This window comes from Ciona robusta, chromosome 1 (assembly GCF_009617815.1).
Source record: "Ciona robusta chromosome 1, ASM961781v2".
Classification (NCBI taxonomy): domain Eukaryota; kingdom Metazoa; phylum Chordata; class Ascidiacea; order Phlebobranchia; family Cionidae; genus Ciona; species Ciona robusta.
The window spans coordinates 2,408,351-2,870,806 of NC_143235.1; the positions used below are offsets into that span (position 1 = coordinate 2,408,351).

Consider the following 462,456-nt stretch of genomic DNA (forward strand, 5'->3'; position numbering starts at 1 on the left):
AACCAATAGTATTTACCTTTTTGCAAGGTAACTAAGGAAAAACTAAATACTACTTTATATTTGCGATAAAACACAAAGCGTTCCTTGTCCGCCATGCAACTATTTTGCTTTGTCAATCAAACGGCGCGGGGAAAATATCCTTGGCGGGAAAAGTTTCATAGAAATAAAAAATCACGACTCACCCAGGCCGATAAGAAATCTCACATTTTAGGTTGTAAAAAACTACAAACGCACCAACACGTTTGCATGAAGACGTGTTTTATTCAAGTAATTATTAAGTCCCGTGCAATAAATAAATGCAAAATTAACGTACACTGTCCAACCCAAATTTACCGGTTTGTAAAGACCGTGCACCTACATTTGTTACTGCCGCATTACATTACAAACTAAAGGCGTGTCAGTCGAACTCTTGCTTGAATTTGACAATTCAAAAACTGCAGGAAAATGAAACACAATAACTTAAGAAGCGAAAAAATACAGCATATACGAAAAGAAAGTGTTTTGAATTGCTCTGAAATCAAAAGTTCAAAAAAAGAAGCTTTGTCGTTCCGTAACGACCAAGTTGATGTCGCTGGAATTGTCCGACCTAAACCAAGGATATTCCTCGTACTTAAAAACCAGGTGATTTCACCACCTTCTGAAAAAGACATGATGAAACTGGTCGGTAGAAATGCTACAAGCTGTGTGTAGCCTATCAACCTAATAACGAAAACTATGGCAGATTTAAGAATGAAAAAAGATTAGAGTCAATAAAAGTGCACAGAGTGTATAATTCGACGCTTCGACCGTTCTTCGAAGTCCTGTAGTAACTCGTCTATGTCGTTGTCCAGGTCGTCGGATCCTTCCAGCTAGAAAGTAAAAAATAAAATATTGAAACATTAAACTTCTGTCAGGGGGAATAATCGTTAATAGCTGATTATTTTAAATGTTTTACGCCATGCAAAGTTTCCACTTCCAATTTTGCATATTAAGGCTTAACAGGTAGTGAACACAGGTGTATAGCATCGAAACCAGCATTCGTCACTCAGTGCCATCCACACCGGTGCAATAACGTTGTCACAAAAGTGTGTATTCAGAAGAACCATTTGTATCATGTGTAAAAGAAGTTTGTAATTCGATACCCGTGCCAATACCTGACGTACACCCACCCAAATGCTCGACAGTATACAACTCGTGTATTTTAACATTTGCGTTTTCCATTGTATTTAAATACGCCCGTTTCAAAATAGACGACGATGTGTATTTCCACGCTACCTTTTTCGAAAGTTCGCAAACAACAAATGCGCCAATTGTTGCTTCTTCATGATTATCTTGTATATCAAGGTTTATAACGTGTACTGCTTCCATGGTTTCGGATTCTCGAGTGTTAAAATCTACAAAGACAGAATTTATATCAATGTTAGAAGTACGTTGCTCAAAATTCTAATAACCTTTTGTTACCTTCCATTATTTGGTCATAAACTCTTTCCTCCAACGTAATAATTACATCAAACTGGCCAACGTAGTCTTGAAACCGTTGTGGACGATCTTTGATTCGTCGATTTCGGTCCAACATGTTTAGCACGCCATTCTGTGTATATCTATGTACGTTCGGAGTCAAGGAATACGGATTTCGTATGGTTTATTGTCATTAGTGTGACAGTGTTATGCGCTATATGTGTTATTCTATTTATAATAATGAAAGTAATATAATATACAAACGCTTAATTGGTGAGAAGATTTGTACGTCTTTCTTTTATTTAAAAACCTGTAAAATATGAAGTTAGTTATTATAGTCATTTATTTGTTTTAATTCACATAATGTAATTTATGACGTTAATTGCTGATTGACAAAAAACTCATAGTCCTTCTTCACTTTTTTCCAAGTCGATGAACGTAATCTAAACTGACAGTTTAGACGCGTATAAAGACTGGCATTTGCTTTTTCAGTTCAGAGCGATATAGTACTCTACTGCCATCTGGCGGATAGAAAATTAATCTTTTGTAATGTCGAATAATACCACATTGGCTGCATCCAGGCTGACAGGCAAAACACTTTACTACGTGTTCATGTATATCACTTTATTGAATATATATATACTGTCCTCCGGTGCATAATTTGTATCAAAACTTTGACTTACTTTGAAAATACATTTTCTTGAAATTCGAAGCACTTTGTTCAGAAAGTCTGAAAAACAGTTACATTACAAATTACTTACATTAAAAGCGTGAAATCAGCCGATGATTTTCCAACCAACTACAACGCATACACAAATTTTTATTTATCAACCGACTAATATAGCAAGGAATGTCTGAACAACAATTTTTTTTCGTTATGTGGGAGGGGAAGATGGGACACCGTTTCATTATATTGTCTCGTCGCAATTGGAAGCAAACAAAGAACATTTAAAGAAATACAAAACTGTACCCTCACGACTTCCATATACCGTTGCTTATGGTTTAAAAACGGCCTGGATATTTAAATATTATGTGCTACAGGTGTCCCATCTTCCCCCACACTATACTATATTTGTTCGCCAACAACAGTTGCTATTAATAGTCCAAATTGTCGGGTTTAGAAAGTAGATTACTTTCTGATTTTAATACTTTCAAGTTTTTAAAAAGCATTATAAGAACAGCGTGATATACTTACCCAAATTCAGGATTACCAGTTTGTGACAACGCTACCAAACAAGTTGATACAAATAACTTCATTTTTCCAGAGCTAAGAAAAGGATAGTAGACGAGTGAGCGAATGACAATTCCTACACTTCTTTAAAATATAGCTAATAGCTTATATATGTATAATAAAATAAAAATTGAAAACACAGTAACGACTGCTCTTTGAGACTTCGCATTGAGCTGTTGGGGAAATTTTCTTTTAGTTTCAGTATTACCACAATCGTATTTTTCATTTACTCTTCGGTTCTGGTGCTGGGGCATTCTGTAAAGTAAATTTGAATAACTTGTAATGCAATGATAACTTAATTTATTAGTTATCTCTTCGAATACATTAACGAAGATTAAGATGCATTGTACAAAAGAAATTGCAAGCGTTTATACTTGGCTTATAGGACGTCTCAACTGTGGGATAAAATGGGACAACTTTTTCACATAGGATCCAAATATATCCTGTGTTTTAAGCAAATAGCACCGCTTTATGGGAAACGTGTGGATACGGTTTTTTAAATTTTTGAAATGTCTTTTTTACTATCAACACTCGTGAGAATACGGTTTTAACATTCTTTGAGTGTTTTTGAGTGTTTTTTTTTTGTTTACTAACAAATAGGACGAGATATAGAATGAAGCCAATCTTACCCCAACCTACAACATAAAATATTTATCTGTGCAAGAACACCCGATTACAACATATAACAGTTTTCTAAAGCTATAAACTGGTCAAAGGACTAAGTTAGACACGAATTCATAACTTTTAAAACGACCAATCAGATAGCACCATTATTTTCGCGTCCGATTACGATGTGCGCCAGTCATTAGTGCAAAGAGGCGGACGCGTGCCAACTGTATCACCACACCCGGTTACTTAGTTAACAAGTTACCATAGAGGTAACTTTGCGGGTGATTTTTATATGTGGCGTACACGTTATACAAACCCCAAGAGAACATTGGTTTAGAGAAAATTCCGTTGGGAGCAAACCATTTTGTCCAAGAACAAACAGGCCTCGCAACGGTGGCACCGTCGAGCTCCAAACCCAATTGGCGAGAGGCGAGCGCCTTAACAGGTGTGCCATGGCGACGAAAAAACTGTGTTTATTGAAATAACATCTAAAGTATAGTACTCTGGGGTAAGAGTAAGATGGGTTACAGTTTGCACCGAAATTTCATATTCCCTGATCGTGTTTTAAACAATTAACAACTCGATTTTAGAGTCGCAGGCTATGGTTATATAATTCTGTAAACATTCTTTGTTTACTACCAAATGGATTACGAAAAGAAAAGGAAAAAATGTTCCATCTTACCCCTACTGTAAATACATAAGCTACTAATGTTGCAGAGCAGTTGATGCTTTTTTTCATTTTAAACAACCAGTATATGTGGTGTAAATGTGTTGCACCTCTTGTTGAAGACCTGATTAAGCTGCCTTGACTGAGCATATTGTGGACAATAACAGGACTGACATAGCCCTAATGGCACAAGACTATATCCCAAAAAATTACCATGTGTGTAATTTGTGGATGCGTATTTTTTCTGCCTGGCTGACAAATTAGATAACCCATAGGTTGGAGCAATTGCTGACAAATGTCCAGATCACACATTCGCCAACAAAGGTACTCGCAACCAGCCTTGGCAAGCGTGCTTACAACTGTGTCGCTTACAATGGAATTACTTTCTTTGTTCTTAATTATTTTTTTGGTTCTTAGAAGTCCAGCTCTGGACAATGTTAATGGTAATAGATGCAAACATGTATCTTGTATTGACTTAGTTGATAATTTTTTCAAAAATTCCTTAGAAAAACGGCTATATACTGTGTAGTTGCAACACAGTGACACTACCATATCTATACATACTTGAATAGTTAAACATACATGTTTACATTAGCATACCATTTGCACATGATAAAATATGGTTACGTCATCAATAACATGCATTAACAGTTAAGTCAATTTAAAACATAAAACAAATTTGAAATACTTACCAACAAATTTTGTAGTTAAGCAGAATAATATACAGGGAGTAATGACAGTGCCGGTTCTGTTTGATACCTTTAAAAAAATATAAAATCAGATTATATGCATATATATATATATAAATTAAAATATCTAAAGAAATCCTAAAAATTTTAGTGTTTGATGAAATTTGTTCTTTCAGAGTAAAAAACTTTTTTTAACATTACATGGAGAGAAAATCATATGTAATTTTTGTCTTTTGACCCAACTTGACTAGGCCTATATATACATGTTTTGAAAACAAAATCTACATACTGTTTCCGTGTATGAAGTTCTTTTCAATCATATGTCAATCATATAGCTGGAAGAAGCAAGATTCTCTTCAAAATTATCATCATCCAGTTTCTGTGCTTATATGGAAACATATATTAAAAAACTACAATTTATCTTTTTCGTGACTTAAAAAACTAAAAGGATGCGCCTAAATAAGTAGAATATAAATAAATATAATAGTTATTTTGGTACTGGTACCAATAGTTTACACAGATTTCCTATAAAGGATACAGATTTCTGTCTTTTTGTTTCAAGTCAGTTAAAATATCATCATATTTTGTACTAAAACTGTAGACGTTTGGTCTATCGGCAGAAGAGCCGGGCAGTTTCACTTGATTTCCCGACCCAAAAGATTCAACCTGATATCCTCGCTTACTGAAAAAAACAAATTATTGCTTTAGGAATTTGAAATTTCATAATGCAGCCCTTGAGATACCTTAGTTTAGAAAAAAAATCTTTGCCACAACATGTCAAAAATCTGTGCCTGTCATTGCTGTTCAGTTGTATACCCAATTTGTCACATATCTTTACTTCTAGTAAATGCGTAACATTTAAAATAATTAAGAAACATCACTTAGTTATAATGTTAAGTTGTTACAACACAGGTGTTCCGTTCCATACACTCCATATTTAACTTTGTGAGTGATATTTATATTTTCATTAACCTTTTTCCACCTACGAGTTATCAGCAAATTAGGTATCTAACTTCGTAACTTAGTAAGCGATTGTTTTTTTCCGGATGGCTAACAATTTAGTAAACCTACAGGACCATCGGGTTGAAACAATAGCTGTTAAGTGTCTTGTCCAAAGACACATATACCTACAGTAAACATTTTACTACCAAACAAAAGGTACAATTAATTGCACAGCAAGCATCTTTGCCACAAATTTATACCAACTAATTAGTAATTACACTGAACAGGTTAAACACAAACCTATAACTTACCTCATACACCTATGTGCTTCCATGCTTCTGTTCATGTTACTCGAGCAAACAACAGCAAAACTTAACTTGGGCATTTTTATAAGTCAGAATGTGGTTTTGATTGAATTACTTAAAGCTACAAAAAAGTTTTAATTAGATACACCATGCAATGTTGGGATTTTTTGGATTAATAAATAAAAAAGTCAATTTTTACTCTCGTTTAAGGACCCATTGACGATCGTTATAAAATGGGTGTGCCATAGTAGTGTCATTGTAAGTTGTAAAATTTAGTTAACAATAGTAAATAGTAATGGTGATTTAATCTATGAAAATTTGTATTTATTTATGAAAAACGTTAAAACAAACTTTTGTATGTGTTTCCAACAAATTTTAAGCACCAAACTACGATAGCACCCCAAAGATGATTAATTGAATACGATTTAGATTTCTGAAACTATTGTAAAGGTAAATCTCGAAACAAGAGAGACGCGATAAAAGTAAACGGAAAAGGCAAATAACATTAAACTCTGCGACAAATTTGAATAATTTGAACCCGATTTTTATCGAGTTTTTACGCTACTTTTACAATTACACAGGTTTGGAAAAGAAAAGGCGTAATAACGTGACGTAAGAGTGAAATGTCAACCAATGTGTCTTGAGTGTAAAGTAAAAGAACGGAAATTTTGCGAACGACCATTTTCGGTCTGTTTTTATTGGAACCACCATTATAATATTACACAAATTCTTTCAAGACTACACGTTTATACAATATTAAGATATCATAGTTTAAAAGTTTTATTTTAAATTTCTAAAAATCATGTAATTAATTTGAAGTAAGATAGTGTTGGCGTTGCGTGACTGGACATTTTACTTCACCGTACAAAACGATAGAGATGTCCACGAGCCGGAGTCGGACTCCTACAGGAGCCGAACTCCAGCTACTTTTGGCCAAACCGGAGCGGAGCCGGAGTCTGGTTTAAACATGCTTTCCTGAAAGAATTTTATACATATGCATAAATACGCAGTAAAAGCAAAGGTAGTCGTAACTTTGTTGGTTTGAATTAGATTCCTTAGACACAAATAAGGACTCGCACCCAGCCTAACATTTTTAAAACGAGTCATGAATTGGATAAAAAAGACAAATACGATCATGCATTCACATAAAGAAGACACTCTTTTTCCTGGTCATTGCTTAACAGAATATTTTTGTCTAGTGTTAAACACAGAAATAAAAAAGAATAGACCGCGCATCTCCAATGTTGGTAAAGGAGAGAGCATGATACACTCTCTTTTTTCACGACTCGTTCCCTTAGTCAATGGAAGCCAGAGCGTTAAATGTAGTTTTTTTCGTTTTTTGACTTAATTTAAGTTTATAGAAAAAAAAAAACTATTTCCAAACATGGTATGCAGAAAAGTATACTTACCTTCTAAAATCACTGTGCACCTATCTTTTATAATGGAGACCAAGCGAAATGGGGACGGAGTTGGCGGTCACGTGAATAGAAAAAAAAATATATAACGGTTTTAGGCACAGAAATAAAAAAGAGTAGAACGCGCAACTGCCCAAAACCGTGATATATTCTTTTTTCTATTCACGTGACCGCCAACTCCGTCCCCATTTTCCTTCGTCTCCATTGTAAAAGATAGGCGCATAGTATTTTTGGAAGGTTTTACCTGTTTATTTTAAAAATTATACCAACTATTCAAGTTTATTAGGCCAGTTTAGTTATTTAGTAGGGTAACGCTTACAGTTTACCACTTGTTTAGGAAATTTAATTATTTAAAAAAATTAGTTAAAAATTTTAAACAAACGATTTGTAAGAAATATATATATATTAGAAAATAGTTGTTTTACACTATAACTTTAAATTAAGTCAAAAATCGAAGAAAAACTACATAAAACGTCATCGACTCCATTGACTACAATAGTAAACGGGAACGACCCGCGAAAGAGAGAGAGAGTGTATCACCTCTCTCCTTTGCCGGCATTGGAGATGCGCGTTCTATTCTTTTTTATTTCTGTGGTTTTAGGCAGTTGCGCGTTCTACTCTTTTTTTATTTCTGTGGGTGTTAAATCATCTATGGTTAAACACAGAAATAATAAAAAAGAGTAGAACGCGCAACTACCCTAAACCAGAGCCATAGAAATACCGAGTAGTCCAACCCAGAGCCATAGAAATACCGAGTAGTCCAACCCATTGTTACGTAAAAGACAAATTGAACGCCATCTTGTTTCCAAAATAACACAGTAGGTATGGGGAAAATGCATGTTTTTCGGTCAATTAGAGAAAAACTTGAGTCTAAAAACAAATTTAAAGGTTGAAAAGTGTAAAAAACATGTGTTATTTGTTTTCTGTGTCAAAAAAGTCAAGAATTAGAATTAGAAGCGGTTGATTTGCGACATTTTAGTCATTTAATGCGTCTAAATTTATACATTTTTTTCTAAAAAATGTTTGGTAAGGTAAATAGAAGCTGTTTTACACCTTCCCACAATAGGAAAACACAAACAAAACTTAACAAGTTCGTTTAAACCCATTGTCAAAGTCACCACTTTTGCTCTATTTTGGACACACATAGACGGCAGTTGGACTACTCGGTGTTTATACGACTCTGCCCTAAACCGCGATATATTCTTTTTTCTATTCACGTGACCGCCAACTCGGTCCCAATTTTGCTTGGTCTCCATTGTAAAAGATAGACGCACAGTGGTTTTAGGAGGTTTTAGCTGTTTATTTTAAAAACTACACTAACTCTTCCAGTTTATTGGGCCAGTCTATGAACAAACTCTGCTCGACGCTCGCCATAAGAACTTTGTAACTATTTGAAACAGTTCTGACGTCACATCGAAAAGCTGTGAACTAGAACTTGCGGCGTCGAGCAAAATATTGAAATTCAGCAAAGCGAACAAATACACGTTGCGGTTGTGATACACAGGTACGCTGCAAAAGAGCGAGGCATAGTCACACTCACATTCATAGGTCTACAGTGAAGTATAGTTAATGTCACTGTGCAGTGTTATACGTGCGTGTATTGTACAAGTTAATAAGTTATTAATCTTGGTTTGAAGTCCTATACAGCCACGTTCTTTTGAGCAAATATACAAGTTTAAAATATACGAGTAAACTTGCCCTTTAGCTAGTTTTAGATGCGCAACAAAAAGGAGTCAATTGACAATAAACGTACATTTTTTATATACGTGACTTTACAGATTATCAATTAATGTTCTATGATTTAGTTGGTGTAGTCTTAATATGGATAAAAAATTCTTTGAAGGCATCCGATGTCTTCTTCCAGAAGGAAATAACGTTGATATGCAGCAGTTCGCGGATTTTTTCAACAATGCGCATATTCACCACCCACAAATAAAACAGTATAACGGTTACAACCTATTTCCGGGATTCGAACCCAATACTGCGGATTACGTTTACAACAAATGGGAACCTAAGAGTGGTGACGTCGTGGTGTGTTCGTACCCCAAAACAGGTATACATATAATAGTAATTTTTATTAACTGTGAGAAAAACCTGTTAAAAATATCAGTTACTGTGTGTATACCTTTTTTTTAATGGAAGAATGTAACTTTATTCTTGCGTGGCCGAAAAAAGATATTCGTTTTAACACAGGTGTTCCGTTTCATTCACTGCGTGGCAGCTTACGAGTTACAACTTATGTAATTTTGTGGGTATTTTTCTGTTTTATGTTGTATGACTGACAATTTAGACAACCCGTTAGTGACCCATGGCTATTAAGATATCTTGCCCAAAAACACATACGCCACCAATGGTAGCAGCGACGATTCTTTAACCCATTACCTCTGGATTACAGACGGTCGTGCTGACCTACTGTGCCACGGCGGCGGACCCTTTCCACCCCTGCCCGTCGAACAGTTTAATGAATTTAACTTTTATGTACCCTTGCGTGTTGAGGCAACAACACGGGTGTTCTGTTTCATTCACCTCGTGCCAACTTAGAAGTGGTGTCTTAAATTACACATATGCAATGGTAATCGAACCTCTGTACTAAAGTAACTGTATTAGTTATTTCTATTTATGGTTTTATTACAAAAAAGTTATTTTAAACTTAAATGATGTATAACCAACTGCAACGCTAAGTATTTTGCGGATGAAAGTAAAATGCGATAGTGTTGTTAGGTTTAAACACTATTCATAGAATGTTAGTTGTGTAGGCTACATACCATTTCCCCTACGAATACGATTACCAAAAAATAAGTGGGTTTATAGACTTTACTAATGGTCGTAACTCATTAAAATGTTTTACCTGCGGAACAGGCACAACTTGGCTCCGTGAAATCATCCATCAAATACTGTACAGCAATGAACCTGATCTTCTTGCAAAGATAAAACACTTTTCGCCAGTTTTTTCATGCTTGGAAATCGGGCCAGGTACTTGTGCATTAACGCTAAAACATGTAAGAAATGAAATATCCTTAGCCAGTTTAACAGGAAGGGGCATATTTCATACTTCTCCATGATTACATTATTAATCGTGTGTCAAATGGGACGAGAAAATGGAATAAAAAGGTGCCCTCCCACCCTACTATAATTATTTTTATATTAGTCAGCAAATTCGAAGTGGTGGATAATCTTATTATGCCAAGAAGAGTTTTCATGACCCACTTGTCACCAGCATGCTTAAACTTTGACAAGTTTCAACGTAAAGGTATAAAGGTTAGAAAATGCATAAACATTTGATGAAGTTTTGTTTCTGCACTGAACCTAACTGAAAACCATATAGGTATGTAGTTTTTGTACGCGTGTTTTGTGCTTTCAGAAACAATTTTATGAAACAAAGCTAACAAAACGGCATCTTAAAAGTTATTGCGAGACGTTTAAAAGTCTGTAACGGTAAAGAGTGATATGCACTTTAACACATAATATCCAAATATCTTGTTTTAAACAATTAACAACGGCCTATGAGAGTCGTGGGGATACGGTTTTATAATTCTTTGAATGTTTCGTTTTCTACAAAATGGGACGAGAAAATAGAATAAAAAGTTGTCCCGTCCCGTCTCACCCCACCCGACCCCAGTATATGTATTAAAATTATTAGCTTTGAAATGCCTCAATTCGTCTATGTATAGGACATCGGTCCTATTTAAACTATTACAAATACTCACAATTTATTTTATCAGCTTATCTACATCATGAGAAATCCCAAAGACCAAGTTATTTCCTGGTATCACTTTGCTCATCAACACCATTTCATTCAAAACAAAGTCGAACCTTGGGACAAACTTTGTCCTGAAGATTTCGGGAAGTTCATTGATATCTGTATAGAAGGTGGGTTGTGTTTATTACTTGTCGTTGCTACCATTATGGGTGTCTTTGGGTAAAACACTAAACGGCGTGTTTAAACAATTACCGACGGTCTATGGAAGTTGTGAGGATACAGTTGTAAAATTCTTTGGCTGTTCTTTGTTCACTTACAATGAGAGAAAATAAAATGAAAGACTATCCCATCTTCCCCCACCCCTGTTATACGTGTCTCACATTAACCATTTTGGTTCAGGCAAAAATGTTATTTCTTTCTAGCATTCTCACTTGCAGAATGACAGTTAAAGTTATATCTGCAGAAATTACAGTCGCGTTATCCCATTATTATTAACAGGAAATCAAGGATACTTTGGAAAGCAAGGAGAAGGCTACTTGGAACACGTAAGATATTGGTACGAACATAAAGATGACCCAAATATTCTATTTGTGATGTATGAAGATTTAAAGCGGGTAAGAAGGAATTGAGGAGGCATATTTATTAGTTACTTTCAATGCAACCACAATGGTAGCTGCATCGAGCAACGAACCCGGTACCTTCTATCGTTACTAGCCGAGTTCTCTAGCAAGTATAGCATGACGCATACTACTATACAGTTACGTGACTGCCCCAGAATTAAGCTTTTAGTAATCTCCTAGTACTTCAAAACAGGATTTTTGCAAAGAAGTTCGGAAAATATCCGATTTTCTTGAAGTACCGCTTTCAAATGCACAAGTGGATCAAATAATGAAAAACACGTCAATACAGAGCATGAAAAAAAATGTGCCAGACAAAGCAACAGACCTTGCAAAATCTATGGTCAGAAAAGGTAGTCAAATTTAAAAAAAATGTTGATTGAGAAAGAATGAATTATACACTTACACTTACTTATCCTTGTGTAGTGGGGTAACTTCAGAATTTATAGCATGTGTTCCAGAATTTATATCACGTTTTTCCTAATGTCCTTGGATGTCAAACACCTCTTGCCTGCAAAATATGTTTACATTAGTTTTTTTTTTAGAGTACATTGCATTATAAATGTATCTTGTCTAAACTCTCAGCTATATATTAAAAATAAAGAAAAAATACGAGGTGTCTGAAACAGACATACATGTTATAAGGACTGTCTTTGTCCCGGAAAGCGAGGATAAATAAGTTACATTTATTCGGATTGCTATCCATATAACTAAACTACTTTTACAGGTAATGTAGGGAATTGGAAAGATCATTTCACAACCGAACAATCACAATATTGTGACGACAAAGTGAAGAGAATATTAGGAAACACCGACATACAGTTCACTTACGAACTTTAATTGTAACATCTCCAAATATTCTTTATTATCTGTATGTTTTCACTAGGCGAATAACTTATTTGTTAATACATCTGTTCTGCTGCGCAATCTTTATGCACCGCTTGCCCAAATACTAATTATGCAATTTTTTTACGATTATTTTATTTTTTATACGACTATTAGTTTGGGAAAACATTGACTGACTACTAGTTTGAAGCAATGATCGTTAAGTGCCTCACCCAAGAACACATACGTCTACAATGGAAACAGCATTAAGCTCCGGCGCCGTGGCGTAGTGGTTAGCGCGCCTGCCTGTAACCATTAGTTAATGGGTTCAAGGCTCGTCGCCGCTACCATTGTGGGCGTATGTGTCCTTGGGCAAGACACTTAACGGCAATTGCTCCAACCCAGTGGTCACTAATGGGTTGTCCAGATTATCAGCCATACATAAAAAAAAAATGAAAAAAATCACAAAAAAAATAATCACCCACAAAGTAACATGCATGGTAACTCGTAAGCTGGCACGAGGTGTTAAACCCGTGTTATAACGACTGTCGTTTTCCGGCCACGCGAGGATAAAGTAAGTTACATTCACATTACATTCAAGCTTACACAATGGCAAAGAAGTTTCTTGTAAATACGCTTTTTACCACAAGTGTGTTTGCGACTGTTTTGTTTGTATGAATGTAACTTAATTTATCCCCGCGTGGCTGGAAAAAGACAGTCGTTATATACGGGTGTATACATCACCTCTTGCCAGCTTACAAGTTACCATGTATATTACATTTTTATGTTTCTCTATCCTGTATTATTTAGCTCATCATTAAAATATTCAAGTTTCAGTTCCATCTTAACATTTTCCCATAAACAAATGAATCACTATTTAAACATGTCAGTTTTGTGCAGTCTAACGAATTGTTTCCTTCATGGCGTTTAATCAGCTTGTGTACATTTATTAGATTTGAACGTGCCCATTTATTATGTGTACACATACGTTTATAATACAGCCTACTTTACTTTCGTTAATTTTGTGAAATTCACTGGTAAGCGGAGAAGGTGCCAAGCGAGGAACGAAAACACTGTGCTTTTACTGGTTACTGACAAAAATGTATATGTAGTAGGGTGGGGGAAGATGGGACACCTTTTCGTTTAGCTTTCTCTTTTCATTTGGTAGTAAACAAAGAACATTCAATGAATTATAAAACCGTATCTTCACGACTTCCACAGACCGTTGTTAATTATTTAAAACATGGTCAGCCTATTTGGATATTATATGTTAAAGGTGCCCCATCTCCCTCCACTCTACTGTATACTAAAACTAAGAGATAAAGAAACTACTTTAGCAATTCTACAAACAACAGGTAAACCATTGATACACATACATGTATTATCTATGGGTAAACAATTAGTTTGATAGATTTACCTTGGGTGGTTGAAGTTGATTGTCCTTACTAGGTGTCGCTCAGAAGTTGTTCTTTTTCGATTTGTTACGACGTGGGAGTCTCCCGACGTAGTAGGTATAATACTACCTTCATTCTCGAAAGGTTCATTTCCAACTGCCCTTTTGGAATATCTAGCTTCGATTAGAAGGACGACTTGGTCAGTGCTTAGACATGAGTCGAAAGTATCTGAGTATATATCTTTATTGTTGATTCGTATTTGTAGGCATACCTACTTATGTTACTTCTTTATTTGCTTCGTATAAAAACGGGTACACAAATCATCGTTTACACACAATCTCAATCACATTCGCCCAGTATCCAGTCAACAGAATGCCAATGTCCTAGTTAGCCGGCCAGACGACACGTGGCTATTGTGTGCCAAGAATGCAGCAAGGGACGCTGTAGTTGATTAGGCGCGGACAATCAACCAGAGGCACAACAATGATTACTACAATGTGGCACTCACTCCGTATACATGACATTTGACAAACTGGAACGATTATATGCTTCCGGTTACGCACAACAAATGGCCAAATGGGTCAGTCTGTACTTCAACCAGAACAAAGCATAGACAACACTGCATCACATCAACTCCATGGCATATCGGAAATATGAGACACGAAATGCCGCCACTAAAGGAGTGGTTAGGTGTTGTTATGCACCCATGTCCTACCTGCTACGTTGTTCTCTATACTCAACACTTCCTATAAATTTCCGGCGTCTTCATTTGCTCGTCCCTATATAATTTAGCCAAGAATGGGTGAGCATGCGAGTTAGTGCTGTATATCACACACTACAAGTCATTCCTTTGTTTTATTTTTTTGGTTCGAAAACAGATGAAAGAAAATACTGATAAACGAAATTGGAACAAAAGAAATGAAACATGATAAAATGGCATACAAAAAATGAGGTAAAAATTAAAAGATCACTATATAAACAAAAGCATGATTAAGAACTAAAAAAGAAAGAAAAAAAGCAAACTAAATTCACTAATTGGAAATTTTGAACAACAGTGTAAGTGGAACCGGAGAATCCACAACTGGCAAACTTTCCCAAACTCGAACTGCATAAGTCTCCATGTTGGCCACTGCACAAATAATAATACCTAATGTTGTTGGAAAATAACATATAATACTATGGGGTAAGTTGGGATATCGTTAGTAGGTATAGTAGGGTGGGAAAAGATGGGACACACAATCATTTTATTTTATTGTCTCATTTAGTAGTAAACAAAGAAAATTATAAGAATTACAAAATCGCATCTTTACAACTCCCATAGACGTTGTTAATTGTTTAAAACACAATAAGGATATTTTGATATTACGTGCTAAAAGTGTCCCATCTCCCCCCATCCTACTATATATATATTATATATCATATATTTCCTGAGCAAATTTTAAACAATTAACAACCATCTTTGAGAATGTTTACTACCAAATGAGACAAGAAAAGAAAAAGAAAACACGTCCCGTCTTACCCAACCCTACTACACTATTAATTACTGTAGAAACTTGATACCTTTTTTAATAATTGAATGTTCAAATATATTTGTGCAATGAACAGCTTGTGCTGGCAGATGAATAAAAGCTTCAACCATTGGAAGCAACTTGTCTGTGTTAAGCCAGAGTGTTGTCCCATAATCTACCAAGTAAACCTGTGTAATAAACATTTAAAGATTTGGTTACCAGCGCTGTGGCACAGTGGTAGCAAGCCTGCATATAACTTAAGAGGTAATAGGTTCAAGGCTTGTGGTGCCACCATTGTGGCCGTATGTGACCTTGGACAAGACACTTAAAGACAATTGCCATCCACAGAGTGACATGGCGGAAACTCATAAGCGAATATAAGGTGTGTAAAACAGACAACGGTGTTATGGCGGATAATAACTTATATTAATTCATATAAGGAAGAAATAAGCGAATGTGTCACTAGTTACTATTACCTTTACTCTGATGCTGGTAAAAGAACTCAGTTGTAACACGGCAATCCGACAAAATGTTAATTCATGAATGACGACAAACATTTCACCACATGTGGGAACTACAGGGCCAAACCTGATTCAAAATAGAAATCATATAAAGCTGTTCAGTGCCGTGGAACAGTGGTTATAGTGCATATATATCGTAACTGGAGGTTGTGGGTTCAATTGCTCTACTATTGTGGACTTGTGGAGATATTTAAGTGTATGCTACAAGCCAATGATGTCTTATAGGTTGTGCAAAGAAACATAATCACCAACAAAGTTACATAAGTGGTAACTCATAAAGTGCACGAAATAACAACTGTCTTTGCTTCGTCACGTACGGATAATTAAAACAAAACCTTGAACATACATTCTTCTATTTTTTGAATAATAGGTCTTCATATCTTTTGTCAACTCCAACAACTTTTCAGGCACCGAAGAGAAATCTGTTTTGTTAAAATAGTTTTAAATTAATAATGTTGGTTAAGGTAGATTGTTAAGTTAGTTTAACCAAATTGAATAATCTTTACAAAAAAAAAAGTTTTTTGCCCAACAGGTGAACAATCTTTATTAGCATTAAATAGAAACAAATTCAATACATTTTTCGACAATTGCTCCAACCCAGTGGTCACTAATGGGTTGTCTAAACTGTTAGCAATTTTAAAAAACCATTACGATAAAGTTACATGCATGGTAACTTGTAAGAGGCATAGGTTGTACAAACACGAAGTGTATGAACACCTGTATTATAACGAGTGTTATTGTCCCACCACGAGAAAATAAAGCAAGTTACATTCATTATCCATTCAAGTTATCTTTTTACCTTGTGTAAAGTTTGTCGTTGATTTTTTTATCACATGAGCATAAAAGTCTCTGTCCTTAAGCAGCATTATGACACGTACAATGGCACAAGTATCTGCTTCTAACGTCTCATGGGACATACTATGGTATGATAACACCTGAGGAGTGGGGGCTTACTGGAAGAGTTAAAACTACGTGCACATTGATTAGACCTGTTTTAATATATATTAGGGTGGGGTGAGACGGGACAAGATTTTATTGTATTTTCCTGTCCAAGAAAAATTTTTAAAAATGTTTGAATTTTAAAAAATGTGGTTATAAGACCATGCAAGCCTATATTAAGAATTTAGCAGAAGTTGCAGCAACCCGTGGATTTTCCAAGTAAAAAAGTAATTTCCCTTTAAAAGTCCTTACAAAAATAAAAACCAAAGTTGAAACATTATACAGTATTGTTCCATTGCAACCCCTGGAATTTTATAAAAATCAAAGCTATTTGTAAAGAAAATGTTAGCCTTACCTTGGTGGATTCGTTAGCAAGTAGCTGTGTATCACACGGTATATGTTCCCATGCGCATTTATCTCCCCTCCAGCAATCTCCTTTCTGATAATACTTGCAGATTTTTGCGCAAGTGTCCACGTTTTCCACTGCCACACATGCATCGTCGGTGTTTGTAGCATAGCTAGTAAATAAACTATTTAAGTAAATGTGATTTTTTTTATCCTTGCTGGCCAACACAGGTGTTTTTGATTCACACACCTCGCGCCTGCTTAAGATATCTTATGGCATGTTTAACTTTGAGGGTGATTGTTTTTAGCGTAAGGTTAAAATTTAAACAACCCATAAGGAACCACTAGGTTGGAAAAACTGCTGTTAAATGTCTTGCACAAGAACACATGCACCCACCAAAGATAGCAGTCAAGCCTTGTACCCATTACCTCCGGGTCAGAAGTAGGAATAGGCAAGATACTTAACGAGTTATGTTTAAACCCAGTGGTCAATAATAAGTTTTAGCACCCTGGGTGTCAGGGTAATGAGCCAACCTGGCCTAAATCTCATGCCCTATAGCGCGATGTAGGACCTAAACCATGTGTACGTAGAGAGAAAAACTCATTCTTACTTATTTCGATTCGAATTAAAATCTTCCGCCATTGGGTTCCAATATTGTGGCAGTGAATCCTATAATTAAGTTCAAAATATTTGTATGCAGTTGTTTCTAATGATATTTTATTGTGTTTAACATAATATGGTAGGGTGGGGGAAGTTGGGACATCTTTTCGCTCTATTTTCTCGTCTCATTTCAGTAAACAAAGAACATTCAAAGAATTAATAAACCGTATTCCCACAACTTCCATAGACTGTTAATAATCGTTTAAACCACGATCAGGGTATTTGGATATTATATGCTAAAGGTGTCCCATCTTTCCCCAGAGTACTATATATATTTTTTGTTTTACGGTTGCGATAAAATCTGAAAATATAGAAAAGCAAAAACATGGAAATTAACTGTAAAACGAAAGTTTAATTAACTGTAAAACGAAAGTTTAATCAACTGTAAAACGAAAGTTTTATTAACTGGTTTTATTAGGTGTAAAACGAAAGAAAAAAATTATTAAAAAATATTGTGACACTTACACCTGACAAAAAGTTTTTAAAGGTTTAAGAGCCACACTTTTTAACAAATGCTTTTAAAAATTCAATCAGTACTAACTTACTGCCAGAGATTTCTGAACATTTGAAAACGAATTTTCATTTTCACCAGAATCTTTCAAAACATCCACAGAATATTCACTTTTGTAAAACAAGAAAGTTATGAAATATTTTTTGTAACGTTAATGGTAAATTGAACATTTTTATCCTTGCATGGACGGGAAACGACAGTTGTTATAACACCGGTGTACTGTTTCATACACCTCGTGCCAGCTTACGAGTTACCATGTATGCAACTTTAAGGGTGATTGCTTTTTCTGTATGGCTGATAACTTAGATTTTAGAAAACCCAGTAGTGACCATTGGGTTGGAGCAATTGCCGATAAGTTTCTTGCCCAAAGACTTGTACACCAAACAATGGTAGCAGTGACTTGCTTTGAAACCATTAACTTATGGGTTGGAGACAAGCGCACTAACCACTTTACCATAACACCAAATAGTATCAAATATTGAATCCAGTATCTTTCGGTTACAATGCAAGCACACGAGCAGCAGAGCAATAAATACAACTTACTCTTTAGAGAAGCATGAAGTTGGTGAGAGAGAACTTGAACCAATATTTTCATCAAGTAACTGCAAACATGATATACAGTTATGTGAGAAATAAAATATTAATTTAGAAATTAAGAATTCATGTAAAATCTTCTAACACATTGGTGTTAAATGCCAAGAAAAAGTCACAAAAAAAGTTAGTTGAAAATGGGGACATGTATTATTAATACAAGTTATGTAAAGAAATACTATACTGTTACCCAGACTCTATAAAAAACATATGGCTAAAAGAAACTTTTTACGCTCTCATCTTTTCCAAATTACTGTATTTTACATACCACAAATGTTTTTGTTTTATTTTGTTAAATCAAAATCGTAAACAAAATGTTTTCTGAAAAATATTATTTTTCTTTTTATATAGACTTACACAAGCAAGGATCTGATGCTACCAAAAGAAAACGGTCAAAAATTAAATCCAACCAATTTTATGGTCTATATAAATAAGAGACTGACAATGCATTTAGCAGAATATATATTTTTTATTATACAATACTGTATTTCTTATCACAAGAACTATTTAGTACTCAGATCAGAGTTAGATTCGCGAAATTTATTACAGTTAGAATTCTACAAGCATTTACCTTTATTGCTGGAGTTATATCTTGATCAACACAAGCCAAACCAAGCAACATCATTATGTGGGATATGTTCCATAGTAATTTGTTTCCATTCTGGGAAAAATCAAACACGTTATAACAACTCCAAAACTATTTAAATATTAAATACATTTGGCAACTCAACTGTAGTTATTATGAGTTAAGAAGACAAAGAAGACTGTTAGTAAATTTCAATATATAAAAATGAGATGTTATGGTAAAAACCCTGTGACACATAAAGTTTGACAAACCAAATCTATTTACATAAATAATCTTATATATCCCAATGTATATATACTCAATATTCGCACAGAGCTGACAGCTGTTATAACAATGGCCAAGCTTACACAGGAATTTTTGAAAGTTTTCTTCATTTTTAGTGTATGACTGATAATTTAGACAACCCATAAGGGAACCAGTCGGACCAGTGGTTAGAGAAAATTTTTATGACAAGTGTCTTTTCCAAGGACACATACCCTGACAATTGACGCAGCATCGAGCCTTGAACCCGTATCCTCTGGGGTAGAAGTAGGTGCGCTACTGTGCTAGTGCAACAGATAGGTAATATTCTACATACCTGGTCAAATGTAGAGAAATAGAGCTGAGTACAAACAGGGTTGTCTTCATCAGGTAATGGAATAAACTGTGCCATGATCTATATGAATGAATGAGTGTAACTTACTTTACTATTGCATGGCCATAAATCGACAGTCGTTATAACACGGGTGTTAATACACCTTGTGCGAGCTCACCAGTTACCATGTATGTTACCTGTTACTTTGTGGGTAAATATTTTTTTGGATTTTTTTTTCATATATTTTTAATGTATGGCTGATAATTTGGACAACTAATTAGTGACCACTAGGTTAGAGCAATTGCTGTGGGTATCTTGCCCAAGGACACACACACAAAACACTTTGAAATAAATACCTCATGTTTATCCGTGTGATATTGAAACCATGATATGCATGATATACCCAGTATGTTGTTTGTGTTGCCCCAATCATTCATATATGGTTGAATCTGTGAAGAAAAATATTATATATATATGATATATATATAGGAATATTATGATAATAACTTTTATTTGTCTCTTCGATATAGTCGAAAAGATTGAAAGATATTTTAAACGAAAATACAGGATATAGCAACAAAACATCAGTTGTTAACACAAGCCTACAGGTAAAAACATATTAAATGAATGAATAAAACGAATGGTTTTACATTTAGTTGAAAGATAGTAGGGTGGTCGCTGGTCGCTACACTTAAAATTATGAAATCATAAAAGTAAGGATTTAAACTGCAGGGGTTTTTAAACTTTTTGGCTCCGGACTGCTTTTAGTTCAATTTTTCACAACCCTTTATAATTAATAGTATATTATAATATATGCAGTAACTTGTAAAATTGATAAATTCTCGCGACCCCTTCGCTTTCATTATATAGGTGACTATCAAAACACATATATAGTCCAAACACATACAGCATGTTAAATGTCTAAAAAACTAAAAAACAAATTGTGCTTACCCCATATAAGCAGCAATGAATGGAAAAAGGTGGTTCTGATGTGAATTGACTTGAAATTGGACAAATATCATCTTTGTTGACAGTTTCACTGCGTCCATGATCCAATAAGTGCACCTGGGAAATTCAAAATATTATCAAAACTTTTGTTTATATATTTGCTAATAAAGTCTCGCCAGATGGCAGACAAAACGCCAGAAATACACTATGTTTCTTTTACCAGATAAGCCGTAAAAACATTATTGACATTATGCCTGATAGCAGACATTTCAATCATAAAAGAAAGTTTTTGAAAGAAAAGATGACAAATATATATACTAAAAATTATAATCGCGCCCCCATTACTGCACTACTGCCAGTGCCACCACTGGTTACACCCCTGTTCAAACCCTTACCTTCACACTGGTGGGACTTTGAAAACCAAGAATAAATGCTCTGTACCAAACCTCAGAGCACAAAGCCACACAACGAGTCCCATAACTTGGGAAATCTTTAAACTGCAACCTACTGGTCCAGGGTTGGGAGTAAAACAAGTTTAATTCCTGTTGTAACCGGTCAAGACTGCTTTGATCCTCTTCAATTTGAATTTGAAAAGAGAAAGGATTTTCCACCATGGATAGTTTTACTTTCACCATATCATTGGTTGGTGTTGATGGTGGTTTAGTTGGAGTGGTTTGTGTGCTTGTCTGTAGAGCAGAATGAATGAAACTCGTGTCGGTTACCCCAGGTTGCTATAACTTTACTAATATGTGAAAAGTATGTTTCATGTTTTTAATATGACTGTCATAAGAAAATAAATTGCTTTATCCTTGCATGGCGACAAACTAACAGTTGTTATAACACAGGTGTTCTGTTTCATACACCTCGGGCCAGCTTAGAAAGTACCACCTATGTAACATTGTGGGTTTTGATTTCTGTATGGCTGACAATTAAACAACCCATTAGTGCCTATCTAGGAAACAGTAATATTCCATATTGAAAACACGAATTAATAAATTACGGACCTGCTTTGAGTTTGTGTCTGAAACCTCAGTTTTAAATTCGTCTAAACATTCTGTAATAAATGAATAATATAACCATCTATCAAGAATTTAAATGATAATGATTACTGTTGAAACAAATTCTTTATATATGAGGTCCAACTAATGTTATGTTCATACATACACCCTTTTTTTCTTTTTTTAAATCTTATGATTTTAGGTGGTAAAAGGCATTCATTTTAAAATATTGCTTTTGTCATATTTTGAAGCAATAAAAGACATACCATTAGTTGGAGAACTAGTTTCGCTTGGTAACTCAACCTTGGTAGTGGAAATAAGTGATCTGTCCACCTCTTCTAGTGAAATAAAGCACATACATAAAAATGTACTGCAGCAACATTTACCACAAAGTTATGTTTTTATTTCTTTACCGACGACTTTAGCTTTCTATGACAATTAGCCAATTAGCCATGGACATTTCAGAAGAACTATATATTAATACAATGTTTTTAATGTAAAACTAGTTTAAAACTACTAATTATTTCAAACCTCTTTCAGAAAATATAAAACTGTTAAAATCATCATTGCTTTCAACTTCCATTTGTTTTGTAGGCGTGTCTTTTTTTATTGGTGGCACAACCTATGTTGAAATGATATTTTTAATTACAAATATGAAGTGAGTAACAATTAAGAACATTATAACAAAATAAATCCTTTCCGTTTACATCAGTTTATATTGATACGGATTCCACTGCCAATATGCTACCATTGTGGGCTTATGTGTCCTTCGGCAAAACACTTTATAGCAATTGCTTCAACCCAGCAGCCATTAATGGGATGATTAAATTGTCAGCCATACCGAAAACACAATCACCCACAAAGTTTCATACTTGGTAACTTTAAAGCGGGCACGCGATGTATGAAAAGAACAAACAACTGATGTTTAAACAACTGTTGTTTTCTGGCTATGGGAGGATAAAGCAAGTAACATTTATATGTTTTATCCATACTATACTAGTCTACAACAGTAAATCTATGATAGGGACATAGGGTCATAGACCAACTCTGGCTCAATCCTGAACACAAGGCCTCATGGCATGCTTTGCCAAAGGACCTTACCAATATATAACAGAATACTCAACATATTGTGCACATTGAACAAGAGCATAAACAGTATAACTTACCAAAGGTGAACAAATCAATTCATTTTCATCATGTATACTTTCACAAGGTGATTTATTTAATGAAACGTGTGACTTTGTATTTGAATAGGTTTCATTTTCTTCACACTGTACCTTAATTGAAGTATTTTTTACAGTTTTTTTAGGGTACGTTAACATAAGAATTTATAAGTTAACATTTTGTGCTGTATATTATATAACTTAACAATGAAAAAAATCTATTTTGGCCTATGGTAAAATCATTAAAAACATCCACAGTTTGGTATTATAAATACTTGTGATAATCTACAGAGTGGCACACCTTATAGTTTAAAAGCTAGTAACAATGATGAATGAAGGAAAGTAACTTCAAGCCTTGACAAAATAAAGACTGCAGTAACAAGAAAGAAGATACTGCAGTGGGCAAAACACACAAGACCAGTCATTTTAAGTTAACTATATCAGTTTTTTTTATAGAAAACATCAAAACTACCTTGGCTTTGGTAATGGCTTGGCATTGATCTAAACAGGATTCATTGGTATTAACTTTACCTAAAGTTTCGTTGTCAAAATTTGCATGGCCAAGTACCACCATTGTGTCAGCTACACTTTTTAGCTTTACGTCACTCTGTAGTGGGAAAGAAAAAACAGGTTTTATTTCGTTTAAATGGATGTATGCAAAGTTTGTACTTAAGTGTATCCATGTCATTGTGTATATGTGATTTTGTTAAACTGAATGGGTATAAAAGCAAAGTATGCACCTAAATGTATGTAACTTTGCTTAAATAAATGTATGTTATCAGAAAAATGAAAGTTGTTATAACACTGGTGTGTGTTCTGCTTGACTGTTTCATACACAGGGCCGGTTACAGGTTACCACAAATGTAACTTTGTGGGTGATTGTTTTTCTGCATGGCAGACAATATAAACAACCCATTACAACCAATAACATTATACCTGAGGTAAGTCAGTGTAGTAGAGTGTCACTTCAGTTGTATTAAGATCACTTGTGTCGTGAAATTTAGCCGAAAATTCTTTTCCAAGAGTATGTTGGTCAAACCATGAAACGGTGAATTCTGACCAACCAGTTTCATTTACTACACCAGACCTGTGTGTTGCTGGTGCGACCTACAGATAGAATGAATGAAAGTAATTTGCTTTAAACCTGCATGGTTGGAATACGACAGTCGTTACAACAAAAGTGTGTTTTGCTTAATACACCTTGTGCCAGCTTTTGAGTTACCAATATAACTTTGTCGGCTTTCTGTATGGCTGACAAAATAACACATAAATAGTTATAATCCTATACTTACACCATGTAAAGAACAAGGTATTGCTTGACAAGGCACATCAAAAAACTTGCAATGAATGTGCCGCAAATCCTCCATCTTCACATAACAGATATTTCCATAATCAATATAACTGACCTGCGAAAATGAGAATATTATTCGTTGAAAATTTTTCTGGCACCGTGGCTCAGTGGATAGGCACTTTAATCGTAATTCATAACCAAGAGATACTGGGTTCAAATCTCGATACTGATAAGTGTTTGTATCCTTACATAAAAGACAATTAAACTTGTTCTTTGCCTTATTAATTACAAAACATTGCACTGAATGATCATTTTTTTAGTAAAATAGGTAATGTCCTCCCTGATTTTCTAGCTTGCTGTGGTGGCAGATAAACATACAATAAAGAATAGTTGATTTAGTAGCTGCAGTGTACCCACCAAAATTGTTTCATCTTTTTTATTAAATTTTATAATCTTAGCTCTGTACCATTCACCATCAACATACAATGAAGCACACACAGTATTTTTCAATGGCATTGTGGAAAAACTGAGAGATTTTGACCAGGTCTCTGAGTAGAAATCACTAAAACACAAAAGGAATTTAATAGGTACACTCCACTGAGCTTGACACAAAAGTGACAAAACTTATGATATTTTAAACTGGAACCGACATAAACCAGCACAGACCCAAATAAAAGTTCACTGAACTCATAATGCGGCTACCAGTGTGAGCGTTTGTATTTTTGGAAATCAGCACAGACCCAAAGTGAATACAAATCTGTGGTCACCAATGGGTTGTCAAACTATGAGAAAACAAAGATAAAAAAACAAAAAAATACAATAAATTACAAAGTTACATTATATATGGTAACAGTCACAAATCACGATATGTATAAAACAAAACAACCGAATTAGCATACAGATGACAAAGTTTAACAGATACATAAAATTGACACCAATGTTATTCTTACTTTAATTCTCTTTGAAGGTTTTCCAATGTTTCATTCGCATTGGAAAGTTGAACATGGAAAAAACTTGGGTTGTTTACATCGCAAACAACAACATTAACTAGATCTTCGTTCACTAAATCTTCATTTTTTATAGATTTACTTTTCTTCTCTGAATTAGTGTCGGGAAGATCCATGATAGGACATTCATCTTCATTTAACTGGAAAATCAGATGGTTAATTAACATATAGTGATTAAGAATGCATGCCTCTGGACTGGAAAATACCGGATTCGGTTGGAGACTTAATGCAACCAGGATTATGGGTGTGTAGACACTTAACAGACATTTGCACAACATAGTGGTCACCATAGACTATCCAAATCCCAGTTACAGTCAATCATCAACAAATTATCCACTACAACTATGCGTGCAATGTTACTCTACTTTAACTTTGTGTTGCCGTACCATGCATATAAATAATAATAACTTAATAACTTTGAATACAAATATTTTTAACAAAGTAATGCAATCCAAAAAACTGTAAATTCCTTAAAACAAGCAAAAAATTATCCTTACTTTAATAATAGATGCATCAACCTCATCAAGTTTCTTGTGAGACTGATTGTCGCCAGAAATTTTATTTTGCTCTAAAAATAATTTCTCTTTTTTTCCAGTTGTCCCTCTACTTGGTTCAACAGTTAGAGTACATTGACCTGCAGGAGTCCCAACTGTTTGTGCTACTTTGGCAATTGTATCATTTTTTGCTGGTGTTGGCTCTCCAGATTTACTGATTGCATTTGGTGTTGGATATTTTTCTTGTGGACTTTTATCCCTGTCGAATTTACCTTTTATGTCCATGTAGTCAGCATGGGGTATCTCACTCAGCATTACATTCATATTTTCTTCTTCTTTTGTGTTATTACCAGAGTTTTGTGTCTTCTCTGTTAGCTTCATAACTGAATTCTTTTCTTGGTTTGTGGTTTTAACAACACTTTTTTGATTTTCTTCTTGTTTTGAATTTTTAATAGAATTTAATATCGTTTCTGTGGGCCTCACAACTGAAGTTTCTTCTTGCTTAGAATTTTTTACAATATTTTTTTGTTCTTCATCTTGCTTTGAATTTTTAACAAACCCTTTTTGAATTTCTTGCTTTGTGTTTTTCACAGCACTTTTTTGGTTTTCTTTTTGACTTGTATTTTTAACCCGATGTTTTGGATTTTCTTCCTTCTTTGTGTTTCCAAAAACACTTTTCTGATTTGCAAATCTTTTTTCAAATCTTCTTGGTACACTGTCAAAGTTCCGTTTTGTAATTTTGTTGTTGTTTTGCACAGAATTTCTGACCTTTTTCCCGTTGTTTTTATTCAGTAGTTCTGCGGAAAAAATGCTTACTGTTGTTGGACTGAGTTTTGCATATTTAGTTTGTTGTGAACTTGGTAAAACATCTGCTTTCTTTTGGTTATCAACTACAGGCACTGTTTCTGATACTTGTGCTTGTTTTTTGGCCATGAGTTTATTAATTTCTTCAGTAGTTGTCTCTTTCCAATATTTTAAAATGATCGGAATTTCCGTTCTATTTCTGTGCTCAAAATTTTGTTCAGACTTCCCTGTAGCTTTTTTGCTCTTTGAGTTGCTTTGTAAAGGTTTATAACATTGATCAGTTCTGAAATACAAACACAAAAAGTTGGCTCTGGCTAATGTCGTGGATTTTAGTGGCTTTGAAGTGCCATGTCATATATTTGGTGGCTATATTTTGAAGATGACTATTATATATTTTACCTGCATTTTCTTGGTTTATAAAATTTAGCAGACTCTAAGTCCCAGTAATCCTCTTTCATGCAACTCTTTTCATGCTGCAACAAACAATATTTGGCAATTTTTTTAAAACAATTTTTGACTTATGAATTTTTGTTTTTTCATGGGCTAATGCTTTACACTTGGAAAAGTACCTCCCCTATATTTTGGAAGTTGAAACCACAAAATTTTCTGGCTGTGCCCCTGTGTTCATACCTCAGTACTAACTTCCAGGGCATACGCAGTTCTTTCTTGTTTACTTTTTGTCATTACTTCAAACACTTCACATCCTGAATTACTTCTTTGTACCAAGGAACCAATATGGGTGGATGGGTAAACAACAGGCAAGCTCCGTGTCTATTATAACATAAAAATTAAAAGAAACATTTCAAAAAATAATCACTAACAAAGTTACATATGCAGACAATGCAGTAACTCGTAAGCGGGCACGAATAATAAGTGTCTTAAATAAGATAAGACACCTGTATTATAACGTTTAAAAAAACTTTAAAAATGCACAACAATTATTCATGAAAATTCCCAAAGTTGGATTAAACAAGCTTACCAGCTATTTAAACAATAACCCTATCTATTGGTTTTTGGTTTATATCCACCTTTAATAATCTTACGTATGAACTTATTTTTGGTTCTTTTAGCTAAAAAGTTTTTTTCTCAACTTGAGTCTGCCATTTGGCAAAAGTAAGACCAGGTTACTTTATAATTCAATGTGAATACCTCAAACTGGCTTTGGAAATCATCACATGTGATATCATTTGGAAGAGAACCAGCAGTCAAAATATTTTCGCTTGATTTGCAAAAGGACCTGTTGCAGAATTTAATAGTTTTGGTTATCAAGGAAAATTGCTCAAACTCAGTGGTCACTAATGGGTTGTCCAAACTGTGAGTCATACAAATAATAAAAACTAATCACTCACAACCTTATATACGTGGTAACCCATACGCGGGCTCGAAGTGTAAAAAATATGTTATAGAAACTGTTCTGCCGCCAAAATCATTACATTTATTGATCAACTTTTTAACCAACCTGTATTCAGTAGATGATAGATCTGAGAGTTTTAATGACGAGGAACTGCTGCCAATCTGTGCAAAATAATACCAATAAAAGTTTTTTTTTCAACTTTTTCCATAACAAGTGCATTAATTACCATAAGCACTAAATATTTGTTCTACACCATCAATGTAACACAACACTACCTCTAAATCTAAAGGTTCTTTGCAACTGTCTTCTGTTTTAAAACCAAAACCAAGTGAAACTATGACGTCTTGCACCGTCTGAAAAAGATGATTTAAGTTATTTGGCCTATTTTATTTCTTTGAAATTTTTCAAATTTAAAAAGACTACATTGATATGTTGGTGGGAATTAATTATTTTTATGTATGCAAATTTAAGATTTGCTTAGCAACTAATCTGTTGTAATATATTTAGCTTTGAAGCACCAACTTTAGACAAGTCAGGGTAGAATAGAACAATCTTAGAAACTCCCGTAGAACTTCTGATTTTTCGAAAAGGGAAATAAGCAGAAAATGTTTTGTTCAATAAAGATTCCTCAAACCAACACTTGGCAGCAGAAGACCAAGTATCAACATTGGTGACACCATCACTAACACATGGTGATATCTGGAAAAGTTATAACTTAATGTAACCCACTATATTCTTGCATTGGACAGTCGTTATAACACAAGTGTTGATAGACCTCCTGCCAGCTTACAAGTTACCACATATGTAACTTTGTGGGTAACTGATTTTTTCTGTATGGCTAACAATTTAGTGATTCATTTAGAAACCAACCCATTAGTGACTACTGGGTTGGAGCGATTAAATAAATTTCAGTTTTATTCTATGCTATTACGGGTGAGATGCTTTAAAATTTAGGATTTAGGTCAAATTTAGCCCAATCCCCAAGAAATGCCTGTAAAGGGACTTATCCCCAAGAACCCATACGCCCGGTATCAATGCCTAACATCAAACCCTACATTCTTATGACAAAATCAATGCCAGTACGGACAAAGGCCAATATGAGTTAACTAATTATTAGTTCCTACCCCGTATAATGAACATTTCACAGCATAAAACGGCAACTGATCAAAAGGAGAAATAAGTTTGCGTAAATCTTCAACATCAACTTCACCCAGGTTCCCATAATCCAAGTAAACAACCTGAAAAATAGTTTGTATTTGGTTTGTATTTGGACCAGCTGTATATCGTATAGATTTATAAATTTCTTGATGGCAACTTAGGATTAGAACCTGTGCAGTGTTTTTGTCAACATTTATGATCTCAGCTCTGTACCACAAGTGATCTGGTAGATAATAAGCAACACATGTGTCTCCAGGTTTTATCTTATTCTCGAAACGAAACTTCCTTTTCCAGCTTTGACAATAAACTTGACTGTAAACATAGATATGTATTATTATGTATTACTGTGGTTGATTGATTTTTTTAAATTTTTACTTTAAATCATGTTGAAGCTTCGTCAAAAGTTGACGTTCTTTCACCAAATGTACGTAAAACACGCTTGGGTTTACATTTGCAACATCACTAACGATAACTTTCAATGTATCCGTTTTCTTATTCATGCCTGGTTTCCTACTCATATGCAACCAAAGAAATAATACCAACTTTTAGACGCAAAACATAACTTGCATACTAGCTTGCACAATTCAAAAGAGAGAGAACAACGTTTACAACGAAAGCGCGCCCAAAATCACGTGACAAGACGAATCGAATTTGCTATCAGCATTATTAGGGTTGCCCAACATCTTTACCAACTTTGTGGTTGCCGGTTACGAAGCCCATGTCCTGTGCTAGTTTAATACAATATTACAAAACCCAGAAGGTGTCTTATTTTAACCTCAAGGCTTACACAAACTCAACGCATCCTTTAGAAATAGAGTGTTGAAAAATACATGTTGTTGTTACAACTTACTTTCCACCTGTAAAGGCCTCTTTTGAAAGCGCTTTTCCCTAAACTGGTTACTTCTTGCATTTTCCCTGAAGATACCAATTTCGTTTGTACGAGTCCTGTATTTGCAACATGAAAAATTAGTGAACGTTGTATAACATATTTTATTTGTCTTCTGGATTATGAAAAAAATGTAGAATTAATTTCTAAAATAAATCAAAGCGCAATTACAATTCAAACTATGTTCCGCAACACATATATACAATTAGCCACAACACAGAAAGCACGCGCAATGTTTTATAACTGTGGCTTTCGAGCAATCATGGCATGAAAGTCGTACACAGCTTTCACGCGAACATCTGCATCATTCTTATCTATGCAACCCCACGCACTTCTCAGTGTTTTTGTTATCTGTTCAGAAACGCGCCAGCTTCTAATATCTTCTTGTTCCTCACTTCTTCCGGAAGATAAGTAAATTCTCTCCTTTTATCCTTCATATAACAGTCGTGAGTGTCTTCGGATCTTCTAAGGAACAGAAATAGTCCGAAGAAATCGTGTCAAATCTACGTTTATCTTCGTATGAAATTTTGTGAAAAATCTTAGAGTAACCATTCAAGTTTGCAAGGATTATTTTTCTCAGAAAAGCCGTGGTGGTAATCGCCAGAAGTTCGTTAGAAACTATATTGGGATTATAGTTTAATTGCCCAGGAATGTCAATAGGGTAGGCTATACGCGCGGTGTCCACTGTCCAGTATACGAACAATACCAAACGACCACCAGGTTTCAAAACTCGGTCTACTTCTTTAAAAAACGTTTCTCTGTCAAACCAGTGTACAGAAGTTCCAGCTGTGATGACGTCAACACTTGCGTCATCAACCGGAAGTTCTTCCGCGATTCAAGTTTTGTAGGTCACGTGGGAAAACTTGTTTTAACATTGGCTGACTGGCCGGGGCCGCAGCCTACATCGAGCAGGTGGTCAAATTAATGTTCCTTTAAATCATGGTTGCCCTCTGATGTGATTTGAGCCAACTGTGGCCGATACTTCCTATGATCTTCAGCATTTTTTTTGGATTCATAATGTCTTACTTTGTAAATAGTTTTTGAGGATTTTTTCATTTTTTAATGTGTAGCTGATAATTCGCGCAACCTATTAATAAACACTGGGTTGGAGCAAATGCCGTTAAGTGTCTTGCCCGAGGAAACACTTATACGTCCACAAAATAAATAAATTACAACTTTTCAAATTCCAACACTTTTATTGAAAACCGTTGTGTAAAATACGAGTTTACCGGTTGTATATCAAATCTTACTCGGATTTGTGCAATGATCGAATGAGTGTCCAATAAAATGCAGGCAGTAATTGCACATCCAAAGATTAACATATTGACATTTTAGAGTAAAGGCAGTTGTGTAATAGCAACAAATTTCACCCACACCCAAATGCGCCTCCATAAAAATCCAATAAACGGTTCAAAATTAAAAAAAAAAAACGAAATAGTTTTAAGGCAAGCTAGATATGTAACTACTAATTATTACAGAATGTTGTTTTGATCATGTGTATTATGGCACTGAACTTAAGTTTTTAATATGAAAGTCACTGCAGGAAAACTATTTGTTTTAGTCAAAAAACAACATATTATATATGTTTTGTAATACTAAAGGCCACCAGAAAATCTCAGAATGTTATGCAGCTTATAATGCTAGCTGGAATATAACTTGCTTCACTTTGTATTGTAGTTCAACATGTATCTAAAAAAGTAAAAATAACACTTATATAAATGACCATACTATTTAAGTTGGGAGTTGGGACTTATTCAAACAAGGCAGTTACATAAACTCTGTGACTAAAACGAAAAATCTAGCTATGGTTGTTGTGAGTTTCAAGGCAAAACTGATAGAAATGAAAAAGTTCTAGAGAGTCAAACAGGGTCATGGTTTAGAACTCGTCATGGCGTTTTAAAGCTTCACCCCAGTCTGTGGCTTGGGAACCAACAAACTTATCGTGATGAGCAAGAATTTCTTCTTTGCTGAGAGAACCGTCTTTGTCATCATCTGACTCATGGACAAGATGCTTTGCTTCTGCAACTGCGTGATCGTAATCTGATGGCATGATCCAATCACGGACCTCCTCCAAGTTCAGTTTCCCGTCTTTATCTTTGTCCCTGTGCTCATGGAACTGCTGCTCCTCCACCACAACCCAATCCGGCTTCTCTCCTTCACTCTCATCTTCACTGATCATGTCACCGATGTACTCTTTGAGATCCACAAAACCATCACTGTTCTTGTCAATATCATCCATGGTTTCCTTGGTAACGATCTCCTTCATATGATCATACTCCTCTGGATGCAGGAATGCTCGGAACTCCTCTTCATTGCAATTTCCGTTCTTGTCTCCATCAGCAGCTTGAAACCTCTTATGATCACGATCAATCATCTTTTTATAACTGAAGCCATCCTCTTCATCCTGATTTGCTTGCTCCTCCATAAACCCATAGGTTGCCTCCTTGTACTCGTCCCATTCAATCTTTCCATCTTTGTTTGTGTCATGCTGAAGGAACTGCTTATTTGAATCCTCCCGGATGTATCTCTTTTGTGTGAACTTGATCCAATCCACAAGTTCTTGTTCCGTGATGTTTTGATTACCATCCTTGTCTACTTGATCAACAATGATCCCGAGTCGTCTTTTGCTCTCTTCTTCCGGCAGTTCATCATGCTCTTGTGCTTGATCTTTACCAAGAAACGCCTCATGATCATAATCTGGAGAACCCGGCTCTTTGTCGCTAAGTTTTTGATCCAGAACTCTTTCTTTTTTTGCAACTGCAGCAAAAGCTACAGTGCACATAAGTAACACCACTAAACCCTTCATTGTTTAAGGATGAAATTATACTAAATTGAAACCTGTTTAAAATATAACAAATTAGATATGATAGGCTACTGCAGATGTCAAATTGCATGGAAACAATGACTACATAAATGTAAACGATAGCACTTTATCTAAATTGCAATGTGAAATTTTGAAAAGGGGCATACAGTGGCAGTTGGATGGCATTTACATAAAAGAAATTAAAATGAGGCTAAATTTAGTTTGCTAAGCAAGGTTGAACAGCGGCAAGACCAATTTCCAGCTACTTTGACATGCTGACTCAATTGACATGGACTCTATTCTTCCGGGCAAAAATATAAAGTTGTACTTTTGATATAAATAATGTGGTTACTAGAATGTGAATGTGGTGCACAAATAGATAAGAAATATTAAAAAATTAGAACTTAGAAATAGCTCCAAAAATATTACTAACAAACACTTTAATACTGTGAAATTTGTTTACTCAAATCTATATTTCGTTTTTGTTGTAGGCTAAAAAAAATGTGCAAAACCTAAATTATATAATATTGTTTTTTTTAAAAATAACAATCACATTGTAATGTTGTCTTATTTCTAAAATTTTGAGTTTAAAAATGTAACCCATTTAAGTAATGTTATTTTAAAATGGCAATATAACAGATATGCAGCCATAACAATGCAAATAATAAATCACTTGTTCACTTGTTTGTTGTCATAGTTGGCAAAATCTTAGAACTCATCATGTTTTAAAGCTTCACCATAGTTGGTGACTTGGGAACCGACAAACGTCGCATGATGCAACAAAATTTCTTCCGTAGATAATTCACCATCTTTATCGTCATCTGCCTCATGCACGAGGTGCCGAGCTTCAGATTTGGCATGATCATAATCGGTAGGGAGAATCCACTCTTTTACTTCGTCAGCATCCATTTTTCCGTTCTTGTTTACGTCTCTTGCTTCAAACTGTTCACGCTCATTTTGTACCCAATCTGGTTCAGGTTCTTCATTGTTAGGATGGTAGACGTCACTCACATATTCTTTAAGGTCAATCCCGCCGTCATTATCTTTATCTAACTCCTCCATCGTTTCCGACACAACAATATCATGAAGATGTGGGTACTCCTCCGGATGCGAGAAGCCTCGAAATTCCTCCAGAGTGAGAACACCATCTTCATCACTGTCCGCTCTTTTCCACCTCTTTTCCTCTCGCTCATACATCTTCCTGTAGTCTTCTGTCTCATCCACCTCATGAACAAGCTGTCCATTTTCACCATACCCATACACCATCTTCTTATAGTTGTTCCAATGCAGCGGCTCACCCTGGTTTTCCTCCACAAGTTGCCTGAACCTTTTATCAGAGTCCTCACTAATGTAGTTGTTGTGCGTCAAACGTACCCAGTCCTCAAGCTCCTGCTCTGTGACTGATCCATCCTCATTTTTATCCACTTTCTTCACGATGATCGCTAGTCTCCTCTTGCTCTCCTCCGGAGCAAGATCATCCAATTCCTGAGCCGTTTCCTTTCCCAGAAAAGCCTCATGATCATAATCAGCCGTACCAAACTCTTTGTCGCTTAGTTTTGAGTCAATAACTCTCTCTTTTACGGCTGCTAACCCAACACCAAGAAACAGGAGAAGCACCAGCTTTCTCCACATACTACCTTTTTATACTACTAACCCAACCACCTTTACACACTACCTATAAATCAAAATACAAGATAAAAACGATAAACATGCCAAACAGCATAACACACAAACGTGAACTTTAAAACATACTAACACATAAATTTTAGATCAGTGTTAACTGTTAACCCGTAATAGCCCGCTTCTACCGCAAGCCAACATTTCATGCTAGAAATATGTTTAGCCTTAAAAAGTGCGAAATACGTAATGATCCGAAACGTCTGGTATAGATTATACCTGTTTGTAATTTTACTTATGCACGCAGCATAATACACGTTGCATATAATTAGGTATTCTAAAAACTACTAACAGGGCAAGGTCTATTGCAAAACAATATTTAGGTATTCTAAAAATTACTAACAGGACAAGGTCTATTGCAAAACAATAGCCAACAGAAACGTTATCGCAAAAAAATTAACTGTCTAAACGTCCAAACAGGTGCACAACCAAACGATGCCACTGCCACGACTACACTGACTGAATGCCGTTAAAAGTAGAAACGAAGGCAGATTCACCTAATGCTGTCGTGGCCCAAACTTTCCTAGGAAACCGAATATGCCCGAAACTTTTTTAACGAACTTTAAATGATGACTGCGCTTTGTATCGCGGAAGTTCGAAGGCCACGTCATCAAATATTACCGGCGTTTCCCACGGTTAGTGATACGCCTCTAGCGGTGAACTTATAAAACTATGTTACCTACATTTAAAATAAAAAATTAAAACTGTAGTAAAATCTTTTATTAAAACTGCTGTGTTCTACTTTTTAAAATATGTCCTAAAGCTTTCTATTCGACAATGAAGGTAGCTATTATGGATAACTTTGTAACAGGTGCTTAACTTATCGCAGAGGGTAGTCCAAAATGCGTAAGTTACTACTATAACTGCACATAAAAGGCCTAGAGTTTGCTAAAAACCGCTTTCTAATGAAAGTTAAGCACCGGTTGATTAATATGACCTCTACACAAGCACCGTAAAACAACCAGAACTCTGTCTCTATAGACTATATGCAGGCCACCTAATACTGCGCAACTGTATTTCTAAAACGGTTTAAGTGCATAATTAAAACGCAAGCTCGTACATATGATACAGTTTTATGGTTTAGTATATAGTATTTGGTCAGTATGTTAGGTCAAACCGGCGTTGTGTTAGATAACATGAAATACCAATTGATATCAAAATCTGGAAAGTAAACATATACAGAAAACAAAAATGTAATGCTGGCATTGTAATTGACTTTTCCGGCGCCGTGGCAAGGCTCGTCGCTGCTACCATTGCGAACGTATGTGTCCTTGGGCAAGACACCTAACGGCAATTGTTCCAACCCAGTTGTTACTAATGGGTTTTCCAAATTATCAGCCATACATAAAAAATGCCCCTCCCCCCCAAAAAAATAATAATCCGTCTTATGACGACTATCGTTTTCCGGCCACGCGAGGATAAAAAGTGAGTTAATTTCTACATAGGTTTTAATTTCTATGGACTCTAAACAAACAGCTTGAACTCACAACAATCGGCCATATAAAAAAATCTCCCGCCATAGTACAGCCTTTAGCACAGTAAATTGGACAATTCCAACAAAGCTTTATGGAAGTACCACCAGTATTGAAAACAAAAGAAGACTTTACCTACACAGTTGGCTTTGAGCCGAATTTAGCCACATAAGCCTGCTTGAGAGAAGTGGCGCAGCTATTGGAAGTTAAGCAGTGGTTCTGTAATAGCTCACGTGCCCCAGAAGTGGCAGCGAAGGACATTTGAAGTGATCCTCTTCTAAGTTTGAGTTGGACTTGAATCGGTCTACCCGGAGAGTTTTAGGCCCTCGAAACAGTTCTGTTTTTTCTTTCAGTTATCCGCAAAGGTTTTGAATGTTAACTTTTAAGTCAAGTTAGACGCTGGTTAGATGGTAATGTATTTAAAATTTAGGAACTGTATATATAAAAATGTTTCGTAATATAAGTATTTAAAAAAAACCTTTTGCAAATGTAGCTTTAGATCTTTTTTATTCAAGCTTATACTATACGCAGTATGTAACTGATTCATTGAAACGTGTAAAGCTATATACGTCTGCACAAAAACCTTTGGTAATCTTGCTGGACCAAATTAGTTACCTTAAAACAGTTATATGGCGGCCGCTGTTTTGCAAGAAAATGTCAGCATTGATCAAGGGAGTGACCACGGGTTTTTTGAAATACAAGACCAGGACCAAGCGTTTGAACTGGACGATGACGTATTTTGTGAGGAAGTAGTTCAAGAAAACCGGAAAGATGACGTATCAGAACAAGACGGAATTTCTGAGGTATTGCAATGATTAAATTGAAACTTTGTTTTATAGCACTGTGGGGTAAGATGGGATATCGTAACAAATAAACCCCATATTTCCTGAAGATCTTTTTAAAAATTGAAAACGCTGTTTTAGTCGTAGGGGTATACAGTTATTTATCTATTTACAAAAAATATTTTGTTTACTACCAAATGGGACGGGAAAAGAGAGTGAAAACATGTCCCAACTTACCTTACCGTACTATAATGTGTAGATGATACGTTTTTGTAAATGTTCCTGGAAAAACAAAAAAGGGTATTTCATGGTTTCATACAATCGACACATTTTCAGCTACAACAGCGTGGTGCATTTGAGGTCCGAGATCGAGCAGGGACGTCTCTCTCTTCCGGATTTGTGAGTAATGGCGGTGGAGGCAATTCCGCTATTCTTGATCCCGCTTTTAAAACTGCAAACGTGGATGGCGAAAAGGCCTTAAAAAATGTTAGGAAAATTAAAGACGTGTCCTCCCAAACTGACTTTCCGATTTGTGACTCTATGAACAAAGACGAAAACAAGACGCCCAAAGTTAACTTCAGGTCGAAAAGCAATCTGGAGATTTCAAGAAATTTCTGCTGGCGACATGACGCATATGGATCTGTTGTGCTTCCCAGTGCGAGACCGACAACGCCGATTTCCCCGAGAGAGCACTCGATATCTGCAAGCTTAAATACCTTAGGTATATATATGCATGCTAAAAAAACACATTTCTAAAACTTTAATGTACTACTGTCGGTTAAAATAGGGTGTTGTTATTTTAGTACTTAAATCCCAAATTTCCTGTTCGTTTTACCAATCATTTTTTAGAGTCGCGAGGCTACAGTTACATAATTCTCTAAATATTCTTCGTTAACTAGCAAATTGGTCAAGAAAAGATAATGAAAATGTTCCATCGTACCCAACCATACTATATATCCTACTTTATGGTGTGACATAGCATGCATAACGTAGCCCTACTATTTGATTTAACACATCATAAATTTAAGATTCCTCATCCGTACGAGTCAATTTTCGACACAAATCTTGCGATATTTGCAAAGACGAAGAAAACAAACGTATTGACTTGAAGAGCCGAAAAGAATCTGTTATCCTGAAAAAGGTAAACAAACCAAATATTCAAAAATTAAACTAAAGCTACACAGATTACACCGGAAATGTTTGTCATATATTAAAGTACCGTTAGGTAAGATGGATACCGTTAACACATAATACCCTATATTTCCTAGATGTGTTTTGTACAAGTAACAACAGTCTATGGGAATCATGACGATACGGTTTTAAAATTCTTTGATCGTTCTTTGTTTACTATATCAAATAGGACGTAACAATATAATGAAAAGGTATCCCATCTTCCCCCGCCCCACTATATATAATTTTTCTAAGATACCTGCTGGGCCGTCCGTTGCAATGGTTAAAAACTGTTCCCCAAACTTGCTTGCGAATGAATTGCCAAGATGTTCTTCGCTGTGGACCGAAAGTCGAACGTTCTATCTCGGAGCAGACGTCAATACGATTCCTAGGCCCAGGCAGAACTCAAGTCTGTCAAGACGAACAGATATTGGAATTTTGAAATCTAAGGTACGCACATTGGGGATCCAGGATGCATCAAATTTTATTAGAAAGAAATTTTTATAAATATGCTAGAACGACCTCTGTCGATTACAAGTGGTTCAATTCCACCAAATTATACTGGTCGCTGCTATGACTCAATTGATATGTCTGATGTATGGTGTGATGTATAGAAGAAACCTATAACTTAACAGTTAGCATGATGTGTACACCACGTGTGTCTGTATAGAAAACACCCAAATCCAAACTTTACAAAAAATATGCGGGCTACTGACTCAATTGATCGGTTTACAAATGTTGTCCAGGCCAACAACGATATGTTTACTTACGGTTGCGACACAGAAGCATCTTGTAAGGCTACAGCAAATTCCAATTCACCCCATTCTTTCTGGATCCGATCTGTTTCCGTTTCATCTGGTATGTGTTTCTGTAAATTTTTTAGTATTTATTAATTTCATTTGGAAGTAAAACAAGCAGTATGGCTTTGTCCGTGTTTATACCAGACAGGAATCTGTTCTGATTATATTTTCCTATAATTTTCGATTTATTTTTTTATAAAACCATGTAGTCTGAAACACTATCCATAAAGTCGTTAAAATGAAGCTTTAGCCGTTTTTTAACAACAGGGTTTCCAACACCGCGCTTTTCAAAGCATAATGAAGTTCCGCGAAGAAAACGAGACGTAAGAAATCATTTACAACTCTTATACAACTCTATTAAGTCCTAATTACTATATTTGTTACACTCGACAGTGGATTCTCGTGCAATGCGTTACGAAATACACATCGAGAATAATTTGTTCTGCCGAGCCAATGCCTAAATTAAGCTATCACGAAATTGGTTGCCAGGAGATGGTTTTATGTCCTGCTATGCTAAGATCTGTTGAATATATTGAAGATGTGTGCTGCCAGGTATTACACCAGTTCAAACGTGGTACAGAGCTAGTTAAAATTTAATGTTTTTCTTAAGCATTTTAACAAATCTTCAAAAGAAGAAACTCTTCAAAGCGGTCGCACGGTGGAGCTGTTGTTCTCCGCAAAAGGGCCGGTGGTTCGCGACGACAAGCACTTAACCGGTTAGAAATTGAATGTTAAAAACATAAGAACTATCCTAACATGTTATGCATTTTTATAGGTCGGAGCATCTTTTACTTTTGCTTCGACGAGCCGCTGGAAAACAGGCGCCGATTATGCGCCGACTGCGTGGCGGCAAGGGCGGCGGTTCCGACCCCCACAAACGACAACGTTTTCACGGTAGCTCAACCAATCAACAGCCGCAGCAGCTCAGCTAAAACTGCCACGCTTCGCAAGGCGCAGCTCAGTACACCGGCACGTCCAAAAACTGCACGCAGCATCCAGCAGCCAAATAATCAGCGCCAGAGCTTACGCCCTGCTTCTGCCAGTAAAGCTTTGGTACGCTTACCACAAAACAAAGGCCCAGCTTGCAAAACGCTAAGCAATACAACGCTTGCTAACAACCTTCAGCGCTTTACAACCAAATCTTACTTAATAAACGCATGCACCCAAAGGGGCTTGAACCGCCCCTTATTGGTATGTCACTCCACAAAATGCACGCATTCATTATCATTGTTTCGCATGCACGCCTTCATATCTAATCATTCATTATTTATCATGTGTAGCTTCTTAACTGCATGCTTGCAAGTTCTGCTAGTTTTATTCAACTTTTCATGTCAATTATATCGTACACAACAAATCAAGTTAAAGATTCGGTATATATAGGCGACCTTAGGTATTTCACTATGGTAAGGTCATCACATAACACGCACATGGCAATCGTATGTATATAGTGGGGTGGGGTAAAATGGGACATGTTATAAAACCGTATACCCATATACGATTTTCAGACCGTTGTTAGTTGTTAAAAACACAATCAGGATATTTGTGTAATATGTGCTAAATGTGTCTCATCTTACCCCACAATACCATATATTTATTTAACAACCCTATAGTTGACTATTGATGCGTATTCGATTAAGTAATGGCCTGTATAAATTTGGCTCAATAGGCCTAACAGTATGTGGTAATCCAAATCTATTCAGTTTTTGCTGGTTCGATAATTTTACCAAGGTCTTCGCCTTAAACAATCCCTGAAAAATACGTTTTAATACGCATGAGATGGTAATAATGTTAAGCGGACAATGGATAAGTCGCCTATTCAAGGGGATTTTGTATTAATTTAATTTGAACTGGGTTTTGTACGTGTTTTATTTACTTTAATTACACGGCCAATTCATGTCCGCTAAACACTGCTTGAATGGTAACCTGACTCACCGCACCCAAATGCTCTGGTGTGACGGGCATTCTTCTCACAGTTTCATATCATACACTCATGTCTACTTAATTTGATGCCGGGCTGCCGTGTATGAATGGTTAGCGGATATAGGATACTGGATAATACTGGTTTGGGCCGAATACGACGGTATACAAACAGACGGCATTGTGTCCGCGGTCGAACATTGTTATTATTGTGGAGAGATTTAACTCTTATGAAGTCTAAAGATTAGAACCGTAAAGGGCTAGGTCTGTTTTTAAGTGTTCAAGTCCCGGTAACGATATAAAGTAATATCTGCTTTGTGAATAAAATCGATCAGAACACAATGTACACGGAACGTGGTAGCGATGTAACGACCTCACAATAACTTATTTGGAGAAAAGATCGCAACGCAGTTTACTGAGCGTGAGAAAAGATAAAGAAAATATCAGCGCCTTGATTTTAGCTTGAGCGAACGAGGTAGTTTGGTAGATCTGAAATACCAACGCGAGCTCACGCTGGTTATAATGGGGACGCCTTGCCGAACAGAGGTCTGTGCTTTATCAGCAGTTATGACAGAAACTTGCGCTAAAGGTTAGTTTTTATAACTGACCATATTTATAGGCGAAAGAGCCAAAAGATAAAAAGAAAGAAAAAAGTTCGAGACAACCAAAAACGTACAAGACACCGAAAGAAGACGACATGAAAAAATCTGTGACTTTTGCGGATCAACAATCAGCTGAAGTTAAACCACCGACAGACGATAAAACGGTATGTTTGAAGTAGAAGTTTTATTTTGTGAAGGAATGTGTTCTAATAAAAAAAAAATAAATAAATAGGTTTAAATTAATCTTCGTCCGAATGTAATAAATTTTGCGAATGTGACCCTGATCTGGAGCTCATAAAGTTGAACGGTTCTTGTGTAAATAAAAACAGTAAGGTTCTGGTGCTACGAAAACGTAACAGACAAAAGTCAAGTCTAACCAATCGTAATAAAATATATATATTTCGCCTAAATGATATTGTAAGCCTTTTGTTTAAATAGAACTTTAAATCGTCCGGACGGTTTATGTATTTCACATATACTCTGTATACGTACTTAATCTCGTAATCGGAGATTTTAAACCACCAGTTAAAACATGCGTTCATTCCATAAGTGTATGTTCTCATTAAAAAAGTCACGTAAAGTTTTTTTTGTACAAACAACGTATTCAAACACTCGCGTTGTCACCACATGTGGTCTGTAATTAATTACATTTCAAACAACCTGCTACAGTTTGAAAAATGTTAATACAGTTATTTGTCGGCGACGCCAAAGAATATTTTTCGTTCTAAAATACAGTTATTCTAAAAGTCTCTAAGTTATAATAGAATGATGGGGTAAGACGGGGCACCTTTAGCACATAATACCCAAATATCTCGATCGTGTTTTAAACAGTTAACAACGGTCTATATATAGGAGTCCCGAGGATACGGTTTTATAATGTTTTGTTTGTGGTTTACTTACTACCTAAATGGGACTAGAAAATAAAATGAAATGGTGTTCATAGATCGTTGGTAATTATTTAAAACATGATTGGGATATAATGTATATTATGTGCTAATGGTGTCAACTCTTATCCCACAGTACTGAACGTTAAAATTTAAAAATGTACTTTATTAGACGGACAACGACTTACGGAAACGACGAGCATCATTACCTCCACCACCACCTAGACTTCTACACACGGAGGAAGAAGATGAGATTGTTGGACGAAGAAGAACTAGAAGGTAAGTCAACACATGGTACATTGCTGCAATACACGAACCAGCATGTAAAATCACCTGCAAAATTTCATAGGTGGTAACTCGTAAGCTTGTACGAGATTTATGAAATTATTTCAATGTGCATAAATATCACTGTTGTTGTATTGCAGGGAAAGCGTCGCGATTTCGTTTGGAAATGATGTTTCAAAACCAGCAGAGGTACAATGGTTTGTTTGGTATACTTTTACAAAACTGATTTATTAGTTATTGCCACAAAAATAAAATCACTTCTGGTTCTTGCTTTGATTGGAATTTATAATGATAATATTACAATATTGATTGTTTTAAATGTTGAAAGTACTTTTGCAGGAGAAGCCAGCAGCTCCTAAACCTACGGCCAAAGTAAAGGCCTATATTCAACCAGAATGGGAGACAATCAAAGTAACAGTTGTATTTAAAGAAGAAAAATACGCAGAGAATTTTCTAGAATACAAAACTCTTCAGGTGACTCATTTATATGTCCCATGTTTCCGGATTGTGTTTTAATAATTAACAACTCATTTTAGAGTCATGAGGTTACGGTTATATAATTCTTTAAAAGTTTCTTGTTTCCTACCAAATGACAACAGATCTCATCTTACCCCACCCTACAACATGTTAACCATTATAGCACAAAATATTATTAAGCAATAATAGTAGGGTTAGGAAAGATGGGACACCTTTTAATTCTATGTTATCGTCCCATATGGTAAAATAAATCCGTAACCTCATCACTCCCATAGAACGTTGTTAGTTGTATAAAACACGATCAGGATATTTGAATCTTATGTGCTAAAGGTGTCTTTTCTCCTCCTGTCCTACTATATTTTGTTTTGAACAGGACATTTACGTTTGGTTGCGCCAAGCACTGTTGAAAAGCGATGCCTTGACACCTGGAGCCGAACTTATTCTGGCTGCTGACAATCTTAAGTTTCCGCTAAAAGCAAACACCGCCAACCATACAGTTGCTAGCTTATCGACACATACGTTTCAATGCGAGGAATTATTACAGGTAAAAGGACATGCCCTGCTATTGTTTTACGGGATATTTTGAATTTAATGAATGGACGTAACTTGCTAAATGTTTGCTTGGCAGGAAAACGGCAGTCGTTATAGCACGTTTGTTACGTTTCATACACCTCGTGCCAGCTTTAAGTTACCACGTATGTAACTTAGTGGGTGTGTTTTTATGTGTGGCTGACAATTTAAACAACCCACATGTAACCACTGGGTTGAAGCAATTGCCGTTAAAGTGTCTTGGCTAAGGAGATATACGCCCACATTGTTTCTTTAACACAAACATATTCGTTTACTATTTACCTTGTCGCCCAAGAAGTGCGGCAAAACAAACAACGTCTTTTCAAAAAAACGGTACTGAAGGTAGCCATTTTTAAAGATTATTTGTTACTAGAAGTCCAAAGGCGGCGGATTTGGCGAAACTAGCAGTCGATTCGACACAAGATTTTCGTTCCCAATCGACGCTAGAATGTTAGAAGGTCTTACACCAGTCCAGTATTTATCCAATTACTGTATTGTAAGCGGCACTTGGCGAGCTTTCTACCGAAATGTCTTCATGCAAAACGACAGAGATAGAGACGGGTAAATAAAGTTTTAACGTGAATATTTTAGCCGGTATAGAACCTGTACATAAAACTTTAACATAAAGTATTATAAAAATATAAATGAAGGAACGTCTTTATTCTCGCGTGATACTCTATAAAGAACATTGGTGTTTATTTTTATATATACCCTCGTTTACGAATTAACGCGTATATGTAATCTTGGTTATTTTTTGGACATTTTTAAAGTATGGTTGACAATTTAGCCATAACGGACCATTAAGTAAGAGCAAAATGACACACACGACCACATTACACAGAAAAATCACTTACAAAGAACTCACCAATGCTATGGAAAGATTGTTCGTCGAGCTGGCTCATCCAATAATGCAAAGAGTTTTGTTTCTTATGGGTGCAGACCCGTTGTCATCTAAGCCAGAATACTGGGATCGAAATTCTTTCGTTCTTCCGCAAAGAGCCGAACCGGGACAGGAAAAGTTAAAAACTTGGCAAAAAGCGTTGTCCATCGATTCGGAGACCTTCGTTTGTTTGTGTGCGCTTGCTAACAGGATAATCTGCAGAGAAAAACAAATGTGAGTAATATATTAGGTTCAAATAATACCTGCACAGATGGCCTATACTTGAGATACCTTAAGCAGGCTATGTTGCACACTGTGTACCGTAAAAATGTCTGGCGATTATACTGGATTTCGCGCCTACCTCTAGCCTGCTGGAGGGTATTGGTTCGAGACCTGACGCTGCTATACCAGTGTGTGCTTAAGGGTTCTTGGATAGGACACTAAACGGAATTTGTTTTAACCCATTATAGTCACTATGTTTAAATTGTGAGCCATACACAATAAAAAAACAATCACGCACAAAGTTACATATGTGGTAAGCCGTATACTGGCATCAGACCGGAAAGAAAGCACTTTAGGGAATTTCTTAATCGTTTCTTGCAAAATTACAGAGAAGGAATCCCAGTTGACGAAATCATACAAACCAACAACCATCTAGAAGATGCAGACTTTTACAACATCGAACAAAAACTAAAGGAATGTAAACTTGAAGCACTTACAAAACGCCTGCTGCTTTATATTCGAAAATAGCGAGTAACTGTATCGTTTAAATTTGTAAACCTAAAGATTTTTTTACTTTCTTCAGAGATGGCGCTAAAGATTTAAAAATGGACGTTCTATAGAACACGTTCAAAGATATTCAACTTATATACCATTTTATACAATTTTTTTAATTGTTGTTTTTTTTTCAGGCAATATCGGTCATGTAAGATTGTGCACAGTTTGTAGTGTTTTATTTCGTTTTTTTTGTGGTCTTTAAATGTTTTCCTATTTTTGTACCTGTCCGCCTATTAACATACATGCAGTATTAAACATCATACAAAATAAGTAAATGCAATTGCACTCTGAAAGGCTCTTTGTACCTTTATATGGTAACAGCTGATCATTAAGCAGGTCTTATAGTCTTAAATAACAACATGTAGTAAATATGTCGAATGCAAAATACGAAGGTTCAAGGTCTGTTAACTCCAGCGAGTGTTTCTCGTCAATAATTAGCTGTAAGTAAGCGGTTTTACAAATTCCGACGCAATTTCTCAACACTATATTGTTGACTACAGTGCACCGTAAGTACCAAATAAGTCTCTGCTTGTTTTTCGGTTTTAGGTCCAACCTTTTGACTTCATTGACTAGACCTCGGCAACCGTTAAGTGCAGCATGCTATTGTATACAGTGGGGTAGGGGACGAGACGGGACTCCTTTTCATTCTATTTTCTCGTCCCATTTGGTAGTAAACAGGGAACACTCAAAGAATTCTAAAACCGTATCCTTACACGAATTTAGACCGTTGTTAATTGTTTAAAACACAGAATATTTGGATATTATTTGCTAACGATGTCCCGTCTTACCCAGCAGAACTATGCCACCAAATACAGGTGTTACAACATTCACAACACCTTAATAACAAATAACTTGGTGAGTATTCGAGACACTTTCGTGCACAACAAGCCTCTGCTATATTCTTATCTTACTTGTTTATCGTATACCGAGTTATCAAGGCAGTTATTGACCACACTGACAAGCAATTAGTCTACCACTGGCATGTTGTGTTTACTTTATACGTCCTTAACTCGTTATAAACCTAATGAGAATTACGTTGCGAAGATTATTTTGTCCAAAAAACCTTAAATACAGGAATACATTTGCAGTAGAAATCCAACGTCTGTAGAAATCAGTTAGTCGACAGTAAATGCTGGAATAAAAAAAAAAAACAGTTGCCAGTTCTGTATAAATCATTTAGTATGGATATACCTAACAATGAAACACCTAACTGGACGTATGTACAAAGGATTTAACTATAATATCTGAAGGATCTGCAGTAGATTGAACTACAGGTAAATATGCTTTTGTTTTAAACATTGTTAAATATAACTGTATCAGACGTTTGTTAGTTGCGTATAAATGGTATTATAGAAAATTTATAAAAACGTCTTTGTTTTTTGCACTTTCTAAAAGCTGTTTTTTGCTATTTGTTTTGTTCCATGGCTTAGAACGCACTGAACGACGCCTGTGTTTTCCATTTTTACGAGTGTTTTCTGCGGGTTGGTCTAATTGAATTTACGTTGTAGGTGATTGGTACTTATCACCATGCTATGACGTAGATAAGGTCAGGGGTGTCTTAGCATGTTTACTATCTAAACATACTGTGTGGAGATTTCTAAGCGATTTTAATCATAGCGAAAAATAAGTTGCTCTTTTGGTTACTTTTCTAAGTATACGTGAAGAAAGTCACTTATTTTTTCATCGAATGCGTCAATGGAGTACCTGGAAAAGATACTGTATTGGCGAACAGCTATTAGATGCCGCAGTTTTGAGATAGTAAGTTTTGGAACTAGTTGTCGTTCAACTGCCCGTGAAGACGCGGTAAAACGGTCGTTAGGTGACGCTGTGGAGTTAGAAATTCGCGCCACTTATAGATACGTGGGTTCAATAGAGAGATATAATGTGTTGAAATATCAATTTTGATGTTCGGTTTTGTAATATGTTTGGTTACCGTGGTACCTTAACCTTTTTTCAACCATATGTGCCGTGTTCGGTAAAATAATATAGTAACAATAGAAGAGAAACAGAATAGTAAAACGCACTGGAAAAATCTAACATAAACTGATCAAAAAAGCACTCACAAAGTTGCATATAGTATGGTGGCATAAGATGGATCATTTCATTTTCTTTTCTCGTCCCATTTGCTAATAAACAGAGAAGATTTACAAAATTATTTAGCCCGCGATTCTAAAAGAGCGTTGTTAATTGTTCAAAACACCACAAGAACATTTGGACATTTTGTGCTAAAGGTGTTCCATCTTCTCCCACCCTACTATATTTAATGTTCTTTAAAATCCCGTGCTAAAGGAACTTTATTAAGAAGATTCTGTTTTAGTTGAAACACGGTACAATATAAATGAGTTCAAGGAGATATGGAATAATATTTTTTAACACTTAAAAACATGTTTGTGAAGAATGGTGATTAATTCAGTTTTGACACCGTCGGTTACCGCAATCTAAACACACAACACAAGGCAGTCTTCACAACAGTCGTTCTTATACGTTAGTATACACGAGGTTAATTAACTAGTTTCCTATTTAAATCTATTTTTCGCATTTTGAGGTGAAAATTTCCGTGACAAATAAAAGCCAATGACGTAAATGCGTTCCACGAACGTTAATGTGGTATTAAGTATGTATGAAATGCAGTAAACAAGACTGAAAGTAGAAAGACAACGCTTCAACCACCACCACCCACAGCGCTTGACCGACGCTGACCGATGTAATGTTTAGATCTTTCTCACTTCGATCGGCTTACAGCTGCTTGAAGACAGCTAATCATGCTACAGCTTACAACATAGGTCAACAAATAATGAACAAATTTGCCAATTAGTTGACGGGTATGGGACGTAAAATTAAATATGAATAAACCACCGGTATTGAAACGCCTTTCTCAAAGCTTTTTTATACACCACATCTTTATTATCACTAAAACATAAAGCTTTGACAAAAACTGGTAACAATACATAGTTTTAGCCTGAAATTGTAACCCATAAAACATATTATATTTGCGTCGGCTAATTTTATATTCGTTACGCATTGATTTTAAATATGGCAAATGTAAAGAAATTTACGGTGGTTTGTACCGTTAGCACATAATACCATATTTCCTAAACTTGTTTTAAAATGCTTTTTTAGAGTAACGTAGTTGCGGTTTTAGTAGAATGGGGGAAAGACGGACACTTATATATGAGCACACAATACCAAAATATCCGGATCTGGTTTTAAACAATTAACAATCTATGGAAGTTGTGAGGATACGGTTTTATAATTTTTTGAATGTTTTTTGTTTACTAACAAAAGGGACGGGAGAAAGAATGAAAACATGTCCCATCATTCCCCAGCATCATCTTGAACTGTAAATAACTCAAAATCCTTAGCAGTCAGCATGACAGGGCGGGCAAAACTTTAAAACAGTTCAAACGCATGACCTATGAAGGCGGAGCTATTGGTCGTAAATACCTGGATTCAAATTTAGAACTTCAAAGCATTGAATGTGCAATACAAATAAACAGTGTGACCCATCCTATAAGCAAGGTGACGGTGTCTACAGTGTTACGGTACTAAGCCGAGACCGAATATTTTCTGGATCATTTAGGAAAATGTCAGTTTTAAGCTGGTCATATCAAACAAATTTTCGGAATAATCAACGTCAAAAGCGATTTCAAGACCTATAGCGTCACGCAACCTGAGCGTGCCGGGCCGAGCCGGGATATTTCTCGGCCAGGCGTTTCAAAATACAAACGTTTTCCGTGCGTTTAATAAGAAGCCATCTCGTGACAAGGGAACCGGCCACCTAGCAGTGGCACGGGCGAAAGCGTGTCCGAGAAAGGGTAATCCTTAAATTAACCCCCGTGCCTTATCGGCCTTTGCTACTCAACCCAAAAGAAAATACGAACCTTACGTTATCCCTGCCCGCCGATGGTTACTTTTTCAGTTCGTTTCGAAGTCCACGCATACCGGACCGTATTAACCTAACGCCTGTCACTGTAGATTTGGAGGTGACATCCTGCCTGAACTGTTAAGATACACGGAAAGTTGTTTTAAACCGTCCTAATGCCATTCCAGCAATACCACTACGGGGTAATTAGTAACTCATAACATTGTTTTGGTCAAGCATCTGCAAACCAAGACAATCCTTACCAAAGTAGCGAAACGAAACACAATTGCTGTCACGTCGTCACGGAAACACAAGTTAAGTTTGTATTGTCGCATCAGCTTCTGCTGTCTAGCAGCGAGTCGTAACAGTTATAATGCTCGACACTCAATTCGTTTGCCGCAAAAGGTCGCCAATGCCTTGACACGGGACAGTACGTAAACTGTGTTGAATTATCCACACAAACGATCAATTGTGTTGGTGCATCATGAAACGCCAAAGTGTAATTCCAGGGGTTCGCTGTGGTTGGTGTAAGATGGGGCAAGAAATGCTGCAAAGCGCCCCCGACTAAAAGCCCTTCAAAAGCTGCGCCGTCAACAGCTTATGAAATTATTTGCAGAATTCTGACACTGCAGCTCCAAACAAGCAGCGTTGGACTTCTCTACTAGCGATATATGCACTCTTAGTAAACATGTATTAAACGGGGTGTTTATTGCAAAACAGAAAATTCCCTAAGGTGATCACCTTCTAACCGCGGTAACTCTTTATGGTTGTGATTGAACAGCTGAGGGAGAGTTTAATTTCCCTGGTATGGGGACGTTACCATAATAGGTTGATGCTGTAATACGGACAACAGGATATTCTTCGAAATATATGCTCATGGTCGGTAGAACTCGGCTATAAAGAGATCGCCTTGGTCGTTACGGAAGAGTCAAGTTTCATTTTGATTGATTAGTAACGCCAGTTGTATTGCTTACTCTTCTATTCGCTGCGTTTGGGGGTTAACTCATAAAACTGCACGGTCTACATAATGACAAAAGCAAGTAATGAGGTCTTAAGCCTTGATTGCATAATATACGTGTTGCTCAACAAAGTAAAATGTGTTGTGGTTACCGCATATATACAGCAGACACAGAGAAGCAATATCCGCGTGCAATGGATAGAATTTTGCGGAACGGAAATATTTGCCGAGAAACTCTATCATGCAAGGGGCATCCAAAGAGGTCTCCGTTATAATTCTTTTGTTCTCTTTCGCCACTGCAAACGCGGTACCGTGTCACGGGCAGGGTTAATTGCTTATCGGGTTTGTTTGCTTATTCCTGCTTTTGGTCTTTGGTGAAGCTCTCGTGTATCTATATATATCGGGTATAGTAGTTACTGATAGACAGCGCATTAACTGGTAATTTTTTTCGTGGCAAGTTGAACTTAAACTTGGTGATGTCATCCATCCAAATTTAAAAGGCTCTCTTAACCCGTCACGGTGTTTTGTGTTCAAAACGGGAAATCATTTGATTATTTGCGTTCGCATACCGATCCTACAGAACCGTCCGCCAGTTTTCGACTTCTTTCGAGCGAGGTGTGACCGCGAAATGAATTTACCATTTACTGTCTCGCACTTTCTTATATAACATAACATTCGAGTCACCCATTCGGTGTTGTTGTTGTGTTATACATTCACGCAGTTTCCGTTGCAAGCAATTGCAACACACATACTAGGTGTGTGTTAAAAGATGTAATGACAGATGGTGGCAACTCTGGTTTGCCTAACGGTTTCCTGCTTTAACTTCGCAATACATTTCTTTTGAACCATATCCTCCAAAGCGTAGAACAAACTTACGAACACCGTGCAGAATAATCATTACAGCCGAGCGCTTTTTTGGTTTACACTCGGGTTTCCGGGCTTTCTTGCAACCGTCGGTACTCTGCTGCTGTTTTCACCGCGGATACGCAATACGAACTTTTGCACTTTTCCTATTGGAAATTCAAACTGGGGTCTTCTATATGAGCGATAGGTACCACAAAGGTCGATCGGGTGGGTAGGCAGAGCTCCGAGCAAGGAGAAAACAAATCCAGCTTTTGCTGCGATATCGCATGGCAAGTTAATTTCAAGTGGACATGCGATACGAAGCTGGCTAAACAGGATACCTCGTACGAAGTGCGATATTTTACCACGAAACGCTGGTTCAAGCTACCCCTCTGCTACAGAACGGTGGCGGTAAAGTGGTAGATTCAACAAGAAAAATGTAAACAATAATATCATGACTGCACAGCATATACCAATAGTAAAAACTACCGAAAGGTTACAAACAACAAAAGTACAATTCATATTTAAAAAAAATTGAAGTTTCAAAACGACCGTAACTGAAAACCTTAGACAACTCGCATAACATTAACCACAAAATGACATCATTTCCAATTCGCCTTTTCGGTACCAAATTCTATAGGTCACGTTATTACGAATACATCTAAAGTGTAACTACACCTCGTTCGCAAAGGAAGCTGGGTGTTAAATAACAACGGCAGATAGCGCTGTGGTTAAAACGTTTCAGACTTGGACAGCCTTCACACGTGATTCATTTTGGCCTTGTCTACCCGTTTGAAGTAGACCAGTTTTAATAAAGCACCTGGCTGTAAATCTATCTACGATTTATTGCGAATTCCTACAGTGAGTGTTCTCTGGCAAAGACCAAACGCTGTAAGCATATTAATATGACGTCATTTTGTCAACTAATTCAGTTACGAGCGTTAAATATTAGGAAAACATGTGATGTTACAAACCACAATGTGCGTACACGGTAATGTTCCCTTTTAAATAGCTGTAAAATGCCTACAGTTGTAAATTACGAGACGACGTGCTTACGAGATTAAAACACATTACAGTTTTAAATAATATACATAAACAAAAAACGTTTTTTTAAAAAGAATTTTTGAAATTTGCAGTTTGTTAATAAACTGTTCATATATCATGGCCTACTTTATATATGTATGGACATTTTAGGTCATGTTTATAAACAGATATTCATGATGGTTAATAGTATTTAGCGCTATTTTTTGCATTGAGAAGATTTGCGAAAGTGTTCTGGTTAAAAAAGGAGATAAAAATCTTGCAAAAATTGTTCTGGCTTAAGAAAAATCACATGCGAAACCGCTGGCGCATAACTGTCAAAAGAGACCCATTCGTTTTTGAGCCCAGTATTGTGTATTGACACGCACCGAATGAAAAATGAGAAATACTGGCAAAAAACTTAAGTCCTTATACCACAACTAATCCAGGCGAAATTCCTTGAGTAATTTGCTGGAAAAACAACAAATTTAAACCCAGTCGTCAATTATAAACCGGCAGTTATTGAATTCAATTAATCGAGGCGCTGGTTTTAGCGCAGCAGTAGCCAATCAGAACGGATTGGTTAATTAGTAGAACTGCTTTGGTTTACGTTACATTTTTGGCAAGAAGTCAATACGTGTAGGTCGGGTGACGGCTTCGGAATCCGAAATATTCCGAACATGTGACCCTTGTTCTTGGCTATAGAATTTGATGTTACAGAGCTTTGTGCCAGAGAATTTAAACTTTAAAATCGGATAGGATTTGAGTTTATTTAGTTATTTAGCGCAGTGTTTGTTGAGCTATATGTAGTTTGAGCGGTAGCAATTTTGCGTATGATAATTCCCAGCAACGCTTTACGGCGGTTAAACGTTTAATTTAGTTTTGTTTTGTTAGGTGCAGTACAGGCTCGTTACTCGTCGCGCAGGTCTCATTAGGCGTGACCTTACGCTGCGAATTATCCCCCGGCGCTTTAGGAATACCCGGAAAAGGGGGCCCCACTTACTGGGTCTGGGCCAGGGGTGTTTTATTACAAAGCCGGTTAAATTTTTTGCGCGGTGCTTTCGAATGAACAAAGCCGTGAACAAGCTGGACATTTGGAGCGTTTTAACGTGTCAATCATGCGCGAAAGTTTTTCTGTGTCTCTAAGAAAGCGTATTACTCTAACCGATGCGACTAACAAGTAAAACTTAGGTCAGCAAATACCGGAACGGCAAAGGATCGCATGAAAAGATGAACTATGCGTTTGATTTGGCTATAAAATACCGAGCCACCGCAGTCGCTTGTTTTATATCTTGCCCAATAGTGCGGTAGGCGGATAGTTTGTATTCGAGCCCAATATGTTTGCTTTTACAGCTACAATACGCACGTAAGTCGTTTTAATACATATGCACAGCTGAATTTATGTTTGCGTTGCTTTTGTATAATGTGCATACCAGCAGACACTATGCAAATGCTACATTCGACCATAGTAACGGTACGTCGCAACTATATATACAAAATACAATATATTCCTATGCAGCAAATATTACATTCTTCTTTGGCTAAAATCAATACCGTCGACGTGATTTACAAGCTCTAACGCGCCTTAATTTTATTACATGGCCTTCCGTGGCAGGGGCAATGACTTAAATTTATGACCGTTACGTGTCGGAATTGCCAGGCACAGTCGCTATAAATCTATACCGTGGTCTAGACCTTTGCTATTGCCTTACAAATTAGGTTTATGTACATACGCATCGACCTACTTAGACAGCTAATTGTAGCGTATTTCGAAATCGTAAAACGGACATAAAACGCATCCTAATCGCGCTAATTACACGAAGTAGTAAAACTGAGATAAAATGACACTTGGATTTAATCTTTTTTGGTAATTAAATCCGAAATAGTTTAAGACAAGCATCTGTTCGAAATTAAAATTTATGACGATTTACCATTCATATTCTTGCGCAACACACGACCTAATAGAGATATCTCCGTGTGCAACATTGAATTACAAGTTTTTTAACTTTAAATTTGTTAATCCATGGCTTATAGATAGGTAGACATTTTAAACGGCCACCATTTTTTACTACTAAGTCAAACGAAAGGTCCAGCTACGTCACAAAAGAATAATCTGTAAAAAATACAGTCTGTCATTGCAGACGGTAATGTATCTGATTAGTTAACTTGCTGATTGACACCCGTGTAAAATCGCCATTCTTTTTACGTGCAAGGGCAGGCTGGTATATGAACTTCCAGTGACCCATTTTCCCTCCTTTGCAATAATCGGCTTACATTTTAAGCGCAGATTAAACCGGTCTGAGATTCAAAAATTAAAGGCTGAATACGCCACAATACGTATTTAAGGATATGGTGTAGAAATACCGACATGTTCGGCTGTGTGTATAACTCTCTATCTACCGCATCCTTTTAATTGAAATCTTAAATTATTAGTTACCATAATTTAAATGTCAAGTTATTGGTGTATACGTAGCCCAACCAAGAAAATTTTCTATTGTCTGTATATTAGTGCATAGCCTTTGCGGAAAAAACACTTTTCTGAAAAGGGGTTTCTAGAAAAGTTGTCGCATTACACAGAACAATCGCCATCACCCTATTAATGTAGTCCTGTAAGTGTGTTTTACACTAACGTAATGCTCATAATTGTCAAATCATTACAGAAATCTTTTTGTTTGTTAATACGAGAAATCGATTGTTCGTCGTTCGTTTGCAAACACGAGATAACGTTTTCAGGATAATGCCTATTACGTAACAGATTTATTTGCCTTCGTCACAATTCAAAGACGCAACGTCAACGACAGTGTTTGCAAATCCTTGTGCAATCAGACACACCGTCCGCCATTATTATCCAGTTTATACCGGTATAAACTGGCTGCTCGGACTCCGAACGCGTCAGTATTGCGTTTTAACTGAGCAGTAATAGTAGCGTGAGGAAAGATGGGTCGCCTTTTCATTCTATTTTCTCGCGTCCTATTTGGTAGCAAACAAAAAACATTCAAAGAATTAAATAACTACATCCTCACGACTCTCAAAGACCGTTGTTGATTGTTTAAAACTCGGTCAGGATATTTGGATATTATGTGCTAAAGGTGTACCACCTTACCCCATAGTACAATATTTTTGGTTTAAATCTTCTTTAGGAAAGTTGATGCTTTTAACCCATCTGTTTACATTTTACCACTTTGCCCGAATATTATAATGACTGTGCATTAAAATGGCGATTGAAATTTAGCTATCTGACGATAATATACATATAGTTTCGTCTGTACAAAAACGTCTTACTGATAGAATACTAAAGAATATTTATATAATTATATAATAATGTTTTTACGACTCTAACAGGGCGTTGTTAATTAATAAAAATAGATTGGGAAATATGGGAAATTATCTGCTACCGGTATCCATCATGCACCACGGTATACTATAGTATATAGAGTGATGAAGACAGGGCACCTTTAGCATGTAATATCAAATATCGTGATCGTTTTTTTTAAAAACGATCAACAGCTATCTATGGGAGTCGTGAGAATAAGGATTTTTAATTTGTTGAATGTTATTTGTTTACTACCAGATAGAAGGGAAAAATAAAAAAAAATGTGTCCTATCTCCCGCCATCCTACTTTGTAATATATAAGGGGAAATTTCGTTATTCATACAATATTTACGACGTGCTCGTTTGTAATGACGTACGTGGGATACGATCTTTGCTATCAATTCATACCTTAATATAACCTTATGAATGAAGAATAGGCAGGGGGTAGAACATACTTAAACCTCGTTGGGTAAATGCCACATTTTAAGAGCGCATGACAATGCAAACAGCGGGAATTTCTCCGAACCAAACTGTTATAATGTAGAATATATAGAGTTGTAAATCTCAGTATTACTCGCTAAACAAGCAATATTAAAAGTTAACATCCATTAAATTCCACCGCGAAGCTTTAACCGTACAATTACTTTTATAAAGTAGAAGGGGAGATGGGACACCTTTTCATTCTATTTTCTCGTTCCATTTAGTAAAAAAACAAAGAACATTCAAAGAATTATGAAACTTCGTATTCTGACGACCCCGATATATATAGAAATGTTTGAAGCACGATCAGCATATTTATTAGATATTATGTGATAAAGTTCCTGTGTGTATACCATATAAATAGCATATCATATATATAAAACCGCAGTTTAGCAGCAAAACAGCGCTATTTATTATCAAAGCCGCAACGAAACGAGCATAACGTGAATCATTCATTTACCCTCTTTAGCAGATTTTTAACCCACGCCCACCGCTTTTCGCATTAAAGGGTGTTTTGACCCCTATAATGGCCCTAGCACTCCTTGTTTCGTACAAAGCGACCCAATTTTTGATGTCGTTTGGCATTACACGAATTTTGAGCACTTATTTGCTGGTATTCCGGTCGAATGCAGAGCTAATGATTACGCCCGGCAGAGCATAATAATAATCGATTACTGCGAATCAGAACATCTATACCCGGGTATAGGGTTCTCGTCGCGGGGAAACAGGACGACAACTTGCTAGTCGTAGTAAACTGCCCGTTGTTGTTATTTAAGACGATAATCACGACTCGGACGCTTTGATAACATTTTCGGGCGCTATGGGAAAAGTAAAGGTGTTTGCATAAGCGCTGGTAGTGCTAAGACAAAGTAAACTGCGCTGGTTTGGCCATCAATCTTGTGTCGTTGGATCTGTAATGGTTTGTTTGGATCGCAGCATCGCTGTTTAGACGACATTCCACTGTGAAAGCTAATTTATGGTGGCCCGTAGTTGATGCAACCTATATATAGCTTAGCTATGGTAAACTGTGCGTGTATCGGGGTGGCGGGGTGGGTGTAAACATTGGCCCGTGAGCCCAGAGCCCACGCCCACCACACGCCCCTAGGCAAGCATTTAACCCATTTATGGCGTTTAGGGGCCGGAGCGAAAGTTGGCAAGCAGTCCCGCTTAAAATAGCGTATGCCCCCTGAACTTTGCGCTCGAAAATTAGACTGCAGTTAGGTCGAAGGGGTCGCTTAAACAGTTACTAGGGTATATGTAGGGGAACCTCAGCGTTGAAGAAGGTATACAGCCTCTGATCCGGCACAATAACCTATGGGCGCTAGATTACTCTGCGGTTGAAGCAATTACTAGTCGCCAAAACGCTAAAACGGGCACACTGGGATCATATTTCTACGTAAACTAAGTTTAGTGAAAGTATATAGACAAACGCGTAGGCGTCTTCAGGGGTTCAGCAATCGCGTGTTACCGGCGCATAAAAATGACGTAACTGCAATAGCGCTGGTAAGACGACAATTCGGCGAGCTGTTCGCGTGCGATCGTAAAATCATTTTGGAAGCATTCCGGGGATTAGACCTGCACGTCACGTGAGCGGATAAAGCTTGAAAATTACACGCGCGCTCGGTAATGACTCTTAATATTGCGGGAGGCGTGCGTGTAATTAATACGCCCTCTTGCAACGTTTTAGTTTGATGTGGTGGCGGAAAAGTCGTCTTCCTTTGAACTAACGAAGTGCGAACCATTAATTCACAGTTTCGAAGGTCATATTTGCTCGGTAAACTGCGCATGTCTTGCCATGTCTTTGTAGTAACTCTCAGTGAATGTAGACTTCGTGAAATAACGGAATTTATCGGGTTTTTGCTTTGTCCAATTGAAAGCGGAAAAAGTTATAGAGTAAATTTTAACGAGGCGTTGTCGCAGACTCTTCTTTATATATTGGCAAACATGGTCAAATGCAAACAGATTGCGGGGCAGCAAATAGCACCATAACCCGTTCAAGTATAAGAGGCTGGGATACGCTTACATCACCTATAACACAGGCTTACACCTGAACACATATAATCTGTGTAGTTACTGGGGTGTTATTTTACAAAAGGTTAAAAATTCAATTGCAGTTGCTGCAATTTAAGCTCGGCCAAAACTCGCAAGAATATCCTTATAAGTTTACATATAGGCTGCTGAGCGAACTGTCTTTATTGCGTAGCCTAATCCCTAAACAAATGAACGCATAGCAGCGTGAACGGGTATCTTACAAGACTTTATAGGATTCCCTAACACGAACTTTTCTATACCGCAAAATCCTTGCGTTTGTTTATGTGATTGGGGTTTCACATAGAATGTTAAGGCCACCGCAGCAGAAGAGCGAAGTTTACTCTTGAATATTGAACGGACGACTGACGTGTCCGATCACGAGTTGAGTCATTCACGCCCAATATTTGAATATTACATAAGCAGTCGTCCATCGCTGCATTACAAGATCAAAAGATAATATTTGGGTCGAATTATTTCGCACTTTCCACGCTGTGGGTTTTACGCACATTAGTCATTGCAGTGGTTCGAACGGTAGTGACGCGCATCAGATTAGCGTACATCCTCTGCAAGGCCAAAAGAAAATGTTAATCACAAATTGATGAGGCTGAATCTTCCTGTCGTGTGTAATAAACTTCGTTTCTTTGCTTGTTTAAAAGCATGGCGCTGGCCCGCAGGCTAACACCATAGTCCTGATCGACAGCTGGAAGCACAAAGCGTCCTTTTGTCCGTGTTGGCGCTGTCCGCTGCTGCCCTGTGCCAAGCTTATTGTCATACGAATACCGAATAACGCGTACCGAGAACAGATCGGTATCGGCCGGGAGGCTTTGCAAAGAATTTCCGCGCATCCAATTCGTTTCGCTTCCTGCACGCCATGCAGAGATACAAATGCTTCCGATCGCTTCATAATGCCCCAACGTTTATGCAGTCAGCTCCAGAACTTGACACAATCTTAACAATCTGCGGTGTCAGGCCGCTGTAGGCTGCGATATGACTAATCCAGGACTTAAATTTATCTCCCAAGAAATGCCTCATTCGGTGCCGGCATCAAAATCGAACTTTTATATTTGTTTGCTTTATGTGTGCGGCAGTCATAGGGTCACTGAAACACGAGGATGGTTATAACCTCCTCGAGGCCTTTCAAAGGGACATGTTTTACAAGGCTGTCAAATTTTAACAATATATGCCAAGTGTCGAAGTCAAAGCCCAAACTCGCCGGGTAAGTTAACAAGGTTTGTCACAAAGAAACCAAAAGCTCAAGCAATCTGCTTTGGCATCGCTGTCAAATTTTCGTAACACCCAATCGAATCCAAGTACACTCGACATAAGCACACTGCAAACGTAAAGACGGAACAATCGTGACTTATTCAAATGCTAACTTAAGACTTAATGAGCAAATGAAGCCACAACTCATGCCTTTAAACACTTCGAATTACAGAGCAAAATAAACTTAATTGTCACACTGCAATTGAATATACGTTACCGGTGTGATTTTCGCCATGTTTTCTCTTGTGAACTTCGTGGGCCAGCGATTAATAGGCGCTCTTAATACACTTGCGTGTCACGCTTTGAAGCGTCGGCAATTTGAGGCTACGTTGACATTATCGTATATAGAACAAAGTGGTAGTGTCCATTTTGCGAACGAAATGCAGACCAGTTAATTGTGCTGTAATGTTTGATACGCTTTAAAAAACTGTGTTTGCATACGAAAAAATATACCCGGGAATATACGTCGGCCAAAACTAGTAGTAATTGATCAAATTGCCGCTTACAACATGTACTGCCGTGCACAGGCTAATATCTTGTGTCTGGGCTTTACATGTTTGGTTTAAGTCGTTTATTCAAGATAAATCGTTCGGTTTTTCTCGCCTTGCAAAAACAACGAGCAAAACGCGGCCGAGAGTAAATTGATTCTAATACAACGTGTGCATCGGAATTATGGGCAATTTAACATCCAGCGTGGCGCCAGCACTCATGCCGAGGCATGAGATGCCAATTAGATCGTTTTAAGTGCTGCTTACGACAGCCACCAAACACGAAGTGTGGGTATAAGTGCGTTCGATTACTAGTCAAAATACGACAGCCCAGTCTCGGCCCAAACGTGACGTGTTGGCATCTCGTAATATATGTTGACGTTCACTTGTGTACAAAGAGCATACGATAAGAAAACTGCATCGTTTCCCAACTTATCAAATCGTTCTTTGTTTAGGGACACGACACGAGCAAATTCCAAGTTAAATTTGGACTGTTTGCCCTTCCAACTCTACTCTATAAATAGCATATGAAGTATTGACTTTGCAAAAGAAACCGCCGAAGGTACGTACGCCCTAAGAGCTATACACAATAAAGAGCAGCCTGCTTTCCCTTCAAGAATGTAAAACCTTTCTTTCTAAAGTCGGTTACCGCCGCGACATTCGCCGATCACTAACGATATCCCCGCTGTCAGTTTTTTCAAGATTATCTGGCACGGATCGAGCGTTACACGTTTTCGTCATTAGCGACGGACCAATAAACAAATATCGTCGAAGAAGGTTGTATATACGTACTGTTGTATTCTAAGCATATAACTCCCGGTTAGAAACCTGTACCGTTATGTTATTGTTAGTCACGTGAGGCTAGAACTGGATCCCCACAAAATCAGCAGCATTTAACAAGTTTATCGGCCGTCGGCATTACTACTGCGCCCAGTTCGGTGTAATGCTAAACGTTTAGTAACGTAATGCGTAGTAATGTTTCAGTCGGTATATAATACATGACATGTTTAGTAGGGTGGGGGTAAGACGGGACATGTTATTATTCTCCTTTATCGTCCCATTTGGTAATAAAAATATTGAAGAATTATAAAACCATATGCTCACGACTCTATAATGCGGTAATTGTTAAAAGCACGATTATAAAATATGGCATACTATGCGTTAACGGTATACACAATCTAACTCCACATTACTATATACTATGTACAAGCGGTAATTTATGTGTTATAAAACTAATAACTTCCTTTGGTAACGATTTACCGTAACTGACACCAGCAATGTAAGAAATTTTTGTGTCACTCAAATTTGCAGCGCATAAATATCTTGTATAAACCCGCGCGTATATAGGTAACTACACTTGCGTGGAGCCGGGAAAAGATAATGCGCTTTAGCTTCGATATCTCGGTATGCGATATAGGTCAAGATTTTGCTCGGCTCTATGGTTTATTATTCAAGGGTGGTAACAAGGGATTACGAATTTGCTTTATCGGTTTTGCATCAGAAGAGCTCAAACCAAGAACGGTTTACTCTCACGCACTTTTTCTATATCTTTGTAAATGGTTTTATTTATACTGTACAGTAGGGTGGGGGAAGATGGGACAACTTTTTTATTTTATTCTCTCGTCCTATTTATTAGTAAAAGAACATTCAGAGAATTCTAAAACCTTATTTTACGACTTCCGTAGACTGTTGTTAATTGTTTAAAACACGATCACGATAATTGGGTATTATGTGCCAAAAGTGTCTCATCTTACCCCACAGTACTATACATTTTAAATTAATTCTCAAAATTTAAGAAAAAATAGTCAGTAGAGATACCGTCATTGCCATTGGGATTTGTGTAATACGCAACGTCTATTGGGAGCGTTTTATATTTGTAATCGGCTTTGCTCTATTTGTTTGCGGTCAAATGACTAAAACCTGTCGCGACCCCAATTAGAGAGAAGTATTTGCGGTTTATATAAGCGCCCTTAATGTCGCGTATATCGCTTATTTGAGTGAAATCTATAAACTTTTTTAACAGCAGAATATGACAAGGCCTGTAGTGCATAGTATGTTGGAGTAAAATGAGATATTTTGTCTATTTTCTCCTATCCTCGAGACTAAGAATGCCGTTGTTGATTGTCAAAAATACGACTGGGAATATTGAACACTATGTGTTAACGGTACCCCCGTCCTCCCCCATAGTAACATATGTAACAATTTCGAAATTTTGATATACTTAAATATAGATGGATGAGAACACACTTTTATTGGCAGGATGCCCATATATTTTGCTAACGGAAAACTATGTGAAAGTAAGCGAAAGCGATATTTCTAAGAACTAGGGATTTAAAACCTATATATGGCCATTAAAATCGGATACTTTGTGACATCGTTACATTGCTATTTTTGTCGCGGTGTCGTGACAGACGCCTATCTACCGTCGTCGCGGGTGTTTTGGACCTGAAACAGATCTGCAAAATTTTGCCAAACTTTGCTCATATTAATATCTGCTTGCAGTGTCAAGTTGCAGGCAGCGAATATGAGCTTATCGTAGGGTTGCTTTGTGGCCATTTTAGTTCTGTCAGATACAGCATGAATTTTTGAAAAGTAAGCCTAAAATAAGCCTAACTCAAGGTAATTCGTTTCCGAAATAAAAACGAAGAGCTTTGGGTTTATTTTGAGTGCGGATTTCCGCGTTTTTTGTTACGCGATATTCCCTTTGTACACGAATTTGAAATAGAATATTCTATTGTAAAAAAAACACAAAAAATCTCATGGCGGAAACGTTTTTAGTTCCAAAAATCGTTTATCCTTCAACGGAGTCGCTATCGGTTTAAATCAAAGTTAAGTACATAATGTGTATGATGCTGTAGTCAGTTATATTCAAATTTCTACAATGTTGCTTTGTTGATATATGGACTAAGCCGATGTCATCACATACGGGAATTTTATTTTAGTTTCGCATATAGATAAGACCATATAGCTGACTTGGCGAAACGTATATAGAGAAGGCGGTAGACATTTTCATTCTTTTTTTCCTTTCACTTGGTACTAAACAAAGAACTTTTAAAGAAATATTAAACGGTATTCCCAAGACTCCCATAGACCCATGTTTATTGTTTTAAAACAAACGATCAGTATATTTGGATATTATGTGCTATAAAGGTGTCCCATCTTATCCCACAGTACTATATATTTTTAAAGATCCTAAAATCATTAACACTTACAAATTATTAAAAGTGTAAAAGCTAAGCTTCCGAATTTACATATTCTGAAATTAAATATTACTTGAAATTAAAGTTCCGCACGTCTCTGATGCACTATCGCAGTGACCTTATGCGCGGCGAGCTATTTTCGTCATTTTTGTTGAGGTATAAACCTAAACAGCGGTTGCAACCTTCCAGATAGTGACTGAAAGCTCTTCTAATCTGCTGTCGTGAAATTAATTTAGCTTGATCGTCAAGACCGTACAGTCAGGTACCAGAACACGTCGATACAGTACACGGCAGAAGCGTGCATTGCTAATCAGATTTCCAGGTGCTGCATACAACGCAGGCTGACAATGTTACCCACTGTGAGTACGCCTTTATATCTGGCTATCTTACCTTGTAGTCCATTTACCGGGATTCGTTTAAGTTGCTTGCAGAAACAGAAACGTGATAGACAACGCCAAGAGATTGTATATGTTGTATGGCATTTATTGGATCCTGGCACGCCCGCGTAAATGTGCTGCCATTATTGCGGCTTGCGTTTTGTTGGGACAGGATTTCCCAACATTAAGAACTTTAAATGACCTCATCAGCGCATAAGTTGCACTTTGCCTTAGGATAGAAAACTACACGTACCTATAGATATACTTTCCACCATAAACTGTTACGCCTGTTTAATTTATGTTTTGTTGTGTGTGTGATAAAAGTTGACTGACAGCACGCGTGTGATAGGGTCTCACCTGACAGAACCTCATGCTCGCGGTCGAGACCACGCCTCCTGTGACATTTGCGATCGGTGCATGCGCCGCAATACTGGTTTAACTTCAATTAAGAAATAAGATATAAGTTGTATATATACACGTGGGTGTTCGCAGTGAAAGTAGCTTGTAATTTGGACTTCGTCGTGACTTGATCATGTAATATCGCAAAATTCAGTCAAATGTTTTTAAAATTGGCGATTACAGAACTAGCAATAAATAGTCATGGTTCAATCTAAGTGACAATATTAAAAACGCAAAGTCCAATTAGCCTCCGTATAGCGTAAATTGCTGTCGATATTACATGACTCGTCCCACGGCGGAATGTATAAAAGAATTTTCGGTTTTTGATCTGAACTAACTGACCAATAAATTAATTCGGGTAAGAATTTAGTTTTTCTTCAAAAAAATAAACACCTCGAGTATTGCGTTGACACTAATAGACGTACAGGGAGCGGATACCGTTTTTAAACTGTGACAAGATCAGGTTATCGTGCTAACAGATCGGACTTTAATGTCGTTTCGTTCTTTAAGTTGTGACTCATTTCCGAGCCCTCATGTCAACTATTGGATTTGAACGATTGCCTATCTAGTTTATAGTGTGTGACAGGCACCACTACTCGAAACACCAATTGCCTTTAAGCTCTTACAATGCTGTAACTAATGCACAAAACTCGAAGAAGATTTTATGCAAAAAAGATTTTTCGCGCGATAAGAAATTTTGCTCTTGCCACAGTTTGCTACATCATCACAACTGACAAGGCGTTGCGTTTTGGCACGACATGGTATTAGTTTACCCTATAGCGAGGGATTCAAATTTGATCGAAAGGTCTGATATACACGACGATACTGTCCTACCAGCTAGGTGATGCTTCTATCATGGTATTATACCTTGACGTATGTGGCTACGGATCTTAGATAGGCTAAGCTACTGAGATACCACACGATAACATTTTCTATTGTTTCAGTGGCATTCAGTATCACATATATATGGATACGCACATAACCTTGAACCTATAACACCGCAATATTGTTGCAAAAGCAAACAAGCTTTAACTTTTTTAAAAGAAAATCTTAATTAAACAGTAATGTAAATTACTTTCCTTAGATGAAATAAAGTAAACACCAGTTTATGTAATATGACAGCGTATTATATCTTACTGTGAGCTAATTTTGTAAACCATTAAAAAAATAAGTTTTTTTTTCGATTTAGCAATTAAATTCATTGAAACAAATGTAATATTTTTAAACTGGTTATAGCTGGACCAAACAGGCATACGAACTTTCTATATTCAGCCGTAAATCTCCGTTTGGGCTAATGTATTTTGGTGACACTTAAAACGATCTAGAGTGGTTTTTGAAAAAGTTTCTAAAGGTGCGCTTAAACCACAGATCCCATTTGATCGCTGTAATGTTAAAACAAAACCATCAGATTCCGTTTGCATTGAACTTATGGTCTCTTTGCACTAACATGGGGTTTTGTTCTTTTCCATGAAATAAAGGTCGTGCAAAATTATCTGGCCTTAAAACGCAGTCATCATAATTTGATCAGCGACCCGGTTTTTGGTTACGTAAGTTTCAAGCCGCAAATTTACGTTTCGTGGTTGCAGGTCTGCTTATCCGGACTTACAACTATATCTGTACTGTTACCACAAAAAGCATCTGCCAAGATTCGCATCGGACTATTGTTTATTGTCGGTTATGTTCGTTTCCTATTGCCACCCCGAGAAACGAAGGGACAAAGAGATAGTCATTCAGCTGACGCGGTCTACAAATGGTCAACAAACAACTACGTTAACGTTAGTGGATTCACACGGGTGTCCACTTATCAATGAGACGCTGGCTGTCCATTGATTGTAACTTTAACTCGATCACTACGAACGCTTTTGTTCAACAGTTTCTGGTTAAACAACACACGTACCGGACGCGGGATTTTGGAAATCCAGTACAGAATAAACCAGTCGGCTACATTTATAAATGCCGTGTCTACTTTACAGAAGTATATGATGGAACATTTGTGTTTAGTAAATGACTCATTCATTGTCGATTTAGTGATTTATACCCTTGTGATACCAGTCTAAAGCGAGAGTAAGGACGTTACGAGTAGGGGGTTACTACAGTACCTTATACACGGCATTATGTAATACTTCCTTTAGACTTTAGAGAAAGAGGTCAGCAGTGTCAAACCCGGAACTTAAAAAAACATCCGAAAGTATTATGGTTATACGGTCGCACCGGGGAACGGAAAATCCGCTACTCGTTTTAGAACGATCAATGGTTCGCTGTGCAAACACTGTGGTGCAATTTCGGCTTGTCTCGGCCAAGTCGTCGAGGTCGGTGTTGTGTTAGCGTCGGAGCTTCGGGAACGAGAGTTTTGTCCACAGACGACGTGGGATGTTTTTGTTTATACGGTGCCTTTGATAGTAATTCGCAAAGCGGGCGTTGCGACCCTAACACAACAGCAGGCAGTGATGAACACTTCAAGACCCTACCTTAACTTTTTCCGCGGCGGTAGCTTTGTTCAAGCCGCAGTATTTTTCTTGGTTTCCAAGGCAGCACACTTTCGCTTTGACTGCAACCTTCTTTTGAACCTAACACTCCACACTGCTCCATTGACTGGAGCACCCACCACATATAGAAGTCGATATGTCTGTGGACATACACAACTTGGTTAGTGAAATTATAATATAAGGTTTCGCATTTCTTACACCAAACATATATAACTTTAGTACTACAATAATAGTTTCGATCAACATAAGATTTGGCCCGCTGTCGACTACGTTTTATTCTGCTTTGTTTAAAGGCTCGTCTTGTGTGAAGTACAAATATGAATTGAGGTGTATGTTTTGGCTAACACAAAAGTAATTAATGCATGAACCTCTAAACCGTGTTATGGTATTTCAAGGTAATATATCTACAACACCTTAAAGTGTTGTAATTTAAAAGTATGTTTTTCCCAAAACTTTGCCACGCTGAACAGGCTATTAGTTGTGAAAAACCGTTTACAAAATTCGTCAACACTTCGACAAAGTTAAACAAAAACCCTTCCACAAAGTGCAAGCGTGTGTTAACACTTTAAATTGGCCTCGTAATTAGAAACCGCCATTGACGTTGCTGCGGTTGGGGAAAGAAAACAACGAGTTTAATTATTCCGTCAACCATTCAGCTATCTTGCAAATCGCGGCCTCGGGCGCAAAAAGCTATAGGGCGGATACTGTGCAATATCAGATACTGCTGATGCATGTTTCATACTACACGTATATATATCCATAGCATCGAATCATCTCACGTTTACGTATCAATTGTGTTATATATTTCCGCCGCCAGACCATTGTGTTTGAGTTGAGATTTCGAATCAAACTTTCTTGCTTAGATCGGACAAGTTGGGAGAAAAAAACGGAAACAGATCTGGATCGACTACGCGGAAGATCTTTTCCACCGCACATACCGACATACAACATTCGTGTATATACAGTCGACGTAAAAGCCTTTGTTAAACCTTAGTGAAAGATGTGCGATCCGGGTAAATTTGACATGTTCAGCCTTTCTCTAATTCTTCAAGCGTTCTTCCAACTTTAACAGTGAATTGGTTCACTCGCGCATCTGGCAATAGCGGTATAGAGGCTGTTCTATCCATGCAATGATATAGTATGGTGGGGGAAGATGGGTCACATTTTCATTCTATTTTTTCGTTCCATTCGGTAGGAAGCAGTGAACATTCAAAGAATTATAAAACCGTATCCTCACGACTCCCATACACCGTTGTTAATTGTTTAAAACACAATCAGGATATTCAGATATTATGTGCTAAAAGTGTCCCTTCTTCCCCCACTCTACTATATACGCCATCTCGCAAACCTATTGTTTTGTGGGTCTTACTATAGATGTGGCATAAGGTACATAATAAATATTTGAAAGGTAACAACTTTATGCATAAATAACTCTTACTAACCGAGATATAACTTTTTGTGTTTTTTTTTTCAATTAACATAATTGTACTGTTACAGAGCACAGACAGAGACATTGAGTGTACCATAGGTTATATAAGATTAAAATCTAACAGTAGCATATAAGCCTAAAACTCACTGAATCGTTAGAAATACAAACAAACTCGTTCGAAAAGTGATTCGATTTGTAATGGAAAATTGCCAATAATATAAGGCATGTAAAACAAATGGTTTTCACTCCTTTTCCGTTGTAAGTATATCAATCACCATTTATTGGCCTTGACGTTATAAAAATAACGTTTTGTTCGATTTTCGCGGAAACAATTTGAAAAAATCTGATCACGACGCTTCGCATTGTTCCTCAATGTTCCGATTTCACGCTTGGTGATCGGTCGTCGGTTATTTGTTTTCCTTCGCGAGTACGACCGTTGCCTGGCTGTATATTTTGGTAATTATCATAATTGATCGCACGTAATGAGTCCGCGAGTCCGTCTGCTTTGAACCCCTGCGGTTGTGAGCATATTTGAAACGGTCCTTCTGTTGTGACGTAATGGTTATTCAATCCAGTGACGTCAAACGTGACGTATATTAATCTTACGATAACATTTTTCTGAATTCGGCTTGGTCTAGTTTTGGTAATGCAGTCGTATTCCATAACGTAACGTCACGATATGACGTAAGTTTGTCTCATGACAACACAGTAAGGTTGGGAAGACAGCCGTGGCATTTTCTCATCACTCTATTTGAGTTTGCGCTCTCGTTGTCGTTGGTGATCGGGAGTGAAAATGGCCCGCTGAAAGTTTTATTCCGTAACCATAAAACACGCGTTGTTTGGTTACGGTCTCAGACTCCATAATTTTCAGCTTCTAGCCACCGCCGGCCGAGATAAAAGCACGGAGAATGGTCCCATATCGAAACAGGAAATACATTATACGAATTTACTGTGGCCAACATCAACGCTTTTGGATTCCGATCGCCCATTAACGATCACTGCTGTAAATTGAGCGTTATACCACGGCCAAGTACCATCGCCACTTTCAACAAATCGAACGACTTAGTTCAAATAAAGGCATATCAAGTTTGACTTATTTCCCGACGGGCTAGGACTTCGATTAATCGAGGCGGTATATACGCTTTAATATGTACAATACTGATGCGCAGCAAATTGCGCGCGTTTAAGATGCCGAGACAATACGTTATGTATCTCGTTTAGAAATTCAACTAATTTGATCTGTTTGCTGTAAAACTGCTCGCCAAGTTTGACGTCTCATGGTCTTACCAGCGACGCCGATGCTGTTGGCAAAATATACGCGAAGGTCGACTCTCGAAGACGTACCTAGGTGAACTATATCTGCACACATTGCCCTGTGTCCATCACGCGACTGTACACAAGGCACAAGTGCGAATGAGGTTACTACTGCACGTTGGTGGTTAGCACCACCCGTGCGGTATTTTCTCAGTTTTTAACAGTGATAAAAATCGTTGGCAATGGGGGGGGGGGGGGTGGGAGGGGGGCCTGTATACCATGTGCGTGGGTAGAGGTTTCCTGAAGTAATTTCAGACAGGGAAATAGCGAATAAAGCTGTTGAAATAATTGCCACGCATGGCCGGCCCGGGTTTGGGTACATCTTGCCAGAAGACTGTACCACGCCGCTAATTATGTTTACTGTAACCTATTTGTTGTAGCATTATGTGGTTCGGGCCGGTTCACTTTTCATCGGATGTAGTCTGTTCACTACGCAAGTGCTTTTGTGTTTTTGTCCAACAAATGCTCCTAACAAACAAAGCGCACAACGTGTCTTGTTAGGATTAAGCAATTTGTCCTAACGCGAAAACTAATTCCGCTTAAACCCGCGTATCTTGGCGCCGTAAACAAACCAGTAAATTCGCTGCCTAAACACAAGGTTGGCGTCGAACTTTTGCTCTTGCTATGGCGTGTGTGACGACAAACTCGTACCCAACCGCGCAGGACAACCGCGCTTCGAGTGCGAAGTTTCGAAGTGCGAATTTCGGGAGCTTCGGCGCTTTAATAACATGCAATTTTCGTGAGAACCGTCGCGCAATTGGTGACAGATGCGACTTGGAGAGTGAACGAGGCAGTTTTTAATTAATGCTGACTCGGTTGAGCGCTGGTTTATTGCGTTCAGAGCTGTTTATGGGCCGTAAACCGTTCGCCAATTTCTTGGCAACGAGGGCACGACCTACGCAATGCAAAGACACCAAGTTGGAGTGATTTCGACTACTTTAAAATAGTGAAGCAAACATAGCGTGAAAGTGGCAATAAACTGGTTGGCGTATTCTATTTCCAGCTATAACGAACAGACAGTCAGCAGGCAAAACGAATGATTCAGCAGAGAAATTAGACCCCGGTAAGAGACAACACGTTACGAGTTCAAAATAAGCGAGAAGTGTCGCCCTGCTTAATTGAGTGTAACGAGAGCCGTATTTGGTCCCTACAGTTTGTCCACAGACATCAACAAAGGTTTGTTTAGAGCAGGAAAGAAGAATTACTTATATAATAATAATTCTACATTTCTACAAGGTTGCCTACGTATATAAAGGTTTATATGCAAGGGGTAATTCTCCTTTGCCACCCACGAAATTTGCAGTTGGTGTTTTTGTTTAAATATTAGTTATAGGTTGTAGGTGTTAGCGGGTCATAGGACTATGCGTAGCTTGCGTGCCCGTTACTGTCACCTACGTTGTAAAAACACCAGTTGCTTTTTTGCGTGTAGGTGCACATTACATTACGCTAAAACGGTACAGGGTATTTCTCCAGACCTGTTTAACCCCAAACAATCTCTTTTCTTATTTGTATGGCTGCTTTTTTGCGCATTTTCGAGGTATTAGACTGCATATACCCTTAATTAACCGCGCGAGCACGTACAGATTTTCAGGCCAAAATTTTCAACCGGCGTCTGCGATTTTTACTTATTTAGAAACAATCTTGTTTCACAGCCGTAATAACACAGGGTCTTCGTGGAAATACAGGCAGTAAAGATAGCCTGAAATAACAAAAGCTCAAAGCGTATGCTTTCAAGATGTTTTTACAACTAGTGTATTCCTATTAACTGGTTGAGTTCATTAATCCCAGCTGCGTGTGTCGATATAACGTCGTCAAATCGAAATTACCACAGCGGGACAACTTTCTTTTGCAGCTGTGACTACTACAGACCCAGTCGCGGTAAATACGCGGTAGTTTACGACCGAAATTCGCATCTGTTTTGCCGGTACACCAAAAACATGCTTTGTAACAGAACGGGCAGCCCCACCTGCCTAGATCCCTGACGTCACAAAACAATACGGATTTAGTTTCAACGTTCGATTCAGAGGATTCGGTCACTGACAACACGGTTGTTTTCGAATGTCCTACAAGAGTGTACGTGTATCGAGGTGCGTACAGCATAGATCTAGGTATACAGTCACATATATATGCGAAAACAACGCAAAGGTCTGCATGCTCCATGCTTTGAATAGGGTTTCGCTTTTTAGTCAGAACTATTTTGGTTCATATTTGTTTACGGTTTGGGTCTTTTGCGTTATAGGAGTTCATGCAACAGCGTATTTTGTACTGGGCGTTGTATATAAATGCCCGTGTGCATAAAGTACATATAGGTAGCCTCAGTGTTTGCATTTTCCGTCGTCGCTAAATGCAACGACGTCTTCGTGTGTGGGATCGCATAGCCGTGACTGCTCGTAGCTAAAATTATGCATTTGTAGCGTTGTAGGGGAGTTGGGGGACCAGCAACAGTTATTAGTCAGCGTGTCGTGTCCTGTCATGGTTCAACATCAGCCACAGGTTGTTCTGTATATTCGAAACAACCTCTGAGCATACCGAAGACATTTCGGGATAGAGTTCAATTGTGCAGGTTACGATGTAGCAATACATCACTGTTCAGCACGGCAGTAACGGTCTGATGTTCGAACGTTATGTTGTGCAACTATAAAGGGTGGGTGGAGGTTTCTCCTGGGTGTAGAATATAGTTATACGAGGCAACTATGTTAAGTATTCCGTTTGCGTGTGGCGTTGCGGAAGAGGATTTTCTCAAATTGGGAAGTTTTAGCTAAATTATGGCAGCAAGGTATGTTTCATTTGTGGATTCCGGAGCGCTAAAAGAACCGGCGAAAAGAATTACCGCATTAGATAGGGTAAATTCATTGCGGCGGGCGGCTCATATTGAGATCATCTGTCAACGTCGTATAGGTACAACCGTACCGCTCGCGCCGGGCCGTCAACACTTTTGCTCCCCCACCCCTACACCGTGGGTTCAAAAGAAATATTCTGGCTCGGGGTACCCGATGAGATAACCGCTGACCTAGTTGGGGTGGCCTTTCCTAAATCGAATCCTCTGATATACGAAAAACGTGACCGCTCCCGAGCTACGGGCGGTCCTCTATAGAAATTTCTAGAGTTTCAAACACCGTATCCGTTGTCCTTCGAAATTACGGGCTTGGTTTCAGCAGCCGTATACTGCTCCAGTGTCTGCATAACCCAGACCAGTCAATGTTTGTTTAGGACGTCGCCGTAAACGGGAAAATGAGGATGCCCCGCGCTTGCAGCGTGCCCTGCATCCCGATTGTTGTTGTTTTAATGAATCTCCACTCTGCAGGCAGCATATCTTCTGTCCAAATAATTTGCAGCAGTTAATTTCCGCAATCCGCGTATCCCGCAAATTGCCCGATGATGAATCATCTTCCCATTGTATCCATAAGAGGAGCCCGTGTATTGATGAGCGGGCAGTGTTGATTTATAAGGATGCGGTCGGACCTAATCGCAGTTTTATTTAAACGGAACGTTATGCGGTATTTGGCCTATTGATTTTCGGGGCCAGAGAGCGATCTGTCATTCATGTCAAAAGCAATCGACTCGTTCCCCAGCTCTGGGTTGTTGAATCTGGGGCAGTATTGGCCCAACTCGATGACAAATAGTTATGCAGGAGCGTGGCAGGGATCAGGTTGCGGCTGGGACCGGTTTCGTCTTGCCCCATGACAACTCGGGACTGTTTTCCTGCCCCAAAAGCGCCGTTTTTAGACGCGCCAGTGCTTTCCAGCAGACAAGCGAAAGATTTTGTTGAATTGTTGTTCCCTGACTCACCGTGGGCGATTTTTTACCTAACGACGTGTGAAGTTTATCTGTTTACGCGTTAAAAGGGGGCAACAAATATACGAAATACCTATAGTCCGTGGAAAAGACAGCCACCAGATACGCCGGGGTGATTTGAACTGATACTTGCATAAACCTTCGACCCATCTTTATTAAAGTGACGTAATCGGATAGATTAACCCTCCCCCGCTTTAAGACACTTGTCATTCATCCGTTGAGCCGCTTCTAGAAATGTCGAAATACCTTCCGTAACGGGTGTTTTAGCGCGGATTTGCCGCCAAGTAGCGCCGGGCGTTTGAAGACTTTAAATCGGCCGAGAATTGACGTCATACGCTTTGGTAATTGAAGGTTGTGCGTGCCGCTGAGAGACGCGTTATTGCTGCTTTAACTCTGAGTGGGTGACATGCTATGCCAGAACTGCCTCCGAGGCTTAGCGTCCGCGTGAGAGGCTGCCGCAAAGGCCTTGCCTATAGTTGCACATTGCACCGTGTGTGTTTTTTCATGCAGTTCAAACCCCTTCTATATCTCATAGCACGAGCCATATTCACGCCACCCCGGCGGAATAAGTCGTTGGTTTAAGGCACGCTGCAATGCAGAAAGGGTTTGACATTACTTCACACGTTGACGTTAGCTGTCAGCTACTACTAGTTAACACATGTCTTAGCTTTACTGTGGCCATACACGATGGTTGCCGTAACCACTTTTTTCGAACGACCGCTTCGTTTAACCCAGTAATGACCTTCCATCGTTTCCAAAAACTTTCCCATCGTTTTTCGTCGAAATGCAAATCAAATACAGACTGTTATCAGATTCTCGAACCTGCAAACAATATGCCTTCCGTGGGTCTAGTCGTACAGCTTTGTCTGTGTGACAGACGAACGTGCGGGCAACAGTTTCTAAAGGCTGAAAAGCAAAAGCTTGTTTTTCACCGACTCACAGTAATCGAATCTTTAAAAGTCGGTCATGCACTTCTGTCGTTCGGATTAATTATGTTGCGCAATCGCTTTTAGCAAGGTGTTATTTAACTCAATGATTGACGTGTTTTTCTGTTGGGCTTTCCATAATAGGCAGCTGGGCGTGATTTCACTTCACGAATTCGGATTCATAAGTTGTTGAAACGTTTTCCGTTCTTTTTCAGATAAGACGAAAAGCAACGAAACTGTAGGCGGTGCGGAGTTTTGTAAACAATTAAAGAGCGAGTAATAAGCGGCGCATTCGGGCCGTCGTCGCCGTTGTAGAAGTAAACTTTCGTTCTAATTCGAAGTCATAATATTTGCACGACATTAAGTTTGTTTAATGCGGAAAGACCCCGTGCCGCGCTTTCCGTCCTAAAACTTGCAAAGCGATCATTAACGAGCGGGTATTTGCGGGACAATACAAACAGATTGCTAGACGACTCGACCACTACTGCGCTGCAGCAAAAATATCCAACCAAGACTAATTATTAAACTCGTTATCGTGCTCATGTTGTCCCACACGATACTACCGTCCGGCTTCGCAACGGATTTTACTCCCAATACCATATGCTGTGCTGGACCAATTAAAATAAACGGCGTTATCAATTGATGGACCTTTTGCGGTCCCATGTGGTTTACCGCTAGGTCGGCAGGTCCTCAGATGGATCAAAGGTTTAACGCTTTTCCTTGATTGGCTTTTTACGTATTCGATCCATGTGCTGTTGTACCTCTGTAGGTTCCCTACAACTTCAAACCAGGGCAAGATTAAGCTATTGCAGCTGCACTAGCAAAGTGCTTTGTAACCTCTACCCCAGCGTAAATTAGGCGAGCGGTATTTTGAGGCTTTTTGGGTTCGGAACCGAAAACTGTGACTTTTAGCAAACCGCCCGTATTAAAGGGGACTAATTGTGACATTTCGTTTAAAACGAGACTAATTGCTAAGTTTATTTACTTTGATGAAAAGATTGTAAATTACGTGGTAAAAATCACACCGCAGGACGAGAAAAATGCCACCAGTTTAATGTAGATTTAATTGCGGCGAATATCTGTCGACACTAAAACGTTCTGCTGCCAATGTAGTGCTAATGCGTTAACAAGGTTTATCGTACAAGTTTTGTATTATGGTCCAGTACGACCTAAAGCTGCCGCGGTGAGAAGGAGAAAAAGGCAATCGTTATCGCTCGTCGCTCGTAGAAAAAATGCGTTCGCCAACTCTGACGATTGAAGTAAGCTGTTCGAATCATTCCTGGCGGCCCATTGTCAGATCACGGCCTCTTTACGTCGCTCCGTTCGAAGAGACTCAGGTCGTCCGAGATTTGACCTAAATCCGCCGGGTTGGAAAGTCGATAAGTCGTTAGATATGAAATTTCAGGTCGAGCAATGGCGCCGTGAGATTTAATTGAAAATAGGTTGACGCAGTGTCGCGGATGAGGTTTTAAGAAAAGCTCAGGCCGATCAAAGCCCATAGAAGCGGATTATGTGATCTGTATGGGGCCGACGTGAAGGGGCTTTCGCAGTCGGCGATTTGACCTGTATTAAATTACTTCATGAGCGGCCTGTAATCCATGCATTTGCCGAGGCAAATCCTAGTCAGCTGCAGCGCATGTGTGCTTGTTCTGTAAGATTTTCAATGTTTCAGCGCCGTTCGAGTGGCTCGGTTGTAGGCAGAGGGAAACCGCACGACTCTTTCACGAAGCGCTCCCGGCTTTTCGGGTCGAGGATCGGCGCAAATTGAAATAAATCGCTTCGGTTGAGAACTAACCGCTTTGCCCTTTCAGGTACATCAAAAACCAACCAATGCATAGTAACTTGTGAACTGAACGCTTTATTGGAGTAAGAGTTGTACACAACTCGGTAAGGACTATTTCCAGACATAAAGTGCAAACAAACATGTCGACCATAACTGTTCGTGTCGGCCGAGAGGAAAAGGAAATATCAGGACTTACAAGGAAAACAACTTGCTCAGAAGTTCTACAAGCTTTGCTCAAAGACAAGCAGACAGAGTGGAATGCAGCCAGGCAAAACGCAGAAGCAAGCACAACGGACGAGCTTGAATTTAACTTTTCAGCGAATAAATCGCTCAAGGAAATAGCTCAGGGCTTCGTTATCGTAGAAAACTGGCGCGGTTGTGAAAAGCCTTTACCGCCACGGACACGGATTTTCGCTGTGTGGCAGGCATGGGGTAAGGAACAGTGCCATGTCAAATTTTCGCTCAAGAAGAGCAAGTGTACCCGATACCGCGATGCTCATCACCACCATCATAGTACTAGGGCAGAGGGCTCGCCTAGTAGATGTAATAACTTGATTAACAACTTGCCCCAGCGCCACACCGGGGCTGAATCAGCGCATTTTCTCGATAATCTGTCGCAAGGGCGAAAGAGGCGGATTCGCAGAAGTATGATGCAATTCCAACGCGCTGTTATGACGCAGCAGACAAAAGATGGCGGCGAGGACAAAAACAACAACAAAAGCATAAGCGCCCACGCTCCAACGATCGGCAGCAAAGTCGCCACCTCAGCGGGCGACCGGTGCGTCGCGGTCCGGCAGAAGACGACCGAAACCACCGAGGTCACAATTACCCTTAGTGAGGAGCAATTTGTGGACGGAGTGATTACCGGACCGGATTGCCTCCTGCGGCACACCGACAAAAGCAAGTTTATCCAAAGTGCGCTGGATAATCGAGATTTTAACCGAGAACACTGTACCTACCGACGCCGTAACCACAGACGAAGGTCCCTCATGCAAGACGATGATGACGACGACGATTCGGACGCATTGTCCGACCAGAACGTCCAGTTATCAGGAAGCCGCAGAGACCGCAATGTTGGACATTACCCCTATTGCCAAAATTCCCGACGAAGATCAAGATCCTCAAGCCGAAGGAAGCGTCGACATAGAAGAGACAGTCGGCACCGGCACGGGAGAGTAGGAAAGTCTCGTAGATCTAGAAGACACGCATACAGGTACAGCACTGATGATACTACGACCACCACGTCCACGGGTACGACGAGTACGGGATCGGACGCCGAGATTGACTCTCACAGCGCAGGCGAAGATGCCGACGACGAAAAGTCTATCATGGCGGAGTTCGGGAGTGCTGTTTCCCGCCAGAAGGCGGTTTCGTTCGCTACCGCTATGTTGCAATGCACAGATAGCTACAGCAGTGGTACGACTACTACCACTACCGCTACGGACTCGAGCAGCGGTACGACGACATGTAGCGAGACTTCGAACACGAGCGGTAGTAGCATAAGCGGGACGAGCAGCAGCGAAACATCTAGTGGTACCGACTACTTAGAGAGCTACCTCAGGGCTAAACGTGCCTCTCCAGCAGTTGCGGTCGCACCAGCAACATCAAGCAAGCCGGAAAAGCAGAAGAATAGCGGAGCGGCGAAGTTATTTAGGAAAGTAACTGGACCAGGGTTAACCAAGCCAGCTCAGAGCTTAATTGGTACTTTCCGCAAGAAGAGGCGAGCACCGCAACCCCCCGTAGCAAAAGCTTCGTCATCCGCTGGCAAGAGTCCAGCACCGAGCCAACCGTCATCGGGTAAAGGTTCCAAGCGAAGTGTAACATTTGCTGCTGTACCAAACAGCCGCAAGGAGCAATCCGCAAAACCAGCACGATCCGAAGAAAGTCTGAAGACCACCCTGCCTGCAGACACGGATACTGGAGTAACGAAGCCGGAGAACAAGGCCCTGTCTGCTGCCGAAAAGAACAAGTCTACAGATAGCGGTAAGATTGTGTTTATTATCAAATCACACATAACCGGTCGCCGTGCGTGCTAGGCTTGATCAAGTCAATATAGTGGTTTGTGGAATTTTAAACAGCACAGTATTGTAGCCTGTAATGAATTTGAACTACGGGGTTAACAAGGTCTCTCGTGTCGCCTTTCTGATGCGGCAATAAACACCGTTTAGATTATATCTGGCACCCTTAAAAGGTCGGGTCGCTTGTGCATGGTTCTCTACCGCTCTCACGCACAGGTTTAACGCATTGCCTGTGGCAAAACCTTTGTGTAATAACGACTCCATCTCGCGTAATTTGTTACGAGCGTCGCCCGCATGCATTTGCATGGCAATTAACGAAGTCAGCGCGTCTTTAAACGAGAGTGGGTATTTAGTGACGCGTATAATAACGCAATTATTTCTGACGCCAGCAGTTGCTCTACGATTCACTCAATCCGTAATAACAATGCATGCAGTCTGGAGCCTTTGCGGACAAAATAATTAAATCGTTTTCCCCAAAATTGCATTGACTTTCTGTGACGAGGTCTATCGAAACAGACGCGAAACGAATTCGGCCGCAAAAATGAATCATATTTCATAACTGACAGTTGTTTCCTTGGGTAAAATTTGGCCACGACATTGTTTTGGAAACAGCAAGAGTACTATGCGTCTAACCGTTGTTTGTGTATTCCTTCAACCCGTTGAGTTTAGAAAACACCTCACCGCGACGCCGATGCGCTTGTTTAAACAGGCAACATGGCCCCATCGGTTAAGTCTATTGTTTCGTTCGCGTTACCGTGACACCAATATAGCCGCTACCACATAGACGAGCCAGAGTATGCAGTTGCACGCTGCTGCTGAATAGGAACCGACCTGTCATATCTACCCAGGTCAAGTAACGAAATTCGCCTGCAGGGAAGTAAGCCAGCCCGAGCGACGGCTTATTCCCAGCAGCCCCTAACGGCCTCTGAGTTTCAGTTACAGAGGGTCCAATGGGCGCAAGCGTGTGGGACGCTCTCTTTCGTGCACCGTCGAGCGAGCAAGGGGAAGTATTGCTTCGACTTAGCTAACCGCAGTTCATATAAGATCGCCTTGCATAGTTGCACCGCTTTGTCTTGCTTTAGCGCACAAAGTTGCAGCAGCGGATAAGCTGTGTTGGGCAAATGCTTAGGGGTGCTCTGTGTCTCCACCTAGCGAGGCGCATTATCTAAACAAGCGAGACTGAAGGACAAATGACGTAACAAAACGTGCTTTTGTGTTTCTTACCTCTGCGGAAAAGAAACGATCAAAATCAAATTCCGCAGCGGAAGCTTGACATGACCTTAACATGGAAAGCGACATTTAAGCTGTCAGAAGTGTCGCGGTGTGAAGACAACGGCCTAACGAGCGATCAGCCTCCGGAACCAATCTGAATCGGCATAATGAAGCGATATTGTTCCTTGTTCGCCACAGGAATTTCTCGCTTCTATTTGTTTGGACAAGGCCGTTCGTATCCGTTGATTTCACCAAACTTTTCAACCTGAATTCGTTCTGCCTTCACTATCAGATCGCGACCGACGCATTTACTGCATTGCCGATCCTAATCGTTTGCGGTGTGTTAATGAAGATTTCGCCGTCGATTGTCTATTAGATTGATGGAGAGCCTGGGCCCTGTTCGCGCCTCTGCCCGTTGGCGCAATAGGTCCCCTGCTTTATCGCATAATTTACTAGTGAATTTCATTCGATCAAACGGCAGGTCAATGTACGAACGCCTCGTCGTTCTGGTCGTAACACATGGGCGATCTCATTTAAGATACAATGCCAGTAGTACGTACAACGGGACGCGAAAATTGGTCTTGCTCTATTCGAAATGCGATTAGGGAGTCGTAGTCACAGCGGCGCGACATGAGAGACCGATTATCGAATCGACAACTAATCTCCGTATGGTAAGCGCCGCCGGTCTTGTGTATTGCGAGCCCACGCATCTCGTTCCACGTCGGAAATATATCGGCATGTCTAATTAGGCGATTATTTGATATGTGTGGCACATGGGAAACGGTTGTCACTGTAAACCGACGGCCCAAGACCCCGCGGGGATCTGTCTGTACTCTGCCGTTCAAAGCAACTGTCGCCACGTCCGACGGCTGAAAATAAATAGAAATCGTTTCCAGCGCACAACAAACAGAACCAATACTCGCGTATCGTCTCTTTATCGACTGTTTATTGTGTAAGCCATGTTGCGATTGGCAAGCCTCATGTTTTGGACTGTACGGCGTCACAATGGCAGAGTTTTTCGATTACGTCATTGTGGTAACGTTTTGGAAAGCTGCGTTAACTTGTGTCTATGTAGCGTAGCAACTGGTTAACGTTAGCGCGATAACATAAGGGAAGTTGCGGAAGCGTAACGATGGAAACACCGACACACGAATCAACGCTTTAAACCCGTAGCTGGCTTATGTGATTCATCACACACTATACCGGAAATTATAGACAGGTTGGAAGGGGTTTTATAAGCACCCTTATGTCCGTTCACTGAACGCATTCCAATCACAGTATGAGTGAGTTTCTTTTTCCGCTGGAGTGGCCAATAGAAAGGGATTGGCCGGTCCAGAACGCCCACGCTTCGCTCGAGGGTTTAGAAAGTAGAATAAGAACCACAGCGGGCGGCTTAAATCGCTTTCATGTTCGGAATTTGATGTACGTAACTCTTGCAGTGCTATAGGCCACCGGTACTTTTATGAGAACAAACACGCACAGTAAGCATTGCAATATGTTTGTAAAGTCGCACTAGGTTTTGGTACTTTTTGGACAACACCAGTAAATTTTGGTACAACACTAGTAAAATTTGAACAACACTAAGAAAAACATTATCAGCGCACTTTTGCAGCATTCCTAATGAGGAGGTTAGTGTGACACATAATCCTTATCACACACCTGTCATGCACTTACACAATACACTGTGAATTAATGCTTGTTCAAAATCAATTTATTCGCTCGTTAGCCGGGGGAGCCGACATGCAAATATTTGGAAAAGCTAACCAAACTGCCGTCCGGAATTTCTTGCACGTTATCACCTTGGTAAATACCTGAGTGGCGCCGACTTTCGTCTCATGCCCGGTCGTAACTAAATTCTAAGTCACGTTCGTAATCGCGGATAAAGTGTCGCAATTTTCTGCTGTAAACGATTTACCAAACCGGAAAATCACTCTCGAATTTCGTAAGTCGGGTATCCTGTCCGGTTTAGCTCGCCTGAAAGGATAAATTTTGCCTAATTAAACTTATGGATTTCGACTATATCAGCGCGTGAGAATGTCGTAACTATTACCGTCGGTCCAAAAATCTGAAGCACTTTACAGTATCTTCGACACCAAGCCAGCACTTATAACGCCGCACCTAAATCTAAAATTCACGTTGCAAAATCCAAACTATAACGTTACGCATATCTATGCAGTTAAACGCGAGGCAAAGTGGAATAGTAATACCTCGCGATATGAATTGGATATTCAGCAATGAACCGAATCTTGTTATCATTTCCCTTATTATGCCTATTGCTATACCATGCGGCGTGGGCGCTACAGGTCGTCGCTAGGACCGCGGCAGTTCACGCTTTGTGGGTCTTTTGAAGGGTCTTATTTCCTGACGCAAGGACTCATCCGTCAGCATTAATATTGTCACAGCAAGTGCGGGGGTGGCGCCGCAACGACCTGCTTATCCCAGCCCTTTGTATACTACACAGAGACCTGTCCTACCGTGCAATGATCTGTCGCAGCGGCCTATTTTAACCGACACAATAGCAAGGCGCATTGAATCACGAAAGAATGCGATAGAAAGAAAAACACCAAGCCTACTCCATGCATAGCGATGTTCGTCGCCACCTGCTTATTTAAAACGACGAAGTTTCGCGGCTTTCCAGCCGCCACAGTGGAGTTACCATTGCGGTCGACTGGCATGTACAACAACACCGCGCCCCCCTCCACAAACATAGCTACAGAAATAGTTTCCAGAAGTGCGGTCTTATCTTGGTGGGAAAACATAAACCGCCCAGCGAAACTTAATAAGGCGCATTGCTCACCCGCCAAATGATGTTTGACATAACCTGCCATACAAGTAGCAAAGGTTCGTAGTCCAACATATACACTTACACCAAAAGCACGCACAAAATCCAAGCTCGAGTCCTCAAATAGGATGCTCATGTGTGCGTTTGTGACGTCACCATGGCCTCATTCCAGTACGGTCTGCTGTTAACTGGTAGGTCTCGTGTATGGAAACCAAGCTTCGTGTTATGACTTTTACATTCGCCATAGCTGATAAGCAAATCGTGTTTTCGAAACTCCCACATACAAATTGAATGCCTCGTGCGAGTTGTGTAACATTTTGCGGCTTGCCTAATTAACTAATCGATGACTGCAGCTGCACGCGGGAATAAAGGGGGTTGGCAAACAAGAAACTTTTCCAGACTTTTGACGTTAAATTTTGGCATCTATCGTCGCAATTCAATTTTGGTGCAATTTCCCGAGCGCCTTGTCACCAGTTCCTAGTCCCGGAATGCTAAAACGATTTCACGTGCACGTTGCGTGCTGCATTCAGGCAATTACGTTTAAGCTACGGATAATCAAGCAGTGCTTTGAATCGGAACGGATCTAAACATAGAATCGCGTCTATCCTGAGCCGACTTATCAAAATAGCCTTGGCGCCCCATTTCAAAACACGGTTCCACTACGTTTGGCATCCAATTAAATCACGGTCGCAGAATTAAACCCCTTCCCTTGCACGCCCGGCCGTTTCCCAAACCTTGAGCGTGCGGAGAAAAAAGCAACTGGTTTGATGCGAAAGGAAGCATGACGGCAAATATGGCATCAGTCGCGTGGACCCAGTAGCAATATAGAATGAGTTATATGAAAAAAGTAGCTATTCATAGTCATAAGCTACACCCACACTGCTACCTATACGAGGCGACCCCAGGGCGGGGCAAATTATCGAATTATCTCTGCTAAACGTGGCTTGTGGGGTGATAAATAATTGAATGATTGGCCGTTACGCTTGGGCCTAGGATTGGGCCTAATCCCTTGAATTGAAAGCCCGGCGTAGAACCTGAGTATTGAGTTAAGCGTGTGATCTGTTTTGGGCCCCACTTTGGCCCATTGTTTATTGTTGAAGCGCCGGCTCCCACACCAAAACGAGTTTACTGCGTGGGGCCTGCATTTTCCGCATTCTTTTCATCTAAGTCGTTTAATTCATTTCGTAAAATGCTGGATTTGAATAAACTTTCCCAGGAACTCACCTTCGCTTGTTGTGCGCCGTCTGATTTGACTCGTAAGGCGGGCGTGGTATTCGTTGGTCCTGAAAAACATTTAGTTTAGAATTGGATAACTATAAACAACTCCTAAAGTAATGCTTCCTGTTTGGAATTTTTGTGACGATGCTTCGCTCCCAAATTTATCTTGGCCGGATACCGTTTAGATGAATCGCGGGCACTTAAAACTTTCAAACGACGCTTTTATATTCTGTTATTCTTTGCTACCACGCTATTGGAAATAGTGACGTACAAGCGTACGGTGTCATAGTCGTTTACAAACTGGACTCATCCGGCGTGTAGACCCGCCCTTTACTACATCGCGATGGGATCCGGGATTTTTCGGCGTGTAGGAAGCAGTGCTTCCGTTATTGTTACTCGCGGTTAAAAAATAGACCACGGTGACCGCTACCGCTAAGTACAGCTGGTTCAGTGGGCTGCCGTGCCTTGAAAAGAAGGTGTAATTCATGGAAATTACATGGAGTATTGACCGTGGCGAGGCTGTGCCTTTCAGCGAGCGAACAGACCTGCGTTTACACGACAACGCCTCGGTTCGTTATGCACGTAATTCTTGTGGAATCCGCCAACCTTGACTGTTTTGCGATTGCTGATACCACCTGCGGCACTTAAACGGCAAAGCGCAATTTGTTTTGATCTGGATGGTGTGTCATCGCGTGCCGGCGTTTTCACCATGTAGCTATTCACGGCTCTCGCAAATCGTTCGGCTTGTATTATTCGGTGTCTGCTTTGAGGAACGCAGTTAATGGTATGGCTGCCTGACCGCCAGCGACGCTGACAACACGCAAACGTGCTTAATACGGCTTTGTATGGTAACATATGTCGTACAGGTAGCTTTAAACGTCATGGGAAAGCAGCGTTACATTGTCAAACCTTTCAGTTCGCATTGTCCTGGTAATTGCAAGGTTAACGATTCAAACAGACGCATGACATATATGGTGCTGGAAATTTTCAGAATGACTGTCGGTACTTTTACACAGTTAAAAAAAAATTTAAGGAATTTCAAAACGTATAGAAAATCGAAAATATATACGAAAAAAGTCACACTGTAAAACCGTTTTTGCATCCAATTTTATTTGTTGTTTGATTTACCAACACGGGCTATCTTTAGAATACCGTTATGTACGCTTCAAAATAATGCTTATTTACAATAAAACTTTTTTTCTTTGGCAATGGGCGAGCCAAGATAAACTTAATCGATTTTTCGGTAATTTTCTGGATCAGGTAAATGCAGTGGAATTTAAATTATATTTAGCTCCTTTGCGGAAGTGGTGAAAATCAGCATGCGACCACAATATCGATTAGGCCTCATCAAATAGAGATCTTGTTCTTATCGTAACATCCGCTCGTTTGGCCTTAATATTAACCATACACGCCTAGAAATGGATACACCTATTGTACAGCAGGGTGATGTTTCTACGAGTACATGTGGCGAGTCAGATTGCATTGATAAATCGCTATTTCTGCATTAACCACAGTCGGATAACGGACCAGTCATTCTCTACTCGCCATTAGCAACTAGCTGCGCCCTAATTCGAGGCAAAATACTTGGATTTCTGCGAAGTCGACCAATTTGACATATCGCGCGGAAGTGGGCATAGAAATAACGAGACCCGGACGCCATGACAGCGAAACCCTTGATATGAGTCATTGCTTTTAGAATATAAATAGAAACATTCGACCAAAAGACGATTCGTTTCAATGTAACGTTAGAAGTTGCGTGCGCGAGTAATCTTTTACAAACACATGGGCGGACGCCGGCAAGCATGGAAGCGGCGAATAAAGTGTCACTTATCATGGCATCTATCATCGTACTCTCTAAGTGAACGTGAAGCCGCAGGACGCGAAACCAATCTCATGCCGCTGTTATTATGGGAAAGTACGCGTAGCTTGTGGCTCGCTAAGTATCGGTCACGCAGCAGGCTGGAATGTGATATACCGATGATAGTAGTCTGTAAATGACTGACCAGAGCATGTTATCGCGCACAACAAGTGCCTCTGCTGTCCCGATAAGTCACAAATTAACTAGCGAAGGTCGGGGGTCGGGCGTGGCTATATTATTAACTCCAAACAACGACACGCAACTATTACTCTTCTAATCGAAGCTACTTTTTAACGAAATACCAACACGGAAATAGCGTGCACTCACGCCGGTTTAACTGACTCTAAATTAATTAACCATATCAAATTAATATCGACGAATAAGTGTAATCAATTTCCACATATTTCTGCAGAAGAAACAGTCGCAAAGGAATTGGAAGAATTAAAACAGCTAATCATCACACAAGAACGAGTTCTTCTTGACCAAAAGAAAAAGGTAACAACAGCCGATGCGGATATTGAGAGAATTGAGGCGGACGTACACCGGTATAGGATACGAGCACATGGGAAAAACTATGTTCAGGTACATGTTACGCCAATAGCAATGATATTTCGCCAATTGCTTGTTAATATGAAATTTTTCAGACCAAATAATAATTCGGGATGTTTTTATAGGACACGTATCTATCCGGTATGGGCGACACCACCGACCCGAATAGCCGGGAAGGCGGCGAACTTGGAGTTCCTTCGAACCGAGTTTCATCTCTCAGGCCCCCACAGTGGGTCAGTGACACTAGAGACACGAAAGCACTCGCCATGTACGTGGCAGCGTGTGAAAAAGTCGTCGAGATGCAACTCAAGATTGAGGAGTACAAGCGGAAGTCCGAGATCGTCCTCCAAGAGATGCAGGACGAGGTGTGGAGAGCGTCCAGCAATCCTACCGGAGAGCAAAAGAATCCTCTCACGGCTGCTGCATCCGCTCTTGGACTTGTTTCTACCAAAAACGCCGGCGATTCAAGCGACGAAGAGTCGGATACACGTCTTGCATCTCTTTCTGTGTCATCCGGAAAGGGAAAGAGCCTTCCTCAAAAAGAGGTACCGGTGGTATCACAGCCAACGCAAAAGGACGGCCTCTCTACCGCAGAGTCAACTCTAGAACTTGAGAAGTCAAGAACCGAATTGGAAGCTAATCTTTACTTAAGTTTGAGGCTTTCATCTGAACTGGAAGAGATGGAACATCGGGCTTTAATCTCTCAAAGACATATTCAGGTAATTGGTGTGCATCAATATAGAAGTAGGGTCTAGGTGGTCATTTACAAGGTTTAACCCTTTACTTTTTCTTTAGGCGAAGGGTGAAGCACTTTTAAACCTAGTACGAGAACTGGCGGCCTCTCCCGAAGGAATCTCACCAGAGCTATGGGAAGAATACGGAGAACTCCTTACTGCGTATGACAACGAAATCTCGCTGCAAAGATACCTTGCTGCGTGTGCGCAGGCAGACCCCAATAGCCCAGCCTTCGCTCCAGAAAATGGGGTACACACACCGCAAGAAAATGACCCTCTTTCGCCGGCAACGTCGGCACTTCATCACGCACTTTCACCCTGGCTATGGTGCGAGCACTGCAAGATGGAGTTGCAGCAACAACAAAACGGACTTCAAACTCCACCTATATCCCCGCACTGGTTCAGCCACGGCGACGTCCCTGCAAATTTCTCAGAGCTGCCTTTACCATCCCCAGCGCCAGTTCCAGCAGCCGCTGCACCTTTACCGTCGCCCAGTCGGTCAACGGCGTCAGTAACCGCCCTGCTTCCCATGCCCCCAATCCCGGATTACCGCAGCGATTGCGAGTACGAGGAGTTGTCAGACGCTGCTGATAACAACAATGCTACCTCGACCATAATTTCAACAGAAGATGCCATTCCACGAGGCATCATACTACGCCACCCAGCAACCCGACGACCGTCACCCCAGACACGGGTAATCGAAGCGCCGTTCACAGCTGAACTAAAGGATTATCTCTCCGTCACCCGAAACAACAATGCAAACAACACTGACGATTCCGGCAATGCGTCAGCGGGAAGCACGAGTAGCTTTGCCAGCAGCGACAGCACAGATATGGGTAGTCGAAATAGCAGTTGCGACGGCGGAAGTCCCAGACCCCTTCCTTCCGTCGGGACCGAAAGCCAAGACTCGGCCACGTCCTCGCCTGCGTTTTTCTCACGCGGAAATGTAAAGCGTGGAAGTTGTCGCAACAGATTCGTTTTCCCTCCACAGTTAAAAGTGACGCAAGACGACCACTTAAAAGCATCTTCCCGTATGTCACCACGATCGCCATCGAGAGCGAACGTACCGAAAAATCGCCCCAGCTTTGCTTCAAAACCTGCGCTTGCCCTTATTCCAGGCACAATTGCTTCTGCGCCGGTCTCACCGGCAGACTTGCGCATTATTAGCATGAACAAGGACGAACAGGATCGTCTTGCCCAGCAGCAGAAACTCATTCGACGAAACAGCGGCCAACGCAGGAAACCAAACCCGGTGCTTTTGGAAAAGCAACAAAACGAACAGTTCGGCAAACGGGGTGGTAGTTTCGGCAAGGGAGCTCTTCCCAGCCATCTTAGCGGAATCCTTAAAAAGCCGATCGTATACAACTCCCACTGCGATGTACGACAGAGCGAACCATTGAAGCGTGTAGCCCTTCACAACGGTGGAGAAATAAAGGGAAAGGGCGGGAAGCATTGCCCTTCTCCGCTCAACCTTCTCTCGGCAGCGGGGGTTGGTCCTGCCCACCATAGATCCCCGGCATCGGCGCCCTGCTCTCCCTTTGTCACTGGTAACCCTCGTAATTTAACGCGTGGGCAAAGGCGACCTAACATTCAATCCGTGACCGGTGGCGTACGAAAAGTTGAAGCGCCGTGCGATAACGATTCGGATACAGGCCTAAGTTCACTACATAGTACTGATTCGGACTTAATTATGTATTCCGAGACACTAGTGTAGCGATCAGCACTTCACAACTACTTCCATCTATTCTCTTTCATATTGTTTATTTTTCCAACCCAAATCTTAATTTAAGCTTTTGCATTTTGCGCCCATGCTTGCATTTCTTGCCCTTTATCGTTTGTCACACCACATGAGCGTATTCTTTTTGCTTTCCCAGCACAGTATTCAGTTTTAGCGGAGTTCTAAAGCTGGCAGTGCTACATACATTAGTTAACACGATTACCTCGTCCATGTAACTTCTCGCGTATTTTTCTACTCTTGGCAATCATGGCCCATTCATTTCGCGTTGTTTTAAGATGAATTAACATTCGTTTTATTTTCCTTCAGCGACAAGAGTGTTACTGTCTTTGCGCCAATTCGTTTACATTCACCTTTTCCTGTTGTATATCTAGTTTAGGGCGGTACCGTCCAGTTCCATCGCGGTTTTATTTTCGCCCCCATGATTTTCCCAGAAATTAAATCGTCCATGTTTGCATTACACGACCGTCCCGTGATAATAAATGAACAAAACGAAATCTTAAAGCTGTGCTTCATGCTACTGAAAAAGCCAAATCAAATAGAGAAGGTAGTAAGACAAGCCATCACGCGAAACAGAACTGAGACGTTATTATGCCAAAATCCAAATCACATGCAAAATTCAATTACATTTAAGGAGGTTTAGTTTTAGATTAACGACGTCTTCGTCGATAAAACGGAAGATATAAGGTTTAACGATTCCAGACAATCGTCCACAAGCTGTTATATAGTACTGAGGTTTTGGGGTAAGATGAATATCGTTATTAAAATATTTATATTTCCTGATCGTCTTTTTAACGATTAACATCCGTTTTGGGGGTCGTGGTGATACAGTTACAGAACCATACTTTGTTTACTACCAAATTAAAAGACAAACGAGATGAAAACATAAATCATTTTATCCCAACCTACTGCAGAACATTAATAGAAGCGTGCGAAGCCTGTCAGATTATAGTTGCGAGATGACAGCAGCAAAATAAGTCCCAAGTGTTCTAAGTGACTTTAGGACGTCTCTGTTTATTTGCTTTTATGGGTATATTACTCAGCTGGTGCTATAAAATGTCCGGTCTTATTTTCCCAAAACTGTTTGCGCTTTATTACAGCCGCTGTCTTAAACGGAACACTATACATCATAAAATGTAGTGACTTGAAAACCCAGCAGAGTAAGGGACTTAAAGTAAATCAAAGGTTTACACCAGTTAAACTTATAATGTGTTCAAAAACGGTTATGGTTTAAATTACGATATCAATTTACTAATATTTTAATGTACGGAAATTACAAGACACCACAATATAAACTTAATGGGCTGTAATTTCAAGATTGCTCTATTACCGTCACGGATCGCCAAGTGTCATAAACAAAAACACCTTTGGCTTAATGCTCTTATACTTTAATGCGGCCAGTAGACCTCTACGTCACATTTATATCTTACAATGTTAAGCCTAAAATCTCGCATTCAATGCCGCTTATGATGAGTGGCTGGTGACGTAAAGAGTTGTAGCGGCTAAAACCGATTTCGGAAATCTCTTACGAGCAAAACTTGGCAGGGCAAAGACAATGCTATATTAGCCGTTACCGAGACCACACATGATTTGATTACTGACCACAAGCCCGTACAGATAAACTGCATTCTGCTGACAAACAAACATATGGTGAAGTGTACAAGTTAGACAAATTACTGGAAGTAGCTCCAAACATACGTCGAAAACTGTGCCAGCAGATAAAGTTTGATGCAGGTATATTTACAAATGGTCCAAATAAATCAAGGCAGCGGTTGTCATTACAATGTAAGCGGTATCATACACATAAGCGAAGTCTTAACCAGAATAAGCTCAAGAACAAATTAAATCCCAATGAAAACACAGAAGGTTTGTACAGCGTTGTCAATGATATATCACATTGGATCTACAACGGAAAGACCTACTTAAGATATAAGCCGTCCGATGTGTGACCTAACAAATTGAAAAGACGTTTCAATTCTAAGTTAAGATGTGCATAAACACTTATTCTAAAACCAGGCATTCGAAAGTGAAAATCTTCAAAAACGAAAACGGGCATTCGAAAAAAAAAAACGAAAAACAAATTTTCGCGAAAATTTAAGATCGATCAAAAACACGCGCGTGTATGACGCATGACCCGGCCAGGCTCTTAAAAGTAACAAGTACTCTGAGGAAATTACGCGTTTTCATTGACGCAAATGCAAGGTGGCGTCGCTTTAATCGTCTCCGATGGACGTTAACTTAATCGGCCGGATCAGTAGCAAGCGGTGAAGCCACGAAAATCACTGTCTCGTGTTGCGGCACCGTACCCAATTCCCATGACTCCGACAGCCGTTCTCAGATAGATTAGGTTTCGGAACACTTCTCAAACTTTGTGCATAGAAGTTGAAACCCCGCGAACATGCAGGCGCGGATGATACCGGACCAAAAATACCCGCATCCAGCACACGGGCCAAAATGCGAGAGATCATTATATGTATATAGTAGGTTGGGGAAAGATGGTACATGTTTTTATTCTCTGTAATCGTCCTATTTGGTTGTAAACAAAGAACGTTTATAAAAATGTAACTGTACGACTTTAAAAACACGGTTTTAAGGGGCTAAATTATTAGTTAAACATTCAGTTATGAAATATGAGATGTTATGTGCTAAAGTATTGATCTTATACATTACTAAAAAGTTACAAATGTACATGTTAAAGAATGCGAAAGTCGAGTAACAATTCTATAAGTTTTAAACGTGAGAATAACAGACCAAAACCACTTGTTTCTATTTTGCACCCAAAAAATGGTTACTTTATTTTTTTGGTATTTTACTTAAATATATAGTAGGGTGGGGGAGACGAGACATCTTTATCACGTAATATCCAAATTTCGTAATCGTGTTTTAAACAATTACCAACTTTCTATGGAGTCATGAGGATATGGTTTTATAATTCTTTGGATGTTCTTTGCTGACTACCAAACGGGACAAGAAAATAGAATAAAAGGGTGTCCCATACTCCGCCACCCTACTATGACAAAAGTGGCGACATAATTACATTCTTTGTCCAGTGGCAACTGTCGAGCGAGAGTGCGGCGTAATAGGATTAGATTTCGTTTTAAGAGTTACGACTTCTAACTGGATTGAACTGGATCGGTGATCGGTCATCTTAACTAGCAGCGTAAACAAGTAACTTCAATTTTCTCCTAAATTTGTTCGGGACGCTTGGAAAGAAAACACCTCAGGACAGCTGGCCCATTTATAACGTCACTAATGTGTAAGAAGATAAGCTAGAAGCCTAAAATCTCTGCTCCATTATTGAAAACAGCGTTAAGTAAGCGGTATAAGTTTCGCAATAAAGGATACTTTTGGGTTTATAACGAAAACAACTTAGCATATATATATAGGTTTATGTTGATGGCGTACAATTTCATTGGCGTTAATCGGCGTTTATAATAAAGTAAGGTAGTGAAAAATGAGACACATTTTCATTTTATTTTCTGGTTCCATTTGGTAGTAAACAATGAACGTTCAAAGAATTAAAAAATCGCATCCTCACGACTCCTATAGACCGTTGTTAATTGTTTAAAACATGATCAGAATATTTGGATATCAAGTGCTAAATGTGTCCCGTTTTTTCCTCACCCTACTATATATGTTTGCCATTATTTTATATGAAATCAACAAACATACGCTTTGATATTGAACCGTTTCACCTTGTATGTGTAACAGTTATTTATTATGGGCCTGAAAATGGAACAATTCTTCAGGAAAATGTCGCAAAATAAGCCGATATTCTTAAACATCGTGGGAATGTGCACGTAAGCAGTGCTTTGCAAGTTGGAAATATCTGCCACCCAAGCTAGATTAAGGATGTACGTGATTACACTTTACATTTGATCCTTGCCTTCACCCCTGACGATATGTAGGTTACGTAACAGCCTCGTGACGTATGTAAGACCGGTGTTCGTCCATATTGAATTACAACACGGAAAAACCTGATGGCGTCTGCCAAATAACACTTCCTCGTAAGAATGCATTTTAGTTTATTTCAAGGTTATATCCGCAACCGAAGCAATTAACAAAAATTCAAACTCGCCATGTACATTGCACTCGATTTCGACCGATTTCTTCAGAAGTTAAATATTCAAAACCTAATTATTTTATACATGTGACCGGTTCATATAGAAGTAATATTTGTACAAAACAACTGGACAACAAACAACTCACTACAAACACAACTAATCACACAACAGAATCGTATTTCGTATTTTGATAACCGTCTTGAAATTTCAACATTTTTTTTACATTTTTTTTTAAAAATTACCAGTATTATTTAAACCAGATTTTAAGTTGGAACTAAACGGAACGGGCACTGAAAGCGACGGAAATACGGAACACGTACGATGACTATGTACATGTCGCATGCATATGTACAAGTAGCGAACTTAAAGGCCTGCACTGGTGAACGCCAAATACACTTTAGAAAATGCACTGTACAGTTTTAGGCTTTCAAACAATTTTTAACTTGGGTTTTAGGAAAATTTTAATCTGGCACTGAATTGTGTATGCCGTGGGGTTAGTTTATTTGTTTTGTGTATTCTTAGCAGTTGGTAACAGTTTCAGAAAGTTTATATGCGATTATAAGCCAAATGTTTATTGTGAGTTATATTATGTGATATAGGGGAATAATATTTATGCGATATAGGCTTTATTTGTATATAGCCATAAGCGGATAAACGAAAGCTGTAAAAGTAAAGCAGTTTATTTACAAGCTGGAAAGATTAAACAAGTTCATAGTTTTTCCAAGAAGAAAGGGAGAGAATATTCTGGAAGGAAGAAGAGTTCAAAGGGAAGAAGGCTCAACCTTGGGCTGAAGGAAAAAAAATAAGTTTAAACTGCTTTGAAGTTAGAAGTCGAAACCTAACAAATATCGCGCAATTAAAATATTTTAAAAACCAGCTCTCGGTCTGCGTGTCTGTTATTTCCCAATTACCAATAAACTCACTTCAACCTACGGTTACGTGTTCACAAGTCACTTACATTTCAGCTCCTTGACGGTGACTTCAGCAGAACACGAGGCCTCGCCCAGTTCATTGATTGCTGTCACCGTGTAATTGCCAGCGTCTCCTGCTCGTGCCCGCCGAATTTCCAGTTGCACAATGCCTGCATTAAGTGCAAGATTAAGCGGTCAGCGGATGCTTTTACATCGAGGTCATGCGGGTCGTGGATAAGCGGCAGGTGACCGGCATTCTCGGTCATAGGAATTTTTAGCCTAATATACACCGCAACCAAATGGGTTGTTTTTTACTAGAAGTGGTAACGTTAAAGTCAAGGTGAATATTCATATAACCGGGAACAGCGACATCTTTTGCCATTAGGTAAATGCCAATACATTTGGAACATTAAAAAATAGCCATTAAAATAGTGTATCAACAAAATATGGGAGTGGAAAATGATTACCAGACCAGATATTTCAATTTGTTTCTAACGTTTAAATTCTTCACCTGTGAATAATCAAACGTCGAAATTACCTCGAATTATACTCAGAGCAGCGTAATCACAGCTGTTATTTTCCCAATAAACACTTCAGTACACGATTCGCGTCATTTATATTAAATATCAATGACATAATGAAAACACCTACCCATGGATTGCGTCATCTTGTACTTCGGGTTGTCAATGATTTCAATTTTGTTCTTAAACCACTTGATTTTAGGGCGGGGGTTGCATTTAAGGGCGCAGCTGAGTGTACCGTTGTAGTTTTCCACGATGCGACGGCCGTTTAGAAGTTGGGTAAATTCAGGTTTCATACGGAAGTCCATGGGAGCATAGTCGGGTTTCTTGTACACGGTTTCTATTAGAAAAAAAAACGTTTTTAGGCTCTAGAGGTCAATGGTTTAGGTTTACACATGTGTATGGTAACAGAATGTACATATCATGTAATATTTGTATTTGTACCATTGGTAATGGGACAACTTTGGCCTAAATCCCATTCGTAGAATGACGTGTCACACTACAGGACCTTACCCACGCAAAAAATATATAATAGAATACTCGTAACACTAATTTCATCGTTACATTAAGTTGTCAATTTCAAAATACCAGATGTTGCAAAATTAAAAAAACGTGTGCATGTGTGTTTTTAGATGTAAATTTTTAGATTTAGATGTAAATTCATATAAATTTTATATACACCGTCACCCACTTTCTTTAGGTATGTTAGCGCTGTCTTTGGTTCCATTTGACTCTCCGGTTCCCACTTCATTAAAAGCTCTCACCCGGAAGAAATAGTTGTTCCCAAGTACAAGGTCGCTTACTTGGCACTGCTTGTGCCGGAGTTTGTCATACACGACGTACCTTTAAAAACAGGAACACACAGTTATTTGTTTTGGCAATACAAACGAAAAGGCAAACAGCTTAATCTGGGAGTTCGGCTGAGTTATATTTAACCACACGATCCTAGCTTAAAATATATACACAATACACAAAACTTGTCGGTTGCAGCGTCTCATCCGCTGTCAAGCGGTAAGCGCAAATTTGCATCCGGAATTTTGTGAAAAGTTCTCCATCATACAAAAGGACTTTGAGTTAAACGAGTTTTAAGCACTCAAAATCTTATCGGAATTTGAAGCATTTGGCCTGTTTAGATAAAATCCCTAAATTTTGGATGTTTTTTCTTATCTCGGCTCCCTTCCAATTTAAGGTGACGTTAAGGTTTACGATTCAGTTATCTTGATAACCGGGGACAAAGAGCTTTGTGGGTGCTCAGGTCGTGTTACTCATTTGTCAAACTTTGCAAAAAGTCGCACTGCATCTTAAGCACTATACAAGGGTCGTAAGCACCTTGCCACTTTGTCATAATAAGTGCTAACCGCAAGGTTTATACCGATTTAAAAAGCGGAACTAAATTTTGACTGATAGTAATTTAGATGTACAAATTTACATCGACCCTGTCCACGCTTCAGGTTTACATAAAAGGAGTTTACACAATAAAGAAAATGAGAGTCAAAATGTTATTCCCTATCACACACTAAGTAACTGCAATATACAAATAGTTTTTGATGCAATCAACTTTACGCTGGTTGTTTCCAAAATGAGTTGGCATAGGGGCGGAGACAGAGTAATTACATAACGTGAAGGAAACAGCAATAACCACGGGTTGTAAACCGTACCAAGATGAGAAGCAAACTCGTGCACGAATGGCGTATGAGCTACAACAAACAATATCACCATCCTCATCAATCAAGTGGTATACGAACTTTACTTGAAGGGACTTACTGGCTCACTATACAGCATAGATGTTAGTTATAACGTTACTGGATCTAGTATCGCCTAACACGTGTAGTAAATACATATGGCAGGGGTAAGTTTGTAAATGTCTTAATTTTCTTTTCTGCTGCCATTTGGTAGCGAGCGTATATTTACAGATTTGTAAAACCGTAGCCCCGCGACTCTAAAAATATTTGTTAGTTGTTCCAAACATATGATCAGGAAATATGCTATTTAGGTGCTAACGGCATCCTATCTCATCTTATCAGTACAAAAAGCAAAATAATGTTTAAACATGTTTTAATTCACGTGCTGTTTGTGTTAATGAATGAATGCATGTAGCTTACTTCATCCACCCTTGAACCCATTACCTTTGGGTTTGGAAAGCAGGCGCACTAACCAACCGTGCTACGACATGTACATATTGTAATACTGGTCAACGTTTGACCTTAAGATGTTAAAGAGTTCATATAACACGTGTCATCGTTGTTTAAAACGTGCCATTATCTTGGAGAAACGAACTACTCGTGTTGGAATTAACGTCACACCGAAGTATAATCCCCATTTGCCTCGTACAGAACTACAGTGTTTATGAACGAACGGATCAAGGGCTATGAGGATTAAGTGATTTAAACGGCGGAGTATATTGTGGTCTAATTACCTTTGTAGATCGTGGAAGATACCGTGTAATTTTCCACTGTGTAGTATAGGAAGGGTGGTGTAAACTGGTTTGCTCTCTTTATGGCAAAGGCGTTGAGTGTTTAGTAATTACTAAACCGCTAATTGAAACACTGGATTACGTAGAAACAGCACGATAAACCAATGTTTCCCGGGCGTGAGGGTTCTAAGCTCTTCCGGCCACGTCAATATGAATACACTTATAGGAGGTTGCGGGTGCCAAGTAGTATCGGAAGAAGAGTGTACCGCAGCGGATCTTATGTGTGGAAACAAATAGACCTTTCCGAATGTGGGCACATCCATCAGCTGCAGTCAATGAGTCTGTCTGGCCGGGTGGCTTGCGCTTTGTGTACAACGCACACAGATTATAGCGTTGGCACCCGTGTACAAGCATCCTTTGTAGGCGACGACGGTTCAGATCACGACTTACAAAGGTTACAAGTGTGAAAACTAATATTGTCTTTCGCTCGGACTTCCTAAACTTGTAAACCAAAATAAACTTCGGTTTCGTGAAACTGTTAATTATTGGTAATTACACAGAGAACCTGGACTCGCGGGATCTTTATATTAAAATCGAAGAACAATGATCCTTTTTGCACACGGGACCGTATACGCGAAAGCGGATTAATGACGTAAAAGAAACAAACTCTAATTCAGTCATTCTCATCATGCAAAAGGTTGGGCTTAACTTGGAGTAAGAAACGAGATTAAAATTTCAGGTAATATCGAGTTTTTATTGCCAAGTTTTTATATCAAAATCTGCATTGACGTAAAAGAACGTTGTCTATTATTCTTTCACAGCAAAGATGATTTAGCTCGGACCAAATGATGTAAAGATTCAGATTAAAATATACATAAATAAGTTGGAAAACAAGGATCGAAATGAAAAATCACAATTTTACAAGAACAACATAAAAGACGCCAAGTTTGATCGAGTAACTGACAACACTCTTGCATATTTATGTCTAGCATTTAAAATGTTCAACCTGTTCTAGCATTTAAAAATCAACTTGTTACAAAAAAGATTAGTCCCATACAGCTTCCAGGGAATAAAGACATTATTTATTCCGTGAAGAAATTCCTCTTATGTTTAGTTGCAAACAACGAAAACATGCGATAACCTACCGACTTCAAGACCAATCGGAAAAAGACATGTAAAATAGCAACGAAGCGACCGCAATCAGATTCTACTGTTATTACTGCACACTAGGCAGGCGGTCACGTTTTGTGCGTCGTTCGAAACATGTAACGGTTTGATTTGATCACTCTCATTAAGGTTAAGTAAATTGCTGCGTGTTTGTGGGCAGTTTTGTGACGTCACCCGTTTAATCTTCAAAATATTTATAAAAAATCGGTTGGCAAAACCGTTTAAGCTTTAACGAAAAATTGGCTTTTTAATCTTTGTCGGTTGAGAGAGTTTTGACGTGGAGATGGTCATATATACTGCACCGGGTATTTCATATTTTTCATGGCCGATTACAGCGTGACGTTATATACTAGGGTGGGAGGAAATGAGACACATTTTCATTCAATTTTCTCGTCCCTATTAAGTAGTAAACAAAGACCAATCAAAGAAATATAAAATTGTATCCTCAGGACTCCTATATAGACCGTTGTTAAGTGTTTAAAACACAATCAGGATATATTTAGATATTATGTGCTAAAGGTGCCCCATCCTCCCCTACAATACTATACAACGCATATTTCATGTAATATAATGTACGCCCATCAAATGCACATTTATACAACTAATAAATGCTTACCAGTCGTCGCTTCGTGCGTCTCGTTTCTCCACAATGTATCCAAGTATTTCAGTGTTGCCCGAATCGTTCGGTTCTTCCCACTTTAAAGAAGCAGAATTCCCGACAACTTCGACAAGTTTAACTTGGCGAGGTTTGGAAGGAATGTCTGGAATAAAGTAAGTATTTGTTTAAGGCAAATCCCCCCATTTAGGAAATTTACAACACGTATTTTCTGTAATCGGCGTAATAAATTAATGAATGATACTTATTTATTCTCGCCCGACAACGAGTCTTATTAACACGGGTGGTCTGTTTTGTACAACTCGTACCCGCTTACAAAGTACCACACATATAACTTTGTAGGTGAAAGTTTTTTTAGTCATTTCTTTTTCTGAGTGTGGCTAGCAACTCATCAGAAACTCTATATTCGTGACCACTGGGTTAGAGCAATGGTCTATAAGTGTTTTTTCCCAAAGCCACACACACCCACAATGATAGCAGCATCGGGAATCGAGTCCAGTACCCTTTGGTTTCGAAGCAAACGCTCCAACCACTAATGTACTCAGTAGGTACAGTGTATCAGATTCAGCGACCCAACAGCGTGGGATGTTACATTGATAAGTTTTTATCTCGGTTAAGTAAAGTCAGAGGATTATCCGCAAAATGCATTAACAAAAATGAATCATGCATCGCTTATGGTCAGTAAGAAGGGGATTTTCAAAGATAGAGCTATTATTAACCGCTTACTAAACCGCGTATCAAGATGAATCATGGTTAATGGAAATTGTGGATCAAATCCTGCGTCATAAGAATAAGCGATTCCAGGGCCCATGACGCAGAGTTGAGATGTGTGGTGTTATTTTAGACAGTCAGCATCGTTAGATTGCATCATTGGTAACCATATCGGATTCAGTCATTAGGAAAAAGATCGTACGATTATAAGGAAAAGGTTTTGGTCAGAGATGTTGCTCAGTTTGTTACAATTTATAATTGATTATTACCACGAAAGTTTGTACAACAGTTTCAAATTATCTGTGGTATTTCAATTTACACGGGTCGACGTAAAAAAACGTTTTGGGGACACGGAACGCTAAATTAGATTAAATGATCTACTGTGAAACACGACGACGTGTATATTTTATTGACTTATAAAGCGTTTTGCATTTTTCCCTATATACTTCTTGATTTAAACATTCCCTGTATGGGTCAATATATTTCACTTATTATAGAGCTTAAAGCTACTTTTGATAAAAAATTGTAATATTGGTTTTAGATTATATATATATATATATATATATATTGGGTATTATTTTCCTATTGAAACTTTACCAAAAATCCCGTGTTTTATGCGCTAAGCTATCATACAGGGTGTTCGGAAAGTTATTATGCACCGTTCTAATAATTGAGTTGTTTAGAAATGAAGCATCTGATTGGGGTGTTTAAAAACAAAATATGAAAGTTCCAAGTCTGTATTCTTGTTAAAAGGGGTCACATTCAACATCATTTATAATTTTCATTTACATTTACCTCCTGGATTCCATACTGAAACATGTCTGTTAGTAATACTTACCAATCACTGCCACTTCCACTTTGGCTCCAACAACATCATCTCCGACTTTAAGTTGTAGATCATATTTGCCAGAATCCCATCTCTCAGCTGTTCTGATGAAGAGGACGGAGGAATCGAGAGAGTTTCGAACAGCAACGTGATCTTCGAGAGCCTTTCCTTCTTTAGACCATGTGAGTTGAGGCTTTGGTCGTCCCTGATTAAGATATTAAACACGTTAAATATTAGGTGATATAGTGGGTTAGGGCAGTATGGTACAGATTGGGGTAAGATGGTCCATTTTTTTTAATAATGTAGTAGGTTAGGGTAAGATGGCCCATTTTTTAGTTCAAGTTTCATCATACAATATGATAGTAAATGAAAAATATTTACAAATTCATTTAACTGCGTCCTCACGACTCTAAAAGAGCGTTGTTACTGTTAACATTAGGGTTATATAGGGAACATAGTATATATTTGTTGTTTAAAGGTATAACGTTACACCACAGTACTATAGGTAAAAAACTATATCAGGTATATTAAGAGGGGTTATATGTTTTGTAAACTAATACGCTGGTACATTACAGAACTGCCAATCAATTTAGTTTCGTTTATGTACGCCACTTAGTTTAATAACCATGCTAATATGCCGCTTTACTTTGACCAAAGCACGTTGAAACAATACATTGACATGATACACAGCCATATAGAATATCGTGGTTTTGTTTTACACAGCAGTGAAAAAAGCGTGACCCAGAAACTGATCGATTTACACGACATTTCAGGTCGTTTGGCCGCGACCTACTAAAATCACAACTCGCTGGCATCAAGTATAACGTTGCACATTGTTTTACCTGGTATGGCACGTTAACGTGAAGCTTTCCGCCAACTTTGACCTTTACTGGCTTGAGTAAATGACGAGGAAGAACGATCTTTGCCTCCTCTGTAAAAAGAGCAAAGTTTAATCCTCCGTATCACGTGTTTGTTTTGTACAATGTCTTTTAATAATGGAAGATACCGGACTTAAGGTTACCAAGGGTTTAGTTGAGTTTTATTACATGAGAAATATTGCTCAATTAATGTTTTTCATTTTTTTGCGTTTTTGTGCCGGTTATACTAAACAAAGTTGACTTTTTCGCTCAGAAGGAGCCTTTTGGTGAAAATGTGTTTGGTTTTGCACTGCTTTTTTTTAATAGGTTGTGATTGTTGCGGCCATATACACTTTTCCGTTAAAAGACACCCGTGTTTATAATCACGCCATCTCTTTAAATAATGTAAAGTTATTGTGTTTCGAAGCCCATATAAAGTAATCCGCAAAGTTGGCATTTGGTTTTGTTTTAAACTACCAATAAGGTTGTATACGTCATCACAGCCATGAAGCTCGCGTGCTTCTGCCCACTGCTGTATACGCATGAGAAGCTGGAATCAAGTAGGATTACTTTAATCCAGGCTTACGGCACGCAGTGGTCTCTTTGTTTGTTTTATTAACAGGTGCCTCGACCGGGTGTACGTAGAGTTTTTCGTCAAAACAGCCGCCGATTAAGTAAATCGAAAATTGGGGGTTGTACAGGGACACACCGTGCCCATTATCACGAAGGTGGATTTTGGGTGGAAATACCGGGTTTTTCTTGGTGAAGTGACTTCTTTTAAAATAATAATAGGTTGGCGCCTTGGTGGTCGTATCATTGCGCGCTGTTGCGACGTCTTGCGGAACGGGATTAGTGTCACAAAACCTACTAACATCAATCATAATTAAGTTCTTTATTAATATTCCTATTTAATTGTTTTTGAGTCTTAGCAAAAACCGGCTGGCGCCGGAACGGTAAGCAGCATGAAATTTCACTGAAGTGAGACGTCGGCTTCATATTAAAGAGCGGTCGGGGTGTTAATAAAGTTATCCGTGACGGCTCACTGCGGCCTTTTTCTCACAGAGCAAGCAAATAAACAGAGGCGTCGAAAGCGGGCAGTTTTGAGGTTTGAGGCGGTGTCCGATAATGGGTTTTCGCGAACACGCCGTAAACAGTGTGTCACTTGAAGATCTGACGTCATACTTTCACTGCGTCACCAGGACACGCGAGCATTTTAATAACAGGGCTTCTGCTCCAGAATGGCCGATCGTGCTGATCGAACGGCCGTGCTTTTCCAGATTATGATCGGCGCTTACGGTGTCCAAGTTACGTCACTGAAGACGTGTTTGAGGTCGTTTCGTCTTTTCTTCCTAACATAATTGATCTCGACGCATATGCTAGCACGTAGTAACCGGACACGGCTCCGGAGCGAGAACGATGCTGTTTGCGACATTATTATGATACGCGAAGAAGGTCAGATCTTTACACGTTGAACGCACACGCCCCAGATAATTGGTAGCGAGAAAGTCTCGCCTAATGACCGAAAACATCCGTTACCTGTTGCCCGTGCATTATTTACGCTCGTGTTCGTGAGTGCGGGTTAAATTCAATACTAGACACACGATAGGGAGAGTTAAGCAATTTCCTTCACGTTACACGCGATGGAAAAACGCGACACCTTTGGTCACTGACTCATATACAAACTTTCTCATATAGAGCATACACGCAAGTGAATAGCAAGCACTTTGCGACGAGTGTTTTCCGGTCCTGTACGGAGCTGGAAACCCGTCGGATAGTGGCGGATGTGAAGTCCGCTAATCACGTTAACACTGCGGCGTTGACCAAAGATTAAATCAAAAGATTTTGGGCAAAACAGAGCGAGGAAGTGGCGGTCGGCACACGCGAATTATTTAACCGACCTAAAAAGTTGATTTTAAAAATGTTTCGACTTGAACTTTTTCACGCAACGAAGCAAGTCCCATAACTACATATACTAGGGTGGGGTAAGATGGCCCATGTTTTTTTGTCGTCCAATTTGGTACAGTATAGCAAAGCATATTTACAGAATTGTATAACCTTTTCCAAACGACTCGAAAAGAGCGTTGTTAAATGTTTAAAACAAGATTAGGAGATATGGGATACTACATGTGCTGAGGGTATCCATCTTAATCAGACCCACTATATTTAAACACTGTAAATGGCACAAGTTAAAGCAAAGAATGCACCGATTCAGTGGATGCACTCTAAAAGCGTAGATTTAGATTAAAAACATGCCGGTATCAATTAAACCTTATACAAACGATTTATTAACTTAAGGTGTAGGTGTCAGCTACTTAACTAAGTATGCTCTATTTCTATGAAAAAAATGTGGTTGCTTTTCCAGCGGAAAACCAAAATTTACGCTGAAATAAACATCGGTAATACCGTTCCAGACGTTTGTTAATGTTTTTGAAACCAAATGTTTATTGCTTGTGCCAGGGCAGGGCACTAATCCTTACCTAATGACATAGAAAGCGGTCCATTAACCCAATGCCCTTGTATAACATAGGCCTGAATCTTACACCCTGCGTTGGTGGAACACAATTAAAGGAAAATACTGTTTGTTGTGTAATCACAGCCAAGACAGTGCGTCTACCGCATATTGCGTTCGAAGCGGAGGGCTTTCGTATATATGGCTACACGGTTTCGGGATACCGGTGTACGTCATACCATTCAGAAGCGCTGACTAAATTTGGCGATTGTGGGTCGCATGTTTAACACCACTGCTATACGACAACCTGCAATTTTTGCAGATGCGGTGCCAGATAAGGCACTTACGCTAATCGTTCGCTGACACCTTGCCTGGGAACAATAAGCATCTTGTGTGAACTATAATTGGCAGGTGTATGTTGACATTGCATCTTACTTATGTACGTCAACGGGATGCAAACCAGTTCCATATAAGGCACCTAACGACCCCAAAACCTTTATGACCCAAAACTGTTAATGAAGAAGGTTTGGCATTAAACCTAGAACGCAAAAGCGCATGTGCTGAAGAAGCGAAACCCCTAGTCGAACCCAGCGCTTAAAGTAATAGGATTATAGCTGCAAAAAAAACTGAATTTCGCCCGAACGTTTGCAACACGAATCTAGTATGTTAACGTTGATGTACAAGTTAAAATACGCTGAACATAATTAACTATGTTTATGCCACAACATAACCCAACAAAAAAAAAAAGAAATAACAAACAAATTCCTCAAACATTTAAATCCTCATCAGTATACATGATATATTACCAAAGCTGCAACAATGTATTGTACAGCACTATTTGGGTTAATAAGTGGTTTTTGACAGGGCCATTTTTTACAGGTTTTATCTATACCAGTTTATTTATAGGATATTAAAATAAAGGCAATTTACCCAAAGGTTTTGGTTTATTTGCACTAAATACCCCTCTTTACCGTTTTATCAATTTCATATGCAAAATCGCACAACATGTTTTTTCAGTCGAGGTAAAAACAGGATACGATAATTCAGCCGTTTCTCAAAACGGTACCGTATTACGTAAATCTCACAAATTCTTCATCCCCAATTCGTCTCGGTACAAATTTAATGGCACAAGACGATACCGTTCCCCCTAAGGGATTTAGTATTTGGCAAACAAATCTAAGGACAAACAAGGTAGCCATATATTTTGTAACAATTCGAAAACTGATACATCAGTATTGTAGGACAAGGTCATAGGGGATCCGATTTTTCTCATTTCAATTGACAAGTGAGAAGGAGAAATGACTGATTTAGCGACCGAGATTTCCGCCTGAAATCCAGCGTTATCACGTCGGCGTGATTGAAGCCTTAACCTCGGCCGTGCAACTGACCGTTGGTGGAGTTTACAGCGAAAACAAATTGGCAGAAAACGAGCAAAAACGGACCGACATCGGTTATCGATTAAGCTGCATGATTAATGACACACCTGTCACTTATAGCTAGCTTCCTCGATGTACGATAAGCTGCATATGCTAACATCCGGTTAAAATATTTTCAAAGGCGACAAAATCGCTCTGGTCCGACCAATAGCATGTTCGCATGTCTCAAACGAGAGAGTAAATACCGCTGCCTTGTAGCAGACAGTGTACGGACCAAATGTCGGAATTTTTAACAGCTATCTAACGCATTGTCAATTTACAATAACAAGATCGGGAAATGAATTATTTGCTCGTCAGGGAAGCGAATACTGCGCGTAGCAGCATATCTACATAAAGGTAATCTTTCAATGTGTTTATATGCATTTATACAATGCCTATGTATCTCCACTTTATCAATGGTTCGAATACGGTTTGTTTGTTTGCTCTAATACAACAACGGTACCACGTATTATACTTCAGGTTAGAAATACTTTGCTAGTTATGTGTAAACTAAAAATAAACGTGAGATAGGCAGGGTACAACATTCTTTTAGTCATATTGGTAAAGATATTACGTAAGCATTGCAGGCATTTGCTTTTTTATCGAATGTTCAAATTATAATTTTTTGCAGATTTTGGTATTTATATTTAGTGCTTGGCACAAGTGTCCCTGGGCAAGACACTAATTATTGCAAGAGTGGCGAAATTGTTGGCTATACATTAAATAAATGCTTTAGGACCCATAACCCCTGCAAGTGGAAAGCAGAAGCGTTAACCATTGTTCCACAGCGCCGGTTACGGGATGTAATGTTTGTATTTAAACCGAAAACTTTTCGACTTACTAAATAATAAACCAAACTCACCGACTACTGCAGCGCACACAACAGGACCAATCTCAGTGAAACCGCTGGATCCAGCTTTGTTGATTGCTGCCAACCGAAAACGGTATTTCTTTCCAGTGACCAGTTTATCCATGAGGATTTTAGAGGTGTTGTTGGGTAATAGACCTCCGTTTGATTGGACGGTTGTCCATTTTTCGTCTTCTTCGCCGACAAGTTGTTGTTCAAGCTGAAAAAGGATGTGTCAATAACTTGGAAGTGAATTTAAATGCGTATTTTTAGGTCATGTGGAAGTACTTGTGAGATATCGTTTTATTGGGCACAAGTTACACCTTACAGTATGCATGTAGTACTGTAGGGTTGGATGGGTACCGCTAGCTCCTGGTATCTCAGGTTTCCAGCTGCGATTTTAGCAAACAAACAACGTTTTTTTAGAGTCGTGAGAATACGATTTTGTTATCCTACAACTTTTTCTTTTTACCGAATTAGCGAACTAAAACAAGAAAATAAAATAAAAACGTGTACCATCTTTCTCTCCAAACTATATTATAAGGTGATGAAATTACCAGATATCCGTCGAGACCGGCCGCTCCTATGTCCGCTGGTGGAAGCCATGATAGCTCCAAGCTGTCGTCAGTGGCGGCAGATACTTTAAAACCGCTGGGCTCGCTACAAGGTGCTGAAAAGTAAGAAAATATGAGTCATTAGAAATAAAGTGGCAACAAATGGAGAAACCGAAACAACCTATACAGTCAATCTAGGAAGAGGCATTTTCTATTTTTATATAAAAAGAGGTCAAATACACTAAAACATAAAGAGAATACAAGAACACTCATGAAATAAGGTTATTACTAGCACTTGCTACACCAGCGTGCAAACTTTTACAGAAACACGACATAAATAACAAACGTTGCGCTAGTAGGCAGTTTTAATAAAAAGAGCATTTCGCGATGTTCAAAAATTGTTTTTAGATTTGGCAATATAAAACACCAGCGTGCAAACGCACCTACATGAAACGCACTGACCATCCACAGCGGCCCCATGCGGACGCAATGAAATGAGCGAACAAACCGGCGGGGGGCGGCAGCGCGCGTGAAATCTTTGCTCTCCCCTTTAGCGTGCAAGCGAAAACAAACTGTGACAATAAAACATGAAAATACTTTAGCAAACGGACAAGGAAATTAACGCTGACATGTCTATTTTACATTCTGGGAAAACAACTGGGAAAACAACTGTTTTGAACCTAAGTCATTTAAACGCGAGACAAAGAGAAAAAGAAATCCCACGCTAATAAAATTATTTCAGAAAAACACATGCTTATACTTACCCCATTTACCGAAAAACTTTTAGGAATCACTATTTTACCGTTACCAACTGCTGCCTTACAATTAAACACGATTTTCGAACCACCAACCACATTATTATCAATCGCGTTTACCGGAATCAAACGTACTTTACTTTAATACAATACGGATACCACGCCAACATAAACCGTATACGAACCTATGAGATATTTACAGTACGGCAGTAGTGTCATAAAATGCAGAAGAACGAAAAACATGAAACACGTTGTTGTGTTTCTTGACAATTCCTGATACTGAGAAATTAGCGACTGTTGTACATTTTTCAACGTAAAGCTAAACCTCAATGCTAGTTTAACACAACGCCCAACACAACATAAAATACACAAAAGTTAAAATAATCAACTCACCGAGAGGAGTGAACGGTATAGAAGCTGGACTTGGTTCTCCAACCCCAACCTCATTCACAGCTCGTACTCTCAACTGGTATTCCGTCCCTTCAATCATTCTTCTTGCTTCGTATTCTACTCCTTGCAGAGGGTCGAAGTTAAGACGAATCCATCTCTCGGATTTCGTCTTCTTTCTCTCAATTACGTAACCTATAGAATGAGTTGAACAATTTTTGGTTGGAATTAGATAAAGTCCGACGCCGTAGCAGTTGTTTAGCGCTCAAGCCGCTAACCCAGAGGCAATGGGTTTAAGGCTCATTGCTGCTACCATGTGTCCTTGGGCAAGGCATTTAGCGGTAATTGCTCAAGCCATTTTTTTAGTTGGAAGTTACAATACTCTAAAAATCTCTTCCAAGCTGCATGTGATGCTAGCTTAACACCAAGCAATTAGTAGGTAAAATTTATCACGTTGATTTAAATTAGTTATGTACTTTGCTAAATGCTTATATAAAGTGCCCAAGTCCTGTACTTACCCTTAATTTCACAACCGCCGTTGCATGAAGGTCCAGTCCAAACAGCATAACATGTTTCTGCTGTCACGTTTGATACCTTTGGGACAGTTGGTGCACTTGGTACGTCTAAAAAACATATTACACGTTACGGTATGTTCTTACAAAGAATACATTTGTCGTGTCAATGTTTGTGAAACTTTTTCTTTGTGAACTTTTTTGTGAAAGCTTTTACATCAAGCAGTAGCAGATTTGTGAAAAGGTGAATTTCAAAACTCTTTGTACATTTAAGTCCTACCAACAAATTGAAGTTTAAACTGAATTTCTTGTCGTTTAATATATTCAGAGTCTCCGCCTTCAAGCTTTTCTTTGTCCCAAACCAAGTCACAATAATATTCGTCACTATCCTCGAGGTGAGAATCGACGATGACAAGCGAAGTGATGCCATGCTCAGTGCTTGTGTTGGTCCAAACCCGTTTTCCGGTTTGAACTAGTTGAATCTGCTTCCCGTCCTGCAGTGACGTGGGTTAAAAATGACTTAGCGCAGGCTTGGTGCAAAACATGCAGTGGATTTAGTTTTGAAAGTGGTATAATCATGCTGATGGTGTTTCCTAAGTGTGGCAATGCATTGATATGGTTTTGTGTTGTGTGCTATAGTGATTTAATTACCAATCACTTTGACTGTAAACGTAGCTGATTCAAAACCTTCTTCGCTAGTCAGAATAAGCGTGTATTCGCCCGAGTCGGTGCGTTTGGATTTGTCGATTATTAAAGAAGTTCTTTTTCCATTAGGAGCAGTGTCACTGCGAACACGCAGCTTGCTACTGCCCTCTTCCAGCAGCTGAAAGTTATTGGCTACATCACTCGGTAGCGTTATAGACGAGGCTTTATCGCGAGCCCGGAAAACGACACTTGTTATTACACGGTTGTTCTGTTTCATACACCTCGTGCCAGCTTATGAGCTACCACTTATGTAACTTTGTGGATGAATGTTTTTATGGGTGACATTTTAGACAATCCAATATAACACACGCTGGGTGGCAGCGAATTGTCTTATTTAAAGACACATACAACCACAACGGCAACATGACAAGCCTTGAACCCATCACCTCTTGTTTGGAGGCTATTAACCACTGTGCTACGCCGTCGGACTGTGCAGTATAAACACCTGTCCGTTGAAGTGGTTCAAATTCTAGTTAAAGTTAATACGTTTTCTATGTAGTTAATTCATAACAAAATGTCTCCAGTGTAAGAGATACAAATATACCTTAGGTCCTTTTTTCCATTCGGGTACTGGTGCGGGTTCCCCAGAGATGGGAATGTCTAACTTGATCTTGTTACCAGCTCTAACTTGAATGGATCTATCTTTTAAAGAGTGATCCAAGAAGATTTTGGGAGGAGCTGGAAGGAAACAGGCGATTAAAAACTTTACCAAGTAAATTAAAGTGTCGGTAAAGTATAATGCCTTTCGTTATAACTTGGGCCGAGAAGGGCAAACTTTAAAATAAAAAATGACCGAAAAAGCCTAGCAGTATTTTGAAATATATACAGTATTACAATTTATAGTAGGTCGCGGTAAGATGAGACACCTTTAGTACATAATATACAAATATCCTGATCATGTTTTAAACAAACAGTAACAGTCTATAAGAGTCGTGAGAATACGGTATTATAATTCTTTAAATGTTCTTTATTTATTACCAAATTGAACGAGAAAATAGAATGAAAGGATGTCCCATCTTTCCCACCATATACTTATATACAAATTGTAATTGTAAAATGGGGAGTTCTTACCCTTCTTTCGTTCAACGGTGATATGTCCACCAGTCATTTCAAGCGCAGCAGTAATGGAGCATGTTGGGTTATCTTCTGCAGCAAAAGTGTATTCACCTTGGTCGGAATCTTTCACGCCGGATATGACAAGCTTACGAGCTTTACCGGTCTAAAAGTTCAAAAGTAACAGTTTCAATCATGCTTTTTTGTAAATTATTAATTTAGTCTATTTATGTTTTTATTTAGTTAACTTAAGTGTCAAAAAGTGTTTTGTTTAAAAATAATCAAACATATCGCTATACTAATTGTAGTAAAATACTTGACAAATATTAACATATTGATCAAGCATTTATGATATAATAGGTTGGGTTAAGATGGGGTATGTTTTATTTTCTGTCCCCTCCAAATCGATAACAGGCAAAGAACATTTACAGCGTTATAAGACGTAACACCACACCTATATATAAAAATTGGTTTGTAAATTGTTTAAAACAGTCGCAAAATATAGGATTTAGGTTCTAATGCTATTCATCTTACTTCAAGGTACTATATTTTGGTTTGTTAAATTTACAGACATTGGAAGAATATAAATTTTGATACCTCAGTAATCTTAACTCGGTCATCAGCTTTCATTGGCTTGCCGTCCTTCAACCAATTTCCCTTCGTGGTTTCATTTGAGACTTCGCAGAAAAACTCCGCAGTTTCTTTGAAGTTTACCTATGAAGACACAAAGGTATTACATTGTGTTTCGTTGGGACACTTTTCTTGATGCAATACAGCTTAACGACATTCATTTGACAGAGTGGTTTTGTTACAGAGTATAAACGGTGTAAATATCTCGTGAATGATTTTCGTCCTGCTCGCAAATACCAAAAAATCATGTTATAGTATAGTCTACAAAAGACACATACGCCCGATAACGATAGCAGCGACTACGAAGAGCCTTAAATCATAACCTCTGGGTTACGATACCGGGTTAGAGGCAGATGCACTAGCCAAATACACTGCTGCGCAGAAAAATACTACTAACTTTAAGGTCAGAGAAAGCCCGAGTGAACACAGCAGCTGGTTCCTGCACCAACAACTCGGAACAACTTGAGCTTCCGTTAGTCATGAACTGGTAGAATCCTTCGTCTTCTATCACGGCCTGTTGTACAAGTTGTTGAATATTAAAAAGCACTTTTGAAACAGAAAGCGCGAAAATAAAGTCGAAATGATAGTGTAATATTTTTATTTTTTGTTGCAAAGTAAAGTTATAATATTTGTTGTTTTAATGCTGTATCTTAGCCGGTTATGTAAATTGTCAAAAGTGATAACGTGTCCAAAACATAATGCTCAAATATAAAGGCGAACTGGTGTTATTTTTATAACTTGTGTAAGAACGTTAAACTATGGTTTATCTGGTACAGCAGCACTGCGAGGCATTGGCGAAAACGGAAAACAACAGGAATGAATTAATGGTGAAGATATGGTATGTACCTCAGTAATAGTTAAAGTCACTTTCACGCCTTCTTTCTTTACTTTGAACCGATCGTTGGACGGAATATCAACACCGTCTTTGAGGAAGCGAAATTTGCCGTTCTCGTTAGAGATCTGTAAAAGCACATGAATAAAAAAATGTCAAGAAAAAAATGACAAGAAAATTTAACAAAACAAAGAAAATTGACAAGAGAAACAAGTTGGCAAGATAAAAAAATTAAAAGAAAAATATGTTATATGTTTGAGTGATGCAGCAAGCCCTAACCTCGCAGCAAAACTCGGTAGTTTCTCCACATGCGATTTGAGCGTCCTCCAATCCCTTTACAATGGTGACTGGTGGTTCTGAGCAAAACATTTGAAATTGAAACAAAAAATATACCAGTCGATGCCAAGACATATTTTTCGTTAACATGTGATGAAAAATATGAAAATCAATTCAAAATTAGTTATCGATAGGCAGCCAATGGCTTTCAGCGATATATACTACTGTTTGATTATAGATTGCATACTGTAAGCACCTAAATTCCTTATTTCTTAATCGTGGTTTAATCATTTAACAACGCTCTTATAGAGTCGCGGACCACGGTTATATAATTCTGTAAAAGTTCTTGGTGTTCTACCCAAATAAGAAGAAAAGAGAATGAAAACCTATAGACCATCATCACCCACCCAACTATATGTAATAGAAAAATAAATTATATTTGACGTTTAATGTTTAGAAACAAATTTACATGTGGTCATACCTTGAACGAACACCTCACACGCAGTTACATCTTTACCAACCACACAAGTATAAGTGGCATCGTCATCCTTGGAGGTTTGATCAATCATCAAGTATCTCTTGTTCGCTGGTAATCAAATCGAATTTTACAAAGACGCCAGTATATTCGAGACCCCATGTTTTATGTGCAACAATATAGTATGTTGCCCATGCACAATTAAGTATACAACTTCTTATAAAAAGATACGAATGCTACTTGCGTTTATCCTCGCGTGGACGGAAAACGACAGTCGTTATAATTTTTTGCCTGACTGGTAATTTGGACAACCCAGTAGTGACCACTGGGTTGAAGCAATTACTGTTTAGTGTCTTGTCAAAGAACACATATGCTCACAATAGTAGCAGCGACGAGCGTTGAACCAATTACCCCTGAGTTAGAGGTAGGCACTGTATAATTCCCCCCAAAAAGTTATTTTACCTTTAGTTACAATCTGGTAACCCTTCCCTGGGGTAATTTCGTTGCCATTTTTGAGCCACTTTACTGTCATTTGCTCGTTAGCCACCTCTGCTTCAAGTACCAACTTTTCACCAAGATTAAGAGAATGACTTTCGGGAAGCTTTTTGGTAAATGCTGTATTGAAAAAATATATTGTCTTGATAAAAATTTAGATACAACATGTTTTAGTATGAATACAGTTAGTTACGTTTGCATTACCGGTTATAGGTATTCGGTATACTTAGAAGTTCTTTTTTCAAATTTGTTTTTTAAGGTGATGCCGAAATTTTTAGAACATATTGAAACATTACTGAAATACTTTTACTTACACGGGCACTTCTTGTTGGCCAGTTTACTCATTTGCGAAAGTCTTCGTAGCATAATACGCATGTCTGGGATTCCAAACTTGAACGCAATCGACTCATAGTCGCGAGTAGATGCAGTCTTCAGCAAAGACCAAATGTCGAATTTGCCGGAACTTTCTTCCTTACGTAAGCGCTCACTGCAACGTATTGATTTTAAAGTATATGCAGTAGGGTGGGGTAAGATGGGACATTTCATATATTTTTCTCGTCCGACTCGGTATTAAACAAAAAACGTTCAAAAAATTACAAAACCGTATCCTAACAACTGCATAGACCGTTGCTAATTGTTTAAACACGATGAGGATATAAAACGGCATCCCATATTAGAAAACAGTATTATATTGTGCGGCAAAATTGCGTCGCTCTATGTACAAAACAATAGTTCTTAATTTTAAAACAATTCCGACCATTTGTTTAATCTTGAAGTTAAAACATTTTTAAAAATCTTAACATAAAAATTGGTCCAAGTCTTTCTGTTATTGCTGTGCTGTATTAAGCACAGTTGAAATCATGTGGAATTAGTATGAAACATGTCATTGTTAAACGAATGTGCGAACTGACAGGTGTGCTAAGTTAATACACATGTGTGCATGCAAAATGTACAGCCAGTTACCTTAAGCCACCCGCAGCAATGCTCTTTTGCCTGGAAGTGAAATTAGTAAAGTGTCATTTCAACAAAGTGAAATTAGTAAACTAAGTAAAATTATTTTTGCAAAAAAGTTAAATTGGTAAAGTGTAATTTTAAAAGCGTGATATATAGGATTGGAAATTAACGGCAAAACAACAGTTCTTAAAACTCGCTATGGGTAAAACCTACTTCAGTAAAAAGTGTCAAATAAAAGCGTGGTTGCATGCTAAATTGTATGCTGCAATGTATCTATAATTTGTGCTAATAGACTACGTTTGGCGATGTTTTTATTTATAAAGCAAAGCATTCTTACACTTTCTTGAGTCGGTTTCGGAAGTCTACATCCTTTAAGACATCTTTTTCATCACTGCATATAAAAAATGTTACGGTCGAACTAATGTAACTTAGGGGGTCAATTTTTGTGGGATCGTGTTTTTGCAATGTATGGCTGACAATTTAGACAACCCATAAGAGACCACTGGGTTAGAGCAATAGCCTTCAAGTGGCTCGCCCAAGAACATACACGCACATAATGGCAGCACCTAGCCTCGATCCGTATACCCTAGGCTAAATGTAACGTGATTTCCATTTTGCCATGGCGCCGGACTATACATGGTCAGTGATACAGCATATACCGATACGATATTAGATACGCCATTACCAGGCAAGACAAATCAGAGAACTTACGGGACATATCCTTTCTTGATTTCAATTTTGTGTTCTTCAACCACTGGAGCTGTGGAAATATTAAAAATTAAAAAACATTTTAAACATAATTCACTCCACACAGCAAACAAAAGCATGCAGTAAAATTTCATAGGAAAAACAAGTTTATGCAACAACGAAGCAGAACCGTTGAGCTAATATACAGTTTCGTCAGTCTTTTGAACTTTTGAATAAATAAATGCTTAGAGTTGTTTGCCCAGCACATCCTACATGCGAATAGGAGTTATATTTTGGAAGACACATGCAACCTTACGAAAAACAAATTCTGGCAGGTATACTACTACCCATATGAATTGGTATTGGTCCTTAGCTATAATATAGTATATGGTAGGAGAAGATGGGACACCATTTTATTGTATTTTCTTGTCCCATTCGGTAGTTAACAAAGAAAATATAAAAGTGTATCCTCACGACTCCCATAGACCGTTGTTAATTGATCAAAACACAATCAGGATAATTGGAGATTACGTGCTAAAGGTTTTCACCTGACCCCAAAGTACAACTATGTTACCATTAACGTTGCCTGTCGTTAATCTGCAACTATAAGCATACGTACGTCCAACGGCCACGTTAAAAGACGCCTCATTTTCCCCAATAGGCGACACGGCTTTCACTTTGTAACTGCCACCATCAGAAACTTTGGGCTGACGAAACTTTAAAAAATGTTCCCCAGTGCGTTCGTTGCACCACATGTCATATCTGTCGCCCTTTGTCAACTCTTTCCATTTCCCTTTGATCCAAATAACTTTCATAGCATGCAGCACGTCAATGTGCATCACTTTTACTCGGACCGTAACCTCCACGCCTGCAAATGCTCAAATTCTGCATGCATGTTTTGCAAAGTCACTCAAACAAACGGAAAATCATGGGAAATCAAAACCACACAAACAATGGCCAACTCCTAAACACAGGAAAAGCAAGGAAAACATCAACACCAATCTACTAACCTTCAGTTGTAGTTGCATTTTCAGGAGCTTCGACGATCCCGTCTGCGAAAGATAGACAGTTAAAAACTGCGTAATGTTGCGGTGCAGACAAGACGATAAATACGGACATGTCGTAACGACACTAGTACAACAGCAGACTCCAGAACCATCATTATCGGTTTTGGAAATCTGCCTAGCTTAAGCACTACATAAGAGTGTCTGCTGTTCTATGACTTTACACAACCTCCCCTTTAAACTTTAAATGAATGAATGAATGAATGAATGAATGAATGAAATATACTTTAAACTCCCAATTTAAATCTACCTAAAGTGGAACTAAAAGTATTTTTTATAACTGGTGTATAGAATAGAGACGCGACCGTTGCAAATATAAGTGACTAAAACTCGAAAATGATATCGTTTTAAATCAAACAATTGTAAATATGAATTCAGTTTAGATAAAAAAAAAACAATTTGCAGATCAATTATAACAATTTAGTTCAGTTCGCGTTTAATGATCTGGTATTTAGGTATTACAGTATTATGGGCGAATGTTTAAATATAGCGTGCCCATTTCAATATTTTAAAACGTGTTGCAATCTAAAAAACTTCGCTTACTTGTCACTGGCGTCTCCTCCGTTGGTTTTTCAGGAGTTTTGACTTCAGAAGTTTCAACGACAACTGGGGCTTCTTTTGGTTTATCAACTTTTACAGGTTCTGGGGCTAGTACAAGTTTGATTGAATTAGTGTCAACAAAACGATATGGGTTTGTGTGATATAGACCTCATTCGAAAAATTTTGGTAAGGTGGGGAAAGATGGGACGCCTTTTCATTATCTTTTCTCGTCCCATTATGAAGTAAACAAATAACATTCCATAGGCCGAACAGGATATTGGGATCCTCTGTGTTATATCCTTGCTTCATTTTTTCACACAAGAATCTTCCAACTTTATGAGCACCAGATCAGGGCCATAGATTCGCGGAAATTATTACCACTCCATACTTTATCCACAAGCTAACTAACAAGATCATAGCAATGGAAAACTTTAATGTACCTGGAACAGGTTTTTCTTCAGCTTTTGGGGCTACGTCCTTTGCGGGTGCTTTTTCTGCCACGCTTTCCTTGCGTTTTTTAACCACTTTCTTCACTACTTTCTTTTTCAGGATTTTCTTTGCGGGGTCTAAATACATTAAGGCGTGTTATTAGCTGTTACATAACAGAACAACTTATCTTTTTGAAAACGATAGTAAAGATCATTTTAAGCAAACGTTATGTATTAAGAAACAAAGAGAATGGAATCAACAGAAAAAAAACGACAGTCGTTAAAACACGCTATATGGATAAAAAGTGTGGGAAATGGCGTTAATTAAAAACACCCGATTTGTAAGCAAATCGGTTTAATGTATGCTATGCCAACTATATATTATCTAAGTAGTAAGTACGTAAAAATGATCACAAATATGTGTCATCGTACAACAGCGTAACGAATGCTAAAGCATTTATACGATGTGGTAGGCTGGGGTAAAATGATAACCTGTTTACATTCTTTTTTTTTGTCTTACCATTTGGTGGTAAACAAAATACACACAATTATATAACCGTATCCTATCCTCACGATTGTACAAGAGCATTTAAAACACGTTTTAAAGTATGGGATATTAAGTGCTAACGGTATCCATCTCACCCAACAGTTTTATATTATCAAGGCATGTGCTTGGAGAACCAAAGTTCGCCAACGAGGCTTCAAATTAACTTACCTGCTCCTGGCACTGGCATCTTGATATTTGAAACAAATTCCGCTGATGTTTAGAAACACAGATCAGTTGTACGACTCAAAACTTAATGGTTTATGATTCTAGGGGAATCTGTAAAAAAAAATAACAAAACCTGCTGCTTACTGCTTCTACAGTCGTTTTAAATGCACATCAAGTACATTCAACATAATATAAACAACTTAACAGATGCTTGCACACCCTTGAGTCACTTGGTCTGTGCTTCGTCTGTGCAAAACTTGACTGGCAGAAAAGAATGCGGCTTCTTACTGATAAGAGCAAGGCGCCCTGTGCTGATTGCTACGCAAGAGAAAAAGGCTGAGTGCTGCGAGTGTTGCAATTAACGAAACGTCATCGAATCTAGGTGCTATGCGACCAGCTGTACTGATGTGTGGGAATTGAATCAGTGACCGTTGGTGGTATACATTTGCATGGCTGAACATTCGGTAGCAAAGTTTGATATTTTTAAATTATTGACCTCAAGTCGATTTATTAAACACGATGTAACGTATTCCTTAGGTTAAATATTTGCATACTGATGTATATCTCTACCGGGTTGAAATGTATTTTAACAGATTTTTTTGTTTATACACACACACAACTTTTTTTTATTTTTTATATGAAACTGTACATTACATTTCTCAATCTTTAAATCTGCAACTCGTTAAACCATAACTGTATACTAGAAACCTGGAAAAAACATTTAAGTTTTACAGCAAAGTCTGCACGCGTCTATATTTATCCCTTCAGTACTTTAGCTGTCAACAGTTTTCTGATGACGTAGCAACCCGATGACGTGTTATATATAGAAATGAATGTTTAATAGCCAACTGTTAGTTTTAATTTATAGACATTAAATACATCAACAAAACACTTCAAAAATAGTTACATTTTGTTGTTGTATTCGCAGAATCACTCTTGCATGGTAATAGGTTGACTAGACTAACAACCAAAAAAATATAAAGTATATATACAGTGTTGTGGGGAGAGATGGAACACCTTAATAATATCCAAAAAAATCGTGTTTTAAACAATTAACAACGGTCCATTTCGAAATCGAGAGTATGCGGTTTTAAATTCTTTGTTTTGTTCTTTGTTTACTACCAATTGGGACAAGGAAAATAGAATAATTACAAGTGTCCTATCTCCCCCACATTACTGTATATTTGATTTGGCAGAAGCAAGCTATATACGTATGGTGATTTTCGGTAAACTACGCATAATAACTAACAATCTGGCTTTAAGCGGTATAAATGTACACGAGAAAAATGTCGGCGGGCATATATACGCGATATATAGATTTCCTTTATAACGGAGTGTTTATGTAACCAGCGTCATCGGCAACGTTAATTTTTGGATCGATTACTTTTACAGTTGGAAGAGAGTTTACAGCTTGTGAATTGGAAGTTAAATTGTCATTCTCGTCTTCTTCAGCTATCCCGGGTGGCTCGCTAAATTGGAACGAAACTTTGCTTGCTTTACGGTCGTTGTGTCCGTTAGATTGGAGCTTATGACTGTTGTTGGTCCCAGAAAATCCTCCCATATTAAAAGCAGGGTTTTCTTTGCCCGACATCTTTGGTTCATGATATTTCGTGAGCGGACTTTCGTGAACGTCAGAATCGACATCTAAATTGTTAACAGTACGGATTACTTGCTGTGATAAGATGAAGGAACGAAAATTATCGTGTTTTAAACATTTAAGTATACGTTAAAATGTACATAGCAGGGTGATCGAGGGAAGACAGTTAGCACATATTATCCAAATATCCCGATTGTGTTTGGGCTTTGGGCTATACAGGGGTATATGGGAGTCGTGAAGACACGGTTTTATAATTCTTTAAATAATTTATGCTTACTACCGATTTGAATGGGTAAGAGAATGTGTCCCATCTTCCCCACCCTTCTATATGTTATACATCACCTTGTAGCATCGAATCATCTCTTTCGTAATTGAAAAACAGACGAAGTGCTTTGGGTTTCCACTTATGTACTATCATCACAGATATTCCACATATAACGCATAAAAGACCTATACAAGTATACATATTTATAAATACAATTTTTAAATAATACATTTTCGCTATCGTTTTCAAAGAGATAAATAAAAACTAGGCTATGTTATGTTACACCAACCTGTGGCAAAACAAAGCCAATAGCACCATCCGTAAGAGGGCGTAAGAACGGCATTAGGGGCGTCGTATCCGAGGTGTATTTGGAGTTCCCGCCCGTGGCTACTAATGGTAAAATACGAAAGATTAGCGCTAAGCATTAGTAGCCCAGTGAACGTCAGCACCATGCCGCCGTACAAGAGAACGCTATGGAACAGTACATTCGTTACAAACCACATCCCGAAGGCTGACCTGGAAAGTACAATAAGCTGGTATCAACGACAAATACATATAAAATAAACTGTAAATATACTGATATAATAATACTGTGACTAAACGTTATGTATTCGAATGAACCGAACATTTTATAACTAATCATAATTCATGCGTATGTGAAGTAAATATTATTCTATATTCATTTTAGTCGGTATTTTATAATATTTCTTTAACATTGCACTAATACCAAAATAAGGTACACAAATAAATCACAATGAAAGCCATACCATAGCATGTAGAAGCTGTAATGACCCGCAATCCAATACCGTCGACCCCACATCCAAATTGTGCTTATTCTGTTCACACTGAAGTGTTCAACTACGTTAAGGATCGGGAAAGGTAACCCTCGCTTCAGAGAATCTGTCAGGGCCTCGTCTGCGGACAAGAAGTAATATCTTTCGCTAAAGGAAATGTCTTCGCCACCTTGAACGCCATCTCCTGATGTGAAAACATGGGCGGTAAATTTATGGTTAGGAATACCGAAGATGCCTTTACAAAATATGTTTACAAATAAAAAAATTTTAGTAAAAAGGGTTTTCTGTATGGCTGATATTTTAGAGTGACTACTGGGTTGGATCATTTACCGTTATAAGTGTTTTAATCCAGAACACATATGACCACAACGGTAGCAGCGACGAGCTTAGGTTAGAGGCAGGCGCGCTAACCATACTGTGCTACAGCGCCGAACTTGTTCAAGTTTCGCTCACCTCTTAGAGTTACATTAAACTCGCTCAGACCGATCATTAATCCAACTTTGAAACGAACCATTTCCTCGGAGTTTGCTTTGAAAGGCATAACAGTTTCCACGGAATCGACGTGCCATGACACACCTTGTGCGCAAGCTGAAAGACATGAAATTTAATAAATGAAAGATTGTAACTCGCGTCAACAGAAAAACTATTAGTGACTATACTGGGTTGCCGTTTCAGAAAAAAAGAAACTTATATTGTGGCTTTTTCCGAATAAAACATATAAAGCATTTATGTTTCAATTTTTTAGTTAAACATTTCGAAACCTTTATGTTCAAGTTGTCGAAGAAAGTATTTCTGCCAATTTAGAAGCATGAAATTGTTCGCAAATAAAAACGCACTGTCGGACAAGAACCGATTGTATTTGATTATGAATTCGCTATATACCCAAATCAGAAAGGAGTGCTATAGTCAATATACATTATCAACTCTTCAGTCATAATAATCCAAAATGCGAAAGCTGCCAGTTGCAAATATAAACATACAACACAAATTAGCATATACTAAATGCCGGCAAAAAAGTACACCCGATACGAGATTCGTTTTCGCTAAAAATATCTCTATTCATAAAACGACCGATAAAAGCTCGGCTAATGAGTTGCGTCAGACGGTTTCGTTCATGCTTATTAAATATCAACACATATTATTTACATACTAGTTGCAAAGAAGTAATTTCCGTTACATAATAGCCACGCGTTTTCAGCGAAACTATTACACGATTTAAACGAAGCAAGTTTATGCAAGTCAACATCGGCACTTAAAACTTACCAATAATTGTGGCGCCAATGAAAAGGCTTGTGCACCATCGTAGTAAAAAGAACAATCTCTGGAAAAGTAAAGAAAATAATAATAGTCGCAAATATTATTTTGCAAAAAATAAAAGAGCATGCCAACATAAGCATATGCGGTGTATGCTTATAAGGTCCCTTAAGTTTGTATATAATCCGTTATATTCAAGGTTGCAATAGTCGTTGAAGTTAAACACGATTTTAAAAATACGTGGCTATGAACCGCAAGGCATGTGTATTTAGATGATCATTTAGGTTTGTATATATTAAATTATTTTCTAACGTCATCAAAATGGCAATTGCAGCTTCGTACTTCATACGCGGTGGGGGGGAGATGGGACACCCGACGTGATAAGTAAAAAATGTTGCAATAGTTTGGAGTGAGATGGGTCAAGTTTACATTATATAACCGTAGCTCGCGACTTTAAAACAGAGTTGATAACTGTTTAAAACACGATCGAGAAATAGGGGTTTTAGTGACAACGGTATCTCATCTTACCCCACAATAGTATAATTATTTTTACGTTTTGCATACCTCTTTGCCTCGTACACCGGGTAGAATAAGAAAAAGCCCAATAAGCACAGCAATAGCGGCATAACCGAGATACAACTGGCTTGGATTCACAACTGCTGCTGAAGGTCGTTCGGAGTAAAATGGCGGCCATCCATCACCCAATGTCATCTTAAAAAGCTTTGTGGATTACTTAACAAAGCACCAGGTCCAAGCGTCGTGGATTGGGGGATTGCTCAGTTTTTACCAGCTAAGCTACCGCTTTGAAATCTAATACAACAAATACTTGATGTTATTTTTGGTAACTTTGTAAGAATACAGTGTAAAGTTACGATATTTAAATTCGGCATTGGGGAAACCCGTAACACCACAATGCTATATGACGCTGAAAGGAATATTGTTAAGGTTATACCCATGCGAAGTGAATGTCAATGTTATCGGGAAATCTAGTCATTGTGGAATGTGAAAGTTATCGAGGCAAATGTCATCGTGATTTGCAAGTTCGAAGACTATAACTGTATCACATTTCGTCATTTAGTTAAAATAAAACAGAATAAATAATAAACAAGATAAAATGCAAAACAAGATTAAATCTCAAAATGTATAGTCCAGACGGAAGCGTTTTAACTATTAATGATGAAATGTGATACAGTTACGGCGTAAACTAAACGTAACGATACATAAACAAATAAGCCTCTTACAACAAGAGTTATATTTGAAACGCAGTTTAAATATTTAAAAAAATGCTCGCGGAAAAAATCCCTACCCCAAAAGATCTCATTTATATTGTTTAAATACTTGCATTATCAGATTAGGACTACTTAACGCATTGCAACAGTAGGTTTCTAGCAAACAAATCCATTGCAGCCAAACAATATATTTTATTGAAATATTGTTAGGTTTAGTGAAATAATGATTAGAAGGGCACGCGTGTTCAAAGGTTCCACTTTATTAGAACTGTACTCTCTCAACACGACCAAGTATAAATTTATACCATGAATAATAAATATTTGCAATTTATTTCTTTTTCTGTATTTGTGAGCACGTAACTTCAAATTTAGCCATGTTTATAATTTTGTCCAACTTCCAAGTTTTAATATGGAAATGATGTATAATTTAACGAATGTAACATTTTATCCTCACGTGGACAGAAAACGACAGTCGTTATAATACGGGCGTTCTGCTTTATACACCTCATGCCAGCTTACGATATACCACATATGTAACTTTGTTGGTGGTTGTTTTTTTTTTTGTTTTTTTTTTCTTTTATTCTTTGTGGTATGGCTGATAACTTGGACAACCCATTAGTGATTACTCCAATCCTAGTAATTGGCGTTGAGAGTTTTGCCTATTGATACATAAGCTCACAGTGGTAGCAGCGCCAAGCTTGGAACCCATGACCGATTGGTTAAATGCATGCGCACTAACCAACCGTGCCACGACGCCGAACGATTAAATATATTCATTGGTTATAGACGTTCTGTAGCTTAGCTTTATATACATTATAATAGGCCATACTACAGCAATGCTCGGGTTTAAGTGTATTATTCAAGTCACAGAAAAAAGGGCGAGATTGAAAACAAAACACGCCCTACGGTTGAAGCTCGACCGAGCGTCACAGACCCGTGGCGTTCTCCCCCAAAACAGGACTCATTAGATCAACAAGTATATTTTACACCTAAACACACTTCTGCTAGACTTGTGCTTTGTATTTCTAGTTCAGAACAATTTCCCAAACATCAGGACACCTTATACACACCTGAAGGTTAAAATAATTTCCCCGGAAATTTAAACGACAATTCCAAATCCGGTGTTTCTTCAGACAAATTAAGATGCATTGTAAGTTGGCATGTTTAATTACCGAGTGATTTTAGTTTCCCAAATAAAGCACGACTAGTATGCTATGAATGTTTCCCGTGCGTCGCCACAAGGACATGATAAATGAAACCGCAAAAGGCGAAAATTGTTATTGCGTGTTCACATTTTGGTACAGATATTGCAAAGGTATTAGCAGACATAATTTTGCGCTGTTAAATTTCTTTGTTTAATTTTAACATAGCTATTTCAACATAAAGCAGTGAACAACGCGAATAAAGGTCATATTTTACAATAATAGTTTTGTAGGGTGAAATTGGATAATGTTTTTTTGTTTACCACCAAATAGGACGGAATAATAGAATGAAAATGTGTCTTATCTCCCCCCATCCTACTATATATAAACCAGAACTATACAAAAAGAAACTCCATGAAGATGTGTATAACTTCTACTACTAGATATGAACAATCCATAAGTATGAGTTGAGTCGCGTCAATGCAATGAGATTGCAAGTAGTGAAAAGAATTTACGCGCAATCATTGGACCTGGAACGCCTGGAATTATTCAGGAATTTGCGGGTAAGTTCTAGCATGCCTATCTCCGATAGAGCGGTATTCCGATACTCAATATTCGGACCGAGCATATGGATTCGGGAAGTTTTAGTATAAGAGGATTGTTTTTAATTTGATGTATTAAAAGATTGTAATTATATGTTTTACTAATTGCCGTTAAAATTAATATGTCATTATGTGTGTCACGTAAACACACGCGGTTTGACAGCCTGTCATTGGATATTAAAGTATGCGCTGTTTTGTTTTTACCAACACCAAATAAAACTGTTAAAATATAGCTCTGGGGTAAGATGGGGACTACCAGCACATACTAACCCATATATTTTAATCATACCAATTAACTACGCCCTTTGATAGAGTGGAAATATCTTTAAATAATTTTCAATATTCTTTGTTTAATACTGAATGGGAAATTAAATAGGAATAAACACAGGCATTAGCCAAACTACTGTACTTTTGCAAGTTTCGTGTTCTGTAGATTTTTAAATAAAATAAGTAACATGGTTTTATTGCTACGCGTATGAGAAAACATATACCAACAACCTATATAGGCGTATAACTATAAGAACGGATATTGGTATACACATACAAGATAAAAAACATATGCTTCTTGTATACACAATCAAAATAGCGGAAACAAGTTATATAGTAGGTTGGGACACTTTTTCATTTTATTTTCTCTTCCCATTTGGTGGTAAACAAAGAACATTCACAGAATTATAAACCGTATTCTCACGACTCCCATAGACCGTGGTTAGTTGATTAAAACACGATCAAGATACTTTGATATTGTGTGCTAAAGGTGTCTCGACTCCTCTCATCTTATTATACATAACAAAACTCGTAATAACTTCTCCATATCTTGTTTCAGTCGTAATAAAGTTCATCTATACAGCTATATACATGAGCACGAGGTTTTAATTGTTAAATTACCTCAAGTAATGATTATATGACATGAGAACACATACACCTACTCGTCGGCAATTTACGCTAATTTTTCTCAGGCTATTGTTCTACGAAAAGCAAATGATTTTCACTCAGCAAACTACAACTAAAAGTCAGGTTATATACCTATAACTGAATTTTGCGACGCGACTAAAGTAAGTTTATGTGTATGTTAACTGCCTTTTAAAATTATGCTTAAATAAAAAAAAACTGTTTTTAATCTACATGATTTTTTATTAGTTGCTTGTTTTGCTTATAGCGTTCTAAAAATGCCTAACCTCGTTATAGAAATTTTTGGCAGAATTTATAAAGTACTAAAAATATATTCCTTTTAAAATATTATAAGACTACTTTCCTTCACAAACAGAATACATGGCTCATAAACTTCGCACAATGACAGGTATTATAACGTAACTGCCCTAAAGCCTATTGTCAATGTCAATCCAAATCTTATGGGTTTTTTTAGCTAACTGAACCGTGCTCCGCTACGCAAAAACAAAATTTCCGTAATATTTAACAGAAAAATCTATAATAATGTGATCATATTTTTTTACCACAACAAATACATGTAGTTAAACCGATTATATGCTGTTATACTAACCAAACCTAGTCTGTCCTGTATGCCGATAGTCTCGTCCGTATAAACACAAGGAAACACTTCATTAAAATGTAGAATATTAATGCCAGGGGTACCGAACTTACATTAGCTTCTCATTGATTAACGGTTAAGCACTGACCATCGGTAGACTTAACTCGGTCGGCCAATTAACCTCACATAATCACTGTAATCGGCTAATGACTAAGATGTCTCAAATACGACAAAGGGCTGCGAGCACAGACCTTATAATATTGCACTAATCTTTTACAGACACTGGTCATAGAACCGCTGCGCCTATGCTGGGGTATTCTGCGTACTGCGGCCGTCTTCTGTGTTATTCTGTGGGAAACAGATCGCGTTTTTTTACCGTGCGAATGATGCTGCGGCGCCCGGCGTCGTTCTGCTTGCGGCGCGTACAGTCTGTCGCCGTTAAGGCAGTAAGAGCTCCGGGTTTTATCAACCCAAGAGCCCGTTATCGAATAGTTTGGTTTAGCAATGACAAAGGGGATTTATATAAAGGCTGTCATAGGTCGGTTAGTCGAAAATCCAGTACTTGAGCGAAAGCTAGAATGAGGTTGATATTTGCGTGTCTCATTTAGATGCAGATTGTAACCTTTACCAAAAACTTTTATACAGAATATAAGAATGTCTTAAGACGTAGAACAGTTATTTTTATTTTTTCGATCTAATTTTACGCAAAAACGCAATACCGAGAGCGTAATACGCAACAACAAATGGCGTAAGAGTTGTTTAATTGGCTACTGACTCAAACCATGGGTTGACTCTTTGTTGGTATATGACGTAAGACGTGTTTCGAAACATGATTGCGGCACGTATGTAAGATAAATTGCGTAACGTAACGCAGCGCACGTATCGGGCTATACGTTTGCAGGAATGTGTATATTTAATACAGAAAGTTTAGATCAACGATTAAAGTACAATACTTAAGCAACGGACAGATAGTGTATAATAGTTAAGAATTAGTCAAACGTGTAGTTTTTTTTTAAATAATGCAGAAGACAGTAGTGTAGGTAACAGTGTTAGTATTACAGCGTGACGCACTGCACCAATATGCTTTAAATGTTCTGAGAATATTCATCACTACAAACACGGATGCCCGCCCACGCTGCACTACAGTATATGCGTTTTCCAAAAATTAGGCAAAAGCTGTATGCTGTCTTGCTACAGAATCACGTACTAGCTTTCATCGCCATTCAAAATGTGCCAAACAGCAACGTAAAATATAAGTTCGGAACGCTGTAGTTTTTCTGCAGGGCGATAGTTTAGTTTAGAACTAGCCCATTATGTCTACAGATTTGTGTCTTAAAAGATACATAGGAATATATTGTTAAATAATGTGACGGTGAAATTAGAACGACATTAAGATTGATATGTGGTACCTTCAGCATTTAGAGCTCGTTTGTTCTGTGTCTGTGTATATAAAACAAAACCTCTAACTTATAGTGGGCGGGGGAAGACGGGACACCTTCAGCACATAATATCCAAATATCGTGATCGTGTTTTAAACGATCGTTCTATGGGAGTTGTGAGGACACGGTTTTTATTTGTTTGAATGTTATTTGTTTCTTACCTATTGGGACAAGAAAATAGAATGAAAAGGTGTCCCATCTTTCCCAATTCTCTTATATAAACGTTTAAAAAATGTTATATAATTTTGTGAGTTGTATAAATCAAAACCCCGTAGTTTGAACTCCAGAAATTCTCGAAGACCGAAATGTGAGTGAGGTCAGCAGATGTTCGTCTGCTCAGTTACGTTTAACCAAGCGTGTACTTCGCTTAGGTCTTTGTAAAGGGGTTTAAATGATATACGTGATTTAATAGCAACGTGCCGGTCATTGACTTTGTAAATGTTTTTGAATCGTATTTACTGTTGTATACTTTCAGTTTAGTATTGACAAAGTGAAGTTTAAAAACTGTAATTCAAGTTAAGGTTAATTGTGATTCAAATTTTTACAGCAAAGCGATGTTGGAAATTTAATGTGGAGGGATATTCGTGGTTTAAACCTTTACCGCAGTTTCAATAATAAAGTGAGTAAGTTGATTAAAATGTAATCATCCACAGGTTAAATTCGTGGTAACTCGTAAGCGGGCACGAGGTGTATGAAACATAACATCCATGTTATACCGAATGTCGATGGCCTCCACGCATTTAAGTATTAATAAGTTTCACTCATTTTTTTATTCCAAAGGCCCCGCAAGCCCCCGGATTTTGTAAGTTTAATGTAGTGTTGAACGATGTGGCGAGCGTGGGCGTTTTGTAGATTAGAAATGAATGTTTTTGTCTTCGGGACATGGACAACTAACTCCCTACAATGTTGTTTTAGTTAAACGAAATGATCGAGAGTGTATAGGGTTTATTTTGTAAGTGGAATTCGTGTTTATGCGATGACTTAGTCGAAAGCAATGCGTTTACTTTACAGATTTAGAACAGATCTGAATTCATGTTGTCTCTGTCGAGTGAAATTAATTTTTATTGTTTTAAACGTTTCCTCATTGCCCGCGAAAACCAAATATTGGTGAGACTCCTGAACGTCGTTTCCTGCCTTTAGGTTGTTTTATTAAATACCTGTTTACAGCCTATAAGCTAGCACACGATTTGCAAAGATAACACCGGATCTAGGCAGGTCAAATCCGAGCCTTAAACGTTCAATGTCAATTTTAGGGTTAGGTGTGTAGATAGACAAGTGTATGTAGTTGAGAAAACTTTTCTTTGCGTAGTACCATTTTCTAAGCACCCCAAATAGTTTTCTCACCAATTTTCTGTTTATATTGGTTATGTAGGAGGGTGGGGGAAGACAGGACACATTTAGCACATACTGTATCCAAATATCCTGATCGTGGTTTATACAACTAACAACGGTCAATTGGAGTCTTGAGGATACGGTTTTATAATTCTTTGGATGTTTTTTGTTTACTACCAAATGTAACGAGAAAATAGATTGAGAAGTGTCCCATCTTTCCCCACCCACTATATCATATTGTTATTAGTATACTCCAGCGTACGAAAGACGCGTTGCTTTTTCAATTACTTCCTCTATATTAAAATGCTCTTTCAGAAATGCACGTATTTGGATAATCATATATAAACATTGCGTGTTTGTATAGTTTATCACTGCTGGGTATAAGTATTGCAATTTTTCCAAAAAGTGAAAATTATACACACACAATGACTTATAGCAATAACATATATCTAATGTAACTTTTGTGCCGTAAATAAACAGCTAAAAGTTCAATAATTTAAAGTAAACAACAACAACAAAACGTATTTTAGCCAGCTGTGTTTTAAAGAGATAGCAAACAATCACGTTTTGGAAATAAGCAACACGCGTCATCCTGCAAGCGACGTCACGAATTTGTCCAGGATGCAACTGCATAAAGTTGCGCAGTAACTAGAATAGGAAGTCTCAAAGCGTTGTGTAAACATCACAGAAAAGGTGGATAATGCCGCATTGACTTATGTAAATATATTCGCTATGATGGCCGGTAAGAACAAGATTGAACTAGAAGTATTTAAACTTGCAAAGACATTTATTTCAAAAACTCAAGGTGTAAGTTTTAAACGAAATGGAGGTTTTTTCAAAAACTTAAGATGTAAGTTTTTAACGTACAACAAGTCGCAGTGAAGCACCGAAGCTATAAACATAGGCATATAATAGATTTAGTTTACTATTAATGCTTCTTTAATGTCAATACAAACATGGCCGCTCATAAATATGAAAGATTTTTATTTCAAACGTTTCGTTTCAAAACTAAAACCACCATGTTTTGTATAAATTTTAACTAACAAACCACATTTTCAGGTTGAATAACTAATTAATGTAGGATATACAATACTGACTAAGCGTACAAACCACCAAGCAGACGTGATGCGTCAATTATGGTGTGTGGCTTTCATTGTTTTAGCGTTACCGTCATCACAAGGTAAAATTTTACAGGATTTTCATTTATATGATTTGTGTTTACTTATCGATGAGGGAATTATACTGTGTACCATGCGAGCTACTCGCTGCACTAGTTACTGCGAGTGGTAGTATAAGTATATAAAGTACTGTGGAGTAAGATGGAATACCGTTAGCTCATAAATCCCACACACCCTGAACGTGTTTTAAAATTTACCAAAGCTATTTTATGCTTTATATAATTATGGAAATATAGTTTGTTTACCACCAAATGGGCCAAAAAAGAGAAAAAAAACATGGTCCATCTTACCCCACCTTATACTGCACACAAATCAACATATATCTTACCCGATTCTCTTAATTCATTACTATTAAAATACACCCACGTTATAACTAGCATGATACGGGTAATACACCAGTTGTACATAGGGTTTGCATTGCATGTTATTTAACACTTATACCATACAGGATTCAACGATATACTAAACCGCAATCGCAGAATGGATGGCTGGTACAATAATCTTGACCACCCACAATGGGGTTCACCAGGTACGTGAACAGATATATACTCGCTTTCTTTAGAAATACACTACATATACGGCGTGCTTAACTTTCCTTTTTAATGACCCACGACTTTTCCAATGGCTAAATTTAAAAAAATAGAGCTTTGAACTGTATACAAGTTACTTCGGAAAAAAGAACAATTAATCCAATTTCAATCTGTTTAAAAACTTTTGGTAAGTATCGTAACATTATCCTGTTGGACTTATATTTATCCATATTGCGAAATGCGTTTCGGTGAGACCCGGCCGAAAGCCCTACTATCCCTGTCGTACTCACAATACTATTTCTGTACATATATGGTGGGGTGGGGAAGATGGGACACCTTTTCGTCCTATTTTCTCGTCCCATTTGGTGGTAAATAAAGAACTTTTAAAAGTTTAAAAGTTCATAAACCTTTATTAATTGTTTTAACCACCATCACGATATTTAGACAATATTAGACTAAATGTCTTTCTTCACCCTACTGTATACATTTTGACGTATTTATTTGATCGTGTTTACAGGCGAACGTATGATCCGTCGTTCAACCAACGGGTATTCCAACGGCATCAACAAACCAATAGAAGATGGCTTACCAAACCCACACACCCTAAGTCGTTTGCTGATGCGTGGCGAATCTGGGATTCCGTCCGTGACCGGAAAATCAGTTTTTCTAGCATTTTTCGGTGGGTGAATGGTTTGAGACAAATTACCTTACGCGCACGTGAAGCATATAATGCCCCATTAATCGGTCTAGTTGATATATAAGTCAGCACCGCGTGTGTGGGTAGACGCGTGCGTTTATTCAGAGTAACCCATGCTCACCGTTAACTTATGACGTCTTTTAAGATCACTTCATATTTATGCAAGGCGTGTTTATATCATATCAGTGAGCCCTGTGTAAAAAAGGGTGCGCGTATTCAAAGTTATTCGTGCTTGCTATATGTTAATTTTTGACGAAAACAGTTTTGACCATCGTGGTTATTAATGGGTTGTCTAAATTGTCAGCCATATACAGAGAAACAATCATCCACATTGTTACACATACGTGGTAACCCCTAAGCTGGTGTGTAAAACGAAATACACGTGTTATAACGACTGTCGTTTCCGGCCGCGCAAGGGTAAAGCAAGTTATCTAAATGTGAGTTAAAACAAATTACGGAGCAGGTCAACATGTGGGCGATGACATGATTGACAGCAGAAGAAACGCTTGTCCGAGTGAATACATCAACATTGAGATAGAGGAAAACAAAGGAAGCAACAACCACATACTACCCATGTATAGATCGAAGTTTATTACGGGTAGCGGGTCGTCTGTTAATTCACCGAGGATGCTGGTTAGTTTATGTTAATAACAATTTTAACTTTTTGCTAATTTGTAGATAAAGTTATTCTGCTGTTATAGTAGGATGGGGTAAGAAGATTCCGTTATAGAACATACTATTCCATATTTCCTAATAATTTTCAGCAATGTGTTGTATAGTTCTGTGAATATTACTTTTTACTGGCGAACGGGGTGATAAAAGGCAATGAAAACATGGACCATCTTACTTCAACCTATTTTAAATTTATTGCGATTTTATTTTTTTGGCTGATTTGTAATTAAAGCGCGGGTGTTAATTATTGGCACAAAACGGGCTTCAATCAAAAAACGCAAACTGGAAAACGTAAATAAATGTTCAATTAGCTGCAAAAGTTAAATTTACCGATCAATCAGAAACTGACTAATATCACCATTTATACGTGGCTTTTTAATTATGGGTTCTGCGGGGCTGTCATGCATATTCAGAAAATAAATAATGCCAAATATGGCACAGTGCTACTGAGAAAAATGCTTAGTCAATCCGTTTTTTTTTCGAACCCGGGCCAAAATCGAACCTACAGAAAAATTCCGCGCACCGAAGAACAACTAATGCACTTTAAACCTAATTTATTGCGGCTGAAAATAATGCAGTAACTACCTAATTCGTCAGCTATTAAGAAAATCGTTAATAAATAATATTAAATTGGCAACGACTGTTACCCCAATGAGTTCAAATTTGTTAAAGCATAAAACATTTACAGGTTAACGAGGCGACGTCGTGGCTTGACGGTAGCGTGATATATGGCAACAGCCACTCGTGGTCGGAGCATTTGAGGTCATTTGAGGGGGGTCGTTTAAAAGAAGAAGACGGTCACCCGGGATACCCATCGTTTAATAGAAACGAGATTCCATTATACAACCCGACTATTGACCTTAAACGGCCACCGAAGACACGAAACCCTGAAGAACTCCTTAGTAAGTGATGATATAGAGGAATTTAGCAGACGGGATTTCCAGATCCAATTTGGTATTCACATTTTATGCAAACAAGCAACTGGTATATCTTAATCAGCGATAGGCCGACGCCAGGCAGTTTAAAGTATGCAGGTTTCATAATCTTTCAACACTTGACAAGGACGCCCTTGTCATAAGTGTATACTCATCGACGTTGAGTTGCTTAAAATTATCTACATACAGGTTTCGGTAACCCCCGAGGTAATGAAAACCCATTTCTGATGACGATTGAAATTATTTGGTTTCGATGGCACAACCATTTAGCGGAAAAGATTGCAGTCCAGAACCCGGACTGGTCTGACCAGCAGGTAATATTATCACCACGGCCGTGTTGGTACAGAGTAATTTTTACTTTTACATGGTCAGCTACTGTATATAGTTCTAAGTAGCAATGTGCTTTAAAGGCGTGTTTTAACGACTGTCGTTTTGTCGCTGTTTTCAATCTTTTAGTTTTAGATTTGGATGAGAAATTTTAAATATCCTTTCTCAAGGATCTGACAGTAAAAAAACAATATTAACAGAATTAACTAACATATTTAAATAAGCCTGCCATTCTAACACGACGTTTTTAATTATTCAAAACATAACCACGCAATATGGGACTCAGTAGCTCATTTCCAATCAAGTTATATTTCAGATTTTCGACAAAGCAAGAAAATGGACGATTGCCACTTATCAGAACATCGCTTTCTACGAATGGTTGCCGGAAATCATAGGGACTTCTCCACCGCCATATCGGGGTAAACAACTAAGATATATTATTATTAAAAAATATCTAAAACATGTAGTAAGTTGGGGTAAAATGGGACATATTTTTATTCCATTTTACTCGTCCCATTTAATAGTAAACAAAGAACATTCAAACAATTTTAAGACATCGTTATGAATTGCTTAAAACACGATCAAGATATTTAAATATTATGTGCTAAAGGTGTCCCTTACTCTATAAGTATTCTATCATTGCAGAGCTTTATAGTTTGTTCATTAACGCGAAACCGACCTATTGACGTATAGCTCAAAGTATTATGCAGTTCAAACAAAACGATGCCAGCAAGCCGCGACTACCTATTTTATTCTACGAAAATACACCGCATTATTGGCGAAAAAATAACTAAACTTTTATGCGCATCAAATTGATAGGCTGGTTGCAATACAGTTTACCTTTTTTATTCTAAGAAAACATTAAGCGCTGCATTTTAACAGTATACCCTAAACAGCTTACAAGGAATTGAGATATAGTAGGTTGGGGGAGACATTAAGACACCTTTAGCACAAAATAACCAATAGTCCTGATCGTGTTTTAAACAACTAACAATGGTCTATGTGAGAATACGGTTTTATAATTATTTGGGAGTTCTTTGTTAACTACCAAACGCGACGAGAAAATAAAATGAAAAATTTCCAACTTTTTCTCACCCTACTCTACTGTACTAAGACATTCTTTGAAAAACAGAATACAACAAATTCATGCTGCCTAGCGTGTCTGTCGAATTCTCAATCGCCGCGATGCGACTTGGTCACAGTTTGGTGCCAAGCGGGGTGGTGCTGCGACAACCTGACTGCAGCCCTATCGACCCATTATCAGAGGATTATTTGGCTTCTGCCGGGGAGCCTGCATTGCGACTTTGCAACACTTATTGGCAGTTACAGGTAAATATATTCGACTTGTGATCTTGTGATATGGCATTCAAATGTCTTCTTTAAGAGGTAAATCCATTCGAATTAAACCTTTTACTACATATAGTAGGGTGAGGAAGACGGGACACCTTTAGCACCCAATATCCAAATAACTAGATAGTGTTTTAAACAAATAGCAAGGGTCTATGGGAGCCGTGAGCGTACGGGTTTATAATTCTTTGAATTTTCTTTGTTTATTACCAAGTGGGACGAGAAAATAAAATAAAAAGATAACCCATCTTCCCAAACCTTACTATAAAACACGTTATTTCAAAAACGTCTTGTTTAAAGCGTTTATTTCTTTGCAGATGCTAAAACATAACTATAGAATAACGTAACATTTTGTTAACTTTCTTGCTCTTTCCGATACTACAGCACGGAGTAATTTCTAGTAGGCTGTGCGTACAGCTTATAATATAAAACATCAAGAACATATAACGAAAAAAACAACATTTCTTCAGGACGCATTGCTGGATCAGGGAATCGAGGGAATAGTTCTTGGTATGACATCACAGAACGCCGAAGAAGAAGACGCAGTGGTGGTGGACGACCTGGCAGGTTCTGTTACAAATGTTACATAGTTTAGTGAACAATAAGATGAATTATATGCAATGCATAGCAAGTGCATGCATGGGAAATAAGTCTAATTTAACTGATTAATATATTCAATGTCATTTCCAAACGTGTTCTTGGGTAAAGAAAGGTTTTTCTCCAACCGAGCAGTTTTCTCCAACCGAGTGGTTATTAATGTTGTCTGTACTGTCCGCCATATACAGTAAAACAATTACCCACAAAGTGACATACGTGGTAATTCGCAAGCTGGCACGAGGTGCATGAAACAAAATCTTCGTGTTATAACGAATTTCATTTTCTGGTCACGCAAGGATAAAACAAGTTACAAAACACCATTTAAATTCAAGTCGTATTATATCTAAGGTTTCTTGTACGGTCCACTTAAACGCACACGAATGGATTTGGAAGCAATGACAATACAAAGGGGCAGAGACGCCGGTTTACAAAGATACAATGAAGTTCGAAAAACCTACGACCTTCCCCCAATAACAGACTTCTCACAATTAAACCCAAGTTTACCCAACGAGGTAAACTGTACTCTTATTTTTAAATTGGAATTTCTAAAGCTTGCAAAACATTTTTTTAATATCTTTATGCTATTGAGCGTATACTAAGATAGTATTTGTTTAGTAAAGGTAAAAAACACGAAAAAACGTCAAGAAAATCAATGCTATAACAATGGAAACAATACTGTTATATCTTTCTAACAAAATAAACCATAACCTTTGAGAGAAACTATCAAACTAAAAAACTCTTAACATTTAAGCGTATCCTACTCCATAGGTGATCGCGAGACTAAGAAATGCTTATAACAACGATACCAACAAGCTGGAGTTGTATGTGGCTGGAATGATGGAAGATCGAAGTAACGCAAGCAACGTTTTGTTTTATAAGATTATTTTGGAGCAGTTTCAACGCACGAGAGACGGGGATAGACTATGGTTTGAAAACGCTCAAAATGGGTAAGGATATATTTAATTTAACGTTTAGTAGGGTGGGGGGAGATGGGACGCCTTTTCATCCTATTTTCTCGTCTTATTTGGTAGTAAACAAAGAACATTCAAAGAAATATTAAACCGTATGGTCACGGCTTCCATAGACCGTTGCTTTCTTAATTGTTTAAAACACGATCAGGATATTTAAAAATTATGTGCTAAAGGTGTCCCATCTTCTCCCACCCCACTATAAAATAAATCTAAAGTAAAATAAAGTTTGTACAAGTATATGTACGGCTGTCGACTTTGACAACCCATAGTCACTGCGCCAACAGTGATAACAGCAATGAGCCTTGAGCCCGTAAACTCTATAAGTTGCATTTTAAAACGTAACCTATGATTCAGACTTTTCAACGCAAGCGAATTGCAAGAAATAAGACAAACGACAATGAGGGATATTATAGTTGCCACTACAACTTTTAACAGAAGCTTGTTTCAGCCGAACGTTTTTAACACTGCAGGTAAGTAACATCACATGAAAATTCTTTATACTAACACTTAACCATAAAATTCGCTAACATTTTACAACTTTTTACATAACTCTTTCCATTCCAAACTTGTATTTATACGTTATTAACCGTTTCTCAGGGTCTCGATGCGCGTCTATAACTGTTAGAAAAGATATGTTCAGCAAATCCTGTACACCCAACACGGGAATTGATTTCTTTTATGGATACTGGGGGAAATATGCAGGAATAGTCGTTCTTTTGCTTCTATTTCCATTTGGTAAGTGTAAATTAACATTGTTTAACAAGGCACCAGCAAACTTTAACTGCATTTTTTGTTTAAATCTGTTAACGTGCTAAATTCCGTATGCAGTATCCTACTTCGTTATGTGTATGATTGCATGGAAGAGACAATACGATCTGGCAAAAGCTAAGAAGATAGCCACACAGAAGGTCACACGACGAAAGTCCTCTTCTCAGAATGAGGCGGAGATAGAGAGTGAAGACGGAGCTGTGTTTTCAGGTGTTGTTACTTAACTAGCGAATATAATGCATATTTATTTATGATGGTGCTGTATAGAGGGGACGTAAAGAAGTCGACAGTGGGAACGGGATTTAATAATCGTTTGTATACACATAAAATATCAAAGTGGGTATTGGTATGTAGTATATACGTGCCATCTACGAATGAAACGATTTGTAACCTGATCGTGTTTTCTGATCCTGAACAATTAACCACAGTCTACGAAAGTCGTGGGAATACGGTTTTATAATTTCTGGAAGGATCTTCGAAAATAGAATAAAAAGCTGTCCTCTCTTTTCCCACTCTACTGAACAACATAACTAATATTCAAGATTTGTTTTTTAGCATTTGAGGTTGAGGGTCAGGATAAATCAAGAAGAGTAGTTGTTATGTTGGAAGGTACATGCATCAAGCTATTCAGCAGTGCAGGGAGAGAGCTACGGAAAATCTGCTTTTCTCATTTTAAGGTGAATGAATGTAGCTTGCTTTATCCTTGCACAGCAACATTTCAAATATTTATTGTGATTTAAAACAGCTGCTAAAAATAAATCCATTTATTCTTGTTACAGAAATCATTTCTGTTTATGTCTCGGAACAAAAGGAAAGATTTAATTGTAATAAGAGTGCCAAAAGAATACGATGTGGTGTTAAGGTTTAATGACTCTCTAGAGAGGTGAGTAAATGGGAATAAAGTACAACTTTGTATAGGCACGGACTTAAACTCTCATACCTCCAAATAATTGCAGAAATTTGATTTTAAACACTGATTAAGAAACCCAAGAATGCCTTATAAAGTTCAGTTACCCACGATGGTTTAAACTACTAAACTTTTTCAATGAATCATGTTTGCTTCAGGGTGGAAGCAATAAAGAATGTACAGGAGTTCATGCAACATAATGGTGTGAATGTTGATGTGTTCGAGATGGACGAATCCGCATTAAAGGAAGAAGCAGTCACAAAAGAAGCAAGACAAGCTCTTCTGGAGACATTTTTGAGACAAACTTTTGCCGAGGTATGTAGGCAACTTGTTAAAATTAAAAACTGTGATGGAACAACATGGTGATTTGGAAGGTCAGGTTGTAGATACTATGGGTTCATGAGCCATGTTATGGTGTCTGCAAAATGTTGCATTTTTAATCCATAGTGCAAAATTAATGCATTAAAAAAGGAACCGTTTTAATTGGTATAAAACACACATATAATATGAACCAGGTTACTTTTATTTCAAAACTTACTGAGTTGTTAAAGATTTTAAAACTTTACATATATACTTTTTTTATTACAGGCATTAAACATCGATGATGCTGTTGAACAAAATTCGAAAGCCAAGTACAGACATAAAACAATGGAGGTTGCCGATTGTGAACTAACCCAGGTACAAAACATCTTGTATTTATAAGAACACTTCAAAAACTTGATAATCGTACAGCATGAAATAATGTTTTATGTAATGTTATCAAACTATTGTACAAATTGTTTAACATGTGAAGTTAAGAGTGAAGTGTTTGACTGGTAATTAGGGAATACCAGGTTCACTGGTCGAAATCCTACAATTGTAGGTTGTTGAATTCTTGGGCAAAACACATAAAGTTATTGCTCCAACCCAGTAAATACTAATGGACTGTAAACTAAAGCGTCAAGTTCTTGGTATTCTATTCCATGTGCGTCAGCTGGCAAGCCATGGGTCCTGGGATGAAGGCTAGAATTGCCTTATTACCTCTGATTCTTGGTATATGCAAGAAATTGACCACTTATACCATGAAGTTGCTTTACAAATTGAAAATAAATATGTGACATTAATTTATATCAACACAGATGGAGCTGGCTGAAACGATGGGAATGAAACCAGACTCTCTCTTTGTGACTCAAATGTTTCAACTTGCAGATACAGACCACAGTGGATACCTCTCTTTTAGAGAATTCGCTGATCTCATCATATTACTTATGAATGGTACGGAGAGGGTAACAAGTATTTAGAAACAACTGGTGACGCATTTACTTGATCATTTCGTATTTTGTGATTTTCTAAAATAGCTGGTATATCGTGGATTTTCAATGGGGTTTCTTGGATTTGCAATTCATCTGTTTGTACATGTTTAATGTGTGAAATTTGGCCTAACTTTAAAGACACTGTTATATTGTCTAAATTGGCAGCAACATACCAAATATTTCATTCGTTTTAAACCAGTTCATTGTTTCAAAACATTAACATGTAACAAATACTGTTTGTGAAACTTTAAAGATAAACTTAATGTAACTTATAAATTCAGGGTCACCAGAGCAGAAGGCGAAGATGTTGTTTGATATGTATGATGTTGACCATAGTGGAGAGATCAACAGAGAGGAAGGAAGAAACATGATCAAGTGAGTGAACATATAAACCTAAACCAAATAAAACCATGCATTAAACAGATTTAGTACATATGCACTTGTTCGTATTTGACAACAATTGGGTAGTTGAATAAAGTGAGAACTGATTGTTAACTTAACAAGAAGCAAGAGATAAATAGGAAATCAATGTGTCTCTGTATGTAAACATTTCACTCTGTTATAACTTAATAGTAAATATGAGATGCCAAGTTTTACGATATTTTTGGCAAACATAAAAAGCCCTGAAACACAACTGTAGCAAAAAGGACACAAGATATATAGACACTGGTATCACCTTACAAATTTCATAAACTGAACACTAGGCATAAGTATTCTTGAAGTCTAAAAGCTCATGTTATATCAATAACACATTCATGTTATATGAATCTTATTCCAGATCCTTCTTGGAGATGGCTGGTGCTAATCTTGGTCCTGATGAAGTTTCAGCAGCAGTATCTACCATATTTAAAGAGGCGGGAATTGGGGAGAACAAGGACTCACTTACACTTGAGGATTTCACTTATGTCCTCTTAAAAGATCATAGAGAAGCTTTTGAAAGTTCAGAACTTTCAATGCCAGGTAGGTCCAACTTATACAAGGATCAAGGAGAGTTGAGTGAACAGAACAAAATGAGTGATCAGAGAAGAGTTGATAAAGCTAAGATAATATTTTATCAGAAAATGGTACAGTTTTAACTGGATAATCGTTTAAAAGGCTACAATTGTTACCAGCAAACATAATGAGCATTTTCGTAATATTGATAAGTTTATAAATTAGTATAAACTGTAACACATTTACAGGAATTACAAAATCACTGAAAAAGAAAATGAATCACCAAGCACACCATGCATCACCAATGATAAGAAGACAGGATACATATGGAACTTCTTCAGAGTATGAAATTTCATATTGAACTTTTACAGTAGTTTTAAAGAGTGTTTGAATATTCCAAACTTGGATTTTAAGTTAATGCAACTCTTTAATGCAGAGAGGTCAATGGAACTGAGATTAGACAGCGAGTAACAAGCAACTCTGATACAAAGGAAGGAAAGTAAGTTAAGCTTCTATGAAATAAAGTGAAATCTAATGCCGTATTATGCACCTTGTACTTAACCTAACCACGAATAATGTATTGCAACCACGAATAATGTATTGCCTGATCAAATCATATTTTCTTTTCATTATTTTATAACCTTATATTATAAAAGACAACAACCAACTTTTTTCAACTTATTAAGAGGTTCACCTTTCGGATGACGTTATTTGTATACCGAACAACAATATTAGGAAAAATATTACGGTCTAAAATTTTGTAATTTTGTTTTACAATTTTGTTCTTTTGGTTAAACAACAATATAAAGAAAATAATACCGAAAATAATAACATTTTGTACTCCCTAATTTTTGTTTTTCAGGTCCAATGGCAAAGTGTTTTCTGATGCAACAGTCTCGCATGAGGAGAAAACATGGTTTGCACGAACATGGAAATATTTGAAAAGAAATGTAGAAAATTATCGACGCCATATATTCTGTATGGTGATATTTTATGGTATCACTATTGCACTAGTAGTGGAACGGGCAACCTGTAAGTAATGGTGTGTGTGTTAATTTCTACAACCAAGTAGTTCAATGCAGCATATGTCTATTCAAGTGTTTAAACAAGTAGTATTGATCATCCACAGAATTGTAAAACAATAAAAAATATTCTATTTGGATTCCAATGCAAATATGACAAAAAAGATATATCCCAAGTACTAAAATCCACATATATATATTTATGTACCCTTTATTTTCAGTTTACGCTTTTGGAGCAGAACACATTGGCATCCGAAGAGTAACAGAATGGGGCATTATCATCAGTAGAGCATCAGCAGCAGCTATTAGCTTCCACTTCAGTTTTATTCTGCTTACAATGTCAAGAAATCTGATCACAACTTGTCGTGAAACTTTTCTAAAGAACTTTATTCCATTTGACTCAGCAGTTGCCTTCCATAAGCAGATTGCATATGTGGCACTTGTGGAGACAAGTAAGATAGAAAGTTGCCTTGTAAATGTAATTTAGAATTACCGTTTTGGTAATCAAATATAAAATATTAAGAAAAAAATCCAAAACAGTTCTTATTTCATATTGCGCAAAGTTTTAGACAATAATATTTTAACAAAAAAAAGTTTGTTCGGATAACTCTAGTTTGCCTGCTGATACAAAAAAATATGACTTTTCTTTTTTTCCATAGTTTTTCATGTTCTTGGTCATGCATCCAACTTTTACCACTTCTGTGTTCACCCACTGCCAGTGCTTGCGTGCCTCTTTCCAAAGATATTTGTAGATGATGGGTAAGAGAAATCAAAAACTTTAAATATTAAACCACATACACAAGTCCCTTCTGCATTAGCAGATGAACCAACTTTTTTTGCTTAATTTATGGATCTGTTCATTCATTAAAAAAATCAAAAATCCCTCGGAAAGTTTCAAAAAACTAATGCTAATTTCTTTAGCAAGAAAGCATTACCATGAAAACAGCATTAGCTGTACCAATATTCTCATATTCTCACAAACACAACTTTCATTTCCACAGATCTGATTTACCAAAATCTTTAACATGGTGGTTCTTTGAAACAATCACTGGTTTAACAGGAGTTCTTTTGCTTCTAACCATCTCTATTATTTACGTATTTGCGATGCAGTATTCAAGGAGATTTTGCTTTCGTGCATTCTGGATAACCCACCATTTATACAGTAAGTTTCAAATGCTAAAAATCGACATAGAATTGATGATAATATAAACCATTTGATTTTTCTGTCAATTCAGATCTGACTTTTTTAGGAATTGGTTGGTTGTATTTTCATCTAGGAAAGAATTACCACAAATATCTGTTGTAATAGTTTGATGTCATTACAATTAATCCATACAACCATTACATGCTTTTTGTGTATAAATGAACAGACCACAGCTCTTGTTTGTGTAAAACTATTGAAAAAAATATATATTAAAACAAATCTAGACCATTTCATTAATGAAAAAAGGTGATGTGCCAAGTCACAAAGTGTCTCTAAAAGGATGAGCCACAAGTAATGGGTTAAAAAAACTCCCAAAAAGGATAAGAAACCCATAAAAGTTTGAGAAACACTAAACCTCATCCACAACTATTCCTTCCACAGCGGTGCTCTACATCCTTACCATACTTCATGGAAGTCTCGGGATTGTCCAAGCTCCAGTCTTCCATTTCTACCTCGTTGTTCCTGTTGTGATTTTCCTTATTGACAAGATGATCACCATCAGCAGATCAAAGGTTCAAATCACAGTCATCAAAGCTGAGGCTTTACCATCAGGTAAAACTTGCAAACTATCCATTGAAACATTTGTTCTGCTTTTGCATTTTTGGTGACAAAAAACGGCAAACAAATGTGGAAAAAGTAGGTTAAATGAGCCATGTCACATACTGTTTTATTATTCAAAATCTAAAAGTACCCTGACTTTTTAAGTCAGGCAGAAAAAGCTCCTTCACTTCTTAAGATATTTCAGATTTAGCCAAAAAGCTATAATACATTTATTTTTAGGTGTTCTGAACTTGGTATTCAAGCGTCCAGTGGCATTTGATTACCAATCAGGTCAATGGGTTCGGATTGCATCTTTGTCTTTAGGAACAAATGAATATCATCCATTTACACTTACTTCTGCTCCACATGAGGTAAGATTAAAAACTGCATTTCAGCTCTGGATAAAATTGCACTGGTGGAACAGCTAGTTTTATATAAGTCGCAGCATTACTCTGTACCAGTTTTAAAAGTCCTTTCAGTAATGCTAGATCAATTGTTTTTCAGTTCAAAAAACCCCTGTAATACTAGAGGAACATTGCTGACATAAGGCACTGAACAAAGATTTTTCAGCATGTTTGTTTCTCGAAATGCATTAAATTTTTTGTAATTATACTGTTTAAATAGTTTACCATCAAATTATCAACTTTAGAGATACCTGTCTCTTCATATACGATCTGTGGGACCATGGACAAGTAACTTGAGAAATCTGTATCAAACTGCCGTTGAACACCAAGGAAAACTTCCAAATGTGAGTGTTTACTTCCTAAGAAGTGGCTTGCTTTAATATCTAGTGAAGTCTATGCCGTAGCACCGCAAGTGTTGGGCTAGCTCTGGTTAGAATCTCAGGCATCATTGTGTGCTACACTGCAGGACCTCGCCCATGTAGAATAGAATAATTTCAATTATTGTCCAATAATTTAAAATGTTTTTTAGTTATATCTTGATGGACCATTTGGAGAGGGCCACCAGGATTGGTATAAATATGAAGTATCTGTACTGGTTGGAGCTGGTATCGGTGTAACTCCTTTTGCTTCCATATTGAAAGATATTGTCAATCGGACTTCAACAAAGAAAGGAAGTCACATTCCATGCAAAAAGGTGTTTTTTTAGGAATACATTGTATTTTGCTGCATTCATTAGTGGTATGGTGTTATAGTCCACAAAATCCAGTGTAGTGTTTGGGACTTATATATTATCCACAAAAACTCTGTTACAAAGTCTGTTAAATTAATGTTAGTTGCTGAAAATGAATTTGTCTAAAAAATTGAACAACAAAATTGTTGGAGTTGCCATTGATTCATAAAGTTTAGGCGTGCCATTCTTGTAGTTCTGTGTTGCAGAATATGCAAGGCTTAATGTGTTTTTTTTATACAAATTGTGCAGACTTGTTTTTTTGTGAGAAAACCAACTAATTACCGTATAGCATTTCATAATGTTGTTTTCAAAATCAGATTTATTTTGTAAAATCCTCAACAGAAAACCCATAACCCTCCAACTTTATTATTTTAAATTCTGATTCAAAAACTTTTAGATTTACTTCATCTGGGTAACACGCACACAAAGACATTTTGAATGGCTTACTGATATCATTCGCGAGTTAGAAGAGACAGCAGGAGGGGACCTCGTATCAACGCACATCTACATTACACAATTTGCCAATAAATACGACCTTAGAACAACCATGTTGGTAAGTTTAAAACAATATAAAAGACTGTGCAGATGCTGAATGATCATTTTGGCACTTTTATATATATATTGCTTTTGTTGATTATGCAATAAAGTCCTGTGCTGAAGCGTTTGGGCAGCAAGCATGAATGGTTTAAAAGTCATGGAATTTTTAATAAATTATGAAAAGCTAAATGAATGTGCAATTGTAAAACATTTTTATTTCAGTACATCTGTGAGAGATACTTCCAGAAAGTTGCCAACAAAAGTATGTTTACTGGACTGAAAGCAATCACACACTTCGGAAGACCACAATTTGAAGCTTTCTTGGATTCATTACAAACAAAGCATAAAGAGGTGGGTAGCAGTGTTTACACTGTTTTAAAGTACTGTGTTCGCATCTGACCACAAAATCAAAACAAAAAGCATTGGGTAATTAAACAACTTAGCGAAAGAGGTTCTATCGTTAAGCCGGTCTGGGAAACCGTAATTTAGGTATGATATTGCCCAATACCATTATCCCTAATGGTTTATTATACACTGATGCATGGTGCCTAAAGGAATCCATGTTATAATCTGCAGAGTTGCCCTGCCACAGTGAGATAATACAATTATACATTTTAGGTGCGAACATTAGGTGTTTTTAGTTGCGGACCACCTGGGTTAACCAATGGTGTAGAAGACGCATGTAGAAACCTAAACAAACTAAACAAAGCAAGATTTAACCATTTTTATGAAAACTTCTGAACACTTTTAAAGTCACAGAATTCCAGACGAAGGTAGGTACCATCAACAACATGAAAAAGCAAGTGGATATATAGTAGGGAGGGGGGGATGGAACCCTTTTTTATTCTATACTCTCGTCCCATTTATCTCATTAAGAATTATACACATTACCTCACGACTCCCATAGATCGTTGTTAATTGTTTAAAACACGATCAGGATATTTTGCTGTTATATGTCCTAAAGTTGTCCCATCTTACCCAACAGTATGTTTGCTATACACTGTATAAGATGATTTAAACGTGCACTGTTTTACAGATTCGAAATCTTTATGAAGATATCTCTTCAAATATTTGCAGCTATTGTTGCAGTATCAATAAGCATTGAGATTTGATAGATTGTGCATTAAGTGCTATGTAGTTCTGTAGTATCTGTATCTTGTACAATATTGCAGTTTGCTTTGCTTTACTAAATATACACAATATTAGTTTAACTGAGCTGAGTTCTTTAACAAGTGTATTGGATATGTCTTTCTACAAGTTAAGATGCGATGTGGCAAAATTAAAATAATCTCGATATCTCGATTCAGCGAATGTGAATGTGAGTAACACAGAAAGTTATCCAGGTTGAGTCTAAGTACAATGGTATAACAGACAACACTACAGTATAGTGGGGAAAGATGGGATACCCTTTCATTCCATTTTCTCTTTCCATTTGATAGTAAACAAAACACATGAGTCAAAATGCGAGTGAAAGCATGGGTAACTAACTACTCGACAGGGTTCGAATAGAATGACGTAAATACGTTTATACTCTACCAAGTAACAGATTTGGGTTTCATTTGGGTGCATCCCTATACGCGATACAAAAAAAGCTATAATAAGAAAGTTTTGTTGGAATTATACGCATAGCATCAGCAGCAGGTTGTTGGAACATTACTCAATGTGAATGTAATGTAACTTTTTCTACCGTTTACATGGGTTTTGATACACCATGTGCCAGCTTACGAGTTACTTATGTTACTTAGTGGGTTAATATTTGTTGGAGAATTTTTGTGCTACTGTCTACTGATTCCAACACTACTCCATATTGTATTGATGTATAAGAGGCTAAAGATAAAGACTAATTGATTTTATTGGCTATTGCACCATGCTTTACATTTTTGTTGAAACACCACCCCAAAAGTGCTGATTTCATACGCTTAGATTTATCATTTTAATGCGGATATAGACATTATTTTTTCTTTCACACGTAAAGTTTTTGTTTAAAATTATTTTGGGTCAGACCCACTTAGTTCAAGGCATATTAGCTGCATAAAAATCCTAACACAACAGAAGAATAACTTTTTACGGACGGTAAAAGAAATATTCTATGATCAAAATTCTGCACAAAGATTATAGAAACACCCAAGCTTATAGATTATTTACACATTATATGATATTAGTACCTTGGAATTCACTTTTATATCCAGTTTCCATTTTTGATCTTGGAAGGTATAAATACTTGTGCAAGGTAGTTAGGAGAAAATCTCATCAAAGCCTGGATCTCTGCTTTGCGATCGCAACGCAGCATATTGTGTAGCTGAAAATGTTTATAAATGAATGTAACTTGCTTTAACCTTGTGTGGCCAAAAAGGACAGTCGTTATAACCTGGGTGTTCCTTGTGTCAGCTTAAGAGTTACCATTTATGTTACTTTCTAACTAATTAGTTTTTTTTTGGTTTTTTAGGAGTATGAGTGATAATTTGGGGCAATTGCCATGAAGTGTCTTACCCAAGGACACATAAGCCTAAAATGGTAGCAGTGACGAGCCTTGAACCCAAAGTTGCAACATTAATAATAAATTACCTCCTCGGCTAATCTAGCATGGTATTCAATGTATGGTCTTGCAAGAATGTCCCGGCATTTAGATTTATCTTTATCAGATAAAGGTAAAGTCACATCATCAGGTAGTCTTAACCTGCATAAGCAGAAACATGTTAATCTATGTGACTGTATTTGACAATTTTATTTATTGTGCGGTAGAACTTTGTCAAGGACCTGGGATTTAGACCAGATTTGACCCATTGCATTTTACGATATTAAAATGTTTAATTTTAGAACAGACAAATTTCTAAACTGGTACATACTATTGCTTAAGCCCCAATTCATCATAAGAGCGAATGTTAATAAAATAATTTCTTTAAGGGAATGCATAATGTAGCTACCACGCTTATTTTCTTCTAATTAAATGTAATTATGTTTATAACTGTAGTCTGTAAGTATGTTTTAACAACTGCTGTTTTGTCGCTATATCCTGCGTTTTTGTTTAAAATATTTCTATATCTTTGCTACCGTAATGGCAGAGATAAATAAGGTTATTATAATCAGCTTAAAACAGATAAAAAATTATACCTGTACAAGCCTGATCTGTTCTAAACACCTTACCTTGTAATATCTGAAGGAAATACACCAATCCACTTCATAAAAGGCAATGCTAAGCTATGTACATCATGACTTTGTGACTAGCAATGTAAAACTGTATCCGTTTACAAAGTAAAGAAAAAATTAAAACATTTTTTACTTTTTTTTACTTTTTTACACTACAATATACTCATTGAATGATCTGACTTCTTTTGAAACTTGTAAAGGGTATAATATGGTTTCAAACATCTAACTACCACACTTCAGAAGCATGAGTGTACTACCTACTATAGGAGCATGATAGCTTGACAGGTACGAAAATGAGAAAAAAACAATACATTTGGTGCGTAAGAAAACATGTGTTATAATTATAACATGGGTTATAAAATACTTTCCTGGGGCTATATATTATCATTTTAAGGCTACCACTGTACAAATAACTAATATTTAAACTATCCCACCAAACTTGTGCTATAACTTACTAAGCTTAAATTAATTCTAGCTTACCAGGGATCCAAATCTATAAACGCACATAATCTCAATACCTGGGGAGGAAAAAACTCATCGTTGAACAGCTATGGAATGCAATCTCTCAATACATTTGTACAGTACTAGTGAATGGCTATGAGTATTTTATGCGATACCAACCAAAAATTGGTTGACTTTAAAACTCACTGTGATATTTTGTTAAAGTCTTAGTAAAGACTCATGAATTTATTGCAATAAAATATAGTTTTTCAGTGGCTTAAACAACCAAAAGTGAATTTTGACGCTACCCATATTTTTGTTTTTTTTACAGTAAAAAAGATAATTTACGAAATCCGGTTATTTATCAGATTATTTTCATTAAAAATAAAATACGAAAAATTACCATGTGGGTCTGCATCCATAAGACCAAACACAGGAATTTCGAGTTCGTTCCATATTTTTCGTATGAGAATCCGGGTGTTCACATCGGGCACACCTTTACCCTAGGAATATCAAGTTATTTCAAAACTGCTAAAATAAAACGTTTATAAGCAAACAACTTTTATCTCAGACATTTTTATATCAAGATCCAAGGCTTACTGCACAGGGCACTCAAATTCATTAGAAAAATGCAAATTTTCAGACAAATAAAAATTGTTTCTACTGCTTAGGCATTGGTTGTGCTTTAGGACAAAAAAATATTGCCCTAGTTTAGTAGTTTTCTAATACTTACTGTTACAAGTATGCAAGGCATGTTGGTCGTAAAACCTTGGTCAAGCAATCTTTGGAATGTTGCATCTTTTTCAATGACCAACACAAACTTGGCATGTTGTGTTTTTATGTTTGAAACATTGTCCACTAACACAGGAACTACTAAACCCTGTAAAAAAAACGAAATTAAATAAAAAGATCTGTTAAAGACTAAATTTGTAAGATATGTATTATTGAACAAATGTACCTAATAATTTAACTGGCTTGGTATTAGGGCGTTTGGTTTCAAAAGTGGATTTTCTATTATTTTGTGTATGGCTGACAGTTTGGACAACCCATGGGCCATGAGTAACCTCTTGATTAAATTAAGTCTCTTGCTCAAAGACACATGCGCAATGGTAGCAGTATGAAGCTCTGGTTATAAATAAATGGATTTAACTACTGTGCTAAGTATACACATCATAGGTGGCTAGGTGCAAAACCTAGGGTGGCAGGGTAGGCAGCTCCTAGAATTTTCTACAATGCATTAATCAGTGAACATTACAACCAATAAATTTGATTTGTTTCATGAAATAGTATGTCTAGGAGACATATGCGCACAATGATAGCAGCAACAAGCCTTGAATCCATTACCTCTGGGTTGGAGGAATTCCTGCTTCCCCGCATTTTAATAAGTTTGACGCATTTGATGCTCGTAAATCTTATATATATTTATATTATCTTATATACATTACGTACAGACTGGTTTAGTGAACAGTCAACAGTTTGACCATCAGGGTCCACAAACTGAAGGTCACCAGCGACTAATCCTTTAGATGTAGCAACCACGTTTAACCACCTACGTGGAACACATATCATGCAGGATATATCATCTACTATGTGGTCTACAATGGACTGACTGCTGAATAACTGTGAAAAAAAATAATTTCAATTGATAATTAGTTGAAAGAAAGAAAAAGGAAAGAAAAAAAAAGAAAGAAAAAAATTAGCAGAAAATTTGGGAGAAAGAGAAACTTTTTGGTGGAAAATGTCATTTTCTTATCTGATAATGTAAAGAATAGTATAAAATAAACATATGATTAACATCTAAAAGAAAAAATTACATTCGGCTCTTCATAATATAAATCTCTCTTTGTAGCTACTTGTCCTGATTGAATAAGCTTATATATCATTGATAGAAGCTTGACAGTCAAACCTAAATGAATAAAAAGATTGTATTTTATGCGTTTAAAATTGTTGGTTTTAATATTTTATTTAATGCAAAAATTGAAATCATGCATTATATTTACCACATTTCTAACTTTGTGGAGGTTTATGGTTGACAATTTAGACTACCAATAAGAGATGCACTTTAAAGAACTGGGTTGAAGAAATTGGAGTAATACATATGTTTTGACGCTTGCCAAAGAACATGGGGGCACTCATTCAAGGCGGCCTCTTGTCTTGTGCGTCAGTAAAAAAGAGTATAAAACATACTGCATGTCTCAAATTACCAAATTTGTTGACAGATCCCTCGTTTCCAAATGAAATGGTTGTAAGGTTTGGATCTTCTATCAATTTCAATCCCACGTTTGGAAGATACATCGCATTTTTCCAACTGCTACGATTTCTGAAAAGATACAATTATCGGTTTAAAATAGTGGCGAATATCCTCTTCTATCTTTGTTATGTTCTAATCTACATAGTTGAAGTTTTGCCTCTTCACACAACATTTGATCTTAGAATTAGCCCATTACCCCAGCATCCACTAACTTTACCATGTTAGCTTGAATAAAATTACCCACAAAGTTACATATCTGGTGAGTTTTAAGCTGACACAGGGTGTATAAAACAAAACAACCATGTTATAACATTGCGGGGCCAATCTGGTTCAAATACAACAAAGATTGGAGCTCACACCGGCGCCGTGGTATAGTGGTTAGCGCGCCTGCCTGTAGCCCAGAGGTAATGGGTTCAAGGCTCGTGGCTGCTACCATTGTGGGCGTATGTGTCCTAGGGCAAGACACTTAACGGCGATTGCTCCAACCCAGTGGTCACTAATGGGTTGTCTAAATTATCAGCCATACATAAAAAAAAATTAAAAAAATCCCCAAAAAATAATCACCCACAAAGTAACATACATGGTAACTCGTAAGCTGGCACGAGGTGTTAAACCAGTGTGATCACGACTGTCGTTTTCCGGCCACGCGAGGATAAAGTAAGTTACATTCATACATTCATTCATATTTTCTGGCCACAAGAGAATAAAGCAGGTTTCATTTAATGATTTAATCAATTACCTGAACTGCAACCATGGTGAATCTCCATTGGAAATCTGATGAACCAAGTCCACAACTTCATCTTCAATACGACTTAAAATTTCATCTCTGTAATATTAGAAATTCTCAGCATTTAACTTAGCCTAGAAGCCCTCCGCAGCAAAGTGATATGCCCACCTACTTTAAATCTAGAGGTAAAGGGTTCAAGACTCGTCGCTGCTACTATTGTGACGAAATGGGGACGTCTGATTTATCAGTTTTCTAGTTAACTTATAGGCTGTATGTACTTTGGCACAGCCTGTCAGCTTGTTTGGGGTGACATGTCACCGTCATAGCTTTAATTTAAACAGGACCCAGGGGTGACCTCAAAAGTTTAGGAACCACAGTTTAGACTAAACCCAGCTTTCACCGTGCTGTTGGGTGTCTTTATAATCAAACAAAACATACCTTTTATTCAGTCACCAAATTAATTAATAAGGTTCCCTATATATGGCGCCTGCCGGTATAACTGTATTATATTTAAAGTATTTTATAACATAATTACCACGGATTTCATTAAAAAAATAACAACAAGAATTGACAGCTATGTACCTTGGTATATCTGGTTGCTCAAACTTGCTGTAAGTTTCAACATCATTTTGTGCTAAATCGTCAAGTTTGTCCCAAAATGTTTTAGGAAATGTATTCATTATAAAAATTCAGCAACAAATTTTAACTCTTTACATGTATTCATGTAATCAACAAAACAGATTGGTCAACTCAAAATATCAAATACTTAAGTTGTAGGTGATGCATATGACGACACAAGGGCTGTATTAAATTGATAACATAGTTAGCCTATCTATACTGGCAATGTACATATTTACTGTGTTACGCAAAATAAGTTAGGCTATTGAACAGAATTTTGCATCAAACAGTCTATATTGTAAAGTATAATTAAATGACTCAAGTGTAGGTCTTTTCATCATTTGTTTTAAATCGACACCAGTTTTTATGGCTAGTTTTAGCATTATGTTCAGTCTGTTGGAAATCTGAAACTTTCTTTCCACCACTTAAAAATTTAACACACCAATAGGTACAGCTGTAAAGTACCTACTCATACAACATTGTTGGTATGAGATTTACTGTTCAGGGTAAGGGTACTGGCCTTGTGGATATGATTGTTGCTGAGGTTGTTGCTGGTATGTAGTGTGCTGCTGGGTGTGTTGACCATAACCAGGCTGGGTTTGGTAGTTGCTGTACATGGGTTGGGGTTGGGAAGGGTAGGATACTGCTGGCTGTTTGGTGCCTGGGTAGTGGACCTGTGGAACCTGTACTCTTGGGTGGGTCACTACAGGTGCAGGCTGTTGGTTGATGTTTTGGTTTATGGTTGATTGCTGCTGTTGCTGCTGAAACTGCTGGTTTTCCATGTGCTGTGCTTGAACTGGTACTTGCTGAGAAGCATTTACAGAAGTTTGGACGTTTTCACTTGATGTGTGAGTTGGATTTGTATGCGAGGCTGTGTTCTGTACATACGGTGCTTGCTGTGAGGAAACAGCCGCAGTGCTGGTTTGCTGCATGTTTATTTGGTTCATGTCTTTGTTAACCATATGGGGAGAAGGCGATGTACCAGCCATCATGTTTTGACCGTTAGATTGGTTTGAATCTGCCACAGTAGCAAGCCACACAAGATTTCGATGCAGAATTTGTTGGTAGCGAGAACAGTCTTGCATTCTTCCATTTTGTTGTTCATCAACTATGCATTGAATTAATCTGCTGTTTTCATCAAGCATCTTCTGGATAGTTTCTTGAGTGACAGCTGATTTTGGATTTCGAACGGCCTGAGGGACAAAAGCACTCGACATATTATTAAATTAAAAGGCAGGAATTTCCTTGCAGTGGCTAAATTGAATTCTTGCTGCTTGATAATCTGGAAAAGTTTTGTATACACACTGACACAATATCGTTAGAGTATGATATAAAAATTAAATATTCAAATACAGTATGCTATCCGCTATATTACGTATCAATTTACACTAGCGCATAACTCATAAAAAAAAGATTTAGGACTAACAGCTCTGACGATTTCTTATTTTAATTGCCTGTAATGAAATACAACTGCTACACCTTACATGCTGGTATACTTTTGTTTGCATACGAACTCTGTATAACCACTAACCACAATACATGCGAAAAGCTGCACTAAAAAAAACGGTAAAACCCCCTCTTTCGAGAACTGAATCTATTTGAAACTCATACAGGTTTTGGCCACAAACCGATAGGCATTAACCACACATTCAAAAGTTGCGACCAACTCTGCATATTATATTAGGAAGGCATATCGTTGGTATGCTTGCACACATTCGCCTGCAAGTAGGATTAAGAGCAATCGTTTAATCCAAACAAGAGAGCTAGCTATAATGAATAAGCACAAATTAAACAGTTGGCATATTATTTATTACTCCTTTTAATACAACGGTCGACTAAGCTCGATAAAAATATAAGTAACCAACAAAGCGGTTTCAGGTAGAATGCATTTATACATGTATTATAACTCAGGAAGACCTATCATGTTTTATGGCAGGTACAATAACAACTAAATTCACCATTCCTTGGAATTTAAGACACGAATTCATTAAGTTTGTTTAAAGGTACTGATTAAAAGTAGAGTATACGTGCCTAACAATGCGGTTTCTTTACAGAGTGCACTTGTGCGTTAAGCTACTAAAAAAGACCATTCTCAGTCCTACAGTGTTACTCATTTGAAAGTATACTGAACTATTGCTACACGATTTTATTAGCGTATTGTAAAATTTATATAAAAGTCGTTTTTACAATATTGTTTAACGCCACACAAAATGCAAGCTGAAACTGTTCGTGTAAGAGAAAGTGAATAGAATTCAGAAAAATACATCACTCGTGTAAAGTGATAATTACCAGAACTTGAACCTTGTCATTGCTGCGTTGATCCAACCTCTTATACTTGCTGGGTTTTGGTAAACCTTGTACCCACCATACGCCCCAATGAGAGTAATAATTCCAAGAGTAAACATCGCTTCTCTAAGCATCCCTTTCATTATTGGATGGTTTTCCATTGAATCTCTCATTATGGATGCAGCTATATTGGCGTGTGGGAAAGGTTTGTCTGGAACTTTCTCTCCCAGGAATTCACAGATTGGTCCCCAGCCGTCTTTAAAGTTGAACACCAACAACTGATCCTTTGGCGCTTTCTATTATCGTAAAGCAAAATATAACTGTATTAGTAGGCCTACTGTGTTATAACGATAAGATATTTCGTGAGGTTACGGTAATACAATTCAGTAAAGATTATATTTTACCATAAAGAAATTGGAACATGGAGTATTTTACCCCGACCAACTAAACTTCAGTTTTACAACTAAACTAAATCTTACGTGTAATACGTAGCTGTTGTGGTTCCTGTATTTTCTTTTCCAAACTGTTGGGTTGTATTTGAAAGTAGACCAAGGCCACTTCAGTGTAGAACCGAGTATTGCGTGTCCTGAAAAAAATCAATTCAACTTTTTATATAGACTTATTAAATCTAAAGTCAATAATGCACGCTACGGATGCTATAGTAATTGAATCTTGATAGACGAACTCAACTAAAATGCCTGGCTTTTAAACCGAACTGTAAACTTAGTGAATTTGGACTGTATAATTTGTTTCATTTTATATAGGGCATACAGGCATAACTAAGCCACGCGAGGATAAAGTAAGTTACATTCATTCATTCATTCATTCATTCATAACTAATTCATATACATCGCGTTACATGATACACCTACCAGCAATTGACATTCCGTGAAAATACTTCCATCCCGAGAAAGATAAGACTTGCATTAAGACATACAATGGATCAGTAGCGAGCGAATCTATTTGCTTCTTTAAAGCTGGCAACCATGTAGCTTCATCTCGAATGGATATGATTATCTGTAGATTTGACAACATGGCACAACATGGTTTACAGTTTAATGATAATAAATGAGTGTATCTTCTTTATCCTCGTATAGCTTGTCAGTGACAGTTGATATAACACGGGTATTATGTTTCATACACCTCATGTTCGCTTATAATGTAACTTTGTGTGTACGCGTGTGTGTGGAACTAAGTACTTGAACCTGAAGTATATAACTATTTTGCGCCTGTTTGGCGATACACCAGTACACGCAGTTACATATTTAAAGAAAGGTAAAAAAGTATATTACCTTAACATCCGGGTAAGCATCCATGATTTCCTCCCAGTATATAAAGCAAGGTCCATCAACTACAGCGTCCACACCTTCGTACATTCTTCTAAAATCTTGCACTGTCCCTCCCTGTTTAAGTATGCGTTCCCAATCTTTTCCAAGGTAGCGATTTTTTTCGAGAAAGTCATAAGTGTTGTAACCAAACTCACGGAATACTGCAGCCATAGATTTGGTCCCAGTTTTACTGTAACCAGCGTATATTACCTTCATTTTGACAAAACTATGTCGCGTATATGCCACTAAACATATACAACTTGGCCCAGCCTACTTAGCAGCGCATTCACAGTCGCTCTTAGCGTTCCTCAGTTAATCAGTAACTACCAGATAAAGTTTTGTAGTTATAAGCTATAACGGAACTATATACTAATCGTATATCCAAACTTTAAACAGACCCCAGCACATCTCGTATGCCATATTCTATTACCTTTAGTTTTGGCCCTTTTTGGATGTATACATCTACAATACCCAACAATTGCTAACGTACACTGCTGTTAATACCAAAACTTTACCCTATATAAAGGTTATATTGCTTTTATGTTTATATGCTCGACGCAAACAACACGGTTTCAGTTAATCGCGTGGAACTCACAACACACAGATGTACTTGACTAGCTTCATTATAGGTTTTCTGCATAACACATGCATGTTCAATAGCATATGGCAAAAATAAGCATAGTATAATACTATAAAACTGAAGCTTACAACAGACAACTGACCACAAACACAACAACACATTAACAAAGCAAGCTAAGAACTAACGGTAAGCGCTTAAAACAAGCGTAGAAAAAGCGCCATACACCATTAAGCAAATCACGCGACTTCATCATAATTGACACATACGCTGAAATCACCGTCCTGGAACGGGTGCAACTAAAACACACACGGTGCAATACAGCAAATTATAATTTTCTGCGTAATAATAAGAAAGAACGCGTGTATCTATTTTACCTATTATGTTATGTGTGAATGGTTGTGCAGTATGTGCCAATAAAACAGCATGCAATTTGTAGGTGAGTTGATGTGATCAACAAGTCACCAGAACTTGAATCTTGTCATTGCTGCGTTGATCCAACCTCTTATACTTGCTGGGTTTTGGTAAACCTTGTACCCACCATACGCCCCAATGAGAGTAAGAACACCGAAAGTAAACATCGCTTCTCGCATCATTCTCTTCATAATTGGATGATTTTCCATGTATTCCTGTATAATGGACGCCCCTATATTGGCGTGTGGGAAGGGCTTGTCTGGTACTTTCTCTCCCAGGAATTCACAGATTGGTCCCCAGCCGTCTTTAAAATTCAACACCAACAACTTATCTTTCGGCGCGTTCTGGTTACAATAAAAGGTTTATTGTTTTTATAATAAACATTTGCGCTAACACAGCAGTATATTATATGCTTTGTCTAAATTCTCAGCCGTAAAAAAAACAAAAAAATCAAAGTTACATTTCCATTACTCTAATAATTAGCAGGCACAGTATGTATGAAACAGAATGCCAATGTTATAACGAGTGCCGTTGCCCAGCTACGCGAGGATAAGTAATTAACATACGTTCATAATAACTGTGACTACAACAGCCAGCCAGAGCGTCGCTTTTTACCTGCAGTACGTAGCAGTTATGGGTCCTGTAGAGCCTTTTACAAGTCATTTCATTGAACTTAAGATTCCAAGGCCAGTTGACTGGGACTGATCCGAAAGCAGCTAAACCTAAAACAATATTTGTAGATAAGAATTTAATTAGGTATGGTACTTTGAGATAAGAAGGGTCATCTTTAGCACATAATATCAAAATATCCTAATCGTATTTTGAGCTATTAACAACGGCCTATTGAAGTCGTAAGGATACGGTTTTATAAATCTTTGAATGTTTTCCGTTTACTACCACATGGAACGAGAAAATAAAATGAAATCGTGTCCCATCATCCCCCAACCTACTGGTAGTCCAAGAAAAAAGTCATTACATTAGTAGATGCAAACTCTTGCATAGTAGTGTGGGAGAAGATGGGACACCTTTTTATTCTATTTTCTGGTCCAATTTGGTTGTAAACAATGTACATTCAAAGAATTATTAAATCGTATCTTCACGACTTCCATGGACCGTTGTTAGTTGTTTTAAAACACAATCAGGATATTTGGATATTATGTGCTTAACGTATCGCATTCCTACCCTCACCTTAATATCAGGTCAGGCTTTGGATTACTTACCGCATACTCGGTAAAACTTGAAATGCTGCCATCCAGAATAGGAAAGTAACTGCATTGATATGTAGACGTAATCCGTTACCATCGAATAAAGTTGTTTTCTCAAGGCGCGTATCCACGATTCGTCATCTCGTATAGTAATGATAATCTGAAAAAATAATTTGGTTAAAAATTTAAACACTTGCGTAGTTGTTTATTTGATTTTCCGCTCGAGTTATTTATACTATAAAGTATACCTTGCTCGCAATATTTAATAACGCGGTTTTTAGAGATTTTTTGAAATATTATTCATTTGTGATATTAAAACAGCATCGAGCAGTGTGAGCGTATGTGCTCGGCCAAACCACAAGCTTGAACCCTGGTAATGTTTCGCGGTATAGCGAAACGACAGTGAAATTAAGATAAGGAATAAAAAAGAAAGATTATAATGTGCCTTACAGCAACAGCATACATAGTTGTCGTTATGACTTTTTGTGTGTAGCATATATGATATACATGGTCATACGTAATACAGACCTTAGCTTCAGGAAAAGCTTCCGAAATTTGCTCCCAGTAAATATAGCACGGTACATCAACCACAGCGTCCACACCTTTGTACATTCTCCTAAAATCTTCCACCGTTCCTCCTTCTTTGATTATTCTCTCCCAATCTTTACCAAGATACCACGAGTTCTCAAGCCAGTCATATGTTTTGTATCCAAACTCATGAAACACGGCCGTCATGGATTTGGTACCGGTTTTGGTGTAACCAGCGTATATTACCTTCATTTTAATACAATTCAAAGCTAGAACTCCCTGCTTTTTTAATGAGTAGAGCAAGCTTGATTAGGTTATACAGCTACTTTTAAAGATTCATTCTAATTTTCACGTATGCCAAAAGCAACAACGGTGTACACTGCCTAATCAAAGGTTCTAGCGTTATCTGTTGCACAAATACGCTGCTCTGTATGGCAATTGTCTAGCAATATACATTTTACTTTGCCTTAGGCATGTCTCGTTACCTATACATAATATTGACATGTTAAGACTAATACAAACCACTTAACTTTACATAATATGACACTTGTTTAATTTGAGTCTTTTTATATTACAAGGATAGATAAATTTTGTTGATAATATAAGAACAAGGTATATATAGGCTGCAGCGATATTTACAAATTATCATAAGACTTCCACTAATACAAAATATGTATCCGTTATGAGTGTCCTATGCATTCATGGATGCTTCTGGTAATATTTTCCAAGAAATAAATAATCAACACCACAGCGACCCGTATCTTTACCACTGCAACATACTGCAACATTACATCTATACCAAGCCAGTATATTTTCTTCATTTTAAACGATTTATATATGTAATCAATGTATACCTTAATCAACGCATAAAACTACCATAGCTACTACCAGCATTTAGTTGCGTCTAAAACAAGCGTGGAAAAGCAGCGTGTACCCTAAGCACTGCACGCGACTTTAGCACAGTCTAATTAACACATACCCAAAATCACTGTCTCGGAACGGGTGCAACTAAAACACACACGGTGCAATACAGCAAATTATAACTTTTTGCGTTGTACAATAAATGAATGTATGTACATTATTTATCTATTACGTTATTAAATACGTGTGAATATTGTGCAGTGCAGGCCAATAAAAAGCATGCAATTTGTGAGTGAGTTGTGATCAACAAGTCACCAGAACTTGAATCTTGTCATTGCTGCGTTGATACAACCTCTTATACTTGCTGGGTTTTGGTAAACCTTGTACCCACCATACGCCCCAATGAGAGTAAGAACACCGAGAGTAAACATCGCTTCTCGCATCATTCGCTTCATAATTGGATGATTTTCCATGTATTCCTGTATAATTGATGCCCCTACGTTGGCATGTGGGAAGGGCTTGTCTGGTACTTTCTCTCCCAGGAATTCACAGATTGGTCCCCAACCGTCTTTAAAATTCAACACCAACAACTTATCTTTCGGCGCGTTCTGGTTACAATAAAAGGTTTATTGTTTTTATAATAAACACTTTTACGCTAACATAGCAGTATATTATATGCTTTGTCTAAATTCTCAGCCTTAAAAAATATAAAAAAACACATAGTAAAATTTGTGGCAACTCTAATAACCGGCACGAGGCGTATGAAACAGAATCCCCTATGTTATAACGACTACCATATCTCAGCTACGTGAGGATAAGCAAGATACATTCATGCATAATAACTATCACAGCCAAGGTTATTTCTTACCTGCAGTACGTAGCAGTTATGAGTCCTGTAGAGCCTTTTAAAAGTCATCTCATTGAAGTTAAGACTCCAAGGCCAGCTAACTGGGACTGCACCGAAAGCTGCTAAACCTGGAACAATATGTGTACGTTATTTAACAAGCCTGATGAGAATATATTTAAACATACTACTGGAGAATATATAAGGTGGGGCACATTAGGCACATAATATCAAAATATCCTGATCATGACATCAAAATATCCATTAGATCAGGCTATGGATCACTTACCGCATGCTCGGGAAAATTTGAATGCTGCCATCCAGAATAGGAAAGTAACTGCATTGATATGTACATGTAATCCGTTAACATCGAAAAAAGTTGTTTCTTCAAGGCGCGTATCCACGATTCGTCATCTCGTACAGAAATGATAATCTGAAAAAATATTTTAAGTTATAGTACTGTGGGGTGAGATGGGACATCTTTCGAACATAGTATCAAGATATCCTGATCGCGGTTTGTACAATTGATAACGGTCTATGGAAGTCGAGAATATGGTTTTATAATTCTTTTTTCCATGTTTACTACCAAATGGGACGATAAAATAGTACGACAAGTTGTCCCATTTCCCCCCATCCTTCTATATATTAATTTAAAAATCAAGTTTTGCTTTTTTAATTTACTTTAATAGTTGTTAATTTGATTTTTCTCTCAAGTTATAAGTCTAAACTAAAGTATATCGTCAGCTAGTTTTATTACGGAGTCTTCTAAGAACTCTTTTAGCATGTTTTAAAGCAGCATCGAGCATTGTGGGCGCATGTGTCCTTGGATAAAGGGCAGAGGCATTCTTTAATACTGTTTCGTGGTATGGCGAAACGACAGTAACAAAGATAAAATAGATTATATGCCTTGCAGCAACAGCATACATAAATGTTATTAACAGTTTTTGTGTGCATATGATATATTATACATGGTCAAATATAATACAAACCTTAGCTTCTGGAAAAGCTTCCGAAATTTGCTCCCAGTAAGTATAGCAAGGTACATCAACCACAGCGTCTACACCTTTGTACATTCTCCTAAAATCTCCCACTGTTCCACCATCTTTGATTATTCTTCTCCAATCTTTACCAAGGTAGTACGAGTTCTCCATGAAATCATAAGTGTTGTAGCCAAACTCATGGAACACGGCCGTCATGGATTTGGTGCCGGTTTTGCTGAAGCCAGCGTATATTACCTTCATTTTGATGCAATCCAAAGCAAGAATGCCTTGCTTTTAAATTAATAGACCAAGCTTTAAAAAGTTCCAGCTATTTTAAAAGATTCGTTCTTATTTTTACATACAAGCATTAACGGTGTACGGTGCTAGCAACACCTTATCAAAGATTCTAGCGCGTTATCGTTTGCACATTTGCACTACTCTCTTTGGCAGTTATACATTTCACTTTGCCCTGGGCACTGCTCGGTTACTTATACACAATAACCACGTAACCTTACACAATATACTCAGCACTTATGTAACTGGAGCCTGTTTATGTTAGAAGGATAGACGAATTATTTTAGAAGTAAAAGAACGCGGTAGATATATAGGCTGCAGCAGTGGTATTTACAAATCATTGCAAGATTATTCACAACTACAAAGTAGGATCCATTATAAGCGTCCAATGTATTTGTTGATAATGTTTTCCAGTAAATAAATAATCAACACCACATCGCTGAAAGATAGTAACACTGTTCTTTACCTATGGTCTCACTATTAAATGTGTTGTTCAAAACCTGCATTCTGTCGTTTGGTCTATCCCAAACTATACAGTAGGCTGCTATATCTAACAAGTCATATGTTTTCCAGTTTAAACCATGCTTTATCTGTACGCAACTATTATATTTTTTGATCAACTCATAAAACTACCATGGCTACTACCAGCATCTTGTTGCGTTAAAACTTATTTTCCGTATTTCAGTTTTCCCACAACACTTTGCTGCTAGTGCCAAACGGAAACTGTTATGTGTTTGTGAACAACCTTTTACCACGCGCGGTTAATCAGTAACAGAACAAGTTTAACAGCAGCAGTGTGCTCACACATAATGTACCAAAGTTCATGGCAGACTTGGTATATATAAGTAGGCTACGTTGGCAACCACTCAGCCAAAATTAATTCGTATTAGGTCTAACAGAAGAGTTTAAAATGAGTTAACAGATGTTACTTATGAATAAATCTAACTTCGTGAGGATGAAAATAGAATCAAGAGGCGTCCCATCTTTCCCACCATATATTATAGATAAGGACTATTTTAATAAATATGTTCATTAACAACTACTTGTCATCCCCCCCCCCAAGCTACTTCACATATAAAAACAAAATATAGTTTTCTTACACAATAGTACGCCTTGCCGCCGCATTTTATTGGGCTACCGTAATCATATTACACAGATATACAACAGGGCATTATTTAATATAAATTATTTTAAATTTATTCTTGAATGATTACAGTGATGCAACTGCATAAAAACCAAACATAGTCACCAGAACTTGAATCTTGTCATTGCTGCGTTGATCCAACCTCTTATACTTGCTGGGTTTTGGTAAATCCTGTACCCACCATACGCCCCAATGAGAGTAAGAACACCGAGAGTAAACTTTACTTCTCGCATCATCTTTTCAATAATAGGATGGCTCTCCATGGATTCTTTTACGATAGATGCGCCAATGTTTCTGTGTGGAAAGGGTTTGTCTGGGACTTCTTCTCCCAGGAATTCACAGATTGGTCCCCAACCATCTTTAAAGTCAAACATTAACAACTTATCTTTGGCGCGTTCTGGATAAAGTAGGTGGGTAATATGGACTCGTGTACAGTCCTTATGTTCATCGCGATTAGAAAAATTCTTGCAATATCTTACTATATATATTGTTACAGCCAGGTACTCACATGCAGTACGTAGTTGTTATGGTTTCTGTATATTCTCCTCCAGACTGTTGGGCTGTAAGGATATTCACACCAAGGCCAGTTTATAGTTGAACCAAGCTGGACTAGGGCTATAAAAAACTCAAGTAAGTTCATAGAAAGCCATATATGTGGGAGTTTTCACATAAGAAAACTAGTTAGGAAAATGGCAAGCGAATCTGGAGTTGGCCCATAGAGGCTCGATTACAACCCTCGATTAAGAACCCACCACAAAAGAGGCTAATTAATCGCTAATTATGCACGGTTTTAAATATGGAAATTTAGTCTATAATTTCTAAATATATGTATTATAATTTGATTTGTTCGTTTTCGTTCCCAAAAAATAATAATAACAAGAACAACTGTTCAACGAAAAAGAATCTATATATGACCACTTACGTGCTTAGCAATGGTGTGATAAATAGATGCGCGTGAAGAATTGCGCAAAAAAGTCAATACGCTGAACTGTTCCACGAAAAAGCCACTAACACGTCCAATAATGCAGTTACAACACACATATGGCGAAAACATGACATAAAAATAAGTCTTACCACAAGCATTACTAAACTGAAAGTGTCTCCACCCCGAGTAAGATAAGACTTGCATTAACACATACATATGATTCGTGGCAAGAGAACGAATTTGTTTCTTGAAGCTTGGTAGCCATGACTCTTCGTCTCTCACAGAAAAGATTATCTGAAGATATAAAATGTTGAAACCAACCCATCAAAACGCTTGGTGTGCTTGGGCGTATACGTATTTATAAATTCGTTTACCGCAGAGCAATTCGACTGATTATTAACAAGGTTTGCCGATAACATGGCCTATACTCAATACATTGAATAGGCCATGTCGATAATAACAGTCAAGATAATTTGAACACAAAAATTAATTGCATCTAAAACATATGAATACATTACCTTAGCTTCTGGGAAAGCTTTCAAAATTTCTTCCCAAAACATAAAGCAAGGTCCATCAACCACAGCGTCCACATCTTTGTACATTCTTCTAAAATCTTCCACTGTTCCACCATCTTTGATTATCCTTCTCCAATCTTTACCAAGATAGTACGAGTTTTCCAGAAAATCATAAGTGTTGTAGCCAAACTCACGGAAAACAGCTTCAATGGTTTTGGTCCCGGTTTTGGGAAACCCGGCGTATATTGCCTTCATTATAACACAAGTCGGTAACCTAATTTATAAGAAGTACATAAATTTATGCCTGCTCTGCATATAAAACAAAGAGACTATAGTCGGTATAACCTAATTTATAAGAAGTACATAAATTTATGCCTGCTCTGCATATAAAACAAAGAGACTATAGTCGGTAACCTAATTTATAAGAAGTACATAAATTTATCTCTGTTCTGCATATAAAACAAAGAGGTATGCTAGAGGCTTGGAATTTAGGCCAAAGCTATAGCTCATTACACAATTAACAGACTTCATTCTATTTCTACATCTTATTTCCAATAAACATTATAGTATGGTTGGGGAAGATGGGACACTTTTTCATACTGTTTTCTCGTCCCATTTGGTAGTAAACAAGAGAAAAAAATAAGTATATAAACGTATCCTCACGACTCCACAGACCTTTGCTTTTTAGGTATTGCCACGACTTCCATAAACACGATCAGGTTTTTAAATATAATATTCTTACGGTATATGTCATTTCTATGCTGCTTGTTGAACAATAACATCTTCCTTTACAACCGCTGTATTTAAGCTCTTCTTCCGCATTATTAGTATTTTACCATGTACACTGCCTGACAGTCTGAAGTTTTTGAATTGCAAAACATCCGGCTACATGGTGGTTATACATTAACAGCTGTGTTGTGTCTAGAGCTGTTTCGTAACTTAGCGAGCATACAATGGCAATGACGGCACTCGCTCCTTAACGCGACCGCCTATGCTAATATAGTATTTTATAGCATGAGACTAAACACTTGTTAGCACCGAAATCATATATTTCCTGATCGTGTTTTGAACAATCACCAATTAAAACGCTATTTTAGAGTCGCGGCGTTAGGGTTATATATTTATGTGAACATTTCCCGTTTACTACCACGTGGAACGATGGTTTTATAAAAGAATAAAAGCATGTCCCATGTTACACCACCTACTATATCTAAATTACAGACTAATAGAGGTTTTTTTTGCGATTTATTGTGTATAATAATTGGGCGTGCGTCCTTTAGAAATACGTTGAAACAGAACAAACGTGTTTTAAAATTGGCCACGAAGCAGTAATCATCATTAAATAACCAATCAAACAACACCACTATACAGAAATATTTACACCCAAACTATATCAATAACTTACATATGAACAGGTTCCTTTCCATTATTCTAGTTTCGCAGTGTCAAGTCTCATATTCATCATTTTTGCATGAAAACGTTCATGTATAAGTAGCTTTACTGGTGCTATCATATTGGTGCAAGGGTTTAAAGTACTTTAATAGCAATTTAACTTAATTGAAACATAACTTTTACTACTTATATAGCAACACACATAGTCGAAATGTAAGTCTGTCTATATTAGGTAGTTTCACTGAAAATGAAAACTTGTTAAAACTGTGTATGGCTTTGAACTATAAGTCTACATGCTGCCTATATCTTCATGCCAGTTTGAATGTAATTCTCGTCCTATTCAACTTCCTATCCTGGAAGTCAGGCAACAGTCCGCGTGCACACACATACATACAGGCCCATAAAGTGCTGTTACACGGCGTCGTTGTTTCCAATCATGATGAACGCTTTGTTTCAATCTAGCTGTTCGAACGCGTCTGCGCCGATGGTCATAAAGACGCTTCCTGTTTTTTACGCGTTTTCTTTTTGAATTAAATAGTTTGTAGTAAAGACTTGCAAGTGCGTTTTATAGGCATGCATGTTGTGTTCAAAATCCAAGGTTTGTTTTAAACTACGGGTGTAAATATAGCGGAATATGACACAAGCACAAGTTTAACAATATACCCAATCAACGCTCATAAGAAGCAGGAAAAAACACTTTTTATATACATTTATTGATTTACTTTTGGTAAAAGTTATTGTTATTTTAATCACAGTTGCGTTTACTTTTACAACAGGTGTTAAAACAGTTTATGCATTTTAAGAATATACATCACTCGTGTAAAAGTCATAATCACCAGAACTTGAACCTTGTCATTGCTGCGTTGATCCAACCTCTTATACTTGCTGGGTTTTGGTAAACCTTGTACCCACCATACGCCCCAATGAAAGTAAGAACTCCGAGAGTAAACATCGCTTCTCGCATCATTCGCTTCATAATTGGATGGTTTTGCATGTAATCTTTAAGAATCGACGCCCCTATATTGGCATGTGGGAAAGGCTTGTCTGGAACTTTCTCTCCCAGGAATTCACAGATTGGTCCCCAACCGTCTTTGAAATCGTAAACCAACAACTTATCTTTCGGTGCGTTCTGTAACGACAAAACACGTTCTCAAAACCAAACCTAACATTTATCTAGGCAGCTATATAGCTAAAGTTTGTCCGACACCGTGATACAGTTGATTGACGCGTCTGCCTCTAACCCAGCGGTTATGGGTTCAGGGCTCTTTGCTGCTACCTTTGTGAGCGTTTGTGTCCTTGATCAGGAAGCTTAACAGTATCTCTAAATTATCAGACATACAATCACCCACAAAGTTACATACGTGGTAACTCATAAGCTGGCACGAGGTGTATGAAACAGAACACCGGTGATGGTCGTATTCCGACCACGCGAGAATTAAAAAAGTTACATTTATTCAACGTATACCTGTAAAACGTAGTTGTTGTGGACTCTGTAGTTATGCAGCCACACCGTTGGGTTGTATCTAAAAATGGACCAAGGCCACTTGATTGTTGATCCAAGGACAGCATGACCTAAAATGAACATATTAAAAGTAAATTCTTATAAACACAGTTTTGTCAATTACGCAGGTATGTCTATGTATTTTTTTTTCTGTTAGAGCCCACTTTGTGTGTTGATTACAAAGTGATATATAAATGACTAAAACCATAAACATTAATAAAATCAAACAACTTAAAAATAGTAATGAGTCTTAACAATACCTAACGATGGATTTAAACCCTGTTGACCCGACGTGCCTTGCTGAAAGGACTTCATCCATACGGAAAGTGATTACGTAAAACAAGTGTTTAACTTAACTTACCACAAGCTTAACTTAACTTACCACAAGCTGAAGTATATTGAAAGTGTTTCCAACCAGAATAAGAAAACGTTTGCATAAGTACATACAGGGGTTCGTATGCAAGAGAATCAACTTGTTTCCTCATGCTTCGTATCCAAGTCTCTTCATTCCGGACAGACATGATTATCTGCAAATACATTAAGCAATAGGTTATTACAAGCAGTGTACAACATTAATCCAGATAGATAACCAATACCAAGAGGTATATAAATTAGAGTGGGGAAAATGAGACACCTTTTCATTCTATTTTCTCGTCCAATTTGGTAGTAAACAAAGAACATTCCGCATGCTCACGACTCTCATAGACCGTTGTTAAATGTTTAAAACACGATCATAATATTTAGATATCATGTGCTAAGATGTCCCATCTTCCCCCACTCTACTATAAATAAAAAGACTAAACAATTATTTAAGAGAAAGCATTATAACCTTAGCGTCCGGGTAAGCTTCCAATATTTCTTCCCAGAAAACATAGCAAGGCGAATCAACCACAGCGTCCACACCTTTGTACATTCTTCTAAAGTCTTCTACTGTCCCACCATTCTCTTCGACTATTTTGACCCAATCTTTACCATTGTACCATGAGTTTTCTAACCAGTCATAAGTGTTGTAGCCAAACTCATGAAACACGGCCGTCATTGTCTTGGTGCCGGTTTTACTGAAGCCAGCATATATTACCTTCATTTTGCTACTACTTTATATCTCCTATGCCATATAAAAGCTAAGTATTCAACTAAAGCTAAGTATTCAACTTGGTGAATTGCAACGCGTTTGGCAACAGTTTCAAAGTAGGCCTACTCAGTTAATCAGTAACTTTGACGTTTCATATCTTTGTAAATACAAACCGGTTGTTAAGCATTGCAGACAGCAAGTGATAAACCTATGCAGGCATATACACCCGCACCACGTTTAGGCAATAAAATGTCAGGACTGGTGACACATGTAATCTATAAGTGCAAATCAACTCTAAATTTATCTCTTTTAAAAATATGTTGGCAATATTACTAAACTGATCTCCAGAAAATTAACCTACCCGTGAATAAGTCAAATATGCAACGAGGTTTCTTCCCTAATACCTGAATGTATTGCTACTTATAGTATCTACGAGACCAGCCTAATATTTCACACATTGCTGCACTGGTTGACTTAGTAGGGTTTTCTCGAAGTAAACTTGTAGTTACTCGACACTAGAGGCGTCTACGCGTTCTGCCTATGTTTAATCAAGCTTATCCCAGTAATCAAGGCGAGAGAATCTCTCTATTTTAAGTTCAGGATGGCATGGAGAAAGTAAAATCAACGCTGGTAATTAATCAATTAACCAGGGTGGGATTCCAGCTCCAAGTCACCGGAACGGCGATTTAAAAGCTCGATAATTTTTTATAGTAGTGCGGGGTAAGACACCGTTAGCGCATAACATCCCATGTTTCCTAATCGTGTTTAAACAATTAACAGTAGCCCTTTAAGAGAAGTGAGAACATAGTAATATGTATAGATACGACTGTTTTGTTTTCTACAAAAAGGAAATGATATACCAGAATAATACATGTACAATTTCACTTTAGACCCATGTTTGATTCACATAACAGTAACAGAATATTGGGGCAAGCTCATTATACATCCTAATTAATGCTGAACAAATGTAACCGCGTTAGATTCTGCCTATAGTGAATTTTGTGTCTTATGTAACCTAAAGGCCTAAATAGACAAAAGAATTTGTTAAAGTGTATATTAGGATTTTTTATATTACGAATATGAAAAGATCAAAATGTATATATTCGTAAAAAATACAAAACGGTGTAAACGACAGACACATATTTTGCCACGTGCTTGGGTAATGTAATGTCTCATTACAGTCGCTCTATATAGGACAAACACAGCAGTTGTAAGATAGGGTATACTAGTCCAGTCATGGCCTACTAAAGATATATCTTTACTAAAGATATCTTTAGTAGACCATGGTCCAATTATTCCAAATATTATGTGACTGTCGATTTTATGACGTTCAAAATCATGGCAAAGGAATTATTGATATAAAAAGCTATTTGAATAAAACAGTGCATAAACTAAGATTTGACCTATAAGAAATACAACCTGTATAACTACGCGTCTTCTTCGCGAACAAAGTAAAGTTCATTAGTTCTTAAAACGGGTTCTTCCCCATTTATGACCGCTGGTTCCGCTGGTTCTGCTGGAAGAGCATTCACCGTTTCGTAAACATTGTTCAAATTGTTCCGCCGATTTTCTGAAGCCGTGGGATTGTTTTCTATAGGCGTCAAATAAACGTTTTCCGGAACTTGTTCGTTTTGTACGACCGGCGTTTTTTTCCTGTGCAATATTAAAATGTAATTCTTCCGGCTGCAGCGTGTTGTTACGTAACACTTTGTTGACAGATATACATGTACGTGCATGACGTCATTGTGAAAAGTGCATGAGAAGTTTACACTGGAAAACGAATGATGCAATACATCGTGTGAACATAAACTGAAGTTTGAGAGTAAGCGGATTCAAAATATACTTCGCAAACTCTTTCTGTGCAAATACACATAAAGCAGTATTTGGGACCAATAATTTGAAATAACATATATGTTATATATAGTTGGATGGGGAAGACGGGACACCTTTAGCACATAATATTCAAATATCCTGATACAGTTTTAAACAATTAACAACGGTCTATATGGTAGTCATAATAAAGATACGGTTTTATAGTTTGAATGTTTTTTGTTTACTGCCAAATGGGATGAGAAAATAGAATAAAAAGATGTCCCATCTTCCCAACCCTACTATACGAAGCGTAAAAACCATTTACCAAACGATGTATTACTATCTACATCTACTATTCCTGTACAGTTTAAGGTTTTACCAAAATATCTAAATAAAAAATTGCATTGAAAACAATACGAAACAACGGTAAGATAAAAACATTTACTAAACTGATACATACCTGAAATTTAAAAAGTAAAATCCAAGTAAAAGGCAGATTAATAGTATTGCCAGTACCACCGCTACTGCCAAAGCAATCGTGTATTTTGTTGAGGTTTCTGTGAGCTGTTTCCTTAACCCTAATAAGTCAAAATATATCGATTATAGTAAACATATAGAGTATATGGTTAGTGAAGATGGGACACTTTTTCATTCTATTTTCTCGTCCCATTTGATAGTAAACAATAAACATTCAAAGAATTATAAAATTGTATCCTCACGACTTCCATAGACCGTTGTCAATTACTTAAAACACGATCAGGATATTTGGATGTTATGTGCTAAAGGTGTCTCATAGTTACAGTTAGCACATAATTTTTCGATCGTGTTTTAACATCCCATATTTTACCACTCTACAGTAATGTTTTATTACAGCAACTTACGTCTTTCTGTGAAGGGCATTGTGAAATTAGGATATGTGAACGGTCCTGCAGTCTTATTAGTGTCAATGGCTGGCGAAGTATCTGTAAAAAAAGTCACGTCTTTAAAGCCATATATTTCTAAAAGGTTAAAACAATATATTGAAAAAACAGTCAGGTCACTAAAGCCGTATGTTATAAATGTCACGTTTGTGAAACTTACCGAAAGAAACATTAAAATAAAATAACGTCTTCAAAGCCATATATTACCGAAATCGTTAAAAATATCACCCTCGGGAAACAAAACGAAGAAATATTTACCTAAAATAGACGGTGATGATGTCACGATGGTACTCGGTACAATTGTAGCCGTGTTCTTTATCGGGCACTCAACGAACAGATACGTCATGCTCATTTGGACGAAAAACGATGACGTCAGATCCATACGTGGTGGCCATACCAAACTGTGTTGTATGTTTGGACCACACTCGAAATTCGTAACCGCCGAGGAATTACATGGGGAATTATTTCGAGCAAATAAATAACATTCCTTCTTGGGAATCTGGTTTTGATGAATGCTGACACTTGTTAGCATTGTAATGCCTGTAAAAGTTGAATAAATAGGCAGATTTGTTATGGCGATAAAAATGACTTTTAGTTAATAATGGTATGTTTGTCTGTCTAGCTGACAATTTAGACAACCCATTACTACTGGGTTGAATAATTTATTCATTCATATTTTACTCACCGTCTGGTAACATCACAGTCGCTGGCGTTAGTGTATAGCTTCTAAGAAAGTTAAAATTGATAAGCAGTATGTAATCTTTAGTTAAAGTTGGTGGGGTAAACTGCCACGAACACGTTCCACTGCGTCTTACAGCTGAGCTGTAGTAAAAATAAAAGTTCCCGAATGTATTGGTCTGCACTTCGTTGCAATGCACTGATTTTCCATGGCAGTAATCTGCGAAAAATAAATATTAGATTCACTCAAAAGTGAACTTGTTCCTCAGCGTACAGGAAACTATATATAATAATAAAACATAATCACGCCGACACGCCGACAGTCAAGCTAAAATATTCGGTACAGTAAAGGTGGCTGTACACAGTATCCGGAATTCGTCCGTTTTGTCCGGATTTCGCTGCCGCATGCGGATTTCGGTAATGGGTTTGGATACGACTTTGCAAGCGAATTCGCATGCCGGATGCTACATACAGCCACCTTTATAGACCACATATAACGCTGGTTGCTGATTTGGCTAAATTAAAGAAAAGGCTTCATTTATTAAATATGTTCAAACTTACAAAGGCAATTTAAAATACAGAGAAAGTGTAGAAACATTAGTATTCCAACAGGTAACGTATTCATATTTACATCAAAAACCAAGCTAAACTCAACGAAATGCCATCGTCTGTAAAACTGACTAGCTATCTTCGTGTTTATAGTAGACTGTTCAAATTTGACAAAAGTAGTATATAGTAGACTGATCAAAGTTGAGTATCGTTTCTATAAGTATAAATAGTATCCAAAAATACCAAAATCGTGCATTGAGTAGGCTAAACGTACGTGCGCGTGCGTTTTCTTATCCACAAACTACGCATACATATATATATAAGTCGGCAAATGTACGTCGATTTCGTTGCAAGCAGTTTAATTAAACGATGATTAGCTTGTATGGGATATTTTACTAAGTAGCCTATTGGTAATACTTCAGTACAGGCCAAAACATTGAAAAGATTTAAAACCAAAATGGGCATTTTTAGTTAGCACGCGTAACCGTCTGAACATTAATCATCTTATACAATTTGATTAAAGCTCTTAAATGGAACAACAAAATGACGTCATAAAACGATTTATCAAACCAAGATGGCGGATGTCGCAACCAAAACGTGACATATACAATTTAGCAATTCGTAATAAGCAAACAGAGTTTAGTAACTCGTAACGAAAAAATCTGACTTGCTAAATTGGTTTCTCGTTACAAATTACGTATGTTCTGCGAAATGAATGCTTGTATACATGCGCGTAGGAAACATAATTACATTAGCTCTTATAGGAGCAAATTGTTATGTTCCAGACAAAAACGTCAGCAAGCTATTTTAACTTAAATCTGATGTGGCTGCCTGTTCGGTTTCATTGTAAACGTGTAATGAACTTTAATAGCACAGTTTTACACATATAGTAGGATAGGGGAAGATGGGACAAATTTGGCAAATAATTTTTAAATATCCTGATCGAGTTTTAAACAATGAACAACGGTAAATGGAAGTCGTGCGATACAGTTTTATAATTCTAGGAATGTTCTTTGTTTACTACCAAATGCGACGAGAAAATAGAATGAAAAGGTGTCCCATCTTTCCCCACCCTACTATATATAGTTAAAACAGCAGCTTATTGTTACGTATCAAACACACCTGAATGAAAACAATATCGCCCCACAACTTACCCAAGTACAAGAGTAAAGCAGCCAACACAAATGGTAGGCGGAACGCTAGGTAACTCAACATTTCTTATCGTACAAGTATCTATTTATATAGATACGCTTCAATGTTTATATTATCCTGTTACTATGCTTAAAGTTACATACGATATTACCTTTTTATTATCTGGGCTTATTCTCATACAAATTATGACTGATTTTTATATATTTTAATTTATAATATTAAGGTGCACGAACTGTCAATTTCCTTGAGTAAGTTTAATTAAACGCGAAAGTTTTCACATACAAGTTTACAGGGAAAGCAGAACACTTATAGAACAATGATCAACATTTTCCATTTATTAAACCCTACACAGTTAGTGTTCTTAAAATAGAACACAGTTACAGTTCTACTATTTAAAGACGTTGCAAAATAAGTGTGGGTCACGTGAAAATGTAAAGTTAGTTCCTTTTAGACTTTTATGGACAATAAAATGGGTTTAAATTGAATAAATGCGATCATGAACTTTAGTATAAATTGTATATACTTTATATGCGAAGCTACCGTAATAAAAAGTATTTGTTTGAATATAGAGTTACTTAAATGATACATCAGTACAAAAACATCAATATAATGTTTGTAATTAGACATTTGATATATACATAGTCGATTTAAAAATTTAAATGTACAAGTCAATAAAAGCCAAACAAAAATCATCCATAAAACAGGAAATTATCAAAGACCGCCACCATGCGACTGATACAGTTCATTGTCCACCATCTCAGCATACCCGCTTGGTGGCGCATTAGCAAACTCGTATACAGCATTTCCGTCATCGTTAACAGCGTTGTTTTGAAGTGGTTTGCTGTCAAATGTATTCTTCAATCTATAAACGTACTTTGTAACAGCTTAGTAACAACTGGAGTGAGTTAATATTCGCCGCCGGGGACAGTGGTTATAACGCGCCAGCCTTTAATACAACCCTTCAGGGTTACCTGTTCCAGGATCGCCGCTATTATTTTTATGGGCGTCTGGGTCTTTGAAAAAAGGCAAATGCCCCAAGGTTCTTTGTGTGCTGTATGATTTATCAGACATACAATAAAACACAGTCACCAAAATCTTACCCACATAAGTATCCAGAAAGTCATTTCCTAAGCGGACACTAAGCATAAGGAATGGTGCCGTTGCCCCGCCACGCAAAGATAAATAAGTTTCATTCATTTATTCATTCACGTGCGATAACCCGTTTTTAAACCATATTTTTTATTGTCTTACCGTTTAAGCTTTATGTTATATGCAACTAGTAGCAGTAGAAGAACGCCAAAGCCAATGACAAATCCAAGTAATATATTGTTGGTATTTTTAAGCTTACGTATGCTTGATAGTTGATCTATGAATAACATCGTGAGTCAGGAATCCACTGACGTATATATGCATTATAACAGGGAAGTCGTTTACCTGATTGTACGATGCTCGGTGTGGTTTCGGTCACGTCGCTGGCTATATCAGTGGTCGTAACTACAAGGTACAATACGGATTTAATAGAGGTAAATATACAATACACTTTAAATATAAACATCGTATACTTGAAGCTGGTGTACTTGTGCTGACGAATGTCGTAGTTAAAGCATGTGTTGTTGTAACATCTGATGGACAATCAATGATAAGATATGTCAACCGGATCCAGACTTTACGAGAAGTAACATTTATTCTTGGTGGCCAATCTTTACTCTTCTCTGTTTCGCAATCGTGTTTTCCAAAGTGACTGCAGTTCGAATATGGAGATGTGTACAAAACACATCTTGGTGCAGTCCATTTCGTAACTTTTATAGTCGACGTCAAATCGTCACCTTTAATGACAAAAAATGCACTTAATAATAAAGATGGTATATTTTTAACTGTTTCTAAAATCAAACATACCATCTGGTAAGTTCATTGTTGTTGGATCACTCGATTTGTCCTTCACGAAGAACAGAAGGGTAATTAAAACTGCATAATCCGTCGAGTTGTTGGGAGATTCAAATTTCCAAGAACAACTCTGTAATGCGGATTTCCAATAATAATAATACAATCTTTGAAACGTGTTGTTCTGGGTTTCGTTGCACGGAACCTGCTGTTGGCATTCACCACACCCTATAAGATAAAAAATCTCCTTAATGACAAGCAACATTTAAATATTTGTAAATCCAACAACTTACCTAAAATTAGCAGCAGAACATGAATTAATAATTGGAAACAGCCAGTAAAAAAACTCGACATTCTGTATGTCTTATAAAGCAAGTTGTTTATAAATATGGTAATTGAACGATAATTTGTATATATATACAAGTTCTTTCTCGTTTAAATTGCCAACATTTGTTTAAAGATTCTCAGTCGATCGTTACCAAACTCTGCTATATATAATAACACAACACAGGTAAGCAAATTACTATTTCTTCCGTTTGTTTGTGCTTCTACGAGGAAGTAGTATGCCCACTGTTTATAGTGAACTGAATTACACCTGTAGTAGCCTACGTAGTTACCTTACTCATTGCAACCATGCTTAATTGAATAACAAGCTGAAATCACGCAACGCATAACAGTAAATTTTTGGTTTCTTTTATGTAAATGTAAAAACAGAAACCGTTCAAATTTTTATATACACATTTGAATTGAAAATTTTGTGTCACTTAATAATAGAGGTACACACAAAAGCAAGCACATAATAATCAACATTAAACTAAAATAGTATCGTTCATATCAAATGGTAAACGCTCAATATAAGAAATAAAAGGCGTAGGCCTACGTAAAGTAGCAAAACAGACACTGTACACAAGACATGAAGTGATCAAAGACCGCCACCATGCGACTGATACAGTTCATTGTCGACCATCTCAGCATGGCTGCTTGGTGGCGCATTAGCAAACTCGTATACAGCATTTCCGTCATCGTTAACAGCGTGAACAACAACAATATCATTTTTGTTTTCAAGTGGTTTGCTGTCAAATGCATTCTTCATTCTATAAAAGTATTGTGTAACAGCTTTAGTAACAACTGAAATAAGTATATGCAATAAACAGTTTTCATATTATGTGATTATCTTACCGTTTAAGCTTTACGAAATACACAACTGATACCAGCAGTAGAAGAACGCCAAAGCCAATGACAAATCCAAGCAATATATTGTTGGTATTTTCAAGCTTACGTATGCTTGATAGTTGATCTATAAATAACACCATGAGTCAGGAATCCACTAACGTATATATGCATTATAACAGGGAAGTCGTTTACCTGATTGTACGATGCTCGGTGTGGTTTCGGTTAAGTCGCTTGTTATTTCAGTGGTGGTAACTGCAAAGTAAAAAACGTTTATAGTATGACGTACATATAAAATACACTTAAAATAAATATAAACATCGTACTTAAAGTTGAAGTACTTGTGCTGACGAATGTCGTAGTTAAAGCATGTGTTGTTGTAACATCTGATGGACAATCAATGATAAGATATGTCAACCGGATCCATATGTTATTCGAAGTAACATTTATTCTTGGTGGCCAATCTTTACTTTTCTTTATGCCACAATTGTGCTTTCCAAAGTGACTGCAGTTCGAATATGGAGATGTGTACAGAATACATATTGCTGATTCGTCATAATCAACATTTATATTGGTCATAATAGAACCTTCATCAAAAGAATCCTATGTTAAAAAAACTTGTACATAGTTTTAACCAGAGTCGTAGAAACACCGAGTAGTCCAAGCCGCCGTCTTGTTTCCAAAATCGAGCAAAAGCGGTGACTTTCGCAATGAATTCAAACGAACTTGTTAGGTTTTGTTTGCAATTACCTTTAGTGGGAAGGCGTAAAATAGCTTATATTTAGCTTATCAAACATTCTTTGCGAAAAAATTATAAAATTACCCAAATTAAATGACTAAAATGTCCCGCTTCTAAATCTCGTTTTTGACTTTTTACGACGCAGAAAACAAATTACGCATATTTTTTAGACTTTCCAACCTTAAGTTTATTTTTAAGTCTAAGCTTTTCTTCAAATGACCGAAAACATACATTTTCCCTATACCTACTGTGTTATTTTGGGCACAAATTGGGTTTCAATTTGCCTTTACGTAACAATGGGTTGGACTACTCGGTGTTTCTATGGCTCTGGCTTTGACCAGGTTAGATTGGATATCGCTTACCATCTGGTAGCACCATTTTGGATGAAGAACCTGACTTCCAGAGGTATAATAAAGTGACCAAAACTGCATAATCGGTAGAGTTTTGGGGAGATTCAAATTTCCAAGAACAGATTTTTGGTGGCCAACTAGTATAATAATAATAGAAGTTCCGAAACGTGTTGTTCTGGGTTTGGTTGCACGGAACCTGTTTTTGGGATTTACTACCCTCTGTAACGTAAACATTCATGTAGCTTATTTAACCCCACGTGGCGGATTATTTTTAAACCTAAACTTATTTAAACCGAAGACGTTATATAACGGGTGTTCTGTTTTATATACACCTCGTGCACGCTTATACAAGGTACCACATATGTAACTTTATTTGTGAAGCACACATACGCACAGAATAGTAGCAGCTTCGAGCCCATACCGTATGCTAGAAGCAAGCATCACCTAAACCACTTTGGCCCAGTTGCCGCACAAATGCTATACAACATTCAAACATTATTTTGTAAATACAACAACTTACCTAAATATAACAGCAACACAAATATTCCAAATTGAAGACAGTTTGCAAGGGAGCTTGACATTTTGTATCTCTAGTACATCGCCTTGTTTATATTGAAAATAGAAAAAAAAAATACGATACAGATGTACTTTTAACTGCCTTATCTCTCTTGAGCGCCTGTCCTAAAATATATACTAAAATATAACACGAGTCAACAAACGAGCATATTCGTTTTACTTTCGTTTTATATCTCTAAACGCGGAAGCAGGTCGACCAATTGTTAAAATCAACGCGACCTAAGCTGTGATGAATATAGATTACGTAATGGTTAAGTAGTAAAAGAAAATCTGACGTCACAACTTTGCATCATAGCACGTAAACTGAATTTTTAACCTATGTCTAAAACGCCTCCATTAAAATACTGTGGTGTTTTACATATATAGCTGCACACGAACAGGATATATAGCTGTTATAGTAGATTGAAGAAAGACAACACACCTTTAGAACATAATATACAAAATCCTGATCGTATTTTAAACAATTAAAAACGGTCTATGCGGGAGTCGGGAGGAAATGGTTTTAGAATACTTTGAATGTTCTTTCTTTACTATCGAAAAAAAGGAATAAAAAGGTGTCCCATTTTCCCCCACTCTCATACTATACATTACTATCAATATTAATAAATTATATAGGCACTAGACTAAAGTCTTTAGGAAAACCAGCTTCGGCAAAACGGTACATTATTCATAGAACAACTGATGATAACAGCACAAGTTATTTCAATATTCAGTTAACTCAAAATATTCTACCGTGGGCATATATGAGTAATCATCAAAAAGGATTCGCCGAACGACGTTTTAAATGTGAGGGCGACCAAAATAAACAAAATGTAAAATGAGTCAGCAAAAAAACCAATAAACATTATCTCATTACAGTACAGCATATTTCTAAATGCAAATGTATGGAAAACCAATATATGAGTGAAATTAAGCCTTCGTCCATCTGACGCTGGTGTAAAAACTTCTGTAAACGTATTCGTATATAACTAATTTTCGTTACCCAGATGATTTTAAATTAAAAATATGTTTGTGTCGGAATAAGGTTTAGGCTGTATAGCTTTTATGTCAGGAACAAAATAGAAATGATATAGCACGCGATACCTTTTAATTTTCACTATCTACTTAATTAACCACTTCAGAGTTTTTCACACACTCTGCATCGTCTTCTTTCCCAAGGAAATTGGAATGGTATAGAATGTTATCTACCATTACAGGTTGTGATTTTTCGCCCTGCATATCTGCCATTTCATACACGTTGCTCGGTCCGATAGAACCATGTGTTGCATTGCCACTGTCGTTTTGAATATTCCTATCATTCGGGTCGACGCGCTTTACATTACTCCTACACGTGAAATACAATTTAAATTTGTGCATGAAACAAGTACTATAGTAGGGTGGGGGAGAATGGGGCGTCTTTTTATTCTATTTTCTCGACCCATTTGGCAGTAAACAAAAAAGAATTCGAAGAATCTTCATGACTCTCAGCATAGGCCGTTATAAGGCAGCAGCTAAAGGTGTCCCATCTTCTCCCACCCTACCATTCATAAAGTGTAATACGAACTTTTTATATATGAGAAAGGCTAGAACCATAACCAGAAGTAGCAAAACACCCAAAGAAACTGCCACCGCCACTGCAATATTGTAATTGCTTTCGCTTTTTCGCAAGCTCATATATAAATCTGTTGATGGTATAATGTTAACTGCATTGCATAGGTATAAACATGGCAATTTGTTGCATACCTGTGTTATTATCCTGATCCGATTGATTCTCGGTCACAGTTTCTGACAAACAAATCAACGTAAAGAAATCATATTTTGTTCATATTATATAAGGTGGGGAACGATGGAACATCTTTTCACCCTATTTTCTCGTCCCATTTGGTAGTAAACAAATAACATTCAAAAAGGTATAAAACTGTATCCTCACGATTCCCATGGACCGTTGTAAATCAAATAGTTGATTAAAATACGATCAGAATATTTGGATAATATGTGCTAAAAGTGTTCCCTCTTCCCTACCTTACTTTACAACTGTTGTAAATGTCAAAATAAAGTTAGCTTATGCAAATACTTTCGCTGCTTACGAAATACATAGATTTATACACGGGTTGTTTTATACATGCTGAAAACAGCTGTTTTTCTATACTTGCTTATCAAGCGATTCATAAAAAAGTTACCAGTGGTTATATTTTGGTTAAAGACAATACTTACGTGCCCAACTACTAAATATAGGCGTATCAACTGTATCCTTTTGAGGCGTAGACTCAATACAAGGAATAAATAAGTAACCCAGCTCTAACGTGATGCTGCCAAAAGTTGCGTTAATTTGTGGCGGCCATTGGTTACTGATAGATACCAAAGTGTTGTTGTTGCAATCGTATTTCTTCAGCTGCTCTTCACTACAAGAAGTCTGGTGAGTTTTTTTTAAGAGAAAACACGGAGGCGAATTTTCATGCTCAAGGTCCGATGTGAATTTGGTACCTTTAAAAAATATAATTTATGCTATTGGATCAGTTTTTACTTCACACAATTTTTAACTAAGCAAAAACGCTGTACTAAAACCATTGCAACTTTTATGTGGTATATATTATAAGTATAAAAGAGACCCTTTGGCATTTTTTGTTTATAATCTTCAAAGAATAACGTTTCGTCTGCCATGCGACAAAATATCATCAGGATTTGCCATTTAATGTGTTTTCACAGCCATTTGATGACAATGTTTACAGATTAATGCAGTGCAGAAAATTTCAGAATAGACATATCTACCCCGCACCCCATGTTTGGCGCCTCTTGTACAAGGAAACATATAGCCTACGTTTCTAATGAAAGATTAAATGTACTATATAGTTCATGCATAGGAATTTTATAAGTCTTAACTTACCATTTGGTAAGTACACAGTGGGTGGTGATCTAGTTACACCGTGATGTAATCCGTACAGGTTTATAAGCAAGACGTGTTCTACATTAGGACTTTCAATTGGTGGAATAAACGACCAAGAGCAAGATTTTGTTAAGTACAAAGAGTAATAGTAATAGTAGAAGTTGCCGTATGTCTGTGTTTGGTCTTCATTGCACTTTACACCATTATAGGAATATCCTACGAAGAAAAAGGCAGAATTAAAAAATGGCATCTATATAAGCTTGACAAAACGCGTTTTGACTTATTTGTGAAACACGGTACACAAAGGAACTTATGTGCCGTTGGTTCGTGGCATAATGTTAGATCTTGAAAGCTTATTATACTTTAGGTTGAAATTTACATCATCTAATTTCTAATACGACTAATAAACTTCGTACTAGAAATTTTTGAATGCACATTTTAAAACATAATTGTTAGAAACCTACCTTTTAGGGCAAATAACAAAACAGTGAAGCTTTGAAGCAAAAAGTGTACACTAAGCATGTCGCTAATTCTAACAAAAAACATTCAAAAGAGTTGATTCTATAATAATCAATTACGCTTCATTGCTGCTAGCATAACGTATAGGTCTATATACTCTTGCTTAAATATGAGAACCCAAAGCGTGCGATACATTATAGAATCTCACTCATATATATCCTCACGTTTTTTCAATTTGGCTTTTTGCTCACAAAAATCTGCCTATGTGCTGTTTAGACACTATATGTTTGCCAGACCTGGTATATATAGTAGGGTGGGAAAAGATCCGACACAAATGAAACACACGATCATATACTTCTGTAAATACTCCTTGTTTACTACCGAATGGGACGATAAAAGAGAATAAAAACACGGACCATCTTACCCTAACCTACAATATAATGCTCGTACAGAATGCGAAAACTATAACTATATACTGCCCTGTACACACGCCACTCAAGAGTTACCTAATGTTAAAACGGAAGGCGTCAGAGCACGAACACATTTTCATTTACGCATATCGCAACCGTTTAACAATATGATGACGACATGTATTTTTTACAATTGTTGACTTATATATATATATAATAGGGTGGGGGAAGACGTTAGAACATAATATTAGCACATAATATATAAATATCCTGATTGTGTTTTGAACAATTACTAACGGTCAATGGGAATCATGGGCATATATAGTTTTATAATTTCTTGAATGTTCTTTGTTTACTACTAAACGGGGCGTGAAAATAGAGGTAAAAGGTGTCCTGTCTTCCCCCACCCTACTATATATACATATTAAAACTGCTATTATATATATTCTTATATACATTATAGCCGAAAACCACCTTAAAATCTGCCAGTGGGGTCATTTACCCTAATTGGCCCCATATAGAGAAGTTTTAGAAAAAACAACACAGCGTGGGATACCAAATCAAAACTAAAGGGAAACTGTTTTAATATATAAAACATACTTTTTGTGTCAACAACAAAATAAGGTAGTAGGCTACATATTTACACACGTATGTTACCTTTTTTTTTTTTTTTTAAATTAACATATAATTATTACAATTCTTTATCTCTTTCAAACCGCGCAGCTCAAATTAGTAGAAGATGGTAAAAGAAGAGAGCATCTGGCGGTCGGCACAATACGAACGAAGTATATAGTACTGTGGGGTAAGATGAGACATCTATAGCACATGATACCCAAATACCCTGATCGTGTTTTAAACAATAAACAATGGTCCATCGGAGTCGTTAAAATACGGTTTTATAATTCTTTAAGTTTTCCTTGTTTACCACCAAATGCGGACGAGAAATTAGAATATAAAATGATGTCCCGTATTACCCCACCCTACTATATATGAATACGTTCATCACTGTGGGTTTTACAATAATCTAAAGCTTGCAGAATGTTGGCAAACTTTTTGACCGCATCGTTGTGTGCTGTGTTACTGATCTATACTTCATGTCCATTATATTGGTTGTATATCTCATTATACACCATTTCCGCGGTACTACATACTTCAGCAACAGCGTCTGTCGTGCTCGGCAGACGATTCCTAAGAATAAACATAGTATTTCTAGCAAATAAAGTGTTTCACAATAAGTTTGGACATACCTCACAAATAGAACACACTCAACGGTCAATATAAAGACAAGTAAAGCACCGAATGCAATTGCACAAGAAAAAGCGACAGTGAATTCCTCTGACAGGTTTGCTGTAATAAAAGGTACACCTTAATACCAAGCAGTTTAGCATTTCATTGATAAAACATGCACTGATTTATATTTAAAAATTATGTATAATCCTCTGGTCTAGTAGAGGCGAGCGCTGTAACCACCATGGCTGGCCGCAATATAGACTGTAGCTTTCAGCAGAAACAGCAATATGGGATAAATATATACCTGTAGTATTGTTTGTCGTCTTTTGGCAGTCTAGAAATGCGTAATTTAAAAGCATTCGCGTATCATAAATTTTCATTTTAATTCGAGGTGGCCACTCTTCAATTACAGTTGTGGTGTTGCATTCACTTGGCGCCCATGACTTGGGAGAGTAAACATACTCTACAGATTTGCTGTAGATACGACACGAATGTTCTGGAATTGTAACATTGCTCTTGATTTTTTCCAGGTCTGTTTAAAAAGCTCTACATAAGGAAATTTTAGGTATACGTTTGTACCATATTAATTACTCACTGTCCGGTAGCTGCACATATAGTAGATTTTTATCCTTTGATTGGTTACGGAAGTTCACCCTATTTATGCTGAGCATAAAACAGGTAGCTCCTGGGGTAGGTGGGTCAAAGGTCCAGATACAGTTTTTATTTCCAAAAGTTGTGTACCAGTAGAAATACACGGTCTCAAACTGACGGGTAAAGGTTTGGTTGCACCAATCTTTTTGGGAACTAGAATCTGATGAAATTATCGTTTTTAATTAATAATGCAAAACTACGCTTAGAATAAGCGGATACTTACATTGGATTATATACAGTATCGTCACGAATACTACAGCGACCCAGCGCATGGTTTAGTTTAAATTATACGTGCAGCACAAGGAATTAACAGTTTTTTCTAAACACTGCATATAAAAGAAAATACTGAGACATGCTGTAACAGTAAGTATCACTGAGTTTCAAACCTTACATTATAGCTGCGTTAAAAATTCTGAAGAAAACGTTAATAAGAAATTCACTGTGAATAAGCTGTCTCTCTGGTTCCAATTCACGAGTGCCAGTATTATAATGCAGTCACTGCGTAAATACCTTGTTCCGGGTATGCATGTGTTACGTGTTTGAGGTGTTTGGTCCGGGACGTTGCCCTAACGGCCAATCGCGGGGCCTGCCTGTCGTAGTCTGCTCTAAACTGAAACAACTATATAAAATCGTATATCGTTTTAATAAAAGCAAATATAAAAACAGACGTTCTAAAATATAAAAGTGGCAATGACCGATAAACAAGTTAGCATACACAGATACAATGAAACTACTGAGAACAACCGTATTTTGTAAAACGACTCAAAATGACACTTCGCACAATCTCTAATACAATTACACAACCTTTCGATAACACGATACAACGAGAACTAACCCAACAAGCGAATCGAAACGAGAAATGGAAAACGCGCAAATCACTTCAATCAGCCCGACGGCACAGAAACGCCGAGACTTAAACGTGTGAAAAATCAAAGAAACCAAGCGTGACAACAGTGAACAAAAGTGAAACAGTGATAAGGAAAACCAATAACAACAGACAATGAAATCGACAAATTAAACATCGCACACAACAAAGACTAAAATAATGCAAACCTAAAAGCACACACAACATAAAAGTAAATAAGCGTATGTGGGCTCAAAGCCCTCATACCCACAACGTAACACCCCCCTTACTACATTCGTCCTTCTCCTGGAGGACACAAATTTCAACATAATACTGAGGCCTTCGTCGATTGCGTTTTGGCCTTTCTTGCTGTAACTCGTGCAGTGTCAAATCGTTCTGTGAAACATCATTTCGTGTGTGTGTCGTTTCTTCTGGTTCTTTTCTCGCCGACTCCCCGCTCGCTTCGTCCTCGGTGTTCGTACTTTCATCCGCTTCTTTGCTCGCAGGGGAGCATTCTGCGTTCTCGTTATTGGTTGTATTATCGTTGTCGCGTCGTGGTGTTGCTGTTAAGTCGGGAGTATAAACAAACCCGCATACGGGTTGTTGCGACACCTGTTGTTCGTTGGGGTTATTCAGCGCTTCGATTGTATCTTCTGGCCACGTTGACCCCTCTGCGGCCGGCTTCAAGCGGTTGTAGTGGACCGTTTGTTTATTGCCGGCTTTGTCCTGAATAATATAATTAACCGGGCCTTTCTTTTCTAATACGCGATACGGTCCTTTGTAAGGAAATTGGAGTTTTTTACATTTACCTGTCGGTATTGCTGGGTTGGTCAGCAATACGATATCTCCGTTCTCAATGCATTTACCATGTGTCTTTTTATTGTACTGCTGTTCCATCCGGGTTCTTTGAACCTTCAATCTGTCTTGTGCGATTTCCTGTGCAAGTAGGAGTTGGTCTTGTAACCCACCAAGATGATTCAGTTGATTTGGTACATTTGACTTGATCAGTTCGGGACATATCAAATCAGTTGGTAATCGCAACGTTCTGCCTGTAAGAAGAAAATGTGGGGTAAAGCCTGTACTTTCGTGCTTACTACCATTGTATGATGCAACGACGGCAGATAGTGCTTCATCCCAATGCCTCTCATCTTTTTGGATATAATTTCTTAGCATCTTAATGATCGTTTGATTGTTGCGTTCCACTCCGCCGTTAGTTGCTGGGTGATATGCTGTACTTCTGGTTTTCTTGCTTCCCATCAGTTCTATCAGTTCATGAAAGAGCTTACTTTCAAAGTTAGTGCCTCTATCTGAATGGACGATTTCAGGCACACCATGCACCGTGAACCAACGGTGATACAACAAACTCGCGGTCTCTTTAGCAGTTTGTTGCCGCATGGGCCATGCTCGAACGTACTTTGTGAAAACATCGCAAGCAACCAATATAAACTGATAGCCTGCTCTTGTGACCGGCAAGGGACCAAGTACATCAATTTCAATCCTTTGCATCGCTTTTAGTTCAGTGGATGGGACAAGCGGTGCTTGTATCGTTTTGTTAGGCTTTTTGTTCAATACGCACAATTGACATTGTCTACAATACTTTTCAACATCTTCCTTCTGTCGTGGCCAATAAAACCTTTCCACAACTTTTCCAAGGGTTTTAGTGACGCCTAGATGACCACCCCCGTGAGCTGGGTCGTGAAGAGATTCAATGATCTCGTGCCTCAAGTTTTGAGGAACCGCTAATTTATATGTTAACGCACCTGGTATGCTATTGTTGTCAGCCTTGACGTACAGCAGTCCATTTTCGCTTGTGAGTTTCGAGAATATCGCCCAGTAGTGTAGCGCCTCTTTTCCCAGTTTCTTCACTTTTCTATAGGTGGGTCGTACACCACGGTCCAACCAGGGGAGAACGTGAGTAAGCTGATCGTCCAAACGTTGTGCGTTTTCTATCTCTGTAGTGGTTTTACCTAATGCAGAGGTTAAATGCAACTGACACACCTGTTCCATCTGTACGCCATCGTTGTCATTATTGCCACTGTCATTTTTTAACGGGTAAGGGAAGTCCTCGCCAACCTCCAGCCGACTTAAAGCATCCGCGTTGTTGTGCTTGCTTCCTGGTCTGTGTATTAAATCGAAATTAAACTGGGCGAGGTGTTCAACCCAGCGAGCACATTGTCCGTATAGATCACGCGATTGCCACAGCCAACGTAATGAAGCATGGTCTGTTCTCAGGGTAAAATGAGCGCCTGCAAGGTAACATTTAAACAGTTTGGTTGAAAATATAACTGCCAATAGTTCTTTGCGTGTTGTAGAATAATGTTTTTCGGCCTTCGTCAGGGTGCGGCTCCCATAGGCGACGACATGTTCTTTCCCGTCTACAACTTGACCAAGAACGCAACCGATCGCAGTGTCCGAGGCGTCTGTATCTAAAAAAAAATGTTTGGTAAAGTCGGGGTACTGCAGTACCGGTGCACAAGTCAACGCGTCTTTCAAGGAGGCGAATGCTTTTTGACAATCATCGGACCATTGGAATCTGCAACCTTTTTCGGTTAGTTTGTGCAGGGGTGATGCTTTTGCTGCGTAATCTTTAACGAATTTACGGTAATATGACGTAAGCCCTACAAATTGTCGTACTTGTTTGGTGTTCCTCGGAACAGGCCACGCCTTGACCGCCGCAACCTTTGCAGGATCACAAAAAATCCCATCTTTTGAAACGATATGACCTAAGAACCCAACGCTTTCTCCAAACAGGTCACACTTCGTTGGTTTCAGTGTAAGGCCGGCCTTTTCGATCCGGCCAAGCACTTCATCTAAACGCTGAATATGTTCGTCAAATGTTCGTCCGTACACGATTATGTCGTCTAAGTAGGCCAAGGCACCATTCCATTCTATACCGTTCAAAACGATTCTCATCAAGTTTTGGAACGTTGCAGCTGAGTTGGACAGGCCCATCGGCATGACATTAAATTCGTATAATCCAACATGACTTGAAAATGCCGTCTTCTCTCGTGATTCGTGGTCCATTGGGATTTGCCAGTATCCTGATTTCAGATCTAGGGTTGAAAAATACACGGAACCAGACATTTCATCGAGACTGTCATCTACTCGTGGTATTGGATAGCTATTCTTTTTGGATACATCGTTTAATCGTCTGTAATCAACACAAAACGCATCTCACCAGATTTCTTTTTCACCAGCACAATTGGACTGGACCATGGTGACGTAGAATGGCGAATCAAGTTCTGTTCTTTCATTTCGGTGATTATGTTTTCGATTTGTTGCCTTGCATGGTAGGAGGTACGTCGAGGAGGGAGACGTATCGGGTTGGCATCACCTGTGTCGATGTCGTGTTTCATTAGACTTGTCTGACCCAAATCGTTTGATGATGTAGAAAAGGCTCGTTCGTGACTTCGCAATAGGTTCCACACCTGATCTTTCTGATGTTGCTTCAGTTTATCACCTAGTTTTACACCATCTCTTATAGCCTCAAATTTAGCATTACTGGCGGATGATTTGCTAAGGGTGCATATACTGTGCTTTAACTTGCGGGTTGAATTAGATGCGGGGCCTGGAACGTTTAAGGCAACGCATGTTTCAGGCAGGTAACAATCACTTTTACCAAAGGCCGATAATGGTAAAGCAGCGGCAATTCGAACACCACTGGGTATGTTAATGTGGTCATCGGTAAAGTTAGCTATCCGTACGGGAACAATTCCGGATTTGGCAGTGACTATACAATTAGCAGTGAGCAAACTATACCTTGTACCAAAGTCATCGTTACGTTCAACCAAAACAGGAAAATCTGGCCAACCGTCATTGTTGTGATGATGTTCCAGTGTACCATTAATGATGATTTCAGTCATGGATGGGAGATCTATTGATTCGGTAACGTAAACTTCTTGTCGTTCAGGGATAAAAGGTTTGCTCAAAAGAGGCACGGTGGATTCACCAACTGACATCAAGTTCGAGCTGTAACACAATTTACAGTGATTATTTTCTAAAAAATCAAGGCCCAGTATCATCTTATGAGCAATTTCTGACGACACAAAAACTTCGACATTCGTTTTGAGTCCGCCCACTGAAAGTGGGATTCTGGTAACACCCAACATTGTCACTGATTCGTCGCTTGGACCTACAAAGCGCATATGACGCGGAACTGCGTCTAACTTTTTGTTTACAAATAAAGTATGCAGCACATCTGCTCGTAAAAGAGTAATTGTGGACCCAGAATCCACGAGAGCAGAAACTACAGTCCCGTTAACAACGACGTTAGCAAAGCGGTGAAGTTTTGCAGCTTTTAGGCAACCTACTTTTTCTATGCGTTCATTAGATACAGTTTCAGTGTTGCTCCGCGGGATATACGGAGGTCGCGAATGGATTTCTTTCCTAAAAAAGGCATTTTTACTTTGTACATTTGTATTTCTTATGTATGCATCGTTAATTTTAATATCAGGTCTGCTTACTTGCCGAACATTATTGCAGAATCGACGTATATGTCCTAACTTTCCACATCCGTAACACTCACGGTTCCGATGTACCAAGTTCGCAGCATTAGGAGTTCGGTATGGCTCGCGGGTTTGTGAATCCGGCCATTGTCGCTGTTGAATCTCAGGTTTATGTGACATCATACGTTGCAGACCTTCGATGCTTTGTTGTACCGCTTTTAAGCTTTCGGCGATTTGATTGGTGCTACCGACGTTCACCACGTCTGAGCCTCGAGCACGTAACGAGTCAACCGGCGCTACCTCTAGACTGCCTGTAGTATTCGTGTTAATTGCCAATTGAACAGCGGCCCAAAAATCTCGCGAGTAATCCAATTTACTTGGAATGGTTTTTGCAAAGTCACGATCCACCAAGCCACAAGTGAATACCAAGTATGTGACTTCGTTGCGTATTGCTGCTTCGTTATCAACGTCTGGATAAGCACGATCACCAAGACTTTTAACAGCAAAAGCAAACTCACGGGTGGTTTCTCTTGGTAACTGTCGCCGTTTCAACAGTTCTTCCCTTAGCTGTTCCCGATGAACTTTGTTGTTGTTCAAACCAAGTGCACGTTCTGTCAAAGTCTTATACGATAGATTGAATATGCAAGGATCTTTTCCTTGAAGTTGCCATCGTAAATCTTGACTGATAGCGGTGATAAACATGTGCCGTTTTACATCATCTGAAGCTTTGACACTTTCGCAATAGGAATCGAACAGTTTTATAAAATCTCCCAAATCACAATCAGCGGAAAACGTAGGTGGTGAAATAAAAACATTAAAAGCCATACTATTTTAACAATAGACGGTTACAAATTGATCGAGTTCTCGTTGTAAGCAGACTACGGACGGCGGATCTAACGATTGCAACGTCCTGGCAGGATCGCCAAGTTTTTGTTACGTGTTTGAGGTGTTTGGTCCGGGACGTTGCCCTAACGGCCAATCGCGGGGCCTGCCTGTCGTAGTCTGCTCTAAACTGAAACAACTATATAAAATCGTATATCGTTTTAATAAAAGCAAATATAAAAACAGACGTTCTAAAATATAAAAGTGGCAATGACCGATAAACAAGTTAGCATACACAGATACAATGAAACTACTGAGAACAACCGTATTTTGTAAAACGACTCAAAATGACACTTCGCACAATCTCTGATACAATTACACAACCTTTCGATAACACGATACAACGAGAACTAACCCAACAAGCGAATCGAAACGAGAAATGGAAAACGCGCAAATCACTTCAATCAGCCCGACGGCACAGAAACGCCGAGACTTAAACGTGTGAAAAATCAAAGAAACCAAGCGTGACAACAGTGAACAAAAGTGAAACAGTGATAAGGAAAACCAATAACAACAGACAATGAAATCGACAAATTAAACATCGCACACAACAAAGACTAAAATAATGCAAACCTAAAAGCACACACAACATAAAAGTAAATAAGCGTATGTGGGCTCAAAGCCCTCATACCCACAACGTAACACATGTCAACGTCATTTTGCCTCAATAATCCATCACATATACAATATACTGGTGTTGGTATACTTAACTGGAAGTAAGTGTAGGCGCCGATCAGGTAGGCGTAAGATCTAAACAAATACTGGTGGTCTACATGTTCCCATACTACATACAGTAAAACGAACAGTTTGTTCTTAATAACTATAACTGTCTCGTTGCAACTTCCGTGTCTATTTTTACTTTCGTGAGCAATCCGATATCAGATGTAGCAGCAGAAAAATGATAAATGACGGTATAACAGTATCACACTCTATATAAAAGGAAATATTGTGTAATTTTTTGTGTCTCTGTAGAACCTTCTCAGTGGGGTAAAACATAAAGGCTTTGCATAGTCGCATACATCTGTGAAATGAAAACTATTCCCTTCTAATGTAATCTCGTATGTCTTGTATATTTTATATTTTCTAATGTAATCTTGTAATCTTGTTTGTTTAAAACTTCGAGCTGCGTCGTAGGATCTAACAAGGTTTTCAATTTTAAGTTGCACTTTTTATTAGTATAGGCCAGTGGGAGATGGGACACCTTTAGCACATAATATCCAAATTTCAAGAATGTGTTTTAAACAATTATCAACGGTCCATGCTGGGAGTTGTGACAATTTTTTTTAAAATTTTTAATGTTCTTTATTTACTGTAATATGATGGGACGAGAAAATTGAATGGGACAAGAAATGCCAGACTTGATTGCAATCAATGAGAATATTTTCAGTACGACAATATAAGAAAGTAAAACAGTGAACGGCAGACGAAACGTAGGAAATACACTACCATACCAGATGAGCCGTTGAAAAATTATTTACATTATGTCTGATAGCAGAAGTAAGTGCATATAGTGCAGTTTGAAGTAATCTCAGTGAAAAAATTAGGCCTCTATATGTTTTACATGTCCTGATCGCCACCATATTGATGGTATAACACGTTGTCTACTAATTCTGCGTCAGGACATTTGTCAGCAAGTTCATATACCGCCTCTTGCTTCGGACATTTAAAACTCACTTCAGGCTCTGCATCATCTTGGTTTAAGCTAGTTGTTGTGTTTGAATGACGTTTCCTATGAATGTATGGATAAACGAATGAATGAATGGCACTTCGTTATATTTTTTTGCGTGGCTCAGCAATGCTGGCACACATGTTATGACACATTTTGTTTCAGGCGCTCCCAGTTTCTGGTTATTGCATTTTTCTTTTGGTAAATGACCGTCTCATTTTTATTTGTTTAAGAACCTTTTTCATATATATCAACAGATGTATACAGCAGTGACCATCAGTGTGACTTGCACAAGGATAAATACAACCAGAGTATATTGGTGATCGAGTCTCTTTATACCCGGTATCCTCCCGTTCAGAGGTGAGCGCAATGACAACTGTACCACGAGTCGAAATATAACAAAAGTAAAACTTTTTCGCTCATTAAGATTGTATACACCTACCTGACGAAAGTAATACAGTCATAGATAAATCTGATGATTAACAAAGCGCCGAATGCAATTGCACAAGCAAAGGTGATGGTAAATTTGATTGACATTTGATCTGACTCATTTTCTGCAAAGACACGAAGTAAAAGGCGTTTGTTTTTTTTGCTTTTATCCACTTGTTTAACATAGATTAACACAAGCTACATGCATATAGTAGTGTTTAAACGCTGTGAGGGTTCACGGCCTATACTCAATGTATTGAGTAGGTGGGTTAAACCTTTTCTTTGAGTGGTTTACCAGGAGTGTATATGGTGCGCAGATATCTATATATAGCTATACATCACTCGTAACTATATATAACTATACACCTACAACACCGTATTTATTGTTGAGTAAAAAAAAGAGGACATATACAATGTGTGGCCAATTTACCAAAGAAGTTTAGGTATTCAGTATGAGAAAATGGCAAACAATAATAATTAAGTTGCTTAAGCATCAAAAGCGCATCGGTCTGTATACAACCATGGCCTACTAAAGATATCTTTGGTAGGCCATGATACAACTTATAAGCATGAAATGTAATTACAGTCTATATACCTGATGTGGTTGTGGTTGTGTTTTTGCAATTAAGAAATGCGTAGTTTAGTAACATTCGCATATTATAAATTTTCATTTTAATTCGAGGTGGCCACTCTTCAATTACAGTTGTGGTGTTGCATTCACTTGGCGCCCATGATTTTGGAGAGTAAACATACTCTACAGATTTGCTGTAGATTCGACACGAATGATTTGAAATCCCAAAGCTGTCGTCGATTTTTTCCACGTCTATTTAAAAAGCACCGTATAAGGAACTTCGGGGGAATATTGTTGCACCAAATTTATTACTCACTGTCCGGTAGCAGCACATAAAGAAGATTCGAATCCAGTGATTGGTTACGGAATTTTACCCTATTTATGCTGAGCATAAAGCAAGTAGCTTCTGGGGTCGGCGGGGTAAAGGTCCACGTACAGTTTTCAGTGGAGTAATTTTTGTACCAGTGGAAATGCACGGTCTCAAACTGACGGCCCAATGTTTTGTTGCACCAATTATCTTGGGAACTCGAATCTGGAGTAAATAAATATATAGTAAAATGTTTGTTGCAAAGTTTAAAATTATACACACTGAACTAAAACCTACATTGTATCATGTGCAGCAGCGCAACAATCACAGATGGGTTTAAAAGCCAGCGCATTTTGTCTTAAGTAATGGGAAACAGCAGCTCAAGAAGGTATTGAAAGTTAAATCTATGTAGACAACGTTGGCATTTTAAACCAGCATGTCAATTCTGCATTTGTTTAAACTGTACGGTAATTCTCGTTCTACACTTGTTTTTGTCAACCACCATGTTACTTTTAAGGTGTAAATGTGGTATGGAGCAGCAAAGGAATATTAGAATGAAACAAACAACAACGGGACGTATCTTTTTATTCGAGACATGTATATATGTCAATCCTATAGGCTGATAGGCTGATAGGCTACTTCTAGATATAAAAATCAGATTACGTGTAACTAAGCCACAAGACTCTCTATGTATTCTTATAGTTATTTTCTTGTTCTATAACTATAGTGACCCATCATAAAAGCTCCGTAATCTTACATATAGCCTACAGGTATAGAAGGCCTACCACACATTATGATGCTGTTTTAACTGCAAAATGTGTAGGCGAATACGATAGGAATAGCAGCAGTCTATTTCCTACACTGCGTTTACATAACTTTACAGATTGTGTAGTTGAATAACAATACATAAACTTGCTCCAATTAAAATTATAATGATACATGACCAAGAAATAATCGAGTCATTTTAGTTCATGTTAACGTTTCCAATGTGGATAAGAGAATGGTAGGGAAGATGGGACATTTTGTCATTCTATTTTCTCGTTCCATTTGGTAGTACACAAAGAACATTCAGAGAAATTTTCCTTCGCCCTACTATATAAGATGCTTATTAGTTACAGGTGCATAAACGTTCTGGCGTAGGCAGACATGAAACATTTCTGCAAGTCTTCTCACACTGCTGTCAGTCTTTAATGTGTGGTACAGTTTACCATTAGAACAACCGTAGGCCGTGGAACAACACATTAACGCATGTACGTATCTGCGTCGATTAACATTTAAAATGGGAAGGTTGCTTTTGAAATTGTTGTTGTGTGTTGTTTTAGGTGCAAACCAGAGTCTCTTGTGCAAACATATTAAAACTGTTTGTATTAAAACTGTAAAATAGAGAGTTTGTAAAATAGTAAAGTTTTTGGTCACAGACAATTCCAAAATGCGGTCTTATAAGTTCTTTATGAATAAGGGCTTCTTGAAAAAAATCCCCTACTGACGAACTCACATGGATGTGTGTTTTATTGATTTGTTCATGTAGTTTAATGTCTACTTGTTAAAAGAATCATATAAACGTGTTTTATGAAGGTTGCAGTTTATAACTATATACCTATATGCAAATTAATTAAAAACTTGACTCGAAAAAATATAAATGGACATTGGTAATAATGAAAGTGTCAAAAACGAAGTCACAACAGAAGAAGCAACTAAAACTGATGAAAATGAAGAATGCCTTAAGAAAGGTCCAATCCCTGGAGTAATATACATTAGTTTCTTGCCACCAAAGATGACACCTTTACATGTTCGACAAATATTTGAAAAATACGGTGAAGTCGGGAGGATTTTTCTCCAACCAGAAGGTAAAACCAAGAATGAAGTATAAATTGTAACTTGTTTTATCCTCACGTAATTTGTTGTTCATACACCTTGTGCTAGCTTACGAGTTACCATGTATGGTAATTTATGGATGAATGTTTCTTCTTTATTATGTATAGCTAACAATTTATTAAACCATAAAAAGGAATTGTATACGGTGCATGTGTGCTTTATGATTTTAAATAAAGCGCACCAAACACTAGACTACACTGGTGATATGCCTAACATTAAAAAGTTTGTTAATTGGTGATACCTGATTGCAATCTTATGCAACACCTTTTATACTGTCACATTTAAGAGCTCAGACTTTCTTGAAAAATTACGAGTAACAGCTTGCTGTTGTGTGTACGAGAACAAAAAATTCACTGGGAGCTTGGGAATGTTTTAAGGAATAGATTTAAAGTTGACATTCGCATGAAAGTCAAGCCTAAAAGTTATGTGGTTGGTACTGGTAGTGTAAACACCTCACTAATAAATAATAGATTTCAGTCAACATTTTTTCCCTTTTCAGCTCATAAACCTTCGAAAAAAAAGAAAGTTAAACCCAAGTATAACAAAGGCACATTTACTGAAGGCTGGATAGAAATGGGAGACAAAACAATTGCCAAACGCTTAGCTATGACACTAAACAACACTCTAATATCAGATGGAAAAAAAGCGAAATTTTCTGATCATACATGGAATGTGAAATATTTACACAGGTATTTAAAAATAATCGTATACTTACAATTTACAGCAGTGGTATAAATATTAGAAACCCGCGTAAGATGCAGTTTGGCCACGTATAAAATATTTACAGCTTAAAAAAGCAAAAAAAAGTTCACAGAATAGTTAAGTAAGTTTAATTTAAAAAATGATATTTTGTAAAAAATCATTTTTGTAGGATTCAAGAAATAAAATTTCCTTTTTTTGTCAGATTTAGTTGGAGACACCTTACAGAGAGATTGGCTCATGAACGAGAACTTAGGAAACAGAGGATGAGAGTAGAACAATCTCTTGCTCGCAAGGAGACTGCTGCCTTTATCTCCAATGTGGAGGCAAGTAAGAAGATGGAGAGCATAAAAGAGAGAAAAGAGAAGAAGGGGTTGGTGTGGGAGGAGAGAAGGCACGCGAAGAAGTTTAAACAGAGAAAAACTGTGGAAGAAATGCGAAAGGAAAAGTTGAAAAAACTATCTGGGAACACTGGAAGCAAAATTACAAACACTGCAGATCCACGAAAAACTGTTTTAAGTCAAATTTTTGGTTCTTAACAGAATAAAACACAAGATTTTTTGTTAAAATAAAATCACTTAATGTTTGTTTATGGGCATTTTGAAATTTCGTAACTCTTAAACTATGTTTGCTATTAGAAGGATAATTTGTGCAGAAATGTTCGCCATATCTGATGAATAAAACCAGGTATTAACATTGTGTTGTTTAATTTGCTTCAATTTGTTCAATTGTGCTGTTCAGTTTACTTTTAATACTTAAGAACTTCAACATACTTGAGTCTCTAAATCCGATGTAATTGGTTGCCTGTTAAGAAATCCGTCAAGAATGAATTGAAGAGACGACTAGAGCTCACCAGCTGAGTTGTACAAACAAATGTCTCGCGTGAATGCGCCGCGGTTGCTAAGCGAGCGTCCATGTTGAGACCAAACAATGGTCGTAATTTACGAGTAAGGCCGATTTAAGCCGAGGTTCTTGAAAGGCTATGAGCAGACGGGTTACTGTTGTGTGTACGAGAACAAAGAAATAGTTGTAGTGTCTATGTACCTAAGAATAGTAAAGCACACAAAGGTATAGATCCCTGGGAGCTCTATTTGAGTTGCGGCGAGCATGTATGTGAATTGACGTGGTTATTATTGTACGTAAACTTTCTGACGTCTTTGCGGGTGGTAAAACGACCCACGAATGACATACCGTAGAACTACATTTTACATAGGAAGTATTTCACAATCAGGAATCGCTAGTTACCGAGATTTGAGGACGACAAATCTGTTGAATTGATAGCAGCGTGAAATGGGCGAATTAAGACGGAGATAGACATGGGCAGCGAAGATGAAGGATTTGAAGACACCGATTTACATGTTGCTGTGAGATTGGGCGACTTGAAAGCTACAGAAGAAGCTTTAAAAAGCGGTGGGTAGGCCTATGTGTGAATAAACCGTTATATTTTGAAAAGAAAGTAGCACAAGTAAAGCAGGTCAGACGACGATTACTTGTATTCTGCTTAGGTTGTAACCCGGACGAGATCGGTCTTTTCGATTGGAGCGCACTTCACGAAGCTGCTTATAATGGTGACATTAAAATTATCAAGGTTAGTTATTGTTTTAAATATTAAGAAGATCTGCTGTGCGGCTCCTTGAACGCTGGCATTTTATAATGCTGCTGTAGAAATAATGGTGGTGTTTAATGATTTTATACACGTGATATGAATATAGTAGAGTGGGGCAAGACGGGACACCTTCCTTTAGTACATAATATTCGGATTTGAACAATTAACAGCGGTGTATGGTAGTTGTGACGATACTGTTTAAAATTCCTTGAATGTTCTTAGTTTAGTACCAAAACAAGAAAATAAAAAGGTGTCCCATCCTACTATAATATCTTTCTTATTAGCGGAGCATGTTATTTCAGGCACTTGTATATACGTTACCGTGGTAAAATGGTAACGTCCATGTCCAAATACCTTGTCTTCTTGCAAAATACAGTCCTTTTTACTGTGTATAATCAGACGGTCTTTATTCTTCCATTGCTAAATACTATTTTAACTTTAATCTAGAAGCACTTGCAGCATAAACAACATCATAGCCTATAAACCTGTGTCATCAAAACAGTACAAATATTTTTCCATTTTGAAAAGCTTGATCTTGACAGTGTATTCATGCAAACCAGAGACCTTTGTCTGTTGTGTCCACTATTTCAGACTGTGTGGCTATGTAGGTTAATGGTCTATAGGATACACTAGTGTTTAGCCTAGAGGATGTAGCCTAGGTATTAGAAAATAACAAATGATTAGCCTATGCATTAGCCTATTATAAAACACTGCCTAAAGTTGTATCTTTGTTGACAGTTGTTGCTTGAATTTGGAGCAGATCCAAACAAGACAGATAACTTGAACTGTAACACAGCAGTTCACTATGCTTGTATTGAGAAGCAAGCAGAGTGTTTGGAGTTATTTCTCACAAAAGGTGGGTGGTCCAAACTGATATCTGTAAAAGCAAAATTTGGCAGCAAAAATCGTTTTACACGATTGGTAGCACAACCTTAATTAGGTGTTTAAAGCATAGGCCTACACAAACCTTTTCTAGGATAAATCAAGCTACATTTATTTATTTCCATTCTTGGGCTATTAGGCATCAGTGTCCTCTAACATCAGTCAGACATGATCTTGTGCTCTTGGCTACTAATTTCATGTTCCTGTCTATTTGGTACCTCAAAGGTGTCCTTTATAACTAACTTTCATATAAACCTGTGTGAACTAAGCTACATCTTCTACTCAAACTAACTAACGGTATTTTAACACCATTTCTTCGGTGGTTCATCTGTGCCCTTTTCAGTTCTTCCTGCAAATATGAAATACATTAAAGTTAGGCCTGTAATATAATATTATATGAAGGAGGAGACCCAAGTATTAAAAACAAGGATGGAAAAACCAGCATTGACCTTACAGAAGATACAGCTTGTCGTAGAGTGTTTTCTGATCGTGGTTTTGGTAAGTAAGTCAAGTGAACCTGTATAAAAATAAAAAATTAAACTAATTTCAAATTCCCAGATATTAAACCAAAAGAAAAGCCACTCAAATCTATTCTAAAAGATCCAGTTTATAAGAAAAGTGCTACACAAAAGTTGAAAACTTTACCAAGGCCCCAAATATCCAAGCAAGCACCAAGTACACCACCTAGACCATCAAGACCAAGTAATCACGTTTTTGTTGATGCATCTTCACCGGCAAGTTCTGACAGTGGAAGACACTCACCAGAAAGGAGGTTGTTCTCGTCATCTAAAGAGGCATGGGATGAAAAGGATTTGTTATCAATACCAGGATCCCCTGCAAGATCTCAAGGAAGCTCATATGGAAGTTTACTCTCTCTTGGGTCCTCCAGCTGTTCAGGAGCAGATGACAGTAAGTTGGGATTTTTTTGAACGGTTGTGTAGGCATAAGATGTCAACTGTCAGTATCTGAAAACAAAACAAAAACAGCTTTGATAAATTTTAAATGGAATTGCTTTTTAACGTTGAATAAAAAAAGCATGCATTTATTGATGAAAAACAGTGCTGTTCAGAATGAAGACAAAAAATACTATTATTTAAAAATTGTATTATATGTCATAATTAAATCTGTTTTTTTTTTTGTTTCACAGATGCTGGTGAATTTGTTATGTCTTTCCAATATAACAGCAAAACAAAACAATTTAAAGTCCGTATATGGGAAGTTCTAATCACCAGTTTGCTGTCTACAGCAAAAATTGCAAAGGTTTGTTTAACTATTTTAGTTTAGAAGTTTACAATAGCCCAGTAGTTACATTTTACCAATTAAATTAAAGCTCTTGAATGTATGTAGACAGTATATCGAACAAAGTTAATTAAATCTTAGAAACAACTAAATGTATGCAGAATTAAAAAATGTACTGTTTCAGGACACAAGTTTACAACTTTATTTAAAAACAACAATCGTACCAGACCAAGAATATCAACCAAACCCTGCCTTGAGAAGAAAATCAGAAGTTTTCCGTTTAAACCCAAGTGAAAATAATGAACCAATCAGTGAAAACCAATCGTGAGTCACAATTTTTTCCCCGAATTCCCTTTATTTTTACCTTAAGGTACATCATTTTACTACAGTTCCCTTAAGTTTAAAAAACCTTTTTTAGGAACTGTCTATATATATGTATTATTTTTTTTTTAATTTGGTAAGAAGACTGCACAATAAATAAACTGTTCCCCCAAAAAAATCTGTCCCCTAAGATTTATTACTATTAAGTGTAATGAGTAAACATAATTAATAAACTTTAAACAGGACCGACATGTTTGTTTGGAAAGGCAAAGAAGCACGATTGGAATTCAAAAACTCACTCACATTGGTGTATGAAGATATTTCTAAAGAATTAGTTGCCACTAGCTCATTAGATGTAAGAATTTAAATATTTAAACTTTTACTAATTATAGTAGGTTGGGTGAAATGGACCGTGTTATCTTTGTCATTTATCGTTCCATTTGGTAAAAATTTACAAAACAATATAATAATATCCTCAGGGCAGTTATACTTAAAATCTATTTTATAATTAAAAAAATATTTGTGTCTACAAAAAAACGGTAGTTTTAAAATACTGTCATTACAGATAAGCATCTCGGTTAAAAGAAAGAAATCTTTTATGACAAGCAAACATAAACAACAACTACAAGATCCAGTGTTAGCAAGTGTTAATTTATATATGAAAGAAGCTGTACGGAAACTAATGAAGGTATGTGTATGCAGTTAGAAACTTGGTAAATAAAAACTTATTTTGTGGTGGATGTAACCGAAAGTTTCTAATATGCTTTAAAATGTGTTTTTAGCATAGTACAATCAGCGCTCAAGTTTATTCGTAACAGTTTTTGACTTGTTATGGGTTACCCAAATTGTCAGCCATACATTGCAATAAAAAAAAACAATCAAATATACACAAAGTTACATAGTAACTCATTACTGGGCACATTCATCTAATGATATAAGCTATAGTACTGGTAAGTAGTAAGTACATAACTGCTTAAAATTTCACAAACACAACTGTAGTAGCATAGTTAATATTTAGACCTTTGATTTAAGAATCATACAAGGTATTTATAATCAAGAAATATTTTTGCAGGATAAATACGAGACTCAAAGACATGACATACCTGGTATCACCCGGCAAGCTTTTTCTCTGGATAGCGTTGTGACGGATAATATGAGGAGAAGAAATGGCATTGAAACCAGCAGTGCACCTCAAGAGAGGATCAGACTTCGATCACTGGAAGGGGTAAAACAAACGGCAGTAAATAACAGGTAGTTTAAAAATTTTGACCATTCTTAATACGAAAGTTGTACATACTTCTGAATGAAAAAATTTTGTGCATAATTTTTGCACAAAAATGTGTTAAAATATTAAAATTTGTTAGCTATGATTTTGTGGGGACTAGTTTCTGACTACTGAGTGTGTCAGTATTTTTAAAATCAATGTTCTAAAATGATAAGCAAACATAATGGGACCGTGGTTTACAATTTACATGAACAGTTAAATGTTACAGAACATTAAACATTACAGATGTGCCAGTGATGGTGACGTTCATGAAATACCTGGCAAGAATCTAAGAAAATCTACACAATCTGTAACAACTGATGTTAGTAGCAATGTTTGGTTGGAGGACCCAGTTACTGAAAGGTGATATTGTAACGTGTTCTTCATGTGTTTATATATTCCTATTCCATAATATTTTGTGTGTGTAAAAAGGTACATCTTATACAGAAATAGTAATTTTAAATGAAAACATATTTACCCTCATGTGCCAGGGCAATGACAGTCCCTATAACACATTTTATACATGTAGTGCCACCTTAAGAGTTACCACATATGTTACTATGCAGGTGTTTATTTTTTTTAATTTTTTTATATATATATATACAGTGAATAAATGTAACTTACTTTATCCCCGCGTGGCCGGAAAACGACAGTCGTTATCACACGGGTTTAACACCTCGTGCCAGCTTACGAGTTACCATGTATGTTACTTTGTGGGTAATTATTTTTTTGGATTTTTTCTTTTTTTTTTATGTATTTCTGATAATTTAGACAACCCATTAGCCACTGGGTTGGAGCAATTGCAGTTTGCCAAGTGTCTTGCCCAAGGACACAAACGCCCACAATGGTACATTGGTAGCAGCATCGAGCCTTGAACCCATTACCTCTGGGTTACAGGCAGGCGCCCTAACCACTATACCACGGCGCCGGACAGTGCTCATAATTTCGTTGCAAATTACATTTAGTGTAACACCAATGTACATTAAGACAGGGTAATCTTTCAACATTTGTTTACAGTTCATCATTAGAAAGTGTTACATCACATGTTACAACCCCAAGCCCTCAAGTAGAAGTTAAAATATCTTCACAGTTGTGAGTATTGTAGTACATGGATGTTCATTGATTAGTAGCTTATGTCAATGTAAAAAGCTTTTACTTGAAATATCAAAGTTGTTTACTTAACAAGGTCGGAGTTAGTTGCTGCCCCTCCAAAACTAAAAACAATAGGGCCTTACCAACATTTACAAATTGTATTACTACTATAAATAAAATATTTTTAGGACCTACAATGAGCCAAGCTTTCAAATGCAGATGCCAAAGCCAGAGAAAACTAAAGGTCAGTAACTTAATTGTGTGCGGAGTCTGAAATATATTATACTGTATATACTCCACAAAAAAACTCTTAAAATATCCATAGATTTTTATGCAGTTTAAATTTATTCACCCTTTTGCTTTGTCTTTTTCTATGCAGTAGACCTATTTATTTTTGTAACTTGCTGTATCCTCGCGTAGCCAAAAAAGGACAGTGGTTATAACACGGGTGTTGTGTTTCATACACTTTATCATGCACAAACACAATTGACAGTATCTTAATAAAAACAAAACATTTGTATCAACATATTGCAGACGTATTACATGAAAAAACTCACCGTGGTCGAAACTTGATCCAGAAAAGTCGTCAGAAAATCCGATCTACAGGTCACGGATTAATTCCTTCTAGCATGAAGTCAAGCGTGACCGTTGTCACGGCGATGGATGAAGAAGAGAGATCAGTTGGATCTCCATCCGAAGAAGTAAGAAAATTTTGCAACCAATAAGTAATGTTGCTGCCGGTACATTTGTATTTTGGCTCTGCGGGCAAAATAACTGCACCACTGACAACTATGTAACTTGTGGTTGGATGTAGCTATCTGGCATGAGGGTACGTCCAAAGGGTTAAGATTATTTATATGTTACTAAATTAAATGATCAACATATATACATATAAATGTTATTATCACAGATTGAACCATATGGAGCACCTTATATAAGCAACCTTGCCAATCGCCAGCATTCCTATTCCACTGGTTCATTAGTTGAAGTGGATGAAAGCCCTTCTCCATCAAGGTATAGAAGGCAGAACCGGTTTGCTTCTACTCCAGATAAAAGACGCTATAAACCAGAGCACTACAAATCCAGTGAAAAATTGGGCAGTAGAAGTATTGCAGTTCAGATGGACCCTAAAGACAAAAATGTGTCTATATCGATGGAAAAACTAGCACCTAGAGCAGAGATGAAACACAGTTATGGAACGAGTTATAACAGAAGAAAAACTTCAGAAACAAGTTGTGGTTCTCGTCCTAGCATATTACGAAAACTAGTTTATGACGAGACTACTTTTGTGCCTAACGAAATGAACAATCCTTGTTTTGTGAATGATTAAATAACTGTGGCGTACGTACGAACGAACAAGTGCATTTAGTGTACAATATTTTTGTAAATCCGAATAGAAAACCACTGTAAGCTGCTGTATTGTAAAGTTTTTGTCATTTTGTTCTTTGATTATTAACAGATATATATCTTGTTGTGGAGACTTTTTACACTCGCCAATGAATAAATAAAAGTTCTACCTCAAATAATTTGGTGTATAAACAAACTAATACAATTTCTATCAAGGCAGTAGAAAGGTTTGAGTTTTTAATAATAAAAAAAACAACATGTAGTAGGGTGGGGGAGATGGGCACTTTTACATTCTATTTTCTCGTTTCGTTTAATGTTAAACAAAGAACATTCAAATAAATATAAACCATATCATCATAGACCGTTGTTAATTGTTTAAAACACGATCAGAATATTTGGATATCATATGCTTCAGGTGTCCCGTCTCCCCCCACCCGCGAAATAACTGATTTCACACCTAAGCTTGAAAAGCAAACGGCAAAGATAATTGCAAACCTGAGGATAGAAAATGAGAACCACAACAAATATTTATATATTTTCCAAATTAGAGTTATAAACTAATTTCATAAATACTTTGCAAACAAAATTTTACAATAAAAAATAAGGAAGGGTAAAGATAAATAAACACAGTTGTTTACCGAAAAATTGCCACTAAAATAAAAAAAAAACTTGATTAACTTTTCCTATTTTCAAACCACAATTAAAGAAACCCAACAGTAGGTGTAAAAGATTTTCTCTTCACTTGAGAATTTGACTTCGATTTTTTTGGTTCGTTAAAAGAGGAAGACAAATTTTTTGGAGGAAAAAACTTTAAACTTGAAAAAAAAGAAAATTTTTGAACGTTTTTATCAAGTGATGTTACTTTAGATTGTAACTCTGGTGTACTGGTCGTGTTTTGGTTATTTCTGCTTTGACTGAGGTCTACAGAGTTCGAAAAATCAGTTTCTGAAAATGTTCTCTTGAAGGATAGATTCATTTTCTCTTTACTTTTATTTTGATTTTTAGAAGCTGAAGCATTCAATGCCATTTCCCCAAATAAATCAGAAGAAGCATAATTTTTCCCTTTTTTTATAACGTTATTATTATCACTTTCCCACACAGAAGTGTTCTCGTTATTTACTTCTTGAGCAGCTTTAACATTGCCACAATCTTGTGGGGTTTTCGGGCCCTCAGATAAATCGAATATTTCTTTCAGTCTTTCCGCCTCTGCTGCCTTTTCTTCCATCATTCTCTCATGGTTCATAGAATCCCACATGTCTTGATACGTACCGTCCCAAGTTTCCACTAAAATTTTGCCGACCCCACTTTTTGCACATGAAGTATCGATGAGATCTAAATCTTCAAAATCTTCATCTAACGATTGCTCTTCATATTCAAATGGATCATTTTCTTCAGGAATCCATTTTACCTGCACAGGTGAAACATTATAGTTTCAATACATACAACACATAGGAATAATCTGTATAGGTAAGATTCACGGTAAGACACACCAAAGGATCTTTGATGTAGGCATAAGTTTGGCCAAAGTACATGAACAAATGCTATACGGTACTAAGCTTTTCATGTGAACATGAAAAAAGTCATAAAAAAACAAAACAATTTTTTCACCCACAAAGTTACAAATATGGTCGTAAGCAGACACGAGGTGTATGAACTGTTCTTGCCCCATCAAGTTTACTACGATATTTCATCACACAATTAAAAACAATAGGATTATATTTACCTTGCCAGATGTATGAGCATTATGGAGCATTTCCGATGTTTTTAAATTAGCCCGACATCGCAAACAGTGAGTGTTTGAGTCAAAAGTTGGTGTCCGACTTTTTGGGGAAATTGTTTGACCACTTTGCCATTCAACATCATCTTGTGAATCACTATCATCTGTATCATGATCATGAGTTGTATCGCGGTTTAAATTAATTTTTTTTGAACTAAGAAGTCTCAAATCGTCAATAACTTTTTTACTGCCAGTTCTAATGACAGTATTTTTACAAACAATGCATTTAGAATTAGGTAGTAGAGATTGGTAAGCAGAAAAAACAGATGCATCTATTTTTTGAGGAACGATTTTAGAATTTGCTGGTTTTGATTCTTTAATCTCGTCAATGCTTTTTTGGGCAGCCTCTGCCCAAGTTTGGTAAATTTGACCAATTGCAAGTTCACTGCTTTGTTTGTTAATGCCAGAAAACTGAGTAAATTGCCCGGAAACAATATTCTGATTGTCGTACACAAGCTGTGGGTCAGATAACGTCAGCAACTGATAAGTGATATCCCCATATAAGTTTACTTGGAATACTGCAACACCAGGAATACCATTCGCCAATTTATAACTAAAAGCACTACTTCCAATAACAGGTTGCTGAAGTCTTCTTATTATACGATCCCTATGCTTTGGTATAGTATATGAACAAAGGTATCTGCGTATGTCTTTTATAGTATCCAATGCTCTGGGTAGAGACACAGATATAGGCGGGCGCTGTACAATATTATTTGATCGTCTGGTGTTTGTAACTTGTTTGGAAACTCCAAATTGGGAATGGTATTGATAGCAATGTAGTTCTTGGGCATTTTGGTTGGCAGTAAGCAGCATGTGATGTAAATGGGTGTCAGTGCCTGATTGAGATGGTAAGGTAGTGGCAGCCATATGGTGGCATGGGTATCTGAAATATAGGTATATTTAAATATGGTGGAATATTATAAAGGTAATTATTTTATGATAGTAGATTTAAAATCATGCATACACTGCCGGACTACTGGTCCTGTGTAATGTAAGAATTAATAAAACCAAAAACTAACAGTCGAAAAAAAATTGTTTTTTGGAAAATAAAAGTCCTATCTTAAAAATTTAACAAAAGAAAATCGTTTTTGTAAAATTGTTATAAAATTAAAAAAACACTTAGGAAATATATTCTGTTGTAACCTCATGTTTAGCGACCATTTGAGCACGGGTTCTTTACAAAATCTTTGATCAATTATTAAAAGATGATTCTGTGTTGCTACGAAGCATTGAAACTCGTTATATGAAGTGGCGGGTGACCGGTTGAATTTTGAAGCACTCATTATGCACATTATCATCTCATCAGGAAGTTTATCATGACATGGTGTGTACAGCAACCTTAGAAATAAATACAGAGTCTAGTTTACTGTTGGTGTTGTGCAGAAATAAAAATGCAACAAAAATAATCACCCACGAAGTTACAAACATGGTACCTCCCAAGCGGGCACAAGGTGTATAAAACAGAACACCTACACCTTTTTTTTTGTGGTATGTTAGCACAAATAAATTGACAAAATGTTTTACCTTGAACTAGTAGATTGCCCTCTGATGTCAAGTAAATCTAAACATTTTCTACCAGCTAAATAAATTTGGCGTGGGTGGGCAGCGAAATCAACTTGCATCCAACTACTTGGTGTGTTACGTGATAGATGTATCTCTTCAAGTTGTGGATTTGAAGCCGTCTGTGGTATAACATTGGGTTAGTGACTTAGTGTTTTTGCTTTTTATTACATATTTAGCATGTTTTTGACTACAGGATTTAATCACAGTTTAAATTATTAACGGATCATAAAAAAGATTGTGTTAAACAAATGACAAAGAGCGTTCTGTGCTGGTTGAATCTGTCTTAAACAAAACTATGCTCATAAATCATAAGTCCCACATAGAGAAATCAAAAGAATTTTGGCGTTCATAGGAATACTTTATTGTATTGAGTATTTCCCTCTTTTAAAATTAAGACTTTTTAGGAGTAATATTAGTTTTTTTGGCAATGACTGTCTTTGCTCATTATAATAGTATATATCGCTAAGTTTATCGCTTTGTAAATTACATTTATATCACCTTGGAATCAATCAGTACATCAGAATGTTGAGAAACGTCCCACAAAAACAAGTGCTGGTCGTAAGTAGCAACTATCGCTTCACCTTCTATGTGGGGACTCATGGAAAAGTTAGATAAGAGTAACTCACTGTGAAGTTTGCCAACTGTCTGGATTTTTTCAGTGTCAGAAAACTGGAGTGAGCTGAAGAAAAATAAAACAATAAAGTAAATACCCTTTTTTCTATAGGTTTTGTGCTGCATTTATTTAGAATATGCTTGTTTATTGCAGCAAAGGCTGATTTGATAATATGTTTGAGCAGTCTAGTAGGTAACAGTAAGTCCCTATAACTTGGGTGTTCTGTTTCAGATACCTCCGGTCAACTTACAAGTTACCACGTATACTATTAACTTTTTGTGCATTTTTTTTTACTTTTAACAGAACTTACCTAAAATTTTCGTCATCAAAAACAACACAATCATCTCCCATGGAAGCTACCAATACATCGTGATACGTCCTCACACCAAAGTATTGTGGTTTGTAATTATGTCCATGGACGCAATCAGTTTGTAAAGCACAACCGTCCAAAGGAATTCTGATTATTGAAAGGTTTCATTAGGCTACTATATTGAACAATTTTGAATTTTTAGCGACCACAATGTTACTACTTTATAGCCACCACAGTGTATGGAACTTTTTACTGACCTAAGTACATGCAAAAATTGCAAAAACTACTGTTAGGTTTTAACATGTACTAACTTGTGTATAGCTCCAGGGATAATTTGAGGCTCAATAATTGAATTGGTTTCCATATACTGTTAAATAATAAATTGGTTGGCGAAATTAGAATAATATAATAGTAGATTTGTTGGATAAAGTTTAAGAAAATTCAGTTAATTTATAAATATTACAAAAGCAATGCTGCTAAATATGTATACACACACCAGTGTTAGACTTTAGCTCAATAGGCTATATCTTTTTTTCAATAAAATAACATGTAAGTTAAGAAATTTGTTCACCAAAACAGAACATATAGTAGGGTGAGGGAAGACGAGACACTTTAAGCATATAGTATCTAAATATCCTGACTGTGATTGAAACAATTAATTGGAAGTTCTGAGGATACGGTTTTATAATTATTTGAATGTTCTTTGTTTACTGTGAAATGAGACGAGAATATAAAATGAAAAGGTGTCCCATCTATCTTACCCAACCCTACAATGCTTAAACATTTAATTAAGTATGAAACATATAATTACCTGGTTATGGTAGCTTGTAGGGAGCGAAAATAACTTAAGGCTTATTCCATCAAATGTTGAAGATGGATGAATTAGAATTCCATTCTCATGAAAACGACTAAGGTGAAATATTTTTTTTGTAAATTTACAACAAATGTTGATATGCTAGAATATGTGGAAATATATACATGGTATAAAGTAGGATTTCTTAAATTATTGGTGTAAGTTAATTCATGTGTGCCAACTTTTACTAATTAACGATGTTTCATGCAATGTTTACATTGTGTTGTATTTGTAAAATATGTTTTGAAATATTTGATGTGTCGCAAACATATTAAGAAGACCAACTGTTTAAACTTTCAGGGCCAATGTTGTATAAGAGGTTGTGGTACAAAACTTGTGAGCGAAATTAATTAAGAAAAACTATCGACCGGTAATGTTTTGAATCTATCACCTTCCAATACATTAGAAAAAAAACTGGCTTTATGAATACAAATCAGAAATAGGTAATCAAACGCGGCGGTTTTCTTGTTGAAAAATTGGTGGTAAACACAAGTGAAGTAATACATTAATTCTGAACCCAAACTGAATGTTTTTCACCTGGAAGGAAGAGGAAGCACTGAAAGAGCACCTCCCGTGTAGGATTCATCAAAGATCACTTTCTTGGTGTCCTCCCGGATCTCTTCTTCAAGAAGCTCTTTGAGGAGTGATGCAGGAATGTCAAGTGTAGAAGGGTCAAAATCTAAAGTCTTCCCCTTATAGAAAAAAATACAATGGTGCTTAGAAAAGGAATTTGCATTTTCCAATTTTTTTTGTAAGCATGGAATAAAATAAAATGTTTTATAAATCTTGTGTTAAACGTTTTAACTGTGAGCACTAAAAGTATTCTGATCCAAAAGTTCAGAAGCACCGGTAGTTTAGTGCAAGCAAAAAAGTATTAGTGTCTTAAATTCTCAATGAAAATCCTTTTTATAAAAAACACATATATATATATTTACCTTGCCAACCCTATTCGTTTTTCTTAAACAAACGTCATCAGCATTTGCTATCAACCTGTCATAAGTTGGTTTTGCAATATCCGAATGGTCAAGGTTGAAGTTTTGGAACTGTTGTTTAAAGTTATATTCTGGTTCTAAAATGAGGAAAAAATTAAAAAAAAAATTTAAAATAAAAGAATCAGATGAAATGGTATTAATTTTAATGGTTAAGTAACAACTGTTACAGTAAGAATGAGGTTTATTTTACAGTAAATTGTGTTTAAAATTGGGTAGCTGAAGCTTTAAAAAAGCAGGTTTATTGTATTGTATGATTACAATAGTTTGATTTTCAAATCTTTGAATTTATTTTTTTTTAAATGACAAGTTCTTTAGACAGTTGCATAGACACCAGTGTAGAAATAAGCTTACTAATTTGTTTTTCAGATTCTCCTTCATTCTGTGTTAACCTGTCCTTATACAAGCTGAGTATTTGAACAGGTGGGTTTATATCATGGTTGATTGGATCCGGATTGCCAAGTGGGTGAACTGGGGTACTTGGTGCGAGGATCCTGTGAAAAAATAATGGGTTAAGATTTATGCCGCTGAAAACAATAGCTTTGTGTAGCTTTGTACTGTACTCAATATATCAATTAATGAGGATTCCTAGGTTTTGATAAAGTTATAAAAAAACATGACCTTATGGTTACAATTCATGCACCTTAACTACCATGCAAACAGAGCTGATAATTGAGTAATAAAGTGGGGCATTAGTTGGTTAGACTTTCTTATAAATACAGACCTTACTATTAATGCAGATATACAGAAGTTACCAGATTTTCAAACTTTATTTGATATAAAATAAAAACAGAGTTTTAAAAATCCTATTTCTGATTGTGAAAATTAAAATAATAAAAAAGTGCAAATCACCAGCTTAGATCTTTGTTGTGCTGATCTACCAAAAGAGGTCTTTGCTTTTTCGCTTGAACACAAAATTTTGACAAGTTTTCCTGCATAAAAAAAGGTCAAAAATTACCAATGGTCAAGCATTTAAATTGGCATCAAACTACTTACAATGTATTCAACATCTACTGCTTCCAAGGCTCCATACCCATTGAATATTTGTTCCAGGCTGCTTGGGGCACGTTTACAAGTGTCAGGATAGCAATATTCATAAAACTCTTTTCTACTTGTAGGTTCCATGTCCAAAAACTGACTTTTATCGCAACATTGAAGAGTTTTGTTTAAACTAGCCTATAAGTGGCCTAGAAATCGATAAAATATATTTATTTCAATTGGGCTAAAAAATAGCGTCAAAAACATAGTTAGGACTAAAAAATAGCGAGCTAAACACACAAAAAATTAAATGGCAGTGCTTGCGCATGGTAAAATACTAAAAAAAAACATATTTTTAACAATTTAAAACAATTCAAAGTAAAAGCCAAGAAACAAATTTCCCAATGCATGCTAAAAACTACTAAAAAAATCATAAATTTATGCTGAATGTCTGGATTCATCATCTCTTGCCGCGTCTGTGATTTTAAAACATTGCCGACCAGTTTTTGAAATATTGGTGAGGAATCTTGGCAGTGGAGCTTTGGCATAACCGAGTAAAGCGAGTTTTCTTAACCCTTCAAGTACATTTGGACCACTGATGGTGGTTTTACATTTGATGATGGAATTGCTTGGAACAGTTGGAAGGTACTTGGTGCCCCGAAAACGTGTTTCTGTCTGTAATGTAAATAAATTGCATATTTTAGGCAGATTTTTTACCATAGAAAAAACAATAATATGATCTGGTTAAACTTTGCTTGGTCACGCTTTTAATTTAAAACATTATTTCTTTCTTTTTTATCAATAAGCGTGTTTTAACAACTGTAGTTTTACCATTACCACCTGTATTTTCACTTTTGTCAACTCTTCTGTGTTAATTATCGTGACTGAGGAGTCAAAATAAATTTCATTCATTTATATAGTTGATATTAACAGTATGTTCTCGTGTATGTTTTGAAGCCCAGCCATTTACCTCAAGCACCAGGGAGGTTAAACAGGGTTGAATTTTGTCCCCAAACTGATGATCTAATATCCTTTTATTCCTTGCAAGTTTACCAGCATCACATATATTAACTCTACTGTCAGTTTTTTTCAGTGGATGTTCTTCCTCTAAAAGTGGAGCAGTGTTAAAAACTTAACAGTTTTATAAACACCATTCAGATTTTGGTTCTATTTTTGATTTATCTTAGTAAACTAGCTAATTGGTATTACTAACCAAGTAACTGCATACTGTACACTCAGTATGTACAACCAGTATTATGTTTATTGATAAGTTTTATTGACTTTTGTCAAAGTATTCTATCTTTATTTCTTGTGCATCAGCTTATTCTATGCTAACACTTATGTAACCGAAAGGATAAATAAAGGTAAATAGGCTATATATATATATACCTATATAAATATCATAAATATGTATATGCTAACCTAAAATTTGAAAAAAAGGTTAAGATAAACCTCTAATGATGTGCAAATAAACCCAGCATGACCAGCAATAAACTTACCTAATCTTTGTACAGGTCGATACCGGCCTTTGTCATATTCATATGAATCATGGGGGTCACTACTGTGGAGTAAGATCTGTGCCAATGCAGCGGGGTGTGGGGAACTAAGGGGTAAGTCTTCAATAGATTTAAAACCTAGAATTCTCCTCAATGCCTGGAAATCACAAGTTTAAGCATTGCAGGTACACTGGTATGGGTTTCATTCTACATGTATGAGGTCTTTTGGTGTTAGTCAAGTCAGTTAGTCAAGTCAGGGGAACAAAGATTTAGGCGTCACTCGTCAGTATGACTTTTACCTTATAATTTAATAAAGTTAAAATTATATCAACACAAAGCACTAAGCAGTAGTAAGCTAAAATATGTACAAACCAAAATATGCCGTAAAAATGATTAATGCTATTGCTACATAAATTTGTCACATAAAATGAAAAGGCTAGACAAAAAACTTGGGCACACAAAAATCATAAAAATACAAACTTACGTTTTGGACCAGAGATTTTAGTTTGTTGTTTCTCTTGGTAAAGAGAAGGAACTTAGATGTAGGAAAGTGAATGAAATAAACAACTTGCTTCATATCTGGTATACCAACTCGACCCCAAAGAAAATGTTCTTTTTCCATCACTGATACAGACTAGTAACAAAAAGTTTTATTAGAATAGCGAATAGGTATTTTCTTATTGTGTGTATATAGGCACCAAACCTGTGGTGGCAAGGTTTTAGGGCTACCCTGAAATTTTCTGAACTGCATTAATTTGTAAACATTAGCATCACATTTGTTTGCTGCAACCTTAACTATCCATGCTTCCCCTATGTTATAAAAAGTTTGACAGCTCTGTGTGTGCTATGAGTGCATCTAGGACCTATTAACAATGTTACACAACTATAATCTATTTTCCTAACTAAGTACAAAAAAACTTACACAAGAAAATGAAACATAGAGTTTTTGCTCAAGGGCGTTTCGAATATAGTTTGCATTGCACTGCTCCTCTGTGAGAACATTCCCAGTAGGCTGTGTCATCTTATAAGCTCTCCAATATTTTTTATGAGGAAAATCAGCAACATCTAAGTAAATACGTAAGATACGTTTGTTCTTGATTATCGATTGTATGGATGTAGATCATTGTGAAAAATTAACCTACCAAAATAGTAGACTACCAAATAAATATAGGCATATACAAAAACCTAATGTTTTTTAACATTCGACTTATATAAGTAAAATAATAGACTGAAACAGCAGTCGCTGCAAATATATAAACGAATTATAGCCTATTGTAAAGCGAAAATAAGTCAGAAAACAGAAAGCACTTACATAAGAGGTCCAGCTCATTGGCATATTTCACACTGAGGTCATGCTCCTGCGTTATTAACAAAATATTGATAAACCAATGTAGGGTACATCACAAACTAGTTATATATATATATATGCAGTAGGGCTATATAGTTTGTAACAAAAACGTATAAACACACGGGATTTTGACCAAAAAATGTTTAGGCTAGTCTGTAGTGTGTATTGATAAAATTTTACTGGAAAAGTACAAAACACAATAAAAACATAAACATACCTCGCATATTTGACAAATATCCTGAATTAATTCGTACTTTGTTTGACTGAAATTGATTTTCCATAGCGGCAATTTTCCCCAACTCGTAAGAAGCATTTTCATTTCAGCTTTGTTGGTCCGTTTTAATACACTAGACAATGTTAACCTTGCAGTCTTTGCATCCGACATACTATCTTTCCCCCTTGTATTCCCTAACAAAAGCTAAATTAAAACTTAAAATAGTTGTGTTTTCTTTTAACTTAATCGTGAAATTAAGAAATTCGTAAAATTTAGAAATTTGCTTCGCGATTTTTCATGCGTAACGAAATAGTTATCAGATTTCTATTTTCTCGATTTGCTGATCAGAAATTGTTACACAATTTTAAAAAAAACTATTCATATTCAATCTTTAAACGACAGGTTTACGCAGTGGTTGTTAAAATACCAGTCACTACCACTCTAGTAAGTTCGTACTGCATACACTTTCTGCATATTTGCCTCATACATGTCAAAAAGACACCTTTTCAACAACAGAACTGTAGTTTAGTACTATATTTGTCAATAGTATGCAAATAACAATCGGTAACTGTTAAAACAACCAATATTTCATTCAAATAAAAACAGTGCCATATTCTGATAAAGGAAATAGGGTACTAGGATGTACAACATTTGCTTTCGAAAACACAATATTGCACAATCCTGCGTAAAATGACAAATAAAATTTAAAATATAAAAACAATAACAAAAGCACAACTAAACAGCAGCATTTATTTCTTGCAGAAACGCATCAAAGTCTGTCATCTCCTGCTCATAGTCTTCAAGCTGTTTTGTTAAATCCAACTAAAATAAAATTCAAGAATTACTGCCTGTGTCGAAAATATTATTGGAAAGATGTTACTTTTCAAAAAAAAATAAGAGTTTTCAACAGTTATTAAAGCAATATACCCAATTTTCATTGCTAAGTGTCAGCATTCCCCAATACACCTTTAATAAAAACTTTCTAAACATTAGCAACGAAAAGTTGGTATAAACAGCTGTTTTAATACTAAAAATATCAAAAGTTCTTACCAGTGTTTCATTAGTTTCAGTACCATGCTGTTCATTAAACATTATAAGCTCAGGAACGTTTTCACATTCGCGATAAAATGTACCAAGGTCAATTGAGGAATCATTTCGTGCAAACGCTGGATTCTGTTAGACATACATTTACAATATATTGTTTTAATTAATCGAAATTGACATAAATTTAAACCAGAACTTGTTTAGGAAAGTATTTTTATCTATGAAAACAGGTGTTTTAGGCAATGTAATTTTGCTTAAATTCACAAAACCACTGGCATTTTTGGTAGGTTGCAGGATGCAAAGTGAATTTTACATTAAAAATAGTCATAACTATTTAAAAAAACATTACTAAAAACAAGCGTAGGTTCGGGGAAACAATATAGTTTGTTGATTAATGTTTTTACCAAGTCCACCATAACATAGTCATCTGAATTTTGTTTGGCAGCAACAGAACCATCAGTGCTCTGCTTAGAAGAAAGGCTGCTACTACTGCTATATCTTCGTGGAACAGAATTCAAACTCTTGCTCTCTTTTCCAATGATTCTGCAAAGCATTTTAAATGTAAAACAAATACAATGAAATTTTACTATCAATGTTTCATTATCAGTTGGATTAATCTTATTATAACTAGGAGGTCCTAGGTAGGGCTTAGTTCAAAGCCTACCAAGGCTAATGGTAGTCACACTATATTGGAAAATGCCAATACTACACCTTAAAATTATTTACTAAAAAACTTTAGTACGAGGAGAATTGGACTCACTCTTTTGCCAAACTTTCAGGTGAACTACTCAATTGTGAAGCATTATCTTCAGATGGGCAATCGGTAGGTGTAGTGCGGAGTAAATCTCGGAAAGCAAGGTGCTTTGCCTCTGCTTCTGCAATTGCTGCTTTGGCTCTTGCTGCTGTTTTGCCGGATACAAACGCCCCCGTTACTAGTTGTGGGTGTGGTGGGGAAATATGGGTGGTTGTTTGAAGATCTGTACTGAACTCCCCACCTTTCGAGGGGGGTATATTGTGCGCTGTTATTGTCCGTACATTGGAGTTAGTCCAATGGCAGTATTTGGTAGGTTGAGAGGTGGAGTAGCAATGTACGGCAGTCTTTTCCTGCCTATCTGGTGAGCATTGGAAGGGGGGTTGGGGTTCTAACGCTGCAGTGACACTGGGTTGGGGTGGTGTATGATGTTTGTAAAAAACCTGCATCAGTGGGGCTGAGGAACCTGAAACCAATAAAGTTTTTTAGGTCAGTTTTGGGAAAGCATTCAGTGGTACTTGCCTCTAAACCAGAGGACACCAGATTCGAGGTTCAATGCCCAACAGTTTATTATTTCATAGCAAAACTGAATACAAACATAACAGATTTTAAATATATATCTTGTTTTTTTATGTTTCATACAATATACATGCGTTGTTATGTTTGTATCACAACTAACCAGAACTTTATGTTTTAAGTACCAACAACTACTAATTAACAGCTTTTTGACCAATACAAGTTTAACTTACCATATTTTTGTATGGTAGGGTCTCTTGATTTAGATTTTATAAACGATTGGTGGCGGTTTTCCGGTGGTGACTGTGGGCTAGAAAAATGTTTCAGAGATTTATGACAAGACAGTATGGTATACATGTAACAATGATACAAATAAATTAAAAAATATGATAAAATAGCACAAAAAGTTAACTTTTGGTCAACTAACCATACAAAACGGTCATGTACCTGTTCTGTGGATGGTATGGTTTGTTCCTATGCACAAGGATAGGACTAGATGTGGAGGCACGTGTCAGGCGAGGTGGTGTGCCAACTGTAAACGTGGCTTGCTGTTCACTCCTGTCTAATATATGTTCGCCCTGGGGTAAAAGATGTCATAATTAAACGATGTAACTTTTTTCTCGCGTGGCTGGAAAATGAAGGCCGTTAAACATTTTATACACCTCTTGCCAGCTTACGGATTACCAAGTATGTTACTTTGTGTGTGATTATTTTTCCTTGGACTAAATTGTAAGCTATACAGAAAAGGAATCACCCACAAAGTTACATTTGCGGTAATTCGTAAGCTAGCACGAGGTGTATAAGTTACAAATTAACACCAATGTGAATGATCCTAATTTTGATCTCCTAAAATTCAACTCTAACTTACTTTATGTTTATAATCCACAGGCGAAGTTGAAAATGATGTATTGAACAAATGACACGATGGTGGAGACTCCACACTTGGTATTGCTGTTTCAGATGTTTCACTCATTCTATGGGGAAAATATTAAGGTAGAATATATGGTAGGTTGGGGTAAGATGGTTGTTTAACTTGTTTATATTCTCTTTAATTGCCCCATTTGGTAGTGAACAAAGAGTATTTATATATTTAGAAAAAATATGGGATTTGCTGGATCCATCTTACCTATAGGGGTAAGTGGCTTGGTGGATAATGTAGTGGGAGGATTTGCACCTCAAATTTAATAACCAAAATGTAGATATTTTCTTACGTTCTTATCCTTGACTTGAGTGTGTAACACGGCCGTGCAGGAGAGGAGATGTGGGGTCGTGCAGTGTTGCCGAAGTAATCGTTTTTGACTGGCATCACTGACTCTATCTTTGGGGTTCTGAAATAGTTTTTTAAAATGAGACATTTTTATATTAAATTTATGACAAAATTTATAAAAAAATACCTAAATCATTACAAATGCTATTGGCAATGTAAAAAAGTGTATTTACAATTAGGAGTTTGCAGGATTGCTCCAAGCAATAAAGCAACCTTCTTATAATATGGCTTCGTTTGAATAAAAGACTGACGATGCTCTGTAAATTTAGGCGAAATATGTATACTAGATACACATACTATACTATACAACTTATTTGACATTTTAGGTTTTCTTTGGGCAAAAATATATTAATATATATATTATATATATCTTAATCTTATACTAATCTTATACTACAATTTGTTTGACATTTTTATTATTAGGTATTTAAGTCACACGTTGCACCAGAATACCAGTTTCTTATCATAATATACTCACAGTCCTTTAGTAGATACATGTAAATTTTGGTTGGTTCTATATGCAGCTGACATAGTTATGGTACCAAGGGGTGTACCCAGTGAACCAACTCTAAGGGTTTGGAATCCTTCACCAAGCCCAGTCTGGCTTATCTGGCCCATGTAGACTCTGGGTGGAAAATATAATTAAGTAGAAATAAAAATCCAAGAGTGATTTTAAACAATTAGACGTCCCTAGCACTTTTTCTGTAGTCTATCTGTTTTGACCGCACTATTTTTGATATGTATTTTTTTTTATTATAAATATATATATAAATATATATGTATATATATAACTAGATTTTAAATATATTATTATAACAGACTGCATAGTTTAAAAATTGTTTAACAGAAATTCTCTGAAATGATAGATCAAGTGGTATATCAGTCATTCCATGCACATACACACACCATAAAAGAATTAGGTAATGCGTGGTTTAGTCACCACATGCTGCATGTTATGATACCAGATATGGTTTGATGTAAAATGTGAGGTTTAAATTATACTGATACAGTATTACATTAATATATATTAGCCATGTCTGTATGGAATTGTGGATAATCATTAACTATAGCTTTGAAAATAAATACATTTGAAAAGATTATATAAAACAATGGGGATTTAACACACCAAAGTAAACATTACATACAATATACTATAGCCTAGAAACCTAGTCAAACATACATTTCGTTACATTTAATTTTTTATGCACTAAATTGTTAAGTAACTGTACTAACTTATACAACTACAAAATAATTGAAAAAGTGTTCCCCTAAAGTGTAAATACATAATTATACAATGATTAGGTTAAATAAATAACATATAGACAAGCCTACTACAGACAAAGACTGGTTTGAAATTTAGATAATATTGATTGTCGAATGGTAGGATTCACCATAAGCAAACAAAAGCTGTGTTTACAGGAAGTCACATTGACTAAGCACAAAGGAAATATGGCATTGAAACCATATGCTATTTATAACATACAGTATATATGCCAGCAATGTATGTATATTGTATTGTAAACAAAAATCATCCACAAAATGTGGACCAACCTGTAGCAGATAACGTATTCACTTCCTTGGTTCCGTGATAACTTATAAGCTGGTGTAAGCCTCGTAACACATAGGAGGGATTTCAAAAGTAATGACATTCGGTTGTAGATTGTGTGGTGAACACGAACATCTTCTAATCTAAATTTTTAAAGCATGTAAAATGCTATACAGTATACACTATACATACAAATGGGTTCAAATAGTACAGTTTTTTAAAGCCAAAAAGGTTTATAACATGAAAAATTACATTTGGACTTTCAATATACAAGATAAAGATCATGTTTTAAATAATTAACTACAGTCTATGGGAGTCGTGAGGATACTGTTTTATAACTCCTCGAATGTTCTTTGTAAAAGAAAATAGAATGGGAAGGTATTCCATTTTCCCCCACTGTACTACATGTTGATTTAATTTTATATTAAAATAGGTATCTTCTAATTGAATGGGAGAGACCCAAAAATAGACCCAAAAGGTTTAAGTTGTATCATTTGATCACATTTTCTGTGCCAAATTTATCACAAATACATCGCTTCTTTTTTCACCCAGACACTAAGGATACAAAACAGTAAACACACAGGCCAGAGCTTTTCAGTTCCAGTTTAGCACACCCAAAAGCAAAACCTTTTAACAAAAATATATTTCCATATATATATACCTGTTTGTAACACTAAGAGACCACACTTCCAGCACTAGCAAATCGGCATCGCTTGTTCTTAGTGATATTTCAACCACCAAACTTTGCTCCACAGATGGGTTGCCATTATTCAAAGCAGCTTTTGCCTCTTTCTGTATCTCTGGGTAATCTTTCACAGCAAGGTTGAACTAAAATTTAAAAAAGCGATTAAATTGCAGAAAGGGAAATATGATGTCTGATTTCTTGGTCTATGATTTGGAGTAATTTAGCAGAATTGTAAATAAATAAACCCAGCTCAGATTAAATGCTAAATAAGCTTTACATTTATATCGTTAGCAAGCACTTTGGGGGTTATGAGTAGTATGCTTGGAAAATGGCAAACAGTTTGTAAGTTTATGGTTAAAAAACACAACACAAGATTTTTTTTATATATTAAAAACTAAAAAAAAGAATATATATATTATATACATTAATTAAAAAACAAAGAAAGGGGAATTAACAGAAAATGACAATCGCTAAAACTCGCTATAGATAAAAAGTGTGAAAAAAGCATCAGGTAAACAGCGCAAAAATTGCACCCGAAGTGCAAAACATCTTACCCATTCAGCCCCAGTTGGCGAGGCAACAGATTTTGTGCTAACTTTTCTCCCCAAGCGGCTTTGCACGATAATCTGAGTGCTTTTCAAGCTCAAAAATTTAATGAATTTGTCAAGATCTCTCTTGTCTTGTGTAGAGAGGGTTGAGGACGACATTTTAAAACACAGTAAACACTAATATCCTGGAGTAAATACCTTAATAATTATTATATGTATTATAAAAGCTATATGAATATGAATGAATGAAATTTATTTCGTCTCTTCGGTCACGATAGCGAAGAACAAGAGAGTTGACAAAAGCGAAAAGACAGGTAGTAACGGTAAAACAACAGTTGTTAAAACACGCTTATTGATAAAAATGAAAGAAATATTGTTTTGGATAAAAGGCGTGACGGTTACACCCTACAGACGATACAATGTGAAAATTAAATAAATAACATTTAATTAAACATATTAAAGTTCTAATTTGAAGAAAAGTGTGCGTAAGGACACAACCCGTACAATGGGGGGAGTCGGCCTTAAAGAAGATTGATCCAAAGATTGGAGCATGATGAAAAAACGAAACCCCCAAAAAGAAATTCCACCAAAGTTTACAATAAACAGTTTCGAGTGCACACTTATGTAGGATTTAGAATCAAGTGCATTACATTAATACACATATGGATTTAGAGTAACTTTTGTATTATAGTCACTGTATTACAGAGCATTTCATACTCATAGCATAAAAATAAGTTTAAAATGCTAAAAATCTTTAGAGCAGATTTAACACAAAGCTGCAAAACACATGATTGCACCCACACACTAATTAGTTATAATCCCATTAGCAGTAATTGCTTCATCCAGACGAAGATAACTTTGCCCTGAATACGTATATTCAATTTTTTTAATGTGAACTGTGTTAGGTATAACCCTTTCTACACTATTTAATGACAAATAATGAAACTGTCTCTATATATATTCTTGTCAAACAAACACATTAATAAATTATAAGAATACGACAAAACTCCAACTCTATATAAACTAAAAACGTGCTACGTTTAGATGTATTTGTTTACAACGAAGCATAACGTGGCGCCCTTTTACCTTGTATATGTGTTATTTCTCCCGTGTTTAACACTAGTTGTAGAACTGGACGACAATATTTACATTTCCAAGAAATTAAAGAATCGAAAAACAACTTTGTTGTCAACAATCAGCTGTCTACAATGAGCTCGCTTCCTATTGGCTACTTCTGTACGCTTGACCGATTTGGAAATTGTAATGCTATTTCTATTAAATGATTGACTCATGTGCGTTTATTGGAGAATTGTAGACGTAAATTTCGTTTGAAATAGTGGTTTAAACGTTTAATTTGCGCCATAATACAAAGTTGAATAATGTTTACTGTCATGTGAAGCATAACATTTAAAATATATCAAAATTTGATTATTTTAAAATTGCAAAAATGTGTGATACAACAGCTTACATATGAGTTAACTTTGTTTGTTATTAACATCATTGTGTGGAATTTAATTATACATTTTCTATATTATTGTATGTTTTTCTCAGGGTATAACTTTTACATGTAAAAGTCTACTCAAAACAGCCATGAGGCTGACACCTGCGTTACAACAAAGATTTTACGGCAAAGCCAGAGGTCACCTCACAAAAGGCAAGCATCAAATTCCACACCTTATATCAAGCAGTGAACGTGAAAAGTTTGTTAAAGCACTTCGACAAGAATGTGAAAATGAAATGTGGTTGACGCGGCCCTACTTATCCAAACATTATGAAGGGTAACATACATTACTTAACCCATAACTTTACTTTTATTTAAAGACGAAGCCTGGGCTTTACTGCCCCTAAGCAGTAGTCCCAACCTATCTACCACTAACACTTTTCACAAGCCTAAATAGGTTCATTTTCCTGTAATCACCTTCACCTATTTATTCTCACCGTTTGGGAAGAAAAACACTAGTATTTCTATAACCAGCAGTCACTTGTAAATTTTTTAAATTGTTTGCGGTATATTAAAAAAATCACCCCAAGCGTTACATACGTGGTAACTCGGCCACAAGGTGTATGAAACGAACACCTGTGTTATATCAACAAACTAAATTACATTCATTGACTTGTGTAAAAACCTAAATATTTTATTTTGACTTCCACAGTTCTCTTAAAACAAAGTTTAGACAATCAAGCAAAGGAGCTCCTCTGGTATCCGTGAATAAAAAAGCAGATTGGGAATTGGAAAATAAGAAATATAGAATCAACATGTTGCCTCATGTTCATATGAAGGATAGATGGGATCATTTAAAAGTAACGGAAAGGTGAACAAATACTGTTAATGGATTTGTTTGCCTACATAGTGTATTACATACATACCAAGTAAATCCTTTTATAAAACTAAGCTGATATAATTTATTGTGGAGGTACATCAGCAAAATTGCAGATTAACAAAAAAAAATAAGTCAAAGTGACATAGGTTATTTTCTTGAACCTTAGTAGTCAGGATAAACTTATAACATACACTATTTTTATACAACAGTTTGTTTTATAAACAATTGTGTATTAATAGCATGCTTACCCAATATATCAAGCCCAAATTTACATTGATGACTTTTATTTATTGAATTTCTTGCAACAGATGGACAAAGTACAAACACCCAACTGACAGAGTATACAGTTCCTTAGTCGAAGCTGCAATACCAAAACGTTACCCAGATTTCTGGCCTCGTCCAGAAGAAAAATGGGCAGAGTGGAATAGAGTTGAAGGGTTTGGATTGAATAAATCTTTACCAAAAGAAGAAAAACAGAAACTATTGGCTACAAAGCCATTTAAAAAGCCACAAAAGTTGGTAAATGAACACACGCCACACATTCAAATTGCCGGATAGGTTTATTTGTGAACTGCATTTATTTAGCGCGATGACACCAACTAATCTTACATATATATATGTATGTACCCTTTTAAAATAAACTCACTAATGTCACTATTATTTACATGTGTCTTTAAATTAAATTTCACCCTTTTCAGTACCACCCATATTTTCAAACAATACAAGTGATGAAGTAATAAACTAGTGTGCTATGGTTAACATTTAATGATTTAGGATTAGGATTTTAAGCTAAAGGTTATTTTATCATGCTTTCTGTGGTTCATTGGTTGTTTCTTCTTCAGTAAATTGATCCTCAGCGTTTTGGTGTCGTATTTTGACCAAATGTAACAACCGATCAATTACAGCTTGAACTGTCAATTCACCATGGACCTACATAGAATGCTCGGTGAATTTCAAAAAATATTTAGAATTATAGTCAGGAACAGAAAACCATAGCCTTCTGTTTTATGTGGGTGATCATTGATGTACAACAGCATGGTATGCCATGGGACCTCAGTATAGAGCATTTAATTTGGTATAATAACTTCAACTACGCCATGTAACCTTGCTAAAACACTGTTACCATTACTCAATAGTTTAACAAAAACACAATCATCACAACCAAATATCACACAAAACAACCTTATCTAAAAAAGTCTTCAAAATCAATAATAAACAACCTTATTATCTCTGGTGCGAATATTCACTGTTCCATTTGTCTCCTCTTTTTCCCCAACCACCAAAATGAAGTTGTATTGCTCTAATTGAGCTGTGCGTATCTTCTTATTCAGTGTAAGGCCGGGATCTTTTTCAAGATCAACCTGAATTCCAGCTTCATGCATTCGAAGTCGGACCGACTCAGCGTATTCGTCGTATTTTGATGACACAGCAAGAATCATAACCTATGGAAACATATAAAAAAATTTACTTGTTAAAAATTAAGTTTGAATAAGTTACAACGCTTTTAGCTTTTAATGGTATCTGTAAATTTAAAACTATTGCCAAGAAAATTTAATTGGCAACAAAAAAGACACTGATTAAAAAATATAAATTATAAACAGGAATAACAAGTTAACTTTTCCATTAAAACAAATACAGCAAAAATAAGATTTAAATAAAAAGCCTTTTTGGTTACAAATAGTAAATAATTCAACAAAAATGTTCGTAATCAACACACTTGTCTTGGTGAGAGCCAGAGTGGCCATTTTCCACCGTAATTTTCCGTTAAGATTGCAATCATCCTTTCCACAGAACCAAGGATTGCTCTGTGTATGATCACTGGTCTCTTTTTCTCATCTCCTTCACCACTTAAAGAGCAAAAAGGCCCATTATGAATAGACACATTTTTCCCTATCGCCAAAACATTTTAATTTTTTTAATAACTAAATAAATAGAATAGGCAGTTAAATTGATTTATGTAAAAAAAACAATATTTTTATTAATATGTACATATACCACTATACTGTATTATATGTGTATTTCACTCACGTTACATAGTTGAGGTTAAATCTTATTGGAAGTTGGAAGTCAAGTTGTATGGTGGCACACTGGTGGGGTCTTCTAAGGGCATCCATGATCTGTGGCAAGTCAATTTAACAATTGTAATAAAAATTTGCAAAACTTCAAGTTCATTGAAACTATACATTTCTGCAATTGTAAATTGTTGTGAATTTTATTCTCTTTGTTATAATATTCAAGGGGGCAAATAAAAGTGGGTGTGCTAGTTTAAATAAGTTTGTTTCCAAACCTTTTAAAGCAAGATGCAACTATACATTATGCTACTTCTGGTACTAGGCATAATGTAAATAATCAATTAGCGGTTTACATATTTAAAAATGTAGTATACATTGGTTATTTTACTATGAGCCACTAAAGACTATTTATAAAAAATAACCCCAAAATGCTATAATGAAATATCAAATAACCAAATAATATTGTATATTAACCTGGATATCAATCTTGGGACCATAGAAAGCTCCATCACCAGGGTTTAGTTTCCATGGATGATCAAACTCAACCAAACACTCTTCAAGTTGCTACAAGGGAAAAAAAGTTCGTTTAAACAAAAAGTCCAAATACATTCATCATGTAGTGGTAGGGTGGGGAGAGACGGGACACCTGAAGCACATAATATCCAAATATTCTGATCATGTTTTAAACAATTTACAATGGTCTATGGGAATCCTGAGGATATGGTTTTATAATTCTTTGAATATTATTTGTTTTCTGCTTAGTGGAATAAGAAAATGGAAAAAAAGTGTCCCAACTACCCCCCAAAATATTATATAATATGTAAATCTACCAAACTGCCCTTATTTTTAAGAAATGTCCTTGTTTTGTGTTAAGCAGTATATTAAAAAGTTCAGTTTTATACCTGAAAATTCACCCATAACTATATTAAAAGGCAGCAAATTTTTATACCCCAAAAGAGTCACAACATTTTCTTGAACTGCAGTCGTTATATTACAGGTTACAATACATAAGGTATCAGAACATGGATACAAAATAGAAAAATAAAGCTCACTTTTTCAGCATCATCCCACATGCCAGGATCTCCCAAAAACTTCTCCGGTCTTGTGGATAAAAACAGTTTGAAACTGAATCCGAATGTGTCGTAAACTGCTTTCAGGAAATTCAAGGCTCCTCGCATTTCCTGGAAAAGTTATTAGGTGATAACATAAAATAATTTTTATTAATCTCTTAGAAACAATAGGGAATATCACAGTATTTGAAGAATGAAGGGAAGGGAATGAACAGCAAAACAACAAAAAATGGTAAACGCTTTGGAAAAAAAAGTGTGGAAAAAGTGTCAATTAAAAAGCTTGGCTGTTTCATCCATAACTAATAAGTATAGGTGACTTGCATGGATCAATTGGAAAATTATTTTAAATATGTGAAAATTATGGTTCTTCCCAGATGATTATTTGCAACTTACATCTTTGATCTGTTCAGGTCTACAGAAGATATGAGCATCATCTTGTTGGAACCTTCTTACTCTCGTTAAACCAGTTAATGCCCCGGATAACTCGTTTCGATGCAAAACTCCAAAATCGGCGAACCGTATCGGCAATTCTCTCCATGAGCGAGAACGATGAGAAAACATCAGACTGAATAAAAACAAACCATCATCTTTAAATTTACTTCTTTTAAATACACATTACTATTTAAAAATTGAAATTTATTTTAATTTAAAATATTTCGAAAAAAAAATGAAGTTTGTTTTTATTCAAAACTATCTTTACTTTATATAAATAAAATTTCATACTTTCGGTATTGAGTTTAGACATATACTTGCATTTGCAAATTTTAAATTAATATGAAATTCATATGCCACAACGAAATTTTAAATTTACAATACATTATATTTTATAAATAGTAAATATATACACACCAACACCAACACCTCACTTACCAGTGGCCTGGACAGTTCATTGGTTTAAGAGCAAAAGTTTCTTTCTCCACACTGAAAGAAAACATGTTCTGGTCATAATGTTGCCAGTGACCTGATGTCATCCATAGTTTGGAGTTGTAAATATTTGGTGACACAACCTCTTCAAAGCCACGTTTTCTATACTCCTCCTGTTAAAGCAGTGTATATGAGTTAAGAGTTAAAAAAATGGGTTGAAAAAAATAGTGGTATGTTAAGAAATTATAGGGCACTCGTAACTTTTTTAAAAGCATAAATGAATAAAATAAATAAAATATCGGAATACAATATTGGATTTACAAAAATATCTAATCTGTTACTTTTTTTTCTTTTTGTGTAAAAAAATTAATATGGAAAAAAAATTAAAAAATTTTTATAAAGTTTTGAACCTTGATGAAACTGATGAGCGTGTTGTAGATAAACGCTCCTCTTGGGAAGAAGAAACAACTTCCAGGACTTAATTCATGGAAGAAGAATAACTCTTGCTCTTTCCCAATTTTTCTGTGATCTCGCTGTTTTGCTTCTTCCTGTTAGGGAGCAAAATAAATAACACTTTTATAACAAGTGTCACAATTTTATGACATACTTTGCATTTAAATACTTATTAGCAGTTTCAAAGTTCCAGTTTTTTTGAAACAGTACCAAAGATTAAGCACCAACAGTAGGACTTTTAAAACATTATGACTGATTTGTTTCTTAATATTTTGTTTACTCTATCTGACATATGATATATTACCTGTTTCCCCCAATTGTGATCTCGTCTAATCTGACATATACATATGATATACTCCACCATTTGAAAATAAAAAAATACTATATATAAATTGTGCAAAAAAAATTGAGTGTGTATACAACTTGCCTGGAACTTCTGCCACTGTTTCATTTCCTTTTTATCTGGAAAACTTATTCCGTAAATTCTTTGCAACGATTCCATGTCTGCTTTGCCCTCCCAGTAAGTGGCAGAATTCTGTTATTACAAACATTAGAGCGGATTTTTTTACTTCAAAATGTATTTAACTTTAATGAAGCACTTTTTTATTCCTACTTTTCAAAACAAGTTTTTAAAAAAAAAAAAAATAAATAAAGTTATTACTATGTTTTGTAAAGAAAAAAAATTGTATTCTATAAAAATTCAGGGGTTGTGACAATAAAATGTGTGAAGTGTAAAGGTGGGGTTAGTATTGGATATATTTTAAGCATAAATTGCTCTTATACAAAAAGTCAGGAATGCAACCTGTGCAAAATTTACGCTAACATACCATGTACTATATAAATTGAGGCAACTGATTCAGGTAGTGTCTAGTGTGCGACAGTTACCTTGTAGAGTTGAAACGCTTTAATTTTTCCTGTGTGTCGAACATGTGGGCCTCGACAAAGATCAATTAAAGGACCACATCTGTACACTGTTGTGGTGGGAGTGGTCACTTTCTCATTTAGAATTCGTAGCTGGAGGTTCAAGTAGAATACCAGTGATAACCATTATTTTATATTATTAAAATACAGCTGCATTTTTTTCACAGATCATTATTTTAGTAAACACTGAATAAGGGACATGGTGCTACAAACAAAAATCAAATCCAACCAATTGTGTATTTAAAAAAAGTATATTTTGTCAAAAAATAGCATTGTCAGTCTCTTTTTCAAATGGAACATTTCTGTATAAAATGTTTTATTACAGAAATGTTTTTTAGAGTTTTTTCAGAGAATTGCAAAAGCAGAGTGGGCCTATTTTGTGCTGCCTAATTCTACACCTATTTAAACAAGGTGAAAAACATTATTTTTCTGTAGGGTGTCTTGCAAAAGGATAAAGTGTAAGAGCCAAGTATTGGTTTTACCTGCCTAAATATTACTTCAAAAAATGTCAATTTCATAACTTCAAAAAATCAAATAGAAAAATATACTAAATAAATTAAAATATATTAATTTCAGGACTGGTAAATAACTCATATCATAGCCTAGTTATACCTTGAATGGATTGTATGCGAACATTTTCAGGAGGTTTTCCTTGGTTACTTCCAGTCGTTCAAATGGTTGTTTCTCCTTCAATATTGACTTCATTACATTTTCAACCGCTGGGAAGTCGTTCTTGTCTGATACTTGTCTGTGAAAAAAAGAAAAATTAAAATTCTGATCCAGCAAAAGTGTTTACAGATATATATTTTTTATTAAAATCTGATATAAACCATAGTCGGTAGAATGTAACAGATAACTAAATTTAAGCAGGTTTAGAAAAACAGGTAAAAAATAATAAAATTTGTTTTATAGCCTATAATTTAGTAAAGCAGCCATAGGCTTCTGGTCACAGATTTTTCTGCTAAAAAATGAAAATTAAAAAAAAAAGATCATGAAAACATTTTCAACCAAAAAGTTCAAAATATTAAGATTCTTTCAAAAAGTAGCAACTTTTAAATGGCACTGGACTGTGTCAAGTTATATATAGCACATAAATGAACCAACCTCCCATCCATAAACATGTCATAATAGAATCCTTGTTCTATGGGTGGTCCATAACACAAACAACCACCATAAGTACGTTCCATGGCCTCACCCAAAATATGGGCAGTGGAATGCCAGTATACCGTCTGTAATAACATACATAGATATTTCATTCCTTTTTTTATTAACTTTTTTGTACTTTTCTTCATTTTTATTTTATTTTTCTTAAGAACAAATTTATTTCCTAATCCTAACAATGAATATACAATACTAGTTTGTAGTTTTTACCAATAAATAAATGTAACTTGCTTTATCCTTGCATGGCCTGAAAAGAACAGTTGTTATACAACACATGTTCTGTTTCATACACCTTGCCCCGCTTACGAGTTACCATAATTGTTTTTTTCTGTATTATTAAAAAAACAGCAAACCTGTGCTTCTTCATCATCAAATTTAAGCAGTTGTAACTTAGCGTCCGTTTCCAACGGTCTGTCAAGATCCCACACCACGTCATTAACCTTCGCTACTATGCAGTTATCAGCAAGTCCTTGACTAAAAATGGATTTGTTAAAATTACCTATAAAAAGAAACTCAAACACATTCTAATATAATATGACTAATAGAAATATGTAATGTGGTAACTTATTATGTACATTGTACCCATTACGAAAATGTGTCTTTCGCAATGATTAAAACAAGTTTTCATTCAAAATATTCACTTGGTCCAAAAATTCCTCCCCCAAATGAAAGGTGCTTTTATAACCAAATTAGCCGCACAAAATCCACCCAGTATCCAAATATAAACACAGTAATCACGAGACAGTTTCCCCGCAACATACGTAACATGGGTGTGTGCATTCAAGCATGAAATGAAAAGGAACAGCAGAAACAGACTATGTCACGCTTAAATGCCTTAAAAGCCAGACACTAGACACTTGTACACAACTGGAAAGGAGTGAGTTAAATTTGAAGCTGATTTTAGCTGAGTTCTGTTCAAAATGTCGGACACAGTGACATACTTCTATTTAAGCTTGGGTGCAGGTATGTATGCAGTAGAAAAACTTAATTAAAAGGATGTAATTTTTTTATAATTTTTTTGTATTTTAGTTGGGGGAGCAGCTGCTGTGATTTCACTCATAGTATCCACGGCTGTGTTCTGGGATACAAAGTTGATTAAGAATGCAAGGCTTATGATTAGAAAGGAAGCAAGGCAAAGAGATGGAAGGTATAGCTCGTTTAGTTCATGCATTTTGATTTGTTTATTCTTGGTATTAGAATAATCTTTTTGTTACAATATTGTTTGCGCCAAATTTGAGCAAATTAGTAATAAATTAAAATTTAGCAGTATTGATTACAAACGGGCTATTCATTAAAAATTTTCCGGAATCTAGTAAAATTGTGCAGTTTGTGGAAGAAAACTCAAACAAGGATAAAGACTTTAACATTTTATATTAAAGTTTAAAAAATGTACTTCATGTCTGCTGTCAAGCTACAAAACACTTTTAATGTAACATATTTAACCATTCCATGCCATTAAGATGAATAGCTTATTAATAACCATGTATAATGCAGTAGGCCCATTGGATTGGACAACCCAGCTTTACTACTGGATGAAACCGTAAGTGGAAGATTAATTAACATTTTCATAGCTTCTACAAGTTTATACTTTTTGCATATTTTTGAATATATTTTTGTATTGTGTGGTACAAACTACTTCACAATTTGATTCCTATATTTTTTAGGTTTTAAAATTTGCACACTTGTGTATTGTGTGATAGTTACTACTTTACAAGTTAATTTTATGTTTAAACACATTGTTGTAACATTGTGTTATACAGGGGCATTCTACAATGCATTCGGATATTTCTCCCACCAGTCCACACCAGTTTAGTAAGTTAATGTTCATGTGGGAAATGTATAAAGTAAAAATATAAACGAATATTAAATAGCCTACAATATACTGAAATAACACAAAACTGTTGTAAAATGATTATGTTTATATGTTATATCATATGTTAATTATAAAAAAGAAAAGAATGATGAGAGAAGTTAGTATTTTTTTGCTGTATAAGCAATTCTGTCCGGCGCCGTGGCATAGTGGTAAGCGCGCCTGCCTCTAACCCAGAGGTAATGGGTTCAAGGCTCGTCGCTGCTACCATTGTGGGCGTATGTGTTCTTGGGCAAGACACTTAACGGCATTTGCTTCAACCCAGTGGTCACTAATGGGTTGTTCAACTTATTAGCCATACATAAAAAATCCAAAAAAATAATCACCCACAAAGTAACATATGGTAACTCGTAAGCTGGCACGAGGTGTTAAACCCGTGTGATAATGACTGTCGTTTTCCGGCCATGCGAGGATAAAGTAAATTACATACTAATTACACAGATATAAAGTTTATCAAACAGCCGCCCTCTAAATCAAGTAATTTCTTGTTTAATAATAATTTTTGTTTCATACACAGATATCAATCAGCCACCCCCATATCAGGCCCAATCTCCTACACTTGCGCCAAATGAAACGTACTTAGCACCAACAAATACACAAGGTAGGTTCATGATAGCTTGTATGGTTAGGCATTAAATTGGGATACTTTTAGCTCCACAAGCTGTGGGTTTGGAAACCATGCCACCAGGAGCCACGGCACCAAGAGCCATGGCACCAGGGGCTATGGCACTAGGAGCCACAACATTAAGGGCCGCACCACCAGGAACTATCCCATCTCGTGGTATGGCACCAGGTGCCATGGCATCTGTGACGCGAGGTGCCCCGCCAGTGCCAGCAAATCAAGTGTCGAACATGGAGAAGCAGTTTGTACGACAAGCTTCTGCACCTCTTCTAAACCAAGGTATAAATACAACTGATTTTAAACAATTACGTTTTGTGTTTTAAGGATTAAACTGCATTTTAAAACAAAAGTTTGCGAAACTTATTTTTGTGTTTTGAAATCCAGATAAGCCAGTGGCTACAATTAGAAGAAACCTTCCCTTACCATTAGATCCAATATATGCTTCAATAAAAGCAGCAGAACAAGTTGAAGAACAGGTGAGTAACATTGTGTACTTGCAAAGCATACACACACTTCTGTAAGAATGCATTGCTACTGATACATTATATTGACACTGTGAAGTAAATACTTTGAAAAGTGACCTAGTGCAGTGTTGATTCATTACTTCACAAATAAAGTATGATGACTCTTAATGACAATGCAACAAATTCTGCCCAAAATATACACCGCACAAATAGTGTGTTGACAGACCTCATGCTTACTACAGCATCCATATTTCTTACAAATCACAGAGAGTTATAGAAGAGTTGGAAAGAGAAGAAGAGAGGTTGGTGCAACTTGCTATCATCCAATCTCAACCACCGTATACTGAAACTTATCAAGATCAGGAGAATGAAACAAACAGACCTTCCACATCTGCAGTGATGCCAGGTATTTTTACAAAAATTGACAGGTATCACCAAAAATTTTTGTTTGGTAGATCAACAATAGACATTGTGGTTGTTTGCTAAACTAATTGACAATGTAAAAAATAAAAGCTACATTTCAATAATAAAGTTCATACACACATTTGCGTATCCTACAATTGTACATTACCAACTTTCTACATGTGCTATTCAAAAACATAAACCGCACTCTCTATGAATTCAAAACAAATGTATAAATATTACAACAATTTACAGCTGCAATGACACTTGAAACACCAGAACAAGCGAATTTGGGAGAAGTGCCTGGATATGAAGAAACCCAATTTGTAGACGCAAATAGCCGTGATGGAAAAGACATAGAAGAACCAAAGATCCTTTCTGCTCCTGCAGGATTTGATGAAACGGATGATGATGATTATAATGTAGAGATACCTGCTCCTTCTTCATCTTTAAGTGCTGATATTGCAAATGAACTCGAGAAAAAAGTTGCAAGTGGAGTTCTTCTGGAAGAGAAGGAAAGTTCTGCAGAGGAGTATGTCCCTATGAAGAGTGGGGAGCCAGATGTTCCGATAACGTACGTTGTTACTTATGAGGAACATATTGCTGATGGTGGTGATGTGATGGGGGAGGGGTATGAAGAGGGTAACGAGGAGTTAATTGATGAAGTGGTTGAGGAAAGTCCTCCAGAGATTCTTCCAAGAAGTCTGGCAGTTAGAGAGACAGTTGTGGAGGAAAATGTAATTGAAGTTGAAGTAGAAGTTAGTGAAGAAGTGTTCCAAGAGGATGTTGGAGAACCTGAGGAGTTTGAAACGAAGATTAATGATGTAAAACCATCAGAGGAGAGTATTGATGAGGTATTGGATATTGGACCTGATCAACAAAACCTTAAAAATGTAAATGAAAAATACGAGAATATTGACTTGGAAATTGAAGAGGAAGTGGTGATGGAGGATGAAATATTGGAAGATGTTGCTCCAGGGATCCCGAGTCATCCAGAAGATGAGGAGGTAGAAAACAAAGATGAAGAAGATGATAAAGAATCAGAGCCAGAAAATTCTATGGTTGATAATTTGTCACAGAGTGATGATGAAGATGTAAATCGTGAAATAAAAGAAGAAGAAGCAGAAGACACAGAGTATGTTGTAGTTGGGATGAACAAAGATGCATCAAAGATCAAATTAGAAGAGAACAGTTTAACATTGGATACTGAAAACAAGAGTGAGAGAGTAATTGAACTGACTGATGCAAAAGAAAAACAAAATGAAGACCTCGATGAAACAATTGAGTTGTAAAGGATTTTATGAACTAACTACCATGTTACCTTTTGACTGACTGAACATGAGCTGCCTTGTATTTCAATGTTTAGTATTGGTACAGTATTACTGTAATAGTAGCCTAGTGTATAAAAAAACATATAAATATATATATATATTATATTATATAGTGGGATGGACTACGAAGAAAATTAAAACAATTATAACTGTAGCCAAAGGTTTTTAACCCTAAAAAAGCTGTTAAATGTTTAAAACACGATCATAATATTTGGATACTGTGTGCTAAAGATGTCCCATCTTACCCTACTGGACTATCTTTTTTATCTTTGTAACCAGTATTGTATTACTACCATCCACCATATTGGTGAACAAATTGTTAAACAGAGGTTACAGTTAAATGTGTTTAAAAGTTTAGCAAAAAGTTATAGGAATAAATGTGTCTCACATTGAAAACATATTGATTGTAGTTGTACTGTGTCTATTCGCTATTCTAAACAGTTTATAAGGTATTCTGCTCACAATGAACCTGCTACTGATTATTTTAATAACAGAAAAGTCCCTACTTTTAATTGTGAGCAATAGTGTGGCAAATTCAACAATAAAATTAACAACATGGTACATTACTAAATAAACACACCTGATTCCTTGTGCCACCGAGTATGGAGTTGTGTGCCAGGATTGTCCTTCCACTACTTTACCATCAGGTAATGTAACTTGAATAGGCACTGAACAGTTTTCTTGTTTTTCTAAAATAATAATCGAAATTGAAAATATATACATACATTGTATAAAACTGTATTTTTACCTTTATAGGGGCAACTCAGCCCGTTATAGCATGTATGATGTATGTTAGTCTTTTATATCATATACCAATGACAGTAACAGTAACTATAAACCCTATCCCTCCTGCTTTACAAATTGGTAAGATTTTTGGGGGAAAATCATTTCCCGACAGCTATACTACACCTGGCTGTGGGCAGTCCAAGCTTATTAGTAAAGAAAGTTAAAATTAAGGGTAGTTGATATTTATATTAGTCATTATTTAAGTGGACTTAAACTTGCAGCCTGATGTTTTAATTAACACATAAAACTAACTGATAATTTGTGAATATAATTATCATACTCAAACCTTTAAGTGTTGCAGCTGCTTCCTCTTTTAATTGATCATACAGCTCAAGTCTCTCAGTAATGTAAGAAGGCCATGGATTCATTTCTTTGATACCACCACCTGAACCATCACCAGAACCTAAACAAGAATTCGTTTTGTCTGTTTAGGTATACCAAAATTGTGTCCATATTTGTAGAGCACGTAACTGGTTGGAAAGAAACAAAAAGGCACAAATGTGAAACAGTTTGCCAGTCTATGTTTAAAATGTTTTGGTGCCCTAAATAACCTCATGTGCGCAGACACTAAGTTGCCAATACCTGTGGTCCTATGGCTGTTGGCAGGTTGTACTTTTGCATTTTTGCCACACAAAAAATCTAAATAACTAATCAACTATATTATATATAGAATATACATCCAATGACCTACATATTCTAACGTGTTCATACATGTGGTTTTCTCATTTTGTTACCCTGACATTTCCCAATTCTGTTGTGCGGAAAAAATTAAAACAACTAAATATGGTACCAACCTTTGTTACCTTTCTGTTGCTTTGCTTTCTTTTCTACTTTCTTCTTCTGTGTGGAGTTTTCTTTGTTTGATTCTTCCATTTTGTTTGCAGATGAACTTATAGTTGATAACTGTAATAAAAAGAAAGCAGTTTATTTTCCAGTTGCAAAATGGTAAGATATATAATTATATAATCTCAGATTATTTACAAGTGTTCTATTAATCTTTTTTTACTATAACCTGCAATTATAGAATAATTATGTGCGAGTCCATAAGCCTATACATTTATACTCATTTGAATTAAATTTGATTTTATTTCATTTGAAACGGTTTTATCAGTTTTTGATTTGAATTAATTTTTACAGTGTTAAGATTCAAGGTACATAATGCAATCAAAAGACATTTAAACATACAAAAACCTGGTTGAAAAATTGTCATAGAGTTATATAAATCAGTAAGTAAGCTACAGGTACAGGTATTAACAATATAACACCTTTGGAAATTGTGTGGATTTATTCTGTGACAGATTATAAATGTGATTCCACCACCTATGTAGGTTTGGGAGGGTGTCAAGCTTAATGCGAGATCCTTTCAGTTTAGAAAACAAGGAGCTATCAACTTCTGTTGGTAAAAAGCCACAGCAGTAACTAGTGCTTCTAAAATGTTGGTCTAATTTCTCTAAATTTTCAACATTTAGGACTAAAGTATTAACAAAGTCAGAATTCATGCTGCAAAAACATCAAGATATAAGAAATATGGCCACACACCCTTTGGATGTTTTTTCCTGTATATCCAACAACAGCTCTGTACAAATACTTAGATAGCATGCATTAGTGTCTGGCCCACCGAAGACTTAATCAGCTATTCTAATCTACCTTTAAAAAAAGTCAAGACAACCATTAGAAATACAGAATATGACACTAATAAACAATGGACTAGAAATATTTGCGGCACTTTGTTGGCACAAATATTGTTAACCATTCAAATTAAAATAAACATTAGTTTTCTAAATTGGCTATATACACCAATGCTGATTTTCTGGCTTGTGAGTACAGCGGTACCAGTCTGCCAAGCGTGTACATTTTTAAGCGACGTTTTGAAAACTTATTTAGTTAAATAAGTATTTTTTTTTATTAATCGGTTTGCGTTGAACAAATTTTGGCATGCATCACCACCATAAGTTTGTAAACAAAATCACGCGTGCACCTGCCATACTCTGCAGACTGGCATAACAGTCATTTTCCAAAATGGAAAGATGTAAGGTGTCATTTTAATTGTAAGTGGTGTAATATGGAACAGCCAAAAATGAAGCACATATTGCATCATATGATTGGTAAATTAGGATGTACATATATTATATATCATATGTACTGCAGATGCAATACAAATCTTGATGCAATACAAATCTGTAGATGCAATACAAATCATACTGTGATATGGGATTGGTATCTTTATTTGAACTATTTGTATCTCACAATCATAAGCTGTGTTGATTTACATTCGTGCTTGGCTGAAAGTATTTCTATAATAACGTTTCTTAATTTGGCACGTTTATTTTCATAAAGCTATTTTTTGCTTCAAATTCCACATTTTACCTCTTACACATTGCGTACTTCGCAAATTGTCTTTAAATTTTCAATATACATAGTATAGTACATACACACTAACGACACAACAGTACATATCTATTATAAAACTTTAAAACTCAGTACATTGCTGCCCGCTACCTAAGTACTTTCCAGCCCCTCTTGCCTCGCAGGCAAAATTACGTTACGTTTTGTACGCATGATTTCACATATATACGCGAGCAGCGACATCTGATAAAATATTTCATCATCCGAAGCGTATTTATTTGACCTTTCCGCACGTTTATGATACGCAAAGAAATGGGTTTTTATTTCTTCGTAATATTACACCTTTCAACACGGCAGGTATACATTGCATCATTTTGCAAATAAGAAACTTTCGAGGAAGACTAATAAAATTTCCCAGCAACCGTGAATCGTGCATCGTAAAGCGTTTTCCGTACGCTTTAAACTCTGTTACAACTTAAATTATAACAAATCTTAAGCGGGGTGTTAAAGTCTGTTTAAATGTAAACAAGCCTCCGCCTGTCTTTAATCTATTGACGATTCTGCAATATTTGCTGTTGAATTTGCCAAGTAAAGAGATTGTGGCATCTAATTGGTCGCAAAGAAAATATGTGTGGCCCCTTCTGTTGTCCACAGAAGTGCTGACAAATGCAGAAGTCCGTGCAATTCCAATCAGGATTCATCGCAGAGAAACATTACGGCTAATACTACTAAGTAACCATCAGGGAAAAGATACCAGCTATATTTTCTAAAGCAGAAACTATGTGAGAAGACTGAAGAAGAGTGTTCCAGAATATATGGAGACCTTGCAACTCGAATTTTGTTTTAAATAGTCTTTTTATAGCTTTAAAATCTGATCAGTTTTAACAGACATTCTGTTCCAGATATTTTTTGGTTATGTACAAAACCTTTGCGCGAATGAAAAAGAACGCTAAGAACACGTAACGAACAGAATTAGTATTTACAATAGATAATAGTAGCAGCAGGCATTTTTATCCGCTAATTTTGAAAAGGGGTCTCTTGCAACTTTCTGTCAATCGACTCTTGACGTACTTCTACTGAGAATTCTTGACAAAATCTACTTAAAAATGTTTAAAACACAAGCATTTTGGTTAATCTAAAATAACTGGTGTTTAAAACTCACACCATAGCAGCGGACATATATACCACATAAAAAAATTCGTAGACCAAACTGAAGACTACACCCATTCTCTTGCTCTAGGGTTCTTACCATGATCACCAATCAATACCACATTCTTGGCCTGGCCATTCCACGCAGTGGTCTTGGAGGCATTCCACCACGAATCATACGTGGACGTTGTTGGTGCTCCCTCTGCGGTACTGGAGCCCGCTGCCATGGTCTTGGTTGCCTGCTGCCATAACTTGGGCCCCTCATGCTCAATTCGCGCTGCACTGCTGCGTCGATACGTTGGTCTTCCTCTAGCATCTCAAGCTCAAGCTGCAACAGTTGTTCTTCATAATGATCATCGTATAATGGTACCGGAGCACGTGGTCGTGCTGATTGGAAACTTGGTCTTGGACCGCGTTGGATTTGTGAAGTGCCATGACCTCGAGATAAAAACCTGGGTCCTGAAGTTGGACGATCTTTTTCTCTGTGGATTCTGTCATGGCTGTGCGAAAATGACCGTTCCTGCTCTTTACCATAATGGTGAGAAGAGCTTGAAGGTCTGTACTCTTCTGCTGGCTCATGATGTTCATGATATGACTCTTGTTGGTGTTTGTACCGACTTCCATTCTGGGACTGGTGTTTGGGCAATTCTGCCGTAAGGGCAAAATTCTGGAACTGGTGTGTGGGATTTGAATCCGAATATTCATTGTAGCTCGATTGTGGTTTTCTCTGTAATGTTTCCGAATGCCAGCTGTTTTTATCATCAGAGTCCTTATGCGAAATAGGATTAAATCGATTTTTGGAAGGAGTTTCAGTTGCAGACGGAGCAGAAGCAGGCGTGGGTATCGGTTCGCTGTCTTGGGTGGACAAAGTTATAAGATTACTGTTACGTCTATTTGAAGTTGCAGATGCTGTAGCAGTGAATGCTGCTTCCATGTTTGCCGACTCACTTGGGTCATCCCTGAAAACAGTAAACTATATTTATTTCTACAGTGAACCAACTAAAGTCTAGGGTCATGGCAAACAGGTCAGCACACAGGTTATGAGTTCGCAGCTTGATGCTGGTATCATTGTGGGCATGTGTCCTTGGGCAAGACATTTAATGGAAAGTATATTATATATACGATCGTAATCAGGCATGAGGTGAATGAAACAGAACACCTTTATAAAAGTATGGCCCAAAAAGTTTCAAACCATACTAAGCTGTGATACAATTTCAATAAAAAAGGTTAGTGTATAATATGTCACCTGTAGCCGCCTGCATCATCCCATTTTGTCTTCTTCATTTGAGGCTCTTCGTTCCTCATTACACTAGAGAGGAGAGGAAAGTCCCAAGGAGCTGGTGGAGGGGGGATTGGGGAAGTGGAGCTTGATGTGCTCACGCTGACCGTAAAGTTCTCCCATTTTGATGTTGATGAGGAGCCTTGTGAGGAAGAGCCACGAGCAGCTTGTCTTTTATCCCACTCTGTTGTGAAACTAGGAATATTTGAAGTACTCGTATGCTCATATGGTTGTTTGTCTAGATTTCGGTCGTTGGGGTCTTTTTGGTCGTCAGGTGGAGCTTCTGGGGTTGCTTCTTGCTTTGTGGATGAACCCAACACATTGGAGAGGAAATTGAATGGATTGTTTGGTGCGGATAGGAATCCAGGTGGGGAGAGAAAGCTTTGGGAGTTTTTCAATTTGTTATCAATAGAAGAGGAGTGGATGAAGGGGGGATTCTCATCCATTGTAGGAGTGGAGGAACCTCCTTCCGTATCGATCCGAGAGGAGGAGCGGATGACAGGGATACTTTGATTGATCGGAACACTGGATGTTGGTTTCACAGAATTTTCGGTGCTTTTCACTGATGTTGTGATTGTGTCTGCGGATGACACTTGGTTGGAAGAGTAGAAATTCAAAGGTGGAGCAGGAAGATCATCAGAATTTGTAACTTTGAGCTCATTTAAGCTTCCAAGGCCTGGAAGTCCAGCAGCCAAGCTCTTAAGCTTTGTTTCTAAAGACTCTGGAGGACCCACAACATCCGATTCGGTGTCACTCTCAGCACTGTCCTTCATCACTGCTCCTGCTGCTCCGGAGCTAAAAAGATCGGCGAGGCGGGAGTCGAGGCTCTGGTGACGAGGAGGAGAAGAGATGTTGAGATCCGGGGATCCAGTTGGAGACGGGGGAGAGGCGCTCCCGGGAGTCGAAATCTTCATAGAGTCATCAAGGCTGAAACATATGAAGAAGATTGCTTGAATTCAATTAAAACAAATAAACAAAAATTTTAGTGTGATAGAAATCTCAGTGTTTTAAGGTTTGTGAAAAACAATTGGTCTGTTCATATACAGGACACAGGTGTAAACAAAGTGGATTATTTAATGTAATAGTAAACCGTGATAATACATTATACGTAAGTAAACTGTTAAACCTGCCAGATTGAAGATCATTAGACCTTGTGATTGTCAGAGAACGAGAAGTGTCTTTTTCCTGGAACAAAATTGATTTTATGAATGAATAAACGAATGCAAATTACTTTATCGTCGCATGGCCAGAAAACGACAGTCGTTATAACACTGGTGTTTTGTTATTGGCCACTGGGTTGGAGCTATGTCTGTTTAAATATCCTGCCAAGGAAACATATGTTGTCGATGGTATTTTGGTTCAGTTGCCAGCGCTTAATTTCTGAGTGATGCCAATGGGCCATATTTAAGGCAATACCTTTAGCATTGTGGCTTAAACAAAACAAATGTAAAAACTTTGGCTTAATCAATGCTTTGTAAAACATGCGATGATGGGAATATAAATAAAAAACCTACCCCCGTGCTGTTAGCAAGTCCTCTCATGCCGGGTCGATTCACCAACCCAGATACCACACGTTTTAAAGATTCAGCTGCACTTTCATTTTGGTTCTTTAACACGTTGATATTGCTTGTAATCAGCTTCAACTAGTTAGAAAAAAAACAAATCATGACTAATTCAAAATCCAAAAAATGGGGTGAATTGGTTAAATAAAATACAGAAAAGTTAGCAAAAAAGGTATAAAAATGTTACTAACGAACTGAATAATTGTTTTAGGTAAAAACTGTCAAAAATGCATTTTGCCAAAGGGAAAGCAAACCGCCCATAAGAGAATTGGTAACTGGTAAGTGTACAAAAGGAACCCATTTCTTTTTCATGCTTTGGAAAATAGCATAACATTACTGAAATACTGGCAGCAATAGTTAATAAAAACAATAGAAGGAAACTATCCACACAAACACACCACATTCTCTTCATCTGGTTTCTTCTCTGCGACTGTTTTGCTTCGAAAAGATTTCCCAGATGCTACTATCTTTGATGGTTTACTAAAATCATAAAATTGATAATAAAACAATATTGGAATATGAATATTATAGACAAAAGCTTTTTTACCCATTCAAGTTATAAAACACATACCGTTATAAAACACATGCGTTATAAAACACATACCATGGGTGGTTATGCAAACAAGGTAGCATTATACACCCCATGCACTTTGGGTCACACTGGTAAAACAGCAGTAGCAGACTAGGTATTTGGGTAATGGGCCAAATCTGGCATAAATCCTAGGTCATAAACAAGGACCTCACCCTCACCCATATATAGAATGGGTGGAACCCAACATAACACTTCATCTTACATCAGCAGACTAGGTATTTGGGTAATGGGCCAAATCTGGAATAAATCCCAGGTCATTGACAAGAATCTCCTGTCCTCCCCCATGTATGAAATACTCAACAAACTGCACACAACAAATTATCTTTAAGACTTACTTTCCAAGTTCCTTGTCTTCATCTGACATCTCCATGTCCTCCTGATTGTCATCCACATCCAAAGGAGTATTTACGGGAGATGGAGCATCCACAGATGGGGAGTGAACAGGAGATGGGAATTTGCTCTTCAGTTTATCCAAACCCCTCTTCATTTTATTAACTCGACCCTCAAAATTTTTGTATGCCTGTTTAAAAGCAAAGGTTCAGTTCTAATTTCTACAATAAAATATCTCATTTAAGAAATGACAAAGGTCCTACAGACCTAGACAGAAAATTGACAGCTCTTGGCCTCTTGCCATAGTATTTCATGTTACAGTTAAAAATTTCTTCCTAACTTAGTAATATATCGAACAAGCTAAAATTATACTCACATTGACAACTATTTTAGCTTCATGATACTGAGCATGGTAATACACAGTCCCTTTTTCCAAAACCTCCAGTAACTGTTTCCTCTGTTCCACGTATTTCTCAAACTGCCCCAGAAACTCCTCTAGTTGAGCAGCAGATTCTTCAAACTCGCGAGAAAATTTTTCCCCACCAACCTTATCTGTTTGAAATTTGTAATATAAAGCAATGGTTCTAAAGTTATCTCAAACCATGGGTCATGGCTTACAGACCCGTAAAATTTCAAACCAATTTTGTGGACCGATGGACCTTTAAAAATCATTACCATCAACCCAAAATGTAATTACGACAAAAATATGTAACTCAAAGGCAAACAATTGAAACTTAATTGAGAAATTTGCTGTTGTCTTTATGAAATCATATGTGTTGTTGTAATTTTTTTTTACTGCATTCTTTTTACTTCAATTTTACTGCATGGCAGACGGATTGTTTGAAAAACAACACGTTTTTATACCAGGTAAGTTGCTATAAGATTATTTACAATTGAATATGCCTGGTAGCAAGTAAAATAATAAATAATAGAGGTTTTTACAAACCTTTTAACTTTTTGATTGCTTCAGTACTTGATACATCAACCCTAATGGCTCTCAATCTTTTCTCATCAACTCCAATTTTATCTTCTAACTCTTTAAACTGAGTGATCTCGGATATCAGGTCAGAAGTCTAGAAAACAAGTGTTAATTTAATCTAGATATATGTATTGTATAAGACGTATGTGACTCAATATGAGTTTCGAGGGTGATTTTTAACCAATTATTTTGTTTCCTGATACTTGACATAAAGATTGCCAAGCCTTCCATAAAAATAGGTACAAAAAAGTTACGTCAAATTTAGGTGTCCTTTATGTTATATATATATGTGTTTATTTACTATTTATACTTGTGCAAAGATATTTTATTTAAAAATGCAGTATAAAACGGATAATTATTATTAATGTGATGAATAATACAGTGTATATAATTTACAATTCTGTTAATTTAATAATTTGTTACTTTTGGATCAATAAGTGGTCCATGGCATAATGTATGAAAAACTAGGGCTGTAAACTACACTGTTAAAGGAAGTGCTACATTACCAATACCGAATAGGAAATTAACCATAATATAAGCAAAATTATGAGTACGATATAACTTTGGTATTTATTGTAAATGATTTAACTTGACTCGTCACTCATAAAAAAGAATTATTCAATGTGCAACATTAATGTAAAAAATTCCTAAAATTAAATAAAATAATGAAAACTAAGACACAATAAATATGCTTATTATATAGGCAGCTTATATTACACATACATATATATATGGGGTCTTGGTGTGTTACGGTTACCTTATATTCAACAAGCAGTTTATTTCTTAATTTTTCAGGAGCCCTGTTTGCAAGCAAGGCAGCCAAAAGTTGATCAGTATATTCGCTGTCAAATACTCCCCGTTTTGACCAAATTTTCATAACTCTCTGTACATTTGATCTTATGGATTGGTCTCTGTGGAAAATGGCACAGTAATCATTACAAAATGAGCAATACTTCTTGATCATTTATTTATTGCCATTTGATTTAGTTTTATGTCCGAATAGTTGAACATAAAGCCACTTGACCGCTATTGTTAAAGTTGCTTTATGTATGCTTAGTTTGTGCTCAAATATTTGGAAGATTTAGAAAGCACTACATTACAGTTAGGACAAAAAAATATCTACCTAGCCAATTCTGAAGAGTAGCATTATTTCAATATATTGTACTTATACTAAAATTATACTGCATTATACTTAAACACTTGATTTGGTCCTTTAAACACTGTTTAAAAGATGTTTATTCGGTATATATGTTTAATATGTAAAACAACCTTAAATGTGCAACCGCTTCAGGTAAAGTATCCGTAAAAGTTTCTTTATAAATTGCTGCATTTTTTCTTCGGCAGTTTTGTATGACATCATTGCAAAGATATAATAAAGTCAGTCTGTGAGATGCTTTTGCTGCAACATAAAAATAAAACAATATTTTACAACATACCACAATAATGTAAGTCAGCCAATGCCCTATCCAGAGATGAATTATAAAATGAAGCTCCAATTATATTACTAAGTCATGTTTTTTAAGTATTTGCATGTTATCGTACCATACGGAACACAAAGTTAAACTATTATTCAGCACAAAACGCAATTTTAAAGCAGCCAAGTGATAAAAAAGCTCACTATACTTACAGTTCTTCAGAACCTTAAGCCAATGATCGACAATCAGTTTGTGATGTGCTTTATGGTGAATAATCCAAAGTGATAACATTGGAATGCTATCTTGAGTGTTGGACACACTTTTTAGCTTCTTGAGCACGGTTTCTGGCTTGAGTGGCTTTGCCATTGTAATTTTCCTTGCTTTACAGCTTGTAACACAGTAACAGTTACAAAACGTCGTTAAGTATACTCATCTAACACATTACGAAAGAAATATGAAAATATTTAAATAAAAACATTAACACTCCTTCCCACCAATAAACATTTTTTAATCTATAACGTCAGTCAGTATATTCCTAACTGTAGTACCGAAAGCGAAACCGCATTTAAGACATTTCGTTTAATGGCAACCACGAAAATACAATACCTTTTGACATACATTGTTTCATTTTGCAATTACAAACAAGCGAAGAGTGAATATATATTACCGTTTTGTGACAAAACATATGTTATTTATCTGGTATGGACATTATTTCTGCAGAAATTTTCGAATATGCGACGTGCGTGTTCTTCGCGTGCGCAACACGACAAGCTAGATGCAACAAGACGAAGTTCCCAAGCTACATCCCCGCTGTTATGTTTGCTCGGAATTTTGGCTTCTATTAGATTGCATAATAAAAATTATTTTTCAGGATTTGTTGGTAAAGTTAAATCATACTCGTTTTTTAAGCATTGCTAATTTCCAACTCTCTACTTTCCCCTTAAGTTGCGACGGCAACACTGCGAGTTATCATTCGGCATTTAACTTGTGACAGAACATACTTTGAAACCAAACGTCAAAATGTTAACATAAAGCATTAATGTACTTGTACATTCAAGAAAAAATATCACCAGAATAGTTTATCTGCATTATCATTTCGTTGCAAGCGAATAAAAGCAGGTGAAGTTGCAGTAGATAAGCGAGTGGCAGTGTTGCCTTTACCACTTTTCACCCGCAAAGTTTGTTTTTCCCTTGTGGATCAAAATAGTGCAAACTCACGTTTCACGATATATATATTTTCACCAGAAAGAAAGAATAGCAATTTTAGTTATTTCTTACAGATTACAAAGCAATACTATACTGCATAGGTTTATATACATGTTGCTAATGTGCGCTTCAGATACAATGGTGTACACCAAATGCACAATCAAAAAAGTCTAAGTACAAGGACACTTCATTACAAAATAACTACATACTAACTTCACTATGAGTGATGACAGCTCTAAACACGAAACTCCTAAAACACCGGAAGTCGATATGGACGATTCTGGCTTCTTAACATCAAGCACTGGTGCCGCTACTTCATCACCAAACTTTTTAATACCGGATGAAAATGTTACTTCCACATCCGATTACACAGAAGATCAGACATTTTCTGATTCTGTTAAAAGTTCGAATAAAAAGTCCAAGACGAACACTGGCCTTGCTGGTGATATAGTAGATAAAACAAACATTATTGCTAAAGACCCTGATAGTTCCAACCACTGTAGGTATGTTCGATCTGTCCATATTGATATGTAATTATTCATTATAGCAAAATTAATATGATAAGACAAAAAAAAAACATTTCGGTCTTGTAGACGTTAATTTTACCCCATTTCAATTTATTTTGCAACCTATAACATAAATCATTAACATTATCATAAAATATTCTTTTTTTGTATAGTGGTGATGCAAAGCAAACCCCTGCAGCAGACATATGCCCAAAGGAAGAACAGAAAAATAAAGAAGCTCTTAATAAAGACATTGAAGAAGACGTCTCCGAAGGGCATGCTTTGGAAAAATGTAAAATAGACGATGCCTCTCCATCAGAGAAGCGAACTGGTGTTTCTCATAGGTTAAAAAGGGGGTCAGATGTGTCAGACAATAGTGACGAAAATGGTTCAAAAAATGTGGAAGAAAATAAAATGTCTGTTCCAACTGATGCGAAAAAAATAAAGACATCAGATGCAAGCTCAGATGGTTTATCTTGTTTTTTTTTGTATTTATATTTCTCTTTAATTCTGTCATTTTTGTTATCGAAAATAATGCATGCAAACAAAAATTGGTCAATACTTTTTAACGTACTATAGTTTCTCTGTAAAAAATAAAACCCATCAATAAATAAATAAATATATATATAAATCTAAATGATTTTCTACAAATATAATCGAATAATTTAACAGAAAGCAACGAGTTTAAAGACGCAAATGAACCATGTGAAAGCAGTGGTACAAGAAAATCTGGTCTACGGAATTACAGTGATCTTACTTCTGATGAAGGTATTGTAAAATGTGATCACTCCCCTAAGACACTTCTACTTTACGCCTATGTTAACAATTCTTCCTACAAGCTGTTAAAATTTCATCCATTTCTAGATGATGTAGGACCTAGCTCAGAAACGTCAAGTTTTTCACTGAGTTCAGAGTCAGACACTGTCCCCATTTCATCTGATGGAGCGAAAGAAAAAGTGGAAGAAGAAGAAGCATGGCTTGGTAAGGACATCAGTGATCTTCCATTTCCACAGTGGAATTCAGTGTGTAGTCTTCGAGAGCGACAGACACTTGCATGTAGAAGATTCTGGACCTCAAAGGTGGAATTTGGTTGATATTTAGATTTTTTCCAGGTTATTTTGATAGAATGGTAGTACGCCTAAACATTTACTGTGTAACTTCCTTTACCCACACACGGCCGGAAAACAAAAGTCATTATAATGTGGGTGTTATGTTTCATACACCTTGTCCAGCTTACGAGTTAGCATGTATGTGACTTTGTGGGTGTGTTTAGCATTTTTTGCTGTATGGCTTACAATTTTTAAACAACCCATTAGTGACCACAAGTGTGGTGCTAATTTGGTGTCTTATAGTAAACACTGAACTAATCAGCACATAAAAGCGACATTAATTTTTTTAGAATTAGATAACATATAGGTCATAATTAAATGATAGTATGTATATAATGCAAACACCACGGTAACAGCATTATAAGTAAATGTCTAAACATACAAGAATGTAAGTTGTTTGGAATAGCTTTACATATTTATAACAATACCATTGCATATGTAGCATAATAGCATGTTATTGTAGGTATGTGGTTCACTAGCAATGACCAAACGTCTTGAATTACAATGGAAATTGGAGAAACATGACGGTAAGTCTAATGTTTAATATTTTTCAAAAACCTCTTTGAACAAAAGACTAAATGCCATTCAGACAATATATATAAATACTTTCATTAAACAATTTGTTGCACTTGATTTTTGTCTGTTTTGTTTTCGTTGCACCAGATCCTTACTGTATTCCTTTACACAAAAATCATTTAACTCTATGAGTGCCAGATCAGGGTCAGATTCATGGGAATTATTTAGTTATTAATGTAGTATAACAATTTTAAGGTTGTGTGAACGCTCTTAACTTTAACCAGTCTGGTACATTGTTGGCATCTGGTAGTGATGATCTTCATGTAATGTTATGGGACTGGAAGGACAAATTCGCAGATCCTGTTATTTCTTATGACTCCGGACACAGAAGTAATGTATTTCAAGCAAAATTTCTTCCAAACTGCGGAGATTCATCTGTTGTCAGTTCTGCCAGGGATGGCCAGGTAGATTAATGTGTTGAAGTGGTTTAAAACATAGAAACGGCAAATGTTAATGACTCTGTCTGGTTTTGTTGGCACGATATCTAAACACCTATAATCTTTTCTATGTTGATAAACCAAACCAAAAGAATGGAGGCTATCGGTTAATTATTTTTAATCTAGGCACTTAGTCTTATAACTGTTGTATTAACTCGCTGTAATACAAATACTTAAACACTTATTGCTCTTTGTGGTTAGTTTAATGACTTGAACTAAATATTTGCCAAGGCACAATAAAAATGGCCATAACGCATCACACATCTGTATTATTTTCTGTACTAGATCCTATAGTAAAATATGCCATGGGACCTAGGATTCAGACGAAAGCTGGCATAACATACACCTAATCTCACTATAATGCCATATTAATAAACTTTATAACCAGGTAAGAGTTGCTGATATATCTTCCACTGGAAGTTGCAGAGGAACAAAGAAAGTTGCTCAGCATCGGGGATCAGCTCATAAGTTATCATTGGATGTTGCATCCAGATCCACCCTCTTATCTTGTGGGGAAGATGGAGTTGTATTTGGAATTGATCTTCGTTTGGATAAGTGAGGATTAGTTTTACCTTTTGATGATATATTTGTAGGCATAACATAACATAGTTTTTGTTTATCTGTTTGAAAACGATAGCGGTTATTTTAAGAACAAGAACAGAATCAACAGCAAGTTTGGCCCGCTACCCCATAGCTTTTAATAGAAGTTTAAACTCTTTCTTAACTAGTTTCCAGTTACGCATGTAACCCACAAAGTGTAGCTTTAATATTTCAACACTAAATTTGACAGACCCGCCGAAAAACTGGTCACAACCAAAGTTGCAAACCGTCGAATCCCTCTCTACTCAATCCACAACAACCCAGGACGTCCTCACGAGTTTGCTGTTAGTGGAAGAGACTCTCGAGCCAGGATATATGATCGTAGGATGCTGCCAACAAGTGGTGAATCCACGGAGCCCGTAAAGCTCTTCTGCCCGCATCATTTGGAAGATGCATCAAACGTAAAAGGTTGGTTGGGTTTTTATGCAAATACGAAAGCGCCTTTTTTTGAGGTGGTAAAATTTTAACCGCAGCCAACATCACTTGTCTTGTGTATAACTGGTGCGGAAGTGAGTTGCTATGCAGTTATAATGATGAAGATATTTATCTCTTCGATACCTCCCATTCTTCAGGAGCAGATTATATTAAAAGGTAATCATAGGCATCCTGTATTTTAACCCTTTTAACAAAATGAAAGGTTGCATTCTTAAAATGCAGTTACTTGTAATTATTGGAGCGAACACAATATAATATGTTTGTATTACTTGTATAAATACCCAACAGCAGAGGTAAGCTGTTTTATTATTAATCCTGGGCTAAATGATGTCATATTCTTACCCTTGTTTCAAAAGTTGAAGTGACAGAAGTTCCTCTATTAACCTTTAATGTTATGGTATCAAGATCATGATGATTAGGTCAATGATCATCATTGTTTATCCTCACTTTGCGGGAATGGCAGGCGTCAACACCTGGTCTATTACTGGCCCAAATCTCAGGTCCCATGACTGATTTGATACACAACATTATTTTGTAAAAAGCAACTAGTTTGAAATTGCCACTTTAGATATAAGGGCCACAGAAACAATGCAACTGTCAAAGGAGTCAACTTCTATGGCCCACGATCGGAGTTCGTAGTTTCAGGCAGTGACTGCGGAAACATCTTTTTCTGGGAGAAAAGATCATCCAGGGTAGGAGGAAAATAACAGCATTATTTTAACTTATTAAAAATCAATTGTTATTTCAGTTTTTTATTACTTTAAGCTCATTATATATAAAAACCCATAGTGTTTTTCCGACCTTTCACATTTCCTAATAAAATCTTGGTTTATAATATTTCTGAGCAATTGCTCCAACCCAGTGGTCACTAATGGGTTGTCCAAATCATCAGCCATACATAAAGACGAAAAGTACTTTAAAAATAATTAAGCGGGCACAAGATATATGAAACAGAACACACCCGTGTTATAAGGACCGCCACACACGAGTAAAAAGTTCCTTCATTCATATCTCTGTTACAGGTAGTCCAGCTTATGGAAGGTGATGATGGAGGTGTAGTTAACGTGTTAGAACCTCACCCAAGCTTTCCAATCCTTGCCACCAGTGGTTTAGATCATGAAGTGAAAATATGGGCGCCCACTGCAAGCGGAATGGGTGAAGTAAACGAAATGAGTCGTCTAAAAGAGGTTAGTTGAATGAGAGTTGTCCTTTTTTTATCCTAATACACCCTATAAAACTGGTGTCCTGGCATGTTATACAACATACTGGGTACAGCACCCAAATAGGGTAATTTAAAAAGTTATGTACTAGTTTCTTGTTTTGACATTATACACTTCATGCTTACTGATTTTGGATAGCCTAACACCTTTTTAGGTGATGGATTTTACTAGAATTGCCAATCAGCGTCAAGTTTTAAACATGGTATTCTCTGGTTAAGAAGCATGGCAGTTTAACCAAGAATCCATAGTTTAATAGCTAATATTTCATATTTTGTAATTCCAGTGCATGCTGACGAATAAAAGGGACCGTGAACAAGAAAGACAAGGAATGTCGTCTACAATTGATGGCCATCTAATGTGGTTTCTTATGAGAACATTACGTGGTCGCAGGTTAGATAACACTTGAATTACCAAATATCTTTTGCTCCAGCAATTGCTCCAACCCAGTGGTCACTAATGGATTGTCCAAACTATCAGCTACACATAAAAAAAATGAAAATATCTCGAAAAAATTGAAAATATCCCCAAGTACTGCTAAGTAACATACATGGTGTATGAACCCCCGCGTTATAACGACTGTCGTTTTTCAGCCAGGATAGACAGGTGCGGTATTCTCTAACCAATGTGCTATGGCCTAGGACTGTATGTTTGCTAATTGAATGTCTCGTATTTTAACCATTTTTTTCATGATTTGAAAATAGGAGAACGGAACAAAGAGAAGGAGAAGAGATCAGCTCAGAAGAAGATGATGCTCAATTCTCCTCCGGTGACTCCTCTGATTCGGAAGACGAAGGAATACCAAGATGCACGCAATCCTGAAGAACTCAACATCATATGCTTAAACACTGCAATATTAATTGTCTCCAAAACTGTCTTCTTTTTCTTCCTCTAATTTATTACAATTTTGTCTCTCTGCTCAAAAGCTTATTGTTTTACAACTTTTTTTGTTGCCTGATGCAAAGTATTTACAGACTGACTGTTAGAAAAACAAATTTTCTTTTATTTATTAATAAGCTAAAACAGAACACATGCTAGTTTCTCTAAATGCTTTCTTAAGTTTGCTATATTCTATATTTAAAGTAGTGACATCTTTTTTTATGCAACACTGCAAGGAAATCTGGAAACACCATGAAAAATTCATTGTTTTAGTTTCAGAATATTTTAAAACAACTACAAAAATAAATCCTGTTCCCCTATCATACCATGTCACTTGCCTAGCATGCCAAGTATGACATCTACATCAATAACTTGTGCCATTAAAGCAATGTAAATTATGTAAAAATTATCCACAAGTCACTACAGAGTGTTGCCTTTCGTTGCTTCCCACTGACTTTTTTGTTTTTTATTTAACTGTGAGTGAGCGTCATTGTTTTCTTGAGCATTCTGCAAGAAAATTGCAGAAATTTATCAGTTAGCAAAACACATGATTGCTTTATAATAAACTTACCGCGTCAGAAATGTAATATGCTGTCAACAATATTCTACATGGGTGATGTCACGTGAGGACTCCTGGGGGGCAGACTACGATGCTGAGTCGCAAAGTTGAGGACAGAAATCTATAAGATGAGAAGTTACAGATTCAGACTAAGACTGCCAGAAGACTTAGTTTTTCACTTGAGGGCTGCCGGAGGATTTTCTTTGACTGTGTTGACAAAGGAGCGGAACTGGTCGTATCAAAAATTTAATGAGCTTCCCAGGTGTTGGGGACTGAGGTAATGGGCAAAGTCTAGCCTAAATAACAGGTCCTTGACAAGACCTCACCACATAGAATAGAAAAGGGTAATGAGCTATATGTAATAGAACACTCCTGTTAAAATGACTAGTTTTTCCGCTGCAATACATTCATTCTCTCAGTTAATTTTCGTCACAAACATTTTATGCCCATTTTTAATGCAGATAAATTCTGGAGACCTGCAGTTAAAACACATACAAAGCCTATTAAAGTGTTGTATTAAAACCATAGAAACAGAGATAGAAAATCAAAGCTATTTACTCTCCAATGCAGTCATGTAAACATTATACAACTCTGGTGGAAAATGAGTTTGTTTTTGCTCGAAAAGTATTTTCATGTTTGCAGTGTTATATATATGTCGCAATTCTTCAGGGTTTCTAGTCACACTACTATCATCAGAATCAAGTTCAACTTCCAGAATTGCAACATTGTCTTTAATGATAATAAGACCTCCTTTGCGCAAGGCAGATTTACATTCGTTTAAAAATGTTACAAAATGAGCATCTGTCAAATGACCTGAAAATGCGTTTAAACAAGACATTAGTTTACAAAATAAAATGTATTTGGTACAGTACATATAAGGAATATGTGGCACATAAAATCAAAGTAGGTATCCTAAGGATGTGTATACTTGTACACTAGATTAAAGTCACTTGTTTTTTGCTGTAACAGATACATTTAGTAACTGATGTGAAATATTGGGTTGCGAATAGTAAATAAAAAAATTCTAGCCATTATAAACAGAAAGTACTTACCTGTTACCCATTGTACCCAAATAAGATCATAGGATTTTTCCTTTAGTTTTAAGTCCTGTAGACCACAACAGTAGTAGTTCCCCACCCTACTAGATGCATCACCCAAATATGTACGTGCTTGCTCAAGAAAGTTTGAATTCAGTTCTGCAAGATCCACAGTCTTGAAAATTGGCAACAGCAAATGCTTTGCAACTCTGCCTATCCCAGCTCCACAATCAAGTGCGCGGTTAGGTTTCACTCTAGCTCGTGGACCCTAGAATATGTAAATATATGTAATTCAACATAACTATACAATACTTGGAACAAATAATGCTATAGTAAATTAGACTTTAACCCAGGACCTTTTATGTTTACCGTTACCCAAAGAAATTTGCATAAATTTTCTGAGAGAGGTGTCTAACACCAAACAATCCCCGCCTAGATCCGCCATTGATTGTAATGCAATGAAATTAAAGCAATTATCTTTTTAACGGCAAAAAGTTGTGTAGAATAGGGTGCCTAAATACAGTTTAAACTGCAAAGTAATATTACGTATAATGGTAATTTCAACCACATAGAAACAAGACTAGAAACACCAAGTTAAACACACCTCTAAGAACCTCTTTAGAAATGTGTAAGAGCCACGAATATCGATTTGAGATATGTGGCCATAACCACCAAGCATTCCATTTAATGTGGATGGTATATTCTTCCAATATTCATCAGCTTTGCAATAAAATTCCTCTTCTGAAGTAACTTTAGAGCAACCACTAATTAACTCCATGTAGAACTACACTGAACCACTACATGTACAGAAGTATAGCACACACCAGTCTGTATATTAACATGTAAATCTATACAGATTCAAATACGCTGTAACTTGTATCAGATGTTGTGTAAGCCTGCAAATGAACAAGTACATTTTTACAATACACCAAGAAAACAGATGACTATTTGAATTCTCTTCTGGCACTGACATAAACAAAGAGTTGCTTTAACAGGTAGGGTCAGGGTCTCAGCAATATTGGAAAAACAAAGAAACATTCTAAACCAATGAAAGTTCAAAGCAGATACGGCACCAACAGAATGAGTATATGAAAAATAAGAACTTTAGAAAATCATGATTTTTGTTGCAAAATAAACACCATTACCATTTTATCCCAAAAAATAACATTCACACTACACTAGAACTAATCACTTCAGTACGAAAACTAACGGCAGATGCGATTGTTCTCAAAGCAGGTCTATTACGCAGTGAAAAATAGCAGTACAAAACTAGCACAACACCAAGTAACAGTCTATAGATTCGCTGAATTTTTCTTCCATTCTTCTCCTCCCCTCATCTCCCGAACCTCCAACACCAGAAGGATTACTAAGATGAGGTTGATGAGAAGACAAGCAGCGAGTAACCAGCGACAAAATCGACTATTCTCAACCTCATGGACGCTTCTCATTGTGATCGAAGTGAGGTTAGAGATCGTGGACTTTGGAGACGAAGAGCTCAAATCCATCGGAGTTGGGGAGTTTCGGTGACGACGACGGGGTGTCCGGCAGAAGCTGAAGTCCTCTTCGTCACTGATTTCTGGCTGCCCGCGGTCGCCGACTTGACTTACGCTATCATGGATTGAAACATCCGGATCAGATTTTTGCTCCCAGCTGTTTTGTAGGTCTTGTGTAGAGGGTTCAGTTTTTGGGTTGGCCTCTTGCCAGTTGTGGGAGCGCTTTTTCTGGCCTGCGTTTTTCCATTGCAGTTTTCCAGGACTGATAAGCGGGCGGCTACCAAATCGATTGTTTCTTGAAGGTCCAGCTGTGTTTGTTAACAGCTGAGAGGAGCGTTGCCAACTCATAGCAGGCATTGAAGCGACAGATTTTTGTCCACTTTGCCAGCCTGGTTTTTGTTGTCGGTGTGTCCAACCTGTTACAGTGGTGCTGGTTTTGTAGCGTTGAAAAGGAACTTCGCCGGTTGGTTTAGCGAAAATTGAATTTGTGCTGAAGTTGTTCTGCATCTGCTGTCCAGGAGCGGAAGTATGGGACGCAAGAGATAGAAGACTGGAGGACCTGGATGGAGGAGGAGTGTGAAGAGTAGATGGGAGTGTGTTACCTCCATGTACTGATGCAGGATGCTTAAAATGGGTGAAGGAAGAAGAAAAATCCTCATCCTCTTTTAAATTGAGCGCATTAAGACTTCCGTTTAGGCCGACTTCATTGGGTCGCTTAAACGATTCTTCCATCTGTGTGTGATGTCGTTTAGCTTGTGGTGATTCATCATCACTTGGCATACTGCAGTCGGAATACATACTCGTGTTTAGAGCATTTTTCGGAGAGGGCGTTGTCTTCACTTTTTGAGACTTTTGAAATTCACTGAAAGAGTGCTTAAAACTGGACGCTTTCTTATTTTTTGGCAGTGAGCTGCTGAATGACAAATAGCTTGAAAAAATAAGTAGCAGGGCTGAAATAAACAGTGAAAGTAATTTGAAAACAAAGGCAGGTTTACTAAAGGGAAGGGTGGCCAAGAAGGGGATGTACTTTTCGTAGAATTCATGCTTGGATATCCAAGCTGAAAAACAGTAGGTGAACCATAAACCACAAGCAAATATACTGCTTCGCTGCCTATGCTTTTGCAAAGACAGTACAGCCATACTGCAGATCCAGCCTGAGACAATAAGTATGTGCAACATTTCTTTCTCAGGGTCACTGTTGCCCACAAATAAATAAAAATAACTTGCAAAAGGCAGCATTAGGACTTCTTTGAGTGATTCACAAATGGTGTAGTAACTTACTGTTACAGATAGTACAAGCACAGCAAAGGTGAGAAAAATTAACGGGATATCTGAGAGGGACTTCGCTTTTTGTTCCAGGACAGTTTTTGTGGTTTTTAAATAAGGTCGATTTGCTGTTAAGCTGCTTAATTTGGCACTGAGTCTTTGTTGCACACTTAACATGCTTCCTCTTATCATTGTGTCTTGCATTCGTATATGTCTCTCGGTGGCAGAGTGGCAGATCCTACACAAGGCATACAGCTTGTCTAGTTTCACTTTAAACGCTGCAGCTTCCACTTCAAAATTTTCTTCAATAATTGGTTCAAATTGAGCTAACTGCTTCACCTTTAGAAGTTGGTTCCGTGTGCATCGCGAACATAGTTTTACATGTTGTTCTATGGTGGCTGACGCATCTGTAGAGCGGCAAGCTCCTACTTTTGTTGGGTTTAAGCTTTCATCATGCATGGCAGGGACTTTATCATTATAATCACCACTTGCATTGAAACCATTGTACTGTTTACATGCCCCGCATACCCACCTATTCCTAAGGCGGTATGGGACAACTGTATCAGTGTTACAGAACCAGCAGTTCACGGTTGATTTCCCGATTTTCCATTGCAAATACTTCAAGCCTGCTATAAGCAGAAGTAATGTTGATACACAACATGTTAATGACACAACAGTGATGGTCACACTCGATAGATGTTCTGTGAGTGCCATAGCAGAAGATTAGCATAAAGCTGTCTTAACTATGTTAAAATCCTAACATGCTACCTACAAAAATAGGATAACATTAATATAAATTTTGCGTCGAATCACGCCCTTACGTTGTTACATTAATTAATATAACAATTTCATTAAAAAACGAAGAAAAATTACAAGTAAAACTGAAAACCCATCATAAAGAAATTTTTCTTTAATCACAATGATTTTTTGCTGGAGTGCCAGACAATTAATATGGGTTTAAAAATAAATGGTGAAATGCAACCAATTAACAGCAGCTAATACAGCTCATGTCTGTAAGAGAATGTAGAAAATACAGTTTATCTTGAAATTTTCAACGAATAGAATATTTAAATAAATTTATTTCGCACTTAGACAGTTTTAAAAAGTATGGTTACAGTTGCTGCACAACCATTTGGTTGGTAAAGTTTTGGATTATAATTTACAAATGAAAATTAGAGCATACGTATAGGATAACGTTTTTTAAATATATATATATACATATATAGATTTATATTTTTGTCAAATGTGGAAATTAGCAGGAAAGTAAATGAATAAGTTTATATTATTTTGATATTTTCCGTGTTACAACAAGTTAATTGCAGGCAATGTAATTGTATGGTAACACTGCTAGCACAGTACCAGACTAATTAGTAATTAATGCTAATTTAACTCGTTTTCTTAATTTACCACGATGTAATTATGTAGTAACTGGTAATAAGACTATGGCACTTGTATTACTTGCTGCAAATGTTCCAGGAAGGCTTTTTAGTTGTGATGAGTACTATTAGTAAACAATATGGGAAAAACTTTTACAAATGTCAACATTGATTTCACTGTTCGGTTTTCGTCACATTTTGGCATTGACCAAAAAATTATATATATATATATATAATAATGTCACTGTCACTCTGCCACTATGTTAAGATAACACAAGAAATCGGCAGTGCCATTTTCAAATTATGATGATATATATTTTCTACTTTATATATATTTATGTATATAAATATATTGCAATTGTTATATACCACATTACCACATAACCACACACTTTGAAGTTTGAAAAACATATCACACTGCTTGGTAGCATACTAAATCAAATTTACAATGTTTACAATTTTATCAACCCAATTAATGAAATCCTACTACCAGTATTACTACATAGTACTGATAGTTAATAGTAATTTGAGTGGGATTCAAAAATAATTTGAAATCTACTGCATTTTAAACAGCAGTTCAGTACAGTGATGAAGCTTTGAATCTTAAGGTTTAAATTTAAAATATCAGAACTTAATTTTTTAGCCGGTAGTGCAGTATTAGATCCCCTTTGCCTTTCCATATAAGAAATTTTACAGTCCTGAGATTCCAATCTGGATTTAGAATCATATCACTACACAAGAGTTCCAGGTTATGCTCTGAAACAGCAACAGCAGCTTTTGCTTGCTCTTCAGAACAATCAGACGCCGTTTTCTCTGCGTTTTCAGTTGGATCAGCAGTAGAGCTGCTTCCACCGTTAGCGGAAGCTTGTGAAGCATCATCCGAACATAATATCTTCTCATGCACATGTTCCATTACTTTGGCCATCGACAAAAGGTCGTTGGCAGAAAGTTTATTGTTCACGTTTTTTAATGGTTTGATCTTCGAAGATGGGTGGGGTTGGAGGTAAAACGAAATCTTTATGTAGGGCACCGAGATTTTGTTCTCCGTTACTGCTTGCAGGACCCAGTGTGGTACAGTCTCACGTAGGAGCATTCCTTCTGTTTCTCCAGCTGCATCTCCACATAGCAACCGAAACAACGTCCTCCCCCCTACCTCACTAAATATCACAGGGATGTGTGGTGGAACTTTAAAATATTGATTCCCTTTTGTTTTCACCTGCGCTGCAGGGTTTGGCTCTCCTGTTTCATTTGGCGGTTCAATTAATTTCTCCTGCGTTACAGGCCACTGCTCCAGCAACACATGCAACATCACACTGCCATAGTTTACCTTAGCTACTGGATCCACAACGTTAAAACCTGCCACATCTTTTGCCGCCATCCATCCATAAAAGCATTCTGGCTCTTCCAAGTGAATACTAAGCATCCCTAGTTTAAGATCAACTGCAAACCAATTTGGGACGTACACCATTTGTTCTCTCTTTTTGACTTCGCTCTCAAAATCTGCTAGACCTATATCCCTCACACAGGATGCAGTGAGAACATCCCAAAGGGCAACTCGGTCTTCTGTGTTTTGCGTCAAAATGTGTCTCTTGTCGGGCATGACTTTGTATTGAGTGATGCCTGATCCACCGGGCACAACATAGGAAGGTTGGGCGGAATAAGGTTGCTTGAACTGGAAAAAACTATCACTGAATGTCTCAGCCATTTCTGTGTCATTTTCTATATCACTTTGTTTTATCTTCCAAGCATTGACATGAGTATTAGTTGTGGCACAGTAAATAAGCTCTGGAGTTTCTTTACCATCTAACTGTAGCTGCGCAACAGAAGCAGTCTCCTGACACACAAGGTAATGTGCAAAGTTGGGATCTTGCATGTCTGTGCATATCACTTGACCATCTCGACCAGATGAGAAAATATTTCCGAAAGTGCTTCCACTTTGAGTTGCAGCTAAAGTCCATATACCCTCATTATGTACTCGCAAAGTGGCAATGCACCTTTGCTGACCAAGGGACCACAGCTTTACTGAGCCGTCAGAACTACCGGAAAGGACCTGTGTTCCCTCCCTGTTAATCCATATTGCCTTTACATTATCTGTGTGGCCACGAAGCTTCATTCGTTTTTCGCATGTCCGAGGATCCCAGACCCTCAGAGCACGTTCAGTGGACCCAGCCACAAGAACTGTTCCAGCATCATTCATTGCAACACTGTATATTGAATTTTTACAACCATTCACATTTGATGTGGTCACTGTATTTCTTGTAGTGGTCAGAGCAGTCAAGGTATTCACATCCCAAATAAATATCTGCCTATCAAGGCCGGCACTAGCCACATGCTCCTTATGCTTAGCATAAGCCAAAGACTGTACATAATCTTTATGCGTGCGTAAGGTAGACATACAAAACCCTCGATGGGCATTCCACACTTTTACAGTTGTATCAGATGACGCAGAAATTAATGTCCTGCCATTGCAACACAGAACAATGTCGTTTACCCAGTCAGTATGATGCTCCATTGAGCCCACATAATGGTCCGTCTCTTTTCTTTCAGGTTCATTAATATTCCATATTCGAATAATAGAGTCTCGACCTGCCGTGTACAAACGGTTTATGGACGGGTCGACCTGCAGTGCATTTACGCCAGAACGATTGTATTTTTCCACAGCATCACGAATTACAAACGAGACTTGAATCTTCTTCCTTGAAAGAGATGTTTCTCTTCTCTGCTGCATTTGAGAATACTAAACCTATATGTTATGTTCTAAAAACTGAAATATAAAAAGATGTGGCAAGGTTATACTTTTTACGCCATCTTACCAAGTACGTCGTACGGTATATATAACTTGAATTAAAAACCAACTGGTTTTTACTAAGATTTGAATTTTTCCGCATTTCAACTTGTGCAAAATAAAATCGGTGCTAGTTTCGTAAGGCTACTGCTGATAGGTGTTTGAAGATAAATTGAATAACACCATAGTACTCTAAACACTGTTTTAGAGTACTATGATAACACACTTTGCTTCTGCATGCAGAATGCAGATACACAAGTCACACACGCAGCACAGAACTCACAGAGGTGACACCGGACAAAATATTATTCCTCCCCGTAGCATAATGAAGCACATTTGAAAACTAGTTTTATAAGACAAAATCAAACTGAACGAAATATCCAAGGTTGTTTTATAAAGGTATGAAACTAGTTTAATCGTTCGCACACGCCAACTAAAAAAAATCATCTGCTTTATTATGATATAACGAGCATTAAAATATAGCACCTTACTATTTCGCATTTTTTACCTGTTCAAAGTACACTGTTTCTATTTTACATATTTTTTTAAATTTAAAAATGGTAATCAGCTTTGACGGGCGTTTTATAAAGTCGTGATAATACTGTCGAATAATTCTGTAACCTTATTTTCCTGATTATCATTAAATGGCGGCCCGTAAAAAGAAAATTAAAAAAAGGCCCGTCGGACAAAGTGTCCCATCTTCCCCCACCATACTATATGTATTATTAGTCAATATATGACTAATAATTTGGACAATCCATTAGTGACCGCTGGGTTGAAGCAATTGGTGTTCTTGCCCAAGGACACAATCGTACGCCCACAATGGTAGCAGCGAAGAGTCTTGTGAACCCATTACCTATTGGTACTATTTTGTCACGGCGCCCAGACTACTTGGAATTATTACATCCACTCACTGTATAAGTTGTCAAATTTTGTAGACATGAAGTGAAACCTATATTGCGGGAAGCCATTATATTGCGAAGGGCAAGTCATTATCGTGTCTCGGTAATAAATTGAAAGGAAATTAAGCGCATTAGATGACAAGACATTGCAATACACAAATATTAAAATACCTTAAGGAGTTATCGGATATTATTTGCTAAAGGGCCATCTTACACCCCAGGTATTTATATGGCAACAGCTGCAATTTTTTCATTAATAAGAAAACACGTAAAAAAACAGATTATAAGTACATAATAGATGCTTTGTGGTATAACTTGTGTTTTGTTGAGAACGATGTTATGAACTACTGTATATTAGTACGTTTAAATGCCATTACAGATAAAATTGCACATGTAAATTGCCTCTTGAACTAAATGCGGTGATTTTGGATGAAAATCGCCAAGCGGCCAAACGCTGGATAAATCCCATAAATCCAAATAAAAGAAGTTTTCCACGTCTTTAAAAATCTCCCGGGTAAGGAGACCATACCGGTAAACAAGCCAACCGTTATCTCTGCCGTAGTTTGTAGTAAGCACTCGATGACTGCGATATATGTAGCGAACGTTTGCTCGTCGTTGGTTGAGTCGTAACATAGCATCCTTAATTCCCCGCATACGATGAATGAAGAAAGAAGGTTCAAAATATAACATGTGTAATCCCAGGTTTAAAATAATAACCACCTCGTTCTCACCGGGCACTATTTCCTCTAACATATCACTCACATAAGGTCGGGTGTTCGGTGGGCCTGGGTTTTGTAAAGGCGGCCCATGGGCTCGATAATAGAAACGAATATTCCCTGATCCTGCGGTTTGGGGTTGTTGCCATATGTGGCCATTTTGTGGCCCTACGGATTGTATGCCTAACGTTCCGGCGATCAAGTAATAGAACTGCCGTGTGGTTGAATCGCCTAGAAAATATACGTCTTTGTTTTCAAAACACGGTCTAGCCTGGGCTATTGAATTAAGTTTGTTGTCACAAAATGTGGACTTCCATGCACCGTTCAAGAAATATCCGTTTGGTCTTATCAGTGTCTTCCAATTTAAGCTTGTTTTGCAGGAAGGCAACGACGGTATCTCTTTACCTTGACTTACTGTTACAGGTAAACCTGGGCCGTGGATAACTTGATTACAACCAAGGTTATGTACGAAGTCATTTTTGCATATTTCGTAGGTTGAATCCAACGGCGATCGTTCCCAGCTGTACACAACATTGGTTATTTTGGGACATTTTCCCGACGGTGGTTTGACGCAAAACCAAGGTTCCTGGTTGCGTGGGTTGCTGTAGTCACATATCTCGTCTGCTGTCAAACTGTGAGATAAGTGTGGTTTAATAATAAAGTATTTTAACAAGTAAGGTTACGGTTAGTGTAAATGTCATCAGCGGCATATTGATCTTAAGCCTTTGATTACGCTATGTTAAACAAATAAAAAATTGACAAAGCGTAAACTCAGACAAAAGCAACTGCACAATAGTTTATAATTAACTAGCAGAAGTGGAAATGGTTCATATACGTACGAAAAAAAACATGTCATATATCCTACTTTGTGTAACTGAAATCTATGTTGCATTCCGTCTTTTCTTTCGTCTCATATTCAGATTGATATTGTGTACCAATGTAATTCCGTAACGACGTACATCTAATAAGTTCAGCTATTCCTTCAAGCGGTATCATGAGTTTCACTTCAAGTCGTGCTTCGCCCGGAATCAACAGTGGCACTCTGATACTGTACGTTCCGTTTCGATGATCAGTAACTATACCAGCAATACCATCAGGGTATAAAGTGTTATTTCCATATACTAACCTAGCTACGAAATAATCGCCACCAAATGAACTTTTGTTTGCTTTCCAATCATAAGCATCAATTCGAGCATTCAATATATCCCCAGTTTTATATTCTGTTCTTTTATCGACGATTACAACCCGAGAGTTGCTGAAAGTATTTAAAGTGAAGTCCGTATTCTGCTTTCGTTGATTGAACTTGTTTAAAGAAGTCATGAGTTCTGGAAAAAAAACTCGCCAATCTTCAAGTTTCAGTTCAAAACCTTTGTCCAGAAAATCACTGCGTGGTCGGCCATAAAGGCTTAGATATGTTAGTCCATAAAACGCAGTTTCTTTAGGATAGGTTTGTTTAAATCTCTTTAATTTGTCCACTCTTGGCTTTGGATACACTCGATTCTGTATGTACGAAACAGTCGTCTTTTGAAAATTAGTTAATAGCAACAGAAATAGAAACAGAGATAGAACCAAGCAAATCTTAAACGTCCTCTTCATACTTATCTCTTACTTATATCAAAATCTATCGTTTTTTCTAAAATTAAATAATAATAGTTTTTTTTTATGAAATTGACGTGCTGATATATTGGTATATAACTAGGCCTTTCTTCCCGTTCCCCGTATTATACGCTTCGATCACTACCTATACACACGTTGCTTGTAGGCTACCCTGTATTTCGACGGTTCAGTGAATAAAATGACGTCATCTAGCTGTGTGATACGGATCAGTAGTAGTTAGTTTCGTGTCTTAGCGTATAGCACAATTGTGTGACCTCAACGAAGCAACCACGTGTAACTTACCGTGCTATTCGCGACAATTTAAGCGGCCATTGTTGATACTGAGCAAGTCTATGCTGTTCAGATCAATATTTCTTAGTTCTGTTGTTAGGCATTATTAATATTCTTAAAGCCGATGTTTATGTTATAGCATACTGTATATACTTTGTTTCTGTTTTGAATAATGTTAATTTCCATTAGCCATTCGTTTCTGACACCTGACACACTACTTAATAGACTATAGCATTAGACCATATTATAGAGAAACGCAATGAGGTCTTTCGTTCCATCGCTCTCATGGAAAAAACGACTACTCGGCTTTTTATTATGTAACGTACTATATGTTTTGACCTCTTTAAATATTTGTTTAGCCGTTGTCTCCGTCTCCTATATTTTTAGATCGTGTTTTGAACAATTAACTGTTTTCTAATGTTGCGAGGCTATACGGTTATATAATTTTATATTCTTTGTTTACTACCAAATGAGAGGATAAATGTAAATAAAAACAGGTCCGATATAACCCCACCCTACTATAACATTGATACCAACAAGTAAGAATTTTAATATACATACACACGACACACCAAATAACCTTAACCCTTCGTAAGTTTATTAAGACTTCCCGAGTGTATAAAACCGCTTTCATGAAATAAAGCATGTCATATTAGGTATAAAGTCGTCCTATTACCGAAGACGATAACTTCATCGTTAAAACACATATACTAAATCAAGTTAAGTGTTTGTGTAGATTTAACTACTAAAGCAGGAAACTATTAAAATGAGAAAAACGCTCACTAAGAAGATAAATGTTGGTCGCGCATATTTTAAAAGCGTTTGGCATATAGCGCGACTATACACGTTATTGACAGTGATACATTCAACTTTAAAAATGACTTCATAGGCTAAAATACAACAAATAAAATTGATTAGTAGCCTCTATAGATACTATATATGTTTACAGACAATAACGCGTGAAAACTGTTATAAAATATTACTAGTGATTTTCATAATATAGATTTTAGAATAACTATCCCTCGTATATAAATCTATGTTTCACTAGTATTATCACTTGTGGGCTGAAATAAAAACTGCTATCATAAATTTTACACGCTCACACCTACAAATACCTCATATGGATGTTATAACAAGTTTTGCCCTAGGATAATATATTAAAATGGGTAATCGCGTCATTTTGGTCTATATATTAACAAATCCCAAGTGGCATACAACAGCGCATGCTGCCAGCGTTCTCAAAACGGAAATACTTATCGGTGCTGGGCAAACAATTAAAAGGAAGCTCGGTTTCTTTGAATATAATTAAGATAAACAGCCACACAATGATTATAAACTATTGCAACAAGTAGAAAACATATAAAAACATGCATAATAAAAAATGCAACCAGTGAATTTTAAAAAGTCAATATTTTATTATTTCCTTTCTTACTTCAAAGTTCTCTCATGAAACGTGTACTTAACTTTATATGCTTGTATCGACAGTAGAGTTGCCAACGATATTGTTGTGTTTTCGACCATATATTATTGTTAAACAATATTGAAATACTATCTGGTTAGCGCAATTCTCGCATAGAAACCGTCTTACATTATACATGTATGTCATTACCCACAAGTAAATGTATAATAGATATAGTAGAGTGGGGGGATATGGGTCACCTTTTCATTCCATTTTCCCGTCTCATTTGTTAGTAAACAAGGTTGTTGTTTAAGTTGTTGGTAGTAGTTTAAAACACGATAAGGATATTTGGGTATTATGTGCTAAGATGTCCCATCTTACCCCATCCTATTTATACTTTGTGGTGTACTTGTGTTTGTTGTTATGAACCACTGTTTATTATTACGTTTGAATGCCATTACAGATAAAATTGCTCATGTAAATTGCCTCTTGAACTAAATGCGTTGATTTTGGATGAAAATCGCCAATCGGCCAAACGCTGGATAAATCCCATAAATCCAAATAAAAGAAGTTTTTCACGTCTTTAAAAATCTCCCGGGTAAGGAGACCATACCGGTAAACAAGCCAACCGTTATCTCTGCCGTAGTTTGTAGTAAGCACTCGATGACTGCGATATATGTAGCGAACGTTTGCTCGTCGTTGGTTGAGCCGTAACATAGCATCCTTAATTCCCCGCATACGATGAATGAAGAAAGAAGGTTCAAAATATAACATGTGTAATCCCAGGTTTAAAATAATAACCACCTCGTTCTCACCGGGCACTATTTCATCTAACATATCACTCACATAAGGTCGGGTGTTCGGTGGGCCTGGGTTTTGTAAAGGCGGCCCATGGGCTCGATAATAGAAACGAATATTCCCTGATCCTGCAGTTTGGGGTTGTTGCCATATGTGGCCATTTTGTGGCCCTACGGATTGTATGCCTAACGTTCCGGCGATCAAGTAATGGAACTGTCGTGTGGTTGAATCGCCCAGAAAATATACGTCCTTGTTTTCAAAACACGGTCTAGCCTGAGCTATCGAATTAAGTTTGTTGTCGCAAAACGTGGACTTCCATGCACCGTTCAAAAAATATCCGTTTGGTCTTATCAGTGTCTTCCAATTTAAGCTTGTTTTGCAGGAAGGCAACGACGGTATCTCTTTATCTTGACTTACTGTTACAGGTAAACCTAAGCCTTGGATAACTTGATTACAACCAAGGTTATGTACAAACTTATTTCTGCATTTTTCGTAGGTTGAATCCAACGGCGATCGGTTCCAGCTGTACACAACATTGGTTATTTTGGGACATTTTCCCGACGGTGGTTTGACGCAAAACCAGGGTTCCTGGTTGCGTGGGTTGCTGTAGTCGCATATCTCGTCTGCTGTCATACTGTAAAAAGGGTGTGATTATTTAAACTTTCCTAGTATTCTAAAATAAGGCTAATGTGCGATTGAAATAATCTAACTTGTCGACATAAATGGTTTGTGTGTGAATATTACCACTTCTGTTACGGTCAGTGAATTTTATTTGATTATTTCTGATAACTGGGACAACCTTTAAGGTTTCACTGGGTTACTGGTCTTGCTCAAAGTTGTATTAGCCCACTAATGTAACATCATCCAACCTCAAACCTTCATCCTAAGGGTATACAAGCAGGTCCGGTTACAATTTAAAAATAATGTTACTAGCAGCATATACATACAGTTTATATTTTACTAGAAAGAATAGAAACGACTTATGAGCCTAAATAGAGATTATTTCGTACTATATACCTACTTTGTATAACTGAAATCTATGTTGCATTCCGTCTTTTCTTTCGTCTCATATTCAGATTGATATTGTGTACCAATGTAATTCCGTAACGACGTACATCTAATAAGTTCAGCTATTCCTTCAAGTGGTATCATGAGTTTCACTTCAAGTCGTGCTTCGCCCGGAATCAACAGTGGCACTCTGATACTGTACGTTCCATTTTGATGATCAGTAACTATACCAGCAATACCATCAGGGTATAAACCGTCTCCATATACTAACCTAGCCACAAAATAATCGCCACCAAATGAACTTTTGTTTTCTTTCCAATCATAAGCATCAATTCGAGCATTCAATATATCCCCAGTTTTATATTCTGTTCTTTTATCGACGATTACAACCCTAGAGTTGCTGAAAGTATTTAAAGTGAAGTCCGTATTCTGCTTTCGTTGATTGAACTTGTTTAAAGAAGTCATGAGTTCTGGGAAATAAACTCGCCAGTCTTCAAGTTTCAGTTCAAAACCTTTGTCCAGAAAATCACTGCGTGGCTGACCGTACGTGTTAAAATATGCAAGTCCAAAAAACGCGGAATCTTTTTGAAAATTTAATTTGTACTTCCCAAAAATATCTTTTGTCGGCTTAGGATAATAGCGTGGCCTCGAATTTTCGGACAAATTATTTCTGTAGTTCAAAGCAAATAATACATAACAAATAATGCTCATAATAGCAACTATTTTAATAAAAGCACCGGCCTTAGTCATTGTGGCCTAAATAGCACCAGTTCTAAAGACAAATTAGTTACCGAGCACAATCTTGACATATAAGTTCTAGCTTTTCAACGGTTCTCCTGTCATGCTATATTTTTCAGAGGACGACTGCTATGTACTTTTCTTACAATGTCTTCGCTTGTGTTGTATATTGGTTTATGTTTTATAATGAACTGTTTCCAACTTGATTTGCTTTTTTTAGGGTAGAATGTAAAGAAACACTATAGTTAAAAAAATGGTCTATAACTTAATTTACTATACCTTATGCCACATGCTAGCTGGTCCATGGTTTAAGCCTAAGGCATTTTTCGGGTTAAACATATAATAAGCTTGTGATACCAACTGAGCCACACGACTAAGCTATTGCACAGTATTATAGTATTCTTGTTTCTATTCTGTTTTCATGTCACGAGTAATTCGTTGATAAAAGGTCTTAGTTACCAGGAACTATAGGGTGTAATCCAATACGGAGTGCTATTTAGCCGGTAGTTTCTGTAAATAAAGACCGTGTTGAAACAAGTATATCCTACACTTAATTGTGACAACTAGCAATCTAATCAAACTTACAACAAAATTAATACACCTTACATTTTTGTTTTACTTTCTACTAACTTTCATATTTCAAAAGAAATTAATGATCTGAACAACGAAAACTATAGCGAGACATTTTAGTATAGGGGTTGACACTTTTTCGTGTGAACGGTTTACTCCTATTGTAGCTTTCTATTATTCGTTGCTTACAATGAAACAAACACAGCAAGGTATACACACAGTAGTTCTATGAATAGGATTTGAAACCGTGAGACAAATAAAAACGGTCGTGACGTCATACACTCACTGCCTGGCAAGACAAGCTTTCTAGAATTCTTTTAAAATCTTCGAAAACTTTTAAATAAAATGTTGAAATACTCTAGCTCATATAGTACTACGCCTAACCTTTATATTAACCTTTAAATAAACTATATCTGCTTAACACCAACCATTGGTTTACCACATGCATGGCGGTTACAAAAGTCAATGCGTTATCAATAAATAATCTACTATAGCTTCATTCATTAACGGTTTCAGGCGGAAACTCCGGTTTCATGCCAAAACTGGAAATTCCTCATTAATCTAGAACGCCAAAGGAAAGTGTCGTGATTACGTTTTTGTTTATTTGAAAACAATTATAGCACATTTAGATATAGTATAGGGTGGGGGAAGATGGGACAACCCATTATTGTTCTATTTTCTTGTCATATTTGGCAGTAAACAAAGAACATTCAAAGAATTATAAAACTGTATCTTTACGACTTCCGTAGACCACTTCAGTATAGTACGGTGCGGCTGTCAATGTTATACATGGGGAAGGAAACTATTAAGTCCCGTCCGGATTGCGCCAGCTGGCAACTTTACACAACACGCAATCTTTATGCATATATTAAAATTAAGATAATTATATATGTTAAATATCTGTGCTCGGAGCACACTCAACCGCTTCAGTATTATCTTTTTTATGGGTTGGCAGTTTAGCTAAGAGCTAGCCCAGTTAAATTTTATTAATTGATTTTTTAACTAAGCATCATGTGCAATGCAAACGATTGAACTGTTTACGTTGGAGCCAAACAAAGTGCTACAACCTTATGTATATGGAGTCACTGGAGGTAAAAGCAGAAAGGAGTTGGCGAAAGAATTTATTTATTCGCAGCAGAAATTAGAGGTTGGTGTATAGCTATGAATGAATGTATATAGTACAATGGGGGAAGATGGGACACTTAAGCACATCTTGCCAAAAATTTCCAAAATGAAAATAGATGACAGTTTTTGGGAAATACCACGAATTAGTACTATCATTCCTTTGATAATTGACATAGCTGGCATTATATTATGCACACAAAAGATTTGACGTGTTTAGGAATGGGACTCTTCGTTTTACATTGGAGATCTTGGACAAGTTGTACAAAATTTACACATGTGGACGAAACACATGCCTCATATCAGACCTTACTACGCCATGAAGTGTAATTCCTTGCAACCAGCGGTACAACTGCTAGCGTCGTTGGGTGTGGGCTTTGATTGTGCCAGTAAAGTATGCTGTATTAGTCTGGATGAATCAGTTTAAGTTATTTACCCTTGCGTGGCGGGGCAACGTCAGCAGTTGTAACAAGGGTGTTCTGTTTCACACATCTAGTTCCGCCTAGCAGTTATGTGTTTTTTTGGGAAGATTTTTTATGTATGGTTGACAATTTGAAAATTATGTATGGTTGGCAATTAACAATTTGGGCAACCCATTATAGTGACGCAATTGTCTTTAAAAGTCTTTTCCAAGGACACATACGCCCACAATGGTAGCAGCGACGAGACTTGAAATCGTAACCTGTAGATTAGAGACATCAGACGTTAACAACTGTGCTACAACGCACATATATTTGTTGTAGTGTATAAGTCGTTGTATTGACACTATAGTCAGTAACATCTGCAACCCATGGTGTTTTCAGTGGGAAATTAAAAGTGCGCTTAAATGCGGAGTGAAAACAGATGACATTCTCTTTGCTGTACCATGCAAGATGCTTTCCCATATTGAGTATGCTTGTCAAACCGGTGTTCGTACCATGACTTTTGATAACGCCGACGAGCTGCACAAAATCAGACGCATTCACCCAACTGGAAGGTATAGATTATTCTTATTTTTTTTCGTAATTGTATTTTTTAATTATTTTTTTGACACACTTTTTTGTTTTGAATTTGAGCATTGTTGAGCAGGTTACTTCTACGGTTGGCGGTAACAGACTGCGGAAGTGGATTACGAATGGGTGACAAATTCGGAGCGTCAATGTCCGACGCCAGGAAACTCATATTACTGTGCAAAGAATTGGATTTGAACCTTGTCGGGCTATGCATAGCGGTTACAAAAGCCAATGCGTTATGAATAAATAATCTACTATAGCTTCATTCATTAACGGTTTCAGGCGGAAACTCCGGTTTCATGCAAAAACTGACAGTAAATTCCTAATTAATCTAGAACGCCAAAGGAAAGTGTCGTGATTACGTTTTTTTTTATTTGTAAACAATTATAGCACATTTAGATATAGTATAGGGTGGGGGAAGATGGGACAACCCATTATTGTTCTATTTTCTTGTCATATTTGGCAGTAAACAAAGAACATTCAAATAATTATAAAACTGAATCTTTACGACTTCCATAGACCACTTCAGTATAGTATGGTGCGGCTGTCAATGTTATACATGGGGAAGGAAACTATTAAGTCCCGTCCGGATTGCGCCAGCTGGCAACTTTACACAACACGCAATCTTTATGCATATATTAAAATTAAGATAATTATATATGTTAAATATCTGTGCTCGGAGCACACTCAACCGCTTCAGTATCATCTTTTTTATGGGTTGGCAGTTTAGCTAAGAGCTAGCCCAGTTAAATTTTATTAATTGATTTTTTAACTAAGCATCATATACAATGCAAACAATTGAACTGTTTACGTTGGAGCCAAACAAAGTGCTACAACCTTATGTATATGGAGTCACTGGAGGTAAAAGCAGAAAGGAGTTGGCGAAAGAATTTATTTATTCGCAGCAGAAATTAGAGGTTGGTGTATAGCTATGAATGAATGTATATAGTACAATGGGGGAAGATGGGACACTTAAGCACATGTTGCCAAAAATTTCCAAAATCAAAATAGATGACAGTTTTTGGGAAATACCACGAATTAGTACTATCATTCCTTTGATAATTGACATAGCTGGCATTATATTATGCACACAAAAGATTTGACGTGTTTAGGAATGGGACTCTTCGTTTTACATTGGAGATCTTGGACAAGTTGTACAAAATTTACACATGTGGACGAAACACATGCCTCATATCAGACCTTACTACGCCATGAAGTGTAATTCCTTGCAACCAGCGGTACAACTGCTAGCGTCGTTGGGTGTGGGCTTTGATTGTGCCAGTAAAGTATGCTGTATTAGTCTGGATGAATCAGTTTAAGTTATTTACCCTTGCGTGGCGGGGCAACGTCAGCAGTTGTAACAAGGGTGTTCTGTTTCACACATCTAGTTCCGCCTAGCAGTTATGTGTTTTTTTGGGAAGATTTTTTTATTTTTATGTATGGTTGATAATTTGGGCAACCCATTATAGTGACGCAATTGTCTTTAAAAGTCTTTTCCAAGGACACATACGCCCACAATGGTAGCAGCGACGAGACTTGAAATCGTAAACTGTAGATTAGATACATCAGACGTTAACAACTGTGCTACAACGCACATATATTTGTTGTAGTGTATAAGTCGTTGTATTGACACTATAGTCAGTAACGTCTGCAACCCATGGTGTTTTCAGTGGGAAATTAAAAGTGCGCTTAAATGCGGAGTGAAACCAGATGACATTCTCTTTGCTGTACCATGCAAGATGCTTTCCCATATTGAGTATGCTTGTCAAACCGGTGTTCGTACCATGACTTTTGATAACGCCGACGAGCTGCACAAAATCAGACGCATTCACCCAACTGGAAGGTATAGATTATTCTTTTTTTTTCGTAATTGTATTTTTTAATCATTTTTTGACACACTTTTTTGTCTTTGAATTTGAGCATTGTTGAGCAGGTTACTTCTACGGTTGGCGGTAACAGACTGCGGAAGTGGATTACGAATGGGTGACAAATTCGGAGCGTCAATGTCCGACGCCAGGAAACTCATATTACTGTGCAAAGAATTGGATTTGAACCTTGTCGGGCTATGGTAGGATGTTTGTTATGATTCTTCACGAAGTATTGTGTTCTATATATAGTAGGGTGGAGAAAAATAGGACACCTTTTCATTCTATTTTCTCGTCCCAATTGGTAGTAAACAAACTACATTCAAAGAATAATAAAACCGTATTCTCAGGACTTTCATAGACCGTTGTTAAATGTTTAAAAATCTTTGTGTAGTTTTCATCCTGGCTCTGGAAGCAATTCCTTTGAGCCGGTGAGGGACTGCCTACAGCAGTGCAGAGAATTGTACGATTACGCCAAGTCGAATAGAATTATTATGAAAATCATCGATATCGGTGGAGGATTCGTCTGTGGCCCGAATTTTGTAAATGTAAGGAATATTATTGTACTTTTGGAATGGCTATAGTTTTGCTGTATAAATGTGTGTAAATATTCTTGCTGGTTTTGTTTTGTTACGTTTCAGTAACTAAACTTTCTGGTTCGTTGCCGTAAGACTGAAACTTTATATTCTTTATAACAAACATATTTGGTGCATTTTTCTTTGGAGCTATAGGTTAGTAAACAGATCAGCGAAGTTGCAAACCGTATTTTTCCGCCTAAAACCGGCGTGAAACTGATTGCTGAGCCTGGAAGATATTTTGTAGAAAACGCTTTTTCGTTCGTTACAACTGTGCACGGCAAATCATTAGTAGGGGGTAAGTGGAAACAGTTTTAAGATATCTTATTCTTTGTAATATTCCTTTGCACCTTTGTGTTTACATGTAATACGCACGATATAAATTACGTTCAGTCGTAAATTGCATTCAACTACCACACTTGCCAAATTATAATACATTCATTCTCTGCTCTAGTATCAGATACTTTATTAACAATCAAGAACTGTGGCAGACAAAGGTTGGGCCTTGGAAGCGTATAAGCGATGTAGCTAAGGCGTATGTGTCCTTGGGCAAGATTAACGCCAATTACTTCAACCCAGTGGTCACTATAAATGGGTTGTCCAAATTATTAGCCATATATAACAAAATAAAAAAAGTATTCACTCTCAAAGTAATATATACATGGTCGTAAGCTAACACGAGGTGTATGGTCATCCTTGTTATATATACAACTCGTAAGCTGACACGAGGTGTATAATCATCCGTGGTATATAACGGTTGTCGTTTTCCAGCCACGCGAGGATAAAGCAGCAAGTTACGTTCATTCATTTATTTATCAAGCTTCGGTGCTGGAAGATGTTTGTTGCTGCACATATTTAAGACTTATTGTTACCCCAGTCTGATTTCGCTCTTTGGATCTGTAGCTTATCTTAACTGTCAAGATGTGTTCATTAAATTTTTATTACCACGGTTAATAGTGGTAGGACAAATGTTGGTGCAATGTACGCACACGCATTATATCTTGATCCTGACATCTAATTTCGATTGTGCGAATCGACCACAGAGTTGCGTACTGGCTGATAATGTGGCTTCTTTTTTTTTATTCGTGTAGAATTGAGGATAATTTTAACACCTGTATTTTGTCCACACCCCGATAAAAAGTGTTTAATTTCATTTTTTAGACTTGGCGAAGTATTACATTGGTGCTGGAATTTTCACAGCATTCTGTTCAAGCAAATTCCAAGGAATTAAAAGAATTCCGGAAAATCTGTCTTGCCCAGTAAGTCAGCTTAAATTTCATTATCTCCGTACACGTAATGTCATGCTAACTATATTTAACACCATCTTAGTTAAGAGTACAGCACACTTGTGTTTCATTTAATGCCCAATTCTAAACCCAAGGCACAAGTAAATGTAACACTTATATATAGTACATAAAAGTATATATTTTAACAAGCAAAATTATTGAGGTGTACTAAAAAAAACTAACAGTAAGACACTGATTTAATGTAAATTATGTATTTTTAAAATCACATCTTATTTACAGAAAAATGATAAATGTTACGTGAGTAATATATACGGACCAACATGCGCTGGTTTTAATAGTGGGCAATGTAATGTTGCCAGAAGCACAGATTATGGATCGTTGGTATTTTGACAGTAAGGTTTTTAGTGAGCGACTTGCCTGTGTTATATTTTTATTGCCGAGTTAAAAGCAAATACGTTTACCAGTAAGAGCAAAAAGCTCCACACAGCATTAAAAAAATCAGAACTTATATATACTAGTAGAAATACAATGATACTTCTCGGGCTCTTGGTATGTGTTTTTGTATTTTTCTTGTTTACCATAAGTTAAGTCGTATAATTTCACTTTTGTATCCGCAGACATGGGAGCATATTCTGCGCTAATTACAATGGGGTTTAACGGTTACATGGTTACTAGAGCTGGATTCTTTATCACACAAGATATATGGAATTGCATAAAAGTACTGAGGGAGAAGATGGGACATCTTTAGCACATTATATCCCAAAAGCCTAATCGTGTTTTAAACAATTAACAACTGTGAATGGAAGTCGGGAGGATACGGTTTTATAATTTTTTGAATGTTCTTTGTTTACTACCAAATGCGACGATAAAAAAGGTGTCCCATCTTCCCCCACCCCACTATGTTATAAATGGTGAAGTTTACCTATATAACTTAAATGCCATAGCTATTCAAGCTTTCAACACAACAATTTTATAATTTATAACACAGTAGTGTACTAGAGATCTGATGTAGGCTACACGACACACAGTCTTTTGATCAACAAAACTTAAGTAGCCCATTGCCACAACCGTTTAAACTCGAAACCACATAAATAATTCTAATATTTTTTAGGAACGAAATCGCCGAAAACTTGGATCCCAAGTCACCCTTGTTTAAGCAGTATCGACTACTATGTGAAAACGGACAGCTCGCCAGTCTAAACGAGCATTAATTGTTAATAAATACTATTAGGAAATACGTGATACTGTGTTCCAACGGTAGCCATCTTCTCACACTACAATATTTTATAGGCAATATAATGACAACCCATCCAATATTAAATTGATTAAAATGCGTATATGTTGTATACAAAGAAAATAAAGTTTGCACCTGTCGTGTTTGTTTTGTGTTGACAGATGACGAACCGATGAAGATGTTTTATATATATAGTAGGGCGGGGGAAAGATGGGACACGTTTAGCACTTAATATCCAAATGTTCTGAAACCGTGTTTTAAACAATTAATAACGGTCTGTGGGAGTCGTAAGGAAACGGTTTTATAACTCTTTGAATGTTAGTTGTTTACTACTTGTACCAGAAAATGGAATAAAAAAATGCCCCATCCTCCCCCCAACCTACTATATGACACAAAGTTTTATATTACTTTGGTTGGTGCATAACAGAGTCCTAGAAACACCGAGTAGTCCAACTGCCGTCTATGTGTGTTCAAAATAAAGCAAAAGCGGTGACTTTCGCAATGAGTTTAAACGAACTTGTTGAGTTTTATTTTCAATTTGTCTTTTACGTAACAATGGGTTGGACTACTCGGTATTTCTATGGCTCTGGTGCATAACACATTGACCATAACAAGCTAAGTTACAACTGGTGTGACGTAACAGCGCATATTATTACGTAACGACTACGGGCAATTCGTGAAACGTGGCAATTGGGTAATATATTATTATTATTGAGATGTAGGTTTTGAAAGAAGAGTAAATGTTAACCTGTTGAAACATTGTAGAGCATTAGACCCCACTTAGCGAAGAAATTTAGTAAAGCGACGTACGACAGTTTACAAGCGAATATACCCTTCAATTTGCCTATCTTCGCAGAAATAGTGTACAGAATAATTGATGGTACAAGCACATGCAAAAAGTTTATTGTTTTTTTAGATTTCATTCGATATGGAAACGTACAGTTGGGTTTTTGTATTCGTGATAATTTGCACAGTAACTAACATCATATACCATAACAGCTTCGAACATTTTGAAGAACGGCGACCATATCCAACTGCAAGACCTAAAATCAAATTTCCTACTATCAATTTTACCAAATATAAACAATTCTTTCCAAAATATTCTCCGTATTTCGGACTTTCTTATTTATACGTTTATGGCCGACCACGCAGTGAATTTCTGGACAAAGGTTTTGAACAGGAACTTGAAGATTGGCGAGTTTTTTTTCCAAAACTCATGGCTTCTTTAAACAAGTTCAATCAACGAAAGCAGAATACGGACTTCACTTTAAATACTTTCAGCAACTCTAGGGTTGTAATCGTCGATAAAAGAACAGAATATAAAATTGGGGATATATTGAATGCTCGAATTGATGCTTATGATTGGAAAGAAAACAAAAGATCTTTCGGTGGAGATTATTTTGTCGCTAGATTAGTATATGGAGACGGTTTATACCCTGATGGTATTGCTGGTATAGTTACTGATCATCGAAATGGAACGTACAGTATCAGAGTGCCACTGTTGATTCCAGGGGAAGCACGACTTGAAGTGAAACTCATGATACCGCTTGAAGGAATAGCTGAACTTATTAGATGTACGTCCCTAAGAAAATTTCTAGGAACGACATACATCGCTACATTTGAGACGCTAGAATCTACTGAGTGCAATATTGACCTACTGAGTTTTACTAAGTAAGTGTACCAACCAATTGCAAGATAAAATTATTGCGTATGTCTATGTCCTGAAGTGGTTATCATCTATCTTTACGCTTCCGTTGATTAACGTAAAAATAATATTTTTAATGGCTGAAAAGGGTACTTAAACGTGCCATCTCCCCCCACCCTACAAATATACCTATTTGAATAAATGTAGCCAATTATATATCCTGTTGGCGTGGCGGGCAACGACAGTCGTTTAAAAAGGGTGTTCTGTTTCAAACACCTCGTGCCCGCTTACGAGTTATACCACTTATTAAACTTTGTAAGTGATTTTTTGTTTTTATGTATATATGTCTGACAGTTTGGATAACCTATTAGTGACCACTGGGTTTGGGCAATTGTCGTTAGGTACCTTGCCCAAGGACACACACGCCTACAACGGTAGCACTAAAATTCTCCTTTTTACGCTTTATTCCTGTTTACTTCTAGATTGACACCTAACGAGATATGCGACTACAGCAACCCACGCAACCAGGAACCCTGGTTTTGCGTCAAACCACCGTCGGGAAAATGCTCAAAGATTATAAAGCTAACATTTGACAGAAACAAACCATCAGTGTTTGATTCTACAAATGAAATTTGCAACGAAAATTTGCTCCAACAACTTGGGAGTAGTAAACTCATTTATGGCTCTGGTTTGAAAATATCAATCCAACGACCTGGTTTTCAGTCACAGCAGTTGCCGAAGTTGCCTCTGTGCAAAACTAGCTTAAATGGAATTACAACAGCACGACCGAATGGTTATTTCGTTAACGGCGTGTGGAAGTCTACGTTTTGTAAAAACAACCTCAAATCTTTTGCTAAAGCTGCGTCGTGTTTTCATAATAAAGACATCTATTTCTTGGGCGACTCGACGTCAAGACAGTATTACTATTTGTTCGCAAAAATGATAGGAATGGAACCAGTCTACCGGGAAGACGGGACTGAGATTTCATTAGGTGACGGTTGGAACCAACCGAGAACATTTCAATCAGGAAGCACTCAGATGTACTTTCGGGGCCACGGCACACCCATGCAGAATTCTGGCCATATAGCCGCCATGCCTTATGTGAGTGACATGTTAGATGAAATAACGCCCGGTGAAAACGAAGTGGTTGTTATTTTTAATCTGGGTTTGCACGTTTTGTATTTTGAACCTTCTTTCTTCATTCATCGTATGCGGGGAATTAAGGATGCTATGTTACGACTCAACCAACGACGAGCAAACGTTCGCGTGATATACCGAAGTCAACGAGTTCTGGATACCAACACTAATAGAACCAACGGCTGGCTTGCATATCGTTATGGAGTTCTTACTCGGGAGATATTTAAAGATGTTAAAAACTTGTTTTATTTTGATTTATGGGATTTATCCAGCGTTTGGTCGCTTAACCATTTTCATCCTAGGCAAGAACATTTAGAACAGGAAGCACTTTACTTGTGCAACTTCATCTGTAACGGAAAACGAGTATAGTAGATGCTATATGAGACATGTATTTAAAGTATTCGGTGGCGATTTACAACTATATAGTCAAATCAGACCACCAGTGTAATCGGACCGTTATTGTCATGGTGCTGTACTTATACAGTATACATTACGATTACGGCGATTTATTAATAAATTATGTATTTCGAAGGGTATTGTTGTATAGGTATGGTAAGGTGTTGGAAAAAATAGAACACCTCTTCATTCTACTTTCTCGTCCTATTTGGTAGTAAACATAAAACATTCAAAGAATTAGAAAACTAATAGATTGTTAATTGTTTAAAACACGATAAGGATATTTGGATATTATATGTACTAAGGGTGTTTCATCTTACCCCATCGTACTATAAATTGAGCCACTTATACACGTAGTCGTAGGCCATTGACAGCCAAGGATATTATTTAATTAAATAAACCATTTTAATTCGTGTATATACGTAATGACACTAAGTTTCAATCTACCATAAAGGGGCATTCAAATTAAACAATATGAATTTAAATGTTACTATGTGCAGTATCACAGTAAATCACCTACGTTTCCGTTTTGGTTACCAGCAGCACCCGCAATACGTATGCATTATAACCGCATTCTAAAACAGTAAGCGTCTATTTGGTTGCTCAAACGAATTTGATATATTACAGTGTTACGGGTCACTAAGCGCTTTGTGTTGTAGTTGAACCGCTTCGTTACACCTCAGTTTTAGTAGCTTCACATGAGGTATGGTGTAGCAGAAAGCTGCTATTTTTTCCGAGGTAATAGTCATTCTACTGCTGTAACTAGGTTAATCACAAAGATTCCGCATATGTAAAAACAGAAAAAAATGGTCAGCATTTCGTTTTAGGGATACCCTACCTAAAAACTAATCCTTCAGAAGTGCCTACTTTTTCATATATGTAAACTTCGTGTTCCAGTTGTTTTGGTAAAATACTCCATGTCTAAGAGAATTAGAGAAACTCAGTAGCCTATGCCACGATTGTACTCTAGTCGCATTTTCAAGCTGTCTAAAGCTCATTTTTGAGCACGTTATAGTGGTCATATTGATTCTTTTTCGTCGAACAGTTATTCTTATTGTTGTTGTTTTATTTCCGGAACTTCCCCCGCACTTATCTCAATTCTTAGTTTTAGCTTTTATTCTCTTGATTGAAATCAAATCCTAATATATATTTAATTTTTTTAAACTAAATTTTCAGATTGTAGACCACATAATTAACGATTAATTAACGAATACATTCCTCATGTGCTTTAACGTAGGTCTGGTTCCTCATGTACTTTAACGTATAGGGCTCTAGTTTGGGAGGGCACGACGGTACGTGTGTGTGATATAAGAAGTCCACAAAATGATTCACGCCAAAAAAACTATTACCATTTAAATGGTGACAAATTAAATGCACTACTCCCACACCTTCATATTATTAATTAATCGTAATTAAAACATTATTTTTAGTTAAACATTACATGAATAATAATAACTTTTAACATTAGCTAAATACTACGTGATTACGATTTATCCAAATTCGCAAAAAGAAGCATATTTAAGCGACGACAAAGTAAATTAACTAATGTAAGTTTACAAGTCAACACAGGGTACTGGAGTTGTACAAAGCGTATTAACACATACTCTTTACCAATTTCTCAATCCTCCGCATACATCATACATCTTCATGAGTTATAATGAATACATGTATAAATGAATTCGTATACCTACACACCAATGGCAACTAAAAACTGATTTGTCGGTTACTTATGGTTTGATTTTGATCGAGCGTGGTCGACCGTTGTAGTAAAAGGGTTAATTAATATTTTGTTAATTAGTTTAATACGTGCTCCTCCATTAGATCTTAGATCTCTTGTAATTTAATATTTTCGCAATGGAAATACGTTATCAGCATATGCCGGGTTCATATGCTACAACGAAAAAACTAGTTACATATTAACAAACGTACGTAACTCTATATTGTGTTTAAAACATCCCATTCAGTAGTATATATAGCAGTTTAGAAAAAGCGTGCAACTTGGCTTCTGCGCAAATATTTGTTAAGAGAATTTAATGTTTATTTGAGTACACACAAAACGCTTAATACATTTCTTTTTTAGGTTGGTTGCAAAAGTGATATGGAAACGTACGTTTGGTTTTTCATAATTTTAATATTCTGCATAACATCTAACATAATTTATCATGGCAAACTCACGAGTCTAAGAAAACGTCGACTTTATCCAAGACCTAGAATCGACTTTCTTAGCAAATATAAAGCAATTTTTCCAAAAGATTCACCATATTTTGGACTTACCTATCAAAGCTTGTACGGCCGACCACGCAGTGATTTTCTGGACAAAGGTTTTGAACTGAAACTTGAAGACTGGCGAGTTTTTTTTCCAGAACTCATGACCTCTTTAAACAAGTTCAATCAACGAAAGCAGAATACGGATTTCACTTTAAATACTTTCAGCAACGCTAGGGTTGTAATCGTCGATAAAAGAACAGAATATAAAACTGGAGATATATTGAATGCTCGAATTGATGCTTATGATTGGAAAGAAAACAAAAGTTCCTTTGGTGGCGATTATTTCGTAGCTAGGTTAGTATATGGAAATAACACTTTATACCCTGATGGTATTGCTGGTATAGTTACTGATCATCGAAATGGAACGTACAGTATCAGAGTGCCACTGTTGATTCCAGGCGAAGCAAGACTTGAAGTGAAACTCATGATACCGCTTGAAGGAATAGCTGAACTTATTAGATGTACTTCTCTGCGAAAGTTGCTAGGAACAAAATACATCGGTACATTTCAGACGAAAGAATCAACGGAGTGCAATATTGACCTCAGTTTCACTAAGTAAGTCTAGGCTACTAAGCAATTGCAAGTGTTATTTTATGTACATTGAAACAGAAGCAGTTATAGTGCACAACACTTTATATGATCATTTAGTTACTCAAAAAAAAAAACGATTTAGATATGCCTTTTGTGAAAACACATAACATACTTTATATGTCTGTTTTATTTACAGTTTGACAGCAGACGAGATATGCGACTACAGCAACCCACGCAATCAGGAACCCTGGTTTTGCGTCAAACCACCTTCGGGAAGATGTTCTAAGATTATAAACTTATTACTCAACAGAACACAACCATCTGTGTATGACTTTGCAAAGGAAATTTGCAATGAAACGTTGCTCCAACAACTTGGCTGTAGTCGGCTTATTAAAGGCTCGGGTTTTAAAATAAATGTACGGCCCGACGATCAGAAACAGTTGCCAGCGTTACCTCTGTGTAGCATCAGTTTAAATGGAATCACACCAACAAGACCGAACGGGTATTTCGTTAAAGGTCTGTGGAAGTCTACGTTTTGTGAAAACAAGCTTAAATCTTTTGCTGAAGCTGGGCCGTGTTTTCAGAATAAAGACATCTATTTCTTGGGCGACTCTACGTCAAGACAGTATTATTATTTTTTCGCAAAAATGATAGGAATGGAACCAGTATACCAGGAGGATGGAAAAGAGACTCCCTTTGGCCGTGGTTGGAACCAGCCGAGAACATTTCGATCGGGAAGCACTCAGATGTACTTTCGAGGCCACGGCACACCTATGCAGAATTCAGGACCACTAAACGATAAACCGTATGTGAGTGACATGTTGGATGAAATAACGCCCGGCGAGAACGAGGTGGTTATTATTTTTAATCTGGGTTTGCACATGTTATATTTTGAACCTTCTTTCTTCATTCATCGTATGCGGGGAATTAAGGATGCTATGTTACGACTCAACCAACGACGAGCAAACGTTCGCGTGATATACCGAAGTCAACGAGTTCTAGATACCAACACAAAAAGAAACAACGGCTGGCTTGTTTATCGATATGGAGTTTTAACTAGAGAGATATTTAAAGATGTTAAAAACTTGTTTTATTTTGATTTATGGGATTTATCCAGCGTTTGGCCGCTTAACCACTTTCATCCCAGGCAAGAACATTTAGAACAGGAAGCACTTTACTTGTGTAACTTCATCTGTAACGGAATACTAGTGTAGTGATGGTACACATGTCGGTTATATGAACAGTTTTAATTTATAACTATATACAGATCTTCTATTTTCCGTAAAGTTGTTGATCTTCTGACATGTAGATAAGTTTTAAACTTTCCGCTTTGTTCCGTGCGCGGAATCGAAATCGTATTAAATCATGCTGACTCATATTTATTGAACAGCGTTACTGTTGGGAGCGAGTTTTTCAGTTTTTCTTTGGACTTGCATTGATTTTCTTGTTTTAAGAAGCAAAATTAGTTTTCTGTGAATCAGAAATACATTCCAAAAAGAGAAAATGCCCGATTTTAAAGGTACGTTGCACGTAAATGTATAGAATACATTACGATTAGAGAAAAAACACATTACGATTACTTTATTAGAAATGAAAAATCACAAAGGTTTTTTTTTCAGTTAATGTGAAATGGGGAAAACAGAAATACTCTGACATTGATGTGTCAACTGACGAACCACCAGAAGTGTTTAAACTTCAAATATTTTCTTTAACGAACGTCCAACCTGAACGTCAAAAAGTAATGCTAAAAGGAACAACAATAAAAGATGACTGGGGCGAATTGAAAATAAAAAATGTAAGTTTCAGAGATATAAGTTAACAGATTGTTTTCACTAAAACATTTTAACAACTTTTTTTTACTTTCGTGTACTGTTGTACATTTGTTAAGGAGTAATATTTTGAATATTTTAAATACTTAAAAAATGTGAAAATTGTTACCACAGTGTTACCACTTAGAATGTGTATATATGTATATAAAGCCCTTATATGTTGTAATCTTGGTTTAAATAAACATATTTTAAACCTATGTTGTCATTTAGGGAGTTACTTTCCTTGTGATGGGCTCGGTAGATGAGCTGCCGAAAGAACCTGTACAGAAAACTGTTTTTCTGGAAGACATGTCAGAAGATCAGCTTGTCTCAGCAGTGAGTGTCTAATAAGATAATTTTATGCATTTTTTATATAAGAAATATATATATATATATTTATATGTGCATTTTTTGTGTGTGTATTTATATTAGAACATTTCTATGCATTTTTTATGTGAATTTTGTAAGAATCGTTGTGTTTTTTGTATTAGTGCATTTATATTTATGAAACAGTAACATTTTCTTGTGTCTTAGATGAACTTGCTTACTGGACTTGATAACTTGGGAAACACATGTTACATGAATGCAACTGTTCAATTGCTTAAATCAGTTCCTGAACTAGACAAGTCATTGCAGAGGTGGGTCAATTTAATTATTTACATGCAAAGTTAGACTAGCTTTTTTATAATGCTGTAATATTTCATTTTTTTCGTATTTTGTTTGCGCAAAAATATCGCTGTTACTTCTCAATGCTAGGTTTGTAGTTATTTAAGAAAATATTTATTTCATTATTTTAAAATTTTTCTTCTAAGTTGATTAAAATTTGCAAAAACATGCCTGTTACTTCTCAATGGGCAGTTTGTAGTGATTTTTCAAAACGCTAAATTTTTTATTAAAGTTTGATGTTTAAATCGCCAACTTTTTACGTAAATATATATATATATACCCAGCCATGCTACAAACCAAACTAGTGTTGGTCTTATGTCGAGTCTCACGGGAGGTTCAACGGGAGGTATTGATGAAAGTGTAACTACTGGGTTTGCCAATCTTATCCAGAACATGAAATCTGGTTCGCAAGCATCAATCAAACCATTCCTGTTCCTGCAACTCATCTATATGAGGTTTCCTCACTTTGCAGAGAAAAGCGAACATGGTGTGCCAATGCAACAGGTCAGTCAATTATGTAATGAATGTAGTAATGCAACATTATGTAAGTGATGTTTAAATTAGTAATGTAAGTGTTCATGAATAATGGGCAATGACACAGGAATTTTGGGATCAGAGACCCTAATAGTAATTTGCAAATCAAAATTAGATATATATATATGTATATATATTTATAAACCTCGTTTTGTAAATCAATTTTTTTAAGGGGGATCAAAATCGCAGTTGTCTCGTCTTTTCGTTTAAAATATTTTTAAATCTATGCTACCAGAATTGCGGAGACAAATAAAGTTATTATTATTATTTTTAGGATGCGAATGAATTCTTGACAGAACTTCTGAGAATATGTCAGCAGAATCTGAAGCCAATAACCAATGATACCGAGCAGGAAATGGCAGCAGCAGCTACGAATAAACAACGTTCCAATTTTATCGATCAATATTTTGGTATTGATTATGATGTTGAGTGAGTTTAAAAATGACAGCTTACTTTTTTGAATTGTCTAATTATTATGTATGCATGGGTCATGGGCAGTAAATTTACACATTTTACTGTGTATGCTAAAGCAACTTAAACTATTGGTTATAAAATAGGCCTAGATGTGCTGCAAATATTCAGTCATGAATAGTAATGTATAGAAAGTGTCAGCATATGTTGTAAGCTTATGAAATATTGAAATTTATGTTCAAATTTTATTGGTGGCAGCAAAATGGTTTAGAAAATGAAAAATAATGTTCTTGATGTGTCATTAAAACTCCAAGTTTGAAAACTGTAAATTATGAAAACAAATGTATTACACAACTCTAGTCACTGTATATTCTGTTACTTCTGCTACCAGACATAATGTAAATAATTGGGTAAGGTGTCACATTCCCTGTTTAGGTCTTGCTAAATGGCAGACGAATTGCCTCAAACACCACGTTTATGCCAGATGAGTCGTTAAAGGATTATTTCTTTTACTGTATAATTTATTTCAAGGTTACAATGTCTTGATGAAGAAGCAAAAGATGAAGCTGTTTCAAAATCAAGTGAAACGTCGCTTCAGCTTAACTGTTTCATCTCACAAGAGGTGTGTACAATACTATATGTGTCTCATAATTTTATCATTCATGGCCATTATTATTTTTTTTAAATTTTATAATAACCATTATTATTTTTTCGGCAGGTAAAATACATGCTAACTGGTATCAAGTCAAAGTTGAAGGAAGAACTCACAAAACGTTCGCCTACATTAGACAGAGATGCAAAGTATTGCAAGACGGTAATTTCACTTTTTGAATTTTAGTTTAATAAAACATTCCCTTCTTATCTAAAACATCCTTTTTTCAACTTTATAGACGTACAATAGTATAAATAAGGCATTACTAAATAATATACTATAATTTTTTTATTAAAATTTAAAGTGGGGGGACCTGACCCCTTGAGCTTTATTGCTTTTAATACAGAGTCAAATCAAGCGTCTTCCTGCGTACCTCTGTGTACAGATGGTTAGATTCTTCTACAAAGAAAAGGGAGGTGTGAATGCAAAGATACTCAAAGTAAGTAAGACACGTTTGTGATGGTATTGTTTATTGTGTGGGTGTGTCATCATTAAAGCGTAATAAATTGGTAGTATCCAACAATTAGGCAGGAGATACCTTTAGCGGACAGTAGAAATATATAAAAAAAGTCAATTGTACAATCACATGTCACAAATAGCTCATCATAGGATATCCGTAGTCACACAAAATTTAAATTTTGAATAAACTTGACATTATCACACTTCTATATTTCTACACACAAAAATAATCACCCACAAAGCTTCACACGCATGGACTAGCCTTGCCCCGCCATGCGAGGGTAACCTAAACAAGATTCATTCATAATTTTCATATATTTTGCAGGATGTGAAATTCCCAATGAGCTTCGATGCATACGAATTATGCTCTCCTGAGTTGCAGAAAAGACTTCAGCCTGTGCGTGATCGCTTTGAGGCAGAAGAAGAAGCAAAAGCAGAAGCACAGATCGCAGGGAAACTGGCCGGAGTAAAGAAAGAGATCTTGAAGAAAAAAGATGAAAATATTGAATATGAAAGATTTGATTTTGAAGATGGTATGTAGAAAAGATATGTCATATAGTGTTACTGGTATAATTATGGAGATATAATAACCAGATTCACTGAACACTTATGTCAATAAACAGTAAATGAATTCATTTTGATTGTAAATGACTGCCTATCCAAATATGAAAAAAATAAGAGAAAAAAGTGAATTCAAACCCTTGTTTCCCAGACATTGGAGCCAATAACAGCGGACATTATGAATTACAAGGAGTTCTCACCCACCGGGGACGATCCAGTTCATCGGGTCATTATGTGTCATGGATACGAAGAGATCGGGGTAAATGTGATAAAAGAATTTTGAATATATAATTATATGCCTGGCACCATGAGTAATGGTTATAGCACCTCTTTGGGTACAGCAACACCAACTCGTATGCCATATAGATAATCTTGTATATTTTTTGCCAAATATGCAGGTCTGTTTTATATGTTAACTCCACCGAACCACATGCTTTATTTATAAGTGTTGACAAATTTCGTATTTTATTTATCTTCTTATCGAAAAGACAACTTGACATTTCAGATGAGTGGATGAAATGTGACGATGACAATGTGACACCAGTTACTTTAGAAGAAGTTCTAAAACTATCTGGTGGTGGCGACTGGCACATAGCTTACGTCTTGCTTTATGGGCCAAGACGTTTAGAAAAGAAATCTACAACTCCTGCAACTGGTGATGTGGCTACTACTGCTGCTGTTCCCATGGAAACAGGGACGTCTAATGGAGATTCTTAACATGGGGGCTTGTGTTACTTTAATTTAGTCCTAAGTTCATTATTCTGATGTTATTGCTGCTTGTTGTGGAGTAAACTAGTGCACTGTTGCTAAGATACAACATTCTACTTTTGTAAACTGAACATAAAACTTATTAAATACTCTAAAGTTTATAAATATGAATTGGAGTGCAATTAACTCTGTGTTTATTATTTTGGCTTTGGAGACTTTGAACCTTGGAAACCTCGGACCACCTGCAAAATAAAACGTTCATTATTTGAGTTTTGTTCATTTTAAACCAATAGCCAGACTTTGACAGCCTTGCTGATTTTTTGGGTAGTGTTTGAAAACGAAATTTGTGAAGATTTGTTTTTTCTGGCAGCCCAACTTTTAGAAAGTATTCCTTTCACTGAAGATTTGGCAGGACGTGACTTGGTTTCTTGGTCCATACTCTGTTTAATAAATAAATATTAATAATTATCAGATTACAGAATAAATAAATATTACTAATTATCAGATTATAGTGTGGTTGGGGCAGCTCTTGAACAAGTATACATAAAACTAAAGGTATTAATATCAAAGTGCAATTTCATATGGATGCGAACACAGATCTACATTATGTTTCTTATGTCTAAAGACTCATTTGCACAATAGTAAAACCCCACATTAGATAAATATAATTTATTTTATCTCCACATAGCAGCTACACGAGTTGTTACAACACGAGAAGATTCGGTTTCATACACCTCTTTCTAGCTTACGAGTGATCACGTATGTAACTTTGTGGATAATTGTTTTTTTTTCTCAAATATATATGCCAGCAAACCTGCAGAACTTCACGTTGCATTCTCCATTTCTCTTTCAGCAATTCAGGAACCGCAACATCTTCTGTTACTTGCAGGGGTGAAAATGGAATGGAAGAATGAACTCGAAACTTGAAAGTTAGTTTCAAATTACTAATAGTGGTTTTAAAACTCAGTTACTGAAATGCTTCGTTTGTTTGCCAGTTAGTGCATATTTTGTTTCTACTGAAAGGTAGTGTTTGAAAAATATCAAATACCCAGTAAGGTACATTCAATTTAAATTCTTCCAAAAATAAAACCTCAGGACTTCAATCAGAAACGTCTCGTTACTGGTATTATAACATTCACCTTCGTAACAAACACATATATATTAGTAATCTTTAACACAGTAGCTACAACTGCCAAACTATTTGGAGAACTCCCAAAAATACTCACTCACTAGCTAGCTATACAACTTACACTAAGCTTACTGATCTGTACAATATGAAGCTAATACTTCTAACTTAACTAAAACTTCGCAAACTGAAAACACTGTTCTAACTACAGTATACTGTTCCTGATATTACATTGTTGAGATGAGGCTTTAGATCTATTTTCGGCAAAACACGGTGTCTTCTCTTTGCTTTGTACCAGCCCCCAAGCACATTACTCTGCCCCATTTTTTTCACAGCTCGCTGATAATTTCTTTCAATTTCTTCGTCTGTTTTGACTTCATTAAAAAACAACGAGTTGACCTGGCAAAATGAAAGTTGCTGGTAAATGATATTTTAATTTTAAAAGTGGGTAAATTAATTTAAACACTATGGAACCCGAGAATTAGGCAACAGTTCGCACATAACCACAACTGACCAGGGTTTCCCTTTTAGACTGACATAAGTTTATAGGTATCAAGCATCGAGCCCAGTATCTTACAGTTAGGATGTAAACACCTAACCATTAAAAATGTCGCAGGAAAAAATTACCTTCAAATTTAAAAAATAGTAGACACCTACCTTACAGAGGTATTAAGCTTATCTCACAGAGTGTATACACCTACCCCGCACAGTGTATACACCTACCCCGCACAGTGTATACACCTACCCCACACAGTGTATACGCCTAACCCACACAGTGCATACACCTACCCTACACAGTGTATACACCTACCCCACACAGTGTATACACCTACCCCGCACAGTGTATACACCTACCCCACACAGTGTATACACCTACCCCACACAGTGTATACACCTACCCCACACAGTGTATACGCCTACCCCACACAGTGTATACACCTACCCTACACAGTGTATACACCTACCCTACACAGTGTATACACCTACCCCACACAGTGTATACACCTACCCCACACAGTGTATACACCTACCCCACACAGTGTATACACCTACCCTACACAGTGTATACACCTACCCCACTGTATTCCTCCTTCTTGGCCTCAGCAATAGAAGGTTGTGCCGTGGTTATACGGGTGATTGCTTTTGTAAGACCACGCAAAGCTACAAAATTCAAAACATTTCTTGCTAATCTCCATGCACTGTACCCAGCATTGAATACCTGGTAATATATATTAATGGATGAAAGTAACTCATTTACCCTTGCTTGGCGGGGCAACAACAGTCGTTATAGCACAGGTTATCCGTTTCATACACCTTGGGTCAGCTTGAGTTACTGTGTATGTAGCTTTGGGGGTAAAGTTGTAAAACTTCTTAAAAATTTGTTTAAACAAAAAATATAAACTTAAATAATCTTTTTTTTCATAACTTATACAGATGTCATATTGCACTAGATATTTTAAAGCACCTTTAAAGTGTTAGCAGATGCTACTCTTTTTATATCAGCAGGCATTCTGGTTTGGCCAAGACTTTGTGTACTTAAGTTCCACTGATGTTTCTGTCCAAATGTTCCTGAAAAATTATATTCAAACTAATCCATGCATGTCAGTGTGCAAATCCTTAGTATTTTTTGTGTGCGATTTTTCACCAAAACAGAATAGCTTTTGCATGTAGTACATTTACATACATAAACATATAAAAAAAAAACAAGTCACTACTAATAGTTTGGGGCTTAACTGTTTAGTAGAATTAAATAAAAATCCATTCATATTTACCTATATACATGCCACCAATAGTCCATAGTCGCACAGTACCATCAGAACAAGACGTGAGGAAAAGTTCTTTCTCATCAATATAGTTGATATCATTCACAGACCCAACGTGGGCACGAAAATATTGAACAATATTTGGGGGGATTATGTTTAGTTTAAGCATGCGTCGTTGTGATAACATTCTGTTGGAAGGAATGATAATTACTTTTTTCTCCATGTGACTCAAATGATTACTCATTCATCATGTGACTCAAAAATTATAACATTAGTGTAATTTTGGTTTGATCTACACAACTCGTAGCATTAAAAAAGTTAATATGTTTTATAGTTGTAAGTTATTAGGTAAGATGTGTACCGGTTAGCAAAATAAACACACTTTAAAATATAATTAAAATTTTATAATGAAATCAGTATTTTAGTACTAGTATGACAGATTTTCTAGTACTGCAAAAAACTTGAAAAGGTCAGCTGGGGTTAATACATAATATGCAATTACACCTGTGTCGTATAAAATAACATCTACCCCAAAGGAAATACTTTATTTTGATTTTTTTTAACAAGGACCTAATCCATACCTAAGACAGGAGAGCATGTTTCAAAATGTTATAAACTACAGAAATAACACGTTGTGTAAGCACTTACTTAACACTTTCTTCTGTCATCTGATTATCGTGTTGTAACCGTATTTGGAGCAAATCAAATGCAGCACCTCTTCGTTTTTGTTGGACAGGTTTTTTGTAGCAATAAGTCTCAATGTCCCAAATCTGATTAGGTAAGATTTTATTATGAAGTGTTTTTGTTTTTTATTCTTCCGAACATGTAGCTAAGGTCAATTTTATAATTAGAATAATATACAGAGTGTTCAGAAAGTCACTGTCCACTTACATATTTAGTAACAGATACGGTTCAGTATAGAATCCAGAAGGTAAATATAAATGACAAAATTAATTGAAGTTAAAAGTAACCCCTGTTAGCTTTAATACAGGCTTGGACCCTTCTTATTTTGTTACTTAACATTTCAATCTTGGTAATAAACACCTTAATCAGAAATATATATATATAAAAAAAATAAAAACAATGCCTTTTCGAACACCCTGTAGTATTAGCGACGAATTATTGGTAATGTAGTTTTATGTAACTTGTTATGGTATAATAATATGCTAGTAATGCATCAACGTAATATTGGTATGGTAGCTGTAGCTTGTAAAACTTAAAAAAATTACAGTGACTTTCCGAACCCCCTGCAACTACTAAGCATACCGTTACGTATCCACTTGAATCTCCAGTAATCAGAATCTTATTTTGTTCATCAGTTGCCATGGATAAGACAGATTCACCATCACGGTGTGCGGCAACAAATTGACCCAGTAATCCCCCTTGTGGGTGAACTGACCATGCATGGACCCAACCCATGGCCCCGGACGATAACAATGTTGCAGCGTGGGGTGTGTGGGGCCGGCTTTGTAGAAATATTAGCTGGGGGGAGATGGGGTAAAATAAGAATCAGCTACTAATGTTATGTATGTGGTTTACTGGTTAAATGAATGAATGCAAGTTGCTTTATCTTTGGGTGGCCGGAAAACGACAGTCGTTATACCACAGATGTGTTTTATACCAAATAGGTCTTGTTATTTCGTTTTACCTATAATCCTGTTATTATGTCTGTCGGTTTACCGTTACTACCAGTTTTTTTCGTTTTTGTAAGCTTTTCCGAAATTCAAAAAAAAAAATGTTTTGGGGCCCTCAAGGATAAAGCAAGTTCCATTCATTCATTTATAAAGTCATTCATTCAATCGTTCATTCATTTATACACTCACCTTATCAATAGAAACATCCGCAGCCCAGTAATCCTGGGTATTTTCTCCTGTTATAACATCAAGCTGGTGACGAGTGTGTTCTGTCGATATCGTCGAGCGCGCAGAAGGTTGAATGATTTTGGGAAGAGAAAGCTCCCTGAAATATTATGCAACTATTTGGGGGGGGTTGTGTATTAAGCTTGAGGTTCATGGTTCAAAACTAGGTGAGGTAAGTTAATGTCTTTGTGAAAGCTGTGTGAGGTTGGGTGTCTGTTTCTTGACCAGAAGATACCGGTTTGAGGCTTGCCGCAGCTACTAATATATTTGTCATTGGTCAAAACACGAAAGGGTAATTGTAGAAACTCAGTAGTCGTCACAATTTTTAACTAGGCATAAAAAAATTATCATCTACAGAGTTTTTAATGTGGTAACTTGTAACGTGTTTGAAACAGAACACTTGTGTTAATAGCTCTCTATATTAACAATGAGGATAAATAAGTTACATTCATCTTTCATCATTGCTGGTAAAATCGCATAGTTAGCATAAAGGTTAAGGTTAAAATCAAGAGGCTGTACACACTATGCAACAACACGGATTATCGAAGAATTAAAGTTCTAATGTCCAATAAAGTCAAGTATCAAACTAATACAAGTTTTGCCACATTGCTTACCTGTCTTTTACTACTTCTTTTTTTTCTGTAAAAAAAAACAATAATATAAATCTGTAACATCGAATAGCAGAATAGAATAATAGAATTATTAACAACACATTAGGACAACACTAGGGATGCACATTACAGAATAATTAGGTATTCTAGGATATCCTAGAATACTTTAATTCGAATCTAGAATTCTGAATCTAGAATAGAATCTTTTTAAATTTATTGGAAAAAAACAATTTTACCGACATAAGCCAGTTTATTGACTCTTTCATAGCAGCCTTGTTGGATCGTGAGCTGTAAAATGATTAAAAATTGTACTATTGGGTAGTTTCTGCGTCACGAAACGTATAGCAGGCTACCAAATCCCGTAATTAGATTCGAATACAAAAGGATTCGAATCTCATGGATTCGCAATTCTGTAATGTGCATCCCTAGACAACACATTAGGAATTAGTTGTACAATAAATATACACTGCATACCATTTCTGAAGCACAATTTAGATGGCTGATGTATAGGTGGTAACAGTTCCGATGACATTACATTCTTCTCATGGCTAGGTGCGGATAAATTTGCATTGCTACGTTTGGTTGAAGTGTTGTTTTGTGTAAGAGGAGACTCAAGCTGTCTGTCTGAACGAGTCTTTCCAAAAAAACATATGATTGTTACTTATTATTTATGTATGTTGGGGCAGTTTTATTATTTGACATTTGAGGGTTCTGTTTTTTTTCAAGTGCCTGCCTATAAGTTACTAAGTATGTAACTTTGTGGGTAATTTTTAAAATTTATAACAGGGTTGGAGCAACTGCTGTTAAGTGTCTTGTCCAAAGACACATACACTCACAATGGTAGCAGGGTTAAGCTTAGAACCCGTTTCCTCTATGCTATGGCAGACATGGACCTGATGCTACAAAAATGTGACTTGGTGCTAGGTAGGTTGAGGCTAGGTTCATTACGCTACGCGACCGTTGATTAGGGTACACTAGAAGGTTTGGTCACGCTAGGGGGTGGACAAAAAGTCCAACCAATTGTATATTAAAAGATAGATATTTTCCTCAAATGGCATCGTCAGTCTCCTATTCCAATAAAAGCAAACAAGTGGAAATATGTACCTTGATATTTGGGGTGGTGGCTTGGTCAGTATTTCGATAGGGCTCTGATTTGTTCATTTTGAATCCATCAATACTCAGTGGAGAGTAACTTTCCATACGATTCAATCGACACAGTATGTGACCTGGTAAAAAGACAAACATTATTTCCTCTTAGCTAGCGCACATCCCTCTAATGGGTTTAAGGCTCATTGTTGCTACCATTGCATATGTGTCCTTGGACAAGACACCTAATGGCAATTGCTTCAATCCAGTAGTCACTAATGCATTGTATAAATACAAATTTATCAGCCATACAAAAAAACAGCCACTAAGTCAAATACATGGCAACTCATAACGTCGTAAGCTGACACGAGGTGTATGAACCAGAACATCTATGTTTTAATAATTATTGTTACGCAGGATAAAGCAAAAAAAAAGTTTAAAAGACAAAAAACATTTTATTAAGTAAAAATTTGTTCACCAGAATCGAGTGACCAAATAAAGATGTCACCATCATAAGAAGATGAAGCAATTATGGAAACCCCGTTGCTGTGTTGGAAGGATGCAAGACAGAGGATATCATCCTTGTGAGCCTCCTGCCACTCACGGAAGTCATCCTCATCATCTTGGTTTCGTGAATCTCTGGAAGATAATAATGATAAAAAGTGAATTTTGGAAAAAAAGAAGATTTTTGATAAATAAGTGAACTTATGATAAAAAAGTGGATTTATATCGCAGGTGTTATTTTCAACAATTCATATTCTATACCAGTAGGTCTTTCTGTATACAACTATTACCAGTCAAATCCCAGGTACCATAGCATGCCATGGCATAGAATCTCACTCAGTATATTATATGACACAACATTGATTAAACTAGAGAAAAGTTCTAAACCTCAGAGGAATGCTAATTGGCCTCATGGAATATAGCCATAAAATTATAACTTGATCAGTTAGCTAATGACATTGATGATAGATTAGAGAATGTTTGATTATTTGTTATATTTACATGTAAACTGTAAGTTTCTTGTTCCAACCTCCAGATATTATTTTCTGCTTTAAACAAACAAGTCCAGTAACCTGGAACAATTACATATATTACAAATAACAAAAAAAACAACTTTACTAAAACTTTTAAAATAAGCTATAAATATTTTTTTAAAAAATCAAACCCAAATAAAATAATTAATTTTTGGTTAAATTTCATGATATTTGATATAGAAAAACTAACCCTACTGCCTATTCTTCCTACTGCATGCTACAACACATGCTTACTATTCTACGTGGGTGAAGTCCAACAGCATGTCATCACAAAATTTACACATGCTTACTTCATAGTTAGTTGCACCAGACAAGGTCCTTAGACAGGCTCCATTGTTAAAGTTCCATATTTTGACAGCACCGTTTCTTGAGCCCGTGATCAGCCTTCTACCAGTCTGGTCAAAGCACATACATGTCAGTTCAACGCCTTTAATCGTGTGGAATTGGATGGCCTTGGTTCCAGTGTTTAAATCCCACACTGAGAGAACAGAGTCATGTCCAGCTGTTACAACCTGTATATTTGTTTGAACCTTTTAATAAATGGAAATATTTATTGAGGGGTCAGACAGGACACCTTTAGCAAAAATATTCAAATTTCCCGACCATGTTTTAAACAATTAACCTTTTAAATGTAGATGAACTTACATTACTATTCAGCCAACAATTATTTAACCTAAATGAAATGCATGGCGGTGGGGCCGTGGCACAAAAGTTGGCGTGCCTGCCTTTAACCCAGAGGTTACAGGTTTAAGACTCATTGCAGCCACCAGTTACAGTGAGCAGAAGACAAAAAAACCTCCTCAAAAATTAACATCTATAAAGTTATATATGTGATAACCCGTAAGCCAGCACGAGGTGTATGGAACGAAACACCTGTGTTAAAAAGGCTATCCTTGCCCCGCCATTCAAGGGTAAATAAGTTATACATTTCCATTTAAGTGTTCACCTGGTTGAAGAGCTTGTTATACAAGACTGTACTAACAGGTCCATCATGAGATTTAATGTTGAGTTGGTCGACTTTTTCATTGTCGTCAAATCCTTCAAATAATCCAACCTGTAATAGACATCATGTATTTTAACCTTTAGTTTAAATCATTTTTATTGAACACTGTTTTCATACACATGTGCAAAAAACTAAGCTATAAAATGGTTGTTTTTATACGTAATACTAGAAAATTATTTTATATAGCCCTGTTTTGTTACCATTAGTATTTTCTGTTTTCATGGTTTATTCACAAATTACATGTGTTCTACAAAACAACTGGAATTAAACTTATATAAATAGTAATTTTAAATGTCACTTCTGTAATAATAAAAGATACTAGATTATGTTCTAGACAAGACACTAACTTTAAAAATTATATTAAGAATAAAACTCATGAAAGTAAGTGTACTAATTTTTATGAATCTAACTCTGATATGGTGCACATTTAATTAAACGATTCTTGTGTAAAGAAATACAGTGCGGATCTGGTGCTATAAAACCGTTTTAGACAAAAATCTGAAACCTTTTTAAATAAGAGCCATTTAGGCATTGTCAGTCTATTAGAAATACCATTACTGAAGTAGCTGTTACTAAATACCAACAAATGCATGTAACCATCCGTTTACCTGCATGGTACCAATAAGAAGTGCCTTGTATCGCTTTTGGTAGAAAATACAGTTAATGGTGTGTGAAGTGGGACCCATTTTAACAAAAGATCTGGGACCCAGCACTTGCGTTGTGGTATGGTCTCGAAGCTCTATTATCCTAATTGTCTAAAACAAAATTTTTGATATTATGGGATGAAAAAATAGAATAAAATAGGAAAAAACATTAAATAAAAAAGTATTTCATCTCCTCCACCCTACTATTACCAATATTTTCTCTTTAACGTTTTGTATTATGTAGATTGGTTAATAAACAAAAAACTATTAACAAAAAATTTCATGGTCTATATATCAATATATGTACCACTACTAGCTATTGCTAATGTATATTAACAGTACTATTGGGTAAGATGAGATAACTAACAGACATTTAAAACTTAATATATTAAATATACTGATCGTATTTTAAACAATTCACAACGTTCTATGGAAGTCATGAGAATATGGTTTTAGAATTCTTTGAATGTTTTTTGTTTAGTACCAAACAGAACAAGAAATTAGAATAAAAAGGTGTCCCGCCTTCCCCCACCATACTAATGTACACATACCCTATCTTTCCCACATGTTATAACTTGTCCACTGCCTTGGATTATCCTAACATGTTGTACAGGTGTGAGATGACCTTTAATAAGGGATGCAGGTTTCGCACTGTATGGATTCCATGTTCGAACAACCCCATCAAAGCTACCAGTAACTAAACATGAATAAAGCAAAAGATATTGAACAATCTGTAATGAATTCCGAGTATCAGACCCTGATCAGGTGCTTACAGAGTTGAAAGAATCTTGTGTGAAGAAATACAATAAGAAATATAAGAATCTGGTTCTATAAAAAAACTACGTAACAGACAAAGTCCAATCAATTTCCAAAAAAAAAAAAAACGAGAATAGAGATAAATATTTTGCCTTAATAGCAACAGCAGTCTTTTATTCAAATAGAAACAAAAAATTGAACTATACGCTATTCAATTCCTTGTTAAAATATTGAAAGAGTTTTGTCAAAAATTGGCCTAGGTGTGCATGGACATTGTGCATCCCTGTGCCCTAATATAAAACACAGTGTTTTAATTTTAGGTTATATATTAGAATCATCACATGTGTTGAACTACGTAGTGATACACTGATACGTACATTAAAATAAATGCCATACACAACAAACGAATGCTACTAATAAAAAATCTGCATTTCCTCCTACCAACAATATTCCAATCTTTAGAATAATCCAAAGCTAAGATTCCTTTTCTTACTCTGTAAAAACAACCTCTGCAACAAAAAAAGAGTAAACCAGGTTTAATAATTTAAAACCTCCACCTCATACCATACATAAGTTACATATTTCCTGGCACCATGGCAGTAGTTAGCACGCCTGCCTCCAACCCATAGGTTTAAAGCTTACCACTGCTACAATTTTGTGGGCATATGTGTCCTTGGGCAAGGCACTTAGCAGCAAATTGCATGTTTGCACCAATCTATGGGTTGTCTAAACTGTCAGCAATACAGAAAAAAACAACCATGTCCAAATTTATTTTCCTGGTAACTCATAAGCTAGCACAAGGTGTATACAAAAAAAGATGTGCTAGAATAACTGTCATTTTCCAGCAAGTTTAATTCATTCAACATTTGTTTAAAAACAGTAATAACATCTCACTCTCAGTATTGGAACAACTTTAACATTTTAGGCAGGATTTTAAGTTGTACCTGTTAGATCGTAGTTTAGAAAATCCCGGCCATTTTGCTTTGTATGTAATGTTGCTAAGGTCACCAAGGTACATAGAGTCATCATCTGTGCTACTGCATGATATAAAGCATTCTAATCCTTGGGCAAGTTGAAAGTATTGAGCGCTGTTCACCCAGTTTGAATGTAAGTGCTATTTGGAATTAATCCAAAAATTATTTAAAATAAAAACTTCAAAATTTAAACAAAAAGTCAAAAAGTCCATTATTTTTTGAAACAAAAAATCCAAAATTAAAATAAAAAGTCCTAAGTTGATTTTAAAAAAATTCGTATTGCATTTTGTGATAGCTAAATGAAGAACTTTAAATCGGAAACATATCATATGGAAGTTGGAACTGCTTAAAGTCTATACATATTAAAATATCAAAACAGCTTGTGCATGAATTAAAGGTAAGCTTTAATTGGAACTTAATGTTCATATATAAAAAGTACCTGTTTTTATTAAATTCTTGGTATTTTATATTACTTACCGGGTACATTAAACAGTAAGCTCCTGAGACTCGATGTTTTAAAATACTGATTAAAGCAACTTTTTGCACAACACCTGCAAGTACAACGAATGAAGGGGTGATAAATAAATGAAAAAGTAAGACCACTTCCTAACTAGCGGATTCTTGGTTGGGCTACTACTTACATCCTTGGTAAAACAATTACAATAATTTCCACATGCTGCTAATGGGCCATTTTAATACTTAATATGATGCCCAACAGAAAAACAACCACCCACAAAGTTACAAGACAACCCCATGTATGAAATAGGACACATATGATATACCTTGCGTGCCATTTATTCATTGATTCAAAAACCAATAATGCATAAATTGAATGGTAATATCTACATCGAACAAGACAGTCACCTTTTTGTGGATAAACACCAAACAGTCCTTTTCTAGTAGCTTCCACAAATCGTAGCACGATAACTGAACCATTAGCATCTCCAACTACAAGAGTGGAGTTGTTTAGGTCTTCGTGGTCAAACCTGAAGAGTTATACAATAGCATCGCTTTACTTGCTGAGTTAATGGCTAGATTGTAACTTATGGGACAAAACATTGTCTGACGCCGTGGTAAAATGTTTGGTGTCTGCTTCCAGCCTCCAGCGTAGAGGTTAAACCTTTACACGTTTGAGGCTCAAGCTGTTACCATTGTGGGCGTATGTGTCCCAGGGCAAGACACAACAACAATTGCTTCAACTCAGTGGTAATGGGTTGTCAACATTACAGCCATACATCAAAATCAAAAAAATAGTCACCCCCTAATTACTAGTAAGCAGGCACAAAGTGTATGAAACAGAACACTTGTGTTTAAAGACTGTCCTTGCCTTGCCATGCAAGAGTAAATAAGTTACATTCATTCATTCATTCATTCCTTTAAGGGCTAGAATGTGAATCATGTTGAGAAAATGAATTTACCAGTAGTTCATGCAGAATACTGGATCACGGAACCCTGTGAGTTGGAACTGACGATCGAACTTGTTGGCACTTACATCGTAGAAACCTTTGTAATAAAGAAGTAGCGTTTATACTAAATCAGTAGTATACAATCTAGTATTACACAACTCATCAAACATTTGTTTAAATGTAAATATGTTTTTAACTGTAAGCGTGTTTTAACAACTGTTATTTTGCCACTATATCCTGTCTTGTCGTTTTAAACATTTTATAATGTTCGCTAACGTAATCCAAGTTACAAATAAAAGTTATTATTATTATTTACATAGCAAAGAACACTAGGTAAAAATATTATTATGAAATAGAAGAAAACAGGAAGCCTATAATATGTTATAATTAATAATTGTCCTAGCAGATTGAACTTACTAATTTCACGTTCTGTTGAGCTGATCGCCACCATGTTAACATTGGGACACGCAGTAAGGTCTGTGAGCCACAGAGGCACACAACTCTCAGAAGGTGAACCTATCTATATACTCAACAGCAACTTTATTTCATAGCTAATACCACAGTTAAGCCTAATGTCTGAAATGGACGGCCAAAAGTTACAGTTACACAATAAACTTATGGTAAACTTGAGCCTTACACTGTAAATTGTCAAGGTTTTATAATGTTTAGGACATAATTATTAATTATGTTAATGGCTGTATGATATAGGTCAATTAAAAAAAAGAATTAAGGAATTTAAATATAGATATATACATATATCAATCTAATTTTTTTTTATATATTTTTTTTATCACATTTTAAACAGTCTAATTACTTTATTTATGAAAAAATAGGAAAATAGTCTAAACTGAAACTTTCGGATGTAACGGTCTCTTAAATTTAAAAAAAAATTCATTCAACCCAAATATGAAATGAGCTACCACACCGTTATTGTTTTCTGAAGCTCGTAGTCAATATTGTAAAATCCAAGTTGGCCTTCTTTGCTTAAAACCAGATACTTTCCACCAGGGTTGTCGCGGTCAAGGGCCTTGTTAGCATGTTTGTTGGAAAGGTTTTGAAAGAATTTTATGCTGATAATGTTGTCTCTATGATTGCTAAAATATAAAATGTTATTGGTCAAATGTATGGTGCCGTGGCAAAGTGGTTAGCACGCCTGCCTGTAACCCAGAGGTAACGGGTTCTCAAGGCTCGTCGCTGCTACCATTGTGGGCGTGTGTGTGTGTTCTTGGGCAAGACACTTAAAGGCAATTGTTCCAACAGTCACTAATGGGTTGTCAAAATTGACAGCAGGGTAAAAACTGTTCTTTATTTGAAACTGGGGAGCTAAAATATATTAATTGTATACCTTTGTTCAAAAGTTGGGGTAGCATATTGCCCAATGCCCAACGGTACATGACCCCTATGTGTAACGTAAAACCATCTAGTACTTACGAAGGAAGCTCACGAAGTGGATTCGGAAATGGAACCTGAAAATAAATGTTTTTGTATATGTATTTATAGTCAGTAGTCACCATCTATTTACATTATCCAAAACTTGGTTGTTACTTGTTAGTATTACAGTTTTGGCTAAAATTATGTTAATGCAAAAGAATGAAAGTTAATTTGTCTCTTTAGTCACGATAAAAAAGAACAGGAGAGTTTAGAAAAGCGAAAAGACGTGTAGTAATGGTAAGACAACCGTTGTTAAAACACGTTTATTATTAAAACAGAAAAACGTTTGGATAAAAAGCGTGACCGTACAACTGTGACTAACTTACCTCTTTAATTAAACTTGTCATGGTGTCTTTTTCTTGATATTCCAACAGCATGTATGAAAGGTATTCATCCTAGGATATTAAATAAATTAATACTCGCATTGCCACACTATATAAAATGTTATTAAAACTAAAACTTTTGAGCGTCTTATTTAATCGTTATAGTCATTAGTGCTGTCAGAAACTAAAACAAAACATACAAAAGAAAAGCTTATGCTAAATATAATGTATTTGTAAATAATTTTTTTTGTATTTGTACATATATTATATTTTATTGTAGTTGTAATATATCTTTCATAAATGGGATAAATAAATAATTTAGACATCCAACGAACCCAGTCCACAGTTCCATCACAGTTTGTATCGACTTTCATAAAGAGGATTTCTAGTTCTTTATCATCAATCTCGGACCCCATGGTTTTCTTCATTGCTTCACGGAACTCATCTATGTCAAGTCCCCCACCATCATCCGCATCTGCTTCCTGGAAGAAGAAGATACGAGACTACGAGTTATCAAACTAAGAATGTCACAATTGTTGAGTAGAAACATATTATATTAAAGAAAATTACAACATAACGGCAATGCATAACGTTGCTTTTAGCATCATAGCAAAGTGGTTGGCCCGCCTGCCACCAAACTTAAAGGGTGGGGGGTTCCGTTCAAGGCTCGTCGCTGCTACCATTGTGGGCGCATATGTCCTTGGACTTGACACTTAACGGCAATTGGTCCAACCCAGTGGTCACTAATAGGTTTTCCAAATTATCAGCCATACATAAAAAATCCCCCCAAAAAATTTTCACTAAGAAAGTAACATATATAAATATATATATATATACAGAACACCTGTGTTATAACACAGTGTATAGCTTACTTACATTGATCGATAAGGTTTAACAACTATAGGTTAAACTGAATTTTAACATCGTCGTCAGTCACCTAAGATTTTTATGAAACCTTGAACCAGTTTAGGAGTTATCATGCATTATTGACCAAGTACGTAACTGCTTTTTATTGTTCTTTTTTGCCTGTATTACCAAAATGTTGACACATATTGATTATTACTTGGTTCGAGAAATTACAGTTTAAAGTTTTGATGTTTAAGTTTTAAACCTGAAATATTGTTTCTAGCTTTTTTAGGTGTTCAAAATTCATCTGGTCTTCAAGTTTGCTGGCAGTTGATGGCTTAGGTTTTTGACGAACTTTTGAGCCACCTGAATAGGACATAGGCATATCAGAAGTAATGATATTGACATAAATCATAAACAAAATTGAGATAAATCTGTGTGATAGCTTCTGCTAAAATTTAACATTATAAATTAGAAGCAGCTGAGAGTTAAACGTGATGTTTTTTTGTCTTTCCGGGGGGGGGGGTTAGGGGTTATTTAACTTCCATAAGTTTGACATTACCTTTTGGCCCATCAATAGCTGTTGACTTTGAAAACGTGTCTTTTTCGTCATTGTTTTCCATAGCATCTTGCTGAGTTCGAGCTGTATTTCTAAAGATGAACTACGATTACTTTTCTGAGATAATTAGAGCTCTCCGCTATACACAAGCATTGGTTTACAAACCCGTCTATTTTTCTGACTTCTGTCTGGCTTGCATTATCCCGCCTCTTGTCCACAGACGCATTACTGCCAGTGAGAGACAAATTACTCGCCATATTGAATTGTAAGTTTGAATTAATTAATGCTGCAATACACAGTAAATAAATGCAATGCATAAAATATCAGAATATTCAGTAGAGACATGCTTTATTATCAAATTACGACATAATGACCATACATGACGTCACTTGTCAACTTTCATTTGACTTGGCGGGAAACCGTAAGTAAATCGTAAATCGACTGCTTTATCGCACAAACGAGATGTAAATCGAAAATCGACTGCAACCATAGATACCTAAACATATGTTTACATATGTTTAGGTATCTATGCTGCAACATAGGTCGTGTTATAATGAATGCTGCGCTTGTTCATCCTCGCTTGCTGGCAGTCAGTTTTAAAGCTTTATAACACGGGTGAAACTTCTGTTTCATATAATGCCCACCTATGAGTGAACAGGTTCGTGGTTGATCTCATTTTTTAATGTTTTACTGTTTATGTATATGTGACCGATAGTTAGGACAAACCATTAGTGAAGTGTCTCCCCGAAGCCCATGTTATACCCTCGCGATGGTGCATTGAACTTAAATCTGGTATATCGGAGCCGTAAAGCGAGCGCTGTAATACCATAGTATACTAAAGTGATATATATGGTGCTGCCTTGTCAGGTAAATCAGCAAATAGGTCGTCCAGAAAACTATCATTTAAGCAGAGGTCATTGTCATTTAAGCAGAGGTCATTGTCATTTAAGCAGAGGTCAAAAAGTGGTTACGTGGTCTCGTTAGCGTACTATCACTCCAGTATACTATACTTAAACGGCCACAAATATTACAAAGTGTCTCTATAAGCACGTTTCTTGCCATTGTAAACCGATTAGAAGTAGCTGCTTGTGCGCTGTAAACTCGATTACTAATGGCCAGATGCGTGTATAAATACCGCCTGTTAATTATGACTAACGATGGAAGATAGCTAGAGATGTATAGTAGGGTAGGGGAAGACGGGGCAGCTTTAGCACATAATATCCAAATGTCCTGATCGTGTTTTAAACAATTAGCAACGGTCTATGGGTGCCGTAAGGATACGGTTTTATAATTCTTTGAATGTTCTTTGTTCACTACCAGTACCAAATAGAATCTGAAAATAAAATGAAAAAGTGTTCCATCTTCTCCCGCCCCACTATATCATCAACAATGATTCAAATTTGAATGACAGATTACATCTTGACTCGCAATCACTAAATAATATACATTCGCCAGTTTTACTATGAATGAATGAGTGTAACTTGTTTTTTAGAACACGGGTGTTCACTTTCATACACCTTGATGTGCCCGCTTATGAGTCACCGTATATGCAACTTTGTGGGGGTTGCTTTTTTGAGTATTTCATGCTATGGTTCATACCTGACAGTTCCCATACATTGTAACGACGCTATTATTTTCCGTAAAAATCCGGACGTATAAGTTGGACTTGTCCACATGCGACTGTCCGTCATTCGTGTAATTGTAATGCATGGCGCGTTCTTATAACTATCTAACTAAATTTGAACCAACTGATGGGGCACGACAAAAAGCTTAAGAAACATTTCAACTGCAAAATCGATTAGAATTATCTTGTATCTGCTTATATATTTTATGCATTAACACCGAAGTCTCAAAGTTTAAACACCGACGGAAATTACGAAGTATAGTTACAGGGCACAGGGTCCAGCGCCGTAGCACATTAGTTGATTAGCGCAACTGCCAAGCTCTTACCCTGAGGTAATAGGCTCGTAGCTACCATTGTGAGCGTACGTGAGGTTTATGAAACAGAACACCAGTGTTATAATGACTGTCGTTTTCCGGCCTCCCGTGGATTAAAGGTTATACTCTTCATTATATTGCTGTGTAAACCCAGCAGAGGCAGCTGTTTGCCCTGTGAGCTATTTAATTATAGATTTATATACATTTAGCAGTAAATTTTATATTAATTTATTCCGAAAGTACGTCTTTAGAGCAAATATTACACTGTAAATCATAGGGGTGAGTAAGAGGCCGTTTTCTGAAGGGTGGAAATTTTTACCTTCTTTGTCCGTTCCACCATTAATGTTGTTATATTTTAACCAATGCACATGCATGTATGAGATAGGTGTTTATTAATCGTTAGATGTCTGCTCAATTTCCTGCTTGTCTGTTTGTAAGGAAACGCCTGTTCACGTTTTTTTTACGTCTTTACTTATGGGAGCAGCCGAACTGTGTTTCTTATCTCATGCATCGTATTCAATTTTTGTCGCTTTTTCTTTTTTATCCAGTCAATTGTTTTAGATGGGTGGTAGTCGGCCATTACGTTAATCATTAGGTTATAAAGACGAGAAGTCAAGACTCTATAGAAAGCAAACCTAACTAACCGCACCTTAACACAGTCTTATTTAATAAACTTTTAAAAAAGCGTGTTGTATGCGATTATAGAAAGGACGAAGGCAGAGCTCAAAAACGAATTTTGTTAAAATTGTTAAGACCTATTCGTACTAAGTTAAATATGTTATTTGTAACCTAGAATAAGTCATTTTAAGAAATAGAACAAAGCTATCGCAGTCAACTGTAACAACAAGTTATTTGATATTAATTTAACCAACGGTGACAATCGGCACAGTATGTAATGTCCTAAAATAATGACGTAATTAGCTATAGCGGCAACAACAAAAAGTGAATTTAACAATATCCCCCGTCCCCGGACCGTTTTTCAGCCATTTTATTCTGACTTTCGGTGCATGCGCAGTAGCCTTGTGGAAATATCATGACATCGGACTGGGTATGTAGCTCCCAAAGTTAGTATAGATAGACCGTTGGTAGTTACCTTTGTTTGCTTGAAAATAACGCAGGATGTGTCGCTTATTATGCATATACAACAGTTGTCTTTATATAGTAAACTAAGTTTAAATAAACTCTATTACGAAATCTGTACTAAACGTACAGTCAACCGCTTCAACCACAAAATACAAAAAAATGATGATTTCCAATGTAAATGGCTGATTCAACGAGAAATATTACCACCGTTACAATGAACAAGCCAAAAAGGATCATATGTTATTTGAGACAACTTCCCGAGACAGGAACTCTTTGGGTTTAGTCTCCTACCCGTCGTTTAATCTGCTGCTTCTTAGTTGCAGAGAAACATAGACTTCGGTCTTTTTTTATAGCTAAAATATTTCATGAGGTTTCTTTGAGAGAAACGATGTTCAAAAGCTACGTAGGTTATAGTATTTGAAATATCTATCGGTTTATGAATAAAAAATACATAAAGGCTTGAATTTTACGATTCGACGCCAATTCAAGCGTGCAAGTGGTTTTGCAGTGAATTGGCGTATGGTAAGCCATTACCTGAAAGCAGTAAAATGGAAGCCTGGCACGAACTGTAGTTAGTCGTAATTAGTTTGTAGAGTTAGGTTGCGATGGCAATGGTAATAGGTTGCAACCAGTAGGTGTCGCTCGTGAGTTGCTTCAATTTGTTACGGCGTGCCAGTCTCCTGACGTAGTAGGTTGAACGCTACCCTAAGTCTAGTAGGGTTCAATTCCAATTGTCCTTTTGGAATATCTAGCCTCGATTATAAGGACGACTCGACTGGTATTATGTCTGTTGAAAATCATTCACGTTTAATTTGTACAAGTGAATATAAAGATTAAACTGCAATATCTCAAAAAGTTGTTAGCTTCGCTTAACTATAAATCTATGCAATATAACATTGTGTGACATTGCAGTGATTACATGCTTCCGGTTTCAAAGGTTACGAATTGGTTTCAAATTACGTTTTGAAACCAATTCGTATAAAATATAACATCACAGATCGAGCCTACAAATAATTAAGTTGAGATTATTTAGTTGGAGCCTGAGCGATCAAAGAACATAATTGTGCCGAATTGTTTATAATCATGGAAGAATTTTGGATAAAACATTCTGTTAATGCCACGGTGTGTGAAATGATGTTGGATTCAAATGAATACATTAGCGAACCAGAGGTGAATGAAATCATGCAAGTCTTGCCAAACTACGAAGATAAATATGTTTTGGAGCTTGGTGCTGGCATCGGGTATGTTTACAGTTTATTAACAACTGCGTTATTACAACTGCAGTTACCCAGCCACGCAAGGGTAAATAAGTTACATTCGTCGTTTTTTATTCATGCGACGAAAAACATAACCAATACCACGGCATACTAGTAGTGTTTATACTATAAAATTAGTATAATAAACTAGCTAGATGGTGTCGTGTTAAAGTTGTCTTTAGAGCGCGTTGTTTTTACAGTTCGAAGATAACGGGGATTCTATGTTTTGGCTCCAGTGTCGCAAAAAAATCGTTCCCCGAAATAATCGTTCCCACATTTGACAAACTGGACATGCGCATAAAGTAGTGGTCACGTGAATACTATTTTTCACAACGCCAATAAAATATTTATTCCGCTTGCGAACAGTCAACCCCGTAGTTTATACACAGTATTATTTTCGTAAGAGATTAAAGTATTTAATCGTTGGAGTGGAATTGTTTTTACGAATGTCGTCATCAAGGGTCACAAGTCAATGGGAACGATTTTTTCGGGGGAACGACTTTTTGCTGACACCGGCGGCAAAGTGGTTGGCGCCCCTGCCATGCCTGTAATACAGAAGTAATGAGTTCAAGGCTCGTCGTTGCTACCATTGTGAGCGTATGTGTCCTTTGGCAAGACGGCTAACGGCAATTGCTCCAACCCAGTGATCACTAATCGGTTGTCCAAATTATCAGCCATACATAAAAAAAATAAAAAATCCCCAAAAAATAATAATCACCTACAAAGTAACATTCATGGTAACTCGTAAGCTGGCACGAGGTGATAAACCCGTGTGATAACGATTGTCGTTTTCCGGCCATGCGAGGATAAAGTAAGTTACCTTTATTCAATAATTTTGTGAATCCGTATAGCCTTAGCGGAGACACTTAATGGCGATTGCTTCTCGGCAATGGTCACTAAACGTTTGTTCTAACCAACAGTCATATACAGTAAAACATTACAAAGTACCATCAACAACAAACGTGCTCAACCATAAGCAGGTATTGTATGGCTGTTAAAAATTTAAAACACCAGCAGTGTTTAACTGAAACTGGCCACGAGCACGATTAAACAAAAAAGCGCATCCTTCATTATAACACAACCCTATATGTGGCAGTCGATTTACATCTCGTTTGTGCGATAAAGCCAAGAATGTCGTCGCTGTCGACTTCATGCAGAAGTTCATTGAACGAAACAAAGAATTAAATTCGCACAGAAACAATCTACAGCTAAAGTGCGAGAACGTCATGAAGTTAGATTTCCCCGACCTAAGGTGGGCAAACATTTTAATGTGATATACGGCAAATATAATGCAGCCACAATTATATGCATTTCACTACCCTTTAAACCGCAGTTTTGACATGGTGTTTTCCAACTGGTTGTTCATGTATTTATACGACGATGAGGCAAAAACTCTATTATCCCGTATCTTGAAATGGCTGCGTCCTGGAGGGATAATGTTTTTCAGGGAGTCTTGCTACACCAAAGTTGGTACGTTGCATTGAAACAAAATTCCTATAATTTTATAATTGTGTATTATGTTTATACTTTCAACATTTTATTTAATTAATCAGCCAGACTAACAAAACTTATGGATTTTTTTACGTGCAGGAAACCAAGGATGTGAAGACAATCCATCAGTGTTTCGCTCACCGCCTGACTACAACAAGATGATCAACTCTGTAACTGCAAAGACGGAGAATGGTTCTTTTGGTTTTAATGTACTAATACATGAACCGGTTGAAACCTACATTAAAGTAAACTTATTTATTTTAACTATTGAAACCTACAATAAATTTAATCTGATTTATTGTAAATATTTTTTAAGACCAACATTAAATTAACCTGATTTTGATTGATTAAACTGATTTAAATTAAATATTATTTTAAACCATTATTTCTATATTCGCAGTACAAACGAAACCAACATCAGATATATTGGATCATGGAGCGTGTCGAAGTCTAGAACATACAGCACGACTATTAGTTACTTCTGTCGAACTGTCTAAGTCAACTTGATTAGGGTCCAAACAGATTAAAATTTAATACGAATAAAATGTATTCCAGAATATAAGTTGTATTGTGTTAAAATATAGCAAGTTGTATTATTTATTGATCTGCATCGCAATTTGAAATATTTGACATTACACAACTTGAGCTATTGTAACATTTCCACTTTATCGCATATGCGGTTACAGTGGAGAATGATTAGATTACAATAGGAATGTTGGATTAGGACTCATACGCCCGGCTAAGAACACATACGACCTGTGCCGTTGCTTTATGTTCTTGTGGCCGTAGCAACGCAGCCGTTAACACAGGTGGTTATAGATACACTTCGTATTAGCTTACGAGTTGCCATGTATGTTACTTTGTGGGTGATTTTTTGGTGCCTAAAAATTAATAAAGGCATGAATAACTCGGTGGCACTGAAATTAAATATGGTTGCCATGTAGTTTATGCCTTGCCGTTAGACCTTACCCGTATATGAAATAAAAAAGATGTTGAAGGTAAATTCGAGTAACGACAATCTAAAACCTCGAATCAATGTGAACTTAAGTTGTTATACCACAATGTTAAATCGACGCCACAAAAAGCACGCCGTTAAACCGACGTCACAATCTGTTGTTTGGTCAGATTGCTCACGTGACTGACGCCTCGCACCAGCTGATTACGCCGGACTTGATTACTCCGTGCATAAAACGCATTTTCACAAAGCGAGTTACCACGTTCCAGTTTAGATGCAGTTGGTTCCGCACCAGAAGTTACTATATAGTTGGAAGGTTTGAAGGAGGTGTATTGCACAACTTAAGTTAAGTGTTTATATTTCATTACTTATGTATTATATTATGTTATAACATGTTGTATAATATACCGTATATTATAGTTGTATGCTACTATAAAGTAACATTATTGTACTACAATACATACCATAATATTATGTTACAAGTTTCATGCCTTACTGCGTTTCATATTTTATGACAGTTTAGATTTAAATTCTTCTTTAATACCTTCATTTTCAGCAATCGCAGTATAGTTCTTTATTACGTCGCTCGCGACTTCACACGCAATGTCTCGGTTCAAAATCGCTGCGTTCTGTTACGTCATTAGCTTCGTTTCGTCATAGCCGAACAAAGCGCGACTGTCCTACGCGTGCGTTTCGCTACGTTTTTTTGCATGGGGCCCCATGCAGCATGTACGTTTTGCGTTGACGCGAGGCACTTTAGTTGTATATTTTATTTATATTTCCGCTATGAGCGCGAAACAAGAAGATCAAAGAATTGGTAAAGTATAAATAACAATTGACAATATTACGTACAAAAGTTCTTTTCTAGAAACACCGATGGTGTGACGTCACGAAGTAGAAGAACCCACTTAGTAAGTTCATTGTTTTGTCACAAACTGGGTTAATATATTTTAATACCGATTTGTTGTAGATTTTGGTATGTGACGTCACAGATGATCAAGCGGACCATGGCGCGAAAATGGAATGAAGGTAATTATGACGTTATAATATACAACGTAATGTTCAACGATTAAATTGTTGCAGAAAAGTCTGCGAATAAAGCTGCAGAAGAAAAGCGCAAGGTATTGTATATATAGTGTATATTATTGTGAATGTCTAATAATAAACGGAAATTTAAAACCAAATTAAAAATGGAATCCGTGTATGTTTTACCTGTAATGTAACCAATACGTATATATAACTGCGGTTTGACTATAGTTATACCATAGATATCTAAACATGTTTAGACATCTATGGTTATACCATATACTTTTGCAGACGAAGAAAAAAGACGAAGACGCCGATAATGGATACGCGGTTTGGGATTTTTAATTGAGTTGCGTGTGTGTCTGTCTGCACTGCTGTATTATTCTTATGCTGGATCTAATGTTGCCAGCTATTTTTAGTCAGTCACTACTATAGTGCATTTTGAATGTCATTGAAACATTTTCGAATGAAACCATGGCAAAATTCTAGCTGGATCAGATTTTTTTGCTATGTTGGTACAAAAATACTCTAGTAATATCAACACAACATTCCTATAAAAGTGATAAAAATTCATTTATATACTCGTAGGTAAACCTTTTTACGCGACTAAACTTGAATCAAACGTCATGTAGCGCGATTGGGGCGATGGCCACGTCACAATTTCGCTACGACGTCTATACGGTGGGTCATAGCATTGTCATGACCCTGCGTTTGGCGCGGTTACATCAGTTTTGATTTAAGTTTCTTCACGGTCGGGTTGTTGCTTGTACGTCACCGCCAGTGATGCTACGCTGGAACTTCGGTCACTGTCAATGCGGTTCGTGTAACAACCCCACGAAGTTTTGTAACGGTCGATGCGGTGCGTAACACTCAAACGTTATAATATTGTGTGATGACACGACGTGTGTATCGCGGTACAAACATGGCGACTTACCTTTTGATTAGAAACTGCGGACCTTGTGGTCGAACATTTAATATGGTGTACAATGCAGATGATTGTCTTTCAGTTATATTTTCTTTGAAGATATTTCAATGAATATGTTCGCCGTAGTTACTTTTTGACTGCGTCCCCCTTTTGAATGGTTGAGCTGTTGTGTTCATTGCATGCTGCACATGTACGTCGCTGCACCCTCTTACTATTTCTGTCTTTTTGTTGGTGTATTTTTGTTTTGCACATTGTCTATGTGTTTCGTTGTACCTTTTTTTTGTCTATATGGTTTGTTTTACCTTGCCTAGGTATGGCAAGGGGTTTCTCACCGGAGTAGAAACCCACTACCATTGGCTGGGGGCTTGTCGTGCCGTAGTGGCTTTCCACCAACGCCAGCCAGATAAGCTACGAAGGTATTTCAATCTTGTTTTTTTATTTTTCAGCAGCTTCTTCGATGATAGTCCTTCCGTTTAGCTTTACAAGCGTGCCATGTCTTCTTAATTTAAACTTAATTTATGCTTTCTGGCTTAGAATATTAGGTAACAATCATGATACGTCACGAAAAAGTGACGTCAGTCATTGCGTCACCGTGTATTTAATTTGTATACGCGAAATTCAGCGGTTACATGAAATACAGTAGTCACGTATCTTAAACAAAGATCGAGAAAAGGCAATATTTAGACATGTCAACCGGTGGCGCTAGACTGCAGTCAAAGCATTAATCGATGACATCATCTTTGCTGTTTAAATGTGCCCCATCTTCTCGTACCCTGCCACATAAAAAGGCAATTTAAGCGTACCTTATCATCAACGAAATTAAGACAGATTACATAAATAATATACCACGTTGCAAATTGTGCATCTTCGTCTTTGTCAATTGTTTTAAATAAACGTACCTTTACTTAGTGCTCATGTTAAAAACTGATTAAAAGCTTGTTACCATATATAGTCTTTTATTGCATCACAAGCTTAACAGAAAAGTAGAAAAAAGCAAATAAACGTGTGGTGTAAAAATATTTAGAAGAAAAATATCAAATTTACGACATTATTTGCCTATATGACGTCACTTGTAAACCTTCATTCCACTTCGGCGGCAACAATCACGTGGGTAAATTTTAACCAATCAGTTGTCAAATTTATAAGTTCAAATTGTGGTAAAAACTGACCTTACAAGTACCGGTAGTTATGAATATATATTAAACTGGTTAAATTCTATAAATTGAACGCATCTTGTCGCTTAGCGATTATACGAATTCGAAGAAGACCAATGAAGCAATATACACTCAGTATTTAGCAATAAGTCTCAGGGTTAGTGATTTTGTGCAATATATATGTGTAACGTGTATGTAATTAAGGTTTAGTAAAATCTTTGTTACTTATATATGAAATAAGTAACTAAAAATAGAATAAATACTAGTGCCTTGAACCCGTGGGTGAGCTCATGCACAGTGAATAACAAATACTGGCATATACCAAAACTAGTTACCAAATATTGTAGAAGAATGAGAGAAAAAAGTAAGTGCGTTCTGCAATTTGTTTAAATTTATCACAATTTTGTCTTGAATTTAATATTTGCTTCTTCTGGTTGTGCTTCAGAAGTTTCACTTCTTTTACTACTTGTCTTTTGAACCTTGGCATAGACTGGCCCGGTGGTTTGTGAGTTGCTTGGCATACTTGTGACAGACTCAACATTGGTGGCTTCATTTTCTTCAGTTCCTATTTTGTTGTCAGCTATTGTGAGCTGTACTTCTGTACCATTTTCTTCACCACCATACCCTGTGTCCATGGAGCCACTTCTTGACCTAGCATCTCTTACTAATAAAAAATAATATTAGGTTTAATTTAATACTATGGAATAGGTATTATTCAATCCACAGCATGCCATGTAAATTAATAAAGCTCCTAATCCTTAGTAGTTGTTAAATTAATTTTACCTTCACTGACTCTTGGGTCACCACTGATTGGAGACATAGGTTGTTTTTGCAGTTTTATCTGAAAAGATATATTGATTAGTTTGCACCGATACATAATTCACACAGTAACTAACAAAGCTTCTATACCTCTTTTCTTTTCCTTCTCCGATTATACCAAATAATCAGCAGCACTAAAAGTATTAGGAGCAAAAGTATAACCACGGGTATCACAATGGCAGTCACTAGTATTTCACCTGAAATCAAATGTTGTTACTGCATTGTGAAGGGTAGAAATGACATAGACCTACGGTTGCATATTATTCCATTTCCAGTAAACCCAGAATTGCAGGAACAAGTAAAACTTCCAATTGTGTTGGTACAAGTTGCAAATGCATGGCAGTTGTGTGTAACCAAAGCACATTCATCAATATCTGTGCAGTTTACCCCATCACCAGTAAACCCAGTTTTGCATGCACATGTAAAACTTCCAATTGTGTTATTACAAGTAGCACTTGTATTACAGTTGTGTGTACCGAATGTACATTCATCAATATCGGCGCATGTTGCACCATTACCAGTAAAGCCAGTATTGCAAGTACATGTAAAACTTCCAGTTGTGTTGGTACAAGTAGCATTTGTGTCACAGTTGTGTCTACCCAATGTGCATTCATCAACATCTGTGCATGATACACCATCACCAGTAAACCCAGGGTTGCAAGTACATGTAAAACTTCCTGTTGTGTTGGTACAAGTACTATTGGCATGGCAGTTGTGTGTACGCATTGCACACTCATTAATATCTGTGCAATTTATACCATCACCAGTAAACCCAGTTTTGCAAGCGCAAATATAATTTGTCATGGTGTTGGAGCAATTAGCATTTTCATGACAGTTGTGTGTACCATATTTGCACTCATCTAAATCTGTATAGAAGTTAACCAATGAATTTATTCAAAAATAATGAAAGAAGACCATTTGAACAAGACTTACCAATAATAAATATTGTTTTTACTGAAGAACCACATAAGTTATCAACATTACAAGCAGATACAGAAACTTCATAGACGCCAGGAGCTTCCAAATTTTGTAAGAAAATTTCATCACCTGTAACAATATAAATGTGACTGGGTAATTTCGATATTCATTGGACTTAAAGGAAGTTCAATGTGACAGCTGATTAAGGAGCCAAACTTTTCAGTTTAAACTTTTGTTTTAAAAATACTAAATTAAAAACAAAGATGACATATACATAAAACCTATTTGTGAAAATTGTCTTGAAATTATAGGTGCATTGTTCATCGTTGTAAAAGTGACGTTATATGTCACAGCTCCTTCAGGGGCAAGCCATGTAGCAACTGCTTCAGTGATGTTTGTGATATTAACACTGAGGTTCATGGGGGGTGATGGACCTTGAAAGAATATGTAAATATAGTCATCACATTTAATTTGTAGAAAACTTCAGATATGTTAAGTTATAAATGAGAATTATCAAGACAACACATCACAAAAATAGGGGCAACTGATGTTCACTTACGAGTTGTAACTTGAAGGTAAGACAATGGTCCAATACCAGCATTATTTTGAGCACGGATGCTTGCATTGTATCTACTTCCACTTTGGAGACCATTGACTGTTAAATTGGTTCCAGTTACCTGCAATGTATATTTTAAACTTAACTGAATATAACTTGAAAATTAAGAATGGATTCATACACATCTTGTCTGCTAAGTTTTTATTTGTCAGTTTCATATTCAAAACCAGACAACAAACACAGTCATATACACCACTTACAGTGAAGGGACTATCTGAAAATACAGCCCTTCGTTTCCGAGCACTTGTAGAACTTGTTATAACAGATAACACATAGGATATTGCACCATCCACAGAATCCCATTTTATAGAGATGTTAGTACTTCCAACGTCAATCACCATGAACCCAGTTACTTTCCCAAGAGCTGCAATCAAGTGTATGATAATCATAATGTTTACTTAAATCGGAACATTGAGAATTACCTCCGCAAAATGATCCATTCCCGCCAAACCCAGGTTTGCAAGCACATGTAAAACTTCCTTTTGTGTTGGTACAAGTAGCATTTTCATGGCAGTTGTGTGTACCCACTTTGCATTCATCAATATCTGTACAATTTAAGCCGTCACCAGTAAGCCCACTATTGCAAGTACATGTAAAACTTCCAGTTGTGTTGGTACAATTAGCACTTGCATTGCAGTTGTGTGTACCCAATGTGCATTCATCAATATCTGTGCAGTTTACACCATCACCAGTAAACCCAGTATTGCAAGAACATGCAAAACTTCCATTTGTGTTGGTACAGTTAGCATTGTAACTGCAGTTATGCAACCTCAGTGCACATTCATTAATATCTGTGCAGTTTATCCCATTGCCACTGTATCCAGTGTCACAGGAACAAGTAAAGCTTCCAGGTGTGTTGTTACAAGTAGAACTTGTATTGCAGTTGTGAGTTCCCAATGCACATTCATCAATATCTGTGCATGTTAGACCATCACCAGTAAACCCAGCTTTGCAAAAACAAAAAAAGTTTTTGGAGGTATTGACACATGCAGCATTTGAATGACATTTATGTGTTTGATTCGCACAGGGATCTGAATAAAAACAATTTTAAGTTACTGAACAATTTCACCAATAAGGTAATACAGAAAAATACAAAATGTAAGTATGGTTACAACAATTAGTAACAATTTAATTAAAATTGTTAGACATAAAAACACCCAAATCCACCACTACTTACCTGGTATCAGTACCAGAGATATAGTTGAATTTGCACTGCAAACTGAATCTAGGTTGCAAGACTGCAGGTAAACAGTGTAGCTCAGTGACGCATTTAAAGCAGGATTAGAGAACCAGGTTTCTAAAAAAGTAACATGTATAAGGTTTATTGCACACACTTCCTTATATATATTTTAATTATACATGGCAGTAGAGAATATATACCTGTTGTGTTACTGGTGGTAGTAGTAGCTTCTGTATTGTTTGCAACAAATGTAACATTATAAAATGAGGTTCCTGCCGAAACAGTCCATGAAATATTGGCAGAGAAACCGTCATAGGATTCCACTTTCAATTCTTGTGGAGGTGGGGTTGCTGATAATAATAACCCACAGTTACAAATGTTATATCTCGTTAGCAGGAATGAGGTGTGTTAAACAAAACACCTGTGTTATAATGGCTTTGCTGCCAGTGACGATAAACAAGTTTTTTTTTTTTATTAAACAGAATATTGCATATTTTTGAAGTATTTGTAGCTAGATTTATTGGCAGTTATGATACTGGTTATGGAAAGTTGTATCAGTTGTAATTGACATTTTCCTTTTAGAAATTAATATGCTTACTTGTTGCAGCACTAATGCTTGAGCGCTGACTAGTCCCTCCAGCGTTCCTTGCAGCAATAGAAATAGAATATTTTCTTCCTGGGTCAAGGTTTGATATTGTGGTGTTAGTTTGTCCTGTTACCTGTATTAATGGGAATTCCATCATTATATGTGTACGTTAAATTATACTTGGTACCTATATATAAATATTGAAAGCTTATAGACTTTATGATACAATCTGAGCAGTTTTAACATGAAAAATTAAACCCATTTAGAATTTTATTGATAACTGAGTTGTCACATTACATTAAAAGTAGCTGGTGTCGTAATTTGTCTTCTTTTCCTGCTACTTGGTGTAACATCCACAACTATTATCTCATAAATATTAGCTCCCACAGTGTCCTTCCAACCAATTATTAGGAATGTTGTTCCATACTCAATTATAAACAAGCCTTCTACAGTATTTGGGGCTAAACAACAGAGAAAGTAATTAATCAGTAAATAATATAAATTTAGAAAAAGTTTCCATACAGAAGATAATGTTTATGTATTTCCTTCACTTTTTCTAGGACTAAACAACATGTAAGATGTATCAATTAGTTTTTACTACATTAATTCAGAAAGTATACATTTAAAACTTTATTAAGAATAACAGAGATTAGTGTTAAAAGATTTTTGCCCCCAAGTCTAAATACTAAAGTTTATGCCTTAGTGGTGAATGCATTTAGTATTTGAATAAAAGCAAACTATATAATACACAGTAAACTACAGTTTAAAATATATTTTACTCCAGCACTAACTGGCTTGTATGTTAGTTTACATAAACTCAATACCTGTAAATTGACATACAGTGGGCGAGCTCACAATCTGGCCATCAGAATAAGTTGAAATCATGTTGAAACAATACTCTGTCCCTCCATTCAATGTATTATTCAAACTTACCGTTGAACTCAATGGGTTAAGCAACAAATGCAAAGCACCATTTGTGAATATAGAAAGCTAGAAAATGCTATAGTTAAAGGAAATACAAAAAATAAATAAGTAAAACCTACCATATGAGAAATAATTTCAAAGTGACTGTTCCAAGATATGATAAAGTTGTTTTCAGTGACATTAGTGGCTCTTAGAAGGGGAACAACCAATGCTGAAATATACTTAATTGAAATAACCTAAAAAACGAGCTGTTGAATATCTTAACACAATTTTTATTGTCTCTTCAGAAACGATAGCGAAGATTATGTTATTTCATGAGAAAGGAATCAACAGAAAAACAACAGTAATTAAAACACAATACAAACGAAAAGTGTGAAAAAGAGTCAATTAGAAAGCAAATACTAACAAACAAAACTTACATGAGCACCATGTACCATTCCCTAGGAAACCATTATTGCAAGAACAAGTAAAACTTCCAGTTGTGTTGGTACAAGTAGCATTTGCATGGCAGTTGTGTGTACCCAATGTGCATTCATCAATATCTGTGCATAATACACCATCACCAGTAAACCCAGTATTGCAATTACATGTAAAACTTCCAGTTGTGTTGGTACAAGTAGCATTTGCATGACAGTTGTGTGTACCCAATGTGCATTCATCAATATCTCTGCATGATACACCATCACCAGAAAACCCAGTGTTGCAAATACATGTAAAACTTCCGGTTGTGTTGGCACAAGTAGCATTTGCATGACAGTTGTGTGTACCTAATGTACATTCATCAATATCTGTGCATGATACACCATCACCAGTAAACCCAGTATTGCAAGTACATGTAAAACTTCCAGTTGTGTTGTTACAAGTAGCATTTGCATGACAGTTGTGTGTACCCAATGTGCACTCATCAATATCTGTACATGATACACCATCACCAGTAAACCCAGTGTTGCAAGTACATGTGAAACTTCCAGTTGTGTTGGTACAAGTAGCATTTGTGTCGCAGTTGTGTGTACCCAATGTGCATTCATCAATATCTGTGCATGATACACCATCACCAGTAAACCCCGTATTGCAAGTACATGTAAAACTTCCAGTTGTGTTGGTACAAGTAGCATTTGTGTCGCAGTTATGTGTACCCAACGTACATTCATCAATATCTCTGCATGATACACCATCACCAGAAAACCCAGTGTTGCAAGTACATATAAAACTTCCAGTTGTGTTGGAACAAGTAGCATTTGCATGACAGTTGTGTGTACCCAATGTGCATTCATCAATATCTGTGCATGATACACCATCACCAGTAAACCCCGTATTGCAAGTACATGTAAAACTTCCAGTTGTGTTGGTACAAGTAGCATTTGTGTCGCAGTTATGTGTACCCAACGTACATTCATCAATATCTCTACATGATACACCATCACCAGAAAACCCAGTATTGCAAGTACATGTAAAACTTCCGGTTGTGTTGGTACAAGTAGCATTTGCATGACAGTTGTGTGTACCCAATACACATTCATCAATATCTGTGCATGATACACCATCACCAGTAAACCCAGTATTGCAAGTACATGTAAAACTTCCAGTTGTGTTGGTACAAGTAGCATTTGTGTCGCAGTTGTGTGTACCCAATGTGCATTCATCAATATCTGTACATGATACACCATCACCAGTAAACCCAGTATTGCAAGCACATGTAAAACTTCCAGTTGTGTTGGTACAAGTAGCATTTGTGTCGCAGTTGTGTGTACCCAATGTGCATTCATCAATATCTGTACATGATACACCATCACCAGTAAACCCAGTATTGCAAGTACATGTAAAACTTCCAGTTGTATTGCTACAAGTAGCATTTGCATGACAGTTGTGTGTACCCAATGTGCATTCATCAATATCTGAACAGTTTACACCATCACCAGTAAATCCAGTATTGCAAGTACATGTAAAATGTCCGGTTGTGTTGGTACAAGTAGCATTTGCATGACAGTTGTGTGTACCTAATGTACATTCATCAATATCTGTGCATGATACACCATCACCAGTAAACCCAGTATTGCAAGTACATGTAAAACTTCCAGTTGTGTTGGTACAAGTAGCATTTGTGTCGCAGTTGTGTGTACCCAATGTGCATTCATCAATATCTGTACATGATACACCATCACCAGTAAACCCAGTATTGCAAGCACATGTAAAACTTCCAGTTGTGTTGGTACAAGTAGCATTGGCATGACAGTTGTGTGTACCCAATGTGCATTCATCAATATCTCTGCATGATACACCATCACCAGTAAACCCAGTATTGCAAGTACATGTAAAACTTCCAGTTGTGTTGATACAAGTAGCATTTGTGTTGCAGTTGTGTGTACCCAATGCACATTCATCAATATCTGTGCATGATACACCATCACCAGTAAACCCAGTGTTGCAAATACATGTAAAACTTCCGGTTGTGTTGGTACAAGTAGCATTTGCATGACAGTTGTGTGTACCTAATGTGCATTCATCAATATCTGTGCATGATACACCATCTCCAGAAAACCCAGTATTGCAAGTACATGTAAAACTTCCAGTTGTGTTGGTACAAGTAGCATTTGCATGACAGTTGTGTGTACCCAATGCGCATTCATCAATATCTCTGCATGATACACCATTACCAGACAACCCAGTATTGCAAGTACATGTAAAACTTCCAGTTGTGTTGGTACAAGTAGCATTTGCATGACAGTTGTGTGTACCCAATGTGCATTCATCAATATCTGTGCATGATACACCATTACCAGTAAACCCAGTATTGCAAGTACATGTAAAACTTCCAGTTGTGTTGGTACAAGTAGCATTTGCATGACAGTTGTGTGTACCCAATGTGCATTCATCAATATCTGTGCATGATACACCATCACCAGTAAACCCAGTATTGCAAGTACATGTAAAACTTCCAGTTGTGTTGGTACATGTAGCATTTGTATGACAGTTGTGTGTACCTAATTTGCATTCATCAATATCTGTACATGACACACCTTCCCCAGTAAACCCAGTATTGCAAGTACATGTAAAACTTCCAGTTGTGTTGGTACAAGTAGCATTGGCATGACAGTTGTGTGTACCCAATGCACATTCATCAATATCTGTACATGATACACCATCGCCAGAAAACCCAGTGTTGCAAATACATGTAAAACTTCCGGTTGTGTTGGTACAAGTAGCATTGGCATGGCAGTTGTGTGTACCCAATGCACATTCATCAATATCTGTACATGATACACCATCGCCAGAAAACCCAGTGTTGCAAATACATGTAAAACTTCCGGTTGTGTTGGTACAAGTAGCATTGGCATGGCAGTTGTGTGTACGCAATGCACATTCATCAATATCTGTACATGATACACCATCACCAGTAAACCCAGTATTGCAAGTACATGTAAAACTTCCAGTTGTGTTGGTACAAGTAGCATTTGCATGACAGTTGTGTGTAACCAATGCACATTCATCAATATCTGTACATGATACACCATCACCAGTAAACCCAGTGTTACAAGTACATGTAAAACTTCCAGTTGTGTTGGTACAAGTAGCATTTGTGTCGCAGTTGTGTGTACCCAATGTGCATTCATCAATATCTGTACATGACACACCATCACCAGTAAACCCAGTGTTACAAGTACATGTAAAACTTCCAGTTGTGTTGGTACAAGTAGCATTTGTGTCGCAGTTGTGTGTACCCAATGCACATTCATCAATATCTGTGCATGATACACCATCACCAGTAAACCCAGTATTGCAAGTACATGTAAAACTTCCAGTTGTGTTGGTACAAGTAGCATTGGCATGACAGTTGTGTGTACCCAATGTGCATTCATCAATATCTCTGCATGATACACCATCACCAGTAAACCCAGTATTGCAAATACATGTAAAACTTCCAGTTGTGTTGATACAAGTAGCATTTGTGTTGCAGTTGTGTGTACCCAATGCACATTCATCAATATCTGTACATGATACACCATCACCAGTAAACCCAGTGTTGCAAATACATGTAAAACTTCCGGTTGTGTTGGTACAAGTAGCATTTGCATGACAGTTGTGTGTACCTAATGTGCATTCATCAATATCTGTGCATGATACACCATCTCCAGTAAACCCAGTATTGCAAGTACATGTAAAACTTCCAGTTGTGTTGGTACAAGTAGCATTGGCATGGCAGTTGTGTGTACCCAATGCACATTCATCAATATCTGTACATGATACACCATCACCAGTAAACCCAGTGTTGCAAATACATGTAAAACTTCCGGTTGTGTTGGAACAAGTAGCATTTGCATGACAGTTGTGTGTACCCAATGCGCATTCATCAATATCTCTGCATGATACACCATTACCAGAAAACCCAGTATTGCAAGTACATGTAAAACTTCCAGTTGTGTTGGTACAAGTAGCATTTGCATGACAGTTGTGTGTACCCAATGTGCATTCATCAATATCTGTGCATGATACACCATTACCAGTAAACCCAGTATTGCAAGTACATGTAAAACTTCCAGTTGTGTTGGTACAAGTAGCATTTGCATGACAGTTGTGTGTACCCAATGTGCATTCATCAATATCTGTGCATGATACACCATCACCAGTAAACCCAGTATTGCAAGTACATGTAAAACTTCCAGTTGTGTTGGTACAAGTAGCATTGGCATGGCAGTTGTGTGTACCCAATGCACATTCATCAATATCTGTACATGATACACCATCACCAGTAAACCCAGTATTGCAAGTACATGTAAAACTCCCAGTTGTGTTGGTACAAGTAGCATTTGCATGACAGTTGTGTGTACCCAATGTGCATTCATCAATATCTGTGCATGATACACCATCACCAGTAAACCCAGTGTTGCAAGTACATGTAAAACTTCCAGTTGTGTTGGTACAAGTAGCATTGGCATGGCAGTTGTGTGTACCCAATGCACATTCATCAATATCTGTACATGATACACCATCACCAGTAAACCCAGTATTGCAAGTACATGTAAAACTTCCAGTTGTGTTGGTACAAGTAGCATTTGCATGACAGTTGTTTGTACCCAGTGCACATTCATCAATATCTGTACATGATACACCATCACCAGTAAACCCAGTATTGCAAGTACATGTAAAACTTCCAGTTGTGTTGGTACAAGTAGCATTTGCATGACAGTTGTGTGTACCCAATGCACATTCATCAATATCTGTACATGATACACCATCACCAGTAAACCCAGTGTTACAAGTACATGTAAAACTTCCAGTTGTGTTGGTACAAGTAGCATTTGTGTCGCAGTTGTGTGTACCCAATGTGCATTCATCAATATCTGTGCATGATACACCATCACCAGTAAACCCAGTATTGCAAGTACATGTAAAACTTCCAGTTGTGTTGGTACAAGTAGCATTGGCATGACAGTTGTGTGTACCCAATGTGCATTCATCAATATCTGTGCATGATACACCATCACCAGTAAACCCAGTATTGCAAGTACATGTAAAACTTCCAGTTGTGTTGGTACAAGTAGCATTTGTGTTGCAGTTGTGTGTACCCAATGTACATTCATCAATATCTGTACATGATACACCATCACCAGAAAACCCAGTGTTGCAAATACATGTAAAACTTCCGGTTGTGTTGGTACAAGTAGCATTGGCATGACAGTTGTGTGTACCCAATGTGCATTCATCAATATCTGTGCATGATACACCATCACCAGTAAACCCAGTATTGCAAATACACATAAAACTTCCGGTTGTGTTGGTACAAGTAGAATTTGCATGACAGTTGTGTGTACCCAATGCACATTCATCAATATCTCTGCATGATACACCATCACCAGTAAACCCAGTATTGCAAGTACATGTAAAACTTCCAGTTGTGTTGGTACAAGTAGCATTTGCATCACAGTTGTGTGTACCCAATGCACATTCATCAATATCTGTACATGATACACCATCACCAGTAAACCCAGTATTGCAAGTACATGTGAAACTTCCAGTTGTGTTGGTACAAGTAGCATTGGCATGACAGTTGTGTGTACCCAATGTGCATTCATCAATATCTGTACATGATACACCATCACCAGTAAACCCAGTATTGCAAGTACATGTAAAACTTCCAGTTGTGTTGGTACAAGTAGCATTGGCATGACAGTTGTGTGTACCCAATGTGCACTCATCAATATCTGGACATGATACACCATCACCAGTAAACCCAGTATTGCAAATACACATAAAACTTCCGGTTGTGTTGGTACAAGTACCATTTGCATGACAGTTGTGTGTACCCAATGCACATTCATCAATATCTGTACATGATACACCATCACTAGTAAACCCAGTATTGCAAGTACATGTGAAACTTCCAGTTGTGTTGGTACAAGTAGCATTTGTGTCGCAGTTATGTGTACCCAATGCACATTCATCAATATCTGTACATGACACACCATCACCAGTAAACCCAGTATTGCAAGTACATGTGAAACTTCCAGTTGTGTTGGTACAAGTAGCATTGGCATGACAGTTGTGTGTACCCAATGCACATTCATCAATATCTGTACATGATACACCATTCCCAGTAAACCCAGTATTGCAAGTACATGTAAAACTTCCAGTTGTGTTGGTACAAGTAGCATTTGCATGACAGTTGTGTGTACCCAATGCACATTCATCAATATCTGTACATGACACACCATCACCAGTAAACCCAGTATTGCAAGTACATGTAAAACTTCCAGTTGTGTTGGTACAAGTAGCATTTGTGTCGCAGTTATGTGTACCCAACGTACATTCATCAATATCTCTGCATGATACACCATCACCAGTAAACCCAGTATTGCAAGCACATGTAAAACTTCCAGTTGTGTTGGTACAAGTAGCATTGGCATGACAGTTGTTTGTACCCAATGTGCATTCATCAATATCTGTACATGATACACCATCACCAGTAAACCCAGTTTTGCAAGTACATGTGAAACTTCCAGTTGTGTTGGTACAAGTAGCATTTGTGTCGCAGTTATGTGTACCCAACGTACATTCATCAATATCTCTGCATGATACACCATCACCAGTAAACCCAGTATTGCAAGTACATGTAAAACTTCCAGTTGTGTTGGTACAAGTAGCATTTGTGTCGCAGTTATGTGTACCCAATGCACATTCATCAATATCTCTGCATGATACACCATCACCAGTAAACCCAGTATTGCAAGTACATGTGAAACTTCCAGTTGTGTTGGTACAAGTAGCATTTGCATGACAGTTGTGTGTACCCAATGCACATTCATCAATATCTGTGCATGATACCCCATCACCAGAAAACCCAGTATTGCAAGTACATGTAAAACTCCCAGTTGTGTTGGTACAAGTAGCATTGGCATGGCAGTTGTGTATACCCAATGCACATTCATCAATATCTGTACATGACACACCATCACCAGTAAACCCAGTATTGCAAGTACATGTGAAACTTCCAGTTGTGTTGGTACAAGTAGCATTGGCATGACAGTTGTGTGTACCCAATGCACATTCATCAATATCTGTACATGACACACCATCACCAGTAAACCCAGTATTGCAAGTACATGTAAAACTTCCAGTTGTGTTGGTACAAGTAGCATTTGCATGACAGTTGTGTGTACCCAATGCACATTCATCAATATCTGTACATGATACACCATCGCCAGATAACCCAGTATTGCAAATACATGTAAAACTTCCGGTTATGTTGGTACAAGTAGCATTTGTATGACAGTTGTGTGTACCTAATTTGCATTCATCAATATCTGTACATGACACACCATCACCAGTAAACCCAGTATTGCAAGTACATGTGAAACTTCCAGTTGTGTTAGTACAAGTAGCATTGGCATGACAGTTGTGTATACCCAATGCACATTCATCAATATCTGTACATGACACACCATCACCAGTAAACCCAGTATTGCAAGAACATGTGAAACTTCCAGTTGTGTTAGTACAAGTAGCATTGGCATGACAGTTGTGTATATCCAATGCACATTCATCAATATCTCTGCATGATACACCATCACCAGTATACCCAGTATTGCAAGTACATGTAAAACTTCCGGTTGTGTTGGTACAAGTAGCATTGGCATGACAGTTGTGTGTACCCAATGCACATTCATCAATATCTGTACATGATACACCATCGCCAGAAAACCCAGTATTGCAAATACATGTAAAACTTCCGGTTGTGTTGGTACAAGTAGCATTTGTATGACAGTTGTGTGTACCTAATTTGCATTCATCAATATCTGTACATGACACACCATCCCCAGTAAACCCAGTATTGCAAGTACATGTGAAACTTCCAGTTGTGTTGGTACAAGTAGCATTGGCATGACAGTTGTGTGTACCCAATGCACATTCATTAATATCTGTACATGATACACCATCCCCAGTAAACCCAGTATTGCAAGTACATGTGAAACTTCCAGTTGTGTTGGTACAAGTAGCATTTGTGTCGCAGTTATGTGTACCCAACGTACATTCATCAATATCTCTGCATGATACACCATCACCAGTAAACCCAGTATTGCAAGTACATGTAAAACTTCCAGTTGTGTTGGTACAAGTAGCATTTGTGTCGCAGTTATGTGTACCCAATGCACATTCATCAATATCTCTGCATGATACACCATCACCAGTAAACCCAGTATTGCAAGTACATGTGAAACTTCCAGTTGTGTTGGTACAAGTAGCATTTGCATGACAGTTGTGTGTACCCAATGCACATTCATCAATATCTGTGCATGATACCCCATCACCAGAAAACCCAGTATTGCAAGTACATGTAAAACTTCCAGTTGTGTTGGTACAAGTAGCATTGGCATGACAGTTGTGTATACCCAATGCACATTCATCAATATCTGTGCATGACACACCATCACCAGTAAACCCAGTATTGCAAGTACATGTAAAACTTCCAGTTGTGTTGGTACAAGTAGCATTGGCATGACAGTTGTGTGTACCCAATGCACATTCATCAATATCTGTACATGATACACCATCGCCAGAAAACCCAGTATTGCAAATACATGTAAAACTTCCGGTTGTGTTGGTACAAGTAGCATTTGTATGACAGTTGTGTGTACCTAATTTGCATTCATCAATATCTGTACATGACACACCATCACCAGTAAACCCAGTATTGCAAGTACATGTGAAACTTCCAGTTGTGTTAGTACAAGTAGCATTGGCATGACATTTGTGTATACCCAATGCACATTCATCAATATCTGTACATGACACACCATCACCAGTAAACCCAGTATTGCAAGTACATGTGAAACTTCCAGTTGTGTTGGTACAAGTAGCATTGGCATGACAGTTGTGTGTACCCAATGCACATTCATCAATATCTGTACATGATACACCATCGCCAGAAAACCCAGTGTTGCAAATACATGTAAAACTTCCGGTTGTGTTGGTACAAGTAGCATAGGCATGACAGTTGTGTGTACCCAATGCACATTCATCAATATCTGTGCATAATACACCATCCCCAGTAAACCCAGTATTGCAAGTACATGTAAAACTTCCAGTTGTGTTGGTACAAGTAGCATTTGCATGGCAGTTGTGTGTACCCAATGCACATTCATCAATATCTGTACATGATACACCATCGCCAGAAAACCCAGTGTTGCAAATACATGTAAAACTTCCGGTTGTGTTGGTACAAGTAGCATTGGCATGACAGTTGTGTGTACCCAATGCACATTCATCAATATCTGTGCATGATACACCATCACCAGTAAACCCAGTATTGCAAGTACATGTAAAACTTCCAGTTGTGTTGGTACAAGTAGCATTGGCATGGCAGTTGTGTATACCCAATGCACATTCATCAATATCTGTGCATGACACACCATCACCAGTAAACCCAGTATTGCAAGTACATGTAAAACTTCCAGTTGTGTTGGTACAAGTAGCATTTGCATGACAGTTGTGTGTACCCAATGCACATTCATCAATATCTGTACATGATACACCATCACCAGTAAACCCAGTATTGCAAGTACATGTAAAACTTCCAGTTGTGTTGGTACAAGTAGCATTGGCATGACAGTTGTGTGTAACCAATGCACATTCATCAATATCTGTGCATAATACACCATCCCCAGTAAACCCAGTATTGCAAATACATGTAAAACTTCCGGTTGTGTTGGTACAAGTAGCATTTGTGTTGCAGTTGTGTGTACCCAATGTGCATTCATCAATATCTGTACATGACACACCATCCCCAGTAAACCCAGTATTGCAAGTACATGTAAAACTTCCAGTTGTGTTGGTACAAGTAGCATTTGTGTTGCAGTTGTGTGTACCCAATGTGCATTCATCAATATCTGTGCATGATACACCATCCCCAGTAAACCCAGTATTGCAAGTACATGTAAAACTTCCAGTTGTGTTGGTACAATTGGCATTTGCATGACAGTTGTGTGTACCCAATGCACATTCATCAATATCTGTACATGATACACCATCGCCAGAAAACCCAGTGTTGCAAATACATGTAAAACTTCCGGTTGTGTTGGTACAAGTAGCATTTGTATGACAGTTGTGTGTACCTAATTTGCATTCATCAATATCTGTACATGACACACCATCACCAGTAAACCCAGTATTGCAAGCACATGTAAAACTTCCAGTTGTGTTGGTACAAGTAGCATTTGTGTTGCAGTTGTGTGTACCCAATGCACATTCATCAATATCTGTACATGATACACCATCGCCAGAAAACCCAGTGTTGCAAATACATGTAAAACTTCCGGTTGTGTTGGTACAAGTAGCATTTGTATGACAGTTGTGTGTACCTAATGTGCATTCATCAATATCTGTACATGACACACCATCACCAGTAAACCCAGTATTACAAGTACATGTGAAACTTCCAGTTGTGTTGGTACAAGTAGCATTTGTATGACAGTTGTGTGTACCTAATGTGCATTCATCAATATCTGTGCATGATACACCATCACCAGTAAACCCAGTATTGCAAGCACATGTAAAACTTCCAATAGTGTTGGTACAAGTAGCATTTGCATGACAGTTGTGTGTACCCAATGCACATTCGTTAGTATCTATGGTAAAATTTAGATGTTAGTATATGTATAGTTGCCAATATTTAGTTGATTGTATTTGGGAAACTGATTAAGTCAGACAACAAACAGAGTATTGATTTAGCATAGTTTAACAAATATATTTTGGTAATTAATACAGTCCATATTTCATTTAATATATTTTAAAGGGCATAGATTTTAAAACTTTAATAAATTAAACTAATTATGTAAAACACTTTATTTGTATTATTTAACTCTTATATTTTTTTATGGTGGTTGTTTTTTGTCTGCAATTCTGTTTGGTTTATTGCTAAGCCATAGCTTGGATTAATATGTTATCACCTGTTGTGATGTTAAATGTACTTATAGCAGATGGTGCAGTTTGAGTATGTTGACGAACAGTAGCATTAAGATTGGTTGTGAGTGTGCTGTTCACTGGTAAGTTGCTCATTACTATCTGCACAAAATTTGTTCAAAAAGTTAGTTAGTCAGATTTATTCAAAAAGTTAGTTATAGTTAGTCTGATCAATTAATTCGATGATCAAGACCAAAATTTTCTGAGCATACTCTTCTTTGTACACTACAACTACATTACAACTTGTGTTTTATGGCTACTTCTCCAGAAGACTAGCATTTAGGTAAGCAGAATCGTAAAAAATAAACAGTCATCTATTCTAAGAAATGAAATCTTAATAACCAAGCAAGGTGAGCTGTTGCTTATTTGCTTTAACTTTAAGATTTTGCTAACTGATTCATTCAGTTACCTCAATAATGTTATACAAAAGTAAGTCTGTGGATAATTGTGAACTAAACCTGGTACACCGATGATCCATCTAGGTCCGCCTCATCTAGTGTGACTGTATTAGAAGTATTGAAGGTTGCTGTTATTCCAATAGCTCTGGGTATTGAAGTTTGAGGAATGTTGATTGTAACACTGGTTCCATCATCACCTGGTGTGCTGCTGATTGTTGACGTCAATATAACTGGTGCTGTGAATATTACATTAAAGTTTTAATTTTAATATAGCAGTACCAAGGCATGTTCCATTTTGGCCATGAGACTAAATTGATTTGAATTGCTTTAAAATATGATGTACATTCCAGTTTATGACTTGGTATAGGTCTATATATTACATGTTAAACAACAAACCTGTTGTGTAAAAGATTGTGTATCTGTCTGAGGGTATGGTTAGTGAACTTTGGAAAGCGGCTTCATACACTCGATCATATACAGGAATAGTAATATTGCTGGCTGGACACAACTTTATTGTGTATCTATGTTTTATACCATATATGGTGTTGCTTGAAAAGTTGAAATAGTTGGTTGTTGATGAAGGCTCACGAACTCCATCTATATAAAAGAAATTCTTAAATATGTATTTTCCTGATTTACAATTGCATTTAATGTAAAAATTTGTTAAAATAAGGACAGTTCACTTTTTTTTTTTATAAGTACAGTATAACTGTTGTCAGCTTTGTACTCACTTTGTATGCCTGTATTTTAAATTAAGGACTTTTAATATCTATTATAAATCCAATAAAGTTATCTTTACTGCTTATAAAAGTTTCTGTTTGTAAAAAATGTATATGCAGAAAAATTAATTAGTTAAACTATTTTTTATGAATCAATGTACCATTTGAAAATATAATGGTTGATCCTGTGCCGGTTTGACCATCAGGACTGGTTCCTATAATTGCAGTTTGTTCTGGGCTGGGAGTATTTGTGAATAGAAGCCATTCCCTTTTATCGCTTGATAAATCTGCACACACTATACCGTGCCGATAGGATAATGATGCTTCTGGTGGAACAAAGGGTGGATACGACAAAATATACCCTGGAGTTCTTGCCACTAAAGAATTAAACATAAAAGTTGTATTAAAGTACCATATACTAATGATAAAACAAACACACTAGCATTTTAATACAAATATACAACTACGATTAGCAACATATGTCTTGACAAAGCTAAAAAGTAATCAGCAAATTTGTAAAACACACAAGATTATGTTAATAAAGTATAAAATGATAAAAGCAAGCATCGTGATTTTTATCAGTTTTCATAAGATGGGTATACAATATGGACATAAAAGATTATAAACCCAATTTTTCTTTATAAACTCATTCATGTTTCACAGGTTGTCAAATGAAATCAGCGACAAACTCATGAAAGGGTCCACTAACCATTGTGCCACAGCGTTAGAACTGTATAAGATAATGCAGTCATTATAATACTTACAGTCATAAGCAGCTAAGAATCCAGAATACAACGTTCCATTCAGTGTAAGTTGAGTAATATTAGGATTAACTGAATCAGTCGATGCATTTCGATCAGATAAAACGATCTCATGATGGTAAAGAACATTCCCACTGTTGTTTTCAACTTCTACCATCAAAACATCTTCCACATTTGAGGATATTGCCTTATATGCTGCCAGTAGTTCAGCATTGGTTTGGTTTATAAACACTTGGTCTGTTTCAAGGTTGGATGTGTATGGTTTTGTCAAAAGTACAACTCGACCAAAGGCTGAAACTTTGTCTGTAGAAAAGCAAGTACTATTGTTATAGTTTTCAACTTTCAATAACGTCTAAATACCTGTGTTAACAGAATATTGTGCACCAAATGGACTCTGTGTTGCTGTGAATGATGTCACACCATTTAATTGAGATACTCTTGCCCTCAGTGTGTGTGGAGTGTTTGGGTTGAGGGATGTTATACTGAGAAAATACAAATATTTTTTTTATTTTAGGTGTTAACATTTTAAATGACAAAGTGCTTAAATACTTGCTGTTAATTTATGTTTCATGTGGCCATAAATATTTATTCGTAAGTTTACTGTAATATAAAACCTACGTAGCCACATATGATGTATTTATAGAAACACCATTGGGAACAGAGATGATCCTTGATGTCCCTGTAATTGTGTCATTAAGCTCAATCTCCCATGCTGTTGCTCCCGGAGTTTCTTCCAGGAAGATGGTGAGGAAAGTTGGAGTGGTGATCACGTTCAGGATCCTTGAACCATCCGGAGCTAAAGTAAATATCATTAGATTTTAAACCAGATACCGATGATACGCAATAAATACAAGCTGGTGTATTTTAATCTAACTTGTTTTATTCCCACGTGGCCTGAAAACGACAGTTGTTGCAACACGGATGTTCTGTTTGGGACACCTCGTCCAGCTTACGAGTTACCACGAATGGAATTTCGTATAGGTAATTAGTTTTTTTAGGGGATTTTTTATTTTTTTGTATGGCGGATAATTTGGATAACCCATTAGTGACCACTACGCCCGCAATGGTAACAACGACAAACCATGAACCTATTACCTCCGGGTTAAAGGCAGGCACGCTAACCACTTTGCCACGACGCGGATTTTAAGGTTTTGCAATACATAGCTGTAATACAGTGAGGCTGGTGGGGAAGATGGGACACCTTTTTTCTATTTTCACATCCCATTTAGTAGTAAAAAAAGGACATTCAAAGAAATATAAACCGTTTTCTCACGACTCCACAGACGGTGCTAATTGTTTAAATCACGAATAGGATATTACATGTTAAAGTTGTCCTCTTACCCCACCTTACTATATCACTGTTGAGGTTTAGACAAATACATTACAATGTAAATTCTGTCATCAATTTTATTCCACTCGTTTTAGTTTGTCAGAGTTTTTACCTGTCCTGGCTCGAACGCTGGTGCTACTGTCGCCTAATTCGTTGCTTAAATCAATAGCTTGTACCACCACGTTGTAGTTTATATTGCTTGCAACATTTGATACCTGTATAAAATATGGGGCACCGTCGTAATCAAGGAAAGTCAAGGGTGGCATTGTGTGTATTGATAAAACTAACATTAGCCATAAAACGCATATTCCAATAGGTGTTTCGGTAGTTTAGACATGCTATAATAAACTCTGTCGTGATAAAACAATTAAAAATTGATCAATCTAACAAATTTGGTGGTAACAAAGTTTTTACCTCGGCTGGCGAACTCGTAACATCAACAGATCCAGTGTTCGTTGGGTCGTGCTGGGCAGTGTATGTAACTCTATACGCGGTAGCGTCAAGGACTGACGAAAAATGAACACTGAAACTCGTCGGTGAAATAATAGTTGTACTAACGCGGCTTGGTGCTGAAGTATAGGAAATTGTTAAAGTTTGTACAACATAAAAGCCTAGAAGATGTCAATGTATTTTGACCTAAACGACGTTAGCCTATATGTGTGTAGCAGTTGTAAGAACGACTGTCGTTTTCTGGCCAAGGGACGATAAAGTAAGTTATTCATTCATACAAAACATTTATCAGCTCACTTGCTTAGCGCAAGTTCTTACCAAATCCAACACCAGCACACATATGGAAGGAACAACATGTCTAACGTGATGTGCAAACAGACGCATCGCAACCATTTTCTTAACACAAATATCAACTAATGTTAATAGGATGGGGTAAGATAAGACATTTTTGTTTTTTTCGACCATTTGAGAGTAAACAGAATATTTACAGAATTATATAACCGTACCAACACAATTCTAAAGGGTTGTAGTTAATTGTCCCAAACACGTTTAGGAAATATGGGGTTTAGGTGGCACGGTATCCCATCTTACCCCACACGTTTGATGGGCAGCTTTGATCTTTGGCGTATGTTAATGTCAAACCATAATTATTTAAAAGATAGACACACACTCATAAACCACATTCCATTTCTTTACTATTAACTTGTTTTTCTTGATAAAGGTTATGTAACAACGCATGGGACGTTAGGGGAAAGACGAGTTAGATTTAACATGGTCATTAACTTATATTGTCAAAATTGCATTCATGTCCACATACTTACATCTAACAAGAGGTTCAATGCCATCTTAAATATGACGTTTGTTTACTCGTTTTTATTACGCCATATTTAGTTATAGCGAGTATTCCATGCTATAGTCACAACCACGCACAATGGACAGAAAATGCTTGTTACATTCCACCATAGCCACACTTTTACCCATACAAGCCAGAGCGTTGAAAGCAGAAACTCCAGTTGTAGCTGCCCTGTATACTGACAACACTAGTAATACCAAAAAACACGTAGCATATTTGGGACTCCCCATACTGCATAAACTGAAACGGTGTCATGGCAAGTAGGATAACGAGTTTAACTCGTAAGATAAGTCGTTCGAAGCTCGGCTTTGCGGCTATTGTGGGGTGACCTTAAAGCAAGAAACTTTTATGCATGTGTTCCAACCCAGTGGTCACTAATGCGTCGGTCGAATTACTGGCCAAAATTAAATTCACCAACAAACGTTACAAACACATAAGCGGACACGAACCGTATGTTAATTATATAACCGTTTCCTCTAGACCGCGATAGGCTTGTATAGTAGGGAGGGGGAAGATGGGACACCTTTTTATTCTATTTTTTGTTCCGTTAGGTTGTAAACAAAGAACATTCAAATAATTATATAACCGTATCCTCTCGACCGCGATAGACTGTTGTATAGTAGAGTGGGGGAGATGGGACGCCTTTTCATTCCATTTTCTCGTCTCATTTGGTAGTAAACAAAGAACATTCAACGAATTATTAAACCGTATGGTCACGGGTCCCATAGACCGTTCTTAATTGTTTAAAACACGATCAGGATATTTAAAAATTATTTGCTAAAAGTGTCCCATCTTTCCCCAACCCACTATATATTGTTTAAAATACTATCAGGATATTTGGACGTTATGTGCTAAAGGTGTCCCGTCTTTCCCCACCCTACTATATATATTCAATAAACATCTCTTTTGAAGTTTTCGTTTGATTTTTTGCCATTTTCTTTTGCATTGAATGGAGTCGGTGATGTGTAGCTGAACTCGACGGGAATTCCAAATTAAAATAAAAAACCAAAACCTCTGCTCACGTTACTGCTTTACCACAGTCGCCCAACAATGCGATGCAGCAAAGTCTTGCCGTGGTGTTTGCGGAAAAACAAATATTTTGAACCCTTTTCAATTGTCGCAATACCCTTCTGTACATTTAGTAAAGACTTTATAGTCTTCGTTTGTTTGAATACTTGTTAATATACACTTGATGTTTACAAGGTTTTGAATCAGAAACCCATAAAAAGGCGCCTATATGAAATATAATACACGTAGCCTACATTTGTATGCAAACATATCCCCTTTAAAAATTATAGCTTATTAAATGTGAACAACCAACGATACTAACCTGCTAATTGTGCTCGAACAAGCAAAGTCTCTTTACATAGAACAAATAGAAAAACGATATTCCACGCTTCGAACAGTTGGAGGCCTATTTTCAGCTTCATGTTCACGTTAAGGAATGTAATCCAACTTCAGAATTTTCATTTTAACAATAAAGTGCAAAACACATTGACCTGCTTGGAAATGTCATTATAGTTTGCCTTATAGTAGCTATATTGACAACACAAAGCCCAAAATTCCAGCCTTTCAGTAAAATCAGGCACAGTTTACCAGCCTCGGCGCCGTTTCGATACGGTACTGCGAAACAAAGAAAATCAAAACAGCAGAAACTGTGAATGGGTCTCGTTATCTTGTAAGCATGCGCAAAAAAATCCGATTGCACCCCAATAGGAGTGCCCTTACTAACCACTAAGCGACCTACAGGCGCTCCTTTTTAAATTATTTAAAAATGCAACTTAAACCCTTTACTATAAACTGAACTGAACATATAGTAGGGTGGGGGAAGATGGGACACCTTTTCGTTTAGTTTTCTCTTTTCATTTGGTAATGAACAAAGAACATTCAATGAATTATAAAACCGTATCTTCACGACTTCCACAGACCGTTGTTAATTGTTTAAAACACGATCAGGCTATTTGGATATTACGTGTTAAAGGTGTCCCATCTTCTCCCCTCTACTATATATAGAATCATACGCGTCACAAACTCAATACAGCACACCATCAAATTTCCGCAAAATTTGATTTTTCTACCAAAGCCCTGTTTTGCTTTGTGTCACATATTATGGTGGCAGATAAAAGACAGGGTGTGGTATGAAAAGGGAAACCCCAATAACATGGCATTGTGGTTGTGAGAATAATCGTAATGCGACACAAAACGGTATTGTTAAACTTGGCTTTGGAAGTTTATATAGAATGGTTCCTGCGCACGGCGGGTTTTTACAAATGTCTTTGAATACTTATTTGCGTGAAGTCCGCACTATTAATAGGCAAAAATTCCTACAAACGTAATTACATCTGCGACTAATTGTTAATACTTTACATATAAATTAAACATACCTCAAATAAAGCTTCCTAACAACAACTTTATCACATAACATCCAAATATCCTGATCCTGTTTTAAACAATTAACAACGGCCTATGGGAGACGTGAGGAAACGGTTTATAACTCGTTGAATGTTCTTTGGTTACTACCAAATGGAAAGAAAAACAGAATAAAAAGGTGTCCCATCTTCCCCCATTCTACTATATATATATATAACAAGGCATAAATACGACAAACAAAATAGGATGTTGTATTTAAAAAACGTATGAAATATTGCAACTTACTATACCTATATACTTTCTCTTAGAATGCTTGTTGCTTTCTGTACACGTACTATTACTTATTTAAACTTTAGATTTTCTAAAAGTTGTAATTCACCTGTTTTGTGTTGTGTGAAGTTATATCATGCTCGTACAAAATATAGTCAGGTGCAATAACACATAAACCGTTTAGTCGAAATAAATTTTCTAAGCAATATATACACGCCGCTTTACGGCGTATTGTTGAGAACCAAGCTCATGTTAGGAAATATCCGTTAACAAAGACAAGGGTAAACATTCGGATACTCATATAAACCAAGCGCTCTTTATAACATAAACCACTATACATTGCAACTGTCAAGTCCAAAACCATTGCCTGCTGGCTTGGATCGGCATTTTCCATTTGTGCTCAGGGTGTTTGAGGATAAACAGACACCAAACACTTGAAGTAAAATAGTCGTTTGTGGAACAATTTTTCCGGTCCAGGTGCTCTGACAAACCATGTATTACGACTTAAACTTAAATGACACATATGTACATCCAATGGTTCAATTTAAAGCCGGCGTAGACAACATTTCCCAGTCGGGTGACGTAACCACCATTCAAAAATTCCAGATTTTGAAATTTCCCCTTGTTTTCATTTAAAGCATGAAAGCAAAAGTAAATACAATATTTGCATTCTTATCAATTTCATTCCGAGTTAAACTTACTTTAAACATCAACAAAATAAGGGCTATACTTGTTGTGGCGTTATTATATACCAGTTAGACACCCAATAATTTACCGTGTTTTCAACTTTCTTAAATGTAAATAAGCCATCGTTGGAGAGCTTTATCCACCATACGTAATTCACTGTGACGCTTTAGGGTTTGTCCTTTCTAGTAAAGTAATCGGTCCTTGAAGCGACTATTACACATACAGTAGGGCGGGAAAAGATAGGACAACTTTTTAGTCTACTTTCTTTTCCCATTAGATAGTAAATAAATAACTCTAAAGAATTATAAACCGTATCCTCATGACTCCCTTGGACCGTTGTTAATTGTTTAAAACACAATCGCGATATTTGGATTTCATGTTTTAAAGGTCTCCGTTTCTCCCCGCCCTATTATATATCAATACACATTGCTGTTATATACCTGCGACGTTCGTAAAATTACGTGTTATGCTGCCATTCAATTTGCGATGCTGAAAAATATCTCTGCGCGGTTGTTTTCCTCATATCTGGTATATACTGGAAATACCCAGCACGCAAGTTAGTCAACCTTTAAACCACTACGTCTGTTACACAACTCTATACCCGTGTTACATAATTACATTGAAGTGATAGGGTATAAATTTTGAGGTGATCGGGTATAAGTAGACAGAGCACGAGAGTCAGATCACCTACCACGTAGATACAGTGGCGGATCTAACGACGCATCGTACATATTAAACGCTTGGGCAGCGGCGTGGATAACTAAGATAATACGATTCAAAGGAACATGACCTTTGCTACAAAAAACTTCTCTTTTTCCACTTTGTCTTTCACATTTTTTTTTTTCTGCCCATGTGGAAATGTCTGTACCAAGACATTTATATATCGATCTCAAACACGTACATTATTTACGCCAGTACCTGATATATAACTTACACCTAACAACTCATATAGAGGTTAAGTAGGCTCTCTCGACGAATAATCAGCGACCTTCATACACCCATACTAGTATACATGTCTATCGAACTTGCTGACTTGCGTAAACTACTTCGAGCTTATAAGTAACCCACGCTAACCCCATCCGTCGGCGACACACGCTTTATACCGACGTCATTCGAATTCTTGTTCGGCGTGCGTAACGAGACTTGGTCAATACAACTCTCTCTCTATTTGGCCTCTGTCGTGTTTTACAGATTTTTTTACGCTGTAGCACAAATGGAAAATGCCAATCCAAGCCAGCAGACAGTGGTTTAGACTTGACAGTTATATTTTATAATGGCATATCGTTTACACAGACAACTATATGACACTCTGGTTTACACTGAAGCGAAACTAGTTCCAATTTATGCCGGAAATATACAAAGCGTATAAACCAATACAGGTACACGAAAGTCACGACACACTATAAAAAACTTTGAACACATTCCATTTCCGCCAAAGAATTGAAACTTTTGCTATATCTTTGATCAGTCCCCACTCTTGCTAAGCAAATAAAGCGGACAAAGGTAGCAACCTGCAATACGATCCTCACGCAAGAGTTTTGAACCCCTTGGTAGATACTCTTTTTAACTCAGTTCTGTCCCTGCGTTAGACAAACTTTTCTGACTCTTTTGTATGGAACTGAATATATAACAAACAGCACGTTCCGTTTCCCACAGCTCTTGCCAGCTGAAGTTAAAATCCAGTCGATTGCTGAAGCGTGGCAACAATAAGTTTCTCGCTTGTCCTGAAATTACCTTCGTATGCATAACGATAACAATACTCTATCGAGCGTACAACTCATACGCATGCTGCGTAACATTACGTAGGAATAGATGATGCGTTTCCCAACTGCCCACTTTGATGATACGCAAACGTTTCAGCACCAGCAGAAACAAGACTTACAATGAAAATTTCGTCATCTGATGTATTGTTTGGGTGGTGTCACTGTCATGAATCTTATTTAATCATTATTACACTTCTGTTTTAACCTACGTCTTATAATGACTTTCGTTTTCCCTTCACTTCTTATCTTTTACCCTTTAAATGCAAATGAACTAATAAACTATAAACCCAACAATCTTGTTTATTGTCGTGAGGATACGGTTTTATAATTCTTTATATGGTCTTTTTTTACTACCAAATAGGACGAGAAAAAAAATGAAAAGGTATTCTATCCAATTTTTGTTTTCGAGAGGTTGTAGTTTGATCTCTATATGATTACGTCATTAATTAGAGTACTATAACGTAAAGCACCGTAAGGGAGAATAGTGAAGTTAGTTATAACGTCACCCCTTGTGCTTGTGACTTGTTTTGTTAGCGGTCGCTTGAGTTTGTATTAGTTGTAACATGTGAATACTTTATACCAGCTCGATTTCAGAATAGAAAATTTATTTATTCAGGACAAAACGTGTACATGTTACCGCTAATGTGTAACGTGTAAAAATATGTATAGTATAGCTTGAGGTCAGATGGAACATGTTTTTATTCTCTTTTATTGTCCCATTTTGTAGTAAACAAAGAATATTTACAAAACTATATACAGAAAGTTGGTAATTGTTAAAATCAAGACTGGGAAATATGGAATATTGTGTGGTATCCATCTATACCCCACCGTACTATACGTTCAGTTTGTGTGGCGAATTGATAGCCAGTTGCTTACCCAGATATGAGAACCAGAAAACTTTCACAAGCTTGTTTTGGTGGTTTACCCAATACTGTTTCAGATAGTGTTATGTCCGAACTCTGTGGGGTTTTGGGCGCGTCAACATTTTCGCGCCTGTTGTGACGTCACCAACGGTTTTGGCGCGAGCACGGTAGCGCATGTCGTGACGTCATTGATTACGCGCGAGGCATCTTTCTTTCGCGCGTCTTTTTATCGTTGTTTCTCAGTATTCTTTGTTTCACATTATCAGTCTCTGTCTGTAGTCGTTGTGTAACGTGTCGTATTGCCCAAGTTAGTCTCGTTTGATAGTGTATGATTTCTACATAGTATACTTGTTCTATATCGTGATAATCTATTTAATTTATGTCGTTACGTTATAGCTCACTGGCTAGGATTATTACCCTTTATCTAGAACAATAAATATGATACCAAGTACAAGGGTGCGGACTTATTAATGGCGACGAGGTAAACAACCGATAACGCACATCCCAAGCATCAATAATCCTAGTCAGATCCTAAAAGTGGATATCCTGAAAAGCTTCATCGAAAATCCGCCGCAAATATGGAAGTTGCAGCTTCAGCCATGCCAAAGTTTGATCCAGAGGAGCACCGCAACAACGTTTTCGACGCATTCGTGGAATATATCGATGCGTTCGAGTTTGAATACGAAGCGATTGCAAAGGAACCACCCGCGGACACAGTAGATAAAGACAAATGGAGGGAAATTCAGAAGCGCAAGATTTTCCTCGGCAGATACGCATCCCGAACTTTCCAAACGGAATATAAGGATACGGTCCCCGAAGCGGACCGAAAGCAACTAACATTTCCCAACCTGGTGGAAAAAATGAAGTCCAGGTACGAACCAACAAAAAACTATACTCTAGCCAATCACGAATTCCATAAAATCGTCCAATTTGAAGACGAAAGCTTTGATGTCTACGCACATCGAGTAAGGCACGAAGCACAGTCGTGTCACTTCAAATGTGAAAACAGCAACTGCACCGTCGCAGATATAATGATCCGCGATCAAATCATCATCGGCAGCAGCAACAATGAGATCCGTCGGAATGCCTTAACTAACCAATGGAACCTAAGCCAGCTCATGGAGAATGGCAGGAAGCTGGAGGCCGCAACATTTAGCGCACATAAAATTGCACAGGATCAGTGCTCTGCTACCTTCATTTCTCGGGTAAGGCCCGGAAAATATTCGGGCGCAAAACGCCAGAGCAATAAAACGGCCACACATCAATGCAGAACATGCTCCAACAAAGCCTGTGAAGGGGGCAAACAATGCATTGGATCAAAAATGCGATGCTTCGATTGCAATGAAATGGGTCATTTTCGAGGGTCTCAAGCATGTCGCGCCAAACCTAAGAAACATCGAAGGCGCACGAGGCGCGTAGAATCCGATTCGGAAAGCGAAAGCAACGGCAGCAGCTACTCATCGGAGCGATCAACTTCGTCAAAATCCTCAGCGGACAGAGGCAAGCGTCACGTCAGCACTAGACCACGGCGAGCAAAATTGAATCGAATGAGAATTCACCGAGCCCATCATCGAACGCGAAACACGAAGATGCCCAATCATCCAAAATACCGGGTCAATGTTATAATCAAGGAACAAGACGTTCCAGCATTTGCAGACACAGGAGCGGACATCAACGTCCTGTCAGAGGAAACAGCAAATTTTCTTGACCTCCCTCTCACATCAACAACGACAAGAGTGCGACCGTACGGATCCAAATCTCTTAAATGCATTGGCTATTACGAAGGAAGTGTCACATTCGGCGATGCATTCGCAATAGCAAAGTGTTACGTTATCCCAGGACGGGCAGAAACACTTCTAAGCGGCAAGCTCTGCGAAGCCTTGGGGATTATCAAATTCAACCCAACACCAAAAGTCATGGGAAAAAGAATATACAAAATAAGCTGTAAGGATGCAACGAAACAGCAATTGGTCACCGAATATCCATCAGCGTTCGGTGGGATCGGAACACTCCATGAATACAAAGTCCATTTCTACGTCGACCCAGAGGCAATACCAGTGGCGCAGCCAGCCAGACCAATTCCCTACCATTTGAGGGACCGATTCCAAAGAGAAATTGAGGAAATGAAAGAAAATGACATCATCGAGGAACACCACGGCCCTGCTCCATGGGTCTCCAACCCAGTCCTGGCCCCTAAGGAAGGGGGGAACATCCGGGTAACAATAGATATGAGGCAAGTTAACAAAGCTCTCAGCTCAACGAATATCCCAATCCCACGGGTGGAAGACATCAAAGCAAAGCTGTCCGGATGCAAACTGTTTAGCAAACTCGATTTAAAGTCAGCCTTCCACCAGCTGGAACTTGATGAAACGTCACGCCAATTAACAGTGTTTCACGCAGGCAACCGATTAATGCGATACAAGCGACTCACCATGGGAGCAAAGCCCGCCTCAGGAGAACTAACCAAGGCCCTAATGCCCATATTTAACAACATCCAGGGTTGCCACGTCATACATGACGACATTGTAATCGCCGGCAAGTCATCGACAGAACACGACAACGCTTTACACGCCACCATGCGAAGGATTGTAGAAGTGGGCCTAACGCTAAATCCAGAAAAGTGCATTTTTGGAAAAACTCAAATTCCATTCTGGGGAATGATAGTTTCAGATGAAGGAATGAAGCCAGATCCATCGAAGATCGAAGCACTCCAAGCAGCCACACCTCCAGAGTCAAAAGAGGAGGTAATGTCATTCTTGTGTTTTGTTCAGTCTTTCTCCGACTTTATCCCGCACTTATCAAGACACACAATCCATCTAAGAAAACTAACCAAAAAGAACGTACCATTCCGTTGGAGTAAAGAGTGTAAGCATGAGTTTGAAACACTCAAGTCCTCACTGCAAGAGAAAACACTTCTTGCATACTTCGACCCAACCAGGCCGACGTTTATTTTTGCAGACGCACACACCTCCGGACTATCTGCGATACTTACACAAGGCAAAAGAGTGGACCAGTGCCGACCGGTCGCGTACGCAAGCCGAGCGACAAGACCGGAAGAGAGCCGTTACCCTCAGCTTGATTTGGAGGCCTTGGCCGTCGACTTTGCTCTCCGGCGATTTCGGCCCTACATAGCAGGAGGACCGAAAACTACGGTATTAACGGATCACAAGCCGCTAATAAGCATATTTAGCAACACCCGCAAAGGGTCAATCCGCACCGACCGGATCAAGTTAAGGCATCAAGACCTATGCTATGAGATAAAGTGGGCACCGGGAAAGATCAATCCCGCGGACTACTTGTCACGACACGCCATCCCATTTAAGAACCTAGCTAAAACAATTCAGAGAGAGTCGAACGAACTTGAGAAAACGGTGTGGATGCTACAGTACTCCCCATATACAGAATCGGTCTCAATGAGACACATCGTCCGCGATACGGCGAACGACAAAACACTCTCGAAACTAAAGCAATACATACACAAAGGATACGTCCCTCGTTCGGAACCAGACCTCGACCCGTACAGAAAGCTTCTGCCGGAATTAAGCATAGTGGACCAAATGATTATGAAGGGAACCAAAATCGTCCTACCACGGTCACTATGGAAGTCGGCGATGGCGAAGGCACACCAAGGAGGCCACCCGGGGATCAATGGACTAAAAAGACGAATCCGCAGCCATTTCTGGTTTCCAAACATAAACAAGATGGCAGAAGAAACAGTCCAAGCATGCAAACCATGTCAACTGTACACAAACAAAACGATGAAAGAACCATTGATGTCAATCCCTTACCCCGAACAACCATGGCAAGACGTAAGTATTGACCTATTTGGGCCTATGCCCGATAGAAAACATGTGATAGTGGTGCAAGACATAAAAACAAGGTTTCCAGCAGCGAAGGTGGTTAACTCAACGGGAGCCAAGGATGTGATTCCGGCGATTGCCGGTATATACAACAGCTACGGGAACCCGGACAACCACCGGACAGACAACGGACCGCCTTTCAACTCCAAGGAGTTTACAAAATTCTCAGAATGCAACAACATTAACCACAGGACATCATTTCCGTACCATCCGCAGGCAAACCCGGTCGAGACCTTTATGAAGCCACTAGGGAAGGCAATGAAAGTGGCGAGCTGGGAAAGGCAAAACAAGCAGCAGGCGGTGGACCAACTCCTCGCTGCCTATAGATCGACGCCACACCCCTCAACAGGCCAAGCACCAGGCAATCTAATGTTCCGAGGAGGGTACAAAAAAGACATCACCCGTCAGGTTCTCGACAGGGAAGAGGTATCAGCGGCCTACAAGAGGGACAGAGAGAAAAAGGAACAAAACGTAGACAAATGCAATGAATCAAATCACCGAAAACATTCTCAGTTCGAACCAGGGGACCTGGTTATGGTAAGAAACACAGTGCGAACAAAATTTAACCCGATATTTGGCCCTCAGATTTATAAAGTAATCAGAACACTGAGCAGCGGAGCCGTGCTGCAGAGACTAGAGGACGGCCGAGTGCAACAGCGTCACGGCAACGACATCAAACCCGTCACCTTCGAGAACAAGGAGAGGGCGGACAGTGAAACGTGCCAGTGGGTGTGGCCGGACGATGGGGAAGAAATGGCTGATCAACAAACCGAGGGCCACGAACATGATGAGAGCAGACCAGACCCAACGACAGAAGACGAACGAACCGTGGTTCAAGCCGAACCGGCAAGGCGAGCCCCACCGGAAAGGCGTAAGCAACCGACCCGGGCGAAAGTACCGAGAGCTCTAAAACAACTACAAGACTACAACAAGCCAGGGTTGATAGAAACACAGAACTGAATGTTTTGGCAAAAAAAAAAAAAAAAAAAAAAAAGTGGGACTATTGTTATGTCCGAACTCTGTGGGGTTTTGGGCGCGTCAACATTTTCGCGCCTGTTGTGACGTCACCAACGGTTTTGGCGCGAGCACGGTAGCGCATGTCGTGACGTCATTGATTACGCGCGAGGCATCTTTCTTTCGCGCGTCTTTTTATCGTTGTTTCTCAGTATTCTTTGTTTCACATTATCAGTCTCTGTCTGTAGTCGTTGTGTAACGTGTCGTATTGCCCAAGTTAGTCTCGTTTGATAGTGTATGATTTCTACATAGTATACTTGTTCTATATCGTGATAATCTATTTAATTTATGTCGTTACGTTATAGCTCACTGGCTAGGATTATTACCCTTTATCTAGAACAATAAATATGATACCAAGTACAAGGGTGCGGACTTATTAGATAGTACAATTAGGTTTGCTTTATGCAACTGTGTTGTGTAAGATGAATCATTTCAAAAGGAACGGTTTATTTTTCATTGGTTAAAAGGGGCAACATTTCGCAAGTGCGTTAAATTTGACCATGGTTCAACACACCAGTAACATATTTGGTAACTCGTAAGCTGGCACGAGGTGTATGAACACCCGTGTTGTAACAAATGTCGTTTTTCGGCCACGCGAGGATAAATTCAGTTACATTCATTCATTCATTCATTCATTCATTCATTCATTTATTCATTTTTGAGTCTCCAATTATGGCGTAAGGTGACTGTACACAGTATCCGGCATGCGAATTCACTTGCGAAGTCGTATGCAGACCTAATACCGAATTCCGCATGCGGCAGCGAATACGGACAAAACAGACAAAACGGACGAATTCCGGATACTAAGCACAGCCACCTTTATAGCATGTCCTTGCACTCGATCGCCCGTATGCGGTCGGGTTGGTTAGGGGTATTACAGTTTGAACATGGCTGCCTCTGTGGCAGAGGTTATTGGTTCAATGCCTGTCGCTGCTACCTTTGTGAGTATGTTTTCGTTGGCAAGACACTTACCGGCAATTGTTCTAACCAAGTGGTCACTAATAAGTTGTCAGCAGCCATGTAGGAGGGTGAGGGAAGTTGGGACACATTTTAACTCCATTTTCTCGTCCAATGTGGTAGTAAACAAGGATCTTTCAAAACATTATAAAACTATATGCTCAAGACTCCCATAGACCGTTGTTAACTGTTTAAAACACGATCAGGATATTCGGATATTATGCGCCAAAGGTGTCCCATCTTCCCCATCCTACTATATAATCAATCACTTATAGAATGTAACATTCGTGGTAACTCGTAAGCTGGCACGAGGTGTATAAAATAAAACCACCGTGTTATAACGATTGTTGTTTTTTTCGGCCACGCAAGGATAAAGCAAGTTTACGATCGACATACGAAACTTAAAAATGAAATCTACTTTTGTAAAGACAGCCCTAATACGCAAACATTAATATTTAATCTGTGATTTACTTAAATGTGCGTGAGCGTTTTCATATTTATTATACTCGGTAAATTAGTAAAAATTAAACAGAATGTTAGCCTGATTTTGGTAAAAAAAACTCGCTGGAGCACTAAAGGTATTTGTTTTTTTTTCTTTATATATATCACGGTCGCCTTAAATGTTCCTAAATTACGGTATAAGTGTTTAATTTACCAGTTCTGCTACCTATACGTTCTATGCATTACAGTCGATTTCTTCTTGCTAACCGTTGATCCGTAAACGTTCGGTTTCTTACTCATCATTTCATAATGTGTTGAATTTACTTGACTGTGCGTATTCTAGTGCGTAGGCGGCGAAACCGAGATCCTTTTTTGCATAGCCAACTGATAAATCAGAAAAAACAGTTCTACGTAAAAATGATGAATTGTATATTTTTAGTACTTTTGGCAGACACGATAAACATGTGTATATAAAATAACGGTAAAATATCGTTCAGTCGAAATTTAAACACTACACAATGGAAAAGATGCATAAATTAAAAATTGTCTTTGAAAAACAATAATGTTACCTTGCATATATATTAAATATTTTCTATGAAAGCGAATAAAATATATGCCTTCTGTACAGAAAATATAACTGAGAAAGATAAACAATATTGGGAAAATACTTCACTATTTCGTTTGTCATAAAACGTTCCAGATCAAACTTATTTACATTTTACTCGCCGAAGTGTATAGGCTATATACTCAAACAACGTCATATGCTTTACTTTTCCGTGTGGAAAAACCCGCATGTTTTATATCCGTATTCTGAATAGAGTCTTGCTGATCTGAGCATATGTTAAAATCATTTGAACTTACGCGCGTGACGAAAGCACATGGATTTCTTTTCTAGAGCGAACAACAACCTGCGCCTTTCGTTGATTACTTATACGTTTGCGCGGGCCTCGCGTTGCAGACCAATTACTAATTCGTTTGGTTCTGTGCATGGTTTGTTTTGACCTGGCTACGTTAGTTAGATCAGTGTAGAAATTGTGTTTAGTCATAGAGCATTTCTACGGTTATATAGAAACTAGGAATTTGTTGTTAACACCAAGAATGTATTCGAGCTAAAACTCGTACATTAAAATTACCTGAAAAGGTTACGATTTATTTTTAAGTTTAAAGTTTCGAAAACAGTTTTATATGCGGTGTGAAGAAGAAGCCAAAGGTTTATTTGCCTTTCGTTTAAACAAGCGCCAGGTTTCCCATTTCAAGTGAGGCATATATTTTACTTTATAAGTCTATTCTTACAAATACAAGCTGTATAGGTTTCCCAAAACCCGTCTTCTCTTTGCGGTCTTGCCAATGCACCGTAACGGACTATATAAAAAGAGAAAAAGACTTTTTTGCGGCTTGTTATGCGATTTTGTATGCCAAGCGCACCGAAGCAGTGTTTCTTTTTCTCATACTATTTTTGGCGTTTTTTCTCGGTAACGGAAATTAGTTTTAAAGGGGCATCCTGTTTAAAAGGCTTATACGACCATGTTAAAACGTATGCATCCAAGCTGTACCTGTTTTGGTGGTCTCGCGAAGTCAGGCAGAAAGCTGATATCTAAACAGTTACAGTTGAGCAGTTCATTGTGATGAGAAAAAAATATGAACGTTAGAATAGTATTGTAAGATAGTGCGATACGTTTTACAGTTGATAGGAAATTTAATAAAAATGAATGAAAAAACAATCAGAAAGCCTTTAATTTTAGTAACAGGTATTACAACAACAAATTTAAATTACAGAAAGCAGATAATTTATGCCTTAGTTGGATGTAAAGATTTCTTAATGGTTATGGATTTGATTTCGTTGGTATGCATTATGTTTGTTGCAGTCTCCTCTACTACAGCTCAATTAGCAGGTAATTATCTAATTAAATGCGTCAGTCTAGCATTTGTATTTGTTTAAGTGGGCTAAAGTTTTAAAGTTTCAACTAGTAGCCACGTAGTATTGAAAGTAATTATTACTTTTATCGAATTTTGGTAAACAAATAATTTATAATGTCCTGATCGGCGTATATATAGGTATAACTATTCTTCTGTGGAAAAGTTGATATTTATAGTACTATGGGGTAAAATGGGACACCTTTAGCACATAATATCCTGATCGTAATTTAAACAACTAACAACGATTTATTGAAATCGTGAGGATACGGTTTTATAATTCCTTGACTGTTCTTGTTTTACTATCAAATGGGACGAAAAAATAAAATAAAAAGTGTTCCACCTTTTCCCACCCTACTATGTATTAAATTTTCCGATTAAGTTCTTTATCTTGACTTAGTTTGGGCTTAAATTTACCCATTCAATAGTGTGACAAAAAACAGCCGGCGTGTGGTATTCTATTATCCCGTATTTCCTTACACTAATACTTCTACCATGACTAACCTCACGCTTCACAGCACCAAGCAACGTCAAGACGACTATTATTTCACCGACAAGTTTCGAAGTTGGTTTTTCGCCGGTCCCGGGCGCAACCGCGTATAGAGTTACATACATTGCTCAGCACAACGAATCGGACACTGGATTCGTTGAAGTTACGAATTCGTCGGCCCAGGTGACTGGACTTATTCAATTTAATCATTTTAAATATTTAAACCTGTAATACGTGCACATATAGTATTGTGGGGTAAGATTGGTATAACTAGCACCCAAATCGCGTATTTCCAGATCTCATTTTTAACAAGTAAAAGCGTTTTAGGGGTTGCCGGTTACGATAATATAACTTTACAAAAAAAAATAAAACATTTCCCATTTTACCCCACCCTATACTAAATATGTGTAAGATTACTAAAATATAATTTAAATGTAACTTGTTTAAGCTTTACTCGCGTGACGAAAAATTTTAGAAATTGCAAAACAAGTGTTTTCTTATTTATTCATCGGTGTAGTTATTACAATACTACAAGCCACTTGAAAACGGCTCAAGTCCGCAGTGGAGTGGGAAGTTTTTTTTTATAAAAAGTTTAGCAATACTTTACACAGTCTTAATTTTACAATATATAAGATCGGTCCTTATTTATTATTGGTATATAGTAGGGTAGGGGAAGATAGCACACCTTTTCAATCTATTTTCTCGTTCCTTTTGGTAGTAAACAAATAAAGTTCAAAGAATTATAAAACTATATGCTCAAGACTCCCACAGACCGTTCTTAACTGTTTAAAACACGATCAAGATATTTGGATATTATATGCTAAAGGTGTCCCGTCTTCCCCACCCTACTATACTACGTATAAAGAAACTCCGTATAAAACGAAAATATGAAACTTATGTAACGCTTGGAATATCTTTCAAAGCGTGAATATTAAGCTAAAAGTATAAATATTACTTTTAAAAAATGAACATACTTTTTGTGTTGAGTTTTACAATTTAATGCAATTTGTGACGTCCCTTTTTATAGATTGCACCCGTGCGTAGCAATACTAACTACAAGGTCACCGTTCAAGGTTCAAGTGCGACTGAGAATGGAACTGAAACCCAAACCCTCGCACGAACAGGTATGGTCTAAGTATTGTTTACCGTCGTATGACAGAAATGGTATATGAACCGTGGGATATATACCACATACATGCAGCCAACCGTATACACATGACTGCAAGGACGAATTACAATGATCGAGTTTACAAATTCAAGCCGTGTGTCATAATTTATTTAATTTACAAGTGCGCCTTTTATCGAACTTCTAGTCCGTGAACTACATCCTTGGCTGAAGCAATAACCTTTTATAAAGCCAGTACCTAAAATTCCTCGTAGGTGGGATTAGACGTTACCTATTCGCTGTCAGAACTATTTTATAATTATATTAAATCATTTTTATATGTGGCGTAATATACTGTAAAATTGTAAAATGTGTTTTTACCGTTTCTGTAAACATTTGACTTTCTCTTTGGTCTAGTAAAAAAGAATTACTAGTATTATACATTTTAAACTTCAAAGCTTTGTCATGTGATCAAAATTTGTCAATATAGCGTTGTTAAATTTTAAATTAAAATTTTATTTTGTTAAAACTTTCAAATTTGAACTTGAATAAGAAATAAGGAGAAACATTACAAATAACGGTGGAATTGAAGTTTTAACCGCTGTTGCGTCAACACAATAGAGATGATCAGTCACATTAAACAGGACGGACTTCTCTGTGTGTTCGAATAACAGAGCACAATGGGGTGAACCTGAACCGAGCACAAAAACACAAGTTATCTTCACAATGCTATGTATTGTATTCCAGAAAAAAATTTAATCGTTGAAAATATTAATTTTTTCATTTCATACTTTATTGTATCTTTGATCACGACAACAAAAAACCTGCAATTAAGACAACGAAAAATACGAGATTTTAAATAAAAACCACTGTTATAAAAACACGTGTATATTAAACCCTAAACAGTAGCGCGGGCGTCGGCGTGTTTCAGATGACCAAACGTTATACTTATTCCCACACATGTTGAACAACCTAACAACTTTATATTGATGTAAATGTACCTCTGGTATTTTCCACAAAAAGTACCGTAGGAGTGTGGTTTCCATATTGTACAAATAATACACACGTTATAGTTTCTATACACGTTAGTCTACGTCTACGGGATATCGGAGTAAACATATTTTCCATTTGATAGTAAACAAAGAACATTTAAAGAATTATAAAACCGGATCCTCACGATTCCCATATAAACCGTTTTTATTTATTTAAAACATAACAAGGATATTCGGATATTATGTGCCAAAGTCCCATGCTTGTTTTCCACCCTACTGTAGATTTTTTCGAGTATGTCAAAGAAATACTGCTGTCATTGGGAAATAATTTTAAAGTTTATGACTTTTTTTATTGTCGGGTGAATCAAGTAAGGCACGAGGTGTATGAAACAGAACACATGTGTTATTACGACTACGGTTTTCAGGCCGCGCGAGCATATAAAACAAGCTATTAAAAGACACCAGCTTGTATTATATGCGTATCATCTGCATCTGGTTTAAAATTTAATGATATTTACTTTAGCTCCGGATGGTTCAAAGATTCTGAACGTGATCACCACTCCAACTTTCTTCACCATCTTCTTAAAAGAAACTCCGGGAGCAACAGCATGGGAGGTTGAGGTTAATGACACAATTACAGGGACATCAAGGATCATCTCTGTTCCAACTGGTGTTCCTTCAAATACACTATATGTGGCTGTGTAAGTACATTATCGTTGTATAAAGTTATCTGCAGTATTTTATCTATTCGTTGAATGCGGTGTTAAAAGTTACCTCTTTTTTCTGTATGGGTAAGATACAATGTTGACGTACGTTAAGATTAAAGCCATAGTATGCCTATTAACCTTTAAACGTGGTAATCGTTAATGATCAAGAACCAACTGAATAGGCTGATCGTATAACAACACCAGTAATAGTGTGAAAAAATCGAATGGCCATATATGTTCATTGTAATAAGATTAATCAGAGATAATATTATACTGCAGTTTTGATTCAAAACCATGCACAAAGCGTACACCAAATATGCGTCTGCGTCGGCCGATGTTTTTCTGAGGGGCTATTATTATATTTTACGATAAATTAAACGATAGGTGCTGAAAGACGTTTTTACCGCAGGATAAAAGATTTATTACCGTACACCACGTACAGCTTACGAGCAAGAGTTACTAAACTTAACAAGGTTACGACATTTTCATTACTGCAGAGCCCGTTCGGTAGCTCGATCTTTAAACGAACAGGTGGGGTTATTTTACTTACCAAAGCGTTGAAGAAACGTGTTTTGTAGCAACTGGTATCAAACTTGTCTTTTTATACCTTTAGTGTTTAAAATATATAGTAGCGTGGGGTAAGATGGTACATGTATTTTTTCTATTTTCAACTCTCTCATTTGGTATAGTTAACAAATAGCATTTACAGAAATATATAACCGCGTAGCCCCGCGACCCTAAAATAACGTTGCTAATTAATTGTTCAAAAAACGATCACGAAATATAGAAATTAGGTGCTATTGTCCCATCCTACCACACAGTACTATATTTAGAATATTCAATGTCACAAATTAGATCATAAATAAAATTATAAGTTTTAGTTTTACATACAATCTCGAATTGTTACACCTCTCACTCATTGTAGCCTATTTACAACGTGTGCTTATTACAGATTCTATAACAGTTTTCGGTCGTGTAGTTCTTCTAACAAGGCCGTTCCCCACCGCCAGCATACCGTCATCGACCAGAAATGAAATAGCTGCTGAACTACTAACTGCATACAAAGTCACATCTAGTAATGTGTTGGATGTAAAAATTATCAAAATTGATAACGACACAACATCTAACATGTTGTGTCACCATGAAATTGTGCTGAATGACACAACAGCTTCTCCTGATGTCTCGGGGCTTAATCTATCGGACACGACACTGTATGGTAGCCTTCAAATAACTGCAAACGGTAGGTATATACCTTTGGTTTGGGTCTATATTTTGAAATAACTGTTATAGCTATTTAATGCTTTGTGGGCTGGGGTAAGTTGGTTCACGATTCGTTGTATTTTATCGTACTACTAGGTAGTAAATACAGAATATTTACAGAAATATATAACTGTATTCTTGCAACTCTAAAAACGTTGTTAATTGGTAAACACACGATCTAGAAAATATGGGATATTATGTTCTGACGGTAGCGTTCTTACCGCACAGTATTATATGTCGAAATGTCACGTGTATATACACGTATAAGCGACCGTTCAAACTTGTCCTTTTGCATTAATTACGTTACTTTATCCATTTTCTATATGTATTATACCCGCATACGATGTTTTGCTACTATAAAAACAACAACCTCTCCAAAACGTCATCTATACAATAAATATAGAACAGTTTGAAACAATAAAATCCCTAACCCTTGTTGATTAAGATTAAAATATACTATAATTTATGTCGTTTTGACTTAATTCGACCTATGTATGCAATCTCAATATATAACATGTTTTAATTAATTTTCACTTTTGTTTTATACAGCCAACATTCGCGGCAACTACCACTATCAAATTGTCCCCAAGACGCCCCCCAGCTTTCAGCTGACGTATCGGTTCAACAACGATTCGTTGCAGCAGTGCGGAGAAAGCAAAGACACGCGAATTTGGACGTTTTATAGTAAAGACAGCCATCTTGCGCCCATCACTTTACCTACTGCTAGTGATGCACTCCCCTATTCTTCGCTTGATATTATCTTCGACGGCACAAGTATGGATATAAGGTTGACTGTAGCCTACTGATGCTTACATCTTGTTTAAGCTGAGACTAATTCAAACTTAACCCAAAACAAACACAAAGTTTCATGAAGTATGTGTATACGTTGACACCATTGTCTATATGGCGTTGGTCATTTGGTAATACACTGGTAATAACTCCAACCCAATCACCACTAATGGTAAAAAATACTACAAAAAAATAATAAATATATAAATAAATAAATGGCACTTAAATCTACATTTTTACAGCTGTTCGAGCAGTTACAGGTCCTATCACCAGTTCTCTCCAAGAAAACACCCTTTATGGGATAAAGCAAGACTACCTAATAAGATTATGTTCGAACGCCGACCCACAAGGAACAGCGATGTACACAAGATTGTACGGGGCAATGGCTCCAGAAACTCCAAAAGATATCAACAAATACTCTATAATTTACGGAACAGGTAAAAAAAAAATCTTTTTAGAAAAAGTTTGAGACATTGTGTTACCATTAATACCAAGTGCTGTACAATAGATTTTACAACTTTTAGGGTAAATGTGTTTGAACAAAATCCGTATGTGCATATGTTTGATTTAGTGAGCTATTTACCATTAAGACACCCAGCTAAAATGTTTCAGGCTGTTGCACATTCGTAGTCGTATTCATTGTTGTTCCGTTTCGCGTAACCTATAGCCATTTTTACATTATAGCACACACACCGCAAATAAAAGCATATTACACAACAGCCTACTAGAGATATGTATCTCTAGCAGTCCGTGATTACACATACAGTCCAATATAGCTATAAACTTGTATTCATTGGGCTTTATATCACGACCAACGTATAAATTATAGCTCACACTGCTTTTACAACCCGTTAGCAAATAAACCTCTAAACGGCTAAAGCAGTGTACATTATAGGCTTAACGAACGGTTCTCTCAACGCGTCCAAAATAAGTGGCTTGTCTGGGACTACGGGCACAGACGCAACAGTCATATTTCCATCGAATTTGGTTCGCCGCTTGAAGCAAGCGACTGTGACGTACCAAAATTCCAGTGGCGAGACAGTAAGCACAACTTTAGACCAGGCAAACTTGGACGACTCATCATTATATACGGTTGGTTAATAAAGCATGTGAATGGTGTTGTGTAAGTTGGTAAACACTTTAATATTGAAACAAAAACTAGATGTCACATTTATTTAAATTAAAATAAATCAGAAAACACTTTAAAAGTTAAACATATGTTGGACCACTTTTTAATAGTGGGACACCTTTTTATCCTATTTTCTCGTCTCATTTGGTAGTAACCCAAAAACATTTAAAGAATCATAAAACCATATCCTCACGACTCCCACAGACCGTTGTTAATTGTTTTAAACAAGATCAAGATACTTGGGTACTACGTGCTGTTAAAGTGTCCATCCTTTCCTTACACTATTATATTTCATTTAATAAATAAATACAGCTTAATTTCGGATCCACTGGCATGCTTCGCCGTAGAACCTTACCCGTATACAAAACAAACTATGTCTTCTCAGATTCCTTTGAGCGGCTTATCACCCAACGCAACGACAGCCATCACACTTACGTTCACAATTCAAAGTCAGATAGAATCCGAAACAACTACAGTGCAGGCTATATCATCTGTGACCACTGGTATATTTTGTACCTATTATTTAATATATAAAAAGGTGTTGGGAGATAGGACTTCTTTCGTTCGATTTCCTCGTCCCATTTGGTAATAAACTAAGAACATTCAATGAAACCGTGTCCTCACGTCTCCCATAGACCGTTGTTGGTTGTTTAAAACACGGTTATGATATTTGGATATTATGTGCTAAAGGTGTCCTACCTTCCCAAACGTCACTACTTTTATATAGAATGTTACTTTCTTTTTTATTTATAAGCATCAGTTTTAACAACTTGTTTTACCGTTACTTTCCGTATTTTTGATCTTGTAAACTTTCGGGATCTTTGTTTCCATGACAGATAGAACAAAAACTCCATTCAATAATTCTTTTATTCAAGTACCTGTTTTACACAGACCGTGACGAATGCGTGATGGATAATCCTTGCAGCGTTCATGCGTCGTGCACAAACACTATTGGAGGTTTTATCTGCACCTGTTTATCTGGATACACCGGCAATGGAACTGTTTGCGAAGACATAGACGAATGCTTGGTGACAAACAACTGCTCTGTCCACGCCGACTGCATGAATATTGACGGTTCCTATACTTGTATATGTAAGCGAGGTTTCACGGGGAACGGTTCTGTATGCAATGACATACCAGAGTGCACTGTTGGGCCAAATTGCTCTGCGTCCGCTATTTGTACCAACACTATCGGCAACTACACTTGCACCTGCAACGACTTAACCTTTGGTGATGGCCGCACTTGTACAAGTAAGTAACAATGCTAGTGAAAAAAAATATGTAGTGGGGTGGGGGAAGATGGGACACCTTTGACACATAATATCCAAATATCATAACCGTGTTTTAAACAATTAACAACGGTCTATTGGAGTCGGGAGGATATAGTTTTATAATTTTTTAAATGTTCTTTGTTTACTACTAAATGTGATGAGAAAATAGAATGAAAAGGTGTCCCATCTTCCCCCACCCTGGTATATAGTAGGGTGGGGGAAGATAGGACACCTTTAGCACATAATATTCAAATATCATGATTGTGTTTTAAACAATTAACAACGGACTATATGAGAGTCGTGAGGATAAGGCTTTATAATTTTTTGAATGTTCTTTGTTTACTACTAAATGAGACGAGAAAATAGAGTTAAAAGGTGTCCCATCTTCCCCCACCCTACTGTATATAGTAGGTGGGGGAAGATGGAACACATTTTCATTCTATTTTCTCGCCTAATTTGGTAGTAAACAAAGAGCATTCAAAGAATTATAAAGCCTTATCCTCACGACACATATATAGTCCGTTGTTCATTGTTTAAAACACGATCAGGATATTTGTATATTATGTGCTAAAGGTGTCCTGTCTTTCCCCACTCTAATATACATGTGTTATGTCATATGCCTGGCGTTATACCACAGTTTTTTAAGCGGGCCTGTCTTTTAGTCAGAGCCAACGGGTTCAAGGCTCTCCGAAGCCACGATTTGGCTTTTTGCAAGACGCCTAAAGGCAATTGCTTTAACCACAAAGTTTATCACGTTTTGACTCGTAAGAGTACACGAGACCTACGAATCAAGACACCTGAAGTTACAAAAACTGTAACCCTGTCACGCTAAATTAAATAAGTTGCATTTATTTATATATTATTGCAGCCATTCCGCCCCCAACGCCAAACTTTACAAGTGTCAGTACAACGAAATTCTCAATCCACTGGATTGTTGCAGTGAACCCAGACGGCCTATCTTACAACGTAAGCCCGTTTTTTTATCTTATATTTACCATGACCTAGTGGTTAAGATGCCTGCTTCTAGCCCAGAGTTACTAGGTCCGAGGCTCGACGGTGCTACTATTGTGGGCTACTACCCAATGGTTTGTTACGGACTGTGGAAACTGCCAGTCATACATAAGAAAAAAGAAAAAAAAGAATAAGCACTGACTAAGTTACATGTTCTGGGTGTATGAAATAGAACAACCGTGATATAACAACTTTCGTTGCCCCGTCACGCAAAAATAAATAAGTTAAATTCATTCATACATTCTTGTAATATATAGTAGGGTGGGGAAGAGAAGACGGGAAACCTTTTTATTCTATTTTCTCGTTCCATTTGGTATAGTAAACAAAGAACATTCAAAGAATTATAAAACCGTATCCTCACGACTCTCATCGACCGTTGTTAATTTTTTAAAACACGATCAGGGTATTCGGATATATAGATGCTAAATGATTCCCTTCCCCCGCCCTACTATATATCTCACTTTCTTACTATATCCAGGTAACCATAGAAAATGCAACCAGTAACCGCCGTAAGCGTAGAAGTACATCAGTGGTCAAAACATTTCCCAATGTCACAACACAACCTGTCGTATTCGACCAAGGTCAACCAGGTTTAAGTTACACTGTTACAGTGAGTGTGGTTGGAAAAAGCGTGTCGGCTCAAGGAAATGTCATCACCCGTAAGTTGAATAGATATCAAAACCATAAGTGAAACTATAGAGCCATTATTTTATGTTTGAAAACACAGTCACCTGCTAAGTTGAATCTAAAAGCTCTTATTTTCCTTTTTTTATCGTTGTTTATAATTCAATGCTTAAAGTGGTTAAACCAGAATCATGTAATAGATGCATTGTTTAATCTACTGTACACTGCAACTTTAACCAACACACCAGGCAATGTATGGTTAACACCCAAAACGTATTTAAATACGATAATAATCACTACCAGTAACATACATGCTGGTAACTTGTAAGCTGGTACAAGCTGTATGAACACCCGTGTTATAACGACTGTCGTTACAGTCATTCGATATCAAATATTATATAGCATGTAGCTTTAATTGGTACATTTTATTTTAAATGGCACAAACTTTATATTTTATGTCTTTAGTTCCTGCTGCGCCATCAAACTTGGGGGTTGTCCGTGACTTGACCCATGCGAATATAAGTTGGGACCCATCTATTGGGTCGGTTGTATATGAGGTCGATTTAACATCTTTACCGTCACCTTTCAAAGATAACACAACAGGTAAGACATATAGTAGGATGGGTACTATACTTTGTATGGAGTGCATTTAGAGGTGTATGAAACTGAATACCCTTGTTATAACGCCTGATCCCGGCCTGAAAGTTAAATTCACATTTATCCAGTTTAATTGTTTTTAATCCCAGGTACAAACTATAATCTGGTCAATGTTCCATCAACAAGCTCCATCACTGTAGCAGTTCGAGGTTGTAACGCAAATTTACTTTGCGGGCCTGTATCGACATTGACATTGGCTGCAGGTAAGGATACGTTATGTAAATGTAAACAAATTATTGTTCAATTTCCACAGCAAATTGTGAGAAAAAAAAACGGAAAAAAAAACAAAACAGCTTTTAAAACAATCGCGTGAGAAAAAATTTAGATCCCATTTAGGCATTTCAATCAATATTCCAGCTTTGAATTTTGGTTGGTATGTCTCTTTAACAAAAAAACGTTGTAGTTTTTTTTCTGTTTTTAAACACACGTTCATTACGTAATATAAAACAAATTAACTCGGTGTTTTAGGTTTGTTAATGAAAGTGTATTTACAGATAACGACGAATGCACTGATGGTACATACACCTGCGCATCGAATTCCAACTGTCAAAATACATTTGGGAGTTTTAATTGTGTTTGTAAAGAAGGATTCGTTAAAACCGGTGTATCATGCACAGATATTGATGAATGTGCATTGGGAACTCACAACTGCAATACAAGTGCTACTTGTAACAACACACCTGGAAGCTTTACTTGTTCCTGTGACACTGGATACAGTGGCAATGGGATAAACTGCACAGATATTAATGAATGCACATTGGGTACACACAACTGCAATGCAAGTGCTACTTGTACCAACACAATTGGAAGTTTTACATGTGCTTGTAATACTGGGTTTACTGGTGATGGTGTAAACTGCACAGATATTGATGAATGTGCATTGGGAACTCACAACTGCAATGCAAGTGCTACTTGTACCAACACAAATGGCGGTTTTACATGTACTTGCAATACTGGGTTTACTGGTAATGGTGTAAACTGCACAGATATTGATGAATGTGCATTGGGAACTCACAACTGCAATGCAAGTGCTACTTGTACCAACACAAATGGCGGTTTTACATGTGCTTGCAATACTGGGTTTACTGGTAATGGTGTATCATGTTTGGATATTGATGAATGCACATTGGGTACACACAACTGCCATGCCAACGCCACATGCAATAACATACCTGGGAACTATACGTGCAAATGTAACAGTGGTTTCGTTGGCGACGGAGTTATTTGCAACAAAACGGTCTGTTCTGACATAGGACTGGTCTGCCACAACAACGCTGCGTGTAAGACGGTCTCTGGAAGCCCTGTGTGTTCTTGTAATCCTGGATACACTGGCGATGGTTTGGATTGTACGGATATTGATGAATGTTCATTGGGTACAGATAATTGTAATAAAAGTGCAATTTGTACGAATACAGATGGGAATTTTACATGTAACTGTGAAACTGGCTACAGTGGTGGTGGTGTATCATGTACCGATATTGATGAATGTACATTAAATACTGATAACTGCAATGCAAGTGCCACATGTACCAACACCATTGGAAGTTATACATGTGCTTGTAATGCTGGGTTTACTGGTGATGGTGTAAACTGCACAGATATTGATGAATGTTCATTGGGTACAGATAATTGTAATAAAAGTGCAATTTGTACGAATACAGATGGGAATTTTACATGTAACTGTGAAACTGGCTACAGTGGTGGTGGTGTATCATGTACCGATATTGATGAATGTACATTAAATACTGATAACTGCAATGCAAGTGCCACATGTACCAACACCATTGGAAATTTTACATGTGCTTGCAAAAGTGGGTTTACTGGTGATGGTGTAAACTGCACAGATATTGATGAATGTGCATTAAATCCTGACAACTGCGACACAAATGCAAATTGTACCAACACAATTGGAAGTTATATATGTACTTGCAAAACTGGGTTTACTGGTAGTGGTATAACATGCACATATCTGGATCTGTGCTTATCTGAAAACTGTGACATAAATGCCCAATGTACAACCATAAGTGGAAGCGCAAAATGCTCTTGCAACTCAGGGTATTCTGGCAATGGAATAAACTGCATTGAAATAAATGAATGTGCTTTAAATTCCCACAACTGCAGTGTGAATTCTTCTTGTGTAAACACTCCCGGAAGCTTTACTTGTGTTTGTAACAATGGATACAGCGGCGATGGTACGAAATGTACAGATATTGATGAGTGCGAGTTGAACATTTTTAATTGCAGCCGATGGGCGAATTGTACCAATACTGTCGGAAGCTACACCTGTTCGTGCTATAAAGGTTACAGCGGCGATGGTGTAACATGCACAGATATTGATGAATGTACACTGGCTTCACACGGCTGCAATGCAAGTGCTACTTGTACCAACACGAATGGAAGTTTTGCTTGTTCTTGCAAGAGTGGTTATACTGGTGATGGTGTATCATGCACAGATATTGATGAATGTGCATTGGGTACACACAACTGCCATGCAAATGCTACTTGTACCAACACAATTGGAAATTTTACATGTAATTGCAATACTGGGTTTACTCATGATGGTGTCGAATGTCGTCCATTATTTTCAGGTTTGTAAAGCCGTCATATATGTTGCAATTACTCACTGCTATAGAGGCCAAACAATATAACCATTTAGAATTTTAAAATGTTAAAGTAATGTTACTTTACAGCAGGAGCTATTTGGTGGTGGATAGTCGTAGGAGTCGTCCTATTCCTTCTTCTACTCGTCATTTGTTTATTATGTATCGGGTATTACAGACGACAGACACGGGTATGTAAAATAATTATAGGTAACGGAACGTGTTTAGCTTATATTTATTTCTTCGAATGCGACGCTAGAGATCAAACTGATTAAAATTTCGCACGCGATTTCACTCGCCGGATACTGTGTACAGCCACCGTTAGAAATATTTGGCTAATCCCAAATTTCTATATTTTTGCGACTTTTTATAGCTTGGTCCAAACTAACTATAAAAGTTCATTGCAGACAGGGAAGTACGTGTTTGCAGAATGGCAAAAACGCGCAACTATACTGAAAGGTGGTTTTACATTACCTCGAAAAAGTGCAAACAAACCCATTCAAGTCGGCCTTGCTGGTGGATCGGGAAACGCCGCTGAGGCTCTTTACGAAAGCATAGACATCAGCGATCTTTGTAGCTCCTCATCCGAAGAACGGAGCAACGGAGGCGGCATTATAAACTCTGCGTATACAAGCACTGATGAAGTCTCAGAAGAAATACAAAGTGACACTCAAGAGTCAGACACAACACAGGCATTGCCGACTTCGTCTAATGATAGAGACAATGGTGCATCGGTAAATGAAGCGTCAGTGCCCGAAACAGCGGCGCCTACGACGAGCGCAGTGCATGTACATGTCGTTCCTCTCCCCGTTTATAGAAAAGTAACCGCTAAAGAAAATTTAAATTTACCACCTACCCCCCAAACACCCAATGGTACAGATTCTAACATAGAGACCGACAAACCAAAAGGTAAAGTTCTCACCGCTGCTGAAAGGCTAGAAAAGCTGTTTGATCCCATGTCACTGAGAGGGAAAAAGAACAAAAACGACCAAGACAGTGAAAATCACGACGACGGAACAACTCGCGCCACAGCTGTATGTCAAGTATAGACGCGGTTCTATACTTCAGATTTTCGTAAACTTTCCTGCATAATTGCACTTCCCAGTAAAATATTTTATTGATTTTTTTTTCTCTTAATTCTATAGCAAAACGTTTATTTGCCGTTGAGACTTTCGTTCCATGGATTTGTGTATACATAACTCAAGGCCTTTTATTTCCTTGATCTTAACTATCCTGTTTTTAGTATATGCACTATTATACATCCTAATGGCCGTTAAGTTTACAGATTTAGTTACAACCACGAGGTGTCTTAAACAGAACCTGTTTTTTTTTGGTAGGGTGGGGTAAGATGGGACATTTTCATTCTATTTTTCGTCTTTTAGTAAACAAAGAACATTTACAAAGGTATATAGCCGTAGCCGTGCGACTCTAAAAACCGTTATTAATGTTTCAAAATAATCGGGCAATATGTGCATGTGCTAATGGTATCCCATCTTACCGCATACGCCGCATAGTATACTATAACGACTGTCTTTGCGCCTTTACGCGAGGACAAATAAGTATCATTCTTTCATTTCCGCGTTTCTGCACGCCTGTTATGTAGCTATTAATTTAGTGTCTTTGTAGTCAAATTAGTTAATCAGTGTACTTTTAATTTTCACATCGCAACTAATTACCTTATCGACTTTACTGCAGCAAAAACCAAAGTATCAAAGTTGTGACGCTGCTAAACCCCAGTCGCCAACAATTCTTCAATTTTCTCACTTACATAAAAGTACAACAAACAAAGCTAGGGATGTGGTTCCTTCTTTAGTATTCACGCATAACTTTAAACATTCGACGTTATTCCTATAACACAACCTGTTGGGACACGGTCAGTTGCAGAAATATAAGCGGTATAGTGAGTAGCAGGTGTTTTGCCAAAGAAGAACTTGTTGCTTAATTTCTTGTATAGTATAGGCTAGTGTTGATACATTGTACAAACACAAACATGCACGTCTTCACTTATACGCTTTACAGTAAACCTAGTGATTCAGATGTGTTTATGGTTGAGTCTATAGTTGTAACGAGCGGGTGACTCGAAACTGCTAAAGAAGAGGTGTTTTCCGGAGCAAAACCACGTAGGCGAGTTATGATTAGAAAGCTGTGTCGAGATTGCATGTTAAATCATTTTTGGTATAACAGTGGATTGAGTTGTAGGTTTTATAAAATTATTACAAATTGTGTTAGATTTATCCGAACGTTGAAGAATGACTAGAACACCTAAATTAACAGTTGCGCTTGGCTGAGTGTCACTCGTTGTATTTCATTAGATTTGAGGTTATAAATAGACAGATTAGATTTGAGGTTATAAATATTAGATTTGAGGTTATAAATACGATGCAGCTGCTAACTTGTTTGTAGGTAATTGCAGCATTAGTACGTCATCATTTAAGGCTTGTATTTTTTACGAAGCATCTTACATATAAAGTTTTCTTGTGGAATCCTAAGTTAGGATTGCCGAAATGTTCGCAACTTTAATTGCGTTGGTTGGCGTCTTGGCTCCGTTATCTTGTAAATGCCAATTAACTGGTAAGTTTACGGTTGTTTTGCAGGCATAAACCACCTTAGCTTGAATATAGTGGGGTGGGGGACGATGGTACACTTTTAGCACATAATATCCAAATATCCTGATCGTGTTTTAAACAATTAACAACGGTCTATATGTGAGTTGTAAGGATACAGTTTTATAATTCTTTGAATGTTTTTTTGTTTACTACTAAATGGGACGAGAAAACAGAAAGAAAAGGTGTCCGATCTTCTCCCACCCTACATGTTAACAGATGGTTGTTATGCAGATGCGTAATGTTGCTTATGCAATTAAAATACGACAGCGCTTAAAAATGTATCAGACGAAATTCAGTTTTTTAAATCTCAGTTTACGTTAAAAAGTTTTTTTCTTAAACTTAAATATAAGTATATTCTCAGCCCCAAGCAGCGTTACCTTCACTGTTACTTCGCCGAACAGTTTCACGGTTCATTTTTCGCCTGTCTTTGGCGCTACTGCGTATAAAGTGACGTACACTGCCCAGCACAACTCGACGGACAGTGGATCTGTTGAAGTTACGAATCCACCAGCCCGGGTAAAAACAAATACTTTATTATAATCATTTAGACGCATTTTGTCTTTATATGTTTGATGGAAAACATTTTTGGGACTTTCGAATAAAAACTTTTTTTACGTCTTTCCAAAGCTATACATTTTGCATTCGCTGTTTTGCTTCATACGTTATTTTAGGCGTTTTCGCGCCATTGGAGCTCTTTGTTCCGGCAGAATACGACAGAATCTTTGATGTTCATGCATAACTTGTGGTGCGAAAAACGTCATTTGGTAACTGATTATTACAACGCAAAAATTACCTAATGGGTTAATTTTTGACAGCAAAGCTACTATTAAAGTGTCAATAAACCGATTAAAGTGGGTAAAACTGATAAAATACAAAACTATTCAAAATTTAAGATTCGGAATTCTAGATTTGAAATAAAGTGTTCTAAGTTATTATAGTTTGGGTTCCCATTCTTATAACAGAATTATTTATAGGTTTTAAAAGCGGCAGGTAATATCAATTACAATGTGGTGGTGCAGGCCATTGATTCAAACAATAAATTGGGTACCAAAAGCACGAGCGTCCGGGCCAGAACAGGTAAATAATTATTTCTAAAGCCTTGGGAAAGGTAAATATTTATGTTCACTTTCTCTTTCTGGATGTTTTAGCTCCGGATGGTTCAAGGATCCTGAACGTGATCACCACTCCAACTTTCCTCACCATCTTCCTGGAAGAAACTCCGGGAGCAACAGCATGGGAGGTTGAGGTTAATGACACAATTGCAGGGACATCAAGGATCATCTCTGTTCCAACTGGTGTTTCTTCAAATACATCATATGTGGCTATGTAGGTTTGGAAAAAAAGATTTGTAGACAGTTAAGGTGTATCCTATTCTTAAAATTAAGTGCCCAGAGGTAATGGGTTCAAGGCTTGTCGCTGCTATCATTGTGGCATATGTTAGAATAAATCTGGTTAAGACACTTAACACCAATTGCTTTAACCTAGTGGCCATTAATGGGTGGTCTAAATTGTCCGGCATATAATATATATATATGTATTTATATATGTTCTAAACATGGTAACTCGTAAGCTGGCACAAGGTGTATGAAACAGAACACCTTGTTTTAACTAATGCTCTGGCAACTGAGAATAAAGCAGGTTATAATAAAGTATTAGGCAGAATTTCCTTGGAATTTCCTTGCTGTTTCAAAAGAACTTTGTTACTACAGCATAACATCCCTCAACCCAAACACTCCACACACACTGAGGGCAAGAGTATCTCAATTAAATGGTGTGACATCATTCACAGCAACACAGAGTCCATTTGGTGCACAATACTCTATTAGCACAGGTATATTGACGTTATTATAAGTTGGAAACTATAACAATGATACTTGTACAGACAAAATTTCTGCTTTCGGTCGAGTTGTACTTTCGACAAAACAATACACATCCAACCTTGCCACAAACCAAGTGTTTATAAACCAAACCAATGCTGAACTACTGGCAGCATATAAGGCAATATCCTCAAATGTGGAAGATGTTTTGATGGTAGAAGTTGCAAACAACGGTGGGAATGTTCTTTACCATCATGAGATTGTTTTATCTGATCGAGATGCATCGGCTGCTTCAGTTAATCCTAATATTACTCAACTTACACTAAATGGAACATTGTATTCTGGTTTATTAGCTGCTTATAGCTGTAAGTAATATTTGTACTACAGTTTTTTGAAATTCTCTGTGGTTTAACATTTTAAAGAAGTAGGCTGTTATATTTCTAACAGGGATTTATAATATGTTACCCTTGCATGGATAATCTGCACTTTTTTATGATTCTCTGGTGACATACTTTAAATATTGCTTGTGTTGTCTAATGACCTTTATCCATTTGTAAATGTTTATACATTATTACTTTTCTTTCAGTGGCAAAAAGTCCTGGATATTTATTTATAAGTTCTCCCTTCACAACAACAGAAAGAATATTAGTTTACGGAAATAATGGCTTGTGCTCTCCTGTAGCATTAGCAAGTGACTTAAGACAGTGGCTTCTATTTTCAAAGGTTCAAAAACAACCACAGATTGCTACAATGAATGGAGTTGAATCTCTACCTTCAACTGCCTCAAGTTTTGAATTTTCAAATGGTAATATAATTATGCTACTTTTTAGAAAATTCTAAACTTAACACCTAAAAATTTCTACAGCAAATGTAGTCAGTTTATTAAGTGCTAAACAAATTTAATTTGGAACTGTATTAGTAAAACCTCTAAACAAAACAAAGCATCTAAAATGTAATTTTTTTTATAAAACAATAACACATTTGTTTTATATAGATGGGGTTCGTGAGCCTTCATCAACAACCAACTATTTCAACTTTTCAAGCAACACCATATATGGTATAAAACATAGATACACAATAAAGTTGTGTTCATCCAGCAATACTACAGCTCCTGTATATGATCGAGTGTATGAAGCTGCTTTCCAAAGTTCACGTACCAAACCTTCAGACAGATACATTATCTTTTACTCAACAGGTTTTTTGTTTAAAATATAATACTAAAGTTAGACCCATGCTAGGTTATTATCAAAGTGCAAATCATTTCCTTTTTAAAGCAAATTAATGTCGTAACATGGTACTGTTATATTGTAACTATTATCTAAATTTCAATGCATTTTTTCAGCACCAGTTATATCGACGTCAACAATCAGCAGCACACCAGGTGATGATGGAACCAGTGTTACAATCAACATTCCTCAAACTTTAATACCCAGAGCTATTGGCTTAACAGCAACCTTCAATACTTCTAATACAGTCACACTGGATGAGGCAGACCTGGATGGATCATCGGTGTACCAGGTTTGATTTACAATTATCTACAGACTTTGTTTTGTATAACATTATTGGAGTAACTTGTCTTTTAAGCAAAATTTTCAAATGATGTTAAGGCAACAGCTCAGTTTGGTTGGTTGGTTGTAGAGAGTGTTTACGATTCTGTTTGCCTGAATGCTAATCTTCCGGCAAAGTGGCAGTAAACACAAGTGTTAGTTGTAGGGTACAAAGCAAATTATCCTTAAACTTTTTTGTGCAGATAGTAATGAACAACTTACCAGTGAACAGCATACTTACAACCAATCTTAATGCTACTGTTCGTCAACATACTCAAACTGCATCATCTGCTATAAGTACATTTAACATCACAACAGGTGCTAACATATTAATCCAAGCTATGGCTTAGCAATAAACCAAACAGAATCTCAATTAAAAACTTCTACTACAAAAAAAAATAATATAAATTACTTAGGTATTTTACACAATTATGTTATTTTAATAATTTTTTTATCATCTCAAAATTTATTACCCAAAATTTATTAACTAAAATGTAGGATATATATATATTACCAAATTATACTTGTAAAGTTTGATTAAATGAATATTGTGTAAGTCAGGGCTGACCTAATCCATTGCCCAAGTAAAACCTATTAAATATCTGCTATAACTGTACAAACGACAGCTCTTGCTTTTTAGATACTAATGAATGTACATTAAACATTGACAATTGTCATGCAAATGCTAATTGTACCAACACAATTGGAAGTTTTACATGTACTTGCAAAACTGGGTTTACTGGTGATGGTGTATCATGCACAGATATTGATGAATGCGTAACAGGTGTTCATAACTGTCCACTTCATACAATATGCACAAACTACAATGGTAGTTTTACTTGTGAATTCGCTGGTAAGTTGCATATTGCAGCAGAACGATTTTCAATAGTGTGGAAATGCGAAGTCTTTTGTGGAATGTTAATGGTCATAGGCTGGTATGACTACATTGTGCAACAGTTTCGTAAATGTTAATAACTTAGGCTTCTTTTTTCTCTGGACATGGTAAATTAGTAAAGGGTAATGTTAGGCTTCCAGCTACATGGCTACTTGGTTTGGGCTTGAGCTTCGAGGCTTGACGCTGTTACAACAGTAGGCGTATGGGTCCTTGCGCAAGACACCCAATAACAATTTATCCAACCTAGAGTTTTTTATCAGTTGTCAAAAACGCCATGCAAGTATAAATAGTTTTCATTTATTATAAGAATTTGTTTTTAGGCATTATCGTCAACGGATCGTCTGTAGAGAGCGTCTACTCGAGCAAGAGCCACACAGTGTTAAACATTGTGTACAAGATGTGTTTTCAATCCACCCCTTACAAAGTAGAAGTAGTTGCTCGAATGTTCAATGGCAATTCCACCCCACGTTTCAACGCCACACCCATTGATATTCAATCACATTCGTTTATGATGACGTTACATAGGGTAGATATCGACAGCGGGTGGTCCACTTCCGATATATTAATATCGTGGAAAGCTTATTTCAATTTACCAGTTTAAAAAGAATTAAATTATAACCGCAGCACAAATTCAAATTAGGGCTTCTTATAATTGGGAAATCTCTATATTTGACGTTCGGCAATTTAAGGTCTTGTCCAAAAAAATGCACAAAATTAGTTACTACTATGTGTTTTGTTATCGTATACTCTACGACGCTTTAACTTGTGTAGTCGGCACGTTTTCAATCGCCCGTACGTTTATATATGTGAACAGTGCGTGTCCTTAGCACTTTACATACAGTGCATATTCGCACTTAATCTTATATACAGTAGGGTGGGGGAAGACGGGACACCTGTAGCACGTAGTATCTAAATATCGTGTTTCAAACAATTAACAACGGCATATGGGAGTCGTGAGAATACGGTTTAAAATTCTTTGAATGTTCTTTGTATACTACCAAATTGGACGAGGAAATCGAATAAAAAGGTGTCCCATCTTACCCCAACCTATACTATATAACGTTGAAACGTTAACCATATATTTATTAATTTGCATTACCCACATTTACAAAATTTTATAACCCTAACCCGGCGACTCTAAAGACCATTGATAAGTATTAAAATCACGGAAATGTGGATTTTAGGTTCTAATGGTATCCCATCTTACCCCACAGGACTATACGTAGTGCAAGCCGCGTGATGGACTGTAAGTCACGGTCACAATCAAATGATTTTGTGTTTCACTCCGTTTTTTCCCGAACCCAAATCGTGCAAAGTCGTAGCCTATACCACGAAACAGGCATTTTTTCCGAAACCAAATCATGCATCAAAATAGAGCCTGCGTTGCGTGGTGCAAATAGCAAAATATAGCTAGATATTAAAGACCGGATGTGTCAGGAAGATTAGTTTCGCAAAATAAAAAAAAATGCTATAGTAATGCCTACTATATACGACAGCAGAATTCGGTCTATGAAAAATTACTGTAAGTCTTAAAGTTTTACTAATACGCAGTATCGATAGCAATAAAAGTTGTTAATAATTTAACTGGTTTTCGAGCTACTCTTTTTATAGGCTGTATAAAATGATTGTGTTTGTGTGTTTTATAGGAAAACTTAATGACGTACATATAGCTTTATAGGGGCGTCTTGAAATTATATATAAGATTGCTTTGGTTAACTGTGACTATAGGTCGCCAGAGCCTTACCTTATATGTTTATTACAAAGCAGTTTTCATACAGAAAGTTTAGCAACATGTTAAGACTAATTTTACTTTGTATGACATTCTTATTGGCCGTATGCCCTTGCCATGGACAATTACCAGGTAAGCATGTTTATATATATGTATACTTGCACATTCCCCAACCGTTAACTGGTTAAATAAAGTTATTTTTTAATATTTCGTTCTTAGACGTTTTTTACGGCGTTTCTTATTGCGCAATAGATTGTAGAACAGCACTTGCGAAGCCTGACTTTTGCACACTGCGGTGAAAGGATGTTATTTATTAAGCTTCATGCGTTGAGGCTTATATATGTTTCGTCACTAAACTAAGTCGCCTTGATGTGTTTATGCGTTTTGTTTGTGCAAACTGTGTTTTACCCGATTGAATTTAACTTGAGCAACCCGACAAGCGTGTATTCGCCCCTGTATTTAACTTTGTGATGATGCCCGATATTTAATTCATTACCTGAATTATCCTGAAAACGATCTAAAGCCCCGGTTTAAAAAAATAAGAGTGTTGGATGGGTTAAATGACTTCGAGCAAATCCAGCTTCACACGAAGGCGTTAGCGGGGTACTACATCTGCTTTAGTTGTAATTGCTTTTATAAAGAGACTGAACAGTTCACGATATATCTCGCTTTATTTTATTCCATTTGGGGGGTCTATAAGTACACGATAGAGTATCAGGAAAAATCTTACCTGGCGGCCGGGTAAGGGCTCGAAAGAGCCCGCCATGAGCCTAGACTGACCTTGAGGTAACAGTGTCAGTAGTGGCGTTCCTTTCGTTCGCTAAATAGTTAGTCAGTTTTCATTATCTATACAGCAAAAGGCGTATTATATACCAGTACGGAATCAAATGACAATAGTGTGGCGGCATGTGATAAAATGAAAACACCCACAAAGTTACATTGTATGACCCATGTTATAGCGACTGTCATATTTCGGCCACGTGAGGATAAAGCAAGTTACATTCATTCACATTCAACTATTTGGACCTATCAGCGACTAAACGGAATATCATTAACCTCGTCCAACGTGGGGATCGTTTTCGCGAGATTAATCTCCCATAATATAAGTCGTATCTGCAATTTGGTCACTTCATTTATGTGTTGAATTGTAATCGACCATTCGATTCAATGGTAGCCTATACATTTCCATTACTTTAAGTGCGCTCTTCAGTTATCCACTCTATAACATAAGCAATGCGGTAACGTTTCAATTTACTACTAATTACTTCTAGCACCAAGCGGAGTCACCATATCTGTTACTTCGCCAACGAGTTTCAACGTTGATTTTTCGAACGTCGTTGGCGCTGTCGATTACAAAGTAACGTACACTGCGCAGCACAACCCAGCGGACACTGGTTCGGTAAAAGTAACGACTTCACCAGCTCAGGTAACAAACTGTGCCAGGAAGGTGCTAGTGAAGAATCTTCCCCCCCCACCTTATTTGCTAACCACTAACCCCTAACCCCTATGATAGGGGGTTAGGTGTTGATAGTTAGACGGATAGTGGTTATAGGTGTTAGTAGTTAGTGGTTAGCAAATAAGGCGGAAGGAGGAGATTCTTCACTAGCACCCCTATTTATTTACGGTTGTTTGTTGCTGCATCCTGCTGTTGAAATATCATATATACTTTTTTGCTTTAACACAGTATTCTTTAGGTGTCGAATGTTGCAAGTAATATTAACTACAATGTGGTGGTTCAGGCTATTAACTCAAATAAAGAATTAGGGACCACAAGCAATTTAGTTCGGGTCCGAACAGGTAAAATTGTAATGCTCAACTTAATGATTATTGCTTAACCTAATGAATAAATTATACAGATTGGTTTTAATATTTTTAGCTCCGGATGGTTCTTGGATCCTGAACGTGATCACCGCTCCAACTTTCCTCACCATCTTTCTGGAAGAAACTCCAGGAGCAACAGCATGGGAGGTTGAGGTTAATGACACAATTACAGGGACATCAAGGATCATCTCTGTTCCAACTGATGTTCCCTCAAACACATTGCATGTGGCTATGTAGGTTTTATTTTATATTACAGTATGTTGCTGCTGATAGCTCAATTTCACATTAAACATAAAACAGCATTTAGAGAGCGGTAGCACATTGGTTACTAATGGTTAGTGCGCCTGCCTCCATTGGCTATTCGTTTAATGCTCGTTGCTGCTACCATTGTGGGCATATTTGTCCTTCACTTAATGGCAATTGCTGTAACTCAGTGGTCACTAACGAGTTGTCTAAATTAAATTGTCAGCCAAACAGAAAAAAAAACACATCTACAAATTTATACATGTGGTAACTCGTAAGCTAGCATGAAGTGTATGAAACAGAACACCTGTGCTATAAAGACTGGTTTTCCGGTCATGAGAGGATAAAAGTCTGCAAGTTACAAGTTATTTAAGCGCTTTGTTATTTAAAGAGAAAACTAACAACCAAATATCTTTGTTTATTCTTAGCAAATTGCCCCTCCACCCAAACACTCCACACACACTGAGGGCAAGAGTATCTCAATTAAATGGTGTGACATCATTCACAGCAACACAGAGTCCATTTGGTGCACAATACTCTGTCAGCACAAGTATACTTGGGATCTCGTGAAGCTGTGGTATTAATTTTTAATCACTTGTTTCTTTCCACAGACAAAATTTCCGCTTTTGGTCGAGTTGTACTTTTGACAAAACCATACACATCCAACCTTGCCACAGACCAAGTGTTTATAAACCAAACCAATGCTGAACTACTGGCAGCATACAAGGCAATATCCTCCAATGTGGAAGATGTTTTGATGGTAGAAGTTGCAAACAACAGTGGGAATGTTCTTTACCATCATGAGATTGTTTTATCTCATCGAGATGCATCGGTTGCTTCAGTTAATCCTAATATTAACCAACTTACACTGAGTGATGGAACATTGTATTCTGGATTCTTAGCTGCTTATGATCGTGAGTATTATTTTTAAAACAATATTTTAAAATTCTCTTTGGTTTAACATTTTACAGCAGTGTTATATTTCTAACAGGGATTTATATATATGTTACACTTGCATGGGTAATCAGCACTCTTTATTATTCTTGTGACATACTTTAAATATTGCTTGTATTATCTTATAACTTCTATGTTTTCATGAGAATAGTCTGCCATGATTAAAAGTCATATCCGCAGTGTTGACATTGATTAACAAAGTATTGTGATTGGGTAATGTGACGTCACTCTAAGCGTTCAGTTGCAACAGATAAGCCAGTAATATAGTATATTATAATTGTTTATATCACCCTTTATGTCCCCAAGGCGATGACCAGCAATAGACTGTTAAAGGAAAGTTACAAATTTTAAACATATAATTTTGGACATGTCTATTTTGTATCTGGCGTCATGATAGAATGGTTACATGCCTGGCACTTTAACCACAGTATACACTGTTTGTTTTTGCCATGTATATCCATAACCAAAACACTTAATGTTTATTGCTATAATTTGTCTGCATTGCAAATAAATGTGTTTCATATATGTTTCAGCACCTGTCCTACCCTCATCTTCAGTATCATCAGCTGTTATAACATCGGGAGGAATCAACGTGGTTCTTCCAGCATCTCTTGCTCGAGCAACTCAGTATTCAGTGACAGTTGGAACAAACACAGCAACACTTGTTCAATCTGATCTGGACAGTTCATCATCTTATCAGGTTTGGTATTATAATATTATACTATAAAAATAACTGTGACATTTTTATTAAGATACTTTAAACTTAGGTGGGGTATGATTCTACTACTACTTTTTGAATTGATCATTTTGTTTACTTCTCTGACATTTAGGGCTGTAACGGAAAAACAAAAATATCTTTATTAATAATATTTATTAAATTTACCTCTTTTCAGGTTTTTGTTCCTTCTAAGACCACGATAAAGAAAGGTGATAATATGCCAGTAAGAATGGAAGCAACATCAAGGTTTGCAAATGGAAATGCTGCTAGAGTAACTGGAAATTTCAATGTCTCTGCAGGTTTTGTGATGTCCTGATAACTGTATGTCATATATCGCAGTGTAAAAAATACCTGTTTTTGGCAACAGATATTGATGAATGTACAACCAATACTGACAACTGCCATGCAAATGCTAATTGTACCAACACAATTGGGAGTTTTACATGTGCTTGTATGCCTGGATTTACTGGTGATGGCTTATCATGTACAGATATTAATGAATGCACATTGGGTACACACAACTGCGACACAAATGCTACTTGTACCAACACAACTGGAAGTTTTACATGTGTTTGCTATTCTGGGTTTACTGGTGATGGTGTTTCTTGCACAGATATTGATGAATGCACATTAAATACTGACAATTGCGACACAAATGCTACTTGTACCAACACAATTGGAAGTTTTACTTGTACTTGCAATACTGGGTTTACTGGTGATGGTGTAACATGTACAGATATTGATGAATGTGCATTGGATACACACAACTGCCACACAAATGCTAATTGTACCAACACAAATGGAAGTTTTATGTGTACTTGTATGCCTGGGTTTACTGGTGATGGTTTATCATGCATAGATATTGATGAATGTGCATTGGCTACACACAACTGTCATACAAATGCCAATTGTACCAACACAACTGGCAGTTTTACATGTACTTGCAATACTGGGTTTACTGGTGATGGTGTTTCTTGCACAGATATTGATGAATGCACATTAAATACTGACAATTGCGACACAAATGCTACTTGTACCAACACAATTGGAAGTTTTACTTGTACTTGCAATACTGGGTCTACTGGTGATGGTGTAACATGTACAGATATTAATGAATGCACATTGGGTACACACAACTGCCACACAAATGCTAATTGTACTAACACAAGTGGAAGTTTTACATGTACTTGCAATACTGGGTTTACTGGTGATGGTGTAAACTGCACAGATATTAATGAATGCACATTGGGTACACACAACTGTCATGCAAATGCTATGTGTACCAACACAACTGGAAGTTATATATGTACTTGCAACACTGGGTTTACTGGTGATGGTGTAACATGTACAGATATTGATGAATGTACATTGGGTACACACAACTGCCACACAAATGCTAATTGTACCAACACAAATGGAAGTTTTATTTGTACTTGTATGCCTGGGTTTACTGGTGATAGTGTAACATGTACAGATATTAATGAATGTACATTGGGTACACACAACTGTCATGCAAATGCTACTTGTACCAACACAATTGGAAGTTTTACATGTGCTTGCAATACTGGGTTTACTGGTGATGGTTTTTCTTGCACAGATATTGATGAATGCACATTGGGTACACACAACTGCCATGCAAATGCTAATTGTACCAACACAAATGGCAGTTTTATATGTGCTTGCATGCCTGGATTTACTGGTGATGGTGTATCATGTACAGATATTAGTGTCTGCAAAACTGGGTTTACTGGCGATGGTGTATCATGCACAGATATTAATGAATGCACATTAAATACTGACAATTGCGACACAAATGCCACTTGTACCAACACAAATGGAAGTTTTACATGTACTTGCAATACTGGGTTTACTGGTGATGGTGTAAACTGCACAGATATTAATGAATGCACATTGGGTACACACAACTGCCACACAAATGCTAATTGTACTAACACAAGTGGAAGTTTTACATGTGCTTGCAAAACTGGGTTTGCTGGTGATGGTGTATCATGTACAGATATTGATGAATGTACATTGGGTACACACAACTGCAATATAAATGCTATTTGTACCAACACAATTGGAGATTTTGCCTGCAGTTCATCAAGTAAGTGATTATTGAATGCTCTATCTTAAACGAGTGAGTCTGTCGAGACACTGAGGAAGGCTGGGTTCTCCTACCTTCTTACAATAAGTAAGCTGTTAACGCCTAGTTCCTGTTTGTGTACATGATTATGCATCATACACTTTAATCTGTATACCCCATCTAAAACCAAACCCGAACGTGCAATATTTATATATTAACTATTATAATGTTGTAATACTTTATTAATAACTTTCGTTTACAGCATCAGAAACTGCCACAATGCTAACGGTTATAGTTGGAGCTCTTCTTTGCGTTGCTACTATCCTGTTTTAAACGTTTGTTTTGTAGATGCAATCGCAGAAACATGTATAGAGTTATGGGCTATAGTAATTAATCGTATATCAAGTTAATATTTTCCACTAAAACCTATGTAGTTTTGTAATTGTAGTTTTGTAGTTAATGGTGTTTTATCGTGTACATTTGTAGGTAACTTTGAATACAATCATGCTTTACAATTTTGGTGATAACTTCTTGCATATGGTATAAGATTACGTGGGCCGAATGTAGCTTATTGCTTAACACAACTTGTTCCGTGTTGTATATAACTTTGTAGGTGGTTGTGGTTAGTTCCAGCCTTCGAGTTTGTCGGTATCGAATGGGAAATGGGTGTTTTACTTTCAGGAAGAAAAGAACATTCTGTAAGAAAGATTGCAAATATAACAGCGATGGTTATGCTCGCAAAGGTTCTATACGAAAGTGAGGCACACAAAGGGACTTGGCATTAGGCCTTTTTCTAAAAGCTATTTTTGATGGTGGATAGAACAACTTATTTTAGAATTATGATATAACCGTCGCCGCGCGACTGTAAGCCATTTTTAGTGGTTAAAAACGCGATTAGGAAATATGAGGTTTACATGATAACGGTATTTTGTCTGACAGTATTCATCTTTACAGTTTTACGCGTAATCAATAACAGTTATGAACCGTATAATCGGGGCAACCTTACTTACAACGATTTACGTTTTAGCTCATTCTGTATGCTACGGCCAAGTTGCAGGTAAGTTTCATGCGGCGTATCGAACTTAGTCTTTGGGATATAGAGTAGGGTGGGGAAGATGGGACACCTTCTCATTCTATTTTCTCGTCCCATTTGGTAGTAAACAATAAACATTTAAAGAATTATAAAACCGTTTCCGCACAACTCCCATAGACCGCTTTTAACGCAATCAGAATACTTGGGTATCATGTGCTTAAGGTGTCCCGTCTTCCCCAACCCTGCAATAGCCAAAAGAGTTTGCATTGCAAAGTTTACGTTGGACGCAACGAGGTTTACTATCTCGATATTTAAGCGGAATAGCTGCTTCTAATAAAAATATGTCAATTCGTATACTAACCAACAGAGAAATTTTATGCTAGGCCCACTCACATTTATGTTAGGCCTACTTACAAAACGTTTCAGTAAATTATTGTGACTGCTTTAGTAGATATATTGGTTCGAATAACCTAAACGCGTTGCAGCGCCAGAGAACATCAGCGTGGACAAAGTGGGATCGACTGGGTTTACAGTGAGTTTCAATGGCGTACCAATCGCTGCAAATTACCAGGTAAAGGTAACGGCACAGCACGACTCGTCAGATTCTGATATATTTAAAATTCGAGCTTCTAGCAACACAAGACAATCGTATGAGGTAATTGCGCTGTTTTAGTTATAAGTATTCTTGACTTTTTGCATGTAAATGTATCATGATGCACTCAAACATAACAACATAGGAACTGTTAAGTTTTTTTATTTCGTTTTTTTTTCGACAGGTAGGCAATATGTTACGTGCATTAATCAACCATCTGTGCTTTTTCGCTTTATACATACCAGACTTCTACACAGTTGTCAAATATAAATATAACTAGTTGATAATAATATATGTTTCCCATAAAGTTTTGCTGACTTTACTTTATTCTTGTTTATTAACTTTAGGTTAAAAGCAGGAAAAGCAATAGAAACTACATTGTTCAAGTAAGAGCTCTTGATGGAAGGAACACAGCAAGTAATTACACAACTAAAACGGGCCCTTATGCCAGAACAGGTCTGTATGAATTTTTACATGAACTAGATTAAAAATGTTCTTGTACAATCATTTCATATTTGATAATCAAAAGTATGAATATATAATTTAGCTCCGGATGGTTCAAGGATCCTGAACGTGATCACCACTCCAACTTTCCTCACCATCTTCCTGGAAGAAACTCCGGGAGCAACAGCATGGGAGGTTGAGGTTAATGACACAATTACAGGGACATCAAGGATCATCTCTGTTCCAACTGATGTTCCTTCAAATACATCATATGTGGCTATGTATGTTTGGAAAAAAATGGAGTTGTAGACGGTTAAGGTGTATCCCATTCTTAAAATTAAGATAAAGTGCCCAGAGGTAATGGGTTCAAGGCTCGTTGATGCTATCACTGTGGGCGTATGTTAAACTTAATCTGGGTAAAACACTTAGCATCAACTGCTTTAACCTAGTGGCCATTAATGGGTTGTCTAAATTGTCATCCATAATATATATATATATATATATATAAATACTTTTAAAGTTCCAAACATGGTAACTCATAAACTGACACAAGGTGTATGACACAAAACACCGAAAATAAAGCAAGTAATATTTAAATATAACAAATTAATAAGCAGAATTTACTTAGAATTCCCTGGGTGATTTTAAAGAGTTTTACCTCATTTACTACAGCATAACATCCCTCAACCCAAACACCCCACACACACTGAGGGCAAGAGTATCTCAATTAAATGGTGTGACATCATTCACAGCAACACAGAGTCCATTTGGTGCACAATACTCTGTCAGCACTGGTACACTTCGGATCTCTTGAAGCTGTGGTATTATTTTATAATCACTTGTCTCTTTTAACAGACAAAATATCAGCTTTTGGTCGAGTTGTACTTTTGACAAAACCATACACATCCAACCTTGCCACAGACCAAGTGTTTATAAACCAAACCAACGCTGAACTACTGGCAGCATATAAGGCAATATCCTCAAATGTGGAAGATGTTTTGATGGTAGAAGTTGCAAACAACGGTGGGAATGTTCTTTACCATCATGAGATTGTTTTATCTAATCGAAATGCATCGGCTGCTTCAGTTAATCCTAATATTAACCAACTTACACTGAACAATCGAACATTGTATTCTGGATTCTTAGCTGCTTATGATTGTAAGTGTAAATATAACCAAAACTTTTCTATTAACATTTAAAAATATAAAGATAACTTTGATTACCTTACTGTGTACATATTGTTCACAGTTAAAACCATTTACTTTTACCTCAATACACTAGTTCTACTTTAAATATAGATTTATAATACAACATATTGTGACTTTAAATATTTCAGTGGCAAGAAGTCCTGGATATTTATACAGAACTTATTCATTTTATGGCCTCCAAGAAACAGTAAGGTTGCTGGTCTATGGGAACAGTGGATTGTGCACTCATGTTGGTTTAGCTAATGACACCAGACTGTGGCTTTTGTTTACAAAGATTTCTAGTCACAAACAGATTTCAATAATACAGATGCGAGGCAGTCATGTTGTTGATACTGTATCCAGTTTGTACATTTCAAATGGTCAGAATATGTAATTTATTATATATTATATATACAAAATTTGCATAAAAGCATGATTATATATTATTACTCTGTAAACAAAAGATTTATATATAATTAAAACAACTTTATTAATATATTGCAGATGGGATTCATAGGGATTATTATCATCGATTCGACTTTTTTAAATTCTCAAGCAACACCATATATGGTATAAAACATAGATACACGATAAAGTTGTGTTCATCCAGCAATACTACAGCTCCTGTATATGATCGAGTGTATGAAGCTGCTTACCAAATTGCATCTTCTGTGCCTTCAGACAGATACACTATCTTTTACACAACAGGTTAGTTTGTATCGAAAATATCAGCACATTGCTGGCAACTGTTCATTGCTATTGAAATAAAGCCTAATGTAACAGTAAGATAACATACTTATTCACATGTCTAAGCGTATAAGCATCGACAGTTGCCCATAAAGAAATTATTTGAAATATTTAGCTCAGTCAAAGTACGAATTATTAAATGCTTAATGTTAGACCTGCATAAACTTGTTGGCATCTGTAATGTATACACTGTTTAGACACTTTTTTATGTTGGTGTGTGTATCCATGAACTGAACACGTAACGGGTATTACTTCAAAAACAAACAGTATCATGTATATTTAACAGCACCTGTCCTACCACCATCTTCAGTATCATCAGCTGTTATAACATCGGGAGGAATCAACGTGGTTCTTCCAGCATCTCTTGCTCGAGCAACTCAGTATTCAGTGACAGTTGGAACAAACACAGCAACACTTGCTCAATCTGATCTGGACAGTTCACCATCTTATCAGGTTTGATTTACCCCTTTGCTTAATTTTAAAGTTGATGTTTTCTAAAACATCTGTTAGACAATGTAATATTATTAGCTTTTAAAATCTAATATTTAACTTGAATGTAGTTACTTAAACTAATTATTTTTAGGTCTTTGTTCCCACTACCTCTACAATTAAACAAGGTGATTTTGTTCATGTGCAAATTGAAGCAACTGTAAAATTAGCTAATGGACTTAATGCCACTGCAAGTGGAAATGCCAGTGTAGCAGCAGGTATGTTTGCATATATGCATGTGACAATGTGGTGATATATCTTTTTTATTGGAAATTTAGATATTGATGAATGCACATTGGGTACAAACAACTGTCATGCAAATGCTACTTGTATCAACACAAATGGAAGTTTTACATGTACTTGCAATACTGGGTTTACTGGTGATGGTGTATCATGCACAGATATTGATGAATGCACATTGGGTACAAACGACTGTCATGCAAATGCTACTTGTACCAACACAATTGGAAGTTTTACATGTACTTGCAATATTGGGTTTTCTGGTGATGGTGTATCATGCGCAGATATTGATGAATGCACATTGGGTACACACAACTGCAACACAAATGCTACTTGTACCAACACAACTGGAAGCTTCACATGTACTTGCAAAACTGGGTTTACTGGTGATGGTGTATCATGCACAGATATTGATGAATGCGTAACAGGTGTTCATAACTGTCCACTTCATACAATATGCACAAACTACAATGGTGGTTTTACTTGTAAATTCGCTGGTAAGTCACAAGTTGCAGCAGAACAATTTCCAAAATTCAGGAACGCAAAGTTTATTTTATAAACTGTTAATGGTCATGGGTTATAGGCTATAGTAGGAATACATTGTGGAAGAGTTTTGTGAATGGCAATAACTTAGGCTTCTTTTTTCACTGGACTTAGTAAACTGATAAAAGGTAATGTTAGGCGTACAGCAACATGGCAGCCTTGTTAAAAATCAAAGGTTTGGGCTTGAGCTTTGTGGCTTGACGCTGCCACAACTGTAGGCGAATGGGCCTTGCCTAAGACACCTAATGACAATTTCTCCAACCTAGAGTTTTTTATCAGTTGTCAAAAACGCCATGCAAGTATAAATAGTTTTCATTCCTTATAAGAATTTGTTTTTAGGCATTATCGTCAACGGATCGTCTGTAGAGAGCGTCTACTCGAGCAAGAGCCACACAGTGTTAAACATTGTGTACAAGATGTGTTTTCAATCCACCCCTTACAAAGTAGAAGTAGTCGCTCGAATGTTCAATGGCAATTCCACCCCACGTTTCAACGCCACACCCATTGATATTCAATCACATTCGTTTATGATGACGTTACATAGGGTAGATATCGACAGCGGGTGGTCCACTTCAGATATATTAATATCGTGGAAAGCTTATTTCAATTTACCAGTTTAAAAGAATTAAATTATAACCGCAGCACAAATTCAAATTAGGGCTTCTTATAATTGGAAAAACTCTGTATTTGACATTTGATAATTTAAGGTCTCGTCCAAAAAAATGCACAAAATTAGTTACCACTATGTGTTCTGTTATCGTATATTCTACGACGCTTTAACTTGTGTGGTCGGCACCTTTTCAATCGCCCGTACGTTTATCCATGTGAACAGTGCGTGTCGTTAGCACTTTACATACAGTGCATATTCGCACTTTAATCTTATATACAGTAGGGTGGGGAAAGACGGGACACCTGTAGCACATAATATCCAAATATCGTGTTTTAAACAATTAACAACGGTATATGAAAGTCGTGGGGATACGGCTTTATAATTTTTTGAATGTTGTTTGTATACAAATTGGACGAGAAAATAGTATAAAAAGGTGTCCCATCTTACCCCAAACTAAACTATATAATGTTGAAACGGTTAACCATCTATTTATTAATATGCATTACCCACACTTACAAAATGTTATAACCCTAACCCGGCAACTCTAAAGACCATTGATAAGTATTAAAAACACGGAAATGTCGGTTTTAGGTTCTAACGGTATCCCATCTTACCCCACACGACTGTACGTTGTGCAACCCGCGTGATGGACTGTAAGCCACGGTCACAGTCAATGATTTTGTATTTGACTCTGGTTTTTCCCGAAACCAAATCGCGCAACGTCGCACATCACGAAACGGGCTTTTTCCAAAACCAAGTCATCAGGGCGCATCAAAATAGAGCCTGCTGCTTTGCGTTATGTAAAAAGCATTATATATATATACTTATGAAAGACAGGATGTGTCTGAAAGCTTAGTATAATAAAAATACTAAAATTATACTAAGATTGCTTTGGTTAACTGTGACTAAAGGTCGCCGCAGCTTTACCGTATGTTTATTACAAAGCATTTTTCATACAGAAAGTTCAGCAACATGCTAGGACTTATTTTACTTTGTATGACATTCTTATTGGCCGCATGCCCTTGCCATGGACAATTACCAGGTAAGGATATATTTCTATATCTGGATATTTGCATATTACCCAACCGTTACTTTTAATGATGTCGCCCTGGACTGCATGTGTTTGACGGCGTTACTTATTGCGCAATAGATTGAAGAGAACACTTGCGAAGCCTGCCTTTTGTGCACTGCGATGAAAGGATGTTATGTATTAAGCATCATGCGTTAAAGCTTATATGTTTTCTCAATAAATTAAGTCGCCTTGATGCGTTCATGCGATTGTTTGCAGGACATGTGTTATTATCCGATTTTCATGAATTTAACTTAAGCAACATTTGTGGTTAAGTAGTAACGGTTGCATACAATTAAAGGCGCCGTCACATAAAAGGAGTGGTAAAGGGCCCGGCAACTATAAGCGTGTATCCGTTGTTTATTGTTGTTTAAAACTTGATCAGGATATTTGAATATTAGTTGCTAAATGTGTCCCATCTTCCCCCACAGCACTATATAAAGGCGCCAGCACAGCACTATATATAGAAATGCGCCAGCGGAGTGCTACATCTGGTTTACTTCAAAATGCTTTAAAAAGAGACTAAAGAGTTCACTATATATCTTGCTCTATTTTCTTCCTTTTTTGGTTTACAAGTACACGATAGAGTGTCGGGCAAAATCTTACTTGGCGGCCGGGTATGAGCTCGTAAGAGCCCGCCATGAGCCCAGACTGACCCCAAGGTAACAGTGTCAGCAGTGGCGTTTCTATCTTGTTCGTTCGTCGTTAGTTAGTTCTCAATATCGTGTACAGCAAAAGGCGTATTCTATAGCCTACCAAGACGGAATTAAATGACAGTAATGTGGCGGCATGTGATAAAATGAAACTATTTGAGCCTATTAGCAGTTGAACGGGTTATTATTAACCTCGTCCATAGGGGGTGGTTTTCGCGAGAATAATCTCCCATGATATAATTCGTATCCGTAGTGTAGACAATGCTGTAAGTAATTGAATTCGGTAATGTCACATTACATAAGCAATACAGCAACGTTTCAATTTACTACTAATTACTTCTAGCACCAAGCAGAGTCACCATATCTGTTACTTCGCCAACGAGTTTCAACGTTGGTTTTTCGAACGTCGTTGGCGCTGTCGAATACAAAGTAACGTACACTGCACAGCACAACCCACTGGACACTAGATCTGTAAAAGTAACAACTTCACCAGTTCAGGTAACAAACTATGCCAGGGAAAATTGATGCTTGTATATTGTGGTTCAATACTAGACAGTTGTGCATTGCATATACCGTCATGTGAGACCTGTTTATTCACCCTAGCACAGTGGTTCCCAAACTTTTTTTTCACCCGGCGCCACTTGAGCTATTCAAAATGTTTGCGGCGCACTTAGCCAAAGGTCTTAGAAATAAAAACGCATTTTTACAGTTTTATCGTGTATTTTAAGATTAGGCTCGTTTAAGCATATGAAACTTAAGCATATGAAAAGTGTTGTACCACAGTCTGGACATGATTATTGCAAACCGAAAGAAATAATTGGCATTGTTACGTAATATACAAATCTACTGTACAGATAGAAATGCGAAAACAAACTTTTTAAATTTTATTATTAAACAAACACGTTGGATTTTTATATAAAACAACAATTTATATTGCAATAAAATATTAATACAAATCAATTATCTCGACCATGCTAAATTGGAAATGTTTCTGCAAATTTTCACGGCGCACTTGACGAGTTGCGTCGGCGCACTAGTGCGCCGCGGCGCCCACTTTGGGAACCGCGGCCCTAGCATATTCTTTATTGCCGCATGTTGCTGTTTAAATATCATGTATAGTTTTTGCTTTGACACAGTATTCTCCAGGTGTCGAATTTGGCAAGTAATATTAACTACAATGTGGTGGTTCAGGCTATTAACTCAAGTAACAAATTAGGGACAAAAAGCAGCCAAGTTCGGGCACGAACAGGTAAAAGTGTAACACTTCACTTTATGATAATCATACAGATCGGTTTTAATATATTTAGCTCCGGATGGTTCAAGGATCCTGAACGTGATCACCACTCCAACTTTCCTCACCATCTTCCTGGAAGAAACTCCGGGAGCAACAGCATGGGAGGTTGAGGTTAATGACACAATTACAGGGACATCAAGGATCATCTCTGTTCCAACTGGTGTTCCTTCAAATACATTATATGTGACTATGTGAGTGGTATATTTTTGCAAAATACAATAAGTTGTTTTATTCAATCTTTGTACTGTTGAATGTAACCTTTTTTACGTGGGGCTGTTAATACGTTCCTCATCTATTAAGCTATTTGTTTAAGAAACCACTTCTTTGTTTGTAAAATTGCTTCATCTTTTGTTTTTTTTATCGTTGACCATATGTTCCTAAAACTTAAAATTGGGTGTTAGTTAACATAGTTAATTTGCCCTAAATCTTAGGTCCTCCAGGACCTCACTCATATAGAACAGAATAGTTAACATAATTTTTGTGTTTACAGCATAACGTCCCTCAACCCAAACACTCCACACACACTGAGGGCAAGAGTATCTCAATTAAATGGTGTGACATCATTCACAGCGACACAGAGTCCATTTGGTGCACAATATTCTGTCAGCACAGGTATGAATAAAAATCAAGTCTGCTGAAATTATAGTAAAAGTCGGACCATACTTAATAATTTTATATTTCTTCAGACAAAATTTCCGCTTTTGGTCGAGTTGTACTTTTGACAAAACCATACACATCCAACCTTGCCACAGACCAAGTGTTTATAAACCAAACCAATGCTGAACTACTGGCAGCATATAAGGCAATATCCTCAAATGTGGAAGATGTTTTGATGGTAGAAGTTGCAGACAACAGTGGGAATGTTCTTTACCATCATGAGATTGTTTTATCTGATCGAGATGCATCGGCTGCTTCAGTTAATCCTAATATTAACCAACTTACACTGAGTGATGGAACATTGTATTCTGGATTCTTAGCTGCTTATGACTGTAAGTATTATTTTAATTCCCTTTGGTTTAACTTTTACAACAGTGTTATATTTCTAACAAGAATCTATAATATGTTACCTATAGCTAATTAGCACTCTTTACTAATATCCTTTGTATATATTAATAATATCCTTTGTATATTTTACTCTTATATCAATAAATGTTTATTTAAATGTCCTCGAGCACCGTGCCAAATTGGATAGCGCGGCGCTGTGGTATAGTGGTTAGTGCACCCGCCTGTAACACAGAGGTAATGGGTTCAAAGCTCGTCGCTGCTACCATTTTGGCGTATGTGTCCTTGGGCAAGACACTTAAGGACAATTGCTCCAACTCAGTGGTCACTAATGGTGGGTTGTCCAAATTATAAGCCATACCTAAAAAAAATGAAAAAATCCAAAAAAATAATTACCTACAAAGTAACATACATGGTAACTCAGTAGCTGGCGCTAGGTGTATTAACCCCCGTGTTATAACGGCTGTCGTTTTCCGGCCGCGCGAGGATAAAGTAAGTTACATTCATTCATTCATTCATTCATTATTACTTTTATTTCAGTGGCAAGAAGTCCTGGATATTTATACAGAACCAATCCCTTCATAACAACACAAAGAATATTACATTATCGAAATAATGGCTTGTGCTCTTCTGTAGCATTAGCAAGTGACTTAAGACAGTGGCTTCTATTTTCAAAGGTTCAAAAACAACCACAGATGGCTACAATGAATGAAGTTGATTCTCTACCGTCAACTGCATCAAATTTTGAATTTTCAAGTGGTAATATTATGCTACCTTTTAGAAAATTCTAAACTTATAACTTATAATTTTCTATCGCAAATGTAGTCAGTTTATTGAGTGCTGAACAAACTTAATTTGAAACTATTTGTAAAATCTTATTGTAAAAAAATCTAAAATGTTAACACTTTTTAGATGGAGTTCGCCAGCCTTCATCAACAACCAACTATTTCAACTTTTCAAGCAACATCATATATGGTATAAAACATAGATACACAATAAAGTTGTGTTCATCCAGCAATACTACAGCTCCTGTATATGATCGAGTGTATGAAGCTGCTTTCCAATTTGCATCTTCTGTACCTTCGGACAGATACACAATCTTCTACACTACTGGTTGGTTTACATAAAAATATCATAATTGCTGAATACCGACACCTGTTAATAAGCCCAGTGATTCACTATGGTTTATGATGGTATATATTACTCTTTATGTCTCCAAGGCAATAAACAGTAATGCACTGTGTATTTTTATAAAAAAGAAACTACTAAAGAAAAGTTACGAGTTTTTAAATGTTTAATCTTGGACATGTCTATTTTTGGTGTCTTGGTAAAATGATTATTTTGTATCTGGGTAAAATGATTACAGCACTGGCACCTTAACCACAGGATACACTTTTTGAGGTTTAATAAAAATAATATCTTTTATTTGTCTATTCGATTACGGTAGCAAAGGTTTAGAAATATTTTAAACGAAAAGACAGGATATAGCGGCACTTGTTAAAACACGCTTACAGTTAAAAACATATTTAATTGAAGAAAATAATCATGGTTGCTACACCTAGCAGACAAATGAGTCATTTATGTCTAATTCAGGTTAAACTTCCAATAGAAACAAAAGACATAGCCCATAAAGACACAAAACACACAACCCGTAAAGCCATGGCGGTAAAGTGGGCTTTAAGGAATTGACTTCTAGTGCGATCTTTGTGTTTTTATGTACATCCATGATCAAGACACTTAACGTTTATTGTTTTAAATTGTCTGCATTACAATAAATGTATTTCATGTATGTTTCAGCACCTGTCCTACCACCATCTTCAGTATCATCAGCTGTTATAACATCGGGAGGAATCAACGTGGTTCTTCCAGCATCTCTTGCTCGAGCAACTCAGTATTCAGTGACAGTTGGAACAAACACAGCAACACTTGCTCAAACTGATCTGGACAGTTCACCATCTTATCAGGTTTGGTATTATAATATAAAAATATTACGTGTAACAGTCACAACCTTATTCACATACTCTTACTTTGTTTTATACTCAGCCGTGTTATAGTATTTTTTATTTTACAACAACTTTTTATTTTAATTTTGTGTACTTCTCTGACATTTAAGGCTGTAACGGGAGAGGCAAAATAGTTTTATAAATTTTATTTCTTAATTTTACCCTTTTTCAGGTTTTTGTTCCTTTCAACACCATAATAAACCAAGGTGATACTATATCAATGGGAATTGAAGCAATTTCAAGGTTTGCAAACGGAAACACTGCTACAGTAACTGGAAATTTCAATGTCTCTGCAGGTTTGGTGATGTCCTGATAACTGTATAATATATATTGTCAATGAACGAATAAACATATCTGTTTTGGCACAGATATTGATGAATGTACATTGGGTACACACAACTGTGACACAAATGCTAATTGTACCAACACAAATGGAAGTTTTACATGTGCTTGCAAGACTGGTTTTTATGGTGATGGTGTATTATGCATAGAGATTAGTCTATGTGAAACAGTTTCGAACAATTGTCATGTAAATGCTAATTGTACCAACACAATTGGAAGTTTTACATGTACTTGCAATATTGGGTTTACTGGCGATGGTGTATCATGTACAGATATTGATGAATGCACATTGGGTACACACAACTGTCATGCAAATGCTAATTGTACCAACACAATTGGAAGTTTTACGTGTACTTGCAATACTGGGTTTACTGGCGATGGTGTATCATGTACAGATATTGATGAATGCACATTGGGTACACACAACTGTCATGCAAATGCTATTTGTACAAACACAGTTGGAAGTTTTACATGTACTTGCAATACTGGGTTTACTGGTGATGGCGTATCATGTACAGATATTGGTCCATGTGAATCAGTTTTACACAATTGTCATGCAAATGCTATTTGTACAACCACAATTGGAAGTATTATTTGTACTTGCAATACTGGGTATACTGGTAATGGCGTATCATGCACAGATATTGATGAATGTACATTGGCTACACACAACTGTCATGCAAATGCTCTTTGTACAAACATAGTTGGAAGTTTTATTTGTACATGCAAAACTGGGTTTACTGGTGATGGCGTAACATGTACAGATATTGATGAATGTACATTAAATACTGACAACTGCGACACAAATGCTAATTGTTCCAACACAGTTGGAAGTTTTACATGTACTTGCAATACTGGGTTTACTGGTGATGGCGTATTATGTACAGATATTGGTCCATGTGAATCAGTTTTACACAATTGTCATGTAAATGCTATTTGTACAACCACAATTGGAAGTATTATTTGTACTTGCAATACTGGGTATACTGGTAATGGCGTATCATGCACAGATATTGATGAATGCACATTGGCTACACACAACTGTCATGCCAATGCTACTTGTACCAACACAACTGGAAGTTTCACATGTACTTGCAATACTGGGTTTTCTGGTGATGGTGTATCATGCACAGATATTGATGAATGCACATTGGCTACACACAACTGTCATGCAAATGCTACTTGTACCAACACAACTGGGAGTTTTACATGTACTTGCAATACTGGGTTTACTGGTGATGGTGTATCATGTACAGATATTGATGAATGCACATTGGGTACACACAACTGCGATATAAATGCTACTTGTACCAACACAATTGGAGATTTTGGCTGCAGTTCATCAAGTAAGTGATTATTGAATGCTCTTTTTTAAAGAGTGAGTCTGTCGAGACACTGAGGAAGGCTGGGTTCTCCGACCTTCTTACAATAAGTAAGCTGTTAACGCCTAGTTCCTGTTTGTGTACATGTTTATACATCATACGCTTTAATCTGTATACCTCATCTAAAACCAAACCGAAACGTGCAATATTTGTATATTAACTATTATAATGTTGTAATACTTTATTAATAACTTTCGTTTACAGCATCAGAAACTGCCACAATGCTAACGGTTATAGTTGGAGCTCTTCTTTGCGTTGCTACCATTCTGTTTTAAACGTTTGTTTTGTAGATGCAATCGCAGAAACATGTATAGAGTTATGGACTATAGTAATTAATCATATAACAAGTTAATATTTTCCACTAAACCCATTGTAGTTTTGTAGTTATTAATGTTTTATCGTGTACATTTGTGGGTAACTTTGAATACAATTATGCTTTACAAATTTGGTGATAACTTCTTGCATATGGTATAAGATTACGTGGGCCGAATGTAGCTTATTGCTTAACACAACTTGTTCCGTGTTGTATATAACTTTGTAGGTGGTTGTGGTTAGTTCCAGTCTTCGAGTTTGTCGGTATCGAATGGGAAATGGGTGTTTTACTTTCAGGAAGAAAAGAATATTCTGTAAGAAAGATTGCAAATATATGCTCGCAAAGGTTCTATACGAAAGTGAGGCACGCAAAGGGACTTGGCATTAGGCCTTTTTCTAAAAGCCATTTTTGATGGTGGATAGAACAACTTATTTTAGAATTATGATATAACCGTCGCCGCGCGACTGTAAAACATTTTTATTGGTTAAAAACGCGATTAGGAAACATGAGATTTACATGATAACGGTATTTTATCTGACAGTACTCATCTTTACAGTTTTACGCGTGATCAATAAAAGTTATGAACCGTATAATCGGGGCAACCTTACTTACAACGATTTACTTTTTAGCTCATTCTGTATGCTACGGCCAAGTTGCAGGTAAGTTTTATGCGGCGTATCAAACTTAGTCTTAAATAGTTAAGGAGTAATTTTGGGATATAGAGTAGGGTGGGGAAGATGGGACACCTTCTCATTCTATTTTCTCGTCCCATTGGGTAGTAAACAATAAACATTCAAAGAATTATAAAACCGTTTCCGCACGACTCCCATAGACCACTTTTAACGCAATCAGAATACTTGGGTATCATGTGCTAAAGGTGTCCCGTCTTCCCCAACCCTACAATAGCAAAAAGAGTTTGCATTTCAAAGTTTACGTTGGACGCAACGAGGTTTACTATCTCGATATTTAAACGGAATAGCTACTTCTAATAAAAATATGTCAATTCGTATACTAATCAACGGAGAAATTTTATGCTAGGCCCACTCACATTTATGTTAGGCCTACTTACAAAACGTTTCAGTAAATTATCGTGACTGCTATGGTAGATATATTGGTTCGAATAACCTAAACGCGTTGTAGCGCCAGAGAACATCAACGTGGACAAAGTGGGATCGACTGGGTTTACAGTGTTGGGGGCGGCGTAAAATGTAGCTGGTTGTCTCGGTTGACGTTGACTCCGTGCGTAGTTGATCTTTCTTTGGTTGATAGTTGGCGCCGTGAACTTACTTTTCGGTTGCTTAGACGCAGCAGTAAAGACAAACCACCCGCTCAACGGTTTTTGACTCCTTTATTGACGAACAACGATGACTGAAAACAGGCCACGAGAATACGTTCACCAAAAGTTTAGTCCAAATGCGTGATGTCCAATATTTGGGCAACTATTTTATAACAAAAACACACAGTAAAAAGATAGTAAAACGCCCAGATAATTTGACCCTGGGGCATACAACGTCAGTACAAATTTAGAAAACGGACATAAAAAGAATCGGGAGTGTTTTATCTACGCTTTGATGATACTGTAATTGTCTCCTTTTGAGCCTACACAAAGAAGACGTAAAATTTATACGATTGCCAGAATGTTGTACACGGAAAAACGGTTATTAGAAGGACGTTAGTTGCACACACTCGATCTTGAGACTTCAGTATATTTTGTAATGACATTAAATTAAAGATTAATCTACTGCTTTCCCACATCAACCGCTACAAATAGGCTCACACCCACACAAGATGGTTTCATGTGCTGACGATCCACGCGAACTGTTCCTCATGATTACAGTTTTTAAATTGTTGGAAGCTTTTGGAGTTTTTTGGTTCCAATGATGATCCTCGTCTTTTGTTTACTGGATGACTCTTGGAGTTTTATTTCTTTTGTTTGATTTACTTCGATGTTAGCGTGACCGATGTGGCCGTCACCTTTCATAGAATTATTTCCAGTGATATTCAACCGAGGATTTGTGTGGTTGAGGATTTGCATTGTTGAGGATTTGGTCGACATGTTCGCGCAGATGTGTTCACTGGTGGGGTGATCTATTGTAGGGCCTCTGTGTTCTAGCAGCGATCGTCTAAAAAAAGGAATTTGGTGAGGTATAATGAAGTCTTGGATGGAATGTATGCAAAATACGTTTAGGCTAGATATACTGTGTGGTTACATTACTATTAAAAATGTTTTACACTGAATAAGCTACAAAAAAAATTTATAACGCCAAAATGAATGCATGAACATACCCAATTTCTAAAAAAAATGATATATATAAGGTAAAATTACATTACCAACAAAAAATTATTTTACACCAAAGACACCACGAAAAACGATAAAAGTGACATAAGTATAACAAACCATAATTTTTATGAATTCGTACATGATTACCCAAAGTTAAAGGTTTAAGCGAAATGCGAAATAAATGTTTTAGCAAAATAAATGAAAGAATGTAATTTAACCAAGAGGTATGCAAAAGTAAACTATGCAGTGGCGAGGGTATTTTGGGAAGGACGTTCCGAAATAAAATTATCGCGTTCATTAATATTATTATTTTGGGAGTTATTAGGGTAACGAACGTCTCGAATTCTACCCCGAATGAAGATAAAAATGGACGCACCGTACACCTTAAAAACCCAGAAGGTAAAAAAAACTCCCCAAAAACATGCCATAGAAAGCGCAGCCATGACTATACAAGTCCAAAATGGTGAAGTTATTGAACTTAACACATTCAGAAAAATGTTATGAGCGGAGGCGTCTAACGTTTTGGAAACATATTCCATATCGGCACTTATAGAGGGGTTGGAGTTAGATTCAAGATAGTGGTAAAATTTATCGTGAGTGAGTTTGGCCTGGCTTAAGGTCGCTAACATAGTGGTAAGATCTTCAAAACCACTAGCGGTCTTGGGGAACTCGTTCATGAATGATTCATAGTCGGGAGTGGTGTGATGAAAATTGACGGGGGAAAAAGATGGGGTAACATAATTGACCTTTTGGTCCGTATGTGACAAGGAGTAATTATCAAACACATAAAAGTTGTCAAGAATACGAAAAGACATCACCCGCCCAGGTGTATAACTCTCGACAAATGTAACGCCAGCGTAAACAAAACCGTCACGATACAACTGCCCAATGCGAAACTTGCCAGCGTGGTCCCGATAACGTATGAGTGGCCTGGTAGCAAAGAGTTTCCCGTGCTCAAGTGAATGCAAAATGGTCCCATTAATGTTCTCACACGTTAACTCAGTCATGAGGTCTCCTACCGTAATGGCAGCACGCTGTCCACCCAGAATTTTACTGAGTATGTCTCCCGGATACTGCCGGGAGACCAGCGAATATAAAGTAGACACTAGTGACTGAATAGTACATTCTAAGTAATGTATATCGGCAGTCATGTTGCGCATGCTCTCAGTCAAGGTGTCCGAGACTTCGTTAATCATACCAGAAGTCGGATCATACGAGTCGAACGCATTGTTGCTATGAACTCGCTGAGGCCGCAACAAAGAGGCGGTAGAACAATTTAAAGGGATAATAATCAGACCAGACTGATCACACAAAGTGTCCTTAGAATAACAGGCGATAGTATTGGTCGGACAGGTAGCCAGGGAATGAATGCTAAGTCCCAAATCACGTACCTCTAAACGATAAGGACGTTGTGACTCACTAAAATGTAGGGTCAGGTTATGGGTTCCCACAGGCTTAGACGGGGGGCAATCTATAAGTTTGGGCACTTTCCAAACGTAGGTACTTGTACCTACGGTACAGAATCCGCGATGCACATCGCATTTACTTAAAATACCCATAGGACTCTTCATTCGTTTACGAATGTGGTCATAGTAGACGACAGATTGCGTCATTTGGGCATTGTTAATAGACTTAGTCACGCTAGTGGGCCATTGGTAGGACAGTTCCACCTCGTTGGAAGTGGAAAACTGAGTTTCAGACATTTTAGTTAATGGACCATAACTAGGAGCATTCTTAGTTTGCACCCACTCTTCGCACGCACCGGACGCAGGCGCCGGACCAGAAATGGTCTCTATGGAATGGGTTTTACTCCCAAAAAAGAAATACGTCGTATGGAACGTGCTGACAAAAGTTTGGCACGTGTGCATTGTTATCGGCAGGGGCTCGGAAGACGGATTAAAAATCCTAGCTTCACACGTTTTAACCGTAGACGGAATTTGCTTAACGCAAGGCGGGGACTCGGGAATAAAATATTCTCCTTTAAACAGAGAATCGTGACATAATTTGAGCGGAGTACTCACAGTAAAAGCAAACAGAGACAAAAATAATAAATAAAACAAGCTCATCATGTTAGTCCCTAAAACGAAAAGGGAGCTTTACAGGACGACCACCGCGGGTGTAACGGACAAGTTCGTTGGGGATTTCCTGTTGAAGAGGTTCCTCGACAGGAGCAGGAATATAGGGGTTCTCAGAATCGAAGGTATTACTGAGAGGTTGTTCTGTGGAAATACTCTCGTTGAGATTTTCATCACAGTACGCAGACGAGATAGGGGTCAAGTTAGACGGGAACATAGGCAAATGAGCGACTTTAATCCGATCAATCGAGACCGTGTTGGGTCGCCCACGCATAGCCAAGGTGAAAAATTTAGGGCTTTTATCCAAAACCTTGAATGGGCCGTCATAATGGGGATGTAATGGACCTTTGTTAGCCCCACACTTGATAAAAACGTGAGTACAGGAAGACAGCTCATGATCAATGTGACTTTTGACCGGCTGTTGTACTCTACGCATCGGGAAACGAAGGGTTTCCATGAAGGACGATAGACGCGACGCGAATTCTGATTTTGGTAAATCACAACCATCACGCTCATCAAAAAATTCTAAAGGCAAACGTAAGGTGGTCCCGTAAACTAACTCAGCTGGCGTACATTCCAAATCGGGTTTAAAAGAAGAACGCAAACCAAGCAACACAGGACCAAGATTCGTATGCCAGTCACCGGGGTTGTCATACGCCTTCAGAGCTGCCTTAAGCGTACGATGAAAGCGCTCAATATTGCCATTGGCAGCGGGATGGTATGCTGTGGTGCTAATGTGCTTGGCACCAAGGAAAAGGCACAAATCAGACCAAACCTGTCCAGTAAACTGCGTACCTCGATCCGTAGTTATACGCGAAGGACAGCCGAAACGAGCAACCCAATTTAACAAAAAGGCACTAGCGAGCGTCTGAGCGGAAATATCCTTTAACGGAATTGCCTCTATCCAACGGGAAAAACGACAAATACAAGTCATTAGGTATGAATAGCCGTGGGAATTAGGAAGGGGTCCGACAATGTCTAAATTCAAATCCACAAAACGCGATGAAGGCTCTCTATACTGTGCAAGTGGAGCGCGATTGTGAATATGAACCTTACATTTCTGACAGGCAATACAAGAAACGCACCAGTCGCGAATGTCTGACCTCATACGATGCCAAAGAAATCTATCGCTAATAAGTTTTTGTGATGTATTTACTCCAGGATGTGACAACGAATGCAGTGTGTCAAAAACTTTGCGACGAAGTGGAGCAGGTATAATAGGCCGAAAAGAACCAGTAGACACGTCACCGATAATCAAATTGTCCGAATCGGGAATGACACGATTAACAAGGTTAAGGCTGTTATATAATTCAATTTCATTAACAAAGGCAGGGTTGTTTTGATGTCTGGAAATTTCATGAAGCGTGATAGCTTCATCTGGTAACGAGAGCGAATTTACTTCGACCCGCGAAAGGCAGTCGGCAACCGAATTTTGAAAACCACTGATATATTCGATAGACTTAGTGTACTCAGCAATCAACGAAAATTGTCGCGTCTGCCTGGGAGAAAATCTATCACGCTTGGAATGGAAGGCGCGAACAATGGGCTTATGATCAGTGACGATATTAAATTTACGCCCTTCAAGCAAATACTTAAAATGCCTAACAGCATCATAAATGGCCAAAAGCTCCTGATCAAAAACACTATATTTCTTTTGGGAAGGCTTTAACGCTCGGGAAAAGAAAGCGAGGGGTTTCCATTCGCCTTCAACCAGCTGATTGAGAACAGCGCCCATAGCGGTCCTACTACAATCAGTTACCAAGGAAAATCTACCATTTAGCTTAGGGTAACACAGAAGGGTTTCTTCACTAAGCATAGTCTTAATCTTTTGGAAGGCAGACATGGATTCAGTGGACCAAACAAGCGGGCGACGGTTGGAAGGGTTCTTACACAACATAGAATTAAGATGGCGCAAAGTATCAGCAGCATGAGGGATAAACCGTCTATAAAAATTTACCATACCTAGAAAACGTCTTAATTCAGACACAGTCTTTGGCAATGGAAAAGCTCTAATGGCAACGACACGGTCAGCAATGGCAGTCATACCGTCCTTGGTAATGTGATGGCCAAGAAATTGCAATTCAGAAGCACCAAGAATACTTTTCTTAGTGTTAATGAGCAAACCATATTCGGACAAACGTTGAAAAACTATTTTTAAATGTTTTTCATGTTCTTCCGGAGAATAACTAGCTACCAACAAATCGTCGACAAACGCAAAGCAAAACTCCTCCAAACCACGGACGACTTGACTAATAAAACGTGAAAAAGTCTGCGCAGCATTACAGAGACCAAAACTCATGCGTTTATAAGCAAAGGCGCCAAAAGGGGTCGTAATAGTAGTCTTTGCAACAGACGACTTATCCATAGGTATCTGATGGTAAGCACGCTCGAGGTCTAGTTTACTAAAAATCGTGCGACCATGCAGAATGTTAGCAAAATCACGCAAAAATGGAAGGGGATACGAATCTGAGACCGTCATCTGGTTTAACCTACGGTAATCTTCGACACAACGATAAGAATTATCAGACTTTTTGACCATATGAAGCGGCGAACACCATGGACTATCACTGGGGACAACAATACCTAACTCTTGTAGTTTAGAAAACTCTTTCCTAGCAATCTCCATCATTTCAGGAGAAAGAGGACGAGGTCGACAAGAAACAGGATGACCACGTGTAACAATCTGATGAGTGACATTATGTTTAATGGGGACGTGACGGGAAAATGGAGAAGTTAAATCGGGGAATTTAGCCAAAATGTTGTTATAACGGTCATCACCTTTACAAACGGAAGTCTGTTCAACACGAAAAACTATGGGATCAGTCGAACCGTTATTATCCTGTGGAGGACGAGGAGAATTGGTTTTCTTACACTTGTCAAAGGCATGCACCTTACGAACACCTCGAAACCTTTTGCGCCTATTGCGCTTACTGCGCTTAGTAGTAGAAGACTTATCATGGACATTATTCCGGATAACCAAACGTTTGCCAAATACGTCAATCGAAATACGATAATGACCAAAGAAATCTGCACCTAGAATTGCGTGTTTCACATCACAAATCTGAAAAGTCCAAACTAACGAACGACCTAAACCAATGTCCAAAACTAGGTCAATTTTACCAAAAGAATAAAAAGTTTTGCCAGAAACACCTTGTAACCGCATAGACTTATTATTAAATGAACGAGGGGCATACCACAAGGGAATAATGCTAACTGCACTACCCGAGTCGCAGAGAAACGACAAATTAAGATTTTTATCAAGGACGGTGAAAGTAGAAGGCGCGTGAGAGTCAGTCCTATTATTAGCACGCTTCACCGAACACGTGAAGGACCTGCCCCGTTTTTTGAACGGTCATTCCAATTACAAGGCTGGACACAACTATAGGCACTTGCCCCAAACCTGGCGTGATAATAACACAATTCAGACGGGTTATGGTTATGAGTAGGTCGAAACCGGGGACGGAGAGTCTGCGGCGGATTAAACTGTGGCTGTGCAGCGTTACCAGGAGGACGAGAATTAAACCTAGCACGAGGCGTAAAAGAAACAAACGGTCGAACAGAACGATATCGAGGTTGACTACGTTGAAAATTACTGCGGGGGTGATAAGCGTTATACTCCGGGTAAGCAGAAAAATCGGTATTATCGTGGGAAGTCGGATTTTTACGTGTCAATAACTCGTCAGTTAAACGTTGCAAACGGCGCTCAAAATTATCATTAACAAGCATATGCGAGGTAACGGTATTAGGAGAAGGATCTGCTGAGGCATTACTAGATTGACCGACAAATGAATTTGGGGCTTGTAACATCATTATGTCATCGGCTTTGGAAGCCAGGGTTTCAAGGTCTGATTGTGAATATTCTAACCCAAGAGTGCGTCTAACATCATCAGGCAAACGTTCGACAAACAATTTCTTTAAGAGACTTTCAGCCACGACGCCGTACTCGCCGTGACTGCTCAACAACGACCTCATTTCGCTCAACAATTCGCTCGGACGGCGATTATTTAACCTAGTCTCGTGTAACAATTTGTTGAAACTCTGTACCTCATTAAATTCATATAATTTTAACAATGCCATTTTAAGAGCAGTATAAGGTTTATCAACGTCACGGTGCATAATAAAATGCCCAACTCGGCTTACTTGTTCGGGACCTAGGGCTGAAATGGTATGCGTGAAACGTACATGCTCACTCTGGACGTTATTGCAGTCAAAAATAGTCTCAACGGTACTCAACCATAAGCGGACAGACGAAGGCCAAAAAGGGGGCAATCTAGTTTTAAGATCGATAAGCGAATTGTTTCCAGCAGCCAGTACACCATTGCTCACATTAGTCATTTCGGTGCTTTGGCTAGCAAAATCGGGGGAGTTAACTTGTACCCGCGAAGGTTGTTCAGGCGCGTAGCTACCCACCGTTTTAGGCTTATCGACAGGCGCGTTCCCAAAAGACCCACTGTTCGCGAAAACGTCATCACGAAAAGGGTTAGTAGCGCTAGGTGCGTTAGTTGTAAAACGCTCAGGGACATACGGCGTAGATTGTTTAAAAGATCTACCCTTTGGTCGTTTTAAAAATGATAAAATTTGGGCCATAATGAATAAAAATAAGAAAAAAAAAAGAATTAAAAAGAATAAATAAAGGTAAATAAAAACAAGGAACGTCACCGTTGTTCTGTCGTCGGAAGGTCGTGCTCAAAGGTCACCAATTGTTGGGGGCGGCGTAAAAATGGTAGCTGATTGGCTCGGTTGACGTTGACTCCGTGCGTAGTTGATCTTTCTTTGGTTGATAGTTGGCGCCGTGAACTTACTTTTCGGTTGCTTAGACGCAGCAGTAAAGACAAACCACCCGCTCAACGGTTTTTGACTCCTTTATTGACGAACAACGATGACTGAAAACAGGCCACGAGAATACGTTCACCAAAAGTTTAGTCCAAATGCGTGATGTCCAATATTTGGGCAACTATTTTATAACAAAAACACACAGTAAAAAGATAGTAAAACGCCCAGATAATTTGACCCTGGGGCATACAACGTCAGTACAAATTTAGAAAACGGACATAAAAAGAATCGGGAGTGTTTTATCTACGCTTTGATGATACTGTAATTGTCTCCTTTTGAGCCTACACAAAGAAGACGTAAAATTTATACGATTGCCAGAATGTTGTACACGGAAAAACGGTTATTAGAAGGACGTTAGTTGCACACACTCGATCTTGAGACTTCAGTATATTTTGTAATGACATTAAATTAAAGATTAATCTACTGCTTTCCCACATCAACCGCTACAACAGTGAGTTTCAATGGCGTACCAATCGCTGCAAATTACCAAATGAAGGTAACGGCACAGCATGACTCGTCAGATTCTGATATATTTAAAATTCGAGCTTCTAGCAACGCAAGACAATCGTATGAGGTAATTGCCCCGTTTTAGTTTTTGACATTTCGTATGTAAATGTAGTGTGGTTCACCAAAACACAACAATACGGGAGTGGTAAGTTTTCGTATTCGCGTGCAAATAATTTGTGCTTCACTGCAATCCCGGGTTTTTCCAATTAGAATGTTACGTGCGTTAGTCACGTAGAAGCATCGGTGTTTTTACTTTTTGTACCTACCAGACTTCTGGTGTTTTTTATGACAGTTATCAAATTTACATAAATATAACTTTATGTTGCAATTATAATTAGTTAACATAATATATTTTTCCCATTAAGTTTTACAGACTTTACTGTAATCTGTCTATTAACTTTAGGTTAAAAGCAGAAAAAGCAATAGAAACTACATTGTTCAAGTAAGAGCTCTTGATGGAAAGAACACAGCAAGTAATTACTCAACTAAAACGGGCCCTTATGCCAGAACAGGTCTGTATGAATTTTTACATGAACTAGATTAAAAATGTTCTTGTACAATCATTTCATGTTTGATAAATAAAAGTATGAATATATAATTTAGCTCCGGATGGTTCAAGAATCCTGAACGTGATCACCACTCCAACTTTCCTCACCATCTTCCTGGAAGAAACTCCGGGAGCAACAGCATGGGAGGTTGAGGTTAATGACACAATTACAGGGACATCAAGGATCATCTCTGTTCCAACTGGTGTTCCTTCAAATACATCCTATGTGGCTATGTAGGTTTTCAATTACAGTATATTTTTGCGATACATAAATTTCAAACATAACATAAAAAAATAACAAGCATTTAGAACACAGTTGCATATTGGTTAGCGCACCTATCTCTAATCATAGGTGATGGGTTTAAGGTTTGTCACTGCTAGTGTTTTGTGTTCTTTACTTAATGGCAATTGCTACAACCCTGTAGTCACTAATGAGTGGTCTAAATTGTCAACCAAACAGAATATATACAATTTTACATATGTGGTAACTTGTAAGCTAGCATGAAGTGTATGGAACAGGACACATGTGCTATAAAGATTGTAGTTTTCCGGCCGCCAAGGATAGAGCATGCAAGTTACAAGTTATTTAAGCGCTTTGTTATTTAAAAAGGAAACTCATAAGCATGTGTGTTTATTCTTAGCATAACGTCTCTCAACCCAAACACTCTACACACACTGAGGGCAAGAGTATCTCAATTAAATGGTGTGACATCATTCACAGCAACACAGAGTCCATTTGGTGCACAATACTCTGTCAGCACAGGTACATTTACGATCTCTTGAAGCTGTGGTAATATTTTCTCACCACTTGTCTCTTTTTACAGACAAAGTTTCAGCGTTTGGTCGAGTTGTACTTTTGACAAAACCATACACATCCAACCTTGCCACAGACCAAGTGTTTATAAACCAAACCAATGCTGAACTACTGGCAGCATATAAGGCAATATCCTCAAATGTGGAAGATGTTTTGATGGTAGAAGTTGCAGACAACAGTGGGAATGTTCTTTACCATCATGAGATTGTTTTATCTGATCGAAATGCATCGGCTGCTTCAGTTAATCCTACTATTAACCGACTTACACTGAATGATGGAACATTGTATTCTGGTTTCTTAGCTGCTTATGACTGTAAGTATTAATATTATAAAATATCTTTTTAATAAAATGTTAATATTGCTTTAATTTGATATTTCAGCGGCAAAAAGTCCTGGATATGTATACACAAAGTTTCCCTTCAAATCCACAGGGAGAACATTAAGCTATCACAACAGTGGCTTATTGTGCTCTCGTGTTCACTTAGCAGATGATGTAAGAGAATGGGTTCTGTTTTCACAGGTTCCTAGTCCTGATAAAATAGCTATACTTATACGAGGGGCTGATGGTTTAATTGCGACCGCATCAACCATTGAATTTATAAATGGTAAGATAACCGTTAACCAACGTAGCATCACATATTAAGTTTTTTAATTATAAGATACACATCAGTGTGAATAGTGATACATATGCATTGAATTCGATTACCATAGTATCTCAACTTTTTCACACTCTCTGATCTTGAAAGCTGCATATTGTAAGATAAATAATTTTTGTGTGTTACATTATAATAAAGAAGAAAATAAAAGATAATATTTCAGATAAACAAATACATTTAAAAAAAGAATAATAGATTTTTATTTAATTTTAGACGGGGTTCGTGAGCCTTCATCAACAACCAATTATTTTAACTTTTCAAGCAACACTATATATGGTATAAAACATAGATACACAATAAAATTGTGTTCTAGCAATACTACAGCTCCTGTATATGATCGAGTGTATGAAGCTAATTTCACCTCTGTGGCTTCAGACAGATACACCATACTCTACACAACAGGTTTTATGATTAAGATCTCACACAATTGTGTTTCTACATGTGCATAGCAGCCACAAATTACAACCTAACATTCATCAGATTTAATGCTTTTTCAATCTGATACTTATTGTCTGTGTAGAAACAATTGCAGTTGCTTTTTATTTTCAATTATAAAACAGGCCAGACAAAAGTGAAAAAACATTTTACCTTCCATTATATTGCATTTTTAAGTTTCAAGTGCAGTTATAAAAGTAAAGTGTGTTCCACAGCACCTGTCCTACCACCATCTTCAGTATCATCAGCTGTTATAACATCGGGAGGAATCAACGTGGTTCTTCCAGCATCTCTTGCTCGAGCAACTCAGTATTCAGTGACAGTTGGAACAAACACAGCAACACTTGCTCAATCTGATCTGGACAGTTCACCATCTTATCAGGTTTGACAATCACGCTTTAGCGTAGTTTACCTTGTGTTTTGTTGATTTAGGTTTTGATCTATCAAATTGCTTTCATCCATAGAATAGGATATACCTTACAATAAGTCTATAACAGTTTGCAACCAAAAACTTATCTTTAAATTCAAACTACTCTCTTAAAAATATTTATTTTTAGATTTTTATTCCTAACCCAACAATCAAACTGGGTGATTTTGTTTATTTGCAAATTAAGGCAACTGTAAGGTTAGCTAATGGATTTAATGCAACTGCAATCCAAAGTGCCAATATAACTGCAGGTTTGTTGTACTTTGTGTTGAATCAAATAGTAATATGTCAATATGAAGCCTTCATATGATTTTTTTTAAATACAGATATTGATAAATGTTTACCTGGTACACACAACTGCCATGCAAATGCCATTTGTGCCAACATTAATGGAAATTCTACTTGTTTCTGCAAAATTGGGTTTAGTGGCGATGGTGTAAACTGCACATATATTGATAAGTGTGCATTGGGTACACACAACTGCAATACAAGTGCTACTTGTACCAACAATACTGGAGGTTTTACATGTGATTGCAATACTGGTTTTACTGGTGATGGTGTATCATGTACAGATATTGATGAGTGCACATTGGGTACACACAACTGCCTCAATGGATTAAATTGCAAAAACACAAATGGTGACTTTACTTGTTATTCATCAGGTTAGTGATTATGAATATAAATTACACTAATAGGCTACAGATTTTATACCTAAATCAACAGAAGATTCATCATTTTAAACTTACATACTTTGGATAAAGCACTGTGTGATAAGATGTATACTGTTAGCACATAGCAAGCATAATGAACAATGTTAACATATATTACAGCATTATGCCCCATATTTCCTAATCATCATTTTAACAATTACCAGTGCTTTCTAAGTTGTGAGGATATGGGTATATAATATTGGAAAACTTTATTGCTAACTACCCAATGGGATTATAAAGAGAATGAAATCGTGGACCATGTATTACAGCTTTTACTTTTTGTAACCCGTAATTTAGTTTACCTTATAATCCAATACCGTTAATTTAAAATCCTGTTTATTGCAGCAACATCTCCAAAGTTGTCTATTATAATGGGGATTGGAACTTTCCTATGCATTGCAATGCTCTTGCTTTAGCATGTTAGAAATATTATTTCTGACTTAACCGTGATATGCGTTATTGAACTATTATAATTTTTACCCGGATCATCATGTAATTACGAATGTAATAATGTTGTTTACTTTTCCTTGCGCTGTGGCACAGTTCTGTTGTAGTATTCACTTTTTAACCAGAGGGTAGCCTACCTGGTTCAAGCCTCAATGGCACCACCATTCCGAACAATAAAGACAATAAACGTTCACGGTATTGTTTTTCTCAAATGAGTTAAACAAATCGTCACCTATTCGAAAAGTGGTAACACTCAAACGCGGAAACTCGGAAACGTGCACAACATGTATAAATATAACATATGGAAACCGTGTTATACAGTATACGGGGGAAACTGGGACACCCTTTTGTTCTTTTTTTCGTCTCATTTGGTAGTAAATGAAAACATTCGAAGAATTATAAAACCGTACCTTCACAACTACCATAGACGTTGTTAATTGCTTAAAAAGCGATCAGGCTTTTGGGAAATAATGTGCTATAAAGGTGTCCCATCTTCTCCCACAGTATATTATATCGCTTATGGGAAAACGTTGCTACGCGAGGATAATTAAATAAGTGGTGTTATGGCAAATTTCTTCTTTTGTTTTTATTCTTTTTATCAGTATCCTTTGACATGCGTTTATCGTCGTATTTAAACGGAATAAATGATTGTTACTCAAATTTGCATTCACTAGCGGCTCCGTGACTCGCGGAAAACGGACAATGCTGTGGTCGTCGTCTTATTGTATTGTGGCTACAAAAACACGGGGATAAATGGAACCTCTGCGCATACTATACAAGTATTTAAAACCATGGTCACGGTGGTTGAGGTTATATGTTACAGTTGGGCCAAAGGATCTTAATACATTTTCTCATTTGTCTCGTCGCCCCTTTTAATCGAACCGCTGCAAAGTTTCGCCATCGTAATATTAAAATGATTCTCAACCCCTCCATTAGTACCTAGAGTTGTTTGACTTGATTGGGGTTCTACTCTAGAGTTTAAGAAACTATTCTGATTGATAAAGTTTACGTTAAATCGTACTTATGGCATGCTTATGAAAAGTTGTATATATATGAAATTAGTTACGAGGAATCGTCGCTATGGTGAGTTATACTATTGGGTTGCGCCACAACAAAATTATGAAGAGCTGGCTTAACTAAGTATAGGCTAAGTTCTCGTTGAACAATATGTCCAAACTATAGAATCAGTGACGATAGGCACTAGGCAGAGAATCCAATCGTTGTGGCTAACTTACTCTGGTAACAAGAAAGCAAAATATTTCGGGGAGAGAATTGAAGCGTTTCGCTCAGTTGCGGAACTACCCAGCAAGTCTGGGTTTTTTCCAGTGCTGGTTCGCGTGAAAAGTGAGACAAGGGGTACGTTGTTGTTGCGTGACTGTTTAATTGTTGTCAGCGGTTAAACGGTTTAGCTCAAGCAAAGTAAGCTTAATATTTAGTATATATTAATATGTAGGCTGTTTTTGTGGTTAGTGTATATTTGAAAGTGAAATCGTAAGAGTTAAATAGCTGCAGGTTTTCGTTGCATTATGCAGATGTTTTGGGTTGAGTGCACTTGCGGTTTTCACCATGATGTTACAGTATATCCTATACCTAGCTCTGAAGGTAGAAGTAGATCGTTATGCATTCGCAGCCTATATAAACTATACCGATATGATTTCTGAAATTGATTATTATTAAGTTCGACCTGCAAACGCCTTTGTTAAATGTTGCGCTGTTTACACCGTCGAGTAAGTGCCGTAGTTGTTTTACGTTCGCTTGAGGTTTCTTTGTCAATTAGCCTGTCCTTTTTAGTTAGCTGGCACGTATACAAACTTAGAGACGTGTGTAAGAGACCTGACGAAATACGTAATACGATACTGCTCTGTTTGGTCCAACATTTAGTGATTTAGCCGCTATTGGTCTCTTTGGAATAACAACTTGTTTTATTTTTAAAGTGTGTCTGAACGCGATGTGCTAAATTTATATTTAAATACTGTCGAACGCCAGTGCTAACCAGACACCCATTTAAAATACAGTACTATGGGGTAAGATGGGATACCTTTAGCTCATAATGTCCAAATATCCTGATCTTGTTTTCAATTAACAACTTATGGAAGTCGTGATGATACGGTTTTATATTACTTTGAATCTGTTTACTACTAAATGGGACGAGAGAATAGAATGAAAAGGTGTCACATCTTCCCCACCATCTTATATTTAACACCCAATACCTTTCTACCTAAGCAATGTATATTGTAAAACCAAAACGTGTGGACAATTTTTTCGCTTATAAGTCTGATTTATACGACACGTGTGAATTTATAGGATATAGATATTCCTTTGATTTTTATTGTAATAACAGGAAGACGCCATGTATATATTTTGTTAAATAAGGTAATACCGTAACAAAAAAATCCAGCATGCCCGGTATCTGTTTTATAGTTTGTTGAAGCACGAAATAATAAAACGCATTTAACCCCGACGTTTCCGTTCAGGTTTGGATTAGTCACCGGCTTTAAGTAAACTGTCGCGACTTTTAGTAACCAGCCGTTCCTTTTTAGTCCGAGAAGTTTATCTTTTTATTTTGGAACCTAATCTCAGAATCCGGGCTCATCTTAAGTTGAGCAGCATGCGTGGAGTGATTTTGCTTTTCTCACTCTTTGTATTGGCGCCGATCTTTTGCCACGGTCAAGTAGCAGGTGAGTCCACTTTAATTACTGGGGTAATGTTTGTGTACAGTTATTCCAGCCGCTTCCCTTGCCGGTAAATTATGACGTAAGGTCTTAGTTATATCGGTCTGCATGAAAGGAAAGCCGGCATATCTCGAGTTGGGGTACTTGGAGAAAAGACAGCACACGTTTCCTGGATTCGAACTCTTTCTTTGTTTGTGTTAGAGGGTAATTTTACTTAACAGACGAAGCGTGTGGAAATTCCGATCCCCTTAGAAGCGAGTCACGTTTAGCGGTAGAAAAAATAGCTCGCTGGTGTAACTTTACTTACCCTGGTAAACCCTTTCCCATGGCGGTTCAAAAATGGTCAACGATGTCCCTCTACTTTTTTCGTTTCAACTCTTGTAATTTTCATAAAAGTAAGGGCTAAATTTGTAACACGTAGTATTGTTCACTTCAAATCATGCACCGTTGCTTATTCGGTATGCCGCATAAAACCCAAGCGCAGAAAGTTCTGGTGATGTCTGGGCCCCCGAAACGGTAACGCTTAAATTAACGGGGAATACCCATGAGAGAAAAACGTCATTCCTTGTGACGTACATTGCGTGTAAGCGCGCGGCGTGCCCGACGCTGCTTAGTGTATGATACATATATACACAATATGCAAAGGCAGCTCAAGCTATAAAGCACTCTTAAATGTTTTTAAACACAGAAGCAAAACATTAACAAAGAAACAACGCAGAAAAAAAAACACGTTAAGAATAAAAACAGTTTAAACAATGTAGATAAGCAAACAGAGATTTATGTAACCATTAGATTTTGTAGTCATTATATACAGAACAAATATGTAGCTAGCATGGCTTAAATATTGATTAAGAATGTACAAATAAATTTTAAAGTTTAAGACTATGCACAAAAACTTTCTTAAACACAGAACACGGTGCTAGTGAAGAGTCTTCCCCCCACCTTATTTGCTAACCCCTATAACTACTAACCCCTATAACCACTAACCCCCAACCATCAACACCTAACCACCAACAACTAACACTTTCTACCAGCCTATTCTGCTATGTACCAGAAGATTCTTTACTAGTGCCCAGAACACATAGAGTATACAGCTAATAACATTTTAGATTTTGTTTTTTTAGAATGGGCCTATTGTTTTAGTTATTATCACCTTATTTTTTTTCGTACGGAATTTGGGCCATAGTAATAAATATTTTCCCAACATTAATGCATGTATGTTTAAAGCTAGGTAACAATATATCATCGACACTACTAAAGAATCCTTCGGTACATCAAAGAGATTAAAACCAATCTCTTTGGGTACATTACAGATTAGGCTGGTGGAAAATGTTAGTGCTTAGAGGTTATTGGTTAAGGTCTAGTAGTGAAAGGTTGCTGGTTATATTGGTTAGTAGTTATAGTAAACAGTAACATTTAGCATTCAGATGCTTTAGTTTATGGAAAAGATTTTTTACTATTAACAAATTATCAAAACAAATCATACAAATAAATACCATATTATATATATATTTATTTTATTTTAAATGTGATATAACTACAACATGATTTTCATAGCTATTTAAATTCCAATATAATGTTATTGCAGTTATTGATACGAAAAAAAAATATGTGTACAAATATTTATCTTAAAACTGTTCAAAAAAATCTTAGCATACATTAAAACAAGTACAATGTCTCAATACAAGTATTTTAATGTATTTGTAAACAAAATTTTAGGTAAAATAACACAACGACACAATAAGAATTAATCTTCTTGCAGCTCCTGAAAACATCACTGTTTCAAATGAAACACCAACTGCGTTTACCGTCAGTTTCAGCAGCGTAATAAATGCTGCAACTTACCAAGTAAGGGTCACAGCACAGCATACTTCATCAGATTCTGAAACATTTTCACTTTCTGCGACAAGCAATGCAAGAGAATCATATGAGGTGATAATGTTACATTTGTCTAAATTCAATTTCTTTTAAAATTGAAAGAATAAATGAATAAATAAATGAATGAAAGAATGTAACTTATTTATCCTTGTTTGGCGGAACAATGACAGTCGTTATAACATTGTTTTTAACTATTTGTTTATATATTAATATTATGCTATTAAAATCCCAAAAGTTTACTGATTTAAATAAATGGCATAAGTAAAATGAAAACTTCAAAATTTGTAAAAATATTAAAGCAATAGAGCATACCACTTTTTTCCTTGAATTTTGTAGCAGGTGTTTATATACAAATATTTAGAATTCCATGGTTGAGTGAACTTGTACATGGGGTTTTTCAATCGTGTTGCCCCATGTGTTCTTGGGCAAGACACTTAACGACAATTGCTCCAACCCAGTGGTCATTAATGGGTTGTCAAAATTATCACCAATACATAAAAAAAATGAAAAAATCCCCCAAAAAATAATCACCCACAAAGTAACATATATGGTAACTCGTAAGCCGGCACGAGGTGCTAAACCCTTTTGATAACGACTGTCGTTTTCGGGCCTTGCAAGGATAAAGTAAGTTACATTCAATCATTCATTAGTAACCTGCTTAAAGCATGGTTTTGTGATTAAATTTTAGTAAACATTTTACCAATAAGTGAAAATAGTATTTATTTAATGTTGCAAGATTTGAATATATATACATTAATTCTTTTATTACTTAAATTTTTTTTAAATATTTTTTAATATTTTATAACAGGCATGTTTTTTTTATTTAAAACAGTACAATATTTGGTGCAAAATATCACCAAATTAAATGATGCACATACATTTTCATGCATATTACATTTACAACAGGTTACAGGAAGAAGAAGTAACATAAACTACATTGTTGAAGTAAGAGCCATTGATGCAACTGGCACAGCCAGTAATTACTCAACCAAACCACCCCCTAATGCCAGAACAGGTACACATTATATGGACCTTTCATCATTTTACCTATTTCTGACTTCTAATATGAAGTATTGATAATGAGTGAATGTAACTTGCTTTATCCTCGCGAGGCCGGAAAATGACAGTTCATATGACACAGATGTTCTGTTTCATACACCTGGTGCCAGCTTACGAGTAACCACGTATGTAACTTTGTGAGTGATTATTGTTTCGGGGATTTTTTTTCATTCATGTATAATAACTCATGTTTGTGGCTGATACTGTATTACATTCTTACCCATACCAGAAATTTACTTCAGGTATTCTGCATTTAACATTATGGGGGCTCATAAAAAAGTTTTACTGTGGTCAGTTTATTAATAATTTTATGTGTTTTTAGCTCCGGATGGTTCAAGGATCCTGAACAATATCACCACTCCAACTGTCCTCACCATCTTCCTGGAATTAACTCCGGGAGCAACAGCATGGGAGGTTGAGGTTAATGACACAATTACAGGGACATCAAGGATCATCTCTGTTCCAACTGATGTTCCTTCAAATACATTATATGTGGCCATGTGAGTCTTAATCTGTAGAATAGAATGAATGAAAATTGGTCTAAAGCATTCAATATATAGGTTGTAAAAATACAACTTTAAAACAAAACAGCTTAAAAATGAATGCTTACTGTGCTGTTTAAATTACAAAAATATTTTTAAGTGTTTTCAGTACATAAAATGTATTATTCTCAGTATAACATCCCTCAACCCAAACACTCCACACACACTGAGGGCAAGAGTATCTCAATTAAATGGTGTGACATCATTCACAGCAACACAGAGTCCATTTGGTGCACAATATTCTGTCAGCACAGGTATACAGACGTTATTGAAAGTCGAAAACTATAACAATAATATTTGTTTTTCACAGACAAAATTTCCGCTTTCGGTCGAGTTGTACTTTTGACAAAATCATACAATAGCAGCTTGGACAATAACGCTACTTTCATAAACCAAACCAATGCTGAACTACTGGCAGCATATAAGGCGATATCCTCAAATGTGGAAGATGTTTTGAAGGTAGAAGTTGAAAACAACAGTGGGAATGTTCTTTACCATCATGAGATTGTTTTATCTGATCGAAATGCATCGGCTGCTTCAGTTAATCCTAATATTAACCAACTTACACTGAATGGAACGTTGTATTCTGGATTCTTAGCTGCTTATGACTGTAAGTATTATAATGACTGCAATATCTTGTACAGTTCTAACGCTGTGACACAGTGGTTAGTGGACCCTTTCATGAGCCTGTCGCTGCTTTCATTTGACAACCTGTGAAACACTAAGAGTTCTTGAAAAATTAAGTTTATAATCTTTCCTGCCCCAAATACAAGCCCGTGATACAAAAACTGATAAAAATCCTGATGCTTGCTTTTATCATTTTGGACATTACTTAAATAATCTTGTGTGTTTCATAAATTTGCTGATTACTTCTTATAACAGGATCGCCTTGTCAAGACATATGTTGCTAATCGTATTTGTATATTGGTATTATAATGATATGGTGTTTGTTTTTATGAAGCATGTGTATATAATGTGTTTATTCTCTATTGTATTTTAACACAACTTTTATGTTTAATATTATAGTGGGAAGAACTCCAGGATATAGTTTTTCGTATCCACCCTTTAGTATGACAGAAGCATCATTATCCTATCAGTCCGATATAGTGTGTCCAGATTTATCAAGCGATAAAAGGGAGTGGCTTCTATTCACAAATACTCCCAGCCCAGAAAAAATTGCAATTATAAAAACCAGTTCTGATGGTCTAACAAACACAGGATCAACCGTTATGTTTTCAAATGGTACAATGACTAGTCAAAAATATTTCAACTAATTACAGTTAATTAATTAACTTTTATGAATATACACTAAAAGTAACTTTATTTAATTAGCACCCAAATATGCCATTATGTTTAATAGTATTTTTTTAATTTATAATACACCATACAAAGTAAGCCCAAAACAGTTATACCCTACTGTATTCCTGTATTTTAGAAAAAATAAATCCTATTTTAACAAATAGGAATAAATGCAATTATAAATTATAAAAATTTCCTCTAAGAATTTATTTTATATAGATGAAGTACATGCGCATTCGTCAACATATTTCAACCTTTTAAGCAACACCATAAATGGTATAAAACATAGATACACAATAAAGTTGTGTTTACTCAGCAATACTACTGCTCCTGTATATGATCGAGTGTATGAAGCTAATTTCACCTCTGTGCTTTCAGACAGATACACAATCTTCTACACAACAGGTTTAGTCTAAGTGATAATTTATATGTTATGCTAGGTTTTTTGTTATGTTGTCAAAATAAACAGGCTCTACCTTACAGTAATGTCAGTGCATGTTTTGCTTTACAAACAAATTATGATTGTTTGCCAAACGAAATGCAAAATTGAAACATTTGTCAAATACCCTCTAGACTATGAATTTTTCTTTAATCAGTGATTGCATAGTTAATGCCCTGCTAGTATTGATAGTTCACATAACTTGTCTTTTGTGCATAAAACAATAATTGCTCTTGATAAACGAGTTAAAAATTGCCAATCAGATGTTACTTATATTTGTATTAAATTTACATCATTATCAGGGTTTATATAACTGAAAGTACATCAATTATATAAACCCTGATAATGTCTTTCTATGTAGCAGATGAAACGCTGGTACGCCAAAACTGACGTTTTTTAAAAGTAAATTTATATACTAGTGTCTTTAGCCGCCCCCCCAAAAAAACGATTTTCTATCAAAGAATAGTACTCAAAATGTGGCAACATCTTTAGCAAATAATAATTAATACACAATTCACTTTTATACAACAAGTAGTCTGTAAGTCCTTAAACTTTGCAACCAAGTGTTTCTATATTCCAGCACCTGTCCTACCCTCATCTGCAGTATCATCAGCTATTATAACATCCGGAGGAATCAATGTGGTTCTTCCAGCATCTGTTGCTCGAGCAACTCAGTATTCAGTGACAGTTGGAACAAACACAGCAACACTTGCTCAATCTGATCTGGACAGTTCACCATTTTATCAGGTTTGATTATTCAATTAAAGGTTTTTAGTGTGTAAAGATTTTGCATGAAGTGTCTTAAAACTTAAAAATTCAAATAAGACTTGACTTGTTCACATTAAGCATTTTAAAAAATGCAAAAAGCAATTATTTTTTAAAAGTTTTAAAATGGCCCAAGCTGCTACAATATGTTAAACAGTAGGCAACATACAAGAAATGCACTAAGATTGAATATAAAAACCTTTATTTTCAGTTTATCATCATATTAAGCAACAGGCCTCATAGAACCAACTTAAAATCACAAAACTTATTTTGTCATCAAAACTGTATAGCAGTCTAGGGAAAATTTGCTGATTTAAATTACCCATCAGGTGTTTGTTGCTTCCAACACCAAGTTCAAGCAGAATGACATCGTAACAGCACAAGTTGAGGCAACTGCAAGGTTAGCAAACGGGTCCGACGCCACAACAAGTGGGAGTTTCAATACAACAGCAGGTTAGTTAACGTTACTCAATATTAAAACAGTAGATCATTTATAAAAGTAAAAATATCTAAGATCGTGTTGGTACAATAGTAGCAATAACATGAATAAAACAATATGGCATTCCTAAAAAAGGCAAAATATATAAATTCGGGATCTCACAACTGTAGCATCAACGTGTATACCACCACAAGAAAAGTTTAAGTTTTAATGGAATGTTGTTTTGGTGGTGATAGTTTGAATTGTACAGATGTCGATGAATGCATTATGGGGACACGCAACTGTTCAACAAATGCTACTTGTACCAACACAACTGGAAGTTTTACATGTGCTTGCAAAACTGGATTTACTGGTGATGGTTTAAACTGCACAGATATTGATGAATGCACATTGGATACACACAACTGCAATTCAAGGGCTACTTGTACCAACACAATTGGAAGTTTTACATGTGCTTGCAATACTGGGTTTACTGGTGATGGTGTAAACTGCACGGATATTGATGAATGTACATTGGGTATACACAACTGCAATGCAAGTGCAAATTGTACCAACACAATCGGAAGTTTTACATGTGCTTGCAATACTGGGTTTACTGGTGATGGTGTAAACTGCACGGATATTGATGAATGTACATTGGGTATACACAACTGCAATGCAAGTGCAAATTGTACCAACACAATCGGAAGTTTTACATGTGCTTGCAATACTGGGTTTACTGGTGATGGTGTAAACTGCACGGATATTGATGAATGTACATTGGGTATACACAACTGCAATGCAAATGCAAATTGTACCAACACAATTGGAAGTTTTACATGTTCTTGCAATACTGGGTTTACTGGTGATAGTGTAAACTGCACAGATATTGATGAATGTACATTGGGTATACACAACTGCAATGCAAATGCAAATTGTACCAACACAATTGGAAGTTTTACATGTTCTTGCAATACTGGGTTTACTGGTGATGTTGTAAACTGCACGGATATTGATGAATGTACATTGGGTATACACAACTGCAATGCAAATGCAAATTGTACCAACACAATTGGAAGTTTTACATGTTCTTGCAATACTGGGTTTACTGGTGATGGTGTAAACTGCACAGATATTGATGAATGTACATTGGGAACTCATAACTGCAATGCAAGTGCTACTTGTACCAACACAATTGGAAGTTTTACATGTGCTTGCAATACTGGATTTACTGGTGATGGTGTATCGTGCACAGATATTGATGAATGTACATTGGGTACACACAACTGTCATGCAAATGCAACTTGCAACAACACAGTTGGAAGTTTTACATGTGCTTGCAATACTGGGTTTACTGGTGATGGTGTAAACTGCACAGATATTGATGAATGTACATTGGGTACACACAACTGTCATACAAATGCAACTTGCAACAACACAGTTGGAAGTTTTACATGTGCTTGCAATACTGGGTTTACTGGTAATGGTGTAAACTGCACAGATATTGATGAATGCACATTGGGTACACACAACTGCAATGCAAGTGCTACTTGTACCAACACAATTGGAAGTTTTACATGTGCTTGCAATACTGGGTTTACTGGTGATGGTGTAAACTGCACAGATATTAATGAATGTACATTGGGTACACACAACTGCAATGCAAGTGCTACTTGTACCAACACAATCGGAAGTTTTACATGTGCTTGCAATACTGGGTTTACTGGTGATGGTGTAAACTGCACAGATATTGATGAATGTACATTGGGTATACACAACTGCAATGCAAGTGCAAATTGTACCAACACAATCGGAAGTTTTACATGTGCTTGCAATACTGGGTTTACTGGTGATGGTGTAAACTGCACGGATATTGATGAATGTACATTGGGTATACACAACTGCAATGCAAGTGCAAATTGTACCAACACAATCGGAAGTTTTACATGTGCTTGCAATACTGGGTTTACTGGTGATGGTGTAAACTGCACGGATATTGATGAATGTACATTGGGTATACACAACTGCAATGCAAATGCAAATTGTACCAACACAATTGGAAGTTTTACATGTTCTTGCAATACTGGGTTTACCGGTGATGGTGTATCATGTAGAGATATTGATGAATGTACATTGGGTACACACAACTGTCATGCAAATGCAACTTGCAACAACACAGTTGGAAGTTTTACATGTACTTGCAATACTGGGTTTACTGGTAATGGTGTAAACTGCACAGATATTGATGAATGCACATTGGGTACACACAACTGCAATGCAAGTGCTACTTGTACCAACACAATTGGAAGTTTTACATGTGCTTGCAATACTGGGTTTACTGGTGATGGTGTAAACTGCACAGATATTGATGAATGCACATTGGGAACTCATAACTGCAATGCAAGTGCTACTTGTACCAACACAATTGGAAGTTTTACATGTGCTTGCAATACTGGGTTTACTGGTGATGGTGTAAACTGCACAGATATTAATGAATGCACATTGGGTACACACAACTGCAATGCAAGTGCTACTTGTACCAACACAATCGGAAGTTTTACATGTGCTTGCAATACTGGGTTTACTGGTGATGGTGTAAACTGCACAGATATTAATGAATGCACATTGGGTACACACAACTGCAATGCAAGTGCTACTTGTACCAACACAATCGGAAGTTTTACATGTGCTTGCAATACTGGGTTTACTGGTGATGGTGTAAACTGCACGGATATTGATGAATGTACATTGGGTATACACAACTGCAATGCAAATGCAAGTTGTACCAACACAATTGGAAGTTTTACATGTGCTTGCAATACTGGGTTTACTGGTGATGGTGTAAACTGCACAGATATTAATGAATGCACATTGGGTACACACAACTGCAATGCAAGTGCTACTTGTACCAACACAATCGGAAGTTTTACATGTGCTTGCAATACTGGGTTTACTGGTGATGGTGTAAACTGCACAGATATTAATGAATGTACATTGGGTATACACAACTGCAATGCAAGTGCAAATTGTACCAACACAATCGGAAGTTTTACATGTGCTTGCAATACTGGGTTTACTGGTGATGGTGTAAACTGCACGGATATTGATGAATGTACATTGGGTATACACAACTGCAATGCAAATGCAAATTGTACCAACACAATTGGAAGTTTTACATGTTCTTGCAATACTGGGTTTACTGGTGATGGTGTATCATGTAGAGATATTGATGAATGTACATTGGGTACACACAACTGTCATGCAAATGCAACTTGCAACAACACAGTTGGAAGTTTTACATGTACTTGCAATACTGGGTTTACTGGTAATGGTGTAAACTGCACAGATATTGATGAATGCACATTGGGCACACACAACTGCAATGCAAGTGCTACTTGTACCAACACAATTGGAAGTTTTACATGTGCTTGCAATACTGGGTTTACTGGTGATGGTCTAAACTGCACAGATATTGATGAATGCACATTGGGAACTCATAACTGCAATGCAAGTGCTACTTGTACCAACACAATTGGAAGTTTTACATGTGCTTGCAATACTGGATTTACTGGTGATGGTGTATCGTGCACAGATATTGATGAATGTACATTGGGTACACACAACTGTCATACAAATGCAACTTGCAACAACACAGTTGGAAGTTTTACATGTACTTGCAATACTTGGTTTACTGGTGATGGTGTAAACTGCACAGATATTAATGAATGCACATTGGGTACACACAACTGCAATGCAAGTGCTACTTGTACCAACACAATCGGAAGTTTTACATGTGCTTGCGATACTGGGTTTACTGGTGATGGTGTAAACTGCACGGATATTGATGAATGTACATGGGGTATACACAACTGCAATGCAAATGCAAATTGTACCAACACAATTGGAAGTTTTACATGTTCTTGCAATACTGGGTTTACTGGTGATAGTGTAAACTGCACAGATATTGATGAATGTACATTGGGAACTCATAACTGCAATGCAAGTGCTACTTGTACCAACACAATCGGAAGTTTTACATGTACTTGCAATACTGGGTTTACTGGTGATGGTGTAAACTGCACAGATATTAATGAATGTACATTGGGTATACACAACTGCAATGCAAGTGCTACTTGTACCAACACAATTGGAAGTTTTACATGTGCTTGCAATGCTGGGTTTACTGGTGATGGTGTAAACTGCACAGATATTGATGAATGTACATTGGGAACTCATAACTGCAATGCAAGTGCTACTTGTACCAACACATTTGGAAGTTTTACATGTGCTTGCAATACTGGATTTACTGGTGATGGTGTATCGTGCACAGATATTGATGAATGTACATTGGGTACACACAATTGTCATGCAAATGCAACTTGCAACAACACAATTGAAAGTTTTGTTTGTAGTTGTGAAACTGGGTTTACTGGTGATGGTGTATCATGCACAGATATTGATGAATGCACATTGGGTACACACAACTGCAATGCAAGTGCTACTTGTAACAACACAATTGGAAGTTTTACATGTGCTTGCAAAACGGGGTTTACTGGTGACGGTGTAAACTGCACAGATGTTGATGAATGCACATTGGGTATACACAACTGCAATGCAAGTGCTACTTGTACCAACACAATCGGAAGTTTTACATGTGCTTGCAATACTGGGTTTACTGGTAATGGTGTAAACTGCACAGATATTGGTGAATGCACATTGGGTACACACAACTGCAACAATAATGCTAATTGTACCAACACAATTGCAAGTTTTACATGTGCTTGCAATACTGGGTTTACTGGTAATGGTGTAAACTGCACAGATATTAATGAATGCACATTGGGTACACACAACTGTCATGCAAATGCAACTTGCAACAACACAATTGGAAATTTTATTTGTACTTGCGAAACTGGGTTTACTGGTGATGGTGTAACATGCACAGATATTGATGAATGTGCATTAAATACTGACAACTGTCATGCAAATTCTAATTGTACCAACACAAATGGAAGTTTTACATGCACTTGCAAATCTGGGTTTACTGGTGATGGTGTATCATGCGCAAATATTAATCCATGTGAATTGAGTACTCACAACTGTCATACAAATGCTACTTGTACCAACACAATTAATAGTTTCACTTGTACTTGCAAACCTAATTTTACTGGTGATGGTATAAATTGTACAGATATTGATGAATGTACATTGGGTACACACAACTGTTCAACAAATGCTGAATGTACTAATACAATTGGAAGTTTCACATGTGCTTGCAATACTGGTTTCCTAGGGAATGGTACATGGTGTTCATGTAAGTTATGTTTGTTATTATTTGCTTACTAGTTTTGTTAGTATTTGCTGTTTTTTTAGTAATGTTTGTTAGTATTTGCTGACTCTTTCCCACACTTTTTGTCTGTAGTATGTTTTAACAACTGTTGTTTTGCTGTTAATTTTTTCTCTTTAAATAACATATTCTTTGCTATTGTATTTGAAAGGATAATAGACTACAAATTATGTCATGGTATTCAACAGCTTGTTTTAAAAGTAATTTGAATTAATTTTATTTCAGCGTTAGTTGTTCCCCTTCTAAGAGCCACTAATGTCACTGAAAACAACTTTATCATATCTTGGAACAGTCACTTTGAAATTATTTCTCATATGGTAGGTTTTACTTATTTATTTTTTGTATTTCCTTTAACTATAGCATTTTCTAGCTTTCTGTATTCACAAATGGTGCTTTGCATTTGTTGCTTAACCCATTGAGTTCAACGATAAGTATGAATAATACATTGAATGGAGGGACAGAGTATTGTTTCAACATGATTTCAACATATTCTGATGGCCAGATTGTGAGCTCGCCTACTGTATGTCAATTCACAGGTAAAATACTAATATGTAACTAGTTATTGCCTTTATGCTCGCTTTTGTTTCTATTGGAATTTTAACTTCATAATAATTAAACACAAATAGCTTGTTTGTCTGCTAGCTAGGTGTTGCGACCATGCTTATTTTCTTCCATTTTAGCATTAATATGGTTTTAACTGTAAGCATGTCATGTCTTTTCATTTGAAATCTTACTTACTGTCATCGAAGAGACAAATACCATTATTATTATATTATTAGAATTGTAGGTATTTCTTGGTTTAGGGGCATTCGTTAGATTCATGATTCTCATATTTTCAACTTAATATACTCCATATTGTTTAGTGTAACTTACTTAGGTTTTATTCGATTGTTAACCAATGCCTAATAGTAGTTAGGATACAGTAGGTCAGTGGTCTAAAACTTTGCACCACAGTGCTTTTGTGCTTAGTTTTTGAGGTCCTATGTTACCTTTTTGTATCCATTATTACAACTTTGTTAATAAATTTCCATATTAATTGTGAGTCTCAAGTTAAAAAACGTTTCTAAAATGCCTCGCAATAAAATAGTGAGAACTAATGACATGGAATATGTTTTAGAAATTATCTTCTGTACAGAAACTTTTTTCTAAATTTATAATAAATTTTCTGAACATTTATTTTCTCTGTTGTTTAGCCCCAAATACTGTAGAAGGCTTGTTTATAATTGAGTATGGAACAACATTCCTAATAATTGGTTGGAAGGACACTGTGGGAGCTAATATTTATGAGATAATAGTTGTGGATGTTACACCAAGTAGCAGGAAAAGAAGACAAATTACGACACCAGCTACTTTTAATGTAATACAACATTTCCTATTAAAAATTATAAGCACAATGTATTAATTAAGTACCAATTTGGGCTTAAAAGTAAAATTAACTCACTCTTTAAGCTCTATTTGTGTTTTGGTCCAAGTCCAGTGCATTTTTTAGCATTAACAATGTTGTATAAATTCAGTGTGCATTATATAAGCTCTAGTTGTTGTAAACATTCAAATTTTATCATAAAGTCTATAAGCTTTCAATATTTATATATAGGTACCAAGCATAATTTAACGTACACATATAATGATGGAATTCCCATTAATACAGGTAACAGGTCAAACTAACACCACAATATCAAACCTTGACCCAGGAAGAAAATATGATATTTCTATTGCTGCAAGAAATGCTGGAGGGACTAGTCAGCGTTCAAGCATTAGAGCCACAACCAGTAAGCATTTTAATTTCTAAAGGAAAATGTTATAATTAATACAAATTTTAATAACCGATAAGCATATTAATTTCTAAAAGGAAAATATTACAATTAATACAAATTATAATAACCGATAAGCTTATTAATTTCTAAAAGGAAAACTACAATAAATACAACTTTCAAGAACCAGTTTCACAACTGCTATGAAATCTAGTTATAAATACTTAAAAGATATGCAATATTTTGTCTGTTGTAGAAAGAATGAAACTTATTTTTCATTGCGTGGCCGGGAGCAAAAGTCATTATAACACAGGTGTTTTGTTTAACACACCTCATTCCTGCTAACGAGATATAACATTTGTAACTGTGTGTTATTATTACCAGCAACCCCACCTCCACAAGAATTGAAAGTGGAATTCTATGACGGTTTCTCTGCCAATATTTCATGGACTGTTTCAGCAGGAACCTCATTTTATAATGTTACATTTGTTGCAAACAATACAGAAGCTACTACTACCACCAGTAACACAACAGGTATATATTCTCTACTGCTATGTATAATTACAATACTTATAAGCAAGTGTGTGCAACAACTTTTCCATCATACAATCCACCATGGCTCTCAAACTTTTAGCTAGCGACCCCTTTTATTCTTCTAAAGCTTTTTTACGCGATCTTTTATAGTTCAGTGCACAACATATGCATTATTTTTTCAAAAATTAGTCCACTCTCGGCAGTTCCTAAAGTATGGTTTTTGGCTTCTTGCAGTTTTGTAATCAGGTTTATGAAACCTAGTTATCCACAACAATAAGCATATTACATTTTTTAGTAATATTATGTTTTTTTATTCATATTGCATTTTTTTAGTAATCTTACATTTTTATAGAAACCTGGTTCTCTAATCCTGCTTTAAATGCATCACTGAGCTACACTGTTTACCTGCAGTCTTGCAACCTAGATTCAGTTTGCAGTGCAAATTCAACTATATCTCTGGTACTGATACCACGTAAGTAGTGGTGAATTTGGGTGTTTTTGTCTAACAACCTTAATTAAAATGTTACTAATTGTTGTAACCTTACTTACACTTTGTATTTTTCTGTATTACATTATTGGTAAAAATATTCATTAACTAAGGATTGTTTTTATTCAGGTCCCTGTGCGAATCAAACACATAAATGTCATTCGAATGCTGCATGTGTCATTACCTCCAAAAGCTTTTTTTGTTTTTGCAAAGCTGGGTTTACTGGTGATGGTGTAAACTGCACAGATATTGATGAATGCACATTGGGAACTCACAACTGCAATACAAGTGCTACTTGTACCAACACAACTGGAAGTTTTACATGTGCTTGCAATACTGGGTTTACTGGTGATGGTGTATCATGTACAGATATTGATGAATGTGCATTGGGTACACACAACTGTAATACAAGTGCTACTTGTACCAACACAAATGGCGGTTTTACATGTGCATGCAAAACTGGGTTTACTGGAGATGGCTTAAATTGTACAGATATTGATGAATGTACATTGGGTACACACAACTGTTCAACAAATGCTACTTGTACCAACACAAATGGCGGTTTTATATGTACTTGCAATACTGGGTTTACTGGTAATGGTGTAACATGTACAGATATTGATGAATGCAAATTGGATACTGATAACTGTCATATGGATGCTATGTGTACCAACACAATTGGAAGTTTTACATGTGCTTGCAATACTGGGTTTAGTGGGAATGGATCATTTTGCGGAGGTAATTCTGAGTATTCTGATTTAAGTCAACATTATGATTATCATACACTTGATTGCAGCTCCTGGGAAAGTAACTGGGTTCATGGTGATTGACGTTGGAAGTACTAACATCTCTATGAAATGGGATCCTGTGGATGGTGCAATATCCTATGTGTTATCTGTTATAACAAGTTCTACAAGTGCTCGGAAACGAAGGGCTGTGTTTTCAGATAGTCCCTTCACTGTAAGTGGTATATATGACTGTGTTTTTGTCAGTGTCAGATAGTCCTTATACTGTAAATGGTTGTGTGGTGGTTTTAATATGACGGTGTTGTTGTTGGTAATATAAGGAGAATCTGACAAAGGAAAACCTAGCTAATGTAAGGTGTATTTGTCTTGTGCTAATGTCCTGTAATTCTGCCTTCTGCTACGCACTAATTTCTACTAATTATTGTTTGGCATAAAGTATAAGTATGCCCATTTTGGCCTGTTTTACATTTTAGCGATCTTTAGAGCAGAAAAAATTTACATTGCAGGTTACTGGAACGAATATAACAGTCAGTGGTCTCCAAAGTGGAACTACCTACAATGCAAGCATCCGAGCTCAAAATAATGCTGGGAATGGACCATTGTCTTACCTTCAAGTTACAACTCGTAAGTGAACATCAGTTGTGCCTAGTTTTGCGATGTGTTATCTTGATAAATCTCATTTATAACTTAACATATCTGAAGTTTTCTACAAATTAAATGTGATGACTATATTTACATATTCTTTCAAGGTCCATCACCCCCCATGAACCTCAGTGTTAATATTACAAACATCACTGAAGCAGTTGCTACATGGCTTGCCCCTGAAGGAGCTGTTACCTATAACGTCACTTTGACACTGATGAACAATGCACCTGTCGTTTCAAGAAATCTTTCACGGATGGGTTAGTCAGCTTTATGTTTATGGATGAATGTAAACTATTTATCCTGGTATGGTGAGGCCATGACAGTTATTACGACCCAGGTGTTCTGTTTTATACACCACGAAAATATGCCAAATTTGGGGCTGGATGCTACAACAATTGTGGGCATGAATGAATGAATGAATGTAACTTACTTTATCCTCGCGTGGCCGGAAAACGACAGTCGTTATTACACGGGTTTAACACCTCGTGCCAGCTTACGAGTTACCATGTATGTTACTTTGTGGGTGATTATTTTTTTGGGGATTTTTTCATTTTTATTATGTATGGCTGATAATTTGGACAGCCCATTAGTGACCACTGGGTTGGAGCAATTGTCGTTAAGTGTCTTGCCCAAGGACACATACGCCCACAATGGTAGCAGGCAAGCGACGAGCCTTGAACCCATTACCTAATGGTTACAGGCAGGCGCGCTAACCACTACGCCACGGCGTCGGACAAATGCATTACCTTTCAAAAGACACTTATTGCATTACCTTTCAAAAGACACTTATGAAATTGCTCTAACCCAGTGGCCATTGGTAGGTTGACTGAATTGTGTGCCATACCAAAGTACACATATGCATTAACTGGTAGATAGTAATTGATTCATAAACTTGTAGAAAGTAATTAATTTATAAAAAGTAATTGAACTAGGAAACACTTATTACGACTGTCATTGCCCTATCAGTGGGAATAAATAAGCCATTCAATTAACTACTTAACAGTGATAATATTTAACACAAACATTTTTTTTAAGATGTTGCAATTTTGTTTCGAAATTTGGAAGCCCCTGGCGTCTATGAAGTTTCTGTATCTGCTTGTAATGTTGATAACTTATGTGGTTCTCCAGTAAAAACAACATTTATTATTGGTAAGTCTTGTTCAAATGGTCTTCTTTCATTTACTTTGAATAAATTCATTGGTTAACTTCTATACAGATTTAGATGAGTGCAAAAATGGTACACACAACTGTCATGAAAATGCTACCTGTACCAACACCATAACAAATTATACTTGCGCTTGCAATACTGGGTTTACTGGTGATGGTGTAAACTGCGCAGATATTGATGAATGCACATTGGGTACACACAACTGTCATGCAAATGCTACTTGTACCAACACAACTGGAAGTTTCACATGTACTTGTAATACTGGGTTTACTGGTGATGGTGTATCATGTACAGATATTGATGAATGCACATTGGGTACACACAACTGCAATGCAAATGCCACCTGCAACAACACAACTGGAAGTTTTACATGTACTTGCAATACTGGGTTTTCTGGTGATGGTGTATCATGCACAGATATTGATGAATGCACATTGGGTACACACAACTGTCATGAAAATGCTACTTGTACCAACACAATTGGAAGTTTTACATGTACTTGTACACCTGGGTCCATTGGTTCAGGCCAAAACTGTATTAAGGTTTGCAATTCAAGATCCGATCAAGAAATCTGTTCAGCATTCACTGGATTATGTCCCAGCAATAGAAAAAACTGCATCACAGTAAAAGATAGTTCCTTAATTCCTGTTTATGAATGCAGTTGCCAAGTTGAAAGACTAAGCCCGTGTAACAACTTTAACAGCGTGGTAAACTGCATTATAAATGGTTGCGCCAATGGTGCTTGCAGTGAACATCCTTACTCAGTCTGTGTGAACACAACAGATCGGGCTACCTGCACCTGTCCAAATGGAAGAGTATTTCATGCTCCTACCAGCAGCTGTAGGAATCCAGCAGGTGAGAATGAAAGTAATATAAATTATTCTTGATACAAGTCATGTCCACTAACAAATTATTCCGTATCTAAATTTGTGGATGTTTATTTTAGATTTTTTTTTTAATGGTGGCCGACAATTTATAAAACCTAAAAGTGATCACTGAGTTAGAGCATTTAGTGTAAGATGTCGCGACCAAGGACTCACATGCCCACAATAGTAGCAGCGATAAAATATAGCTTACCTCATAAATTTATATTTTATAATAATACACAGAAGCTTTATAAATTGGCATTTTTTCTTTTTCCTTTCCACAAGGATGAAATAATAATAAAAATGTTTTGTTTTTCAGTGGCTGGAATACCTTGGTGGATAATACTCATTGTGTGCGTCTTTGCAGTAATAGCTGTTGTGTTGGTAATTTATATCTTATGGCAAGAAAGAAGAACTAAGGTACATTATACAATCTTGAATAAATGAATATTTTTTCATCCTTGTGGTGCAGGGCAGTGACAGTCAATATAACACAGGTTTTCTGTCTCATACACCTCATGTCAGCTTACAAGTTACCACATATGTAACTTTACGAGTGATTATTTCTGTATTTTTATGTTTTTTTTACATAATGCTTAAAAAGAAATAATGAATGCTAAAACTGTGGTATGCACATGCAAACTTTTTGATTTGTTTTTTTGACATGCGAACTTTTTGATTGTTATGAAAGGCTGGAGTTTTTGTCTCTTAAAATGTTTCAGACATAATTAATACTGGAAGAAGGATTTTTAAATAATTTTAAGTTGCTTTTATTAAAAATCATTTTAAAATGGCAGATTTATGTATAGCATATAAACACGTTTTCCTGATAAAAATACGTAAATCAGACGTATTCACATGATACAAACCTAACCATAAAGGAAAAGTAGAAAACATAATCAAAACCAGCTTTGTGGCACATTGGTTAATTTTAAAACTTTGTAACTTATAGGTGGACACGTGTATATAAAAACGAACGGCCATGTTATAACTTCGCTACCCCTACGCATTATAAATAAAACCTTCATTCATTTTGAAAATCCAATCGCAAATTGGACATAAAGTGAACTAGTCTTCAATTGCTTATGCAGAAATACTCTTTTCCCGTCAAACCAACCAATGGGATGTACAATGACATTAACATTGAAAGCGAAGGCAAAGGTTCCATTTCAACAGGAGAAGGCACAGAAGACACAGCCAATGGAGGGTCTGATAATGGACAACCTAAACCAAGTGAAGATCCACGTTTATACAATGCAACTGAAGACGACGCTTTATAAACAGCATGCAGATTTGTATTTATGTTGCTTCCATATACTTCTCGCTTGTTTACTTTCTATATGATGCAGTATGTTTTAAAACGAAGTATTCAACATGTCAAATGACAGGGAGTTGTTTTAAAAAACTACATCCGCTAGATGGCAACAAAGAGCCGTATTTTTCAACAGCCCACTTAAAGAATACAAACACGTGCGCAGAATGGAATGTTGGATAATGAAAAAGACCTAATGTTCTGTACAGTATATAAAACACATATACCATGTTTTCAATGAAATAAATTTATATAAGCCATACATCTTACTCGAATTGCGTAACAACATATTGGTTACACTAATCGACTTGCGACCAGAATTTGTAAGATTAAGAATATGTTTCTGAACCAGCACGTTGCAGGAAATTACTGCGAGTTAAATTCCAGGCGTCCTATTCAGGAAACAAGGCATAAGAAGGGAAATTATACTTGCCGCGGCACGATTAATCAAGTACGACCGTTTGGCACAATAGTACTTGATGAATAGAGTTATACCACAGGCGCGGACCATACATGCTTAACAATGAACTGAACTTATCGTTGAATATTTGAAGACCAAACTAAGCACCATACACTGCTTGTTTGTTAATACCTCAGACGATCAAGGTGTCTTCGTCAGTAAAATACATACGGCCCAGCAAAGATTTAATGAATTGATTTTCGAAGACGTGCCGATAACGCGATTTTGCCGGCCATGTGACAGCGCTATTTTGCTTGTGTGAGATGTGCATCATTGCCGATGAATAAAGCAGTGACCTTCAATTTAAACGATGCGAGTTTTTCAACCCCAAACTGCGGCCTACAAACGTGTGCAAGCTTTATTATGCTTCGTTGGGGATTCTATCTGTATCCCTATAGAATTCCAAAGATAAAAATAGTATGACGTAATATACCAAAATTGGGGTTGACTTGAGTAAGAAACCGTATTGGAAATATTTTACTACCAACAGTTGCTCTATAGTCTATATACGGTCGTTGCTCTCATATGCAAATGTTTTTCGGGGGCATAGTGGCGCCTTAAAAGTGAGTCATTCCAGAATCCCTGTTTCAGGTTTATGTTTACGCATTGAGTCAATCGACTCATTTCTATTTGTTTACTCGGCCTGTGTTTTTACAACGTCAGTGTATGTTTGCGGTTACGACAAGTAAGCTATTTTCTTAGCTCGCGGACATGATCATCGTACATTAGTACACGAAACTCGGAAACAGTTGGTTAGCGAACAACTTTTTCTTCCGCATTCCTCGTGTATAAGCAGCGGCAAATTTACTGGAATTCGGGGATTTTTCGTCGCCACGCACTATCTGAGTAATGTGTTCTGCCAATATACCAAGCAAACATAAGATGCCTAAGGTAATCACCGCAATCTTGTATCAAACTGATGGTAAAGGTTCTCGTTGGGAATTCAAAGGGCAGAATGTTTTTCGCTTGTTCAGCGTAAAAGGAACAAAATCGGTCGATCTCTTTCACGTCGAATGCTAAAAGTTCATGTATGACCGATCTCCGGATATTTCGTATTCCTTTTGTTTGCTTCTGGAAGGACAAGCGATTAACAATCTGTCCACGTCAGACATACCATAACTTTCTTTTCCAAGCAACTTTCCGTGACATGCAGTGCAAGCTCCTTTCCACCCTTTATTTATAACAGGTGCTTAAAACGCCTCGTCCTTTTGTGTGGTCAGTTTGCGTTCTGCTAGATTACCTGCAGTTAATCCTGGATGCCATGTCTCTTTTGATGGGGACCTGTGTTTGTTTGCGTCCAATCTCGGCTCGTTGCATGACATTGCGTCAGGAGAAGGGCACAGCGGAACAAGCCGCGAGTGCTAATCATTCATTTTGCCGAAGGACGGAAGCGCATGTGTGCTCAACGAACGCTGATTCATTCGCCTCTCCGCGACAGAAAACGCGCGGTCACGTCCCTAATTGGAATGCTGGAATACCGTCAAGTTAAATCTAGAACAAAATACGTTACTGGAAGATCGATCTTTGGCGAACAGGCTCGGTTTATCCTGATTGACAGGTAGAGTTTGCTTCCGTAAGGGCGCGAAAGTAGTCATTACTCGACCGTTTTTAAATGTCGCATCATTGTTATCATCCCGTGAAACCCTTATCACAAGCAAGTAAACACCGTAATGGAAGCAGTCACCCCACATGCACCTCTGGGTGTAGAAAGTCGCAAGTAACCCACAAAAGCTGTTGTTTACTAACGATAAAGAATGACAACACTTCTTATCTAGTTTGGTTAATACTTAGAGGCGCTTACGTCTGTCATACAAGCGATGAATACGCACATCCAGCAAAAAATAGCACCAAGTACTAATTATAACTAAGTGAGTCGCGCGTATATTATGCCATGATGAATCAAGAAGAAATGTCTCAAGGGATAACTATGTTGGATTAAGAAGACTTGAATATATTAGTGTAACTAAAACACGATCACTCGACAGCGAGCAAACACTTTTATCATTTTGTTTTATCGTTCTATGAACCTACCCTAACAACAAATGTTTTCTGCAAACGGGTTAAGCTCGATAAACATTTACCTAGAGAATAATACTTCGAGGTACGGTCGTAAAATCGTAGATCAAAGTCGAGTGTTTATTGCTTGTGATTAAGATAGCTTGTAACATTTCATAGGGTCATAAGGTTGGGGCAAAGGGCATGTGGAATTACAACGTCGGTCTTAAAGTTACATTGGTCTAATTGGGTCACTAAGGAATTGAATTAAAGCAGGCTTCGATACAATGGAACAGCGCTTGTTTTTGACCCTGTATCGAGTTTGTTCGAGCGAATTCCTTTTATCATGTTTGTCTTGTCGTAAACGGGAACTCCAATCACCGGATTTGAATACAAGAGAGCAAACATGCTTCTAATTGTGAGCCATCAATTCAGAGCGTGTGTCGCTTATTTCAAGAAAGTAAATAGGCAACATTCTTAATAATGAACCAATCTTGAACTTGGCAAGGTCGACACAGACGTTGAATCTTCTAGAGTCTCAAGTTCTAACGCTTGAAAGGGAAGACTATTCCCGCCAATCCATCGGCGAGATTCCTCGGTGGACCAACGTGGAGAATTCCTTCGTATATCACTTGAGGGCTGGTCGGTGTTTGTTCTCCTATTCACGCACCGCCATTCATAATGTTAATTTATATACCTTCGATCAAACAATAGACTGCAGAATTTGCACTCTCGCGGTAGGAAATTCTATTCCTGGGTCGTTGATGTATTTTACGGCTTTGTCGGGCGCATAGTATCAGGTACGACATATGCGTAAGGTAAAGAAAGGCTAATTTGCGACCGTGGCATTTTTTTTAATTTGCGACCATGGCAAAGCAAATTTTCGCTAATAAAAAGACCACAAGTTTGTATTTGCACCAATGTCTTTAGAATTAGATTCGTTTATTAGACCTGAATTTATACACTTGCTATGTAAACAGCCCTATACACCACAGGTCATTTCAAATCGAACTTTGATACGAATAGAAAAAGGCGCTAATCTTTCCGACAGTCGAGCACACTTCCGTTGCTTTACTGTAGATGAGACGGCACTTGATTAATTCCGCCAAAGTATACAGTAGCATGGAAGCTTGACTTGATCTAGTTCCAGGACCAACTCGAGTGTTAGCCTTTCTAATCTCAAGTGGCATTTAAACTTGCCACCGATTCCGCACGAAATTCCTCAGATTCAAAGCTACGATACCGGGGTGCGGTTATGGCCTATATTTGATTGTCATACGCCCAAACCAATAAATCACATAGAGCTAAAATCTACTCTGCGAGCAACGTGTTAAAACCTAAGTTTTGGTTAATCTTTTACTAATAAAACACAACATTTAAAAAAAAACGTAACAACTGTATTTTGCATTCAAATATAAGTTTTTAACAATCACAAAGCTATAGTAGGTTGGGGGAAGATGGGACAGTTTCAACACAAAATATTCAAATATACTGATCGTGTTTTAAACAATTAACAACGTTCCATGGAAGTCGTAAGAATATACTTTTATAATTCTTTGAATGTCCTTTGTTTACTACTAAATGGGACGAGCAAATAGAGTTAAAAAGTGTCCCGTATTCCCCCACCCTACTCAATAAAAAATGAGATGGCATTTAATCTATTTCGAGTTCGATATGGGCTATGAAAGACTGCAATAGCCCAAGCCCTAAGAGGTAGGGTCAAAGTTCAAACGTCATACAACAGTTGCTACAGTAATTGCGGCAATTAAAAACAGTCTTTTCTTGAATGGGCGTCGCATCAAACGCAATCTCAGTGCCGCTTCGTAGGTTCGACGAGTGGCTTTAAGACAATTCTCGGCTAAAAATGTATCTTTTTAACGAGGGTTGATTCGCCGGTTTGAAGAGAGTTAACTTTTGAATTCTGACTTGAAGAGAGTAAGGGAACGAGAATAGGAGGGAGTAGAAATAGTTTCTTGTTTATTTTTCCTTTTTATCTCACACTCTAGACTTGCGTACGTTGGTTTTAACCTAATTCTAAATATTACTATTTCGGGTTGTAGTTTTAGCGTGTGTGAATTCCGCTGTTTAAATCAATGAACTGATAAAACATGGAGACGAACAATCAGAAGCACTTCACCCTGACTGGCGATGCCGAAATATGCGGCGGCGTACAGCAAACACTGTCGAGCAACGCCTTTCATTGTACGAATAAAAGCACGGGCAATTTTTACAATAAAGCTTAAAATTGAACTACGATACGGAAAATATTGCACTTCCCTAATCGCATGGCCGTAAAAAGCTCATCGCTTCATACGATATTTCATTTTGATTACCGGCCATGGGAAGCCGTCGGATTTTGAGAGCGCATTGTACTTCACCCAACAGTGCCTGCACCGCTATGGTAACACGGCCCTTGTGCGCCCATTAAACGTTCCGTTTCATCAGTCTGAATAATGAAGCTTATACTAAGGCGAGCACATAGCGCTATTACGTCATGGGAAGAATAATTTCAGCATGCTTGAAGGCGCAAGCAAGGGAGGCCATTGTTATATTCCCGCCGCCTGGCTAGAACACACATGGAGAGGTATTTTTACACAGCATGTCCCTTACATAACCTTGGCACCGGCATGCCCGGAATTCCGAGATAAAGATATGTTTTCTGTGTCGACTTACACTGATCATTCGGCCGAAGCCGACCCCTTTATTTCGCACTTTTCAATGCGTAATTGATTCGTCTCTTCTCCCTTGGCCACACCGCAGCAATATTGACTTTCGGTACTGCTCTTCGTGGAAAACGTCTATTTAAAACTAAATGTTTTGCTCGAAAACCCAAGCGTGTCCACTTCCTTGACGCTTTGCGTCAGAAAGACGATGCTCGACTGGATATGACCGCAAAAATATTAATTTACCTGCACGAAGCCGATGAGTAGTGCAACCAAAGAAATGCGTGGGCCTATTTACGTCAGTAGAGCTATGCAGCTTACTTATCGCCAAATTCCGTTCCTAAACCTTGCGTGAAATCACCTTTTTGTGCGTCGGGAGTTGAGTCATACATATATTCGTGAAACGGCCACAGCGCTATTTGGTGAAGTCATGCGCCGAACATTGTAAGAGTAAATATTCCATGTAGGCAAAATGATAATTAACATATAAAAGAAACCAACCTAGTAAAATGAGAAAGGGTCGATTGATCCTGGACTTTCATAGGTGACGCTTCAGCTATTGCTTATGAATGCAGTTCTACCAAGAGGCAGTTTTTGAAATTTCATTGTACGGGGTGGTTGCGGAAACGAAAGCTGTTGACGGGACACGGTCGGCTCAAACTATACTAGTTTCGTGCACGGACCAACACGGGCGCCTACCCTGCCTTAATTACGGCTTCTTGAACTCCGAAAGCAAAAGGCGGAAGTCGGAATAAAAAAGCGGAACGATCAGCTGTGAATCGGGTTCCTACGTCGACACTCCGCTGTCGCACAGTTGATGTTTTGCTTTCGCTACTTGCCTTGTAAAGCATTAGCAAAACAAACAACACCCGTACGACTTAATCAAAGGGGCGTACAAACGCGCATCGGTCGTCGCCCGAAACCAGGAGTCTTCCTGTACGGCAATCGCCAATAACCCGTTGTACTGTAGGTGACCGTGGCTCTTTAAAGGAAGCAGTGTTAATGTAACTACTTCCTGCTCCTTGAAGCACATTTCCGAGTTTTTCAAACGTGAACACGTTGGGTGGCATTTCGCGGTACGCCTGCTTTAAATAATTACGGCCGAGTTCAATGCGCATAGAACCGTGTAGTTAAAGGGGCGTGATTATGAAATAGGGGAACTCACAACCCACGCATTCTTTTCTATGAAGCTTGAAGTAAAGCGGTATGGCGTCAAGAAGCGGAAACTTGTGGGTTATAACAGTACTGCTAGCCATATAAAAACATCCAGTCAATATATAAAAATATACATCTTGCTAAATTTAACAACAAAATGTTTTTTTTAAGCATTTAATATACAAAAACACGAGTTGTTCGCAGGTATTGGCGACAGCCACAGTATTGTAACACTGGACTTTGTTTTCATAACGTGTTTAAATATCTTCCTATATAGTAGGGTGGGGGAAGATGGGACACCTTTTTATTCTATTTTCTCGTCCCATTCGGTAACAAACAAAAAATATTTAAAGAATTACTAAACTGTATTCTCACGAATCCTATAGACCGTTGTTAATTGTTTAAAACATAAACAGAATATTCGTTTATTAAGTGCTAAGGGTGTCCTATCCTTCCCCACAGTAATTCATGTAACTCCAAACCAAACTGTTTATGAAAATTTGTTGTAGATACACAACAGCACGCCTAAATAGAATACACTGACGCACCCTTTCCTACAAAATCAAATTGATTGAATGACACGCTTCTGCTTTTGCAATAACATCGTCCGGAAACGCAGCTTTAACCCAGCACCAAGTTGCAAATTGTAAAGCAGAGAGATTTAACTATTTAAAAGTCTCCCTTTACCACTTTAATACGATTCAATTTAAATGAATTTTGTGTTAAGTCCTATCGTTTACCATTTTCGAATTGAAAACGTGAAATGCAATCAGAGATTTCAATTGCTGTGCCCCCCTGTAAGAATTGAAATTACAAGGCGGCCTGGCAGCTGAAATTAAATGCCATTTCGCGTTATTGGTGCAATTTCGTTGCACAAAAGAAGGATTCACGCAGCTTGGCACGAATAGGACGGCTACCTGATTTAAAGGAGAATTAACCGAACCTTAAATTACGACCTTGACGCCTCTGAGACGCCACAGAATAGATGTCAGTCGCAACAGGTGGACTGGGGAATCTCTGGCGACCCATAGACCGACGTCTTAGACTGCGGTTTGCGGTCCAAGTTCCGCATGCAAAATGGTTTTTGGGTGGTTTGCTGAAATATAAGCCAAGCGCCGCATTGTCCTTGCGGAACCGGTGGCTTTAGAAAGTCCGCATCTCACACGGCGGCCTTGGCTGGGGTTACTTGACCGAGATTCTACGGAGCAGTATAAGACACTCTGTGTATTTTTCCACCTTATTATTTTCGGCATAACATCTTGGGTTACTTGGCAGGCCCGCCACCCTATACGCCGTTTGACCAGAGCCACTCGCTTTACAAATGGGCAAACAAAAGCGGAATGTGTGACTGCCTGTATCTCCCGGTCTACGTGTTGGGTAATAAATAAAACGCTGATGCAGCTTTGGCCATGAGTTTAAAGGGCAAAGGACCCGTGTCCAAAATTCACCCCTTCGTGCCACCGGCAGTGCTATCGCCCCTAGAAGTCTTGGCAGCAACACGCGTTACAAAGTGGGTAACGCGTCACAAAAGATTTAATTCATTCTCTATTGTTCCCGGGCGACGGCGATTCGTGTAAAAGGGTGTTAATTTTTTGGGATACCCCTAAGTGCCAGAAGGGGTCGTGCTATGCAGACAAAGACAGTGTCGGGTGGCCTAAAGTGGCGGATCTATGTCTGGGGCAGCGGATTGAGATCGCGTACATCCGCCACGGATTTAAATTTGCAAGTCGAGGGTATCTAGAAAATAATGCAGCTCAAGGCGCCGAATGCAATGCGAAAAATGCCATACAGTCGCACATGCATCTATTTCTGGTTTATACCTCATAAATGACAAAAACTAAAAGAGTAACTAGTGAGTTATGGCTTTTAATGTCCTCTTTGTGTACATTAGGTGTGTTTGATCAATTAACCATTGCGCAATAAACCGACCCTTGTTCGTCGTGAGAGCGTTTAATGTGGTTTACTTTCGGCCTACTTCCAAGTTACTGAGAAACTTATGCCACGCGGTTCCTGCACAGGAATAATTTATGCGGCCTGGTTTCCTGATTTACAGTGTTTAATTTCAATTACTGCAGCTCTTTGAAATAATGTTAAGACGTGTAAATACGCCGTTAAGACTTGTAATGCTACATGCAGGGGCAAGCCTGTACCTGAAGCAGATGCCCTTTTTGCCAGCTGTAAGGACTGCAAAGCTCAAGGTTGTGTTATTTTGTTTGTGCAGCCGCTGTTGCGGAAAGAAGCCGGGTTCTTAACGCATGCCAGCCCCTTGTCCTTTAAACCCTGCTTTTCACACTGACATAGCGGAATGATATTTTGGCTGGCAGGCCCAGGTCAAGTACAGCAGTGCAGTTCAAACCTACGCAATCCTCAGCTCGGTATTACCACAAATCGACAATTCACATGCCCCATACCTGTAAGTTCACTGACCCGTTTCAGAAAGATAGAAAAACCTGTGAAAACTGCAAAGCCATATATTAGTGCACGCAAGCGAGCCGCCCTCAAAAATGTGTATTGCGGTAGAAACATACTTAAACAGCATCACTATCTGTGTAAAAATGGCTTGCATTAGAGTCATAGCGTATGTGGGCTAAACTTTTAGTCTTTTTTCAAATTGCGAGAAATAAAATAATAAGTAAAACTAGGAAAGAACACAATTGGGATATTGGCTTATAACTTAACAGTAGCGCTTATTTTCATTGTATCCAATAGCGGATATAGGTCGAAGTTATCACAAGAACGTAGGAAACCCTGCAACCGGTATACGGCGAAATATTGAAGCAAAATAAAATCTTTGGATTGTGTTTAGTCCACCCTACTGATTACTGTAATATCGGTGGTTTGTTTGATCCAGTATTGTGATGTCATAATGCTGAAAGTTACGCAATATTTTTGTCGAATACAAACAATGACCAGCAGGAAATGAACCGGAGTTATCTTAGTTTCAGCATTAAGTTTGGTTCAGATTAAGCTTTTATTGTGCAGGTTTAGGAATAAGAAGGTGTTAGTTGTGTCATATTAGATAACGTTGTTGTTTGTGCGTCAACTGCATGATCTGCATAACTATTTCAAGCTAAACATACACTTGCGAGCACTAACAACGTTGTGTATGCCATTGCTACGTATACGCGCCTGTACTGTGATTAACCCGTTGTGTGGCATTTGTATGCGCCGTTTCTGCCTCAGAACACGTAGTATTGATCAGGCGCGAGTAGCGCAAAGCGCTTTAGTGATAATTAGCTTAGCGACTTGTATACACACACATAGAACTGTATTCGCCAGTAATTTTAAGTTGGCTGTTGTTCTGAAGGTAGCGATCAGCGCCTTTGGCTGCAAAACCCACTAAGCCGCGAAACATGCAACTGTAAAGGAGTTTATAGTGTTACAACGCATATCTAAATAACTTCACACGCTGCATGTGAACTGAATTTAGGTTATGTGGACAGGATTATTCGTGTTTAGGTAAGGTGCAAATATGTTTAATAGCCAAGTATTAAGTACAAGTTTATTACTTGGGCTTAGGTACGCTGGCTACCTATGTACTAACGAAGTGTGGTTACGTATTACAAGTGAGGTCGCTTAAACTCCGCATGTTCGATTTAACACGTGAATTTGTAGACATGTTGTTATGTGACAGAAAATTACTAAATTGGTTGTATGTGGTTTGGTTGAAGAGATGACCGCTTGAGGACAGACGAGAGCAAACTATATGCTTCTCAGCCTTTCTTGTCACGTCTCTCGGGGATATCCGGATTATTCATTGCTATTTTATTTCAGACGAAGTCTGTGGCTCCACCCACAGCTGCTCTGCAGTTGCGTAACATCAGCCTTAGATGTCGAAATCCCGCTACACCATAAGCGCATAGCAGGCGCTGCAATCCGAACTACAGCATCTCGTACAGGTACCCGTGTGTGACCCTTTTACGCCAATAACTACTGGCAATCTTACGCGCCCGACCAGCATTCCAAAAACCTGCACTTTGGTAATGATTATTTGTTACTTCTGTGAAAACGCCCACTTGACGTTGCTCTGGCGGGAAACCCGCTTGCTTTTATTTCTCAAAGAGAGAGAATGAGAAAGCGCTCCTGAAGGTACACGGCATTCTCTCGCGGGAAAGAACAGCTGATTGTCAACGTTGTATTGTAGAAACGTAATTTTTTCATAGTTAAGCTTGAGCGCGGCTTTGGCGCTTGAACGTTGTAATGTGCTGTGAAAGGGGGGCGGACAGGATAATAAGCTTTAAATTCGTGAATGTTTTTAGCTTATCTTGCTTGTTGCAGTGCGACCATTCTCTCAGTTTGGCTACGAATATTGAAAGCACATCAGGGAATTTGCTTTAGGAAAAGGGAACTATCGTTTCCTTATTTGCTGCGCGAACGAGTGGCTTGCTTCGGGTGCATACTTCAGTAGGCTATCCTGTATAGGGTGCGAGAGAGTGCTGCTAGTCTCAACGCCGTTTGCTAATTGGATTTGTTGCGTTTTTGGGACAGTACCTTTCTGTTTTGCGTTCTCGGGCGCCGTGTTTTTATCCGCTGTACAGCAAGCGTTGTTTGGCGATCGTATTTAATTGTCGCAAAGTCCGCCGGCGGTTTACTTGTATTGGAGTTTAACTTGCTGTTAGTAGGTTATAAGAGTATCAGCAACAAATCAGTTATCAGTTAAGATTGCTATTTCGTAAAAAATGTGCTTGCGTCCGCTTGAGTAAGCAAGTAAATGGCTCCACACACAATTTTTACCGATAATAAATAAAGGCAGTCAGCAAAGTGCAATCGCTTGACCTATTTCGCTATGCAATGTAGGCCGAGGAAATAAAGACCTACCTTGCCGAGGGAATAGGTTTCAAACCCGGCGAAAAAGTTTCCCCGAGCGTGTTTTGGTAAAGATGCACAACCAGACAGGCCAGACCGTCTGGGGGAAAAAGGTTCTCTCAGTTCTCTCTTGTGTTTTTCCCAGCTCAGCTGATCGACTTTTTTCCCATTTAGACTTAGTTTATGTTTGAAACTACCAAGACTTTGATTACTTTGTCGTTAGTTCTTTTACTCGCTTCTTTAATATACTGCGATTATTCGCTTGATATAAAACAGTCGGGCGAGCGCCTTCGCCACCATATGTCGTTATTGTCTCCTCCTGGAGACACGACGAGAATTAGCCTAGCGACAAGGCACTGCATTGTTGCAGAGAGAATTTTGCAACATTTATCAATTAGCAAATACTTCGGAAAATCAGATTTTCCTTTAGGGTTTAAGGAGTTTTTGAAAAGGACTGTTAATCTTATACCGATACTTGCAGGCTTAGTGTTAGCTTTGGTCGTTGTGGTGAAGTTCTGAATTCATTATGAAGCTCAGCACACCGATAAACACCGATCCAATAATGTCCCAGTTCGATGAGCTGCGACCGCTGTTTTATTACAACCAAGAAGAAGACCTACCGCCATCGAGTCCCACCTATGGCGCTTGTTTGAGCGAAGAAATCTGGAAAAAGTTCGAGCTGCTGCCAACTCCACCACGATCCCCCGAACACTTTGGCTCGTTGGACTCTGACCTCGATCCCGAATCTCTGGTGCCGGACACTGACTCTTATTTTGCCGACAACACGCTCTCAATGGTCAAGGAGAGCCTCGGCGAGATACCGACCGAACAAGTATTGCCGAGTGTCGATTTAACCCCGAACTTTTCAAACAAGCCGGAGGCCCAGTCCAATGAGATTGATGCCAGTTATAAGCTCATTAAGGACTGTATGTGGAATGGAATCGGCCACAAGCCCCACTCCGAGGTTTCGAGGGTCGGACGCCCGCGCAACGTCTCCCCGGGATCCCAGCGCTTCAACGCGGCGAATGGATGTGTCAACCCCCTAGCTGTATTCACGGTCAATTCAGCCACCGAGAAGAGACGATTAAGTCCAACATCAAACATCAGTGCCAAGAGGCGAGCCGAACCATTAGAAACAACCAGCGATTCAGGTATGTCAAATTTCGTTATCTTTTTAAATGTCCGCATATTTTGCTGTGCAGCGAAACCTGCGATTGACGCAGTTACGGGCTATTTGTTTCTGCTTCCGCTTTTAGTGCCCGTCTAGATGGGCGCTAACATATCCATGGCTGTCAGCTTCGCACCGCCAACATATCATTCCTCGCGACTCGTCCCATGGACTAGCTGGCTGCGTAGAGGTTTCATTTCTGCTTCGATTATTTGCCAGACTAAATCCAGCGCATAATTTTTAAATGCCCACTTGTCACTCCCGGCCATTATATCACACTGAACCACAATGAACCAGTGGCAACTTCAGGTGTTTACGTTATACCGGACCGCTATAACGCCCGTCTGCGTAACACAGTATGAATAAGCTGTTCGGGCCGCGCACCTTAGCTGCGTGATGCTTTGAAGAATAAGCTTCAAGGTCGTATGTTATGACCCTGTTCGCCATTCCCGCCGCGCGCCACCGACTTTGTCCATCCTACTGCTGATGCGCTTCGGTAAACCGAGACTAAATTAACCTTGATCCGACGGAAGTCGGACTTGTGCTTTTGTTACCAAAAATCGCCGTGGTAATTGGGCGTGTGAAATTTCCGCATTCTAATCTGCCGCCGTTCCACTTACCAGTACTACCAGGCCCGAAATTAACAGACTTATCACTGTATATACACTAACATGCGGTCCCTCTGCGTCCGTTAAGAGACCTGTATTGACAATTTCGTTAAACAAACACGCCCGGCACTCAAATCCTAGCACAAAGCTATATAACACCGTACATTGGCCTTTAAAAAATCGCTTTATAAGAATTTCAAATAAAGCCCGTGACTGATAGCTTTTCACAACTTACATATTTTATTGCCCTATTCGATTTTCCAGACAACGTAAAACTACTGGCAATATGTCTTCCACATCTTAGTTTAGTTGTATATGACGGAACCATGGTTTAGCGCACATTGATATCTTGAAGGCGAGCAAATAAACTTTTACCACGCGTTTGATGGTGTTGCGTATCTCGGTCGGCTGCTTTCATCTCAACGTTTTATTTTGGTTTTTACCGGAAGCACACATCTAGACCGCAGGTTACGAAAACCGCAAATAAAATCTGGGCGATGGAAAATAACGTCACGAGTGCTACAGTGTTGCACTATCTATAAACCTTGGTTTTACTGAACTTGTGGTAGTATAATAGTAAGTATAATGTTTCAATCTTTGTGTACGTCACACTTTCCCAATACCACATTCTATCGCATTGAGTCATACCTATGTAATGTTGCAGTCGTTTTGGTGTAATCGTTTACATTGGTCGGAAAAACGCAGACGCTTGCTAAGTTGCTATGGACAATGTAACACAGGTCGCCACTTGAGTTACTGAGTGGCCGGTTATCTGGCCAAGCTGCTTCTGAGGTTAGACGCCTGTGGGCGAGTGGGCCCAGTTCAAAGCCATCGTCAGCCGATACAAAAATAACGTAAATAGCTGCGGAACGAATTCGCTGGCCAGTTCGTCTCGAAAAAATTACGAAATGCGCTTATCCGGGCAAAAATGCACGAGGCGATAATGGGACACTTCCCAGGGGCTCTTGCTACTGCTGACGTAACTGCTTCACTTAAAGCACTGCCTCCGCTCCGAAACATGAATAAGCGGCGAAACGCTATCGCACTGGGGAATTCTTCCCGATGAAAAACGGAAAACCACCAGTTAAAATTTAGTTCATCGTCCGCCGTTTACTTAATGAGCGATTTTCCTCCTTTGTTTCATTCTATGACATCCATCAACACGGGTGTGCCTCCGGTTCAAGTACAGGGTGTTATATTTATCGTCGAGATGCCGACACAGAATACTGCCCGATAAAATCGGCGTTGTTCAGCGCAACAATTCCCCCGCATATTTCGGGCCGTGCGTCATACGGGCTCGCTGTTGAGCCGGTCTTTAAAACCTTCGAAAAACCGAGCGCCTTCTTCCCCAGGGGTGGTCAGTTCAGGCTAAGCTGTTGTTGTCAGTGCTCACCGGTCTGTTGCTTCAAGCGCATTCTTCCGGTATTGAGTGATGATGACGCAATTCTAACCTTCTCCTTTTGAAATGCCACAGCCAGCATGAATATGCCGGTTTGGAAACCCCCGTCCAGCAGATTTCGTTCATGTTTTAAGTTTAGAAACATTTTCGTCACATTTAATTTCGCTGGTTAATTTTGCCAAAGGCCTTTTTAACGAGAAAAGCCGCGAACGCAAGATTATACGCTTAACGGTGAGTCCTTAAACAATTCAGGGCATTAAAACCGCCAATAAAACGGAAAAGGCTCGTTATTTTGTTCATAACCTCTTCCACCCAAGCTAAGCGTTGCTCATACTGTCCATAAAGCAGAACCCCTGCCATAACGATGCATCGTTAGCGACGCCACGGCCGCCAATAATCTCCAAGGCCATTACCACCAGCTTAAGCGACAACCCCCACTGTCAGCTGGTCTTCGGAACTTGCGCTTTGGCGGCGCGAATTGTTAGTTCGCGATTGATGTTATTGTAAGGCGAGTGCAATGGAGCGAAAACTCCGTTTGAACCTTAGCACCCCCTCTCACATGCTGCCTTCTCTTAACACCAACGTCACCGTCGATTCCGCTATTTCCCACCAACGCGTTATTCGACATTCCCGTTTTTACGACCTGCCGGTTTAATAGCAATTTTACCGGACCGCTTCCAAATTCGCCGGAATTGTTATTTGATGTACGAATTAAATTCGACGTTATTAAGCCTAGGTCTAATTTTGTTAACGAGCGGCGCGTTGACACACTTGGCAGAATACACATCGAGGTAACTACACACAACGCTTTCTGGGGAATTAAAAGATTTGACGATCTTTGAAGTCTTGATTTATGCGGGCAAGGAATAATAGGAAATATAATTCGCCCTCGGCAGACTTGCTAATTGGAAATCGTCTGGAAACGGTACCTCGGCACGCGTGTCGGGGATTACTCAATTTAAAGCAATAAAAATAGCGGTTTGGGACATTTGTTCCGCCACACATATTAACATCACCACAGTGCTGATTACACCCGTACTGTTGCTGGGAAACGGTCGGAACTTAAATTTTTGGTTTTCTGTCGCGAGTCTTTGATGACGATGTGTGATCGCCCCCGCAATCGTTTTCGTGCTACCAACGCTTACGCACGTCGTGGTAGCTCGTTTTACCGTGTCCAGTTCACTCTACCCCTATGACAAAGTAATAGTCTGCACCCACGATGAATAATTGATAGCAACGAATTGAAATCGTTTGATCTTCCAAGCCAACAGGTTCGACGTACCTCGTATTGCGAATCAGAACGCTGTCGCCGGCGCCGCACTGTTCCCCGCCGATACCAAAATTATAGCTGTCGCCCTTTGTGTTGATTTGAATTGAAACTTCGCACTGGTATGCCCGTTCCACGTTCTTACCCCAGAGATTACCAAAGAACCTACCACATAAATGCGCACCGCGAATTCTGTCCAAATCCTAGAAGGTAATCATAAGTTTATACGTCAGCGCTTGGTCAACTTCGACTGCAAGCCGTTGCACACACACACCCGCGCGCACGTTCACGTACGTACAGACCAAAGCGCTTTGTTTTCCATTTGATGCATTACGTCGTGCCTATCGTGTTTAGTCTTTGGCTGAATTTTTCATGAGCCAATCGATGTATTGATGCGGGCGAGACGCCGTCGCTTCGTGAAAGAATGCATTGCCTGTTATTACATCATACGCTAAGTTCGGTGTTTTATCGTTAACCGTCTTCCTTGAAAGGGCAGCCATGCAAGGACCTCTACCAAACTTAACTCGTCATATCTAAACTTTTTCCTGCAATTTTTATTCGGTCTGATGTGCACCACCGCCTCATTGATGTTCTCACAGAGCGGAACATCGTATTATCCGATGATAACTGGTCTACCACTACTTAATGCAGCACGAACCACGATAATTATGATGGTGAACCGCCGTTGCGCGATAGGTTTTGCACAGAAACCTGTTATTTTTCCGTCCACTGCCGCCGTGGCCAAGATTAATAAGCCTCGAAACGCAGTGACGCCGATTGTGGCGGCGTGATTGTACGATTTCATTTGACGGCCTGTCCGTTTGTGTATCCGCCAACGTTCAAGAGAAATTAGTTACTTTACCGGCAAGGCTTGCCATTCTTCAGCACCAGCACCTTAATTGCTACATCTCCCGTTGCTCGCCAACAGATTACCCGATGACGAGCGCTTATAACGCTGAGAGCACATTCTTCGAATCGCCTCTTAATCCCAGCACACTGATATTTGCCTCTTTGTGCGGCGCGACACGACATGAACTTGGGCATTATGTCTACCCAGTGTGTGTTCCGCACTTTTCATTATATAATTTCGCGGTCAGATTTCAAAATAACCCAGCGATTGGGCCAATGCTTAGGAAAACGAAAAATCGTCGAAAAGCGTAGAAGTATAATCACCACTCCTTTCTCAATAAAACGCGGCCGAGATTTTGCCGTAACCATCAACACTTCGTCGTGGCCGATGTAAACGTTACCTTGCAAATCTTGTTTGATCGGAAATGCCTGACTTGCCTTGTAATATGTTGGCAGTTACCACAGCGAATCGCTTTCAAGTGTTCGCCGTCAAATATTCGACCTTCACTCGCGCTTTTTAAGCCTCATAAGAAATAAATTGAACAGGGAATAACCGACAAGCACACATTAATGCTTGTCAAGGGCCGCTTATAGTAAGCCGCTATACGTGAGCATATACGCCTCCGATTCGCCGTGACCGGTCTGTATTACGCATCAAAGCACTCATAAGCTGTCCACTCGGAAGAGATTTGAAAGCTTAGTTATGAATGTCAATCATAGATCTCCGCTTTACCTCCTCGACTTTAAGAACCCACATGAATAAAATCCCGAAAAAATAGCAGGTTTTCTTAGAGACGGGTTATATGAATCATGCTATGACGCCTTTAGATACCGTTTTATTTAACCACAGAAAGAGACGGATCGCTTTCTTGACTCTTATTGTCCCAAGCGACCGGTCTTCCTGCAAGTCCATTACTCGCAAACTCACTTTTCGTTCCGCGCAGTGGTTGTCAATTTGCGGCTATCAATTCTCCCCGCCATGCGACGGAATTTCGCTATTCTTCCGCGCGATCGGTTTATGTGCGGGCTCGAGTGGATCACAAAACCCCGGGCGGAAGCTGTGGCCCGTTTTCGGGGCGAAAACGCGCAATCTCCTTCCGATGTATTTGTTCTCCGGTTCAGCCGGGGGCCGGGGGTTTTTAGGGGGATGTGCTTCGCCACCGTTCAATAGACGTCCCAGACCGATTGTTTGCCTGAGGGGCGGACAGTCCACGGCACAACCGGTGAAAAGTCTTTTCGTATCACTTTTCCTCTGTCAGTCATCACTCTCTATCGATATTATTATCCCCGGCCCCGTCCGTCCTCACTTTCTCTTGCCATTTCGCCCATGACTCTAAACGGCCATTTAACGTTGCAACTAACAAGTGTGCGCACTCTGGCGTGGACCGAATAAAGGAAAGGATGAATAGCGGTCAGTGCGCGCTCTCTTTTTGATTTGTTTTTATTGGTTCTTCCACGCCCTATATGTCGCCCCAAATCCTATAGCGGTCATCATTCGGCACGCTTCAGAAATTGATATAATTTCACGGCGTTCCACCCGGCCCCGTTTCCTACACATCTCTGCTGGTCCAGAACAGCCTTGGTACCGAAGTGTCTACCCAAACATAAACAGCGCGTTTGGTTATTATATTCCCTTCGTTGCCGAATTTAATCACCGCCGCCATTGAAATTAATAACTTTAAAATCCCCTTCCGGCCGCCTATGCAAATAATAAAGCCAGTGGCAGTGAGCCATTTTCGACCTTTACCCTATCGTGTCCCAGGCTTATTACTGCTGTCCACGGTCTCAACTCAATCAGGATAATACAACGCAATTATCGCATTTGACAAATTACTTTTTCGCAAATTATTATGCTTTGCTGCAAAGAAATTTACACAAATCGTTCGGTAATTAGTTTAATAACAAACTTTCGCCTGCGAGCTGCGTAATCTATGAAAATAGAGTTTAATGTCCACTTTCGAGTGTATAATCAAAACCGCTCGAAATGGTTAACATTTAGAGCTTCGTGAAAGTTTCTCGACCGGTATAATTAGTTTAACCGCTTAGCGGGCAGCAGTATGTAATCCGGCAATAAGATTTTCATTTGCAACGTCCGTTGCCGCCTCTGTGACCAAAGCCGCTGCCAGGCGTCCAGCAGGAATTGCTATTTAAGCGGGTCATTTGTGCCAATGCGCAAGCAATGCCCTATAAATAAATAAACCGAAATTGAAAGGGTGCGCGCGGCATTAACGACTACCGGCCGTCATATTTGCGGGGCTGAAAAGCCGGATACGGGTCACTTCTTCTTTCAAGTGCAGAGGTATTTATACTGTAGCGTACTCCCGCTCCTGTAAAATAGGTGTCGACATGAAATACCAAGAGAACGCAGAATGCTTTTAACCGGTGACTCAAAGCAATAAAGTAGCTGTAGAAATCTCGACTTCCCAACTTGTCTGTTTGCCTTAATTTGGTTTTCCGTCCACGTGAAACGATATGAGGTTCTTCATTCATAAAACGCTGGAGCGGGAACGTTGTTTGTCTGTGACCTTTACATGTATGCCTCGAAATGTGTATGCTCGGAGCGCCTCAAATACACGAGCAAACATACACCGACAGCTTGTACGTGGAGTATTTCGTAATACTGTGTGCACCTTAATACTACGGCGTGACGTCATTGCGTTTGGGAAACCGCACTATTTTAGTATTTTATATTTGGAACTGCTACCGTTCAAGGCGGCCGAATGTCTGCTGTCGTCAATTCAACCGCTGACGTGAAACATTACTGTTACATGCAAGGGCCGATACCAGTTCTGTCCGCTTTTCCATACAGATTTAACCGTTGGAACCATATGGATAGGAAACATGTACTCGAATATCGCTACCCTCTGAAAATTGTACACTATAACCGTTTTTCACTGGTGTAGCAGCGTAGTAACAGGAAAAGCTGTCACTCATTTTCCGGTAATCGATTAAGTTTCATTGCCGCCCATTGTTAATTTCCATTTAATAACTCGTAAAACGTAAACTGTAAGAAAAGAAACGCATCTATACGTGCTGCATTCGTCGTGGCGACTTGCTGCAAGCAGCGGTTGCGCAACAATAGCGGTTGGTTACGAAACCCACTATGGATTGCGAAAGCGCCGCGTATGCAGTTATGCCCAAGGACACAATAGACTATTTACGATGATGACCCGCTTGGGACTGAAGTGGTTTGAGTGTGTGGCTTATGCCCATCGCTTGTGTGTATTTAGGCACATGAGCGCGACATGAATTGCATGCTCGTTGTAAATGAATAAATTCCTAACATTGAGACGTCGCCCCGTCGTATAATATGCACATAAAGCTGATATGTACACTGGCAATGCAAATTCCTTTGATTTAAATTCACGCTTACAAAGGAGACTGATTTACGTAAACACAATGGCGCCCGAATCATTAGCGCCTGGTTCATTCATTATTCCGCTTATATTAGTTCAATACTTTAAGCGCATTGTATCATATTTTCGTACAATTTGCGTACTACGTCCTTCTAGCTCCCAGGCATCCTTTATAATTCTACCCCGCTATGACAATTTGGCGGTGCTGGTTTTACATTGAGCCCCAATGTATGTGATTCATAGGTCGCTTGCCGCTGCCAGGTTTCCTGACTTATAGGCGCAGTCGAACATTTAACTTGGCAGCCCGCATACCCAGCAACGCATCAGCTGTTGTCGGCGGCGTCGATTTAAAAATCACTGCCGGATGTTTGGCGAAAAGTAATCGTTGAAAAGTTTTGTTTTTCCTGTCTATGACGTCATAAGGGGCCCTCGACACACTGAGTCACAAGCCACCCCGTGTAGTCGGTTTGTTATTAATGCTCGGCGCCTTGTGTGTCGTATACGCGTTATACCGGAATTACTAATGATCGTCGTGAATCACCGTAGGCCATCACCACTATCGCATTCAAAGGCGCAACGCGTAGTTCAATACCCGCTACCCCACTCCTTTATCACGTTTATTGTAGGTAAATCAAAATACGCGATAAATTATGCGGCTTTAGGAAGAATTTTGGTCCCCAGCGCTTATCGTCAGCATATTTTTAGCGTGACAAACTGTTTAAACGAGGGGCGGGTCGTTCGCTTCTTTTACTCAAGATCGCAGCAGGTGTTTGCCGAGCGCCAACACTGATTCTGCACTAAAACCACAGCCGAGGTCTCGACCGAGCCATGAATACGCTTGGGGATAGCTTTTGAAGCTTTACAAATTGCGCAATTGTCATTTTGCACCCGGAACTATAGCTTTAAAGTTCAAACAGCCAATGCAAACTGCTGGTGCACACTATAGAGAGAGACAGAAGCGGCGTTTCATATATTGTGCAATATCGCAAACATACGCACACATGTCGTTCCAAACCGTCTTTCTACGTAGAATGTCTCCTAAACAGCGAGCCCGGACATCTGGAAATTAGGAAATTAAGATCTGGTTACGACATGCGCTGTTTGGGGGACTGGTATCAGAGAGCGTTTAGAAGACATTGCAGTCAAAACAGTGTCTACTTTAAATTAATGCATTTTGTTTTGTTTTTGTGTCGATTGTTGTTACGATTTCCTCCACACCTGGTCCCGACTGCGACAGGAGGAGCGTAGGTCTTCGCCGAGATTTGCTTGTGTAAACCAGCCCAGATTTGTTTATCTCGAGTGTATTATCTGTCATATCTGTCTCACTAAAATTACACGACCCATCAAAATATAACGCTCGTCCGACATGTGTTTATAATGGCACGGGCCGGATTTTGCATAACTGTTTAAGAAGCAACTGTTTCCCCATTCATGTCGCTGTTAAAACAAAGGTACTGGCACGCAGTGATGTGTGATTTATGTTAACATCTGTACTATCATCCCAGTACCGCCGTGCGCCAGCAAACACTTGACACGGATTTTTCACGTTACAACAGCGGACATCTCTAACGCACAAAGAGCTTGTTTAGCGGCATCATATGGCCACAGTGTGCTCTCGAGCTCCGAGATGAAGTGGCGTGCGGTAGTCCGCCTACGCTTGCTGCTTGATTTGCTCCACAGCACAAACATTTCAAAATTTAATGTTTCCTCTCCGCACGCGCTTTGACGTACGAACTAGCGCTTTAACCGGACAGGCTGATCTGCTCCTGGAAAATTTTGGACGACCGTTGGTTCCCCGCGCCAACCATAGACGCATTAAGGATGAAGGTGTAGAATTAACATCCTGCTACCGTCATTACCCCCAACAAATGTGGTCTAGTTTCATAAGATCGTGTTTGCTTTTCTTTCCAACTGGAATATAATACAGCGCCAGCAACGAAGGCGAACTCCGTCTTTTTTACTAGTAGTCTTAACGACGAAGTTTCCTGTGGTATTCCCGCTGATTACATACCGTGTGAAATAGTGAAGTACCGTACCGACTTGGTTTGAACTGTGACCGAGTTTTCGTTAAGCGCCCGAGTTCAGGCAGGGTGGTCGAACGAACCGTGGTGAACTCGCTGACCGGTGATCTTTCGATCCTGTAATTTCTCGATCGTTGCTGCGCATGCGCACTGTGTGAAGTGGACCGTCGCATTGTTGGCATGCCTACGGTTGCTAACCACTTTAAACAAAAGCACCCGGGTTCTACTATGCAAATTGTCGTTTTGTGTATTGAGGAAACTGGCTTCAAATCTGATCCTAAATTTAAAAGACTTCGCTTACGCAATGTTCGTTACCAAGAACGATCGTTCAATCCACTAGAGAAAACATTTCGTTTACATTCATTAAAGTTTGTCGTACTATTAATTAACGAAACAGGTTCATACGCAAAATATGACAACATCTTTCACCCCATTTATAGGAAAGCAGGCTGCTACAAACCAGTCTCTATAACAGGCAATGTTTTGTTTTCGCATCGGTCAGTTCCCATGTAACCAGCCCAAACGAACATGCAGGCCTCCGTAGTGTTACACGCCGGACGACGAGTAATTTCCTTGGTAATATGATCGCCCTAATTTATGCTGTGTCGAAAAACATCTCACGTACATCAGTTTACGAACTCAAAACGTGTTCAACATAGTGCATGCCCGCTTCAAAGTGCACGATAGCATCTAAAAAGAAATATCCCGTCTGTGCCCCAAATCCAAGGTCCCATGATTTGAGTGTAGGACCTCACCCTTACAGAATAAAACAGCCTAAAATGGTCCCGTTCGATTTAGACAGAAGCGATGCGCTGTATCGCCTCTAAGAAACCAACATGTACTCTTAATTAACTGCCGGTGCATACCACAGCCTCCTGCTAACCGTTCTTGCTCGTTGATCATAGCCCCAGCAAGCTGTTTTTAAAACCTATTACAGCCACTTTTAAATTTGACCCCCTTACCGTAGGGCGGCTTCCCACGCTCCTAGCACTGCCCACGCATACGTGTTACAGTGAGCGCACCGTCGTTTTTAGATTAGTCCAGGGTACATCAACTATTTTACATGGCTTAAGACTAAACGTTTAAAACAACATGCAAATAGCGGCCGATGCAAGTAATTTCCACAACTTTAATCGTCCGTTATCGTAAAACTTTAACAATAGCGTGATTTGTATTGAAATACACAGTCGGTTTGTCTTGTTTTCGCGCGAACGTCGTTATTTGCCAAGTCTGATTAAATCAATACACAAAAGACAAATGATGACACATTCGTAAACGGTCACAAATTCACCCGCTTTAAACAATACATCCAAGCTGGGTGTACATAATCGTTTATTCCTGCAATGATTAACGCCTACGGTATTATGTAAGAAGTTTTAACTACATTTATGAGTAACACTTTCCGAGAAAGGCCGCATTAACAGCCCCCCACCCGCCGAGATACGCGTGTTTGTACTGCCCGTTTACCATCTGCCGGTTAAAGTTAATGGCAGGGACAAATGTTTGATGTGTGGTGCATCCTCGTTTTTTTGCATTTTTTCGTAGTAACTGTGTGGTGTGTTACCGGTTTTTGCAGTAATTCGCTCTTCCACATTTAAGTTCCGACACGCGAGTTCCCACGCCAATTGCATGAATGGGAGCGGGTGCCGCCAGAAGGGCATGCTTCCATTCACCACAGTATACTCTGGCCGTTGCGCTGTGTGTTTTGTAGTCCAGGAAACTGTTTAAAGGGACCGACCATACTAATGCACTGTGGCCTTCCGTCAGTATCTAGCTTGCCGAGGTCAATGCAAGGTTAAAATCCGTTTTACCCGAGCAACAATCCCGCCAATTTACACCCTTTGTGTGCGAACCACACATTCGAAATAAGCTTACAGCTTTAAAAAAGCAGTGATTCCGTCTGGTCTCGATAGGCTTTGTTGTGTCCGGCCAGACAGGATAATTGGATCGGTCAGCGCAAGCGCACAGCTGTTGCGACCCCTTGCGCCGAGGCCAAAGTCAGCCATACTGGCGCGCAGAATGATACAAACTCCCGGAGTTTCTTGGTTATTTACGGTGGCTTGGGAATAGCTTACCGCCTTCAAAGGCTCGCTCGACCTGCAACATACAGCTCCGGATTTTCGTGCAAATGTAACGGCGCAAAATTCCTAAGTAATTGGCGCTTCCCGCTCCGTGCTGCCTCCGTGCGCAGCTGAACGCGTATTATGGCTAAGACGAGCAGCAGAATCCGCAGTTTTTGCCGCAAATTTTACCACGATTTTCAAACCACGGCGCTGGGCATCCGTGACATGCTTAGACTGTCGGATACATTTCCGCTCAGCGGACCGAGATCGACTGACTTGCGCATTTACCGCTTTTGGACGAGTTCCCAACATGTGTTGTCATTAGTTACGAAGGTATTACACACTTCCCCCGGGTGCTCGACTAAACGATCATATTTCGTCAGCGGCGTACAGCCGGCATATATCTCAAAGGGGTGCAGTTCAATGACATATTTTACCGTACAGTGGAATTCGCCACGAACAGGTGACTCTAATATGGTCCCTTGTGGTGGTCTCGGCGGCAGGAAGTACTTTTTCATAACTGACATGTCATCCGAACACAATGAGAGTCAATCGGATGTTTATAATTTAAATCACACATACCACTATACATGCGCGTCATTTTGACTGTAATAACGAAGCTCTCGCATATTTTACCACCGCTGGCTGCGGGCGTCAGTCAAAACCACACAAATCCGGTGCCATTCAACATGCCCGTTTGATAGCGCGACGGTTACGACACCGGTTTCCTACATGCATCGCTCTGGTGCGATACGCTTATGATTGATCGGTTACAAGCAGCCTCTTTGAAGCCGTCTGTGCAACGACGTACACCGCGACGTCATGCTATATTATGCACACCCACTACACCGCGCTATTAATTACACCGATTCATTTTATCAACCCTCGCGGTTTGTGGTGGAAATTTCACACAATAAGTTAAACTACTCTTAAGCTCGGTCATTGGGGGTAATATGACAACTTCCGATGCATTTTCTTGCATTTTTTCATGGGGTCATTGAGGGTAAAGGTTATCTGGCCATCAGCCGGTGGTAGACGTGTATGCACTCGGCCTGCTACATGGCGAGCCGCTTGCCATAAGGCGCGTTGCATACCCCCGGGCGCGTTCATTCTACCTTGACATTCGCAACGCAAAACCGAAATTTAGGCTTATTAGAACGCCTTGTTACTGGATTACCAGGACTCTCGCTTATACGAGGCCTCGGGTAGTAAGATTACGTGGTTTTCGCTGCACTTGGTTTATTTAATACAATACAGTTTAACCCTAAACAACAAAGTTAACAAACCACTTTCTTTGCAGACGAGGAAATAGACGTGGTTACCGTGGACAAGGCGAATCACACCACCACCACGCTCGGCGTCGTTTCGCAAGGCCGCAAATATGTTGGCACGCTCGTGGCGAGGCAGAACGGCAAGCACAGGCAACTTGAACTAGTCACGACCGGCGTAAACCGGTTGCAGGATCGCACACCAATCAACGACGACCAGATACGCGGAAGGACCAAGGCAAAACTTCAAATCGGTCAGCAAGTTACTAGCAACGGGCAAAAGAAGACGGTAATGATCGTAAAAAACAGGAACGTAGTTTCCCTTACCAACAAAACCGGTACCCAGCAGCAGGTCAACGTTCAGTTAAAACGTCTCCCAGTGGTTAATTCGACAACTGTTGCAAGCGCAACTGCAACAAAACGCCGGTACAGCAGTCCGGGCGAGAAAACCAGCAATGGCGTTCACCAAATAATGCGTATGGCTACTCCGTCCGCTTTAATGGGGATCAACGAGAATGGCAAAGAAAACGCTAACGTTACAGATGTGGCGGCACCTGTTGGGCCCAAACGACGCTTTCTGTCCCTTGACGGCGTCTCGATGGTATCAAACACCGGCGTGATGAGGCATCGCAGTGAGCTCGCCAACAAATTGAACGCATTCGCCAATTCCACCAACCCCAGCCTAGCCAACGACATACCAGAGCTAAAGTCGCTCAAAACTGTACAGCCCATCAAGACAGAGCGAATCTACGCTCCAGTACCAATTACTGAGAAGAAGAAATATGCCAAGAAGACAAAGGCGAAGATCGTGCAGACCTTCGACTCTCCAGCCAGCAGTCCCGCTAGCTCAAACGGCGATGCCCCGACTTCGCCCCAAAAAACAAGGACAGCAAGCAGTGAGGCCACCAGCAGCAGCTCTGGGTCGGACGAAGAGCTCATAAGAGTCGCCCACAATGTCCTTGAACGTCAGAGACGTGAAGGTCTTCGTACATCGTTCCACACGCTACGTAAATGCGTCCCGGAGCTCGCCGAACAGGAGCGCACCCCGAAAGTCACAATTCTAAAGAAAGCCCGTGACTACAGCTTCCAGCTTCAACAGGAGCACGCACAGCTTCAGAGCGAAAAGGCGCGTCTTCAGCAGCGTCAACTTGCGCTCCAACAGCGCCTGCGTTCTCTCGCATCCGAGATTTCCTCCGTGAAGACGATCTCGATCCCCGCCACGGTCAAATGCGAGCGCGTGGTCGGCGTACCTGAAGTAGCAACCGTCACATACGTCGTGCAAGACGTTACCGCCACCAACACCCAGGAAGATATGGAAGATGACAGAACTTCTGTTTTTTACCAAAACAACGACTGCTACTCCGACTATGAGGCAGAAATCAGCGGCGAAGAAGCCTATATTGCGGAGGACCATCTAAAAGAAACCTTTACGAACGTTTACTCATTCTAAACCCCTGACTTCTTACACGTTAAGACCTACAAACTTACAATTCCACTTTTCGCCGGATAGACATAGCGTTTTTTTTTTCTTTTTATTTTTTCAGATTATTTTACCATCGGGCACTTTTCGTTCTATCTACCGTTCGTTGTTTTTTCGTTAAAATTATCTTTTATTATTTCTGACTTGTCCGCGCGGCAACGACCGCAGCCTTTTAAGTTGTTTTATGAATTTTAATTATGATTTCCTTCTGTTTTTTCGTTACCACCACGAATCGAGTCAACCAGTAGTTGTGTTCCACGGACCGAATTCGTTTTTTTTCGTTACTTTTTATACCCACATTCCACCCCAAAACAACCCCAGACCCGTAAAGTGTAAATACTTCCCCGAAATTGTAATTTAACTTCAAAACAGCCGATAATGTCCGACCACTGCCAAACACCACAAATCATCGCTTTTCGTTTTTTCGTTGTTTGACCGCCCACGTTTTTGCCTTACTTCGCCAATTGTATGCATTTGTATAAAGCTGTAGCGTAGCATCGTGAACAGTTTGACGTAGCGTTCACGCTAAGGGCCTACTACCATAGAGCACTACGCTTTCCCCACTGCCAGTGTAACATAGACTTTTATTTTTCCTTTTCCAGTTGCTGCTAAACCATAAAAACTTTTCAAACCAAGCGAACCGCTAACAAAAAATTCAAAATATAAACAAAAACACATAAAAACATTTTCTAATATCCCAGTGCCATGTCTGGTAATCGTAAATCATATCAGTATTCTGTTGTCGCTCACTGTTAAACACGCAGCTTTCGCCCGTTCGTATGTTACCAACAACCCATGTCGTGCCTTAACCAAACCTACTTATTCCCTAGCGGCGACTTGAGCCCCCTTTTTGGTAAAATTCACCCATTTTTTACACTAACCCCGAGGCCATATAACGCGATCGTTGTCAGACGTATCTACATTAACCCGAAGTGTTGAACCCGCGGTTGAGAAAAACGCGCGGGCCGTGTTCGTTGAATTATATAGGCGACAGTGCCGCCTCGATCCCGCTTTCGCCTCACTGTCGTCTTCCCGAACCTCGGCCATCGTGTTTCTTACCTCGACTCATATTACTGTGGTCTGTGATTCCGAGCAACGCCGTTGCTGAAAAGCGCTTCGCGAGTTTAACCCCCAGCGGGTCGTTCTCGCCCGTTTCCCGGTACTTTACGTCGTATAGATAGCAAAAAAACGTCGCCACCCGCGAGTCGGAGTTCGCCCGACCCCGCTTTTTTTCTGTTTGATTTTCAGTTTTAATACCTTTACGTTCGAAGGAGTCTATTTCCAATACTTCCTGCTGCTAAATAACTTGTGTAGAAAGAAGGGTAGACCGGAGCGTATGTCGTCACCACAACGACGCGCGTCTCCGTTCAGGTACTCGCTACTATGCTTACTTGTTTTTTTTTGTGAATATACCCTTTGTAATTTCCCCCTTGTATTTTACGCGCGTAACTGTGTGTGTGTACAGATATCCCTATTTAATAGCAAATTGCGTGTGCTGTGTGTTGAGTGCATGCCCGCGTAACGGGGCTTCTTCGAATCCTTCGTTAAACGCGTTTATTTTAGCTGCTTCGTTTAGTTTGCGTTACTTGCAAAAAACTCCCTTTCGGTCGCGTACAATCATTCTAACACTGCGTGCTATAACCCTAAAAATCACCAAAACTGACCTTCTAATTTGGCTGTATAGTTAAACAAGCGCCTCCTAATATGTTCGCCTTTTTTTGTCCCATGCATGAGAACTCCAAATTTTCCTTTTAACTCACACCCCACCGTATGTTATGCGTGCACGGGCTGCTTATTCCCTTAATTCTTTTTCGGTTCTTCATTTAGTATATACAAAGCTATATGTCTCCTTTTGACCATTCGTTTCAGCTTGTCAATAAACGCGGGAGAAGGGAATTTATGTTGTTTATTTGTAATTTCTTCAAACCCAACAAAGTTAGTTTATGCAAGTATTCTACATAGCATATACTTAGGCCTACCAGGCAGCTGGCGACCGTAGTCTAGTGGTTAATAATTGAAATACCTCAGATAAGACATAGGCTTAACAGTGTCTTGCAATTCGAGCAGTTAAACTTCCCCGCTCACCAGACGACTGGGGGAAAACCCTTCTGTAAAAGTTTTCTTTCCCTTTACAAAACAAGACGAATTCATAAACATGTAACAGGGCATGACTAGTTAAAAACTCTAATATAATTCAGTCGTTTAAAACATAAACAAACACTTTACAAATCGCTTGTTCTTTAAAATAAATTTGATTTAATGCTTGTTTTAGAAATTTAGATGTAGCGGTTTAAAGTAACCTACGTAGATGTGTCCCTCGCACGTCATTCGAGTGTAAGTGTTAAAAGATCGCCTGGAATCCACTTGCGTACTTTCGCCTTATTGATTTTCTCGACCAAAGAAACGAAGTTTGTCGCTAAGTTGTGAGGCTCATGTGACGTCATTAAATGTCGGAAATCACCACGTTAAATATTCATGCAGCCATTCAAGCCATAGGGCATTTAGACCAGTGTTATTATAAGGTAGCTATACCATTAAATTGGAGTTCCATACTCGCAATAGCATATTAACAATAGGAAAATATGTGGGTTTGGGGGCGGCTTGTTTGAAGGGCTATTGTGTCGCTGGCTTGATATTGTTTTGGTGATTCCCGCCAAAACATTATCACGTGACATTTGGCGGGAAATCCTGCCACAACACTGCGAGTGTGTGTTCTCTCTTTTCCACCAAAAAAGCTTTATTTGAAATTAAACCGCTGGTTCTTGCTTTATTTATACGCCCTTTGGTTCAATACACGAAATCACTACCGTTAAAAATAGACGGCACCTACCAGCGTAATTTAGACTCAATGTAATGTGCAGTACAATGAACAGTATTTGGACAGAACATTATGTTCTGCCGTGTGTGAATATAGCAACTCGACGGCCCATATTCTTTATTGTTCGCAGCACACACACGCGTATGGCGTGTACTTGAAGGCACTGTTTAAACAACATTCCACGGCGGACCACATCCGATGTACGAAAGTGTTTAACAATGTCGTTTGACAGGATTTTTAATGTGCTGCCCTAACGTAGCTTTCTTAGAACTTCTTTTGTGGTTCTGCGACTTAAGCTTTCGGGTGTTTGGGATTTAAGTGTTTGAGCTGCTGATGGACTGTGTTACCGGTCGATACTATCTTGTTGCGTCTGCATTTCGCCACTTAGCTTTATCTTGTCAAGTGACGGTCAATTGGTCAAATCTTGCAGTCTGAGTAGAACGCAGCGTGAAAATGAAAGGGCCCACCCACAAACGCGGTCTATGCTCTCTATTGATTTGGGGTATGCGATGCCGCTAAGATAAGGTCAGACCCGAACTGTGAGCACTTTTATCGTTGCCCTCAAGGTCAGCGACGCGAACCTGCGCTTGAAGCGACCTCGCAAAGCTGCGTGAATTCCACCTTCATCAAAAAGGCTATTATCGAAAAACGAGTTGGTTCTGCAGATTGCGGAAGCCGTAAAACGATCAAACCATAATTAGAGGTACTTTAGTTTGTGACTAAGAATTTTTAATCGCCGATAAGTGAGTGGGTCAAGCAAATATTAGCAAATAGTGTACGTGTGTTGTTACTGGACAAAAGTCTCCTCTCCCAGCTGATAAAGAAAACAAACGGAGAACCTGTACAAGAAACGCTATGCTGTCTCGGGTAACATAGTCAGGGATATCCGCGAGAGGAGCAAATTTTCTCCGAAGTGGGAGATTAAGAGTGGGAGCTGCGGAGGCGGCAAGAGCGACTGAATTTCAAGATCAGACTGAGTCGAATTGTACTCGAGTGCCGCATTGAGGGCATGCTTGGCATAGCATGGCGAACATTATGCCGATAGAACGTTGTTGGGCTGTGTAACAAGATGCGTGTTACCGTCGGACAGAAATGCCTTTGAAGAGGGGTATCTCAAAACCGAAATAATGCAATGCAAAACTAAATAGTGAACACGGCACACATATGGAGAATGTATTACCCAACAGTGACAACACTAATACTGCGCTTAAGCTGTTATGGTCTGAGCCACACCGCGTATGGAAATAGCATCGCCTGTAAATAAGCGATCGATTTCTTACTGGTTACATCACTCTTTTACTTGGTCCATTTATTTGTGTAGAATTTTCCATCGTCCGCGCAGCACAGGATGTACGAACTGATAAGATTTAAGGAGTCTTATGTAAACTATAACCAGTACACGTATCCGTTTCACAAGCAGTCAAACTCTTATCGAGCGCCCATTTCTAATAGGCTGTTACATAAGAATTGTTTTAACCATTCTCTCAGAAGTCGGTCAAATTAGAAAAGTGTCATAATAGTGTCGAATGTTATACAAAATTTCTCCCATGCCTATGTCATTGTATGTATTCTTTCACACGGCAGAAACTTCTTCAATAGTAACGCAGGTCCGGTAACAAAATACCAGCGCAATCCCTCGAGAATGCAACGTCACTATAGCCTGTTGCAACTAGATTGCGTAATTTCGTATCCCGCTTACGCCGCTGGTTCCGGTGCGTTCTATTGGTGCCGTTTAGTGTTGATACTGTTGCCGTATCTGTTTGCATAGGCACCCTTATCGGCATGCCGCCGTGTAAGCACTGGATAGATTAGCGAATTATTTAACGACTAATAAGTGGCGCGACGCTAACTGGGTTAATTATAGCTTTATAACTTGTGGTTCGCCACAGAGACTGGTTGAATTCCTTCGGTTATCTTTTATTCAAACAGCCAATATATATAGTAGGGTAGGGAAGATGGGACACTTTTAGCACATGATATCCCATTATCCTGACCGTGTCTTAAACAGTTTATGGGAGTCGTAAGGATACAGTTTTATAACTTTTTGAATGTTCTTTGTTTAGCACCAAAAAGGACGAGAAAATAGAATGAAAAGGTGTCTGATGTTTCCCAACCCTACCATATACAATGTAATCTGATTGCGAATAAATGTTTAGCATTTTTGTTACAGTAAATAGGATGACCTTACAATTTAGATTATGCTGACAAATCTTTTGAGTTCATTTTGACATGGATTTCCCCTTTTGCTCGACGTCTTACCGTAATATTCAAATAGGCCAGAACTCTTTTGTTTATTCCTTTGTTTGGCGTTTTCTATTCACGGACCACTGGAAGCTCTCTATACAGATGACGTCACAACGCTGACGTCATGTCGACGTTCCTCGAAAAGAGGCTGGCAAATTTTCGTTCCAACCATTGACGTGTTAACATTCTTTTCTTACACCAAACCAGTTGTTTTTTAAGTCCCCACATTGGTTTAAAGTATAAAAGCACAAGTGTTTGGCAAGTACTTGGAAGGAAAATTAAACGGCCGGTTTAATAACGTGATCAACGCCCGGAACCTTTGTTATAAGTGCACACGTTATTGCGTAGAGGGATTCGTGTCCCGGCCTGCCCCGGGTGCAGAAAACATATTGGTAAGAAATTTCGATTCGTCAAATGCCAATTTTGACGGCAAATCGCTTCGGCGCTTTTTCAAGTGTTACCGTAAGACCTCGGAATGGAATCGTGTCTGGGCCTGTTGGGTTTTAGAAGGCCAAGTTTTGATAAGTTTCTCTGCCCTCCCTTGCTATGTTATTGCAGCGCGAGGAACAAACTGAAAATGCGAGCCGTGTAAAACGCATTCCTTTTTTACAGCGCGGAATTGTGACTGCCAAAGCAGACAGCTTCAGTAGTAGCTTAATTAAACGTTTCCCAACACTTTGTGGGGGTTTTTAACAGTGTGGTTTTCCGACCTTTTATCTCTTGTTTATTCTGAGGTTGTATTGCTCCGCGGCAGACAAGGAAACGGCTTCGGATGTTGCAAACTGGACAAGATATGCCCGGCGCCGTATAGCACAGTTGGTTAGCGCGCCTACCTCTAACCCAGAGGTAAAGGCTTCAAGGCTCTTCGCTGCTACTACTGTGGGCGTAGGTGTCCCTGAGCAAGTTACATAACGGCAATTTCTCCAACTCGGTGGTCACTAATGGGTTGTCTAAGTTATCAGCCCCCAAAGAATTAAAACATCTCCCATCACCCACAAACTAACATACATACTTGGTAATTGTAAGCTGGCACAAGGTGTATGAAACAAAACCCCGGTGTTCAACTTCTGTCGTTTTCCGGCCACGCGAGGATAAAGTAGAAAGTTACATACAAGACGTAAACGAGTAAGCTTCCTAGGCGAAACCCGCCTTCGTTTAGGACCGATCATTAAAAAATCGTAGTGCATACCGGTCTGTATCCCGCCTACGCTTTAAGGATGGGATCCCAACAATCCCTTTGCACCGAGATGCCATTCAGTTTTGTTCGTTCACGTCTCGTTACAGCCGGTTGGCCAACATAGCATCCCGTGTGCGTACTTTCGTTTTTTCAGCTACCCAACCGACCCCAATGACGTAATGGCGTTTAGAAAAACATCCGACCACCTTACCATTATAAGGGAGAAAGTCAAACCCGTGAAAACCCCAATGCCGCAACCATAAGGGCAGCAAATCACGCTGAGGTACTCGGCCCCCAAATTCCCATCCCAAAAAATAATGTTTCTCTTGCGTTGCGTTGGTATAACTCGGAACAGACGACCACGTTGCGGTTTTATGTTGTAAGTATACTTGAGAGTAGTTTGCCTTTGATGTGAAGAGAGCAATCGACATCTCGGTTTTGATCATCGGCATTCAAGGACATTTAACATAAAGAGTGGATTCCATCAAAACCAATGTTGCTTAATGTTAAGTATTGTTCGTCTTCTCTGTTGGGCTTTACTCTTTCGGTTTCCGACCCCCGGCCGTTTCAGATGTGTATTAAACGCCATTTCTTCCAATTTCCGACGGCGTAAAAACGCTATAAACTGCGGCAAAACTTCTCAACTGCGAGAAGCGGTCTAAAAAGTTTAATTTCCCACTTTTAACGGGTGCAAATTTTACTTTTCTAAGAACGGAGTAAGAAATACTGACGATAAAAAAGTCAAGACAGATAAAAGGTTGGTCCAATGCGTTTAGTCACTCCCGTGCTAACCCATTGGGACGATGACAGGTTGCAGGAGAAAGTGCGGATGCCTGCCTTGAAATAGGCAATGGTATTTCACGGATAGAGGGGTCGTGCATCACCCATAACCCACTTTATACCCTCGACCGGCTGACAAAGCATGTAACGAGCCGAGAACTTGGATGGCTCCTTTCTAGCGTGTACAGCAGAAATTTATCATTTCGCATTGTGTGCATTTTTCCCTTCACGAAGATAACGCATTTACACGCACAAGTCTATATTTAGCAGCTATGCCGGTACCAGAGTTTCCTTGTAAAATAGTACGTGTATAGACTATTTTGAGGAGCTCATGCAGCTCTGCGTCGGGAACAGGCAAAGCACCCACGCTTACGGCATTGTGCGGCTTGCATTGTTATCCGGTGTTGTTTTCGGTTTGATTAGTTTGTAGTTAATAATAAATCTTAGACAATGACAGGATGTGCCCCACACCTTCCTCGGTATGTATGAGACGCTATTTTTGAGCTGTAGCGTAGATGTTCTTACAACCTGGCATGCCCTTTGCGTAGGTATTGTCCCAAACCGTTAAGCGTGCGCAGAATTTCGGTTCGTTCGCCATAAGGTCTTCTACTACAAAGCTATTATACACGCATCTGCGTGGGTAACCCGAGCCGCTAGAGCACGACATCCGATGTCGTCTCATCCGGATAAGGACGCCTTATTTTCCCGCCACTCCGAGCCTAGGCCACAAGCCAATCATTGCGAGCAGCATTGCTCCAGTAGTTCCAGGTACCCACTGAATGTAAAGACGCTGGCATAATCGAGTGAATGCGAACTGTTCTGTATTGCTTACGCATGGCACTTAAACAATATATATTTAAAACAAACCAAAACACAATTGGGGAAATCTGTTCATTTGACAGCCAGTTGTACTGTACTGATCGACATATTAGTGCGTATATGAACGGCAAACACTATCCAATTGGTGTGTGTGTGTGTGTGATTGTACCCGTCCGTTTTAAATTGAGAAGCCATTTAATTTTATCGTGTTTACTACGGAACTTCCTTCAGTTACATAACAGTTTGTATCGCATTTGTTTACGCCTGCTCGTGAGAAGAATCCTGGAAGTTGCGCGCCATTTCGATTCCTTGTTCGCTATCCAACGGACGAGAGCCGGCCATTTAAACTTCTTATTTTGACGGGGACAATGGGAACGACGTCCTTGTTTCGAGCCGGTATCCTTTATCCGCTTTTCACTGGCCGTCTTAACGTACGGCACTGAGATAAGCGATGAATTGTGCGCTTCTATTCATGCTCGAGGGCGGAGAAAACCGTTTGGCTCCACAAAAAAACAACACCGTAGAGCCGGCGCGGGAACGGTTTCTTGACGGTTGTTGTTACACCCTGGCCGTTTTGTTTACCAGGTGCCACTATACTCGTAAGATATAATAAGCAGAGGTCGACACAGGCTCGCAAAGCTGGGAAATATTTGCATGTTGACACTGTGGCCAAGCAAAGTTAAGTGTGTCTACTTTATACTCGACAAAATACAAGTTGAGCACGTTCGACATATACTGTAGCCCCAAAACCGTTTCTCCCACCATGGGCCACCCGTCTTGTAGCGCAGGTGTTGTTGTGACACTTAATATTCCGTATTCAAGTTCATGCTAGCTTGGCCCCTACGTTTCGCCTGCCGGGAAGCCGAAACGGGACTAGAAAACACATCTCGCTCGCTTTAAACTCACTTTCCAGAAATGTTAGGAATTTGTTTTCCTATTTCAACACTTAATACTAATCAGCAGTGCCACAGCGAACTCTGGTGTTCGAATTTCCGATTGCAGGGCGTTTTCAATAGTAGGAAACTACATTCTACAGCCGTTCATGCATTTAAATCCGGACCAGGCAGTGTGGCAGTGGTTACGTGTGTAAATATCGTATGTTTCCCGACTTTCATTGTTTCATGTTTGCTTAATCGCATGGCGGGAAAAGGGAAATCTATTGTTGCCCCGTTGTAACAGTAGCTTTACTATTACTTAAGCTGGTACACAGAAACAGGGTAACTCGAGCCCTATTTTTAAAACATCACTTGCTTTTCTGCAGAACTATGCAAACACTTACGAAAATGCGACAGCACCCAAGCTGTTACAGGCCCTTACCTGCTTAGAGCGATAGCATTCTTAATGTAACAATCATTAACTTACTTTTACAACGGCGCCTGTTGTTTTGGCAGTGACATTCTGTTTGTCAAACCTGATTACGATAGGTTAGTATGTTGTTCAGAATTAAATGCAATTCAACTTGCAGTACATTGGAGTATAAGATGACGCAATTCTGCAGCAATCATTAATAGAGATTGCGACATACACGATTAGTTCCTACCCTATGCGCATTTTTTTAACATGACGTAACTTATGCTACGTTTGTCGCAATTTGAAAACAGTTTTTATTTCACTCTCCCGGGTTCCAATGTTCTTGAGCCGGCTAAATATTTACATTGTAAGTAAAAACCAAGTTATAGAAACATAGACTGTAGGTTTACCATTAAAACTTCTTAATAGCTTTTTGCTAAGAGTAAGCCAATGCAATAACATAAACAGAAAAACTCTGCAAAGGTTATGCAAATATAGAAGAATACATCATAAACTATATACATAGACGAAATGTATATTTACAATCTTCTATATGCATTCAAATCCCTTTGGCACAATGACAAAGCAAGCTTTAAACATGTTATATATATAGCAGGCTGGGGGAAGATGGGACACACCATATTGTCCAAACAGTCTGATCGTGTTTTGAACAATTAATAACGGTTTATTGGAGTCGTAAGGATACGGTTATATAATTCTTTGAATGTTTTTTGTTTACTACCAAATGGGATGAGAAAATAGAGTGAAAATGTGTCCATCTTTCCCCATCCTGCTATATTTTAACAACCATTTGCCAAGGGCTTTCTATAACATTGGGTATTCTTTTTGCAATTCGTATTATTTACTGCGTTTACAGTTGTCGTATTATACATTTCGGGTTTATTTTTTTGCTCGCGTTATTTGTAGCAACATTACCAAGTTTACGGTTTTCCTAAACTCGTGTGAACAGTAGCGGTGTAAACTGATACCCGCGAATAGTTTTCTGTTTTCCGCCCTTTTTGAACAAAAGGAACACTTTACGGATAAAAGGGTGTAAAGTGACGAAAAATAATGAGGCATTATCCTTTTCTCAATCAGTCTTATTCATCAACGTGGTAGCTTTAAATGTAACTTTCCACTGCCGGGTTTTGTGTGAAATTTGCCGCTGCCAAAGAACAAAACGTCGGCCCCGAAAAGAACAACAGACACCCCACTTCGTCCCAGTTACGAATTCGACATCTTTTTTGTCCATAGTCAGCCAATCTATTCTATAAGCTCAAATTACCTGTCGCAAAAAGCGGCGAATTGAATCTGCGTACAATAACGCCCGTGTGCCGTTACATCGTCTATCTAGCCACTTATACACGCATTTTTTCTAATGTTTTGTAAATACAAACTAACAAGCCATCTAGACCGGTTAGCGTTAAATGATCGCAACTCAGCATATACGCAAATTTATACCCTCTATATATCTCCAGTCGAACCCAAAGCTTTGAAACCGATTCATCTTTATTTCGGTCAGCGATTCCATCAGCACTTAGATATTTAATATGCTTGTTATCACCAGTGTCTGTTTTTCACTCGTATGGAGGCCCTTTAAACAATTAACTCGCTATCTTGACCACGTCCAACGTGATTCGTTGTGAGCGATGAGTTTTAGGGTTCTGACCGACATTCCGTTATGATGAGATTATTTACACCATAACACAACGTCTGCCACATAACAAGAACCTTAATTCCTAATCTTTTAAATCGCAAGGCGTACACAAATATAGGCCTACTGTTGAGCTTCCTAAATACTTATAAGTACAGGGTGTATCCTGTAACCTACTAAATAATTGTATATTTTATAAATTTAAAAATCAGTAAAATGCAAAAGAGTCTATCAATATCAATATCCAAATATCGTGATCGTGTTTTAAACCTTTGTCATTCTCTTCTACCTCATTTTATTTACAGAGAAAACAAGTTTTGAAACAAAACTCGGAAGAAATAACTTAACTTATGTAAGTAATGTGTTTAATATTTTAAGCCATATATTATTTAATTTATAGTAAGCTAAAAAATAGTTAATAAACGTAAATATTTTTTATAAGATTATACAATTTGATGCAAAATTTTCTCAAAATTTTCTGTATTTCGTTTACGCTATTGTCTGTTGATTCGCCTTTTTCTCAAAGCCATTTGTGGTCAATTTGTTAAGGCCGTATGATCTAGGTTACGTTAGTGTTGTGTCCCTCTGGAAGTGGCGATCGAGTGGTGGTCAGTCTTGTTGATATACATTACCTGGTCATGATAATGGGGTGGACAGCGTAAATGAATACAGAGATACGCCTAGTAACTTAATCACGCTAATGGGCCCTACACAAAAGTAACTACTTTGCACCACAGTAGACACAATAACACCTCGCGTTGAGAACGATTTATAAGTAATGATATCGACTTGTTTCAAAGGCGCTTTTTGTTCTTGTCGGTTCTAACGTTACGACCCGACAGCTATAACAGAGCACTTACGAGAAATTGACGTATCGTTTTTTTGCAGTGTCTTTTTCGTATATTAATTTTATATAGGGCATTTGAGTGTGCTCCGCTGCAGTGTGGGTATATATGTCAAAGGTCGTGGCATACCGGCGACCTCAAATGACCATGCGAGCTTTTACCGTGGGAAGTATAACGCATTTGCATTTCCTCGATTCCTGTAATGAATGGATGTTACCAACGTGTTTTGGTTTTAGCATGTTTGTTTGTAATTATTACTCTGCCAATCCGAATGCACTGGTTTACTATTATGGCACCAATTTTAGTTTAAACGCGATTTAAACATTAAGCACTGTGAGGTAAGATGGGACACCGTTTGCGCTTAAAATCTGTTTTTTTACAGTTAACAACACTATTTTTGCAGTTACGGGACTGCGGTTATATAAATATGTAAATGTTCTTTGTTTACTATCAATTGGGACAGAAATAAAAATAAAAATGTACCGTCTTACCCCAACCTAATATAAACAGGTTGTAAGAAAACTTTTTTTACTTTACTTATTTGCCACCCTACATTTATTGTACCACACTTTTAAACTGCAACACAGCTTTGCTGCATGGTTGCAAAATAACTCAAATATTAAGTGACGAGTTCTAGTAAACCGGGCAGTCTATTTTACGAAGAACTGGGTACTACAGTGTCGATACGTCAGGGAAATAGCTGTCATGAGTTGCCGTCGTCAGGAATATGAGACTTGTAAAGACCTAACAGTTCCATATGGTTAACTTGTTCCAATAAAAAGCAAAACGAAGTTTTAACCTTATGGCAAAATTTTGTGTCCGTTTTTTAAATATTGATTTTTTTGTAAAAATTAATAAATAGCAAGAAAAAATCTTTAAAATTAACAAATATTATAATTTCATATGAGAACTTACAATATAGGGTATTTTAATATCGACCCAAAACACAATTTCTAATTTGTATATGTTAGTTTGGGGTCAGATGGTCCATGTTTTCCTTTTCTTTTCGTTCCATTTGGTAGTAAACAAGATTCTTAAGAGCGTGGAATGCTTTGTGCTAACGGTATCCATCTTACCCCACAGTAGTTTCCTAATCAGTTATTCTCTTTTTGTATCGAATTCGGCAGTGTCAAGTTTGAAAAATGTTTTTGTCGTCCGAAATCTGAAACAACACCGCAATGTTACATCACTCGTGGCAGTTGTCGTTTAACTTCGTAGAGAAACTCCGCAGCAACGTATGCTGGACTAAAGCTCGAGTAGTTACTCACTAAACTGAAAGTCGAATTACCAGTACGGCTAAGTGGTTCTGTGTAATATATGCAAATCAATTGTTACAAAACACTACAGTTCTTGGTCCGCCTTTGCGTACGGTAATAACATTAAACCGGTATCCGTATTTAGTTGGAATTAGCATGGTTTTTAAGCGTTCTTTAGATTTTAATTAGGATGGGGTAAGATGGGTCATGTTTTTATTATCTTTTGTCCTTTCATTTGGTGGAAAACAAGGAGTATTTACAGAGGTATGTAACTGTATATCAACACAACTTCAAAAAGCGTTGTTAAATATTGAAAACACGATCAGGAAACATTGGGTTAACGTGTTAACGGTATCCCATTTTACCCCACAGCCCTCTTTATGCTGTGGGGTAAAACGGTATACTTCAATGTGCTTTATTTGAAATATTGTATTTTGTATGAATACCTCGGTTTTGGTTGCAACTTTGAATTAGCATTATGTAACTTTGTTTAATATATGCGGAAACTAAAAACTGCAGAAGCGTTTTGAAGTTCTTATACAACGCTTATGTATATAAATATTCTTATTTTAGCCCTGGTTAAATTTTAATGTATTCCATCATCGTATGTGATTCACTTTCTTGGTGTTGGTTTAATAATGGGAGTATGTTAGTTAGCTGTATCTAATCTTCCGGAATACATCATGGGTTCTGAATTTAATGTTGAGTCTAAAACGGTAAAAAAATGTATGCCCCTTTGAAGCACTTACTGGAGATTTTATTTATATACATTTAACTGTCGAATAATTTTCGTACATTTTGATATTTATTTTAAAAAGTGGCCACTAGGCTATAATGTATGTATGATAAAAAGGGTCGCCTAGGACAAGTTAAGGATTTACATGTGATTGCAATTTACAACATAGAAGTATTTGCTACAACATTTGCGTCTAACGATGTCACGCCCCATAAAAATGGAGACAAAAATACCGGAACCGAAACAAAACCCGATTTTTTTCTGCTGGCTTGTCAACTAACTGAATCCGGTTAGAGGCAGTTTTCGGCAGTATGTCATTGCCTCGGCGATGGCCAACGCATTGTTCAAAATCCTGGGAACGTTTTCGGGTCTCGGTTTGACACAGAGATTGCATAACATTAGCGCTGCGTTGGTTTACACTGGACGCTTGTAACGGAAACGGCGTGAGGTGTTGCTTGCCGGTCAGCCGAGACCAGGTGCAGACCAAATGCAATTCCAGCTAATCGATTTTAACAATGTCACCGGTTTGCATGAAAGCTACGCTCCCACGGTGGACTAACTCGCAATATAACAGTAGAAACACGGCGCAGCAGGCGAACGAAGCCGACACTGCTGACAGATGTGTGCCCTACAGCCGGTTTCCTTTTCGGCTTGCTACATTCAACTAAACCTTCAAGGCCTGCTGCAGCTCTCGCTTTGTCCATGGCTCCTTGGGCGGTTTCAGTTCCTCAGTGTATATTACTCACCTCATGCTCCATGCATTTCTCACACAGCGGCGACGCCGACTTTACAGAGAGTAATCGTTCCCGACAGTATTTTTAACGGCCGCTTGCGTTTCAACCACATGTTTTGCATTCTTGCCCCCAAAGTTACCCCCCACCGCATTACTAATGCATGCCAACCGGTCACGTATGTCTGCTTACGCCGCTTGTCCTACCGCGACACCTAGTGAGCGCCAAAGTTGTTCTGCTGAATCGACCTAAATACAGAGTCATTTCTGACGTTGTTTTGCCACCAAATTGAACCCAAACAAAACCGCCACCTTTTAAACTTTACTGCACCAAGTTTACGCAAAGCCGTGATTGTTAAATCCACATTTCACCCGCAGAAAACTTTTCCGCCGAGTGGATAATGCAGAAAATCGCGCCGTGCTGCAGAAGGATTGTTTATTGTGTCAACCTCTTTTTCTTATGCAACCAATGGCGCAAAGATAAGCCTTTCCTCATATAAACACCGGTAGGCGATCGCCCTAGCAGTTTAAATCGCACAGAAGAGCCCCCGCTTGCCAAAAACAAAAGCAACAGCTGACGCGGCACCAAACTCGCAAGGAAATTAACACGAAACAAGTTCTAATCAACGCCCTTTGCAAAGTAGGGGTCAAGGAGCTCACCTGACCCAGGCAAGTTTTATTCGCCTGACACTCTCCACTCAGTTGAGGCGCCGAGCCGATCCATCTCGACTGCTTCCGTTGGGAAGGTTAGCGCAGAGATTGCGTACGTCAAATGTAGCAGTTTGGGGCAACCGAACACGCAAGAGAATGATACGAGAAGTGGACGACTGATTAAAACGGGGCCATCGGTCTTTTGTATCTTTCTCGTTGCCTCATGATCTTTCATCGTGTGCATTTTGTAATTGGTTCGGCTCAAATTCCCGCCGGAAAATCCCAATTTACTAATTGCCCGATAATTATTGGAAAGCCGACACCAGAGTTAATCAGGTTGACTTTGCCAGCGCGCTTTGATACATCCGATGCATCCCTACATACAACGACATCGTATCAGGACCAACAGCCACAGTAGGTTACGAATTAGGGCTCAAATAACGGAGACACCAACCTGTCAAGGCAGAAGCAATTATTTCAACGGTATGCGAGAACTGAGCGCAAAAGTCTCGCACGCAAGGGCTTCTGGAAATTCTGCTACCGTTACTTTTTGTCCGGCCCGTATTTTAAAACCCGTCGCTCGCCATGTAACCAAAACAGTCGAAGCGAAATTTGTTTTGGACGGACACGGGCCGATGCCACTTGAGTCCCGGGTATTACTCAGCAGCCAGGCAACCGACTAACAAAAGCGCCGTAATAAATATCCCGCCCACGTACGACCCTATTACTACATCCGACTATACAGTGCGAACAAATCCTTGATTATGCTTTCAAGTGCCGAGATGTATGATTACCTCGCCTCTCCCTTACACGGGCTCTCTGTGTTATTGAAACAGCTGTATAAGGTCCCGATATGGGCAATTTAATGTAAGCGTCGCAGCAACTATACAGTGCTTGTTCTCGCTATGGAAACAGGAACTGCATAGAAAAGGAACTATTATACGCGAATGGTGAATCACCTTGCTTTCTTTCATTTTGTATGGTATAAGGTGGGGTAAGATGTAACGTTTTTTATTCTCTTTTATCGTTCCATTTTGTATAGTAAATAGAGAATATTTACCGAATTATATAACCGTTGCTCCGTGACTCTGTAATAGCATTGTTAATTGTTAAAACCTCGATCAGGAAACATGGGTTTTAGTTGTTAACTGTATCCCATCTTAACCCCAAGTACTATACCACAAGCCAGGTTATTTTGAATGTAACAAAAACGGTTCAAA

At 37.5% G+C, this 462,456-nt stretch overlaps 54 protein-coding genes, 3 long non-coding RNA genes and 1 pseudogene across 83 annotated transcripts; 23 read left to right on the forward strand and 35 right to left on the reverse strand.

Moving 5' to 3' along the window:
• Window positions 1–241: 241 nt before the first annotated feature.
• On the reverse strand, window positions 242–6,832 carry LOC149741303 (RNA polymerase II subunit A C-terminal domain phosphatase SSU72-like). Its single transcript, XM_089873339.1, has 5 exons — window positions 5,887–6,832; window positions 5,172–5,315; window positions 1,441–1,580; window positions 1,255–1,373; window positions 242–848 (listed from the first exon to the last, which is right to left on the reverse strand). Exons 1-5 carry the CDS (start codon window positions 5,958–5,960, stop codon window positions 747–749), a joined length of 579 nt encoding a protein of 192 aa, XP_089729465.1. The 5' UTR covers window positions 5,961–6,832; the 3' UTR covers window positions 242–746.
• A 2,284-nt stretch (window positions 6,833–9,116) lies between these two features.
• LOC149741304 (sulfotransferase 1C2-like) lies at window positions 9,117–13,457 on the forward strand. Its single transcript, XM_089873303.1, has 7 exons — window positions 9,117–9,348; window positions 10,155–10,268; window positions 10,444–10,553; window positions 11,018–11,165; window positions 11,494–11,609; window positions 11,809–11,965; window positions 12,340–13,457. Exons 1-7 carry the CDS (start codon window positions 9,117–9,119, stop codon window positions 12,450–12,452), a joined length of 990 nt encoding a protein of 329 aa, XP_089729429.1. The 3' UTR covers window positions 12,453–13,457.
• On the reverse strand, window positions 10,146–14,396 carry LOC149741305 (uncharacterized). The gene is made up of 4 exons (XR_016384480.1): window positions 13,855–14,396; window positions 12,025–12,123; window positions 11,003–11,154; window positions 10,146–10,285 (listed from the first exon to the last, which is right to left on the reverse strand). It is a non-coding gene; the product is annotated as an uncharacterized LOC149741305 (long non-coding RNA).
• A 246-nt stretch (window positions 14,397–14,642) lies between these two features.
• LOC149741306 (uncharacterized) lies at window positions 14,643–30,039 on the reverse strand. 3 transcript variants are annotated; one of them, XM_089873382.1, is made up of 33 exons: window positions 29,660–30,039; window positions 29,455–29,596; window positions 29,251–29,364; window positions 28,649–28,825; window positions 28,402–28,479; window positions 28,232–28,287; window positions 27,922–28,009; window positions 27,403–27,543; window positions 27,172–27,245; window positions 25,972–27,055; window positions 25,418–25,614; window positions 24,885–25,029; window positions 24,469–24,582; window positions 24,113–24,283; window positions 23,649–23,783; window positions 23,180–23,284; window positions 22,545–22,635; window positions 22,280–22,351; window positions 22,020–22,069; window positions 21,411–21,701; window positions 21,019–21,132; window positions 20,424–20,516; window positions 20,071–20,148; window positions 19,479–19,568; window positions 18,860–18,918; window positions 18,351–18,426; window positions 17,756–17,814; window positions 17,155–17,317; window positions 16,660–16,795; window positions 16,207–16,282; window positions 15,816–15,927; window positions 15,392–15,527; window positions 14,643–14,960 (listed from the first exon to the last, which is right to left on the reverse strand). In XM_089873382.1, exons 1-33 carry the CDS (start codon window positions 29,800–29,802, stop codon window positions 14,863–14,865), a joined length of 4,758 nt encoding a protein of 1,585 aa, XP_089729508.1. In that variant the 5' UTR covers window positions 29,803–30,039; the 3' UTR covers window positions 14,643–14,862. The 3 variants fall into 3 exon arrangements, with proteins under 3 accessions (XP_089729508.1, XP_089729505.1, XP_089729497.1); XM_089873379.1 differs by having other exon boundaries at window positions 22,280–22,348; window positions 23,180–23,290; XM_089873371.1 differs by having other exon boundaries at window positions 23,180–23,290.
• Window positions 30,040–31,346: 1,307 nt separating this feature from the next.
• LOC149741307 (calumenin-like) lies at window positions 31,347–32,979 on the reverse strand. Its single transcript, XM_089873588.1, has one exon. It carries the CDS (start codon window positions 32,974–32,976, stop codon window positions 32,047–32,049), a length of 930 nt encoding a protein of 309 aa, XP_089729714.1. The 5' UTR covers window positions 32,977–32,979; the 3' UTR covers window positions 31,347–32,046.
• A 29-nt stretch (window positions 32,980–33,008) lies between these two features.
• LOC149741308 (calumenin-A pseudogene) lies at window positions 33,009–34,673 on the reverse strand (annotated as a pseudogene). The gene has a single exon (XR_016384522.1). The product of XR_016384522.1 is annotated as a calumenin-A pseudogene (transcript).
• Window positions 34,674–36,731: 2,058 nt separating this feature from the next.
• Window positions 36,732–83,165, reverse strand: LOC149741309 (uncharacterized). Its single transcript, XR_016384540.1, has 9 exons — window positions 82,470–83,165; window positions 65,969–66,126; window positions 44,475–44,705; window positions 42,466–42,610; window positions 38,845–38,942; window positions 38,334–38,485; window positions 37,948–38,036; window positions 37,142–37,604; window positions 36,732–36,920 (listed from the first exon to the last, which is right to left on the reverse strand). It is a non-coding gene; the product is annotated as an uncharacterized LOC149741309 (long non-coding RNA).
• Window positions 36,752–45,780, forward strand: LOC149741310 (uncharacterized). Its single transcript, XM_089873503.1, has 17 exons — window positions 36,752–36,925; window positions 37,241–37,625; window positions 37,933–38,045; window positions 38,330–38,524; window positions 38,821–38,932; window positions 39,142–39,197; window positions 39,268–39,426; window positions 39,485–39,590; window positions 39,650–39,768; window positions 41,411–41,557; window positions 42,450–42,556; window positions 42,703–42,751; window positions 42,902–43,036; window positions 43,413–43,583; window positions 43,983–44,170; window positions 44,451–44,723; window positions 45,101–45,780. Exons 1-17 carry the CDS (start codon window positions 36,752–36,754, stop codon window positions 45,237–45,239), a joined length of 2,628 nt encoding a protein of 875 aa, XP_089729629.1. The 3' UTR covers window positions 45,240–45,780.
• On the forward strand, window positions 74,762–87,843 carry LOC149741311 (uncharacterized). Its single transcript, XM_089873447.1, has 4 exons — window positions 74,762–77,216; window positions 84,734–84,903; window positions 84,996–85,589; window positions 85,666–87,843. The coding sequence occupies exons 1-4, from the start codon at window positions 75,374–75,376 to the stop codon at window positions 87,316–87,318; spliced, it is 4,260 nt and encodes a 1,419-aa protein (XP_089729573.1). The 5' UTR covers window positions 74,762–75,373; the 3' UTR covers window positions 87,319–87,843.
• Window positions 87,844–91,347: 3,504 nt separating this feature from the next.
• On the reverse strand, window positions 91,348–115,358 carry LOC149741312 (myosin-binding protein C, cardiac-type-like). 8 transcript variants are annotated; one of them, XM_089873460.1, is made up of 30 exons: window positions 115,199–115,358; window positions 114,496–114,621; window positions 114,059–114,163; window positions 113,462–113,503; window positions 113,071–113,319; window positions 112,476–112,524; window positions 112,102–112,155; window positions 111,774–111,803; window positions 111,125–111,297; window positions 110,778–110,930; window positions 110,322–110,426; window positions 109,844–109,920; window positions 109,579–109,692; window positions 109,130–109,246; window positions 108,700–108,816; window positions 108,121–108,268; window positions 107,594–107,727; window positions 106,625–106,838; window positions 106,351–106,455; window positions 105,839–106,027; window positions 105,134–105,262; window positions 104,694–104,806; window positions 104,152–104,356; window positions 99,411–99,499; window positions 98,581–98,773; window positions 97,032–97,176; window positions 93,527–93,678; window positions 92,966–93,175; window positions 92,362–92,484; window positions 91,348–92,191 (listed from the first exon to the last, which is right to left on the reverse strand). In XM_089873460.1, exons 1-30 carry the CDS (start codon window positions 115,215–115,217, stop codon window positions 92,181–92,183), a joined length of 3,690 nt encoding a protein of 1,229 aa, XP_089729586.1. In that variant the 5' UTR covers window positions 115,218–115,358; the 3' UTR covers window positions 91,348–92,180. The 8 variants fall into 8 exon arrangements, with proteins under 8 accessions (XP_089729586.1, XP_089729604.1, XP_089729624.1 ...); XM_089873478.1 differs by lacking the exon at window positions 106,625–106,838 and adding an exon at window positions 106,996–107,167; XM_089873498.1 differs by lacking the exon at window positions 113,071–113,319.
• A 735-nt stretch (window positions 115,359–116,093) lies between these two features.
• On the reverse strand, window positions 116,094–123,892 carry LOC149741313 (dual oxidase maturation factor 1-like). The gene is made up of 8 exons (XM_089873522.1): window positions 123,681–123,892; window positions 119,670–119,915; window positions 119,115–119,172; window positions 118,305–118,439; window positions 117,825–118,035; window positions 117,347–117,573; window positions 117,135–117,242; window positions 116,094–116,839 (listed from the first exon to the last, which is right to left on the reverse strand). Exons 2-8 carry the CDS (start codon window positions 119,814–119,816, stop codon window positions 116,520–116,522), a joined length of 1,206 nt encoding a protein of 401 aa, XP_089729648.1. The 5' UTR covers window positions 119,817–119,915; window positions 123,681–123,892; the 3' UTR covers window positions 116,094–116,519.
• Window positions 123,893–127,376: 3,484 nt separating this feature from the next.
• LOC149741314 (dual oxidase 1-like) lies at window positions 127,377–143,140 on the forward strand. Its single transcript, XM_089873436.1, has 35 exons — window positions 127,377–127,518; window positions 127,965–128,045; window positions 128,564–128,725; window positions 129,207–129,376; window positions 130,104–130,317; window positions 130,540–130,664; window positions 130,994–131,096; window positions 131,810–132,006; window positions 132,495–132,591; window positions 132,970–133,133; window positions 133,390–133,568; window positions 133,947–134,062; window positions 134,190–134,327; window positions 134,421–134,570; window positions 134,916–135,037; window positions 135,140–135,243; window positions 135,426–135,582; window positions 135,856–135,945; window positions 136,386–136,521; window positions 136,841–136,934; window positions 137,338–137,519; window positions 137,741–137,834; window positions 137,929–137,991; window positions 138,355–138,524; window positions 138,736–138,966; window positions 139,174–139,273; window positions 139,516–139,676; window positions 140,100–140,270; window positions 140,499–140,629; window positions 140,908–141,006; window positions 141,192–141,356; window positions 141,790–141,945; window positions 142,152–142,280; window positions 142,548–142,702; window positions 142,966–143,140. The coding sequence occupies exons 1-34, from the start codon at window positions 127,464–127,466 to the stop codon at window positions 142,668–142,670; spliced, it is 4,629 nt and encodes a 1,542-aa protein (XP_089729562.1). The 5' UTR covers window positions 127,377–127,463; the 3' UTR covers window positions 142,671–142,702; window positions 142,966–143,140.
• On the reverse strand, window positions 132,313–149,219 carry LOC149741315 (meiotic recombination protein SPO11-like). Its single transcript, XM_089873527.1, has 12 exons — window positions 149,078–149,219; window positions 148,508–148,594; window positions 147,722–147,837; window positions 147,332–147,423; window positions 146,967–147,137; window positions 146,251–146,397; window positions 145,921–146,020; window positions 145,557–145,594; window positions 145,074–145,150; window positions 144,495–144,606; window positions 144,095–144,228; window positions 132,313–132,594 (listed from the first exon to the last, which is right to left on the reverse strand). The coding sequence occupies exons 1-11, from the start codon at window positions 149,173–149,175 to the stop codon at window positions 144,109–144,111; spliced, it is 1,158 nt and encodes a 385-aa protein (XP_089729653.1). The 5' UTR covers window positions 149,176–149,219; the 3' UTR covers window positions 132,313–132,594; window positions 144,095–144,108.
• Window positions 149,196–150,709, reverse strand: LOC149741316 (uncharacterized). The gene has a single exon (XM_089873687.1). The coding sequence runs from the start codon at window positions 150,328–150,330 to the stop codon at window positions 149,608–149,610; it is 723 nt and encodes a 240-aa protein (XP_089729813.1). The 5' UTR covers window positions 150,331–150,709; the 3' UTR covers window positions 149,196–149,607.
• A 195-nt stretch (window positions 150,710–150,904) lies between these two features.
• LOC149741317 (uncharacterized) lies at window positions 150,905–153,110 on the reverse strand. The gene is made up of 4 exons (XM_089873659.1): window positions 152,692–153,110; window positions 152,272–152,416; window positions 151,879–151,985; window positions 150,905–151,695 (listed from the first exon to the last, which is right to left on the reverse strand). Exons 1-4 carry the CDS (start codon window positions 152,941–152,943, stop codon window positions 151,399–151,401), a joined length of 801 nt encoding a protein of 266 aa, XP_089729785.1. The 5' UTR covers window positions 152,944–153,110; the 3' UTR covers window positions 150,905–151,398.
• Window positions 153,111–153,332: 222 nt separating this feature from the next.
• On the reverse strand, window positions 153,333–155,988 carry LOC149741318 (uncharacterized). The gene is made up of 4 exons (XM_089873648.1): window positions 155,452–155,988; window positions 154,939–155,083; window positions 154,334–154,440; window positions 153,333–154,062 (listed from the first exon to the last, which is right to left on the reverse strand). The coding sequence occupies exons 1-4, from the start codon at window positions 155,701–155,703 to the stop codon at window positions 153,766–153,768; spliced, it is 801 nt and encodes a 266-aa protein (XP_089729774.1). The 5' UTR covers window positions 155,704–155,988; the 3' UTR covers window positions 153,333–153,765.
• Window positions 155,989–156,479: 491 nt separating this feature from the next.
• LOC149741319 (uncharacterized) lies at window positions 156,480–158,651 on the reverse strand. Its single transcript, XM_089873723.1, has 4 exons — window positions 158,146–158,651; window positions 157,442–157,589; window positions 157,181–157,287; window positions 156,480–156,920 (listed from the first exon to the last, which is right to left on the reverse strand). Exons 1-4 carry the CDS (start codon window positions 158,395–158,397, stop codon window positions 156,624–156,626), a joined length of 804 nt encoding a protein of 267 aa, XP_089729849.1. The 5' UTR covers window positions 158,398–158,651; the 3' UTR covers window positions 156,480–156,623.
• Window positions 158,652–159,537: 886 nt separating this feature from the next.
• LOC149741320 (uncharacterized) lies at window positions 159,538–162,962 on the reverse strand. Its single transcript, XM_089873709.1, has 5 exons — window positions 162,420–162,962; window positions 161,018–161,288; window positions 160,649–160,793; window positions 160,079–160,189; window positions 159,538–159,971 (listed from the first exon to the last, which is right to left on the reverse strand). Coding segments are annotated over exons 1-5 (825 nt in total). The 5' UTR covers window positions 162,422–162,962; the 3' UTR covers window positions 159,538–159,675.
• A 138-nt stretch (window positions 162,963–163,100) lies between these two features.
• Window positions 163,101–165,155, reverse strand: LOC149741321 (uncharacterized). Its single transcript, XM_089873635.1, has 4 exons — window positions 164,737–165,155; window positions 164,290–164,434; window positions 163,872–163,978; window positions 163,101–163,535 (listed from the first exon to the last, which is right to left on the reverse strand). The coding sequence occupies exons 1-4, from the start codon at window positions 164,989–164,991 to the stop codon at window positions 163,239–163,241; spliced, it is 804 nt and encodes a 267-aa protein (XP_089729761.1). The 5' UTR covers window positions 164,992–165,155; the 3' UTR covers window positions 163,101–163,238.
• An 876-nt stretch (window positions 165,156–166,031) lies between these two features.
• Window positions 166,032–169,374, reverse strand: LOC149741322 (uncharacterized). Its single transcript, XM_089873550.1, has 6 exons — window positions 168,951–169,374; window positions 168,397–168,609; window positions 167,970–168,251; window positions 167,673–167,753; window positions 167,252–167,369; window positions 166,032–166,632 (listed from the first exon to the last, which is right to left on the reverse strand). Exons 1-6 carry the CDS (start codon window positions 169,012–169,014, stop codon window positions 166,407–166,409), a joined length of 984 nt encoding a protein of 327 aa, XP_089729676.1. The 5' UTR covers window positions 169,015–169,374; the 3' UTR covers window positions 166,032–166,406.
• A 947-nt stretch (window positions 169,375–170,321) lies between these two features.
• On the reverse strand, window positions 170,322–172,524 carry LOC149741323 (uncharacterized). 2 transcript variants are annotated; one of them, XM_089873623.1, is made up of 6 exons: window positions 172,265–172,524; window positions 171,987–172,199; window positions 171,653–171,916; window positions 171,525–171,584; window positions 171,342–171,456; window positions 170,322–170,931 (listed from the first exon to the last, which is right to left on the reverse strand). In XM_089873623.1, the coding sequence occupies exons 1-6, from the start codon at window positions 172,323–172,325 to the stop codon at window positions 170,802–170,804; spliced, it is 843 nt and encodes a 280-aa protein (XP_089729749.1). In that variant the 5' UTR covers window positions 172,326–172,524; the 3' UTR covers window positions 170,322–170,801. The 2 variants fall into 2 exon arrangements, with proteins under 2 accessions (XP_089729749.1, XP_089729744.1); XM_089873618.1 differs by having other exon boundaries at window positions 170,322–170,952; window positions 172,265–172,516.
• A 195-nt stretch (window positions 172,525–172,719) lies between these two features.
• On the reverse strand, window positions 172,720–174,891 carry LOC149741324 (uncharacterized). Its single transcript, XM_089873606.1, has 6 exons — window positions 174,751–174,891; window positions 174,243–174,449; window positions 173,468–173,728; window positions 173,337–173,396; window positions 173,151–173,268; window positions 172,720–173,065 (listed from the first exon to the last, which is right to left on the reverse strand). Exons 1-6 carry the CDS (start codon window positions 174,809–174,811, stop codon window positions 172,894–172,896), a joined length of 879 nt encoding a protein of 292 aa, XP_089729732.1. The 5' UTR covers window positions 174,812–174,891; the 3' UTR covers window positions 172,720–172,893.
• Window positions 174,892–175,452: 561 nt separating this feature from the next.
• LOC149741325 (uncharacterized) lies at window positions 175,453–180,943 on the reverse strand. 3 transcript variants are annotated; one of them, XM_089873571.1, is made up of 7 exons: window positions 178,134–179,625; window positions 177,670–177,885; window positions 177,000–177,269; window positions 176,529–176,570; window positions 176,350–176,467; window positions 175,890–176,130; window positions 175,453–175,752 (listed from the first exon to the last, which is right to left on the reverse strand). In XM_089873571.1, the coding sequence occupies exons 1-6, from the start codon at window positions 178,213–178,215 to the stop codon at window positions 175,911–175,913; spliced, it is 948 nt and encodes a 315-aa protein (XP_089729697.1). In that variant the 5' UTR covers window positions 178,216–179,625; the 3' UTR covers window positions 175,453–175,752; window positions 175,890–175,910. The 3 variants fall into 3 exon arrangements, 2 of the variants coding, with proteins under 2 accessions (XP_089729697.1, XP_089729689.1); XM_089873563.1 differs by having other exon boundaries at window positions 175,453–176,130; XR_016384518.1 differs by lacking the exons at window positions 175,453–175,752; window positions 175,890–176,130; window positions 176,350–176,467; window positions 176,529–176,570; window positions 177,000–177,269 and adding exons at window positions 179,786–179,885; window positions 180,073–180,300; window positions 180,364–180,579; window positions 180,643–180,943 and having other exon boundaries at window positions 177,746–177,885; window positions 178,134–179,726.
• Window positions 180,944–187,816: 6,873 nt separating this feature from the next.
• LOC149741326 (uncharacterized) lies at window positions 187,817–190,910 on the reverse strand. The gene is made up of 5 exons (XM_089873667.1): window positions 189,861–190,910; window positions 189,573–189,788; window positions 189,281–189,508; window positions 188,699–188,810; window positions 187,817–188,319 (listed from the first exon to the last, which is right to left on the reverse strand). The coding sequence occupies exons 1-5, from the start codon at window positions 189,913–189,915 to the stop codon at window positions 188,148–188,150; spliced, it is 783 nt and encodes a 260-aa protein (XP_089729793.1). The 5' UTR covers window positions 189,916–190,910; the 3' UTR covers window positions 187,817–188,147.
• Window positions 190,911–191,186: 276 nt separating this feature from the next.
• On the forward strand, window positions 191,187–192,833 carry LOC149741327 (activator of basal transcription 1-like). The gene is made up of 3 exons (XM_089873678.1): window positions 191,187–191,410; window positions 191,938–192,127; window positions 192,343–192,833. Exons 1-3 carry the CDS (start codon window positions 191,203–191,205, stop codon window positions 192,674–192,676), a joined length of 732 nt encoding a protein of 243 aa, XP_089729804.1. The 5' UTR covers window positions 191,187–191,202; the 3' UTR covers window positions 192,677–192,833.
• A 563-nt stretch (window positions 192,834–193,396) lies between these two features.
• Window positions 193,397–200,161, forward strand: LOC149741328 (uncharacterized). Its single transcript, XM_089873511.1, has 15 exons — window positions 193,397–193,547; window positions 193,643–193,725; window positions 194,482–194,599; window positions 195,028–195,123; window positions 195,184–195,534; window positions 195,773–195,885; window positions 196,049–196,188; window positions 196,429–196,540; window positions 196,751–196,873; window positions 197,258–197,436; window positions 197,696–197,812; window positions 198,467–198,541; window positions 198,730–198,785; window positions 199,076–199,242; window positions 199,452–200,161. The coding sequence occupies exons 1-15, from the start codon at window positions 193,454–193,456 to the stop codon at window positions 199,869–199,871; spliced, it is 2,244 nt and encodes a 747-aa protein (XP_089729637.1). The 5' UTR covers window positions 193,397–193,453; the 3' UTR covers window positions 199,872–200,161.
• On the reverse strand, window positions 199,711–207,125 carry LOC149741329 (uncharacterized). Its single transcript, XM_089873501.1, has 13 exons — window positions 206,990–207,125; window positions 206,846–206,925; window positions 206,348–206,487; window positions 205,940–206,073; window positions 205,542–205,696; window positions 204,963–205,059; window positions 204,463–204,518; window positions 204,152–204,298; window positions 203,727–203,907; window positions 203,190–203,347; window positions 202,809–203,003; window positions 201,612–202,548; window positions 199,711–201,296 (listed from the first exon to the last, which is right to left on the reverse strand). The coding sequence occupies exons 1-13, from the start codon at window positions 207,116–207,118 to the stop codon at window positions 200,589–200,591; spliced, it is 3,117 nt and encodes a 1,038-aa protein (XP_089729627.1). The 5' UTR covers window positions 207,119–207,125; the 3' UTR covers window positions 199,711–200,588.
• Window positions 207,126–207,180: 55 nt separating this feature from the next.
• On the reverse strand, window positions 207,181–210,274 carry LOC149741330 (centromere protein N-like). Its single transcript, XM_089873539.1, has 7 exons — window positions 210,033–210,274; window positions 209,780–209,825; window positions 209,390–209,532; window positions 208,952–209,101; window positions 208,471–208,624; window positions 207,942–208,078; window positions 207,181–207,646 (listed from the first exon to the last, which is right to left on the reverse strand). The coding sequence occupies exons 1-7, from the start codon at window positions 210,198–210,200 to the stop codon at window positions 207,410–207,412; spliced, it is 1,035 nt and encodes a 344-aa protein (XP_089729665.1). The 5' UTR covers window positions 210,201–210,274; the 3' UTR covers window positions 207,181–207,409.
• A 274-nt stretch (window positions 210,275–210,548) lies between these two features.
• Window positions 210,549–216,609, reverse strand: LOC149741331 (autophagy-related protein 13-like). The gene is made up of 12 exons (XM_089873518.1): window positions 216,393–216,609; window positions 215,815–215,981; window positions 215,159–215,296; window positions 214,086–214,232; window positions 213,552–213,668; window positions 213,209–213,314; window positions 212,788–212,918; window positions 212,574–212,650; window positions 211,834–212,290; window positions 211,478–211,616; window positions 211,080–211,202; window positions 210,549–210,851 (listed from the first exon to the last, which is right to left on the reverse strand). The coding sequence occupies exons 1-12, from the start codon at window positions 216,543–216,545 to the stop codon at window positions 210,765–210,767; spliced, it is 1,842 nt and encodes a 613-aa protein (XP_089729644.1). The 5' UTR covers window positions 216,546–216,609; the 3' UTR covers window positions 210,549–210,764.
• Window positions 216,610–217,913: 1,304 nt separating this feature from the next.
• Window positions 217,914–219,338, forward strand: LOC149741332 (uncharacterized). The gene is made up of 3 exons (XM_089873702.1): window positions 217,914–218,164; window positions 218,540–218,698; window positions 219,016–219,338. The coding sequence occupies exons 1-3, from the start codon at window positions 217,977–217,979 to the stop codon at window positions 219,263–219,265; spliced, it is 597 nt and encodes a 198-aa protein (XP_089729828.1). The 5' UTR covers window positions 217,914–217,976; the 3' UTR covers window positions 219,266–219,338.
• On the reverse strand, window positions 219,249–232,350 carry LOC149741333 (threonine--tRNA ligase 1, cytoplasmic-like). Of its 6 annotated transcripts, none has more exons than XM_089873510.1 (18): window positions 232,203–232,350; window positions 231,467–231,566; window positions 230,950–231,066; window positions 230,458–230,566; window positions 225,542–225,662; window positions 225,132–225,256; window positions 224,640–224,775; window positions 223,992–224,120; window positions 223,534–223,641; window positions 223,064–223,201; window positions 222,660–222,826; window positions 222,183–222,354; window positions 221,772–221,900; window positions 221,194–221,283; window positions 220,736–220,824; window positions 220,425–220,554; window positions 219,928–220,149; window positions 219,249–219,637 (listed from the first exon to the last, which is right to left on the reverse strand). In XM_089873510.1, the coding sequence occupies exons 1-18, from the start codon at window positions 232,260–232,262 to the stop codon at window positions 219,512–219,514; spliced, it is 2,268 nt and encodes a 755-aa protein (XP_089729636.1). In that variant the 5' UTR covers window positions 232,263–232,350; the 3' UTR covers window positions 219,249–219,511. The 6 variants fall into 6 exon arrangements, with proteins under 6 accessions (XP_089729636.1, XP_089729635.1, XP_089729632.1 ...); XM_089873509.1 differs by having other exon boundaries at window positions 231,458–231,566; XM_089873506.1 differs by lacking the exon at window positions 232,203–232,350 and adding an exon at window positions 231,929–232,196.
• LOC149741334 (uncharacterized) lies at window positions 226,010–230,015 on the forward strand. Of its 2 annotated transcripts, none has more exons than XM_089873516.1 (9): window positions 226,010–226,151; window positions 226,218–226,335; window positions 226,683–226,728; window positions 226,949–227,000; window positions 227,576–227,659; window positions 227,711–227,959; window positions 228,065–228,156; window positions 228,412–228,550; window positions 228,802–230,015. In XM_089873516.1, exons 1-9 carry the CDS (start codon window positions 226,109–226,111, stop codon window positions 229,836–229,838), a joined length of 1,860 nt encoding a protein of 619 aa, XP_089729642.1. In that variant the 5' UTR covers window positions 226,010–226,108; the 3' UTR covers window positions 229,839–230,015. The 2 variants fall into 2 exon arrangements, with proteins under 2 accessions (XP_089729642.1, XP_089729643.1); XM_089873517.1 differs by having other exon boundaries at window positions 226,686–226,728.
• A 1,550-nt stretch (window positions 232,351–233,900) lies between the features above and the next one.
• On the reverse strand, window positions 233,901–240,782 carry LOC149741335 (uncharacterized). The gene is made up of 11 exons (XM_089873502.1): window positions 240,528–240,782; window positions 240,170–240,299; window positions 239,658–239,811; window positions 238,868–238,994; window positions 238,298–238,473; window positions 237,927–238,111; window positions 237,398–237,479; window positions 236,952–237,080; window positions 236,564–236,622; window positions 235,405–236,364; window positions 233,901–235,117 (listed from the first exon to the last, which is right to left on the reverse strand). The coding sequence occupies exons 1-11, from the start codon at window positions 240,679–240,681 to the stop codon at window positions 234,271–234,273; spliced, it is 3,003 nt and encodes a 1,000-aa protein (XP_089729628.1). The 5' UTR covers window positions 240,682–240,782; the 3' UTR covers window positions 233,901–234,270.
• Window positions 240,783–240,931: 149 nt separating this feature from the next.
• Window positions 240,932–247,867, forward strand: LOC149741336 (DDB1- and CUL4-associated factor 8-like). Of its 2 annotated transcripts, none has more exons than XM_089873512.1 (13): window positions 240,932–242,024; window positions 242,201–242,496; window positions 242,700–242,795; window positions 242,892–243,106; window positions 243,600–243,663; window positions 243,908–244,116; window positions 244,538–244,704; window positions 244,940–245,157; window positions 245,202–245,340; window positions 245,753–245,876; window positions 246,207–246,371; window positions 246,688–246,794; window positions 247,106–247,867. In XM_089873512.1, exons 1-13 carry the CDS (start codon window positions 241,741–241,743, stop codon window positions 247,221–247,223), a joined length of 2,202 nt encoding a protein of 733 aa, XP_089729638.1. In that variant the 5' UTR covers window positions 240,932–241,740; the 3' UTR covers window positions 247,224–247,867. The 2 variants fall into 2 exon arrangements, with proteins under 2 accessions (XP_089729638.1, XP_089729639.1); XM_089873513.1 differs by having other exon boundaries at window positions 245,223–245,340.
• A 391-nt stretch (window positions 247,868–248,258) lies between these two features.
• LOC149741337 (N-terminal Xaa-Pro-Lys N-methyltransferase 1-like) lies at window positions 248,259–249,803 on the reverse strand. The gene is made up of 3 exons (XM_089873694.1): window positions 249,481–249,803; window positions 248,892–249,144; window positions 248,259–248,652 (listed from the first exon to the last, which is right to left on the reverse strand). The coding sequence occupies exons 1-3, from the start codon at window positions 249,652–249,654 to the stop codon at window positions 248,390–248,392; spliced, it is 690 nt and encodes a 229-aa protein (XP_089729820.1). The 5' UTR covers window positions 249,655–249,803; the 3' UTR covers window positions 248,259–248,389.
• Window positions 249,773–252,349, reverse strand: LOC149741338 (uncharacterized). Its single transcript, XM_089873514.1, has one exon. The coding sequence runs from the start codon at window positions 252,347–252,349 to the stop codon at window positions 250,169–250,171; it is 2,181 nt and encodes a 726-aa protein (XP_089729640.1). The 3' UTR covers window positions 249,773–250,168.
• Window positions 252,350–252,403: 54 nt separating this feature from the next.
• Window positions 252,404–256,035, reverse strand: LOC149741339 (WD repeat-containing protein 48-like). The gene has a single exon (XM_089873515.1). It carries the CDS (start codon window positions 255,737–255,739, stop codon window positions 253,643–253,645), a length of 2,097 nt encoding a protein of 698 aa, XP_089729641.1. The 5' UTR covers window positions 255,740–256,035; the 3' UTR covers window positions 252,404–253,642.
• A 718-nt stretch (window positions 256,036–256,753) lies between these two features.
• Window positions 256,754–260,568, reverse strand: LOC149741340 (NXPE family member 2-like). Its single transcript, XM_089873521.1, has 2 exons — window positions 258,280–260,568; window positions 256,754–258,046 (listed from the first exon to the last, which is right to left on the reverse strand). Exons 1-2 carry the CDS (start codon window positions 259,008–259,010, stop codon window positions 257,062–257,064), a joined length of 1,716 nt encoding a protein of 571 aa, XP_089729647.1. The 5' UTR covers window positions 259,011–260,568; the 3' UTR covers window positions 256,754–257,061.
• A 235-nt stretch (window positions 260,569–260,803) lies between these two features.
• Window positions 260,804–263,463, reverse strand: LOC149741341 (NXPE family member 2-like). Its single transcript, XM_089873519.1, has 2 exons — window positions 262,520–263,463; window positions 260,804–262,132 (listed from the first exon to the last, which is right to left on the reverse strand). Exons 1-2 carry the CDS (start codon window positions 263,254–263,256, stop codon window positions 261,142–261,144), a joined length of 1,728 nt encoding a protein of 575 aa, XP_089729645.1. The 5' UTR covers window positions 263,257–263,463; the 3' UTR covers window positions 260,804–261,141.
• A 1,679-nt stretch (window positions 263,464–265,142) lies between these two features.
• Window positions 265,143–266,233, forward strand: LOC149741342 (uncharacterized). Its single transcript, XM_089887371.1, has 3 exons — window positions 265,143–265,357; window positions 265,680–265,912; window positions 266,005–266,233. The coding sequence occupies exons 1-3, from the start codon at window positions 265,214–265,216 to the stop codon at window positions 266,168–266,170; spliced, it is 543 nt and encodes a 180-aa protein (XP_089743497.1). The 5' UTR covers window positions 265,143–265,213; the 3' UTR covers window positions 266,171–266,233.
• A 483-nt stretch (window positions 266,234–266,716) lies between these two features.
• Window positions 266,717–268,716, forward strand: LOC149741343 (uncharacterized). Its single transcript, XM_089887383.1, has 4 exons — window positions 266,717–266,845; window positions 267,041–267,214; window positions 267,599–267,794; window positions 267,849–268,716. The coding sequence occupies exons 1-4, from the start codon at window positions 266,717–266,719 to the stop codon at window positions 267,998–268,000; spliced, it is 651 nt and encodes a 216-aa protein (XP_089743509.1). The 3' UTR covers window positions 268,001–268,716.
• Window positions 268,717–271,458: 2,742 nt separating this feature from the next.
• On the forward strand, window positions 271,459–274,165 carry LOC149741344 (NXPE family member 4-like). The gene is made up of 2 exons (XM_089893966.1): window positions 271,459–272,520; window positions 272,977–274,165. Exons 1-2 carry the CDS (start codon window positions 271,778–271,780, stop codon window positions 273,998–274,000), a joined length of 1,767 nt encoding a protein of 588 aa, XP_089750092.1. The 5' UTR covers window positions 271,459–271,777; the 3' UTR covers window positions 274,001–274,165.
• Window positions 274,166–275,115: 950 nt separating this feature from the next.
• Window positions 275,116–278,088, forward strand: LOC149741345 (NXPE family member 4-like). The gene is made up of 2 exons (XM_089893967.1): window positions 275,116–276,850; window positions 277,023–278,088. Exons 1-2 carry the CDS (start codon window positions 276,126–276,128, stop codon window positions 278,038–278,040), a joined length of 1,743 nt encoding a protein of 580 aa, XP_089750093.1. The 5' UTR covers window positions 275,116–276,125; the 3' UTR covers window positions 278,041–278,088.
• Window positions 278,089–278,197: 109 nt separating this feature from the next.
• On the forward strand, window positions 278,198–282,894 carry LOC149741346 (ubiquitin carboxyl-terminal hydrolase 14-like). Its single transcript, XM_089893968.1, has 12 exons — window positions 278,198–278,345; window positions 278,446–278,621; window positions 278,866–278,970; window positions 279,169–279,272; window positions 279,585–279,804; window positions 280,109–280,263; window positions 280,777–280,867; window positions 280,964–281,059; window positions 281,244–281,336; window positions 281,682–281,889; window positions 282,069–282,176; window positions 282,423–282,894. Exons 1-12 carry the CDS (start codon window positions 278,330–278,332, stop codon window positions 282,632–282,634), a joined length of 1,584 nt encoding a protein of 527 aa, XP_089750094.1. The 5' UTR covers window positions 278,198–278,329; the 3' UTR covers window positions 282,635–282,894.
• LOC149741347 (WD repeat-containing protein on Y chromosome-like) lies at window positions 282,321–298,498 on the reverse strand. The gene is made up of 31 exons (XM_089893969.1): window positions 298,215–298,498; window positions 298,053–298,141; window positions 297,756–297,856; window positions 296,980–297,126; window positions 296,648–296,716; window positions 296,322–296,356; window positions 295,816–295,984; window positions 295,308–295,410; window positions 294,903–294,987; window positions 294,349–294,470; window positions 293,962–294,035; window positions 293,455–293,624; window positions 292,952–293,019; window positions 292,306–292,451; window positions 291,719–291,865; window positions 291,054–291,161; window positions 290,398–290,619; window positions 290,076–290,146; window positions 289,549–289,709; window positions 289,089–289,210; window positions 288,459–288,618; window positions 287,988–288,012; window positions 287,338–287,473; window positions 286,781–286,996; window positions 286,163–286,284; window positions 285,524–285,702; window positions 285,217–285,320; window positions 284,827–284,970; window positions 283,983–284,150; window positions 283,440–283,547; window positions 282,321–283,065 (listed from the first exon to the last, which is right to left on the reverse strand). The coding sequence occupies exons 1-31, from the start codon at window positions 298,364–298,366 to the stop codon at window positions 282,907–282,909; spliced, it is 3,882 nt and encodes a 1,293-aa protein (XP_089750095.1). The 5' UTR covers window positions 298,367–298,498; the 3' UTR covers window positions 282,321–282,906.
• A 3,548-nt stretch (window positions 298,499–302,046) lies between these two features.
• LOC149741348 (uncharacterized) lies at window positions 302,047–304,379 on the forward strand. Its single transcript, XM_089872495.1, has 5 exons — window positions 302,047–302,311; window positions 303,423–303,578; window positions 303,660–303,796; window positions 303,917–304,062; window positions 304,218–304,379. The coding sequence occupies exons 1-5, from the start codon at window positions 302,154–302,156 to the stop codon at window positions 304,269–304,271; spliced, it is 651 nt and encodes a 216-aa protein (XP_089728621.1). The 5' UTR covers window positions 302,047–302,153; the 3' UTR covers window positions 304,272–304,379.
• Window positions 304,380–307,287: 2,908 nt separating this feature from the next.
• On the reverse strand, window positions 307,288–330,364 carry LOC149741349 (uncharacterized). The gene is made up of 26 exons (XM_089872117.1): window positions 330,216–330,364; window positions 327,997–328,151; window positions 327,695–327,797; window positions 326,871–327,048; window positions 326,613–326,734; window positions 326,256–326,555; window positions 325,653–325,868; window positions 325,169–325,369; window positions 324,833–325,008; window positions 324,362–324,476; window positions 313,340–324,040; window positions 313,040–313,131; window positions 312,821–312,986; window positions 312,294–312,457; window positions 312,009–312,129; window positions 311,611–311,760; window positions 311,408–311,527; window positions 310,653–311,261; window positions 310,431–310,594; window positions 310,174–310,291; window positions 309,896–310,048; window positions 309,630–309,743; window positions 308,948–309,562; window positions 308,787–308,893; window positions 308,661–308,718; window positions 307,288–308,541 (listed from the first exon to the last, which is right to left on the reverse strand). Exons 1-26 carry the CDS (start codon window positions 330,313–330,315, stop codon window positions 308,273–308,275), a joined length of 15,387 nt encoding a protein of 5,128 aa, XP_089728243.1. The 5' UTR covers window positions 330,316–330,364; the 3' UTR covers window positions 307,288–308,272.
• Window positions 330,365–341,004: 10,640 nt separating this feature from the next.
• LOC149741350 (uncharacterized) lies at window positions 341,005–357,453 on the forward strand. The gene is made up of 18 exons (XM_089872126.1): window positions 341,005–343,002; window positions 343,543–343,697; window positions 344,542–344,638; window positions 346,135–346,312; window positions 346,728–346,849; window positions 347,271–347,558; window positions 348,128–348,352; window positions 348,610–348,804; window positions 349,263–349,459; window positions 349,882–349,999; window positions 350,388–350,747; window positions 351,636–351,733; window positions 352,257–352,437; window positions 352,868–353,005; window positions 353,149–353,262; window positions 353,554–355,647; window positions 355,750–355,850; window positions 356,067–357,453. The coding sequence occupies exons 1-18, from the start codon at window positions 342,816–342,818 to the stop codon at window positions 356,706–356,708; spliced, it is 5,490 nt and encodes a 1,829-aa protein (XP_089728252.1). The 5' UTR covers window positions 341,005–342,815; the 3' UTR covers window positions 356,709–357,453.
• A 591-nt stretch (window positions 357,454–358,044) lies between these two features.
• Window positions 358,045–364,075, forward strand: LOC149741351 (uncharacterized). Of its 2 annotated transcripts, XM_089872250.1 has the most exons (12): window positions 358,046–358,230; window positions 358,627–358,781; window positions 359,240–359,342; window positions 359,414–359,591; window positions 359,975–360,096; window positions 360,148–360,447; window positions 360,669–360,887; window positions 361,077–361,277; window positions 361,425–361,600; window positions 361,833–361,947; window positions 362,270–362,482; window positions 362,845–364,068. In XM_089872250.1, the coding sequence occupies exons 1-12, from the start codon at window positions 358,164–358,166 to the stop codon at window positions 363,123–363,125; spliced, it is 2,130 nt and encodes a 709-aa protein (XP_089728376.1). In that variant the 5' UTR covers window positions 358,046–358,163; the 3' UTR covers window positions 363,126–364,068. The 2 variants fall into 2 exon arrangements, with proteins under 2 accessions (XP_089728382.1, XP_089728376.1); XM_089872256.1 differs by lacking the exon at window positions 362,270–362,482 and having other exon boundaries at window positions 358,045–358,230; window positions 362,845–364,075.
• A 178-nt stretch (window positions 364,076–364,253) lies between these two features.
• LOC149741352 (uncharacterized) lies at window positions 364,254–370,590 on the forward strand. 3 transcript variants are annotated; one of them, XM_089872199.1, is made up of 10 exons: window positions 364,254–364,385; window positions 365,525–365,679; window positions 365,948–366,050; window positions 366,130–366,307; window positions 366,746–366,867; window positions 366,929–367,231; window positions 367,805–367,971; window positions 368,165–368,288; window positions 368,357–370,096; window positions 370,338–370,590. In XM_089872199.1, exons 1-10 carry the CDS (start codon window positions 364,274–364,276, stop codon window positions 370,406–370,408), a joined length of 3,075 nt encoding a protein of 1,024 aa, XP_089728325.1. In that variant the 5' UTR covers window positions 364,254–364,273; the 3' UTR covers window positions 370,409–370,590. The 3 variants fall into 3 exon arrangements, with proteins under 3 accessions (XP_089728325.1, XP_089728341.1, XP_089728334.1); XM_089872215.1 differs by lacking the exons at window positions 364,254–364,385; window positions 366,746–366,867 and having other exon boundaries at window positions 365,661–365,679; window positions 366,110–366,307; XM_089872208.1 differs by lacking the exons at window positions 364,254–364,385; window positions 365,525–365,679; window positions 366,746–366,867.
• A 392-nt stretch (window positions 370,591–370,982) lies between these two features.
• Window positions 370,983–376,543, forward strand: LOC149741353 (uncharacterized). The gene is made up of 12 exons (XM_089872226.1): window positions 370,983–371,132; window positions 371,594–371,763; window positions 372,048–372,156; window positions 372,248–372,425; window positions 372,817–372,938; window positions 373,000–373,302; window positions 373,481–373,711; window positions 373,836–374,039; window positions 374,365–374,531; window positions 374,662–374,785; window positions 374,846–375,304; window positions 375,690–376,543. Exons 1-12 carry the CDS (start codon window positions 371,054–371,056, stop codon window positions 375,968–375,970), a joined length of 2,427 nt encoding a protein of 808 aa, XP_089728352.1. The 5' UTR covers window positions 370,983–371,053; the 3' UTR covers window positions 375,971–376,543.
• Window positions 376,544–376,691: 148 nt separating this feature from the next.
• LOC149741354 (uncharacterized) lies at window positions 376,692–384,149 on the forward strand. Its single transcript, XM_089872188.1, has 12 exons — window positions 376,692–377,002; window positions 378,026–378,180; window positions 378,829–378,931; window positions 378,990–379,167; window positions 379,467–379,588; window positions 379,663–379,965; window positions 380,519–380,737; window positions 380,891–381,091; window positions 381,776–381,942; window positions 382,154–382,277; window positions 382,350–383,669; window positions 383,910–384,149. The coding sequence occupies exons 1-12, from the start codon at window positions 376,891–376,893 to the stop codon at window positions 383,978–383,980; spliced, it is 3,075 nt and encodes a 1,024-aa protein (XP_089728314.1). The 5' UTR covers window positions 376,692–376,890; the 3' UTR covers window positions 383,981–384,149.
• A 1,198-nt stretch (window positions 384,150–385,347) lies between these two features.
• On the reverse strand, window positions 385,348–388,368 carry LOC149741355 (uncharacterized). Its single transcript, XM_089872320.1, has one exon. It carries the CDS (start codon window positions 388,366–388,368, stop codon window positions 386,539–386,541), a length of 1,830 nt encoding a protein of 609 aa, XP_089728446.1. The 3' UTR covers window positions 385,348–386,538.
• Window positions 388,369–391,684: 3,316 nt separating this feature from the next.
• On the reverse strand, window positions 391,685–393,037 carry LOC149741356 (uncharacterized). The gene has a single exon (XM_089872438.1). It carries the CDS (start codon window positions 392,959–392,961, stop codon window positions 391,687–391,689), a length of 1,275 nt encoding a protein of 424 aa, XP_089728564.1. The 5' UTR covers window positions 392,962–393,037; the 3' UTR covers window positions 391,685–391,686.
• A 612-nt stretch (window positions 393,038–393,649) lies between these two features.
• On the forward strand, window positions 393,650–398,410 carry LOC149741357 (uncharacterized). Of its 4 annotated transcripts, none has more exons than XM_089872281.1 (11): window positions 393,650–393,781; window positions 394,118–394,226; window positions 394,318–394,495; window positions 394,903–395,024; window positions 395,086–395,388; window positions 395,456–395,680; window positions 395,945–396,133; window positions 396,382–396,548; window positions 396,724–396,844; window positions 396,920–397,255; window positions 397,649–398,410. In XM_089872281.1, exons 1-11 carry the CDS (start codon window positions 393,698–393,700, stop codon window positions 397,717–397,719), a joined length of 1,905 nt encoding a protein of 634 aa, XP_089728407.1. In that variant the 5' UTR covers window positions 393,650–393,697; the 3' UTR covers window positions 397,720–398,410. The 4 variants fall into 4 exon arrangements, with proteins under 4 accessions (XP_089728407.1, XP_089728416.1, XP_089728425.1 ...); XM_089872290.1 differs by having other exon boundaries at window positions 397,166–397,255; XM_089872299.1 differs by lacking the exon at window positions 396,920–397,255.
• Window positions 398,411–400,215: 1,805 nt separating this feature from the next.
• On the forward strand, window positions 400,216–419,940 carry LOC149741358 (uncharacterized). Its single transcript, XM_089872157.1, has 25 exons — window positions 400,216–400,428; window positions 402,185–402,354; window positions 403,207–403,315; window positions 403,682–403,859; window positions 404,034–404,155; window positions 404,212–404,511; window positions 404,928–405,143; window positions 405,420–405,605; window positions 406,220–406,386; window positions 406,734–406,857; window positions 412,014–412,136; window positions 412,395–412,486; window positions 412,540–412,705; window positions 413,363–413,526; window positions 413,818–413,938; window positions 414,305–414,454; window positions 414,807–414,926; window positions 415,071–415,679; window positions 415,738–415,901; window positions 416,194–416,311; window positions 416,437–416,589; window positions 417,368–417,481; window positions 417,549–418,355; window positions 418,686–418,786; window positions 419,458–419,940. The coding sequence occupies exons 1-25, from the start codon at window positions 400,359–400,361 to the stop codon at window positions 419,644–419,646; spliced, it is 4,833 nt and encodes a 1,610-aa protein (XP_089728283.1). The 5' UTR covers window positions 400,216–400,358; the 3' UTR covers window positions 419,647–419,940.
• An 11,125-nt stretch (window positions 419,941–431,065) lies between these two features.
• Window positions 431,066–448,132, forward strand: LOC149741359 (uncharacterized). The gene is made up of 2 exons (XM_089872269.1): window positions 431,066–431,908; window positions 444,789–448,132. Exons 1-2 carry the CDS (start codon window positions 431,284–431,286, stop codon window positions 446,204–446,206), a joined length of 2,043 nt encoding a protein of 680 aa, XP_089728395.1. The 5' UTR covers window positions 431,066–431,283; the 3' UTR covers window positions 446,207–448,132.
• A 5,922-nt stretch (window positions 448,133–454,054) lies between these two features.
• LOC149741360 (uncharacterized) lies at window positions 454,055–462,067 on the reverse strand. Its single transcript, XR_016384418.1, has 2 exons — window positions 461,246–462,067; window positions 454,055–459,025 (listed from the first exon to the last, which is right to left on the reverse strand). It is a non-coding gene; the product is annotated as an uncharacterized LOC149741360 (long non-coding RNA).
• Between the last annotated feature and the right edge of the window lie 389 nt (window positions 462,068–462,456).

Bases quoted from the DNA above. Each gene is read 5' to 3' on its own strand.
- LOC149741342 (XM_089887371.1), top strand. From the start codon at position 265,214: ATGTGGACGAAACACATGCCTCATATCAGACCTTACTACGCCATGAAG. The intron at 265,358-265,679 runs GTTTAAGTTATT...TATTTGTTGTAG, and splicing joins GTATTAGTCTGGATGAATCA to TGTATAAGTCGTTGTATTGA. The intron at 265,913-266,004 runs GTATAGATTATT...ATTGTTGAGCAG, and splicing joins CGCATTCACCCAACTGGAAG to GTTACTTCTACGGTTGGCGG.
- LOC149741359 (XM_089872269.1), top strand. From the start codon at position 431,284: ATGAAGCTCAGCACACCGATAAACACCGATCCAATAATGTCCCAGTTC. The intron at 431,909-444,788 runs GTATGTCAAATT...CTTTCTTTGCAG, and splicing joins AGAAACAACCAGCGATTCAG to ACGAGGAAATAGACGTGGTT.
- LOC149741333 (XM_089873504.1), bottom strand. From the start codon at position 232,162: ATGAATTCTGACTTTGTTAATACTTTAGTCCTAAATGTTGAAAATTTA. The intron at 224,776-225,131 runs GTTGGTTCATTT...TTTTTTTCACAG, and splicing joins GACATGTTTATGGATGGGAG to ACAAGTATCAGACAAGAACG. The intron at 223,202-223,533 runs GCAAGTTGTATA...GCTCCCTAACAG, and splicing joins AACAGTGGCAGAAGTTCCAG to GAAGAAGCAAAACAGCGAGA.
- LOC149741344 (XM_089893966.1), top strand. From the start codon at position 271,778: ATGGAAACGTACAGTTGGGTTTTTGTATTCGTGATAATTTGCACAGTA. The intron at 272,521-272,976 runs GTAAGTGTACCA...GTTTACTTCTAG, and splicing joins GACCTACTGAGTTTTACTAA to ATTGACACCTAACGAGATAT.
- LOC149741355 (XM_089872320.1), bottom strand. From the start codon at position 388,368: ATGATGAGCTTGTTTTATTTATTATTTTTGTCTCTGTTTGCTTTTACT.
- LOC149741304 (XM_089873303.1), top strand. From the start codon at position 9,117: ATGGATAAAAAATTCTTTGAAGGCATCCGATGTCTTCTTCCAGAAGGA. The intron at 10,554-11,017 runs GTTAGAAAATGC...TTATTTTATCAG, and splicing joins TTCAACGTAAAGGTATAAAG to CTTATCTACATCATGAGAAA. The intron at 11,166-11,493 runs GTGGGTTGTGTT...TATTATTAACAG, and splicing joins CATTGATATCTGTATAGAAG to GAAATCAAGGATACTTTGGA.
- LOC149741315 (XM_089873527.1), bottom strand. From the start codon at position 149,175: ATGAATACATTTCCTAAAACATTTTGGGACAAACTTGACGATTTAGCA. The intron at 146,021-146,250 runs GTAAGTATTAGA...TGATATTCCTAG, and splicing joins TGCCTTGCATACTTGTAACA to GGTAAAGGTGTGCCCGATGT. The intron at 145,595-145,920 runs GTAATTTTTCGT...TTTCCTCCCCAG, and splicing joins TATGGATGCAGACCCACATG to GTATTGAGATTATGTGCGTT.
- LOC149741334 (XM_089873516.1), top strand. From the start codon at position 226,109: ATGTCGGACACAGTGACATACTTCTATTTAAGCTTGGGTGCAG. The intron at 226,729-226,948 runs GTAAGTGGAAGA...TGTGTTATACAG, and splicing joins CTTTACTACTGGATGAAACC to GGGCATTCTACAATGCATTC. The intron at 228,157-228,411 runs GTGAGTAACATT...TACAAATCACAG, and splicing joins CAGAACAAGTTGAAGAACAG to AGAGTTATAGAAGAGTTGGA.
- LOC149741340 (XM_089873521.1), bottom strand. From the start codon at position 259,010: ATGAAGAGGACGTTTAAGATTTGCTTGGTTCTATCTCTGTTTCTATTT. The intron at 258,047-258,279 runs GTAGGATATATG...CTTATCTCACAG, and splicing joins ATAGATTTCAGTTACACAAA to TTTGACAGCAGACGAGATAT.
- LOC149741345 (XM_089893967.1), top strand. From the start codon at position 276,126: ATGGAAACGTACGTTTGGTTTTTCATAATTTTAATATTCTGCATAACA. The intron at 276,851-277,022 runs GTAAGTCTAGGC...TTTTATTTACAG, and splicing joins ATTGACCTCAGTTTCACTAA to TTTGACAGCAGACGAGATAT.
- LOC149741316 (XM_089873687.1), bottom strand. From the start codon at position 150,330: ATGTCGAGTGCTTTTGTCCCTCAGGCCGTTCGAAATCCAAAATCAGCT.
- LOC149741356 (XM_089872438.1), bottom strand. From the start codon at position 392,961: ATGGCCCAAATTTTATCATTTTTAAAACGACCAAAGGGTAGATCTTTT.
- LOC149741338 (XM_089873514.1), bottom strand. From the start codon at position 252,349: ATGGCACTCACAGAACATCTATCGAGTGTGACCATCACTGTTGTGTCA.
- LOC149741339 (XM_089873515.1), bottom strand. From the start codon at position 255,739: ATGCAGCAGAGAAGAGAAACATCTCTTTCAAGGAAGAAGATTCAAGTC.
- LOC149741358 (XM_089872157.1), top strand. From the start codon at position 400,359: ATGCGTGGAGTGATTTTGCTTTTCTCACTCTTTGTATTGGCGCCGATC. The intron at 415,680-415,737 runs GTAATTCTGAGT...ACTTGATTGCAG, and splicing joins GAATGGATCATTTTGCGGAG to CTCCTGGGAAAGTAACTGGG. The intron at 416,312-416,436 runs GTAAGTGAACAT...TATTCTTTCAAG, and splicing joins TTACCTTCAAGTTACAACTC to GTCCATCACCCCCCATGAAC.
- LOC149741347 (XM_089893969.1), bottom strand. From the start codon at position 298,366: ATGCATTGCATTTATTTACTGTGTATTGCAGCATTAATTAATTCAAAC. The intron at 291,162-291,718 runs GTAAACGGATGG...TGTCTATTACAG, and splicing joins TTCTTATTGGTACCATGCAG to GTTGGATTATTTGAAGGATT. The intron at 288,013-288,458 runs GTATGCAGTGTA...TTTTTTTTACAG, and splicing joins TAAATTGTGCTTCAGAAATG to AAAAAAAAGAAGTAGTAAAA.
- LOC149741313 (XM_089873522.1), bottom strand. From the start codon at position 119,816: ATGACATTGGGTGATGGATGGCCGCCATTTTACTCCGAACGACCTTCA. The intron at 118,036-118,304 runs GTGAGCGAAACT...TTTTCACATCAG, and splicing joins GTTTAATGTAACTCTAAGAG to GAGATGGCGTTCAAGGTGGC. The intron at 117,243-117,346 runs GTTGGTGTAACA...ATACTTGTATAG, and splicing joins TTGGCTTTGTTTTGCCACAG to GTCTTTTATGCGTTATATGT.
- LOC149741319 (XM_089873723.1), bottom strand. From the start codon at position 158,397: ATGAAGGTAATATACGCTGGCTTCAGCAAAACCGGCACCAAATCCATG. The intron at 157,590-158,145 runs GTTTGTATTATA...ATATTTTTTCAG, and splicing joins AAGCTTTTCCAGAAGCTAAG to ATTATCATTTCTGTACGAGA. The intron at 157,288-157,441 runs GTGATCCATAGC...ATATTGTTCCAG, and splicing joins TTTTCCCGAGCATGCGGTAA to GTTTAGCAGCTTTCGGTGCA.
- LOC149741332 (XM_089873702.1), top strand. From the start codon at position 217,977: ATGAGGCTGACACCTGCGTTACAACAAAGATTTTACGGCAAAGCCAGA. The intron at 218,165-218,539 runs GTAACATACATT...TGACTTCCACAG, and splicing joins TTATCCAAACATTATGAAGG to TTCTCTTAAAACAAAGTTTA. The intron at 218,699-219,015 runs GTGAACAAATAC...TTCTTGCAACAG, and splicing joins CATTTAAAAGTAACGGAAAG to ATGGACAAAGTACAAACACC.
- LOC149741320 (XM_089873709.1), bottom strand. The intron at 160,190-160,648 runs GTAAGACTTATT...AGTTTTTTATAG, and splicing joins TCAGTTTAGTAATGCTTGTG to CCCTAGTCCAGCTTGGTTCA. The intron at 159,972-160,078 runs GTACCTGGCTGT...TACTTTATCCAG, and splicing joins CAACTACGTACTGCATGTGA to AACGCGCCAAAGATAAGTTG.
- LOC149741303 (XM_089873339.1), bottom strand. From the start codon at position 5,960: ATGCCCAAGTTAAGTTTTGCTGTTGTTTGCTCGAGTAACATGAACAGA. The intron at 1,374-1,440 runs GTAACAAAAGGT...CTGTCTTTGTAG, and splicing joins TTATGACCAAATAATGGAAG to ATTTTAACACTCGAGAATCC. The intron at 849-1,254 runs GTAGCGTGGAAA...TTTACTTTCTAG, and splicing joins TTTGCGAACTTTCGAAAAAG to CTGGAAGGATCCGACGACCT.
- LOC149741331 (XM_089873518.1), bottom strand. From the start codon at position 216,545: ATGTCGTCCTCAACCCTCTCTACACAAGACAAGAGAGATCTTGACAAA. The intron at 211,617-211,833 runs GTGAGTCCAATT...AATGCTTTGCAG, and splicing joins CCTGAAAGTTTGGCAAAAGA to AATCATTGGAAAAGAGAGCA. The intron at 210,852-211,079 runs GTAAGAACTTTT...ATTTTATTTTAG, and splicing joins CTGAAACTAATGAAACACTG to TTGGATTTAACAAAACAGCT.
- LOC149741343 (XM_089887383.1), top strand. From the start codon at position 266,717: ATGCAAACAATTGAACTGTTTACGTTGGAGCCAAACAAAGTGCTACAA. The intron at 267,215-267,598 runs GTATGCTGTATT...TGGTGTTTTCAG, and splicing joins GCTTTGATTGTGCCAGTAAA to TGGGAAATTAAAAGTGCGCT. The intron at 267,795-267,848 runs GTAATTGTATTT...TTTGAATTTGAG, and splicing joins TAGATTATTCTTTTTTTTTC to CATTGTTGAGCAGGTTACTT.
- LOC149741325 (XM_089873571.1), bottom strand. From the start codon at position 178,215: ATGTTTTTTGTTAGAATTAGCGACATGCTTAGTGTACACTTTTTGCTT. The intron at 177,886-178,133 runs GTAGGTTTCTAA...TTTTCTTCGTAG, and splicing joins TTTGTTATTTGCCCTAAAAG to GATATTCCTATAATGGTGTA. The intron at 177,270-177,669 runs GTAAGTTAAGAC...TATTTTTTAAAG, and splicing joins CACTGTGTACTTACCAAATG to GTACCAAATTCACATCGGAC.
- LOC149741349 (XM_089872117.1), bottom strand. From the start codon at position 330,315: ATGAAGCTGAAAATAGGCCTCCAACTGTTCGAAGCGTGGAATATCGTT. The intron at 328,152-330,215 runs GTTAGTATCGTT...CCTATACTTCAG, and splicing joins TGTTCGAGCACAATTAGCAG to CACCAAGCCGCGTTAGTACA. The intron at 312,987-313,039 runs GTAGGTTTTACT...AGCATTTTCTAG, and splicing joins TTGAAATTATTTCTCATATG to CTTTCTATATTCACAAATGG.
- LOC149741312 (XM_089873460.1), bottom strand. The intron at 108,817-109,129 runs GTTAGTAGTATT...GTGTCTTCATAG, and splicing joins GGGCTTTCTCTGACCTTAAA to GTAAACTTCAAAGAAACTGC. The intron at 98,774-99,410 runs GTAAAACAATGT...TATCTTAATCAG, and splicing joins ACGTTAACGTGCCATACCAG to GGACGACCAAAGCCTCAACT.
- LOC149741354 (XM_089872188.1), top strand. From the start codon at position 376,891: ATGTTTATTACAAAGCATTTTTCATACAGAAAGTTCAGCAACATGCTA. The intron at 381,092-381,775 runs GTTGGTTTACAT...TGTATGTTTCAG, and splicing joins CACAATCTTCTACACTACTG to CACCTGTCCTACCACCATCT. The intron at 381,943-382,153 runs GTTTGGTATTAT...ACCCTTTTTCAG, and splicing joins ACAGTTCACCATCTTATCAG to GTTTTTGTTCCTTTCAACAC.
- LOC149741323 (XM_089873618.1), bottom strand. From the start codon at position 172,325: ATGTCGAGTTTTTTTACTGGCTGTTTCCAATTATTAATTCATGTTCTG. The intron at 171,917-171,986 runs GTATGTTTGATT...TTGTCATTAAAG, and splicing joins AACAATGAACTTACCAGATG to GTGACGATTTGACGTCGACT. The intron at 171,585-171,652 runs GTATACGATGTT...TGTACCTTGTAG, and splicing joins CACAAGTACACCAGCTTCAA to TTACGACCACTGATATAGCC.
- LOC149741348 (XM_089872495.1), top strand. From the start codon at position 302,154: ATGGAAGAATTTTGGATAAAACATTCTGTTAATGCCACGGTGTGTGAA. The intron at 303,797-303,916 runs GTACGTTGCATT...TTTTACGTGCAG, and splicing joins GTCTTGCTACACCAAAGTTG to GAAACCAAGGATGTGAAGAC. The intron at 304,063-304,217 runs GTAAACTTATTT...CTATATTCGCAG, and splicing joins CGGTTGAAACCTACATTAAA to TACAAACGAAACCAACATCA.
- LOC149741330 (XM_089873539.1), bottom strand. From the start codon at position 210,200: ATGTCGGATGCAAAGACTGCAAGGTTAACATTGTCTAGTGTATTAAAA. The intron at 209,102-209,389 runs GTAAGTTTTTTT...TTTTGTTACTAG, and splicing joins TCTATGTTTCATTTTCTTGT to TCTGTATCAGTGATGGAAAA. The intron at 207,647-207,941 runs GTAAATGGCTGG...TTTACATTACAG, and splicing joins TAACCTCCCTGGTGCTTGAG to ACAGAAACACGTTTTCGGGG.
- LOC149741351 (XM_089872250.1), top strand. From the start codon at position 358,164: ATGTTCGCAACTTTAATTGCGTTGGTTGGCGTCTTGGCTCCGTTATCT. The intron at 359,592-359,974 runs GTAGGTTTGGAA...TTGTTACTACAG, and splicing joins AATACATCATATGTGGCTAT to CATAACATCCCTCAACCCAA. The intron at 360,448-360,668 runs GTAAGTAATATT...CTTTTCTTTCAG, and splicing joins TTTATTAGCTGCTTATAGCT to TGGCAAAAAGTCCTGGATAT.
- LOC149741324 (XM_089873606.1), bottom strand. From the start codon at position 174,811: ATGTCAAGCTCCCTTGCAAACTGTCTTCAATTTGGAATATTTGTGTTG. The intron at 174,450-174,750 runs GTAAGTTGTTGT...TTTACGTTACAG, and splicing joins TGTGTTGCTGTTATATTTAG to AGGGTAGTAAATCCCAAAAA. The intron at 173,269-173,336 runs GTAAACGACTTC...TGTTATTTATAG, and splicing joins ACCGAGCATCGTACAATCAG to ATCAACTATCAAGCATACGT.
- LOC149741336 (XM_089873512.1), top strand. From the start codon at position 241,741: ATGAGTGATGACAGCTCTAAACACGAAACTCCTAAAACACCGGAAGTC. The intron at 242,025-242,200 runs GTATGTTCGATC...TTTTTTGTATAG, and splicing joins GATAGTTCCAACCACTGTAG to TGGTGATGCAAAGCAAACCC. The intron at 244,705-244,939 runs GTGAGGATTAGT...TAAATTTGACAG, and splicing joins ATTGATCTTCGTTTGGATAA to ACCCGCCGAAAAACTGGTCA.
- LOC149741350 (XM_089872126.1), top strand. From the start codon at position 342,816: ATGAATGAAAAAACAATCAGAAAGCCTTTAATTTTAGTAACAGGTATT. The intron at 344,639-346,134 runs GTATGGTCTAAG...TATTTACTTTAG, and splicing joins CCAAACCCTCGCACGAACAG to CTCCGGATGGTTCAAAGATT. The intron at 346,850-347,270 runs GTGGGGTTATTT...TGCTTATTACAG, and splicing joins CTCGATCTTTAAACGAACAG to ATTCTATAACAGTTTTCGGT.
- LOC149741327 (XM_089873678.1), top strand. From the start codon at position 191,203: ATGGACATTGGTAATAATGAAAGTGTCAAAAACGAAGTCACAACAGAA. The intron at 191,411-191,937 runs GTAAAACCAAGA...TTCCCTTTTCAG, and splicing joins GATTTTTCTCCAACCAGAAG to CTCATAAACCTTCGAAAAAA. The intron at 192,128-192,342 runs GTATTTAAAAAT...TTTTTTTGTCAG, and splicing joins AATGTGAAATATTTACACAG to ATTTAGTTGGAGACACCTTA.
- LOC149741321 (XM_089873635.1), bottom strand. From the start codon at position 164,991: ATGAAGGTAATATATGCTGGCTTCAGTAAAACCGGCACCAAGACAATG. The intron at 163,979-164,289 runs GTAAGTTAAGTT...TGTTCATTTTAG, and splicing joins TCAATATACTTCAGCTTGTG to GTCATGCTGTCCTTGGATCA. The intron at 163,536-163,871 runs GTATACGTTGAA...TTGTCGTTACAG, and splicing joins ACAACAACTACGTTTTACAG to AACGCACCGAAAGATAAGTT.
- LOC149741322 (XM_089873550.1), bottom strand. From the start codon at position 169,014: ATGAATACGTTACCTGTTGGAATACTAATGTTTCTACACTTTCTCTGT. The intron at 168,610-168,950 runs GTAAGTTTGAAC...TATTTTTCGCAG, and splicing joins CTGTATTTTAAATTGCCTTT to ATTACTGCCATGGAAAATCA. The intron at 166,633-167,251 runs GTATGTATCAGT...AATATTGCACAG, and splicing joins TTTTACTTTTTAAATTTCAG to GAAAAAAACGCCGGTCGTAC.
- LOC149741328 (XM_089873511.1), top strand. From the start codon at position 193,454: ATGGGCAGCGAAGATGAAGGATTTGAAGACACCGATTTACATGTTGCT. The intron at 193,548-193,642 runs GTGGGTAGGCCT...TATTCTGCTTAG, and splicing joins AGAAGAAGCTTTAAAAAGCG to GTTGTAACCCGGACGAGATC. The intron at 199,243-199,451 runs GTAAGAAAATTT...TTATTATCACAG, and splicing joins TTGGATCTCCATCCGAAGAA to ATTGAACCATATGGAGCACC.
- LOC149741329 (XM_089873501.1), bottom strand. From the start codon at position 207,118: ATGGAACCTACAAGTAGAAAAGAGTTTTATGAATATTGCTATCCTGAC. The intron at 204,519-204,962 runs GTAATTATATGT...ATTATTTAACAG, and splicing joins CTACAAGCTACCATAACCAG to TATATGGAAACCAATTCAAT. The intron at 203,908-204,151 runs GTAAGTTCTGTT...ATTTTTCTTCAG, and splicing joins TTTGATGACGAAAATTTTAG to CTCACTCCAGTTTTCTGACA.
- LOC149741335 (XM_089873502.1), bottom strand. From the start codon at position 240,681: ATGGCAAAGCCACTCAAGCCAGAAACCGTGCTCAAGAAGCTAAAAAGT. The intron at 240,300-240,527 runs GTAAGTATAGTG...TTTATGTTGCAG, and splicing joins GCTTAAGGTTCTGAAGAACT to CAAAAGCATCTCACAGACTG. The intron at 237,081-237,397 runs GTGTGTTTGTGT...TTTTCTAACTAG, and splicing joins AACCAGATGAAGAGAATGTG to TTGAAGCTGATTACAAGCAA.
- LOC149741314 (XM_089873436.1), top strand. From the start codon at position 127,464: ATGCGTCAATTATGGTGTGTGGCTTTCATTGTTTTAGCGTTACCGTCA. The intron at 133,134-133,389 runs GTAAACTGTACT...CCTACTCCATAG, and splicing joins ACCCAAGTTTACCCAACGAG to GTGATCGCGAGACTAAGAAA. The intron at 135,583-135,855 runs GTATGTAGGCAA...TTTTTATTACAG, and splicing joins TGAGACAAACTTTTGCCGAG to GCATTAAACATCGATGATGC.
- LOC149741341 (XM_089873519.1), bottom strand. From the start codon at position 263,256: ATGACTAAGGCCGGTGCTTTTATTAAAATAGTTGCTATTATGAGCATT. The intron at 262,133-262,519 runs GTAGGTATATAG...CCCTTTTTACAG, and splicing joins ATAGATTTCAGTTATACAAA to TATGACAGCAGACGAGATAT.
- LOC149741318 (XM_089873648.1), bottom strand. From the start codon at position 155,703: ATGAAGGTAATATACGCTGGTTACACCAAAACCGGTACCAAATCCATG. The intron at 154,441-154,938 runs GTAAGTAATCCA...ATATTGTTTTAG, and splicing joins CAAGTTTTACCGAGTATGCG to GTTTAGCTGCTTTCGGATCA. The intron at 154,063-154,333 runs GTAAAAAGCGAC...TATTGTAACCAG, and splicing joins ATAACTGCTACGTACTGCAG to AACGCGCCGAAAGATAAGTT.
- LOC149741310 (XM_089873503.1), top strand. From the start codon at position 36,752: ATGGCGGCCGCTGTTTTGCAAGAAAATGTCAGCATTGATCAAGGGAGT. The intron at 36,926-37,240 runs GTATTGCAATGA...ACACATTTTCAG, and splicing joins AACAAGACGGAATTTCTGAG to CTACAACAGCGTGGTGCATT. The intron at 39,198-39,267 runs GTAAGAAATCAT...TACACTCGACAG, and splicing joins TTCCGCGAAGAAAACGAGAC to TGGATTCTCGTGCAATGCGT.
- LOC149741311 (XM_089873447.1), top strand. From the start codon at position 75,374: ATGTCGACCATAACTGTTCGTGTCGGCCGAGAGGAAAAGGAAATATCA. The intron at 84,904-84,995 runs GTACATGTTACG...ATGTTTTTATAG, and splicing joins ATGGGAAAAACTATGTTCAG to GACACGTATCTATCCGGTAT. The intron at 85,590-85,665 runs GTAATTGGTGTG...CTTTTTCTTTAG, and splicing joins TCTCTCAAAGACATATTCAG to GCGAAGGGTGAAGCACTTTT.
- LOC149741307 (XM_089873588.1), bottom strand. From the start codon at position 32,976: ATGAAGGGTTTAGTGGTGTTACTTATGTGCACTGTAGCTTTTGCTGCA.
- LOC149741306 (XM_089873371.1), bottom strand. From the start codon at position 29,802: ATGAGTAGGAAACCAGGCATGAATAAGAAAACGGATACATTGAAAGTT. The intron at 28,288-28,401 runs GTAGTGTTGTGT...TATTTTGCACAG, and splicing joins AAGAACCTTTAGATTTAGAG to ATTGGCAGCAGTTCCTCGTC. The intron at 16,283-16,659 runs GTAAAAAGATAA...TTAACAAAACAG, and splicing joins AACGACAAACTTTACACAAG to ATTTCTCTTCGGTGCCTGAA.
- LOC149741326 (XM_089873667.1), bottom strand. From the start codon at position 189,915: ATGCGCTGGCTTTTAAACCCATCTGTGATTGTTGCGCTGCTGCACATG. The intron at 188,811-189,280 runs GTATATAGACTG...GTGTCTTTGCAG, and splicing joins CACAACCACAACCACATCAG to AAAATGAGTCAGATCAAATG. The intron at 188,320-188,698 runs GTAGGTGTATAC...ATACATTCATAG, and splicing joins GACTGTATTACTTTCGTCAG to GAAACGTCATTCAAACACAA.
- LOC149741357 (XM_089872281.1), top strand. From the start codon at position 393,698: ATGAAGGTAACGGCACAGCATGACTCGTCAGATTCTGATATATTTAAA. The intron at 395,025-395,085 runs GTACATTTACGA...CTCTTTTTACAG, and splicing joins ACAATACTCTGTCAGCACAG to ACAAAGTTTCAGCGTTTGGT. The intron at 395,681-395,944 runs GTAAGATAACCG...ATTTAATTTTAG, and splicing joins AACCATTGAATTTATAAATG to ACGGGGTTCGTGAGCCTTCA.
- LOC149741352 (XM_089872199.1), top strand. From the start codon at position 364,274: ATGTTTATTACAAAGCAGTTTTCATACAGAAAGTTTAGCAACATGTTA. The intron at 366,308-366,745 runs GTAGGTTTTATT...GTTTATTCTTAG, and splicing joins AACACATTGCATGTGGCTAT to CAAATTGCCCCTCCACCCAA. The intron at 370,097-370,337 runs GTAAGTGATTAT...TTTCGTTTACAG, and splicing joins TTTTGCCTGCAGTTCATCAA to CATCAGAAACTGCCACAATG.
- LOC149741353 (XM_089872226.1), top strand. From the start codon at position 371,054: ATGAACCGTATAATCGGGGCAACCTTACTTACAACGATTTACGTTTTA. The intron at 372,939-372,999 runs GTACACTTCGGA...CTCTTTTAACAG, and splicing joins ACAATACTCTGTCAGCACTG to ACAAAATATCAGCTTTTGGT. The intron at 373,712-373,835 runs GTCAGAATATGT...AATATATTGCAG, and splicing joins CAGTTTGTACATTTCAAATG to ATGGGATTCATAGGGATTAT.
- LOC149741346 (XM_089893968.1), top strand. The intron at 279,273-279,584 runs GTGGGTCAATTT...ATATATACCCAG, and splicing joins CTAGACAAGTCATTGCAGAG to CCATGCTACAAACCAAACTA. The intron at 282,177-282,422 runs GTAAATGTGATA...TTGACATTTCAG, and splicing joins ATGGATACGAAGAGATCGGG to ATGAGTGGATGAAATGTGAC.
- LOC149741337 (XM_089873694.1), bottom strand. From the start codon at position 249,654: ATGGAGTTAATTAGTGGTTGCTCTAAAGTTACTTCAGAAGAGGAATTT. The intron at 249,145-249,480 runs GTGTGTTTAACT...TACATATTCTAG, and splicing joins TTCTAAAGAGGTTCTTAGAG to GGTCCACGAGCTAGAGTGAA. The intron at 248,653-248,891 runs GTAAGTACTTTC...ACGCATTTTCAG, and splicing joins TTGGGTACAATGGGTAACAG to GTCATTTGACAGATGCTCAT.
- LOC149741317 (XM_089873659.1), bottom strand. From the start codon at position 152,943: ATGAAGGTAATATACGCTGGTTACAGTAAAACTGGGACCAAATCTATG. The intron at 152,417-152,691 runs GTAATATACTTT...TCAAATCTACAG, and splicing joins ATGCTTACCCGGATGTTAAG to ATAATCATATCCATTCGAGA. The intron at 151,696-151,878 runs GTAAGATTTAGT...TTACGATAATAG, and splicing joins ACAACAGCTACGTATTACAC to AAAGCGCCAAAGGATCAGTT.